General features: G+C 41.0%; 14 protein-coding genes, 1 long non-coding RNA gene and 1 pseudogene across 41 annotated transcripts; 8 read left to right on the top strand and 8 right to left on the bottom strand.

The window, feature by feature from the left end:
- Positions 1-66,501: 66,501 nt before the first annotated feature.
- On the bottom strand, positions 66,502-87,151 carry SLC25A24 (solute carrier family 25 member 24). The gene is made up of 10 exons (XM_035123355.3): positions 86,798-87,151; positions 82,950-83,076; positions 82,249-82,336; positions 80,943-81,054; positions 78,791-78,949; positions 77,177-77,326; positions 74,453-74,560; positions 73,476-73,643; positions 70,503-70,653; positions 66,502-69,970 (listed from the first exon to the last, which is right to left on the bottom strand). The coding sequence occupies exons 1-10, from the start codon at positions 86,981-86,983 to the stop codon at positions 69,792-69,794; spliced, it is 1,428 nt and encodes a 475-aa protein (XP_034979246.1). The 5' UTR covers positions 86,984-87,151; the 3' UTR covers positions 66,502-69,791.
- Positions 87,152-102,531: 15,380 nt separating this feature from the next.
- Positions 102,532-133,680, top strand: EEIG2 (EEIG family member 2). Of its 2 annotated transcripts, XM_035122171.3 has the most exons (11): positions 102,532-102,857; positions 115,810-115,930; positions 116,729-116,758; positions 117,411-117,527; positions 118,220-118,266; positions 123,174-123,280; positions 124,979-125,074; positions 127,460-127,646; positions 127,753-127,880; positions 128,250-128,319; positions 131,191-133,680. In XM_035122171.3, exons 1-11 carry the CDS (start codon positions 102,709-102,711, stop codon positions 131,231-131,233), a joined length of 1,095 nt encoding a protein of 364 aa, XP_034978062.1. In that variant the 5' UTR covers positions 102,532-102,708; the 3' UTR covers positions 131,234-133,680. The 2 variants fall into 2 exon arrangements, with proteins under 2 accessions (XP_034978062.1, XP_034978060.1); XM_035122169.3 differs by lacking the exon at positions 124,979-125,074.
- HENMT1 (HEN methyltransferase 1) lies at positions 133,466-149,714 on the bottom strand. Of its 6 annotated transcripts, none has more exons than XM_088673768.1 (7): positions 149,186-149,710; positions 146,373-146,494; positions 144,021-144,133; positions 142,187-142,297; positions 139,508-139,690; positions 138,268-138,439; positions 133,466-136,961 (listed from the first exon to the last, which is right to left on the bottom strand). In XM_088673768.1, the coding sequence occupies exons 2-7, from the start codon at positions 146,484-146,486 to the stop codon at positions 136,539-136,541; spliced, it is 1,116 nt and encodes a 371-aa protein (XP_088529894.1). In that variant the 5' UTR covers positions 146,487-146,494; positions 149,186-149,710; the 3' UTR covers positions 133,466-136,538. The 6 variants fall into 6 exon arrangements, with proteins under 6 accessions (XP_088529894.1, XP_088529892.1, XP_088529893.1 ...); XM_088673766.1 differs by having other exon boundaries at positions 142,187-142,321; positions 146,397-146,494; XM_088673767.1 differs by lacking the exon at positions 149,186-149,710 and adding an exon at positions 146,851-147,663 and having other exon boundaries at positions 142,187-142,321; positions 146,397-146,494.
- An 82-nt stretch (positions 149,715-149,796) lies between these two features.
- On the top strand, positions 149,797-162,135 carry PRPF38B (pre-mRNA processing factor 38B). Its single transcript, XM_035123011.3, has 6 exons — positions 149,797-150,277; positions 154,639-154,707; positions 155,449-155,600; positions 155,683-155,743; positions 158,080-158,303; positions 159,056-162,135. Exons 1-6 carry the CDS (start codon positions 149,930-149,932, stop codon positions 159,909-159,911), a joined length of 1,710 nt encoding a protein of 569 aa, XP_034978902.3. The 5' UTR covers positions 149,797-149,929; the 3' UTR covers positions 159,912-162,135.
- On the bottom strand, positions 162,030-177,868 carry FNDC7 (fibronectin type III domain containing 7). Its single transcript, XM_035123010.3, is given in 11 exon segments — positions 162,030-162,091; positions 162,830-162,859; positions 163,692-163,955; positions 164,564-164,818; positions 166,034-166,288; positions 167,506-167,763; positions 169,377-169,631; positions 171,057-171,314; positions 171,887-172,147; positions 173,340-173,594; positions 177,636-177,868. Coding segments are annotated over 11 exon segments (2,325 nt in total). The 5' UTR covers positions 177,808-177,868.
- A 5,906-nt stretch (positions 177,869-183,774) lies between these two features.
- On the top strand, positions 183,775-215,011 carry STXBP3 (syntaxin binding protein 3). The gene is made up of 19 exons (XM_035122287.3): positions 183,775-183,863; positions 188,327-188,376; positions 193,092-193,173; positions 195,672-195,748; positions 196,978-197,056; positions 198,557-198,657; positions 199,429-199,577; positions 200,389-200,479; positions 201,029-201,153; positions 203,727-203,831; positions 205,297-205,354; positions 205,985-206,050; positions 207,253-207,333; positions 208,298-208,436; positions 209,041-209,147; positions 211,062-211,160; positions 212,884-212,969; positions 213,060-213,208; positions 214,148-215,011. Exons 1-19 carry the CDS (start codon positions 183,812-183,814, stop codon positions 214,243-214,245), a joined length of 1,794 nt encoding a protein of 597 aa, XP_034978178.1. The 5' UTR covers positions 183,775-183,811; the 3' UTR covers positions 214,246-215,011.
- Positions 215,012-215,415: 404 nt separating this feature from the next.
- On the bottom strand, positions 215,416-235,357 carry AKNAD1 (AKNA domain containing 1). The gene is made up of 17 exons (XM_088673757.1): positions 232,062-235,357; positions 230,321-230,380; positions 228,904-229,045; positions 228,511-228,659; positions 228,341-228,400; positions 227,151-227,284; positions 225,656-225,812; positions 223,465-223,634; positions 221,699-221,789; positions 221,381-221,490; positions 220,015-220,109; positions 219,771-219,903; positions 219,420-219,520; positions 217,889-218,011; positions 217,014-217,098; positions 215,882-216,026; positions 215,416-215,741 (listed from the first exon to the last, which is right to left on the bottom strand). The coding sequence occupies exons 1-17, from the start codon at positions 233,079-233,081 to the stop codon at positions 215,598-215,600; spliced, it is 2,919 nt and encodes a 972-aa protein (XP_088529883.1). The 5' UTR covers positions 233,082-235,357; the 3' UTR covers positions 215,416-215,597.
- Positions 235,358-237,370: 2,013 nt separating this feature from the next.
- On the top strand, positions 237,371-272,324 carry GPSM2 (G protein signaling modulator 2). 10 transcript variants are annotated; one of them, XM_035123215.3, is made up of 16 exons: positions 237,371-237,624; positions 246,615-246,917; positions 251,182-251,206; positions 254,498-254,719; positions 256,535-256,670; positions 257,658-257,800; positions 259,960-260,083; positions 260,926-261,041; positions 262,245-262,400; positions 264,464-264,572; positions 264,857-264,986; positions 265,847-265,917; positions 267,990-268,163; positions 268,668-268,818; positions 268,906-269,123; positions 271,727-272,324. In XM_035123215.3, exons 2-16 carry the CDS (start codon positions 246,905-246,907, stop codon positions 271,892-271,894), a joined length of 1,956 nt encoding a protein of 651 aa, XP_034979106.1. In that variant the 5' UTR covers positions 237,371-237,624; positions 246,615-246,904; the 3' UTR covers positions 271,895-272,324. The 10 variants fall into 10 exon arrangements, with proteins under 10 accessions (XP_034979106.1, XP_088529884.1, XP_034979101.1 ...); XM_088673758.1 differs by having other exon boundaries at positions 237,371-237,777; XM_035123210.3 differs by lacking the exon at positions 251,182-251,206.
- Positions 271,178-291,582, bottom strand: CLCC1 (chloride channel CLIC like 1). Of its 4 annotated transcripts, none has more exons than XM_035123221.3 (14): positions 291,451-291,582; positions 290,871-290,991; positions 290,009-290,143; positions 288,178-288,297; positions 286,065-286,175; positions 284,407-284,628; positions 283,273-283,413; positions 282,351-282,444; positions 280,177-280,274; positions 279,940-280,086; positions 278,826-279,158; positions 277,217-277,276; positions 275,159-275,419; positions 271,178-273,235 (listed from the first exon to the last, which is right to left on the bottom strand). In XM_035123221.3, exons 3-14 carry the CDS (start codon positions 290,141-290,143, stop codon positions 273,206-273,208), a joined length of 1,752 nt encoding a protein of 583 aa, XP_034979112.1. In that variant the 5' UTR covers positions 290,871-290,991; positions 291,451-291,582; the 3' UTR covers positions 271,178-273,205. The 4 variants fall into 4 exon arrangements, with proteins under 4 accessions (XP_034979112.1, XP_034979113.1, XP_034979115.1 ...); XM_035123222.3 differs by having other exon boundaries at positions 290,871-290,937; XM_035123224.3 differs by lacking the exon at positions 290,871-290,991.
- Positions 291,583-291,669: 87 nt separating this feature from the next.
- Positions 291,670-301,757, top strand: LOC118088963 (uncharacterized). Of its 2 annotated transcripts, XR_015950956.1 has the most exons (4): positions 291,670-291,822; positions 295,431-295,658; positions 296,778-296,994; positions 301,144-301,757. It is a non-coding gene; the product is annotated as an uncharacterized LOC118088963 (long non-coding RNA). The 2 variants fall into 2 exon arrangements; XR_009557867.2 differs by lacking the exons at positions 291,670-291,822; positions 301,144-301,757 and having other exon boundaries at positions 295,519-295,658; positions 296,778-297,072.
- WDR47 (WD repeat domain 47) lies at positions 293,371-333,310 on the bottom strand. 4 transcript variants are annotated; one of them, XM_035123205.3, is made up of 16 exons: positions 332,681-333,310; positions 318,832-318,998; positions 317,847-317,930; positions 314,270-314,354; positions 312,508-313,310; positions 310,046-310,172; positions 308,076-308,254; positions 307,489-307,719; positions 304,807-304,882; positions 303,129-303,286; positions 301,125-301,205; positions 298,586-298,755; positions 297,295-297,465; positions 296,857-296,988; positions 295,395-295,613; positions 293,371-294,892 (listed from the first exon to the last, which is right to left on the bottom strand). In XM_035123205.3, exons 2-16 carry the CDS (start codon positions 318,987-318,989, stop codon positions 294,750-294,752), a joined length of 2,817 nt encoding a protein of 938 aa, XP_034979096.1. In that variant the 5' UTR covers positions 318,990-318,998; positions 332,681-333,310; the 3' UTR covers positions 293,371-294,749. The 4 variants fall into 4 exon arrangements, with proteins under 4 accessions (XP_034979096.1, XP_034979097.1, XP_060132669.1 ...); XM_035123206.3 differs by lacking the exon at positions 301,125-301,205; XM_060276686.2 differs by lacking the exons at positions 318,832-318,998; positions 332,681-333,310 and adding an exon at positions 315,462-315,499 and having other exon boundaries at positions 317,847-317,921.
- LOC148684991 (uncharacterized) lies at positions 315,983-317,175 on the bottom strand (annotated as a pseudogene).
- A 4,607-nt stretch (positions 333,311-337,917) lies between the features above and the next one.
- On the bottom strand, positions 337,918-417,422 carry CAMSAP2 (calmodulin regulated spectrin associated protein family member 2). The gene is made up of 17 exons (XM_035121788.3): positions 416,398-417,422; positions 399,015-399,274; positions 374,811-374,972; positions 374,397-374,480; positions 369,633-369,774; positions 367,727-367,866; positions 355,732-355,825; positions 354,954-355,047; positions 353,910-353,992; positions 351,602-351,671; positions 347,353-349,528; positions 346,246-346,382; positions 345,175-345,395; positions 344,188-344,257; positions 342,701-342,816; positions 342,129-342,247; positions 337,918-341,402 (listed from the first exon to the last, which is right to left on the bottom strand). The coding sequence occupies exons 1-17, from the start codon at positions 416,534-416,536 to the stop codon at positions 341,097-341,099; spliced, it is 4,413 nt and encodes a 1,470-aa protein (XP_034977679.2). The 5' UTR covers positions 416,537-417,422; the 3' UTR covers positions 337,918-341,096.
- A 20,599-nt stretch (positions 417,423-438,021) lies between these two features.
- Positions 438,022-447,024, top strand: DDX59 (DEAD-box helicase 59). 3 transcript variants are annotated; one of them, XM_035123976.3, is made up of 8 exons: positions 438,022-438,094; positions 439,036-439,865; positions 440,757-440,924; positions 441,584-441,673; positions 442,438-442,689; positions 444,485-444,637; positions 446,231-446,359; positions 446,719-447,024. In XM_035123976.3, the coding sequence occupies exons 2-8, from the start codon at positions 439,047-439,049 to the stop codon at positions 446,980-446,982; spliced, it is 1,875 nt and encodes a 624-aa protein (XP_034979867.3). In that variant the 5' UTR covers positions 438,022-438,094; positions 439,036-439,046; the 3' UTR covers positions 446,983-447,024. The 3 variants fall into 3 exon arrangements, with proteins under 3 accessions (XP_034979867.3, XP_088529882.1, XP_034979869.3); XM_088673756.1 differs by having other exon boundaries at positions 438,022-438,176; XM_035123978.3 differs by having other exon boundaries at positions 438,022-438,579.
- An 8,178-nt stretch (positions 447,025-455,202) lies between these two features.
- On the top strand, positions 455,203-489,096 carry KIF14 (kinesin family member 14). 3 transcript variants are annotated; one of them, XM_088673754.1, is made up of 29 exons: positions 455,203-456,433; positions 457,645-457,896; positions 458,948-459,038; positions 459,718-459,816; positions 460,930-460,982; positions 461,727-461,757; positions 464,336-464,443; positions 465,195-465,311; positions 466,660-466,778; positions 467,868-468,040; positions 468,802-468,949; positions 469,406-469,469; positions 469,629-469,813; positions 470,619-470,721; positions 470,927-471,087; positions 471,874-472,021; positions 473,170-473,322; positions 474,205-474,322; positions 475,428-475,518; positions 475,939-476,077; positions 476,720-476,820; positions 477,353-477,429; positions 478,345-478,569; positions 478,694-478,878; positions 479,347-479,505; positions 479,968-480,090; positions 483,262-483,336; positions 484,130-484,268; positions 487,015-489,096. In XM_088673754.1, the coding sequence occupies exons 1-29, from the start codon at positions 455,319-455,321 to the stop codon at positions 487,404-487,406; spliced, it is 4,944 nt and encodes a 1,647-aa protein (XP_088529880.1). In that variant the 5' UTR covers positions 455,203-455,318; the 3' UTR covers positions 487,407-489,096. The 3 variants fall into 3 exon arrangements, with proteins under 3 accessions (XP_088529880.1, XP_088529881.1, XP_034978786.3); XM_088673755.1 differs by having other exon boundaries at positions 475,425-475,518; positions 479,971-480,090; XM_035122895.3 differs by having other exon boundaries at positions 475,425-475,518.
- Positions 489,097-546,855: 57,759 nt separating this feature from the next.
- Positions 546,856-552,332, top strand: ZNF281 (zinc finger protein 281). Its single transcript, XM_035124084.3, has one exon. It carries the CDS (start codon positions 547,209-547,211, stop codon positions 549,954-549,956), a length of 2,748 nt encoding a protein of 915 aa, XP_034979975.3. The 5' UTR covers positions 546,856-547,208; the 3' UTR covers positions 549,957-552,332.
- Positions 552,333-576,716: the final 24,384 nt, after the last annotated feature.

Genomic DNA, 576,716 nt, shown 5'->3' with positions numbered 1-576,716 from the left:
ACAGAGACTAAGGCAGGGGTAGGCAACCCAAGGCCCATGGGCCGGATGCGGCCCAATCGCCTTCTCAATCCGGCCCGTGGATGGTCCAGGAATCAGCATGTTTTTACATGAGTAGAATGTGTCCTTTTCTTTAAAATGCATCTCTGGGTTATTTGTGGGCCAATGGGATTTGTTCATTTTTTATTTTTATTTTTATTTTTCAAAATATAGTCCAGCCCACCACATGGTCTGAAGGATGGTGGACCGGCCAAGGCTGAAAAAGGTTGCTGACCCCTGGACTAAGGTGAAGGAAGCTGATCGTAGCTGACCTCCGTTTTGGCTCTGGACCACCAGTGGCAGGCAACCTCAGTCTTAAATCCCCCCAAATGCAATAGGTGATGTCAACGTCATGTCAGGCATTAGGTTTTGTGGATCTGTGCTGGTGGCTGCCTGCTGGCAATGCTGGTGGCACAGAGCCATTTCGAAGTATCAGTATGCTGCTACTGACAGTAGATGAATCAGCAAACAGTACAACCAAGGAGTGCCTTTTTCTTGTACGCGTCAGGTAGCAGCATGTCTTGGGATAGTGCTGAGAGAGGGAGAGGCTCTAAATATGCCTTCCCTCCAGGAACAGCATAAATTGCCAGGCCCTTTCCTCTGTTTATAGATGGGCAGTATCATTGTGACATCACCTATTTGAATGCCTAGCTACAAAAGTAATTTGCAATAAGGAAAGGTGCAAAGACTTCTATCCCCATATGGATTATGGAAGAACTGATGTGATCATGTAAGAATGAGAGCAACAACCGGCACAACTAACTCATGTTCATGCCTGCCAATTCATCTTTTATCCTGGGTGCAGAGAAGCAGCACTTTAAATTAGTGCCACTTGATCACACTGATAGAGAACTTGGCTTCACTGAGCTCGAAAATGAACAGCGCACATGCTGATAGGTGCCTATCATTGAGTTTCTAGAGTCTATCTGCTAAATGAGGCTTTGGAACTTATATAATGTCAGTTTTATACATTTACTATTCCCATTGAGCACTTTCTAATAAAGATAATTTTACCTGAATCAATTAATCTTATTTGGAGCAAAGGGGGTTGATAGCACGTAATTCTTAATTTCTAAAGTGAAAGGTGCCAGGTCTCAGGGATGTCTGAATGTCGTTTTTTAAAAAATAAAAAAATCTCAAAGCCCTTCTCTCTAACCATATGCATGGGAGACAATTGCAAGGGGGCTGGATTTAGGGGCAGGAAACTAGACTGCTGGACTTGCAGGGCACTCCTATGTTTATCTCCTTAACTTCTGGAACAAAGAATACAAAGAAGTTACACTCACTTGGAAAGCTAGTAGAATTGACCTGCAGTGCCAGCATTGCAATAACTTTTCAAATTTAAATTTACTCATCTTACATGACAAGGATAAATCATGCATTCAAAAATAGCATATCAAATTTGCGAAACTGCCTACAAATATAATTTTTAAAATGAGGCATACGAAACAAATAGAGGGGGTGCCAAAAATGTTCCTTGGATAGGGTGCAACTTGGTTGGATTGTGTTTGTGTGAATTCTTTTATTTATTTTGATGCCTGTTCTTCCTTCTTTGACAGTATGCATTGTTTTGTATTCTGCTTTTTTTCTTGTATTTTAATGACCTCCTGCTGGTTTTAAATTTACTTTGCAAGCCCCCTTGAGCAGTTCAGGTTTTGAACTGGAATGGAGGAAGACAAATACTGTATTCTTAATAAATGATATTGCACAATTGTCGACCCATGAAACTGATCACTATAATCAAATGGAGTGCACCAAGCTCACTCATGCATGCCATTGCCCCATTGACTGAGGACTGAAGTTGCAGTAACACGAACATTATCCAGTCAAGTGTGTCCTTCGCAAGAAAATAATCTACTCTATCATGCTTTCCGAAGAAGAAGAAGAAGCCCAAAGCAGTTCTGTCAGCTGCCTGCTCAGTCTTTTCTCAGAAATACCAAAGGAAATAAATTGCACAATGCCCCTAGAGTCTATACCTGAACTACAAAACATAAGTGTAATTTTCAGGAATGTTAAATGTAGTTTTACCTTTAATTTACAACCAGTTTGCTTTTTGTCATACTCTTACTGCATAGGAGAAGTAATCATTCTGACTTTCCTTTTTTCTTTTTCTTTTACTACACACACACACACACACACACACACACACACACACACATATATATATAAGCTAATTCCGCCCAGGATTGAAAGTCTTTCCTTTTGCAGTGTGCCTGAGCCCATTTATCATTAGGACCTTCAATTAGCCCTGGAGCCTGTTTTCATTGCCAGGATGCAGATCTTGGGCATCTGAAAAAATAATAAAGGAGACTCTGCTTTGCTCTTGGGACTTTCTAGAGTGCCTTTCATTCACAGAACTCAAATAAGCAGAAAGAGCTTTGAGGAAGGAATGGATGAATCAGCCAGTGTGCATCCGTTTTGCATGCGTTCATTCACAAGTTCTTCCCATCCCATTTCCACATGAATCTGCACACACCCCACCCCAAAAAAAGCAACCAGCACAAATGTTCAGGACAAAACCTGAAGGATAAGTATGTCCCAATCTGCACGTAAGTCCAGGAAGTGTGAATCAGCTCAGTTCACTTTGGCATTCACAGAAATACAACTGCTCAAGCATCCCTACTTTAACGTTATAATGCACAGTACCCAGACAGCACTGAGCTCCAACTTCTCTAATGCCTCAGATAATCATGTGGTCCACTGTTTTTTTCTTGATTATGGCCATTCAGAATCCCATGAAAATTTTAAAGAATACCATTTTAAAAGCAATCTTCAGGAAGCATGGCTTTTATAATACTGTAATAATAATAATTTTATAATAATTTATTATTTACACCCCGCCCATCTGGCTGGGTTTCCCTTTTTATATATATTTGCTTCTTTCCTCCCCCCCCCAAGTATTTTAGGTTGTTACTTTTTCCACTTTCTTTGTTGATGTGGTTGATATTTTTAGGGTATTTTATTTAAGCTGGAGGGGAAATCTGCTATTAAAATCATATTTTGTAAATTCAGCTGCTAACAGATGTTGCAGCTGTTTCAAGAGCTCTCTTGTTGATAAGGGAGACAAAGAAGGAAAAAGCAGCAGCCGAAAGGTAAAAATGGCACTGAGCTGGCATAGGAATCAATGGCAACAAACACAACTGAAAAATGGCAGATATTCTCACAATTAAAGTACCCAGAGGTTAATATTTCTACTCACACTACTGTCAGTCCAGAAATCAAAACTGGACAATATTTAGTGCAGTTCTAACTTCAGGAAAATCCACAAAATCAGGGAACAGTCAGAAGGGCATTTCAGCAGTTGGGGAGACAGGATCCTGAGGGCAGGGGCATAAGAAGATAGGGGCAGTTGGGGGCAGTGCGCCCCAAGCGACGTGATCCCAGGGGCGCCATCACCGCTGCCCACCCCACCCCAAAACACGCACCCCACCCCAAAACGCTCACCATGTCACTAAGCATGGCGCGCCACGTCACTGTGCGCAGTGCGCCCTGCCCCCAGAACCCACACCACATCACTGGGGGCAATGCACTTGCTCTCCACCCCCAGTGGCAGAGCATGAAGCTCCGCCGCTGCCTGAGGGCCAGTTCATCTAATTTGCACAAATCTGATCATTATCTACTATCATCATATATGAAATAAACTCATTTCTCCAAGTGTATGTCCTTACATAATCATGTTGTAGGTCTCACTTGTGTTGTGTGCATTGCTATATGTAACCCCTAATGCAATAATAATAAGAGCTTATTCCCTAGTCTTAAACCTGTTGTCCTTTTCTTTCTCCCAACTTTTTGCCTCATCCTATGTCCTAAGAAGCTTTCCCGAAGAGCCTTAAGAACGGATTTGACAGAAAGCCACAGGCATGCGAAGGAAGCATTGCTGAAAAACACTCACAAAGGAGGTGAGTGGGAGGCCTCAACAAATGAGGACTCTTGTAGCAACTGCAATTAACGGAACTTCCAGATCAGACCTGCAGCCAGATAGTTTCTGTAGGAGCCCTAGAGCATTTCCCCCTTTTACTGGAGAGAGGGAATCTTAAATCAATATAAAACATCCAGATGAAATTTTGATGAAATTTAAAAGTAGGCAAAGTTGCCCGTCAGTCATCCCAGTGAAGGGAAATGTCATTTTTTCAAGTCCCCTGCAAAGCACACACACTTTGGGTCCTTTTTCTTAGTATCTGAAATGTATGGGAACATATGGGGAGATGCATTCCATCAGACAGACAATGATAGAGAGAGAGAGGGATGTTAGCTAGAGAGAAGAATAATGATGATGATTAGATGGATAGATGATAGATGATAGATAGATAGATAGATAGATAGATAGATAGATAGATAGATAGATAGATAGATACTCCACTGATAGCTATTTACCAGAGATTGCCCGGGTTTCCAACAAATGTGTCTGTTATGTCCCCTATTTTGTCCTTGTTTTGCTTTAGAGTAAGTCATTATCAAAATTTGGGTTTGTGTGAGTTCCTAGAGATGGCATACTTCAGGCTTCTAGCTTCTTTCACAGATTTCTAGAAGTTAGTTTCCTCTGAGTGTGAAGGGGATGGATTGTATATTGATTCTCCAGTGTGTGTGCTGTTTCCTTTGGAGGCAGTGGTCACTGAGGGCTTACAATGTTTTTATAGTATTTGGTTTCATTTACATACATACCGATTGAGCATAGATGGAGAAAGGGAGCACAGCACTTTCACAAGCAGCAAATCCACTGCTCCATATCAGGACCCTAGAGAGGCGGTGCAGCACTCCCAAGGGTGCCTTCTTGACCCTTTAGGTCACTCTCTGACTCTCAATCTGAAAGTGTTCTGTTTCACAAAACAGCTTTTGCCCTGTCCTTCAGCTGGAGGGAGCGGGTGGATCGGATGAGGGAGAGCATGTTGATGCTCTCACATTCCAGGGGAGTCACTATTGCAATAAATGGATAGATTACAATAAATGGCTGACAAACAAACAAAATGGGGGGGGGGTTCCCGTCCAATGACAATTAGGCAGTCATTTGAGGGGGGCTGCATTGTTCTTTTTTGGCCAAACCCCACCACCTCTAACAATAATCAAATAGTAACTCTATAAGAGCATATAGTCCCACTGAGCACAATAGAACTTATTTCTTAACAAGTGTGTATATAGGATTGCAGCTTAAGACACCAGATAACCATATAGCCCCCCACGTCACAAGCTGCAGTAGGAGAGAGGATGATTTTGAATAGTTCTGACACATTCTGACACAAGTAATTGCCATATTATGTTATTTAAAACATACACCCTTTTTGCTTTTCAGCCATGTAGAGATGGTTCCCGCCCCCCTCCAAGAATAAAGGAATACCGCAGGTGAAGGTGACACAGCAGAGATTTTCTCTTGCACCAACAACAGTGCTTTTTCAAGCACAAAAGTGCGCCCCTGTTTTCCATTTGCGAAAGGTACAGAGAATGACCTTCACACCTTGCTTCACAGCCTGAAGCATATAGGCAGCCAATGCAGTGGCTTCAAAACTGGACGGGTACGCTGCATCTCCATGTTACACATGGAATGGTTAAAATGCAGAAGTCATAATTATGCACAGCAAATCGCATTGTGGGCAGGCCGCTGAAAGGAGACTAGCCCTGCACAATGGGTTACCCCACCAAGTCAAAATGCAGCCCAGCCAAGCAGATATAGCGACTTGCCAGATCCTTGAGAACCCCCTTTCGTCTCCCAGCCAGGAATTTACATTGTTCCAAACTTGACATAATCAAAAGAAAAAGAAAACTTCTCTGTTTTTGTATTTTGGTTTTCAACAACTGACAAGTGATTCTAAGTCATTGTGCCAAAAGCAAATGTATCCAACGGCTGAGACTGTGACATAAACCACAGGAAGCCCCTTTTTTAAAAAAAAAAAAAATACAAACTAGAGTGAGTGTCTTTCTCTGTATTTTCCCAGCGTAATAACAGCGCTTTGAAAAATCTGCTGAAACAACACTTCCAGAAGCCCCATTACTAATGGAACCAGCAGGGGCTCCCACTGATACCATAACAAGGTTCAGTAGGGTACAGTTTGAGCTTTCCTTTGCATTTAACAGTTCCCATGCCTGATAGCAGTAGGCACTGGCCTAAAAAAAAAACGAGTTTTAGTTCTTCAGTCTAGCTCACGGCTGCCTCTCTGTGTGTCCCTGTTTATTCTGTTTTATCAATATTTCCTTCACATTTTTCACCATTCACGTTGCTAGCTAAAAACCCAAACAGCTATAGAATAAAAACAACCAGTGAACAACCCCCAACTCTTTGAAGGTCTGTTTTAACCATCAGTGGGGAGGGAAATGGTTTTTAAAAGGTCAGAAACGCAGGCTACAACCTTAAGCAAATTTACTTGGCAGAATGTTGCACTAAAATTGCTTTGACACCTAACGTGTTTAAGGATGAAGTGTAGCATGATGATATGGAGCCATTAAATTCCATCGCATGTAATAAGGCCAGGTGAAGAGCAGTGGCTGAGGGCTGGGATCAGGGCGGAGAGCTGGTTTGAATCTCACCATTATCATGAGCAGACTGTGTGTGTCCATAAACAGGCCCCATCTCACACTCACCATGGAAGCAAGGTAGCTCACTGGGCTGCACTGTGCAATCTCGGCTCCTGCTTCTGACATATACATTGACTATGGGTCATGAATTTAGAAGCTTTATGAAGTGGCCCTATTCTGCACTGATGTACACATGTAGCCCTTCTTTGCTTGAGGGGGAATCCTGGCTGGCTCAGGATCCCCCCTCACATGGAAGAGCTCTACTAAACACAAGTTTTGGAATGCATGTCAGGCCACTTTGCAGAGTCGCTGAGCATGTGACTGGTGCATGTGACAGGGATATGGGGCGTGGTCCCTCAACCCGCTCACACATTATTTAAGTGCTGTGGTGGGATTGAGCAAGCCCCTCTACCCTTAACGATCACTGGATTTAGCCCTTTTCAGGTGTCCAAAGGACACAGGGGGTGCAGAGACAGGCATGCCATCCCTGCTGGCTCTGCTTTTGCCTCCAGTCTGCATGCACTGAGGCCAAAGGTCTGAAAGAAAATCTGCATGTTTAGCTAAATGCACTAGGAACCTTCCCCATGTCAGGGAAGCCTGCACAAAGCTCCTGGTGGCCACAGAGGATTCAAAGTACAGTCATCTGATTGCACAAAGGACCCTCTCTTCAGCTCACCACTTTAGATCAGGGGTGAAGTCATCTGATGCACCACGGCAGCCTCTCTATCCTTCATTCCCTACGTGCATTCTTTGAACACATGAACAGGGCTTGTCTCTTTGGGCATTTTGCCTGCCAGCTACACCTCAACCAACAGTGGCTTCTCAGCTTTCTCCTTCTCTCCTTCTCTTAGGCACCTGCCAGGAGAGCATCAGCAAATCTCCATCTTCTGGGGCTCCTCCCAGCTTTCCTCTTGTGCAAATGGCTAAATGTAGAAAGGCTTGCACAGTCCGCTGTCTGCATGTGATTGTTATCTCCAAAGCTGTCCTCAAACATTCAGGTATACACATCCACTGTATATGCATAATATACAGCGACAGGTGCAGTTACAGTGGCTCTTTAAAATGTGGTGGATCTTGCCCATTCTCTTTCCACCTTCATCTAGCGGAAGTAAGTTATCTACTCATCTGCAAAGCTACTGACAGTGTGAAATTATACAGTTAGTAGGAAACAGGTTATAAGGTTGCCACCTGCCAATAACCACAAGGATGAACAGAGATACTGGACAAAACACACTAAGAACCTAAGTTTGCAGGAATAAATGTTGCTTCCTGTATTCTTGTACACTTTTTTAAAATGAAGCAGTATTGCAGACATATGAGAACCAAAAGCAGGGTTGCTGGAAGGCCAGATTTGCAGCAAGTACCACAAATTCCAATGACCTTTTCCAATAAGGTCAGTTGGACTAAGGTTAACATGGTTGCTAGGCTAAAAACTCCCACCAGCCCCAGACAGCATGGCCAATGGTCAGGCATGATGGGAATTGAAGTCCAGCCATCTCTAGATGGCAGAGATACACCAGTTGCATGTGTCAGAATGGGAGCCAGAGTTCTACCATCCTGTTCAGCTGCTGCTGCTACTATGAAAAGGATTTTGTGAAAAGTAAGTAAAGACAAGAATCCATATTGCTATAAAAGCTTCCCCAGAGGTCCATTTGAAGATGCTTTATCCTTGAAAGACAATAAAACTGCTGAGCCAAGCAAGATAATGCTCAGAGAGTCAATGGCGGCAGCTGTAATGCAGGGCATGTTTTTTACTGCTAGATTACGCTGGAGGGAAAGGAGGCAATTAACCCAGGGGTATAGGGGCATCTAAGTTTTTATTCTTAACATTGACCACTTCTTCTAAATTAAAACCTCCGGCCAAATCCTAATGATGTTTACTTAGAAGAAAGCCCCACTGACTTCAGTATTTCCAAGTAAGTGTGCTTAGGACTGAAGCCAAAGGGTTGATTCGTGTGTTTTTTAAGACTCAGGTATGCTAAGTACCCAAGCTTAAATGGCAAAACGCATATGAATTCCCATCCATTGTGAATGATGAAAAAATTATGCAAAGAGCCAGTTTTCCCCGCAATAACACAGAAAGGACCAATCCTTTAACCCCAGCCTGTGTCAGGGTTATATCACTGAGGATCTGCCAAGGCCCATGCCACACTGCTGCCCCCTCCCCCATAGCTCCTTGGGCCTACTGCTGTTGCTCCTCACTACTGTGGTCTGTTCAGCTGCCATCTCTGAGCAAGCAGTGAAAAAACTGAGGGCATCTTGCCCAGGACTCCCCCAAAACCTTGAGTCTTTCCCAGTTGCTGCTTACATGCCTGTTACAGGGGCACCAGCCTTTTAAAATGCACATGTACCATTACCACACAAAAGCATTGACACATCTGTATTTTGCAGTTTTAAAAGCACCTTAAGAAGTGAAGTGTGAACTGCCTCCACACGAGGTGACTATTTAAGATAAAAGTGGTTTGGGCAAACACTTTGCTTGACTTTTGCATAGTTCTTCTGAAATATGTGAAAGAATCAGGGCCACTTTATAAAACAAAAACAAAAACAAAAAACCAGAATAAAATATTTCAGTATTTAGGCAAAGAAGACTTCAAAGTATGTGAATGATGAAAGCAGGGTGGGGAGAATCAACTGATTGCACAATTATGCTGTCCCCCATTATTAGGAAGCCTAGGGGGAAGATTGCTGCAGCAATGAACAATCATGGCTATAAAACGAGCCCATCTTTTAAGTCTGCGGCTCTGAATATTTCAGAGCTGACCCACAACAACTGAGCTGCAATGTACTACAGAGTCTGCAACACCCCACCCCCAGCTGGGTGGAGAAGGAGGGTCCAACAATGTCCCAGGAGGTTGCCATTGATCTGCTTCCATTGATCTGTTCTATGTCAATATAAGTATTTCTTTTTTTTCTTTGAATGAATAACTTTCATCTTGAGCATATATTTTCATGTCAAGCTCACATATACCTGGGTTTCTTTTTTTCTTTTACTTTTTCTTCTTACTTGTTATATGATAAATGTATATAATATTGTTGTTTTTCTTTTACCTTTTTCTTCTTAATTGTCACATGGAAAATGTATATAATATTGTTGTTTGATTGGAAAATAAATAAATATTATTTTTTTTAAAAAAAGATCTGCTTCCAACAGTACCTACTGTGACTAAGAAGGAATGCTACAGAGCTCTGATACCCTGTTGCATAGCCAAGGGTGGCTGTAGCTGGCCCAAGCAGCAGATACAGCTGTGAACAGGGCATCCAGGGCTTGCTGCTGTAGCAGAGGAGCTGGCAAAAGTGCTTCATTAACCACAGGAAAGGGTAGGGCAGCAGAGTCATGCGATTTCTCTCTCCAGCTTGGCAGGGCCAAAGAGAGGCTGTGTAGGATTGGTGCTTCCATGAGTCAAGGTGAGGTAATAACCTCAGGCAACTGGTGGTGCAAGAGGAACCAAATACTACCATAAAGGTAAAGGGACCCCTGACCATTAGGTCCAGTGGTGACCAACTCAGGGGTTGCGGTGCTCATCTCGCATTATTGGCCGAGGGAGCCAGCGTACAGCTTCCAGGTCATGTGGCCAGCATGACTATCTGGCAAACCAGAGCAGCATACGGAAACACCGTTTACCTTCCCGCTGGAGCGGTACCCATTTATCTACTTGCACTTTAACGTGCTTTCGAACTGCTAGGTTGGCAGGAGCAGGGACCAAGCAACGGGAGCTCACCCCATCGCGGGGATTCGAACCGCCGACCTTCTGATTGGCAAGCCCTAGTTAAACCACAGAGCAACCCGCATTAAACCACAGAGCCACCCACGTCCCAATACTACCATAGGGATCCATTAAAGATGCATTGAAAATGAATCATCAAGTAGCTGTCTAGATTTCTTGAGGTCCATTACAACAATAACTTTCCTGGAGAGTAAGCCACATTAAACACAACGTGCACAATTGCAATGTTAATGCATTATAAGTAACCTAGATTGTAAGCAACCTGTAAGTAACCTGATTCGCTGTATTTGTAGAACTTCCCCCTTCAGAACTCCAGCCTCTCATGAAATCTGCTTCTTGTTCAACAAAGTCATTTCTCACAATGAGTTCAGAATGATTTTCTGAATGGAATTGCAAAAAGCAAACTCGCTTCCTTTTACTTAGAATTGTGCTCCCACAAATTATTTTATGTTATTATGTATTTCACAAAATTTATATACTGTTTGATTGTAAAAACAAAACAAAACCTCAAAGTGGTTTACAAAAGATAAAAGAGTAAAATCAAGAAAAATTCACAACCGTGGCACAGTCTGTCATGGCTGCAATTAGAGACCTGTACAGAGACAGAGAACTTCAATTCACAATGACAGGAATGCTTATTATCTGTGGCATTTTCGCTTTCCACTCCCTCTAAAACTGGTGAGCTTATGCTGCTTCTATGGGCTGTTTTTAATACTATGTATCTTTGGTTTTGCTATATCTTTTGCCAGTTTTGTCTTAGCTTATTTCCTAAGCCACTAAGAGAAATATGCGTCATCGTCCCCCACCCTGGGCAGGATATAAATCAGGTGTGACTAACCTGTGTTCATCAAGATGGTGCTTGACTCCAACTCATATTACCCTTGACCACTGGCCATGTTGCATGGGGTTAATGGGAGCTGGCCACTAGTTAGCCACCCCTGTATAAATTTTATACCACAATGAGTGTGTTTTCTGAACTGGCTACCAGGCTTAACATCGCCTGTAACTGTTACGAGATCTTCTTGGCTGAGGTGCCATTTTATCACTGGATGTGGGGTGGTGGATAGATGGAACTACAAGTGATTTCCAGACATACGCAACAGCAAGCTGCTAGTAACATTTCACCTAGCTAAAGTAAAATCCCAGTGCCCCCATTTATTGCTCTGAAATGATGCTACTGTGATCCATTGTACAGTATGTGGCAAATTCAACCAATTCAGGATCTATGGCAAGATGTTCAAAACTGAAGAGCCCACTTAGGTTAAATGCAGACAGATTTCTTTCTTTTAAAAAAAATGCAGCTTGTGTTCCTCCTTCAACCTGTTCTCTCTGCTCACTCTTGAATACAAGCCAGCCATTATGATAATTTGACGGTTAGCTTAACAGATGTCACCTCCAGACTGCGCTCTTTTTTTCTTGCTCCTGTAAGTGGGAAGATGCTCCAGAGAGGTTGGTGGCCCTCCCTCCACCTTGCACACTGTGGAGTAATAGTCAGAGTGAAGCAGGATTAGCCTACTGATAAGCCATATTGCCCTTCTGGATGCTGCAATTTATATATCAGGAAACACAGGGGACACAGCAGGCCCAATAATAAAAAAAAGCAGCAGCACTTTCCCATCTGTTACCATATAATTCCTATACACATGCAGCAAATAAAAGTACCTTTGCCTTCTGCTTCATCTAGTCTTGTTCCTTTTTCCTAGATGCATTTCTCTATGAAAACATGAGGAAGTGGGAGGATTCCTTTTCCCCCTTCTTCTTCTTCTTTTTCAGAACAGTCTTATGGTGAAATGGCAGTGCTTGCGAAATGGCATGGCAGCTTAGAAAGGTGGCATCATCTTCTTCAAAGAGACACAGGAAAAGGAGGAAGAGCAGAAGGACCATGCAAGTTTAGCAGAGTCTCTCCACCCTGATCTGATGTCGTCTTCTTCTTTTCTGCTTCTTTGGTGATCACTCGTAGCTGAGTTCATGTCTTCCATGAACATGGTTTTAACAGTGAGTCTGTAAGGGACTGTGGAGGCCAGTTCTGGATCCACACGTCCTTCCACAGTGGGGACATTGGTTTCCAGGTGGGAGTTGATCAAGGTGAGGGTTTGCCAAATGTCCTTCCTCTTAGCACGTTTCTCCCTTTTGTCCTGAGTGTCTTTAAAGCCCATGACACCTTTGGTAAAGGCTGTTCTCCAACTGGAGCACTCACAGGCCAGTGTTTCCTAGTTGTCAGTGTTTATACTACATTTTTTTTAGATTTGCCTTGAGAGAGCCAAACCTCTTCTATTAACCACCAGCATTACACTTTCCATTTTTAGACTTGGAATAGATGTACCAAACCAGAGACAGGCAACATACAGTAGGGTTGCCATACGTCCGGAATACTGCACCTGAAAATAGCCAATGACTTTGCCAAGAAAAAAGCTCAAGAACTTTTCTGTGCATATTTTCACTTTTTGAAGTATGGCAACCCTAGGCAATGTAGTGCCATCCAGATGTTGTTGCAATGCAACTCCCATTGTCGCAGACCATTGGCGATGCTGGCTAGGGATGGAAGCTATAATGCAGCACCATCTGGGTGGCACCATATTGTCTACCATGCACTACCCCAAAGAGGGAAAAGGCCTCTATGAGTCCTGCAACCTCTCTAGTAAGTTCCTAGTATGGATACTTGGGGAATTCTGTCCTTGCAATATCTGACATGAGCCTACCAAACTCATGTGTGGATCAGAACATAGTTCTGCACTTCTCCAAGTATTTGTGATGCAGTTCTTGGCTTAAAATAAATTTTATCAGTGCATATTTTAAAAATCCCCCTTTAGAAAATAAAACTTGTATGTATTTTAGGAGAAAACAAGTTTGAAATGTGTATTTCAAATGCAGGTTTTTGTGTGGATTTAAAAAAAAAAAATGTGGAAACAGGATGAAACAGATTTAGGAATGAGCACATGTGAAAATTGCATGGACTAGAAATAGACTGATTTGTCCACCCACTATATAGCCAATCTTTTTCCTGCCCCCATAGCTCTAGAGAAACAGGATGACAGCTTAGAAGATTAGCATCAGTTATCTCCTTCTCCAGGAAGCAAAGGAGGGGTGGCACAAGTAAAAAGATTACTGGACTCTCTCCATCCTAATGTGAAGTACAATCCCAAGCAGGAAACAGCTAACCCCTTGAAGAACATGAGAAGAGTGCTGAGCCTATCTAGTCCACAGCGAACAAGTAGAAGCGTGTGGGAAGCTGCAAGTAAGACATAAGCACAATAGCATTCTCCCACTCATGTTCACCCAAAAACTACTACTGCATCCAGGAAGCATATTACCTTCAATACCAGAGATAATGTAGGCATCATCATTAGATTTTTATCCCATGCTTCCTCCCAAAGGAGCCCTGAGCAGCAAACAACAAACAATATAAACAGTTTTAAAAGCCAATCAAATATCCTCACTGCTAAGTAATTTCACAGTTGCCAGCATATGTTTCAGCCATGAAATGCCAGAAAAATTGGGATGTTTTTAAATTCTACATAGAAGTTAATAATGAGGGGGACAGATGCACCATGCCAAGAAGGGCATTCTATGAACAGGAGACCACCACCCAGAAGGCCCTGTAATGGGTTAACACCAGCAGGGCAGCACCAGCACTAACCAAGGCTTCCCCTGCCATTCATAAGGACAGAGATAGCTGATATTGGGGAAAGTGATATTTTAGGTACTTGGGTCTCAAGGTGTTTAGGGTTTGATACACTAGTAATAATGCCTTGAATTGGGTCTGGCAGCTCACTGGCAGCCAGTGTAGTGCTTTCTGGACTGGTGGCAGGTGGTCCCTTAGGGCTGCCCCATTTGCCATCCACCAGCCACATGCTACAACAGCTGCAACTTCTGGTCTGTCTTCAAGAGCAGCCCCATGTGGAGAGGATTGCAGTAGTCCACACGGAAGGTCACCAGAGCATGAACTACTGAGGCCAGGTCTGGGCAAAGCTGCAGGAAGTAAACCAGTTTAGGCTGGGCATAAGCACTCATAGCCACAGAGGCCATTTGGGACTTCAGTGACAGATTGCAACCGAGGAGTATTCATAGACTATGATGCTGCTTTGCAGGGGCCAGTGATTTGCCCTTTACTGTAGAGGCCGCAGTGCATATGTTTCATGTTAGGCAAGTGTGAACACAACAGCTAGTGTTTCACAGTTCACAAAGCATGGCACATCTTAATGGCAATCGGCCAGTGGAAGGAATTTTTACTCCCAGTACAGCTGATCGGAGTCTGTCATTGTCCATTTCAGCAGGGTGAAGATTTTCTGTTCTTTAAAAAACAAAACACATATGGTTCTGCTGCCCTGGAAAACCCAACATTTCTGCTTGATAAAATGATTACTCACCAAAAAATAATTGGATTGACATTAATGGGAGAGCCTGGAGCATTAGTTTAATAGTAGCCCATATAAATTGTGGAAATGTTTGAGTATCTGTTTTCATTTAAATGAGGCTTGTAGCAGATGGTGAAAATGCCAATCAGTCTGAGGCAGGTTTTTAGATCTTCAAACTAATGAATAATTAACTATTCCTCCCGTTCTACCAAATGCCACAACAACAGAATTGCTCCAATTCTGCTTTCTAAACTCATCCAGATACCTGCTCAAATACACTATGTATTAGTCTTCCAGTAAGCTGTAATGTGTAACAGACCTGACAATCCCAAAACACTTACTACTACCTTTATTAGGCCAAATAAAATTCTTTAAATGTGCAAGCTTTTGAATTCCCCAGAACTCTTTACAAGGCTAAATACAAGGCGGCAGAAATGGGGGGTGGGAGCTATTCAATCCACCTGTGACTGTACCTGATAAGAGTCTTAAGAAGGAGTATGGGAGGCAGTATTCAAATGGGGAAGCAGTATTCAAATGAACCCCATTCAAATAGGGTTAAACTTAGGCTATCAAGGAACTCAAGAAAGAAGACACTTACTGGCTGATTCCCCATTTCCAAAAAATTCAGCTATCAACTGGATTGGCTCCGCTGTTGCATTTGCACCATGCCAACCTCACCAATGTCTCACACATCCCTCTCTCCTTCCTGGTTTGCAGCATTGGCTCAGACAGGAGGAGGTCAGGAAGCGATGTAGTGCGCACACCCCACACCCCACCACCAAATCATTCGCTACTGTCCTTACTCTTTCGTTATGACTGGTCCAGTTAAAAGTTCACCCACATCACTTTGGGTCCTATCTCTCTTTCACTGGAACTAAGATGGCAACTATTTCTGTCGTCTTATTCTGGCGAGCCTATTCCCTGTCCATATAAATTGTCTTAATGAGCAGCAGGACATTTTATGGTAATATAACTGCCACTGTGCAAATAAATGGAAACATTCAGAGTTTATGGTGCGTATTTTTTCGCTCAACATTTCCATTTCAGGCGCAGTGACTCTTTCAGCTCTTTCCATCTCAAACTTCCCTCTGTGTCAGTGGGTGAAGGGCTGAATCTGTGTCAGATTCCCATTTGTGAAGTAAGAGCATAAGCACTGTGTTTTCTCTCCTATAAATACTGGCAGCAGCCTAGAATAAATTAGGTCAGAGATGGCCAACATGGTGCCCTCCAGATGTTGTTGGACTCCAACTCCCATAAGCCCCCACCAGCATAGCCAAAGGCCAAGAATGGAGTAGTAGTGGATGGCATGGTGGAGCTGTGCCATTCATCTGGCCCCACCCCTCTGGTTATGTCACTGTTGCACCAGGACAGAGCAGGGAAGTGGAAAATTGGTAGTCAGGTTGAATTACGGCAGTGATGCAACCTATCCACTTGGTCCCACAACACTGGCTACCCCAAGTTAGATGTTCTAAAACAGTCAATGGGACCAAAGCAGACAGATAAATGCATTACTGCCATTCACCTCAATGGCATTAAATTTAACATTTAGTTGTACCCGTGTGCCCCAGTCTGGAGTTTCATGTGAATTGCAGTAGATACAGGGAGTTCCTGCATGCACAGACTTCCCTTTCACTTCAAAAGAAGAAGAAGCTCAGCATCTGCAAGGGAATGTACATGTAGATGTGTTCCCTCCCTTCATAAAACATGTGGGTTGGGGAGCGCTATGCATTCTGTGCTGTCTTCTCGCAGATTGCAGGCACTCGTTACCTAGAGCCATGGCATTGTGACAGACAGGGTGCCATAATCCACCCAATTCACCTTCTCGTTAGCTGCAATCTTAAGGAGATAAAGCTTGTGAAACCAACCATGGAAACATCTTTGAATCTAATCTCATTGCTAAGCCTCTGCCTAGCTTCTTCTTCTTTTTTCCACAACAGGAAAATATTGTTCTGAAGATCAGTTCTGCTGACTAGCAGCTGCTGGACAGTTTGCACTCCTTAAGTTCAGCATTGGGCTGCGTCGCCAAGCAGCAGATGAGAAATGAAAGGAATGTATCTATAGACGACAAGAATGGAATCGCCGCTAATTCTGTAGGTGCATTTCTCCCCAGGTGCATTTCTCCCCAGGAAATTCCTTTAGGTCACCACAGGAATCCAAATAAGTGGGAGATGGAAGAATTTTGATTTACCTTGGTCCACGAAGAAAAGGCTACCCAGATGATGTAAAGAAAACAAGGTAAGGCAAAAGAAAAGAACTCAGAACAGAATCATGTGCCAAAGCCTTTAGCCATCTGTCATTGCCATTTCTACAGAACTAGAGACAGGGGCGTAGGAAGGGAGGGCGAAATGCTCTGGGTGCCCTCACTGAGGGGGGTGTGACATTTGGCGCACCACCCGCCCGTGACTCCCAAGCCTACACCAAGCTGTCGGAGTAAGGGGGGAGCTGCGCCGCTTTGAATTTTTTAAAAATCTGTCCAATTGTTGAGGTTTAGGGAACACCAAACAAACACTTTTGGAAAGCCGAATCTGGCCTGCAAGCCACAGATTTGCCACCCCTGATGTAATGAGACTGGGTGCAGCATCTTTAGTGAGTATCACATGCCTCTCCCTGTTCTTTGAGATGAGCTGGGGATGCTTTGCTCTGGGTGCCTTTGACTTCTAAAGTAAGATCTATGATTAGCTAGAGCAGAGCTTTTTCAGCAATGGTACTGGAACCTTGGAATAGTGCCCAGAGGCCTGCAAAGCACAATTGCTACTTAGATTTCAATTCCCGGTGAAGACATTTCAGTTCCCCAAATCAGTTTAAATGTTGCTTTTGGAGTGCTGCTTTTGCTATTTATTTCATGATCTATTTTAGAAGAAGCCCTCCAACATTTAAATATGTCTTAATTTGATATTTTCTATTGAAAACTGTTAGAATATTATGTATGGTGACTAGGGATTTAACCAATTTGGGGGGGGGGGACAGGACAGAGAATGAAATGTGAATCTGTCTTTTGTCACAGATACATGGAATATAATTACAAATAGATAAAAAGAAGTAGTCCGAGCTAATAGCTAAGGCTACGGGGAAGGGGAATTTAAAGACTGACTTGTCAATCAATACATGGAAATATGCAAGGGTATAGACAAATTTGTACACTCTGTATCTGGCATTGAGAGAAAACTGTTACAAACTGATAGCACAAAGATACATGACTGTTTTACCAAGATAATACAGCAATGTAGTGAAAATATGTTGGATAGGGAAAAATAAATTTCCTACAATGTTGGTGCACTCGTAAAACAAGTTCTATGAGTTAATTTGACAGTGGAACCTAAAGTTTGTTTCTTGACATATTTGAAAGGAGCAACTCTAAGGAAGGAAGAAATATTACTGTTTCACACATGAATAGTTGCTAGATTGCTTTAAAGTAATATGATCCAGTAAGAACATACTGAGAATCGTTTTAGATGGTTACTTTAATGTTTTTCTGCATTATCATCATATATGAGTGGAAATTTAAAGGCTAAATTCTACAGATTTTTCATCCTTTCTTATGTACTGCTCTGAGTGTTTTTAAGGGAAAGTCAGTTCATAAAACCTAAGTATCAGCCCAGAAAACAGTCTGAAGGTACAGGATGTGGTTACCTTGCTGAAGCTAAGGATGCCTGAATTCTGGTTGGTGCCTGGATGAGAGGTACCCACAGTATGTCCTCTTGTGCTCCTGAGATGAAAGGTAAAGGTAAAGGTACCCTGACCGTTAGGTCCAGTAACGGACGACTCTGGGGTTGCGGCGCTCATCTCGCTCTATAGGCCAAGGGAGCCGGCGTTTCTCCGCAGACAGCTTCTGGGTCATGTGGCCAGCATGACTAAGCTGCTTCTGGTGAACCAGAGCAGCACGCGGAAACACCGTTTACCTTCCCGCCGGAGCAGTACCTATTTATCTACTTGCACTTTGACGTGCTTTCGAACTGCTAGGTGGGCAGGAGCTGGGACCGAGCAACGGGAGCTCACCCCGCCGTGAGGTTTAGAACCACCGACCTTTTGATCGGCAAGCCCTAGGCTCTGTGGTTTAGACCACAGTGCCATCCACATCCCCCTGAGATGAAAGGTAAGATGCAAATGCAATCAGTGATGCTGTCAGGAAGTGGTCCAAGCAGAATGAGTGGGAACCCCCCCCCCAAATGCAGCAGGGTTAGCTTATCCCAATTTGAAGTGAAGTGAAATCTACACATTATCATCTAAAGAGGAGACTACAGACCTACAGTTCCCAGAATTCCCTGGGAAGAAGGAGAACCTGTTAACCCACACTGAGAATGGTAGCTCTGTAGATTAAATAGCAGTCTCCTAAGGACACACAGCATCCTTAAATACTATTTCCCGAATTCTTTGGGGAAAGCCATGATTGTTAAAGTGGCATAACAGTGCTTTAAATGTAATGTGTGGGTGTGGCCCAAGCTGAGGATTCTGTTCAAGATGCATTCCGCTCATAAAATAAAATTATACACCCAGATGCCTTTCCTTTTGTATTATAACAAACAACACAAGCAGGAAATTACTAATTAAGGTTATGACGTAATATGTCCAATATCAAGTAAAACAACTCCAGCAGAGAAGAGCAACAGGTTCTTTTTCTGACTTCAACATTGTAAATCCTCCATCCGCTAAACTGAGTTATTACACTTTTCTGTTCTATAAAGAATGTTGCTTCGGAAACAGAACTGTTGATCTTAAAAGTTCCTGTTTAAATGCAGCTCTGCACTAAAACTTTGTGTCTCTTTATATCTCTAAGACTGGTCTGGCTCCTAACAAGCCAGACTGAAACCTTCCATATGTAAAAGGTCCAGCATGGTGCTTATTGTGAAACAGTAGCAGCTCGAGTGATTCGCTTGAAGAAAAATGTTGTTGTTTAGTCATTTAGTCATGTCCAACTCTTCGTGACCCCATGGACCAGAGCACGCCAGGCACTCCTGTCTTCCACTGCCTCCCGCAGCTTGGACAAACTCATGTTCGTAGCTTCAAGAACACTGTCCAACCATCTCGTCCTCTGTCGTCCCCTTCTCCTAGTGCCCTCCATCTTTCCCAACATCAGGGTCTTTTCCAGGGAGTCTTCTCTTCTCTTTTTTTTAAAAAATATATTTTTATTGAGATTTTCAGAAAAAGGAAATACATTAAAACACTAACAAAAAAGGAAAAAAAGGACAAAAAACAAAAAGAAAAAAAAGAAAAAATACAAAAAAGAGACAACAATCTTATTCATATTACTTGTTTATAACTTCCCGACTTCCCCGTCCCACCCTTTCCGAGTTTACTCTAAACCCCATTCAGACAGCTTTCATAATATGCAAAAGAGAAACAGACCTCATCTAATATTACAAATCTATATCTTAAATTCTATAATATCACATTACAATCTTTTTTTAAAAAAATCATGCATGCACCTATCCCTTTTAGCCTCTAAATTTCCCCCAAAAGTACCCCACTGTATTCCACCTCTAACACTCTAAAAAAAGATAAAATAAAAAACAATCCCATCTAGGTCCCCCCTCCCTTCCCCGGAAAACATTTCCCTAGGTGTCTCGACCAGCCCCTTAATACAATCGAGTTCCAGACCTTTTTTAATCTGTCCATCGATTAAAAATCAATACATCTTTCATCCTACACCAACTCTTGTCCACTCTTCCTTAACTCTTGTTAAGGAAGTCTTCTCTTCTCATGAGGTGGCCAAAGTATTGGAGCCTCAGCTTCATGATCTGTCCTTCCAGTGAGCACTCAGGGCTGATTTCCTTAAGAATGGATAGCTTTGATCTTCTTGCGTCCATGGGACTCTCAAGAGTCTCCTCCAGCACCAAAATTCAAAAGCATCAATTCTTCGGCGATCAGCCTTCTTTATGGTCCAGCTCTCACTTCCATACATCACTACTGGGAAAACCATAGCTATATGGACCTTTGTCAGCAAGGTGATGTCTCTGCTTTTTAAGATGCTGTCTAGGTTTGTCATTGCTTTTCTCCCAAGAAAAATAGAAAAATAGGCTTCTGCTTTTAAGTACCGTAGTGATCAAGGGGGAGGGAACACTGAGAAAGGCAGCTACAAGACATTTGCAGAGGCACAGGTTGCTGAGTATCTAGCATACAAGCATTGACATCAGGAGCCTATGCTGAATACTGCCTGATACTCAGTGGCAGAAGCCTATTAACCTCCAGGAAACCACCTCACGAGTCACTGCAGGCTGCAGCAAAACGTCTAAGAACTTACTCAATTTTCTGCATTTCCTTTAATTTAACCAACATCATCACAATCATGCGGTTTTCCAAAAGAAGGATGATGCTACCAAATGCCCAAAGAAACCTATGTGTTTTGTGTGCCGTTATGTACAATTACCATGGCCTTGTTATTCAGCATAAAATGTACACAATGGGAAACAATAATCAAAACAGATGATTGTTCATTTTCACAAGGAACAGTTTTTCATCATCCGTCATGGATTAAACATTGAAGTTTAACATTGGCATTTGTGATTCTCCAGCAGTTTAACTTCACCGCTGAAGGCACATGCCATTGTCTCTCAAGACAGACAGATGCCAGCAGTAAAGGGCTGCACTCAAGAAAGGGCTGAACCTGTGGACCATGTTGTTTGCAGGGAGCGAATGCTCTCCCCCACCACCTTTGCTAATTACAGTTTATTCACTTTGTCACAATGAATTTCCTGGGAACCATTGATAATCTAGAGCCAAACTAGATGTGATGCTAGTTTCATAAATGCATGCATGAATGCAATTAACTTGGGCATTACTGTATTGAAAATGTAAATAGTGTGAAAGCTGTCTCCATTCAGCAGCTATTACCAAAGTTAGTACGGCAAAAGGATGCTTGTCTTCTGGACTAAAAGCTAACCTTTTCTATCTCAGATCTGACTATCAACTTGGCATCTCCAGACCTTCTCTTAGTTTCTGGCAGACCCAAAAAGAAGGATGCTTTCCATGTTAAGTCGAGATCTAATTTAGTCCCTTAAAAATATTTACATGGTCATTTAATGATGCAGAAGAGGAAAACAGAAATACTAACAAGATGTTCACTTTCTCTCTTTTTCTGATCTAATATGGAAAATCATGGTAGTGTGTGGGGTTTGATGTTTGTATTCCAAGCATCACATGGCTCCCAGCTTTGGTTTTTAGTGGTGAAGAAGATGAGGTAACCCATAACATTAAGAACCATTCAGGAAAGGCTAGTTTGTCTTACATCATTTCATCTAGACAGATATTCTAAATATAATTCTGAAGCCCTAGCATTTTAAAAGAAATGCCTTTCCCCCCCCCCCCAATACATTCAATCCCCATACATTAGTATTTCTGTTTTCCTCTTCTGCATCATTAAATGACCATGTAAATATTTTTAAGGGACTAAACAAAGTTTAGATAGGCTGTGTAGACACACTCGTTTGCATCCCACCCAGGGATGTTTTGATGTGTTTCTCCCCAAACTAGCTTCAATGCAAATTGAGGTGAAAGAACACTTTAAGCCAGTAATTAATACACAGCTATAAAGTCCTCTTTGAGATGTTATACAATGGGGCAAATCCACACCATACATTTAAAGTACAAGATTTTCCTCAAAAGATCCTGGGAACTGTAATTCCCCTCTCACAGAGCTACAATTCCCAGCACTTTTCCTGAAGTCCAGTTCCAAGGATTCTATGCTGGGCTTGTGTGACCACCACATAATTTCTACAATGTCCTGAACTAACAGAATATCTATCTTAACCAACCTGCGGTAAGCAAGCTTAGTAAGACTAGCAAATATGATTAAATGCCCCATGCAAGGACGCTAGAAATTGTAACTGTTCTCCCCTTGCCCTTGTGCTGCCTTAGCCTCTGGAGGAAAATAATGGTTGACATCCCTGCCCTGAAGAGCAACTCTATGCTCAAGTGACTTGTAATTGCTCCAGCAAACATAATGTTGAGCTCCAATGATTTTCAACATTGCAGGTCAGGCAATATAAAGAAACCTTCATTGAGTCTTAGCGAGGTTATTTATAGATGTTCACTAGATCTGATGAGAGGAAAGGAAAATGCGCACAGAAATCAATGTTATCATAGTAAACGCTGGCCTGATCCTGTGCAGTTCTGCTGTTAACTGTAAAATGGGAATGACCGCTCCCCACATCAAATAGGGTCGCACGCAGCCCCCTGGATCCCAGTGCGAGTCCGTGTAGTTCGGGCTGGCCTCATCCTCCCCAGGCTGGATACCTGAAGGTCTCCGCCTACCTCAGCCAATCGTCCAATCCCACCTGGGGAGGCGTTGCCATGGGATTGGCCAGTTAATGGGACGGACCGTCCTGCCCGCGGGAAACAGTGTTCCACCAAGGCTGCAAGGTCCAGGCAAGGTGCAAGGGGAGCTAAGGAAGACCAGAGGGTGACTGACTACCACCAGCAAGTAGCAGGACAGAGACAAGGAAGCCAGGGATCTCTACAATGCAAAGAGCATGAAAAGCTCACGTTTCAGGTGCCCTTTCCTAAAGGGTCTAAGTAATGCTGTTTTTAACACAGCTGATTATAATTTGGTTTATGATAACCTTTATATAATGTTTCTGGCCTTTTTAAAGGTGCTGTTTTCTAACTGTTTTCGAATTGTTTGGTGATTCTAATGTCTTTTATATTTTGCTTTTTCAAGCTGTCTCCTGAGGACTATAAGCAGCCCTCAAAGACAGCCATGTCTGTGTGTGTGTGTGTGTGTGTGTGTGTGTGTGTGTGTGTGTGTACTTATATACATTCACATACATATTGGACGTCCATGAACAGATCTGATTTCAAAACTCCAAAACAAACTGAGATAGGAAGGAGTTAGACTGTTTTAAATACTGTGCTCATTAACACATCAAAGCTAATTCCGTGGAATTTTGAAAGTAGTTAAATGGGTGATTAGTGCTAAAAATTACTCTTTCTTCAAAGCTCTGTGCTTCTCTTATTCTTGCTCTACTTAAATGAAGCAAAGACCTCATTCTGGCAGAGGGAATCCAGTACAGCATTGATATTTATTTAACAGCATTCTTTCCAGAGTTTTTATAGTCACTATATAGTACTGCACATTTTAAGGACAACAAAAATGCATTCTGCTCCCCCCTCCGCCAGAAAGCTGTTTAATTAATATGCTGATTATTTTATAGAAATAGAGAATTCCTTATGGGCAACACATACACCAGCATGCCCTGATCTCTATGTTTATGCACATTGCATTTTATCTATAATATTTTTAAATTGTGATCATTGAAGTGCCATCCATTATTACAGTCAGCTGAGATCCTATCAGCAATGTATAACAAAGATTGCCTCTGATTTAAATTTCATAGGGCCTGTTATGCGCTGCAGTCAAGCATGTAATAGATGCCGTATCAAAAATAGCACATTCTCTCTTGGCAACATCATTTGTCAAACCACAATGGACAGGTGGAGACCAATACATGTTTTACACGTTAAGCATTTGGGGAACGAGTTGATGACAGCTCCCATCAAACCATGCCCTTGTATTTTACATGACATGAGATGATGCCTTGGCAGTACCCATTTCACATGGATCTGGGGGTGGAGATGAACACGGTGGCAGCATGGCTTCAATGGGCAATGGCTCCTCCTCCTCATGCCGCCACCACCAGCAGCAGGGGGCTGCTTCAACCCTCTCTGCAGCAGGAAGAGGAGGAGCCAGCCACGGAAGCCACACTGCGTTCGGCTCCATGCTCAATGTCCTCCGCCCCCTGATATTTTGGAACATTAGGGGAATGCCCCCCCTCCTAAAAATATTGGGGGAACTAAGAGTTGGCCACCATGAGTTGGTGCCTCTGGATCAAGATGAATGCTCAACAAACAGGTCTGGAAATGCCCCTTGACTCTTAAGATGACTGTTCCACACACACTTGGGAATAAGCCCAACAAAGTGAACTTGGATTGATTTAAGCAGGCCTCTTTTTTAAAGCCGGAACTCACCAGAACTCAGTTCCAGCACCTCTCAGGTGGGCCCCATTGCCATTATAAGAGAACAAGGAGAGTTCCGGCACCTCTTTTTCTAGAAAAATAGCACTGGATTTAAGCAGAAATCATTGTCCTTAGCAGAAAGTTATGCCAGTCTATAAAATATCACATGGAAAGCATCAACACTTGTTACTATCCCCTAGAAAGACCTCTTTAGGCTAGGGAAGGATCCACGAGCAACTTGTTTATACATGTGTCTTTTTCAGGGCTATATATTGTATCTTAATTCCACCAACATTATAACTGCAATCCGGGGCTCATTTACTCACAATATTGTACCCTATATTTTAGTACATGGGTGATATGAAAAAGTAGCCCTGTGTCACCAAGTGCTCTAATTGCAAATGGGACATCATAGAATCCCAGAATCAAACAGTGACCACAAATTTTGTCCATTAGCTGTTGCTCATGGCCAGTTTGAATTTAATCCAGCCACATGAACAAGAATCTAAAAGCACACTACACTTTTCTTCCAGTTCAACTTATCAATTTTTGAACAATTTGGGGGCCCACCTGTCCTCAACAAACATAGTTAAAAATTAGTAAGGACATTTTTATTTACCATAATTTATTACATTATATTTGAATAAAATCTACATTAAACAGCAGGTCTCAAAAAGTGATGAAAGGCTGCAATGTTACAGGAAAGCTAAAGAAAGGCAAGACCTCTAGAACAAATGAAAAAGTAAGATTGATAATGTACATTCATTTAACGGCAACTATAAAAATTCTACTGCATGAATAAAGCCCTTCATAGAGCTACAGAAACCATTTCAACAGCTCTCTTTCCAAAGAGGTAATTTATGCTTAATATGGGATACCTTGCTATATATGTGCACATATATATGGGTAAAATTACTGCACCTGTCAAGGCTTCTGTGTAGCATAGCTCCATCTAATTATGTTGTAAAACCTGTTCATTACATGGGAATTGTCTTTTCAGTGGGTGGTTTTTTGTTTTGTTCAGTCACGGTCTATAATGCTAAATATACGTTAAAACTGACAGGGGGGAAGCGCTTAGCCTGTGTGCTGGAGGAATTGGGGGGTGGGGGTGGCATACGATTTTCTTTGCCCTAAAGGGAGCATGGGGCACTGAACACATTACTGTTTGATTTTATCTATTAAGTCAGGATGAAGCTCAAGGTCACTTTTCTTTTTATATGAATGGGCCATTGCACAGTAGCAAGCGAAAGCACAGAGAGCTTTCGGAGGAGTGGGGTGGGGGGGTGTGGTGTGAGGGTGGGGGGGTGTAGGGGTGGGAGAGAAATTTGGATTGCATTTTGATGTGAAACTCAAATAGTTCACACTTCCTGAAACAACATGCAATGCAGCGAAATACAGCTGTATTTCACACTTCCACGAATTTTGTGATGCAATTCTCCAACCCAAAAATGTGTACAAAATTGCATGTGTGAGGAGAAAGTGAATGGGGTGTTGGGGGAGTGGTAGTACCTCTGGTCATACCCCAGGAACAACTTCGACTGGACAGCTAAGACACGTGAGGGTAGCTGATGGGTCTTAAACCCTCAGGGCATTAGGGACTTCTCCTGCATGTGAAGACAGGTGTACTGAGCAGGCGATACCAACAGTGGGTCCAATAGTCAAGAAGGTGGTTTCTGCATGTGCTGTAGAGGGAAGTGAGGGGCAGGTGGGGCTCGTTAGCCTAGGAAGGTAGCCCATCTAGGAAAAGGAAAACTCTGCAGTGGAGGATGTTTTCCTGTGATCGGTGTTAAAATAAGATTCAGCTGCCGACCCACACAATTTCTGTAAGTGGACCGGGAAGTGGGTGCCATTTCATCCTTCAACTCAAGCAACAAAATGTCTTGGGCTAGCCATGGCTTTTTCAAGGGGGGTGGGACAGTTGGAGAGGCTTTCTATCAGATGAAAGGCCATAGCTTTTTTCAAACACAACCAATTATCGTTCTCTCTCTCGGCTTTCTAATGGTCCCTTCTATAGCGAATGCCGATGATGTGTTTCAGGGTATGCTGTCACAGAGGCGCATAATGTATTTTATGGAGACAATAGTTCTGTGCATTCAGTAAGCATGGAGGGGTAGGGCTACAATTGTGGCAGCAAGTCTAACCTGCTCCATACGCATTGGTCAGACTGTCTGCATAAGGATTAAGCATGGACTCCCAACTTGCCTATTCATCACCAGTAAAAATGCAGTGTGCATATCACACAATAGGTTCTGATGTGCATTGTGAGTCTACACACCTAGACCTTTATGCAACTATCATAATTAATGGATGTTGCTAGGTTTGCAGATGTAGTGGGGCCTGCTTCTACGGTAATTGCCTCCCTTCATCCACAATTTAATTTAATTTAACGTCTGCACAGGACCATACCATTAAGCACATTTGGAAATATCTGTGATTGTTCACCATGCTATCTGTGCATTAATTTTAATATATGATTAACACATACTCCAATGAGCACTCTCTTGACCTCTGCTAAATGTTTGAATGTCAAATTACTTATTTGAAAATATGCAGGTCAGCAGCTCCTCACTTGAGAAATTAAATAAACTAGTATTCATTTGTTGCATTTGTGAAGCGTTTTTCTCTTAGGCCATTTAAGTAAAACAAAATTGCATGCCATTCTTCTCTATGGACATCTTTAGACATTTCTGAGGGAAAGGAGAAACAAACAAGACAGCTCCAGGCAATGCAATGCTATATCCATCGGAAGCATTGTGTTTTTTTCTCAATTTTCCTTCCTTAGCAGCTGGCCTGAAGGAACTAAACTTAGCAGGACTGAGGTGTGGGAAACCAGATAGCACATTCTAGGGCCTGAGAGGAAATGCAAGGCTCAATGTGTTTGAGGTTAAGATTAATGCTTGACTTCCTCCGGGGCTATTTTAAACAGTGGTAAAGGATGGCTTGCTTTCTTATAACAAAATGACAGATGATCAAAAGGTTGACTATGATCTGTATGTCAGGCATCCGTGCCCCTGTTGTAGCCCTTTACTTGACAGGGGCATTTGAACACAGTGGCTTCTACTTCCTTTCCTCTTTGTTTACCCAAAACATGCCGGTAACTGGGAAAGGCAATGTATCAGCTGGGGAAGGACCAGCGGACTTTGCATGTGTCTGCAAAGCAGAGAGCAGCTGGCTTAGTTTTGAACAAAGTGTGAAATTGTAGGGACTAGGAATACTGCTGTCTCAGTACTGAAAATTAATGTGGTGATGTATTCTGGACTGACACTCTGGGATGCTAAATAGCTGAATCCCAACCTCTCAAACAGATTGGTGCAGCTGCTGCTAAGGTGGAACTACTTTGTCTCCAAGCCACCCAGCTTCTCTTCCTCTTCTAGAAGCACAAATGAGTCCCTCAGCCGCACATTCGAGAAACTCCTAAGATTCTTCAGTTGTGGATCATGGGACAAAGTCACCATAGCGCAAAGCAGTGCTTTTTTCCAGCGAGTACTCAAGGGTACGCAATACTGGGGCTTATCAAACAGCAGCTTATCACTCCAGTGTGCTGTTCCCTGAGTGAAATATTCCTTCCACTGTGGCTAGCATAACCAGTGTCTAGAACATGGATTTATAACACACTCCCAACATTATAATTACTTTTTTTCATGTGGATTATTACAACACAGTTGTTTCCCTACACAAATTGTAATAGGCCTCAGTTGCAATCTGGCCCTTATTACTCTGATTCACATAACTGTTAACGGCATTCAATTATTAATACTCTCTCTCTTAACTAGCAATCTGGTGACTGGTTTCCTAACAACCCTTAGTCATTTCTCTCCTGTGTGAAACAGCAACACAAGGCTTATTGAACAGGTCTCATATCACACTGGGGCGCTGGTCCCTCAGGGGAAATCTCTCCACTCTAGCTAGCATATTAAGTATGAGGGGCCTGCTTTTTGAAGCTTTGCACTTTCTTCCTTATACAGCGTCTGCACTTAAATGTAAGATTTAGGGGAAACCCAATGCCTTGGATTGTGACACGAGAGTTATGCATACATACCTAGGCACGTATACCCCTACCTATATGGTTTATCTTCTACAACTGAGACACAGGTGGCTGCTTTACGCTGAGTCAGACCATTAGTCCATCTTGCTCACTATTGTCTACTCACTAGACAATACTGTGGGCAGCCAATGACAGGCATACTTCATTTTGCAGGCTCTTGTACAAAATACTTTCCCCCCCCTCCCCTTCCAATTTAGTTTGATGATTCACCAGGATCCAATTCCATACCTCTTGATCAGAGGCAAAACATTATTATGAGAAGGCATTTAATTAAATATGACGTACACATCTCCAGAATGTATATAAATTATAGATGCATACCTATGGCAAATATTAATAGGCATGGCAATCTTGGATTGGTGGGCAGTGAGTCAACTTCAGACTGCGTGCATTGCTGTTAAAGGGGGGGGGTGGATTAATGTACAACTGCACCGTATGACAAAATGATCATATGTGAAGATTTCTTGGTTTGATGCTTCCCTGCAGAGGTTGCACACTCTGCCTGTCACTGTATGCAGCAGCCCTCGGGGTCCAGGCAGGGGTCTATCCCCACCATATCTGGCATGACTTTCATGTGCCCACATGGGACAGACATCTCAGAGTTGATACATGTACACCTGTTCATGCACCTTGTTCAACATGCACCAACCCAAGCCTTGCTCCACTGCAAATTATACACCCCAGTGTGCAAACCACCCCTTAATTAATTGATGGGCTTCCTTTCCCCCAGATGTTGCGAATGTGAGAGTCAGTGGTACAGATAGCACTAAGAACAGAGAGACCTAACTTCTACATGAATTTGGTCGATCAATGGCTATTAGTCATGAGATGTGGGACTTAACAGTGTATTCCCATCTGCTAAGTGGAGTGTTCCTATTCAGGACTCCAGAGAAGGAGCTTTGTTCAGCAGTCTTGTTCAGGCCTCTTGGGAAGAGAAAAATTTCAGGAGTAAGAAAAGAATAAAGAACGTGATTTTCCTCCCCTCCTGCCATCCCAGGGCCTCTGCTGGCTGGGCTATAAAGCAGTAGAAGGTTGCCAAATGCAAACCTGAGTTTTTACAGCTAAATAGGGGAGGAGGGCCCACACTTCTGGAGAAAGAGAAAAAGTCGGGGGATGGGACAGGACACTGCTCTTAAAACACATCAGATATAAGCTCACTCCTTCTCTAAGACACATCATACAATCTGTCAGCATGAAAAAGTGAGTTTCCTCTTTTCCCTCCATCCTCCGTTTTCCTTCTTTGAATTGGTTTTGTCTTGTTTTCAGCTAAAATTCTCTGCTTGAACCATTCGCATCAAAAGATTTTATTTACAGACTTGCATAGCTTGCCTGCTTTCTGTCAGCAAGGTGTGCTTGCTGAGGCTGATTGGAGTTGTAGTCCAAAACATGTGGAAGGCAACAGACTGGCAAAGTTATAGTCAGCCAGCTTTGGGGTTTTCTATTATGTTTAAGTCATTTTAATTTATATACTTATATAATCCTGCTTGCCTAGGGAGTTCCCTCAGTATGTCAAAACCAGCACTTTATCTTTGGGCAGCCCTGCTTCACTTCCAAAATCACAGGAACTTCACAACCTGAGTTTGCTATTATTGGGAACAAGTGGGACCTGCAACAAAATGTTGCAACGCTGAGTGCTCCTGTTCAGTGATTCACCCAAAAAGCCAAGCTGCATTTTCAAGATACTATGTTCTACTTCCCCTCCCAATTTCCAGTTTTCTATTTTCTCCCCAAGCAGACACTCAGCATTCTGTGGCCACCAAGCCTGCTGTCTTCCTTTGGCATTTTTAGGGTGGGTGGGGTTTTGTGTTGTGTATGTTTTGCCCTCATCCTAATTGTTTGTACCTCTGGGGACCTTGGGCTTCTTCTGAGCATGCTCATATTTCCCTCTTGTTTCTCAGTGGCCTCATTTTGGCTGCAGCAGCTGAGTTCATTGTTGGAAGGAAAGATGACAACTAAATTGAAACTGCATGTTCAGAAGCGGTATGCTTTTGATGATCATCGGCAGGGAACAAGCAACAGCAGGAACCAAACATAAGTCATGCCTTACTTCAGGGTTTGGATAAGTGTACAGTTATACCTCGGGTTAAGTATGCTTCAGGTTGAGTACTTTCAAGTTAAGTACTCCGTGGACCCGTCTGGAACAGATTAATCCACTTTCCATTACTTTCAATGGGAAAGTTCGCTTCAGGTTAAGTACAGACTTCCAGAACCAATTAAGTACTTAACCTGAGGTACCACTCTTCATTGATCATTGCCTTCATTTTATGGTTCAATGGTCTCATTAGACAGTAAAATTCATGTTAAATTGCTGTTTTAGGGGGTGTTTTCCACCATCTGGAACGGATTAATGCACTTTCCATTACTTTCAATGGGAAAGTTTGCTTCAGGTTAAGTACGGACTTCTGGAACCAATTAAGTACTTAACCTGAGGTACCACTGTATAGCTAACCACTGTTGGAAACAGATGAGACTGAGTTTGGGGTCCCCTAAGGTTCTTATGCCAGCACAGCATCAGGGGCCGACTTTGGCAATATGGCACCCAGAGCAAGGACAACATTTGGTGCTCCCTAAATATTTCTTATTTAATGCCCTCCTCAGTTGATAAAGCATGAGACACTTAATCTCAGGGTTGTGGGTTCAGGACCCACGTTGGGCACAAAGATTCCTGCATTGCAGGGGGTTAGACTAGATGATCCTTGTGGTCCCTTCCAACTATACAATTCTATAATTCTATGCCCATGATGGATAGCCATTCATTCTGCGCATGCTCTCAAGTTTACTATGTCATAGGTATGGCAACTCAATTGCCCATCTGACCAGGGCATCACTTTGAGTAGGCACCCATAAAAATATAGGGTTGTTGTTGTTGTTGTTGTTTGCCTCCTTGGCTTGGCACCCTGTGGAGGAACACCTTGCACCACTAGCATCTATTCTAGACCCATCAGCTCCTGGTGATAGTGCTAGTGCAGGCATCCCCAAACTGCGGCCCTCCAGATGTTTTGGCCTACAACTCCCATGATCCCTAGCTAAGAGGACCAGTGGTCAGGGATGATGGGAATTGTAGTCCAAAACATCTGGAGGGCCGAAGTTTGGGGATGCCTGTGCTAGTGCCAAACATCACTCCAAAACACACACATTGAGGGTGGCCATGGGGTTCTTTGAGAGTTCTTTCACAAAAGCCCTGAGCTGAGGGCCACATGGCCACTTCCTTTGGCTGCTGGAAGTTCCAGCCTCAAAGTGCCTGGGGCAATATTACAATCCCACCTGCTCTTTCTATGCCAGCAACAAAATAATGTCAACATGGTAACCCATTTTTTTCAGGTTGCTTATGCCTCTTACGTATTACAAAAACCGCAGCACCAACTAGGGCCATTGCTGTGTATAACTCAGTAGACAGGAATGATTAATGTAGACTGTTTTCTTGTTTAACTATGTTGCTTTGAAGGCTCCTTTGTTTGTTTTTGTTTTGTTTTCATTAAAGATTTTCTTGGCTTACCAAGAAACATGCAATGTCTCTCATAAGGTCCTTACAAATCAGTTTCATTTGTTGAGACATTGGGAAGAAGGGGGAAAAGAGGTAGATGGGGGGTGGGGGGTCGGGTGACGGTATTTCTATTTTGCTTAGTGTATGTGGGTTTTGTTTTGTTTTGTCAGCGTCGCTTGTGTAGGTTCTCTGCTGTTTGCTTGCATTCCTTTGGTGGTGAGAGATGTTTGGGTTGGCCTAGGATATGGTTGTTCATTTGTGGTTGGCTGTAGTGTTCTTTGTGTCATTTGTGAGTGGGGTGGATGGGTGTTTTAGATCAGGTTAGCCATATTGATTTGTATGCTGTTGGTGGATTTTTGTGAAGGTAGGTTAGCAAAAGCTGAATTAAATGTAAGGAATCTAAGAAAGGTGACGTGTCATGATACCCACCTCACAAAAATGAAACAAGATACAAGTGGTTTATTAGGTTATTGTATAAATTCAACCTTTTTTCTTTTCTTTTGGAGGAAATAAAGGGAAATTTTTTAGGAAATAAAAGTATCAGTCACAGAAATAGGTGGCATTCTTTATGGTACCATTTGAAGTCCATCTTCATCTGGGAAATATTTGGCTTATTTTCTTGTTTACCTTCTACAGTCTTGCACTACAAATATTTGGGGCATTAAGTAGGCCAGACACAATTTAACTAACAGAGCAACTCAAAGCAGACATTTGCAGCTGCCCAGAACTGGGTTGAAATAACATCACTAATGTTACAGAAAACGTTATATTTTTATTTGGGCTACTATTTTCCCAAGCACAGGCAAAAATATTGAACCAATAAAGTCTATTTTATCTGACCACTCATACGTAAACACTTAAACACCAAGACACTGTTTACTTGCAGATAATAGCTTGCTATTAGACCCAAAGAGTGTGAGAGGGAGGGGAAATTGCTAAATAATTCAAATAACAATTTGTGGAAAATGCAGTATTCCATTAATATTGTAAGTGGAAAAACTCTGAACATTTCAGAAGAACATTTATGAGTGGAAACTTGTCAAATTCATTTTTAATAGGCGGCATTTCAGTCTATTTTTTGCAACCAGAAAATATTTAGGCAGATGGCAAACTGTGCTTACTGCTTGTGAGTGGCAATAAATCGACATCCTCTTATCCTGTGCTGCCACAACTTACCCTCTCTCTTACCCTCTGGTCATTTGTCCTCTTCCACTTGTTAAATGTTTTGGTTACATGTTGGAGATTTGAGCCTTTTTCTCCCCCCAAAAAACTCAGGAGCAGCCCTTAAGTAACATGAGAATTAGTATGTGCATTTGTACATTTTTATTTTGGTATTGTTAAGGTTATCAGTGACAGGTTAAACATCTGTCCTAACCTGACTGTCCTGACTGCTGGTTTTTACCTATAAAGCCTTAAATGGCTCAGAACTGTAGTATCTCAAGGACAGGCTCTCTCAGTATGGACCTACATGGACCCAGCAATCATCATCCAATGTTCCTATTATGTATTTTGTGTTTTTTATGTTGTGAACCGCCATGGGATCTGCAGAGGAATACAAATTTATTAAGTACAAATTTAATAAATAATTAATTTCTCCCCCCTCTCTAGGTTTTTTTTGTTTGTTTGTTTGTTTGGCTGATAGCTAAAGATGCTTTTTCGTCAGATAGCGATGCGTAGAAATATAGCACTGATGGCTGGTGCCACCTGCCTGGATACAGGGCCAGGGAGAAACAGTCTGACATTCTGGAATGTAGCCAGCAGGTGAAGGTTTTGCAGCTAGCTGCCGAGAAGGAACAAGGTGGAGGCAGGGTATGCTGTTTGCCTTTGAATCTGATGCTACTTAAAAGACTAGCCCTCACTAATGGGTCATTGCTTGCTGCCCAATGTTCAGCTTGTATATTAATTTATAAAGGAAGAGATAAAATAAACATGACTGCAGTTCTCTCCACCCATGAAAATGGCCTCGTAAAAGGCCAGACTTTTCTACCTCTGTTTGGACATGCAAACAGCATCAACTAGAGATTGGTTCAACATGAGTTTTACCAATTTATAATTCCATCAACTACAGAGCAGCTGCTTTGGGGCATGGGGCAATAAATGAATACAGTCGGAAATGAATTCTAATAATACTTACAGTGTGTTGTTACAGTGTTGGAGAGATGAGGAAAAACTGGTTATTGTTTTCATATTTTTTAGGTAGAAGCCTCTGAACCTTTTTTATTACAAAGGTATCTGTATACTGTATATAAACCTTTTTATTTATTACTACTGCATTTTCATGTGTTGCTTTTTATTATTTCTACATGGCAAATTGAAGACCTTGTTCAAGATACCAAAGCCAAGATACCAAGATACTATTCAAAACAGTAAGAATTTACCTCCCCAATTGCTGATGTAAAATACATTTTATCAATGATGTATTTTTATGAGGCAGGGATCCAAATCACAAAAGTTTGTGAAAGTGAGTAGTCAGGGTATGTATTTCTATATCTACAGTATTTCTATATCTACAGTATTTCTATATCTACAGAAATATTTCGCCTCCGTCATGCAAACATTGCCATATTGGTGCTATTTAAGGAAGTTAGGGAGTGTCAGTATTTCAGATAACTTCTGATTATGCCTCAGAACACATATGTTTCCGGATATTATAAGGTACACCAAACTAATAAATGTTCTTTAACAATAAACTAGAATTGAAAGGAGAAGATTTGTTTGGGGTTTTTTCTTTTCTTGACTACTTCAGAAAGCTGGTTTTTGAGCCTTGTATTGAATCTAGCAGTCAGTCACCACTACCTCTGACCATCTAATGAAACAGCATGGTGCCCTTACACCTTGCAGGATAAAGGTATATTAATAATTTGAATTCTCTTTTCAACCAGTCCTTTCCCTTTTCTGATATCAATGGCTTCTCTGATTCTAAAACCATAGGAGAGACCCCACTACTGCCACCTTCTGGTTCAATCTGTTCCTCACAGTCACCTACAAATTTATACAGTACAGGTGATCACATCTTAAGAGACAAAACAAAAGCATTTGACAGAAAATCCTCAAGCTGTTATTAAATGCTAGTTTTATCACACCAATACAGAGGAGGAGCCTGCTTAAAAAAAATATAGCTCTAGCAATATCTCTCTTCTGGCCTCTTGACTAGCGAAAAGGAAATATATAAACTTATTATCAAGGGTTTAGATAAATTAAAATAGCATTTTCTGTTGCACCTTGCAGTTTTAGGGTCCTTGTGGTAGCATTAATCTGATGCTATTGCCCAACAGAATCTGCAGTATCTCTCTATGGACAAGGTTAATGTGAACAAATCACATTAAATTAAATATACATTTATTTAAATAGATACTGTTTCAGTTAAAACAGCTGGGAATCTTTCAGTTTCCACATTTATTTTCACAAGTGAGGATTTATACAAAGGATTGGCAGGTAGCAGATCCTGGGCCCTCTGTGATACACTTTTCCTCGTTGCCAGTGCTATTTTTCTAGAGAAAGAGGTGCCGGAACTCACCACGAATGCCTCCCTTGTTTTCTTATAATGGCAATGGAGCCCACCTGAGGGATGCCAGAAATTAGTTCCAGTGAGTTCCGGCTGAAAAAAAAGCCCTGCTTGTTGCTAATTCAGATGCAAAGGGGGGGGGTGGAGCAGCAGGAAATCATCTGATGCTTGTGGTTGGTGTCAATCCTGCAGGAGAAGTCGGGGAAGAGGAAGCTAATACTCAGGTTCTCCTGAGACATCTTCTGAGTCCATGTTATAGGGCAGGGCTCTTTGACATTACTTATGAGGGCTGTTTTTAGAGTTGATTGAGGAAGAGCTTCAGCTGAAGGACTTGGACATCTGTGAGATGGCTGCAGCCATATTCTCCGCATGCCTTTTTGGATGACTGCTCAGGGTGCCAGAGCTTTAAAACCCCAATAGGCTGTATGTGGAAAGAGGGGCAACTACAGCAATAAGGCGGCTACCAAGCAGCTTCACTTTGGGAGTGCTGCGTTTAAACTACCCAAGTAAGTTTTAGAAACAAGTGGCCATGTGTGCTATTCTTCAAGATTATTTGCGGGCCCTTGGGAAATGCCAGTTTAAAAATTGATTAGGAGGCGCTGCAGTTCCTCGAGGCAGAAGGTGCAATATCTTGTGAACTTCTGCTTGACTGCCCAGAGAAAATGAGCAAAGTCCCATTGTGAGCATTGTGCCTCCTGGGCTCCATTACTTAATGTACACATTGAAGTCTGGTGCAGGAATACAGCGATCTTGATACATTTTGTACAAATAACCTACAAGCAACATCTTGAAGGGATAAAGGCTTACAAGATACTTAGAAACACAATTTCCCCTGCAAAAAACAGAAGTTTGTCCTCTCACTCCCACGCTAAATTTTTTTTTGGCAAGCGCCTTAATTTCAGACGCTGCCATAAGTTCTGACAACGGGAGCACTGGAATAATCGGAAAGCACACTTGAGGGTCCCCACACGGAAAACATTTGGCACAAGCAGTGTGTGGATGTTTTATGCTTGCTGTGTGCAGAACAGAAAAAGCTCATCAGATGGCCAGGCAATTAGGGAATCATAACAAGCATAATTCCCCCACAGCTAAAAGCAAAACTAAAAGAACAGACTTAATTCTAGCTGATTTTTACGGCTATGTCAGGGACAACGACTCCGTCATCCTCGCTTTGTATCATCACAGATTTAGGTATGTGCCTTCCTCTGATTTTCAGCTGCCACCAACTCACCAGGAATGCCTTCTCCAATGCTGGAGAAAACTGTCTCTTTCACTGACGGTTTACTCCAACTGACACTAACCTCCAGCCAATCAGTCTGCTGTCACCCAGACCAATCAGATTGAATTTACCTGATCCAGGCCCCATCTAATAAGATTTTTAAGCCATCATCTCTCTCTCCACTGTCAGAACCTGTCACCTGATCTACCGCTGCACAGGCTTGCGACATTTTAACAGTACACAGCCTCAAACCTTTAAAGTTACATTCACAGAACACCCCCTCCCTAAAAATATATATATAACATGAACATAAACATATATGCGGCGTTCCTCCACAGACTACATGATGGCTTACTGGTGCATGATCTGCACTTTTGGGAACTCTTGGATTCAGTATATTGACCAGCATGAGAAAGAAGGAACAGTGTTTAATAGCCTTTTATTAATACAATGGCTTCCCACCACAGATGCAATTTTAGGCACCAGGCAAAAAACACTTCTCTTCTCCTGGACCTTTGGCTAATTAAACAATCTATGACTGTTTAAACTGTGGAGGGGGGGCATTGCTTTTTTTGTGTGTTACTATTTATGTATTTTTGTGTTTTTATATTGTAAAGCTCCCTGTGATCCTTGGATGAAGAGTGGTATAGAAATGCGTGATTCTGGCTTTGCAACTAGAATGAAATATGTGCATACCTAGAAACCGAAGGCGGGCTTGGCTGTCATCTTACCCTGCCTCCCCTGCTCAGGAAAGCTAGCCCCCCTTTTTTGGTGTTTAAAGGCAGAACACAGGCATTCATATGTTTATCCATTCAGTCATTGCCTAATTAATAATAATTATAAAAAAACAACCTTGTTCAAATTACAGAATTGCTCCAGGCAAGGGTTTTTGGTGACATCATGGCTCAGGGAGCCAACCAGAGCCAGGCTTTTGTTTATTCAATTATTTTCAAAACGTATATACATGCCACTGTTTAGCTAAGACGTTTCCAGAGTAGTAAACAGTATTATAATTAAATATGACGCAATAAAATGTAATGATAGAAATTCAAACAAGACAGAAAACAACCAGACAAAACAATCACAGCAGAGATTGGGGGGGGGTAACCTGCTAAACAGAAACGAAATGGTGGAAAGCCAAATCAATCGATTAAAATCATCTAACTGACACGCTAAAGTGCTGCACTTTGCCTACTCTGTGCTTACAGTATTGGAAGCTTAGATCTGACTTGACTTTGTCCCTATGAACTTAAGGGGACCCACTTGCAACTGAGATAACGCCTGTCTTCAGAATCCCTCAATTGGTTCCATTTCTTGGTCACAATAGTGAGTGACTGAATGCACAACAACAAAAAGGCAGAGAATCGTTCTCTCATACCAACGTGCCTCCCTTGATTCAGTGCTTCCTTTCCTACCTCAGCAACCTGGCATCTGACTCCAGACACTGTCATAGTTCCTGGCAGGCCCAAAAAGGATGATTTCCCTGTAAGTCAAGATCTAATTTAGTCTCTTTGAAAATGTTACATGGCCATTTAATGATGCAGAGGAGGGAAACAGAAATACTAACAAGATATTCATTTCCTCTGTTTTTTTCTGATCTAATCTAGCCATCAGGAAATATGGAAAATCATGGTAATGTGTGGGTTTTATTGTTTGTATTCCAAGCATCACATGCTTCTCAGCTTTGGTTTTTAGCATGGTACAGATGAGGTAACCCACACATTAACAACCATTGGATACAGTCCTATATTTCTTACCATGCTGATTGTTTTGTCTGTTATTGAGCGAACTCAGGATCCATTGACCGTGGTTGGAATGGAACTTACAGCCTTTGATTTGGATCTTTAATTCATCTTATGCTCTATAGTCCATACCAAGGGTAGCCTGTGAAAATGGCCTCTTGAATATGCTGGGATCAGGATGCTAAGGGCTTGTTGTTGTTGTTTAGTCGTTTAGTCGTGTCCGACTCTTCGTGACCCCATGGACCATAGCACGCCAGGCACTCCTGTCTTCCACTGCCTCCCGCAGTTTGGTCAAACTCATGTTCGTATCGAGAACACTGTCCAACCATCTCGTCCTCTGTCGTCCCCTTCTCCTAGTGCCCTCCATCTTTCCCAACATCAAGGTCTTTTCCAAAGATTCTTCTCTTCTCATGAGGTGGCCAAAGTATTGGAGCCTCAGCTTCACGATCTGTCCTTCCAGTGAGCACTCAGGGCTGATTTCCTTAAGAATGGATAGGTTTGATCTTCTTGCAGTCCATGGGACTCTCAAGAGTCTCCTCCAGCACCATAATTCAAAAGCATCAATTCTTCGGCGATCAGCCTTCTTTATGGTCCAGCTCTCACTTCCATACATCACTACCGGGAAAACCATAGCTTTAACTATACGGACCTTTGTAGGCAAGGTGATGTCTCTGCTTTTTAAGATGCTGTCTAGGTTTGTCATTGCTCTTCTCCCAAGAAGCAGGCATCTTTTAATTTCGTGACTGCTGTCACCATCTGCAGTGATCAAGGAGCCCAAGAAAGTAAAATCTCTCACTGCCTCCATTTCTTCCCCTTCTATTTGCCAGGAGGTGATGGGACCAGTGGCCATGATCTTGGTTTTTTTGATGTTGAGCTTCAGACCATATTTTGCTAAGGGCTATGTAGATCATTATTTCCACTTTGGAATAAATCCAGAATGCAACAGGGAACCAGGGCAGCCACTGAAATGACACTTTCCCACCTAGGCTCGTAGTAAAAATTTGAGTAAGACTTCATTGGAGAAAAATGTTACAGTAGAAGGAGTCCCAGGACTGCCCGTTCTCATATGGACAAACATAAATTATGCTAAAGAAAGGGGCAAATTTGCTGCAACAAGACTGGAGGAGAGGAGATAGACCCCAGACATTTAGAGGCACTCTCTGATATCTCCCCAGCTTCATCGCTGAAAGGAGGGAGGGCTTACTTTTTATTCGGGTTAAAATAATATTTGGGAGTAACTTCTTGTTTTGTATTTTTAAAAGCTTATTGCTCTCAACAGAGCAAGGGAGAACAACAAAAATAAGCAGGCTCATGTGCTCTGATTCTTTCATTGGATCAAGACCCATGGTCTCAGATGTGGATCCAGTTGCTCCACTTGCATGGTGCAAGTTGCATTCCAAGGGAAAGGGATCTAATGTGCTCTCCATCCATGCGATATAGATCTCCATCCAGTCTCAGAGATTTGCATGTGCCAGTTCAGAACCGTCTGCAGTATTTTGATGCTTAGTGAACTAGTCAACACATCTGATAAGTATAGCCTCACCAACACACGAACATTAATAGTATATTTGATAGTGGCATCACAAGACTGAATGGACCTAGGAGAAGTTTTCACCAGAACACTTCACAATCCAATTTTTTCTAAAGATCTGTAATTTCTTAGGTGGTAAAAATGTCTTAGGTGGTAAAAAGTTTGTCAGGCTCAAGAGAGCTCAAAGGGGCTGAGATTAGGCTCATTGCAACCCTCTAATCAGTGCTTTCAAATGACTGTTTCCTAATAAATTTAATGTTGTGGGGTTTAAAGATGTTGCTTTGTTGCTTCTTCTTTTTAACCACTCTGGGCTCCTTGGGGAGGAAGAGCAAGATGTAAATCTGTTTAAGTTATCAAGTCCTTATGTTTTTATTTCTAAGTCCATTCTTTGCCCATATGTCCACCCACCCATCCCATCCAAGAAGAGCTCGGAGTTGTGGATTTGGCAAATCCAACAGCCAGTTCTGTTGTTCTAATTCATAAGGATGCTGATGGCCCTATGGGATATGGTCAGCAATTTGAAGAAAGGCCACAGGTGGTTTCTCTTTGGTTGATTTATGGCAACCTGTCATGATTACGATACATACGCAGAATGACTGTGATATATACCAGAGTCAAGTGATGCTTCTAGAAGCGAATAAAAAAATGTTTGAGAGAAGGGTTTTGTCAGTGTTTGGCCTGAAGGCAAAGGGTTGGTTAAATCATAACTTGAATCGCAGAGGCCCAGATTCAACTGTAAACTGGAGTGCTAGTGCTTCCACCCAATCTCCTTCCCTATGCCTCCCCCAAATATACTCTGGAGGGTCAGTAGAACCCCCAGAACAGCATGTGGGACAGTGGAAAGAGAGGGGAGATTGGTCTGTTGGGCAAGCAGAAATACTTGTGCTAATGAAAGAATCAGAAGAGTGCAATGCTGAATTCCGCCCACAGTGTTTATTTTTGTCACCAGCTAGTTCCTTATTTCGATGGAGCACTGATTCCAACTCATCTCTGGTCAGCAACATAGGCCACGTTCACAGGCACTGAAATCCTACCACATGCAGACAGTTGTGTAAAGAAAGTAACATCAAATCTGATGGACCACACAGCTTTCTACTAGTGATTTGTGTAAGAGTTGCCATTTAAAAATGTGCCTGAAAAGAAGCTTTTCATGGTCAGCGGCATCAATAGAGGTGAACCTGGTCAATTTTTAAGAAGAGAAGAGTTTTGAAATGAATTAGGGCGGTGGCAGCATAAATAGTTTAATGAAATCAGAATAAAACTGTCTGCTTAGAGCAACTTGTCAAAAGGCACAAAGATAGGTGTGCAGAAAGCCAGCCTTGCCAGGTAGCTTGCTACAGATGACATCATAGGAAGGAAGGGAATAGGTGAAGGCAGAGGTTGGTGTCTGAATGGCACAGGAAGACTTTTTAAACTACTGGTGCTAATGAGCCATTGCTGGGTTCTGTGTTGTGTATCAAAGGACCTTGGAGAAGCAATATGTTGAGCAATGTGGGGAAATAAGGGGATGTGGAGATCATTTGAGGTGGAGAGTTATCAGTGTAAGATATCTTTTATTGAGCCACATTATCAAAGCATTCAACATGCTGGACATCAGAACTCATTGGACAGCAGCTAAATCGAACATTCACAATAAAACAAACTGGCACATTATTTATAAACAGATGCCAACTCAGTCCAAAGAGGTGTGCTCTGGTGGATGATCACTCTGGTGGAGCTGGGTATGTTTAGCCTGGAGAAGAGAAGGTTAAGGGGTGATATGATAGCCATGTTCAAATATATAAAAGGATGTCATATAGAAGAGGGTGAAAGGTTGTTTTCTGCTGCTCCAGAGAAGCGGACACGGAGCAATGGATTCAAGCTACAGGAAAGAAGATTCCACCTAAACATTAGGAAGAACTTCCTGAAAGTAAGAGCTGTTTGACAGTGGAATTTGCTGCCAAGGAGTGTGATGGAGTCTCCTTCTTTGGAGGTCTTTAAGCGGAGGCTTGACAGCCATCCGTCAGGAATGCTTTGACGGTGTTTCCTGCTTGGCAGGGGGTTGGACTGGATGGCCCAACTCTATGATTCTATTCTATTCTATTCTATTCTATGATTCCTCAAGATGGGAGTCTCCCTAAGCTCATCCAGTGTCCAGCTAAATAAATTCAAACAAAATTTGACTGATAAATAAGAACAACTGACTATAACTAAAAGCATTCTTACACATTTGTCCTTAATGATGACATAGTTTGATTCAATAGTCTATTTAGAACTATGTCATATTTTTCCACTTTCAAAGGAAGCTCTGTTATTAATTGAAGAACTTAGGGCAATAAAAGCAGAGAGATACAAAACATAGCTGGATATAATTCATGTGGAAAAAAGAGATGCAGAGACAAATTCCCCAAGTGTTTAAACACTTTCGGTTGTAGGGATCATTGTACATATTAGACAAAAAAAAAAGATGGGATGCAAAATGATACAAAACAAAATACTCAGGAGCACAAACAAACTTACACTGAGGACTTGTCACAACCCGTTGCACTTGGAACAAAGAGAGCAAACCCAATGGAATTAATTGTCCTAAATTAGTTTTGCGCATTACTTTTAATGGGTCTGCTCTGAGTAGGATTAATCTTGCAGACAATCCACAGGAAGCTATCTTCTGCCAAATCAATCTGGTATAAGTTTAGTACTGTCTACTCTAGCTGAGAGTGGCTCTCCAGGGTCAGACATCAGATACACACCATAAATTTAAAGTACATCCAATGCACATTTAAAGGAGGTTATTCGCCCCAAAGAATCCTGGAAACCAGGTCCGGCTCTAGAGGTAGTCTCGGTGGCGCAGGGCGCCAGGCCGGCAGGAGGGTGCTGCACGGCAAAGCCGCACGGAAGCTGTGCTGCGCCCGCCCACGAGGGCGGGGGCGCCGGAGCGATCTCCGCGCCACGGCGCCACGGCGCCCGACCGGCTTGAGACAGCCCTGCTGGAAACTGTCATCTACCCCACATAGAGCTACAATTCCCCTGCATTCTTAACGAACTACAGTTCCCATTATTATTTGAGGGTAAGCCATGTGCTTTAAATGTATGTTGGATGTGCTTTAAAAGCATGGTGTGGATCTCCCCTCCAGCTAAGGTCTTCCTCATCACTTTCTACCCTATCCTTCTAATATTGACCAATTAATCCTTGCAAATCACTTTCCAAAGATAAAAGTATTACATAAAAGCTAAGCATTATGAACTAAGACAGGGCTAATGCTGGGATTGAAAATGTCGATTTTCATCATCTGTATCCTAGGTAATCTGGGATTTATAACACAGGTGTGTGAGGTCTGGGTTGTTGTTGTTGTTGTTTTAAAAAAAGAGGAACATAATTGAGGGGAAATAGAGATGGAACAAAGTAAGTTCCTTTCCACTGGTTCACAAGAAAATGAGAGAGAGAGAGAGAGAGAGAGAGAGAGAGAGCACAAAGCCATTGCAATTTGTCTCACTTCCTAAAGCCACTAGTTTTATTAGTAGCTATGGGATGTCCTCTAGATGTAAGGAAGAGCCTGAATTATGAATGCTAATGCTCTCTTGCTCCTGCTCTTAGCTCCAGTGAAGGGAGAAATCAGCAGCATCAGAGAAAGTAAGATAACTGAATAGGGGAAAGTTAGGATGAAATTGGACATTTCAATGCATGTACTGTAACAGACCAAAGAACTTTTTAAAAAAATAAAAAAGAGAAAGAAACTGAGGTGGCAGGGCAGGGATGGGGAAGTGATGAGTGTTTAACCCATTTTCCACCCACTGCTCCTCTGCTCCAGACCTGTTGCCGGGTTCCAAACACATCTTGGCAAGCACACATTTAGGAGAATAATAGGAAGAGAAAGGAGGAGCAGGAGCAGGCAGGAAGAGGAGGAGGAGCAGGAAGTGTGGTGATTCTACCGCAAAAGCATGCAGTTAGCCCAGGAGGCTGGAGAAAATGCTAGTTTGAAAGGTGTTTATACACATCTTGCTGTTAATCATTCATTTGGCCCACACGTTTTGTCCAATACTTTTCAATGTGTTTCCCTGTCACTTTCCTAACTGCAAAACGTCCAGTAGAGTTGTTGTTGTTGTTTCAAGTGGTTTGGTGGTGCTAGGGTTTGATTTCACAAAACTAGAATTGAATCAGTTTGATTTCATAAAACTAGAATTGAATCAGTTTGATTTCACAAAACTGGAATTACAGTATGCACCTGAATCCCCCTGCAAATTAGTAACACTCTGGAGGCACTCTGTCTTTTGGGGTAACAGCGGTCACAAACATTTTTGACCTATACATACTGAGCTATACCATTCAGATTGCAGGGGGGAGGAGCTCATCAGATTGTTCCTCCATACAAAGACCATAAATAAAGTTTAATTTTGTAAGCTTCTCTGGACATATTTATACTGAAGGACAATGTATGTGTGCATAAAATACCCTGTTTCTCATATTTTAAGACATACCCATAAAATAAGCCATAGCAGGATTTTTAAGCATTCAAGGAATATAAGCCATACCCCGAAAATAAGACATAGTGATAGGCGCAGCAGCAATGCCGGCCGCGGCAGGAGGAGGAGGAAAAAAATAAGACATCCCTTGAAAATAAGCCATAGTGTGTTTTTTTGAGGAAAAAATAAATATAAGACGTGTCTTATAATATGAGAAACACGGTATATGTATGCTGGGGTAAAGCTAGGTAAAAACACAATCTAAAAAGCTAAAAGATTCACACAAATAAAAAGAACTTCACCTGGCACTGGGGAAAAAAGAAGAATCCATGCCAGATGATCACCCCTGAAGAAAGTATTCCAAAGTGGGGGAGCCACTGAGAAGGCAGAAAACCATGAAAAGGAGGAGGAGGTTAGGAATAAATAAAAGAGAAAAAGTACTTAAATGTTTCATTTGGCAAAGGAGGAAGCCAATGAGGAGAATTGCTTGCGAGTTCCCAGAGCCCTGGTTCTGAAGTTTTTCACCACTGGTGTATAAGACTGAAGCTTTAGTTATTTCAGTGCTTTTCGTATAATAAATACAGTTATTATTAAATCTATGCTTCAGGCATTAATCTGCAACAAAATATACATTTGAAGAGTGTTCTCTGGAGGCATATCTCAAATTAATCCCCATTGTCCTACAGGTCTTAAATTATGCCAAAGCTATGCTCAATAAATACATAAACACATTCTGGCATTCATTATTTACCTGATGAGATTCCGAAGGAGCTGCTGTTGGAACTGTTAATGGATGGACATTCAGATATAGGAACTTATTTCAGAATAAAAGTAGTTTTAGATACAAACTGAGGCTGATTTACATGAGATTATTCAGCATTGTTGAAAGAATGCTAACAGATTTACGCGCCCCCCCCCAACAGCAATTCAAATGCAAGCAATGCTTTCCATAACTCAAAAAACTCTCTCAGGTACAAAGATAGAGGTAAAAACAGACATGATATACGGTATAAAGTGATCGCAACAGTAAGGCTCTGTACAAAACATACATTTAAAGCACATTCCACCTCCACCCTCCAAATAATCCTGGGAATTATAGTTTACTCCCATCATATCTACAATTCCCAGCACCCTTAACAAACTACATTTCCCAGGACACTTTGTGGGAGAATGTGCTTCAAATATGTGTTGTATGTGCAGTTTAAGAGCCTTGCATTGCAACTTGCATTACAAATGTAATATGGGTCTGTTCCTAGTCTTACATCTTCCCTTGTTGGTTATATGGGATCTCTCCCTCTCTCTTTACAATGCAGCATGTGTGGGTTTATATGTTGATTCTTCACCTTATCTCTCTCCCCCCCCCACACACACACACACAAAATACAATATAATGCAAAACAGATTATATGAGTGGGTTGGAAATGTTACGGACAGTAGCCAGTAAGAACTACACAGCTGCACTATGCTGAAACCCTGCAGAACCATTTTTGTTTGTTTACAAGAGCTTGTCCCACTAACAAAGGAGCACAAGCAAACAACAGAAAACCTGCAGGACCAATGCTGACACTGAACCCCTACACATACCAAGGAAAATAGAAACATCGGCTCCCCCACCCCACCCACCTACCTCTCCCCCCCCCTTTCTTCCTAATGTCTTAACAGTCAAGTTTAATGTGTAAAAACGATGCATGGGAAAGAATATGAGACATTGTACTACCTTTGTAAACCAAGAAAATCCTTAATAAAAATTATAAAAACAAAAAAACAAAAAAACAAGAGCTTGTCCCAAAGCAAGGGGGAATGTACATTTTCTTAGGAAACACCACTCTGAAAACGTTGTGTCTGTGTTCCCCCAGAAGTTTATTTGTCATGCCAAGCCAACTAGAACTAGATCTGTGTGCTGATGAAGTCAGTCCATTACATTTCCTGTTTCCCATCCCACTTATAGTCCAGCTTCGTGACATCATTATGGATTTATTTTTCAGACAGCCTGAATACAATCTCCTGTTTGCAAGGAGAATGACAAAGGCTACATATCTCCCCCAAGGCTAGGATTCGCATTTTTCAGTAGCTCCTTGACAACAGAAATAATTGCTTTTCATTTTAGGAGCATATGGTAGGATGGAGGCACAGCTGGTTCACTTGCTATTTCCAAGTTTTGGGGAAAGGAGGAGGTGGAGAAGTAATTCTCCATTCCTATTATTTGTCATGATCCCAGCCTCCAGCAGGGATCTGAACCCAGACTCTAAGCTTGAGAGACGGTGTATGACTATGGCTTTGCAAGTTCACCTGCAGGGAGGCCAAGTACTGCTAACAATAGTACCCAGTGCTTTTTTGGTGAGGGGGGTTAAAAAATGAGGTCCCACTACCCAAATATTGATAAAAGTCCTGTGGGTGCCAGCACAAAATGGCTGCCAAAGGCAGCAAAAAGAAGTGCCGGTACCAATGAGTACTGTCACAAAATAAGCAATGCAAGTACTCAAAAAATACCAGTCAATACTGATTAAACAGTAACAGAGACCTTCTGTGTAGGTGCCTGAATATCTTGAGGAACAGAACACCATATATCCAAAGCTTCATTTATCTCCCTGCTTTCTTACCACGAGTGCCAATGGATCCATCAAGATACTACAGGACAGTAACAAGTTGGGGGCCGCTCAGACTGCCACTACTTTCAGGTGGGATTCAATCACACCCTACCAAATTCAGTTGAAGCTGGTATGGAGCTCTTGGGAGGGGCTGTGTGTCTCATGTAGCAGCTCTGCAGCAGACACATAAATGAGGAAAGCCAAGCATGAATGGCAGCCCGCCTCTCATCATCTGCATCACTGTGTGATGGGCTATTTGCTACAAACAACAGTAACATTCATCAATTTTTGGAGCAGCTACAAAACGGAGTTCTTGCCACGCTCACTGAAAAGTTTTGAATGAAGACTCTTGGAAGCAGAAGCCCATGGTGATATGCCATTTCTTCCTTGATAATTGACCAAAGAAAAGGATAGCCGGCCCCATGTCCCTGTGCAGACAACTTTCTTCTGTATGTTTTTGTGAGGCTACTCCAAGTGGCTAGAAATTGTATTTTTAAAAAGCCACCGAAGCCCTCAGACAACCTTGTGTTTTGTTTTTGAATTGCATTTTTAAATGGTGCAGAATTTTGCTTTAAAAATCCGTGCTGTCATTCAAAGTAATGGAGTTACCAGTTTACTTGTATGGAAAGGAAACAAACTGGACTAAGACCATTCCATTAATCCTCTCTCGGAGAGGGAACATATTAAAAGAGATTGGAAAAATCTAGTTCTGGAGACCTTGACAACACCATCCTAAAACCATCCAAGAGCCTTGCAAGGGATGCTTGCCTATTCACCCTTCCTTGCAAAGTGAGAAAAGAGAGGTTTAAAAAAGAAAAAGTCAAGGGAGCATAGCTGCCAAGTTATCCCCTTTTTAAAGGGATTTTCCCTTATGCTGAATAGGCTTCCTCGCGAGAAAAGGGAAAACTTGGCAGCTATGCAAGGGAGTCATTATTCTTCATCTACCTTCCTTTTTGGTCTTGCTTTTAATAGTAGCCTGACACAAAGAAATTAAGCATGTTGAGGTTTTCCTGGCATGGGGATAATGTGATGAGAAAAATTTCACCTGCTGAGTTTTTCAGACCAGGCAGGAAGAGGATTAGAAACAAAAATAGCCACACACTTGATGACACTAGGTTCAATTGTGACCAAGAGGCAGAGGGAATAAATGGGCTGAAATGTGATCCTGCCTGGTCCCTAGAAGTATTGGACATGTCTTTTATGGCTCCTTTCTCGTCGGCTACTGGATTCTACTCATCTCATCGGCTACTGGATTCTGGGACGCAGGTGGTGCTGTGGGTTAAACCACAGAGCCTAGGGCTTGCTGATCAGAAGGTTGGCGGTTCGAATCCCTGCAACGGGATGTTCGGTCCCAGCTCCAGCCAACCTAGCAGTTCGAAAGCACGTCAAAGTGCAAGTAGATAAATAGGAACCGCTCCAAGCAGGAAGATAAACGGCGTTTCCGTGTGCTGCTCTGGTTCGCCAGAAGTGGCTTTGTCATGCTGGCCACGTGACCCGGAAGCTCCCTCGGCCAATAATGTGAGATAAGCGCCGCAACCCCAGTCAGTCACGACTGGACCTAATGGTCAGGGGTCTCTTTACCTTTACCTTTATGGCCTCCTTTCACGTCGGCTACTGGATTCTTCTACTGAAGATGCATGGCTTATTTCACTGAAGGCAATGCTATGCTTGACTTTAAAAAAAAAGTTGGAGGGTTCATTTTAAAGTTTCTACTAACCATTTTTGTAAAGGATTCCTTTTCTATACTTCTACAAAAAAAATTGTTGGTGTGTGTGTGTGTGTGTGTGTGTGTGTGTGTGTGTAACATACCCTATGTTTTGACAATAAATGTGAGTCTGTTTCTGAACAGGATTCATGTGTGTTCAAACATACATTTATATACAAGGGACATCAGAATGTACATGTATTTGATTTATTTCATAAAATTTATATAGCACCTGGTTGTGGGGTGGGGTAGGGAACCCTCAAAGTAGTTTAGGTATGCAAGTATGCATGTATTTGTGTATATAGTCTGTAGGAAAGTGAAATAATTATCATCTTCCTTATTCCAAAGGGCTGCCTCCAAAATCTTCCTGAATCCAAGACCTGCCTCCTTCTGACCCAGTCAGTCAGATTCTCACTGACCTCACCATGCTTCCTGCTCAGCAGAAGACATTTCCTTACCTGGATTTTCTGAAGAAGCTGTGTTCATCAGGCCTCTGAATATTGCCTTGATTTCTAGTTCCTTCTTGGAGACCAGGGGGTGGACTTTGCACTGCCTGCAGCACATCTTGAAGAGGTTGCAAAGCCTTTTCAACCTAGGACAGAATGGAGAAAAAGTGAGAAACTGGCTTGTAGTGTCTGCACTGAACTTTGGGGGGCCTTGACACCTCCAGGATATGCTGTCATGAGCATCTTGTGGACAGAAATAGGACCCAACAGGAAGATTTTGCTAAAGACTCTCCAAAACACTGAGGATCACCTTTCTGTAATTACACCAACAAAGGAAACAGGCAATCCAATTTATCTGAAGCATTTAAAATGGTCCTAACTAATGGTATTAATACTCTTAGTATTCACTTTTATAGCTTCTGGTAGATTGTGCAGCTTTATTTTTTGTTTCTGAAAAAATTCTAGACCGCCCTTCATTCAGTGGATTCTAGTACAGTTTCCAAGTATAATACAATATATAACATCTTCTTCTCCACCTGTTCACTGTATATGCTCCAAAAATCTTGCACCTGACTGCGTACTCCTCCCTCTACCAAGACATACAGAGTAGATTCTGCTGACCCAATGAAAAAACAGGAATCTCAAAAGCAAAGGACTAAACCAGGGGTAGGCAACCTAAGACGCATGGGCCACAAGAGGCCCACGGGGGTCGTTTAACCACCACACCCCTGAGCCGCCCCTGAACCGAGCCGCCTGCTCGATGAGTCTCTGTGTGCTGTGCTAAACTGGTGCAGCGCGGTGCAGGGACTCACTTCTGCTGCACCGGAAATCACGCCTGTGCAAACGCAGATGCCAGAAATAGCGGGCACGCACACTCAGGCGCGCACGCGATCTGGCCCACGGCGGGATCTCCGCTGGAGTGAACTGGCCCAGGCGAGGTAAACCTTGCCGACACCTGGACTAGACGCTTCACTCAATCATTTAGATACAATTTAGAATACATCACCTATGGCAGACCAGCCAGCCAGGCACTCTGTTTAAACTGGGCCTGTTTCTCATGACATATATCATCATGATGTTATGGGTTTGTGGGGGGGGCCAGATTCCCCTAAATTCTTGGGTGCCAAATCCTCCCCATAATTCCTGGATTTATTAACAGTTAGACTTAAACAAGGTTTGGTTAAACTTTGCTCAACACAGACCTCCCTAGATTTGGTTATCCTAATGAGCCAAGCCAGCTCAGCAGAGTTAGCTCGTGGGCCATTAGCAGGGGACAAAAACCAGTGATGGCCCATCAAGGAAATCATCAGAGGGCAAGACTGCCAGGCAAAGGAAAGTGTGGTCCCTTCTTTGTTGGGTGCTAGTGAACAAAGGCAAAGTTTCAACTTTGAATGATGGGGGGGGGGGTTTCTTGGAATTGGAGCGCTCCATGTGAGCTCCATGTGAAGCTGAGGCTCCAATACTTTGGCCACCTCATGAGAAGAGAAGACTCCCTGGAAAAGACCCTGATGCTGGGAAAGATTGAGGGCACAAGGAGAAGGGGACGACAGAGGACGAGATGGTTGGACAGTGTTCTCGAAGCTACGAACATGAGTTTGACCAAGCTGCGGGAGGCAGTGGAAGACAGGAGTGCCTGGCGTGCTCTGGTCCATGGGGTCACGAAGAGTCGGACACGACTAAACAACAACAACAAATCTGAGCTGGAGGTGACAAGACTGGAAATAAGAGACACAGAGGATGGCTTTTTGTTGTCTTTTGAACCCAGTGCTGCCCTTAAGGGGGAAGCCAGACCCTCATAGGATTTGAATGCTCTGCAATCACTCCATCTAGCTCCAGGTTGTATATATGTGTAAAAAAAACAACAATATATCATTAAAACAACCTCTGCTGTGCCTCATTGTCCCAAAAGGAAACACAAACCCTGGAAATCACACCTGCAACCCTTGGAATCTCACATCACTTCTGGAGATTGGGGTGGCATGTAACAATATGAATACTAGAACACGGGCCTGACCTCCATTGCCTTTTGGCTCATAAATGTATGTGATATTGTGGCTCCTGGTTAAAAAATAAATAAAAGTCTTGAGGACTGAGGAATGTAGGAGATTTGTAGCCAGGGCATCTCCAGATATTAGGAGGTTTTTGGGCAAGATGCCGCCTCCTGTCACCACCCACTCTGGGCCCAATTCTCAGTTCTGCCTGGGGGTGTGGAAGGGAAGTGATTAAGCAGCTGCTGTTGCTCCCTCTAGACCAGAGGAAGAGAGAGCAGGCAAGCAGGCAGCAGTGGGGACAGGGGAAGCATCTAGATTAGGGTGCTCTAATGGTTAACCATGGTCCCGAGAATCCCAGCCTCTGGTTCAGGATAGCAAGCCAAAGTTGCCATCCTTTGCACACCTACCTGGGAGTAAGTGTCAATGAAATCAATGGGACTTAACTTCTCAGTAGATGTGCATGGGATCTCACTTCTAAATGTCTTTAACAAGACAAGCAGCACAGAAAGAGGCATGTGTGTGCCTGTGTTAAATATAAAATATTTTGTTGAGCTGAAATGATACGGCATAAAACTGTTCCAAGCTTCATGTGTAGGAGGGTTACTGGAATCCAAAAACTAGCAGATGCCTCGGGCTTTGAGTGAAGGCAGACATCTCGTCCGGAACTCAGCCCAGGTTTGTGGCTCTATTCCAAAGCCAGGCCCTCATGCAGCCAAGTCTCAAAGGAAGAGACAGGGTCTGTAGCATGGAAAATCTAAGTTAAAAGGTAATAAGACGTGGATTGTGAGTCGAGGAGTACAAAAGGTGCAGAGTGTGTGTGTGTGTGTGTGTGTGTGTGTGTGTGTGTGTGTGTGTTAGGGGTCATGTACCGTAAGTTGACTGGTTGACAACACACATCCCAACCAATATACATAATTTCCAGGTTGTTCACAAGTGCACTGTGTGATGGTTTAAATAGTAAAGTCTGAACATAGACGATTTGCCTATTCTGATTGACAGTGGCTCTCCAGGGTCTCAGGCAGGGTCTTTCTCATCACCTCCCACTTGATCCTTAAAAAGAAGAATCAGCAGTACCTGTATGGTCCTTATTTAACTGGAGATGCCAGCTGAACATGGGTTCTTATGCAGGCAAAGCATGGGCTCTGCCATTGAACATAGTCTCCTCCTCAACCTGTTATGTTAATCATTACAGATGGATGGATGGATGGATGGATGGATGGATGGATGGATGGATGGGTGTAGAAAGCTTGCTGATCTTGATAGTATGTGGAAAACAAAGCAATGAGCTCTTTATGGCAACTAGATCCATGTTTTCACTAAGTGCATTAGTAGTAATAAGGGCCAGACTTGCTACAGAGGCACCAATAGTGGCTAAGAGCTGAGGGACACCAGTATGCGTCCCTTCATTTCAAAAGGTCATTTTTAAAATGCATTTCTCCTTGGTAAAACACAAAAGATGGGTAATATGCCAGCCCTCAACATACCCACAAGATTGAGGGCAAGAGTTAGCTTCTTAGAATGTGCCTTCAGGTGATTTCAGTGCCTGTGAGTGAATACCTAATGAACCCGTAAAAATAATAGCTTGTCGTCTGCACCAAAGCACTGGCTCCAGTCCACTGCATTTCATTTCCATGGATTAACTAAGCAGGTCCTTTGAAAGAGAAATATATTGTTTTATTATTGCTTTGTATCATTGCTAAGGAAGTTCTCATTGTACCTTCCTCTGAATCATTTTGCAATAACAACCACTGAAGTCACTGCACTGGAACAATAAATCTCATATTTAATTGCTCCTAGTTCAGGAACAGACAAAAAAGTGATCAATTAAAACTGGCACCCAGGTAAACTAGCACCCCTTTTAAACAGGGGAGGGGAACAATCGGGCCCGCAGGCCAATCCTAGCCTGCCCACCTGCCAAATTTGGCCTGCAATGCCAATCCTGATAAGGATCTGTCCTGTGGCACCAAAAAGACTCTTCACCCCTTGCTTTAATGCTACATCTGACCTGGTTTACCACTCCTGCTTTCAACTGTTCTTTTGTTAAAGAAATCCTAGGAAAACATATTTGTCTAACAATATATAACACCTGGATCTAATTCCCCATCTTTGTCTATCTGGTCAAGTCCAACTTCACTGAAGCATTCTAAACCATCTTTTTATCAGTTAAGTGAGACAACAACTGAGTTCAGTCTAAATTTCACCTTGCAAATTTGCCTCCTTTGCAAAATGTCTAGTAGCTCTTTGCTGCATAGTTCAGGGCCTGTGCTTCCAGATTTGTCAGATGCTGATATATTAGGCTGAATGAGGAACTACCCTCAGCCAGGCCCCACATGCACCCACAACTGTCTGTCAACTGCCTCTTTCTTAGACTCAGGTGGAATATAGACACATTTAAAAAGTTGTGAAAATGCTTTTTTTTAAAAAAAAAGAAATCGAAAAAAATATGTTGAATTTGCCATAGCTCACCATCGCCATCTAGTGTCACATTTGTATAATGCACTTTACAACACACTTAAAACGTTCTATTTGCAGCTGTATAGCTGAGTCCTCAGTATCCCCCTAGTAGATCCCAGCATTGCAGGGAGGAGGATGGGTTGGTGTGTAACAATATGTTTACACTGGGATGTCTCTTCTTCCCAGAAAAGCAAAAGGAAAACAAGACATGACGTTACCATCATGAAGGCTCAATACCAATTCTTGTTTGTCTGACAGGAACAGCTCAGATTAGCTACTAAATAGGGACTCTTCCCTCCCCATCACAGTCAGTGCTATTAGATATACCAATGACTTCGCATCAGCTACCCACAGAACTGTTTTGCTGTAGTTCAGCAGTATTCCATTCATTTCCTGAAATGTAGTCACCCGATGTTGGGTGGAGATTGGATTGTGTGGGAAATGTCAAGCATTCTCATGCTGAAGCAGCAAAAACTCTTGCCTGACTTCCTCCTTTTGCTGACAGTCAGAAGCTCACATGACCAAGCTGGGGGCTTTCGTGGCAGGATAGTGGAGCTCTCTTCTGAATACTTCTCCATACATCTTTGTCTGTGGCTGGAATGACTAGTAAGAAAGTTTCATACCACAACTTTAGGTGCTGGGCGAAAACATTCCTCTTTAACCAGGCCTTTGGCTGAGTGACATCCAATGCCCTTTGAAAATGTATTGGGGAGGGGGGATTTATTGGGTTGTTTTTGTTTTTATTATGTATTTTGTGTTTTTATACTGTGATTTTATGTTGTAACTGCCCTGAGACCTGTAGGTATAGGGTAGTATACAAATTTAATTAACAACAACAGCTATCATCATCATCATCATTATGTCACTATGCCCTATTTGCACAGTCCAATTTTCTGGCACTAGCCAAAGTTATGGGTTGGGGGGGGCTCAGGGTCACTCATCCCCAGAACATGATCCAGCTTTCACACACACACCAACCACACATTTAACACATGTGAGAAAGAAGTCTACTAACAAACTTACATAGAACTCCTCTACATAAGAGGAGAGATAATCATGATTTCTCCCTCCGTAGGGGGAAAAGAGGGTCAGTACATATGTGAGGCCCCTTCTTGCACTTGAAGTAAACGAAAAGTTGCAAGAACTCGGGCCAGAAAAGATAATTTCAAAAAATATTCACAAAGTTTTATTCAGGATAACTTCCAGTAAATATCAACATCAGTACAAGGCCCTGTTTCGATGATTCTTCATCAGCTGGAATGTCAAAGTTAACATAAATGTTTGTAATGAGAAATTATTCAACTCTTAAGATATAAAGTTTTAACACATAAAAAGGACAGAGACTGTATTCAAATAAACATTACTGATATATCTTTGAGTGACCAACCTAACTTCAACCTTATAGTCTGCTTTCTAAATAAAGATTTAAACTGCTTGTAGCGTACAAAAGGCTTGTCTAAACTTAAATAAGAAATCCTCTTACAAAATATAACAATCCTTGTTACAGGAATACTTGTAGTTTACACAAGCTGCTCTGTGCCTCCTAATACATTCTTTCAATGCAGTGGCACCTCGGGTTACAAACACCTCGGGTTACAAACACTTTGGGTTACAGACTCCACTAACCCAGATGTAGTACCTCGAGTTAAGAACTTTACCTCAGGATGAGAACAAAAATCGCATGGCGGTGGTGCAACAGCAGCGGGGGGGGGGCATTAACTAAAGTGGTACCTCAGGTTAAGAACAGTTTCAGGTTAAGAACGGACCTCCGGAACGAATTAAGTTCGTAACCAGAGGTACCACTGTACGTGAAGACATTTTTGTGAGCTGCCCTAGCATGCAACTAACCATGGAGAAAACTTAATGCTGCAAACCACTCCTGCAGCTGCAGCCATAATTAAACTAATCAGCACAAACCATCCGTTGCCATCTTTGAGTCCCATCATCATTTGCCACTTTGGCCATGGAACCTAAGATAGAGACAAAGTTGGGGATATTATTTCTGACAGTGATCTCTCTGCCAAGGGAATGTAAATCCACTAAAATGAAATCAATCCACAAAACGAAACATAAAACTGATAAAGCAGCACCACTAGCCTTATGAATTGTCCTTAACGCAGCTATACCTTTCCGAGTCCCAAGCTCAAGTGCAATGTTGTAAAAGTGGCTCCTAACTGAAACTTAGAAGACATTTCTGATTTACAGGCAATCTATAAGCTCCTCGTAATTCCTAAATGTATTGGAGAGAAAAAGCTGAGCTATGCATTATCAGAAAATACATATGGGGCATGTTCTCTTAAAGCAGGGATGTTGAACATGTGGCCCTCCAGATGTTATTGGTCTTCAACTTCCATCAGCCACAGCAAGCATGGCCAATGATGAGAGATCATGAAAGCTGTAACCCATGGGTTGGAAAACTAAGGCACAGGGGCCGGATCCGGCCCAATCGCCTTCTAAATCCGGCCCACAGACAATCCGGGAATCAGCGTGTTTTTACATGAGTAGAATGTGTCCTTTTATTTAAAATGCATCTCTGGGTTATTTGTTGGACATAGGAATTCATTCATATTTCCCCCCAAAATATAGTCCGGCCCCCCACAAAGTCTGAGGGACAGTGGACCGGCCCCCTGCTGAAAAGGTTTGCTGACCCCTAACACCTGGAAGTTTGCCATCCCTAACATTCCTTGGGGTTTCCAATTAGGAGCCACAAGTTTCCCTCCTCACCCCCTCCTGCACCACTCCTGCTGCTGTGCCTGCATAGGGTTGTACCCCTCAGAGAGCACCCCAATGTCTTGACCCTCCCCCTTTTGGCAACCAGCGATTATTGGTGGCATGATGAAACCAGGACAGCAATGTCGCTCGTTCCTCCTTCTTGTTGCCTGACCACTCTGCCTTTTGACAGCCCTCGGTTGCTCTGACCTGACCCATGGGGATCCAAGGCCATCTCAATCTGATTCAGCAGATTCTCAGATCCACCTTGATCAGCCTGATTTGGTTTAGGGTTCAGGCTTGGGCCAAATATTGTGAACAGCTTGAATGTGAACTAAGCCAATCAAGTTGAATGCTTATCTTCATATAACAGTGTTGTTGTTGATGTGTGTTTTTTAAAAAAAATAAAAAACACCTCAGTAAATATCAGACATTTCTCAGAGAGAGAATTTTGGGAAACAAGACTCAACAACAAATTTTATTCTATTCTCAACATTTCCACCTCCCCTCAAATGTTATGAGTTGAAGATCCTATAAGAAGACATTAATTCCTTAATTTTTCACTCTCTCCCTTACAATAAATGGATGACTCTTTTTTAAAAAAAATCTTCTATACTTGGTAGTCTTGTTTAAATCCTTTAGATTTCTCTCATCCCCCCTGCCTTAAGCTGACCACATTGCTGACTTCACAATTTAAAATAGATAATTGCATTGCTAAAAATTGTGCACTGGAATAAAAAAAAATACTTCCAACCAATTTTTCTCATTAAATTCTACACACATTTTTCTATATTACTTTCTATTAAACTCTATGACTAATATCCGATCACAGCCATACCTGGAGGATTTTCATTAGGAGTGGTAATAGTCTGGCATTAAATAGATCATTAGCATAATGAATGAAACCAATGGAAGCCATGAAATGTGGCATCTAGTCTTCGGCTTCATTCTCAAATCATGATTCTGTGCCTGCACCTTATAGAATAACAGCAGTAAGTCTGTATTTTTATGAAACACCAGATAAAATAATCTGAGCAGCCACACCATAGACCTATAGAAATGGGTGAAGAATAGCTTTCCTTCCCTTCGCCCAGCCTCTTGCTCCCTGTTTTAGGCTGCATAATCCATTCATATAATATCTGTGCACCCTTAGAAAGCCTCACTGGCAAAAAGGCACAACAAAAAAGTTAATGGCATCCAAGGATTCCTTTCTTCCAGTGGAAGACACTTCCTGTGTTGAATGAAGACTCAAGTTAGTGTGACTGAGCACCAGATTGGAGATGGGAAGGAATTAGTGGTATGCTACATTTCAGTAGACCATCTGGGGTTATTTTTAATTTAAAAAATCCTATTGAGAAGTGGTAAAGTAGTTGAGAACAGAGGTTTTCTGGAAAACCACTGAACATCAATGTTGTTGTCCTCGTTTATTACATGCGTCCGTCATTTTATACAAAAGCAAAAGTTTCAAAGTGACTTAACAATAAGTTACTCCTGACTGGGCTAAATATGAAATATGCTTCCCTTAGCTTTTGAATTGTGGCTTACATTTAAATATGATTTGACTTCCCCCAGGCCATTTGTGACATCTGGGTTTTCAGGTAGGGAACCTGTCTCCCAGCCCTACCTTGGAGATGCTGGAGAATGAAACTGGGATCTTCTGCATGCAAGACAGATGCTCTCCCATGGAGCAACTGCCCTTTCTTGGCCAAACTCAAGTCAGATAGCGAGCTCCTGAGCACAGGTAAGGGGGCAGCTTTATCCACTTCTCTCCCTATAGAAGTGTTACTGAGGGTAAATGGGCACAAGACTGTGTCTGGTCTAATTGCTAGGCAACCTAGGATGACTGTCTAGGGCAGCTGCTTTCGTGCCAGAGCAGATTATAGGGAGTGATTCTTTCTAGCTTCAAGAAACAAAGGAAGGATTGGTGGTGGGTCTAGTATGGAGAACTGGGGGGGGGGGGGGGCGCGGAACCAGACAACAAGCAAGTGATCACAACAGATGGAAGAAAGGGGAAACCGGCAGGGAAATAAGTGGGCGCAATGCCTGAACTAAGAACTGGATAAGTTAGTAGCTTGATTCCAAGGGGATATAATGACATAACTATGAAACAGAGTGTGAATATGGCACCATCCAGGACTGGCAAGTCACAGGGAGAGGTGGGACAAGGCAACACATTCAGACCCTCCACGTGTCCCTATTTTCCAGGGACACTCCCAGATTTACAGAAGCCATCCCGTTTCTGATTTGATGCTGCAATGTCCTGCTTTTCCTTAAGAAAAGGTAAAGAGACCCCTGAACATTAGGTCCAGTCGTGACCGACTCTGGGGCTGCGGCGCTCATCTCGCATTATTGGCCGAGGGAGCCGGTGTACAGCTTCCAGGTCATGTGGCCAGCATGACAAAGCCGCTTCTGGAGAACCAGAGCAGCGTACAGAAACGCCGTTTACCTTCCCGCTGTTGTTGTTTTTCTTTAGTCATTTAGTCGTGTCCGACTCTTCGTGACCCGATGGACCAGAGCATGCCAGGCACTCCTGTCTTCCACTGCCTCCTGCAGTTTGGTCAAAAGCTGTAGCGGTACCTATTTGTCTACTTGCACTTTGACGTGCTTTCGAACTGCTAGGTTGGCAGGAGCTGGGACCAAGCAGCAGGAGCTCACCCCGTCGCGGGGATTTGAACCGCCGACCTTCTGGTCGGCAAGCCCTAGGCTCTGTGGTTTAACCCACAGTGCCACTCGTGTCCTGGCTTTTCCTTAGGATGTCCCTATTTTCATTGGCGAAATGTTGGAGGCTATGGAGCTATGTGACCCCTGAGCCAAGGAGATAAATAATTCTACAAACTTTAGAAGACATCTGAAGCCCTGTACAGGGAAGTTTTTTTAATGCTTATTGTTTTATTATGCTTTTATATATGTTGGAAGCTGCCCAGAGTGGCTGGGACAACCCAGTCAGATGGGTGGGTTGTTGTTGTTGTTGTTGTTGTTGTTGTTGTTGTTGTTGTTGTTGTTGTTGTTACTATTGAATAGGACGCCTCTATATTCATAAGAAAGAATGTCCGTGCTTTACTATTTGTGTCTTGGATGCCTGAAGACTTCAGGCTAGTCCCAGAGGGAGTCAATTCCTGTGACTTTAATTCCCATGATCAGTGCTTTTTTTCCTTTAAAAATGTTTTGGGGTACTCTTATTTTGACTCCAGAAAATCACCATTTTATAGTTCAAATCAGGGAACATAAATAAATAAATACTGACCAATCACCATGCTAGATTCCAACTCCTACTTCACACATTAAACACTCGCTTCCGCCTGAGACTCAGGAAACACCATGACAGGAAATGAGGCTGCCATCGGGGGTAGCAACGGAACTGACGATTCACCGTGCTAGAGAAGAAACTAAATATTTTAAAATTAGATTGACAAAATGTTTAGGGGTACCCCTTCACACACTCCACATACCCAGGAAAAATGAACTGCCCATGATAATGTCCTTCTCATATGAGAAGTGCTCTCTCAACACAGCCTTGTCCTCATGACACAGACAGCCTCTCACATGGAGGGAGAGTCACATGCTAGAGCTCAGCCTCCCTCACGATTACTGTTTTCACACTCTCTGCAACAAAATTGCCTGAGGGCCTGTTTACACACCATCCAGACACAGGTGAAATAAAAGCACTAGCAACTTGCCAATTGTTGTGAGTTGCACGGATGATCTGTGTCAAAGCAAAATTAAAAAATTCCTTCAGTAGGATGATCTGTGGGCAAGATGTGAGGCCCTGTCTGCACTATACCATTTAAAGCAGTATAACATTTTAAACAGCCGTGGGTTCCCTCAGATAATTCTGGGAACTGAGGTTTGTTAAGGTGCTGTGGACTGCCAGGAGACACCTAACCTCCTCACAGAGCTACAGTTCAAAGAGTTCCCTGAGGGAAAAGCTTGATTGTAGCTCTGTGAGGGGAACATACCCTCAACATACTTTGAGGCAAGCCATGGCTTAAGGTGGCATGATGTATGTTTTGTATGTGTAGTGCAGATGGGGCCTGAGTTGTTTTTTCTCATTGCCACAGAACCAGGGAGAAGCAGAAACAAGAAGCGTTTGCTTCTACTTCCGTGCAATGACCCAGTTAGGGACACCTACAAATCATCCCTTGTGTAGAGATAGGTTCGTGACGTTCCCCCAAACAAGCCAGAGTTCACTTAAAAGCTAGGCACAGTTTTGGCTTTTCCTCTCAGGACTTACTGAGTGCAAACAAGATCTCCTTGGTACATTAATTTGTCTCTAGACAAGTTTCTCAAGTCTCATCACCCCAATGTTTTTCAGTGCATCCAGCCACCTATAAGGTAAAACTTAAAACAAACAATAAAACCTTCAGCTTTAAGAAGTGTGGGGGGGGGGGGTGTTCAGGAAGCTGAGGGCCCCCCCACCCCCCAACAGCCCCCCTGATTTCTGCTCTGCTTCTTTCCATTGCTAGACCTCAGAGGGAAAGGGAAACATGTTGTGTCTTATCCTATCACTTTGTTTGCAAACCAAAGCACACAAATAGGCAATGTGGTGTCCCCCAGATGTTGGCCTAATTTTAAAAAAATATCTCCCGAGTTGTGTACAAATGAACTTGAAGATAAAACACAGTTGAAATCCACAGTCTGCTTAAAACAGAAACAAAAAAAAACAACCCCGCATGAAATCAAAACCGTTGCATAATGAAAAACAAAGATTTAAATCAATAAACATATGTAAGTTATAAATTCTAAATCTGAATAGGTTTGCCGAAAAAAAAACAATTTCAGCAGCCATCTACAAAAACATAGGGAGGGTGGCTGCCTACTGTCAATAGGCAGGGAGTTCCAAAGTTCAGGTGCTGCCACACTAAAAGATTAGCTCCTCATAAATGTGGAACAGGTATTATGTGGCACCTGTAAAAGTTCCCAACCAAAGATTGAATAGGCACATTTAGGACAAGGTGATCTATTAAGTAAATCAAAGTTAATTTAAAAATTAATTAAATGGAATGGGGGGAGGGGGAGAAAAGTAAAACATAAGCAAGTAAAGAAGGAAAACGTACCTGTTTAGCCACACAGGACTGGGGGCATTCCATTGCTACTAACCACCAACAGAGGAATATGCCACAGAAGAATATGTCCTTAACAAAAAGCACTATTTTGCATCTGCCGCCTCATATAAGTAATTTATATATATTCTATGAATTGAAAATTGAGAAGCTATATGTACTTTTGTTACCCAGTAAAAACGTTTTTTAAAAATCCACACCCTAATTCATGTATTTCCAAAATGTGTGCTATAGTGTTATAGTGAGTGATAAAGAAAAACTACATTTCCAGTGAGACTCTTATCAAACCTCGTTTGTAGTGCTTTTGCCTTCTTCTTCTAAGTGTGGTGCGCCACCTACTGTACAAACATAATCACTTCAAATTTTATAATACGGCATAGGCCTGCTTTCATATAGCAGTTCTGAGTGTAACACCACCTACATAAGAACTAAGAATCAGGCCAGTGGCCCATCTAGTCCAAAATTATTTTTTCACAGTGGCCAACCAGATGCCCACAGGAAGCCTGCAAGCAGCTACATGAGTACAACAGCACCTTCCCTTCCTGCAGTTTCCAGCACTTGGTATTCAGAACAGCGGCATAATGTGGATTGCCAGTGCCTGTGCCCATGTGGATGGATGGGAAGCGATGGACTACACATGCACATTCAATTACCTAACAGCATCTGCGTCACCCAGAAGATCACAGCTGCTGAGATAAGAAGAGTTGTTCCGTTGTCTGGAGAGGTCATTTCCTGGTTCACACGGCCTGGCTTTCAACGGAGCCCAGCAACGGAAGCATGCAGCTGTGTTGAGGCAGGACTGGATGTTGAAATTTTATGCCCCTTACAATATTGTACCCAGGGCAACTGCCCTTGTGCCACCGCCCCCCACACCACTGATTCAGACGCATGCTGCCTCTGACCAGGGAGATGAACTGATGGCTTGCATGTATGGGCTGTCAAATGCTCCTCTCTGCAGAGTAACATGGTCAGAACTTTTGTACCTTGAAATGTCAACTCCATCTTTTCAAAGGAGGGACTACACATATCCAGATGGGAGGCAGTGGAATTTAGCAGTGAGAGATCAAGCGCGCCAGCTGTTTGTTAGGAGGTTGAAACTGACATGCAGCATTCACAATCATATCAAACGTCTCTTGCACATCAGAACTTCCATGCTACAATCAGTGTAGGGGACACGCCTATCTGAAATCCCTATTGTATGCTATGTTAAAAGACACAGAAGGCCCTAGGGCAGGCATCCCCAAACTGCGGCCCTCCAGATGTTTTGGCCTACAACTCCCATGATCACTAGCTAACAGAACCAGTGGTCAGGGATGATGGGAAATGTAGTCCAAAACATCTGGAGGGCCGAAGTTTGGGGATGCCTGCCCTAGGGTCTAGTCTTACTGGTAGCAGCCACATACCCCCTTGACTCCTCCTAGCAAAATGTCGCCAAGCCTATCCCTCAGACTTCTATTTTCTTAGCATTACTCCACTGCCCACCTTTGCTTCAGAATTCCTGCCACTGAGTTTTCCAAAGTCCGAGTTCTGTTATTCTCTGACCTCTTTCTCCAAAGACCTTTCTGGTCCTCAGCCTCCTCTGTGCACCACCTTTTTCCGTAGGGCCTGAATGAGGTAACAAAACTGACAGGTTTTTTTTTTTTTTGTTCCCCTCACAACAGCTGGGCTGCGAACATTTGTGTTGCCGGCACCATTGTTTCCTGAGCTTCTGGCACATGTTTACGGTTGTTCTACGACATCACTATAGGATGGGAGGGAGGGCTCACTGCCTTTAAGCACAATAAAAATCAAGATGAACAGCGAAACACGCACAAGGCAGGATGAGTCACAGAACAAAAAGAATAGAAGTTCCTCTATGAGCCCTCAGTATTTCCTCCTACTGTATAGAAAAGGCGCTCTCTCTATGGCCTTTTGGGTTGAATAAGGCCTTGTGTGGATGCCAATTGTTTCGGCTACCTGTTGGCTACAGCCCCTTGTCTTGCATCCTGATTACTACGAAATTATTGTCCCCAGCTGTGATCTGCAAAATGCACTGCCTTCTTTTCTGGAGTTATTTATCACATGCTGTCACAAGTGCAGCTAGGGCAGGGAGGTTAGGGGGACGACGACAGGTCTCTTGTTAAGTAGCTACCTGACCTTGTCTCTTTGTTGTTTTTAAACTAGCAAGCAAGTTTAGCACCCTGCTGTTCTTTAGTTGGCTGTCCTGCAGCTACTATCCTATTTGAATGACACTCAAGAAGACCTACCAGGCAAGAGCCATTGCTGTTCTACCAGCAGGTGCTGCTGCTGACATAACGCCCTGGATTATATATACTGGACACTACAGTGGGAAAATTTCCATGTCAGGCATGGAAAATAAAAAGACAACATATATTTAGGTTTTAACACCTGCTGGAAGTAATTTTCATTTGGAGAGTAGCAGTTGGCTCCTGCGTTTAGAAAATAATTCATTCAACGTTAACAAAACAAGCAGCTCTATCCATAAGCCACTTAAATCAGCATAATTGACTCAGCCGATTTATGCCTATCTCAGGACGAACTTGGTGAATAAGGGCTTAAAAGAGGGGGTTGTCAATCTGCCCTGCTGATAGAACTAATTGGCTTTCATTCTGCTGATTACCAACAGAAGCAATCCAATGCAATTTCATTAACTGCTTTCACTCTGCTTTTTCAGCATATTAAGGGCCGGTTCACACATGCTTTTACATCTTTCGCCTTCACGTTGCCAGGCTCATAGCTGCCAAGTTATCCCTTTTTTTAAGGGATTTTCCCTTATGCTGAATAGGCTTCCTCACGAGAAAAGGGAAAACTTGGCAGCTATGCAGGCTAAACATACCCAATTCCCTTATTGTTGAGTTTCAATATCCACTATACCTAATACTCTGTATCGAGAAGAAAACAGACCTTGCCATATTTCTGTCCTGGCAGCCAACAGCAGAGGTGGCTGTCAGGGCTAACTGGGAATATTGGTCTTGTAGGCCGATTGATCCCTGTAGTTTACAGGGCACTAAGATGCAATAAGCCATACAAGCAGAACAGGTAAGCTGGGCACAAATTCTAAGACAGTGATGGCGAACCTATGACACGTGTGTCAGACGTGACACGCAGAGCCCTCACTGCTGGCACGCGCCCCATCGGCCCATTCGCGCTGTTGTTGTTGTTGTCTTTCTCCCCCCATTTGTTCTCCTGCTCCTGGTTTTTTTGGCGCTTCGGCAGACTATGTCGGTGCTGCATGTTAGTTCCAGCAAAGGTATTATTCGTCATTTATTTCTGTTCTCTCCCCCCCCCCCAAAAAAAGTGCAGCAGCTTTGGGGCATCCCCCCAAAAGCAAAGCAACCTTTGCACACACACCCCCAAAAAACCGAAACTTTGGTCAGCAGCTCCCCCCCCCCCCCAAAGCTCAACAACTCTGGGCACTTTGTGATAAATAAGGGGGGGTTGGTTTGCTTTGGTTAAATGATTAGTTGTTGGGTTATTAAATACAGTTATATATTACAATTATACATTTTTGTTATTTAAACTATAAATATTGCAAAATTTTGGTTTTTTTCTCGACATGACACACCACCCGAGTTATGCTTGGTTTTTTGGCGAATTTTGACACACCAAGCTCAAAAGGTTGCCCATCACTGTTCTAAGAGGTCTGCCAAAATACTGAAGACCACTGTTTGACTATTACTGAATGAATTGCATGGAAAATTAATATTAGACATGCAAACAACAACACTAGTCTTGGAAACTTACATATGATTTCTTTTGTACAGAAAAAAACCCACATTGTACTTGGGTGGGTGGTGTTTACACCTCTAGAACCCATCATGTAGTCTAAGGACACCATCATACAGCATCTTCACTGAAGCTAAGCAGTTCTGGATCTGGTCAGTGCCTAGATAGATGACTGCATGGAAACTTTATGAGTCCAAAATGCTGCAGCTACATCATTTAGTGGAAAACTTGGGAGATGCAGATGTTACAGCTGTGCTGGGGGAACTACACTGGCTACCAATCAGTTACCAGGCCACGTTCCAGGTGTTGTTAACATATAATGTTCTGAATGACTCGGGGCCAGTTTACCAGAAAGACCACCTGTCTCTACATATACCTGTAAGATCACTTAGATCATCTGGGTAAATTATATTTGTGGCACCCCACCCCACAGTATATCAAAGGGCAGCGACACAAAAAGTGGCATTTTCTGCTATTACCCCTGTATGGTGGAATGGTCTTACCACTGCCTTGCATGAAGTAGCAACCACGAGTTTTTCCAGATGTCTTGTGAAGACCAATCTTTTTGCCCAGGCTTTCCGTGACCTGTAAGATTGGACCCTGATTTATGTGTATGAGTCCCTGGAAATCTGTTTTACTTGTTTTATGTGCTTTATACTGCTTATTTACTGGCTTTAGGCTCTATTCATTTTAATGGATACTGTTTTTACATTGTACATAGGGAAATTTGAAATATTAAGTAGTTTAGAAATGCCAATAAGGTAAAGTTAAAGGACCCCTGGATGGTTAAGTCCAGTCAAAGGTGACTATGGGGTTGCGCAGCTCATCTCACTTTCAGGCCGAGGGAGCTGGCATTTGTCCACAGACAGCTTTCCGGGCCATGTGGCCAGCATGACTTCTGGTGCAACAGAACACTGAGGGAAACCAGAGCACACAGAAACACCATTTACCTTCCCTCAGCAGCGGTACCTATTTCTCTACTTGCACTGGTGTGCTTTCGAACTGCTAGATTGGCAGGAGCTGGGACAACACAACAGGAGCTCACCCTGTCATGGGGATTCAAACTGCCAACCTTCTGATCAGCAAGCCCAAGAGGTGCAGTGGTTTAGACCACAGCACCGTCCGTGTCCCCCCAAAATGCCAATACATACATACATACATGCATGCATGCATGCATACATACATACATACATACATACACTGTCTTGGGTTCCACAAAAGAAAGGAAAGGTATAAATATAACAAGTAAATACATTTCCAACCAGTTAGAAAGCAACTTCACAACTGCATTACAAAACATTGTTTATTATAAACAGATCAATTTAAAGGTTATAAAAAGCATTCACCAAGTAAGTCACCCAAGAAAATACAATTAGAACCTTGTTCTTTTTAGGCACAAAATAAAGGAATCAGATCTGCACCATATCATACATTCTCCCAACAAAAGAAAATAAAACACCATCACCAACATTCTCATAAGTGCACTTATATGAAAAAAATGACTGAGACTAGTTCACATACTTGTCATGTCACCTTAAAATTACATACGTACAATATAGGCATACATAGTATAGCTTACAGTTGGTTGTTTTTTGTTTTGTTTTGTTTTGTTTTAAAATATGATTTAGAAAATCACATTTACAACAGGCAAATGCATAACAGTATGCAATACAAGATTACAGAGTGCTTCTGCTGAATTAATTCTTTGGTTATGATCAAGTGCAAAAAGAGTGAAGGTTTCTAGCATGGGACAGATCTGCAACCTAAAAAAACCACACCCTGCCATTAATAAAGAATGAGCACAATCTACTGGAAACCACCTACCAAAGCTTCACTACAACAACATGATTTTTAGATTGTGCCCATAGTTACATCAAAAAGTTCATTAATGAAGGCATTCTGAATAGCAAACAATTGAAAAATGGATTGCTACTCAAAAAGTGCAAATATGGGTTCTCCATGGTGGGCTACATTATTTGGAGTTCACATCAGCATCTCAAACCAGTCAAAAGATATGGTTGGATCCCCCGGCCCATTTGTGAAATATTTGAGGGGCTAGACGAGGCTGGGGTTATCTGACTAAAACAGAGAATAGGTAGCATTATGAAGGAAAAGAAAACCACTTCCTCTATCTTTATGGTTCCATAAATCAACATAATGCTAATGCAAAAGAAAGTGCGCCTAGTACAAGCTTACAAAGCCATCCTACTAACATTGAGAAGCTGGTAAAAGGAATACAAATCAGGCATCCCCAAACTTCGGCCCTCCATATGTTTTGGACTACAATTCCCATCTTCCCCGACCCTGTTAGCTAGGGATCATGGGAGTTGTAGGCCAAAACATCTGGAGGGCCACAGTTTGGGGGTGCCTGATACAAATCAAGGAAGGGAGGACAATGGTGGTGACGTGGTTCAGGCTATTTCTAGGGACAGTTCACGCTACCAAATTGCTCCAACTGAACACAATCAAGAAAAGCTAGCATGAACTGGGTTATATAGTGGGGAACTGCAACCATCTCTGTGATAATGGTTGCTGAGAAGAAGTACAGCCATGAATGATCATGGAAATAGTTGCCACCTTCCTGGATGTACAACAGCAGTAATCACTGACCTCTCTAGTCATGCAATGTCGTAAAGGAATTGACCCCTACTGACTCCTCCAATTGACACTGGATTAGGTCCTTTGTATATGCTCAGAGGATGGGTTGTTCAAGAGAAGCATTGCCTCCCACACCACATCTACCTCTTAGAACTGGTGTTGGAAGCTTCAAAGACCAAAAAAACAGATTATTCACTTTAGTGCAATTTCCCATGCCATCCTGTCATGCTCAAGTTTTATAAAAAAGAGACTAAGCGGACCTCGAAGAAGCAGATCTGCGTCTATGACGGTGGGGAACATCTGCAATTGACGTGATTTTAATGACGTGTTCGACATGTAGCAGCAGCAAACATTAATTTTACAGATAACTGAAATATACTCTGAAATGGACTGAGGATCCATTTAATAAGATGTTTGTACATTAAAAGATCTTGCAAGGAAGGCATGCAGGAAGAGTCTTCTCAGCAATCTGCTCTTGCATGCCCGGCCTGACCGATAAGCTTGCCATGCATTTATTTACAGACGTTCTACTGATTTAAGCTGTGATCCTAAATGCCATTACTAGATAGCAAGTCCTACTGAACCTAGAGGGACTTATTCCTAAATAAATAGACTTAGGATTGCAATGTTGGTAACTGGATGGCAAAGTTCTTTATTGCCATGGTGAACTGGTTTTTCTCAGCCAGCCTACTCAGTTATTTGATTTGGGTGCTGAGAAAAGACAGGGAGTTTTCCATTATCAGTTGTCTCCACTATTTAAAAAATGAGCAGCGTTCCATCAAGGAGGCCAGGTCTGACCTCCAAAAATACTAATGGAAAATCTGTGGTTGCTGTAAGGCTGCACAAGTAATCGCACTACTGCTCTTCTTTTGAATTGCGTTTTTCAACCTTCACATAATCAGCCGGTGTTGCCAGCAGGAAAACATTGCACTTCCTTAGTAGTAATACCTGCATAGGGCCAAAGACTTAATGGTTGACGCATTCCAAGACACGGAAGAGATAATGAAGAATCAGTTTAAAACACCAAAAGTAACAATCCTGAAACTGCACACTGTTCTTAAAAGGTGCTATGGCTTTCCCTAAAGGCAAGCTTTCTGCAGCAATCAAACAAGAACATCAAACAATGCTCTGGGCTTTTGGTACAAACATTTACAAGTTACATGGACAGTAGCCCAGAGCACTCAAAATGCCATGAGACACTTAAAATTTGCATTCATTTCTAATCCATTGACCAATGCATATGATCTGCCGAGAACTTCTCCTGCCAATGTCAGTCACGACAAAGTTCCCACTGAAAGAAAAACAAGACTTTACCTGGCCGTGACTAATAGCTCCCAATGTTTTTAAAATGGGACTTAGTCAAGACTAAGTTGTTCCTTAATATTTTAAGTCAGCAAGGGAATCTAATGTATTCAGGAACAGCACTGTGGCATTCTGTTTGTCTCTGCATTTTTGCCCGTGTCTTTTTAAATTTTATAAAATAAAAACAAAAATTTAACAATATTTTAATAACCCAATTTCCCTACTGCAGAATATAAACGAAAGTAGAGTTATATTTTTGATATGGACAATCCACTGACCGACCAAATACAAATCCTAATAATGCAGGATCTGATGCATTAAAATATATATTTAGCTCAGTAAAATATATTTTAGAAAAATCAGAAAACTACATTGACTAGAGATTCATTCTTTAAGATCTTGCATCACTCAGCTTGGCTAGCAATCGAATATTTCTTCATTGTTAAGATTTGGGAACCTGAGGTTGTCAGATTTGGTGTTTTTAAAAAAGATCCCTGGCTTACAGCTGTTTCAGGAAAGTGGGTCTTCTTCTGCTTCCTTGAAGAGATCCCCACAAGATCTGTGCAGAGAAGACTTGAATCCAATTGTAAACATGAATAAATTGAGCATCCAATGTGGTTTCATCAGGTGTGCATATTCTGTAATAAAGCTCTGTTTTTCTCCCCTCCTTTCCTCTCATGCTATTCCCAAGTTCTCCTTCATCTTTTCATATACCACGTAACTTATGCTGACAGCAGGGAGCACCTTCATGAAGTTAGGAGCTATGCCCCTGTACAGTCCCAGGACTCCCTCCTTAGCAATGATCCTTTGGAAGAGACCGACCATGGATAATTGAGGGCCACTTTCTACCATGGCTATGGAAGAGGTTAAAAAAAGGAGAAAGAAAGAGACACATATTACTTAAAAGTATCATTTAAAAAGGATTCTGAAGTTAACAAAAAACAGAATGTATTTTTCATGCAATCAATCCTTCGGAAGCATCAACATTCCAGAAAGAGGTTCACTGCCTCACATGCTTATTGTGTGAACCAGGCATTTGCCTCGAGCAGCTTTTGCCAATGCGGTGTCCTCCAGGTGTTTCAATTTACAGCTCCCATCAGCTGCAACCAGCACAGTCATACTGATTGGGGCTCATGAGAATTCTAGTCCAAAACTTACGGAGGGCATTATGTTGGCAAAAGCTGGTCTGGTGTATTTTAAAAGGGTGGCTTAATTCTGGGAAGTAAAGTAATTGCTGATAGCAGGTAGTCTAGAGAAGAACCTACCAAGAAAAAGAGGGAAATGTGGCCAAACCCTTAGTGGGCAACAGCACCTAAAGTATTAAAGCCTTGGTAGCTTGTTCAACACAGGCGAACAAGCTCCTTTACCACAGACACCAAAACTCACCTTGAGCCTGCATTCGAGTGCGGATGAGGGCAAGAGGATAACTGGCTAACTGGCCACATGTACTGGACGCGGTACCACATGCCAGCAATACAAGTACACCAGGGTTGGCAGAGTCTGTTGCATATTTTTCTAGCCAGTTCTTCTTCAAAGCCTGCCAAGAGAACATTGATGCAGTTAATTGAACTTTACCTCAAAAAAACACAATGGCCAAGTATTCACATGAGAAACATGTCAGGCAAATTCCTAAACTCACTATCAGCATATTTTACAAGTGCATATTGGTCCATGAGAGGTAGGACCGCCTTTAATCTCTTTCCAACCTGACAACACAATCCTAACCATGTCCAGTCAGAGGTAACTCCTACTGAATTCAGTGAGACTTACTCCTGGGTAAGTGGGGTTAAGGATTGCAGCCTAAATTAGTTGTAAGATTTTAGAGTTATGCCTGTGGCGTAATGAATGAAGTAATAAGGGGTTTCATAAGCATTGGGAAGCTATGGAACACGTTAATTGTCACCTGTAAAAAAAATAAAATCAGTTATGTAGATGGGAGAGAAATTAGACTTAAGTACACTTGTTAGTGAAGCTGGTGTAGGGTGTTACAGAACAAGAAAGCAGAGTTGGCATAATAGATGGCTGACAGGTAGCAAATGCAGAAAACAGCAGTACAAAATTATTTCAGCATGAGGCATGCTTAAATGTGTTAAGATTAATGAATTGCAGTTATAATGAGAGGGGGCTGCTTTATAAATGACAGCAGCTGTGGGGCTAAGTAACATAGCATGAACCTCAGAAAGGCAGCAGTGTTAGAGAACTATTTCTAGTTAGTCTGTTTGCTAACACCTTAAAAACCTACACATTTACTGTGGCATAAGCTTTTGTGGAGTAGACCTCACTTTGCAAAGTAGCTTTGTCAGGGTCTCACTGTGCTAACAGCACTGTTCAAAACCCGTAAGTGTGGGTTTCACTGAGTTACCCAGGGCTAACAACAGCCAGTGTGTTTAGTATTGGTTTGTTTTCATTGTTCCTTATATAAACTGGTGTCTGAGATTAATGGATTAGAATAAGCAGTCTCCTACACCTATTCTCACCAAGCTAATCCCTCTCTACACTCTCCCAGCTGTTAAAACTTCCCAAACAGCACCCCACTATTCCACACATCCTTCAACTTCGCCCACTTACCTTAATATCCCATGCACCAAACAGTCTCTTCCTGTCCCCACTAAATGCAAACCCCAACCCAACATTGGCAGATATCGTGCCTGTGTGCATCCATGTGCACGTTAGAAGGGTTTGAAAAAAGTCTAAGGACTGAAATACATAACCCAAATATTTACAAGATATACTACCCTTGTTTGGAAACCACTGGCCATCGTTTACCAGGATTGCATGTAAGCAGGAAACAATGGCTAACAATGGCAGATCTGGTTTGTTTTGCCACTCAAGAAGGGACGAGTGAATTGGCAGTAAAGGAAATGCATGCACACAATTCATGTATAGCTTGGCTCATTAACCCAGAATGTGATCATGTGAACCTGGCTATAGTATTGACACCAAAAGGAGGAGGAATTACTTTTTGCAGTTAGACTCGCTAAATAATTCTGCTTCAGCGACTTCATTCTTTCATTACAAAATTAAAAATGCATGATTTTGCCGTGCTGAGATCTCTGCTTGCTGGAAAAGCAGAAACAGCAAACGTTTAGATAGCTACTCAGCAGTCAATCTACATTACACCCTACAGGCTCACTTGTATCACTTTGCAGGCCAATTGTTATCTCAGCAAATAATACTTGTTTGTCTGGTTTCTAGGCATATTAAAGTGAGTTAAAATAGCTAGAAATAGCACTTGTTGCAATCCTTCCTAGATTGTACTTCAAACTACAGGTGGGAGAGTGCATGTTTGAATGCTACCACACCTTTTTAAAACTTCCTGAATATAAAAAAAACTAGCCTGCTCAGGGGGGGAAACTAAGCTAAAACATTTCTTCCGTTTTGCCATATGCAATGAGTCTTTAGATGAGGAACCCAGTCAGACATGAAGCCCCTCTGTTAAGAGTTCAGAAAGGGCTATATCACATATTGTTCTGCATGTCTGAATCAGTTCTTAAGAGGGTTGTGGCAGAGAATGGTCACACATCAATAGACCTATGTCCCTGCAGGAACAGTCATTCAGAAAAAGATTTAATGCATATAGTGAAGGTAACAACAGATTCAGGTGTAAATACGTTTTTAAAATGGCTAATAGCCTGACTCCAGGATTCACTAGGCTAATTAATACCCAAGTAGTAAGTAGTGAAACAACAACTACACCAATGCAACATTTAAAATACATAAAATTATGCTGAAGGTTCAGGGATTATTGAGGTTATGTAACACACAAATATCTGGTTATGCTTGGCACCAACTGGCAAAGTAGTCACTTGGGAGTCATCCTTCCAGGAATGTGTTGAGCTACTCCAGAGAATGGAGAATGGAACCTCAGAGAGTGTTTTATTAATCACAATTTAATTCCATTTATAACCTGCCTTTTGTCCAATGAGCTCAGGGTAGTACACACAGGGATTAGTCCACTTCATCTACACAACAACCAGATCAGAGAGGCAATACCTGGAACAAGGTAGCCAAATTAGCTTTACTGTATAATTAAGCAGACATGCAAACCTGGGTCTCCTTCCTCAATCTAGGTCTACCACACAATGCTCCTTTAAGTGGTACCTCTGGTTACAGACTTAATTTGTTCTAGAGGTCCGTTCTTAAACTAAAACCGTTCTTATCCTGAGGAGCGCTTTCGCTAATGGGGCCTCCCACTGCGTGCACGCCTCCAGTGCACGATTTCCGTTCGCATCCTGGTGCAAAGTTTGCAACCAGGAGCAGCTACTTCTGGGTTAGCGGAGCTCGTAACCTGAAGCATTCGTAACCAGAGGTACCACTGTAGTTATATTGTCATGAGATATGCCAGTGAACTCCACTCACCTCATAAACAGCCAGATCTATGCCAGCATAAGGAATGATGCCCAAAATATTGGGAATATAACCTTTGTAAAAAGCCTTCACGCCTTCTCCTTTTAAGATCTTCTTTGCACAGTCAAACATTCCAGCATATTGCCCTGTTTTACCCACAGCCAGTCTGGTCTTTAATACCTAAGGTGGAGAAAAACTGTTGAAGTTAATCAAAATACTGCATTACTAAAATCTGCTATTCTCTCTCTTAAGAGTATGCGTGCATGCACACAGCTGTCTCACCAGTTGGTAAAAGGTATTCCTAGCAGGGGTGGATTTAGGGCTATGGACGTGGTGCACACACAATGGGCATAAACCAAGGGGGTGCTGACTCAAAGCTTGGTAAATGAGGCACTGGGCTTTGGGAAGGAGGTGTGAGGGCTCTGGGACCCTGCCTAAGCCCTTGTGTCTCCTTCTGAAATCTAGGTGCCTACTTACCTGCCTTTGGGAAGGGAGCATGAGAACTGGGGTGGAGGTGGGGAGTGCCAAATTTTGGGCTCACACAGGGCACCATAGTACCCAAGTCTGCCACTGCTCTTAGCTGCTAAGGTTTTCTGGGGCCTCTGATAACAGAGACCCATTGCATACTAATTCAGACTAATGCTCCATCTTCCTCGATCCTTCTTAATCCCACTAGAAAAATCTCTATGGTCTCAAGCAGGTGACACTCCCAGTTCTGATACCCAAGATGCTTTAATTGGAAATGCTGGGGATTGAACCTGAGCCTTCATGGATGTGAAGTGTGCATTCTGCCAATTATCTAGAATCGCTCTGAAGCAACAGGCTTAAAACAGCACTCACCTCAGTTCAAACATTTGGAAATAATTTTTAAAGAAGTTTGCAGACTGCTGACCAAAGTGTTGACCACACTATCTACAAAAAAAGTCGCTTCTCAGAAAAAGGATAGATGGTGCATGTTCACAAACAGAGCATGTCAATCCAGAACTGACCTCCATGGGATAAATAGAAGTCTGTGCAGTCGCTCCAGCCAGGGAACCAGATATAAACCTTTCAGCAGTGCCGACCTTTCCCCCTTCATCAACGAACATCTTCTTATACTGAATATTAAAACACACAGTGATAGAAAAGGTCACATTCTTCCCCATATAGTCACAAGCAACTAACAGAACCGCTTAGCAGTATCAAGAACACAAGACATGTTAGTTTGTGGAAGGAGTTGCTGGTCTACATGCCAAAGTCCTGCACATAGGCAGCTCACTGTTGCCACAATTATGTCTCCATCCCTTGTGCAAATCTCTATGACAGGCTGCCGCTGAGATCTTTTTGACAATGCCAACCATCACCCAGCTGAGGACGTGAAGAGAGACACTCTCAGTCGTCTCCTCCACAGTTACAGAGCATCCTATCCTGGAGATTTTTGATCTCTGCCTCTTAATGGGTGAAGACGGTTGTAATGTTTTTTATAGCAGCACAACAATTGTTCTTCCAATTGAGCTATCCCAGTTCCAATTCCAGAAGCACAGGTGAAAAACACTTTCCCTTTCCAGGACCAGGCTCTGAAGATACCTGCTCTGTATGTTATAGTAGCAACGACAAGGCAGTGATCCATGAAGGAGATTGACTTGCTGGCACCTGTGATATCACTAAGCCACCTCCTTCAGCACTCCAGAGCAGTTTTGCAACTATTTTTAATCTGTTTATATATACAGTGGTACCTCTACTTACGAATAACTCTACTTACGAATGTTTCTACTTACGAATGGAGCTCCGTCCGCCATCTTGGATGCGGTTTAGATAGGATTTTTTCTACTTACGAATTTTTTCTCCCAATGCATTCCTATGGGATTCGACTTACAAATTTTTTCTACTTACAAATGTGCGTTTGGAATGCATTAAATTCGTAAGTAGAGGTACCACTGTATTTTAAAAAAAACAACCCACAAATAAATAAGATTGCAAATGCTTATATGAAAAATGCACGTGCCACTCTTTCTTATTATTATTTAAAATCTCGTAAAAAAGAGTCACCCATCTGAAGCAGAGCTGATGGCTGAATCAGCACCTTATTCACTGGTCTGTCATTTCAACTGAGAAACTGGGCTCACATCCTGATTAAGAGGCCTGACAAGAATCTTTATTTCCATATTTCTTCCTCTCTGGACCTCAGCATTTTTCTAATGCCACGTTAATTCCCCCCTCCCTCATGTAGCAGGCAGAATCAGAATCGATTAATTACGGTCAAATGATACGGACATATACAGTACAGCAATAGAGAACATGTAAATAAAAGCAGCTTAAAATTAAACTCTATAAGATAGAACATGGTAAATAATAGATGTAAAGCCTTTGAAATATGTAGATTAAATCCTTAACCACTAATTTAAAATGTTTGTGTTAAGACATTGGCCATTAGATTCATTCAGAGCTTGTAGCAGATAGCTCCGCACAGACCAAGGAACTTTGCCATCAACAGACATCGGTTTTTTATCTGACCCAGAATAACAAAGCTCAAGACTTCAGCCACTTTCTTCCTGTTTTCAACATGCGTCAGAAAATATATTATACCGTATTTTTCGCTCCATAAGATGCACTTTTCCCCTCCTAAAAAGGCACTGGACGACAAAGGCACTGGACGACAGCGGGATCCCTCAAGTGCAGGGATGCCTCTGCCGCCGGAGCCATGGCTCCCAGCGGCGGCGGAGGGACAAGCAGCCCAAAATCGGGCTGCTCCCTCCCCTCCGCCACTGCCGACAGCAGCAGAGGGGTGGGGGAGGCACAAGCAGTCCAAAAGTGGGCTGCCCCTCACTCTGCCACCAACAGCGGCATTGATTCAGAATATTTTTTTTCTTGTTTTCCGCCTCTAAAAACTAAGTGCCTTATGGTCAGGTGCATCTTATGGAGAGAAAAATACGGTATTTTCAGTTTGTTTGTTTGTTTGTTTGTTTGTTTGTTTGTTTTTAAGATACCTTTGGGAAACACAGCATTTCTAGTTCAATTTTCAAGCCAGTGTAGTGAGTTGTACCCTAAGTTTACTGCACAAAGTTGAAATCCCCATTTAGGTATGAAACATGCAGGATGAACCCCAAGCAAGTCACTCTCAACTGAACTGACTTTGTAATATTGTCACACAGATAAAATGGGTCTACCCTGTGTGTGCGTCATCCTGTGTGACTTGGAGGAAGGGCAGGATATCTATGCGACTTTTTAAAGCACATTTTTATTATTTAGCTTTCAGAACTTTCCAATTCAAGGGGAACACTGGTAAAAGGAGGAGGAGGAGAGCTAAAGTTCCATCTCAGGAGGCACTTTCTCCTGCAGGAGGATTAGGATGTTATATAACCTACTAAAGCTGATTCAGAGGTAAATATAACACTGAAATCCATGGTGAGGCCCATCTTACTACAGCTCAGTTAATTCTGACCTTAGAAGAATCCTAGCTGTGAAGTGCAGGGTAGGGTAATCAAGCATTTTGCCATACAAATGCTGAAGTAGAGCTGAGGTGACAAGGCTAAAATCCAATACTGTATGTGGTGGTGAACGTTTTAAAGTGCCTTTGAAATCAAATTTAAATCATTCAAGATTTTTTCTTTCTCAAAGGTAAGAAAGAAAGAAAAACAAAACAACTTCATACATTGCACAAACTGAACTTCCTGTGTGCTCAGCTGGCTTTCCTTCATTTATTTCATGCCAATCACCTTAATTTAACATCTTACCCGTTCATACGCCCAGAACTTAATAGCTGTTTCAGGTGCGATTTTAACAACATTGACACCATTTCCTCTCCAAAGCGAACGGACGCCTCCTTCTTTAACCATCTGCTGCAAGCCACCTTTTATGTTCATTTTTCCCTTTGAGCCGTGGACCTTTAGCAAAGGAAGAGAAAACATAATTGTTTGATACACATAGAAAGCTGAATTGACAGTTTAACACTTTTTTTTCTGTCTAAACAGAAGTGTGCAAACCCTTTAAGGAAGAAGCCATTCCAAATTCTATGCTAGCTGTTACTTTTCGTGGCTTACACCTGAAAGACGAGTTAAGGCCTAAACAACACGTTAAGCAAAGTCAAATTCCTCTGCATTTTTTAAATCCTGGATCAGCCTGCGGCAAGCTATATCTTAAATAGCGAAGGAAAAGAAGGAAAAGCTTCCTAACCCTTTCCCTTCCTGTAATTTTTCAGTTCAAAGCTGTCCTCTTTAAAATAGTTTCTCAGTTGGAATGTAGAACTTTCACCCTACAGATCAAAATGCAGCTGGTGAGGAGGGAGATTTTGAGGAGGAAATAGCTGGTGGGGAAAGGGTTAACCAGCCTCTCCTAGTCCCGCCCTCAATCCACTAATATACAGCCTGAGCTGCCTTGAGTTAAAAACCAAGAACAAAATGCTACTATAATATATGGTATGAGACTAAGGAAGTTCAAAAATAAATACAACTGCATGTCCATAAAAATACACTGCAGATATTACATTGCCTCCAAATGTGTGGTTTTTTTTTCCAGGAACAGATTGCATTCTATAATGCCAAGTCTTCTTGGCATTACATGTGATGAGGACATGCACTGCTTAAATGATTTTTACTGTACAGATCTAGCAGTCAAGTAATGGCACTGCATTTAGGGCAGGATCCAATGTTGCAGTTCTGGGGGATTCTCCAGAACACATTTGGCGGGCATAGGGGGGGGTAGTTCGGTTTTGCTAGCAGAATAGAAACAACCCATAGAGAATCAGCAGCAAGATGCGTCCAACATCCTAATGCTGAAGTGAGAAGAAAAGATTCCAGACACAGACCTAAAGCTGCACTCCTATCACACTTACCTACTCCAGTCAACAGGACTTATCTTTGAGCAGAAACATACAGGCTTTCACTGAAAGCCCCAGTCAATTATTAAGTCCTTCCTGCATATATTCATGTTATATTTGAGTTAGCAACCTATTGCAACAAATGCATTTCCCATTTACATAATGACTAGCACTCGTGGGCTCTCTAAAAATAGGTTCCTATAAATAACCTCTTTATGCATGGAGCTTCTCTCAAAAACAGCTGGTAACTCTGATTCAATTTTATTTCTTAGGAAGGGCAAGAGAAGATACCCAATAGGCCAAAGAGGCACAAAACTTGTCAGCCCTGTCCCAGAAGGCCTTGCGTTTATAGGACTCAAACAGCAGCACACGGGGCAAATTACTATGGAAAGAGCAGGCACTTCCCCAAATCTTTTTTGATTCAACATGGCTGCCTGCTCTTCAAAATTAAAAATCGCACCAGGTGTGTTCAACCCTTTGGGCACAGCATGTCTGGATATGGATCCTAGGAGCTAGGCTTTAAAGAACCCACCTGCATCATGACTTTAAGGCGGTCCAGTGGTGCTGTTCCCGTTCGAGATACTGCACCAGCAACCGCTCCTGACAAAAGCTGTCTCCACCACTGCCCAGTCTTTTTCTCCTCTTCTGTGAATTCGTCTGGGATAGTCAAACTGTCTCCAATGTCCAATACCTGTTAAGATGCAAAGCAAAAGAGTTAGATCAACATCCAACAGCCTTGCCTTCCAACAAAGAGCCCTCATTGTTACAGAACTCACGCAAGGGCAATTCCAAGCAGAAGATAAAGGAAGCATATGTATTTTTTCCTGACTACATCTGAAACCGTGCAGTCTAAAAACCCACCATTTCAAAAACCGCGCCATCATCATTAAAAATGATAGTAAATTTCTGCCTCCTATACTTCTGCAAAAGAGACATGGCATGGGGCTGAGCGACGCTTTCCAGACACAGTGCTGAAATCCTAATGGCTACAAAGCACAGTTTGACTTTCTTCCCGGCAGCTTTTAAGGATTACCAAGATTAACCTTTTGACAACTTCCTAAAAAGATTATCAGTCCAGTTACTTGTAATTCATCCAAGTACGGTATTTTTATCTCCATTGACTTATTATGTTAATTTAAAAAAAAATAAGAGACACCCATCTTGCTTTGCAAGTTTGGAAAATCTATCATTAGTTCACACACCCCTTCTACCAGATTGCATGATTCAAATATAGCATATTGGTATTTTTACATGTGTAAAACACAATCCTTTCAATTCCAGTAGGCAGGTTAACCAAGTTGTACTACGCCTATTTACAGAATTTGGTTACCTGTGTTTTTTGTCTGTTTTAAACACCACATTCTTGTCTTACTTATTGTAGTGCAAACTGCTTTTTGACCATCTGCGGTGTAAAGTAGTCTATATTCAAAATAAACCTTTGCCTGAAGGGCCTCCAGATTTTCTTTACTCCCTGCTTTAAACAATGCAGTAGCACTGGGTTCCCCCCCCCAATAGAATGCTACTATAACATTAAAAATTATGCAACCCCATGAACACAGCCAGTTTGCACAAGTTCTTATCATGGAATTGTTACTGCTATGCAACAGTTGAGTTGTGAAAACCAGGGCAATGGTTCTGCCTAGATGTTTGTGGGCTTTGAAATGCTGCAGCAGTTCTATGGGATGAACCAACAGGAAATTTGCTACTATGGTGGCCATTCACATGGTTAAAAGGGATGAATCTTTGATAAAATTACTTAAGAAAAAAAGACAACAATTTTCTATATAAGTAGCTTAAATATAGACTTTCCTCTTCATAATTCATTAACTAGATTACATTTTGGCACCATGATCTATATAAAAATCTATTTTATGATATAATTCAGCAGGCCTCAAAAGACATCTCCAATAAACTGAAGTAGTAATGGGCTTATAATGTATGTATGCTTTTAAAACGTATTTAAGCTACAGTCATAGTCTATCAATAATACTGGTATTTTAATTTTAAATATCAATATTCTCTCAGATTTTACTCGTCTTTTAGACACCCTGTCAATTCAAAATGCAGCTGCTCTTAAACTCTGATTCTAACTCTATCAGAAACGGGATGAAAACAAACTGAATTCAGCTTGACAGCCATACTTTTAAACAGTGAATTACAAACTGAGAATCCAGAATTCAGAATGGAAATGTGAATTTACATTTGCAAGAGTTTATTATAAACAAACCTATTTTCAAGACTCTTTGGATTATTAGCTAAACCTTTTCTCCTCGGTATTCCAAACACAAGCACCCACTTCTATACAAGGTTTGGCATGTTCTAAGAATAATTCTTCTATGCTCTTCCAAAAGAGGGTTGCTGCCACTAGCCCCAAACTCTCTATATTTTGATCTTGCTCCAAAATAGGAGACCTCTTTAAAAGGATGTTCTAAAATAAACATATTTACCAAGTAACCATTTTCACTGACTTCAATGGGATCCCCCCTTCCTACAATAAGCATACATAGAGCCATAATCTTAACAGTAGCAGAGCCACTGCAGTTTAAGGGTTGCAGTAGCAGCCTAAGACCGGTGGGACCAAAGCATACCCCTAACATGCACTTCTGCTAACGCAACTCATTAGTAAATCCTGCTCAAATTTGTCTGCACTATGACTACCATAAAAAAATGTAATGCATACTCACTGTAGAATGTTTCCAGTATCGAATGATTCCTTGAATGTCTGTAGCAGGATTAAATAAGAAATGGTCCCGCCATTCATTCCAGTCCACTGACATTGTCCCGTCAGCATCAATGCTAAAAATTCAAAATGATATAATCAGAATTCTATGCAATATTCAAAACAAACCATCTTCTAGCCATGCATTGTGAAGCTTTGCTTTGTTAAATCATAGAGACTGCAATCTACTCATGGAGTTAAAAACTGGCAGTGATCTACCACCGTTTTTGGGGTTCAGGTCAAAGAAGTTGAGCTTTTTTCAGGGAGGTGGTAAAATGTTGAGCTTTTTTTTAGGGGAGCCACAGTTGTTCAGTTTCTTTGGGGGGAGCCAGTGATCTACCAGTGATCTACCACAGACACCCAGTGATCTACCATTAGATCACAATTTACCTGTTGGACATGCCTGACATAGAACAACTACTTAAGCTTCTAGTGGTATTCAATGAGTTTACAGCTTGTATATTTGTGTACAAAAAGATGAGGCTTACTTGGGCTTGTTCCAGCTTTCAGGATAAACCATAATATAGTATGCAAAGACAGCCACAGAGAAGCCATGGTTTACCTTGTCAACCTAAGTTATGCTTCTAGAAAATAGTGTAAAAGATTATATCAGCAAGACTCACTTGTCACCAAGCAAAGAGAGAGGCTGGGAAATAGTTACATATCCCAGTGAGATGAGATCTCAGCAGGGGGGACGTGGCATTTCTGCTTTCCATCAATCTAAAGTCCCTCCCAACCCCACTACTACAAACCCCAACAGGGCCACCAGGTCGATGTTCCAAGCAGAGTTGAATCCTGTTATGATGTGCCCCAACTTCCTAGCATTTTGTTGTTTGTCCTCACATGTTAACAGCCAGCGCCAACTCTGTGGTGTCCTGCAAATTAGCTAGGTCACAAAGTTTGGAAAGGCACATTTCTCCCCTACATGTGTTTTTTCATAGAATAATAGAATTATAGAGTTGGGAGGGACTTCAAGGAACAACAAGCAGGCATCTTTCATGATATCAGAGATAATATTGTCTCCCGACGTCCTACCATTCCCCGTTTGCCCAGTCAAGGCTAAGAAAGAAGACTGAGCTACCAGAATTGATTCACATCTGTAAGCCCAGCACACCTCCCGCAGGAATGGATTTCTCTCCCTACCTGAGGGTGTTGGCACTACCCAAATATTGGCTCAACACTGTAGGAGAAGAGGGGATGCTCAGGAGAGCCTTCCCTGTCCCCTTCCTGGCCTTAATGCTACTCAATTTAAAATAATAGCAAGTGCTGACCTTTGTAGAATCCTCGTTGCTTGTTTTTCTGAAATATCTATACCCAAGATCTTGAGGGACTGAACAATTTCTGAGGCGTCAATTACTCCTTTATAAGAGGAAGGGAGAGAAAAGACAAATGAGCTGAAGGGCTCTACAGCTCCAGGTCACTTGACTCGGACCTTACAGATTTTTAAATATTTGCATGTTATTACAGATAGTCAAGAGAAGAGCACCAGGGATTTGGGAACGGGGAGTAGGTCAGTATACAAACAAACAAATATAAAGATGTACACCAGAAAAAAGAGCATTAAAAATACTAGGTACAAGGTCCAGCTAGATGGACCAATGTCTGATTCTGTATAAAGCAGTTTCCCATGTTCCTATGTGGGGAAGTTGGTTCAGAGGAGACAGCAAACTGCAGCTACTTGGAAAAAGCTGATTCATATATTGGTTTGTTACACAATGGCTTTCCAAACCAGCTCATTGACAGTTTTCGTTCTTTAATGTAAATCTATTGAAAATGTTAATTACATATTGTATTGTGACACTTTCTTGTTAATGCCATGTTTTCATTTTTAATGCTGATTTCTTTACATAATTACGTAATTAATGCTTACATTTTATTTCTATGTTGCGCTGAGAAATTTTGATTGACTTGAAAGAAATAGACTCCTTTGTGTATCTTAACACAATAGATATGGTGGAAAATCGGGTCCTACCATCATTGTTTTTGTCCAGACTTTTAAACGCTAATTTCATTTTCTTCTCATGGTCTTTAAGATACCGTGTAAATTCATCAAAGTCCAGCCGGCCATCTTGGTTAGTATCTCCAGCTCTGAAAATTTTCTGTTTTTAAAAAAGGCATATTGAAGAAGAATTAGTAATGGTGCTTATAGTATTTCAAAAATGCATTCGAAGAGAGAGGTTTCTCCTTTTCTGCACAAATCATTTCTGTACTTTCAGTTAATAGAATTATATACATTTCCTGGAAATGTGGACAATTAAATGCAGTACAGTAACTAAATTAGCTAAACAGTGTTCTCTTCTTGGACATGGTATATGGAATCTTACTACTGAAACATTACAAAAGCTGCATTCCAGCCTACAGTGGGGTATCCTTATATCCTATTTAACTGGAATAACACTTTCTGCATGTATATTTTCATAGGAACTGCTCCAAATGTATTCTGATGTGTTTTACCATGGAAGAAGACCCAATATCTTGCCTGCATTCTGCATCTGTTTGTCCCTGCCAAATTCCCTCATGGCATTCTATCTACAGTGGTACCTCGGGTTAAGAACTTAATTCGTTCCGGAGGTCCGTTCTTAACCTGAAACTGTTCTTAACCTGATAGGCCACTTTAGCTAATGGGGCCTCCTGCTGCCGCCAGAGCATGATTTCTGTTCTCATCCTGAAGCAAAGTTCTTAACCTGAGGTACTATTTCTGGGTTAGCAGAGTCTGTAACCTGAATTATCTGTAACCTGAAGCGTCTGTAACCCGAGGCACCACTGTACTGGGCTACACAACCTCATTAGAGCATTATGAGAAACATAAGACTGTTATTTTTAATGTCTGACATTTTATTTTATTTTTTATTTTGCTGGAAGCAAATAGGAAGGATATAAACAATAAAATTGTTATTATTATTATTATTATTATTATTATTATTATTATTATATCTCATACTGTACGCAAGAGGAAAAAGCAGCCAAAATGCAATGCAAAGCTGATCTGATCTGTCTTGATAGTTGATAATAACATTCTCCGCCTCTGGCTACTCTGGTGGAATACCTGTGCTAAAGAATAAATAGACAAAAATCTAACATGGGGGAAAAAACCAATTACAGCGTCCCAGCATACTCTGCTGTCTACCTCTCAATAGAACTGGGCTGCAAGAAAATTTCTAAATGATTCAAAAAATAAGCAGGCCTAGATATGGTCTCTACTTAAATGTAGCAGTCCCTGGAAAGGAACTTGGGCAGCTCTCTGACATTCTTTCTTGGTAAAGTACTTATTTAGCAAAAATTAACCTTAAATACGATACCATGTAAACAAAACAACAAAATTCATTAAATATGAAGAAGTAGGTCACGTTCAGAAGTTAATTGGCAGCAGGCTGCAGAAATCCATAAGCGAATACCTCTTCACACAACTATGTCTTATGGAATGCACTGCCGCTTTAAGTGGCAATTGCCGCCACCAGCTTAAATGGCTAACCTCGTACACCAGGCTTCCTCAAACTCGGCCCTCCAGATGTTTTGAGACTACAATTCCCATCATCCCTGACCACTGGTCCTGCTAGCTAGGGATCATGGGAGTTGTAGGCCAAAAACATCTGGAGGGCCAAGTTTGAGGAAGCCTGCTGTGCACAGATAGCTTTAATGCAGTCATTACTACCTATGCAGATAGCTATAATACATGAATAGCTCAAAATAATATGCAGAGAATGTTATTGTTTCTATAAATATGAGCTGCTGCTTCATGTTAATAAGCCACAAAAGCAAACCCTAAAAAAAGGTTCAAATACAAGTATTAATTAGCCAAATGAGATACTTAGCGACATACAAATGATGTGCAACTAATCACAGTGGCATCAGGAATTCTATTTTATGAAGAACATCACTGAACAATGACTTAGAGATACATAGACAGAGATTAACCCCCTGCCCCCCAAAAAGTATTGATCATTATAAGGTTTTTTTGTTCGGGTCTCATTCCAGTTGGTTGTGAGCATCTGTTTGTAATGTATTTATGTGCTTTAAAACAGAAATATCTTCTACATGGGCATAAATATCTAGATTCAACCCTACTTCCCAGACATCCATACATGTGTACTCTCGTAGCTTGTGCACTTGTTGCTATTATACTAACCATGAGAATACTGCAGATACATTTTTGTCAAGGGCAGTACAACAGGTTTGCTAACACAAGTTCTAGGAATGCAAGATTCATAGTGATTATGGAGTTCAAAGTAACCGTCTTCCCTAAAGAAACAGGTCCATTTCACCGTAAGGCAGGAGGCCAGGGAATATCATTGAAGGGCAGCAAATTGTTTTTTACTTCATTCTTTATTATTATAGTCTCACCACCATGTGGGAACAACATTTGGCTTTTCTGCCTCAAGCAGAACGCATTGGGCCATCATTAGTGCTGTCACCCCTGTACATAGCTCCTGAAATATGAGGACATCAATGCTCTCCCACAGACAATTCTGGCAGGCATGTTCCTTTTATTCTTAGATCAGTAGCCTGTCACATAGAGTACCTGTACTGTATATGTAATGTGTAAAATTGCCACAACACAAGTGTCCAAAGTAGCTTACAGGAATGATTTTTAAAATAAAAACAAAAGCAAAAAACGGTAATGGGAACAAATTAAAACAAGTCAACAAGAACATTAACTTCATAGGTCTTCTAGAATTTTCTGGGGGCGGGGGATAAGTCTTCACAGCACTGCAAAAGGCCTGGAGGAAGGAGGGCAGGTGGACATTCCATGGGAAAGTTCCTGGCCCCAAATGTGAAAATGGCAAAAACCACACTCATCAGCCACCACTAAAAAGATACTTTTAGGAATATGGGAGGAGGTAGTACCAGTCTATTAAGAGCTTTTAATGTCCTTCCTAAATATGCTGAGGAGCGTGAGGCAACAGCACCAAATTTAAGGCAGTGTGGGTGGTTCCCTTGCACAGGGCATCAAGCTGGCGGGGTGTAAAATAATAATCATTCTTATCATCCCTATATTTCTACAGGTACCTACTCAAAGTTAGGCCCTGGTCAGACGGGTGTTTGAGTTGACACAACTGTGATGTAATGCACTTGACAGCATGCACAGAATGGAAGGCAAGAGGAAGAAGAGTAGAGTACAAAAATAAGAAATATTGGGCAGGGAGCAAATTTTGTCCTTGCTCAGGGCGCTATATTAGCAAAGTTCGCCCCTGGAGGCAGCTACCTTGAGTGCAAAGCAATTTAAGCCGTTGCCCTTACCGGTAGGTGTGATGCCCCATCACCAGTGTTGAAAACAACTCTTGGTCTCGTTGACTCCCACCTCAACGACATCACCTTAGACAGCAAATTACCTTAGGCAATGCAGATGCTCAGAACTGCAACCTTCTTACCACGGCATAACCTCAACGTGGTAATTTTGTGGCAGTGCAGTCAATGTAGTTCGTGTTGTAACTTCTGACAGAACAGCACCGTAGTGCACACAAACCCCTTCAGTGGGCATGAAGCCATACAGGCCTATTCAGATGCAGACCAGATAGGCCCTTAGCCATGAATGGCAAACGGATACAGACTTTTAGGTCAATAGTCCATGCTGCACTGACTCAGGCAGGCTGGAATGTATAAAAGGAAGTTCCTTCTTTCAGAAAAGAGGTGGTTTTAAAATCGAATAAATACTGTAATAATAAAAACGGTAATTTACTATTTGCACTATTTTGCCTCATCAAACCACTCGGTTAAATCCTTTAAGATATCCTAGACTACAGCTTGCAATGCTGGAACTGGCTTCGGCCCGCCTTCCCTCGCGCCCTCCAGGGTTCAGCCGGTGCCAAGCCTCGCACCCACCTTCTCCGCGTCATCTCCCAGGGGGATGCCCAGAGCCTTGAGTCCGGATTGCAGCTCGGCGATGTCCACGCGACCGTCCCCATCGCGGTCCAGCTTCTGGAAGAGGTTTTCGTACCGCGGGTTCCTGTCGGGCGCTTCGCAGGCAGCCTCCGGGAGCGCAAAGGAGCTTCTCCAGAAGCGAAACATGATGCAGGAGAGAGGAAATGTGTCCGGGGGGAGGGGGCGCAGAAGAAACGAAGGGAAGCGGGGCAGAGTAAAGAAGCAGAAGACCCCGCAATTTGGTGAGCGTTACTAGAAGAAAACGGAGGAGGAGGAAAAAAACACAGCTGCAACCTTCCCACTTTGGGGAGGAGCGAAAAGAAACGTTAAGCAATGGCACGCAAGAGCCAACGCCCAAGGAGGGAGCAAGGAGGCGAAGAGCGGGTTACTCCTTCTCATTGGGCGCCCTGGCCTTGCATGGTCACGGCCTGGGTGGGACTTAGGTCTTCTTTTCCTCCCCACTGAAGAAAGGAAGGAGCTGGGTTTGGACGGCGGAGGAGATCTGCGCCCAGGCAGACGAGCTGGAAGTTACAGTAGTGACTAAGTTCCTGCTTGCACCTGATCGGCGTGGAAGGGGCCCGGGTTATGCTGCTGTTTGAGACGCCCGATCCTGAGCTCGTTTACTCGGGCGTCGATCCAACCGCGCATAATAGGGCTTTGCTGACCTGCCACTCTGCCCCCCCCAAAAAAGAAATACGCCCGTGGTTGCATTCAGAGATTGTGATCCTAAAAACGCTTCCTAGTGAGCCACGTAGAACCATAGGATTGTAGTATGGGAAGAGAGTTATCTAGTCCAGCCAGCTGCAACCTTAGAGGGCTTCCAGGTGGGACTTAACCGTTCCACAGGTCAAAACTACTCCCCTCACAACACACACACATGAAAATGCAGTGATGAAGAAACCTGCACCTGTTGAGTGTAGAGACGGTTGAGCATAACACCCTGATCCCAGGCAGATTGCACTGGCTGTCAATTAGTTTCTGGGCCCAATTTGACCTATGAAACTTTGAACGGCTCAGGATGGCAATACCTCAAGGACCACCTCTCCCCACATGAACCAACCCAGAACCTGTGATCATCATCTGAGGCCCTTCTTCATGCGAGGTTCAGAGGTGTCCACACAAGAATGCGCCTTATCTGCAGTAGCTCACTGTTTGTGGAATGCTCTCCCCAGGGAGGTTTGCCTGATGCCTTCATTACATATCTTTAGGTGCCAGGCAAAAACATTTCTCTATAATCAGGCCTTTAGCTGATTAACATTCTAAAGGCTTTTAAATGTGTTTGGGGGTGTTATTGATTTGTTTCTGTTTGTTTGTTTGTTTGTTTGTTTTACTGTGTATTTTGTGTTCTCGTGTTTTATTTTTATGTTGTGAACCATCCTGTGATCTTCTGATGAAGAACACTTTACAAATTAATAATAATACTAATAATACTTGTCATGTACCATGAGCATTCTGTCAGAAGTGAGTAGGGTTCATCATCCTATTTATGGCAGTAGTAGAAAGTTTGGAGTGGATTATTTATGTAAACAACACTGCAATTCTATATACATGTACCTGGGATATGCTGCAGGCATCAACCATATGGCCTGTAAAAATATAGCTGTTCATCCTCGCCTTCCATGTTTGTTCCAAAGATTTGGCAGATGTAGATGTTTATACTTGTAACAGTATTTAATGTGTTCTAGTGAGTAGTCTTAGTTATTGTGTTATTACCACCTTGATAATTATGATTTAAAGTCATTATGTAAATCATTTTAACATTCAGCATTGGCAACACAAACTTTAACTACCATTCATAAACTTACTACCCAGCTATACTCATCCCTGAAATCTTGAAGTTCTAGTTCTCTCCAATATATGTAGGAAGGTATTGCTTGCACACTGGGCACACATCATTCTGTGCACAGTACTTTACAAAACAATGTGCATAGGGTGTGCATGCAGTACACCCTGTAATTCCTTGTCAGTAAAAACCAAACTTGTCGGTGTGCATAATTAAGCTTTTGGGTGTGCCTAGTCATGCAAGCAAGTGCTGAAATGAATCCTGGTGGTGTTTTTAGTTTTAAATGGAATGAACTTCAGTGGAGTTGCTTGTAATCTACACTTTATATACCGGTAGGTGTAATAGCTGTTCCACGTAAAAAATATCTGCATGCAAAATGCTTTATAGCCTAATTTTAAGCTTACTGTACTCAGAAGCCAGCCTTACAGTGGGGCTTATTCTCAATAAAATTGTACAATTAATTTCCATTACTTCCATAGCTGCCAAGTTATCCCTTTTTTAAGGGATTTTCCCTTATGCTGAATAGGCTTCCTCGCAAGAAAAGGGAAAACTTGGCAGCTATGAATCCTTCTCATCATTCTTTATAACCATATTATGAGGTGGGTTAGGCTGCAATATACTGATTTGCCAGAGGCTCTAATGGGCCTCCTTCTCCACCCCCAACAACAAACCAACTCACAAGATTTGCAGATGTGCATGCACATGTAAGTTAAAACTATATTTGGGTTTTTTCCTAAGGAAAACTTGAAACCGCGCAGTAATAATAATAATTATTATTATTATTATTATTTATTATTTATTATTTATACCCCACCCATCTGGCTGCGTTTCCCCAGATACTCTGGGCGGCTTCCAACCGAATATTAAAAACAGTACAGCATCAAACATTAAAAACTTCCCTAAACAGGGCCGCCTTCAGTTGTCTTCTAAAAGTAAAATAGTTGCTTATTGCCTTGACATCTGCTGGGAGGGCGTTCCACAGGGCGGGTACCACTACCGAGAAGGCCCTCTGTCTGGTTCCCTGTAACCTCAATTCTCACAATGAGGGAACTGCCAGAAGGCCCTCGGTGCTGGATCTCAGTGTCCGGACTGAATGATGGGGGTGGAGATGCTCCTTCAGGTATACAGGACCAAGGCCATAGTATGTGATGTTTATGTGCACACACTCCTACAAGACATCTGTGTATTCCCTTCTGTGTTTGCCCACAAGTACTGCTTAAAGTCACATATCATGACATTTGAAGACTTACACAGTATGGGAGACCTGGGTATTTGCAAAAGAGAATAAAGTACCTTAAGTGCATGAAGAGTTTCGCTTACTCCTAGTTGAGCTTGTCTCTTCCTGCTTCTTGTAGGCTCAGGGATGACTAATGGGAAGCAAGCGGAGCAAGTACTTCCCCATTTCCCACTACTCAGTTTTGACCACCCAAGCTTTCAGTCACCGTGTGCCTGCAGCTGATCAAAGAAGACTTTCCCACCTGCTTCCATAGCAAACAGTTCCCATTGCTGTTCTAGTCTCCTAGACGGGACAGGCCAACCCCTGCAGCTGCCTGGCCAAGAGCAGTGGCAGGATGAGGCCATCCATCCATGTGCAGAGGGGTGCAGTGCAGACTACTTCTGCTAAAGCACTTTCAAGCGCTGTTTAACAAACCACAGTCTCAAACCTGCCTGTGGTGGTTTCAGGGTTGCTGTTTTTTATGGGAAAGGCAGGCAGAGGCGATGAAATTGGTTGCTGAAACAGTACTAAGGAAGGAGAAGTGACACTTTGAGGTGTTCTTGCAATCAGAATTCTCACACCCACACACCCCTAGAGGTCCTGTTTTCTCCCATGGGTGGGAAAAGGCATTGATCACCCCCACCTATCTGTGTGCTGGTGTTATAATCAGCTTCACACCCCACCCAGTGCATTTCTCTAGAAAACTCAGCACACCAGTAGACTGCATAACAACATTGGACTACATTGCAGGAGTGTTGTCACATACTGTCCTCTATCAGCTCACCCCAAACCCATACTATGGATATAGCAATATAGGGTTGATAAGACTGCAGGGTAGCCAATCTGATGTTGTGGGCTAAAACTTCCATTCCCAGCAATCATCATGATGGACGTTATGGTTCAAAAGCCCTGAAGGGAGGGCACATTAGCTACCCCTGATGTTATCCATCTTCTCTCAGCTGCAGCACCCAGCACCCACCCCTACAATATGGGTATAATATAAAAGTGGACTTCCTTTGCCTTGGCAGGGTAATTTTTTTTAAATATCTACAAACTTGGGGGAGAAATACATATCTGCATGAAATAAGATCTGAGCTATTAAGAGGACAAGCTCCTGTCACTTTTGTTGTGCGCTCGATATGCTTCTGCCCAATCACAGATATACTGCATTTCTGAAATTTCTTTTTAGCACTGTGAATAAACCCTGCTTATTTAAAATGTGTTTTAATGGGTACTGGGGTACTGTGTAATATAGTCAGTTGTTTGCATTGTAATGGCCGTTGTTTGAAGACTTCTGTCTGGTCAGGTGAAAGTTGGTTTAACTGTCACTGGGGTCCTTAACTGACAGTTGAGGAGAGAGGTTGGAGCTAGAACACTCAATATGCAAAACAAAGGCTAGAACCTATGCATATTCTGATTGGTGGTTACAGGTTTAGAATTCTTAGTTAGGCAGTGTGATTGGCTGGTGCTCAACTAGGTGGGGCACAAGAAGTGAATATATAGCTGGGTGCTATTCAGTCAAAATCAGTCTGTGTTAGTTGGAGATGGATACCAGCAACCACCAGCAAGATAACCAAAAGAAGAAGACAGCCAAGGAAGAGAACTCTGAAAGAAGATCGGGGGGAAATGAAGTGTAGCTTGGTGGCCAGAAGACTTGCTGGGGCAGCTGAATCACTTGGCTTAGAGTAAAAAGACATGGAGAAGAACGTGTTTACAATATTAAGGAAGAAGAAATGAGAGGCAGTTTAGAATGCTAAACGGATCTGTACTGTACTTCAATAAGTTGATAGGGATCAAAACAGGCTATAACTAAAGTCCTCAGTTACAGCACTGGTAAGGCTTAACTGGCGTGGAATAAATATGAGGTTGATCTGGTAGAAGAGTTTTAATAGGGTAACTAATTGCTCCCTAAAAGCCATATTGGTGTTTAAAGTGGCAGTAACAAGTTAAAGTGTAAAAAAAACTTCTCCCCTATCTGAGAGCAGGTACCAGCTAGGAGAAGCTCAAAAAGCTCAAAATCCCTATAGACTTAATGTTTCCTCCAAGTACGGTAGATGGGGCACATAATATCATTGGCTGCCAAACAGGGGTATGCTCAGGACCCACAGAATGCTGGCTGGCTCTTGGTCTTGAGGAATTGAAAACAAGAGGGAAGGGGGGGAATGGAATCGCGTGATTTCTAGAAAAGGGCAAGGCTGGTTGACTGAAACTGAGCAGGAGCATTTCGCACTGCAACATTTTGCTGCGATTCTCAGTTGTGCTCATCTAACGGCCACAATCCACCAGAAATTAAGCATTCTTAGAATCATAGAGTTGGAAGAGACCACAAGGGCCATCCAGGCCAAACCCCGAACACATTAGAATCAGTGTGATGTGTTAGATGGTGCCTCTTGTAACCCACACATGGTCCTTTTTTGGAGGGAGACAATTTTAGGCAGAAAAGTGATTCTAATCATTCCAAAGCTTTCCCCCTTGTTTCTGAGGAGCTGTAGTCTTTTTTTTTTAACCCATGATAATTTCATGAGACTGAACTGTGATGCATCCAGATTAAGGAATTTAAAATACAAGTCTCTAGATAGGTTGAAAGTGTCCTGATTTTTTTTCTGCACTTTAGGTGGAAATAGAATGCCAGCTGCATTAATAGCTTTCACTGCTAAGTCCGTTACTATATCGACAAAATATGGTTTCTAAGGCAACGTCAACACCCAAGGGACTTCAGTCAGGGCAAAATCGTTTTTCAAAAAATATAGCCTGTTTCCAACATCTACATCAGGAAATCTCTTAAAAGCTGAAGTTGGAATGCTCTGAATTAATGCTAAGTGTCATTGCAAGTAACCTTTAACTGTCTTAATTATGTATTGTGCCAACCAGGGTCAGCCCAAGACATTTTGGTGCCTGAGGTGATCCCCAAATTGGCGCCCTCCACCTCCAGGGAAGAAAGGATGAGTGAAGATCTATATCTGGAACAAGGGGGAAATAAAGAGCTACACCAGGATCTGCTGCCCCTGTGGTTCCTGGCACCTGAGGCAGTTGCTTCACCTTGCCTCATATGTGGTTTGGCCCCGGTGCCAACAGACAAATGATCTTTCCTCAAAAAAGCTGCACAATTTGGGACAGGCAAATGCCGATCTGGGAAGAGTTAAACACCCATCTGCCATTTCTCCACTCTGTTCCCTCCTCTGGAAATGGGGCTTCCTCTTTAAAAGTGTATGACAGGCTACAGTTACATGTATTTGCATATATTATATAATGGGCAGTTTAGTCCAAGGCAACGGGAACAAATACAGTAGGGGGCAAACAATATAAATAGCTGAGGAATGTAGTCATCACACTTAAAAGTTGCTTTTTCAGACTTACTTAGGCTTTACGTATATAAAAAATACATGTCACTAAGGTCTTTTAAGTACATTGACAAATGTAGAATAGACATCGCAAACACATGAACCATACAAATACACTCTTCAAAGGGACAGAATGAACTCCAACTCCCTCTTGAATGTAAGCTTAACAAGCAAACCTAGCTTTCCCCTTGTACAATGTGTGAAATGGATCAGAGGATCTCCATGTAGGAAAAATACATATGGACTATACTATGTGTAATGATGTAATCACAACATTCCATCAAACTTTTCTTAAATAATAACAAAATAGTACAAGTAGTCTAGAGCTGGCTGACTTCCATTTATACAGCCAGTTTTATATCTTGACTGTTCACACAACGTAGTATGTATTAGAGAAGCCTACATAACTATTTTTATGCAAAAATAAAATCACCCAGATATTCTGCTATTCATATGTTGCTTAAAACCAACCAAAGAATGATCCTAGTGTGTGATTGCATAAGTCGTTTTAATATCGATACTTAGCTAGTGAGTCATTCATACATCCAGTACTAAATCATCATTTCTGCTTGAACAATAAATTGCATAGTCAAATTTGTTACCTTTGACAGCTACATTAAAACAAACACTATGTTTTGAAGTCATTCAAGTATGACTGCTGGGAAAACAGAAAGCTACAAGTGCAAATTGGTTTCTTTCTTTTTTAAAGGATAATATAGCATCTGGAATGTTTGATTGGGATCAACTGCCATTTGTCTGCTCCTCTCCCAGAATTGTTGATTATTAGTCATGCTAGCTGATTGCAGCAGAGGAAAAAGTGAGATAGTATATGGGACCAACTGTTAATGGCTCTGCCTCTCCTAGAACTGCCTCAATGACCATTGCACGTGCTCATGAAACAGTTATGTACAGTAATTGTAACAGAATAAGTGCCTGAATCTGGTTCTTTTCCTGTTCCTTAACTATCTCTTGTCCTTTTTATTCCATAACTCTTAGATTGTTAAGTCTATGGGCAGGAACTTTGTTCTCTCAAGGTTTGTACCACTGCCTAAAAGACAATAGATATCACTATTATTTCCTGTTTATGAGTTCTTCCAAACATTATACAGAAGTACAAATGCTATATCAGATATAAGGTGGCTTATTAAAATGATATTGTAGAAACAAAAGGGATGAATATGTGATAAAAAGAAATGTATATTTAAAAAAATAAGTAGTTTGTTGTACAGTATGTGTATTAAACAATAAAATCATATTGTCGCAAGCTTTCATGTCAAAAAGCAAGGGCATATAACTATTCATGCTTGGCTTGCCATGGCAAAAAACCAGCAAGGAAAGATAGATATCCATGTTAATTGTATGCGGACTCATACACACACACACACCCCTAAATTCCTAAACCTTTCTCTTTTTTTCTGTTGAATGTATCTATTAAACAGAGAAAACACAGCAGCTGGTTTTGTTTTTGGTTTTTGGTTTTTAGATGAAGAAGCTCACCATGACAGCCCCCATAGTCCCAGCCCAAGGGGAATCAATACAGGAAGCCCTAATTGATTCTCTGGTTTTCTCAATACTAAGATGCCACAAACAATAGTATAGTAAAACCTGAAAGACTCATTATCACCTTGTGCACTTGCAAGAGCAAGAAAGATCTGTCAATTATCTTAGATCTCTAGCTGATGATGTCATTGCTCCATCTATGAAAATATGTCCTAGAGCTAAATTTTCTACATTCCTCTTCGATTATTACACTACTGCTCGACCTCCTATACGCTGGCATGGTACCTAATCTCATTCATTAGAGCATCTCACCTATTGATTGGTTCATTACTGAGAGCCCTGAGATTTCTAGAGTTCTTTACAACATGTACTTAAGGGGGCTGTAAAGCCTCAACCTGTCCATCCCACCTTTGTTAAACAGGCAAAATAAAGTGCCATTCCAAGACAGCTATACTATTTTGTAAGTCTCTTCTCAGCTGAACCTATGACTGATTTGGATCCATAAACTGAGTGAGTCATCCAAATGTGATTTTGCAGACCATGCTGCTGGCAGCAGTAAAACAACTACCGGTAGCACATTTGCACAGCTAAGCCATAGCTGCCAAGTTCTCTCATTTTTTAAGGGAAATTGCCTTATGCTGAATAGGCTTCCTCGCGAGAAAAGGGAAAACTTGGCAGCTATGAGCTAAGCAGTGCCTGGTATGGTTTCACACTGGATAGGAGACCATGTGTTGAGATTCCTGCATTGCAAGTGGTGGACTAGATGACTCTCAGGATCCCTTCCAACTCTACAATTCTATGATTCTAAGTTCTTGGCACGCCTAACTAGGTGCCTGTTTTTTGCATTTCTGAATAGGGTGGCCAGAAGCTACAGAGAGCAGGGTTCCTGCACCCTTAACAGCTGTGTGGAAGAAGGAATTTTAACAGGCACCACTAAACTATTAAAGGTACAGAACTAAACTATTACAGGTACAGAAACCACATTCTCTCTTGCTTCTGTTTACCTTATTGCCAGATGCAAAAACAGGAAGCTTCTCGTGTACCTTTAATATAGAAGAGATTTTAGCAGGTGGAGTTTGTCAACTAGACCAAACTGGTCTCATCCATTAGTTGGAGAAGTTGCGGCTATAGGTAGTTTGCTTCTTCACCTATTCAAGAAATAATATTTTGCTCCAGTTACCCCCTCCTAAAGAACTGAAGGGATTCATGCTGTGCCCCCAGCCAAAGGACTTAAGGGCAGTTTTGTGTTGTGTTTGTGGGGTGTTGGTTTCTTTTATAGCATTACCTGTTGCTTGTAAGCCACCTTAAGAACCACTTGATTGAAAGGCTGGGTATAAATCTTCTATGGTTTGCATCCATATGTCTCAAGAGACATTGGAGGAGTGTGCCTTTGGGAATGAAGTCAAACTGTTGGAAGGTTGCAGCACCTGCTCTGGCTGTTGAGACCAATATGGGAGAGACATGTTTTGTTGCACCTGGGGCAGATGAAGGCATCCAGTTGTGCTACTGCAGATGTACCATATTATTTATTTTCTCTGTGCTCCTCCCAGTGATCATTCCTCCTCTGGTCACTGCTATGGATACATGAGCTGACTGATTGTCTCCAGGCATCTGCAAGGGATTCCCACAAGGCAGGGCTGATATTGCCAGTCTTCATGTCACGTTTGTAAGTAACCCAGATTTGGTCTGCCAATGGGTCAGTGCCTGAAGTCAGCTCCCTGTAGAGCACATTGTTGGAGATCCTGCCATCTTCTATTCTGTGGATATGACCAAGCCAGACCAAGACGTCTCTGAGACAGGAGTGCAAACATGTTGTGAATGTGGGCTTGGGAGAGCACATCATCTAATTAATAAATAACGTATTATAATAAATATTTAAATAAATAATATTAAACATTACCTTTTCTCCACAGATATCCAGGGTAAAAAGTCCTGTCCACCTCTGTATCTGTCCAGTTTGGGAGGGGGGGGCATATAGCTAAGACTACAAATCAATTGTATATAAGGAAACTTTTACCAGGTTTTCATAAAGGAAATTGACTGATGTATAGAGCACTAGATAAATTTTTAAAATGGGATTTCTGTTTCTCTCATTGTCTGCTTCTACAGAAGTAGGGTAACATTTCAGTTACATGTGAGCTATGTATGCATTTACTATTAACCGCATTTAATTTGGAACTGTTGTGCTTTCACTCAATGTGATGCATTGATATTGGTGCCAACAATATTAAGATGTTATATATACATGCATTGTCTAACACAGTCCTTTAATTAGTGTGATTCCCATTTGCCTCAATGCCACCCACACCTGACTCTATTTATAGCTCTTTTTCTAAGACATGTACACTCCTGCTTAATATAGCTTATTACAAGGTTTCTGTTGTTCACCTCCAGAACAACAAAATTGATTACAATGGGGCTTAAACTTTCAGAGGAGCCATGTACCCATTTACCTCCTAGTGCGCAAGAAAGGTTGCCAACTTAAACTGCTCATAATGGCACCTTAATATGCAAAAAAAATAACAGGTGGTAATGTTTATTTTCGGGTTGTGAAAATATCCAGCTGCTGATTTATGTATTTCAGGTTGTAGTTCTGTTAAAGGGCACAAGAGCGGCCAAACAGGGTTGTATCTGATCATTTGGCAAGCCTTTCCAACATACTAAAGCCAGTGGAAGTATATGTGTGCAGGATCCCACCCTCCAGCACCAAATCTGATTGTGGCACAAAGGAAAATGCATTACAGGCTACTGCAGTCTTCTACGGTAGGATTCTACCACTTACATCAATGTATTTATAGTTCATTTTCCAAGGGAATGCAACTTAATTTAATATAATAGCCTCAGAGAGAAAAGGCAAAATAGCTACTCCATACCATGTAACTTCTGCACCAGGTGTATTATTTCAAATAATTGGTAATGTTTTATGTTCCAAGGGCCACATCCTGTCAGTTAATCTCTTTCCTACTGACTCCAAGAAAGTTATACCATCACCATAGTTATATTGCGCTTGGTTACTTTTCACATACCGGTAGTATACAAGGTGGTGTTCATCAGAATAGACTAGTTGATCGCTGACAGAGTGCTAGGAGCCTAGGAGAGGAGGCAGGGGCAGACTGAACCTTGGCCTCTGTTTCCCCACAAATATCATAGCACAGGTAAGGATGACAGGCATTGATCCTATAACAATAGAAGGCATGGGACCTAAGTTGACATGAAGCTAAAGTTTGTCGCTAGTTCCCAGTTCCTTATTCAACACAGCTACACGAGCTGTCTGAAGAAAGAACAGTAAGTATATATACCCTTGAACCAGGGGCAAAAAGCAGCTTTGGGCTATGTCTCCATGACTGGGAGACTGCTTCATTTGAGATGCACAGCACCAGCATTCTTTCCACACCAAACAACATTCGTTCATTCATTCATTTAACACATGATACAGCCAGGTGAATAGATAACTGGGAGATCATATTCACTTTGTTTTTGCACAAGTGACTTCTCAAGTGTGATGCCCCCCAAGCCAAAAAGGGTTCATATGTACAGTGGTACCTCGGTTTATGAACTTGATCTGTTCTGGAAGTCCATTCTTAAACCAAAACCATTCTTAAACCGAGGCGCGCTTTCCCTAATGAGGCCTCCCGCTGCCGGTGCCCTTCCACCGTTCGGATTCCATTCTTGTTGTTGAGTCGTTTAGTCGTGTCCGACTCTTTGTGACCCCCATGGACCACAGCATGCCAGGCACTCCTGTCTTCCACTGCCTCCCGCAGCTTGGTCAAACTCATGTTCATAGCTTCGAGAACACTGTCCAACCATCTCCTCCTCTGTCATCCCCTTCTCCTTGTGCCCTCCATCTTTCCCAGCATCAGGGTCTTTTCCAGGAAGTCTTCTCTTCTCATGAGGTGGCCAAAGTATTGGAGCCTCAGCTTCAGGATCTGTCCTTCCAGGGAGCACTCAGGGCTGATTTCCATAAGAATGGATAGGTCTGATCTTCTTGCAGTCCATGGGACTCTCAAGAGTCTCCTCCAGCACCATTCCGTTCTTAGACTGAGGTAAAGTTCTCAAACCAGGACACTATTTCCGGTTTTGCGGAGTTCGTAAACCAAATCGTTCTTAAACTGGACTGTTCTTAAACCACCAAGGTACCACTGTATATCAATAAGAAAAATGTTTTGCACCCCAAAATAAAGATTGAGTCACTCCAGATGACATGTGACCAGTGCCAGGAAACTGTTTCCTACAAGACATCCTAGCACTCCGTCCAGCTCAGTGTGGTGCCCCCCCCTGCCCCATGCTCAAACATAACGTGCCATGGTGTGTATATGTATATGAATGAAAGTGGGGATATACACTCAACACCACTGTCCTCTAACACTTTAGCATTAACAACTATGTGTTCCTAAACTAATGCATAGAAATAGTGATTAGGCTTTATGATTCACAATTCATCATGACCCCTCTTGATGACTCGATACCACTGAATAAAGCATGTCATGAAAGTCTGTCCTTTACAAAGCAAAAAGCAAACTATAAAATGATTAATTCGTAGAATATAATTAGTGATGATTGACAGGAGCTTCAGAGTTGATGGGTGAGCAGAATAATATTTCTGAGATGAGGGAAAGAAAGGAAATCCCTGAGCCACTGAAGAAGTGCTTGGCAAAACAAATTTGTGTGTCTCTGATTTCAGCTCGTCCTAAATCCCAAGTGCCATCAAACTCAGTAGACCTAACTTTTGAGTAGACTTTTATAGCAGTGGTCATCAACCCCCGAGCCATGGACCGGTACCGGTCCGTGGATCAATTGGTACCGGGCCGCCCAAGGAACATTAAATACAATTAAATTAAAATTATTAAATCAAAACAATCTAAATAAAATATAAACAATCAACGTCCCCCCCCCTCAGCGGGCCGCAGTAAAATTACCAAACGTTGACTGGTCCACGGCGATAAAAAGGTTGGGGAGCACTGTTTTATAGGATTGAATTGTTAGACACACATATTCAATATCTATATATTATAGAATACATAAAATATATTTTGTTAATACCTTTTAAGTATTTTATTCTTCTTGAACATTTGTAGTGATACTGTGAACACAGTAGAGGGAGATATAACATCAGGCTTATGTACGGATGTTTAAAAAACCACCACCAACAACGACCACTTTTATAATCTAAAAAGGTAAAGGTAAAGGGGCCCCTGACCATCAGGTCCAGTCATGTCCGACTCTGGGGTTGCGGCGCTCATCTTGCTCTATAGGCCAAGGGTCATGCTTCCAGGTCATGGAGCCAGCATGACAAAGCTGCTTCTGGCGAACCAAAGCAGCGCACGGAAACGCCGTTTACCTTCCTGTCGGAGCAGTCCCTATTTATCTACTTGCACTTTGGTGTGCTTTCGAACTGCTAGGTGGGCAGGAGCTGGGACCAAGCAACGGGAGCTCACCCCGTTGCAGGGATTTGAACCGCCGACCTTCAGATCAGCAAGCCCTAGACTCTGTGGTTTAACCCACAGTGCCTACTGAATAACAAAAATAATACAGATTTGAAAATGTAAGCTGTATTTAAGATGAGGTGTGTACGTATGGGACAGTGCATGCAGAGATGACAGCTTCAGTGAATACGAGTTTGGCGGAAGGAAACATCAGGAAATGCACGTCAGGTAAAGACATCCCTACTTCCTCTCTGGTGTGTACAGCAAAGTGAAAAAGCAACTTGAAACACCGGGGGGGGGGCACAACCACATTGTGTTTTAAGCCCTAATGTAAATAAGGACACTCTCTAACCCCCACTGAGCTTTGGGAAAGAGGAGGAGAAATATTGCTTTCCGGCGGGTGAGCGTTGTCTATTGGTGGCCGCCAGGCACGTGACAATGCAAATCGCCCTTCTCGTCGCCGCACGTCGCGGCACACCAGCACTAGTGTGCAGCGGAACAGTGGTTGAGAAACGCTGCTGTAAGGATTGGCCAAGAAGAGGGCACACCAATGGAGAAAAGCCCCACTAAAGGCCAAATGTCCCCAAAATCATTCTAAAGCCACCGATGTAATGAAATATTGGGAATTGGCAGAGAGAGAGAGAGAGAGAGAGAGAGAGAGAGAGAGAGAGAGAGAGAGAGAGAGAGAGAGAGAGAGGAGAAACTGTTAAAAAGGGTATACTGTATAAAAATTGTGCTGCTGAAAACTCTGCATATCCGTAATCATTACATTTGCTAGTCTGATGCAGTGTTGAACTACCGTAGGACAGGAGGGAGAGACCCTTGTTTCAAATCTCTGTTCAGCCATTAAGCTCCCTTGGGTGACCTTGAGCCAGTCACTGTATCTCTTCTTAACCTACTTGAAAGGTTTGTTGTAAAGTCAAAATTGATGGAGACGAGCCACGTACACTGCCTTGAGCTCCATGGATCAAAGGTGATAAACAAATTGAAGTAATTGGTACCGCATTATATTTGGCAAATACATCTTTGGCTCGTCTGCATTTAGGCAATCTTTTAAATCAAGTGATTAATGATATCAGCAGTCTTAATATTACTAGGTTTTTTTTTTTGCTGAGCATGCTCAGGATTGCAATCCTCTTGCTATTTTAAGAAACTTCTCAATTGAAGGTCCTTAATACATTTAGAAATCTAGCCTGTGCAACGGTTTTTGGCCAAGAAGGGCACAGGAAGGGTGTGAAAGAAGTTTCTCCAGGTCACTGATCCAATAACACAAGCACATATCAACTTTAAAGAAGGCGAGGAGATACGGTATATTGTTTTATGCTCCTTGGCAATCAGGGTGGCTAAAAAGTGATAAAAGGAGTGAACCACATCACATTAATCACTGTAAGAGTGGAAGGGTTGGTGGCAGCAACTATTTTAGAGCAACTTGAGACGTGATCAGGGAAAGGATGAGGTTGTGTAATGTAGAACTTGTCCCTCCTTCCTCCTCTTGTGCTTTGCAGGGTTGCCACTTTTCGGACAGGGCTTTAATAACAGCTCAATGACCAACCTAAATTGGGCATGGGTTGCTTTCACCAATAAGCCTGCCCTCTTATCACCTAAATACATACAATGGAAGTAAGCCCCATTGAACACCGTGGGGCTGGCTTCTGAGTAGACATGATTTGGCTTGCGCTACAGGGTTGCCCACTCTGTACTATTATCTTTAATCTGGAACATTTTCTTAACTGTCCAGGGGATGAAGCCTGGGGGCAAGTTGTTAGGGCAGGGCTGGGCCACCTGTGGCTTTTCAGATGCTGCTGGACTCTCACCTCCCACCATCCCTAGCCAGGAGGCAAGCTGAGGCAACTGCTTCCGGCGGCAGGACCCACAGATCCCAACGTAGATCTTTATTCCCGACCCCTTGTTCTGATGTATAACTTCAATCACCCCTCATTCCCTAGGGTGGAGTCATTTTGTGCTCCCCCCCCCAAAAAAACGTCCTGGAGGCAGGCCCTAACCCCTGGCCATGCTGGCCTGGGGCTGGTGGAAGTTCGCACTGTCTGTAGGGCTACAAGGCAGCCTTGAGGGGGTTGTGGAGCCCCCGCCATTTTGTCGTTCGCCTCAGGCGCCAAAAACGTCTCGGGCTGGCCCGGCCCTGCCCCAACCACTGGCCGCGCTGGCAAATAAGATAGGAATGCTGCCCTGAAAGGGGTTGGCGGACTCGCCTCTGTGGCTTCAGGAAGGGAGGCGGTCTTTTTTTGAACGGCAGGCGGGCGGGCTCAACAAGGCGAGAGCGGCAGGGTGCCGCTGCGTGGCAGCGCCGCCTGCCTGAGGCGAAGACAGCGCGCGCGGGCGGGAGCGTTTCTCTCCCCCCCCCTCCGCCGCCCTCCCCTTTTCTCCCCGCTGTTCCTCCTCTTTCTCCTCGCCGCCTCCTCCTGCGCTTGGTCACAAGGGTCGAAGGAGGAAACGGCGCGGCTGTGGTAATGGAGAAGCCGGCAGGGGGTTAGCCCGCCGGTGAGGTGGGGAGGCTTCTTCTCCCCCTCCCTCCGCCGCCTTGTTTACTTCTCCCTTCCTTCCTTCCTCACTCCCTCCCTCCTCTCGGCTGCTTCCCGCCGCCCCGCTTCATGGCCTTCATGATGATGAAGAAGAAGAAGTTCAAATTCCGCGTGGAGCTGGAGCTGGACGAGCTCTCCTCGGTGCCCTTCGTCAACGGGATCCTCTTCTGCAAGGTGCGGCTGCAGGACGGCGGCAGCTTCAGCGGAGAGTCGTCCAGGTAAAAGGGGAACTAACAGCCTCGGCCGCCGCTGCCACAAACCCTCGTTTTGAGAAGCCCTAACCTGACCGGAGCGGTGGCGAATGGCAGGCAGAGAGATGCCGCCGCTCAGCCGCGTTATAGTGTGGACGCGCCCCAGCACAGAAGCGGGGCTGCTCCGTTTCCCCCGCAGCCGCAATACACCTGTTAAGTCTTCAAAGGCGTCGGAGACACGCTCATTTTGCGCGGGCAGGGAGCGTAGTCGTAAATGCTATAGACGTTTCGGTTTTGATCCTCCTCCTCCTGCAAAACGTGTCCTTTCCCAATCCTTATAGACCCGGTGGGGAATGAACTCGTTTCCTCCTCAAAACCATCTTGAGCTCCCATTCCCACTCCCACCCGCCAAATGCCTATTTTCGGTGCCAGGGCTGAGTTCTCTTGGAACTGCATGATGCACGTGAAGTCAGTGTCTCTGGCCACACCATTGGGTGACCAAAATAATGCATTTGCCCAAAAATGGATGGGATTCCGCGTGAGGCTTCCAGATCAAAAAGGTACTGTTTCCTGGCAGATTTGAGCCCCTCAAACCTATTGTGTTTAATTTTAGCCCATATAGTCCCTCAGTTGAGGGCTGAAATTGGTGAGATTTATGGAGTAGTTTCCAATTCTGTTAAAGGAAATTAGATGCAACGCATTCATATACATATATGTATGTATATATGCGCATGCGTGCATTGCATCTAGCATCTAATTTCCTTTAACGGAATTGGAAACTACTCCATAAATCTCACCAACTTATTGTTTTCCTTCCTATGCGTCCTAGCAGTTCTGTTGCTGATCCAAACAACACAGAACTGGAAACCTCCCCCACAAATGTTGAGACCTAGTGTTGGGGATTGTAATATCCAGTCTCAAAGTATTCGTTCAGTAAACCTATTACAGAACAGCCCTAAAAAGTACAGGACAGTGGAATTTCTGGGAGGGAACTAGAAAGGAGCCAGAAGGTCCAACGCCCAAGACTAGGCTCATACCACAACTATCTCTATTTTATGCCATTTGCAGAGACTAGGAATGATCACTGTGTTGCACGAAGGTGCCAGCAAAGTAGATAGCTCCAGCTGGTGTACATAATTATACAAAGTAATGCAGTACACTACAGAAAAAGATAAAGTAAAAATCTCAGACTTAGTCTAACTGCCATGTAAGCTTGTCTGATCGTTCCTGGGGAAGTGGAGAAAGGTATTATTTCAACCAGTGGAACAGTCACACATTACACAAAATGCTACTAGGATGCTGGCTTGAACCACCTTGAGGCTACTTTTTGTGCCTTTCTTTTGTGTTGGAAGCAATTCTCTACACAGTTCCAGTGATGTTTATATGCAGTTCCTCCCTCTATTTCTGCATTTTGCAATGATATGTTGAAAATTGGCAGACCCACATGGGAGGAGGTTCATGCAGACAGGCTACGTGGTAGCCTAGTTTCCATGATGATCACAGAAGCAATTATCAGTCTTTCAATTTTTGTTTTTTAAAAGTAAATTTTATCACTGTGATTGAATATGAAGAGAAGTATCAAATGTACTGGGTGAAGTTGTCCTAGGTGTAATACAAAAGTCATCCACAGATTTACCCCCAAATGAATATTTAATGAAATCCATAACACCTGTCTCTGGTTGTCACAGTGCCTGAAGCTTCAGAGGAAGGGGAGACTTTTTACAATTCATTAAAATAATAATATCACTACATCTCAGTTGAGAAACCAGTGTTTTGAAACCCTGTGAGGTTCTTCCTTCCAACAGCTGTACTATGAAGATTTCTTGAATTTATATTAAGGTATCTTCTTTTGCTTTCTAACCTCTTAAAGGCAAATCTGTATGCAGTGGTTCTTATAACTTCTAACTTCAGGCCAGCATACAAAGAATTACACAGCTGTTTCTGTGTGCTCAAGGGGATTCAGGGCTTTGTTTCTTAAACAGTGTGCTCAAGTGCAAACACACATGCACATGTAGTCATTTATCAGTGCTTATTATGGCTAACAGCTTTTGAAACTGAGTTCTCCAAAATAGTTCGGGTTACGGCATAGGAATTTGCTGTTCAAAAACAAAAAGGCAAAAATCCCACTGAATGAAACCAAACTCTTTGACTTGCTTGAAATCACTTTTGGTTCATCATGGTCACATTTTTCTCGATCCTGCATAGCATTTCTCCCCACTTTAGTGTGACATTTGTAAATTACAACAAAGAGCCTTCTGAACATTCAGCAATACAAAATTCTATTTATTTCCTGAATCATTCTAGTTGCCATTTTCTACTTTGAAGAGCCTGCTGTTATTCCGCATGTGGAGACAGTTCTAGTTGTGATCTCACCAGGGCATCATATTACAGTTTTGAGGTGTCTCAACTTAAATCATTGTGTTTAAAATTGGAAAAAGAGAGGTTTGTAATTGCATAATACTGAGGGTTGCAGTTTTCCTGTGTTTGACTGAGAGAGCCACTGGATCAGATAATGGCAGGGTTAACTTGGGTACCACAGACTCTCTATAAAGTGTGAAAGGGTGATCTAAAGTGAAGCATGGATTACCAAGTGGTTGTAGCTTCTGTGTGTTGCCCAGAAGTATATGTATGTGGACCTTGACTATCAAGGCCTGTAGCCCTTTCCATCAGAGCTTATCATAATTAGAACCTTGCAATATCAATAATTTTGCATGTGAATTTGCTTCTTTTCTTCTTTCCTCCCCATCCCATTTTCCTTTTATGTTGTGCATACTGTATTTACATTGTAAGCCTCAGAGGAGCAACTGTGTTGTTTTTATTGATCCGTAAGACATTCTGCAAGCCTTTCTGAATGAAGAGTGGGGTATAAATGTTTTGAATAAATACTGTCACATCCAGTTTTACACAGTATTAACTTGATGATGTGATCATATATCATGATAAGCCAGGGTTTCTAGCTTATCACAGTATGCTCCTACTTCACTCCTCCTCTGTTAAAAGCAGGAGAAACTCTTGTTATATCTCAACCCAGGATCTTGTTGTTCCCAAAAAAGCCAGGTTCAACAATCCAGTAAAAATGCATGGTTTAAGTTTGGCTAGCAAGCTTTATGAGAGTTTTATAGTTTGTCCTGTTTGCACCAGGAAAGAAGTGGGAACAATCAGACAGACAGCATGCTGCTTGTGCACAATAAAGTTAAACCATGATACCTGTGTCATGATAATCAAAACGACGCCTTATGACATGCAAACACAGACAATTACTTTGTGTGTGTGTGTGTGTGTGTGTGTGTGTGTGTGTGTTATATCACAACAATGTGCCAAATCTGAAGTTTTCATGGAGGTGACAGCTATAAACAGCACAAACATGCAGTTACATGGTTTTACAATGATTATTTCCAAGAATTGGAATATTCACTAATGAGTGAATGTGCTTGAATTTGTTAAATATGAGCTAGCTATTCTTAGGCTATTACCATTACAAGTATTTTTTTTAAAGAATCTTTGGCATTTTTATTGTGGTCTAGTGTGCTGCATTTTGAAATTGGACTTAAGAAACCCAGTTTCAAAATTAATGTTTAGCAGTGTAGAATTGTAACACACATCTCTCTTCTATTTGCAAAATGGTCTCATTTGTCCTCTCTTACTGAGTTTTTATGAGGTGGCATACTTTGTGACAAACATGCTATTTAATTTAGTATCAATAACCAGAATTCTGGTAATTCTTACAAGCTTGGGATTTTATATACTATAGTAAGGTAAGGTAAAGGTAAAGGACAGTTAATATAGTATAACAACCTGGAAGACATTTAATATTGAAACTGAAATTTTAAATTGCGTTAGAGTAGCTGTGAAAACCTGTGCTAGAAACATTCAGCTGTGTAAAAATTATAAACCATTAAATTTTGGGTCTCTTCTGTGTCTGAAAAGTATAATTTTATATATTTCTTTTAATAATGTGCACCTGATGTTTCTTTGTGGTGCCCTGTGAGGAAAGGGATGGTTTAAGAGAGAGTGCCCAAGTTTGTTCAATGTGCTGTACGTCTCACTATGGATTTATTCATCTAAAACCAAAGTTTTCTTTTGTATCACAGACTGATCTTAGAAGTTTCCATGATATGTTTCACCACCCTTCTTTTCTTGTTTATTGGAATGCTGTTGCTCTGTCTAGCAGTATAGTTCCTTGCAATATTAAGGCATGTGTGTGTGTGTGTGTGTGTGTGTCTGTTATTAGTTTCTGAGAACAATGAGTTTAATGTGGAAGAAGGCAGTTGCCATTGGGCTGCATGCACACTGTGGGTTGTATTCAACATAGCACTAAGCACAAGGATTTCTTCTTGCGTAACAATGCTTTCTTCTCTCCTCCCTCATGTACCCCCTAAATCTGTTATGAGTGTTCCCCAGTGCTCCAGAGCAGATTTGTTGACTGGAGGGGGTGATTTTTCTGCCCTTCATAGATTTCAGGCATTTGACATTCAAAGATGTTGGCCTTATGCCATTACCTGGTTGCCTTTCTCCATACAAATTGACATTGCTAGTGGGAAAAAGTAATGTTGGAAGCTGTCAGCCCGTAGTATTCTGCAGTGCCATCATAATATTAAATTTTATGATTTGGCCACAGCGTAGCAGTACATGTTTCCTGGCAAACTAAATCTTAAACAAAATCATAGCACTATGTTGTGTGTTACCGGTAATTAATTGGATTCAAACTCTTCCCAGCTAATTTCAAATGTGCTATGTAGCTATAAATTAAATTGTACATGGCAGGATTGGACAAATCCATTATTTTGCCATTGTTACAGTGTAGTCAGTGGGGGAGTTCCTGCTAAGTTCAATGCTACTTACTCCCCAGTAAATGTCTTCTAATTGTGAGTATAAGTTTAAGAGGTAGTCTGTAATGAGAGTTTGTGAGAAGAAATGAGAAGTAAACATTACCTTTTTCCCAGATGTAATGCTAAGGACCAAGTTGAGAAAATGAATCTGTAACATTTGTGCTGTATGGCTTTGGCTGCAAAGTGTATGCAGTGTTGCAGCCCTAATCTCAGGGTGTATTAAGGTGAACCTGAAATCCCTGCTATCTCAAAATAGTTCTCTGTGTGTATGTGCACACATTTAATCCCCCTTAATTTTGGAGGGATGGACATTCATGCAGTTCTTCTCTTTTCTGTGTATATAGAAGTATTTAGAAATACCTAATCACTCTGTGCCCATATTCTTTTTTGGCGAAGCATTCTCCCCCAACCCCCAACACTATGTACATGAGATGCAGCATACTTTATAAATATAGTTCCATTTAGAACCACAACACATTTTTTATTGTAAAAGTATGAAGTTTCATGCTATTTCCTGTGTTAGAGGCACATTTTACTGGCAAATGACTTTGATTCGTTTAGTGCAGCAGAGGAAATCCAGCTGTGGGGACTTGGCAGAATTCCCCCTGACCATATGCATCGAAACTTCGGCCTCAGTTCTTTTTGCAAGATACTGGTGGATTAATGAAGCAGAATGAGATGCTGAGTGCCAGTATACAAAAATTATGTAGCAGTTTCAGTGCTGGCGGGATATAAATGCTAAAACGAGTTTGTAAATCCCTAATATCAAATAATGTTTATGTGCTGAACTTCCTTTTTAGTAGAACTTCCTTTAGTATGACCTGTACTGAGAGATAAGCTCCAGACATTGACACTGGGTTCTTGTTTATAACAATTATTTGCTTTTAATTCTGTAGGTGTGAAAATACATTTGGCATTCCGCTCTGTAATGAAATTGGCTCATTTTCAATCTCCAGTTCTATACATTTAAAGTCTTTCCTTCTATACAGGCAGCAATTGTTTTATGTGCATCCGATATATGCGCGACCGCACACTTCACGCCGAACCAGAAGTGACCTAAAAATGTCACAAAAAGGGGGCGGAACAGGGTAGTGCAGCCTTACATGGGCCCCGTCAACGCGGGGGAGGGGGGAGGGATCTGGTCTCTGCATGTATTTTAACAGTCCTCTGAATGAGTTACTTCATCAATAACAAATGACCATTTTTCACACACTACTGACTGAAGCACTTAGAATTCCCTTAGTTAAAAGGCAGCTGCCTTTGCAATCTCCCACATTGAGCTGAATCAGTTGGACAGCCTTTCTATTAATTTACTTTTTCATTACCTCAGCCAAGAAGGTTTATATGATGACTATTTCTAATTGTCTTTTCCTCTAGTTGACCACAAGTGTTGTTGGGACACTGTATATTCTAGCTTAATGTGTTATTTGATGTATTTACTTACTTTTCTGCTTCTTACATTTGTGAGAAATACATGGATCACTGCATATTGTGTATGGTAGAAAATAGTGTGTCAGTGGACTGGGTTGCCTGTGACAGAATCATGTTTTTGTTTTGCATTCCTAGTCACAGGAATAAAATAAAAAGCCACAGGCCCCATCTGCAGACTTGCAGTCTAAGAATAAAATTAAGACACATTAGGCAGGGAGGAAAAATAAAGGGGAATTTGAAATCAATCAAGGTGAACAGATGTGCTTTAAGGAGGCACTTGAAAGTTGGTGCAGAGGAAGAAAATATATTGGCAGATGGAATGATATTCCTGAGATAGGAAGCTGCATGGAGATAAAGAAAATAATATTAGGCTAAACAAGAAGTTTGGTACCAGTGGAGAAGGGTTTAGGGAAGCATATGTAGAAAGAGGGCTCTATAATTTGCAGAATCAAATGTAGATGGTTAAAGAAGAGAGCTTACTTCAGTGAAATACAGGAAATATTGCATTACAGCAATCCCAGACTAATAAGATAAAGTATGAGGCTTAGTCATGCTGGCCACACGACCTGGAAGCTGTACGCCGGCTCCCTTGGCCAATAAAGCGAGATGAGCGCAGCAACCCCAGAGTCGGTCACAACTGGACCTAATGGTCAGGGGTCCCTTTACCTATGAGGCCATTTTACCTGTATTTCTCTTCTGATTTTTGTTTTATGATGTACAGTTCCAGTGGAAATCTGATATGAGTAAGAGCAGTATAAGAATATAAGGTAGTAAACCAGATTGTGTTCAGTGGGACTTGCTTGAGCGAATGGTGCACAGCATATGTACAGGGGTTTTTTTATATATAAAAGGGAAAAAACTGTTGTTAAACATAGTGGACGTTCTTTCCAAGTAAATATGCATAGGAACAGAACTGGAAATAAACTGCAACCAAGTAAACAAGATACCGGTAACCCCACAGTTCTAAACTAGCACAAATAATGAAGCTGACAGAGTCTCAATCAAATATAAAATCCAATAGTAGGAAAGCCACACTGTTTGTAAAACAAAACAGAAGGTTTCAGCCATTCCAGCAAGGGTACTAAAAGCTCAATCAGTGCAGAACTGAGCATATGCAAACTTAACTACTGTATTTCTTCTTCACTGCCTGAATTTCAACTGAGAACAAGCTATAAACTTTACACTACAAAGGACAGCCTCTGGAATAGGCCTGTTTGCCTTGGGCAGTTTATATTTACACCAGGTGACTAGGCAAATTGTGATTTGCAAATTTAGGAAGTTGGCAGCACTGTTTGCTTCTACTGTTTTGTTTATTTAAGGAAGCCTTATCCTGATGTCTTAGAATATTTCTAGCAAAATGTTTGAACTTTCATGTGCCATAAATCGGAATCTCAGTGTAAACATTTGTGTGGAATCTGCATTAATTAAAAGTTCATTATAAAGTTATCCTCCCCCATTTTCTAAACTTAAATTCTGGAGCCTAGCTTAAATTTTTAAAAAGTTTACAGAAAAGGTGAATGTATCAAATAACTAAAGTCCAGCCTATGCCAACCCACTGCCCAAACCATCAGCTACATACAGTTGCCCATTAGGGGGATGATAAGCTTCCTGATTTTATAGCCTGCCACATGATTGCAAAAATAGGAATGGCCAATTGCCTGGGAAATCACAGCAATATATAGCCAATGGGTAGCCTTTGCAAGAGCCCATAACTTCACCAGCCATTGGCAAGCACGTATTTTACCAGGTGAGAGCTTAGAAACAGGGAAAGTTCCTGCTTTTCTCCTATGCCTGGAGACTAGTGAAGGCTCCTTGCATGTAGACTGAACCTTGGAGATTTGAAAAGCTACAATACGTTTTACTGGTTTGGCACTGGGCTCTGAATGCTTCCAAAAGTCAATGTGACATTGGAGACAATGTTCTGTCTCTCCATCTTGGGAGGAAGGATACAACCACTGTTGTGTTGTCTCCTCCTCCTCCTCCTCCTCCTCCTCCTCCTCCTCCTCCTTCTAATATATTTGAAAGAAGAGGGAAGCCTGCCTTTGTAAAGTTCCTCCAAACTCCAAAATTGCATGAGGAACTGCTGGGAGGAAGGGAAATCCTGGTAGGTATGCCCTAAAGGGCTTTTTAAAAAAATGCAGTTGGGCTTTTTAAAAAAACAACACTACTCATAGTACATGTCAAAATTACTCCCTAAGGCTCATATGAAGTTGACTCACAGTGGAACATATTCATCAACTTGTTCTGCAACACAGTTGCCAAGTAGGCTGTCATCTCTGTTCACTTTCCATGGTAACCAATCAATGTGTGAAACATTTTTGGGTGGGGTGGGGGAGATTTTTAGAAAATGCTACAATGTTAAACTTCTGACTACAGTGGACCCTCGAGTTACGTTCCTCTCTGGATATGTAATCTTCGGGTTGTGAAAGCAGCAAACCCGGAAGATTTTTCCAGGTTTCGCCGCATGCGCAGAAGCATGCTGCGCGCATGTGCAGAAGCGCTTTATCGCACCATGCGCAGAAGTGGCGCCTCTGGTTACAGATTTTTCGGGGTGCGCACGGACCCCCAGAATGAATTAAATCCGTATCCAGAGGGTTCACTGTACTTAGTTGCATGCAGTGTTCTATTTGCTAACTTTCTCTGAATGCTTTTCAGCTGTAGGTAAATAAATATTAAATTGTTTGTGAAATTATTGTAGTACCACATTTGTTTTTATTTAAGAATTTATAGACAGATTTTCAGTTGGGACAAATTCTCAAAGCAGTGAAACAAACAACTCGGTTTGTATTTGGTGACCTTTTTTCTGTCTCAGGAAGACAGAATGTAGACTGGGATTTCATTACCAGAATGCAATACAGTGGTACCTCGGTTTATGAACACAATTGGTTCCGGAAGTCTGTTCATAAACTGAAGCGTTCATAAACTGAAGCGAACTTTCCCATTGAAAGTAATGGAAAGTGGATTAATCCGTTCCAGACGGTCCGCGGAGAAACCGTTCATAAACTGAAGCAAACTTTTCCATTGAAAGTAATGGAAAGTGGATTAATCCGTTCCAGACGGGTCCGCGAAGTACTTAAACTGAAGCGTTCAAAAACTGAAACATGGGTGTAATTGGTTCCGGAAATCTGTTCATAAACTGAAGCGTTCATAAACTGAAGCGAACTTTCCCATTAAAAGTAATGGAAAGTGAATTAATCCGTTCCAGATGGGTCCGCGGCGTTCATAAACCGAAAATTCATAAACCGAGGTGTTCATAAACCGAGGTTCCACTGTATGTTTAAGTGCCTTGGTTAAATACATAGTCTTACAGCTATTAAAGCTTGCCTTGAAAGTTTTAGCCTAGTGCAAAGATTTTCAACTTTTTTGAGTCCACAGCTCCCTTGACCAACTACCTTCTTTCTGCGGCACCCCTGTTGGGCTCAGGAGCCCAGTTATGTCACCCCTTGCCTGCAGAGCTGGCAGCCTCTCACCCTTTTTCAAACACCCTCCTTCGTGGAGTGTTCCCACAGTCTCCTCTCCTGTCTTCATGCATGAGAGTCCTCTGGGCATCCACTCTTGCCATCCCTGGTCTCTGAGCTGCCCCCCCCCCCAGGCACCAAAGAAAGGTGCCTCTTCACACTGCCCCACAGGGGCCTGGGAAGAGAATACTCTCAGCCTTAGTGGCCCAAACTCCGGTACTCTGCAGCATCTTAAGACTAGGTCTGCTTTTCTTGTTTTTTCCATTATAAGTTTCTGTTGGGCTCAGGAGCCCAGTTATGTCACCCCTTGCCTGCAGAGCTGGCAGCCTCTCACCCTTTTTCAAACACCCTCCTTCGTGGAGTGTCCCCACAGTCTCCTCTCCTGTCTTCATGCATGAGATTCCTCTGGGCATCCACTCTTGCCATCCCTGGTCTCTGAGCTGCCCCCCCCCCCAGGCACCAAAGAAAGGTGCCTCTTCACACTGCCCCACAGGGGCCTGGGAAGAGAATACTCTCAGCCTTAGTGGCCCAAACTCCGGTACTCTGCAGCATCTAGGTCTGCTTTTTTTGTTTTTTCCATTATAAGTTTCCCACTTACATGTGTGCAGCATTGAATATAAGCCAACATATTTTTCTTGCAATAGTAATATTTGCTCTAGGATAAAGTAACCCAAGCCAATTCTTCCAACTTCTGTCAGGAATCTATGACATACAGTACTGTCAAAGGCAGGTGGCAGGGTCAGGTAAGTAATAACTCACAACGTGCCAGTAAAGTTAACTCTTTATTCAAATAAACCAATCAGCTCAAGCATAATGAGCCCAGCAAATCTTCCCAGTAGATCTTTCCCCAGTGAGGCAGTTGCAAGGACTGAAGGTCCCCGCCTTTCCACTCCTTCCTAAGACTGAGGCTCCTTCACCTTATCTGTCTTTGCTTTACCCTCTTCATACCTCTGCAGGTTTTGGGAGACCAGGGAGGAGGGGAGCTGGTCACAGGAAGGGGGGGGCGGCTCCCTGGCTTCATCATCAGCCTGCGTCATCTCTGTCTCTTGGCCCCCCTCCTCTCCAGCCTCCACTTCTTCCTCTAGTTCTGGACTGCTCTCTGTGACAGCCTCTTCCTGCTCCCTAAACCGTTACCACTTCAGCTGCCAACACCTCCACCTCCTAGCCTGCTCTGCCTTCTCCCTCTGACCATCATCATCCCACCACCAATCCCCTGGCTCTGACCATTTTTCCCTTGGGGGTTCCCTAGCTGGTGCCTCCCACCATTCCTCTGCATCCAGCCAGTCCATGACATTGTTCCTTCCTGTCTTCAGACTGCCAAGTAAATTTCAAATAGAGCCTATAGAATAACACCTCTTTCTAGCAGACAAGGGGAAAATGTGCTCAGGAGGTTTTGCAAAGTAAAAGAATTCACCAAAGCATTCTGTGCACACACAAAGCTCTGCTTCGCCCCCCCCCCCTTTAACCTCAATACTAGCTGTCACATTTGTTAACTGAAGACTCTGAAATTGTGGCTTGTTATAACCTAGATTTCAGCAGCCTCATTATATCAGTTTGTTAGTGACTGATTGCCAAGCCCAGAAATCTTTTTATTTTGAGGCATTCTCCCCCACCCCTTTTTCTAAACTGTCATGACTTTCCTCCAATATTTTATCTGGACATCTTCATTTCTCAGTCTCTGTCTGAGCTCCATAGAGGAAGAACATGAGCTTGGTTGTGGGGATGAATAAATATATTATTATGGGTGGATGCACTTGTGCATTATTTTGTTGTATGCAGTTACTCACAAACTTCAGTCAGAATTATTTATTCAGCATTTCGAAACGGGTGTCATGAATACAAAAAGATCAAATAACAGTAAATTAAAGTTGCATACATTACCCGTGGTTCTGTCATTATTTCAAGAGCAAACCTAGCAGTGATTTAATAACTTGGGATTTAAATCACTGCCTGATTTAAACATGATGCTGGGCTTATAAGAAAAACATAGTCATGCAACATTCCATATTGAAACCAGTCCCTCAATTGCTATGTACACAGTGTTAGCACACCAGTGATGAAGCCATAGATTTCTGAAATACTAACTCTGGGTGTTCAGGCACAGCAATCAAGTCCTGTGGGCACAAATTCTTATATTAGTTGTATTGTGTGTAAATAGGGACCCAAAGAGGATTAATTTAAATTTCTCAGTTTGGAATACAGAGAATAATCAAAAGAGAAGAGATTGTCTACTCCAAAATGACATGGGTGATTAATCTAAGAGTGCATGTCATTGAGTCTATGAAGTCTTTGAGAACAATGTTGAGAGGTTCATCTTAATAATGCTTATTTTTTGGTGGCAAATCAAATCTAAACAAGTTCTGTTTTGAAGATTTTATATGTAACCTGGGAGGAATCAAGACATGAAAGTGAAGAGGGTAATGCAAAGTCTTCACATTATAGTTATTCATACCTTAACATTATTAAGTGTGAATTTATTTATAAAAATAATTTCCATGCCTTTCAGCTCCACACAGGTCCCCAAATATGGTTCATAGTCATAAAATCAAAATACAATACAGCAGAACAAGAACTAAAAGCCATTGTTTGGGGAAAACATACAATAGCAGAGGAGAGCAGAAAGCAACCCAAAAGTTTGGCAAAGGGCCAACCAGTTCTTACAGTCGAGTAAGATGTCATCCTGGTTCATTTGTGAGGGAGCCATGAGTATAAATTTGTTTTGTTATCCTGTAATTCTTAACCATGGTTTAGTGCTATGTGCATGAACAGAAAGGAGCCACCATGTACCTTGGGTTCCTGCCCTCCCCTTCCCATGTTTTCCTCCTGTGCAACTGGGAGGACTTTATTAGAGTTAAGTTGCATATTCTGTAAAACCTAACTGGTTCTTGTACGTATATGAAACCATGATTGTGATTTAAAACAACTTCTGTTAGGCTTCATAACAGTCAGCTTCAACCCATGGGTTATGAAGCTGGTTTGCTAAACTAAGCAGAGTTTGTTTTTAAACCATTTTCCCTGGTCCATACATAATGAGAAACTTGGTTTTGTGTAAACTAAAATTAAGCCCTGCCACAGAGCAAAAACGAGGATACATTTGCCGACTTCTACTTTTAACTATGGATTTCTATGACTACTCTCATTTTACATACCCATGAAAAAGAAGGTGTGTCCTGGAAAAAGAGGACATATGACAACCCTACCTCTGTAGAAAACGTTGTTTTTCTTGTCGATGTTCAATGTTTTGCTTTTTTTTATTCACAGGGAAGTGGTGCAGGCAAACTGTGTCCATTGGAAAAAGAGGTTCTTGTTTATGTGTAAAATGAGTGCAAGTGCCACTACAGGGGTCTTGGACCCCTGCATCTGCAGAGTGTCTGTTCGGAAGGTAAAAATGACCATTCTCTTCTTCTGATATTTGGATTTTAGTTTATGCTGTGGCCATGTGCCTCTAAATAAGTGGCAACTTAACTCTGTTTACTTATTGTACATCCAGACTCTAATTATATTATTTCTATTGATCTCACCAAATATAATTAACAGAATTCTCTATAAATATCACACTGCCAAAAATAGTGAGTAATCAAAGATTAGAAGAAACTATTAATTCGTCTTACTTATTTAGTAATATTTTTATATTGCTTACCATTAACAAGTAATTGCAGAGCAGTTTATAAGGGTAGAAATGTTTTTTCTTAAAAAAAATAGAAACAAAGGTATATAAAAAGAAACACTATAGATATCAATAACCTAGGGCAATTGGGTCAGTGCTAATGATCAGAGACAGCCTGTGTAAACAGGCACCCAACAGTCGATGGCTCCCAGAGGGGATGTGCAACTACAGAGATAGCCTGCTTTTGTTCACTAGATGACATTCCACAGGTCACAGCACCATCAGCAAGGTCTTCTCTGATTATCTTGATCTACTGTGCCTGTAAAGGAGAAGAGCTACACAACTTAATTACTTTTACCTTACTATTGATAGCATTGGTAATATTGTAGGGGCTCAAAATGTGTTTTTTCTTGACTTAGGGAAACCCATTACAATTTATAAAACTTCCTCAATATTCAATAGTATTGCTTGCTGTGTGTTAAATGTTTATGTCACATGCTGTGTGTTAGCTCTTTGACATTTTTCATAAGAAAATAGTGATTACTAAACCATAACCATTGGTTATTCTTGCAGGAATTAAAAGGTGGGAAGGCCTATGCAAAGGTAAAGACACAACCATATCAGTACAATACCTCCCCTCCTTTTACTTAAAGGTACCCCTGACCGTTAGGTCCAGTTGCAAACAACTCTAGGGTTGCTGCGCTCATCTCGCTCTATAGCCTGAGGGAGCTAGAGTTTGTCCGCAGACAGCTTCCAGGTCATGTGGCCAGCATGACTAAGCCGCTTCTGGCGAATCAGAGCAGCGCACGGAAACGCTGTTTACCTTCCCACCAGTTTACCTTACCTATTTATTTACTTGGACTTCGTGCTTTCCAACTGCTATGTTGGCAGGAGCAGGGACCGAGCAACGGGAGCTCACTCCATCGTGGGGATTTGAACCTCCGACCTTCCGATCGGCAAGCCCTAGGCTCTGTGGTTTAACCCACAGTGCCACCCGCGTCCCCTCCTTTAACTTACACATATGTAATTTTAATTTAAAGAACTGTGCAGATTTATAGTTCCTATCCTTAAGGATACTGGATGTTGCAAATACTGTTTAAAAGGAATAGTTCTGTAGCACTAAGGAAACTGTCCTGCTTTTCCTTTTGTCATCTTACGAGAAACTTCTTTCTTAAAGTACAAATGCTTTGATGCCTAAACTGTTTGTTTCCCTTGATGGTTCTGTCATTGCTGACTTTTAATCTTTTGTCAATAGCTGGGTTTTGCAGACCTCAATTTGGCAGAGTTTGCTGGATCAGGAAATACCACTCGTCGCTGTTTACTGGAAGGTTATGATACCAAAAACACAAGGCAGGATAATTCAATTCTCAAAGTAATTGTGTGTGTTTTTTCTCTGTTTTCCATTGTTTTTAGAATAGTATTTTTCCATAATGTTGAATGGGAAAGCAAAGGATAGCATTCATTTAGTTTGGAAATTGATGTTCAAGTACAATGCAGTTCAAATCCAGTGGAGGAAAATAATTAAATGTGTTTTATGTAAATGCAGCCATGCAAATAGGATGAACTAACCTAATTAGAGAATTAATTAATTTTCAAGGTTGCTTTTTTGTTTGCCCAATATTAGGGAGAATTTGCCAGTTTTGCTATCAGTCATGGCTTGTAATATAGTCAGCCAGGAAAAGGTAAAAAACACTTTCCACTTCCTTACTGCTGAACTTTGCCAAAATAAATTTGTTATGGAAGTGTAATATTCACTTGTTGCAATTATTTTCCTTCTGAAATGGCTAGTTATAATATAAATTATATGATTGCCTTTATGGACAGCATGTTTGCCCATTATGTGTCTTTTAAAAAGCTGTCTTCTGTCAGGCTAACTATAATTATTAACTTACATGAATATTTTTAGTTGGCAGATAGCTTTACTGTTAATTGTGTCATTCGTCTTCACAGTAAACATGTGAGTTAAGCCACTCACATATAAGATGTCTGACATGGATTTTCCCATTTCATGCTTCTTGGTATTTGAGTCTAATTTTATTTTTATTCATTTTTCCTAACTTACAGGTCTTGATCAGCATGCAGCTAATGTCTGGAGACCCATGCTTCAAAACGTAAGTTAACATATGATACAGTCATACCTCGGGTTACAAACATTGCGGGTTGTGCGTTTCCGGGTTGCGGCGCTCGTGCATGCACAGAAACGCAAAATGACGTCATGCGCAGAACTGCTGAATTGCATCACGCGCGTGCGCAGACGCAACACTTCAGGCTATGAACACTGTGGGTTGCGAATGTGCCTCCCGCACGGGTCACATTAGCAACTGGAGGTATGACAATCACACCCACCATTGCACCCAGTATGTTTTGACTATACGTGATTTTGGCTTTAGACACAATCCCTGGAACGCAAACCCTGCATAAACCCTGTGGGCTTACTGTACACACTTTGTGAGGGAGGTGGGCTTGGTTATAGCCTTTCTAGTTGCTAGCCTATCTTCATGGAAGAACACATTAGGCCAGGGGTCCCCAAACTACGGCCCCCGGGCCGGATGCGGCCCAATCGGCCTTCCAATCCGGCCCGCGACGCCGCCCGCTGCCGCCGCCCGCTCTCACGGCACGCGGCGCAGCGACGATCTAAAAAATCGGCAAAAAATCGCCGAAAATCCTTTGTGCGCATGCGTATGGGCCTCTCCCGACCCGGAAGAGGTCATTTCTGGTGCACTTCCGGGTCGGGGGAGGCCCATACGCATGCGCACAAGCGATTTTTTCCCTGCCCGTGTGCGTGTGCGCATGCGCACGAGCGCGCACTCCCCCGCCCTCCGGCCCGCTGCGCGCGCACTCCCCTGCCCTCCGCACGGTAAGTCTGGGGACCCCTGCATTAGGCTATGGAGAGTTAAATGGAATCTGGATTGGTTTAGCATGTCTATAGAATTTGAACAATAATGTTGGAACTTGCACAGGTCTTTCACATTCAGGATTCTGAATCACAGCAGTTGTCTCAAAACTCCAGTCCCTGTCCCCATCCCTGGGACAAAAAAAGCAGTTGTAATAGTGTACAAATTCTTGAGTACAAATTGGGTGAATTCTAATCTCTGGAAAGTGTAAATCAGGCACCCCCAAACTTCAGCCCTCCAGATGTTTTGGACTACAATTCCCATCTTCCCTGACCACTGGTCCTGTTAGCTAGGGATCATGGGAGTTGTAGGCCAAAACATCTGGAGGGCCGCAGTTTGGGGGTGCCTGGTGTAAATGGTGTTAAATACTTCTTAAAATAAAGTGAGTCTCTTAAAGTGAGCCTCAGCAAAACAAATGCATGCCTAGAATTAAGGATATAAAACAAAGTGCATGGGATTAATGATGCTGTAAATTTTACTGTTGGTCTTCAGCTTCAGGAGTGTTAAAGGGCCCTGTGTCTGCGCATGCCTATTCCAGCAGACTGTTTACGTGTACTGCACCAAAAGGAAAAATGTGGTTAGGATGGATTTCTAGACTAATGAGGTATTTTGCGATGAGTCATGCAGCTTGGTGAGTGGTCTAATTGTACCGTAGAAATGCAGCTGGGAAGCTTTTATTTCCATCAGCCATGCTGCAAAAGTTAAATGTAGACAGTAGTTTTGTTTTTGTTTTTTTAAAGGTGTTGTAGTACAGCATAAATTCTTAATCATAAGTGAGGCTCTTTTTTAAAAAAATTGCTTCTCTTGTGAGTTGGTATTTCTGGGCAAGATAAATTTAAACGAGAATGTATTGGTGCTAGAGTATTATAAACAGATGTCACTTTTGCCTCAAGCAGAAGAAGTGTTCAGAAGACAATTTTTTGCAGCCTTAAATTCTATTAGTCCCCCAGAAAGCTATGAAGAACAACAAAAAGCTCAGAGCTTGTCGGAGTTCTGTAAAATCAGTTTTGTGAAAATGTTATATGAAGATAATACAACTTAACTCATGAGTTGTTGTAATAGTAAGATTAGGTGTAAGCTTGTTTCCTACAAGACATGGGGCAACCCTTGGCCTGATGGCCACTTTGCAAACACATATTTGCAATGATCCTGCTTTTTTAGGCAAATACTTTTAAAATACCTTAGATGTCCTACTTAGAGTAAATCCATTCAATTAACTACTTAATTTTAAACCACTACCTCTCGAAGCCACCAACATGAGTCTGACTAAACTGTGGGAGGTAGTGGAAGACAGGAGTGCCTGGTGTGCTCTGGTCCATGGGGTCACGAAGAGTCGGACACGACTCAACAACAACAATCTCTCATTTAGAATGCAAATAATCCCATTAAAAATTGAAATCTTAGTTTGGTTCAGCTTGAAAGGCATCTTGTATGGATAGCCAGTTTAGTGAGTAACTGTTTGCTGAAGCTTTCTAGATTGCACACTCCTTTATTTAATTTGGGTCAGATTTATTAGCTTGTCTACAACCATCACTGGTACTGAGTGTTATCTGTGTTACCTTATGGCAGAGATTCCTTTGAGGCCACTAAAAGCTATCCTATTATTTTAAAATAGAATTAACATTTTGATTTTGCACTGAAACACAATGTGCTGAGGCGAGCACTTATTTTCCAATAGCATCTTCATTCCATCATGATTGATGAACTGTATAATAACTGAGTACACAATAGTTCCTTGATAAAGAGTTGCTGGAACTCATATCACTAAAATCTTGAGTTTAATGGTTAACTTTATGTTAGCAAAGGGCTAGTTTCCAAACCAGTCTCTTTAGTTCTTCTGCAAACATTACTATAATGTTTCTGCTGGGTGGCATTCTTTTACTACTGCTCTGGCAAGCAAATGTGCTCCCCCCCCCAAAAAAAAAGCAGGGATCAGCAACCTTTTTGTGCCAGGGGACACATTTAGAATTTTGAGAGTGTGTCTTGGGTACCCATCACAAAGGGGATGTTCTGGGGATATCGCATAAGACGAATGGATGCCACATCTGAAGGAGCAGATAAAGAAACAGAACCACAATTAGGGAGGGGGACACCTACATCGGTCACTGCTACACTTGCTCATTACACCTCTCCTCTGTTCAGAATGGACAAGAGAGTGGTTATGCAATCGTGGCATCCAATAAAATGTGTGGGCATGTTTAAGAGCAAATGTCCAGTGTAGGAGAAGCTGAGTGAGTGCAACCAGGAACTAAGCAGGAAGAGCAAACGATTCCATGTGCATTGTGATTTTTTTTTAGAGGACTTTTAATACTGAGACCATTGGCACCATAGAAAGTATGGTGGCAGCTCTTGTTTGAAAGGAGTCTACTTGGAACTCAGCAAGGGCTGGAGGACACTGCTAAGCCCCCCGATTCACTGGCAGACATGGTGACATTAATGGAAACGTAGGTTTGTTGTTGGGGCTCAAACCTACTGTGCTACTCCCTTTTTCTTCTGGCCTTTTCCTCCCTCACATTTTTAAAATTTGCGTATAGGGATGCTAGACATTCTACAAAGGCAGACTCTAGCCATATATCTTAATCTACTCAGCGACTTAAATTTGCATTTATATATAAAAATTACCACATGCCAATTTGTGTTATTGGGTCCATGCCTGGCAGTGACCCTGAGGAAAGGCCTCTTTAATCTCATCGCTGTGGATGAACAATAGCATAGGCTTTGGCAGAGCTCTTCTTCAACAGTTTGCTAGTATATGGGAATCTATGGAGGGACTTCTCTAGGGCCTATTGTGGACTTAACAGTTCATTGCCTGCATCTCAATTTTAATACGTGGTGCATAATAGTGTGTAGAGATGGTGGCGTTGGGATCCAAGGCTTTGCCCAGGGACAGCTTAGAAGGACCTTGGGGCTGGATTTGCCCCTTGGAACCGAGCAAGAGATGAGAACCAGACACATTGCTCCCCACATTGATAGTCACAAATTGCCTGATGCTAGCTTACTAGTTTAAAAAATCTTGCTTTTATAGAAGGTATTTCATATTTTCAAGGCTGCTGGGCAATTTTGCTCAGTTTTTAAAAATTAAAAGAACTGTTTTTCAAGTACGCCATACATTTTAGATGATCCAGATGGCGGTTCTTTCTGATGTTAATTCACCCAGTCAGAAAAGCATTTTGTAGAATGATTAAAATTGGTTTCTCTGTTTTATGAGGGTGCCTGAGAGCATACATCAAGCACTGCAGCTGCACAACCCTATTTTAATAGCACATATGGTCTTGCAGAACCCCATTGAAACAAATGAGAGACACATCAGCAGTGTTTTGAACAGTATACTGTAGTGGTTTATCAAGAGTCTGATAAAACTATTTTTGCTGCATGCATGCAAGTACCGCATGTTGCTGGGGGGGGGGTTGTTAGGCTTCTGGCATGCCACAATAGATGAGTAGTGGGCTGCATGTGACTTGGTGGGTTTACCCTTTGTGCAGTCTGGGAATATACCGTATTTATTTTACTTGATGGGTTACAACTTGTGCAGTCCTGGAATAATGACATTTATTTATTTGAAAGGCTTACTGTTTGCTTTAAATCTATCTGCCTTACACACTGTTCAGGACATTGCTGTTTTATTTGGTTTGCAACAATTATGTTACCTTGCATGGCTATGTTTGGTGTTACAGAGCATGTCATAGCATGCACAAAACACTGCTTTAGATTTTTATGATAGTAGAAAACAATAGGAAGTGCTAGGTTGACATATTACATAAGGAGAAGGCAAATATAAATCTTCTATTTATTTAAACTAGTATTGAACTCAATACAAGCCATGAAACAGCTGTAAAAACATCACTTACAAGACCCTGAACTACTAACTGCTATAGGCACTGTTCTGCAAATCCTGCTTTTTTCCAAGATGCTAAATAAAAAGGTTTTTTAGAGAGATGAAATCTACAAATTAACAGTTATTTGGGTCTTCCTGGCGCTGAAAAAGATAATATTGTATAATTCTGGGGGGAAATGTTTTGAATTTGTTGGATTTTGTTTGCAGTATATGTGAAATGCATATTTGTTTCTCCTAGGCAAACACAGATAGGACCAGCTTTAATCTCAGTCTGTTTGTTTCATTTCAGGCCCCCATCCACAGCAATGTCTATAGCAATTGCTGGAGAACCAGAATCCCTAAATGAAGACAGAAAAGGAGCAGAGAATACAAAATCATCACATCTAACTATATCGGGTAGGGAGCCTGGGGAAAATAAAAAAGAATAATTTCATTTAGATAAGTGGGAATGCCACTTAACGCAGGCATCTCTTGGTATTAGAATATAAGTTGAAAACTGCACTTTGGCATAATTGTTTTTATACGGAGTCTATCTACAAAAAACCTGTTCAGGTATAACTAAGAGGTGTACCTCAGGGATACTATGCACATTTAGGAAAAGCATTGCATCATTTCTGAGAGCTCCTAGAGTGGTTGCATGATTGAATTCTCCACAATTTGAAAACCTTGTCTACAGAGAGCTAACTTGTTCGGGGTTTGATTCTCCTTCCTGCAGCACCAGTTGTGCAGGTTGTTCTTAATATGGGGCAGTATTCAAACATGCAGTACCCCACTGCACTCTTGACTGCCTGAACACTTACAATCCCAGCTTGATTATCAAGATCACCTGTAGGAACTTTGCTGGTTGTTCCTAGAGTTGGTGAGGTTCAGCTGATGTCCACAAGACAGAGCCTTCAGTGTCAGTATCATTGGCCCAATCCTATGAAATACTTTTCAAACAGATATTTAATAGGTGCCTTCTGTAATAAATTTAAATATTTGCTGAATTTTTTATGTTGCTAGGCTTATGAAGACAAGAAAAAAAGCTTTCTGCAGTAGGTAGCCAGCAAACTGTGGCTTTTAGGTTCTATGTGGTTTTATTGTATAGATAATTGCTGTAAACCACTTGGACTTTTTAAAATGAAATTGCAGTATACAAGTGGTTGTTTTTTTAACTAGGGGTTGTGCTGTGCTCCTACTCACACACACACACACACACACGGCACAATTCATACTAAAGACAACACATGGTAGCAGAAGTGAAATACTTTATTGTGGGAAGGTACAATGGAATGTTGCCTATTTTTCCCTTGCAGTGTCTCTTCCTTCTCATTGTACTCGAACAATTGCAGAAGTTTGAGTAAAGCAGGGGTGGAGAGACACTGAGAGGAAAATTGTGGTTTTAAACAACAGCATAAGTTTGAATAAAGCAGGGATGGAGAAGCACTGGGGAGTTTGTTTTTTAAACTAGTGCAAAATAAGGAAAAATAACAGAGATGGGTACAACACAGAAACTAACATCAGAAAGCTAACACAACAGAACCTTTCCCTACTCACTTATTGCTGTACTCAAACCTTGTTTTAAACAGCTGCTCCCCAACCCAGTGTCAGCACCTGCTCACTCTACTCAAATCTATGTCATTGTTTAAAATTGCCACTATTTCATCGCAGTATTTTTCCATCCCTGCTTTATTCAAACCTCTGCTGTTGTTTGAAACCACTACTCTCTCCCTGTCAGTGCTCCTACCTTCTCTCTCCCATGGCATGGCCACTGGTGTTGTGCTGTCTGAACCAGCAGAAATTACCCCTCTATCGTTATATAGCCCATGTCTCCTACATAAAAACTCTCTAATCTTTCTCCATTTCAGCTCTTGACCATTTTAGAAAATTATATCAGGAAAACAAAATAGTCAAAACCACACAAATAATTTGAAAAACTGGTGCAATAATTTCATCTGTATGTTACTTCCTTGATATAATGTAATGGCTAAAACTACTGAGAATTACCCGCTGAAGAAAGTGTATGCTTTAAGCAAGTCTATCACTACTCAATGTGGACGATTAATCTGAGGAAGTAATTTGGCAGCAGAGTTGCTTGATCCTCATTTTTTGCAGATCTCGCAACCAAGAGCATGTCTGTCCCAGATGAACTTGGAGCATGTGGGCATTCTAGAACCTCCAGCTATGCAAGCCAGCATTCAAAAGTTTCAGGTAGGAGGTTTCTTGATGTGCACTATTAATTACTTCAGTATATTTAGCAAAAAAAAAAAACTTCTGTGAGATTAATTACCTGCTTTTTTATAAGCTGTGATGGATTTACAGACAATTTAAGTAAAAATAGGAAAACAATTTTAACAGCAAAGGCTTTTATGTGGAAGCCATTTTAAAAGCACACTCTTGACATGAATTACATGAATTACAAAAATGGTCAAAGGGGTAGGCATTACAGTACTTTTAAAAATGCTACTCCTGTGTTTTTAACTGTGTTGTGAAATTAAACGGCTAACACTTTCTACTGAACCTCCATTATAGGAAAAGCTTTATACTGACCGAGTCAAACCATTCGTCCACCTAGCTCAGTATTGTCTCTACTGACTGACAGCTATCCACTAGGGTTTCAGACAAGGTACATTCCCAGATGACAGAGGTTGAACTTGAGACCTCCTGCATGCAAAGCAGAAGTTCTAACACAGCCCTTTCCTTAAAGGAGATTTCAAATACGTCAGGCTGCTGTTTAAAATACCAGGAGCAATGCCAATTAAAAGGAAATGTCAGTGACTAATTTGTAAGTAGAGTGTCAAAGCCGAAGTGAAGCAAGACAAACTTGCATTTCTTTAGTGAAATGCAAGCACTTAAAGCAAATTATTATGCTTGTTGACCCAGGTGGCGCTGTGGGTTAAACCACAGTCTAGGACTTGCTGATCAGAAGGTCGGCGGTTCGAATCCCTGCAGCGGGGTGAGCTCCCGTTGCTCGGTCCCAGCTCCTGCCCACCTAACAGTTCGAAAGCACATCAAAGTGCAAGTAGATAAATAGGGACCGCTCCAGCGGGAAGGTAAACGGTGTTTCCGTGCACTGCTCTGGTTCGCCAGAAGCAGCTTTGTCATGCTGGCCACATGACCCGGAAGCTGTCTGCGGACAAACACTGGCTCCCTCGGCCTATAGAGCGAGATGAGTGCCGCAACCCCAGAGTTGGACACGACTGGACCTGATGGTCAGGGGCCCCTTTACCTTACACATGATGCAAATCAGTCAGAGTGAATGGGGGAAGATATTAGTCAGAGTAGTCAAAGAGACTGTTTTAAAAATGTTATGCTATGAACCGCCCTGAGACCTGTGGGTATAGGGCAGTATACAAATTTAATAATAATCATTCATACATACATAGGGACCCAGGTGGCGCTGTGGTTAAACCACTGAGCCTAGGGCTTGCTGATCAGAAGTTTGGCGGTTCAAATCCCTGTGACGGGGTGAGCTCCTGTTCCCCGGTCCCAGCTCCTGCCAACCTAGCAGTTCGAAAGCACGTCAAAATGCAAGTAGATAAATAGGTACTGCTACAGCGGGAAGGTAAACGGCGTTTCCATGTGCTGCTCTGGTTTGCCAGAAGCGGCTTTGTCATGCTGGCCACATGACCTGGAAGCTATACGCCGGCTCCTTCGGCCAATAATGTGAGATGAGCGCGATCCCAGAGTCTGTCACGACTGGACCTAATGGTCAGGGGTCCCTTTACCTTTACCTTACATACATAACCAAATTGCCGTTTTAATTATTTCTTTGAGCCCCTTCTCTGGAAGAAGTATATTAAGCAGAGAGTTAGCCATACAGGACAAGAAAGGAGCAAGTTTTCCCTTCATAATCTTAACCAATATATGTTCCATGGGGACCCACAAGGGCTTTTGGCCTATCCTCAGTCCCCTAATAGTCTTTTCCCTGGATATCTGTAGAAAACAAGCTTCGGCTTGTTAACTAGCTATCCTAAGTGGTAATGAAGCTACAGTACATTGCAATGCCAGTGTCTTGGTGCAAGGAATGACTTCCAGATTCACAGCAGAGCTCTGAAGAATTTCCTTCTGTCCCCTTTGCCTTAGAATAGGTAAAAACTGCAATCTGATTGCCTCTCATTCTAAGAAGTCCCTTCCACCCCACCCACCCGTCCTAAACTGAATTGAATCTATTGTCTCATTTATATATTTAACTCAGTAATTGCTGGCCCAATCTGAACACTAGTGTACTTAACTGTGCTAATCATACAGTCTTCCCCTGCCTCCATTTTTCTCCTTTCTTCGTTGTGCCTATTTCTATATTAGAATTGCCTTGGGAACATAGACCTGACTCCTTATTCTTTCTAAAATGTCATGTTCATAGATGGTCATGTGCATCTCATTTTTTAATTATTGTTTTTAAGTTATTTGATACTGTGGCTGCCTCTTTGATGTATTCAAAGTAAAATTATTTTGTGATTCTTTCACTAACCAAATGAATCCCAAATATTTGACATGAGTGTCATATTTAAGGTAGAAGTGGAAACCAAAATCCTGCAATTCAGTAAAGTATAAGCCTTGGCATCAAAATAGTAGTTCTGAATCATTCTCTTCTAGGGTATAGCACCTGCCACTCCAGATCATCCAGTTTCTCTGATCTCTGTCATAAGAGAAATACTTCTGTGGGAAGCACGTCAACTGGTATAGGTAGTATTCTGGAGCCATGCGAAGAAGATGAAACCAAAAGGACTGAGGATAATTTGGAAGTGCCCGTGAAAGACACAACCTCAGAAAAATTCAGCAGGTACAAGACTTGCAAAATACTTTTTCCAGTTTGCTCAACTACTTATGCAGAAGTATTTTAGAGTTACACTGTGATCTAAATGTTATATATAATAAATATTTCATAGGCACCCAGTGAAACAGGATTCTGTGGAATCACAGCTAAAGAGGGTTGATGCCACCAGAGTGGATGCAGACGATATTGTTGAAAAAATATTGCAGAGTCAGGACTTCAGTTTGGACTCAAGTGCAGAAGGTTTGTAAAGCACAGGAAAATGAAAAACCTGATTAAATATTGGCTCCAAATTTCCTCATTCCTGAGTGGGCCTGCATTCCAAATGAGTTAGGTCCAAAGTGATCCTACCATGAGAAGACAACTCTGCTCACACAAGTGAGGGAGGATCTGCAACTTCTGCTAACTCCCTTTTCCACTTGGAGTCTCCCACATCATTCCCAAGGGTTTCTGAATCCTGGGGCTTGGGTTTTCATGGGTGCAGAAAGTGCACCACAAAGGAAGGGGGCAGGAAAGGTCCATTCCACAAATGGAGTTCTGCAAGCTTATTCTGACATCCAAGTCAAGTGTGATAACATTGCATGTTATGAAATTTGACTTTTTCTTTTTCAGAGGAAGGGCTAAGACTTTTTGTAGGCCCTGGAGGGAGCACTGCTTTTGGAAGTCATCACTTACCCAATAGGTATGTATACTAATTCTACATATCTTCCCTACCCACTACACAATAAGCAACAAAGACCACATATGAGCAATTCTAAAATTTGGAAACATGCTCCAGTAATCATTTGGACATATCCTTTTGGTTTTGTTTGTAATTTGAAAATTGAACTGCTCTTTCTTTTTCTTTCTTTTTTTAATTTTAAAATTCTTTATTCAGATAATTTTAAAAAGATACAAAACAAAACAAAAAAAGTAATTTAGTAAAAAGCCAAAGAAATATCAAAAGAAATACCACATTTACATAGTATCAAAAAACATTTACACCAAAATTGGTAAAAAAGCATACATAAATGAATCAACATCACAAAGAAGGGGGGAGAAGAGAAAAAAGAGAAAAGGAAGAGAGGGAAAAGGGGGGAAAATACTTCCTATTATTTACAGCACGCTTCCCTTTATGTATTCTTTGTCTATTGCTATATCTCCTACTTTACTTATTTACAGATCTCTCAATTATCTATTATTATGTTTTCTCTTCTTATGTTTTTATTCTAAGCACATCACTAAATTGTTTTCTAACTTTTCTTTCTCCAGGTAATCTGGACATATTTCCATTCTTCCATAATTTTTTTGCCTAGATACATTTCTGATTATAGCCGTTAGTTTCGCCATCCTCAAATAATCTATTAATTTTTCCTGCCACTCTTGAACCGTTGGTAATCTATCTCCTTTCCAGTTTGCTGCAATTAGAATCCTGGCAGCTGCACTTGCATAGAGTAAGATATTTACTCTATCCTTTGGTATATTGGATGGGATCAGACTTAATAAAAGAATTTCAGGACTTTTCTCGAATGTACATTTCATCATCTTTTTCATTTTGTCATATATCTTATTCCAATAATCGGCTACTTTTGGGCATGTCCACCAGCAATGATAGAAATTTCCAATTTTCTTTTGGAATTTCCAGCATTTTCCTTCTCCTGATTTATAGAATTTTGCAATCCTTTCTGGGGTTACATACCATCTGTGGAACATTTTTAATATGTTTTCTCTGATTGTCATACACACCGTGAAATTTAGGTCGGTTTTCCACAATTTCTCCCACTGGTTTATGGTAATCGTTTTGCCCACATCTGTAGCCCATTTTATCATGACATCTTTGGTTACCTCATCTTTTAATTCCCACTCCAATAGAAATTTGTACATCCTCCCCAATGGTTTTTTTTATCATTTTCTATTATTAATTCTTCTAATTTTGACTCCTTTGCTGGAAAGCCAATCTCCTTATGTACTTTAAAGATACGTTGGATCTGCCCATAGTGTAGCCAACTTGAACAGTATACTTTGATCTCTTCATAGACTTTAGATTCCATTTGTTGTTTTCTTTTACCAATTGCTCCCGGTAGGTTGGCCACTTGGCAGCTCTTATACAATTGCCCATTGCCGTCATCTCTACAGGAGATGCCCACCAGGGGCTTTGGGGTTCCACCAACCCTTTGAATTCATGGCAAATATGGTACAGCAATTTTTTAATTATATGATCCAAGAATTCTTTTTGGTTTCCTTTATACTCCAATAAGAGGTAGGCATGCCACCCCTTGATATTTCTGAATCCCTCTACTTCTAGAAGCTCTTGGTTTTCTAAAGTGAGCCATTCTTTGATCCAGCAAAGGCTGGCCGCTGCATAAGTACAGTTTCAGGTCTGGGACCCCCCTCCCCCCAGCCTCCCCTCTCCTGCACCTCCGTTAACAATTTATATTGGATCCTAGGTTTCCCTCCTGCCCAAATAAAGTTACTTAGGATTTTCCTCCACCCCTCCAGAGTTTCTTTCTTCCCTACTAGTGGGAGCATCTGAAAGAGAAACAGGATCTTTGGCAGGATCACCATTTTTATTGCTGCTATCCTTCCCGAGAAGGATAGATATAGCTTCTCCCATCTATTCAGATCTTCCCTTATGTCTTCCATAATTTTAAATAATTATTTTCGAATAGGTTAATGTTACTAGCAGTCACATTTATGCCTAGATATTTTACCTTCTTTACTATTTGCCAACCTGCCAATTTCTCCAGTTCTTCTGCTTCCTTCTTCCTTATATTTTTGATTATAAGTTTAGTTTTATTAACATTTACTTTGAATCCAGATACCTCTCCATACTCTCCCAATTTTTGTTTTAATTTAGTTATCGAATCAATTGGGTCTTCTAGCATGATTATAATGTCATCCGCAAAAGCCCTTATTTTGTGTGTATATTTTTTCACTTTAATTCCTTTAATTTCCACCTCGTCTTTGATCTCATTCAACAGGCATTCTATTGACATAATAAATAATAAGGGCGAGAGCGGGCAACCCTGTCTAGTTCCTTTGCCAATTACAAACTCCTCTGATAGGTTCCCATTCACTATTAATTTGGCTGTCTGTTTCTTATAAATTGCTTTTATCCCTTTTCCCTTTAAGTCGTGACCTAACATGTTCCACTCAGTTCAGTGGAGTTTAAGTGCAACTAACTAAAGAATCCAACTCCCAGTGTTCAAGTGTGTGTAATTAAACCATTAATTCTATTTTGTGGGTATTTGTTTCAAATTAGGTAACATACTAGGCATAGAACTAGATGTTTCAAGAGATACCCAAGTCATCTCGGTCAAAAACAAATCAAGTTTTCTCTCATATAATATCTAAAAAAACAAAAATGTGTGATGTGGTAACATTGAACCTTGACTTTTCTCTTCCCTTTCATTAACTACCACTCACTTGGCCAAGGACATCACACATTGCAGAGACACGTAGGCTGCTGTGTTTTGAAGGCTGCAATTAGCCCCTTGTAATAAATATCAAGTTTCCTCCTGTTCAAGAGTGTAAAATTCTGTTCCGGTATTTTCTACTACCTTTAATTTTTCAGGGTTGGATCTGGAGCATATGAGCAAGTGGTGATTAAACGCTAGAGGAACAGGACTACAGTGGCAGAATTCGAGGAACTCCAGAACTTGCTTATTTCCCAGTACTATTGAAGATGGGTGTTTCCAAAACGCAAGTTTCCATTCACCCGAGTTGTCGGATTGGGTTGCTCAAACTGAAAGTGCCCTCTTCTGTTATCTACCTGTGGTATAAGGGTGAATTTTTCGTCTTTGAGTACTTTGCCAGCCATTGTGAATGTGTTGGTAGATTTGTTACATTGTTCTATGTGTCAATCAAAGCACCTTTTTTGAAGATAGGACAAATGGTATCTGACTTGACTTTAATATAGTGAAATCAATTGTCGGTATGTAGAAACGCATTCAGTAATGTTCTCTAATTGCAACCTGGCTGCTGTTGCTTTTTAATCCCTTAAAAAGTCAAACACATTATCTATTTCAGTCCTTTTCTGGGAGTGAGAATCTTGCCTCTCAAGTATTGGCTTAATTGTTCCTGTCAAACTAGAATTGCTGCAAAATGGGAACAGCTGCTTCAAGGAAGTGAGCCAGTCAGCTGTGCTTTGAAAGAAATAGGATAATACTGCTACAAATGTGTGCAACTTTAAGACTAAGTCACATGTAAGAACTAGTTTATTACTTAAAATGAGTGACTAGCTATGACAAAATTAAATCTGTATTGAATTACACAGTCATCACTGCTGACAAGATTTGAACCCTAGTACTTTATAGTATTCAAAGATAATTCTCGCTGACATTTGGTGTGTACTGAAAAACGAAAGTACTACATCATAGGAGATATCATTGAATAATAACCAGTAATGAAAAGTCTAGAGCATACAGTAGGATGTTGTTTAGCTCATACAATATTAAATCAAACCATTTAACACTTAAAAGAGTGCCTTGTTCCTGAGGAAAAAGGAGTTCGGAACAATTTCTTATAAAGCTTTAAGAACAACCATTAAACAGCTAACTGCTATATGCTTAAGCTGTCAAGAAAAGCACTTTATATAATTTTCTTCACCCCATCTGAAACCAGAATCTTGTATTTTAATTAGAATTGCTAACTCAGGCCCAGTGTAAATGAGGCATGGATATGAGCAAATAACTTACCTCTGTACTTGCTCCATTTAAAAGGTATTTGCCCTGTTCTACCTGATACATACCTGATGTGTTTGCAACTGCCACACATGTGGTATAGTGCAGTGCAGTGCTGGCCATGCAGAATTGTCTGCATAGCTTGTTTTAAGTCATCTCATTTTAGTCCATTTCATTCAGTTCTTAAGACAGAACTCTTTTATTTCAGTGGAACTTGTGCAGATAAAGAGTTCCTGGTACATATAAATTTGCACAAATGAAACATGTAATGTGCCTATGCAACAGTTTCGACAAAGCGTTTTCTGACAACATAAACAGCCCATTTTATTTTTGTAAAAAAAAATTTAGGGATTTGGAGTGAAGGCTGCCAACAATTCAGAAACATATTAACAGTTAGTAGTGGGCTTCAGGTGTGAAAAAAGTTAGTCACTAGAATTAATCAGTATCTTCAAAACCACTTTGAGTAAGCTAATGAGTTATTTGGCCTGTGCGGAACATTGATGTTCTTATGAATTCCCTGGAGTTGGTCAATGTTTGTTATCTTTCTCAAGAAACATAATGAAAGATTTAAGTTCTTAGCTAAATGAAGGAATTTTGTATCTTGGAGATATGTCACAACTCATTTTTATTATTTAAATCATATGTGTGAATTGTTAAAATGAGAACCATTTCTTCTGTATTATGGTACCTGGAAGTAACTTGTCACTGCTTCATAAAACATTTTATTTAGCTTGAATTGTTCTAATTGAGTTCAAGTAAATATTTAATTTTTTTAAGCTGCTGTTAAAATAATGCAAAGAGAATGCACAACAAAACTGAAAGATACAGTGATCTAGGTAAAATAATCTGTTGAAAAATTGCTAGTTCTAAAAAGTGTCAGTCCTAAAAGATGAGTGATTTGGAGAGAACAAATTGGCATGAGGGAGAAAGAACACAAGGGATAAAAAACTGACTTAAGGTCACTAACTATAAAGGAACTATCATGTTCAACGTTCAAAAAACTATGTATTGCTTGTTTACTCAAATGCAATGTTGGTCACTTCTAGTGTAAATACCTGCATTCCCTGACTTAATACACATTACACAAAGGCAATTTTCTCTTGTACCCATCACACTGGTAATTTTTTGAATTCCATATGATAGTTCAATTAAACAGCTATTATGCACTTTAGTCAACTGAGCCATTTTAATGAAGTGATTCCATTTGTGTCCCCAAGACATGGGAAATGAACTTCATATTCATATATGGCATTCATTTTGTGTAAACTGTACAGTGATACCCAAAATTAACATTTTTTAAGTAAAGTCTGATTTTTTTACCATAGAATACTTGATGTAAAGTGGTCTTACAAACTCAATAAAAGTTTTGTCTTCAATCTGCATTTTATGTGCTGTTTTTCTGAACAGAGAATCAAAACAACAAATGCAAAGGGTGTTTGCAAAAGTAACTAATTTCAGTTTATTAAATTGAAAGGAGCAAATGAATGGCATTCCATCCCCACCAAATTATTAGCTTAGAAAGGAGTGGGGTTATCTTCCTTCTCTCTAATACAAAATAGTATGCCAAAAGGATACAGGCTAAATTTTGGGAGGAGCTGTATCTCATTTTTAGGTTAATTCCCTGCAGAAAAAAGGCCCAAGACAGGAATAGTTCAGTTGTTTAGGTTTCCTGATGAACTTAAATCTTTTGTATTCCTTGTACTAAGTTTAATACTGACCTATTACAAGTTTAAAAATTCATTTATGTTTTGTAAGTGCAATGGGGCTTTGTATATTAATTTTTTAGTAGAACCAGTGCTCTTCCCTTTCCTAGAGAAGAGAATCAATTAATGATTTAAGCATCTCTAGCACCATTGCTTTCCTTGCTCATTTATATTGGAACCTCTGTACAATTTAGTAGTCTGATTCAAAGGCTAGAGGAAATTAAACTGCATTTTGTATTGGGGCTTGACTTGCAGACATTCTGTAAAGTCAGCTTTAGCTTCCTGTGCTAGGTTCACATTTTCTACCTGTGTTTATACCCCGTCAGCATGATTAATTCCACTGATACAGATTGCTGTGATTTCTCAAAATGCTTTTTATGCTATTTTGATTTGTTAGGTACTTTTGTTCTAAAACATTACAAGTTTGATCTATTTACTCTGTAAAATCTAGAGAAATGACAGCTCAAAAGCATGAAAACAAAATATTCCAGTATTAAATAACATTTAGACACTGATCATTCTTTGGGACAAACAAAATATATCTTATTTTGTTTCCATTACAACTATTAAAGCAGTTTACTTTAGGTATTCACAAGTAAACTGCTGTAATGGTTGTCATTGTAGTAAGACAATACAAAACTTTGACTGATGACAAAAAGTACTAAACATATAACCATGTTTTAGAGCACCATTGTGAGACCTTGCCACAGCTTTTTAGTGGTTTCCCCCCTTTGTTCTGCCTTTTGTCATCCTCTCTATGAGTCCCACCTGCAGAAAAGTTTCCATTTGTTATTTCTGTGAAAAGCTCACATTTCCTCTGCAGAGCAGCTACATTTCCATCAGCAATCTAACTGGCATCCCACTCTTACGGGCTTATTGTAAACATGATTAGTAACTGCTACTTGTATTGGTAGTAAGGAATACTTAGTGATTTTCTGCCTTCAATCCCAATACTGAGTAAGTGGTTAAACTAAACTTTGCAAACAGGATTGTCTTGGACTATTTAAGTCATTTAAGTGACTATTTTATGTAGTAAGCCCTAGTAGAAACTATGCTGGGTTTTCTTCTCTATTCTCATCCCAAAAATGATTCATCTGAAGCGACACTATAATAGCAGAGAACACCAGGGAAAATTAGTGGCTACGGTTGTACGCTCTGCAAGGGCTTAGAACCGGGCCAGGCTGGGAAGTGATGCAGTGTTCTGGTTATAGTACAAGGAGAAAGCTGCTGCAGTGCAACTGTAATAGAGAGCATTACATTCTAAGAAGGTAGAAGTAGAAAAACAATATGGTAATCTATCCTAGCATCTTTAAATGTGACAAGTGAATTAGGGAAAAGGTCAAAGAGTAACAAACCATCTCTTCTCTTGCCCAATCATATTTGTTGTCTCTGGTATAAAAACAACAACACTGCAGTCATCCTCTGACTCTTTACCAAGGTGGTGGTGGTAGGGATATTGGGAAAAGCTGCATCCCTTTTGGTTACATGAGGACAGGATGCCAAGCAAATGCTTTCTGGAGAAGCATGCCACCTTGTGGTTGAAATTGTTGCAATATTAGAATTGTCTAATATTTGTTTAGAAAAGGCTGTTTACTGTTACACAGGAACAATATTTATGTACAACTACATCTGCTCATATGCCAATCTGTTTACCAACTATTGTAATTAAAGAAAAGCATACTTGAACAGGTAATACATGCAGGAAGCAAGACATAACTTCAGTTACTTGAGGCTTTAATAAGGCTATCCTATGACTGATGACTCCCATCTTGCACATAACTCATAGGAATAGAGGCCAGAATTTAAAAAGGAGGTCACACCCTTCTCCTTGATCAAACCATTTTAAGGTTAAGACTAAGGAAAAGAATTGCTGTTCCTCCTTTCTATAATCAAAACTTAGCAGTCCCCCAAGGTTATGCTGGTGCTTTGGGGGTTAGAATCAGTTCGTGGATGAGTTGAGAAAATGTATTTTCCAACTTTGTTTAGCAAGTAGTATTCTACAATCTTATTTGAAGGTCCTTATTGGACAGCATCTACAAACCCATTTCTATATAGAACTGTGAATGGTTCTGAAGAAAACTATTTTAAAAGCACACAGAGAGAGAGCATCACACCTAGCATTAGTTAAGCAACTAATTTAGTTCTCAACTAAACTTGTACTATAAAGATACTGACAACGGTGCTGTTGCATAATATAGTACACAAACTTTGCAAAACCACCTTTCAATACAAAAAATGCATCTTAAACATTACTTTTTCTGTTTGCAGACAGAGAAAACTTTTCTGACTTCTGTTCTACTAACTACTGTTGTAAGCAATTGGAGTGAGAAAGGTACGTTTATTTCTCAATCAAAATAATTAGGTAGGAACATCTTATTCTAGCCCACCTCAACACAAAAAGATGGCACCTGATCCAAATATTTAGTAGCCAGTCCAATCTGCTGAGTTTTTAAATCCAGCAACTAGCAGAATTCTGCTCACTGTACTCCTCCAGTTAGCGAAGTAGTACCAAGAACAAGTATTTTTGAAAGCATTTGCTAATTCTCCATCTCTTCATTTTCATATTCAGCATCAATCAGCACTGCAGATCCGTCATGGCTGAGTGCAACTTTGCCAGTTATGAGATTGCTTAGTGTTTCAACTGTTCCACAAAGTTTATTCACTTTAGGATAAGAAAAAATGTTTGCAAGAGGTATGTAGACAGAGTTTCCATTAATAAATGGCTGCAAACTTTTATTGTTGGCTTCTGTTAAAGGCAGATGCTTGAAATACCTCAGACTATGGTGAGATGGTTGGAATTTGGGTTCTGTTTCAGAGTCATAACAGGGTTTTTTATATTCAGTTTTTACGTGGTCCCATAGTCTCCTTGCAATTATTTGTGCTGTCCAAATAACTTCATTGACCACTGCATTCTGCAAGTACTTTTCATCTTTAAGGCTTGGATATTCAGCTTTGAAAAGCTTTGATATGGAAAACAAAGATGCAGCTTATATATTGTTAGCACAATCTAACTGTTCAAAGCATTTCACATACTCAGCATTTTATGTTGCAGAATTTTAAATTAGGCATAGCTCTACTGGACCTTTTCTAACATGTTTACAATACACAAAATAAAGTTGAAAACCGCCTGTCCTTACTTGTTTGACAAATGCAATTTTAATTCTCCTGCTGATTTTTAAGATAGACCATAGCCTACAACTGTGTAGCTTTCTCACCATAAAATGGTTGTGCATGCTCCTCAGTTCAATTTTCAATAACATCTATCTGTATGTGTGTGTTTTTTAAAAAACAAAAAACCTCAGAAGCGAGCCCTGTAGTATGCGGTGAGTAAGCCTCCCTGCAAAATTTGGTAGAATTTGGGCAAACTATCAAGCATAGCTGCCAAGTTATCCCTTTTTTAAGGGATTTTCCCTTATGCTGAATAGGCTTTCTCGCGAGAAAAGGGAAAACTTGGCAGCTATGCTATCAAGAGCCCTATCACAATACAATCCCTTGCACATCTGCTGAAAAGCTGCACTGAATTTAATGGAACTTGCTCCTAAGTAAGTATAAATAGGCTTGCAACCTTAAAGTAACAAATCCTTAGCTTTTCTTCCATAAGTTACCCACTTACTGGAAATAAAACAAAAACAATTTTAAATTAATTTTAAGCAATATGGTTGATACTCCTACACTGCCTTATTCCCATCTTAAAAGTACAATCCAAGTTCAGAGTGGCCCACCGAACAGAGTGTTAGGCTTGGACCTGGGTTTAAATCCAGCTAATGCTAAGTCCTAATGCTAATGCTTTTATAGGTTTAAAAAGGTAAAAAGCTAGGAATTACAGCATAAAGGCTTAATGAAGTTATTAAAACCAAGTGTGCTTCTACAGTTCAATATCTAATAATGCTTACTAAACACTGAAACTGGGAAGAAAACATTCTAAGTAACATTTTCCTCCCTGGATAAATGATTTCATGTTTGATAATATTTTAGGATTAATTAACAATTATTCTCATACTTTTTGTCATTTTAAATGCCCAGTTGCCTCTCCATGCCATGTGTCCATCAATCATAACACATTTGTTTGAAAGCAGAATCAAAAGAACTTCTTTCCTAGTATGTATTGTGTGACATTGACTGCTGATCAGTCACAAGGTTCATTGGATATCAATTCAGCACAAACTCAATACATAGACTTCTATTTCAGTTATCGTGTTATGTTTTACTATGTAACCCCTTTATACTGAATTTATTCCTCCTTACAGAAGCAGAAGATCTACTTACAGTTTTATAAACATGTTCCTTGCATTTCTCAAAATGTGTAGGTCCATCATTCTGGTATTTTCTCATAAACACACCTATTTGTGTACAAGATCCAACATCTTTTTCAGGAGGTGGGGCTCCTAATCCAGTAAACTCCACAGTATAATCATAGCGAGCTGCAACATCTTGGGCCCTAAATTTATGACAAATTGTGCAAGTAACTTTGAAAAACCAATTCCAACATCTCTATCTTGCTCATCAAACACGTGTATAATGAGTATTGCTGAATCTCCCATCACAAGTACAAGCCATTCTTGGGAGAGAGGCAGTTCTTCCTTCCTATTAACAATGCCTGTGTGGATAAGTAGATGTAGAGAAATGGAAGCAGTGACAGGAGATTGTAGCTGTTAGGAACAAAGACACCTCCTCACCAGCCCAACAGACAAGGCCAATGAGACAAAAACAACTCTGTTCTGTCCAACCCTGAATTTGGAAACAACGCAACACTGTTGCCAACAAACTTTTGTTCTGTCAATTAGAAATATACCCAGCCTTCACTGACTTCCAGAAGGAGCTTGTTCTGTTCTTTAGACTATGAAATAGACAGCAAAGAGCATAAAGAATAGTAAGTAAACCCTCATTAGAATAGTAATGTGAGAGTTCTCAAACTGGACCATGAACTTTCTTAATAATTCTTAAGCATTATTAAGATAGTGTTTGTGTGAAGGTTTAGTGGAGCTGGTATCCCATAGAAGGATGGGGGGAAGAAGAGGAAATTTGCAGCTATGATGGAGCAAATATGCAGGAATTTTGAGACAATCCCTATATTATAGGATATTCCTGCTTTGAGACCAATCCCACTTACCCTAAAAAATCTCTGTATCTTTACCTACTATAGTGCCTTGCAGTGGTGCTCATGTCTTTTTTTAAAAAAAATGGAATCCCCACAAAGAAGAAAATACATAGATCAGAAATTGTTGTCATTTCTTATCTCACCTACATTCCACATATTGTGAGATTATTGGGGTGCAAAAAGCTACGCCTAGACAACCAATTGTTGTCCTTCACTTTAATTACTGTTATTTACAAAATGATTAACATATAAGATAGGCATGGCAGTCACCACAGTATATTCAAAATCATGAAAGCTTCCAACGAGTATAGCAAGGTTTTATTTTATTACCCCACTGCCTACACTAAAATATACACCACTGTTTTTGTTTTACTTTCTGGAAGCATATGAAAGATGAAATGAACTTACCAGTTCTTAAATTGTGCACGATTCCATTCAAATTTATGATCTGGGTGTCTGAATAATGTTACAGTTGGAAGCAAACAATTAAATTCTGAGTTTGGTGTTGTTATTACAACCATGGCTGGAGACATAAAACCAAATACCACTTCTGGGAATTTGTCCAGCTCTTCTGCCTCCAGGTGTTCTATTCTGAAGATAGAAGGTTACAAGGATCTTCTTACCAAGTGGACCGACTGAGTACATACTTGAATGAGGTAGCAAAGCTGTATAACTACAGTAAGTCTGATATAAGAAAAAAATACCTTCTCAATATAACTTTGTTTTTCTATCTAAAGGTAACACACCACTTTATACTTGATCCAACAAGCCTAGTATTATATATTCCAGCTATGTAGTTCTCCATGGTCTCTAACCAAGACATCTCAGTCCTTACCTAGAAGTTCTACATCTTATTAAAATCTGACAAATCATCAGGTCTGGATGACAATCCACCCAAGAGTTCTTAATCACCATCTATACTTTGTTGTTGTTTAGTCGTGTCCAACTCTTCGTGACCCCATGGACCAGAGCACACCAGGCACCCATCTATACTTAAGGAATGTAAAGTATGTAAAACCATTTTTAAAGGGATCCGGATGGGATCTAGGATTTTACAGGCCAGTTAGTATAACATTTGTTTTGGGAAAACTGATGGAAAGCATTATTAAAGGTAGAATTACAAAACATAGAGAAGAATAAGTCTTTCTGAAGGAGAACCAGGCCTGTTTCATCAAACTTTTAGAGTATAAATAAGCATATAGATAGAGGTGATACAACTGACACTGTACTTAAGACTTTCAAAGAGGTTTTAATAATGTTTCTGTTAAAGACAGGAAATGGAGTAGCAATAAATGGAAAGTTCTTCCAATGGAAGGATGTGGAATACCAAAGGATCTGTATGGGGGCCTGTGCTTTCTAACTTGTTCATAAATTATCTGTAGTTAGTGGTAAGCAGTGAGGTGATTATATCAATTGTACCAAAAGGAGTTCAAAAAGGACCTCCCCAAACGATGGCAGTAAATTTATGCAAGTGTACATAAATGGATGCCCATTGGGGCAAAAAAAAATTTCCTCATTTCACATATATGTTAATTTGGCAGTTAAGTCTGAACTGCCAATGACTGTACAAGAACTAGACCTTTGTGTCACTGTGAATAGCTCGAAGATGTCGACCTAGCATGCAGTACATATGAAAAAGGTGGATTTTATGTTAAGAATCGTTACAAAAGGGATTGAAAAGAATACCGCCAACATCAATCCCACTGCCAATATCATAGTGCTGTTGGACAAAATCTGTGGCGCATCCACACTTGGAATACTGTGTAGAGTTCTGCTTGCCTCTCCTCAAAAAGGATATTGTAGAGTCAGGAAAAGTTCAAAAAAGGGCAACAAAAATGACACCAAAGTTGGAAGATTCGTAAGCCCTAGTTCACACTGTCAGGGTTAATGGCATTTCTCAGCTACAGAAATCTTTGCCAGTTTATAAAAGTAAACTGAAGTTTTTATAGTATAATCTTTGTATGTGCAGAAACTTAGTTTCTGCACATGCTAGAAAAAATTCTAGTTGGAACATGCTAGAAAGAATTCTAGCCGCTTAGCACTTTTCATTTCAGCCAAGAAGCAGGCAAAATATTGTTTTGACTACATCTCCCTTCAAGGTAACTAGGAACATGTATCAGCTACCCAGTGAGCAGTTACACTTTAATTTTGATTCTCTATCTGCCTGGATTCTTACTTTCTCACTCTCAGTATATTCTTGTATAGTGTTAGATTTTATATGCTGAACTGATTTTTATGCCCAAGATGCACCTGGTCAAGGCTTTGACAAAGAACCACATGATTTATGCCTTTGTAAATTATTACGTGCACGCTATGGCAAGAGGTCTGCGACTCTGCTAATTAATCATCAAGCCAGAGGTCTCCCAGAACTTGGGGGATCTAATCCCAACACACACAGCATATAGTTATTGTGGAATCCAATCCCACAAGATTTTGTAATGGCTGCCAATTTGGATGGCTTTAAAAAAGATTAGACAAATTCACTGAGGATAAGGCTATCAATGGCTATGATATACCTTTACTGTTGAAGGTAGGATGCCTTTGAACAGCAGCTGCTAAGAATCACAAGTGGGAAAGAATTCTGCTGCATTCAGTTACTGCTTGCAGACTTCCCAGAGTGATCTGGGGAAACTGAAAACAAGATGCTGGAGTAGATGGGCCTTTAATTTGATCCTGCAGGACTACAGTATTATGTTATTATCCTGCAGAGCTCTTAGCCTTTCCCCCAAAATTAAGCCTGCTCTAGCATTATGTTATGGATCCTAGGTTTTCCCATTCACACTTCCATTGAGCTATGGGTTCTCCATCTCACCAAACCCTCAGTTTTCCATGAATGTTTCTATGCCCTTTGTTCCAAAGTATTGCTACACCACACAACAGTCTCTACCATCCCAATTGTATTGATTTGTATTGTCCTAAGTTTAAGAAGTTAAAAGATGGCACAGTCCTTTATTTTTGAGAAGTTGCTTGGAACTAGGGAAGAGGAATGTGTGTTATATATGGTAGAAAATGTATTTAAATCGACATGCTTTTAAAACCAAAACCTGAAAAACATTCCCAAATAAAATATTTCAGTAGAATACTCACACTTCAATGCATGTTATCATATCAAAGCCCAGCATACAAGGGTCTTTGTGAGCAACTGAACCCTGATAGAGGATAACTGTCAGACGTCTTTCACTTGGCTGGAGATAGTCACTAGGAAGGGGAGATAGTGTATGCCTACAAGCAAACAGGTTGTACAATATAGAAGACCTCAGATGACATTTACTTTTATGTCAACCAACCCCACCCCATCTAACTGCTGGTGCACCAGGAAGTTCCAACTGAAATCTAAGTCAGGTCAGTACGATATAAGACTGGATTTGCCAGGACTCTACAGTCTGCACAGGAAACACATTTTAATGCCCTTACTTGACAGCATAAGAAACAACTGTGCACAATTAGAAGTAATTCTCAGTGCAAGTTTGATGTTTCAATTTTATTCTTTTTTATCATTTAATATAGTAAAACTGTCTATGCATTTTACATAAAAAATTAAACAATAACATTTTAAAAAAATATTTAAAAAACTAGATAAAAATGGGAAGACGGCAAAACACAACTGAAGATAACCTAGAAGATGCTTTACTTGGGTATACCGTAATTCCCACAAACCGAGTATCTTACTTTCAACAAAAACAGTACAATTTTTTGTGTGACTGTCCCAACAAAGTTTAAGGCTTTGAAAAAAGGAAAGTAACTTAAGAAACTGAAAATGGAGAAGAGTGCAGTTTGCTGACCCGAGCAAAGCTTATCAGGAGCTACCGGTAACTACTCTATCAGATGTATTAGAGAACTGCTAATAACAATATTGGAGAGGTCCAACCAGAAACATACATTGTTCCAAATGTAAAATACCATGGCATAGGATATGACACATAATAATATTCATCCTCAGATTAGTTTTCAGTATCTTTTCTCAGTTGACATTGCTTTTCTTTCCATTGCTAGATTGAGGCGACAGGTATATTCTGTGTACTTTACCTAGTCTGGTACTAGCAACGAAACCACAATATTAAATATTCATTTGTTAACTATTAAAGGTAAAGGGGCCCCTGACCATCAGGTCCAGTCGTGTCCGACTCTGGGGTTGCGGTGCTCATCTCGCTCTATAGGCCGAGGGAGCCGGCGTTTGTCCGCAGACAGCTTCCGGGTCATGTGGCCAGCATGACAAAGCTGCTTCTCGCGAACCAGTGCAGCAGACGGAAACGCCGTTTACCTTCCCGCCGGAGCGGTCCCTATTTATCTACTTGCATTTTGATGTGCTTTCGAACTGCTAGGTGGGCAGGAGCTGGGACCGAGCAACGGGAGCTCACCCCGTTGCAGGGATTCGAACCGCCGACCTTCTGATCAGCAAGCCCTAGACTCTGTGGTTTAACACACAGCGCCACCTGGGTCCCTTTTGTTAACTATTAATATTAATCAAATGAAACATTTTCAAACCTAAAAGGTGCTAACGACTGAAAAATACTAATTATGAAGCCATGTGAAGAAGAGCAAACCATGGTGATCTCACTGTTCCCTAACCCTGGGGAAACACTGTGATTGTCACTGTTTGCAATGTAACACATGCTTTCATTAGGCTGATCACTGTTGGAACAGATAAAGCTAGCTGCACAGTGCTCCACGAAACTCAACCACCACCTGATTATCAGAGCCAGTGAATCCCAGTGCACTGCCAAGCCAAATGGGAAGGTGTTAGGCCCAGTGTGGCCCATGAGCTGCTAGAGGTTCCTCACCACTGCTGTAGCCAACCCCCAATCTCGTGTTAGGAACTGAATGGCAGAGAGAGAGAGAGAGAGAGAGACAGACTCTGAAATTTCCAAGCCACAACAAACAGCTTTTGCAAAAGAAATTAAAGGATTTTTTTTCTCCTTACATTTTCTCCTTCATCACATCTTCACTAATATCTAGCCCAACAAGCACTTCAATGCAGCTGCAGAATTTCAGCATCCAGAGTAGCCTGCCTTCAGCACATCCCAAATCTGCCACCTGTCAATAAGAATTTAATATATTAATAGTCCATAACTAAAACTGATGCAACTTTAAAGTCATTATTCGCTTAGGAATCGAAACCGCTCCTTAATTCTGCATTTGTTTGCACTTAGGATGACATACAGAGGGGTAAATGTAAAGGGACCCCTGACCATTAGGTCCAGTTGTAACCGACTCTGGGGTTTCAGTGCTCATCTCGCGTTATTGGCCGAGGGAGCCGGCATACAGCTTCCAGGTCATGTGGCCAGCATGACAAAGCCACCTCTAGCAAACCAGAGCAGCACATGGAAACACCGTTTACCTTCCCGCCGGAGCAGTACCTATTTATCTACTTGCACTTTGTCGTGCTTTCGAACTGCTAGGCTGGCAGGAGCAGGGACCGAGCAATGGGAGCTCACCCTGTCACGGGGATTCGAACCGCTGACCTTCTGATTGGCAAGCCCTACGCTCTGTGGTTTAACCCACAGCGCCACAGTGGGGATTCGAACTGCTGACCTTCTGCAAGACCTAGACCAGTGATGGGCAACCTTTTGAGCTTGGTGTGTCAAAATTCGCCAAAAAACCGAGCATAACTCGAGTGGCGTGTCACTTCGAGAAAAACCCATTAATTTTGCGATATTTATAGTTTAAATAACAAAAATGTATAATTGTAATATATAACTGTATTTAATAAACCAAAAACTAATTATTTAATCTAACCTAACCAAAAAACCCTTATTTATCACAAAGTGCCCAGAGTTGTTGAGCTTCTTGGGGGGAGCTGCTGACCAAAGTTTTGGAGGTTTTTTGGCGGGGTGCAAAAGTTGCTTTGCTTTTTTGGGGGGGATGCCCCAAAGCTGCTGTGCTTTTGGGGGAGGAAAGAGAACAGAAATAAATGATGAATAATACCTTCGCTGGAACTAACACGCAGCACCGGCATAGTCTGCCAAAGCGCCAAAAAACCCCAGCACAGAATGGGTTAAAAAACGAACGCTGTTACACCCAATCATAGTCTGCCAAAGCGCCAGAAAAAACAGCACAGAAGGGGTTAAAAAACCAATCTCTGGCTACCAGCAACAACAACAAGAAAAAGGATCTGGGTTTTAACAGTGGAGATAAGCTGTAGCAGAGACAAGCAAGCTTTAGCGGGGGCAAGCTGTAGGAGGAGCGGGAGAACAAACAACAACAACAGCGCGAATGGGCCAATGGGGCGCGTGCCAGCAGTGAGGGCTCTGCGTGTCATGTCTGACACGCGTGTCATAGGTTCGCCATCACTGACCTAGGCTCTGTGGCTTAACCCACAGCGCTGCCCGCGTCCCATGATACAGAGGGTTAGTCATACTCAAAACAGACAACTTAGTTGGGTTTCACCCTTAGTTTGCGAAAGGGCAGGGAAGATGTGAGATCTGCCTCCACTGGGGGGGGGATCCAAGGACCCAGTTAATGCAGGATAAAAACTGTGGCTAGCATTAAGGCAAAGTTCTCTGTTAACTCCAAACTAGGCAACCATGGCTTAAAGTCTGTTAACCAACCTTAAGGCACGTTTCCTGGTTTGTACTTAACAGTGAAATCTGGCTTAACAGCAGCTCTTTGTACCAAGCATACAACAGAAGGAAAGGAGATTGTGTGAGAGAGAGGGGGGAAATTCTATCTGGGCAGTAAAAAAACACTTTTCCTCCCCTCCTGTCCTGGTTGACACAGAAACAGGTTCTGTGACTAGAGTGTTGGCTATACAGCTCCACTCTACAAGCCCATAGCTGCCAAGTTCTCCCTTTTTTTAAGGGAAATTCCCTTATGCTGAATAGGCTTCCTCGTGAGAAAAGGGAAAACTTGGCAGCTATGTACAAGCCCTCATGCTCCTAGTCAGTATTTGGAATTGGTCTCCAAGCGGCTGAGAAACTTTAAAATAATAAAGCAAATTTGAGACAAGAGACAAGTAATACAAAGCATCCCCTCTATGATCACCCCCACCCCATTTAAGCTTTCCTTATTTGTACTATTTCCACATGGAAGTGCCTGTCTAGCTCAATTATGTTTAAGTGTGTCAATCACAGCAAGACAAAGGCCAATAATTCTGAAGAAGTGTGCATGCACACGAAAGCTCATACCAATGACAAACTTAGTTGGTTTCTAAGGTGCTACTGGAAGAAAAAAAAATTGTTTCGACTACACCAGACCAACACGGCTACCTACCTGCAATTCTGAAGCAGTTAGCCATACTATAAAGAGCATATTTTGCTAAGAAACATATACAAACCTTTTTAGGTTTATGTTTACTCACTAACTGTTTAACGAACAGGTAGCGTTGTTTGTATAGTGGTGGCATAAATTTAATTGTCCTCACTTCATCCTTTTGCATTTTTGCATCCATAGTCAAGGCTAAAAACAAAAGATAAGAATGTTTTTGAAATACTAGTATATAACAATTATTTTGCAGCTTGGAAATTCTTGAGCATTCTTGGCTCCTGCTTTCCTTTCAGTCTGAAATCTAACACAAAATTTGTCACCATTTTGACAGGAAGCATTTTGGTATTCCGTGTATTTCCTTCACATCTTTTCTCCACAAAACTGGTTGGCAAAACTTGATACAAACATCGATTAGTTTCTAGCTTTTGATATAAAATATGTTATTAACCCACACATTAAAATCATTTTGTTTATTGGTTATTGTTAATAATACAAAAGAGGTTACTACCAGTGCTTCTTTTTCAAGAAAAATAGGTACCGGAACTCACCATGAAGTTGTTACAGCAAGTCACTTGGTGACTCGGGGCAGCTCAAGTTCTCTTAAGATTCAGACAGATGGCTAGAGCGACTTGGAAGGGCCCTTACGCAAACACGCATGCATTCATGCAATGGTAGAGGCCTGGCAGAAAAGCTTAAATCACACCACCGCTACATGTCAAACAGATCGAAGAAGAGGAAATACTAATTGGCCCACCCACCCCATAGCTTGACCAATCGCAGCTAGGAGCTAGGTGGAGTCATAGATCTTTTAAAAAGTAGACTTACACACACTGGTCAGCTTCCATTTTGACTTGAAATGTTAGTTTTGGTCTTCTCAGAAATACAGTATATAAAGGCAAGAAGTAGGCAGGGGGTAGAGCCAACCCACAATGGCACCCCCCTCCCCACAAGAGGTGCCAGAACTGCGCTCCAGAGCACTCCAGCTGAGAAAAAGCACTGGTTACTATCATCATTTCCCACTGCATAATTATTTAACACTTGAAAAGGCCTATTGCTCTTTCTTTAGCACATGCAATTGGAAGTAAGCCATACTGTGTAATCTATATGCATTGCCTCTGAGTAAATATGTTTTAAGATTAAGGTATAAATGTTAATTTGTTCTTTATTAATAGCCATAATATTAAATAAATTCAGCATGCAGCACATAAGCAATACCACATTTTAGTAATGTTCAGGCATTGCACCTGCTATGAACAAGAGATTGGCAAGTCTAATTAGTATGAACTACAAAATTATTTTAAAATGTTTTGACATTACTGGCAACTTTGCTTTTTCAATGATTTTATGAGATTGTCTCATTAAAATGTTCCAGTAGCTTCTTGACAAAATACTAAACAATGGGAAATATATTTTTTCTTATTCCTGTGCTGGGGCTGTCTCTGACTGGCAAATGTATAGCTTTCAAAACAACTGAAATAATTGTGCTAAACCCTGTCTCTAAACACACTGTGAGATAGAAGAAATGGAAAGTGAGCAGGCTCACATCACACACTGTACCCAGCCCCAAAATTGGGCACTATTTCTCCTGTCAGTCTACTCCATAATACAGTAGCCCCAAGTTCAATAGATAGGATTCTGCTCTGAATGCTTCATTATTTGCACATACTTGTTTCTATTCTTTTTTAAATTTTACAGTGCAATCAGGAGGCATTCTGCAGTAGCTATTTAGCTATAAGAAAGATCCTTCTGGCACTAAAGGCTAATGAATTTAGGCTCAATTCTATGCATACATACTTGAGAGTAAGCCCCACGGAACTCAACAGGACTTGCTTCTGTTTAGATAGGATTGTGCTATAATTTTGAAGCCTAGGTTTCTCTGGACTACAGTTCACTTCATACATGAAATCAAGTTCAGAGGAAGCATACTTCTGAATCCAAGATGGAGAAGGGGCCATAGCTCAGTGGCAGAGCATGTGATTTTTATGCAGGTCCCTGGTTTAATGTGTCAAATCTCTAGACATTCTGTGAGGGAAGGGCCAATGTTTTTATTTGTCACAACATTATGTATGTTTGCTTTTTTAAAATTGTAAACTGCCCTGTGATAGAGGGTGGAAGAGAAATTTAATAAAATAAATAAATCCATGTAGACAATACTGTACTGAATGAAGATTACTGTACTGAACAATTATCTCTCTGGCAGCTTTCTATGTTCCTATGGTTGGAACAAGCAGCAGGGGAAAGCCATCACCTTCATGTCCTGCATCCAACGAAGCGGGTTCTAGTTCACAAAAGTATATGTCATTCGCACAGCATTAGAAAAAAGAACGAACCTTGAAGCACCTTAATAAAGGTCCCTAGATTTAGGCTGCAATCTTATACACACACCTATTTGGGAGCAAGTAAACTGAATGAGACGTAGTTTTGAGCCAATATGCCTAGGGTTGTACCACAGACCTACTGCCCAATTTCGCTGCTATTAAATAGATGTAAGCCTAGCACACCACCTACATTTTATGTTCTATATTTTAATAATAATAATAAACCTGCCCAGATTCTCTTTGTTCTCGTTTTCAACCTACCGATGAACCTGTGCATTTCACTTATAAGTGAAGAGACTTGGAACAGCTGGATTTTACATTTTCAAATTATAAGTACCAATTATATTTTCAAATATGGGGCTACTGAATGCACCTTCTTCACAGAAGCTTTAAGCACATTCTGAAACCTGCACAGCACCTAATAGTCTCCTTTGAATGACTGCTACTTCCACCCACATCTAGAATTAAAACGACCCAGGGATCTTTGGATGGAGGGCAGTATAAAAATGTAACAAATAATAGTAACAACAATAACAATCAGCTAGGCTCCCCCGGTCCTGTTTACCTTTCAATCCAGCCTGAAGAAGAGTCCTAAACAAAACAAAAATCCTTGCACAGTATTTTGCAAAGTTCTACTTAACCTAATAAAAGGCTTGCTGCAAACTGAGTGGATTTTTCTTATTATTACAAACCACCTCTTGGTTTTTACAAGGCTACTTTTAACAGACTACCAACACTTGACATTTTAGGTAAAGGGACAAGGGGCGCCTCTACTTTCGAAAACTCGAAGGCCGCGGCCTGCTTCTCCTTTCCTGATAATTTCTACTTTAAAGAAAAGCAACGTGTGTGTTTTGTGGGAAGAAGCGGTGTTTTCACTCCTCTTCCTTCCCAAAGGGCATTTTCCAAGTAGCGAAACGGAACTGGCTCGTCCAGAGGCCTTTCACGGTTCACCCCAGCTAGCCTGAGCGTATATCGAAACGGCGCGGCCCACTCTGAGGAGAGGAGCTTAAGTCCCGCTCTTCGTACTCTCGGAGCCGTATCTGAGGCGCCGCTGCCGCCGCCCTAACGTAAGCGCAGCCTCAGCCCAACCGCCCACTTCCGCTCGCGCCCGCCGCTCTGATTGGTCGCACGAGCCCGGGAAGGCCCTTCCGTCACTTCCGCAGCGGCCGCCATCTTGTTGGCGGTTGGCGGAGCTCGACTCGGCAGCGCTCTCCCCGAGAGGCTTTCGCTCGCCTCCTCGCCGCTGCGGCCTTTGCTCGGCCGACCGCTGTTACGGTGTGAGCGGGAGTCGCCCCTCTCTGGCAACGCCATGGCCAACAACTGCCCCGTCGTGGGCGCCGGGAACTGCCATCAACAGCAGCAGCAGCAGCAATCGCCTCAGCAGCACCAGCAGCCGGGAGGCCAACAGCAGCAGCAGCAGCCTCTCCCGCTCCCGCAGGCCGGCGCCGTTTTGTCGCCGCCGCTGCCGCTGCAGAGCGCGGGGCCCAAGCCGGCGGCCTCGGGGAAGCAGGGCAACGTGCTACCCCTGTGGGGGAACGAGAAGACCATGAACCTGAACCCCATGATCCTCACCAACATCCTCTCCTCGCCCTACTTCAAGGTGCAGCTTTACGAGCTCAAGACCTACCACGAGGTGGTCGACGAAATTTTCTTCAAGGTAAGCCGGGAAGGAACTAGGTCCTTTGGGAGGAGGAAGCCGGCGAGACTCTTGTTTTCATATCCTTTGGTTCGCTGATCACCGCGTGGCCGAGCAGGTTTTCTCTGGCCAGGGCCCAAAAACATAAGGCTCTTCGCAGCTGTCTCTTCCACAATCCAATCCCATACTATTTTTAATATTAATAAATAATAATGAATAATTTATTCCAGTCTCACAATCAAAGGGGAAATGCTGACCTACTTCTTCCCACTTTCGTCAGAGAGAAGGCGATGTAGTTTTAATAAGTGGCTACTTTTTTCTTTTGAAAATGGCTATGCACTTCTTTGTCTCAATCCAAACTCCAGATCTTGTTCTCTCTCTCTTCCCACCCCCCAATATATTACCAGTCAGACTTGTATGTTGGTTGAATTTAGAAACTTATTGCCAGCGCTGTGTGTTTGTTAAAACTGGCGATTACACTGGGCAGCATGTTCACGTCCTCTCCTAGCCAAAGATCTAAAACAGGCGGTTGAGGAATTCAGCAGGAGGTAACCAGCACGCTTCATAGCTTCATATTCTGTTACGTTGGCTGTACTGTATACCAACATGGAACTGTCCTGCTAATCTTAATGCTAATAGGTTAAAATTTGAGGCCTACTAGTTGATTACGGCTGTCTTGAAATGGAATTCTAATACGCTGTGTATTTCAGATGCTGTGAGTAAAAGCTGTTTAGTTTGATCTATGTGACCCTGCTTTCAGTCATTCTTATGGCTGCTAATACAGTATTTTATTGATTAAATCAGGGTTCTGTAACCTGCAAGATTATGACTGCCATTTATTTTCTATGAACCAGTTTAAGTTTTGAAATGTTACTTGTCAGGTGTGAGTCTGAAGTGCGGAGCTAAACACAATGATGGGAAGCCCGTGGCCTTTCAGGTGTTTTTGGAGTCCAAAAACATATGACAACTTCCCCATCCTTCACCCAGAACCTAGCCTACCACTTAGATATCTTCTTGTTGTTTAGTCGTGTCCAACTCTTCATGACCCCATGGACCAGATATTTAGGTCATATCTTAAAATTACCTAAATTCACAGTGGAGTAATGCCATTTGGGACCAACCAGAATGTCACAAAAGGGGGCAGGGGAGTACAAAAATGGGGCTAATGATGTATCCATTTCTTTTTCTCAAACCACACCCCTTTTGTGTATCATAACTGATTAACAGTTCTGAAGAACTCAAAAGTGCCTCATGTTTATGACATTTTGGGTAGTCTCAATAAAAGTACTATCCAACTAGATTTTGGTAGGGGTTTTTCTTACAGACAGATATAGCTACCGTTGCCTTTTAAATTCACTGATTTTTCTGTACTTTCTGGTCCTTTTCAAATAACTGGTATGAGACTTGAGGGAATACAGGAGGAAGGACTTGAACTCTCCATATGTTACATTGTTTCTACTGAACCACTTAGCGTACTTTGTTATAGAATAATTTGATGTGCTCATAAGACTTTGGGGGGGAGCACAAGCAGAAATCAAGTGGGCTATTAGATTGGGCTATTGAATTTAAATTAATTGAGCTCATAGATAAGTGTGTTTATGTTCCAAGTTTTTCTCCACTTCTGTTCTTTTAATCCATAACATCAAATATACGGAAGTCAGAGCCATAGCTGTCAAGTTCTCCCTTTTTTAAAGGTAAATTCCCTTATGCTGAATAGGCTTCCTCACGAGAAAATAGGCTTCCTCACGAGAAAAGGGAAAACTTGACAGCTATGATCAGATCTATCTGCATTTTCCAGGAGGCATTACGACCTTCAGTTAATTTCATTGGCTTTTTCTCTTGGTGATCATTCAGTGGTTATAGTGTGGCATATTGTGACTCTTTTTACCACTTAATTTAAAAGCAACAAAACCTCATTCTTTTTAACTAGAAAAAGATTTATTTCTAGAGCTTGTAGGGTCTATCTGCATTTAAATTGCCTCACTTTCAAAAAATGCTACCTTAAGCAAAATATTATTGATTCTTCAATTTCTATACCACTTAATGTACAGTGGTACCTCAGTTTACAAACTTAATCTGTTCCAGAAGCCCGTTCTAAAACTGAGGTGTGCTTTCCCTACTGTGGCCTCCTGCCACCGGTGCCCTTCCAAAGATTACCAAAATGTAAGATACACTTGCCAAAAATGTCAGTTATATCTTATATGCTGGTTACCTCAGTTGGTAAGAGTGTGGTGCTGAAAACACCAAAGTCAAGGATTTGATCCTCATATGGGTGCATATTCCTGCATCACATGGGGTTGGACTAGATGATCCATGGGGTTCCTTCCAACTCTGTGATTCTATTATTTTATTTTACAATTTCTATTATTTGATTAAGATTTGTTTTCCTCATTTTTTCCTTCCTTTGTTTTTTCCATACTGCCTCCTTTACCCCCAAAGTTAACTTAACGAACATTTTTAAATAACATGTTTCATTCCTGCTTAAATTAAAACATAGGAAACATGGGGAAAGCTATTAAGTTTCTGTAATTTGTCAGTCAAAATTCTCTTACATATGTAAATCATGTATATTGGAAATATTTCAAATAAATAAGAACAAGTTGAAATATTTTTCATATGAAGTGTAGAGCAATCACGTTTACTCAATGTATGCTCTTTATTACACTGAGATTTACAAGCTTGTTAGCATGGATAGAATTGCAGCCTTGGAGATGGTTTCAATGTAATGTGAAACCATGATGTACTGTGAACAAACAGTGGTGAGCCTTAAAATCATACTCTCTGTCCTCTCCAAGCGTTTAATTATTTTTCATTTGAATATGTGCACAGAGCAAAATGGCACCTGTGACACTGAAGTGGGAGCACTTCCCACTGTGAAGATAGCATAGAAAACCTGGACTAGATTCAGAAGAGCACGCGCTGTACAATAATTTCACTCCCGGAAATCGGTACAGAGGTGGGGTGGTGAAGAGCCACAACATGTTCTCTTCCCATGTATCTTGGAGCAAATGATGCTATATTTATTTATTTATTTATTTATTTATTTATTTATTTATTTATTTTTACCCCATCCATCTGGCTGGGTTTCCCCAGCCACTCTGGGTGGCACCCAACAGAATATTAGAAACACGATAAAACATCAAACATTAAAAACTTCCCTAAACAGGGTTGTTTTCAGTCTCCTCTGAAATTCACACAAGAGTCAGTTCTTCAACAAATGAACTCAAAGTCCCTTTAGGGTAATGGCAGGGTCCATTAATGACTGGTGATTATTTTATATATTGGCAGGAGCCCCTAATTTCTGACCTTTCTGAAGAATGGCTTGTTGTCTTTTACATATATGTTTTTCAAGTTTGGTGCAATAGGAACAAGCTTCAGAATGCCTCTGAAGTTCAAAATGACATCAATGACAAAATATTCCTCCCCTTGTCATAGGCACACAAATTTTAGCTGGTTACTAGGACCAGCCAAAATTTGTGGACCCCTATCAAACAGAACTACTTTCTCCATTCCTTGGCTTCTTGCCTAAGTCAGCACTACTTTGCACAACCATACACTTGCCCTTTATTATTCATGTTTAGAATTTATAAACCACTTAATATAGAATACCAAAGTGATGGACGTAAGATAAACAAAATTAAATGCATAATAACTGAGCTAGTGTAATTTTCTTGAAATAGAAAATGAAAGGTTGGTAAGATATTGATAATTTAATAGCTGAGCACCTTGTAGAGAAAGGTAATTAGAGGGCATAAAGTAGAAAAGTGATAACCAGGTGACGTCACTGCGTGTTTTGTCTGAAGAACGCACTGTTTTCTCCTGGAGTCTCTAGCCTATCAAAACTTACCAATCATCTCATAGGACATAGGCCATAATAATAAATATCATTTGCTGTGCTATTTTTGTTTTCTGAAAATGTAAAAGCCAGATTGACAGTCAAATCCTGCACATTTTTTTAAAAGCAAGTCCAAAAATATTTGATAGAGCTTATTCTCAAATAAATGTGTATATGAGACCATGACCTTAGTTTTAAATAGCAAGTACACCTCTAGCTCATTTTGTATTGGACTTGGGGTTCAGGAATGATTTGTGCTGCCAAAGACAACCTCGGGGACATGCTGTGGCCCAAACATCTCTCTCTAGGGCTCTATCACTGTTTCCTTCCCCAGTCTTAACTGGTGTTATGACAGTTCTGTGGTTACACAATGAACCCTATACCCATGTGAAATGTAGTATCCAGAGCACCTAATGTCCTTACTATTTGGTGAGGGCGGAGGGCAATAGGAATCGGTGTGTCAATGACACACTGTGCTTAGTACAGTCTGAGATAGAATGTAAATCTAAAATGATGATGGGTTGATTAATTGCTTTCTTGTTTTCAGGTTACACATGTTGAGCCTTGGGAGAAAGGCAGCAGAAAAACAGCAGGCCAGACAGGGATGTGCGGAGGGGTAAGTAGAAGTACGTGCCTTCTGAAGTTTTTTATATGGTAGCTAATCATTTCCAAAATGCAACACTGAACTCAGCAGAAAATTTAGTGTTGTAAGATCTAATCAAATTAATTGATAGATTTTCCCACTCAAGCCTTAACTGACTGGTCATTGTGGGCATACTTTTTGAAGTTAGCGTGACTGATTTGCTACTTTTAATAGGGAATGAAAAAGAAAATGTCGGATTCCAAAAAATGGAAGAGAAGTGCATATTATTGAATTGTTACATCATAAAATGTTCACAAATAGTTCAAAAATAATTCCCAAGTAAAGTTTTGAATTATTATATATATATATTATTATATATATATACATACATACATACATACATACCATGCTAAATCTGCTTGACTTTCACGCCTCACAATTATTTCATTTCACTTGAAATTCTTTGGTTATTACTTTTAAAAAATTAAGATTCAGATCTCAATCAGCTTAGGCCATTGGGAAGTTTCCAGTCATATCTCCTCCAAAAATATTGTAAGCCTACCTAATGTCTGGATGGGGCTCTTCAGCTTCAGAAAATGTTACTGCAGTAACCCACTGCTCTGTAACTTCTAAGGACCTCCTTAAGTGTTGAGCTTACAAACTTGCAGGAAAAAATACATTAATGTTATATGTACTGAAGTGAAAAGTATTTCTCTTCAGTGTCTTACTGTAGTGTTACATGAGTTGTATTTCTCTTCCTCCTAATCTCTAAAGGTGCGTGGTGTTGGAACTGGAGGTATAGTGTCTACAGCCTTTTGCCTCCTGTACAAGCTATTTACCCTGAAGCTTACCCGTAAGCAAGTGATGGGATTGATAACTCATATAGACTCCCCCTTTATTAGGGCCCTTGGATTCATGTATATTAGGTAAGTAGCAATATACTTAACTGTCAGCTAACTTTGTTGCAAAAAATGTTATTAAATTTACACAGTCTCTTTGTACTTCAAGGTACACACAGCCTCCAACTGATTTATGGGACTGGTTTGAATCCTTTCTTGATGATGAGGAGGTATGTCAACAAGGGTAATAATTTACATTCTTTTCTTTCTGAAATCTTAAGTAAAGTAACTTTGAGATGAACTTCTGTATGTTGGAAAACAGTTTTTAACCATGTGAAAAGTAAAACCTTTCTCATCTTTAATGGTTTGCAAACTTGCAATGAACAGAGACTACGGGACATTCTTACACCCTTAAAATAAGTTGGAATTGAATATATCACCAGCCTAACTGCTTGGGGGGGAATGGAATGCATACTTAGAAAGATAACTACAATATGGGACAATATCTCTTATCTTTTAACCAAGTATGAAACCTGAAAAATCAGGTGGGTTTTTTTGTTTTTGTTTTACGAGAAAGTAAATGGACAATAACGAAGCAGAATTGAATGGGGCATCTGCAGTCCAACAGCATGTGAACACAGCTATAGTCTGAAGTTGCTTTCTAACATTTTCAATTGATAGCACTGCCACTGAACTAACAAATTAATTTTAACCTCTTAACTTTGAAATAGTAATAATAAGGCCATACAGAAACTGCTGAAAGGGGCAATTTCCTCCAGTGCACATGTGCTATTTTAGTGTGGATTCTCTTTTCAGCAGCATTTTTACCACACATCAATCTGCTTCTCAGATTTCAGCCTTTGACCTAAGTATATTTTATGTTATAGGAACTATTGAATCTTGCCTCTAGAAGTAGTCATTGATGATTCATACTACCTTGCAGTGTAGTTTGCTAGTTACTGCCACAGTAAATGTTTAGATCCCATGCAAAAAAGACCTTTAGGGATCCAGTACACAATCGTAATGTCTCACTTAGACTACGCAGTGCTCTTTTTAAGGTTACATGAATATTTTATGCTTGTAGTTTTTGCTCTAATGGCATATATTTTGACTCCCCTTGGTGGCGCTGTGGGTTAAACCACAGAGCGTAGGGCTTGCCAATCAGAAGGTCAGCGGTTCGAATCCCCGTGACAGGGTGAGCTCCCATTGCTCGGTCCCTGCTCCTGCCAGCCTAGCAGTTCGAAAGCACGTCAAAGTGCAAGTAGATAAATAGGTACCGCTACAGCGGGAAGGAAAACGGTGTTTCCGTGTGCTGCTCTGGTTCGCCAGAAGCGGCTTTGTCATGCTAACCACATGACCTGGAAGCTCCTTTGGCCAATAACGCGAGATGAGCGCTGAAACCGCAGAGTCGGTCACAACTGGACCTAATGGCCAGGGGTCCCTTTACCTTTACCTAATCTAGTAATACAGAATGGCATTCTTGGTTCCTGTTCATTAGCTGCTTTATGATTACTTTGGCATCTTTTTCATGTAACTAGTTAAAACTGTAGTAACACAGAAATCTCATTTCTACATATTAACATTTCTCTGTTTGCCACTGTTGAAGATGTGAAAGCAGTTCAGTGTTGTTTCTCTGGATGTATCTAGCTAAATGTTGTAAGTGCTTTGACTTTTTCACTGATGCTCTTATTTTTGTATGTACCACTTCAGGTACTACATTTAAGCCATTGTTTTATTTTCTTCTTTAGATCTCTGTGCAGCAGTTTTGTTTGGAAATACTGTATATCTGAACACTTAAATGTGTGTGAGTGCAAGCAGTTTTACATTGAGATTTTCTCTTCCTGTTTTAGATAACAAATCTCACTTTCCTTGTGTGCTTGCACTATAGGTTTGGGCCTGACAATAGCTGACTAACATGTCCTGAGCTGTGAGAGGGCATAGCAAGAAGGCCTTCATGCGGTAATGACCCTTTTCCGAGACAATGGTCATCATGGATTATGCGTTTCCAATTATTTGTTCCTTTATTTATTTTTTTGCATAACTAAATTAGAAACCTCACTGCTTCATGGCAGTTGGTTTGCTATTGCTTCCAATTTAGGCAGGGTCCATTTTCTACTACAACTTTTTCTGGTCATTTTTAGACAGGAAATAGCCATCCTCAATTGTTCAGTTGTGACCACAATCCTCAAAAATGAGAATTAATGTCAAGCAAGTTACGATCTATTTTGTGGCATAACAGTAAAAGATGGTAGCATACAAGCCAGCTGTGTAAGCAAATGTTACACTAATCTGTTGAGACATGAGCCTTTTACTATTTGGCTGCAGGATTGGTATGCTCCTGCATGCATATGCATTAAATCCAACTCCCACTCTATAACATAGGGCCAAATACAAAGGTACAAGAGTTGAAGTTCTTAGGCAACTTATTTACCAGCAAAAACAGCTAAGCCGTCATATTTGAAACTTGAAAGATGGCAATCAGTATAGTAGCATTTGTTCTAAAGGAAACTCTAGGTGGTTTCTTAAATTCAGAATTTGTGTTCTGTTTTGTGTTTGTTTTTTGAAGGACCTTGATGTGAAAGCAGGTGGCGGCTGTGTCATGACCATTGGAGAAATGCTGCGCTCTTTTCTAACTAAGCTGGAATGGTTTTCTACGTTATTTCCAAGGATTCCTGTACCAGTACAAAAGAACATTGATCAACTAATAAAAGCCAGGCCTAGAAAAATCAAGAAGGATGGCAAGGAGGGAGTAGAAGAAGTAGACAGGCATGCGGAACGTAGACGTTCAAGGTTATACATTAACTTTACAAAATAAGTTACTTAATTTAGATGTTCTCATCCTATAATTTCACATAATCAAAGCTTTTTGTAGTTATGTAACACTTTGCAGTGTGGTCTTCTAAATGAGTAACAGCATTTATGTAGTACTTTAGATAGCTTCACATACATTATCTCAATCATCATTACAACTCATCTATAGGAATGGTGGTATATAGCAAATGAGCTACGCTGTGCTTTGTTTAACTTAGTGTACATGGCTAAAGTTAGATTCTGCTGGCACAAGTACATAGCCTTTTATCTAGGGTGGGTTGATTCTAGCCATGTATGGTTTTCCTTCTTTTCATTACCAGATAGGTATGGTCCACATGTGTTTTAAAATTATGATGTACAAATGCATAATTGGAACAAGGCATCTTTTAATGTTTATTATCCAGAATACGCACTTTTGCTTGGCTGGAGCTAGCATTCACCTAGGCCAATAGTATTTGCAAGAATCCTAGCAACCATCAAGTAGGTAGTCTACCTGAAACTATCCAGTGGTCTATCAGCAGACCATGGTGTACAGTTTGCCTATACACTAACATCAGCTGTAGAGCACTTTATTAATATTTATACAGACCTCTAAAAAATATTGGATGATTTGGTACACTTGATAAGTACAGGGAAATAGAATGAAAAGGGTCTACAATAAGTACAATGTGAAAGTTTGCTGAAACTCTTGTTGGGAACACTCAATTTCTTAAGCATTTCTTTTCATGTAGGTCTCCAAGAAGGTCCTTGAGCCCCAGGAGGTCACCTAGAAGATCAAGAAGCAGAAGTCGTCATCGTGAAGGCCGTGGTTCATCCAGTTTTGATAGAGAATTGGAACGGGAGAGGGAGAGACAAAGACTAGAGCGAGAAGCTAAAGAGAGGGAGAGGCGAAGATCTCGAAGTTCTGATCGGGCATTGGAGCGAAGACGAAGTAGAAGCCGAGAGAGGCACAGAAGTCGAAGTCGTGATCGAAAAGGAGACAGAAGAGACAGGGAGAGGGAGAGGGAGAAAGAAAACGAACGTAGTAGAAGGAAGGAGCGTGACTATGAGAAAGAGAGAGGTGTTGAAAGGGAAAGAGAGCGCTCTAGGGAGAGAGATCGTTCTAGAGAAAAATCAAAAGACAGAAAAAGCAAGAGTGAAATCGATGAGAGGAGACACAAAGATGAAAAAGATGAAAGGAAACATAGGGATGATAAAAGAGATTCCAAAAAAGAAAGGAAGTATAGCAGGAGCCGAAGTAGGGACCGGAAGCATAGGAGCAGAAGTGTGAGTAGGAATGCTGGCAAGCACAGTAGAAGCAGGAGTAAAGAGAAGTCAAGTAAACACAAAAGTGAAAGCAAAGAGAAATCAAATAAGCGAAGCAGAAGTGGAAGCAGAGGAAGAACTGATAGTGCTGAAAAGTCCCGAAAACGAGACCTTAGTCCCAGTAAAGAGAGATCACGAAAACGTAGCAAAAGCAAAGAACGTTCCCATAAACACGATCACAGTGATAAGGACCACTCAGACAAACATGATCATCAGAGGAGCCAAAGTACAGAACGAGAGAATCAAGAAAAACAAACTAAAAACAAAGATGAGACTGTATGAATGTTCAGAAGTGGATCACATTGAATCCTATAAATGTTTTGAAATCTTGCTTATTTTTTCTTACAGTTGAAATTGTGCAGTAGTTGATAAGCACTCTTCTTCAACCTCCCTCTAGGCTGCAGATTGTCATTTCCTATTTTGAGTAGGGAAGTGCCTTTGTAATCCCGTTAACTGCGTTGACTATTTCCAGCCCATTTGTTTAGTTAAATTCATGATACGAATCTGTTTGTGCATATTTTTTTATTGTTCAAATGTTTCCAAAATGTACAATCTGTACATACGTCCTGAAACTGTTCTAATCCTTTTGGCATGGTTTGCCATGTTGGTTAAATTTGTATACGGCAATAAAACTGCCACTAATTCTACTTTGTTTTATAGATGTGGAATTATGGTTTCTATCTTTGACTTAGCATGGCTGTGCTTTGCATAATAGTATGGCAGAAACTCTTAAGGATGGATCTTGAACGTGTATTATATCTAAAATATTTATGTGCATTGAACATCCATGATGGTTGCATTTCTAGAACTTGTGTCCATTTGTACCTCTTGTCCTGGGAAAGCATTTAAAATACATTTTATTTGTGAAACTAAAGAAAGTTGCATTTAGAGTAGGCTTTTCAAGGAGGTAGCAATTTAAGGCAGGGGTTTAGGCTTTCCTAAAGTTTATGTTATAGTCAGTGCTACCTCATAGGGACACTGTTAAGTTTTATAAGCCTATCTACCATCTCTACATAGACTTTCTGGCTAGCTTTTACTGCTCATGTAAATATTATTTCACTATGATATCCCCAGGGTTTTCATTAAAACTGTTGTGCCACTGCCCTGTGCTTTATGAAGCAACCATAGACTAACAAAGGTGAAAGTGGCTGAATCAGGGAGGAGACAGGAAGATGAAAAATAAGGTCAAGCAGCAAACCTCAGTTTCAAGCTTCCAAATAATTTTTTATAAATGAAAAGTAAAGCATCTTCATAGTGTTCTTTTTTAAAATGCATAATGTGTCTCTTTTTTTTTTTTACAAAGACTGTGGTCATTGCTTGAGATGAATTTCTCTCATGCAACAGAAAAAACTAGATAATTTTTTTTCAAAAACTGATTACTTGTGAGATAATGTCAAAATGCAGTATTGAAAGAGAAAATCATATCACAACAGTTCATTTCTGTTTGGTAGACTTGTTCTAGTGACCTGTATAAGAAATATAAAATCTCTGGAATAAAGACTGGATTAATTTATTTGTGGCTATCCCCACTTGTTCATTGCCAGCTGCAAAAAGTCATTTTGGGCTTATTATTCATAAACAGTAAAAACACCAGTTCTTAGAAAACCAAGACGCAGCTTCCGGTTGGCTGCAGGAGCTTCCTGCACTCAATCAGAAGCCATGGAAGCCGCATCAGATGTTCGACTTCCGAAAAATGTTCGCAAACCGGAACACACACTTCTGGGTTTGCAGCGTTCAGGAGCCAATTTGTTCGACAACTAATCCGTTTGGGAACCAAGGTACCACTGTACAGATTTTTTAAAACTGCCTTTTTATCTCTGGGCTTTTTGCCCTGTCAGCTCACTAATAACTACCAAGCTGTTGGATCATAAAGCTTAATGGTGAAAATAAATTGCCCCTCCTCCAAAACATAAAAGAGAAAATCCGTATCTTGAACATGTTGTGGTAGTTGGCATTTGTCTTAGAGCTGAAAGTTTGTCTCGTATTATGAAAAGGCTGTCAGTAATGGCTCCCCATAAGAGAAGGGATATCAGCCTTGTGTTGTGGCAATCCCACAACAAGCAGGAAGCTGGAATATAGAAAGCTCCTGACTCCAAGGCTGATGACTAGCCATCCTGATCTAATAGGTGCTGCAGGAGTCAATACAAATAATGGGAGCCAGTTGTGATGGTAGAATGGCAAGAGGTTCTGCTTGGTAGCGAACAAGGAGGTTGCATTAGCTGTAGGGACAGAAGTTACTGCTGCATTAGTCTCAAGAAAGGACATGGTAGCCAAAGTGGTATATTAGTCAAGGAACTGAAAGCCACAACAATAGTATTAAATCTCAGTCCAAACACACTGAACAATCTCAGTCCAAACAATTGACTGAAATAATACTCTGATAAATCTTACCTGCATGGTTCATTCTCTCTTTTCCTGTAGTACTTGGTGGTGTTCTGCGCTTCACTTTCCTCTGTAAATCACTGGAATATTATTCAAAATGTATAAACACAGCAATTTAGACTGAGTGCCTTTATTTTTAAAATTTCGTCTCACTTTCATCAATCCTACATGGGTAAAATGTAGTTTCCCAGCATTTTAGTTTGTAAAATGAGAAGTGATAGGACTTGATTCCCTTGAGGACCATACAACCTTCTTGATGGATGGGGTGGGCACAGGGGGACTATTTTGACTCCTGAAGATCTTCAGGAAAATGCATAGGATGGTGATAATATTTTTAGTAGACTAGAAACACTTGTATTGAAAATACATTTGCAGCTTGAGCCTTGACATAAGGTAGCTTTTGACATCTCCCAATATTTAGATTGGTAATTACCTCTTGTGGAGATTGTGTGAATGAATGTTTGCTTCATGGTCAGGGTTGAGAAACTTGTGTAAGTTTGAGAGCAAATTCCTCTAGAAACAAAAGTGATTGGTATTTTGTTGCTGCTGCTGTTTATTTCCTTAAATGGCTGAAAATTGCTTTCTTCCACTGATGAAGGCCTTGCTATAATCTGAGTGACACCATTGGATACAACCCAAACTTTATTGACCATGATATATTTCTTTGAAAGACATATGGAAAATAAAACAGTGCAATTCAGCCTCTGATAAAATTGATTTTTTAAAAAATAGAAAATCCCAAAAGTTATTTAAAAGGATTTTCAGCTTAGGTAAAATATATTGATTTATTAGAAAAGGAATTTGATACATTCACTTACCCATTCCTACTGAACTTCCGGAGCATGTCACTAGAAAATGAAATGCAAAATTACATATATATATATATATATACACACACACACACACACACACACACACACCCCTAGAAAGAATCATTGAATGGTGCTTTCCAAAGAGGATATCACAATATAACTTGGGGGGGGGGGAAGCATAACCAATTTGTTTTAATTTAAAGTGATGGTTTTAACTTGAAAATTCAAAAATGCAATGAATTGGAGTTTTGACTAAGATTCAGTCAATAAATGGGTAGAATTGCAACAATAGCTGTGTTCTGAATAAATACCAATATTATATTACCTGTATGGAGAATGATTAGCAATTTCCCCACAAATCTGTATAATTCAGATCAGTCTTCACTGGCAAGCACATGTCTGGACTGGGGGGAGGGGATCGTTGACAAGCTACTATAGGTATTTTCTAGAAATACTCTGCTACCCACTGCAGTATCAGCAGTTCTATTGTGTTTAAAGGTAGCTCACAGAAACCATAATCCATGCAAAAACGAGAGTCTTGCAGGACCCTAAAGTAGAATACATTTATTTTGGCATAAGCTTTTATGGATGAGTTGATTTCATCAGATGCAACAGTGGCTAAGATGAATAAAATGGAATCATGCCCACACACCTTCAGGTAGAGACAGTTGCCATGCCACTATAACCCATCACCAAAACTGGCTTGACAATGGCATGGAGATTTCATGTGATAAGAGCTCTGTGCAGCAGCCACCAAGTGTAGACTGTTTCAAGGAGTCCCCAGTTTTAATTTTCTTCACTTCCACTATCTTGAGGCCCAGCTTCTGTCCCCTTTTGCCATTACTGCCAAAGGCCCACAAGTCATTACCTGAATATATCTTCTTAGGACAAAATGCAGGTTTTGATCCCTCGCTATCAGTTACAGGTGACACCACAACTGTATAGACATCGCCACAGGGTATCTCGGTAATATCACAATAAGTCAGGTCTGTGTGTGGTGTACAGGTGAAATTTCCTTTTGAGCCATAAAGATCTGTACTATAGTTGATTGAACCTTTGGATGTCCGCCAGTATATTCGTATGCCATTGTTGCCCAGTCTATATAGCTTAACCCCAGAAGGGCAGCAAGCACCTAAAGGAGGAAAACAACCAAGAACATGGAGTTCAGTTTGCTCATTCCTCTTTGGGGATAGACGAGAAAGTGGTCAGATTTCTTTTTTTATCAATTGAAATAGAGAAAATTTTCAGAGTGTCCTAATAAAGTACCATAGGTTCTCTCAAAGTGTAAGCTTTTAGGAAATGTCTAGGACAGTTTGGTAATCTAGGAATGGCTAGGCCCAGACAACCGCAAGCAGAAGTGGGTTCCCATAAGTAAGCTTTTTCAGCCCTCTGGTTCCCTCTGAAAAGTCTCAAGAGTGTCATGGGACCCTCCTGAACAGTGCAGGATGGGATGGGGGGGGGTTTCCTGCTGTAGAAAGAGGAAAATTGCCCAAAGCAAGGAAAGATGCCTCGCCTTTTTTTGCCCAATGTTGTTTCCTCTGTTCTCCACAGCATTCCATAGTCCACACCACTCAGGAGTCTTAACCCTCTGGAAAGAGACACGCAGGAAGGGAGGGCAAGCTTCCGTCTAACTTCAGGATCCAAACCAATGAGCATAGATTGAGCATTTAATATGAGGGTGGAAATGTAGAAATACCATGCAGGTACTTTTTAATTAAAAATACATTTTCACATACTTACTAGAAGAAAATCCTTTGTATATGCAATCTGATGTTAAGCCTGTTTCACTGATCGCTTTGATAGACACACTGTAGTTGGTTCCACATGTAATGCATCCCAAGAGGCAATAGTTTTGGAGTGTGTGACACCTGGCACGTCCTTGGTGCGATTCCAGAATTGTTATGTACGTCTTTGCGCCGGTCCCAATAGACCAGCTGATGTTTGTTACAGACTGTGTCACTTGAGTTACTGTGAGATCCACTGGGCAGCAAGGTGCTTGAAAGAACAAAATACTTAGTAAGTGATTGCGTGTGTATTTACTCCATGCACAGAACTACATTCTATGGGGATATTTTGGCACCTTAGTTGAAAATTTAAAATGATTCCCAATTGCAGCCTGCATCACAAGCCTTTTAACTGGTCACTATTTTATTTATTTATTCATTGCAGTTTCTAATAGATATAAAGGACATATATCAGGTAAACACAGAACAAAACGGGGGTTCTGTATGGTGTCATGGGCAAATAATAGGTGCAGGTATGCTGTTGCAGTACATTCTGTAACAAAAGAAAGGAGCTTAGCACCATAAATAATTTATGCCTTCCAAATTTCTATAGCAACCACTGATAAGGATATAAAGGAAAAGGTTCCACCAGGCAGACTAGCTGCCACCATAAATATACTGAGAATAAATATACTGTGCTGATTTTTTATATTTATATGTTAAATACTACCCCACCCCCACTTTTTATTTCCTGCATCGTATTTTTTCCTTCAATCACCCTAGATCAGGGATGGAGAACCTAGAACTACAACTCCCATTATCCATGACCATTGGCCATTCTGGCTGGGACTGATGGACTCCAACAGCATCTGGAGGTTCCCCATCTCTGCCCCATATGGCCACCTACACGCATCAAATGGAATAGCTGGCCTTGCTGGCAGACATAAGTCATTACTGAGACTAATTTATATTTAATCTCCATGCAAACTTTATATGAATTTTTTAAAAAATACACATACATTTTCATTAAATTTAGAAGATGTTTAATAATCTAATCATTGATCCATGATACATCATGGGTGGGATTTAGTGACTAGACCCACTGAAATTAATGTTGTACATGAGCAGAATGGAAGGCAGACTACTGTATAGGGGTGCCAAATTTTGGCCTCACACAGAGCGCCACTGAAATCTGAAAGACTTAAGTCCACCCCTGGTACCCGAGGAGGCAGTATGAGCTGGTCCAATCGCTCACTGTATATTTGATCAACTGTTTGTATATACTTTGAATATCCTTTGACATATTGCATGTACTATGACACCCAATCTATCCTTGTGATACATAAGGAGAAGTCAGTGTTAGCCAGCAGATGTTGTATTTGGGCGACCTTGGTTCAAACTTCAGCTCAGATGATGACCTGCTGTCCCGTTATAAAATGGGAGCGATACCTAAAAGGTAAATAACATCTCAGCAATTGTAACTTACCTGTCTCCAAGGGCACACTGTAACTAGGCAAGCTGTGACCTGCTTCTGTGCTTGCTACAGTGCTGACAGAGAACAGTGACCCACATGGAAGATTATGGATGGTGCATGAATTTCCCGAGCTTGTACAATGCCAAATTCCTGCTTCTCCTTTGGCAGTGACTGTGTACATCGCTTCATCATTATTGGCATGCCAGTGCACACTAATTACAGAAAGAGCATCCTTTGAGACACTTATTATTTCCGGACTACATGGAGCTGAAAGATTTTAGATGGAGCAAATTCAAACTGCATTCTTATTTATGGATTTTATGTTGCACTAAGACACCTGTGGATTATTAATAATACGATCTTTTAAAGAAACCCAGTATTACAAAGGCTGTATCCTCTCTGTCCAAGGTTTGCTCCCCTCCCGAAACATTTCACTTAAATTTGCATGTGGGTGTATTTTCAGCCTTTAGAAAACCAACCTTGAAATAAATACATTCTCCATAGCACAATCAGTTGAAAGTCATAAAAGGTCTTAGGGTACCACATTAGAGGGGTTAGTAGCGGCTTAGCAGCCATAATGCCATAGTGTTTTATGTGCAAACTCAGGAGCACAGTGCAACAAGTTGTTGTACAATGATGATATATACAGCAAGGATGGGGAATGGGGTTTTTCCATAAGTTGTTGGACTCCATCATTCATGACCATTGGCCATGTTAGCAGAGGTAGATAGAGACTGGAGCCCAGCTTCATCTGAAGGGCCAGTTTCCCATTCTTGATACAAAGACCTGCCCCAAAACCAAAGGCATTAGATCCATGTTCTGTTTGGTTTGGCAGACTATAGTGAAAGGTTTTTTTTAACTCCTTTGAGACACAGTTGTTAGCAGCTGTAACAACAGCAATGAACATTTTTATTTGAAGTAGGCAGTAAATCATACTTAGCATTTACATTACAAGAATGGATAGGATTGCAGCTCTAAAGGAATCCGTGACCTAAAGTTTTGCAAATCAAAATGCCTACTGGAAATGTTAATCCCAGAGTCAAAACACACAGCTTGAGTGTAGTTAAGATGTCAGAACAGCAGAAACAAAACTGTCCTGCATATTCAGAGCTAGTGTGTTGGGGGAATGCTATCTCAAAATGTCCCTGACGTGTTAGCTTTATATATGCAAAATATTTAAAATGGGAGAGCACTCAAATATTTTATCTCCCAGAAGTGCAGTCTGGGAGTGGTGCAATCCAGCAAAACATACATGAGACTGATGAATGTGCAAAACAGAGATCAGATTTTGAAACAGAAAGCAGTCTGAACTCAGAAATTCCACTAGATATTTCCTTCCACTCAAAACAGTATGGCAAATATACTCAGTTCAGTTCCAATATTTCCAATATATGAGTTACAATGCAGTACTGATTCACCTTTACAGCTTGTACAGCTTTTTAACTTGTAAACTGAAACTTGTAAATTGTAAACTGAAATAGTACCTGTCGCCACATGTTTAGATGTGCATGATGTATTGCTGCCTCTAATTTCACTGAATGAATAAACAGTTATATTGTACTGGGTGTTACACTGGAGTGCAGAAAGGGTGCAAACTGTCGCAGTATCATTGCATAGCAATTCGTTGGTCCAATCCACAGCTTTGGTTTCATACATTTCAGCACCACGGACAGGAGACCAAACAATCTGAACTGTATCACTAGAAATGAACACTGGGTTAACATCACTGGGGCAGCAAGGTGCTAAAGGAAAAAGAGTGGAAATGCAGCAGTATTTATTTTATTATTCATTCATTCAATTTGCATACCGCCTTTCTTTGGAAGATCACAGGGCGGTTCACAACAGAAATACAAAACGGCAACACAAAATATATATTAAAATTAAAACACAAGCAAAACAAACCAATAACACCACTCTCACTGACACACAGAAGGCCATAGAATGTTAATCAGTGCAACATCCAGTTGAAGAGAAACATTTTCACCTGGTGCCTAAAGATATGTAATGAAGGTGCCAGGCAAGCCTCCTTGGGGAGTGCACACTACAAATGAGTTGCCACTGCAGGAACAGCCCATTCCTGTGTTGCCACCCTTTGGATCTCTCGTGGAGGGGGCACACGAAGAAGGGCCTCAGATGGTGGTTGCAAGGTCTGCATCAGTTCATATAGAGAGAGGCGGTCCCTGAGGTATTGTACCGTAGTTCTGAGCCATTTAAGGCTCTATAGGTCAAAACCAGCACTTTGAAATTGGGCCTGGAAACTAAGCAGCAGCTGGTGCAGTCAGGCCAGGATCAGTGCAATATATAGGAATATATTAGAGGTTATCCAAATACTTCTTGATGCAATTATCATTATGTGAAGTCACTTGGACAAGAATCTCAAAACACAGACTCTGGGGCCCTGGGATCTTCATCTCTGCACTATGCTGGTAGCTTAACAAATGGACTGCTGATCCACATTTTGCTGCACGCTTCATCACCATCACTGCAGGTGGTGGGGATGCAGCTATTAACTCAGCAGGCTTCATATTATACGACACTAATAGGGTACCACCTTGTCCTATTAAGTTACTGGTGGTCTGTATTTTCTGGAATGGATTCAAATACATACCAGTACTTTAAGTTTGCAGATTTAAGTGGATGAAAGCATTCTGTCACCCTAGCAGGACAAAACCACTTCCCCAAAAATGGTATTTTTACAGTCTGGAAAGTGTTAAAAAGTGTGAGATAATAGGAAGTGTGAACACACCCCATAAAAAATTAGAATGGATGCTCACTTAAGACTGGACAAAATCTACCCAGCATGTAAGCTTTGTGTAAGCAATTCAAGATGAAAGCTAAATAAATAGGCTGTCTGGAGGAGAGATGAGACTAGCTTGGCTTCTTAGTCTAAGCCATTCATCCTTCAGGAACAGATAGTGAAGCTCCTAGAGCAGGGGCAGTCAACCTTTTTATACTTACCATCCACTAATACATCTTTCTTGGTGGTAAAATTTCCTTACCGCCCATCAGTGCTCGATGGAAGGAGGATTCAGCTTGTGCCATAGAACCCCCTACTGCCCACCTAGAATCCTGAAATGATCACTAGTGGGCGATAGGGACCTGGTTGAAAACCCCTGTCTTAGAGTGCTAATTTTTGCTGGGTCACCTACTTGCCACCAGCCCTAACTGTTATGTAAAGGTGAAGCTACTTTGCCTCATCTTCAAATCCCTTATATTCCATTTCATCTTAATAAACATGTGAGTTCACAAACACACAAGCACAGAGCTATTTCACCACTCAAAGCTTGTTTCTAGCTTCATATAATGCCCATGCAGATACACCAAATATACATGGAAAAAATAAATTGGCACTTACCTGTGGTATAGTTAAATATGTCACCTAATGGACTCTGCCCTGCCTTGTTATAGGCAAAGACACTAATAAAATAGGTGAAGCCGCAGTCTGATTGGAAGTGACACTGGGTATGTGATGTGTTGCAGTGCACCTCCAAGCCATCATCGCTTTTCACAAAGACCACATAATAATCACCCAGGTCAACATCTGACCATGACACTGCCATGTAGCCTGGCTCATCCTCTTCAATTATGATACTTTCTGGAGCACAAGGGACTGAAAAGTCAAATTTTCAACAAAAAATAATTTTCAGATTCTCATAGTTGAATAGCGCAGCTATTAGAAAACTCCAATAAGACAATTAGGAAATCCCCAACTGGTGCATAAACCAATGGGTTGGATATGCTTTTGTAGAACATCTGATCTAATAAGTCCACATGTGCTGAAGGTTTCAGCTCTTGCTGTGCCCCAGAGCACATACAGCTAATTATAGTGACTGCAAAGATCAATCCATGCTGTGCAATTTGCACAGCAGATGTCATTATCAGTAGACGTTTTTGAAGGAAAAGATACCTGCCCTTTCCAGGGATATTAGTGATCTCACTTATGAGCAAAAGCAGCAGCACTAACCCAGAAGCAGAGGCATCTACCACAAGCCTGCCTTTATAATTTGGCATGCATTTTTCAATTTAGGACCATTTCATTAAGCAGCAGCAACATTGCTGGGTATGTTGTGTCTTAGGAGGGAATCATCCACACACATACCAAAAAGCTGGGCTGTGTATTGAGAAACAGATTATTGTGCTAAGCCTGTCTCAACACCTGGAAGGTGGAGAAGTAACTGGAGCTTGTACCTTTCATTCTGCACCCACTTTTTGAACATTGTTGTGCGGTTTGTTAGCACATATTGATCTTGCAATCACCTTCTGGTACTAAAATGATCAGAACAGGGAAAGGGTGCAGACAGGCTTGAAGACTCAGACATGCATAGAGACTGCAAGATTCAGAAATACACTGAAAGCGTGAACATCTGAGTCATTTCAAAACTGTCATGCAAATTAACCCAACAAAAATGTTCCTGATTTGCTTCCTGTTTGCTTCCTGTTCAAATAATCATCTTCACTTTTATGAACATAGGATAAAGACAAAGTGTCTGTCTAGCCCAGCATACTATCCCCAACAGCAGCCAGCTACCGTAGGTGCCTCTCAAAGGCCCAACAGCAGGGCAAAAAGACAATAGCCCTCCCACTGTTGTTTGTCCCCAGCATCCAATATCCAATTATATATACAGCATGGGACTGGGACCAGATGGCGACATCTGGTGGACCAAAGGTTCCCCTTTCCTGAAATACAGTCACTGAAATAATTAATTACAATAAGTTATAATGGCTACTGAACAATGTTTCCCGCCTCCACATTCATTTTTTTCTGTTCCTTAGACTAGACAAATAGTGAAAAGTTTCTCAAAATCAATTTCCTCTACTAAACTCATCTTTTTATAAACATCTATCATGCACCATTTACTTGTCTTTCCCCCCTACGCAATCACTGTATTTTCTTTAAAAGAAAGCAGAAACTATTATCTCTTTTCCCTGACACCTATCATCCATTGGCAATTGCATTAAGCTTGCGTTATTCTTCAAACCATACACTCCTCCATACACCATGAACAGTGCATATGAGTTGCTAAAGATCACATACCAGTCTTGAAAGTCACAGCTTCTGTAGGTGTGCTGGAACCAGCCTCATTGCTTGCTACAACAGACAGGGAATACTCCACCCCACACTCAAGCGATGGAATCGTGCAGGAACTGGACAATGTACTGCAGTTTACTTTGGAGGTGCCACTGTGGGCTGCAATGAGGTAACTGGAAGCACCTTCTGCGAGCGTGAACGAAACAGCAGCTCGCAACGTTCCACTGTCAAAAACCACTTGAACATCTCCCGGTGCATGAGGCCCTAAAACAAAACAAAACAAAACAAACAAAATAAATCTCTCAAATAAAAATAAGGCTGAATGGTGTTCCAGACACAAATGGTATATATCTATCTGGTGCTGATTTTATGTGCATGGTTTTATGCTTGATTTTTAAAAATGCACAGGGATTACATGCAACTCCTCTTTTATTAGGTCAAATCCAATGAAATCCCCATACTAGCAGAATGCTCATATAGTGGAGCCTCCTCTCCTTTTTCTCTCCCATGCACTGCCTGCAGCTCTCTCAAATCTGCTCCAGAGGGTTGGGGAAACCAGCAGAGCAGGTATGGGAGGGGTGCAGGGGCGTGCAGCAGGAGGAGAGGCATTCCACTCATGCAATGACTTCATTGGATAAAACCCACTGTCTCCAATGGCCAGGACAAATTTATGCAGTTACATTGGAAACTAAATAGTCATTCAAACTCTTTCCCCTTTCGTTTTAAGTCCATGAGTAGTGCCATAGGTGTAAACCTTTCTTTACTGATTGTCACATTTATCTGACTCCTCCTTGACAGCAAGTGTTGGCTTGGCTTTCCAGTTTCCTCTTACTTACTTGTTCTTTGGTTGTAGGTGAAGTCATCTCCAGGTATCCCATTAGCATCCCAAGCATGTGCCTTGATAGTATAGAGAGTTCCTGGGTCTAGACTAGAAAATATCAGGGAGTTGTTTGTGGTGTTTTCTTTCAACATGCTCCCCAAACCATCAGATCTCATGATAGACACGAAGAATCCAACAGCCATATATACAGCTCTCCAACTCACAACAATGTTGTCATAACTTTGGGAACTTGCTGTCAGGATTGGTGCAGCGAGCACTGTGAATAAGCAAAAAAATCGTTAGGTTTAGTGGGATTTTGTACCTGTGCAGATGTGGACAATATATCAATCTATGTTTGCATCATTAGAGCTGTTTCCCACTTGGTGATTTGTACTAAGGTATGTATACACTCGAGTACAAAATGGTATACACCTATCAGTTGTGAAGCAAGCATACAAATAACCACAGCTCAGTAAACAGTCCTTGTAAAATGAATGCCAGGGATGGTCCAATACATTAATTGCTGCTGCCTCCCTGTCAGACAAAAATAGATCATAGGGAGGGGTCCATATCACAGCTGCCAAGTTATCCCTTTTTTACAGGGATTTTCCCTTATGCTGAATAGGCTTCCTCGCGAGAAAAGGGAAAACTTGGCAGCTATGGTCCATATAGGAAAAATATGATCAGATGATTCAGATGATCTCTTCCAGCATCATATGGCTATTAATTGAACAACACAGACAAAAGAAAATACTTATGAAAAGCGCAAAGGGGGACAGGGTGGGGCAGATGCCTAAGTGTTAAATAATATTCACCAAGCTCCACTGTCTGGAAAGGCCTAGAGAAACAGTAGAACAGAAACAGTTTCATGTTCCATAGATGCCAAGATTTTGAGGAGGAACCAGCAAGGTTGTTGTTGTTGTTTACCTGGTTTTTACAAAGTTTCAAAGCAACTTCAGAATACAGAATACAGATAAGATCAATTAAAATGCAGACAAATTAAATCCAATACAAAATTGTTAAAAACCTCATCCAACAATACAATAGTGAAAAGCCCTAGCCTACCTACTAAAATATGAGAAGCACAGTAGAGGGTCACTTAATTTGCAAAGACCTGTATAATAAATATATATATTAGCCTGCTGCATAAAAAACTGACAGTGAAGGCACCAAGTGTGCTTTCTTGGAGAGATCATTCCAAAAACGGTGCCACCACTGTAAAGGCTCTTTCTTGCATGGTAATGAACCTGCGTCAAAAGCCAATGAGGGACCTAGAAAGATAAAAAGGAGGTATTCTCTGTGTTGATTCCAATAAATAGAGAGTTAGTCAAGGTTATTAGTGTAGTCTTCCTTCCAAACTTAAATCAGAAGTCAGATTAAAATGAATGAGGAAGGATGTGAAACAATTTGGTTGTGAATGTATCCTTAATACCGAACATCTGTGGTGTCTAAATGAGAGGGAAAGATACCTGTCTTTGCTTTCTTTGAAGGTGAAGGCTGGCTTCTTCCTCCAGTGTTTATAGATCGGATTGTGATTTTATACAGTGTAGCAGCCTTCAGCCCAGTCACAGTGCCTGGTGAGTTTGTGACTACTGTTTCAATGAATGATTCTCCGTCCTGTGCTGTCAGCAGGTAACTCGAAGCCCCCGCAACAGATGCCCATTCCACTGTGATACTGTTACTCAATTTTGAATAAGCTTGTTCAATAGTCGGAATCTCAGGAGCTTAAAAAAGAAAAGAAAATGAATAACATGTTGACATGCAAGGGCATGACTTTGCATAGCTGAATGTGACTGTTTATTCCCAAAGTATCAGCTCCAGAAAGACATGGTTTTTATGGCTCTCTTTTCATTTCTCATTATTCTGTTGGTAACATATTAGCTTAGCAGTCTCTAGTGCATGAACAAGACAGGCAATGTATGCCTTAAAAAGTGCATTCCTCTTTGACCTGGTGAGTACAGGAAAAGCACTTGAGCAGTATAGAAGAAAACATTGCAGGACCTGCAGGCATGCTAAGGGTTCCTAATTCACACATATCATTTAGCCAGAGGTTTTGGCACTCTACAATTTATGGCACAGAGCCATTGTACAGGTGTGACTGCATTGGCTATTGGTACAGCAACATCTGGTACATTGCTGGGTGATTTATTAATTTGGATTGGATAAAGTAATTGGGCAGTTCCAGGGATGAAGATAGGAGTCACATCTGTACTGCACACCAATGGAATATGCTTTAGATCCTTTGGAGCCCAGAAGGCTGGGATATGTACAGATCCATAGTTAAAACAGATTACACCATAGCTGTCAAGTTTTCCCTTTTCTCACGAGGAAGCCTATTCAGCATAAGGGAATTTCCCTTAAAAAGGGGAGAACTTGACAGCTATGGATTACACACATTAGAAGTTTTCAAACTAGGTTCTGGGAAATTATTGGAAGCCACTCAGGGGGTCCTCAATGACAACCTCAGTAGGAAAGACAAGCTTACCTGAGGACAGCTTGCTGACTAGGAATGACCTCTGCAATGTGGAGCCACTGTGAAGTGTTGGTTGTGTTCTAGAACAGGGACACAGTAGAATGCATGCTTTGCATGCAGAACATCTCAGGTTCAATCCCTGGCAGGCCCAGTCAAAAAGAATCAGGCAGCAGATAGTGGGAAAGACCTCTGCAAGAGCCTCTGGAGAGCTACTGTCAGTCAAAGTATTATGGGCTACATGGACAAATAGTCTGATCTGGTATAACGCACCTTCCTATACAGTATTCCTAACCTCTGCTCATACAGGGGGATTGTGATAGGCTCTTTCAGTGGCTCATGTATATGCCCTGGATTTTGCACCAAATCCTTTGCAACTCACTAAGCTTTCAAGGGTCCCTTGAAGATAGAAAGTCCAAAAATCACTGACTTAAGTGTTTCGGCGCTTGAGATATTTTACATCTAGTGCCTCATATTCAGTATGTGAGAAAACAAAAATTCCCCAAACTGTGTCTGTAAGATAAATGCTGGAGTGCTGTAAAGAGAATAAATTAATCAAATAATCAAAAGCTCCTATAAGTTAAGAGCACCCAACCACAAAGAAAGTTACTTTCTGTTGTAGTGATTAATTGTCCTGGCCTTGCCTTGTATCTGCTGGGGCTGGGGAATTTGCTTGTGTCCCTGTAAGAACAGTGCTTCATGCAGTAACATTGGAAGTGGGACCCTTTACACAATGTAGAACGAAACCTATCCAAGTGTAAGAGTGAAGTAAATTATTGAAGTATCCCCATTTTTAATTCAGATAAAAATGATTCAATACAAGCAGTCTGGAAGTAGAGGTTTAAAAACAAAACAAAAGGAGGAGTAAGAGCCTATAACATGGCTGTGACTTATACTCTGTTTAACTAAATTAAGAAATAACATTAAATAGAATTAAATAAAAAGGCATCCAAAATGTAAGCTTGCATTTTGAAACACAGCCAGCAATTTCATAACAAATAAAAATAGTGTTTCAGAGAGCTTGGCAATATTACAGGAGCTGTTCTTCTGCAAGCACAACAAGCTCTTATTGAACAATATTTCCATTGTATTAAGCCAAGACATTCTTTCATCCAGTGCTAGTCAGCCAGCTGGTTAGATATGTCCCCCTTTCCTACAATGTGGAAGTATGCAAAGCATTCTTTAAAAAAAAATTAATAAAGAAGCATTGCTACCCATTTCTCAGATGTTGGCACAGCAATCAGAACCATATCAGGCCTGATGCCATCACATGAAAGCAGTGGAGCCATCATGGAATCCAATGGATCCCTGACTGGCTCAGTTGCTCCCTCTCTCCAACCCATTTTGGGACCTTCCACTGTGGCACTTCCACTAGTCCATTCAATGGGCAGAAAAGGGTGCTCTGTACCACTGGAACGACGCCAGCCTCACTCTGTAGGCAGAGACTTGCAGGACTAGGCAGAGCAATGCCTCTGCACAATCCAAACTCCCTCTCCCAACCTGGTGCAAAAGGGATTTGTAATCAAATGCCTACATCTGGTGAAGTTTCACAGTGCCATTGGTGCAATCCTGCTCAAAGTTAGGTTGCTATGTCTCACTGACTTTGATAGGATTTTTAGCCTGGTCCTATGCATGCATACCTAGAAGTCCATCCCATAGAGTTCCATGGTTGTTATATACGATTTCAGCCTTATGCAGCTTGACTATACAGTAGAAACCTTCAGTTGTTGAAGCGTCCATTGTGCGCATGAGTGAAGTGCAATTTTGCACTTTGCGCATGTGCAGACCACACACACCGTTTCTGCGCAGGCGCAGAACGTGCACGTGGTGAAAAAACTTCTGGGTTTGCCGACTTCGGAAGTCGAGTCATTCGGATGTCGAGGTACCACTGTATTCAGAACAGCAGCATTTTTCTTTTTCTTTTTTCTGTTAAAGATTCATATAATATTATGAATCTTTTTCAGTCTTCTTATAATATAAGACTGAAAAACCCTGGTAGCTTTTATTGGGACCATAGAAGAATATATAAATCAGCTCTACTTATTTAAACCAGGGGTGGGAAACATTTTTCAGCTGGGAGGACCACTTTATCTTGTGGGCAGCTTTACAAGCTGCGCATGTTAGGAATGGGCAGGTACAGAAGCAAAAGTGGGTAGAGTAATGGACGTGACTTACCTTTGTACTGTAGGCTACATTTGAGGCATGCAAAAGCCAGAGGTTTACACACACACACACACACACACACACACCACCCTCTTTCCTGGCCAGTAAGAAGGCAGTAGAACAGGGATGGCAAAAGATGGCCAGCCTGATACATTATGGCACCTGAGATGAGCCACAAAATTGTGAGGCCCCCATGCCAGGGAAGGAGGGGTAAGTAAAGATCTACATCGGGAACAAAGGGGAAATATCTTCATCAGGACCGAGGGGGTGAGTAAATTCTACATTCAAAGGCAAATGTAAAGGTAAAGGTCCCCTGGATGGTTAAGTCCAGTCAAAGGCGACTATGGGGTTGCAGCACTCATCTCGCTTTCAGGCCAAGGGAGTCAGGGTTTGTCTACAGACAGTTTTCTGAGTCATGTGGCCAGCATGACTAAACTGCTTCCGGTGCAACGGAACACCGTGACAAAAACCAGAGCACACAGAAACACCATTTACCTTCCCACTGCAGCGGTACCTATTTATTTACTCAAACTGGTATGTTTTCGAACTGCTAGGTTGGCAGGAGCAGGGACCAAGCAACGGGAGCTCACCCCGTCGCAGGGATTCAAAGTGCCAACCTTCTGATCGGCAAGCCCAAGAGGCTCAGTGGTTTAGACCACAGTGCATCCACAGTTCTACATTGGGAACAAGGAGGGGGGAATCAAGTCAACCTTACCTGTTGTGGGGCGAGGGAAAGAAGCACATTCTGAATTGTGCTAGGAGGGTCCAGCCCCCCAGGAGACCCCAGAGGACAGACCCAGCCATTTGCTCCCCAAGGGCAGGAGGAGACCATCAGCTTCTCTTATTCACCAGGAAATTGCTATAGAGGTGGCATAGGGCAGGGGGACTCCTGAGGAGGAGGCAGATCTGGCCTGCAGCTGGAAATGCATTCTTTGGAGGCCAGAACTGCTATCCCCGTGGATCCTGCCACACAAGGCGATCGCCTCACCTTGCCTCATCGGCAGGCTTGTCCTGGTATGGCCTCAGGACAGGTTGTGGCCTATGGAGAGGCCAAAAGTCAGATAGAGAGGCCTGTCATTTGGCCCCTAGGCCTGAGGCTCCCCAACTCTGCTTTGAACCATCTCATACTAACCCGTTAACTGCATAGTCTGAGCCTCGGCCAGTATAACTCCATTATTGTCCATGGCGTCCACTTTCACAGTATGGATTGTGTTGGGAGCTAGAGGTGCAAGAGCACCTACAAGTGTGACATCACTGAAATGGGCTGATGAGGAGTGCCCCACTGTGTTCAAAGGGGTTGCCATGGCTCTATATGAAAAGGCTCCGGGGAATTTGGGCCATTGGAGATAAACACTTCTTGACGTCACATCGTAAATGGATACAGTGAAACCTGCAAAAGTACACACATGAACAGTCAGTCTCCTTACCTTGCAACGCAATAGTCACTGGGAGTTGTCCAATTAAAATCATACTCAAGAGTAGACTCACTGAAAACAAAGGGCTTTTAGACCACTGATTTCAGTGATCTGCTCTGTGATTTAGTTGGCTGTCATCCATAGGCTACAATCTAGAATGCTGAGGGAAATATCAACATCAGCAGTAAGTTTATTAGTCATTCCCAACACCCATGGAATTCTGGGATCCTATAGTTTTGTGAGGAAGTTAGGTGTTTCTAACACAACTACAAGTATCCTGGATTTTTTTAAAGGAAAGCCCTGGAAGTTAAACTGGTATAAAACTAAAAGGCATTTGTTGTGTACCGTAGTTATTCCTGTTAATTCATGGGTTTGTAATTACTAGCTTCACGTGCAAATTTTTATTGTTTTGGAACCTAATGCAACCTACACACTTTAAGTCCAATCCAAATAACTTTATTGTACTAGCCATTGGCCGTGACAAATCTGAATCAAAAATAAGTACAAGCAAAAGGGTTGTCACGCCACAAATAATGACCTCTGTTTAGAGCTCTGCATCTCCCTTACAGTTCGCTGCTATATTGTCCAGGATCTTCTTACTGATCTTTTTGGCTCCCAAAGCAAAAAGGGTGACTTTATGAGTCACTGAAGCATTTACATCACTAAGAAGCCATAGGATATTCTGTGCTGGGGAGAGACATCTTTCCTGTATGGACAGTAAGGTGAAATATCATCTCCTGGGTCCAATGTATAGTGGGCAATTAGTAAATAGTGCAAGATGTCTTCCACCTGCGGTTGCCCACATATACAGAGTCTGCCTTCATATGGTATCCTGTTATATCATCAGTCTAGGTTGGCAGAGGGTATAGCTTGAAAATGCCGTTCAGTAAAAGTAAATCTAAGTCAGGCTGGCTGGAGATTCGGCAGGTAACTGACTCTAAAATTGAATGTTATTAGAAGGGGGAACAAAGGAGAGCATTTAGAGGATTTGATCACTTGCAGATCACGTAGTGATTCTGTCCAGTGGCACCAATCCCTTAATTGGCATTTGTCCATGGAAATAACCCCTAGCTTATGGAAATAATAAGCGTTCCAATAACGTTGGGTGTTAGATTTCCACCATTGGCTGTTTTCCAATTCTTCATTGCACAGCTCTGGCAAGCGCTCACAAGGCATGGAGGACAGTCTTTAGTAAGGTAAAGGTAAAGGGACCCCTGACCATTAGGTCCAGTCGTGACTGACTCTGGGGTTGCAGCGCTCATCTCGCATTATTGGCCACGGGAGCCGGCGTACAGCTTCCAGGTCATGTGGCCAGCATGACTAAGCCACTTATGGTGAACCAGAGCAGCGCACGGAAACACTGTTTACCTTCCCGCTTGGAGCAGTCCCTGTTTATCTACTTGCACTTTGACGTGTTTTCAAACTGCTAGGTTGGCAGGAGCTGGGATCAAACAACGGGAGCTCACCCCATTGCAGGGATTCGAACCGCCGACCTTCTGATCGGCAAGCCCTAGGCTCTGTGGTTTAACCCACAGTGCCACCTGCGTCTTTACAAGTAATTAAATCTGGTGCTATCAGCTATTGCAGTTAACGCTGGCCATCTAGCTGCTGTTCCCTTGGGTAAGGAAAACCGTATTTTGAGAAATTGGTTTTGCACCATTTCTAGCCCTTTAATAGCACTCTCATCCTCGCCCCTCATCTTTAGGATTATGGCCACTGTTTTACTGACTCACAGTAAGATGTCTACCAAACATGGGCTTTAATTTTCTCCTGAGGCCCACTAAAAAGAATAATAGCAAGAGAAAAATACCTGTCAGATTTTACCTGTGTTCGCTGAAAGAATCTGTAAAAGATGGCAGACAATTAGTAACACAGAGAAAAACTCTTTTTGCATCCCCCCCCCCTTAATAGCAGATTCCTAAGCAGTTTACAGGTAAGTAAGTCTTAATACATTCTATGGGATTTACTACCTAGAGTTTAGGATTGCAGCATTACAGTCCATTATTTTCTTAAGCAAGACAAGCACAAACAGCGATCACAATAATATATTATTTTATTCTCACTTGTTAAATCCACGCCTTCTACAAAGCTATTGGTGAGATTTGACATTGGTGTGCAGATCACATTATGAATTCAACTTCCTCTCCTGAATCTGCCTATTGATCCAGAAAGGGAAAGTTTCCAGTTGTGGACAGACAGGCATTCTAATGTCAAACACATTAACTGGACGTAAATACCATTGTTTTCAATTAAAGTTTTGTCCCCATAATCTATCAAATCTCATGCACAGGAAAACTTCCTTCTCATATTGCTGATGCATCTGCATACCTAAATGCAGATTCCCATCTCTGGCAAGAAGATGTGTAAAGGAAGATGTGTAAAGATGTGAAAAGGAATGCAATGTGCACTGGTTCTAATGTGCACTAGCTGAAAACCTGAGAGTCAGGATTAAGTGGAGCAAACTACCTGATCAAATTTACTTCTGACAAGCTGAATGGAAAGCCACAAGAGAAAGCTTACTAGGAAGTATGGGCTCAATGCTTTGCATGCAGAAGCTCCCAGATTCAACCCCTGGCATTTCAAGGTAGGGCTGGGAACACCCCAGGTGAGAGCCATTGCCAGTTAGCATAGATAATACTGAGTTTGATAAATCAATGGTCTTACTCAGCTTTCTAAATAAATGGCCACCAAATAAATGTACTGAGGTCACATAACGCTGCTTTCAATCCAGGGTTCTAACAGCAAGAAGAGATTTCAGAGTTACAAATTAACCATTACCAGAATCACAGATTAAACGAACTTTTAGCCAATTGCAAAATACCTTTCAAACTGTTTGTGGATTGAAACTGCCTGAGTTTTGAAATGGCAATAAAGATGCATTTTCCTGTTGCATGGTATTATAAGAGGTTTGCACCAAAAATAAATAAGTAATTTATTGGCAAGATATTACAATTAACATGTTTTGACTCAAGCTGCACATAGCAATAGCAAAAGCATTTAAAAACAGGAGTATTTTTTAAAAAAATATTGAGAATAAATTTAAATTTATTAATTCAATAGGCAGCAAGTTATTTCTGAAAATGTTTAAGAGATAAACTGCTTGGACTTACCATTTTAATGTTGATGAAAATTAATCCAGAAAATATGAAATGTTTACATCTTCTGCCAATCATTCTTCAAGCTGGACTTCTAATTCCCAGTTCACTTACAGATATAATGAGATTACCAGTGAGAAGTTAGCAAAAAAATAACCTTTCCACCCAAAATAATAAGTAAGTCTTGGAGGCAGTGGAAGCATTCCAAATTTGCAGCTCCTCCTCTAGTCACAGCTAGCCTATAAAAGCTGGATTATAGATTGACTCCAGTTAAGCATTCTTGCCTATTTTGTTTCATCAAATACAATTATTTATGACAGTTAGTTGAATAGTGAGGCAAATGCTACCCTCCATTGCTTCTGTCTGTGACACATAATTTTATTGACTGATAAAAGAATTTATCCAAGTTATTAGCCAGAAGTGGCTTCAGTTCCTTAGCCTGCAATCCTCTACATGTTTCCCTTGCAGTCCAAATGAATTCAATAGGGCGTACCTTTGAATAGATATGCATAGATATGTACAGTACTATAATACTGTTACACCTCCCGGTTTCCCACTTGAAGAATAGTATGCTTAGCTCTCATTCCCTCTTTCGATGGGAAATATTTATGGTCTCCTAAGTAGCCGATTTCACATATAAAAAGACATGTGCTTGCTGGCTGGCACAGGGTAACAATGCAGTAAACCAAGGGTCAGCAAACTTTTTCAGCAGGGGGCCAGTCCACTGTCCCTCAGACCTTGTGGGAGGCCGGACTATATTTTGAAAAGAAAAAGAAAAAAAGAACGAATTCCTACGCCCACAAATAACCCAGAGATGCATTTTAAATAAAAGCACACATTCTACTCATGTAAAAAACATGCTGATTCCCGGACTGTCCGCGGGCTGGATTTAGAAGGCGATTGGGCCGGATCCAGCCCCTGGGCCTTAGTTTGCCTACCGATGCAGTAAACAGTTGTATTGGAGAAGGAGCATGGATGTGAATGCACAATCAAATGGCAAGCAATATGCCTCCCTCTCCCTTTCCTTGTCACAAAATGTCACAGTCTTGTTACTCCCTCCCCCTAAGTGTGTGACATACTTTCTGAATGAACCCTTTTGTTTAATAGCCACGAGAAATCTGGCAAACAGTATAAGTGCCATTTCAGATTTCAGCAGAGGGCAATTTTAGTATGGGCAGCTAGAAGATTCTTACAATGTCTCCCTTGCTACCCTGGGAGCCTTTATAAAATACCTGCTCTGCTCCAGAGGAAGAACCGAGGGGAGCCTTTCCCAGACCATGACTTTGAGAACAGCAGAAGCAGCTGGGAAGAGAGGAGTTCAGGGATAGTTTTTAAAATAATTTTATAAGTTGTGTGTCCATGTTTCTCCATTTGATCCTTCGACATGGTTTTGTATGTTTTGTGGTATTTTATGCATTGTAAAAGCCCTGAATGCAAAATCCTATTGGCAACGGATCACTGCTCTACAGCACCCTCTGGTATCACGTTTTTATAACACAGTTATAACAATATAATTGACGAGTGTAGCTGAATCCAAGGGTCCTGGATTTACATAAGCCATCCTGGTTTCCGATTTGATCCCGGAATGTTCCACTTTTCCTTAGGGCATCCCTATTTTCATCAGAGAAATGTTGGAAGGCATGGGAAGCATCCTTGCACTTACATAAGATGACATAAAATTGAAGGGTTGGAGGGTCATTTATCACCTCCTGCCTAGGAATACAGCTCTATAAGGGGTTTTGCATGCTTGGGGAAAAGCACAATATTTTCCTGAAGGAGCGTCTCCACCTCCATCGCTCTGCCTAGACACTGAGGTCCAGTGCCGAGGGCCTTCTGGCGGTTCCCTCGCTGCGAGAAGCCAAGTTACAGGGAACCAGGCAGAGGGCCTTCTCGGTAGTGGCACCCGCCCTGTGGAACGCCCTCCCACCAGATGACAAAAAGAAAAAATAACTACCAGACTTTTAGAGGACATCTGAAGGCAGCCCTGTTTAGGGAAGCTTTTAATCTTTAAGAAATTAGTGTATTATAAAATTTCTGTTGGAAGCCACCCCGAGTGGCTGGGGAAACCCAGCCAGATGGGTGGGATATAAATAATAAATTATTATTAATTATTCTCATTTATAATAAACACTATTGAGCCAAAGTGCTTGGGTCGACTTTCACGCCCTAGATGACAAACTGGGAGTGTGGCCTTCCATGGGTCACAGTGAAACTATACCTTTCACTTCTTCCTACCCCATAGTATCAAACAAAAACGATTCTTGCAGCACCTGTGACATTTAACACAGCGCGAGTAAGCTTGTTTTTTTAAAAAAAAATGTTTTTATTAAAGAATTTTGCTTTTTAATAGGCTAGAGTCCATCAGATGCAAGATGTAGTTGATCCCTTAAAAAAAAAAATAAAGGTGCCAGACTGACGGGGGGGTGGGCAGACTCTTTGGAAAGAAAACAATCTTCCACACCGGGGGGGGGGGGGAAGCGCAGAGTCAGGCGCGCGCCTTAAGATCCCTCTGAAGCCAACGGGGGGCCGGGCGCGCCTTAAGCTCTGCAGAGGAGGATCGCGGCGCGAGGACGGACCCGCCCCTTCCCCGCGCTCGCCCGCCCGCTTCTGCTGGGAGCACGTACGCCCAGCACGCAAGCTCAGCGGAAAGGCGGCGGCGGACCTGCAAGGCTAGGGGCGTGGCCTTGCTGAAGAGGGCGGGGCGCCGCGCCGAAGGACAGCGGCGGTTGCCTTCTCCTTCAGAGTGCGGCATTCCCCCCCCCTCCCCGTCGTGTCGCGGGGCCAGGGGAAGAAGCAAGATGGCGCCGGCTACGAGCGGGGACCGGGGGCTGAAGAGCCTGGTGTGGCAAAGTGAGTGCCGGGTGCTGTCGCCACATCTCTCGCTCGCTCGCTCTCACGGCCCGCGCTTCTTCTTTTTTCCTGCCGCCGGGGTAGCGCATAGGGGCAGAGCCAGCCCTCTCCCCTCTTGCCTGGCAGCGGCTGTGAGGGAGGCCTCCTCCGCTGCCGCCGCCGCCGTCTGCCTTCTCTCTCTCTCTCTGCCCCGCTGTCACGGGAAAACGGAGGGGAGGCTGGCGGGTGGCTGGGTCGTGCAAGGCGCGAGTGTGGCGGGCGGCGTTGGTCGGAGGGCAGCGAGGCAACCCCCGCTCCTGACCTGTGCCCGTAACGGCATCCTGACGTGCAAGAAAAATGAGGTGAAGCAGTTCTTTCCCACTCTTTATCTGCACGCCTGGAAATGCTTCACTTGCTACGTTTCTATATACCGGGGGGCGTTTTAAGGAGCGGGAAAGACTCTTTTCCTCTCTCACGCGCGCGCAGGTGTCGCCCTACGGTGGACTTTCATTTCGTTGGGTGGCATGTAAGGATTTCCAGCCCCCTTCCTTACATGGATTTTCATTTCGTTGGGGGGGCATGTAAGGAATTCCGGAACCATGAGAAGTAAGTTAGGTGGCGAATTAGCCCGAGGTTATTGTGGCTGAATGTATGTTTTTTATCCTGCGCCCCAGTTTAAAGTCCAGCCGTCAATACCCCCCCCCCCACCCCACTTGCCAGAAGGATGAGGAGAGGGTGGAGCTGAGAAGGTACATTGTTGGGGGGCCACATTTCTAGTCCTGGTCGGTAACACCTGGGAGGCAGTGTGAATGGATTGAGTGTTGGGTTTTGGACCTGTGCGTACTGGATATTATTTACTGGCAGGGTGGATTTGATTTAAATCAAACTGATTTAAATCACGATTTAAATCACTAGTCAGTAAGGCTTGATTTAAATCATAGTTGATTTAAATCATAAAGACTAATTCTTGCTGGTATAACTTTAATATGCAAGTAGATGAAGATTTTTAGAATAACAACTTTTCATATTAGTTTTTTTTATCCCCAGTTTAATAGGTTAATCATTCATATTTGGACAACTTTACTGTTGTACTTAGGAAGGAGAAAAATAATCATTACCTTAATAATAACAATTTAAATAGATTTATTCAACTGAAACAATAACATTTCAGCAAATGTTATTTGCTTAAACAAACATCCATGTTTGTTAACTAATTTGGCTAAACAAAAACAAAATATATATATTTTAAGAAACTTAGACTGTCAGCCCAGCCTACACATGAAAAACTTAAATACTGTCCACTCCAAACAATCAGAAAAATATTGTTTCTATTTTATTCACTGAACTTCTTGAAACTTAGCACTGAAGGGGTTGTTTCTGTATTCATAGGTTTGTAGAACAATAGTAGTAAGGTCTTTTTCTCAACTCTGTTCATGTTATAACATTTTTGTTGTGAAGAAGAGGCATGTGATCTCTGTTGAGTCAAATTCAGTTTTGAGAACTGCAAAAGTAAACCAAGCACCTGTGATAATATCTTGTAGGCAGAGAAACTGCCCAATAATCTTACAAAAACCTCTGGAAGAGCATGACATTGTGAATGGATTAATGGAATTCATTTACCCCCAAAATTAAACATATACAACCTTATACTACAAAATTAAAAAACTAATTTTTATTTCATGATGGAATAACCTTTGGATGGTAATATGTTTTCCTCAAAAAGCATTTTATTAAAAAAAATCAAATTTAAATCAAAAAAATCGATTTAAATCAAAAAAATCCGATTTAAATCAAAAAAATCCGATTTTTTTGATTTTTTTAAAAAAATCATTGATTTTTATCCACCCTGTTTACTGGCCATAATTTGCCTCACATCATGGTTGAGAATAAAAATAGGATTCCCTTTTAAGAGATCTCCAGATTTAAGGAAATGTTTAAAATTAAAATGGAATCGGGGCTGTTGAAGGGCTGAGTGATGCAATATGAAAACTAAAGCATTTTTGTTGATCGGGGTGCTGTGCGAGTGGTGAAAATCCCTTCAAGCACTGTGTTTTGTAGGATGCAGGTAGCAGTTGTCAATCCTAGAATGGGTGAAGAAATAGAGGTGGTATAATTTGCAACCAGAGGGGCAGCCCATTGGTTTCAATATATGTAGTTTCTTAGCTTTGTACAATATGGGGCTCATATATATTAATATTTTTTTTGAAACTTAGTTTTTTTTCCTTTCAGGAAAAAAAGCAAGCAAGCACAATTGCAGTTTGTGTCATGACTTACCTTTGCACCTTTCAACTCATAATAACGGCCTCAAGATGATTGTAATCGTTGTTTTCTGTTTCCACATTTGTTTCCTAGTTTTACTTCTGTTGTGATTTAATATTCTTCTTTCTGTCTCTGCGTGTGTTTAAAAATAAATGGAGCAGATGTTTGGGGGCATAAGGGGCTGGATATTTTCTGTGATCCACCATCAAAACCTTTTCAATGACCAAATACATCAGTATTTCATTACATTAGAATACAGAGTTCTCTGAAACAGAATGATTGTGGTTATTTGAAGGGTGCATTCATCTTTGACTAGGGACCTTGCAGAATGTAGATCTTGTACAGTATAGTAAGTGATATGGAAATATCTGTTGTTACTGGTAGTGTTGCATCATAATACAAGGTGTAACATAAGCTGATTGTGAACATGAAGCCATTGTACTTCATACAGTGTTTTTAAAGAGTTTTATTTAAATGTTCTGTGATTGTTTACAGACTATAGATGAAAAACTAATAAAAATAATTTAAAAATGCTTCACACATCGCAAACTTTGAAACAAGTTTAGACTATAAGGAAGTCATTACTCGTTGATTTACAAAAAGTATTTGTGATTAAAAGAGGCTATAGGTTCCTGTTGGAGATAAAACCTTTGAATCATTGTTAATAATAGCTCTGAGTCAGAGGGTTTCTGGAGTAAGAATCCTTGAAGATTTTTCATACAAAATTGCAGTAGCTTTCAGCACTGTTTAAAGTGGCAGAGGACAGACTCATACCTGCCTTATATGCTTACTATTATTCATAAATATAATACAATAAAATATAATTAAAACTCTTACAGAAGTGTAATATGTGTGTTGGGGTTAAGAAGCAGGTTTTTTCCCCTACTCACACTGAATTCATTTCCTCCTGTTTACTCCTTCCCTGTCCTTTATTGCTCCAATATGTATTGGGAAGTTAGTGTTAGACAAGACACACATACTGATTCTTGGAGAGGGATGAAGGTTTGCTTCAACCCCCCCCCCAGCTTTGTGTATGTCCCTAGGAAGACTGGGGGGTTGGTTTTGTGGAGGTGGCGGTGGTGGCCGGTATTCAGGTTTAGTGGAAAGCTCTGGTTTAGTGTAAAAGCTAAACAAATCTTGCCAAAAGTGCTCTAATTGGGAGATGAAAGCAGATGGTGCTGAGCCTCTGGGGTAGAATGCAATACTGTTGTAGCTGTACAGACTAAGGATACAATCCTGTACACAATTACTTGTGATTAATTCCCATTGAATTCAGTGGAACATATTCCTTAGTGGGCATGCATATGGTTGTATGGCTAGGAACCTTAAGATAATAGTCCTGACTTGTCTTCACCAACTTCCTATTGGTGTTCTTGTTGAATAAAATAGGTACCGTAGTTGAATTTTCCCACAATGCATAATTCTCTATAAATGCAGTGGGGGAAGAGGAGGTGATAGCCTTTATTATGGCTTTCTTTGGTATGAAAATTCAGACGCCACATTCAACTAAAAAATTGGGCCTTGAGAATGACTCAAGAATATTATTGAATAATAGAGCAGGAAGCACATTTGCAGGAGAGGAGAGTGACCATGCTGTTGTGGGCTGATTGGCATTAGAAAGCATTTTATGAAAAATACCTAACACATTGAGTGAGCTGTCTTTGCTGTACGTACTAGTATAACACATTAAAAAAATAAATTACATAACTCTAGCACCAGTTTAAGTACCATTTCTCAAGTCTTTTTTCCATTAAAATATTACACCCTTGCTTTAGTATTGCACTTGCAGCAGTAGTAACCATATTAATACTTTAAAAATAAACAAAACTTGCAAATACATTAGAGACAGAAGCAGTCTTGCAGGTGGAGAACTTCCTGATGAGCTTGTGGGTTTCAGTTTGCTTTTTTGAAGTTTCGATGTGCAGAGAGGAAAATAGTCATGTGCCACATCTTTTGCAGTTGGGAGACATCTAAGGAGTTGCTTATATTTACAGTTCTGAAATGTTACTCTACATACTGTACTTCATTTTAATGTTTTGCTGCCATGTTCTTTTCAACACTAAACTAAGTTCTTTTTAGCTTATGCCATTAGCAAAAACATTGTATAAAAATGTCAGTTTTTTGTTGAAATGAAATTAGTTGTTTGAACTGTCAGGCGTTTTCCTTACAGAGCTAGATTACATTGTTACAGTGCTGCTATTTTAAATGCTGGATTTCTTTTTCAGAGCTAAAAGCAGCAGTATTTGATGACTGTAGGAAAGAAGAGGAATGGAAGGTATGTTTAATCTTTTTTAATTGCCTTTATCAAATACAGTGGTACCTCGGTTTACAAATTTAATCCATTCTGGATGTCCGTTCTTAAACCGAAACAGTTCTTAAACCGAGGCACACTTTTCCCCCTAATGAGGCCTCCTGCCGCCAGTGCCCTTCCACCGTTCAGATTCCATTCTTAGACTGAGGTAAAGTTTGCAAACCGGGACACTACTTCCAATTTTGCGGAGTTCGTAAACCAAATAGTTCATAAACAGGGCTGTTCTTAAACCGAGGTAACACTGTACTGTATAGTAGTTCATCCACCACAATGTACTTGACTAGGCATCTCCTAGTCAAGTAATGGTGGCCTTTGGAAGGGCTACATGTCTGACAGCCATATCACAAAAAATAAAAAATTCCTTCCAGTAGCACCTTAGAGACCACCTAAGTTTGTCATTGGTATGAGCTTTCGTGTGCATGCACACTTCTTCAGATACGCACGAAAGCTCATACCAATGACAAACTTAGGTGGTCTCTAAGGTGCTACTGGAAGGATTTTTTCTTTCTTTCGACTACGTCAGACCAACACGGCTACCTACCTGTAACTAGCCGTATCACAGTTCCATAAGTTCTTTTAAGGAAAAAATGATATTTAAAACAGTTTCATTTAGATTTTAAATTTGTACATGTGTCCTTAAATGAGAGGCTCTTTGATTTCAGAGGAGCTGTGTCCCAAGCACTTCTTGGAACCTAAGACCTTGACTAATTAAATGTTTGCATTGGGCTTCAGTACATCCCCACAATCCAGGGTCAAAGGAAAATGTGGATATACTGTTCAAGAACATAGTGTTTAAATTGAATGGGAACTACTGAAATGCTGCACTTTTTGGAAATCTACACTCTTTGGAAAAATCAGACAATCATATTTCTATTTATTAAGACAATATATAAGCGAGTCTTGTGCTTGCTAGTGGTGCCTCTTCGCTCTTCCCTTTGCACAAACTGACTTAAACCTCTAATTAACAATAGTTTCCTGTTTTGTCTGAACCACCTTTGGAACAAGCCAGGTTCAAACAATGCATTTAATGCTCTGAAGCCTGCAAGCCTAGTTCCTGCTTTAGATGTAACAGGAAATTATGGTTAATTGATGAGTTCCTGGATTTTATTTTGCAATGTTGCATAGGGAGCTCTGTGAACAAGCAAAATGCCCATTCATATCTCAGCATAACACTGTTAGTATAACTTCTTCAAATATTTTGACCATTCAAGAAGAACACATCTAATATTTTAGTCTTATTTTGTAAACTAAAATTTCCTTAACTAAAGGAACAAATCACTTGTCTAGGATATATAACGCTCTTCAGATACAGTAAAAAGTCATGTGGATGCCAGGGAAGCCCTCTGGGTGCATGTATGCTCACATTGGCAGTCCTTGGCATAAATCTATTAGTTCATTAGGCCTGTATTGCAGTGTCCTTAGTATGTGATCACCACTACCGTGTTTCTCCTATTTTAAGACACTGTCTTATATTTATTTTACTCAAGAAAATAAGCATATGGCTTATTTTCAAGGGGTGTCTTAAAATACACTGGGGGAAGACTGGGGGAAGAAGGCAAAAGGCTGTAGCAAGTAAACAGGGCTGGTGAAGAAATCTCAGCCTTTTACCAGGGGACGCTGTGGCTTTAAACCACTCCAAGAAGTGATTGGGTGGGTTTCCTCCCCGCCCCGCGTGAACAAACATCCCCGGAGACCCAAAATGATAACCCTTTGAGGTAAAATGTTATGATTGCGAAAGGAAGCAGCCCTGTGAGGGTATTGGCGGTGAGCCCCTCTTTGGGGGCTCGATTGGCGGTAGGCATCGGATTAATTCTAGAAGGTACAGGTGCGGGGGGGAGGTTGCGGCCATCACCTCCCCCGAAATGCGGAAGGGTACTCCCTTAAGGAGTCCGGGGCGTTGCCAAGTCCGAAGCCGTGGTAGGTGAGGGCCAGGGGGCACACCCCTAATGGTGGCCCCAGGATGGGTTCCTAGTTGATGGGCATCGCAGGACTCATCCAATGGTGGTTAACCCTTCACAGACTGCCAGCAGAGCGGGCTGGAGTCAGATATAGTCAGTTAGATCTAATGCCTATGCCAATACCTCTCTACATCCGTAATCAATAAACTTGTGGCCTTTTATGCCCATTAACCCTATACAACGTGTTTTGTGTCCTTATTTCTCTCGGGGAGGCCTCGGGGTATCGCCACACAAAATCTCTTCCCTCCTGAGGGGGAGGAGATGTTGTGGGCCCACGAGGACTTCACGTGGGGGGGGGGGAATGGCTAGCATTCCCCCTAGCCCATTGGCCAGGTCCCCGCCGCGACGCGCCCTTGGCGCATCCAATCTGGGTGCCTCGGGGGGGGCGTGGCTCGCGTAATTTAAGCGAGCGCGCGGCGGGGATCGGCTCCCCTCGCTCACCCGTGCTGGTGTCTGATTAAATGAGAAGGAAGTGTGGGAGTGAAGCTCTCCCTTTAAGAGGCAGCCTGCAATGGCAATTTCAACAATTCGTCATTGCAGGCTGCCTCTTAAAGGGAGAGCTTCGCAGCCTCTACTCCCCAACTTCCTTCTCGTTTAATCAGACACCGGAGTGCAGGTGGGGGGGCAGAGAGGAAAAGAGGATCGCTGAAAAGGAGAGGGGGAGGAAGAAAGAAGGACGGTGTGGGGGAGGTTCGCGGAGGTGAGGTGAGAAAGCGAGCGAGGCAACGGAGCAGGGAGTGGAAATTACAATGGCAATTTCAACATTGCAGGATGGCATTCCACAGCTCTCGCTCTTCCCCTCTTGTTCACATCGGCAGACTGGGGATGCCGCCGCCGCAGCCAAACACCCATTAAACTCGGAGAGGGAGGAGGGGGAACCTTGAGAATCTGGGACCTTTCTCCCACCTGGGACCTTTCTCCCACCCCCTGACCAGCAAGGGAGGGCTTGTTTTCTCCTACCTCTCTCTCACACACACATTCACTCACTCACTCTGCCGTCCGCCTCTCCAAACCAACTCATCAATGCAGAAATCAAGGGGACAGAGGAAGCCAGCGAGATCCTCGGACTCGTTGCTGCTGCTGGCTCCCAGAGGCAGCCTGCCGGGTCGGCGCCCAGCAGCGCCACGCAGAGCTCCCCAAGCCTCCGGGAGCCAGCCGCAGCAACAGGACAGGAGGCTTGGGGCGCTCCGCGCGGCACTGCTGAACACCAACTCGGCAGGCCGCCTCCTGCCACGGCCGTCGTGCTTGGTCCCGCTGGCTGGCTGGGGCGCTTGGTGGTCTCGCTCCGCACAGCTCATGGGTATGGCTTATTTTTGGGGTATGTCGTATAATTCGCAAATGCTTTAAAATCCTGCTACGGCTTATTTTATGAATACGTCTTAAAATAGGAGAAACACGGTACCTTAATGTGCCTTAATGTCTAGTTGTATATGTTGAGCATCTTCATTTTGTTGCAGAAGAGAGGACGGGGACTGGTAAGCACAGTGTTTCCATTCAGTGCTCGAAACGCCCATTGTTCTAGGCGCATTTTGCGACAGGGAATTTCATTAACGTGAGCAGTTTCTGAGCTCTGGGCACAGTATTGTGCCTAAGATTTCAGATTAAAACTGGAGTGTGGAAGAAAAGGAGGACCTTTTTCTGCCTCCCCACTTCCAGCTACTCTCTGAAGACTGGAAGAGACCATCTTAAGAATATTAGGGGGGTGAGCAGGGGAAGGACTAGACCATGTGAAAAATGAACATAATATTTTAGCTGCAGTTCATTCATTTGCAGCTTTGTATTCTTGTTATAAAAAAGCACGCCTAGACATTCTGTTGTTGTGCTCATAACCTAGGTTTAAGGAGCCATTTAGCTCCTAGCTTTTATATCTCAGTTTCTAACACTGGTTTCATTTCTAGTGCAAATTTTGATTGTGTTATCTCTTTTTTCCTTCGCTTCACATTATGCGGACTTGATGCATATAACATTATATATTTTATTTATATCCCACGGGGCTTATGAGGGATAACAATACGTTACTACAGGGACTGCGTTGGAAAAGATAACTGTTCAGAAACTAGAGTTGTCACAAAATGCAGTGAGCCGACTTCTAGCTGGGGCTTCTTGCATTGATATTACATCTACATTGACTGTGGAATTGTCCTGGCCTGGTTTAACTCTTAAAACTCAAGAACAGTAAGGGACTTGGATTTAGAATGGATTGCCTGCTCCCACATAGGCGCTCAGATCAGTATCTGACACCCTGCTCCATATTCCTCTGTTTTCAGAAGTGAAGTGAGTGGGCATGAGAGGCAGCAATTGTGGTGCCACAATTGTGAACCATTTTTCCAGGAGACACGCATGTGGGTTAATTATTGTTCACCTTTCAGCAGGCAGTGAAATTCTAGTTACTTAGGAAGTACTTTGAGGCAAATTAATATCAAAAATCAAACTGTTGCAAAATATATAGTTGTATTCTTTTTGGTGATGGTTTCTTTTGATGCTGCCGTGATGTTTAATTTATAGGATTTATATTATATTTAATGTTTGGAAGCTCCAGGGGTTCTTGGGGCCTGAAATGAGGAGTATTATACACTTTATAAATGAATGCTTTAGTAGGTACAACAATTTTGATTTACCATTAAGCTCTCGTCTTACAACCAGGCATCAAAACCAATTTCAATAAAGAAGCATACAATTGGATATAATTTTCTAAAGCACTACTTCAACATTTTTATACAGATAATTCTTCTAGATGACTTCACCACAAAACTTCTGTCATCATGTGGTAAAATGACAGACTTATTAGCAGAAGGGATCACTGGTAAGTACGTTTTAAACAGAGTTCTGTGATTCTGGCATTTGGGGAAACTTGTTTTGTCAGCATTTGCAGAGGACACCCAGTGGAAATTATTAAACTGCTGAAATGAAAAAGTCATGAATTTCAATGGGGCATATGTGTAATTAACCTACCCTTTTTCATCTCACTTATTTTTGTTACTCATTCTGCTGCTGGATTTGTTACTTCCACCTGTTAACTTTGTCTTCATTGAGTTTCTTATCCTTTTGGTATGTAGTTGTAACAGAATAATGAATGGAAGAATTGTCAGGAGGGGGTTGAATGGAATGTCAGGTGGAGTTTGAGTGTGTCTGTTGCAAAATGACAGTTGAAAGAGGTGTGTGTTAGAGACAGAGAAAGGGAGAATTTGAGAAGAGTGAGTTAGCATAGTTAATGAGGAAAGTTAGTCATATTAGATAGGATATTAGAACTGTGAGTATTCTGTATTAAATGCCTACTTCCTCTGGATTACCTTCCTTCCTTAAATATATTACTGTGTTTAGATATGGGTGAATTTCTAGGGATGTATCTCATACTGTGTGTCTGTTTAAGATGTATTTGAATGAGACTATAAAGGGAGAGTGCTACTGCTCTTCAGGTCAGTAGGTAGTAAACAGGGAACATGTCCTGGGTGGGTGGGAGGAATCCCAAGAAAACCACAGTGTTAAAAGCTTTTTCTCTTGAATCTTGCTTTTAACTTTGTGTTTCTTTTCTCATTCTCTAATCTTTCTGGGGTTGTTTTGGTTTGGTTTTTGTCGTGCTCTCACTGAGAATGTGGGCTAAAGGTTCTGTGGCTTGGGGTGGCATAATGTTAATCTGCTTGTATTCCAAACTACAACAGTGGGTAGGGGAATTGCTAATTACAGAATGGCTTACTGATATAATATAGTTCAGGCATCCCCAAACTGTGGCCCTCCAGATGTTTTGGCCTACAACTCCCATGATCCCTAGCTAACAGGACCAGTGGTCGGGGAAGATGGGAATTGTAGTCCAAAACATCTGGAGGGCCGAAGTTTGGGGATGCCTGATATAGTTGTTGGATTGTCATCATGCTGCAGTTTGCATGGCTGCCACTAGGTGACATGATGGCAAAAACACAGGCAGAGAGGAACAGGCAGGAGTCCAGGACCCGTTGGGGCAGTTCCCCAGCAACTGCCTGCTCTCCTCCTGCTGTACACCTTCACACCAAACCATGCTGTTTCATACTTAGCAGCATCAGAGACTGAGGAGGAAGAAAGCAGCAGCAAAGCAGGGAGGTTGCTGGGGAGCTGCCCCAGCCTGTCCTGCCTGTTCCTCCACAGCTTGCATGGCCCATGGTTTGGGCAAGCTGTCTGCTCTCTTGGTAGGCAGCAGGGAAGAGCAAGCAAGGCTGCTCTAGTTGAGGATGGGGGAACTTCTTTACTGGCCCTTCCTGCATGTTGCCTTGTGGAGGGACAAAGTGAGACTTTGAAGGCAGAACGGAGAGACAGCGAAGCGAGCTGAGGCAGTAGCTCCTAGTATATTTATGGCTTTCTGAAACATTTGACAGTGGGGGCAGATGGAAAATCATGCTTAATGAAGGCGTGGTGGGAAGTGATAAATTCCAAAGTGGATTTTGGTGTTAAATTTTATAGTCTATAAACAGCCATATTTAAAGAAACTAAATAAATTTATTTTTCCTTGTTGCAGCTATCTTCAAGCTCATATACAAAGTACAGTAGTTATGATATAAAGCTGGAAGTGCCTGAAAAACTACCATGATAAAACTTACATTTAAAAATCTATTTACATAATAGTGATTGATTAGAATCATTATGTAAATCTATTTAACACCTGTAGGTGGTGAGACTACATGCAGTTTGCGGTATCATGCTTATTTTGTAAACTAAGTTTGCTAACTGATGCCTGAATTTATTAGCATATCACTGATTTCAGGCCTATTTGGGTTTGACTTGTGGTCATTTTGGTCTTTACCAAAGGATAAATGAAAAACCCTAATTACAACACTCAGCAATTGGCTCAGCAATTTGTTTGCTTCTTTCATCTTAAAGGCATTCCCCTATGAGAGACAAGGAAGTACGTGCAACCTGCAGTTCTTCTTTTAAAATTACTGGGTTGGATCCAGATTCACCCCTCTAAGAATGGAAGGGGCTCCAAGGGAAGGGAGCCTGAATTCAGTAGTGCTCCCCATTGGAGGTAGAGAGTTGGGTGGGAGTTTCCTAGATTTCCCCTATGGCCCCCATTGCCACATTGTTGATCAAGTGCAGGACTTACATAATATGTTTTGTTTTGCTGTTTTCATGCTTTGTTAATTTAATGTACCGTAATTATTTTGATTGTAAGTTTTGAGTTGGCTTAGAATTATTATTAGGAAAAGTGGGATCCAGCATGAAAATGGAGTTTTACCAAATCAGAGATCCATCATGTACTTTTTATTCGTTTTGCAAATGTAGATGTATAAAATACTGAAGGTTTTTTAAATATATATATATCTTATTTTGTAGTTGTGGAGAATGTTTATAAAAACCGTGAGCCAGTCCCTAACATGAAAGCCATTTATCTCATCACACCTACAGCAAAGGTTAGTTGTTTTTTTAAGCCTCTTGGTCAGTTTGACTTAATCTTCTTGTGAATATTTTTTTTTTAAATTACCATGTGATAAAATGTTCATAGGTTACTACTTCATTGAAATGTGTAGTAGTAGTAGTAAAGAGTTGCTGAGGAACAGTGGTCATTGCAGATCAGAATTTTATTTGAAAGGGCTATACTTTATGTAATTCTCTTTTTGTCAGTGGGGTTAGATCCAGAAAAGCACAAGCATACTTGTGCTACATAACAGAAAATAAAGACCTTGGGGGTCAACAAGCATCTGGGGTGGAAAGGAAGTTTATGAGATATGGTGCAACACATTTATTTGGGAATGATGAACCTCAGAAGTAAAGGGCATGGGAATGTACAGAGTGCAGCTCCCTTGTTAAGAAGAATCATTGTATTTAATAAGGTGATTCCACAATACAGAACGCGGTGACTTAAGATTCAGACTTGCAAACCAACAGCCCAATATTCATAAACTTGTTAAAGCCACTCAGGCCCACCCATCTCATTTGATAAGATAAATTATTATTAAATTCACTTATTTTGCTTCCTTATTTTTTCCACTTTGATTCCTAGTAATGGTGATGGATAATTAACAAGTGTTGTTTATATATTGATATTTCTTGACTATTTCATTTACATTCCTAAGAATTTGGGTTGGGGTTTCTTAACTATAAGCTCCTCAAGGGGTCAATGAACTGAAGTTTGGGAAAGCCTGATTTACACTGTGGTTTGTTAACAAGTCAGGATCATAATCACAGTTTGATTATAGCTTGTTTGAAAAAAAAACTATAGTCATGCATTTCAAATAGTCTTTTCTGCATCTTCCAAATAAACTTCTTTGTATGTTGTTTATGATTTGCTGTACACTTCCTATAAATCTGTATATTGATAAAATAAATACAAGTTTTGTTTGCCAATAATTTTCTCTATGCTAATTAAAGCAGTTTCTCTCCCCTTCCCCCCTCCCAAGATTTTGACTTGTTCATATTTGTTTTAGCACTTTCTTTAAAAGGAAATATACAGAGTTCCTCACTTAAATATCAGTTGATATTGATATTTGTAGTAGTCAAATTTATTTCCTAAAAACATGATAATCACAAAAATATAGACTTAATCAAGTTGAGATATCTTTTAGTATAGATGATCCACAGTGCCTTGGATCCTATTTGTAAGAGTTGAAATAAATTAGAATGTACTGTTTTAATTGTTCAGTCTGTAGATGGGCTTATAAATGACTTCGTCAGTAAATCATCCAGCAAGTATAAAGCAGCATATGTCTACTTTACTGACTGTAAGTATTCACTGACTGTAGCAGATTCATTGATTTTTTTTATTGTAGCCATGGGAGCAGTCAGGATAATGACCTTTGATCCTTTTGTATATTTCAGGTGTGAGGGGATTGGTTATGACTAAAAAAACCTACATTATTCTGACAAGAATATTATGTGCTTCCCCACATTATTCTGTATACATTAGTGCAGTTTCTTCCAAGTGCTGCTTTAAGTACTTTGTCTTTGGGATTTCTTCCTGCCAACTTGGTTCCATAGTGCTGCCAGAACAGCTTAAAATATGAAACAATATAATCACAACAAATAGCAGTCATCCATTAAAACAGCCCTGAAGCATAGACAATCCTAAAGCTATATAGGTTTGGTGTATCAACAGTAAAAACAAAGTAAAAACTAGGATACCATTTATAGTCATACTCTTCCAGCCTCCTATCTGCCAGAAATGGCTGCTGTAGAAAAAAAAAACTTTTAATAATTTACCTAAATGTGAAAACAGTTGCCTTGGTTAGCAGTTTCGGGAGATAACAACAAAATGAGGACATGTCCACTGAAAAGGTCTTCTCAAATTAGGATAACAAAAAGGTTCAGAGCAGTGGGTGGTATGCAATGTTCCTGTTAGTGCAAGGGACGTGCAGTAGTAGAACAATACTTTTCTGTGCTTTTTCCTTCAGTCTCCCCCCTTGCTCTCCACCCCCCACCCCACCCCCACACTGGTGAACACTAGAGGGTTAGGTGACCTTCCACAAATATTTTAGTCTCAAGACTTGCTTCTGTTTTGGTGCTTAAAAATAGTTTGCCACTATAGGTAAGATATTTTGACCTCGTTCAGCTCCCGTGGTTTGGTATAATGAGAATTAACCCAGCTCGCTTCTGGGCTCACATGCTTACTACCTCTCCTCACTACTTCTCCTTTCCTCCTCCAGCACAGTTGCAAAGAGCAGGCTGCTTTGGTTTGGCTAGCCTGTGGATGTCTAACCTGTGACCTTCCAGGTGATGGACTCAAACTCCCAACTGCCCCAGCTTAGCCTGCAGGGTCAAAGGTTATTCACTCCTGCTTTAGTTTAACCACAGTTTGGCAAATTGCCTGAAGCCTTAACTGTAACCGCTGGAAACAAGTGACTGCATAAACCATGGTTTAAAGTTGGTTTACTTTCATTAATCATAATTAAGTTTAACTACAGTTTGTTGTAGTTCAGATGACACTGTAAATGGTGGCTAATAAAATATTGAATTAAGAACTCCTGAATTCTGTGGTTGCACTGGAGGAGGAGGAAGAGGCAGGAGCTTCTTGTAACACTAAATTATGGTTTAGTTCCCCCCCCCTAATCAGACCATTGTGGATGCCTCAGAATACCCACATGAAGAAAAAAACAAGTACTTTTCAATAGATTCTTGGTGTATTTAAAATTATTGGTAAGACATACTTACACACTGCCTGTTGCATAAAATAAGTTTTTAAGATGAAATAATACGACAGCTGAAAAACCTTTCTCTTCTCCTAGTTTGTGATGACAAACTTTTCAATAAAATGAAGTCATCTTGTTCAAAGGCTATAAGACGGTGCAAAGAAATAAATATTAACTTTTTCCCTTATGAATCACAGGTAAGCTTAATTTACTGAACTGAACTTTTCCATGTTTCCTCTTTTAACCTTTTAAATAACTAATGCTTATTATGTGGAGTCTTGCTTGTTAAATTATATAGTAGTTAAATAAAAGTAATCCTGTCAAAAATTACTAGAAAGCTGCATATTTTGAATATTGTCAAATATGTTTTTATTATTTTAACACAATATTTCAACTCCTCTTACATAACATTGCCAGCCATCATAGCTGCAGACAGAAAATATGTAGGCATTTTCTCCTAAAGCTTTAGAAACCAGATGGGGTTTTCAGTGGTTGGAACATATTCCATAAGTTATAAAACTCACTAGTTGTTGAAAGAAAACTCTACAAATGGGAAAAGTGAAATCAAAGTATAGTTATTTAGACATTAGAGTTTTGGTCACCTGCTGAGATTTTTGTGTGTGCAGATTTTTAGGTTTTAGACTTCTTTTTCCTTGAAGGTTATTTTGAAAATTACATTGCCCAGTCAGTAATATTGAACTATTGAACTTGGTTCTGACCACTTCAGGTTTCATCATCTGTGTAGGTAGCAAAAAGGTTGTATTGTACAGTAATGTCTTTAAGTAAGAGGAGAAAGTAGTCCACAGTGGTAGAGGAACAGTGGGGTCATTAAGATGTGTTGTGCTAGATTTTTATTGCGCTTGCAATTTAATAAAATCATAGTTTCAATCTTCTGCTGATGTTGCTGTTACATTCTGTTACATTCTGGTTCCTAAAACAGTCTATTTGGAACCATTTCTTTACTTTAGGTATTTACCCTTGATGTCCCAAATGCTTTCTATCGCTGCTACAGTCCCATCATGGAGAAGACAAATGACACCGTATTGGAGCAAATAGCTGAGCAAATTGTTACATTATGTGCCACTCTAGAAGAAAATCCTGGTGTAAGATACAGAAGGTACAACTGGAAATACTATATTCCAAATGTTCTGTTGGTTTGATAAGAAATGGATTCTACACTTTGAACAGTTTGGAAATTCAACATTGCCCATTCTGAAATGTTAGGAGGCAGTGCAGTTCCCCTGCATGTAGGGAACAAATCTATGAATATATACTGAGAAGTCAAATATTCTTTATTAAAAGTACTTTGTGCTCGTTGGGAAAAGATTGGGTGAAGAGAGGGAGACAAGCAGGGTTGCACACCTGAAGGAACATTGGTGTGTGTGAGACTATTCAGAAGAGCTTTGGTATACATAACCAGGTCTTTGGCAGGTACCTAGTTTAGTAAATTCCTTAACACTTTTCCGAACTCCAACTCAGAGAGTGGAGGAGGGGAGAAATGTATAAACCTAATGAAGTTTGTGATGGTTGGTGTTTCCCATGCTAGTGAGCTCCACCCCATACGGAACCCAACGCGTTCAGAATAAAGAACTTTAGGGAACAGTCATAGCTTAGTGATAAAGCACATGCTTTTCCTGCAGAAAGAAGAGCCCATGTTCCAATCGTGGTATCCGTGTGAACTGCTGTGCAGGAAGGACTCCTTCCTATCTGAAACTAGAGAGCTGCTACCACCTGAGTATGGACAGTTCTGAGCTGGGCAGACCAATGGTCTGACTTGAAAAAAGGCAGCTTCATTTGTATGAAATACTCTGTAGCAAATGATCAAATTCTAATAAAGCAAATGAACTCAACTAGCTCACGATCACTTATTTCAGATATCTGTTATTGTCCTCATAAATGTCAGCAAAAATAATTTTTTCTATTTTCAGCAAGCCTTTGGATAACGCCAGCAAACTTGCACAATTAGTTGAGAAAAAGCTTGAAAACTACTATGAAATTGATCAACGAAGTAAAGTAAAGGTAGAGTGAATATTTAGTTTTCCCTAGGAGGCTGGGGATAGAGCCTCCGAATGTAGCTGGGAGGAATGAATGTTGTAAACGCAGGAAAAGAGCTAATAATGCTCTTCCATTTACAAGGGGGTGGAATTGAACAAGGTTTTTAAAACCATAACACAAAAGGAGAAGCAAGCCACAAACCTGTACACAAAACTTATTCCATGTAAAGTCCAGCACGTTACTTTAAAAAAAAAACCTCTTCAGGGCAGAGGGGTCTGATACTCCATTTCTTCACTGCTGATTCCTTGAAGGAACCTAAATGGCTTCCACATGAAATAAAGGAGTATAGGATATCGGTGCACCTCAGGAAAATCTTGGAATATGTTGGGAAGAAGGTTATTGTTTTAATTATATGAGAATAAACTTTAGCCTTTTTCCATGTTAGTTTTTGTGTAGCTTTAATTTCCTGGTGCATCCTCTTTTTTAAAAGATAGAGTAAATCTTTTTAGATTGTACAGCACTCTGTTTTGTCTGTTGTATCTTTTTTAAAAAGTGATGCTTTCTGATTTTTAGGGGAAAACCCACTCCCAGCTGTTAATAATTGATCGTGGCTTTGATCCTGTGTCGACTGTGCTCCATGAACTCACTTTTCAAGCAATGGCTTATGATCTGCTACCAATTGAAAATGACACATACAAGCAAGTATAATTTCATCTCAATTTTAAAATATACTCACAAGTTCATAAACTTCTGCAATGTAAGAATACATTCTGCCCTATATTTGTTATCCCATGTTGGCTGAAATGGAACATTCCCTAGAAGGACTGCCTTTGAAGTTCCTTGCTTAAAGGTGTTAACACACTGCAGAGCCAGAGGAGGACTCCTGAGAATTGTGGGACACAGGGATTCCAAAGAAGGATTCTAAAGACACCAGAATGAACAGTTTCATCGTCTTTATTAAGAAGGGTTTAGACTTAACAGCAAAAAGTAGCCTGCCCGTTCTTGCATTTTGCACGAAAGACAGACACCACCAGGCAAGCAGATGATGGACTGCGCACACCCAGCGTAAAGTGTATACATTATTTATATGGTAAAGCAGCATACGTCACATGGGAACACAGGTGGCTGATACCCAAAGCATTACCGATGTTGCCCCTCTCTGGGCTCAGAGCCCAATATCCCCAACCTGCAGATAAGAATAGTACTGTCAAAGCTAGCCAATTAGTGCACTTCAAAGCATGTGAATACACACACACATGAGCTCATTGCTACAGCCACTACCAATTAAGAATGGGGTCATCTTAACTATCAAAATGGCATAAGCAGAGCTTCCAGAACAGTCCACCTTTAGTTCAACATAAAAGGGAAGGGGAATTTGAGTATATTGTAAGTGTGACAACTTTCTCTATTTAAGTGGTCTGCAGAGAGTCTCATGGAAGTGTGTAGTCTATTGATTTGATATGGGCAGTGAACAATCTTGTGGGCTGAAGCTCAGTGGTAGAGCATCTCCTTAGTATAAAGAAAGTCCCCAGTTCAATCCTGGACATCTCCAGGATGGGGCTGGGAATGCCCTCTATTTGAAACCCTGGAAAACTACTGCTAGTCAGTGTAGACAGTATGGAGGTAAATATGGTTGGTAGTAGAAATTGTTAGTTTTTATCTGGTCAGGAATTATTTTTACCAATGCTGAAATCCAAAATATAGTAAGTAAGCCCCACTGAGCACAGATCCATAGCATCATGCTGCAGGCTAAATCACTTCAGTAACTTTAGTGCTCCTCTAAATTTTAAAGCATTGATCTGTCCCTCTGCCAAACAATACCATGTGACTCCACAGCTCCATGTATCATACCACACTTTTGTGGTTTTACTCATGTCAGCAGAGAAAGCCTATATATATGTGTGGATAGATAGATAGACAGACAGATAGATAGACAGATGTAGGCACACTTCCTTTGTCCTGCTGACAAAGTGCCAATCTAATATTCACATCAGACTATAATTATTTTTTATCAAGTCCTGCTTATTGCTGTTAAGATACTAATGTGAAGCCACATTCTGGATTTATGTTAATACAAAGAGTGTTATCCCACTTTCAGACATGTTTGTTAAAGTATACAGCCTTTAAGTTCCACTGTAAATAGCTAACAATCACCTGCTGGTATGTGTAGTTCAAATGCAAACTTCCACAGCAAGATTTCAGCTTTTCACCATCTTCTACATCTACTTTAGGAATAACTAATGCATTCAAGAGAGACATATTTGTATAATAGCTACTAACTCTTTTTCAATAATATGGTCTTAACTAACTTTCCATTTTTTTCCTTTCTTGTATTTCTACTGCCTTCTGGTTGAATCAGTTTTTATGTGAGTTCCTATACATATAAACAGTGTTTCGTGACATAGCAGTAGTAAACTCTGTGGCATTCCCCTAGTTCTTAGGAATCTGGTTAACAACTGGAAGAATACAATACTAGGCACGTTAGTACAGATACACGTACAGTACATTAAATAATTCCCATATAAGAATCTGCTTTGTGATTGTATGTGAAATCAATAGTTGGATTTGAATTGCCATATTTTTCCTTCTATAAGATGCCCCCATGTATAAGACACCCCCTATTTTGGGGGACTCAGATTTAATAAAATGGGGGAGATGGCCCCATGTATATTTTGACATTTTTTAGTCAAAAAATTTTTTTTGACAAAATATTTCATTATCATTATTTTGTCAAAATATTTTGATATTATTTTTTAAGGGGGAAAAACCTAGTCTTGTACACGAAAAAATACGGTATTCCCCCAATTTAAAGTGAGACATTGTTCTCCGCACGTTGCGGTACGAGGAACTGTTCTGTGAACTGAAGGAGGAGATTAATGTAATGACCTATATAAACAGACAATAGGTGTTGGAATAGGCCATTTTGCGTCTCGGTGGATGATCTTTTATACATTACATTACATTACATTACATTACAAAATATTATTACCCTTTCAGTATATTGTGTGCATGTTTCTGAGGAAATAAGTAGCTCTCACTTTAGAGGGACTTATTCCTAGGAATAATTCCTAGGCTTCCTTGGCTTAGTATTTCAACTTTTTATATCCTAAAAAGTGCAACTGTTCCTTTTGTATGTTGTAATTAAGACTCTTGATGTATTCAAAACAAGAGTTTTGAAAATCCTTTTCTTTAACTACAAAATATATGTGCAAAAAACTGTTCTGTTCTGTTTATATTATTACAACAAATAAGTTGCTCCCCCCATGTTTAGGTATAAGGCGGAAGGTGCAAATGGAAAAGAAAGGGAAGCCATTCTGGAAGAAGATGATGACCTCTGGGTGAAAATCCGACACAGGCATATTGCAGATGTGTTGGAGTGCGTACGATTGAACGTATTTTGCTGTTTTACATAACGTTACTTGATAGCTACTTAAAACTGTGTGTATCTGTGGTGTTCAGTACTAGTCCTAGTCCTACTCAGAGTAGGCCCATTAAAGTTAATGGTGCGACTAAGTTTGGTTCATCAATTTCAGTGGGTCTACTCTGAGTAGGACTTAGCTGAATCTGGCCCATCAGGTTGTATTCAACTAACCTGGCATGCTAGTGGATGCCAGTACAAGGGCTCCCGCTTCCACAACAGGGACTGTGTTTTGCGATTCCTGCATTGCAGGGGATTGGAGTTGATCACCCTAGACTTCTAGAGGTCCCTTCCAGCTCTACAGTTCTATGATTCTATGAAAAGCATTCAAGGGTGAGGGGTGTGACCCAGGGAGGGGTCTAGTAATAGTCCTGAGGGGCAGATAAAGAGGCTTAGATGTGGCCCTCAGACCTTAGGTTCCCCCCACCCCCGCTCTAGGCAAACCATAGGCCACAGCCAAGGAATATAAAGGGAGAGTCCTGCCATCTCTCGTTAAGTCAGTAGAAGGTGGCAGACTGTATTTTATGCTAGAGTAGTTGAGTGAATCACCTTATTGACCACTCGGGGACTTGTGAGGCACCTTGGGAATGTTCCTCATACACAAAATAGTCCACTTATTTCTGAGGACTAAATCTACATTTTTTGCTGCTCTTGTTGAATTTCTACTAAATAAACTTGTTTACTACCTCTATGTAGGCATATCTGAGACCATTTTATCATTGATTTTGAAGCCTTTAAGCCAGGGGTCAGCAAGCTTTTTCAGCAGGGGGCCGGTCCACTGTCCCTCAGACCTTGTGAGGGGCCGGACTATTTTTTTTGGGGGGGGGATGAACGAATTCCTATGCCCCACAAATAACCCAGAGATGCATTTTAAATAAAAGGACACATTCTACTCATGTAAAAACATGCTGATTCCCGGACCGTCCGTGGGCCGGATTTAGAAGGTGATTGGGCCGCATCCGGCCCCCGGGCCTTAGTTTGGGACCCCTGCTTTAAGCAGTTGTGTTGTTGTTGTTGTTGTTGTTGTTGTTGTTGTTGTTGTTTGTTTGTTATTCCCACCTTTTCCCCAAACCAGGACAGAAGGTGGCTTACACTAAGTAAGACAACAGAGCTGAAATACAAAAACCTAAAAACTTATAAATTAGAATAGATAAAGTAATGAAACTGTGATAGAATTAAAATAATATAAAAGCAAATCTGGTACAAAACAGATAGTAAAAATATCACAGCATTATTAAAAGTCCTTTCCTTTAAAAAAATGTGAGTTCCCCAAATCCTGTGAGAATAAAAACAGTCTTCACCTGATGGCAGAAGGAGAACAAAGAGGAAACCCATCTAGCTTTTCTAGGAATGGAATTTCAGACTTATATATTCTCAATTTAATTTAAAAATATTAAGAAGCCATTTTCTTCTACTCTTTCAGGGAAATACCAAAACTTATGAAAGAAGTTTCATCAAAGAGAAAGGCAACAGAAGGAAAAGTAAGAAATAAATATTTACTTTAAAGTGGTACTAAATGTTTTTAAATTTGTCTTCTGCTGAGTGAAACTACAGTGGAACCTCGGTTTACGAACACAATCCATCCCACGGAGGCATTCGTAAACAGAGGCATTTGTTCCCCGAAGGCATGCTTTTGCGCGTGTGCGAAGCGCCGATAGAGCACTTCTGCGCATCCGACGCCGCGGAACCCGGATGTAAACACTTCCGGGTCTGCGGTGTTCATAAACGGAGGCCTTCGTAAACTGAGGTAGTTGTAAACCGAGTTTCCACTGTACCTTGATACTAAAGACATGGGTTTGGAAGTGAGAATAACTGAATGCAAATCCACCTACTAAAATGGAGACTAAAAATATATATTGATAGTGCAATCTTAAATATATATTGCAGTGCAATCCTAAATAACAATAGTTTTTGAGCGATGAATAAATGTAATCAGTCAATAAATAAAAACACAGACTTCAGACAGATACTTTTTACCTTGTAAGTAAACACATGATTTCAGCCTTAGTAGACTTCTTGAAGCTGGGTATGCATTTCCAGGTCCTCAAACACAAATTAAAAGAAACGTTGTTTGTGAAATGTTTGAAACTGAAATTTGAATTATTTTCTAGCTATCTTTAAGTAATCTGGCTCAGCTCATGAAGAAGATGCCCCACTTTCGCAAACAGATTACTAAGGTGAGCAAAATGTAATACTGTTATGTGTTTGGATGCTGTGCATTTTTTAGATTTGAGCCTAGATTTGGCTTAGTTTGTGGTAATTATGCTGGTGTATAAGCATGACTTAGGTGCCCTCCAGATGTTGTGGATTACAGCTCCCATGATCTCTGATTAGTGACGTTGGCTCAGTTTGATGGCAGTTGGAGTCAAATATCATCTGCAGGGCACCATGTGAACTGCTCCTGGTACAAGTAATCTAACTGGTACAATTGGAGTTAAGTAAACACATAGGATGCTGGTAGAGATCATTGCATTAGCTCTGCCCCTGTCACCATTGTGACTGCCCCTGTCATGCTAGACTGTAAATTTCTGAAGCAGGAAGCATTTGCACTATTCTAAAATTTACAAGGAGCCTGCACAAGTACAAGAAGACTCATTGCTTCAGAAGTTCACCCTTTGACCAGAGCAAAGATCTGGGCAGGAGAAGCAGGGTTAGCAAGGTAATCCCCACTGTCCCAACTGCATAGTTAGTTACGGTAACTGCCATACTAACAACCTAAAGAGAGATAAAATTGTTCCATAAACAAAAATTCCCTTGTTGGATCAGATCAAGGAACATCTAGTCCAGCATTCTGTTGTCATTTGGGTAGTCAGATACCTCAGCAGGTTCAAAAGCAAAACATAAAGGTTGTTAGCTCCCTGTCTCTGGTGTTTGAGGCATCCCGACTGTTTGTAAATGAAGATTTCATTTACATCTCACAACTAATTGCTTTTGATAGATCTAAGCCTAATGAATTTGTCTTAATTTTTAAAATGTATTATCATATTAAATTGCGTATCCTGTGTGTCAGAAAGACCCCAAAATCTATTTTGTATTGTATTTTCCGGGCTTGCAGGCAATCTTAAGCTTGTTTGTTCAACTCTTTCTAAATTCAGTGGGATATACTACTTAAATGTGTGTTACGATTGCAGCTTTAGAAAGTGTTAGGCTGGCCTTAATTAGCATTCTTAAAAATTATAACTGCAACATATTTGTGTTCACTATAGCTGCATCTTTCTTCTTGTAAATATTGTAGAGTGTGAAGCTTATATTTTGTGGATTGTTTTAAAAAAATAAGATTAGAAACATAAAACTTTACTGCCTGTTAATGAATTGTTTGTTTTCTGTTGCTGTGTCATAATTATGTAAAAGTAAGCAAATTTTTGCTTCTGTTTTGCAGCAAGTAGTGCATCTTAATATAGCTGAAGATTGCATGAGTAAATTTAAGAATAACATAGAAAAGCTGTGCAAAGTTGAACAGGTATGTGAATTGTCCAAGAGTACAATGTTATTTGGACTGAACAAATAATGGGGACAGTATAATAACAGAAATTCTATTGGCTATTCCCCTAAGGAGAGAACTTTGTATCTTGGTGGCTTTTAAAAACAACATTTCTGGCCAAAGTAGCCTTTTAAAAATCTGTTTAGTAAAAAGTAACTACCGTAATGTTCTTTATAGTTCTGGAATACTAGTGCAAAGCTACTGGCAAAAAAAGGGAGGGGGGAGTGTCAGGAGAGTAATGCAGCGTGTATGGCTATAGTATTGCCATAGCCCTATTTTCCTGACCAGAAAAGCTACCAGGATAGTATCATAGTGGTCTCTCGTTGCCCTTTAAAGGGTTAGTTTCAGTAGCTACTTTTGTTCAACAATGGGAAGAGCCACAGTTATGTCATGGCTACTTTATGATGCTGTATTGTTTTTAATATTTGGTTGGAAGCCGCCCAGAGTGGCTGGGGAAACCCAGCCAGATGGGAGGGGTATAAATAATTTATTATTATTATTATTATTATTATTATTATTATTATTATTATTAACTTCTAAAAATCCAGAACTAAGACTAATGCCCCAGTGCTATACTGAGAGACCTGGTGAGTGAGCAGCAGCAGCAGAAAGTATGCAACAGGATATAAATTTACGAAGTGGATCAAGTGTACTTGTTTCCTTGAGTAATCTCTACTGCAGGATCGGTTAACAACTGAACTTGTATTGTTTTTGCTCCATTACCGCTAGTACTGTGTGGTTTCCTCTTACAGCATTCCTCCTAGCAATCTGGTACAGTCGTAATTGTATTTGGGAGAGAAGGGATAGTTGCCTGGAAATACAACATATATGATATGCCTTCAAAATTCTACCTCCACTTAAGGCTATGTTGTATGGCAACATACAAAAGTATGCTGAAATAATTGCTGTGAACTTGAGAGGATATCTTTTGTTTGTAACTTAGGATTTGGCTCTTGGAACAGATGTAGAGGGACAGAAAGTGAAAGATCAGATGCGAGTCCTTCTTCCAGTACTGCTCAATAAAAATCACGATAGCTATGATAAGATAAGAGCCATCCTCCTCTACATCTTCAGCACAAATGGTAAGGTCTAAATGTTCTATCTACTGTTTTAAAACATAGTTTATTATGTCATACACTGAACTACATGAATGTAATGAAATGACATGTGTATGCACATGTGTATATGTGGCCACATTTCACTCATGCCACCAGAGCATGGCTTATTGAGATAAATGACAGTTATGCAAGAGTTCTTGTTGAAATTACTCTTTTGGAGAGCATGTAGCCAAGTATGGATAAAAAGCTGCCCAGCCCTAAAAATAATTTTTATAAATCTTAAAATATATCTGGGATAGCTGTATTGAACTGTAATTATTGGATTGCTGGTGAGATGGAGATTTTTCAGGCCTGCCGTGGTGCAAACTTATTCAGAACAGTGCTACAGGTATAAGGGTAGCACTTTATAAAGTGTTTCAAACTTATTAATGCTTACTTAAATTCTGTGATTGAATTTTACTCTAAAGCATTTTGTTTTTTGTTTTGTTTTTTAGTTTCTTCAATGCGCACAGCACTTGGTTAATGAGCAATATATAAATGGGCAGTATATAAATGTAATAAATAAATACACAAATCTCATAAAGTTACTAATTCAAAATGTCAAATTTATTTTTAAATGTGGAAAAAGGAACTACACAAGAGAACTTGGACAAGCTGATCCAGAACGTACAGATTGAAAACGATAGTGACATGATAAAAAATTGGAAGTATCTTGGTGTACCTGTCGTCATCGCAGTAAGAAATGCAGCATTTTTTTCCTGTCAACACTGTTACCTCTTGCTTGTTTTCTAAGGCCTGTTCCACTATCCTCATGCCATTTCTGTTTTCTACTATACTTTCCCTTACTTCTGTCTTTGACATAATACTCCAATTTTTTAAAAACTCAAACATAATCAGAGGGTGGTATCAAACTGTCACTCTCGCAGTAGACTCAGTGAAATCAATGGGCAAGATTCACCTAATGAGCTCTGTCAGCTGAAGCCCTGCGCAAGACTTTAGCTTGCACAATGGGGCTCCCACCCCTACAATTGGCTCTGGAGGAGTCAAGAGAACCCCAATAACAATGCATGGGGTGAGAAGAGGGGAGAGTGCTCCGTCTGGCAATCTGAAATTCTTGAACAGATGGAACATTCATCATAATGTGACACTGAATTCCACCAAGCAGATTTAGGTTAATTGTGTCGTAGTTCATTGATTTCCATAGACCCAGGTGGCGCTGTGGTTAAACCACTGAGCCTAGGGCTTGCCGATCAGAAGGTCGGCGGTTCGAATCCCTGTGACGGGGTGAGCTCCCGTTGCTTGGTCCCAGCTCCTGCCAACCTAGCAGTTCGAAAGCACGTCAAAATGCAAGTAGATAAATAGGAACCGCTACTGCGGGAAGGTAAACGGCGTTTCCATGTGCTGCTCTGGTTTGCCAGAAGTGGCTTTGTCATGCTGGCCACATGACCTGGAAGCTATACGCCGGCTCCCTCGGCCAATAATGCAAGATGAGCGCGCAACCCCAGAGTCGGTCACAACTGGACCTAATGGTCAGGGGTCCCTTTACCTTTACTCTGAACATAACTTATTCATGTAGCAGCCTAAGGCATATCTACACGACATATTTGCAGATTAGAACAAATTGGGGAATTTGCTGCAGGTTAGTAATAATAATAATATTCATATTATTAGCATTAAATCCTAGTAAGTTGTACTGTATTGTTAATACATAATGTCTATATAGTACTTCAGGGAGTTCAGATTGCTTCACACAGATGATTTTCTGATTTGTAAAACAACCCTGTAAGTAAGGGGTGGGGCATAAAGCAGGATAGTATGGTTTATATAAAACCATGTAATGAATTTGCAACTGATGGGAGACTTGAGCCAGGGAGTTCACTGGCTTGCATCTCACATCATTACACTAAAGCCCAGCCTCATAGGAAGAATGTGAAACTCTGACTGCAACTTCTTTGTGCTGACCTCTTAAACCAAACGTTGCAATCCTAAACATACTCATACTTTTGAGCAAACCCCTTTGTGCATATTAGGACTTATTTCCAAGTAAACATGAATTTATTGTGCTATAAGAAGTGCAAAATATGCCATGTGCTTGAGAAAAAATGTTTTAGATAGCTCTGCTGTCACTCAGACTCATGAGTTGTGTATAGTTTGAGTAGAGTAGCAAGTATGGAAGCTACTCTGAAGTCATGTAGCGTAACTCATACCCTGTAGCAGGGTAACTTGTGGCAAATATAGACTAAGAAGTGAATGATGTCAAAAGTGATCTTCCACCCCTCCCCTGGGTGTCCATTGTATGCCAAGGATTTGGGAGGGGCAGGGTTGGTAGTGAAGCATGCATGCATGCAATTTCATGGCCAACCAATGTTTACAAATCCCTTTGTATAAAAATGGTCTTCCATTAAGTTTTAAAACTTTCATTTTATTATGTACTTACTAAGAGTTGTACTTCTGTTTTCGCTTGCGGAAGAAAATATTTTATTCTCTCCGATTACTTTTCTTTGAAACCCCTGTATAATAGACTGCAGAACGTTGTCTTTGAATTATTTTAATTTCTTTCAGTGGTTTATAACCTGTTATAAATGCATTACTGATATTATTCCTAACAGCATTCAGTAGCAATCAAGCTCAATATCTTTGGCTTTTTAGGCTGCATCACAACAGCGCAGATCATCAAGGAAGGATCGTTCCTCAGAACAAACATTTCAACTTTCTAGATGGACACCTGTTATTAAGGATATTATGGAGGTAAAATTTCTAAAATAAATAGGTTTTAGTCATGCATATAATATTGGATGTTTTAAAGAAATTCTGCTTGTTTGCTGTTATCCCTATTTTAGTTGTGTTTAATATAAAACTTTTACTCCTGATAAGTTTTCTGGGGGAATGACTGCATAGGTCAAAACTTATAGTTGTGTGCTGCATTTAATCCAGAGGTGAAGAGCTTTCTTCAGCCCAGGGCCCCTAGTCTGTTCCGTACAACCTTCTGGGGAGAAGGCATGACTTGGGGAGAGTCCTGAGGGCGTGATACAGGTTTCTAGAGCGGCATATTCTGAATCTGATGTTTCGCACTCAAAATTTTCCGTATAACAACCTAGCAGTTCGAAAGCACGTCAAAGTGCAAGTAGATAAATAGGTACCGCTCTGGTGGGAAGGTAAATGGCATTTTCGTGCGCTGCTCTGGTTCGCCAGAAGCAGCTTAGTCATGCTGGCCACATGACCCGGAAGTTGTACGCCAACTCCCTCAGCCAATAAAGCGAGATGAGCGTTGCAACCCCAGAGTTGTCTGCGACTGGACCTAATGGTCAGGGTTCCCTTTACCTTTTTATAACACAATTGCTTCAGTCTAATACAAAAGGTGGGGACCCAGGTGGCGCTGTGGGTTAAACCACTGAGCCTAGGACTTGCTGATCAGAAGGTCGGCGGTTCGAATCCCTGTGACAGGGTGAGCTCCCGTTGCTTGGTCCCAGCTCCTGCCAACCTAGCAGTTCAAAAGCACGTCAAAAATGCAAGTAGATAAATAGGAACCGCTACAGCGGGAAGGTAAACGGAGTTTCCATGTGCTGCTCTGGTTTGCCAGCAGCGGCTTAGTCATGCTGGCCACATGACCTGGAAGCTATATGCCGGCTCCCTCGGCCAATAATGCGAGATGAGCGCGCAACCCCAGAGTCGGTCACGACTGGACCTAATGGTCAGGGGTCCCTTTACCTTTAATACAAAAGGTATAATCTAACTTTGTACAAGCAGACTTCCATTTGCACAACAGGAGTTCATCTTTCTCTCCTCTCATCTGCAGTCCTGGTGCACCCCAAAAATCTGCTAATTGGGATCCAGATTTGGAGGCAGCTAGTTGGGAGGAGAAGAATATAAAAGAGAGTGGAAATCTATTCCATTCATCTGTGGACACACTCCTTCCATTGGAAGTGCTATTGGGCTGAGGATGAGAGCACTCTTTATGCTTGCATACTTTCTCTTGCTCATCTTGACATGCTCAGAAAGTAACTTTCAAACTCGGCACAATAGACATTTATAAAGACAGTTTAATAATAAAGAGTCCTAGTGTGCCTTAAGCATTTATACTGTTCATCAGAGAATAAGGAGTGATTAAAAAGAGATATGCAGAAATTTATATGGAATTAAAATTGCTGCAGCAGGCAGATAAATTATTAAGTGTCCACCAAGACCCTCAGCAATTTTCAAGTAGTCCATGGGAGAAGAAATCAATGGTTTAAAGTGTGGACTTAAGCTATTTATAACCAGGCAGTTCCTTCATTCAGAAAGGTGGCTTGTTCTTTGGAACCTTAACTTCCATTCTTTTGTCAACATGTTTACATCATTTACCCAGAAGTGTTTGTTGCTATATGCTGGCTTCATGCCTACTTTCTACTCATAGAAAATCTGGGGATTTTGAAGACTCAGAATAAATACTTTGTATCACCTTAATTTGTTTAAAGAACCCATTTTCTTCCAGGATGCTATAGAAAATAAACTGGACTCAAAAGAATGGCCTTATTGTTCCCAGTGCCCTGCACCATGGAATGGTTCTGGAGCAGTGAGGTAAGTGATTTAATGGTATTCAAGTTAAAAATTGTGTGCATGTTCTCCCTTTCATTTCCAAATGTTCTTTTTTACCACTCTGTTTTACAGTGCTCGCAATAAACCCAAAACTAGTTACTTGGACGACCGAAAAAGTGGATCAAGGCTAATTGTGTTTATCATTGGAGGCATTACATATTCTGAGATGCGCTGTGCATATGAAGTTTCTCAAGCCTACAAGTCTTGTGAAGTTATTATTGGTAAGCCTGACCAAATATGCTTGGACAGGATTGTTGTCTAAAAACTGCTTGGCTTTTGAAGAAGTGATAGGAGCATCAGGATTTCTTTTTGCTTCCCTTTTCTGTCCTTTATTTTATTCCCCTTCTGCTCCCTCTACAATTTGACTTTGCCACTTACATTTCTAAACATTACTACCCCTTCTACATAAGACTAAAGTCCCTATTTCTGTATTGGTTCTCTTGAATCATCCTCTTGGTTCCTCTAAGGATCAAGCAATTTAAAATAGCTGTTGTATCTAGTCTGCATATTTTCAGAAAGCATGGATCCTCTCCTACAAGTGTTTTATCCTTGCATTCTCATGTAGTTCATTTCTCTGTCAAGTTGCATCAGATTTTGCAATTATCTATCTGAAATAACAGCAACTGGCAACTCATGTTAGCTTCAAATAGTCTTAGGAGCCTAACTACATGTTGAATGCACATGCATGTAATAGCATGCAGATGGTCTTTTATTTTTATTTTTCAAAATAAAGGAAAAACTGTTTGGGGAAGGAGCAGTTTGAAATAGGAAATGTGTGTGATTAACATTTCCCAGCAAATGTTTCACTGTTACAGCCACTTGGCTGTAATATGTACTACTGTTGACATACTGAATTGCTTGTGAAACTAATGGCATCTAGGAGAAAATTAACCAGTTGCCTCAAGGTTATTACTTAGTTCAGGGGTTGCTAATCCTGAGCCCAAAGTACCCCTCCCCCCAAATCCGAATCATACCCCCAATACTTCATTGTTTTTGGCAGTGGCAGCAAAAAGGGAGGAAATACACAGCACGAGGGTGAACAGGGAGGTTTAAACCTCTTTACCAAACCCAGCACCTTGATGAGGATGCAGATTGTACAAGTTTAATAAGCTAATGTTGTTGATGACTATTCCTTCAAGATTACATCTTGTTTTTACCAGGTTCCACTAACATCGTGACACCTAGAAGACTACTGGATGATGTAAAAGCACTTACTGTAACAAAATCAAAGGATACAGTCTTTTTTAAGAATGAATAGAGATTATAACGTTCAAAGATTTCCAGCTGTGCTTAACAAGAGATATTAAGAACACATAATATAAATATTATGGATACAATTTAGTGACAGTTAAGAGTGTTTTAAGTTCAAATGATTACAGTGGGAGAAGTGTTACATATCTGACTTCCCTATTGAAATCAGCAGGTCTTAAAAGTCCGTGATTTGAACTGGATTGTACCCTATGTACATATTTTATAAATCAGTGCTGTATTTGGGACTGTTCTTTTTATAATTTGAAATCTGCTTTCCTTGGGTTGGGGGGAAGGGGAGGTAATGGATAAGAATAAGATGTATGTAACAGCTTATGTTTTTATATTAATGTACTTGCTGTGAAGTGTTTGGTGTAGAGAATGCTCACCATTGCAATATATCATGCTAGGACTTGGGAAACATTTGTATATATGCTAATGATTTTTCAGTAATAATGTGTAAACTTTCTATCCTGAAAAAATGTCTGTTTCTAAAAATACTATTATAAAAGGGCAATGAGCTTAGCTACAAGAGGAAATGTAAATGTATAGCACAATTTCACAACCACAATTTGGTAAGCTACAAGATTCCATGCAACTTGTAAGAGTGTCATAGACAGCTGCTTTCAGTGAGGTACAAAGTGTAAGTTAAACTTTTCCTGAGAAATCTCAAGACAGAACTTTGGTTATGTGTGTCAGGGATTGCATGGTTCTCTGTATGGTATTTGGGTGAAGTTAATCATGAAAGTAATAAACCTTTTATCAACAATCAAGAACTCTGAAGAATATGTTGTCTCAATTACTTGTTTTGGTAATTTTTGTCAGGACTCCGGAAAAAAATGCAGTACAGGGCAGATGACTGACTTGCTTCTTTCATCAGCTTGCAAAATTAACTGCATCATTGGTCAATCCCACATGTATTTCCCATATTTCCCTTCTTTCTTCTCTAATTGGGGGAGGGAGTGATATAAATGGGCTGTTGCTGGGCAATAAATTAGAATTTTTTAAGCCATACTGATACAAAAATAATTGTGCCGCCTACTAAATTATTTGAGTTTGTGTCTGAGATTAAATGACTGGACTAGTCAAATAGATTATTCTTCTGTACCAACACTAAGTGGGAAATAGATTTATCCTAAGTTCCAAACTGAGCTAAACATATTTATACAATGCATGATTTTGTAAAACCTATTTATTATTAACTCACAACTTGATAATTTCTTTTCTGTTATTTTTTATGTAACAGATTTCAGGTTTTTAAGATGAAGAATAAGGGGAGAAATGGTACATTTTCATTCTTTACACATTCCAATAGTCTCTCTTTCAAATATAGTTCTGCCAGTTTTCAAAACACTTTCAGATTTAGTATTGGCTAGCTGCAAGACTGGAAAGTGTCTGAATTTTGGCCTTGGCTAAATCTTCTGAAACAACTTGCACCATGTGTTCTGTAGTTTTCTTCAAATTGTTTGCAGTCTGTATAACATCATCCAAAGTGGAGCTTAATATCTGTTAAGGGAAAAAAAAACCTGCTCATAATTAACACCACCGATTGGACTAGGGGGGGGAAGTTCACTTGTTTCATTGTAAGGAAAATGTTCAAAGATTTCTCCATTTCCTTTTCTGTAGATACAAGGCTTCCCACTTACCTTTGAATGTGTCTCCTTGATGTGCCTGTTTCTCAGACCGCATACTGACCTTCCATGAATATTCCTACTAGTGAGGTATTGTGGTGAAAGGATAATAGTATCATGCATCCTTGAGTAGCGAGTTTGGGGAATATGTAGATTTTGTCTAAAGCATAACAAGAAACCACAGGCATTGATTTTGATATTGATACACAAAAACACATTCTGCGTTTAACAGCTAGTGTCTGCTTGCTAGTTCTAAATACTACTACTAAGCCCACAAGTGCACCACAAAATGCTGAATTCAAAAATTACATTTTTTGTTGTGATCTTAAAAGTACAGTGGTACCTCACAAGACGAATTTAATTTTCAATTCATTTTACGAAAAATTCGTCTTGCGAAACACGGTTTCCCATAGGAACACATTGAAATTTAATTAATGCGTTCCTATGGGCTCCAGAGGACTGGCGGCGGCGCTTGCTCGCTTGGCTCGGGGAAGGCAGGCAGGCGGGCGGGTGGCAACCGCCCTGGCAAGTGAGCAAGCGCCGCCGCTGCCAGTCACCCGGAGCCGAAGCGCAGCGGTGCCGGGGCTGCCGCCGCCTGTCTTCCCCTTTGCTCGGGGAAGACAGGCGGTGGCAGCCCCCGCACCGCTGCGCTTTGGCTCCGTTCCCCGGTGCTGAAGCGCGGTGGGCACTGCTTGCCAAGGCATGTGGTGACAAGCTCCAGCAAGCTGCGCCCGCTGCGCTTCGGCTCCGGGCGCTGCTTGCCGGGGCTTGTCGCCGCCTGCTTGCTTGGCAAGCCCCAGGGAACCAGCTGTAGCGTGGGAAGAAGGCAAAGGAAGATCAGCTGTCAGCTTCCCACGCTGACAGCTGGTTTTCCTTTGCCGCCTTCCCGCGCTACATTCTATGGCCGCGCTTCACAAGACGAAGCGGCGGCCATAGAAAACCTCGTCGTCTTGCGAGTCCCTCGTGCAACGCAAAACGCTTTCATCTTGTGAGTTGCACGAGGCATTCGTCTTGCGAGGTACCAGTGTATTGGCATGCATTGCTGCAAATAGAACAAACTTGCACATGAAAATTACAATTATAAGATAGGGTTATAAGTAACTTGGTTTGGCTCAACTCCTGTTTTAAAACTGATGATGCATGTTACCTGTCACATAGCCTTTCTATAAACTCTTCTGGTTGTTTCTTTGTATATATCCTTTGAAGGTTGATGCTTTGCTTCTGCGAACTAGCTAAAGAAAATTTAAAAAATTTTTTTTAAAAGAAATGCAATTAAACAAGTTCACTACATTATCTGGTCCCTGCTCCAGCCTACTATTACGCACTGATGATTAAATGTTTCAACCACAAGTATATCAGCTCTTTTATTTTTAATTAACACCTTAGAAAAGGAGTGAACATTCTTTTAAAGTGAATGGCACAGGGTGTGACAAGCTTCTAAGGCCATTAAGGCCATTTTCTATATGCAAAAAGCAGGATGTGAAGGGGCTCCACTGAGTATCACAGCTTTTGAAAGGACACTTTTGTTTTGTTTAAAAAACTGTCTGAGATTATGTGTACGTATTGTGTTTTTCCCTTTCAAGAAAGAAATGTTTTTGGTATTAGCTTATGCTTAATTTTTAACTGTATGGTAAATCAGGATTTACCACGAGTCAGTCTGCGTTTTTGTTCATAGCTTAAGTGTTCTGAAGACTTTTGTGGAAACTACCAAAAATAGGTATTTTCTCTTCCAGAGGAAAACTGCAGATTTTGAGTGATTCAGAATGTGATGTAGTTATGCAAAAATCATGATTTGTATATTTTTGCATTGTGTGTAATCTGCATTCTCATGCAGATTAATTTGATTGTACAGCTGCCTTAGGCTTGCTGTTCTTGATCCAACAAGCGGAATGGGCACAGAAGTATGATAATACCACTTTGGTGTCTTCAGCTAAATTCATATAAAGATCAAAATTGTGTGTTAATTATATTCAGAATTTTCCATATACTATACAAAAGAATACCTTACAAAAATTATTCTACCTTCATTTTGTTCTTGTAGACCCATTGTCCATGATTCATGACTTTTAATACTCTTTTCCGGACATACTTCACTGCTTGAACTGTCTAGAAGGTGTGAGAACGAAGTGTCTTCGATGTCACTACCTAACACCACACCCCAAGTTAAACAAACATGTTAATACATATGTAATGTTTTGGCCTACTTAGAAATGTAAGGCTTGCTTGACTTCGTTAAAATCTGTGATGACTGCTGCCATGTCAGTTAAGCCTCTTGGAACAACTGAAACACTAATGTATGTATAAAATTATTGTATATTAATGGAATTCACACCTTCCCTTTCATCCACAAACAGCCCCAAGGAAGCTTACAAGGCACAATAAAAATGGTGTCAAACCAACAGTAAAAGTATGGAGATTTAACAGCAACAACAGATTTAAAGCAGCAGCACAAACAATTTAGAGGGACATAAATGTGCACAAATACCTCAAAGACTACACCTCCCCATATGAACTGACCCAGACCCTGCAATCATCTGAGGCCCTTCTTTGTAAGCCTTCTCCACGGGCCTTATCTGTGGTAGCACCCTGTTTGTGGAATGCTCTCCCCATGGAGACTTGTCTTTTGCCTTCATCTTTAGGTGCCAGGCAAAAGCATTCTGCTTCTATGGTGAGAATCTCATAAGATGGAGATACTGTAGAAAAGGCTTTTTGGTTGCCACCTGCCTAACTTCAGAAGGGCGGTACACATGCAGATTCACCTCTGATAAAAGTATTAATTGATGGCTGGATTTAAATGAAAAAAGATGACCCTTTAGATACCATGGCCCTTTGTCATTTAGGGTTTTAAGTGAGCTAGGAGGGGAAAGTCAGTCAAGGTCTTCTAATGCTGGAGTAATAGCAGTCCGTACTAGTCAGTCATCAGACTGAAGTATTAATTGAGCCCTATGTTACTAAGAATCCCATAACCCTTTAGTGCTATACTTCCAGTTGGAAAACCAAGGAAGCTCACTGTTGAAGTTTAAAATGCATCAAGCTGAACACGTGGTTTCTTTTGCCTGAATGAGATGGTTGCTTTTGATTGAGACCATGGGAGTGCACAGGTGCATTGCCCTGATAATTTTTTTTTTAAGAAATACTTATATATATATGTACACACACGCGTGTATATTGAGCTTTTTTGTGTGACAGTACTCATTGACAGGGGGGCACCAGCACATTTTTTTTTTTTTGCTGCCTACAGCAGCTGTTTTTTGCTGGAAACTACAGAGCCTGTAGTTTTCTTTCCCCTGTTCCAGCACCACTGTATCCCCCCAAAATCTGCTTCTGAGGATCTCCTAGCCCTCCAGAGCAGATTTTTTTTTGGGGGGGGCTGCAACAAGGAAGGAGGAGGAGCCCTGCTGTGCAAGCAGAAGCCCATTCTTGCTACATTCAATCACACCCATTGACTTTAACTGACATCAGATTATTGTAACGTTTACTAGAGATGCTTAGTAGTTCACACTTAAATTCCAAATAATGTGAGGCCTTTTGTTAATATTACCAAAACAAGTACCTGATAAATCTAAATCCATCGCTTTTCCTTCTAAGAAGATAGAGTACCTTTCACAGTCTGGCTTTTCTTTTATTGTTTTCCTGTGCTCCATTTTTTTATTTCTATGTTGAAAACAGATAACACAGGAGAGAGGCTTAATTGTACATTAACAATCAGCACAGAGGTACTTAACATTGCAGTCTTATACTTGTCTACTCAAAATTAAATCCTACTGAATTCAATGAGACTTAGTCCCATGTAAATGGGTTTAGGATTGCACCCTATAAGACATATCGGGGATGTGTGCCTCAACATGGTGAGAGTGCACTTTTGGTTTGTGTAGAGTTTAGGTTTAGCAGTGTACATACTAACCTGCTGGAAGAACAGGGACAAACATGTCTACTTGATAACTGTATTTTCATTCTAGGATGTATAATAATATGATCCTTTGCAGGATTCCTCAACTCATCAAGAAACCTGTGATCTGAAGGATAAGTTAAGCTTCCTATGAAAAAATGCATATCAGGGGAAAAATTGATTAGTGGGTGATATCTATTAGAATTATTTTGCTTGTTATTTAAAACTTACATACTTTTGCTGATTTATCTTTCTGTACCTCGTTTTTTCAATATAGTCACATTGGATTCTTGATTGCTGGTATTGTATGGGTTGGCTGGGGGTGGAGATCTCATTTCCCAATAACTTAAATTACTGATGGGGTAAAAAATAAAATATGAGCACAATGCGAGTCAGAGAGAGGATCAGCACAATATAAAGGACATAGCAATGTCACCCTTGCTTCTATAATTCTGCAGTCAGCATTTTAAGCATAAGCCCTAGAACTCTCCTTTTGCAAGTCAGCACTGTTGTGTCAAAAGACCCCCTCACGAAAACATGTTATTGTGGTGCCAATTCCAGATACTCTTTAAAACACTATTAATCATTCCCAGTTATCAAAGTGAAACTGCACATAAGCAATGCAACAGTACAAACCTGGATCATGTATAGTTTTAAAACCCATAATTAATAATTCTCTACCACATCTTCCCTTAGCTTTTACTAAACTAAAAAGCTCTAAACATTTTAGTCTTTCCTAGTAGGGATGGTGCTGCATTTTCTTTAGGCAAATTGCAGCTGGTGTGCATTTTCTTTTTGAAGTTTCTTTTTCTCATGTCCTTTTTTATTATAGTATCTGGTCAGAGTCTGAGAAAACATTTGTTTGGCTTGTTTGAGCTAAAGTGTATTTCTGTAACACCAAGGCTGGATTTGCTATGTTGTGTGTTTTAGATGTGCTGATCTGTAAATGTTAATATCTGTCTACAAGTTTGCAAAATCCTACGAGTAATTTGTGATGTGACTAGCTGTTACTTGCAAATTATTGTTTCCACCAGCATGACATTGCACATCAGGTGCTTCAGGAAGACCATAGATAAACACTAAGTTCTGCAAACTTTGTGATGTCTGTTACAAATTAAAATTCAATTGCTCTAAGTGGGGAATAACTGCAGTCAACATGATTCAGATCATTGGCATTGGTCGCTAGCAACTATTGGGAACTGAGTGGTTTTGATTTGATGGTGGTTGAGATTGTGACAGTAGCACAAACGCTGGAATCTTTCAATAGAGCCTTTCATTTTTACAGCTTTAATTAGACAGATGTACTATAAAGTCTACTCCAGCACAAAAATAGGCAATTAGTGATGTTAAAACATTTATATTTATACTGTATTTGAAAATAGGAGATTGTGTTGAATAAGACGTGTTTTGGTTATGAGTGAGAAGTGACAAAAAGGGAAGGAGTGTGGTTAGAAAAAGAAGGGACGGTGGTGCAAAATCGGTGGTGCCAAAGGAGTCAACTGATACTTAGTTCTCCAATGGCACACAACCTGAAGCCGGCCTGGTTGCTAATCATACAGTGTAAATGTGTTATAGCTGGAATAGTTGAAAGAGTATATTTTGGAACCTCTGAGATTAAAACTTACCCATCTGTGTTTTCTTGATTACTGTAATCATTTTGATTTTCTCTGCCTATAAGTGGTTTGTGGGATTGTAGCCCTCCAGCCTTTTTAACGGTTGAAAAGGAGCAGTGTTGCTGTATTACAAAACACAATACATTAACAAAGGACTCTTATTATTTACACCGTCAACACCTGCTGCATTAATGCATATTTTTCCTCGTACATTTATTTGACTGACAGCAATTGAATTGTCTTATGATGTTAGCCTAGTCAACAGTAATTAGAACCATCTTAGTTTTATCAAGCTGATAAAACAATAAATTAACAATCAAATTGACTTACATGAGTAGATTGCTTATTTCCTTTGAGTCCTGATTTTTCCAGAGGATTCACTATATCTTCACAAGTATGTTTAGTTTGCAGCTCTAGCTGGCTAAGGGGAAAGCAAAATTCTGTTTTATTAAATGTGTCTTTAATAATAACTCCTTGTAATTTTGATTTTTTAAAAAACATTTAAAAACAGGTTATAAATTCACTAAACAATTGTTTGCAGATCTGAGGGAGGCACAGAATGAATTGGTACAAATGGGAAAAATAAAGTTACATTCTGTGGGTGAGATCCAACATAGTGAGTGGGTATCTGTTCTTGCAAGTCTTCCACAGACATCCCTCGTGCAAACAAGTTTTCAAAATATGCTCCAGAGGGGATATGAGTTGGAACTGGAGGAAGAGAATCCAAAAGTCCAATTGCACAAGCAAACAGACATAATTGGATACTGTCCTGTGTGTTCCCTTATACGTCTTCAAGTTCTGTATTTCACATTTATAAGGCTTTTTTCAATATGCAGCCATTTCAATGGATGTTGCTTTATAACGAGCCTTTTAACACTAATCCTAGGCACATTTACATGGAAATGTTTAAGTGAACTCATCTGGAATGGTCTACACTCCAAAGAAATGTACAACCAGCTCTATGAGCCCAAGAGAGATTGAATGTGTGTTTCTGAAAAAGAGCCCGCAATGCTGCATAATAAACCACTTAGAAAACAAGGTCGAGTTTCATACAAAACAACTTATGATATGGCATGGAGCGGATTGTTTTACATTGCGTATATATTTCAGTCTTTATTATTATTTCAATCACAGATCAGCCACTAAATTACAATCAAACAAATACAATTTTACAGTTTACAGGGCAGCAAAAGACTATTTGGATAGGAGGTGTGGGTGTGGGTGTGGGTGTTGTCGCACATTCAGTCACACTAGAATTAATTGTTGTGTGCTAGTATGGGTTAGTAAGGTGCTTTAATCATCTAGTTTCTACTAATACATGCTGATGCACAGAGGTTTGCCACTTTGGTAGTGATATCATTAGTGGAGGAACATGTTAAAATTATAGGGTCTATTTGGGAATCTAGGTAAAATAGAATGTTTGCATATATGTAAACACTTGGCCATACCTTAGGTAGTTCTTTGGACCTTCTTTGGACATTTATATTTGGCCTGTCAGAATAGGCTCTTTCAGATACCAATGACCAAAATCATGGGCTCATGCACACACTCTTCACATACAGCTTTACTTCCAGTTTATAGTTTAATAAAACTATGTTTAGAGATCTGAACGAATTTTTGTTATAAGGGGAATTATTCTAAGATTCATTTCTAATTTCTCAATATTCCAGCTGACGAAGAATAGTTGAAACAGGGCCTTGTCCTGATTTTTACTGGAATTTATCTTTATTTGCCTTCAATACTGGGATTGATTCCTATTTGAACTCCTCATCACACCAATAAAACCTTGTGAAGATTTATTTGAAATCCATTTTCTTCTAGCCTGAGTTCTTGCAATTTACCGTTTATCACGTGAGATCTGAATTGCCAAACTATGGGTAGTGCTTGTCCTCCAAACCAGAACTGTAAAACCACTTTCCAAATATGAGTTTGCGAGAGCAAGCACTAACCATAGCATACCAATTCATGAGAAAGAGCATGCAAGTATTTGATATGTTTTGTGCCTGCTAGGCTATGATTTGGAGATCTGCTGAATTGAGCAAATAGTTAACACATTATGACCCATTTAATAGTCAACTTCCATGGATAACACTTACTTCTGATGAAAGCGATGATGTTGGCTACCTTCATTAGATTGCTGATACATTCTCGGTGGAATCATCTCCATAGGCTGACTTCTTTTGTCTCCATGCTTTTTATTCTTAGCAATATTCATGCTAGAAGCAGTCTTTTGTGGGGACTCACTAATGTTTGAAACCGCTGGACTCTAAGAAAGAACCACATGGGGAAATGGATATTATGACCTACTGAAAAACTTGCTACATTCACAGCAATTTCACAATGTTGGAGAGTTCTGCATATCTGTCTGTCTGTCTGTACCATTTTCATCTGCAAAACCCACTTTGCATGCCAACCAAAAGATCTGAATAACTGAAAAAAATATTGTAATTTTCACACCTGTTAATTAAGGAGATTCAATGTGACCTTAACAAGGTGAAGAACTGGGCCCAAACTAACAAAATTAATTTCAATAGATACAAATGTAAGGTTCTACACTTAGATAGGAAGAGCCAACTGCACAAATATAAGATGCAGGACACCTGGATTGCCAAGTGAAAAGGATCTAGGGATCTTAGTGGACCACAAGCTTGACATGAGTCAACTGTGTGAGACAACAGCAAAAAAAAGCTAATGCTATTCTAGGCTGCATAAACAGTATACTGCCCTGATCAAGGCAAGTCATAGTCCTGCTCTAGTCTGCCTTGGCCAGACCATGGCTATAATATTGTGTCCAGTTCTGGGCATCACAATTTAAGAAGGATATTGACAAGCTGGAATGTGCGCAGAAGAGGGCATTCAAGATGTTAAAGGGTTTGGAAACCAAGCCTTATGGGGGAGTTGGGTAAGTTTAGTCTGGAAAACAGACTGTGAGCAGATATGATAGCCATCTTCAAATATCTAAAGGACTGTCACATGGAAGATGAAACAAACTTGTTTTCTCACTCCAGAGGCTAGGATCTGAACCAATAGCTTCAAGTTACAAGAAAGTAGATTCTGACTAAACATCAGGAAGAGCTCTTTGACAGAGCTGTTAGACAGTGGAACAGACTCCCTCAGGAGGTGGTGGCCTCTCTGTCCTTGGAGGTTTCTAAGCCAAGGTTGGATGGCCACCTGTCATGTATGCTTTAGTTGAGATTCCTGCAATTCAGAGGGTTGGACTAGAAGATGAACCTTGGGGTCTCTTCCAACTCTACAATTCTATTATTCTAAGAAGTTCATAGTTTTGAAGTGATTTCTTCCCTAATGAAATAGAAGGAATCCACCTGTTAAGTTTAAATGTCCACAAAACATCTAAAAACCGGGATTAATTAGCTACTGCCTCTAGACTGAAGAGTCTTGTGCAACTACAGTAATGTATTAACACACAGGCTCATAGCTAGAAATGATGTCTGATAGGTTTACGCATACCCCAGGAAGCCATTGTAAGTTGATACAAAACAGTTAAACCAGGAAAATAATATTTCAATACAATTTAGCAACAGTCATCCCAAGGAGCACAATTTGATATATATGTATCTGGAAGAGGTACAAAGGCCTGCTGTTAGCTTAAAGCTAAATTGCACTATCCCAGCCATCCCCAAACTTCGGCCCTCCATATGTTTTGGACTACAATCCCCATCATCCCTGACCACTGGTCCTGTTAGCTAGGGATCATGGGAGTTGTAGGCCAAAACATCTGGAGGGCCGCAGTTTGAGGATGCCTGCACTATCCTGTGGAGGAGACAGAAAGTCAGAAGGTCTAAACCTGAAAATTTTCAAAACCTGAATATCCACTGAAATGGGACTGGTGTATTAGAGGGGTGTGGCACTATGACAGTACAGTGGTACCTCGGCTTGCGAAGGCAATCCGTTCCGCTGAGGTGTTCACTCGCCGAGGCATTTGCTCGCCGAGGCATTTGCTCGCCGAAGGCATGCTTCTGCGCATGCGTGAAGCGCCAATAGAGCACTTCTGTGCATGTGCAAAGCGCCAATAGAGCGCATGCGCAGATTTTGTCTGCGCATCCGACGCCACAGAACCCGGATATAAACACTTCCAGGTCTGCGGCGTTCTTAAACGGAGGTGTTCGTAAATGGAGGTAGGCGTAAACCGAGGTTCCACTGTATTGCTACATTTTGAGTGCATGTATTGCCACTCTACTATTACATTAATTCAATCATGCAATCTCAGTGGAAATAATGTGCTATAAAACAATATGCTTTGTTCTTTATTGGGACTTAATGGTTTACCTCAGAACAACTTGAATAGGGAGAAGCAGATTCACAGGGTGTGAATGATGGTGATGTTACAAAAGCAGAGGAATGTGGGCTGCAGGCAGTCTTATCGATTTTCTCTTTTATATCTTCAAGCAGCATCCCAAGCTTAAATATTTCCCCCTCTACTTTTCTAAATCCAAATAATATAAGATACAAAGTTACATTATAAGATTGATACATGCTTCGTGTTCCTATCATTATAGTGCGAGAGATACAATGGGCTAGATAAGGACATTAAATGTCAAAAATTACAGTATTTAAAAGGCCATATCCGACACTGCAGCTCCACTGGTGCAATGGATTCTGCACATGTAACAGAACTTTCTCTTCCTCTCCTGACCCTTCCAGCCTCCTGCATGCCCTCACAATCAGCTCAGGAGGGTTGGGGAAGTCCCATTGTACCAGCAGAATCCCACTGGCACAGCACGGGATGCAACCCACAATGTTTAACATGCACTGAGTACGGTGAAGTTTGAACTTCAAAATAAGGGTTGCAATCATGAAAAACGTGAGTGCTGCTAGCCACATGACACACCCCAAAGCAAAATTGCAATGCAGGAGGACTACCACAGATAAAGAATTCTTCCTCATCTCAAGGTTGGATGCAGATAGAAAAGGGCTCTTGTTATTAATAATGTCATGTGCAGGGAAGCTGCATGTAGTGACACACATCAGACCTAGTTACAGATGAGAGGTGAATGGGAAGGAGCACAACTATCTAGCCTTCACTCCTCTGCCCAATGTCATATTTCCATGTATAGGATCCTTCTGTACAAACATTCCTGCAAATTCCTTGTCCCATCTGGATGGATCACTTGTTCGTTTTACTCCCAGCTTGCCTTACTCAAAAAACCCTAGTGGTATCATTAGTGAGTTAATGGATGTTGCCTTCCTCCCTACCACCTCATAGAGTAATCCAATGCCAGTTTGTATGTCTGGAATTGCTGTTTCATATTTGCAAGACTTTTAATATGCATGGAGGACAAACAGTGGGGGGAGCCATGCAAGGAGGGCCATGGTTCAGTGGTAGAATAAAGACTTTGCATGCAAAGGTTCCTAGGTTCAATCCCCAGCATCTCCCATGTGAAACCCTGGAGAGCTGCTGCTATTCAATGTAGATAATATTGAGTTAGAGATGGACCAATGGTCTGACTCAGTATAAGATAGCTTCCTTAAGTCCTGTTCCAAAACCCACATTTGTTGTAACACTTGCGGCAGGCATTTTTAAGGGTGAACTGACAGGAAAGGGATGGTTAATTCTTCCTGCACTCTGTTTTCACCATGACTGGGCTTATTTCTTGTATCATCCTGGGAGGCATTTGCAGGAGAGAATTGGTGGGTGACCAAAAGTAAAAATAATTTTTGATGTGCATCCCAATAATTTTTTAACATAAGCAAGGTTGTCAATGTAAGATTTTTTAAATGGTTATATTATTAGTGTATTATTGTTTTTAAAAAAATACTTGACCTGTTAGGATCAAACTCTCCGATGCTCATTGATGAGTACATGGGATGTTGGTGCTGAAATGTACAATGTTTCTCCTTCGTGGCTAAATAATTCCATTCCAGCTTGTCTAGTTGCTCCTTTAAAAGGCTTAAAAGCTTCACAAACAAAATTTGTAACCTTGGTGTTATTTGACAATTTTTCTATAGATTAGTAATTAAAATATTCAGTGCTGAACTTAAACATGCCATGGACACAGCAATAGCTTCAAACATAACAAGATAAACATAACACGAATATCTAAAGTAGTTTACACCAGTATTTTAAACTGTTTCTTATATTTAACTGAATATACACTTCAGTGGAAGAGAAGGCAGCAACACACGAAGAAATATGCATATGGAGCTGCCTGCTCTGCAGAAGTGAATGAGGTGCCGCTTTGGGGTATACAATTTATGTAAGTATCATTACTTATTATGTTTAAATAGTTTTGTAAATTTCCTTTAAGCCACCCAGAGATTTCTTTTGCAGCAGGCAACTAAGAAATTTGATTAATCTTAATTTACGGGTGCTTTACATCTGTGGCCTGTAGGGTATACTTAAACAAATGCCTTCACTCCCCTTCAGGAAAATCTCCCAGTTAATTCTGAAGGTAATTTAGGAATTAAGGGAATTGAAGGAATTTATTCAAATTATAATTACCTTTATATCAAGACCTGTGGTCATAAAATTGCTTCATTAAGTCCTAAACAGCAGGGGTGGCTAATCTGTGCCCTTTCATATGTTGGAATTCATCTCTTAGGAAGACCAATGGTCAGGGATGATGGAAGCTGTAAACCAACAATATCTGGAGGGCCATAGGTTACCCACCTCTCCTGTACAAACTTATAAAGTATGATATTACAACTTCATATTATTCTGAGATGATGAAAATGATTTATTCTTAAGCACAGGTTAACTTAGTTCCCATTTAAATGGGAACTTAGTTCCCATTTAAATCTACAAGATGTAAGTCGTGACTCACCTGTCTCACTTGTTTCAATGGAAACTAAACTGATTTAAGCAGCAATTTTTATACTTCATTCTGAGTATAAGATGTAGAGAATAGTGCTGCTATTCTAGATTTTATACATTTTATTTCTAAATCTAATTTTTCAAAAACAGAGTTTTAAAAGGTAACCATTTTTTTTTTCAAACACAAAAAAGGTATTCACCTGATGCCGTTCTTCCACTGGGAATACATCTTGTGTAAGACAGTTAGAAAATGTTTCCACCTTTAAGAAAAAGGGATGCAGTTCATTTAAGCTTTCAGATGCAGTATTAAGAAAAACAAGGTGTTTGTTTCAAATATATATTGTATTTAAAATATAAGTATTTGTATTACTTTTGATTTTAGCTCTTCTGACTGTTCCTTTAACATATGAGAAAGCTTTTCTTCTTCTGTAATGTTTTGCAACAGAGGTTGATTTCCAGATGATTGTCTTGCTGCATCAGCTGAGGGTAATGGTGAGAGCATTCTTTGCGGCTGCAGTTCTACAGAACAATATGACAAAAGTGCAAATGTGATCTGTATGCTATTTCCTTCATATAGTGTACAACAGCAAACAGGCGGAACAGTGGTGGCTTAAGCTGAGGCCCTCCAGATGTGCTCCAGTTCCCATCAGTTCCCATCAGCATAGTCCAATGGTCAGGGAGTTGTAGTTAAACAACTTCTGGAGGGCTATACAAGTAAAATAATGATTGTATTCTAATTATTTGAATAGTCCATTTGAACTACCTGAGAAAGGTGACTGGGAAAAACCAACCATGGGCTTCACAGGGACTGTTACAGGTAGAACTGTAGACATTTCTGTAGTTATTCCAGGACTTTCTGATTTAATGCCAGGATTTTGTCTATTTTGATTTGAGCAAGGAGGTATCTGTCAAAATACACAAAAACTCATTGTGAAGCACAAAAACAGCACCCACAATAAAAATATTCACTTGCCATTCTCTTTATGATACCCCACCCCCACCCCAAACACCCCCTGGCACAAATAATAACTTGGTAAAATTAGGCAAGCAATATCCAAACACCAGTATATTTTAATTTATTTAAAAGATGTACTGTATATACCACTCTTCAATGGAACTTTCAGGGTTTACAAAAACAAGGTAAAATACATAGCAAATTGATTAGACATATTAGGTCATTGAGGTTGGGTGGTGGAAAGGAGTCGTCATTAGGGTTGTTCATACATAGTCATGGGCTAGGGTCACTGTTTATACCAGCTATACCCAAAGAAAACTAACTTGTTCCAGTGCATCTGCTCTAGGAAGAGTGAGCACACTATATTCCATAAAATACTGAAGCAGGAGAGAGAAATAAACCACAGTATGAAAGTATGCATACTGTATTTATTTAACAAGAATTGCATTCTGTTTAACTACAAGAAAACCTCTAAGTGGTTTACAAAAATATAAAATAAAGCATTAAAATTCTGTAATATATAACAAGATTTAAATCAATAGTAGCTAAAAAGAGATAAAACCATAGCTGCCAAGTATCCCGCATCCGCCGGGAAAACCCCTTTTTTCTTACCATTTCCCGGCGGTCTCCCGTTTAGGTTAAAACCCCGGTATTGTCCCTTAAATCGGCTTCGGCCCAGCGGCCATTTTTCTGGTGCCGCTTTGCCCTTCTATGGGCACCAGAAAATGGCGGCGCTGGCGCCGGAAGTCGCTTCCGCGCATGACCGGAAGTTGCGTGACGCGACTTCCGGTTGCGATTTGCCCTTCTATGGGCATCAGAAAATGCCGGCGCTGGAAGTCGCTTTTACGTGTTTCCGGTCATGCGCGGAAGCGACTTCCGGCGCTGGCGCCGCCATTTTCTGGTGCCCATAGAAGGGCGAAGCGCCACCGGAAGTTGCGTCATGCAACTTCCAGTCATGCGCGTGCTGCCGATCCCGGATCTTTACGTCCGGAACTTGGCAGGTATGGATAAAACACATGTAATTTCTACATGTCTGGGCAGCCTTGCCTAAACAAACATGTTTTAAACAGACACTGAAAAGAATACAATGTTTGCAATACATTATACTATGCACTGCATACTACAGCTGCATAAACAAAACATTTGTATTCAGAAAAAATATATTAATATTTTGTAGCAAGAAAAGATATTAAGAAAAACTGACTTCATGTTATAGGAGACTTACCTTTGTATTAAATCTTAGGTGATCAATATGATTCTGAGCCTCAGCTTGTTTTGTCAGTAGCTATTATTTCAATAGATATAAAAAAGAGAAAACAATAAACATATATTGTACATATATTGTACAGTATATGGAAAGCAAAAATAGCAATTGACTGTGAGCAATACTTTTCCCATAGCCAAGGTCATTAATGTTTTAGCTGCTTTGGAAAAATCTATATTCAAACAGAGTAAGCGCTGTAAAGGAAACAAAAAATTGGCCAGGAAAATCCTCATAGAGAAGCTAGGCTCAGGAGATACTGGATGCTATTACACTGGGAGATGATTGCTGGATATAATGGGAACTCTGGAAAAAGTGCCTAATGGTGGTAATACATCTGAAAGGGGCAAAATATAGATATTGGGCTAGGAAGCAGTGTTATGAACAAAGGATAAGGTTAGGGTAGAAAATGCAGTCTGGGATCCAAACTGGTGCTTGGGCTCAATAATAATAATAATAATAATAATAATAATAATAATAATAATAATATCACCTTTTTCCATAATGAGAGTATATAGGTAGATTACAACTAAAATAGAAACTACTAAAAACATATAAAAATCAATAATTTAACAACAGTAGAATTAAGATGAAGAGGAAAAATATTATTGCTATAATTTCTTCAGTGCCAATATTAACAAGGCACTATACATAATCTAAATGATATACAATAACTATGCTACAAACAGCAGAGGAAGCGATAGTGGTGATCATTGTCTACCTACGTCCAATTTATAAGAAAAACCTGATTGATCAGAGATGGAACGAAATTCAAAGTAAACTTGAAACTGCAAGAAAATAGATGTAATCAAGTTTCAACAAGTTTTTCTTACATAGGAGTAGATAATGTGTATACCGCCATCTAAGAAGATAACAAATGTTTCTGTTTTTCTGGATATATTACCCTTGGAAAGCTCAGGTTGGTAGAGGTTTCCCAAGCAGTGCAGTATACTGCAGGGCGGTTAGACTAGAGATAATGGCTTGGATCTTAACAACTGCCATTATCATCCTTTCCAATATAGTCACCTGAAATTCCAAAAAGCTGGCCAGAGAACCTCTGGAACTGTATAGGGCATAGCACATAGAGTGGGGAACCAGCAGAAATCATGGAACGACCCTTTTATGGGTAGAAGTGCTTCCTATTTGCAGTAGGTCTCCTTTCAATCCCAGCCCGCATGTAAATTCTTCAGCACAAATGTAAGGTATTAGGCTGCACTCTTCACTTTGCACTCCAGCTAATATTTATTCCTTTACTTTTAACTCTGACTATGCTCATAGGGTTTACTCATTATAATAAGCATGCTTAGGTTTGCTTCCACAGATTAGAGTCACCCTGGTTATTTGCTTTACATTTAACAAAAATAAAAGGGAGGCATTCAGCTTATGGACTAGTTTGCTGTAAGCTCATGGTTAGTGAGGAGAGAGCTTAACCACAACTTATGAGTCCTAGTTTGGATGAAATGCTAAGATATCAGTGTGGCAGCAAAACGCCAGCAAAGGAGCTGCTAGGTTCTCTCTAAGAGTTCAGCCATTTGCGTGGTCCCACTAAGTCAAAGTTTATTGTGTTGCACAAACCAGTGTCTAGAGACCTAACCCTACAGAAATCTGTGGCTGGCTGAGTTGTTATAGGTATAATAAACACACCCAAATTTTGCCTGACTATCAATGGCAATTCCAATTATGTGCAATATCACCTCTTATATACCTCTAGTTGTTGGTCTAGTTCAGGTGTGCTAATTCCCTTTTCTTCATTCTTGTTTGCAACAGAGTCCAAAGAATTCATTGCTTCTAAAACATCTTTCACAACTTCTGATTTACCAAGCAAATTTGGGGTGTGTGTAGTCTTTTTAGGTATAGGGCATGAGTTGCTATTTTTTCCTTTAGGTATTTTGACCTTTGGAGCAACCTTAGAAAAATCAGGAAGCCGATAATGAACCTGACGTTGACCATTTTTGAGATTATGTGAAGTTGTTTCCAGAAAATATTTGTGCTCTTGGTACACTTCTTTAGGGGTTGAGAAATAATGGAAGTCTTCATTAATTGCATGTTCATTCTCAATTACAAGTTGAATATTATCTTCTTTACAATCTTTTCTGTCACGAGTGGGATTCACACTTTTATCCATTACAAACTGCTTAACTTCAGTCAAATCCCAATTTTTGTCAACTGATTCAAATTTTACTTCTGTTTCTGAATTACAGCATTCAATATTTTTTCCTTCTTCCTTTGGTAAAGATATTATTGAACTTTCTGAAATCTTAATTTTATTTAGGATAGTTTCATCAAAACTTTCAGTAAATGATATCTCTGGGAGAGTCTCAGAATCAATCAATTGGCACAAACTTGATAATTCCTCTTGGGGAAAATGGCGTAAAAGGACATCTGAAATGTTTGAGTTGGATAGATGTTGATTTCTTCCTGAACTGTTAACATCCCAAGCAAGTAACTCCTCTGTTGCCTTGGGAGATTCCATGTCATTTCCCCTTTGTAATGTTGCCAGATTTATTTTTGTTTCAGGCAGTTGTGTTTTGCAGTCTGATTTTTCTTTTGAATGACAGCTCATGTGAGAAGGTGTCAAGGTGAAAACATGTTGGGATCCATCTTCTACACAAGTGGAATTTTCTAGGTTTCGTGAATCACACTTGTGTTGATATGTATTTTGTAGAGCTCCATCATAAGGCAGATCTTCTTGCTCATCATCGGTATTGTCTTCAGGGTAAAGCATATCAAATACTATATTATTGGCTTAGCCTTCATACAGTTAGACTGTTCTTACCTACAATACGTGCTCATATTATGAGCATATTCAATATGACTTTCACTGAACGTCAGCTTTCAAATTCTGAAAGATTTGAGAGAACATGCACATTAGCTGAACTAAATAAAACAGTACAATAAACTTGTAAGTCTTCCTTTTCCCTACTCTAAAACTTTATGGAGTCAATTTCACATACTCCTTATAATTAATGCAATTAAAATATTTGGAGTTGCCTAAGGATCTAACCTAGGATGAAGGAAAATTATATCCACAATCAATAGTGCCAGTTAGCTGCAGCTTAACTAAGGTTACTGCTATTCCTGAGGTGTTGGCAATGTGGAGCAAAAATCAGTTCCCTTATCCACATGATGTAGGCCTGCCCTGTTATAAGCTCCTTTGGGGGTGAAGTCTTGGTAATTATTTAGTCCCAGAAACCTCACTACAGCTATGGATTAACAATGTGTCCTTATTTGAGATAGCAAGGTTTCAATGTGAACATTAAAAAGGGAAATAAGAGAGAACATCTGGTGATAATTTATCAAGACAATCCTATATACTCTTTCCTGAAGTAAATCCACTGAAATAAAAAAGGTGATTTTTTTTTGTCCCAGACCACCTTTTTCAAACAGAAAACTCTGACTAACCTGCATCACCAGATAAAATTTTATTAGCCCAAAATTTTACATTAACTGGTCAAAAGAGCACTCTTTATTTAAATCTGAATGGCTTTTCTTGGGATATCTGTAGATCTACTTCTGTATATATTCTAAAAGGGAAAAATATATTCTAAATGACTCTATATTCTAAATTACTCCTCACCCCCAGAGGTCTGGCTTTAGGTTAGTTTACATGAACTAGCCATTTCTTAGTTTCTACATATGCAAACCAACACATTTTACTTGGCTACCAAAGTAGCTTGGAACATCAAGCATTTGTCAAATGCTAGACAACATTGCTAGAGTCTAAACTGCTTTGGGGTCTAAGTTACAGCTTGTTATATACCCTCTGGCAAATGCATGTAAACAGGCAACCATAATTTAAATTATTACACCTTAAATATTTATTTCATGCCTGCCCCCGGCATCTTTCAATACACACATCCTGCTCAGTTTCCATTACTGTACATCTATAAAACAGAAACAATACATGTACTTGTACAGAAAATATTAATAGTTAAATTGACAATGCTTCCTTATACTTACACATCACAGGCAAATGTCTGGCTAATTTCCTAGGCAACCAGTATAGTTATAACAAAATTCTTGGAACGTTTTCTGTTGCCTACTACCAAACAGTTAAGACTCAGACACAGCAATGCTTTTTCATAGTGGATATATTTAATTACATAAGCTGTAACCTTATATTGAGCCTAGCAAACTGGAGTAGCACAGTATCTTTATAAATGCAACAAGACACCTTGCTATTTATTATTCTGGTTTCATCCTGCTATTGTTCAGTGGAATCACAAAGGGAATATAGAGTAACAAGCCATTTTCCAGTCCTGGGTGGGAATGTCAAAATGAGCCTAGTCTCACTTAACTAACTTTTGTTTTCATTGGGACCTATGAAGGAGTATTTTGAATGGGTATTGGATTTCTTAACTTCTGAAGCCTTTAATGTCTTTAATCTGTTTATTCCACCTACACGGTGGAGACTTTTAATTATTTATATGGGAAGGTCCATGCAAGTTAATTATTTACTATTATCATGGCCATCATCTCTTACTGCTTCTTAAGATCAAAAGCAAATGTTTGCATCCTGAAATCTTCATAAATTATCTAGACAGGCAATCTCTAGGAATGTTTCATATTTGCATGGCTAAGAGGGAGTTGCAAATGGAGGAGACTGCTGTGCATTCATTTGAAAATCCTCAAAGGTATTTTCCATAATTATTTTGTTTTGTATTCTAGTCCATTAGAATCTTATGAGGAGTCCCTTTACACATGGAAGCTCAGTTTCTTAAGCACTAGGAATTAAAAATGTCAGTGACATAGTTTAGGAAAGCAGCAGGAGGAAACACAGGCATCCTGATAATTATCCCTTCAGCACCTGTGGAGGTGCAAGCAGAGGCTTGTTTTGCAGCATCCTGTGTAAGGTATGCATGGCAGAGTCAGACTGCTCTATTCCACTTGCTTATAAAAAAATATTTTTGCTAAAACTCTTAGTTAGTACATTATTTTATTTATTGCCTTTATATCCAAGTAGCTCAATGTGGTGTAAATGGTTTTCCTTTCTCCCAGTTTATCCTTGCAACAACCCTGTTAGACTGAGAGAATGTGACTGGCCTAAGGTCACACAGTGGTTTAATGGCTGAGCAGGTATTTGAACTCTGGTCTCCCAAGCTCTAGTCTGTTTATACACTTGTAAGATAAACTATGGCTGTTATAAGTAAACTAGCGTCCAAAGCATAACACACCTTGTACCTCTTCATATATATATTTAGCTGTACTCAAGTTCCAGTTGCAGCCTTGCTGCTAGACAATATCAAGCTTCCTTGATGCACCAGGTAAGCATGCTTTCTGCTGAGCACATCCAATGTGCTGAGTGTGAATGATGGGTGTGTTCCCATCTCCACCCCTTCCTGTATGAATGTATTAAGGTTTATTGCCAAAGGCTTGAGGCAGGTAACTATAATTATTTTATACTGTCCCTCCCTTTCTGTGGCAGTAGAAACATTTATAATGTTCCTTAGCCTAATTCACATGGTAAAGGGCAAATGTATTTTACTGCATATAGGGAGACTCTTCAAAGGCATTTTGACCCAATAATAGGCGTTTGGTTATTCATATGGAGCCATCAGTTTCTTGGTGCATACGCAACAGGAAATTATTCCCACCAGGAAGGCTGAACTAAGGCTTTATCTAGAGAATATCACTTGTCTTTTGCAGCAACGTTAAAGTCAATCATATTTATTATGGTTTGCGTTTTTGTGGACTACAGTCCACACCTCATCAGATAAATGAAAAACTTTTCATTTCCCTCTTACTTCACAGTTTACAATCCCCACAATCATGTGCACCATTGTAACAAGAAAAGTAAAAGGTAAAGGTAAAGGGACCCCTGACCATTAGGTCCAGTCGTGACCGACTCTGGGGTTGCGCGCTCATCTCGCATTATTGGCCGAGGGAGCCGGCGTATAGCTTCCAGGTCATGTGGCCAGCATGACAAAGCCGCTTCTGGCAAACCAGAGCAGCACATGGAAACGCCGTTTACCTTCCCGCTGTAGCGGTTCCTATTTATCTACTTGCATTTTGACGTGCTTTCGAACTGCTAGGTTGGCAGGAAAAGTGCTGGTACTCAAATATTGAATATTGATTAAAGTATTTGGGGCAACAACAGCAAAAAAGCCGCTCGCTGCCTCAGCGTGTAACCGAGATGAACACTTTATACATCTGATGATGTGGGCTACAGTCCACGAAAGTTTATGGTAATAAATCTGGTAAAGTCTTTAAGGTGCTACAAGCATAGCTGTCAAGTTCTCCCTTTTTTTAAAGGGAAATTCCCTTATGCTGAATAGGCTTCCTCGCGAGAAAAGGGAAAACTTGACAGCTATGCACAAGACACCTCGTTGTTTTTGCTCCGGGCTTTACGTTAGCTTTCCCGGTCACCGTAGGGGCGCTCCGGAGCGAGGAAGTGTGAATACGGTGTCTGGTTTTACACAAAAGACAGGAGTTTTTATTCCGGAATTAAATAATCCGGAATAAAGATTTGTCCTTTCGCAAACCTATGTACACCAGTAAAGCATCGAATGCACTTTAGAGGGCGGGGTAACCCACGCTACGTGGTCATCTGTGTCCACGCTAAGTAAACACACTCGTTATGGAAACAAATATTCATCTGCTCCGAAACCTCAGCGCAAACCCCATTTCCTCGAAGATAAACTACCTTCTGCCACTGTTCGGACTCAATAACTACAGTACCGTTCTTTCCTTCAAATCAAATCCCGACCTAAGCGACTGTCAGCTTTTAAACCAATGAAAAGTGGAGCAGGCCGAGGCAAAGAAAAAAACCCGCCCCGCCTCACTCACCTTCTCATTGGCCAATGCGAAAGATGCGGGCGGTGGCGGTTGAAAGATTACACCGTTTAAACGGGAGGAAAGGCCATTTCGGTACAGCGCATGCGCTTGCGGGTGGCAGTTTTTCCCACCCACCCCTTTCCCGTCACGCAACCAAGCAGGCAAAGGCATGATGGGATTTGGTTGGGGCGGGGTGAAGGAGAGCTCGATGATGCGATGCTATTGGCTGGGACGGTTCCTAGCGTAGCGTGTTTGTGTGTGAGAGTGCGCGCGCGTGGGGTGGCGGCGCCCTTCCCTTTTGGGGCGCTGCTGCTTTGGGATACCGAGCTTCTCGGCGGCTCCCCTTAGTGCCTTACCCTCGAAGGGGCCGGGAGGTATTGGACGGGGCGAGCTCCGAGCTCGAGGAGGCCTGGCGAGCTGCCCCGGGTGGCGGAAGCTTTGCTGAGGGAAGAGTGGAAGTCGCCCGCCGTCTTTCGGGGGCTCACCCGAGCGCGGTAACGTGGAGGGGGCTGCTAATGGCCGGGGGGGGGAGGACATGACAAGAGCGGGGTAGGGACCTTTGTGGGGAAGGGCGAGGAATCCACCGCCTGAGACCCGCGCGGCGGCGGTGAGGAGAAAACACGACGGAGCAGCTACGGTGCTTGCTTGTAAGAAAAATACCGAGAGTCGGGGTTTTTCTTTTTTTTCTTTTTAAGGGGAGCCATTTTGAGGAAATCCTTACGGGGTCAGGCATCGATCCGCGTGAAGCCCTTGGCTGAAAGCGGAGCTTCTTATCGATATACAGTATATATATATGTATACAGTATATATTATAATCAGCGCCAGGTGTGAGGGAGCTCTCCAGCAAGCTGACCACACGTACATCCGTGGAGATGTCTCTAGGGCTAGGAGTAGGAACACCAGATACGGAAAAGCAGCGAAACGAGGTTCCCTCGTGTGTGGGAGAAAACCTGGGGGTTTCTGCCATCAGTTTAGGTATTTAGCTGTAGGCCCTCTTTCTTCTCAGGTTCTGCCATCCCTCTGTATTGGATGCCACTTGAGTTGCCTTCTTGAAGCTCCCTATTCATCTTTGCTTAAAGTTGCATACAAAAATCCCAGTCTCTCTATGGTATTTTGGGCATAAAGAGGGCCTACTACTCCAACACCTGAACAAGAATAATTGGGCAGTGTGCCTTCTTTGGACGCACTATCCTTCAAATTGTTTCATTGCAGGAATGGAGTGTTATAGGTGGTTGTCATTTTCCCTAAATGAAGTTGCTTGTGCCTGTGTGTAAAAAAAAGGATTAAATACTCTGCGACTATTTCAACAAGTGTGTTCTTATTTATATTGTATTGTTCAGTACTGGATTAAGTATTATTTTCAATGCTTGAATTCAATTTATATGGGTAGCATTTCATCCAAGCATACAAAAGTAATTGTAGGTGAACCACAGGGAGCTGAACTGACTTGCCATCTGTTCAAGAACTATAAGTAAAAAGCAGGTGTGCACATTGCTAGTCAATGTGCCAATTATTGGACCTCATCCATATTTTGAATTTTACTGGCATCTCCATAATAACCACTTGAGCCCTCTGAAAAGTTGCTTCTGAAGGGGGTAGGAATCTCCTTTAGAAATGCTCTCTGCTCTTTGACAAAGCTCTTCAGATCCAGGGTTTAAACAAGTTTATTTTTACATATGTTTATATCATCTCAACCTAAATGGCCTCGGTCCAGTATACCTGAAGGAGCGTCTCCACCCCCATCGTTCTGCCCGGACACTGAGGTCCAGCTCCGAGGGCCTTTTCTGGTGGTTTCCTCACTATGAGAAGCCAAGTTACAGGGAACCAGGCAGAGGGCCTTCTCGGTAGGGGCACCCACCCTGTGGAATGCCCTCCCACTAGAGGTCAAAGAGAACAACAATTACCAGACCTTTAGAAGGCATCTCAAGGCAGCCCTGTTTAGGGAAGCTTTTAATGTTTGATGGATTTCTGTATTTTAGTGTTTTGTTGGAAGCCGCCCAGAATGGCTGGGGGAACCCGGCCAGATGGGCGGGGTATAAATAATATATTATTATTATTATTATTATTATTATTGCTTACAGGAATAGCTTATTAGGAGATGGACTGTTAGCACATCATAATTCATGAAAATATTCTATTGGTTTCTTGTTTTAATTTTTTTAGGCTGCCTTTCAGGATGAAGTCCTGTCTAGGAGGCTACAAATATTAAATAATAAAATATTTTCAGTAACATAACCTCGTTTAAAAAAATACAAATTGCAAATATCAGAAATGACCATTTGAACCAGAACAAAAATTAACACTGATCAGTAAGGTTAATAATAAACCAATAAGCATGTTCAAAAAGATCATCTAGTCAAAAGTCATACAAAATAAGTAAGACTTTAGTCCTCTTGGAGACCAGAATGGGGCTAACTGTAAATCCCTTGGGAGGAAGTTTCACAGAATAGATTAATTGGGGTTGCCTTGCGAACTTTTTTGGGACGGGGCACATTTGGAATTTTGAGAAGATGCCACTGGTGCCAGCCACAAAATGGATGCTATGAGGCCATGGCATAATACAAAATGGCTGGCATATAAAAAAACCCAGAAAAAGACAGGACCGCTAATCATGCTGAGAAACACTTTCTCCAACATTCTCTGTTCAGAATGGATGGGAAGACAGTTGTGCAGTCCTGGCATCCAATGAAATATGGGCATGTTTCAGGGTGTGTTTAGGAGAGGCTCAGCCAGTGTACCTGAGCATGAAGAGCAAACATTTTTTTTGTGCTTTTTGTGGATTTTTGAGTGGATATTTACAGATACCTTTTGTGGGCACCATAGGAGATACTGGAAGGTGTGATGATGCCTTTGGGCATCATGTAGGATACCTACTGCAGGGCCATGACAGAGAAAGCCCTAGTGCCTGTCAGTAATGGATCTTAATAGTAGTCAGTTGATCTTTGGACACAATCAGGTTCAAGTGGGGGTAATCAATCCTTCAAGTAGCCCAACTTAAAGTGGCTGTCAAAATGAGCATTTTAAAATGTATTGTTTAACTTCTGTTTGCTTACTACCTACTAAACAGGTTTTCATTGAATATTATAAAATGGGGTTATGTACTAAGGCAGAGCTTTCTAAACACTGTGTCATGACATGTTAGTGTGCCGTGTGCGAACACTTCCCGCGCTCCTCCTGGGGAAGGAAAGGGGTTAGTTTAACATCTAGTATGCTAGTAAAACTGAATTACTGTGTCGCTGAATGATGCATGTCTAAAAAGTGTGTCACCAACATGAAAAGTTTGGAAAGCTGTGTACAGTACTAAGGAATACAGTATGTGACTTTAGGAACAAACTTCCCACAGTCTATGGCACAGCTTTGCTGAGAGTCCAGTCTAACTAAATACTGCTGCAAAAAACTAAAAATGTTGAGTGGTAGCTGAAGCAGAGATAGAAAAGTTTTTTTCACTTTTTATGGGAAAAAAGATTTTTAAAAAATAAATATATATGTAGCTGTTTGGGAGTGTTAAAAACAAACAAACCTGTGTTGCAAGCCAAGCTTTAAATCTTCTAATTGAAATCTAAATGGGAGTCATATTGACAGTATGTATTACATTAGATTAAAATTTAGTTATTAAACGTTTATTAATATTTTTAAATGGTTTTGCTAGAGCTAGTCTTCATTACTCCTACTTGTATATCATAATGTGCCAAGTGTTTTATAGCCTTTGGTCACAATCCAACACACTGTTGACCATTCCTAAGCCTACTGAATGTAGTTGCCTTAGGTATGCTTAGCTCCATCTTTGTGCATGGTCTTTTTCTTGCTTGTCCTCACCATTCTTGGAGGGCAATTAAGGGGGTTGTTCCATTTTATAATAATGGAACTGATGCCGAGAAATAGCTTTTTGCTGTCAAGCTACATGTGAATCTGGCTGAATAAGAATAAAACACATCCTGAATATCATTGTTTATGTTACGGTAGCCCATGTGTTCCTGTTAGTTTTTCAATGTTGGCATTTTTAAAACGTTGGCATTATTATTCTATATATCCACGGTAAAGCTGGAGGGAACTTTAAATACGTGATGGCAACACCTCCTGGTGTAATTTCAATACACTAAACAATAATGCCTCTGTGTTACAAGTTTGCTGTGGAGAAGCAGGACTAATTGAGAGATGCTGCATGTTCCTTTGGATGCTCTTTGTTTGAAAGTTCCAGCCTTGAATTTCTGGTTGAATTGACTTCATTGAATGATCCCTGTGTTGTGCTGTTGATGTTGTCTCCCTAGTTCAAATAGGCTCCGGGGACATTGCTCATTAATGTGCTAATTTAGAATTAATTCCATGCTAGTCTAGGGCCCGATTAGGCATTATGTCAATTGCATGAATGCAATTAATGTGCATATTTTTAATATATAAATAACTGAAGGAGAGGTGGTAAGCAGCAATTGGACCACAGGGGTGGCAGTGAGTAGTTTACTAAAGTTTCAAACTGCACCAGCTGATAATGACACTTTGAACACAACAAAATGTTAGTGTGTTGTAGCTTTCAATGGTGCCAGACTAGCAGCTATGTCAGCTTTGAGGATTTTCCATACCACTATCCCCACCCAGCATTCTATGGATAGTGGGCATATTCAGCCCTTATGCAACTGTGTTTTTTTTTATATTTCTCCCATTTAGAGGCTTCTCTTTTAGCAAAGCTTGTACATCTGCAAACTTTGAGCTTTACCTGAGTCTGCTGATCGCTCCCTCTTGTGCAGGGGTTTTGGCTTCAAGAAGATTCATTATTGGACCACTGTTAGTTTATTCAAATTGGTCCCCACACAACAAGATGTTGCCATGCATCCCTGATTGTGTGTGTTTCCTGAGCTTGTTCCTTTGAAGAAGCAAAAGTTAGCATCGTATGTGGGTGCTATGCTTTTAGTTATAGTGCTTTTTAGCTTAGTGCTTAGGAGGTCTTATTGAACAATTTGGGATGGGACCTGGGAGCTCTTGGGAGGGGGATAATCCCAAATCAAGTGGGGGGTCCACCTAATTTTGGAAGATTTCCCCATTATGCACGAGCCCACCATATCTCAAAAGGGACCCTAAGGCGTTAAGGGTGCAGAACCCCTTATGGTATCCTGCTTGGATATATAACTGGTCAGTGATCAGCTTCTGTAATTGAAGCTTAAGGAGGTAGACAGGATGCTTGAAAGCACGTGTGGTCTTCTCTGTGGCAGGAGGAGTTATCATTGAATCAGAATGGTAGAGTTGGAAGTGAACCCTGAGGGTCATCCAGTCTGACCCCCTGCAATGAAGGAATCTCAACTATATGATACATGATGACAGATGGTCACCCAACCTCTGCTTAAAGCAGCATTGACTGAACAAGTCCAAGAAGTATTGCATGCTTCTGAGAGGAGGCAGTCCGGGTTGACTTGAAGGTGATGGCTGTGTTACTACTCTTTAAGAAAGCCACACTGTACCATGAGAATTGTAACTTGTCTTGTTCAAGAAGGGGATATTTGCATCTGAACAAGATGTCACAGTTTTAACTGTCAAAATTCAAGGCCATGTGCTGTTACTCTGTTGCAAGCCTGTTTAGTAAGCAGCTGCTTGGTGACATGTCTGAAAGATTGGGGGTGGGGGGTCAGAGAAGATGAGTCTGGATCAGGTAGATTCCGTTTGATTGGTGTGGCAAATGACAGTCTCTGATTGGCTGGAGGTTCTAGTCAGTGAAGAAAGGGCGGTTAACTGTCACTGTGGAGAAATAACATCATTTGAAAAAATCAGTTGATGGAGGTTTGAAGTAAAGGCCAGCAGAGAAAGGTGGCGTTGGATAGAGGTGAAGTTGGATAGCCGAAGCTTGAATATTATGTTGTTCCTTCTTGGTGTGATAACTATATTTTGCTGGTGAAGATCAGAAGAAGTGAGCTGGTGTTGGGCAAAAAATGTTTCTTACTGAAAAGTTTCCATAAGTTTTTGAAAGCAGCTAAACCAGGCATCCCCAAACTTCGGCCCTCCAGATGTTTTGGACTACAATTCCCATCTTCCCCGACCACTGGTCCTGTTAGCTAGGGATCATGGGAGTTGTAGGCCAAAACATCTGGAGGGCCGCAGTTTGGGGATGCCTGAGTTAAACTGTCCAAGCAGTCAGAAGTACAGCTGGGGCTTTGGTGCCAGAGGCAGATTGTACCCAGTAGCTGAAGTGGGTTGTAAAATATTTTTTCTGGAGGTAAAATCCTATTGGAGGCTACTATCAGCAATACAGTAATGTCTCTTGAGTCCTTAGAAATTTATAAAGTACATGAAAGACTCCAAAATTTCCTTTTACAAAATTTCTCTTTAATAATTTTAGTTAATGGTTCATTCTTTCTTCCGTGTTGGTGCCAGTCTCATGCTTAAGCCTATTATATCCACAATGAGGTTTTAAAAGCATTCTAAGAGAATGGGTCGCAGAGGAAAGGGATCACATTGAAGATCTCTGAGTTATTGTTGCAGGGAGTTCCATAGACACTGAAAGATACAAATTAAAGAAGCACAAATATCTAAACTTGTGTTAATAAAAAGTGGGAAATCCTTTCCTATATGGTTTTATTTCTGCTTTTGAATATTGCTGTTCTCAGTGGCGGATAGTAAGCTCATTATGATCCAGTCAATGTTTAAATTCCAGATAAAGTTATAAAAATCTGAAATACTGGAGATGGCTGTTCACAACATAATCTAGCATCTGGCTTAGATGCTGATGTACTGTAACATTCAGCCTACTTCCATAGACGAAAATTTGGAAATGCCACTAATAAAGTACATTTAAATCTCACTTCATTGGAAATAGCTCCTTACTGAGCATACAGGAATTTAAAATACTGTATTTTGCCTGGGTTGTGTACAAAATGTGAAGCATGTTGATCTTCAGTAGTGATTTTATGAGGTATTTAATTTTGCTTATAATGGGATTGCATAGTCACCTGTCATCTCTGATTACTAAATGTTGCAGTTTCAATTTTGACATTTGAACAGGTAGTTTGGTTTTGAGAAGCACTCTACAGTTTATTGGCTTCAAATATTTTGAATAATTTTGAAAATCTATTTTGGTTAAATTAGAGATTTGTGATTTGAGGGCTAGAACTTTCAAGTGAGCATGATTGTTCACACGTTCTTGGTTGTTTTAACAACTCTGGTATTAAAATGAACCTAGGCAATTTTTTGGAGTTTGCTCCCAGTTTTCTAGCTATAGTACTATTATATAGGGTTATGCTAGAGGAAACATGGAATACTTGCTGGGAAAGTAAATTGGTATCTTAATGCTGACTTGTACTTACCGTACATTTTGTGGTGGAGTGAGACTACCAATATTATATCCACTTGCATAGATGCTTTGAATATATTTTTTGTAATATGTTTATAATGCACATTTGTACTTGTTTTTAGTACAATTTGTACTTGTTCCATGAGCTTGAGCAGGACTTTAGACTTATTTTTCTTCAACAGCAGTCCCCAGTGCTATGCAACAAACTTCCTTTGAAACTGAGTGGCATTTCAAAAACATTTTGTTACTTGGCATGGGAATTAGCCATTGAAAGAGGGTCAAATAAAAAAATTCACTGGGCTAACACAAACTAGTTTCCTGGACCTAGCCTTCTGAGAGCTAAAACATTGATTGTATTGTAACATTTTCTTCTTCCAACTGTTTGAATGTAACTGAATGCAACAACTCCAACTAGATCAGCTTATTGTTTAGTGGTTTTTAGACTTTGTTGTTACATGGATCACTTGAAAATTGCTGGGGATTTCAGTGTATCACCTACTAAACTTATTTTTTCAACAAATCAAAGCACACACAACTCATATTTTAATATTTTTTGTGATTGTCAAAACCAACACTGTGGGTGGTATTTAAGTTTTATTCAGAATAAACCTGTTGAAGTTGATGAATGTGACTAAGTTAGGACCATTAATTACAATGGGCCCGCTCTGAGTACAAATTAGTTGAATACCACTATTTATTAAGAAAATCCTGTCAAAGCCACAAATAAAGGCACTTTTAACTGGTAAATTCTGAGGAAATATTTTGAAAATAATTAGCCTCAAGCTAAAGCCTTGTTTAGTAATTGACCCCGATCAATATTACCTCTATTTCTGTCAAGGGAAAAATAATAAAGTAGAGGACCAACTAGAATCTCTCAACTGTTTCACAATCTTTCTTCATAAACTATTTGACAACCTTTGCTGTATAGTTCAAAAACTAGTAATTAGCATCATGCCCACATGCTTGCTCCTATCTCATACATCAGGTTTGGAAATTGTATTGTGGTTTAAACCACAATGTCTGAAATATTTAATCCTGGACTCACAGCTGTGATACGAAACTGGAATGTAATGGGAAAGATTAGTCTAAACAGACCACAATATAAGCACTAGTGTCAGTGAGAGTGTAGCATGACACTTATTCCTGGCTTAATATATGCTGCCAAAATGATGAGCTCTTCTCTGTCACCAGTCAGAATTATATTTGTTTATTCTACTAGTAGCAGAATTGTTCTTCTGTTGATTTCTGAACCACTTTTTTTTTTATACTGTGCATGCTTCTCCATTGCATGATGCACAAATATGAAAATCACCTGGGAAATGCTAAAGAGTTCTGTGTTTGTTGAACTCTAGCTGTAAGATCAGCACTAGCAGCAGGAACACCTGGGAGTCTGGAGAGGAACATAACATTGCTACTCCAGCACTTCCTTTCTGCTGCTACCAGCCTCATCTGGAGGACAAATGAGGAAGCCAACTGTGAACCATCTGGCTTAGTTAGAAGATCCTTCTCCCTCAGAACAGTTTTAAGCCTGGTTACTACGATTTAGAACTAGCAGCATCAATTAGATTTTATCGCCCTGTTGGATTTTGTTTCATTTTATTTCACATCTGACTGGCATGGTTCATCTGTAAAGAAAAGGATTATCTTGAAAATAAGCAAAACAATCAGCAAGTTTCCTAATAAGTGAAATAACCATAATGTGATTTAAATACATTTTGAGTCAGTTGTAAACTCAGTTGTAGGCTGCTTTTCAGGGTAACATGTCAAGCTGAATCTAAACCTGCATCCTTGAAATTAAATATAATTGAAATTGGTGGGTTTTTTTTTCAGAATAAGCATGTCTAGAATTCAACTAGAATTGAAACTGTGTCACAAGTAAAGCAAATGATAAAACGGTATCTGTACTGTATTTGGCATCTTGAACTAGAACTGAAGTATGGACCAAGAAATTCTCTTAAATGATTACTTATATTTAGTTATGAAGAAAAAGGGCATGTGTGCATAGTTGTGTGTGCTATTCACAATGAGCGGTTTATGTATTTTTGAAAACAAAATATAAGATGAAAATTGACCTATAAAACACACACACCCTATTTGCATTATTTGTTTATGATTGCTCAGCAGAGTTACACTTCTTTTTTCCTTGGCTGTGGATTGTTGTGATGATAAAAACATAGTTTGAAACAATAGCATATTTTGTTCCCTTTGCAGAAATACAACAGATTGAGCCACAAATACAGCCCATCATCTTATTTCTGAACATTTAAGTGGTATCTGACAAGGAGCTTCTTTTTTGTTACTAAAGAAGACTACTGCAACAAGAACATACAATTTATTAACTCCAATTTGTTAATACACTAACTGGGACTTTGTCGTAAAGCACTTCCTCATAACCTACTGGCTGTCCTGCATGCAACGTACTAGCTATTGTCTTTCCTACTCATCATGCAACTCAGTGGAAGAAAATATTTTGTTAAACATGTGTGAAGGTCATTCATTTCATGTTCGTTACAGGTAAGCATGCTTACTAATTTTTTTAATATATACTTTTAGAAGGTTAGCAAAACAAGGCTTGCAAGTAAATTGCACATTACTTTTTCAAAAGACTTAATAAACCCTTTTTTAGCACAGTGGTGGGGAACTTCTTTGGCTCTGTTGGTCAGATCTTTATCTGGTCCCACTTCCAAGGACCAACTTAGATAGTGGGTGGGATAACCTGTCTGACAGTGATTTGGTGTCAGAGGATTGACAGGTAGGTTGTCCCTGCCAACTTGTCAAATCCCTTGTGCACTGGTTTCCAAACACCTTACAGCCAGCTGTTTGGTGGGACCCACAACACAAGGGACTCAGCCAACTATGTGTTCAGAAATTTGGGTAGCTTCTGAGCATGGGACAACCAAAGTGTTTTCTCCAGTGGTTTCCACCCACAACAGCAATGTCTGTTGCACACTCAGATAGAAAATACTTGGCAATATTTTTATTGAGAAGAGCTTTCTGTGAATCTTGGGTTGCATTCAGACCAAGTTAGTTAGGTTATCACTAACTCAATTGACTTCAGGGGGACTCGAGTACAACTAACTTGGTCAGGATCCAACCCCTACAGTTTTTAATATCTGTAATTTAATATTTTCCTTCTTGAATGAAAGATAATACGGTACATGAATCTGTTCTAAACAACAGTAGCGTTCCCTGGAACATATATTTGTTGGTGCTTCCCACAACTTGTCTGTGTACATATAGCAAATAGGTATTCAGGCGAGAGTCACTCATTTGCTTTTTTTTTTTTTTTGCTCCTTATTTCTTTGCTATGTAGTGTCTACTGTGACAGTTCTCTTAGAGAGAGAAAGTCAAGAAAGCTGCTATAGAAGTGGGTTGTGTTCCCTTTAAATAGAAAACAGTGAGGTTTTTTGGTGATGGTCAGTCTCAGTGCTAAAGGGGCAAGTGTGGGAAATAACCATGCAGTAATAGCAGCAGAAATGAAGAAAGATTGCTGGCCAAGCAAGTAATTATCCTTCTTTATGATATGAACAGAATTGTTTTAGAAAGACCAATTGTATGCATCTGATTCTGTACCTCACCACATGAACCACTGGATCAAATGCTTAGAAAAGGATCAGTTATTTGCAAGCCCTGTTAAAAGCAAATGAAATCTGCCTTTAATAATGAGCACATAGATCTGCTTTACTTTGTCAGAAAAGTCTGCTAAATGAATGAGGAAATATCACATAGGGATCTCAGTGTGCTATTTGGTGAGCTCAACTAGGCAGTCTTTATTCACTACACTATGTGCACAAAGCCTTACGTATTCTATTTCTATTCCTTTCTTGATTGAGACTAATGCTGGCAAAATACCGTACTCTAGTCCTGTAAAATTAAGTTTCTGGATTTTGTATCACTACATGTCTCCTTTCCTTCTAGATGTAAATGACCCATTTGCATTTTACTTGTGTATTACTTTTTTTATTCTCCATACAGAAAATGAAAAACAGATATACGGTAGCTCCTTTAGCAACAAGCAGTATACCAATCAGAAACTCTGAACTCTGATTAAATGTAGGTTTAACTGCTTGTGATGAAAAGCAAGTGTCTAAAGACAAGTCCAAAGATAGAAGTTTCTTTTTACTAAGTTCAGCAAAAATATGTATATGTTTATCAAAAGCTTTTGCACCTCTACATGTGGGAAGATGCAAACATTATCTCTTGGACATCATGACAGTGCAGGGATAGAAAGTGCAAAGCATTCTCATATACTTCTATTGCATCTTAAACAGCAACTATGGCCCAGCTTATTGGTAGCTTAATACAGTATAGAGGTGGACAGAAAGTTGAACGCTATCTTCTAGTACAGCGTTTCTCAACCGCTGTTCCGCGGCACACTAGTGTGCCGCGAGACGCTGGCTGGTGTGCGGCGACGTGCGGCGACGAGAAGGGCGATTTTGCAGCTGCAAACTCCACCTCCCTGGGCGTCCTATTTCTTCGCCCCTTCTAGTTTCCACAGACCAATCAGCTTTTATTATTTCCATTTTCCCCATGCCTCACGTGACAGGATCATCCCAGAATCCTTTAGCCAAGATGGCAGCCCCCAGCAGCTAATAGTGCCGCACGTGTGTCTCTTTTTTGGAAAATCGAGCGGACTTCAAGTAGCTACTTTTAAAATATTCAATCTCCATCATTCAAAAGGTAGTTTGTTGCTAATTCACGGAGGCATGAAGACCAAATCATCCTCTCACAAGTCCGAGAACACGCACAGGGTAAGATACAGGACGGCGGGGTCGGGTAGGGTGGATCAGAAACCCGGATCTTTTAAGAACTCGGCAGCGCTGACCCGCCAGAAAGCAATATTTGGCAAGTGTTTCTTACAGTCATAATTATAATATAGGGCGGCACAGAGTTAATTTTTTTAACTTTTTTAATGGTGGTGTGCCTCGTGATTTTTTTCACGGAACAAGTGTGCCGTGGCCCAAAAAAGGTTGGGAAACACTGTTCTAGTAGATCTCTGGGTGTTTCCCAGTTGATCAGCAGGGATTTCTCCTGATTATTATCAACAGCAACACTAAAATGACACACACAAACCAATTACCCTATTGAAATTAACAAAGCTGGAGCAGCTGAGGTTATCAAGAATGGGGTTTTCTTTAGAAGAACTGTGAGCTCAGCTCTGGTCTCAGAAATAAATCCCTGCGGTCAGGATTCCTTAGTTCTAAATACATGCTTCTGCACATGGCTCTGGTTGGCTCTTGGAGATTATGTAAAAAATGAAGTATATCCTGCAAGCCTGACGTTTGCTCATCCCTGACTTAAGATGCATGCATGGTAGTGGTCAGGAAACAAAGATACTTGCTAGCATTCACATTCTTTCCCACAGTTGCTTAAAATAATTTAGGATTAAATTATTACTCAGAAGTACCAGCTCCCTGCATTTAAAAGAATGAAGGAAAAAAACATTTTATAAGAATTTAGAAGCTTAACAAAGAAAAGATGGAGAAATTCTAAAAGGAATGGAGGCAAAATTAGACAATGTGTTGTGATTTATGAGACCAAAATCGAAAATTGTATTTGAGAAACATTTTGTTCAAAGAAGAATGATTCTGTTGATTATATGTAAAACCAAAAACATTAAGATTAAGCAGCAATATGTTGGAAATATTTATACAGAATCTAAAAAATTGTCATGTGGTAAGCCAGGACATTATTTATCTTGAAATGTACAAACCAGCAGAGTTATCTTTTTTCCAGTCAGCATACTTAACAATATATCCTTTTATTGAGTACTGGAAGAGATAGTGAAAACATGAAACTCCTTTTCTTGTGACTATTTGATTAATTCCTAAAAATATATACCGTATATTGCCCCCACTTGATTTTTTTTTGCATAATGAGCATTTTTTACACATTTCATAAGGTTTTAAAACCAGGCATAGTGGAGTTGTAAAGCGTTTTGCTCAGCTGCTAATGCTGTTCCTGTAATTAAAAGCAAGTTGTATCTCACCTCAGTTAAGGCCCAGCTTTTCTGTCCAATGAGATATCTGTAAATAGCTTTTCTTCCCAAAGCTGCTTTGATCTCCAGTATGGCATACCAAAAAATTGCCTTTGCACAATTGAACTGGAGTTATTTGCTGTTATCCCTTTGTAACAGTAAACACTTCATCTCTGCATCCTTGCAAGCTCTGCTCTTGAATCATAAAAATACTTCCAGTATTGTGTCCATCTATCCTTAAGCCATTTTATGCATAATATAATTTTCATAAAATTCTGCTTCATTTAACTGTGCTTTAAAATCTTTATTAAAAATCAAAATCTACCCATTACTTAAAATGAAAGTTCAGGAAAGGATAACCATAAATTTATCATGCTAAATGATAGGAAAACCTCTACATGTTGATGAGCACTATAATTTCTAAATGTCAAGTTAATTGAATGTGACATTCAACATGAAGTGCCCGGAGAGAACCTCTTTGGAGGGGGTAGGATTAGGTAAGATTACCCAATAGCATGTCTTAATTCTTTTGTTGTGGTGGTGTTACATACTGTTGTAGTCAATTTTGTTTTTATTCAAGTTATGGTGGCTAGACATCGTTGTAACAAAATGAAAGAAATTGGCTTTTAGTTCTGTTTAAGATATTTTGGCAAGTTTCCAAATCTATGGTATGGCTGGCCGACATGAGACACTAGACTTACGAATGAAATATAAGATTTATTCTGTACGATTCCTGACTAATAGGCGTACACTATTTTTTTTAACAAAAGCTAAGAATGTCTATCATATCCTTGTGTTTAGGCTGCGGAGTGTCAAAGGCTAAGAGGTACAGTATACTTTTGGTAGTTTCTTATTACATATAGTCTGTGGTGCATTAATTCTGCAGTTGTTTTGACTAGAAATTTTAAAAGGTCCTGTTGCATGATATTGAAGAAATATACAATGTCGGGGGTTGTGTTGCCAGTTGACAACCTATATAGCGTTTGGATGGTATTTAAAATAATTGCACAATTTATTAATGCAGTCAGGTGCTGTACCATACTAACTGCTTATGTGACTTCATGCTCCAGTTTCTCTAGTATGGGTAAAATGCTGCATATCACTTTTTAAATGCTTTTTGTGTGTTCTGTGTATTTCTGTAGTCCTAACTGCTGGACTATATGCTTCATAATGTTAATAGTCTTCTTGTAGTAGTTATGAATATATGGGCAGAATTCAACTAATTTGTTCCTCATGATATTTTGGGTAGTAAACTAACTCGCTGTTTGCTAGAGGATAGTTTTGTTATGTGGATATACAGCTGGTTGGAATGATATACTCAAAGAGTGCCTATCAATAATTCCTCACCAATCTGGCTTCAAGTGGGGTGCAAAAAGTCCTTGTTTTAGGCCTGGAATTCTTCAGACTTTTATGTGTGACTTAGTCGAAAGGGTGTAGTACCTAGTTTTCAAATTTGAAGATGACAGAAAACTGGGAAGGATAGCTAACTCCTCAGAATACAGTAGTAAACCTAAAATGTTCTTGCTGGAATGGAAAACTGACTGAAACATACAAAATCAAATTCCACCAAGGTATATGCAAAGTTCTGCTGTGGAGTGGGGGAACCAAATGCATGTGTAAAGAAGAGCGGATTCCCGGCTTGGCAGAAAAACATGAATAGGATTTCTGGATTGTAGTCAATCACACATTGAACATCTGGATGCTGTACTTTACCAAGGATAAAAACAAATTGCAATGGGTTCAGTGGACAACTACAAATATAGTCAGGGGTGTGGAAAGCAAGTCCTCTAAAGAAAAAACAACTGAGGGTGTTTAGCCTGAAGAGAAGATTTGGGCTTGGGGAGACACATAATAGCACTGTTCAAATACCTGAGGGGCAGTTGCATAAAATGAGGTAAGGCTGGATCTAATAGACTAATCTAATGGAAGGTAGATTTCAGTTGAACATTATCAGAGCAGTTCAACATTGGAACAAATTACCTAGATGGATGGTGAGCTTTAGCTGTAATTTTTAAGGCAGAACATATATTGGGGGTGCTCTTACTCAGGATTTCTTGTACGTATTGAGCAAGGGGATTGACTAGATGGTCTGCCAGGCTGCCCCCAACTGCCTCTGTGATTCTAAAGCCTGTACTGCAAGGAACTTGATTTTTAGTCTTTTTGCCTGTTTTCTAGTCATTGTTATATGTAATTACATCTTAACCCCCCCCCCTTTCCTTTTTCCTCTGTGATAATATGCTCACTGTTCTGACTAGGTATTAAGTACTGTATTGGCTTTATCCCACTTAACAGGCCAAGCTCTTTAAAAGCCAAAGAAAGAAGATTTCCATGGTCTGTCTTTCCAGGCTTCTCCCAAATAGTTCAGGCAGGGAATGGGGAAGGAATTCCTGCTGGCTGAATTTTACCCAAGAGAACTGCAGTCCAACTGGCACAAATAACTCGTTCTTTCTCCTTGTAAAGGTTGAATCCAAGAATATTTATGTGTGAAAGTTGGCTGGATAAGAGCTGAGAACCTAAACATTATTGAATATCAGAATGACACATTAGGGGCCTGAGTGCAAGGATTATGCTTTCTAAATGAAAAGACCCTTTTTGCTTTTTTTTTTTTAAACCCTATAAATACACCTCATGTTAATACAATATCACCAAACTTGTTAACTTGCCTGTTCTGGAAATTCAGGCCAGAATCTTTATTTTGAAGCAATCATGCAACCAGTTCTAATACAGCATCGGTATTGCTAGCTATGCATATCTTCCATGTGTGTTTCCCCCACCCCAAATAAATAAAAACAGGGTAACTGTCAGCACTCTTTCAGAGAAGATGGGAGGCAGCACCTCTGATTTTAAGAGCTTGCATAGGTGCCAAAACATGCACTCAGTTTCTTATTATAAAAGCCCAACACTGCAACCAGGAATCTGGAATTAAATACATAGATGGTATATTTTGGTGGTACACTTAATGTTTATCTTAAATCACATAGGCACTTGAGATTCATCAGCTAAGAGATTCATGATCTTCTTTCCACTTTCCGTGTTTCTGTGTTGAAGTCGCAACATAACAGAGCAAGTCAAAGCATGCAACACAGCAGTCTAGTAAGGTCCAAACCAGACAGGACAGGTGGTGGCAGCAGCAGGGGGTAGGATATCAGTGATTTAGGTCACCCACAGTTCTTGTTTAGCTATGTTGAAGAGTGGGACTGTGGTGCTCAGGAAGAGGAGATTTAACCCTTTCAACCCTTCCTTTCCATACTCTTTCCCCAATATATATCGTCTCATTTATTCCATTGGGTGGAGAGGGGTGAGGGAGAGAACTTCTTCCACAACTAGGCATACATCGTGCACAGTCAAGACATACCCAAATAGACATTGTATACCAGGGGCCTTACAAATGCATGAACTGCAACTTTTTGCTCTGCACTACAGTTTTGTACTCTATGCTTACCACTGCTAAAACTGCTTGATTAAGGTCTTTTTGGTAGCTTAAAACATGAAGCAGTGTTGTCTGGTTATGCAGGACAGGCACAGAGATATTCAACCATCAGTCCAGTCAATTGAACTGAAATGCAGCTTTGAAAATAACCATTACTGGGTTGGAAATCAACCCTTGCCTCTGTTGTGTGAAATGGGCTGCACTATAAGGTCCTTAACTGGGAAGCTAGTACAGTAAATAAGTCATATTTCTGGTTGCATGTGCTGAAAGAAGCTCCTCCAAGTAAATAGGTGTGGATTGTTTTCTAGTGAAAAACAGATACTTAACCTCTTTTTTCAGGTTATTGGTGAGCTGCAAAATGACTAATGATGTGTTGGGTGGGCTACCAAACATGTTAATTAAGTATATGGGCTGCTTAGGATTGCTGCTGCAACCACACCCTCTGCTTTGTATAATAATGTATATGTAATAAGGGCATCAGCTGTTCTAACATAATTGGAACTTAATTTTAATTTTGCAAAATCATATGAGTGCTTAAGTGTGCACTTGAACTAAGCATATTTTATCTATGTTTAAGTAAAAGTGCCTAGCAAGGGATTTTGTGTGGGTTTTAGGTAGGTCTTAATGACAGCTGCAAGGAATAGCAGTATATTGGAACTCATGGCGTCTTGCATTCCATCTCTGCAGAATGGAAGCTTCTTGCCTGGAGCTTGCCTTGGAAGGGGAGCGGTTGTGTAAAGCAGGGGATTGTCGAGCTGGTGTCTCTTTCTTTGAAGCAGCAGTTCAGGTTGGAACAGAAGACTTGAAAACCCTCAGTGCAATTTACAGCCAGCTGGGCAATGCCTATTTCTACTTGCATGAATACACAAAAGCTTTGGAGTATCACCACCATGATTTAACCCTTGCAAGGTAACTTTAGATTTTGATTCCTTCAGGATCCTCTACATAGCAATTAATTTTTCTGTTTGTGAATAAACTTTGTTCAGTGAAATTGACCAGATATACTTGACCATATATTGAACACATGATAATGGAAGGTTGCTGGGTATAATTCTGTCAACAGAAATTTCTTAGGCTAATTTCTGCTAATTATGTGATGAAATATGCTAATAGGATTTCATGAGAGCAGCTACAGATGTGCCCAGGGTATTGTATAAGCAAGGCATGTGTGGTCACTAATACACACTTAATTTGTCTCGGGTCTTAATTTGTATTAGTTGTGTATAACTAATCTTCCTTCTGCCACCTGCATATCTGAAAATACAACCTTAGAAAGCATTGTGTAAAATATCCACTGAAAATTAGTTTTTTTCAAAAAAGGGTTTCCTGACACTAATATTGTGGTGTTAATTAATCTTCATTAAATTTTAAAACACATACTGTTTTACTCTCAAAACAATATTATACTTCAAAGAAACAAACTGGCACAGCATAAGATTGGCAGCCAGTAAAGTACTACATAAAGAAAAAATAAATATATAAATGCAGTTTATACCATATCCATCAGGCAGGTAAGTATGTTATTCATTCTTCTCATTGTTGTTTTAAAAAATAATCATTAGTTTTTCTAAGCCCAGGTCCCTTAGTGAACATCAAGAGCTGCAGATGATTTGGGATAAAGGCAGGGAGGTCTCAGAACAAGACCTGAGCTGGCATGGGCATGTTAGCTCCCAGCAGGACTGAGGCTGGTTGCCTCAGCATTCTTCTTATTTTTGCAAACATTGTATAGATGGGGTGCCCAGCTGGGCATGTAGATAGTGACATATTCTCATTTTTTTTACTTTTACTTTAAGAATGTATTTTTCTACAATAAAATGGTGCTTATTCTCAAGTAAATGTGTTTAGCATGAGGACAGAAGAAGCTTTAGTTTGATTTTTGTGCTAATGTAATAGAAATGTAGAAGCAGTGGTAAAGCATAGAGTGGTGGCAGGGAGTCAGGGAAAAGAGAAATGTTGTACACTTCAAAATTGAAGTAATACACATAGCTTTCTAAATCCACCCCCACCCCCAGTAAGATCATTAAGTTCAGGGTATAAAATTACCTAGCTGCACCAAGTTGTACAGTGGTACCTCGACTTACAAACGACTCAACAACCGAATTTTCTGACTTACGAATGGGGGTAATGGCCGCACGCTTACAAACGCCTCGACATCGGGGGGGGGGGAACCGCAGCGGTTTTAGATAGGGTTGCTTCGACTTACGAATTTTTTCGTTTTCAATGCATTCCTATGGAAAATCGTGTTTCCAATGGTGTTTTTCGACTTACGAATTTTTCGACTTACGAAGGTGCCTTCGGAACGGATTAAATTCATAAATCGAGGCACCACTGTAATTGAATTCTAAATTACAGTACATTTACAGTGCAATACTATGCACATGTACAAGTCCTCTTGTTTTCAGTAGTTCTTAACATCCTAGTGAGAGCATTTAGAATTGGAGCCATAACATTGTAGCAGTTTGACCAATGTTAAAATATCTCCAAGCAGTCTTTGCTAAGCCACTAGCTGGAATTAATGTTATCATGGGTTGTCTAAAATACATAAATAAGGCTTAATGCTGAGTAAACATATTTAGGATGGGACTCAAGTCTGTTCAAATTGTAATGAACATGTGGTAACTAATGTAGATTTTTAATAGGAAAATATTTCTGTTTAAGATAGGTTGAAGTCCACATACGTTATAAAAGTGGCAGAAATGAGTTCATATTTCTTTCGATTTTCAGGACCATTGGGGACCAGTTAGGAGAAGCTAAAGCAAGTGGAAACTTGGGAAATACCTTAAAGGTCCTTGGAAATTATGAAGAAGCAATTGTCCGCTGTCAGAGGCACCTCGACATTTCTAGAGAGCTAAGAGACAAGGTAAAACACTTGCTATATTTAGCACTGTTAAGTGTGTGTGTGTGGGGGGGAGAAACAAAAAGTGTTCTTTTAAACAATGCTATAGCTAAAGATTTATTTGGTTCAAGTGATTCCAATTTTGTTAAGTTCCCCAGGAAAGTTTTCCCCAGGAAAGTTCCTCTAAACACTTTGTCCAGAAGATCACAGCAGCATCTTCTCACACAACCTCTGCCAGTGATCTTCCTCCAAATAAAGGTCACTAGAGTGGAAATGTGTTTTATTTTTACCCTTCCATTTATTTATGCATTTATTTATACAGTAGGGGATCCAGTCCTACTTGCTTTGCTTGCCAATCCTCCTCTTAGAGCTTGTTAAAATCCTACTCATTCTCTCTATACCACCGTTTGCCCCTCCTGCTCCATTGGGAGTTTCAATCCACACAATCGGGAGGGTACCACATTTACCGTCTCTGTCCTAATAATACATTTGCTGTCTAGAGAACAAAAGGGCATCTGATTCTAGCTCTCTGTAACCTTTATGGAAAACTGGGTACCAATCCAGACTGGTCTTAAACACCCTTCACCATTTTGCTTTTCTTAATCTCTTCTTGTGCCATTCGTCTTTGTTAAACACAAATAGGTGTAGGAATCTGCCAAGTGCTTGGTAGCACCTGCACGTTCCTGAGAACTTGTTTTGATAGTCTAAAAAGAAAGTTATGTGCCTACCGATTAAGGTAGCATGTGTTTGGATCATTAAAAGAGGTCTCTGTGGAGTTCCTGTAGTCTGCAGATGTGGCTCCTGATAAAACATTTTTGCAAATATAGTGAGCCTTCTTGGGGAATGCTGTGGTGAAATGGCTCATCAGAATTGCAGGAAAGGAATGATTGTTTTGTATAAACGGGAAGACATCCATTGTTGAATAGTTGAGAAATGTGCTTTTATATGTCTGGCTGAAAACATTCATAAGGCAGTAAGTTTGAAATTCAATTCCAGCCTTTTCTTCTTTAGGTTGGAGAAGCAAGAGCACTTTATAACCTTGGAAATGTATATCACTCCAAGGGTAAAAGTGTAGCCTGTGCAGGTACCCATGATCCAGGAGAGTTTCCAGATGATGTTAAAGCTGCATTGCGGAAAGCTGCAGATTATTATGAGTAAGTAACAAAGGGAGCGGGGAGAACTATTATTGGAAGCAGAGTTGATGTAGCTTAAAATAGTATTTATAACCCTTTAAAATGTGCTTTATATTAGACATGCTTTCAAAACTATGTTTCTATTTCCCCTTCTCTATATAATAAGCTCTTTTTGTCTGAAAATTAGTTGAAGTTCAAACACAAAAATAAATTTCAAAAATAGAACATATGAAACATTCAGATGAAACTCGTGTTTAGAATTTTAACTCTTCCTCTTGTCTCTCCAGTTGCAGCAGCTTAATTCTGGCCAATAAAAATGCACTTGCTGATGAATTTCTAAGGAGGGAAGTGTCAACAGTTATCGAGTAACTGTCATAAAAGCTGTTTATGTGCCTTTTCAAAATGAAATTACCACATTTTTTCGTGTATAAGACTAGGTTTTTCTCCTTAAAAATGTCAAAAATTAGGAGGCATCTTATAAACTGGCCATCCCCCCCCCCAATTTTCTTAAATATGAGTCCCCCAAAATAGGGGACATCTATACATAGGGGCATCTTATAGACTGAAAAATGCGGTAATTCACAGAGAGCACAGTGTAGTACACACTTTTAGTTTATCATAGCAGTCACAATGGTATGTACTGTTTTGTTCAAGATTTTATTAGTTACCAAACTTAGTCCTGCATTGTACCTGGAACAGTACCAGAAGCCAATGAAGGCTTGTCAGGTCAAAACTACAGTATATGGGTTGTTGCTTCTTAATAATCTGCAAGGGCTATCACACATTAAATGCATTTCAGTTTGAGGTTGTTTCACTAAATTTGGAAGAAAAATAAATATAGCCTTTTATGGAAAAGTGCTGCATGTGACTCCCATTTGAACTCCATCAATACTTTCCTATCCCAAGTCATGAGATCTTCTGACCAGTGGTTTCAACAGTATTTGGCTTCAGTCTGGTGACACACATCCCATTTTGAACCATGAGCATATATTTATGAGGGAGGAAAATGAATTTTTTTGTGTGTAGGAACTTTAACAGTACCCAAAGAGAAGCAAAATTGCTTTCATTTTGTTTATGCTCTTCCACGTTTTTAGCAAAAATGTACACTTCCATGAGCTGATAATGAACCAGGTTGTAATGTGGAAAAAAATAAGTATAAAACAATAGAGTTAAATAGACCGTGTTGTTCTCATCAGAAACGCCATCCTCTGAATCTTTAGTGTGTGTAGCATCCTACTTTTACAAGCCTAATTCATATGTTTTTTGCATGGGAAAGCCACTAATAACTGATGGCTTCCTCTGCCTATCTCCCTATTTTTCCTGACTATCGCAATGCAGAGAGGTGGAAAATGGAATTCTGTTTTGGTGAATTTCTGCTCTTCAACAAACTGACCACACGTTTGTAAGCCTCCAGAATCTCTTGGCATAGGTGTCAACCATTTTGTGCAGGGTTCTGTTTCTAGCTTGAGCGCACATACAAGTGAAACTCGGAAAATTAGAATATCGTCGAAAAGTGCATTTATTTTAGTAATGCAACTTATTATTATTTTATTTTTAATTTTTACAAATGCTTTCTTTTGGAAATTCCATAGTAATAAAACAAATAGTTACAATAATACAAAAATAAACAAAAATAAACATCGCTGTTATATTTCATTAATTACATTCCATTTATAATTGACCTGCTTAACGACAAATAATTACAACAAATAAAGGCTTGACATATCTTGCTTTGCATGTCATGCATCTATCTCATATATTGGTTTCACCTTTTAAGTTGCATTACTGAAATAAATGCACTTTTCGACGATATTCTAATTTTCCAAGTTTCACCTGTAAGCCTGGCTTGCACTGTTATGCCCTCTTCCAGGTCGACAAGTACACACATGTTGGCAGTCGCACATCTGTTGAACATGTGCAAAGTGGTCACCGCCTATGGGTTAGGCCCCTCTTCCTGTCTCTGGGAGGCAATAAAATGACAACTTTGGATCAGGGCTCTTGTGAGGGTGAAAGCATTAAACCACCTAATATTGATGGCTTCTAGCAAAAGTTATTAATGTATTGTGGTCATCGTGTCAGTTCCATGAGCAGGAAGAGCAGCCACCTTAATGGTTGCTAATTGTTATGCATTTCTAACATAAACCTTTTAATTGTTTTTATTTTGTTTCCCTGTTAAATAGGGAGAACTTGACAATAGTGACAGAGCTGGGTGATAGGGCAGCCCAGGGACGTGCCTATGGAAACCTGGGGAATACTCATTATCTTCTGGGCAACTTCAGGAGTGCCGTCACTGCCCATGAGCAGGTACAGGAGAGTGCTGTGTTCACGCATAACACTAAGCCATGGTTTGTTTCATCAAACCAGAAGTCATCCTGCAGAGCTGTGACTTGTTTTTCCCATCTTGGTTTGTTTTCTGACTGCTCTTGCTTTGCTGTATAGATTGATGAGCATCTGGGGTGGCATGGCCAAAGACTTTTCGGTTCAGACATAATGCCACACAATAGTCTAAACAAGTCTATAAGCCAAGAACAAACCATGGCTTTACACTGTGATTTATTGCCAGAAAATAAACAATTGTTAGTCAACTGGGATGGGTTCAGACAATCCACTCTTTGGCTGAAGAAACCTTGGCTTGGTGTTATGTGCATGGCACGCCAGAATATGGTGATAGTTTCCAGCATGATGTATTCTGCACCTGCCATTTAAAAAACAGATTTTTATTATTTCTACTATTACAGTACTATTATTATCATCTGCTAACTCCTAGTGATGAAAGATAGTTTATTCAGGATACCTCTTTACAAAGAATCTGTAACAATGTATGTTCTGCAGAAATAGCTGAATTTTTTACTGAATGAAACCCACATTAAGGTTTATTTGAAATCAGTAACCTGGGATTCTAAAATTTTGTGCTACATATTGAATTCCATCCTTTTACACTTCACAACTACTTACTGGATATCAGTATGAACCATTATAAACAGCAGACTTGAGAATTTAAAAGTTGCTTTACTTGGAATTTTGCAGGAGTTAGTCTTCCTTCTTTCAGGATACAGTAGTGGGCATATGGGTTCCTAACTATTCCAGAGGAGGTAGTTGTCTATCAGAAATTCACAGTATTTGACAACAGAACCTTTATTTTTCAGCGCCTTTTAATTGCAAAAGAATTTGGTGATAGAGCTGCTGAAAGAAGAGCCTACAGCAATCTTGGAAATGCTTATATTTTCCTTGGAGAATTTGAAACTGCTGCCGAATACTACAAGTTAGTCAATGTATTGTTTAATACCTAACCAGAGTATTATCATAAGTTTTCCAATCCTTCTAGTTTTCATTATAAATTTATAATCCTTCCTTCAGATTTTAGCCTATCTGGTAGGTATGTTAGACTTAAGATATAACTTGCCCTGGACCACCCAGAGAATATTATATTTGTGTGAGCCTGGATTTTCTATTTCTAATTCCAAATCTGAAGCTACTTTCAGATTTAGATGTTTTATTTGAATATTGATTGGTTGTCTTCTCTTTCCTGAGTTTAGTTAATACCTTTTCAAAAGGTCAGTATTGGCATTCCCCCCTTGAAAATTAAGATCCTCAAAATCAGTTTTTATTAGAACATATAAACCATCTGTGCCACTGTGAGAACAGAGTGGTGGACAAGATGGGCCATTGGCTTGATTCAGCAATCTCTTCTTACATTTTTTAATGCTCTAAGGATCTAACAAAATGACAGATGTTTTAGAATATCATTTTAGGAAAATACTGGTATTTTGGGAATGGTCAATGGTAGAGCATCTGCTTGTGTGTGCAGAAGGTCCAAGGTTTAATGCCTAGCATTTCCCAATAAGACTGGTAATCTCCTCTGCCTGGAACCTTGGAAGAGCTGCTGCCATTCACTGTAGACAAGCCCTGAGCCACATGGACCAATGGTCTGCCTTCCTGTGTTTCTGTGTTCTTACCCTATGGGTTTAGACTGCAGCACTGGTTCTGTGGAAAATGTACCCCATTATTTGATTGACCTGTTTTTTTCTGCAGTTTATATAAAATCCTTAGATCTAGCTGTTGATGGGAAACCTAATTGGTCTGAACTGCAAAGTAGGGTGACCCTGTTGGCAGTGGTGATATTTACTTTGGCAGCTTCTAAAGTTTGAGCCAGTTTTCTGCCCTCTCAGTAGCATGATAAATAAATTAAATTGTTTTGTTGAAGTTTTTATTATTTAATTTATTTCTTTGTTGTGACTCCTAGTCTAAACAATAGAGATTGATTGATAAAGACCCATTGTATGTTTGTTTATGCATATATAGGTTTGTATTTGTCTAAGGAAAAATACTGTTTTGGAAATGGGGAAATAATTAGCTTTGTATAGGATTATATTTGTATATTAAACATTGAGAGCCACTTGAACTATGTGCAGATACAGTGTTGTTCATGTAAGCGAAGATTATTTCTAGCTGTTTGTACTTTTAGAAAAACACTGCAGCTCGCCAGACAGCTTACAGACCGGGCTGTAGAAGCACAAGCTTGCTACAGCCTTGGGAATACATATACTTTACTTCAAGACTATGAAAAGGCTATCGATTATCATCTGAAACACTTGGCAATTGCTGAAGAACTGAATGATAGGTAAGGCTTTTAAAAGTCCACTGTTCATTAACAAGAGAGAGATCTTTTTCAGGGTATAAAATTAAGTTCCTATAGAATAATTGTCATATTCAAATAGACAAAGGTACAAAGAACTACACTATGCATGCCTAAGAATCTGCCCCTTGCCCCGTGGGATTTTCCTCTCCACCCTTTTGAACTGTAGGTGACCATGCCATATCATAAACTCTTTTGAAAATTCCCTTCAGTTTTGTGCAGTAACTTGTGCTTTTTGACCTGCTACTTTAGAAAAAAAACCTGGGGCTCACCTAGTTCAATATCTAAATGCAACTCTGGAAACTTTAATAAACAATAATTATTTTTAAAATTTGCGAGATTTGCAGTGGGATTAGCCAACTTTCTGTCACTAAGCTTTGTATTATGTAGCTTTAGGACTTTTAATTGAAATTGTGCATTAATGAGATTTTGTATATTCAAATTGAATATAAACTCCATTCTATGTTTTGAAACTGCTGTTTTGTTACTGAGAACCAATTCATTTACGTTAGCTTTGTTCAGTAGCATTACCAAGAGCGTGTAAACAGGACTGCCTCTCAGGAAGGGAGGGAAGCCTATCTCCCAAGGAATCACAGAATTGTAGAGTTGGAAGGGACCCTGAGGGTCTTCTAGTCCAACCCCCTGCAATGCAAAGAATCTCAACACATGATCCTTCTCCTATCTGAAACTATACTGGATGCTGCTTAGCTTTGCAAATGTGCCAGCCGTTTCAGTGCTGCACCACTTAGAGGACTACATAGTTGATTCAACAGCCACTGTCCATTGTTCTCTCCCCATTCCTAGGGGGCTAACTAAATTTGAGCCACACCTCCTGACTTCATTGACTACTACAGTAGCTGGAAGAAAGCTAGGCATGTAAATTTGTAGCAACCTAGTGAGCTAGAGGGAGCCCCAGCTGACAAAGCATCAAGGTGAGTTAAGCAGATGTGCAGGTTTAGCAGCAGGGCAAGGAGGCCAGGGCACAGGACTCTGCCCCTCCTTTCCTTTAGCTAAAGTAAACCTGAACTCTCAATAAAAGTAACCCCTGCAACTGGAATGTCAGCAGGGGTGTGGGGGCTTTCCAGTGTTTTACACTGTCTTGTCACATGTACAGCTATCTCCCTTTTGGACAGAAGTCACGGGTGTGTCCAAAGTGCAATGAGCTCCTGGTTCTCTTGGAACAAGCTCATTCCCTTGAAGCTAAGGTGGCAGACCAGGAAAGCTAAGAGAGGCAGAAAACTCCATGAATGAGACATGCAGGGATACTATAGTTGTGTCCCACTCCCACACTGAGAGCTGTCCTGCTGTCAGGGAGAATGAGAATTTCTGGGAAGGAGAGTGTCAGAAGAAGAGGAAAACATCCTTAGAAAGGACCCATTCTTTGAGGGAAGAACAGTTATGCCTGCATGCTCAGGATGCTTGAATGGGTGGGGAGTGAAGAAAGTGGATGGAGAAAAGTGTTTGTCCCTCTTTGATAACACTAGAATTGAATGTTGGAAGATTAAGGGCAGATAAAAGAAAGTCCTCCTTCACACAGCACATAGTTAAACTATGGAACTTGCTCCCACAGGAGGCAGTGATGACCACCAACGTGGGTGGTTTTAAAAGATTAGACAGATTCATGGCGGGTAGGACTATCAATGGCTACTAGCCAAGGCGGCTATACATGGTTGGAAGCAGTAATGGTTCTGAATATCAGTTACTGGGAACTGCAGGAGGAGTGAATGTTATTGTGCTCAGATCCTGCTGAAAGGTTTCCCACAGGCATCTAGTTGGCTAGCAAGAACAGGATGCTGGACTAGATAAAGGATTAGCCTGATGCTTCAGGCTCTTATATTCTTACTTCTTGGCTGATAGTGGTTTGTTTTCTCACGTGCTAGTGGGGAGTACAAAGTGGCACAGAAAAGTGCATTAGCATTAAACTATTAACTGGTTTACTGTGGCGTATAAACTGACTAGTGTGGAATGGGTCCTTACTGGTTTAAGTCAGTTAGAAAGCTAATGTATGGAGCATTTAATAAGTGTCATGCTGTTGAACTGTGTTTCAGAATTGGTGAAGGAAGAGCGTGCTGGAGTTTGGGGAATGCATACACAGCCCTGGGGAACCATGAACAAGCTATGCACTATGCTGAAAAGCATTTAGACATTTCGAGAGAGGTATGTGGTCATATTCCAAGTTGTTCGTGGTATACTCTTTTATAAAAATAAGTATGCATATACAGTGGAACCTTGGTTTTCGAGCGTAATCCATTCCGGAAGACCGTTTGAGTTTCGAAATGTTTGAAAACTGAAAACCGAATACAGAAGCCTCAATGCAATAGGGAAACTCAAAATGGAAGCCACCTCAGAAGTTCAAGGACTGGGTTTCACATATTTATGGATAGTTTATACAGGAACTTGTTCAGTATGGATATGAAATTACGAAATGCTTTTGATTGCAGGTGGGAGATAAAACTGGAGAACTAACAGCTAAACTTAACCTCTCAGATCTACAAATGGTGCTTGGCCTAAGTTTCAGCACAAACAGTTCAATGATGACAGAAAATCAAATTCTAGATCATAGCGTGAATGGTAAGTATAAACTTCCATGATTATGTATTAAGATTTATCTTAATTAATCTTCAACACTGATAGATAGGTGGGATATACCTCTCATTTTACTTGGGGAAATTACAAGACTGTGTATTTGCAATGCAATGGGGGAAAAGTTTTGCAATCCTTAATCTTCAAATACTGTTTGTTCTTGTATTCTGGTTTTAGAATTTTTTTTAAAAAAACCACAAGCCATTTTTCTTTTATAAGCACACCTATACATTGGAGTCCCTCAGCAGAACTAGGAGATAATTATTGGTGATTCCCCCCCCCCCCCGCTGAAATCCACTGTAGAGTGCCCTTCAACCCCAACACCACACACACACACACACACACAAAATTCCCTAAATATCTGAAAGACTGCCTCATTCCTCACAGACCCTGCTGAGATTAGCAGAGGGGGTACTCTTGGTAGTTCCTCCACAATCTGAGGCTTGGGGTGGTGGTGGCCTGTGGCATTCTCTGTGGTGGCTGTTAAGCTGTGGAGCTCCCCATTGAGTTGTATCTGGCAACTTCATTATACAGCTTTCAGAGAGTGCTGAAGCTGCACCTTGGATTTTGACACTTGAGGTTTATGTTTTTAGGAGCCACCTTGTTTTTATGGTTGTAAGTCATTCCAAATTGTTATATTATGCTGTAACCGGCTTTGGGACCTTCAGGTGAAAAGTGGGAAATAAATACATAATTTAATAAAATCTTACCTTGCATGTAGGCAAGTTCTAATTCAATTATTAGTCTCAAGTAGTTGGTCATTAGACTTTAGAAGGTCCAGGTAATTTACCCTCATTGTACTTGTTATGAAGCTTTCCTTCAGAATAAACTATTTTTCTATCGTTAAGGTGCAAGACCCCGAGTAGGTCGTCGCCATAGTATGGAAAACATGGAACTTATGAAGCTTACTCCTGAAAAGGTTGGTGACTGGCTGAACATATTTCATGGGTTGGATACGGACTACATTAGCTCCCACTGATTTTACTGGAAATGGAATTCAGCTAGGCATTAACTTAATATGGATTCAGCACATTAGTCTTAATTGTCATTCAAGCAAGCTAGGGCCGTCTCAAGCAGGTCAGGCGCCCTGGCGCCGTGATCACTCCGGCGCCCCGCCCTGGTGGGTGGGTGTAGTGCAGCTTCCGCGCGGCTTTGCCGCGCAGCGCCCCCCTACCAGCCTAGCGCCCTGCACCACCGAGACTACCCCTAGAGCCAGGCCTGATTCAAGCTATAGGGGGAGGAGATGTGGAGGTTGTGGTACTCCCATCTACGTGTCCAGACAGTGTTGACCTCCCTGCTTTGTTCCTCTCTCTCCTAGTGGGGGGGGGGGGTCAGGTCTCTGGCAGCAGTGTTCCTCACTGACCAGTCCTCTGCAATGTCAACTACCTTTGGATGTTAGCTAGCCAGAACAAGTTATGCAGGAAGTGATTTTGGTAAAAAAAATGAGAGAATCAAAATCTGTATTTTTAACTATTTCTGATTGATTGGCAATAAATGGCACCACTTGTGTGTGCATCTATAGCCTTCTCCTCCTCCCCTGAGGTTGTCAATCTTATGCTGTATTTGGTTTATGATCTGTAGACCAAATCAGCTGAACTGAAGCAGAAATTTAGTTGATTGACTACATATCAAGGATAGAAAATATTTTTCTTCCCTTTGTATTGAGTATTGTGGGTTATTTATTAAGCCATTGTTTACAGAAAATGGCTGCATGGAAATACCAGAACTAGCACTGAAAGAGAGAGAAGATATATGAGTAGAACAGTACTAAGAGTTCTGTATGGTACATACCAAACAAGATGGAACTGATTTCTATGCAGTTTGATGTTCTGAATTTCTTTCCAAGGTTTTGTTCACACATCACAATGAGCCTTAGTTAATGTTCTATTGTCATTAGATCACTCAATTCAGGGATCCTTGTTTTTTGAGCAAAAAACTCACCATGATCCCCGATTTGGAAAGAATACTAAGCCAATGGTTGTGATGTGTTGCACCTGCTTACCAGCAGGGAGGAGCAAAAAACATTAAATGCAGACAGCATATTTTAAAAAATTATGAGCAGCAGCTTTGCTGAGAAATGGGTAAAATGAATTCCAAGTTCACAGTTTTAGGGTTGTTTCCTGAGCTATTTCTAGTCATAGTAGACCCATTGAAATAGTGACCATGATTAAGTTTGATCCATTAATTTCAGTAGGCCTACCACAAGCAAAACTTTGTTGAATACCACCCTTAGTCTCCATACATAGGGAGTCAAAGGGTAGGAGAAAAAGTTAAAAATATAGAAGTTCAATCTATTGTTCCACTGTCTCCTCTTTGCTTCTGCTTCCTGCCACCCCTTGTGCCTCCACCCCCCCCCCATTTGCCTAGGGTCTCCCTTTTTTGCTGCACTTGTCTGTAAACAGAAATGGGATATTTAAAAATTCAGAATACTTGTGTGTATCTGTAGTTCAGGAACAATCTAAGGAGGCAGAGCTAATTTAAACAGGGAAAAAGTGATGTACAATTAGTATAATGAAGAAGGAATTGGCATCACTGCATGAACTTAATTTTAGGTCTTAAAAAGTTATCCAGGACAATTAGTTTAGCATAGCTAAATAATACCTGGGATCCATACTACTTTCCTGAATGTAGTACAATGTCACAAAGAAACACTAAAAGCGGCAGTATCTTGTCCCTGGGAAAATGTGACCACCCTCTTGTCCAAAATTTGCATGTCGATTATAGTGAAACAGGTTGTAGTGGATACTGCTTGTAATGTTCTTTTGGAAGGCTGCTTAGAACTTCAAGAGTGTAGGATTTGTTGCCATAACAAATCTTCCTGTTTTGATATGAGGTACTTGAATTTTTCAAGCTCTGTGGATATATTGACCCAAATCAAATCAGCCACTTCAGTGTTAGTAGTGTGAAAATTAAGGAAGGTAGTATTTTGTGCCTTAATGAGAGACTTTCTTCTGGATAGTTTCTTGATATACATTGTCCCTTGTTCTCTAGGTTCAGGACTGGAACAGTGAAATTCTGGCCAAACAGAAACCACTAGTTCCTAAACCTTCAGCAAAACTACACTTTGTAAATCGATTAAAAGGCAAAAAATACAAAAACATCACATCTTCTAAAGTGCTTCAGGATGCTAGTAATTCTATTGACCACCAACTAAGTTCACAGAAGGTATTTGTGGATAAATATTTAATTGCTTGAAAGAAATCTTAAAAATATAGTTTTTGAAAGCATATTGGTTTAACTTGTTTGCTTGAGTTAAAAAAAATCTTAGCAACATCATGATTAATGCTCATGATGAAGGTAATTCTAAGCATACTTCTTAGGAAGCAATTCCTATCAAGCTCAGTGGATATTTTCTGAATAAGCATGGTTAGGATTCGGGTGGAAAAATCAGTTTGAAAATTTTGTTGGGTTGGAGAACTAAACATTTGATTATAAAACCTGTATCAGCTGCTCAATTAGCTGGCTTTGTTAGGCTAAGACACTAGCATCAATTTCTGTCCTAAGTGTTGTTTTACTTCATTGGCTCTTCTTCCCTCCCTCTTTCCCATGCTATTTATTTGTGCATAGCTTTTTTTTGTAACATGGGTAGAGGAAATATCTCCCCTATTGTCTTCAAAAGTAACCAGTAAAACTTTGGCCTGACTATTTTTTTATCTGACTTCTTAAAAGAACAGCCCTGATGTGCCTGGAGATGAAGGGTTCTTTGACTTGCTAAGTCGATTTCAGAGCAACAGAATGGATGATCAACGGTACTGTTTCCAGGACAGGAACAGACTGGCAGTGACAGCTTCTTCTGCACCATCAAGAACATTGAAAAAATGTAACTAATTTTAAAATGTATAATTCCCACCTTCTGACAGAATAGAATAAAAGCAGCATAATTATTTTCTTCTTCATCTTTCTGCAGCCTTTTCTACGTCCATGGTCTCACCTCACACTGATGAATTTCTAGATCTTCTTGCTAGCTCTCAAAGTAGACGTCTAGATGATCAGCGAGCCAATGCCAGTGATTTACCAGGACTTCGTCTTAATCAGTGCAACAGTCAATCGGTCCTTGGCCGCTTGATGGCCAGTAGCAATAGTGAACCAGATGATGACTTCTTTGACATTTTGATAAAATATCAGGTAAGTCTTGTAAATGCTGCTCTACATGGTTTGTAATGTTTTGTGAAGGACAGGAGGAAATAAACTTTATGCAGCATTATGGTGAAATCTGGTTTCAGGGGGTTCTTAAAATCAGAGGAACTGAAAAATACATGTGATACTTAATGTTTTTTTCTTTTAAAAAGTTAATGAATGCCCTCTAATAAATCTTAGCATTTTTAACAAAGCTCATGGTAAGTCACCCTCAGATATATTCTTAAAATCAAATGGCTTGCCAGAATGCTGTAAGCAAATTAAGCAATCTAATTAATTAGGATGAGAAATAAGCAGAACATGCTCTGACTTGAGAAAACAGCCCTCTGCATTTCTCAGCTTCTGAACAGATTTTGCCTGACCCTCACAATTGCAGATTTCTTATGAAATCTCATTTTTTCCCTCCCTGTTGAAATGATTATACATGTCACTAGAATTTTGTTTTAAAAGCCTGGATCAAAAGGAGTTTTCTATATCAATACATCACCCAGGACTGGTATGTGCCAAAGGAAAAACTGCAGCCGGGAACTGGTGGCAGTTTATACCATCAGGTGGAAACCATCATTGCACTCTGGCCATCGAACAACTGAGGCCAAGCTAGCTTGTTCCTCCCTTGGCTGCCTGCTCTGCAGCGGAGAAGTTTAAGGGAGCCCCACTCTGGCTCGCACAAGGTAGAGACGTGGTGGGTGCTCTGCTAGACTTGTCTGTTGAGGGGCAGGCAGCTGTGCACCCCAAAAGAGGTAGCCCACCCATGCCAAGGTGGTGAGGCAGGCACCTTGGCACAGTGCCACCTTGGCAGAAGGGATTCTCTTTCTCCTGGCCCAACAGGTGCACTGCATCTTTACTCCACACCCTGGGAGGAAAGACAGACCCCACCCACCAGGGCAAAGGCAGTCAGATGAGGGGTCTTATGGCAATGCAGTGCGATAAGGCACCCCCCGCAAGCTGAAGAGACATGGGGCTTGGGCAGCTGGGGTGGTGGTGAAAAACTTTGTGCCCGCCCAGCTGGGCAGTGCATGTTCTCTCCACACCAAGTGTTGGGGACGGAGGGACTTACTCCTCCCACAGCACTGGGAACAAGCTACACTGACCTCAGCCCCGTGAGGTGAAACTGCCTCTGCCCCTCCCTTATGGGCTGGGGTCAATGCAGCTTATTTCAACATTGTTGTGAATTGCCAGACTGTACTGTTTTGGCTGGTGATACATTGTGATATTGAAAACCTGACATCAGCCAGCCCTATTTCCCAAGCATCTAACAACTAGCTGTGAATCCTGTGCAAGGGGGGGGGGAGTTATTTCAGTTGGACTAAAGATTACTATAAAACAAGTGATATTATTAAATTACCTAAAATGTGCAAAATATTTGTAGAATATCGAACACATTTCTTGACAAGGTGAAGGAGTGGCTAACATAGCATTTATAAAACGATACTATAGTGAAGGAGGCTTGGAAGGCCTTGCAGATTATATGCAAACTGCGTAAAACGGTTTTTATCTAAAGTGTTCTGACTGCATAAGGACAAAATACAAAAGAATATTCCAAAAAGAGCTCATAGACTAAGGGTCTAGTAGGAAGAGGGTTAAAATACAGATTAGGAAAATTTAAAATATTTTGTTCTTGTGTCACACTTTTCCTATCATGAAAGGTACAAAAATATGTTAGCTAATCTTTCAGATAAGCAGTTCACGTCCCTCAGTATTCTTAAAATGGGTTCAGGTTGTGGTAGCTGACCTTAAGTATGTGCTCAAGCATACCTGAAAAGGTTCCTCTTTAATCTGGGCTAAGACCTCTGTATCCATTAATGCTACACTCGGGTAGAGTTCATTGCGCTGGTTGAGAAGTGTGATGAGATGCAAGACGAGACCTTTATTCTTTTAGCTGGCATCCATTCTTCTCCTGTATGAGACAACCTCCCCACACCCATGGAAACACTGGTAGAGACTTACTGGATTACAGACTTTAATATGCATCACAAACTTGTTCTAAGCAATATTTCCAATTATAAGCCCACCCCCACCACCCGAAATGACAGGCTACCTGCTATTGTTTATTGTACTTTTTATTGGTTTTTCACATATTATAAATATAAAGAATGAGAACAAGAAACTCACCACATTGTTATCCAACAGTAACAATGAAGAATAGCATACTGACAGGTTCAAAAACACACATCCTATCACTTAAGATTTTCCAAATGTTTCTAGCACTTGTTTTCCAAGTGTATTTGCTGTGGAAGTAAAATAGTTTTTCCAGGATTTTGGTCTACGAAATCTTTTAACCAGCTTCAAGTTGGCCACCATGTTACCAAATCAAAACAACCCACCACAATTCTTTACTTTCTTTGTCACTGGAGGAACAGACAGTAGTGCTATAGTACTGCTTCTGAGTGAATATTCAATCAGGAACACGCAATGTATATGCTGTTTCTGCTGGGAAAGGACAGGAAACCATAGCTGACAATATTCTGCCAAAATGTGAATGTTATGACTTTTAATAGGTTTAACATGGGCAAACAAGATGAATTGAACTGTGGAATGATTAAACAGTGGATTTTACCTGTAACTCCTGTCCTACTTTGTTTTGATTTTAGGGCTCTAGACTAGATGATCAGAGATGTGCACCACCACCAATCAACACAAAAGGACCAACTGTACCTGATGAAGATTTCTTTAGCCTTATTTTGAGATCCCAAGGGAAGAGAATGGATGAACAGAGAGTCTTTCTACCCTCTGATTTGAAGAGGGCAAATTCTAATTAATGGACTTCTTCAAAAGCACACCGAAGAGAAACAGATGAATTTGTAATACTGGAATTCCTTTTTAAAAAATAATAAAACAGGAAACAATGCCTTTAAGGGGAAAAGTTTATGGTACAGTTACTGCTGCCACAGCTTGAAAAAAACATATCTAAAAATGTTTGTAAAAAGCTCTATAGAGCACTGTTTCAATTTTCTCTGTAAATATTTTTTTGTTTCGTATGGTTTAGTGTTTAAAGGTACTTTTCACAAGAGCTTATGAAAAAAAATCCAGCTAAAATTATGTAATTAAATAGGAAAACTCTAGACTTAACCTCAAAGGTTTTTTAACATCTAAGAAGTATAGAATGTTCCAAAACAATTGACAAGTATTACATTGTTTTTTTAACAAAAAAAACACAGGAGAAAAATAAATATTTTCATACTAGCTAAACCTGCTGTTTTGTCTGTAAGTAAATGAACTGATCCAAAGAGAATGCAGTTGGTTCTTAACTCAGATAAGTTCCTTTTGTGGTAAGGTCCTATCTCCTACCCACCCTGGAGCTTTTTCGGCTACTCTAGTTATTTGTTACTCCCATTTGTTAAGAGACTTCTTCCATTATTTCCTGTCTGTTACTGGGTTTTGTTTTGTTTTTTGGTGGGTGGGGTGGGGGCTAGATTGCAGGACTGTTATGGCTGAAGATGTGCTCTCTCTGTCAGAGAGCTTGCTTTGCATGGTCCTATCGACCTAGGGACAGGGAAGAGCAACCCACTTGAGGTTATTCTCCTACCTTTGAAGAACATGAACTTAAGTATGAACCAACATTCCTTCTCCACACAATGTTCAAGCCTTCCTCATGCAAATACATGACCCCTGGTAAAAATTAGTTCTCGATTTTGGGGTAGGGGAAAGTCACAGCTAAATAAAAGTTCTCCTGCTGAACCTAAATAACAGCTGCTACAGATACGAATATAAAAGAAATTTCATTAGTAACATTTTGTAAGAGTTGGCAAATATTAACTATAAAAAAACTTAGAATATGCTGTGTATATTTATTGAAACTACACCCTCCCACAGAAGTTTTTGCACAAATTTTAAAAGCATTTTAGCAGTAGAGTCCCTTTTAGGCTTACATTCCAAAATGTGTTGGAAGCTGTTGTATGGAAACAAAGGTGCTTTATAAATAAAATTTAGGTCTTCGAGAAAAAAAATGCCTGATACCTAATATGCAAACAAGTACTATAAGAATGAAAACTGACAAAACTATATTCATGAACATTTGTTGGTTAGCAGAGGCATAAAAAATAATGATTTGCCTGGTATTAGGAGGTCTATCAGGAAGCAGTGTTCCTCTGATTTTGTTCCTGTAAATGAGAAGATTTAAATGAGAAGCATACAAACCATAACCTTTCAGATTATTTTTAATTTCTGTTCCAGTGTGGAGTCAAATATTTAGTAATCTGCAACAGGCAAAGCCACTATCCTGATACTTTTTGTAATGGTAGAAGGATAAAACTATGACGTCTTCAAACCCAGACTACAGTGCCATTGTTTTTAAATGTATAGGAGGCCAATGCTCACTGCTATGCCAACCTTTACCCCAGCTAGCCCTTCCCTATTCCCTCCACTCCAGATGCATTTATGTTTGCACACATGCAATTTAAATTTGACATGGAAATGAGTTTTGGTTAGAATTGGTAATGGAAACTGAAGCAGAACATTGCTGCCCCTTTCTTCAGCTTAATATCACCTTCCACCATGGCCAAGATGCTTTTAAAGAATGCTGTCAGACTCCCATTAAACACACTTGGGCAAATCGCTCTAGGCAGCTGTTTTTACCAAAGAATCTAACTAATCCTACACACCATTTCTCGAATTTAGTAGGGCTTGTTCTCAAATATGCACAGAACTGGGTCATAAGGTTACCATCTATACCAGCGTTTCTCAGACGCTGGCTGGTGTGCCGCGACGTGCGGCGACGAGAAGGGCGATTTGCATTGTCACGTGCCTGGCGGCTGCCAATAATCAACACTAACCCACCGGAAAGCAATATTTCTCCTCCTCTTTCCCAAAGCTCAGTGCAAACGAGCCTGGCGGCCGCCAATACACACCACTAACCCGCCGGAAAGCAATATTTGGCAAGTGTTTCTTACAGTCATAGGGCGGCACAGAGTTAAATTTTTTAACTTTTTTAATGGTGGTGTGCCTCGTGATTTTTTTCACGGAACAAGTGTGCCATGGCCCAAAAAAGGTTGAGAAACACTGATCTATAACCTCCAGTACTACAGAAAGTTGTTGAATATGTGCACTGGGAATGGGGCTATTGGTTTGTTTTTGTTCCTGTTTTTATTATATATTTTGGGCTTTAATTTTGTATTTTTTGGCTGTGAACCGTTCTGTGATCTGTGGATTAAGTGCAGTATAAATTTTAATTAAAATAATACTCTTAGATCCTCTACCAACAGCATGTTGGATGCTCAAGCTTCACAGTACTAAAAACACAAACCCTGAACATCTTGTCTATGCTAATTTTCACATTTAGTTTGTCTCTACTATGTCTTATAACTCTTATTATCTTCAAATCATTTGTTCTACAATTCAAATACTGTATAGCATGTGTCTAATGCTAAGGAAGTGGCTTGGGTGTTTCAGTCTGCATGCTCTAATTGGTTCAATAAAGAATTTACCCTTCCCTTAAGTTATTAAATATTCAATATAGTACAACTCAAAGATCAAACATTCACGATACTCAACAGTTAGATCCATTCATTTTAATTGGACTACTCTTAAGTAGAACTTAGTTGGATATAATCCTTTGATCTTAAGTCTGAATAAAACAGCATTTGTCTACTAAGCTTGATTCTAGTAGGAATCAGATATCTAAATGATTTAAGACTTCAACTCAGATGTGACACATTCTTACATTCTCTGAATTTGATAAATAAATTTGCCTGCATTTACCGAGGTTTTGAAAATGGCTATATAAATAGATGAAATAAGGCAAGAGAGTGCATTCTTAAATCTCCACACCCTGTTTGAGTGTAGGCAAAATTATGCAGCCTAGAATGTAACATTGTTATTATCAAATTAGCAGATAATAAAGCAAGTGCTCAAACTGCTTCTTTGTTGGCGTTGCTGTGCAGGTCTTTCCAGCCTCTGCAGCAGGCAAACAAGGAAAAGACCTCTGTGTTTGCTCAACAATGCTACCTCACTAGGAAAGGCAGAATTGGCTGAGATGTACATCCCCTTTCTGTGATACACAAAATATACTGTATTTAAAAACTTACAGTAAAGCTCAAATGTTCTACAATCTTCTCTGTGGGTTCTTCTAATTCACATGAGCGGCTCTCTTTCTTCTTACATCCTGTTATATCCGGAACTTCTTGCTGCACACTCCTGTCCTCTTTAAAGTTACATTTTGTTTCATCTTCATTGCCTCTTGTAAATTCTTCTATGCGGCTAGGTCTGTCCAGTTCAACCAGGCTTTGATCTGTGCTGTTCTCTATTCTATCAGTAGCTTGATCACCTGGTTTGGTATCTAATCCACTCTGCAAGAAGTAACATATTGCTGAATTTGTGGAACAGTATTAGGTCATCAAAAATCAACGAAAAATACGAACAGTGCAATCCCATACAAATATTCTCAGAAGTTCCACTGAGTTCAATGGGGCTGTCTCAGATATAGGATTGCAGCTTTAATGGGGTATCTCAATCTGTTATTTTAGTAACGGTCTTACTGTGAAAGGTGGTCCTTTTTGGATATATGTATTTATCTTAAGTGAGATTTGGCCATTATCTCTAAACCCTGCAACAACAGATTTTGTCATACCTCGGTTCCATTCTGTGAATGAGCCCTCTGATGCACAGAAACAAAACTGGACAAAGAAAAACCACTAAAGGGGACACAAATGACTCTCAATGAGAACAACCTTCTATGCTAAGACCAACATTACTTTTTCCTGTGGGTGTAATGTGGATGGGAGAGCCACGTGGCTGTCTACATATGAGAGATGGCTTGTTGAAGTACCTTTTTTTTTGCAAAAGCTATACCCCCTCTGAAACAAATGGGTATAATTCATAGTGATAAGTACAAGTGTTACATATGGACAACATGGCTGCTTGCCATATTTTATGAATGGGGTGTTTATGGAGAAAGGTGCAGCAGCTGCAGCCCTGGTATAAAAATGTGTAGTGTCTCATAAACCAATGAAATACAGGCTTTAATCCATCGAGCACTGCTGGAATTAGAAACCTTATTGCCTAAAGTGGTCAGGTGAAAAGAGGGAAATAGTGTGCTTGTTTGCCTGAATGTGTGCATTCTATGTATGTATCTTGACAGCCCTGTGAATATTCAAAAAGTGCCAAGCCCATTCAGTTGGGTAAGGAGGAGGAAAAGGAGTCCAGAAGTTTAGAGCTCAGAGGGAAAGATAGCAGAGACATTGCGGATGTTTTTTGAATGTGCCTGACACAGTAGAACATATTCTTTTCTACTGTCCATTGTACAACCAGCTACTATGCAAATGCATGCTATTGCATTTTTTGGGTAGTTTAACATCATGGCACAATGAAAATATCAGATTCTATCTGTATGACATTAACCTGGAAGTAACTGCAAGGGTGGCTGAGTTTTTATCAATAGTATCTCTGAGTGGTGAATGGCACTATTAGCGGGAAGAAACTCCAATGCAAACCCTCATTATTACATATTTTTACATGGCTGTTTACTTGTATATATTTTAAATTTTTATATATGGATGTTTTATGATGGGCTATATTTGTAATCCCTAATACTGTAAAGTATTTGTAATGCTTAATAAAGTATTTGTAATGCCTAAAGTAAGATAGAGAATAAAACTAGATAGCAGAGAACAAAAGCTCTTCTGCCCTTTGATAAAAAAGGTAGTGATCAGAGAGATAAACAGATACGGTAGATAACAGGGGAAAGGCAGTAAAAAAGCTGTGGAGACTGAAAGACTCCTCCCTTTAATATAAAACAGAACTATGACCACAGAAAAGGATATAAGCAGAAGGAGCATATAAAGACAGCAGGTCCGAGAGAGAAAACAGAGAAACTTCAGAAAGAGACAATCAACTGGGCCTGCTCCAAGCAAAGGCAGAAAACAAAGTGAGGTCTGACAAAATCTGTTATGTCATAGGGTTTCCAGGCTTCAAGCTACAGGAGACATCCAACACCCAAGGGAGAAAAGTTTCTTACAAATAAGTCTGAAACATCTATTAAGTAAAAAATATAATATCAATTTGATATTCAAACATACTAGGAATTAAGTGTTTTTCTTAAGACGTTTCATTTAGTACCCCGCCCAACATATTATCTATCAACTTACAGGACAGTCTTCACTGTTCTTTTTTTCTGTTTCTGTTTGTGAATTTACTTCTTCTGAAGACTGAAAAAACAAGGTGAATCAAGGTCATTAAATAAGGCTACAAACCCCCAGCTAGGTCTCACTGAACTGAATGAGACTGACTTCCGAGTAGACATGTTTAAGTGCACTATACATCTTATTAAACCTAACACGTTTTAATAAAGTTAGTTCCATGCATTAAAACAACTGTAAACAGTTTTGTTCCAACTGGCTTTCCCAGCTGGATAAATGAGTGTCTACCATAAGTGTCTATTTTGTTAGGATTTTAGTCTTGCTTTAAATTTATTTGCTGTTTTTGTTACTCTTAGGTGAAAATTGTGTTAAGGTGTTTTTTAGAAGGCAGTTACAAAATTAGTGCATCCCTAGTTGGTAGTTGAGGTGCCTGTAAAGAATTGTTTTTAAAGCAGATTAAACCTCCTGCGTTAATAATTACAGTACATAAAATTGAGTTCTTTTTCTCATTATTTGCAATAAAGATTCCAAACTGAATTGTTTAATTCCCATATACATCTCCTAAGAGTATAGTTCTCAAACAGGAGAGAACATGGCATGCAAATTACCAACTTCCTGGACCCAGGAACTACTCATCCACAGAGCTTCCATTTTGCTAAGATTCAGGCTCAGTTTATTTGCCCTTATCCAGTCCACCACTATATCCAGACACCAGACACCAGCTTTTTTTGGCCATTCTCAAGTCAGGAATTGCATAGAACTGGGCATCATGAATGTAGTTATGACAGCTTGGTCCAAAATTCCTAATGACCATTCCCAACTGGTTAATGTAGATGTTAAATAGCACTGGAGACAGAGTGCCCTGTGGCACCCATAGGTCATGCTTCCCTTGTCCTTTTCCCAACAGAGGTCATCCATTAGGGTGACCAAGGCAGATTCAGTTCCAGATCTAGATAACCTGATTTCTTCAGAAACGCCTGCAGCTGCGTCACCATGACACTCAAGGTATTTGTGATTGGGCAGTTGTTGTTAAATAGCACAGGGTCCAGGGTGGTTTTTTTCAGGAATGACTATACTGTACTATTACCTTCTTCAAGATGTCTGGCATAACCTCCTCATGAAAAGATGCATTCATCACACCACGAACCTATCTAGTTGCACCCCTCTAGCTAGCTTTAAACAGCCATGAACTAAAATGGTCCAAAGGGCATCTTTTTGGGTGCAGACTCACAAGCACCTTGTCAATGCCATCCAGCTAAAAAAACTGAAAATGATCCCAAAAAATGTGGCTTGATGGAAACTTCACTTAGGACAGCATCAATCATGGCATCTAGCTCACTACAGAGCCACTTTCATTTCCACAGCAGGCAGAATTATGTGCTGTAGCACATGTTTGGTAATCTTTGAAGTGGGACTTCCACCCTTTGTGCTCCAGCCAGCGTCTAGCTTCTTTCATCACATGAAGTCCTGAGTCAGAACAGCAAGAGCAGTTTCAGTATGGAAATAGTCCTAGGTTCTACAACACAATGCCAGAGACTGCCTCCACTTGCTTAGTCTGGGAGGCTGCTGGACAACAATATATATAACACATCACCTGATTGCAAAACCTAAATATTACCTTTACTGAAGCATCTCCTCTGTCATAAGGTCCTCTCTTGATGGAGTAAATATTGTACATATTCTCCATATTTTCTATAATGTTGACACCATTTTCACCTGCATCATTTGGTTGCAGATGTAGCATTTGTTCTTGTAATGCTCTGGTCCTTGGAGGAAGGGCAGGAGGCGGCTGTTTATCCCTTGGAGGAAGTGCAGGAGGCAACTGTTTGCCCCTTGGGGGAAGCGCAGGCGGCTGTTTATCTGTTGGAGGAAGTGCTGGAGGTGGCTGCTTGTCTGAGTAGCTTAACATCCTTAGCGCATTCACTGAGCTTCCAGCCCCAAAGCAGAAACCCTACAGAAGAGACACCCTTGTAAGTACTCTGACAAACTTTGTTTCCACTCCTCCTTTTAACATTGTTTTGTTTTGAAAATAGGATCCTCAAGATCTGTGTTCCTATATATTCACTAAAAGATAAAATTTTCAAGAGATTTTCTTCATTATCAACTATTTTTAGTCATAGTGGAAATAGTGTTTCTGTAACTGCCCTATGTAACAGAGAATTAAATTCTTAGGCTTACTTATATTCATATTTGATTAGAATAGAGTTTTATAAATGAGTATTAACAATTTACTTTTAGTCAGTCCACCTAACAGAAAATGCCAAATTATGTACTACTGCTGTGGCATTCATGTTAAATAATCAAATTTTCTATTTCATAAATCTTTAAATATGGATAATTTAATTGTTCCTTTGTGTTCTAGAATACTTCACTATGGAGAAAGATTAAACTATCCTTGAAAAAGAAATTGCTATTTAGGCCCCAAAATATTAGCTGTAGATGTCAACAAGTTAAGTCTTCCTTAGCTTGTAACACTTCTTTCTTAGGACTAGAAAGAGCATCATTATACAATCACAGCTGCCTCGTCTTGCACAAACAATTGTGCTAGAACTAAGATGCTATTTCTGGAACTACCTTGTCTATCACTCACAGGTAAGTGGCTAATTGTACCTTTACTTAGTCTTACTGGTGTTAAATTGTTGAGCAAGTCCATTGCTAGTTGTATCTACTTTCACAATTTCTAATCCATGTGTGCAGCATTGGATACCTCATGTGTCTGTGCATGTACATACCAAAACTGCTATTGCTATGATCACTAGCACAGGAATATGTAGCAGCAATGGAATCTCTTTCATGAGTGCTTTAATAAATTCACCAATTCCTTGACCTATGTGCTTCAATGGCTCCGTTACAAAATTGGTAAATGTAACAGCCAACGCCTAAAACCAGACAGAAAGTAAAATTAGAATGCTAGTGAAGCTGTCAGAATCAAACAAAATACAAATGAGTCGGTTAGAAATAGAGAATACCTTTGTTGGAGGAACAAGCCAAATAGGATTTACTAATACGGTTTCATAATACTTTTGACAAGGATCATCTTGGAACGTCATCGAGCTTCTAAACCATTCTATAGTTAAAAAGCAACAAGTCATACAACTAACCACAAAAATAGCAAGTATATTTTGGCTGTAAGGATGAATGAATGAATGAATGAATGAATAAATAAATAAATAAATAAATAAACAAAACAGATGTTTTCAGTGTGTAATAAGAAGTCATATATAGACAGTGAGGAGGATGTAAACACTTATATATACTTGTCTTATCAGAGGAAATGATACAAGACCTGGAAAGAAATGATTTTCTAATATTTATACCAACACTCAGGGTATTTTAATGTATATTTGCTAAACTGGTGGTAAGTCCAGTCTTGAGTGGAAGACATGGCTGAAGCACAATTTGCAGAATGGAACACATCCACCCCCAACCTGCCAGATTGGTATTTGGCTGCTGTGGCATAAACCACTGAGCCTAGGGCTTGCCAATCGGAAGGTTGGTAGTTCAAATTCCCACAACGGGGTGAGCTCTTGTTGTTCAGTCTCAGCTCCTCCCAACCTAGCTGTCTGAAAGCACGTCAAAGTGCAAGTAGATAAATAGGTACTGCCCTAGCGGGAAGGTAAATGGTGTTTCCGTGTGCTGCTCTGGTTTCGCCAGAAGCGGCTTAGCCATGCTGGCCACATGACCCGGAAAAATGCTCTGCGGACAAACGTCAGCTCCCTCGGCCAGTAAAGCGAGATGTGTGCCGCAACCCCAGTGTCATTCGCGTCTGGATTTACAGTAACTGTCAGGGGTCCTTTACCTTTACCTTTTTAGGTAAGCAATATAGGGGAGGGAAAATGGTAAAAGGGCTAAACAAATGGCAAATGGTGCTTTCTTTCCTCAAGAGGAGGAAGTATCCATACCTTGGTCTGCTGCCAAATACTTAGTCCTATTTATTTGCTTTTAGTCCTGTTTTGTTCTGATTAGGTATATAAGTAAAATGTAACAGATACAGAGAAACTTGTCACTTTCCCTTGGTATTCTCTTCCCCAGGCCCTTTTCTCCTAGCCCTACCATGGGAGAGTGTAGGAGACAAACGTTTTTAGAAGTTTGCTAACCTAGATTATCACTCAGTTCTTCTCCCAAATGGCTATTTGGTTTAGCAGAAGCACTAGAAGAGTGCAATGGGCTGAAAAGGCCAAGGGTGATGCTGAACTTCTCCAGAATTCATTTATGTCTTCATTCCCCTTCGTGTCACTAAAATGCCTTTCTCTGTCATTTTTTTAGATGTTCAGCAGACCAGACCCTAGTCTATAGTTAAAAAACTAGTTTGGGCTCAACAACAAGCAGGCAATATGTCTTCTGTAGATATTTCAAGGAGCACATCTACCTGACAATTATACTAAATGAATCTACCACCAGGAAAGAGATTCATTTCAGAAGATTATCATTGAGCCAGCTGTATGAATGACACAGCCCAACTAAGCAAGTTGAAATGCAATGTTTCAGGAATAATTATGTTTGAATCATTATATTGGCACAAGGAAGAAGTGACCCAGAGAGGAAAATCAGCAATATCAGAAATGTGTTGTTGGCATCTGTCTGTGTTGAGAGACAGTGCGCAGCCAGGGGTGAAGCCAAACCTCTGCATTAGCAGCACCGAAGTGACCTTGCCGGAACACAAGCCTGAGCAATGTGTATGGAGGTCCTTAGATGTCTAGACAAAACTAACCAAAGGAAAACAAAGTAATATGTTTGGCAACAGCTTAGAAGCAGAAGTTGCTGGAAGGAGGCATACAAGGAGCCATCCAACCGTCTTAGGTACTCCACTCCAGATTTGTGTAGGGTTTAGAGCCAATCTTAAATATAAGCTTAAATGTTTACTAAATCAAACAAGCAATAATTTATTTAACCCCTCCTCAATCTGGCTGGGTTTCTCCAGCCACTCTGGGCAGCTCCCAACAGAATATTAATTATAATAATAAAGCGACAAAACAGCAAACATTAAAAACTTCCCTAAACAGGGCTGCCTTCAGATGTCTTCTAAAAGTCAGATAGTTGCTTATTTCCTTGACATCTGATGGGAGGGCATCACAGGGCGGGTGCCACTACCGAGAAGGAAATCTGACATGGAAAGTTAGCAAGCAAAACAAAAACACCTCACCTATTAGACCATCACTCCAGTGGATCTTCTCAGCACATACAGTATCAAATTTTTCCATTTTTGCCACTTCAGCTTGATGCTGAGCAAAGGCTACCTACAACAGAAACAAAAGGATTTTAACAATTTAACAAAATTGTTAAATCAATTTCATTTTGGAATCTTTTTTTAAAAAGTGGATGAAAATCCCACTGCCATCTTTTTCCAAAGAGCCTGTGGGAAGCTCCTTATGACTTACTATTTTATTTATTTTTGTACTGTATTAATGCAATATGATGTTACTTGTAAAGTGTCTTGGTAGGATTCGTATCCTAAAAGCAGGATATAAATAAATCCAACTAATATACTTCCAATTGCGGCTGCAACTTTCATATAAAATAAAATGCATAATTCAAAGCTATTAAAAGTCTACTTCTTAAAACATATGATTACTCAAAACAGATTGCACACATATGGCTCTTGACGCCAAGCACTCTTCTTTCTGTGACTGAGCCATAAGATTACTGAAAAATAGCAGAGGGGAAAGAGTCTATTGGACCTGCTGCAGCACACTGTTAATTTTATAAGATTGGCACACAGAACAAGAAAAGTTCAAAACTACTGAACTGCTAGTAAATCATGGAGAAGGAAAGACCAATGTGCCAATCTCAATAGACTGTAATGAGAACGAATCTGACACATTTTAAAAGTTTTGCACAAGTGTCCCCAAATAGCCTGATTATTACTGGATCAATATCAAAATGTGCAAGATAAGAACATTTTATGTTTTAAGGGTAGCAAGTGTGGTAGCCTGAGTTTATATTGAGCCCTGTTATGATTTAAGTTACTGAGCTAAATTGTAAGTGGCACAATATTTTCTGTATTTCCAGGGCACACTGATATCCACTTCCCCATTACTACTTAATAAACACTAATAATTGTTTACCTTATATAGGTACATCCAGTTCCACCCAAAACTGATGAGAAAACTTATGAATAAAACACGTTTGAGCTGTGTAAACCAACCAATGCGTGTCCATAGTTCCGTAGCAACTATTACTGAAATGCACACTAAACACAGAAGTACCTTTTAGAAAACAAGAGAAAAAGAGATAAATTGCAAAATAATTATAAAAGCCAAGGCCATTTAAAATGGGAGGAACTTACATTTTTAGCAGTGAAGCATTTTAAACATTTATCTGATAACAGACAAATCTTCCATTCAGCTTCTGCTTGAGGGAATCATGAGCAGTATGCATTAAAAGGATTATGGGGTGGGGTGGCAGCAGCCTCATTTTCGTTTCTTGAAGTAAAACTGATCAATGTGGAACCATTATCGTGTTGGTGAACATTTATTAAACTTCATATTCTAACAGCTATAACTTCTTTTCATTTACAATAGCTTGATGGCATCCAAATGTGAACTGAAATTTAAACAGATGCAATTCAATCATCACTCGGCCACGAAGCTCACTGGTGGATCTTGGGCCAGTCACTCTCAGCCTACAGCAGGCATAGGCAAACTCCGGCCCTCCAGATGTTTGGGACTACAACTCCCATCATCCCTAGCTAACAGGACCAGTGGTCAGGGATGATGGGAATTGTAGTCCCAAACATGTGGAGGGCTGGAGTTTGTCTATGCCTGGCCTACAGGGTTGTTGTGGGGATTGAAGAAGGGGGAAACAATGTGTAACACCTTGACCTCCTTGGAGAAAAAGGAACAAACAAGGTTACTTTATGCAACAAACAGTTACTTTAGACTTTTGCAGTACATACCCCATGAAGCTGCACTCAAGACAATGCTACAAATTTTGAACTGATTCATATCCCTTTATTTTTGCACACCCAGACATAAATGTGGTGCTGAACTCATGGTAGGAAAGCATTCATGGCTAATGGGCTGGAATTTGGATCACAAATTAAGCAGTCCTGACCTACTACTGCTGCCTGAAAACATTAAAAGACACTCAGCCTTCAGTGGGACAAAGCACTGCATATAGGTTTTATCTTTTTCTGTCTGGTCCAAGCGAGGTACCTATTGGCTGTAGAAAAACACCTTACTGCAGAAAAATTATCTTACCATAAAGACATTATATGCGTCAGCCCCAAATGTGTCCTCAAACTTCCATTTCCAAACTTCAGCATGATGATGCCTAAAGTTAATCAGAATATCACTGAGTGCATCATCCAAAGCAGCTGATTTCCAGCCCTCTTCATTAAGGAACCTGTTGATTTCATTAAATGTCTGTCTTGTAAGGATAATCTCAGCATCATAATGCACATCTCCAGTGTTATCATCAGGCTAAAAAACAACACAGTTGAATTGGAAACTGACATTTCTTGCAAATAATAACAAAGTAATCTGACTGTTAATCATAGCTAAGCAGAGCCTTACTAAATCACACTGACTGACTGCTGTAGTGACAACGTCAAAAAGCAAAGTATACAGTTTATGTGGTTACATTCTGGGGATTACGCCTAAAGCCAAAATGGTTCAATGGTGGGTGGGACTGCTAGTCTTTTTCTCCAGATGCTCCCCCCTTTCCATTAAAAGAAAAATATTTTGCCAAGCGTGTAAATCTGAATGCTCACAAGTTAAATGCATGTAAGCTGCTGTGCAAGGACTAGTCTGTCAGATAAGACCATAATTAGGATTGTGATTTCTCTGTTTAATATTTTCTAAGTACACATTCACCTATTCTAGTCTCAAAACCAGGGCAAGCCCAATACATTTTGGCTCCTAAGACAAACCACAAAATGGTGTAGCCCCTGCTCTGCCAAGGAAGAAGGGGCAAGTGAAGATCTACATCGACAATAGCAGGTAATGCATTCCTTGCAGACCAGATGTGCTGCCTTTGTGGGTCCTGTTGTCTGAGGTAGCCGCTTCACCTTACCTCATGGGTGGGCTGACCCTGATCAAACCTATTACCCAGATTCACAGATAAAGCTGTTGATGTACAGTATCAACAGAAGATGGGAGTTCTGTGAAAATCATATATCAAACCTAATAGTTATAGAAGTCCCAGGTCAGGGGTTATTACCAAAAAAAAAACCCAAAAAACCAACCCCGGGGCCAAGGACTGGTTGTGGAAACCTTTTGCAGCCCAAGGGCAGCATTCCTCCTGGGAAACCTTCTGGGGACTGCATGGCAGTGGTGGGTAAGGTTTGAGGCAAAAAGTAGGAACTGTAGAGCAACAGATATGACTCTTACCTTTTTTACAGTTGGCTACATTAAGAGGTTTATACATATCTCTCCACCATCCAAGCAAGCAAGCAAGCAAACACACACACACACACGCAGCATTAGCACAGCTCAATGAGACAATCGAGTTAAGCCAAAGCACTTGAGAAAAGGGTAGAGCAGGGTTGGTGAGGGGTGTGGCCTGGGAAAGAAGCATTGCCTGGGAAGAATCCTGAGGGCCAGACAGTTCAGCCCCAAAGGCACCTCTAGGAGACTTTGCCCAAGACAAAGTCTATATAAGCCTAGAGAACCAAACCCATTTTATCCACGTATATAGGATGTTGGTTTTATGTAAGATTACTTGTTAGCCACATGAAAGCAAAGTAAAAATAAGGGAAAAAATGAATAAATACATGGTTGGGTTCTATGACATACTTACTATTCCCCATCTTAACAATATACATGCTGCTTTCATAGACACTTCTAATAATATATTTTAATCTTTAAATGAGCGAATGTATATAACAATAAGAATGTTAGTTTATTCAGATACTCACAAGACCAAGTCTTCCAGCTTCAATTAAAATCTTATTCAAATATCTCTTGAAAACATGGATGCTATTGCTTTCATATAACTTGGCTTTATCTTTCTTTTCATATTCTTCAAGCTGCAAATATAAAGTGTTTCAATATCACATTTTCCCAATCTTAATTCATGTAGTATATAATACGTATACTGTGGCCAGACAATGCTTTAGCCAAGCAATAATTCATTGAAGTGTGTATATTGATTAGACTAACACGTAGGCTAATGTTCACATGTAGGCTAAGGTTCATCAATTGCAGAGGCACTCTGGACTTTAATAATTCAAATCTACTTGCTGAAAGCATCCCAAAAACACAGTTCAAGATCTGTTCAAGAGATTAGACTCCAGACAAGTATTGAAACCTATTTCAAAAATGAGACTTGTGACCCATCAGCTAACAGGTGCATAATGAGCTTCATGCTTTTGATGCAGGGTGGATAAAAATCAATGATTTTTTTTAAAAAAATCAAAAAAATCGGATTTTTTAAAATAAAATGCCTTTTGAGGAAAATATATTACCATCCAAAGGTTGTTCCATCATGAAATAAAGATTAGTTTTTAAATTATGTAGACTAAGGTTGTATATGTTTAATTTTTGGGGTAAATAAATCCCATTAATCCATTCACAATGTCATGCTCTTCCAGAGGTTTTTGTAAGATTATTGGGCAGTTTCTCTGCCTACAAGATATTATCACAGATGCTTGGTTTACTTTTGCAGTTCTCAAAACTGAATTTGACTCAACAGAGATCACATGCCTCTTCTTCACAGCAAAAATGTTATAACATGAACAGAGTTGAGAAAAAGACCTTAATCCTATTGTTCTACAAACCTATGAATACAGAAACAACCCCTTCAGTGCTAAGTTTCAAGAAGTTCACTGAACAGAATAGAAACAATATTTTTCTGATTGTTTGGAGTAGACAGTATTTAAGTTTCTCATGTGTAGGCTGGGCTGACAGTCTAAGTTTCTTAAAATATATATTTTTTGTTTTTGTTTAGCCAAATTAGTTAACAAACATGGATGTTTGTTTAAACAAATAACATATGCTGTAATGTTATTGTTTCAGTTGAATAAATTATTTAAATTGTTATTAATGATTATTTTTCTCCTTCCTAAGTACAACAGTAAAGTTGTCCAAATATGAATGATTAACCTATTAAACTGGGGATAAAAAACTAATATGAAAAGTTGTTATTCTAAAAATCTTAATCTACTTGCATATTAAAGTTAAACCAGAAAGAATTAGTCTTTATGTAGAAAACTACGATTTAAATCAAGCCTTACTGACTAGTGATTTAAATCAGTTTGATTTAAATCAAATCCACCCTGTTTTGATGTCTGCTGAAATATAGAGTTATCAAGCAACTGGCAGCTTACGATATATAGCTGGTGAGCCAGATTCAGCTTGGTGGGTCAAAAACTATACATGCCTATTATAAACAAAGGTCAATGTCCCAAGGAGAAGTCTATGTTTCTACATCCGATCTTCTGCATATACAGGGGCTGTTGTGGTAGATCTTCATAGTAGCTCGACTCTACATAGCAGCTAATAATACAATAATAAATACTGCCTTGCAGGCACTCATACTGCAATCCCACATTTACCTGGAGTTAAGTCTCAGTGAACTCCATGGGACTAACTTGTATGTAGTCGTGCAGATTATTGTGCTGTAAATGTACAAATCTGTACCTGTTGATGTCAACAATGAAACTCTTGACTGATTTAAATAAAATTGGATTGTGCACCAAATAGTTAAATAAGAGTATTGATTTTTACCACCACCTATCAATATGAATGCTTACCCAGGAATATATTTCCTGTGAAGGTGATAGACCAGGCATCCCCAAACTTCGGCCCTCCAGATGTTTTGGACTACAATTCCCATCATCCCTGACCACTGGTCCTCTTAGCTAGGGATCATGGGAGTTGTAGGCCAAAACATCTGGAGGGCCGCAGTTTGGGGATGCCTGTGATAGACCAACAAGATCTGAATTTATGAAAAGAATATGTGAACAATATTTTCATAAATAAAGCAATAAATTAAATATGAAGCAAACAATTAAATACATGCAAACAAACCTTAAGAATTAAAGAATCTAGTTGCTTTTGGCACATGGAAACATCCACAGTATTTTCTTCTACCACTGATTTTTGGGGAACTTTCTTATCTTCAGAATCATCCTGGTTTACCTGCAGTAACTATAATCATAGGCATTTCTTAATCTTTCTACTGTAATTAATATATAGACCAAAAATCTCATATCAATATGGTTGCTTCATTTTGCATATTTATTGGCAAAAGAGTAAACAAATAAAAGAGAGAACTCAACAAAATTTGTTACTCATTGCTGCTGAATGCATGAACAAGAAATAATATCAACAAAACAATTTAACTAATTATATTGTTTGTAGTATAAATATGCTAACCAAAATGTATTTTCCCTCTTATTTATTGGCTTCACAGCTCAATGGTATTTTGTGTAAATCCAACTGGTGCGATACAAGTTTCATAATATATTATTATTATTATAATTTATTTTTTTATACCCCAGCCATCTGGCTGGGTTTTCCCAGCTACTCTGGGCAGCTTCCAACAAAATATCAAAAACACAGTAAAACACCAGTCATTAAAAACTTCCCTAAACAGGGCTGCCTTCAGATGTCTTCTAAAAGTCAGATAGTTGTTTATTTCCTTTCCTTCTAAAAGTCATAGTTGTTTATTTCCACAGGGCAGGCACCACTACTGAGAAGGCCCTCTGCCTGGTTCCCTGCAACTTCGCTTCTCGCAGTGTGGGAACTGCCAGATGGCCCTCAGCGCTGAAAGAAGGAGACACTCCTTCAGATATCCTGGGCTGAGGCTGTTTAGGGCTTTAAAGATCAGCACCAACCCTTTGAATTGTGTTCAGAAACGTCCTGGGAGCCAATGTAGGTCCTTCAAGACTGGTGTTATATGGTCTCGGCGGCCACTCCGTCACCAGTCTAGCTGCCGCATTCTGGATTAGTTGTAGTTTCTGGGTCACCTTCAAAGGTAACCCCACATAGAGTGCATTGCAGTAGTCCAAGCGGGAGATAACCAGAGCTCTTGCGAGACGGTCTGCGGGCTGGTAGGGTCTCAGCCTGCGTACCAGATGGAGCTGGTAGACAGCTGCCCTGGACACAGAATTGACCTGCGCCTCCATGGACAGCTGTGAGTCCAAAATGACTCCCAGTCTGCACACCTGGGAATCCTCCACACCTGCCCGTCTCCTGTCCCCCCGAAACAGTATTTCTGTCTTGTCAGGATTCAACCTCAATCTGTTAGCCGTCATCCATTCTCCAACCGCCTCCAGACACTCACACAGGACCTTCACCACCTACACTGGTTCCAATTTAAAAGTGAGGTAGAGCTGGGTATCATCCGCATACTGATGGGTTTCCCATATTCACTGGGAGTCCCATCCCAGCAGAAGCTGCCCAGTATCCCATTCAAAACCACAATCTGTGCACTCATGACAGGATGTGCATAGAGAATTACCCCAAGCCCTCCTTTCACATGGTACTGCATGTGCAACTGAGAGCATTCAGAGATTACTATTTTTTTCAAAAACAAATGAAAAAGAAAATACCAATGAAATGTGAAAGAGAATTTGGCAGCCTTCAAAATCAACCAACTACTACTTCCTTCCAATCCCATTTTTGTAATTACCATACTCTGTTTGATTCTAAAGGTGCAGTCAGAGCTCAGTAAGACACCCCTATCAACTAAAAGGTTGATCATTATGGTAAAATGGAATCGTTCCAGTAAGAAAAAACAATGTTCAACTCTAGGTTCATTAAATTGTTACAGTATGTGTCCTGTAAGGGAGGCAATCCAGACATCCATGGTAAGCAGGTTCTTCAGAGGGCATCAACTCAAATTCAAAATGTGTACCTTATCAGGCTTTCTCATGGTTCCTGAAGCTGCATCATAGTTCAGCATGTCTGTTGGATCAACCCAGTCATCATTTTGAGTTTCGCTCCCTCCTATCAGCAGGATTACACACAGTATCAAAGGAACTAGCATCATCTGTCACAAAACACAATTGATGGTTTTAGCAGAATCAAAATCCTCTGGGACAAATTTTAACTATTTAGTGCTGAGCATTCAAGGTAATTTGCCTATACCATATGGTTACTCTAGTTAAGAAACATAGCAATATAACTTAATTTACTTGTTAAACTTGCACCCTATCCTTTATACAAGTAACTCGAGAGTTATCTCTTGCAGGCCCCATTAAATTATATCTGCTTAGCTTCCAAACACCTTCAAAAAGTTGATCTGCAGCATAATTTTACATGAACATTAGATTAGATTAGAACTAGTATGTGTGGAAGTCTGAGGTTGCACACTCAAAGGAGCGTCATAAAGTCTAGTAAACTTTACCCTAAATCATGGTTGCGAAACTCTAGCATATGTATGGACAAAGGCAAATCTGATAAAAACAAGCTGTATTAAGCTCCAGTTAAACTTAAGTCATATTACCCAAGCCTGACCACAGATGTGTTGGTTATTGCTACAAAAAACCCACACCTCTCAGCTCGGCGTGCGGGCCATCTCAACAGCCTGGGGGGGGGGGCTCTCCCCAGTCTGGCCAACAGAGCGCAAGAGATTGGGGGGGGGGGTTGATCCATCTGCTTGCCCAGAGCGCAAGGGAACATCTGCCTCTTGGGAGTGAATTTAACCCCGCATTTTGAATCCTGGGGCCCAGATTCTTTTGCTATTTACTCCCCCCCCCGCAAAAAACCCCACATACCTTTGAGTCACAGAGGCAGGGCTTTTTCCGCCCGAACTCAACTCCGGCACCTCTCAGGTGGGCGCCACTGCCATTATAAGAGAACAAGGGAGATTCATGGGGATATCCGGCTCCTCTTTTTCTATAAAAATAGCACGGGTCACAGGGATTTGTCTTTTCCTCCCCCCACACCATGGATAGGGTTGGCCACCGCCACCGAAAAGGAAAGCTGCTGCTTTGAAAAGCGGCGACAACCAGGTGGGAGTGTCAGACTCCCGCCCACACCCATGCCTGCCTGCCTGGCTGAGAAGGAAAACGCTTCTCGCCCGCATTAGACGCCGTGCAACCATCTTGGGGGGGAAATGAAAAGGGGAAGGCGGAACGACAACCCTGGAGAGGGAAAATGCCTCGTCATCCAGGCCCGGGGGGAGCGGGGAGAACGAAAAAGGAGGACCGAAGCCACAACCGCTGGCTAGCGGGGCATCCCCGCCTGAGGGAAAGAGGCAACGGACGGAGGAAAGCTGAGGAAACCACCACGCCCACAATCAACGGAAACACAACCCCCTCCCCCTCCGCCGCATTAGCAACGCGCGCGCTCCACCTGAGGGATTCGCTTCGCCAACCGCCAACGGTTCCTCGCGCTTTTAAAAACAAGCGAACGAAGGCAACGGACCCGCCGCCGCCTCGCAACTTCCGGCGGCTTCGGCCCAACCGCGCATCCTCGGATCCGCGCGCTCGGCCGTCATCCGCCTCGGTCTAGCGCTCGGCGGCTTCCTTAGCTTGCGCCTCTCGATCGGCGGTCGACTTGGCTCGCCTGCTGCGGGCGCTCTGATACTAGCCGCGTGATAGGGCGGCGGCGAGGTTGGGATACTTAAGTTTCCACCGTTTAGGTCGGCAGGGCTTTCTTGCCTTTACGCGCGCGGGGTTGTGCTGCAAAAGAGAGGGCAGTTCTAGCCAGAGTGCAAAAGCAAAGGTACTGCATCTTATTTCGATTTAGAGTGCTTTTGTTCTTAAACTGTTAGGTTTTACTGGTTATTGTTTAGTCGTTTAGTCGTGTCCGACTGCAATAACACTGCTTAGCCTATTTGCAAAACTAAGCAGGGTCCGGTGTGGTTTCATATTGGATGGGATTCTGGGAAACCGCTTGTTGAGATACTGTACCTACATTGTACTAGGGGGTTGGTCCTGAGGGTCCCTTACAACTCCATGGTTCTGCGAAACCCGGGCGGAATTGCAGCTGGTGTACAATACTACAAAACGGCCGAAAAGTGTAGTAGCCCTGTCCTCTTTGGCGGGAAGCCGCTTTAATTTAGAAGTACCCACTGATAGTAATTATTTAACTTCCCTCTATTGTCACATCCTCAAGCTTCATTTAAGCTGTATAGTTTGTTTGTTTTTAAGTGTATTGCCTTTATAGTATAACTTTTAGATAGACCAGCCAAGATTTTAGGCACCCCCCTACATGAATTTGACCAAACTGCGGGAGGCAGTGGATGACAGGAGTGCCCGGTGTGCTCTGGTCCATGGGGTCATGAAGAGTTGGACATGACTAAACGACTAAACAACAACAACAAATCCTGTCATGCACTGGTTTTCCAACTAGTGGATTGGGAGAGTTGCAGCCTGATCTAAGTTGGGTCACAACAGCAGCATGCAAATATATGTTAAATGATTAAGAAAATTTCAGGTTTAGCTCCTGAATTTTCCTGTTAATGATCTATTTGTCAGGGAAGTGCATGCCTTTGCCAGTGTATGTTCCTACTGCCTTGTTGCAAATATTTGTTTTGTTTTGGAAGGTTAAGTAACCCGAGACTTAAGCTGCATACACACTTACCTGTTGAAAGTGTGAAACCATATACAGGTATCTGAATAAGGTATTATGCATACTTGTTTACAACTCGCTGCTTTCAATCCACATGCATTATAGATCCTGCCATCCACAAAGGTGGGTATGGTTAGGTGATACACACTGGAAATCCCTCCCTTCGATAGGGTTTCTTATGCTTTTTCTATACACACCTATACAATATCTCCCACGGGAACTTTGGTACCTGTGTGTTGTACCAAATTATAACTGTGGTTGTAATTTGTACGTTAATATTATTGGACAAGTTCAGATTTTCAGACAAGCTGAAAAAATCAGGAACTGTCAGTTAATATTGCTATTTTTCTAGGAAAAAAGGTGTGGGAGCTCACCATAAACACCTCCCTTGTTCTTTTAGAATGGCCCTTGCCCACTTTGAAATAGGCATTAAGACCTCTGGAATATGTGGGTATTTTCCTCCCTGCCTGAAGGAAAGCCACCCAAGCACACTCATTGAGTTGGCAATCTAGAAAGCCCTGAAAGAGGAGTAGCCACATGCACAAGACTAATTGAAAACACATTTACCTTAATTGAGATCAGGAGCAATATTTTTAAAATTTTCCCATTCCTTGTTTTAGAACAACATCCTTAGTGCAACATATAATAATTAATGTATGACATCTTTGAGCATAGAAATGCCCAAATAATTTCTCCCTATTGGGTGTCAAAGTCTTTATTGAGTTTAAAGCACATATACATTTCTATGGTAACCTCAACTTTTTATGATAGTTAAAAAGGTCTTGCTACAGTGCACATAATTTAAGAACCAAATCTTAACTGTACTTAAAATAAATAACCTAAATATTTAAGAATTTAATTTAAAAGCATAACTGTACAATATGAAAATATAAACAATACATAAAACATAATACTCTAAAGATATTTAGAAATAAATTTGTAATTCTGTATTATATAGACAGTGCAAGAAATTTTTTAAAAAAATTCAAATAAGCCTCTGAACTGGGAAATCATTTACTTTTACATTATCATGCAGACTTGGCATTTCAAGCCATGCTGTTGCCTTTAATATGGTACTCTACATGCACACACAAGAGAAACAGCATGTGCAGCCAGAGGTTGCTTTGAAGATTTCATCATAGTCATTTGCACAGTTACAATAGCAAGCTACTTCTCAGTTTCATATATATTAAAATCTTCAGCAATACAATCTGTTCTGATAGAAACTTCAGAGAAATTCCTAGCTGCATAGTTTTCTCTCATATGTGTATGAGGGTTTGAGGGATCGTGGCTGTAGTTATTAAAATTACTGTTACTAACCATATCCAACTGCATGCTTTCTTTCCTATGGTACCTTACAAAGAGGTATTTTGTTGCATTCAAAAGTTTTAACATCTCTTCAGCAAACCAATAGGCTTTTTTCCCACCTAAAGCTTAAGAGTGTAGAACATCCAATAAAAACAATCAATCCCAGTTAAAAACCAACATATTATACCTAATGGACTGTGATCAAGAGTCAGCCACTACCTAACCACCTTTAAAGTTCATAATTATAGATACTAAAATCAAAACATGAAATTTTGATGCAAAACAAATTTGACCACTAGTTAAGATGTGATGTAAGCAATGGTGTAGAATACAGCAAAACTAGTTGTTTTCAAAAAATCTATTTTGTGTGGACCTAGCGATATTTCATATGAACTTGAGTTAATTATGAATCGGTTTTTATTCCTGTAGGGGAAAAAATAGTCATAGAGGCAAAGACCAGAGAATGCAATAAACACTAAACTGTAAACACATAATTAGTCTTTTGGAGTGCACATTGACATTGCAAGAGCTTGTTCAACAGACTTCGGCAACAAGACTACGATAGGTCACAGCAGCATGAGATCACATGGAAAGCACTGAACAATAATACTATCACACACCAACACCTCCTAGCAATCAGGTAACTGAAGGGAAACATCTCTTCTCCATGAGATGCTTTCCTGATCAAATGCTGCTCTTTTTAATGCCTAATTGAATGTTCCAATAGTCTTAAATGTGTGTGCTTTATCTGTAGGCTTAAAAACTACACTTTAGCCATTATAGGTCCAGAGTTTTACAGTTCTGTCTGCAGAAGATGACAAGAAGGAAAGATCTTGTGTATGCCATCTGCACTGAATCACTTTGTCTTTATGCTCCCCTACCACCATAGTTGGGAGCTGCTTGGTAAGGTCCCCTGTGAAAAAGAAATAGAATTATTATTGTTTACATGAACTTTTTACAGAATCACTATTCACTTCACTTTAGATTGCATTTACAACAACTTTTACATCGTATCCTGATAACTCAGTAATTCATGAAGGTTGGTTCATATGCTGCCAAGGGGAAGTGAAAGAAGCAGCACAGGTGATTTGTTCTTCTTTCCCCATTTCTACCTTTACAGCACAAGGCTACACATGTCTCCTGAATTGAGGGGAACTTACTCCCAAGTAATTCGGCATAATTCCAATGTGTAAAGAACTTGCAGGTCTCAATAGTAACAACCACCTTGGGCTTCAGAAGCCTTCTGAGGCAAACAGATCTTGCTCACAAATCCCACTTCATACTTTTTGGAAGTAGTAAAGTTTAAAGCAGCAGCTACCCATGCTATTTCTTTCTCTGCCTTCTGGTAATCCATGAAATTATCTGAAAAATGAAAACTCCCTGTTATTTCATTGCTGATTTAGCAGTTAAATTACCTTGCAAGTCTGTCACTTTTATTTTCATATCATAAGAACCCGTGAGAAGGTAATGAGCCCCAGGGGAAAAGCGGACAGAACGGACATCACTGGAATGAGGATGGTAACTCTGCACCATTCGCCCTCCACGAATATCATACAGCATACAGCTGGAATCCTCCTGGCCTGTAGCTAGAAGACGACCACTAGGATCTACAGCTACTGATGCCACAGCACTGCCTGCAAGGAGAAATCCCATAAATGAAATCAGTACCATTTCTCTAGGTAATGTATGTGTGTTGTTTACAATAAAGATTTTTTATGAAGTCATTATAAAATATAGATCAGAATAAAGGTAGATGCATTTCCAGGCATCTGATACAATTCAGCATAGGGACCAGGGGAGCTGTAACTAAGCCAAAGCATTATTCTTCCCCTGCCTGTGCATGCCTGCCTTTTCTTCTGTTTCCCTACGTTTATTATAGGTTCTAAGTCCCTTGGGGCAGGGGCTTTCCATACCTGTTCCTTTGCGGGGGGGACCACATGTACATAGATGATATTATATTAATAAATCTTTTTAACTGTACTATCACTTAATTGTTTGCTTGTACTGTTAATTTTAGATAAATACTGCAGATATGGTTGTTTATCATTGCAGATCTGCAATGGTTAATGTTTCAAGCAAGTTCTTCTGTATGTTAAAAAACAATTTTCAATACCAGTATGAGACAGGAAATGGACCTAACCCCATGGATCCTTAAAAGCTGGCAATCAGAGCCAGTGTGGTGTAGTGGTTAAGAGTGGTAGACTCCTAATCTGGGGAACCGGGTTCGTGTCTCTGCTCCTCCACATGCAGCTGCTGGGTGAACTTGGGCTAGTCACACTTCTCTGAAGTCTCTCAGCCCCACCCACCTCACAGGGTGTCTGTTGTGGGGGAGGAAGGGAAAGGAGAATGTTAGCCGCTTTGAGACTCCTTTGGGTAGTGATAAAGCGGGATATCAAATCCAAACTCTTCTTCTCTTCTTTATTTTCCTGATAAAAGGTATCAGATGAATTTTAGAAGGATTACTAGCCTTTGCACTTACTCATTTTAAAATCTGATGTCCCTCTCTTCATCCAAAGACAATAGGGTGGGTTACAACAACACATGCAGCAGTCAATAGTTAAAAAAATTAAATCAGCAACATAGTAAATTATAATGTGTGAAAGTTTTATAGAGGGCATTCCCCTACACCAAAATGTCTGATTGAAAAGGAGGGTTTACAGCTGGCACCTAAAGCTGAAAAGTGGCACAGCCGCACCTCCGTGTTTTCTATATCCAGGGTGCTATTACTGAAATGGGCCCTTATACCTTGTGAACATAAGTTAATTTATGTGAATTTTTTTTCAAATATTTATGCACAGAACTCTATTTTCCAAGCAGCAACTCTACTGGCCAACCATGGTAAGGATTTTTTCTTGGCTTCATCATCAATAACCTTACCAGTTCCATGAAATGTTGTTCCAACAACGCGGACACAACTAGGTACTCTGAGATCCCAGAATCGTACGGTCTTGTCTTGGGAGCCAGATGCTATCATCCATCCACTCCATGTATAAAGTGCTAAAATGTGACCTGCATGTAAGGAATTTTGATTTGTATTAATACAAATATTGATATTGTATTGATGATTAAAATTATTGATATACTACCCAGGAATGCACGTTTGTCAGCAAAATGCACTTTTGTCATACAAGTAAGAGAATTGGCAAGTTCTACATACAAGGGAAGTTTTGCCAAAATTTGTGAATTTACACAGTAAAGTGTACAATTTTAAACTTTATTAAAATGGCTCATTAATCCAGCAACACACACTGCTGTTACAACAGATAGTAAAACTGGCTGAGACCAAAGGCTACCAAAGCTTGACCAGAAACGTACCAGTATGACCACTCAAAGCATGGAGGCCTTGCCCTCGCTGGCAGTCTGTCGTATAAATATTACAGTCCCCAGCTCCAGCACTTATTAAAATGGCACCACCACTTTCAGGACCTTCCATAAAAGCTAGATCCCTAATGGTTCCATCATGCATGCTGAATTCCAAATCTGGCCCTAAAATAGATGGAGAACAGAGTGAACAATTATCACATACAAACACACACACACACTGAAAATTGGGAGTTTTATAACCATTCAGGACACTACTTAATGTTAAAACATAGCACAGTCTAACCAAACTGTTTGCAAAAACAAAACAAAACCCTCACCTTTCTCAATCACCCAAACATAGAACAATTGTGCCAATCTGGTATTGGGTTGAAACATACCGTACTGCAGAATTACTGCCTTCATGTACTTGTTACAGGTAGGTAGCTGTGTTGGTCTGACATTGGTCTAATCTCTGTCTTGTGATTCCTGATGTCAGATTTATCATTTATCCTTTGGCGTAGGGTTTGGCCTGTTTGTCCAATATACCGGTAGAGAGCTGACAAACAGGCCAAACCCTACGCCAAAGGATAAATGGACATAAATCTGACATCAGGAATCACAAGACAGAGAAACCAGTAGGAGAACACTTCGATCTTCCAGGACATTCTATACAAGATCTCAAAGTAGCTGTCTTATTGCAGAAAAAATTCGGAAACAGACTGGAAAGAGAAGTTGCTGAATTGCAACTCATTACCAAGCTTAAAACCATGGAGAGACCTGGTCTGAATAAAGACATTGGATTCTTATCTCATTATACATGATAAAGCTTTCTTTAGCCATCTCACCCCTTGCTTTTTCCTGCAAGACCCATTGCAGTCGTTAACAGGTTTACCACTCCTATCAGCCAATCACCCATTCCCACCACCCTTCTGAGTAATACCCCTCCCCACCCTCTGACTATACATAAGGGTCTGGGGACTTTTGTGTCAGTGTATCTGAAGAAGTATGCATGCACACGAAAGCTCATACCTATGACAAACTTGGTCTCTAAGGTGCTACTGGAAGAGATTTTTTATTTTTTTGTTTTGCCTTCATGTACGTAGATGGGACAGTATGTAACAGTAACAATAGTTTACATTTATACTACTACAACTGGTCTGGTTAAAAAAAAATCCAAAGATTTAGAGCTAAGATTCTTATATTTTTTTTAAGCTTTCTTATCCCCTGAACAATGCAATTATATGCTCTTAAGTGAATAAAAAGTCAATTGTTTCAAGTAGTTGTAACAACAGTTTCTACTTACCTGTTGCATTGCAGGTGTCTCCATTGAAAGGTAGCACTTTAACATATTTGTCATTGGAACCAGTTGCCAGCAACTGTCCACAGGGACTCCAGGCCACACAATAGATTGATCCTTTGTGATGTTTGTTCCTTTTGAAACGTACCACGGGCTGCTTAGAAGTGTTACTATCACTAGGAGGGGCAAATGAAAGTAAGATGATTTTGTGCTTTTTTCATGTCTGGACAGGGTCTGTAACAAAAGGCTAACAATTCTACTCTTTTGGAAGGATAGAGTAATTAGCAAATATTTTAAAATGACATAACTGCATTTAAAATTAATTATCATTTCTTTTGTATTAAAAATATGAAATATAAAGGGTCCCTCTTCTAAAGTGATGCAGTTTTAAGGAAAGTCTGTTCAAAAAGCCACCTTCAAAAGGCTTATATTGTTTTAATGAGCTGTAAAGTGCTTTTTAAAAAACCACAGCTGCCCAGCTCTTACTAGAACCTTCTGCAGCAAGGCAGATGCTCTGCCACTGGGCTAAGGTCCTTCTCCAACCTTTAAAAAGGTAAAGTTAAAGGACCCCTGACAGTTAAGTCCAGTCGCAAACGACTCTGGGGTTGCGGTGCTCATCTCGCTTTGCTGGCGGAGGGAGCTGGTGTACAGCTTCCGGGTCATGTAGCCAGCATGACTAAGCCGCTTTCTGGTGAACCAGAGCAGCGCACAGAGACACAGTTTTACCTTCCCGCTGGAGCAGTACCTAGTTATCTACTTGCACTTTGACGTGCTTTCGAACTGCTAGGTGGGCAGGAGCTGGGACCAAGCAACGGGAGCTCACCCCGTTGCAGGTATTCAAACCGCCGACCTTCCAATCGGCAAGCCCTAGGCTCAGTGGTTTAGACCACAGTGCCACCCACGTCCCTTCTTCAACCTTTAGAAAACATTTAAATTAATAGAAATACATTTTAAATAAAACACACAATAAATAAATGGTCTGGTGGGAACAAGGTAACTTCTGCCCAATACCACTGTCCTTGTCCTATATGAGATCCCAACACTCTGTTCTTAAGAGAACCTGAGAGATCTGATCATCAATCTCTAATCACTAATCTAGTTTTGCCTTTAGCAGAATGCAGTGAAATTCATACTTTTAAACTTGTAAAATCATTTCCCTCACCAATGCACCTGCCTACCAGAAGTTCAGCTGAGACAACAGAACATAATTAAATCAGAATTTAATTAAAACACAACAGACTGCTTCTGGCACTACCGCAGCTAAAGCCAAGCCATTTTGTTTTCAGATTACAGGAGTCCCCTTCAGATGTGCACATTCAGCATTAACTGAACAAAGAGAATCCCATTTGCCAAAGCAGAGTGCAGGCTAGGATCCGGTTCTTGATAGGTGGGGGGGGGCTTCTGCCCCCCTGCCCACCTATCAGGAAGGGCACGGGCAGTTCCAGTTCCCACATTGGGGTTCCAGTGAAGCCTCTGCTGTCCTGCAATGCTGCTGTACCAAGAGGGGTGAGTGACTTTCGGAACATTTGGGGGCATGACAAACATTGGAAGACAGCTACAGGAGACTTGCAAGACTATTGGTATCTTCAGATCTTGACCATTGCATTAATGGAAAAGTTAACAAGATAATAACAATAAGCAAAAACAAACCAAGAAGGGGGGCATGGGAATGAGTGTGCAAGCTCCACCCCCTGACCCTTCATGGGTACAGAAGGTTCTCTACTTCAAACAGTCACCTTCCAACTCAAACAAGATGATAAGGATATTGAGGATGGAGCTAGCACATTAAACCCCTATAGTTCCCCACCACAATACGTTTTGTTACTACTGAATGTGCATGCCTGAAGAGCAGGAATACCACAACTTTCACTTTCCTAAAATGAATTAGCCACTTTTAATATAACACTTTAAGCATTGTAAAGGCAAAAAAATCAATGGAAAACTAAAGACTTCAGGTAATATTGTAAGAGAAGAAACCAGATTTCATGATTTTCAGATACAGTCACATACCAATTTCCATTTCTATTGTAGTATTTCATGTGCAAAAATCTTGTATCTTGGAAATTGCAAGAATACTTTACAGTTCTTAGTTAAAAAGGTAACAGAAATAATAATCTGCCTGCCGTTATTTTTCTTCTCTATCTTAATTTAACCATTGTTTATTAAAGATGCAAGAAAACAGCTGATTAACAATCATTACTTACACGCAAAAGAAGAAACTGTAAAAGCAGTGGAATCATGTAAATATTTTGCTATTGGGCAGTTCAAATAAAAGCAAGATGCTAATAAGGCAACTGAAAGCTAATAGAACCAAGAAGCTTTTAGTGATAGCAGATTTTTTTTTAAAAAAAGGTCATGCTGCACAAGCTGTAAAGTGAGGCTGTTGTATGAAGAGTGAAAGCAGAGGAGTAAAAAATATGGAGAAAGTGGTATATTCCAGTAGTTATGGAGCAGGCACATAATACAAAGCCAAAAGAAACAAAGCCAAATGATCTGGCAACTCCAAAGTGTTTGTAAGAGGAAATACTGTAAATTTACTAGTTACTTTGTTGTCATCTTTACAGAGGAAGACTGCGAAGATCTGCCTAAGTCAAATACCAGTTTTCGAGGAACAGCAGAGGAGGAGCTAAACAGCATATAAGCAAACAAGTTATAAAGAGACTAAACACACACACACACACACACAATATATATATATATACTGTATTCTGTAAGAGTAACATATTTATGGCTTTTTAAATTTCACAAGGTGAAGGTTGGCTTGTGATGGGTCACATTTAAAACAACAGCAGCACTATACTCAGCAACATTTTATAATCCAAAGAACCAACTCACTGAACAAACATCCCATCCTACTACAGCGTTTGCTACCGACATTTGCTCCCATTTGCCATGCTTGCAGCCACACAAGTCCACAGAGGTGAGAAAGCTAAGCATGATATATGGAGGAGTTCAAACTACTTCATATTGTTTCTTGTTTTACTCAGATGTTTGAGCAAAAGTGAAATAGCATGGGTCCAAAAACAATTTCAAGTAATTTCACCAATTTCAGTGAAACGGCTTGCCAAGCTCACTAATATTAGAACTTGCTACTGTTCACCAATGCATAGTAATTGATATTACTATGACCTACAGTGAACCTCACAAAAATCCTGTAAATAATCAAGTAACTTCTATCCATAGGTGCCAAGTTATCCCTTTTTTACAGGGATTTTCCCTTATGCTGAATAGGCTTCCTCGCGAGAAAAGCGAAAACTTGGCAGCTATGCTTCTATCTATTCTATTTGGCATTTATTGTTTGTTTGTTTGTTTGTTTGTTTGCTAACCATAGTTGGATAGTCAAGAACAGGCATTCCCAAACTTTGGCCCTCCAGATGTTTTGGCCTACAACTCCCATGATCCCTAGCTAAGAGGACCAGTGGTCAGGGATGATGGGAATTGTAGTCCAAAACATCTGGAGGGCCGAAGTTTGGGGATGCCTGGTCAAGAAGTTCACCTTAGGGTAGTTATTCAGGTAGGAATTTGTTGGAATTCTTTTTTAAACACTTTTGTTTCTGCTTGTTCTGCTTCCTATACATCAGAATATTTAAGATTGCCACTGGCAACCTCCATTTTTCTATGTCCATAAAAATGTAAGGTTGTCACCGTGCAGTCCCCATTGGAGGATATGTAACCATCACAACCCTAAATTTGCAAGAGAGGGGAGCAAAGAGATGACAGATTTAAACAACAGCAAAGGTTTGAATAAAGCACGGTTGGAGGGCACAGAGGAGCTGTGAGGGAATAGACCAGGCATCCCCAACCTGCGGTCCTCCAGATGTTTTGGCCTACAACTCCCATGATCCCTAGCTAACAACCAGTGGTCAGGTATGATGGGAATTGTAGTCCAAAACATCTGGAGGGCTGAAGGTTGGGAATGCCTGGAATAGACATTGATCTGAAGGAGCTGTGAGGGGATTGGGAGGGGGGAGGTTGGATAAGGCATAAAGGGATTTATTTGGCAGGGGTTGGTGAGCAACAAGTGCAGGGACAGCAGCCCCAAGTTCATACATAAAAAGTTGGGCAGGGAGAAAACTTTATTTTCACTGTAAGCTTTCACTTCAATATCAACAGCAAAACATACGTAACTTCTCAGCAATGGCACAACAGTAACCGTCTTCCGGTTTAGCATTCGTACTAAAATCATCTTGAGAACAGTGTGAATGTTTTGTCTGCCTTAAATTTCCTAACCATGCTTATAAAAATGTAAGGAGAATAATGGGTCAAAAATTGTGCCACCTGCAATTCAGATTGCTTTCCAAAAATGAAGTTCTAGAATACTGATATTCTATTAATATAAGAGAGTTTAACATTTTTAAGAGTAGCCCTATTTGTGTGAAATACCTAGACTAATATTTTTGTAGCCCTCAAGGGGTAAAGTTCCACAATAATCAATGACATGATAAAAAATAAATGGAGAAAATGAGGGACAGAAAAGCAGAGCAGAAATGGATACAAATGTCAGACATAACTGATGAGAGAGAGATTAACAACCAATAATTACTCATACCTTGATTCCTGGAGTTCTGGATAAGCACATACTCTTAAAGTTTTAGAATTTGAGCCAACAGCATAAAGGGTGCCACTTGGATGAAAAGCCACAGCTCTGACAGCTTGTGTATCTTCTAGGGTATTGACACAAATGAATTGCTTTTTTGATTTGTCATCCTGTTGTGTTAAAAGTTACAATACAAGTGACTATTTCTCCAAAGTTCTGTACAACTAGAATGCCATACATGATATTATTCTAGTATTAGGAAAAGGTTGCATATCAACTCAACATAAGAAGTATGAAAAGAACACCTGGTTTGGGCAATAGTTCAGGGATTCATAAACCATGATTTGTGAAACTGAGAAAGGGTCAGTACTGAAAGCCAAAACTTAAACTCTCTACAGTTGTCCAAGTATTTCCCACATCTCCAACACATTATGATATAATGCTACCCCCAACAATTTTGATGCATGGGGAACACACTACATTTAGAATTCTGGATGTAAAAACTAAGGGTAAATTTTCACCTTCACTGGGGTGGAGTCTATGTAAATGAGATATTTAGCTGGTGTGCTTCTAAACACTGCAATACTTGTACTGTGTCACTGGGTTAACACTATACTACACTATACGCAGGTTTTGATACTGGAATGTTCATTATCCGAAATCTCAGTTATCTAAACACAAAAAGTATACCCAAACCTCACTACACGAACAGCTGATTCAGATATCTGAACAGCCAGAGTTTGCACACTTCCTTACAGTACTTGCATTTATTTTGCTGGCTGGCAGCAGCCATTTAGGGCAGAAACCATGGAGGAAAGGAGAGGGATTGGACAAACTGGGGAAATATTGCACAAATCAACTTTTCCTTTGTTTGGCTTTTGCTGATTAGTTGAAGCAGTTTCAGGCAGAAACCATGGGGAGGGAGGGAGGGAGGGAGGGAGGGAGGGAGGGAGGGACAGACAACGGACAAATCGCAGATTAGAAATGTTGCCATAGGAAATAATTGAAATCATAAGCACATTATGTGAACGCTCCCCTGCACTCTGTTCAGAAAGTGGGACCTGTGTGTACTATGTGGCAGAATACAAGTATGATAAGGAACTCACATTTAGGACATTTGTGGACTTACAAAAATAATGATAATGAATTCTATATTTGCACCAGCCCTAATCTTGCAACAGTGACATGATTATACAAACTGGCATTTAGGTAGCCTGGACAAGAAGTTCAAGTTGCATCCATCTTAAATGCATGGGATAAGCATGAGACAGTCATGTTCTAGCTAGTGTATAGCTTTAACATTTTTGTGCGAAATGAAAACACTAATTTAAAAGGTCAGGTACTACAAAACATACTTTTAATATATTTTAGTTTCCTTTTATTAGTTATGTGAATAAAAACAGTAATTTTCTGAGACACATGAAGCCTTATGGAAAGGGTACCTAGCATGAGTCTTAAATATGGGATTGTCATTTTTTGAGATATTCCACAGTTATATCTGTTCTTGATGTCCAAGTGATTGGTAGTAAGACTAACTAGGACTATATTTTGGGGTACTCTACCATTGCACTGTACAGTTTCTTATTGTTTACCTGTCATTTTTTTACATTTTGAAAAGAACAACAATAAAACTTATTTTTAAAAAGGATTGAGCCTTTTCATTGTAATGCAAGATGCTATTGAGTCCTACCTCATCACCACTTGCTCTTGTTAAATTCCCTGGAGAATCTTCTTGTTGTGCTGGAACGGCACCATGCTCTGGTATTCTGTTTTGATACACAAAATTTAAATTCAAATATAAATGCAACTTTCCCTGTTATTTACACCCATGTCACCTTCCTCTGCTTCCTCATCCCCTTGCTTTCTTGGTGCTGCCCTCCATTCTTCTCCTTTCCTTTCTTCTTCTAAATCAAGCAACAAATGTAAATATATAATTGTCTGTTGATGGTTATTTAGCAATAAACTGACACCTTCAAATTCTAGAGTAATTATTGAAGGTATTTTTATGTGCTGCCATAATTGAAGGACACTCTTGAGGAATGCCCTATGAAGAGAGTTTGTGCACATGGAGGTAATCTGCCTAAATACTTGCCCACTACTTACTGGTTTGCCCAAGCCACGAGGACTTAAAAGCAGCTATGTTCATATAATTAAACAGTTTAAGTATTTGACTAACTTTGGGGGGCGGGACAAGTTCCCCTGGACCTCTGAAAAAGTGGCCTGTTTTGCTTTTAAAGTACAGTGGTACCTCTACTTACGAATTTAATGCGTTCCGAACACACATTCGTAAGTCGAAAAAAATGTAAGTTGAATCCCAAAGGAATGCATTCATAAGTCGAAGCAACCCTATCTAAAAATTCATAAGTAGAAAAAATCCTATCTAAACTGCATCCAAGATGGCGGACGGAGCTCGGTTCGTAAGTAGAAACATTCATAAGTAGAGTTATTCGTAAGTAGAGTACCACTGTAGCAATTTTAAGGAGAAAAGTTTGTGGGGATGATGAGTTAAATTCTTCAGGGTTGCAAACTCTTATCTGACGGATAACTGTGTAATGTATTTTATTCTGTTTTATGTATTTTATCTTTAGTAATAGGTTCAGGTAGACTAAATAATTAATGCTTTTCTGTACTGCTCATCAACAAAGTTCTCTGAACAGTTCACAAAAGTTATGAACCAAATACATAAGAAAATATCAATGCAACGCTCACAAAACCATTATAAATTCAGTATAAAACAGATACACACGAAAACTGTATAATTAAAAAGATCCCCACCTGGCACCAAAGACACAAGCAAACATCAGACAAACTTCTCTGGTGAAGGCACCAATGTACCCAGGGCTGGTGCATCTATTTAGGCGAATTGGCAGCTGCCTAGGGCGCCAAAATGGAGGGGATGCTGGCCAGCCTGCCCGCCGCCCACCGGTACTGCCTGGGGCCGCCTCCACTGCGCCTGTCACTGTTGAGCGGCTTCAGGCCGCTATCCCAAGGCACGTGAGTGCCTCCGGAGAGCGGCCTGAAGCCGCTCAACAGCTGCAGTGGAGGTGGCCCCAGGGCCCTCTCAGCTGTTTTTTGTTTTATTTTTATTTTTATTTTTCTACTATTTTATTTTTTCTATTTTCTATTTTTATTTTTTTCTATTTTCTATTTTTATTTATTTATTATTTTATTTTCTATTTTTATTTTATTTTATATTTTATATTAATTGGGGGGGCGGGGCGCCAGAAGGTGATCTCGCCTAGGGCGCAAAAAACCCTAGCACCAGCCCTGAATGTACCACAACTGAAAAAGCCCTCCCTCCCCACTTCTCCCCATCTGATGGGCACACCTGGAGATTGCCCGCTCTTCAGAGGACAGTCCTTCAGGTAGCCTAGCCCCAAGCTATTTAGGTATTTAAAAAGTTAACAACAGCACCTTGAATCGGGTCCAGAAATACAGTGAAAGCCAGTGCAGATGACAAAGCCCAGTCTACTGAATATGGTGAGTGGCAGTTAGAACTGTTGTGGGCCCCAACAGACGATTATGTAACTATGATTTTTAACCCTGTCTGACGGAACAGTCCAGGGAGGGGAAAGTAGGTTTTTGTGGGGCTTTGTGTGTTTTTCTTATTCAGGGGAACAGACAGGTCAGGAATGGGGCACCAATTGCATGAGGAAAAAAAAGCCCGTTAAATTAGAGGAGGGGTAAATAAAAACGGATTAAGCCAAAGCAGTCAATATCGGGGCAGACAGTTGAAAAGAGAGAAAGAGGAGTGGCTGCTGAAGGGAGAGAGCAAGGCTGACAGAAAGGTATACTGACCACTAACAGACTTTGAGAAGAGGCTCTGCAAACTGCTTCTTCAGGCAGGAGAGAAAAAACTGAGAGAGAGACCCACCTCCCAGAATTCTATGTTCTCCTGCCTCATCACCGGATTAGATCATAGCCAACCAGTGAATGGATTCCAACTGGCACAAATAGACTGAAAACACTCCAGGAAATGAATGTTCACTTGTTACTTGTATGTTTACTTGTAAAAAAATTATCCAAATTTGGGATGGGTGATATCCATTACTCGTATTTTGCTGGTGCAAGAGATGTGGGGTAGCAGAAATGAACGTTCCCCTCCTCTCTTCAGCAACTCCCTGTGTGCAGCCTCCAGATCAGCTCCAGGGAAGATTTTGGTGGTGCGGATGAGGAGGAGAGGAAACGTAAGTGCTGCTGCACCAGGGAGGAAACTCCACTGCTGCTGCTCTGGATACAGTCCAAAGTATTCTACCAAATGACTGAGCAAGGCATAATATGTTGTGAGGGTGGCACATCAAATTGATCTGCATATTATTAATCTTAGTTCAGAAGTAGCACTGACATGCACAAGAGTATTCCAAGTACTTACATTTTATTTCCATGGACAGGTGATTCTTCAAGAGAGGGTATCTGATTAGTGGACCCAAGTTTCTGAGGTGTGCTTGTACTGAACTGTACATTAGCATTTGCTGTTCTCTGACTAGAATCTGGAAGGATGGATACAGTTCCTTTGTTGCCACTGCAATGCTGGTTTAGTGTTTGCACATCATTTCCCAGATTGTCAATTCCCATATTTAACTCCCCCAACTTCTGAACAGACCTGCAGAATACATTAAAAAAACATAAACGAAGAGCTATGAAAGCATAATTACTATTACATTCAATGTAATGTTGTCACCAATATGGTATTTGGTTAATAGGAATTAAGAAAGGCAACAAATTAATACAAAAAGAATGTCATCACATCCTATCAGCAGATGCTGGGGAATTTACTGTGAAAGTCATTTTATAACAAAATTATACTGAAAATTATAATCAGATTTGAAAATATTCTTTTTAGCGACTGTCATCATTTATTTCAAAGTAAATTCCATTGACTCTAGAGTAAGGCTAAGATTGTAGTCTTTGCTATTGAACAAATCATAGCCTGAAAACCACAAAGATATCATAGCCAACCTGTTAAGAAACTGCTCTGTAAGATTTTGCTGTGCATCTGAACCATCCTCCTGGTTTACCCCTCCTTCTAATAACATTTGCTGATATAGTTGTCGCTGTTGCTCCTTCTGTTCTAAGTGCTGCTGGTATCGTAATCGCTGTCGGTAATATTCCTGAAATTGGTCTGCTGAATCACGAAGCTAAATAAGATTGGACATAAATAAAAGCTTAGACATCGCCATTCTCATTACAGTTCTTTATCACCACTCCAATAAAAATTTACATTACCAGAGGCAGGAAAAAAAAGCAACGGCTCTTTACTTAAGTGTAACATAGCATTAAACATTTGGTGGTGTATGCTCATTCTGTCTTTTACCTGCTAAAAGACTCACCTGGAAAACATGCAGACATGCCTGTAAACTTACTGAAAGTGTTTTTTTAAAAAAACAACAACATAACATAAAGGCTTTAAAAATGATGAACAAAATTCTAGAATGCATAATTTGATTTTAAATGGAAATCTCCCATGACTAGACAACAAAGGAAACACATTTCTACATTTGTTGTTGCCACATACTTTGTGTTCACTTGCCAGCTCAAAATTTTGATCAAGGCGACCAAATTTTAAAATTTATTGCTTTGTAAAGGTAGATACTGAATGGAGTGGGAATAAACATTTTGCAAAAATGTTACAAAGAACATTGCAACCTCACCAAGCATACCAAGAACACATGTTGTCCTATATTCTTTCCCAAATTAATGGCAGGTCTGCTTATATGCCACAGTCACAACTTCTATCTCACTCTGTTCTGCGAGCAGGCAAGCTTCAACAAACAACAGGCATGAAGTCCTAATGCTACGTAGTTCCAAAACAGAACTAGCTTTGGAGCATGGAGGCAAATTGGATGCTTTGTCTGGTTCTGTGGCTCCCTGCTCCCCATTGGTTGGCTGGTTTTAAAAAGAAGACTGAGAGGAAGACATCCCTCTTGTGCTGTGCTGTGCCACATCTCAGCCCTCATAAAAGAGCAGGAATTTTTTAAATAGCAGTACTGAGTTTCTAAAGAAGAGAAGTTTTCTGGATTTCAGTGGAGGGCTGAACTTCTGAAAAGGTTTTATCACAATGGACTGGATCAAGAATTGGAGGTTTCTTAATTCCTCCCACACCATGACCGGAGCTCCTGAAAAGCTGCCCCTGACTATGGTGGGACCCTCTGGAATAGTGTGAGGAAGAGCTCAAGGGTGATTTCAGCAGGAGGGGTGAAATTGGCTAAAGCAGCAGATGCACCTTTGTGAGCAGAGATTCATTGATCCCCTTCTCACTATAACCCCTCCCCAACCCTCATGGGAGACTTTGGAACAGATGCACAAGCCTGAAATGACAAGGAGGGTTGCAAAGCATTATTCTCCCCTTGATCCTACCCATTGTGTTATAAATTGTAGGAATGGTTTCCCCCCATAATGACATTTTCTTCTATATACCCTGGAGAGAGTGCGTAAGCAAAAACATCAAAACATCCACACAAAATAAAAATTTTAAAAAGAAAGAAAAAGAGACAAGACGTACTTTTTTAAACCAAGAAATTTTTAAAGAAAAATAAATTAAAAATAATAATCATAATAAAAACATCCACACAAATCTACTTCTAAATACCGGGACTGCGTGCCATGAAATAAAATTGCTGCATAAATATATTTGGGACCCCACAGACCCCTTTTTACATTTATATGGCAACCAATAGAGTATCTTACAGAGGGACACATTCACACACTTTTTAGATGAATCAAGAAATAAGTATGCAGAATGCACAGTAAGCATGCTTGCTATAGAAAAGCAAGCTTCAAAAAAATCACGTTGCATAAGAGTTCCCATTATAGTACGCATGGCATATGAGCTGCCGAAGTGAGCACTACAGTATGCATTTTGTCATTACCAAACAAAACAGGAAAATTCAAAGGCCCTTTATTAGGTGGAAGCAAAAATATTCCATTACCTCATTTTTTTCTTGCTTGGATAGTCCTTGATACTGTGTTCCATTTGCTGGCTCTTTTTCTGGAACTGAGTTCTGGCACACAGTCTCACTGCCTGACAAGGGCTGGGGATCCACTGGCGTGTCACATCTTTCATGGATACAGGGACCAGGAAAAAGGGTTTAAAGTCTTCTTTTATGTTAAACCATTTTCAAAATACATCTGATATATACAGATACTCATGATTTAAATACATGCTAACCATTTCCCAAACTTAGGCCAGAAAAAAATCTTTCCACAACTATGATAGCAACACTTCCCTCCATGCTCACAGTCCTTCACTGGTCTCACAGAAAAGCTGGGTGACAAAGAAAGTGACATATATAAAATGTTTTAACATTCTGGACTTTAAAAAGTAAAAGTAGGGGGGGTAGGAACTGAGCTTTACTATCTCTCAAGACAACAACTGGCAAAATGTGTTCCCCTGAAAATAGCAGAGGGAATTGGAGTTTGCCACGTGGCTCAAGACCCATAGCAAACTAAGGGAAGCAATATCTCTCAAAGAAGATGAACAATCTAGTGCAGGAGCAAATGTTATTGTGAGAGGTCCAGAAGGAACTAAAAGAAAGTAAGACTTGTCGATACTTCCACTTGTCCTGATGCTTTCTCCCTGAAAACCCACTCCACCAATTAACTGGAGCAAAAGTAATTCAGTTTACACATGGATTGACGTTTGCACCGATTCAGCAGTAAAGAGTTGATTTTCATGGGGAAAGTGGTGGGGAAAAGCAGAAAACTAATCAGACCTATGCTTTCTAGGTGTGGGACAAACAAAGTGTGGGTGAGCACTAAGTGAAATGCCCCACTAGGGCTAGAAAAGTCATGTGAAGATCCTTTAAGACAAAAAAGTATCAGCAACAGGAGAAGACCCATCAAGGCACAACATATAGATTACTAATAAGGCTGATGCACTCTATTTTTAAATGGCCCACAAAAGTCCCAACTAGATTCTAACATGCCTACAGAAAGTTTGGCAGAGATCGTTTAAGAGACTCAGCCATCTGTTCAGTAGCCTCAGCATGTGTCAGCCCTGGTTTTAACACTATTAAAAACACAAATAAATATATCATAAAACAGAACAAAACAGCCTCAGGAAGTTTTGGCAGCACATAAATAACAAACAGTTTCATCTTAGAAGTGTGCATACACACGAAAGCTTATACCCAGAACAAACTTAGTTGGTCTCTAAGGTGCTACTGGACTGTGTGTGTATCGACTCATCAACATTCAATACTGCATCTTCCAGCTACCTCTCTGATATTTTATCAGCACCTTGAACTCTGTATGCAAGATACCCAAGGTTCATATCCAACTAAACTGAAGAATTTACTTATATTGAGCATGCTTTAATGTATGGTTGCAAATCACCTTGGGATGCATATGAAAGGTGATTCATAGATTCATAATACCAATATTTTTATATATATTTTGAAAGGCAGCAATTACAAGTTCTCTTGTGGAAAAACTGAATACAATTAATCTTATTTCCTACTGAAACCAAACTTTAAAGAACATTCTTCCTGTTATCCTCACCTATATCACCTCTTCCATGTAAATTTTTATAGTGTATCCTGCTCAAGGCAGGACCTATTTTCCTTAGTTCTAACATACAAGTTCACATGTACATTGATGGCACTATTTAGACACCACTAGATCCTATTACCATTACAACCAGAGGTGACTATCCCACAGTTCAGGGGCCTAATCTGGTCCCCTAAGCCATTTTTTCCTGATTTTCTTATGACCCTACTAATTTTGGCAGTGGTGGCAAAAAGAAAATAATTGATCATCTGACGGGCAGAGAGGGAGCAGGATCGACTGTGTGGGGAGAGGGGTGGGTGGGTGAGACAGAGAGAAAGAGAAGCAGCTATATCCACTTTTTGACGCATCCTCTGCTAGTTTGAAGCCCAGAGTTGTCTGCAGCTGAATGCAGACTTTAGACCAAAAAAGGTTAGCCACCCCTGCATTAGAAGTTAACACAAATGTTTAAGAAAATGGAGACCAGTTTCTTATTGTAACTAAGGACTAATCTATACTGGTGGGTTATAACATTATAAATGCAGTATATAAGTGTGACACCAGGAGGCGCTGTATAGCAGTCAATAAAAAACTGGATCAAGAGCTATACAGTGGTACCTCGACATCCGAATGCCTCAACTTCCGAAGGTTTTGACTTATGAAGTCGGAAAACCCGGAAGTCTTTTCGTCACGCGCGCGGTCTGCGCCTGTGCAGAAGCGGCAAATGCGGTCTGCACATGCGCAAAGTGCAAAAACGCTTCGACAACCGAAGACTTCGACTTACGAAGAGCGCCGCGGAACGGATCACCTTCGTAAGTCGAGGCACCACTGTATAACTTTTTCTTTTCTTAGTGTTTTTTTTTAGATCAGTGTAGATCCAGCCTTAGCGTGGTAAAGGGCAACTTACCGCTCTGGTGACTCTTCGTAAATACTGTGGCAATCTGTATTCTCTAACATTAGACTTCGAGTAAGATTCTGCACTCCTGGGTAATGGAAGTTAGCGAAGGAATGAGACATGGGAGATGTTTTTGTCCCAAGATCTGTGATGCGTTTTTCATTAATTGTCAATCCACAGGAGAGTCCATCCAAGGCAGGGTTCAAGGAACGGGTCATGTAAGCATCAGCAGACTGAGGTCTCCTCATGGGTGAAGATGGGTAAGGAGAAAGTTTACTGATGAGGGGAGTCAAAAGGTCAGCATAGGCGGCTTTTGTAGGTTTTAGGAGTTTATCAACATGAATATTAAGCATCTTTTGTTCAAAAGCGCAAGAAAAAATAGTAGAGGGCAGATTCTGAAGCCATGACAACAAACTAAGATCCAAGTCATCGCACCCATTACCACATAAAAGGTCAATGCCGAGCAACACTTCACTCTCCGTAATTTCTTCTCCTGTTGCTTTACTCTGACAAAACTCCACACAACATTCATACAATAGACCCTTCATCACAAGCTGAAACAAACGATTGTTGCTTGCTTTAAAGCCAGCCTCACTTAGTTTTCTATCAGCAGGAATGAACTCAGCTACCATGACGCAAGCCTCTTCAAAACAGTGAACTCGTGCAGTGCTTGGGTTCCAGTCTTTGAATTCTGCATGGTTGGTCAGACGAGGCAATGTGAGAAGTAAACACAGTTTGCTATAGTCTTCTTTAGAAGGACAATATTCTTCCAGAGCATGTAGGCACTGTACAGCCTCTTTCATTGTAAATTCCAACTGGGGGAAAAAAGAGTACCCCTATTAAAGGCTAAAATAATGTTGTTTTATCATACATAGTTGCATAAAGATACAGGTAGATAAATTACTTTGCTATTCACCTACTAATAATCAATTCCAGTTTTATGAGTGTCATCTTTCCCCGCATATGAAAATACAACTTGTGTGGCCAATAAAATGCTGTTCAATCAAACATTTTTCTATGATACTTAGTGCTGGCACAATTTGTTTTCTAGATAGTTTCCTAGGTCAAGTTTAAGACATCTTGGTTTAAGTGCTGTTTGTTTAAACATTAAGGTTTGATACCTAGTTCAGGGACGCAGGTGATGCTGTGGGTTAAACCACAGAGCCTGGGGCTTGCCGATCAGAAGGTCGGCGGTTCGAATCCCTACGACAAGGTGAGCTCCCGTTGCTCGGTCCCAGCTCCTGCCAACCTAGCAGTTCGAAAGCACGTCAAAGTGCAGGTAGATAAATAGGTACTGCTACAGCCGGAAGGTAAACTGTGTTTCCGTGTGCTGCTCTGGTTCGCCAGAAGCGGCTTTGTCATGCTGGCCACATGACCTGGAAGCTGTACGCCGGCTCCCTCGGCCAATAATGTGAGATGAGCACCGCAACCCCAGAGTCGGTCACAACTGGACCTAATGGTCAGGGGTCCCTTTACCTTTACCTAGGTCACTTTCCCCCCTACTCCAACTTGCATTCAGCACCAGATTTATCCACCTTGGCACCTTAATTTTACAAGGCACAGTTCAGCCCCACGATAATGGGTTGTGAATCACTGTATCAAGTGAACTTCAGTTTTTACTTTCTACACAGATATCCTTGCGTTATAGTTCTTAAAACAAAAATGTAAGACTTGAAAATGAGCTTTTAAGAAAGACTTGACTGCCTTCTAAAAAGCAGAATACATTTGTATTTTATGTTTAGCTAGAGTGCTGTGATTAGATCACAAGGCTTACATGTTGAGGCTCATCTTCTGCAGACATTGCGTTGTTTACACATAAGGCTTCTAGAAACTTCTGCTGCAGTATGATATAGCGAAACCTATGCACAAGAAAACAGAAATACAACTGATGTAACTGTGTAAATTAATGTGAACTTTGGTACAAAATTATAGCAGTTAACTGGGACTGCTGTTCCTGAATTTTTGGAAGATCATGTTCTAACACAGGGTTGGGGAAGGTTTAGGCATGCATGGGTTTCAATTTGGTCCACAAGGCTGTTTATTAATTATTATTATTATTACTACAGTATTATTGAATTTATATACCACCCTATTCCCGGAGGCCTCAGGGCGGTTCACAGAACAAAATCAAAATATGAAACCACAAAATATATAATCAAAATGAAAACAACAGCCCAAAAAAAACCCTCCCAAAAAACCCCCACATTTTAAAAGGGCATAGGATGTTAATCAAATCAACCAAAGACCTGGTTAAAAAGGAACGTTTTTGCCTAGTGCCTAAAGGTACATAATGAAGGCATCAAGCGAACTTCCCTGGGGAGAGCATTCCACAGACAGGGAGCCACTGCAGAAAAGGCCCATTGTCATGTTGCCACCCTCCAGACCTCTCGAGGAGGAAGCACATGAAGAAGGGCCTCAGAAGATGATCTCAGGGTCTGGATAGGTTCATACAGAAAGAGGCAGTCCTTGAAGTAATGCGGTCCTGAGCCATTTAAGGACTTATATGTCAAAAGCAGCCCTTTGAATTGGGCCCAGAAACTAATTGGTAGTCAGTGCAGTTGGACCAGGATCAGTGTAATATGCTCAAACCAGCTGCTGAATTCTGCACTAGCTGAAGTTTCTGAACTGTCTTCAGAGGCAGCCCTACATATAATGCATTGCAGTAATCTAACCTTGAGGTTACCAGAGCATAGACAATAGTAGTTAGGCTATCCCTGTCCAGACAGGGTTGTAGCTGGGCCACCAGCCGAAGCTGATGGAAGGCACTCTGGGCCACCTGAGCCTTGACCGACAGCAAAGAATCCAGGAGTACCCCTGGAGCTACAAACCTGCTGCTTCAGAGGAAGTGTAACCCCATCAAGAGCAGGCGATCTCCCACCCATCCGGTCTAGGGAACCACCCACTAACAGTGCCTCAGTCTTATCTGGATTGAGTTTCAGTTTGTTGGCTCTCATCCAGTCCATTACCGAGGCAAGACACTGGTCCAGCACTTCCACTGCCTCACCTGCAGATGTAAAGGAGAAATAGAGCTGAGTGTCATCAGCATACTGCTGACAACGTACTCCGAACCTCTGGATAACCCCACCCAGCGGTTTCATGTAGATGTTAAACAATGTGGGGATAGGATTTAGCCCTGCGGAACCCTACATTGAAGGTTTCACAGGGCTGAAAAGCATTCCCCAAGCAACACCCCCTGGGAAAGACCATCCAAGTAGGACTGGAACCACACAAAGTGGTGCCACCCACCACTAGTTCAGACAGTCATTCCAGAAGGATACCATAGTCGATGGTATTGAAAGTTGCTGAGAAGTCGAGAAGAATTAACAGGGACATGTTTCCCATGTCTCTCTCTCACGACAGAGGACATCATACAGGAAAACCAAAGCAGTTTCTGTGCCAAAACCAGGCCTAAACCCCGATTGAAATGGAGAAATGGATCCAGAAAATCAGTTTCTTCCAAAAAGCGCCTGGATCTAGTTTGCGACCACTCACTCCAGAACCTTGCTCAGGAAAGGGAAATTAGCAACTGGCTGGCAGTTAGTTAGGTTTTCCAAATCCAGGGAAGGTTTCTAAAGGAGTGGTTTTACCACTGCCTCCCTCAAACAGGCAGGGAACACTTCCTCTTATAAAGAGGCACTGATCACATCCCTGGCCCAGCAAGCTGTTCCCTCCCTGCTGTTTTTTTTCCAGCCAAGAAGGGCAAGGGTCTAGAGCACAAGTGGTCGCCCTGACTGATCCAAGCATCTTGTTCACATCCTCGAACCTTACCAACTGAAACTCATCCAACACAACAGGACTAGACTGTGCTCTGGACACCCCATGAGATTCATCTGCTATAACAGCAGAGTCAGGGTCTGGGTGGATGCAAGCGATTTTATCCTCAAAATGCTTTGCAAACAAGTCACAGAGAGCTGCAGTTGGATCTATCACCTCCTTTGAGCCGGCCTATAAAAGGCCCCATGCAACCTGGAAAAGTTCTGCTGGGTGACATAATGAGGATGCAATGGAGGCAGCAAAATATGCCTTCTTTTCTACCTTCACTGCACTAGGAAGGCTCGATAATGATCCCTTACCAGTGTTCGGTTGCATTCATTCGTATCTTTCCTCCACTTGTCTTCAAGCCGTCTCCCAGCTTCTTTCCTCGCCCTAAGATCTGGAGTATACCAGGGGGCCAAACGGGCTCCACAAAGTGGGAGAGGGCACTCAGGAGCGATCATGTCAATAGCCTGAGCCATTTGGGTGTTCCAGCGGTCGGTCAGGGCTTTGACAGGGGCACCAGTCATATCAGCTGGAAAACCTCCCAGAGCCGTTTGGAATCCCACTGGATCCATCAGCCTCTGAGGCCAGAGCTTCCTAATAGGTCCCCTGCCTCTGTGGAGGGGAAAAGGTGCTGACAGCCTAAATCTCAACAGGAAGTGATCTGACCATGACAAGGGACTGATGTCAATATCCCCCACCTTCAAATCACCCTGTTCCTGCCCAGTCAAGAAAACAAAGTTCAGAGTGTGGCCTCCCATGTGCCTTGGTCAGTGACATGTTGGGACAGCCCCATGTTTCCCTCAAGTCAAGTCTTCCTTCATATGTGACAACAGGCATATGGCAGGCAGAGGCGTGGCTGGATTGGTTGGGTAACAGAGTTCTTCATGGGGAGCTTGATCACGTAGCCAATCCCTGCAGAAAGCAGAGTTGAATCCACGGCCCATCAGCTGAATTGAAGCCTGCCAGATCAGCTGTGCAACTCAGTTCCCCATGGGGAGGGGAGCTTGGCTGCACTGCTGATCCATGCAGAAAACAGGGCTGAAGGTCAAGCCTGTACTCAGTGTATCTGAAGCTCTGAGTATACAACTAGCAAAGCCCCTTGTGCTACTGTTCCCCAGCACCTAACAACCAGCTGGTTGTTGGATGCCTAGGAAGCACTAAGCAACAGACTTTGACAGGTGGGTGGGCCAATCCAGCTGTCAATCATCATCATGGCATTAGGTGATTGACGAGTGGATTCTCCTGCTCACCTGTCAAAGTTGGCCCATGCGGGTAGGGACAGATAAGGATCTAGCCCACTGCACCAAAAAGGTTCTCTAATAATTGTTCCCTTGTTATCCCAAATCCTAACTATGAGAGCTTATCCAAACACTGTTATTTTGTTTTTACTTATGTAATGGAATTTTAGTGAGAGCTGTGATGAAAATGTGTTATTCTTATAGAGTTTATTTGAGAAAAGCTTGTAAGGAAGAATGCAGTGCAGCTATAGACACTGCAACAGTTCTGAAATTGTACGAAGGCTGAGTGCATGTTTAATTGTTGTGTTGCATAAATGGCACTGCCATGGTATTGAAAAATTACTATCAATTTACCTTTTCTTATCAAATTTGTCCATACACTCCAGAGGCTGGATGAACTGAAGAACCTCATCCCACTGACCATCAAGGATCAATTGTCTTGAGAGAGAGAGAGAGAGAGAGAGAGAGTGAGAGAGAGAGAGAGAGAGAGAGAGAGAGAGAGAGAGAGAGAGAGAGAGAGAGAGAGACCTATTGAATTCTGTTGGACTTTCATTTTATTTTTTTAAGTTAACCAAAACATCCCTTCCCCCAACTACAGCAGCTGACCAATCAGCATTACAAAGTCAATGCTTTAGAAAGTAGTTAAGAAGATTATTTACTAATTTAAATAGATAAAAGTAAAACCTTTTTACAGGAAGTCAGATAAAATTGTCACCCTCCTCTTTCTGTTAGCAAAGGTGTCTGCTGGATCAAAGGACTGAAAGTCACAACTGGATACAATATAATTCGTATTGCCTTGTGCTGAACAGTATTATCTGGTAAAAGTTGGGTGGCTCAAAAATGTAAACTGACAATAATCTAATAATACATATTGTATTTATGCATGTTTCAGATACTTACAGGAATAGCATTACACTTTCATTCAGTATACATACAGAAATGCATAACAAGTCAGTCAAGATACTGTAAAGCCCAAGATGGATCAAAGCATTTAAAGGAGGGGTAGGCAACATAAGGCCTGGGGACCAGATGTGGCCCAATTGCCTTCTCAATCTGGCCTGCAGACGGTCCATGAATCAGGGTGTTTTTACATGAGTAGAATGTGTCCTTTTATTTAAAATGCATGTCTGGGTTATTTGTTGGGGCATAGGAATTCGTTCATCCCCCCCCCCCAATATAGTCCGGCCCACCACATGGTCTGAGGGACGGTGAACCAGCCCATGGCAGAAAAAGGTTGCTGACCCCTGATTTAAAAGCATGGACCTAAGTTTAAACAACAGCAACAAAAATGTGAGCTTTGTTTAAACAGTATTCTTAATACTATGATAAACATTTCTACCTTAAGAAAAGCATATCATCTGAGAACAGTCCATTAATTACTCCACTTTCTTTCTCCAGAGCCAACATACTGATATGAAGTTTTCTTGAATTCAAAAAATCCAGTATTAGCTTGACTATTTCAGCTTCTTTTACATTCACTGTCTCTTCTGCCGTCATTGTGAAAGACTGGAAAGAAGAAGAAAAAGTTACATATAAAATTGGGGTTGACCTGCATCCATAGCTGCCAAGTTATCCCTTTTTTACAGGGATTTTCCCTTATGCTGAATAGGCTTCCTCGCGAGAAAAGGGAAAACTTGGCAGCTATGCCTGCATCTTGTTAGCAAACAGACACTGTCAAATGCATTTTCTTCTTTGTTTATATGAAACATGCTACTGCTTGTTAGTAGGCTTAACCACTAAAGTTCACGCAGCTCAATGTAGTGTCACTAATAATTTGGCCCAATTGTACAGCTAGCAGTTCAGCTTCATACAGAGGGCTACGAATATCAAGGACAGATTATGTTTTACTTAACAATGTTTCAATTTACAAGCGTTTAGTAGCATGAAGAACATTTGAACAGCTCCTTTAGAAAAAAAACTCAATATGCGTTAAAGCAGAGTATCTGGCTATTCAGAAAGTGTTGTGTTGGTTACTGTCAGGGGGACTCTCTACAGGGAGTCTCCCCCCCCCGTCATCCTGACCAGCACTTCGCCCAGCGAGAGCGGTAGCAGCGGGTCAGGTGGGGGGAGTGAGGAGGGAAGCGGAATGGAGGGAAGGCTCAATGAGGTATCAGAGCTCCTGCACTGCCAAGCCAACTAGTGGAGGAAGGAAGGCTCAGCGATGTATCAGAGCCCCTGCACCGTACTAGCCCACAGCTGGAGGAGGGAGCACAGTCGCTTCCGGAGCCCGAATTAAGGCGAGCGCCCAAACGTAGGGTGAAAGGGCGGCGTTTCGGGGTGCCTAAGCTATTATGCTGGCCCCGAAGCAGACTGGCGCCATTGCCGGATTCTGCAAGTGACTAGGAGGTCATGTTTTCTGCTATCTCTGCACTGTAAATAGTATGCACAATAAAACCTTTAAAGACAGAACGGACTGGAGTGTCTTTACTCGGGAGTAGCCGCAACAACCCCCTGACAGTTACATTGGGGGGGGGAACCTAATACAGTGGTACCTCGGTTTATGAACACAATTGGTTCCAGAACTCTGTTCATAAACTGAAGCGTTCATAAACTGAAGCGAAATTTCCCATTGAAAGTAATGGAAAATGGGGTTCCGGTTTCCGCCTGCAGGAATGGCGGACCTGTTTTCCATCCCTCTGACCTTCGTAAGGAATTTGGCGGTTGCTAGGGGAGTAAATGGCAACCCCCTACCCTCTCCGGGGGTTACGGAGAGGGGCCGCTGGCCCGCGATGCCCCCAGACCCACTCCGACTGTTTATGGAGTGGGGGGAGCTTGGGCTGAAGCACTTACGAGGGCCAGGACTCCCGGACACTAATCTGCATGGCGGGGATTTCCATGATTAAAGAAGATAATTAGGCTTAAATCTATGGACATACTTCAGAAGGAGGGGCAGAAGCGCTGTTTACTGCCGAGAAATCTATGCTGCTGAGGGTGAGGAGTTAAAGGCTGTATTTCATCTGGAAGAAGAATTGATGGGGACGGAGCGATAAGGGAAGCGAGTCTTTTTTATTTTTTTTCATATGAGTTACTTCGTACCTTCCCAGACGTGATGTCCTGGCTTGTTTGGAGTGAAAGAGAAGCAAAAGACTGTGTGAGTTGAACTTTATAAACTGTTGTTATTGAGCATATTTTTTGAAGATGAGGAGTTGCTGACGAGAAAAGCCCCCCTCTAGTTGGATGGGAGGAGTGCCTGGACGCGTTCGGAGGATTTATGAGTTGTGACGCACTTTGAATTGGAGCAGCGACCTGAAGCTAAGTTCAGCTATAGGGCAAGGAGATCCATTAATTTACCAAGAGTCTATGCATGGTGTGAGGTCTGGTTCTTCTGCCTAGAAAAGCTGTAAATTTTATAAAGATCGTTAATCTATGAGAGAAAACGAAAGTGATTTGAGTTTTTTTAAGATGGCGCTGCTTCGTGTTGAGAGTCGACGCAATAGGGACGCTCCAGACCAAGAAGATTTATGGGGAGGCTGGACTGATTAACTCACACAGGGGAAAGAACATTTGTGAAACTTTGTTTGACATTTATCTCAGCAGCTGGGAAATAATCGGTTGAAAGAGGAAAACATCTATGTGACTGTAAGGGAAAGATCTGGATTATTATGAACTCGGAGAGACGATTTGAACTTTAGAAAAAAGATGGCAGTGGACGGTTGCGAGGAATCCCCAATTTCTTGAAGCATGGGAACAAAAAAAAATTTTTTCTAGATGATTTGGCATAATATTCGGTTTGATTGATATATATGTGTATAATTTGAAATAATGAAGGTGATATAATTGGTTTTAATTGGAAAAATTAATAAAAATATATTTTTTTAAAAAAAAGAAAGTAATGGAAAATGAATTAATCCGTTCCAGATGGGTCCGCGGCGTTCATAAACCGAAAATTCATAAACCGAGGTGTTCATAAACCGAGGTTCCACTGTAACAGTAATCTACTTTATAATTATTAATATTATTAAGCAAAAATAATTGCTAATTTTACAATGAATTATCAGCATGATTGAATAATGTACCAATTTTATTAAAGTGCTACTTGCATGCTATGGAGTATTTTTGCCTACATTTTTGTTTTAGCAAATTAATCTTTGGGATCCAGGCAAAAACATTACTTAATATAGATTTCATGTCCTATCATATGCTCCAAATCAAATCCAAAGATCAAGTACGGTAAGTGTGCACTATCAACAATACCATCTGTGCATTATGCACAAACAAAATGAAACAAAAAAGAGAAAGGGGGGATTTTCGGTGGCTGCTGCAACATTCACTTTCTTCTGAATATTATTTTATGATAAACTATGTACAAGACTTTTTCTGTTTTAGCTCCTGCAGAAGGTTAAATGAAGGAGTAAAACCTTTAAAGACAGAACGGACTAGAGCGTCTTTACTCGGGAGTAGCCGCAACAACCCCCTGACACTTACATTGGGGGGGGGGGAACCTAATACTGTAACAGTAATCTACTTTATAATTATTAATATTATTAAGCAAAAATAATTGCTAATTTTACAATGAATTATCAGCATGATTGAATAACGTACCAATTTTATCAAAGTGCTACTTGCATGCTATGGAGTATTTCTGCCTACATTTTTGTTTTAGCAAATTAATCTTTAAGATCCAGGCAAAAACATTACTTAATATAGACTTCATGTCCTATCATATGCTCCAAATCAAATCCAAAGATCAAGTACGGTAAGTGTGCACTATCAACAATACCATCTGTGCATTATGCACAAACAAAATGAAACAAAAAAGAGAAAGGAGGGATTTTCAGTGGCTGCTGCAACATTCACTTTCTTCTGAATATTATTTTATGATAAACTATGTACAAGACTTTTTCTGTTTTAGCTCCTGCAGACGGTTAAATGAAGGAGTAAAAATCATTGCATTTATTCATTTTTTTAAGATTTGTAGCTGCTTCTCAGTTACTTGTCTCAAGAATGGAATACAGATTGAAATCTTACACTGAGTGATACAAAATGACCATTTTGACCACACATCTCCTTACCACTTGACAGGATATAAACTAGTATGCCAATTATTAATATGCATACTGTTTTCATTAACCATTTGCTTAATGAACTGTTTGTATCTGCCAACTGTATATGAATCTGTATTTGAAACTTAGTCATTTGTGTTCTAACAGTAAGGTTTTAAATCTCTTATTTAAAATTCTGTTTGAATAAATGTTTTACAAGTCCCTCTGTCCAGCACTTGATACAGCCCTAAACCTCTGTACATAGAAATTTTGAATTGGTTTCTTGTTGTTTTTCCTCTTCCCATAATAAAGTAACATAAGAATGGTAATTAGCTGTCACTTTCCACTCCACATACACACAAACATGTGCATTTGTCACTTACGACATGATTTCCTACGTGGAAATTGTATCTGTGTAGAAAGAGTCTTGTGTGAAGTATTCCCAAGTGTATTCATAAAAAGTCACTATTATGTATTTCATCTACAGAGATAGTCCATAAGGAAGAATCACTCCATAGAGTCAGTGTTTGTAAAATGATAGTGAGAGGTAATGTCATGGTATGCCAGACATGAAGATTTCATCCTTGGCATTTGTACTATTCTACTTCATAGTATTCCTGATTATTCTTTCCATGGTTGTGAGGGTCTCATTTAAACAGCTTATCTAGCCCAGCAAGCATACTGTTAATAGGTACTTAGCAATACCTCTGCAGTGCCAGGACAACTCCCATGTCACAGACATGTCAGTTTCCAGAACTGCTTTCTCCTACCCAGAACTTCAGAATCCCAATTGTAAGAACTCATAGGCAGAGTTGCAACTGAGACCAATGATGCAGGGATGTGCACATGCCAATCTGGATGTGTTAATTAGTATGTCAGTTGCATTCTAATACTGTAGTTATATTTCATTTCCTCGTTTGTGTTGCATTTTAAGTTTTGCAGCATTTCATGGCCTGTCTAGCATGCACTGTCTTTGTCAGAAACAAATGTGAGCTCAAAAAGATCCCGCCAGACACAATATCAATTGTCCAGGGAGTGAGATTTTGCATTAAATAGGACTGGCTCTAATCTGCAGTCAGATTTTAAGACACAGAAGGCTAGAATAAGAAGAATCACATATTTACATACACACCCATGAATCTGAGCCTATGCTCTTGGCTGATATATATTGGGGCGGGGGGAGAGGGAGAGAGAAAATAAGAAGCAGCTGGCCCACAGAAGGTGTTAGTCACAGAACACAAAACAACTCTTTGCTCAGTGTATGTGGAGGAGAAACCACAAAGACTCTGGGCAAGTGAGATGTATTTCCCTCTTGAAGGCAGCTGCTCACATTTCATCATAATTGTTTCAGTTCCCATTAAGCATTTGGGACAGACATTTGATCCTTGGAGATACAGTATTCTCTGTATAGATGGGAACCTCAGAGGAGCTAAACTGATTGACAATCGTAAGTGCAAAAACTATATACCATAATATTTTATCACAGCCTCTAAAATCGCTCCCCTCCTCCATTTCAAAAGATCCCAGATTTTTTTGTAGAATTTTTAATGATACTATGCCTTATCAAATAATTTAACAACCTCATTTGCAAGAATCATGTTTAGCTATCCATCAAGTTTCTTAGGATTAAAGGTAAAGAGACCCCTGACCATTAGGTCCAGTCGTGACTGACTCTGGGTTTGCGGCGTTCATCTCGCTTTATTGGCCGAGGGAGCCTGCGTACAGCTTCCAGGTCATGTGGCCAGCATGACAAAGCCGCTTCTGGCGAACCAGAGCAGCACATGGAAACGCCATTTACTTTCCTGCTGTAGCGGTACCTATTTATCTACAGGTACTTGCACTTTGACATGTTTTCGAACTGCTAGGTTGGCAGGAGCAGGGACCAAGCAATGGGAGCTCACCCCATCGTGGGGATTCGAACCGCTGACCTTCTGATCGGCAAGCCCTAGGCTCTGTGGTTTAACCCACAGCGCCACCCGTGCTTAGGATTAGGAGACTACAAATACATCTCATGTGAAACGGGATCCCAAGATTTCAATTTTACAATTTGTAGTAGTACAGATAACATACCTCCTGTATTAGTAATTTTATTAAATATTTATACATGCTATTGATGCAGAAAGTGGCACGATACACAATATGTTGCCAGGGAGTAGATTTACACTAAGCAACAGCTTTAATGTGAGTGTCAACAGAAACCTATTTACAAATTAGATGTCTTGCACACTTCCCAATATGTAAGTAGAACAGACACCTATACCTTCCCTAAGTTGTATAGAAGATGGAATTTCAGCAAGTGCAGTTTTTCTCAACCTTGCATTACAAACTCAATCTGCTGGAATTCCCTCTTCTACACAACAATCAAAGATGCATAAACCCTTTCTTCTCTTGTATCTGGTTACCCAGAGTAACATTATTATAGACAGGCTCACTAGAAATTAGCAGAAGGCAATAGTCTAAGTTCCCTTAAGAAGGGTGCAATCATCAGTTCTATAACTCAGTAACTACATGACAGTGGTGGGCAATCTCCAATCCACAGCTTAATTAGGCCTGCCAGGACTCAGATGTTGGCTCACCAGGCTGTTTGGGGCAAACCACATCCACCTTTTCCTGGCCAAACATTGTAGGAAAGGTCAAGCATCAAAAAGTTATTTCCATCAGCAAGTCAGCACAGTGAAAGAAAAGGCATCAAATTCAGAAAGTGTTTTTTTATGCAAAGAAAGAATTTGGAACACACTCTGAATTCAAGTTAAGGATGCAAATAAATTATCTTCATTTGCAGAGTCACATCTGCCTAGGAAGATCCTTCACATCCCTGGTTTCAATTCAAGCCAGGCTGCAAAGGAAGAATAAAAAGTGCACTCCCAATTCCTTCTATTGAACTCAAGTCACCTGTCAAAAAAACCCTTGGAGGATGGGGGATCCACCCCAACCTGATATAGGATGCAAAGAGCACTGTTGCAGCACTAATATTGTTGTGTGTGCTGCTTCTTGTGAGCTTAAAATCTGAAATAGGTAGCACATGTTGTGGAGATTACATAGCAGTGCTCCTTCCAGCCTTGCCTAAGCCCTAAGCACTAGAAGTAAGGAGCATCAGATGTTACATAGCTACTATTGAAGTCTGTCTAAGAAGTTATCCTCCTCGCTATATATGGAACAGAGAATTAACATTCCTGTTTGCATGTAATGCTAAGACCATGGCTTAAACAAGCACACATGCCACCTCTTGGGGAGGAGATTGTGGTTTGTCTTTATGAGTCATCTGAATTTTGGTTCATGGTTTAGCTCTCTCAGACAAACCATGAGCTGTATATCATAGGACAAGCCAAGCGGAAAAGTGAAGTGTGAATTGGCCCTAAACACACAATCATATTCCCTTGGAAGGAACAACCATTTTTGTTTATCATAGCTTTCAATTCTTGAATTAGAAGCTGTTAATGAGAGTTTTAAGTGGTAAGGAAAAACGAACAGCTTTTATTTAAAAGTCCTGTACTATAGTGTTATGTACTGAGCTGAATCCTAGAACAATAGGATTCAGAATCAGCGGGAGCTACCCAATCCAACTCCAGGTGGAAGTGAATCCGCAACCTGATTGGCCTGCTGGAGCAGCCAATCAGGCGGCTGGCAGAAGTGAATCTGCTACCTGATTGGCCTGTAGGAGCAGCCAATCAGGCTGCAGGCAGAAGTCAATCCACAATATAATTGGCCCACAGGTGTAGCCCTGAAGTAGCCAATCACGCAAGGCCCATTGTGTAAATAATGTATATAAGCAGATGGTTTTGGGAAAAGAGCCATTCGTCTTCTCTTCTTCTCCTTGATGAATATGAGCTGAATAAAGAGCATGAAATTCACTCTCGACTCCGAGTATATTTCATATAGTGACCAAGTTTTTAAATTTGATGGAAAACAGAAGTTGGGATGTTTGTCATGTTAATACTGAAGGAGATAACAAACATTTATTGGCCTAGTATTTGTCTCACAATTGTTTTTATCATGCATAAAAATTGGGATAAAGATAGAAAAAAGTAACAGAGAGTAAACTACAGCACCCTGATCCAGTTAAGAAGATCCTGGAGATAAACGTTAGGGCAGTGGTGTTGTGTGAGCACATAGCACCCAGGGCAGGTGGGCACAAGCCCTCGGGGATGGGGCATAGGGAGAAGGAGCCTACCGCAGTACCCCAGCAGCCCCACATGCCTGGCATGCCAAAGGAAAAACAAGCCTGACTTGGGAGTGGAGCAACTGCTGCTGCCACCCACAGCCCAGCCCCAAAGGCCAGCTTGGGCACGGCTTCCCTCAATAAAGGAACTATAGGGGGCACCTGGTTGTGCCCCCTCAAAAAAATGCACCCAGGGCAATGCCCCCCAAGCTACGCCACTGTGTTAGGAAGCAGCCTTCTGCACACACATTATGTTTTGGATCAGGACCTGCACATTCAAATTAACTGTACTTTCCAATGTGCACCCAAACACAGGCAGCTCCTATAGGTACTATATTCTTTTATTTTCAATGAGATGCATATTTGGATGTGCATCCACAGTCTAGTACAATTATGAGTGAATACCATTTTTATACATGACTAAAGTTGGATTGGGGCATTGTCTCTGCATTTGGAAAGTTTTGTCTGTACTGTACTGTATTGTAGTTCATTCTACATACTACTGTGAAGAACCCTACAGCCTAGTCACAGGGCCACAAGAAAAAAAGTTAAGTTCTACCAAAGAAATAAGTCCAGTAAGAAAATAAGCTTATATATGTGGAAGCATTTTGTAAGTAACTAGTCAATGGAATTATAATGTTATTAGAGATTTAAAGGCTCAGAAAAATTAGAGGAAATCCTGTGTCGTCGTCCCCCATTTTTACAGCCCCCCCCCCCGGTCTTCACATCTCTAAAATTAATAAAACACACTGGTTCATCAGTATATTCATATTGGTGACTATAAGGCATACACAAAGGAGATTTAATCACATTGGGAGATAAACCAACGTCCAGAAAATCTCAAAGATGCAGCTCAAGCTCCTCAGTATGCCACAAACAGCCAGCACATATGGCATACAACGTCACCAAAGTGATCCAAGACTAATACTTCAGAATGACTGGAGGATTTAGAATCCCGTTCTTTTTAATATACATTTTGAATGTGCAGGTTTTCTTCCAATTCTGATTTAATTTTTTGTTGAAAGAGCAAAGCGTTCATATCACCACTCAGACATTCCAATATTTTTTACAGAAATGTAAGTCATATATGTTTACTCCAGATAACTGCTTATATTGGACAGCTATGACAACCAATTGACACAGATGGAAATAACTAAGGCTTTTGCTTCAGTAGCGTCTTTCTCTGTGAGAGTTAAATTGTCATTGCATGCAATCTTGACTAAGCCTTTTCTAAGTAGACTAGCAAGCATTGCCGTCATTGCATGAGACAATTGTCTAAAATAAATGCAAGCATACCGTAAGGGATACCAAAAAAGAAAAATGAATTCAAGGAGCACATTGCTAAAAATATTAAGACAATAAACAAACACTTTGTCCACAAAACTAGATGACTTTAAAAGGGGATTAGACAAATTTATGAAGGATAAGGCTATCAAGGCTAGTAGGCCACTGCTGGAAAGCTTGCTGGAAATCACAAGTGAGGAGAATACTGGTGTGCTCAGGTCCTGCTTGCAGGCCTTCCATAGGCATCTGAAAAGGTGGAGAGATTTCCCCACCTGAATAACTTCCTACTTTCTCACTATTTGCAATTACCAAATTTACAGTGCAGTCTTATGCATGTATACAGTTCATACCTCATGTTACGTTTTTTCAGGTTGTGTCCTGCAGCAACCCAGAAGTACCAGAAAGCGATACTTCTGGGTTTCGCTGCTCGCTTCACTCATGCGCACATATGACGCTTCAGGTTCTGGAATGGATCCTGTTCGCAACCGGAGGTACCACTGTATTTTGACCTCATCTACACTATATGCACTAAAGTAATATATACAGGTAGGTAGCCGTGTTGGTCTGATGCAGTCAAAATAAAAATAAAAAATCCTTCCAGTAGCACCTTAGAGACCAACTAAGTTTGTCATAGGTATGAGCTTTCATGTGCATGCACACTTCTTCAGATACCTGTAACTAGTACAATCCCATGTATGTGTCAGAAGAATGTACCAGTGTGGTACTTTCCCATCTCTAGTGTGTTTAGTATTGAAGCCTGCCTGAAGCACTTGTTGGTTCCTCTCATCTCTTTGATTGTTAAACTGAAGTGTTAATAAAATTACAATCCTCTTTAGAAAGGGAACAAACTGTACTTAAGATCACCCTCAATTTAAGACAGTCCTTCAAGCCCATAATTTGTAAAATTAGTTGCTATTGTGTAATGATTTATCTACCAAAATAGCACAGTAGCATCTTAAGTAATTGTAAACAGAAGTACAATACACAACATAAAATAGAAAACTAAAAGAGATGAATATGCAAATAATTGAATATTCATTTGGCATAGTATGTATTATTATTCAAAACACATCCTGACAATGCACAATTTCTCCAACGCACAAAGATTGGCAGGCAGCTAGGAGCCAAGGCACTGGTTTGTTATTCCATTTTCAGCCTCTCCTAACAGCCTTTTAATCAAAGGATAAGTATTTGTGGCAAATAGGTATTAAGGCAGCATTTAAAATTTTAAAGGTACATAGATATACCGTATTTACATCATGTCCATGTATTACTTTTTGTTCAGTAAGAGGCATATTTGAGGGTCAATAGCCAATAACTTTGAATATGGATAAAAAGTGTCCTGTATTTTGTGATTATAACACATACCCACTGTTTATTACAGGGGTGGGAACCTGTGGATTTGCAAATTATGTTGGAGGACAACTCACATCAGCCCTAACCAGCAGCACCAGGATGATGGGACTTGTAGTGCTGCAACATCTGGAGGGCCACATGTTCCCCACCACTGGTTTACAATAAACATTCCACATAACTATACAGTGGAACCTCGGTTTATGAACACCTCGGTTTATGAATTTTCGGTTTACGAACGCTGCGGACCCATCTGGAACGGATTAATTCACTTTCCATCACTTTCAATGGGAAAGTTCGCTTCAGTTTATGAACGCTTCAGTTTATGAACAGACTTCCGGAACCAATTACACCCATGCTTCGGGTTAAGTACGCTTTAGGTTGAGTACTCCATGGACCCGTCTGGAACGGATTAATCCACTTTCCATTACTTTCAATGGGAAAGTTCACTTCAGTTTATGAACGCTTCAGTTTAAGTACTCCGCGGACCGTCTGGAACGGATTAATTCACTTTCCATTACTTTCAATGGGAAAGTTCACTTCAGTTTATGAACGCTTCAGTTTATGAACAGACTTCCGGAACCAATTGTGTTCATAAACCGAGGTACCACTGTATGTACTTAAAGGGAAAATCCCAGTGCTTTTCAGCTCTTCACTGCACTCATTCTAGTCATTCTTATAATAATATAAATAGGGCATTCCAATAAAAAACAAGCACTTTTACCCCCTTTTTATTTTATGGTAAGGAAATGCATATGTTTATGGCTGAAATAAAAGGAGAAGTAGAATTGCTTTGTTTTAGCAGGATTGTGCTTCAACAATATTACCCAAGCCATGCCACGATAGAGCAGAAGGACTCAGTAACCCACTGTTTTTCAACTCTTTGGCTTACGAAGGGAAACAATTGCTTCTAACTGCAACAACCAAAATCTCCAGTCAATAAAGAGCAAATGCTTCACATCCTCCTGCTCCATAGCTTTAGTCAATTGGCCTACCTGAAAGGATGCATGTCAGGTGGTACAAAATTACTATATGTTCCTTATGCTAGGGATGAAAGAATATCATAATTAACACACCTTTTCTGGTAGTGCCACAGTGCTTGGATTGAACCTAAGATATAAAAATGCAATAGTGCTGCAGACAGGAGGTGGATACAAAAATCCACTGTCTAGAAAACAGATCCTGGTGTCAAGATTACTGAAGAGGACATAAAGGTTTCTTTGGTAGGTACAGAACTACAATGAGGGAAACCTCAAGGGAATATTAGCTATAATTCCTAGAAAGATTTCAGCCTGGCATCTTTCAAGTAAACCCTGTATGGGAGAAGTGGGGTGGGAAGAGCCTGCAGCATAACAGCAAAAACAAAACTCTCATCATCATCATCAAAATTTCTATGCTGCCCTTCATCTGAGGATCACAAGGCAGTTTACAAGATAAAAACTTTTTAAAAATGTAACATAGTAGCAAACAATAACCACCACCCCACAAAGTTTAAAAGGCCAAAGACTGCATAATTATCCAAAGGCCTGGGAGAAGAGGAATGTTTTTGCCAGGCACCTACATTGGGATCTCTCTATTTCTTCCGTTCAAGTGGCTCCTAAAAAAATTATTTGGCACCAAAATTTTGTGAAAATATTTGTGAAAGAGAAAACATATGAGGAGGCTTCAAAAATAGCCAAGTGCAGAAGTTATCTGTGACCGACCAATGGGGCACTGAAAAGCCATAGCCATTGCACCTCTATGGAGTGGTGAGCTAAAATAATTCTCATTATATATGTTGCCCCATCTATGCCAAAATGAATTGTCACATAGCTTTGCATTCTCTTGTTTTCATCTGCTTCTGTTATAATTTATTCTCCAATTATTATTTGTCTAAAAGATTATCAAATTAAATAGATGAGCAAAACAAGAACCAATGGAAGGTGATAAAACATACTAATTACAGCAATTAATCAGGAGATGAAGAGGAGAAAAGGCTATTCAAAAGATTACCATATAGAAATAGGAAGGGGTCACTAGCATAACAGTTATGTCAGCATATGTTTGTTATTCTCATGTGTGACCTTTTGCTATTCAGGTCTCCAAACCAGAATATACGGTACCACTGACACATGGTACTCCAGAAAAGTCTCAGGCATTCATTATTATGTTCATGGCATCCTTCAAACTAAGCTTGTCAACAAATTGATTTGTTATTTGTTCAAAGAACAAAGTATTCCATTATTGTCTCGAGCTGTTGTATACAGTCGCTGCAACATCTGCAGCTGCCTGCTGCCAATATGTTTTGTCAAGTTTGCATTCCTCTATTCAGAATGCATCCATAATAACTGTCACCCTTCGTTCATACACTCATGGGATTGCCACTAAACACATTCTAAAAGAAGCATGCGCATGCTTGCATCCACGAACCCACCCTTCTTTCACTGCAGCTCAATTGTGTGAACAAAGGATTGTAACAGGGAATTGGATACTTGACACTCAAGTTTTTCCTGCTAAAACACGCTGAAAAAGCTACTGTGCTGTGACACAATAAGGCCATCCCTTGCAATGAAATTACTCAGGAGCAGGGACTTTAGGACACAAAACTGGAATGCTTCCTCAGGAAAATGCACAATTAAAAACCTCAGAGCAGGTAAGACAGGCTATAAAAACACCCCATCCTTTTCTTTTGCATTTTTTTTGCCTCCAGACAGTGACACTGCAAACCTGTTTCAGGCATCCTCTCCTGTCAAGCACACCAAGCACAGCACAGACAAACAATGTCTCTTATGTGCCCAGGACAGATCTGGGTTACTTAGGGAGAGCAGCTTTGCAGGTGCTTAACCCGTTCTGGGAGGTTTGCCCTGCTAATAATGCTGCAATAACAAAGGCAGAAGAGGGAGGTGCGGGGACGAGAGGAGGAGACGTTCGCCAGAGACCGGGAAGCAAAATGCAATGGGCAACGGACAAAATTCAGCAGTAATGCACACGCATACAACACAGGCAAGGCCGGCAGAGTGTGGGGAGAGGCAGCCGTGGCGATGAAGCATGCACTGACTAAACGGGAGACAAATAAGCAGGATGGGTGTAAGGGGGAGGGGGAGTAAAGAAAATGGTCCTTTCGCTCATTCAGCACCAAAGCAGCCCAAGGGAGGCTGTCGCTTCGCCCCTCCCGCCGCCACCACCACCACCAGCAGCAGCAACAACGCCAAGCCCTTGCCCCGCCAACGCCTTCAAGGGCCGGCGCGTCCCCGAACGGGCACTCACTCGGGGCCTCCCCTCAGGCCCCGGGCATCCCTTCCCACCCTTCCGCTCCTTCGACCCGGTTCTTTGCCCCCAGTCAGCTTCCCCCCCCTCAGCGGAGGCGCCGCCACCCACCCAAGACAGGGCAGCCGTAGGGCCCATCCCTCAGGGAAGAGACAGAGGCTCACCTCAGGGGAGGCTCCCTCCCAAAGCGGCGAGGGGAGACCGGGGCTGGCGGGGGTGCGCAAAATGGCGGCAAGCGGAGCCTCGCCACCGGCGTAGTGGCAGGGAGGGAAGAAGGGGAAGAGGGTCCCGTCGCCAGCAGCCAACGCGGCCCTGCCTGCCTGCCGGCGCCCAGCTGCTCCTCGCCTCGCGGCCCGGCTTGTGTAGTGGCAGCAAAGGCGGCGGCGGCGGCGCCCTGGCTGTGGTTGTCAAGCGGCTTCTCCAATCAGTGCCCAGCAGACCGGCTCCTCAGGGCCCCGCGGCGCCTGGGCGGGGTGGTGGCAGCGCAGCCGCCTGACTGGGAGAGCCAGGGAGAAAGGGGCGGGCGGGCGCAGGGGCGGCGTCCCTCCGGGAGGAATGGCTCGCCCAGCCCATGTCGGGGAGCGGCGCGGGCGGGAGGCGCGACGGGGATCGGGGGTGGCAGTGTAGGAGGCGGCCCAATAAGGAGCGAGGGAATCCGGGGTCTGGATTTCTCTTCTTCTTCTCCTCCTCCTCCGGCAGGATTACTTTGCATCTGTTTGAGGTTTTTTTTCTTAATCGTATTTTACGGAGGGTGGAGTTTTTTTGCCTCCTCCTTCGCATCCTCTTCCCGCCCCAGTAATTCCTAGGGGGGGGGGGGAATTGATAGGCGGATGTAAAGGCTGTTCTTCTCCCTTAACATTAATAGTGTCAAACTATTATTATTGTTATTGTTAAAATGGGATACTGCCCTTTAGCCATACATCTCAGGGCAGTTTTACAACACAAACACTGCAAGATAAAAACCCCAAAAACAAGATTAAAAGCAGTGGCAAAACACACACACACACACAGACACACACACAGACACACACACACACACACACAAGCCGTTCCAATGACATGATTAGCAACCTCCTCTTTCTTCCAAACACGTGTACATTCTAGGCGAGCCCTTAAGAGGCAGGCCACTCACACAAGCAGGTTGTTGTTGTGGTTTTGGGGTAATTGATACAATGCAGGGCAGAGGGTCTTGTAGGGCCATGGAAGAAGGGGTGAGTGAAGATCCATGGGTGAAGGGTGGTATACAAATGTATCTAACAATAACAACAACAATACATTGGGAATAAGGTCTGGGGAGGAGACCAGCAGTGCCTAATATCCACCAAGAGGTCGCTGGAGGAGCGACTTGGGGTGGGGAGCTGCCAAGGAAGTAGCAGCAGTGCCAGTGGCATTTCTTGGAGGACAGATATGCTGCCTTTGTGGATCCTGTCACCTGAGGCAGTCCCCTTGCCTTGTCTCCTGGGTGGGTCAGCTCTGTCAACACTGCAGTAATGTGTGCATTGAGTCTTAGACCCCAATTACACTACAGGGAGAGGTAGTCATTAGTTGACAGGTCACCTTTTGGCCATTCAGGAATGGTCCTTTCCCAAACCTCTTCAGGATTAATGCCCTTTTGTTGTTTAGTCATTTAGTCGTGTCCGACTTCGTGACCCCATGGACCAGAGCACGCCAGGCACTCCTGCCCTTATTACACCCAAATAATGTTTGGTGGCATGGAGTACTGTAATGTTAATTCTTTTTTAAAAAAATAATTTTTATTGGATTTTATATAGAGAAAGAAAGAAAAACCATAGAGAAATACAAAAAGGGAAAAATATAAGGCAATTTCAGCAAATCTTATTCCCCAAAATTCTTCACATATCAATTACAATAAAATAGAAAAAAAAAGAAAAAGGTAAAAATAAAAGATAAAAAATTCAACTCTATAACTTCAAATCTAAACATTTCGGACTTCCTCATTCCCCCTTCTTGAGTTCTAAATATTACACTAACTCTTGCAGTCCCCAATTTTAAAATCACATTCTTTTTTCTAGGTTGTAACTTCTTTATTGCTAATAACCCTTCACACTTCACATTGCTATTATTTAACTACTAATCTCTACCCTTTACCCCAAAATATTCCAATTTATCTATCAAAATCTTTTACCCCCTATTATTCCCACCCACAAAACAAAATCTGTCCCCCTTTCCTTGGAATCGGTATCTCCAGAGGCATCAGCCAGTTCCTTAATGCATTCCGAATTCAGACCATTTTTTATCAATCAAAACAAATTAATACAGGTCTCCCTCAACCCACTCCTAATCTGTCCCAATCCAAATTTTGCCGAACCCTTTCCCCCCTCTTCTGTAATTCCCATGCTTTATTTCCATTCTCATTCTCTTTCTCTTTCTGCCTCCCCCCCACCTACTTGCTTCTTCCCCTCTCTCACTGGGGTATTAACCTTCTTGTTCCCCTTTTTGGGGGGCTGTAATGTTAATTCTTTATTGGTCCCATTTCTGAAGCCTTAGAAAGGCTAGGGATAACTCAAGGTCCAACTGGTGCCAGGTGGTATTTTGTTGCATGCTGCACAGAAATCTCCTCCTCTCAGTGTGATCTATATACCTCCCCCCACACATTTGCATTAGAAGGGTTAAATTCTGATTGATGTGGTTTTGATAAGAAATCGTATTTGTTCCATTTTGCCTTTCAGCTTCTGTTTGTCCTGCTCCCCCTTCTTCTGACTGGGTCAAGCTTAGGCATGGGTTGCTTGCCAGTGCTGGGGCCTGTAGCAGTCTTGACATCACAATCACATTTTCCTCTATTTTTGCAGCGGAAGCTGCTGGCTTGTTGCCAGTGCATGTAATTACCATCTGAGAGCTTTCTGGATTCCAATCTGTCCTTGTCTTTTCTCACATTTTCCACTGCTACAGAAAACCCGTTTTGCCATAAATGTAGTGACTGAATAAACAAATACTGGTAAGTAAAAGCCATTACTGCATCCCAAGTCTTTCTTCCTATCTGCTCACCAAAATGGATGGTTCTGTTATTAATGAATTGCCTTAAATCTGTATGAGTTATTAAATGTCTACACAGTGTTATCAGTGTCACTGGGTGGGAAATACTTAATATGTAGAGCATTAAAAAACCCTCTTTTTTGTTTTCATAGATAATAAAAGAACAAAGCAACAGTGGAGGGTGCGGTGAAGGAAACTGTTATATATAAAATCCCAGTCTGATGAAGAGTTCTAGAGAAATAGAAAGCTTTTGTGACATTTTGGTTGGTCCTAATAAATGTATTGCTTGATGGATTATGGACCAACATCACTTTATTTGCTTTGTGTGTTTTGTTTTGTTTCAGCCTCACAGCTTGTCCCATCAAAATGAATGCTCTCCTAGATAACATAGCATGCACTGAACATTGTTCACAAATCCACACAAATAGTTTACAAATCATTTTGTGGTACTTACTCAACACTTCTGGAGCTGATCCAAGTTCTTTTACTACCGGTTTCTAGGCTTGTCAAAATAATAAGCAATGTTGATTTAAGATGGCAATTCTACACATCCAAGCACCTTAATAAATGTGTTTACACTCAAGAGGCACTTGCCAGGACTTGCTATCTTAGATGGAAAGCTCTTTGATATAGTAAGACATGGGTGATGAAATACTACTTGATACGATAGTTGAGTTTGACTAATTACAAAAAGAGTATGCTGAGAGTATGCAGGTATATTAACATATTTCAAAACATCAATACTGAAAAGGATTAGCACTTTTGTCAGGAACTCTCACTCCATGACGCTATATCAAATTGTGAGCTTCCCCATCAGCCAATCCTATAGTGCCGGGACAGGGAAAGTCAGAACATGTTGCATCAGAGAGTAAGTGTTAAAACATGTTTGACAAAGAAGGGGAAGAATTAGCCATGGAAACGATGCTTTGGTGACATCCCGATCACAAAAACATGTGGGGCAAGCTCTGGCCTTGGTAGGACTTATTGTAAATATGCAGTTTAGGATTGGGCTATAAGGATTGTGTTTATATTGTAAACCTCCCTGTGATCCTCTGATGAAAGGCGGTGCAGAGATTTGATTAATTAATAAAAAGCTGTATAAACTGATGTATCGTAATTTGCACACAAGTGCTCATAAAAACAATGGTGGAATTAGAGCTTCATTACAGCAAGAGAGAAATGATAATTCCAAGGTACAGGGGTTACTGCTTAGTAGCGTGTGCAAGCATCTAACGTGTGCCTCTGGTAAAGTAAGAAAATAACGTGGGAGCTCATATGGGACAAATTTATACCAGAAATAACTATGTGAATTAGCTCTGTGAGATAAAATTTTCCAGTGACTTGGGCTTCACATTTTCAGCATGACTGGCCCTACTACCAAAATGACCCATGCAACATTGTGAGAAAGTACAAGTTTTTAGGAGTTTTATGAACGGTCCCATCTCACCTGCACCCCTGATTTAATCAGTTGGTTGAATCAAAAGCATGGACAAGCTCTGTAGTCTGCTTATCCAGTCAATATAAGACAGATTGTTTGTTTCTAGCACAAGGCTGTATACCCACCATACATTTAAAGCACATTCTTTCCCTCAAATAATTCGGGGCACTAGTTTAGTTTGTTAAGGGTTCTTGGGAACTGTAACTCTGAAAGGGGTAAACTAGTGTTCATAATTTCTGTGGAAAAGGATGTGATGGGAATAAAGTATCGAGCACCTCCATAGCGCCCCTGTGGCGTGTGTCCTTTTAACAAGCCAATAATAATTTTCCGATGCATTGTTGACCTGTGCCCATGATGAAAGCAGGGCATGTCAAATGGATGTAGTTGTAGTTAACAAAACCTTTGAGTTAACTCTGGCGAAAATGCTGCCTTCTGGGTTGACTTCTGTCATGAGCCCCATGGAGATGTCACAGAGGGAATAGGCTAATTATGAGGTGGGGTGGGGAAGTAAAACAGGGAGTTGGCGCTAAATAACCCATAGGAGGACCCAAGCGGGTTGAGGGAGGTGAAACTGGGACCTCAAGGAATGTCTCTGCTGGAGGAGGGGTCTCAAGAGAGTCAGGAGCTGGATCCTGGGGAAGGTTCAAGTGGGTTGTCAGAGAGGTGTGATACCCCCGTGATATCGGACATCTCTGGTCAGGCACCTCCTCAGTAAGCAGCCTCTGCCTGGGGACATGACAGAGAGTATGCTGGATACTGAGCTGGCACCTCCATCATCCATGACATGGAGAAGCCAGTGCCAGCTCAAACAAACAGGCCCAGCCCACTCCCAGAAGTGTCCATTTGCTCAGATCAGAGATGCCTTCATAAACTGCATGCCGGCAAAACCTTTTGCCAACCATAAATGTATACATTTAATGGCTTCAGAGGATAAACTGAAAACGCGTACCAAAAGATGAAACTGCAACGTTGTTTTTGGTGCCATGCTTTTTATTTAAATGGAAGGGAAGGACTACACTGTACTAGGTAGGTAGCACTATGACAATATCTTACAGCACAGCTTCTGAAAAAATAGGGTAGCAATGCTCCACAAAAGTGGACAAGTAAGCACACGATACACTGTACATTTCTCAACGGACGGTGCCCATTTAAATTAGAAATAAACAGAATTTGGCTTTAAACAGCCAAAGAATTTTTTTCTTTAAAAAACAACAACACCAACAGTCATCCAAAAATGGTTTCAGTAGCTACCATGACTGTCAGAGCTTGAACACCTGGTCTGGTAATTAAGATGGTTGGCAAATTCTGTCATATAAAGAATAAAAACACCCCGCTCCCTCGATGAAAGCACCGGTGTGTAACTGATAGTGTCACTGATAAACACCGGACTTCTCCATGAAAGGCCTTTATTTTCTTAAACAAGATCCCAAATGAAGACATACTGTCATTAGAAAATTTGCAAGCTTCAAAAGAAAAAATAAAAAGAAAACCCTGTCCTTAGCTCTCCTTGTATGTAGTAACATTTTAATCCCGAAAGTCTCAATTTTTTAATTGTATTATTCACATCCTACCTTTCAACATTGCACAGACATCTTTTTTTCTGAACGGTAGACAAAATTCATAATACATTCAATAATTTAAAATGACACTATGTTGCCACATTTTAAAAGAAATTATCCTGTTTAGATAGGTGTGCATGAATCAGTCAGTGGTACGTATCATTAAATTATATTTTTCTTTTAGCAAGAATAGTTTAGTTAAAAATCCTTCCATGTGATCTCCTCCATCGTCTATCCCAGGCACCCCCAAACTTCGGCCCTCCAGATGTTTTGAACTACAATTCCCATCTTCCCCGACCACTGGTCCTGTTAGCTAGGGATCATGGGAGTTGTAGGCCAAAACATCTGGAGGGCCGCAGTTTGGGGATGCCTGGTCTATCTCATTCATGTCCTAGCAGCTCGCCCCCAACTTGAGCAAGTTTTAACTTAAGATGTATGCTTACATGGGTATGCAATATATTTTTCCTATGCCATTAGTTGGAGGATAAGCCTCATTGGTAGAATGCATAGACCTTCTAGCTCCTATTTTTAATATATATATATATAATATATACACAGTATGTTTACACTTGAAATAGAAGATGGGTTAGATATCCTGGTTCATATACATGCAAACAGTAGGAATCAGCTAACCACAAATAGATCAGAGCCACATACCTATTAAACAGGTGGGTTTTGTGTTGTTGTTTTTTTTACAGTTTTAACAAATATACATAAATATAAGAACATAAGTTAAAGTAAATATTGACTGCATTTCTGAGAAAATGTTGATAAAGAACCCAGACACATTGATGCCTAAGGCTTTTTCATAATTTTAAAAAGGGCTGTTCTCTAAATTATTTAAGGACTTCTCATTCCTATACATCATCTATATAAAGAACAGAAGCAGACTGCAGTGAAGTACTACCTCTCCGAGTCAAGCAGTTCAGTGGGAGAAGTGTGCAGAATTTTAAGTTTTCCTTTGTAGGATGCATAATAAAAAGTAACATACACTTTAGACAGGTAGTTCAAAACTGTCTTGAAGTTCCAACACTTGTCACAACACTGAAACGGAATAGGTTTAGCAATAATTCAAGTCATTTCCTGAGAATGAGGTTCCACCTAGATCCCCTCCCACCCCCAACTAAGTCCTCTGGTGTACAAATGTCAAAAAAGCAATCACAAAAATAAGGGTAGGTTTCAAGTTTGAGCTTTTCCAACTGCTGAAACAGTGCCTTGCTATATCTGTATAGGAATCCTGACAATAAGAAAAAAGAAAGCAACAAGAAAACCTCCAAACAGAAAATAAACCTTCTCTAAAGTAATCAGATGTGCAGCCCTTGGTTAATACTGAAAAAGGTGCTCCAGTGATTATTTTGTAAATATTAACATTGCTGTATTTGTGTGGCTCTCAGCCATTCTTTGTTTCAATACACTCAAGACTGTCATGTATCATCATCAATACCATAATTTATATTAAACAAAATTAAATTGATGTCCTGGAAGAAAAATTACTTTGGTCCATATACTGGATGGCAACCTGGTGACACATCAGAATAGCTTTCATAGAGCAGGCTTACTCAATATAATTTTCTTCAAGTTTCTCAGAAGGACTCATACAAAGTGTCTAATTTTAAGACAATTAATACTGTTTTGCTTAGGATTTTGAAATAGCCATCCAGACCGTAATCTCAGGAAGCAATGGTAGATGTCTGCATTTGTTTAGTGATGTTGTTTTATTTGGGTCACCTGTCACACAACAGACACGTATCGTCCCCTTTGCTAAATCTCAGAATGTTAAACAGCAGTTTGGTCTGAATTATAAGTGGACTCCTGTTCAGAAGAAAAATGCAAAACACAATAGTGCATGCAAAGATCTCCCGTCATGCTTCCCTGGATCAGGGCAATGGTGGATTTCTAAATATAATGGCAATACCTTTATAAAATAAGTTTCCTTGTGGAACAAGCAATGACAGCCATCACATTTCCTTGCCAGAGGTTAAGACATGCTAGCAACATTTAATCCTGGACATCCTCTCCAAGGAACTTTTCTGGTGCAAAACCCTTTGAAATGAATGAAAGTCAAAAAAAAGAATGGATAACCTCATTTCATTACAAAAAGGTTTGTGCCCTCTGTTACCGGCAGGCCACTTAAAATTTAACGGTGTGGCAACTCAAGACAGAACATTTCTCCAGTGAAGATATAAAGAGCAGAAGCAAATTCCAAAACAAGCATAACACACCAAAGTATAAGGCAATGAATTTAATATATACTTTAATTTCAGTCACTACAGATTTGCAAACATTCAATAATTCAGTGTTTTAAAAACGAGAGGAAATGAACCCTATAAACTGTGAGCACATACCCATCTCCACTCTGACTCAGTCTTTCAGGAGCACACGAATGCATAATCACTTAAGTGTCAGTTTTCTGCAAGTCTTCAATACTGTGTTTACATTCCAGTTGTGCATGATGACAGAGCTTTTTTCTCCAAATCCGAGTTCAAAGAAATCTTGTTGGCAAATAAGAACCTATTTTCTAATAGGCAGCAAATACGAAGTGCAAGTTTGCCACAGACGTGGCAAAGTACCCTACCCCCCTCCGAGTTACTATGCTTTTGTAGGTAAGAGTTTTTTCGGTGTTGCTGGTCTCTTGCTCTGCCACAAATGGCTGTGGATGGTAATAGCGTCGACACTGGCAGAGAGCGTTTTAGCAGGTATGTGGCTGAACTGCTTCCTGTCAGAGTTGTACTTATAAAGCCCCTCAATCATTTTCTTACTGATGGACTTTGGGCCTATTCCAGTCAACTTACTGATTTCTTCTGTCTCAGGGCAGTACGTGTACAAAGATCGGAACTGGCAGCCTGAGTCCCGGAAAAGGATAAGGAAATTGTTGGCATCTGATTTCTCCATTTCCTGAAAGGGGGAGGGGAGGAAAGAGGGTTCACATTGTGCACAAGTTAACATTCAGTTTATGGGTATTTTCAATGCCCCTACACTTATGACAGAAACTGTTTCATGTTATTGAAAATGAAAACCATTGTAAGCTTGGCTTATTTACACATGCAAGAAGGCATCACAGATCTAACAACACAGATACAACTTTCATGTCATGGACATGAAGTTGCACATTCAGCTGCCATTTACTGTTCTACAGTAAATTATAGAGAAATCAAGTGTTATACATGCATCTGTGAACAAGCGATATAGGGTACCAAGAGTAATTTTAAAAACTACATTCCTGGTGCACCAGACAGTTATATTCTTATTTCGACTAATGCTATAACTATTTAAAAATCTTTATCATCAGAACAAGCTCATGAGAAGTGTTAGTAGAGAATTTCAGAGTGTATGTATTCCTATTCTGGCAAGAATATTGTATTAAGGAGACAGCTTAGCTTAGTAGAGGACTCAGAATAGAGTATGAAAAGGAGGTTAGGAGTGTCAGTGCTATGGCTGCACCAGGAATACCATTAATGCACATCATTAATGTTTACAGGGCCTTAGTAAACAGAAAGACTCCCGTCTGAATCTGCAGTGTAAAGAAAACTATTCCCCCAACACTTCCTACCTACCCACAGCATGAACTTCAGATTTTCAGTTTCTTCCTCCCCCCACTTCCCCTTTACAGGTTTGCCTTACCTCTAATATTTTATTCTTCTGACCTTCGTTTACTCTTCCAGCCAAGCAGCAATGAGCCAAGGCATTCTGGATTATATGTTTGTTGGATTTTGCACTGGGTTCTTTGTACAGCTTTGGTCCTAGAGAGAGAGAGAGAGAGAGAGAGAGAGAGAGAGAAGAGAGAGAGAGAGAGAGAGAGAGAGAGAGAGAGAGAGAGAGATATGAATAAATGAACATGGTTTAGAGCAGGCAGAGGTGAGGAACCTTTCTGGCTCTGGGGGGGGGGGGTCAGAGCTTTATAGCTGCACTCCATGGGCCAAATTTGACAGGTGGCCTGGGCAAGGAATTTCTAAGGAATTTCCTTCAAACCAAACTCTTAATACTCCAGCTTCTCATTCTTTATTATGGTTGGGGTATTTAACTACCACCTGATACTAAGTGAAGCAAGATTGTAATTTGGTACACTGGTTTGCTGTTATTACTCTGTATTACTTTTTCTCTGTTACTTACCTGCTTTCCCCACCACCACCCCAAAGCGTCTACATGTTCTTGTTTGTAGCAAATAATTCAACAACAACTCTTAATATACCAACCTGTATATTCTGTAGCAGAAGCCACAGAAGAGGTTGTTGATGCATTTTCCCAATCCTTTTCTCCATTACGACTTCCGCAACGACTTGGAGATATTAATCCTTCCACAGATTCAGACCTAAAAGTTGCATTTAAACAGGAAAGAGGATTCGGCCAATCTATTACCAAGCATGATTTCACAATGAAAAAAGGCAGCATTTCACAATGAAAGACCTGAAGATAAAGCACTGTTAAACACAAATGTGGAATCAAATGATTTAACAGCAGGTTAGTTCTTCCAAATGTCCAAGTAGCTTCAGGAATGTGTGGGAAGAATGTTAACTGTCCATCAGGCAAAGCTGGCTAAATTCTGAGAAATTGGCGGGTGTTTCTAGCCCCTTTTCCCTTATAAAGCTATCACAAAGAAGAAAATCTGAATATGAAAGCACCCCCTCTACTTCATATTAGTCTACACAACTTAGAGAATTTAATTCACTTGTAGATATTTCAGTGGCTTCTTAAAATTAAGGAGAGGTGAATGATTACATTTTTAGAAGTACCATCGTGTGTGTGTATTACTACAGGTGTTGGCTCATACCTAGGTAAAGGTAAAGGGACCCCTGACCATTAGGTCCAGTCGTGACCGACTCTGGGGTTGCGCGCTCATCTCGCATTATTGGCCGAGGGAGGCGGCGTATAGCTTCCAGGTCATGTGGCCAGCATGACAAAGCTGCTTCTGGCAAACCAGAGCAGCACATGGAAACGCCGTTTACCTTCCCGCTGTAGCGGTTCCTATTTATCTACTTGCATTTTGATGTGCTTTCGAACTGCTAGGTTGGCAGGAGCTGGGACCAAGCAACGGGAGCTCACCCCGTCACAGGGATTCGAACCGCCAACCTTCTGATCAGCAAGCCCTAGGCTCAGTGGTTTAACCACAGCGCCACCTGGGTCCCATACTGGTGGCTCATACCTAGCAGTCCAATAAAAATGTACACATCAACAGAAGCAATTAAACAATTCCCTGCAGCCTGGAAATTAAATATGTGTAGATATGTTTTGTGGCGACTGTGTATGGAAACGGCTATAGGAACATACTCAAAGTTGGTCTAATCTGAAGAGCCATGAACTATCTTAATTATGCATTAACTACTGCCTCACTGGAAGGACAGATCCTGAAGCTGAGGCTCCAATACTTTGGCCACCTCATGAGAAGACTCCCTGGAAAAGACCCTGATGTTGGGAAAGATGGAGGGCACAAGGAGAAGGGGACGACAGAGGATGAGATGGTTGGACAGTGTTCTCGAAGCTACCAACATGAGTCTGACCAAAGTGCAGGAGACAGTGGAAGACAGGAGTGCCTGGCGTGCTCTGGTCCATGGGGTCACGAAGAGTCGGACACGACTAAACGACTAAACGACAACAACAACTGCCTCACTGAATGCACACTGTTGTGCCAAGTCACATAAATATGATAATTTTTCTCAAATGTAAATTGGAGCTGAATATTTACCTTGGCGTTCTCTTGCCCGATTGCACACTGTCGTCTCCAGTGTTCAATGATGCCAACGAAAGGCTAGATACTGAGGGGAGATTTGGGGGGGGGAGAACAGCAACATAGTGAAGGTGTGAGCCTAGGTAAATGCAAGGAACTTTAAAATAATGCAGATACTGAAAACAGAGTCTGTGGACTAGATGCACCACCAGGAAAGGAAAGTTTCTAAGTTTTCTAAGAAATATTCTCTCTCTTTACTGGCCCTATGAACTCTACATATGTAAACATATAATGCGTATTTTAACCTCATAAGTCTTTATATAGTAAATGTAAATGATAGCACGTATATAGGTTGTTCTAAACCTAAACATCACCATGGAGCTCTGTATCAAAGATATGGAAACCTACTTTAAAAGTAGAGGCGATGTTGTCGTATCGGTCCAGCTCACGCTGACTCAAAATTTAACTATGTAAGGAGTGATGAAACAATCGTTCTTTGCAACTTTTCTAATGTGATAACTAGGCATAATGAAAACCAGCAGTCTGGTAGCGTTTAACAACCCCTCTGCCCCCCCCCCCAAAATCTCCGGGCTAGCAATTTAAAACAAAAAGCAAGAGCGGAGGACAGACACAACAGAAGGCTTACTGTCATCCCAGGATTACAAGGCCTTGAAGAGGAAGCAGCCGTGCATCACTTTTCAGTTTCTGAGTACAGTGGTACCTTGGTTTTCAAACATAATCCGTTCCAGAAGTCCGTTCGAGTTCTGAAACGCTTGAAAACTGAAAGCCTCAAAACGCAAGCCTCAAAATGGAAAACTCAAAACAGAAGCCGTGTTTCCTGTTCAACTTCCGAGGCACGTTCGAAAACCGAGGCACTTACTTCCAGGTTTTTGGCGTTTGAGTTCCAAAGCGTTCAACTAGAAAGGCGTTTGAAAACCGAGGTGCCACTGTACTCCATGTCAAAGCTGGAATTGCAGCACCAAGACTCCTCCTTATATTTATTACCTGGAGGACCTTTGATCGGAGTTTTAGGTGACTCAATATGATCTCTGTGAATGGATTTTGGACGTGGCTTCTTTTGTTTGGACATGTGGAGGCGAGGCTTTATGACAATGTCCATATCTTCCATCAGTTTCAGCTGCTTCCGCCTTATATATTCTTGCTTAATAAACTCTCGACGTGCTCTTTCATCTTCCTTCTTCTGACGTTCTTCCTCAGACTTCCTCCTTAGAAATTCAACAGCACCATTAGCAAAGTCATCCTTCTCACAAACTAAAAGCAATTTTTCTGATTATAAGTTACCTGAATGCCAAGTATCACTGTTACATTCCCAGAATATATCCTGGTTTCCAAGTTTTAGTGTACATATTTTAACTGTATGCTCATGCTAAGCTTTGTGGAGCAATTCACACAAGTAGTCCTAAAGATCCAGTTGAACCAGATTAGGGTAAATATTAAGTGAAATAGCCCTTAGCACTTCAGTACCACCTAACACTTTAGTATTGTGTACCCGTGAATATCAAGTGGCTTTTTGGGTTTCTTGGTAATATTCAAAGAAAAATTAAGTTATTTTGAAGGTTTAATATTCTTTAGTTATGCAAGAAATTTATTTTAGAATGTTCACATTTTCACATTTAACTAAAGGTCAAGACTGGACACACAACATTTCATTCATTCTGAACACAGGAGAGCTGCAAATAGCTTCTCTTTGCAAGTGACTGTTGCAGCGGCTGATGTAGGTGCTTTTTTTGCTCATTGAAGGGGTGAGACACAGGCACACCAATGTGTGGCCCTGCCTCTTTCAGCTCTTTTAGATGTGGCAGCCATTTTGTGTTATGCCACACCTCTGGGCACCCCATTTTGTGACTGGCTTTCTAAAATTTCCAAATTTGTCCCACTGGCCTAAAAAGGTTGGTGACGCCTATCTTAATCAGTTAGTAGAAAAGTTTTAAGTGGTCTTAGCATAGGAAACAGTTTGACAACAAGGATCCCTCGTAGGGTATAGCAATTAGGCGTCTGGTTTCTAAATTTAAGCTGAACTCTCTCAGAATGACTAGCATCTGCAGTTGATCTTACTTTGTTTCTTCTTTCTTATATTCCAACTCGGCTTCCAGTTGCTGCTTCCGAAGTAAGGTTTCTCTTTCCCTTCTCAATCGCTTCTCCAGCAATGCTGCCCGCTTCACTGCCATTTCGTTTTCAGCCTTTTGATCATCCTTGAAGCAACATTTAGGAAGGAATGTCAATCATTATCTCAACATTGGCAGCAGACTTTATCCACAGTACAAATTTAAAGATTGGTCTAAAGCAGGGGCATGGGACCTGGGGCTTCCAGATGTTGCTGAACTACAACTCCCATCACCCTGATCATCGGTCATGCTGATTAGGGTTGATGGGGCCAAAAACACTGGGACCGGCACAGGTTTGCCATTCCTGGTCTAAAGTCACTGAGACAACTATATCAAAATATGCAAGGTCTAGTACTTATTAAAATTAAGATTGTTCAGTTGTAGTCTTATACCCCACTGGAAGCTGTGCTAGATTAACCACTCCTCTACAAAGGATAACACTCCTCTATGGACAGAGGATGTCTGTATTACACTCAACCGCAATCCTGTAACCTATGATATGGTTTATTTACAATACATTTGCAGGGAGAAGTGAATACAACTCCACTTGCAGAGGAGCTTAAATCATTTATTATCTGCCCTAGTGTTTTATTTTGAACAATACACAACGGTGAGAAAGGCAACAGAGGGGAGTCATTCCCCAGCTCCTGCCTGTTGCAGCTGTGCTTCAAAACAGCTTCTCAAGCAGGTGTTTTGCAAGCTGTTTGGAGCATGACTGTGAGGGGTGGATGATCCATGGGAAGAGTTAACCAAACACAAGTCTCCCAGGTCCCACTCACCATAGATTCTGGCCATACCCTCTGTAACACAGGCCCTGACCACCCGCCCACCACCACCAGAGGCAAAAAGTATGCCCACCCCTGGCTGAGGGGAAAGTGACAGTGAACTTGCAATACAATTTGAAATGGGCACTAGGTACTAGAAGGCTTATCCCGGGTCACAACAGCTGGAGCTGTGGAGGGAAATCCATATGATTTCTCAAAATGAGTGTATCACATGTTCCCCACCACCAAAAAAAGATCCTAAATGCATGCTTGTGATGTCCTCATTCACTTACCTTGAAAAAGAATCCACAGCACACTTTTTGGTCATCTTCCAATTGTTCCTTGTCACTCTCACCCTCTGATTTCTCAACAGACTCTTCTGACTTTTCTGGTGGCTTCAAATCTGTGAGGGAAACTTCTATGAGGTTAACCGTTTTGGATGCAGGTTCTGAGAATCCTGGTGTGTTCAGCACCTCTTCATTTGGGGTAAGGCAGACAGTTTCCGTAATGGGCTGCGAAAGTACTTCAGACACTGTAGATTCCAGAGGCCTGGCCGGTTGTTCCTCTGGCCTTTCCTTTTCTGCCTGTTCTGCTTCATTCTCACTTGCTGTTTCTTTGTCAGCCTCTCCCATTGTATTTTTGAACTTCAAGCGGTTACGTTCACCATCATCTCCAAAACAAACAAAGGATCTAGTTTGAATTGATGCCTGACTTGGAGAAAATCTTCTCAAACGAGGAAGGCTGTCCACAGATCGCGGTGCAGTCAAAGTGCGATTCAAAGGTGCTATTTTCAGATCATTTGGCCTAGGAGTCCTTTGCATTTTACTGGGGAGAGTGGAATTCTTCCTAGAGGATGACTGTGGGGACTGGTGAGAAGATCGGGGAGATTCCACTGAAAATGGGGCAACAGGAAAGGGTGAACCCGCAATCCTTAATGAAGGCTTCAGCTCCTGAACCTGCTTCTGAGGAGAAGGCTGAGGTGGTGAAATAACCCAAGCCTGTTGCTCCCTCATCTGCATTAGCATCTCTTGCTGAAGTGAGAGGCGTTGCATTTCTTGCTGCAGGAAATGCAGAGAAGAATTGAGCTTATCAATAGATTTTGTATATTCCAGAAGGTCACTGTCATTTAAGTTTTCTTCTGAGGGGCTCACCAAATTGCATTGCTTTTCTATATCAACCGGTGTGTTTGGGGACTTCAGCCATTTCACGTGAGGATTTTCAGTGCTTGCTTTAATTGCCTCTGTGGCCTTGTTTAGTTGCTCACATGGCTTTTGGGCATCTTTTTCTTTCAGCCTACTGCTGTCAGTGTACACTTTCTCATCCTCTGCTCCAGCCGCTTCTTCTCTAAGTGGTGAAATTCCATCACCTTTCTTTTTCACAATGTTAAGGAATGCCGTCCTTCCCATTTTTTGTCTCTGCTTCGTGAAAGCAGCCTCAACCTTCTTCTTCTGGGCTTCAATTGCTCGTCTCTTCTCTTCCAGCTTCATTTTCAGTTGCAGCATTTCAGAGGCCAGTAACTGTGTGGTATCTCTCGCCTGAGGGAGAGGAGATTCCTCAGGTATTTGAGTCCAAGAAACCATGTGAGGAATGTTCAGCTCAGAACCTTCTGGTGTAGTTTTCTGAGAACTGCTGCCACTACTTCTGCTGTCTGTATGATTCAGCTTCTTAAATTTCTGTTCTGCAAAGCTGGTCATTTTAACACCTGAACTTGAGGACGCGCTACTGCCTGCTTGTGATTTGGCACTAACTGAGCTTGGACAAGGGCTCAATTGTTCCTTATGGTTGATGCCTCTGCTATCAAATTCTTGAAGGAATCGAGATGGTTCTTCCATATCAGAGTCCAGGCTTACAGTATAGTCCCTCAAGGTTGAATCCTCATCCATAGTCTCTGGAATGTCTGAAGGGACATGTATTCCAGTATCTACTTCTGTATTGTCAGTCATGGGACTGAGAGCACCTTTTGTATCTGTAGTAATATCGGGATTACTCTGGTTGGGTTTAATATTTGAGTTCAGGATGCTCATCTCCTTGTTGTGAAGGAAAAACCCATTTGTAATTTGCTCTGGCTGAGTAACGCTGGGAGATTTCTCACTATCGTGGATAATCTGCAAAGCCTGCTCAATGCTTGGTGTCTCAATCCGATTGCCAAATTCATCGGTAACCAACCTGTTTTGTAGCGCTCCATTGGGCAGGCTGTATGGGCTAATCTGGTTTGCATTCCTTTGATTGCTGTCGGCCTCTAGATCACTGCAAAATTCCGTATCCTTTTCTTCTTCAATATCTTCACTTTCCTCTTCGCCATTCACAGGCTTGAAGGACAGGTTCTTTCTAACAAGCCTGGGCATACGGCTGGTATTTTGCGCAATGCCTTCATTGCTGAGAGATCTAGTCATTCCTCTGTTTGGAGTCTCACGGATGCTATCCTCTTTATCAAAAGAAATGTCAAATGAAACACCATGTACTGAAGATCTGGAAAGGGAATTAAAAAGGAGAATGTCATTAAAGCAACCCTCCACTTAAAATGTTGGAAATATTCCAGCATATTCCATATTGAAAAACCATTTATAGCATTAATGCTGGCTTCAAACTCTAGCAGTAAAATGCAATACAAGGTGATAGCATTATTAGTAGATATTATCTAGTCCTACATCCACTGAGCATAAAGGATAAGGTCTGCACCAAAAGTTTGCCCATTTTAAGGTTTGGAGCCCTCCATATATATAGTAAATAAACAAATCCCTACCTTGCCTCTTTTTGATCTTCTGTGCAGCCCTTGTTTCTCACATCTGCTGCCCCTTTGCTAGGGCTTCTTTCTGCTTGAACTATGTGATCCCAGCCAGCCAGGGATCAAGCAGTGAATATGATATTATATCGTTACAGCACTACATAGCCAATCAAGATATGACTACCTGATGTCACTGAGGGCAAACAAAACAGACAGAGTGAGGGCTGTTCTTCTTGGACTGGTCATATAGGTGATCCCAGCCAATGAGATCACCAATTGCCCTCACTCTGAATGGGCAAACACTTTTAGCCTCTTTTTGTTACAGTTCGTTGAATGACTGCCAAGCTGAAGGGTGCTTTTTCCTGCAGAAAATGACTTCACATCCATTAGGCTCAGGCCCAACAAAAATCTACTACACAGTTATTTAATCTTCTGTTACATACATGTATTTCCTGTTCTGAATGTCTTGCAAACTGTCCTTGTGACCATTGCACTATTTTTGTAAATATAAAAGTGAAAACCCTTCTCAAAAAGCAGTAGGGATGTCCATTCTCTCTTGGCAATTGACAGAAGGAAGGAAGGAAGGAAGGAAGGAAGGAAGGAAGGAAGGAAGGAAGGAAGGAAGGAAGGAAGGAAGGAAGGAGGGAAGACCCACCACACAATTTGAGCTACAAGAGCCTAAGTGGTGCAGAACTTCCATTTATTTTCCCTTTCAAAAATGCAGAATTAAATTATTCAAGCAGTCATTAAAAAAAACAACCTATAATAGTGACAAGGTAGGTAGATGATCGAGATCTAGAAAGTGTAGTGTATGGGATGTTAGGGGACATGTCGTGTTCCTTCTAGGGTAGTTTGTCCATCTTTGGTCCCCACCCTGCACTCAACTCTCGCCAGTGGCTCCTAGAAGCTGTCTGCATGTGACAGCAGCCACACCCCAGGAACAGCTTTGACTGGTCGGCTAAACCAGGTGAAGGGTAGCCAATGGGTATCAAACCTTCAGTGAGTTAGGGAAATTCCCTGCATTCAAAGACAGGTTCTGGCAGATTCAGTGGACAAGACCAGTAGTGGGTCCAAGAATCAAGAAGGCAGTTTCTGCACATGCTGTAGAAGGAAGTGAGGGGCAGGTGGGGCTTGTCAACCTGGGAAGGTAGCACATCTAGGAGAAGGAGAACTCTGATCCTAAACCTCTGCTGCCTTGTGGGATATATTTGGGAGACGAAAGGGCTAAGGGGTGAACCCTACACAAATGCAGAGTTGAGGCCCTAAGATAGTTGGATGGCAACTTGTACGCCTCCTTCCAGCAACTCCTGATGCCAAGTGTATTGCTTTCACATGTAGCCTGTACATGCACAGGATCTCCTTACTCTGTACCATCTTCCACAAATGAGAGGTTATGGATCTTAGAAGTGGGGCCTATGTCTATGCATTTGCATCTATAGAGCTTTTCACTTTAATGATTCTGGGTGACATCCAATGACGCTTGCCTGCCTGTGCAATGGAAATCCACTTGCATAGCAGGCCCCCAACACTGGTTCTGGAGGGTCCCCAAAACCTCTAGATAAGATTATGGGGTGCATGGGGATCTGCAGGGTGAGGAGGAAAGATAAATGCAGAAGGCACACTTGTTCATGCTATATTAGATCTTGCTTTGTATGTGTAGATGAGTCCTGCAGCTTTTCAGTGTACTTCCCCATGTGTAATCCATGAACTGTTTTTCAGAGCGAGGATATTCAATTGAAGGATTAATCCCCTTGCATCACATAACAATAGGAAATGAAACATTATGGCAGTATGGCACCAACTAACCAATGACTTACCTCTTTTCTTTGGGCCATGTCCCTACGTATCCATCCATATAAGACATAGATGTAGATCGTCTAATGCCGCCTATCCAAAATCCAAACAAAAAATACGTAAAGGTGAATTCTGCTGAAACTTTTAAAAAGAGGATTTAAAAACTTCCAGTTAACAAATCAAATAGGTGGCTTCTGCTCTTGGTTTGATTGAAAGCAGACCACATAAATTAATTTACCATATATCTCATTCAACATTTAGCAGAAAATTATCAAAGAATGCACATCAGTGGCTCTGTACATTACTATCCAGATAAAACCCTAAGCCAAAGTACTTAAATTCACCGACATCAGTTATGTTGGGAGTGCAACCATTCAATTGACTTCTGTCAACAATAAATAACATGAATTGTGTTTATGCCATTCATACTCCTCCCCTATTTAAAATATCCTTTACTGTGGGAAAAAAGAGATATCCAGAGATGTGAATCACAAAATAGTTAGTTCTGCAGAATATTCCCATAATAGTCTATATTATTGCTTGCCTATGCCTTGTACAGTGGTACCTCGGGTTACAAACGCTTTGGGTTACGAACACTTCGGGTTACAAACTCTGCTAACCCGGAAGTAGTACCTCGGGTTGCGAACTTTGCCCCAGGATGAGAACAGAAAGCACGCGGTGGCGGCAGGCCCCATTAGCAAAAGCGTGCCTCAGGTTAAGAACAGTTTTGGGTTAAGAACGGAACCTCTGGAATGAATTAAGTTCATAACTCGAGGTACCACTGCATTCTAAAAATATAAAAATTGATTCCATTTAACTTGAAAAGTATGATTTTCTTGTTCCTACTTCTCTTGCTCCACTTTTGTGTGTGTTAATAATGGATAGCAAGGGAATAGAGTATCAGACTATGATGGGAGATCCAGATTCAAATATCCACAGAGCCATAAAACTCCCTAGGCAACATAGCATCAGTTACTGCCTTCATCATAAGCTACCTCTCTGAGCTGTTGCAAGAATGAGGTGGGCCAGAAAATGACAATGTATATTACATAAATAAAGCTTTCCAGGATAGATCTAACATAGGAATCTGCCTTTTATCGAGCCAGAGCCAGACCATTAGTCCAACAAGGTCAACTCTGTCTACTACACTGACTGACAGCAGCTCTCCAGGATTTCATACAGGTGACATTCCCAGCAGGGGAATCATGCCTTTCCACTCTGGCTTGCAGCAGCTAGAAGTGTGCCTGCCAGCCTGCACACTTCCCTGGCCACTCCTCCGCTGTTCTGGGTGGCTGGACATGCCACACAGCCTCCTTTGGAAAGGGAACAAGGGATGGGATGAGGCACCAATACATCTCCTTGCCAAAGCTGCAAAGTATGGGCAGCAGTAATATAGCTTCCTGCCAAGGGAGCCCAGGTACGTATCAGGAGCCAGAGTCAGGTGAAGGTGAGCAATTAAAAAAACCACCAGTGTCAGTGAAGTTAACTCTTTATTGAAAGAAACCAAAACAGCCCAGGCCAGCAACTCTTCCCAATAGGTCTATCTCCAATGAGACAGTTGTGAGAAATGAAGGTCCCTGTTTTCCCACAGCTGCCTAGGTCCTCTCCTCTCCAGGGCTTTCCCCCCAAGAAATCAGAGACTATGTTGGCACGCAACCAAACTCTCCTCTGCTCTTTTCATTTCTATGTGTGTTCTGGGAGACAAGTGGGGAGGGGAGCTGGCCATAGCAAGAGGGGAAGACTCCCTGGCTTCTTCAACAGCCTGCCTCCTGTCTCCTGGCCCCACTCCTCTCCAGCCTCTGGTTCTGGACTGCTCTCTGTCACATCCTCTTCTTGCTCACTAAGCCCAGTTGCCCCTTCAGCTTCTGACACCTCCCTTCTCCTAGTCTGCTTCCTCTGATTACTCATTGTCATCCTACCACCAGTCCCCAGGTTCTGAGCCTTCTTCCCCTGGGGGCTTCCTTGGGGGATCCCCAGCTGGTGCCTCCCACCACTGTTCTGCATCCAGACAGTCCATGACAGCACACCCCTGATTCCCAGTCCTACTTGGAGATCCTGGGGATTCAACATGGGATTTTGTACAAGCAAAGCAGCTAATCTAACACTGTGCTGCAACCCTTCCCCTTGTAATTCTAATAATCTAATAATTCTCGGCACTCATACGTAGCACTCTGTAGTTAAAGAGCACTTAAAGATAAAATTAGATAATGGTTGGAAAAAGGGTTCCCTTCTTCTGGCAGAAGACTTGTACTACCAACAAAGGAAGGGAACCTTTTGATAAAACAAATCTGAACAGGGCAAAAGCAGAACCTCTCAGCTTTTTGCTATTACCTGGAGCAGGTGTATAAGGCTGTTGGTGAGCATAGCTAGCAGCTGGAATCTGATGAGATGGTGGGAAAGCTGGGCATTCCACACTGCAAACAACCAAAACCAGAACACCACTTGGTTAACTTCGTCTAATTTAAATTCTTGTGAACATTTCAGGAGACAATATTGTGCTTTAAACTAGGCCTGAAAGCATGAATTTAGTGCAATTAAAATATATTTCTAGTTATGAAAGGTCAAATTTTAACTGAATCTGTTATCATATGAAAAGGTATTCAGTAATACTTGTATTGACACAATAATTTGTACTTCTGTCTCAATTCAGTCAATGAGCTAAATATAATTTTCCTACAACACGTGAGTTATCTGTGGCATCTGAGGGGAACTATTATATTCGTTACAGAATTTCTTAAAAGATCACATAACTGCAATACTATGGCATTTTAAGAAATTTTAATTCCATCTATGAATTGCCTGTTGCAAATAATATATTCGGTGCTAGTTGTGTCACAGTCAAATGTGTTTATAGCTCACTTGGAGAAGAGAAGCCATGGAGTAAAGTGAAATTGTCCCTCAGTTTCTCACAATGCCACATTACTTTTTCACAGGTGCAAAAGGCTGCTGGAAGAAAAACTGACCCCCCCCCATGGAGGCACAGCTGATTGTGCATTGCCCCTTGTATCACAGACAAATATTATGGACACCACCAACCAAACATTTATAAAGGCTAATTGACTTCCTACTGAATAGAACACCAAATCCTTAACAAACAAGATATTTGGGCCCTACAAGGCTCTATTAATTCCATTAGCAAGTTTATAAACTGTCTCAGCAACAAAATGAGGACTTTGTGTCCTGACACTTGGAAGAAAGAGCTTGTTGTGGTGGTGGTTTGAAAACAGCCTCACTATAATTGGTACTAAAGCTTGTAGTTACGTTAACAATAATAAATACAAAGAGCCAAGCCAAAAAAGCATTGTTGTGCACTGTTGTTGTTTTAGTTAAAACTAGCCATATGAATCCCTATGAAAAGGAGGTTGGGAATTATACCTGGCTATCAGATCAGAATCGTGTGAAACTTCTGGATAGTTTCTTCTATTGGCATTGGCAGCAGGAACAGAGGATGCTTCTTTTGGAACGTCAGCTAAAACAAAGATTGACATCTTATACATCGCTGTAGAAGTAAAAGTCAACAAAAGATCAACAGCCAAGCTGGGATCCGTAACATCAGAAGAACAAGCGAGTTAACACCATACACATCCATATAAATAACTAAATTTCTTAGCCACAAAAATTTAAAGCAAGCAGTCTGACAAATTCATGTAAGAACCAAGACACAGGCAAAGCTTCAGTTGGTCTAGAATGCAGCAGCAATGGTGCTCATGACAATGCAGCTGTGTGAACATATTAGAACATTTGCATGGGTTGCGAAGACGGTTCTGAGCACAATTCAAAGTGCTGGTTACCTTTCAAATCACCTGCTACCTTTTTTTTTAAGCCAGCAATGCCAGGGATTGAAGCTGGGACCTTTTGTGTGGAAAGCACCTGTGTGGTATTACCACTGAACTATGGTCCCTCTCCTCAAACTCTGCACAAGCTCCTGCTGCTATCAAGGTGGAAAGGGGGTTTGAGAAGACATTTGCCTGTGCCTGGGCAGATGCAGCTAATGCTTGGTGACTTCCTATTCTCACCAGTTGCAATTATTACCCCTATTTTAAAACTAGTTGCTGGCCAGGGGATTATGTACTGAGTTAACACTATTTTAACCTGACATCCATGGAGCGCACATAATTTAGCATAATGTGAAGCAACTAAGAAGAAAGGTTACCTTGAGGATGAACTACAACTCGAGGCTGGACAAATGATGGTTTCACTACTTCAAACCACCAGAAGAGCTCTGCCATGAACACCAAATAATTGCTCTGTAAATTAGAGATGGAAGCTTAATTAGAAGTAAAAAACATAGAGATGAATTCAACATTGTGCCCTTTAAACTGTTCCATCAGCACAAGAACTTCAACTTGCTGGGCAATATGATCTCCCGAGCTGATGGCGGGGAAGAGGGGGAAAGTTGCATTGCACTAGTGAGGCTTTATGTGGTTGAATTTGGTCCATATACAGAAAATCCACCTTTCTAGAATTGAGGGAAGCGCACATGGTTATATTAAGTGTCCGCCCCATTGTTGCATCTGTTCTGTACTAAAAAATGAATCCATGGTTAAAACAACAACAATGTTGTGTGCTTGATATGACAACTACCACAAGAGGTTTCACACTACACAGTACTGCTAAAAACCACATGTAGAAAATTTCCCAAACCAATGTTCAAAATGTAATTACTTGTCCACATTTTTGAAGAAAGCAGTGATATGGCTTAATTGAATTTGCTCATATTCCTGCATGCCATGAACTTAATGTGCAAGTACCAGGTTCCCCCTATAGATGTCAAAGCCATAGCCTGACAGACTGACTGGACTACAACAATAAGTGGTAGAAGCAGGGAGTAGTAAGCAAGGATAATGGTACTAGTTTTGAGGAAGAAATGGAAGGCTGAAACCCAAAGTCTGCCAAAAATGGGAGGCCCCAGACAGGACTGAAGGAAGAAACCACTGGTACTAAATAGCTTCTGACTATACCAGTTTGTATTCATTAAATACAGATAAATGGCTTTGAGTATCATTTCCTCTCCTGACCACAAGATGGCAATAAAATGAAAGACCAAAAAGCGCTATATTTCAGCTGTCAAATGAAGCAATTAGGGTAACTCCTTACTCCTATACCTTTTACAATACAGTGTTATCTTGGTTCTTGAACTTAATCTATTCCGGGAAGGCGTGGCTTCTGATTGGCTGCAGGAGTTTCCTGCACTCAAGTGGAAGCTGAGTCGGATGTTTGGCTTCCAAAAAACGTAGCAAACCGGAACACTTACTTCCAGGTTTGCGGCATTCGGGAACCAATTTGTTCGGCACCTAAGTCATTCAGGAACCAAGGTACGACTGTACATACATCCTTCATTACCATGGCATGCAACTGTATAGTCATTCCTTAACATTTTACTAAGGTCATTCTATATTTTAAAACTGAAAGATGACAGAAGGTATAAAAGAAAACGTAAGTGAGGAAGTAGCTGAAGTCAATATGAGACGAAGGCCCCAGTGAGGTACTGTATATCACTGCCAGCTTGGTTGGCACTAATGCAAAAAAACACAAACCCCCTCCCATGTATAGCTCCTTGGGGTGGGAGAGGGAAGAGAGTGTACTTATTGGTCCCAGATACCAGTGTCTTCTCTAAGACCATTGGTTCATCTAGCTCAGTACTATCTACCAAGTGTCACTCTACACTTACTGTCAGCAGTTCTCTAGGTTTCAGATGGAGGATATTCCCAGTGCTACCTGGAGCACTGAACCTGGGGTGTTTTGCATGCAAACCAGATGTTCTACCACTGACCTATGGCTCTTCAGGAAACTGGATATGGTCATGGGAGCAGCAGTGGAGGCCAGAACAAAACCAAACTTACTATGACCCAAGGAAGAAATACAAAGAGCTAAAATTATAGCTAGGACCATCCCTAATGAGTTTGAGGAAGGACTGTTCAACTTCTTCCAAAATGTTTCCAGTTGTAATACACAATGACATCATAAAGAGACTGAGCATGCTGCAAAGTAAACTAGCTGGGACTTTGGAACAGGCGACGCTTAGGACAGAATGATCCTCTACTGTTCAGAAAGTTGGTGCACTGATGCTCATGCTTAGGAGCGGACTAAACAAAGAGAACAAAAGCCTTATGAAATGAGCTCACATCACAGAAAATGAAAAGAAATGAGGAAAATAAGCTTGCTGTACTGATGTCAGATTTGGATACCTTTATCATCTGCGTATAATAGATCCTCACGACAGTGTAATAATTGGTCAAACCTTATAAGAAACAGTGGCTCAATATCAGGGGTATTGTTTTCCGCCCTTATGGTATACGGTGGGTGAATGAGGAAGACCTGTGATCCAGCCTTTCTCAATATTTAAGGAAATTTGGTTACAGGTAGGTAGCCGTGTTGGTCTGGATCGAAGTAAAATAAAAAAATTCCTTCAGTAGCACCTTAAAGACCAACTAAGTTTTTATTTTGGTATGAGCTTTCGTGTGCATGCACACTTCTTCAGATACAGTGAAATGGAAGTTTCCAGGCACTTATGTAGAGAAGGGGTGGGGAGGGGTGGGGATGGGGATGGGGGATCACTCAGAAGGGTGGTGGAAATGGGTGATTGACTGACTGATAGCTGTTGATGACCGCAAACGACTGCAAATGGTTTTGCATGAAAAAGCAAGGGTTGAGATGGCTGAAGATCGCTTATCATGTATAATGAGATAAGAACCCGATATCTCTGTTCAAACCAGGTCCCTCCATGGTTTTGAGCTTGGTGATAAGTTGCAATTCAGCAACTTCTCTTTCCAGTTTATTTCTGAAATTTGATATAGCTGATTTGTAGGAAACCTGAATGCTCAGAAAAAAATGTGATTAATGGGTGTTTAGTATACATGCTAACAGCGGTAGTACCCATAAAGAGTGGCAGACTAACAGGAGATTTAGCCCTTTTGATAGGCACAACATTAAGGGTTATAGTAACTCTTTTGTTTCAGTACTCTTCCAAACCTGTGTTCCCCACTATATGATAATTATTCTGGGACCAATTCGAAGCTGATTTACTAACTCTGCAAAATGAATATTCTATTGCAGGTGGTGTGTAGGACTTACTTCTGTGTAGGCAAAGCTAGGACTGTGCTCTTAACTATCTTAAATCAGTCTGGACTGGAGAATGAGTTTTTGGTCAAAGGAGACGGGTTGAGTAATCAGAACACAAAGGATTGTAAAATAGATATGCTTTATAGTTCATTCTGTTAAATAGTTTTAATTTAATTATTTTAAATGGGAATTCTAAGGAAGGTTTTGATGAGGCGTTTACATATTTAGCCCCCCCCCCAGGAGCAAATTGAGTTCTTAGGACTTTATGAGTGGGAAGTGTCCAGAAAGTGACCAACAACTTCTGTTCGTTCTTTTTGCATTTAATGGTAAAACACAACTTTTGCCCCCTGAAAAAAGCCATAAAATCAAATCAGTCCAAACTACAAGACACAAATGGATTAACTGGTCATCAAACATATTTTAAGCAGCATTTTTTGTAAGTCTGCAAGCTACCCAGAAAACAAAGTTAAAGGAGTGGAATAAAATACAATGAACATACAAATTCCTTTTTCAATCACTGAGCAGGATGTTTGCTGCAGGATAAGATTTATAAATATGAAAAATAAGGGGGGAAATTACTACCTGATTTTTAAAAAGTGCTTGACATCTAGAAGCATAACACAAACACACATGCTACCCCCTCCCCCACTATACATTTCAGCAACTTCATGGAAGACTGTTTGTGAGCCTCAGTATTGTAAAAGCCATTGGCTCTGTTTGACTGATTTCTAAGCTCAGCTTTGAATGAGCCTTTGCCCATACCTGCAGTTCCTTTGCTCTTCTCTTCTTGCTGCCGCAGTAATTTCATACAAGCTACAAATGGCATTGGAAAGGGAGGGGGGAATGCTGCCTTTGATATTAAAATGAACAAGAATATTTTCCATTCAAGAGACAAAAGAGGGTGGGAGATAGCACTTCAACATTTATTTATTGGATTAAAAAAAAACATTATAGTGAACCAAGTATTTCAGGTCAGGTCAGGCTCCAAAGTGCTGCTAGAATGTGTTGCAGGGGGCTCCTGTTTGACAAAAAAAAGTCTGTAAAGCTTTAAACAAGTTTTACATCTTGTTCAGAACCTGCCTATGACATCTACTGAGCCATCTATTATCTCTCTATAAACCATATTTGACAACATTTCAAAACGCTCAGTAATTTATTTAACACTAGATGGCAAGGTTGAGATTTCCAGTTTTACTTTGGGAACATATTCCAACCTTTATTATTCTCTGGGTAGCCATTGACTTAAATGTCACAAAAGATGAGGTCACAGTGCACTAAAGGAACAATCCCTTTATTCAACTACATTAGTGAGAGTTTCCAAATGAGTTCTCATCCTTTGTAAAAGGTTCTGTAGTGCAGCACACTCCAGCCTTCTGGATTGCTTATTGTACAGGAATCTTATGTTTCTATTTGGATGGCTGCTTCCAGAAGGAGGTGCTGGAGGAGTGTGGCTTTGCCCCATGGTTTTTATGCTATGGTGTGCTTCAAGGCCCTGCAATCTTTGCAAATTAAAGGGTTTCGTTTCTCATACTTCAGGTGAGGCCATGGATGCGTTAAAACTAGTGCTTGAAACTGATGCTCAACAGTAACAAGATAGAGGTACTGCTGGTGAGTGGCTTGGCTAACTTGGAAAGTGTCAGTCAACCATTTCTGAATGGTGTTGCACTCCCCATAAAGGAACAGGTCTGCAAATTGCGGTTTTCCAGGTTACCCCTTAATATTGGAGGCGCAAAAGGTTTACAGTCAGTCATGTTTATTGCTTATAGCCAAAGGCTGCTGCAATCTTTACAATGTCATTCAATAAAATGTTGTTGTTGTTGTTTAGTCGTTTAGTCATGTCCGACTCTTTGTGACCCCATGGACCAGAGCACGCCAGGCACTCCTGTCTTCTACTGCCTCCCGCAGTTTGGTCAAACTCATGTTCGTAGCTTCAAGAACACTGTCCAACCATCTTGTCCTCTGTCGTCCCCTTCTCCTAGTGCCCTCAATCTTTCCCAACATCAGGGTCTTTTCCAGGGAGTCTTCTCTTCTCATGAGGTGGCCAAAGTATTGGAGCCTCAGCTTCAGGATCTGTCCTTCTAGTGAGCACTCAGGGCTGATTTCCTTCAGAATGGATAGGTTTGATCTTCTTGCAGTCCATGGGACTCTCAAGAGTCTCCTCCAGCACCATAATTCAAAAGCATCAATTCTTTGGCGATCAGCCTTCTTTATGGTCCAGCTCTCACTTCCATACATCACTACTGGGAAAACCATAGCTTTAACTAGATTGACCTTTGTTGGCAATAAAATATATACTAATTTGATACTAAAACTTAAAACATTTGTATTGTCAAAACATGGCCCTATCTGCACAACGCTATAGAAACTCCTTAATATAAAAGTTGAAACATTAGACAATAAAATGTATAAGCTAAAATCACCGCGGGGCCACTAATATATTAAAACTAATATTAAATAATTCAAAAGACAATTATATACAAGTTTTAGTGATAAAGATGCAGCCTGGTGTAGATGGGGTCAAATAAATTCATCTCCTTTACAGTTGATAGCTATCTCGGCTATATAATTTTTTCTAATTTTCCTGGCGGCAGTTGCAAAAAGGGCTACATGCTAGGCCACATACTTATCAATGTCTGCGAGGAGATAAAAGAATCATGTCAGAAGGATTCTGGCCAGGGGACCTTGTCATTATAGGTGTCAAAAAGCGTTCTCTTGCTTCATTATATAAGGGGCAGCATAAGATATAATGTGTAAGGTCCTCTAATTCAGGGCATCCCCTAATACAGGCATCCCCTGTAGATTGGTTTTAATTGACAATCAATGGCTTTTTGCATAAACGAGAAGATTTTCTTGTGATTTTTTAAAGAAATACTTATATTATTGTGTGGAATAAAAGGTTCTGAAGATGAGTTCCAGAGGTGTATTTTGAACCTTGCCCCTTCAAAATGAATGTATGTCTGGGTGTAAAGCAGTTTGCACTGGACATGCACTGTTAGGGCCTGACAAATTACTTGCTTTGCCTTAACTTAGAGCAGGCACCCCCAAACTGCGGCCCTCCAGATGTTTTGGCCTACAACTCCCATGATCCTTAGCTAACAGGACCAGTGGTCAGGGATGATGGGAATTGTAGTCCAAAACATCTGGAGGGCCGAAGTTTGGGGATGCCTGCCCTAATACAAACATGTTCATTTACTGGTATGCCTCTATGTCTCTCATCTCTATAAGTAGAGTTTATTGTATTTAATTGTAACTCTGTAAAAGCTTTCCGGAGTTGTACAAAAGTCAATTCATTGAAGTAAAACATTTTATGTGTTGGTACAAAATACAGTGGTGAGATGACCAAACAGGACTGGTGGGAAATGGACCATGCTAGTTTTGAATCAGTTACAGAGACTACTAAACTGTTTCCAAGCACAATCCAAAGTGCTGATTCTTATCTTTAAAGTCCCTAAATAGCTTAGAACCTGGGTTCCTGCCCTTTTCCAACAAACTCATGTGGACAATGGGTCCAGCAAGTGGGGCCTGTTCCATGTACCGTGTTTCTCATAAAATAAGATGTACCTATAAAATAAGCCATGGCAGGATTTTCATGCATTGACAAAATATAAGACATACCCCGAAAATAAGCCGTAGTCCTAGGCGCAGATCTGGAGGGCACCAAGGAAGAGGAAGAGGCCAGTCGGGTTGGGGCCTGGAACTGGATGCTGCCAATGCTGCAGCCCCGTCAAAACACCCAGCAGTGTGCACTGAGTGGAGCCCCGAGCCAGCGGGACCCAGCAGTGCTCTGTAGCACTTTGAATCCTCCTCCTGCTGTGGCTCGGGGTGTTCTGCGCGGCGCTGCTGGGCGCTTTGTCGGCGATTCAGCTGGGTCCCGCTGGCTCGGGCTCCACGTGGTGCACGCTGCTGGGCGCTTTGTCGGTGCTTCAGCAGCAGCAGCCAGTTCCGGGCGCTGAGCCGCGGCAGGAAGAGGTGGATGCTTGCCAGGTCGGCGCCACACAGAGCAAGATTGCAGAGTGACCCGAGCCAGCGGGACCCTGCTGCTGCAGTGCCGACAAAGTGCCCAGCAGCGCCGCGTGGTGCACCCTGAGCCTCCGGGAGCCGGCAGGAGGAGGACGACGCCTGCTGGGTCGGCGCCCAGCAGCGGAGCACCCCGAGCCTCCAGGAGCTGGCAGGAGGAGGAGGCCTGCCGGGTCAGCGCCCAGCAGCGGAGCACCCCGAGTCTCCGGGAGCTGGCAGGAGGAGGAGGAGGCCTGCCGGGTCGGCGCCCGGCAGCGCCACACGCCCTGAGCCACCAGGACCCAGCAGCAGCAATGCCGGCCGTGGCAGGAGGAGGCAGGCACCCAGAACCATACGGTACTTACCGGCAATAAAAAAATAAGACACCCCCCGAAAATAAGCCATAGGATTATTTTCTTCAGTAAAATTAAATATAAGTCGGTGTCTTATTTTAGGAGAAACGCGGTATATGTCATTGGGTGAGTCCTATCACCCAAACAGGACTCAGGATGTGTTCTTTTCTACTTCTTAGACACATTGGCTACAGGACACTTTTTCCAGGAAAGCTCACATGGCACAGAGTCTGAAGATTTTCCAAAGCCTGGTGAAAATGTTTATCTGCTTAGGCTTTTTACTTTGTTATTATGTCAAGATTGTTTGTTGCTTGCTGGTTTCTTTTTTTAAATGATGATGATGATGAAAAACGCTCTGAAAGTCTTTGAGCAGTGGAGTAACAATAAATTAGCAGCTAAGAGACTGAATGAATCCCTTGCTTCTGCCATGAATTCACTATGAGGTTTTATTCACATCACTTTTCTCTCACAACGATACAAGAGAGGTAATTTTATGGAAATCTCTTCCATTTGAAGTCAGACCATCCCCATCCCTATGGAACACCAGTTACCTACTGTAGACTTTTAAAAAAATCCTGCAGGCATTTAAACTGAATTTTGATTTTATAGTTCTGACTTTATTGTATTTTTTGTACATCACTTGAGAGATGGTTGTAGTGAAACAGTATATAAATTGTTTAAATGAATAATTCAGACATACCGTATTTTACAGGGCTGTTTTCAGAATTAGCATAATGCATGTAAAGCATTTAAATTTCATATTATGATACATTTAAATTCTAAATATTATTATGGAAATGTTAATTGTTATAATCAAATAGCCTTTGATATTTTTCAGAATGAATGGATAACAGGTAAATTCACTCCCCTTAGATCTGGCCATGTTCTCATGTACTGAAAGTCACAGGTGTTAAAGAGGCATATGTATATGAAGCTCAGTAGAAAGGTAATTGTGCATTTATAATATTTACGTTTGAGATAGTGGATATGAATCCAAACTACTTCAATTCTTTTCTTGTAGACACATCTATGGCTCCATAAAACACAAGTAAAAGACAGGGTGGAATTCAATGAAGTGCTAAAGAAATCATTCTGCTGTCGCAATGATTTCTCCTTGCACAACAGAATGTTCTCCTGCTCTTCTGCCCCTTACCTCCCCCTAATCTATGCTAGGGTTTCTCTCAACACTCTAAAGCAGATTTGGGGAAAGCAGGGTGTATGTAAGAGGGTGGAAAGAGCGAGGAAAGACCAGCTGCACAAGTGAAAGAGTTGCTCTGTTCATGCAATTGTCTAGTTGAATTCCACCCACAATATCTAACCCTGGAAGAACACACACAAAGCCTAAGAAGTGTTTCCGGTTTCCTTTGCTATATGTACACTTTCAGACACAGATGTAGCTCTTGAGCTATCAATGATGTATTTTCATATCTTACAAATGGGAATTAGGGCTTTCACAAAAGGTATGTCTTCCAAAAGCAACACAGAAAGCATACTATACTATGTGTACTGTAATTCCCTCCCTCTGCCAACCAAACAAGCTTGATTAGTCTGCAGTAAATCTATAGATTTTAGAAATGACAAATAATCTTTTATTGACACAAGCCTTGGTGAGCAAACAGTTGTAGCAGCAGCTACTTTTTAAAACAGATAAATCATCTTTTAAGAAGTATACCAGCGGGCTGTCTTGGCTTTCAGTAAGTGAAGCATGCATTATTGTACCTGATGCATCTAAAATCCGGCTGACCGACTTTCAAGAAAAGTGGGTTCAGACTGGCGCTCTTTGAACATTAATGTTTCATAAGAAGTTGATGCATAGCAGATACTGTACAGGAATTCAGACTATTATGCAGGGCTCAGTAACATGCATGCTTTTTTGGCCAGCAGAGAATTTAAAAGAAAACTCCTACAACTGTCTAAAGTAGGACATGTGTTACAAAGAAGCAGTTGGAAAATGATCCAGTTTCTTCCTCCCTTTGCTGATTCCCTTTGAAAGCAATTAACTCTCAATGGCTAAACATGACCTACTTCACAGTGCATAACGGAAAACTGCACAGATCAGGGGGGGAATTAACTTTAATGCATAAAAACACCACATGCATACCTCCTTAAGAATGAATCAAATAACCTGCAATCTACCAGGCATACAAATCACAGGCATGCGCTGCATTCTGATTTTTCAGTCTGCATTTTCCAGTTCCAGTCTAACAAGGTAGGAAATGAGAGGTTTCTCAGATCACTGGTGGACCACAACTGGTTTCATAGAGCACAAGCTGTCAAAAGCTCCCCTGACGTACAAATGTATCTCAAGGATTCCTAATGCTATTTAACATCCCTAGCATTAAATGAATCTACCCTCTCTTTAAAACTCCACAAAATGATTAGATGCTCACTGGTTCTTGCTTAGGGCACAGGCTCTGCTCTCAAAATCTCACCTTGGAAACAAACTGTTTGGAGTGTAGATCACTTCTTTGAGACCAGACTTGGCATGTAACCAGAACTTTCCTATATCTCCTCCCAATCCTAGGCAAACCCATGCAAACCTGGGAGGACGACATGCGGGCACGGAACCACTGCTAATGTTATCAGGGTGGTTTTGCTGAATTGCACTCAAAATCAAGCCTTGCAAATAAGCATTTCAAGTCCTGGTTTTGCACAAAGCAGATCATCAGAGACGAATCAAGTTGTCCTATTGTTACAAATCATTCAGCCCACAAGCAGATTTTTTGAAAATTAGTCTTTAAAATGATTGAGGCAGTGAATTGTGAATTTAATAAGTAATTAAGCAGTTATGTTTGCTATTTGAAAAAGTGGAATAAACCACATACAAGCAAATACAGTTTATAATCCATGAACATAAATTATCCTGGGTGCTGTTGGATGCTCTCTGGACCAAGCCTAACTGCTAAAGGCAGAAATTGTACACACTGCAATCTGCACATACTGCAGATTTGATGTAAGCCAGTTCCCCGCTAACAAGAAGTGGTACATTCCTTAGAAGAGTAGTAAAAGAAAACAACACGAGAATAGCAACAGTGGATCGAAGCAGTCTGGGTGAGCAGGGAAAGGAAGAGAGCTGAATCAATATATATCAAGCTGTGAAAGCAGGTTGTGTCCTTATATGCATTCCCCTCAGAAATTCAATTAAATCAGAACAATCAGAGGTTATTTTTTTCTTTTGCCCATCAAATTCTTTTTAGGCCTACACTCCAAAAATGAAATGCTTAAAAGGTTTTAATGTTCCACTGGCCATGACTATAAGCCAGAATGATTTTAAAACAGTTGTTATTATTATGGTGCTGCATTAACTTTGAAGCACTACAATATTTTAATAGGAAATCTGTTAGTGAAATCCTATGGATTTCTACACAGAGGTATGCCCCATTGAATTCAATTGGACTTATTCCCAGGCATGAATACGGTAGGATTGCAGCCTGAAACTGAGGTACCGGTAACTAAGACATTGAACTGCATCCAAGAGATATTCCAGGAAATCTGCAAAGCCATCTATGATTGATTTTATTCTGTTTACAGAGCAGCTCAATTTTACACATCCTTAACAGAACTCAAAGCACCAGCTAAGTGCTTGGGAAGAAAACCTGGCAACTCTTTCTGTTTAATGTTTACATCCAAGTACGTGTTTGTTCTGAAAAGATTGAAAAAACATAATTGAAACTCAGTTCCAAGAACTATCCATAACATTGCTTTGAGGGGGTGGGGAAGCAAATAGTAAGCTCTCAAATTAATGTATCAAAGTACATTTAGCAAAATCTAGTCACATTTATATTACAATGTTAATGCAATAAGCTAGTAAAAACCACTGCGACAGCAAGCCCTTTTACATCAAATCTAATCTACTGTTGCAAGCTACTATGGCAAAACAAGTCAACTGGAACAAACAGAACTAAAAGGTATTTTCCAGTGATTTCAATGCGGTTTAGTTTAGTTTATGGAGGATTTAGATATACTACAAAATCCTGACTCTACTGAAAACAGTGGCTAAGTTTCAATCAGATGAGAAAATCCATTACTTCTCTGTGTAAACAGATCTGCAGGGCAATCCTATATATGTCTACTCAGAAGAAAGCCCCTTTGAGTTCAATGATATCATTGCAACCTTACTGAAAGAGGTTACTATCATTAATGGAGTGGATACCCAAATATGTTACTTAACAATAAAAACAAAAACGTGTTACTGAAGGAAATTACAAACAAAAAAAGTTAGTTCTTTGGGTAATCAAGTTCTATCCATACTTTATTCTGAAAAGTCACTCTGAAACAGTTGTTGTGCACAGAAATATCTGCTTTGGCTCCATGAATACCAAAAGAGGGAGAAGACACTGAGATGTGGGGAATCATGTGTACACCCTGCTCCTAATCCTGGTTGTATGCTAACCACAGTTAATCACCTCAAAAGTGGAATCCAATAGAAGTGTAGATTCCCAATAGATCCATGTCCGATCCACACGTCATTCTGGGGGTCGCAGATCAAGTGAGTCACTCTTGCTCAAGGCTATCACCTGAATGAGCCAGATTGTTAAAACTGATAATCAATCACAGTCTGTCCATAAAAAAGAAGACTTTGGAGCCGTCTTGCCCAAAGACAGCAACCAGAGATTCTGTTTTGGCAACTGCAACCTTGGTTTAAGGGGCCATTTGGTGCCTAGCTTATAATATATAATGCCTGCTCATGGCTTCCTGTGGAGAATTACTCAAAGACACTGCAGGATTCTTTTTTACCTTCACTGAAGAAGCAGCGTAGAGCATATCCTCAAGTGTAAAATGGCAACATCGGTTCAAGTACTCCTGACAAAATTCCTGTATCAGTTGCAGATTATACAAGCTGTCAGCCAGTGACATGGTTTCTTTAAAACATATATCTGTAAAACGAAGAAAAATATGATTTAGGCATTTTATGAAAACTGACCCAACATCCACCACTATCCCCACCTCTGCAGTTACAGTGGTACCTCTACTTACAAATAACTCTACTTACGAATGTTTCTACTTACGAACAGAGCTCCGTCCGCCATCTTGGATGTGGTTTAGATAGGATTTTTTTCTACTTACGAATTTTTAGATAGGGTTGCTTCTACTTACAAATTTTTTCTCCCAATGCATTCCTATGGGATTCGACGTACAAATTTTTTCGACTTAGAAATGTGCATTCGGAACGCATTAAATTCGTAAGTAGAGGTACCACTGTATTTTAGCAGAATGGTTGAGATCCTGAGTTCACTGGTTTGATAAAACAGGCTCATGGCAAAAGAAGATTACCCATTTGTTCTTAAGTGTTCAGAACAAAATGGAGACTGCGGTTAATTTCAAAGAGATTCATGTTTGCTGCTAATGCATTTCTGAATTATACAGGTTTTATTAGACCAGTGATTGTGATTGTGTATGTGTAGAACAGTTGCACAGTATAAATACTTATAATTTCTTCATTAAAATCTTCACACTGGTGTTTACCCATCAAATTTGGAATTAGAAACCAATTTCCAACCATGGCTTTCAAATCAAGTTTGGAGCATAGACACTAGCCACAGTTCATCAATTCTGACATCATGGGAAATACTAAATGTACAAACTAAAACTGCTCAATAGGTTAAGCGTCCAATCCTATGGCTCATTCACATTCTTCCAAACTGGCCTGGAGCAGAGATTGAGGACCTGTGGGCTTTAGTTATGAATATACTCCAACTCCTATCAGCCCCAGACAGCATGACCAATAGTCAGTGATGATGGGAACTGTAGTCCAAAAACATATGGAGAGCTACAGGTTCCCCAACCTAGGCAAAAGTTATAAACATAGAACACAAAAGCTGTTTGCTCACACAAACAACTGGAGTAAACCTTTAGATACAAAGGGCAGGTACTACCAATGACACTTGGATTCTGGTTCAATACTAATAATGAATATTAAAATTTTAGCATATAATACAGTACTTTTACAAAGTGTTCAGGGTTCTTTATGTACACTCGCACAGAATTAATTAGATTTGAACCAAGAGCTTTTTAGCTCATCTTTCCTGCCCATTGGCTGTGAAAGAGCTGGAGGGACAGTGCGCCTTGCATAGCTGATGGCTGGGGAAGTGGCAGTTGCTGCTGCTCTACCCCGCATGTCAGCTGTTAGGCGGGAGGCCTCAACACAACCGTCCTCTTCGGGTTCTGGGGAGGGTCTCCTCATAAGCCAGAATCCACTTCCAGGATCCTGGCACTGCACGTGTGTGTAGTCGTGCACAAACAGAGTATGTGTAAATGGGAGGTTGCCTGTATTAGTATATTCCATGATGTATAGAAGACCTTGCAATTTGTGCTCCTTGATTCCACACACTGTTTAATCAGTCAACAGGTGAGTTGTTTATAAAAACACCTTTACAAAGTCATTTTGCTTTCTTTTCTTTTCATAGTTATTTAGGATTAACAAAGATGAGCAACTATAAAATCACTAACTGGGCTGTCACTAATGTGGTTATTATTTCAACCCAACAGTGTAACACACTGCATGTATTTGATGGATAGATTTAAATACAGTAAATACATAACATTATTTTGGGTGCTTATACCCTTCCAAAAGTTCACACGGTGGCTTGCAAAACCATAATAGTTAACAAGCAGAGGTATCATTAAGAAGAAATATTCTTACCCTCCAATCTGACTATATCTGGGCAGTAAAAGTGGATCAGGGCAGCTAAAGCACAGCCATCTGTGCCATCCTTCAGCAGATTTTCCACCAATGGGATACAGGGCAGCTGCTTAAGTAGGGTTTGTTCCTTCCTGTAACGAGCCTGTCATGCAAAAATGAAATAAAATAGACATGCCCAGAAACATATGTGAAAACAGATTGTACTGCAAATGCTGTAACCAAGTAGCAAAAAAGAGGGGTAGTTCCAGACCAGACATAGTTATATTATTTTATATAGATTTAGCATTTATAAGCAAAATATAGATTCATTTTAAAGGAAAAAGCAATGCCAATTCCATTCAGAGCAGTGCCAGTTGTACACATATGGCATTTCAATCAATATGGAACAATTCACATAGCACTTAGAAAAGAAATGTCCAGCTTCAGTAGAATAATAATGCAATGGGAACACAGAACAACAAAGATAAGGCACAAATTCTAGTCATCTGAAACCCAAATCTGTGCATAGCTGTTTCAAAAAACCTGTGTTAACTAACAACTATAGTCTTAGAAAAGAGAAGTCATTCACACAACATAAAAGAGAAATGAGTTTGCATACAAACAAACCTATTATTACAGTCATGTAAAACCTGGGGTAAAAAAACACAAACACCAAACAAAGCCCTTTGATTTCCATATTGCAGTTATATTCTGTACACAGATGCAAACAAGTACAAATCATGATGCACAGCATAGAGTGTTCCCATATAATATACCTCTGCTGCCCTTTTGGACAGAAATATACCAAATGGTTAAAAGAGGCACGAGAGCAATGAACTACTGGACCAGCATGACATGGGCAGAGCTATTCATACTAAATTAAACTGTTGTATCAAAGTGAAGCAGTTGGGCAAACTTACAGGAACCAGTTTCCAAAACCATTTGGAAGGAGACTTCAGATGAAGCAGCAGGAAAAAGAAGGGAAAGCAAAGAGCAAAGGAAAGATGAACATTTTGATCAGAGTTTACAATTTAATTTCTTTAAGACATTCTCTTCCAACATTCTAATTTCTGCACAAAAGGAATGATCCTTAGTTGCACTGTGTGAACACTCCCAGTGCTTTCATTAATTGTAAAAGTGGTTAATGAAAGGACTCCTGCAAAAATAATGACTTGGTTTTTGTACTTTTCAGCATGTTTTATCAGAACAATTATCAGTTAGTGGGGGGGGGGGGAGGAATCCGCAAAATGGTGCCTTTTATCCATAAGAAAAGTAGCACTGTTACATGTAAACCATTTTTCTATCTAGGTAATTAATTGAGTATCAGAATTCATGAGATCGGATTATCAAAGTGAAGTACTGGGAAGAAACAACACAGGAACCAAAGAATTACATAGCAGTACTCCTAAACGTGCCTATTTATTGTGATCAGAAACTGCTATGTTAAAATCTCCAATGCCAACCCACACACACACTTAGTAACAGGATTAAAGTGTAAGATTTAAACTTTTTTTTAAGAACGTAGTTTCCCCCTGGAATATGTTGGTAGTGACAAAAAAACATAATAAAAAGCATTCTGGGCAACAATACAAGTCGTGGAGAAAACACATAAGCAGCAGTAATATGAGGTAGGTGCTAATTGGTGAGAATAGTAAATCTATAATAAGACGACCATGAACCAGAAAGATGTATGAACAGTATGTGTGGAAATGTGTGAAATTTTCTGAGTATTTTCATCCCAGAATTTGCTGTTCTAAGACTCCTATGTCTTTTGAAAAAGAAATTTAGGGAACTGGCACAAAAGATTCTTAACTGAGAAATTCTCCTTATGCGTTCAGGCCATCTTCTTTCTTAAATAAAAAAATTCCTTCAGTAGCACCTTAAAGACCAACTAAGTTTTTATTTTGGTATGAGCTTTCGTGTGCATGCACACTTCGTCATATACACTGTAACAGAATCCACTAGGCCTAAAGTAACCCTTGTCTAAAGTAACCCTTTAGACAAATATTTTTAAACTTTTTTTCGCTCTTAAAAAGAGAAGCATGAGGGTTCTACAGAGGCAGTTTCTGAGAGAAAAATAGGTACCAAGAGAAATCTGGTTGCATGGATGAGTGAAGCATGTGAGCATCTTCGGATTGTGGCCAAAAGAAGCCCATAAATCAGTTGAAGGGAACCTTTGGACCTCCAGATGTGGCTAAAATACAACTCCTATCATCCCAGGTTATTGGACATGTTTGTGCAGGCTGGTGGAAGGTGTTGTTCAGCAACATGTGGAGGGCTGAAGGTTCCCCACAACTGACATAAGTGATGTTGAAGTTCATTGGATCAAAAGATTGTGTTGGTGGTGAATACCAGTCCCCCACCCCCACCCAAAATAACAACAAACTGTGTGTGTTTTGCTTTTAAAAGTACATTCAACTGAAGATTCCATATTGTGTTTCTACAGAAGATAATTGGAATTGGTTCATAGGCTTTGATATTTTTAGCTAGAGGCCTTTTTTGATACATAAACTGAAATGTCCAATTTCTGTAAATGTTCGTGCAAAAGGTGTCACTGCAAGATTTACACACTTACACACACACACACACACACACACGATATTCACACATTGTTTCTGAGCAACAAACATTGGCACTAAGTGGCCAGATACAGGTTTTACAGGCCACTTGGGCAAGACAGTCTCATTCCCTGAGAAGGTCCACATCCTCCTCACCATGGCTGCCTATTCCCTTCCCCACTCCCTCTGAGCCCAATCTACACAACTGCCTAGAATAGAATAAGGCAAGTAGAGGATGCTGCTGTGTCTTCTCACTTTTCGTTGCACCTCAGCTGCTTGATGCTTAAGTGGCATCTATGGGCAAGGGTGCGTAGTTCACTCTTTGCTTGGTGCAACCGTTGTGGCCCTTCTGGGATAAGGAGTTGCCTACCGTGGATTATTGCAATATATTCTGCATGTGGTGCTTTGGAAGAGTGTGTCTGGGCAACAGTACAGTAGTTGAGCTCTTAACTGGTGCCAATAGACCGTAAGAGGCTTATCGGAAATGTGCAGTTTTGGTTAATGTTAAGTTTCCAACCCAATTTGAAGTGATGGCTTTGAGCTTTAAGCTCTGCAAAGTCTTGACTATAATATTTGAAGAAATCCCTCCTCCATGCTGTGTCCTGCCCCATCATGGCTTTGAGTGCCCTCCTCACCATCTGAAATGTGGCAAAATGCCACCTAAACTGGACATTCTTGGTGATAGCACTCTTTGCTGTAGCTATCCCTACCCAAGAAGATCTACCTAGCCGACTCCCTTTTATCTTTAGGAAGACTTCCTATCAAATATGACCTACTTATTATATGTTAGAAAATAAATTTCAGCTCTGCAGTTCTTTCCAATTTGGGCAGAGAGGGGTGAAAAATTACAAATCCAAGTGAAGGTTAAAGCCACGACAAGGTCCTCCAATCACAGTGTATGTGGGGGACGGGGAGGTATAAATCTATGAACTGGTGTGACCTAACACACTAGTGTTTCTTAACCTGACCCAGTTCTGAGTCAGTTAATTACAGTCTCCAGTGAAGCAAATAATTTAGCTCCCCCATACACAATGAAAACAAACTGGGGACAGGGGGAGGACAGGGCAAAAAAGGGAGACCAAAGTCATCAGAAGTGACAGCTGCAATTATGTGCCTATGTCAGCAACTTTAGGAAAACTGGTGCAGAAACCTAATGTGATAGCTGCACAGCTGTGAGTGGCACAGTTTAGTAGAGAGCAAGGAAGGGCAGCACACATCTTCTTGAGATGGAGGAATTCTTGGATCCCAAGAGAAGACCACATTTGAAGACTGCAAAGATGACGAATCAAAGGACTGACATGGATTTCCATGGGTGATGCCAGTGTTTGCCACAAAGTGTAACTCATCATGCACAACTCTTAAAGCATCCATATATGTGCTAGGGAACCCCTGACTCAATCAAGCACCCAGGTGCTATGAATGACTATCTGTCATCCAGAAGTACTATGAGAAATGCTGGTGTAACAGGCCACTATCATATCTGCTGTGTAAGCTGTGATGGACCCCAAGTGCAATAAGGGAAAATTTATAAACTCTTTAGATTACTTGGTAATTTAGATCTGGTGAAAGGGTTTAGCATCATTTAAATATTTGAGTTAAAAAAACACAAACACTTGAAGTTATTCTCTGTGGAAAGAGAAGTCACCACACTCTATTTCATATAAAAGCCATTTTAATTAATAGGGGCAGCTAAAGAACCCAAACGGGTACAGCTGATGGGCTATGATTACATGAAATTCCCTTTAGCTTCCCTATTCCTACAACAACCCATTTCACTTCTTTCACTAGTTTGAAAGAGAACTTGTGCAAGAGTAATAGGCAGTCGAAAAGCAGGTATGGCAAGTACATCTCTACTTTCAGCACAATCTTTAATAATAAACATATCACTTTATCTATTTTGTGCAAATATACAAACTCCTCTAGCACCTTAGAAGCTAATAACCTTAATGTAACATAGTCTTTCTAAGAAAGAGCTTACTTCAGTCCAAACAGATGGCATTTTAAATGAATCTATGAATTAAACGTAAACATTTTAATGCAAATAAAATTTCCCCTGATACCACCAAAACGGAGCCAGGTAAGCAAAATAAGTCTAAATGAAACTCTGATGTTTAAGTCTCTATTCAAAAAGCAATTTTACAGCTGTTGGAAAATATATTTCCAAAAGGAAAGTTGGTTGCATCTGTACTGGGATGTTTGTTATGCTTGGTGCATTTCTTAGACATACCTTTTGACCTCCTGGAGTTTCCACACTATGATGCTCTTTTAGCTTTTGCTCCTGCTCCATGATGTCTTTCAGGTGTTCGTTTACCTAAAAAGACAAAAAAAAAAGCCTTCAATGAATTTTGCGCCCTTCCTGAGCTAAATCAGACAACTAATTTAATACTTTTTGCGTGTATAAAAGACATATTGACATAATTTCATTATGTAATGAATCATAAATATTTTCAAGATAGCACAGTTAGATTTCTTGTTATTATTTATACCGCCCTTCATCTGAAGATCACAGGGCAGTTTGCAATATAAAAACACAAAAACACATACCATAATAACAAACAATAACAATAACCCCCCACATAATCATCTTAGGGAAACAAATATCCTATGTTATTTGAAGAGTGTATCTGTAGTATTGTCTTACTTTATTTATCCAGAACATGACAGCATCTTCTATGTCATAGGGCAGATCCGTAGCTTGGAAGAAGGAAGAATACTGCTGCACACATGCAATCACCTTTTCAACACTGATCATTTCAACCGTATATGCCATCATAAGGGTGTCAATCATTGCCAAATGAGCACTCTGCAAAGAGATGTTGTCACAGGTATTTTGAGACTACTTGTCTACAAAAATTAAACCATTTAATCATTAATCACTTATCCAACAGTACAGCTAATGGTGTTTGTTTTATCCATTGTCTCTAGACATACACTTACACATTCAACATTCAAACATATCACTTAATGTAACCTCTCCACTAAGAATATTGAGCGGTTGGTATAAGAAGGTCTTGATTTTGTTTTTTACCCTTGCTTCTTGCCTTGCCCTCACTCCGGACGCTTCAAGTACATGGATCGCGTAAAATGAAATTTCTAATGTGGCTATGGTGGTAAAGTGATTTTTGGGTGGGGTGGGGTGGGGTGATGCAGCTCCTTGCCAAGGGCACAAGGGACCCTAAGCACGCCTCTGTCCCTGTGCAATTTGCTTCCTGAGACCAATTCACAAAGACATCATTATGTCTCCGCCAAGCCAGTCCAACAGGACTGTCAATTTCTTAGCGCATTTAGAACAGGGACATGGAACCTGAGACACTTCAGTTGTTCACAACCTCCGTGCTCCCCGACCTCTGGCAATGCTGAAGTCCACAACATCTGGAGGGTCACAGACTCCCCCACTCTGATTTAGATATTTGATTTGTACAATCTTGTGTACACACAGCTTCTTCAGAGACCTGTGGATTGACTAAGTAAGAGCAAAAGGATGGGATGCAACCCTCTGCTCAACCTTTCCTCCCACCATGAATTACTGCAGGTTTCCACTTTAATGCGAAAGGTTGTTTTTTTTAAAGAAACAAACACAAAGCTGCAATTGGATCGTTGTAGTTAGGCTTGACTTGATCTGCCAAATAATCTCCAAAATCTCCTGTAATTACTGCTTACTTTGTGTGAATTCCAGAAGCTTCAGCCATGCTGGAGATTTAGGTCTGCATGGTAAGAAGCTTATTGAGTCTTGAAATACAATTATTCTCAAGCACCATAGCTAATGCTTCCTCTGTTTGCCGCATGCTATTTGGGAATTAAATCGCTTTGCACAGAAGAATCTTGTTCAAACAATTCATTCACACAATCTTTGTCACAGTACACATATGGTAAATGTTTGCCAGGTCTTCTCTGCAGCACACATGGTAAAGGTACACTTACATTAAAAGGTGTTAACAAATTAGCTCTGAAGGCTTTATTTCAAAACAAGACATTTGAGCCAAGGCAAGCCAAATTCAACTACAGTATATAGGACTTATACTATGATTTGCAAGTTACCATTAACTAGATATTTTAACTGAGCATTACCACCATAACATTTTTTAAAATGGTTGCTTATGTAATTTCAGAGCAGATTATGTCTGATATTTAAATATCTTTTTGTAAAACTTTTTGCAACTACAGCATTATTTACAAGCTACTTAAAATTCAGGTACAGTATCTGAAATTACATTTTTGCTTCTATTTCTCTTTATATCGTTTTATCTAAAACAACATTCCTACAGATATTAAAATGTCAAATAACAGAGGGGGGGGAGAGACATTCCTCAAGAAGTGTAGAAGAATGAAGTACAGTCATACCTTGGAAGTTGAACGGAATTCGGTTCAACTTCCAAAATGTTTGGAAACCAAAGTGCAGCTTCCGATTGGCTGCAGGAAGCTCCTGCACTACAAAATTGTAGGCGATCATGGCAATCAAAATGGCTGCCATGCTTTCACGATAAAAAATGGGATGTCCTGGTCTGGGACACTTGCAAGGTATGCAATCCCCTACCCCGTCCTTTCCTGTATTTTGCCAGACCAAAGCTGGCAACCCTACTCAGACTATTGTTGTGAGGATAAAATGGGGAGGGGAAGAACCATGTATGTGATCTCTGCAGGAAAAGCGGGGTATAAACGTAATACAGTATACGAATCATAATAAATGCTAGATATAGAAAAATCTTGCATGCGTACACATTAAATTATCTGTATGTGCAAATGAAAGAGCTATGTGGATAAATGCCTATGCATCTGTTTTCTTGCACAAAATTGCCTCTAGGGAACATTTGTTCTTGAAGGTCAATATAAAGATAAAGCTTAAGTGGTCTGGATAATGCTGTAGCTGGCATTATGTGAGTGCCACTTGCGTTTCATCTTCACAAAAGATGAAGAATGTATTTTACAGCATTATGTGGGCCACCCTCAATTTTTAAAGACTGAACTAGTGAGTAGGGATATTTGCACTACAAAGGGCAATTATGGTCAGTTGAGTCCAAGTGGGTGGTATCCTAAGTTACCAAATCATTCAAGCTTCATGAACAGAAAACCTTCCTTATAAAGTAACCAATTTGGCAATTATTTCTATCAGTCAATTACCGTAAATATTTCCTCTCCCCATACCGCCACCAGGAACACCAAACAACAATAAGCATGAAGTAACACACACTGAAAAATGTGGTGTTCTATCATCAACAAGAAAAAACCCAAAGAGTCAAATTCTACTCTTTTTTTTTTAAAACATACTTTTTATTAATTTTACAAAATACAAAAAAAAACAAAAAACGGTACATACATAAACACCTTTTCCACCTCCTTCCTACCCACCCACATGGGTCCTCCCCTGCCACAGAAGTATCCCATGTATGTGAACAGTCAGAGATTGTCCATTTTATGCTTGGACTTCTGTCCTCCTCCCCCTCCCCTGACCCCAAAGCCCCCCCCCCCTGCCACCAGGGAGCTCCAGCAAACCAGGGCAGTACGCAGGAGGCCATCCATCCAACCATCTATTGTCATACCAAAAAAAGAGAAAAATAGAAATAGGAAAAAAGAGAAAAAAGAAAGGGCAAAAAAAGAGAAAAAAACAATACAAAACAGAAATTTTTTTCTTACATTCATAATTGTAAAACCATATTTTGTGGGCTTCCCCTCCCCCCCTTCCCCGGTTTTCATCCCTTTTTTATCATCTGCAACAGTTTCTTACTTTATAAAAATACACCTTTGTATCTTATACAACTTATAAATCAATTGTTAACATTTTCATCTAATATTCAAATCATTGAAAAATCAAACTCCCATTTTATCTTCCCGTGCCTAATTTTTACTCCCTCTATAAGCCTCCATATTTTCACATTTTTCCAAAATCCATTCACTTTTAAAACTATAACTATTCTCAATTTAACCTTACATCCCCGATTACCGGCTCCACCCCCCCAATCCAGCAAATTCCATAATCAGCAGACCAGTTATAAACCTGTTAATCCATCCTTATAATCACAACATCACTTTCCCTTCACCCCACCCCCTGTTTACAGTCTTTTGCAAAAGACTGTCAAATTCTACTCTTGCAAAAGATTAATTGCAGAACTTGAATGTTGACAGATTCACAGGAATTCTATTTAGCGAGAAGGGTAATTACACTATTATTTAAGTCCCATAGAATTATTTTGTACACAGTGCCGAGTTTGGAAATCTTATTTTTTATACATATGTTGTTTGCAATCTTCTCCATGAAGCATACACTTACTGGAAATAGAAAATGTCTATTTTTAATTTAGAATGAGATTCCTTAGATCAGGCTGGGGAAACTGTAGCCCTCCTGATGTTGGTGGACTGCAAGCATCCCTGACCACTAGCCATGTTGTCTGGGGCTGATGGACAATAACTTCCAATAACATTAATTATTGTATAGCTTGGCAAATCTAGCAGTGCATTAAGTACAACGATGCATGCTTAACTCAACTTTTTTTCACACTAGGGGCTGCCCCCCTGCTTGCTTCACTTGCCAGACACACCTACCCTCCACTCTACCTCCAAACCAAGCCAACCCACCCTAAGACCTTGGGGGAAAACCTTTATACTGGTGCAGCAGCCAGGCAGGTTGAAGAGTTGGCCAACGTGCAGTGGCAGAAAGCAAGTGGCTTGTTCTTCCTTTGCCCACCTTGGCCATTCCCTCCTGTCCCTGAAGTCAGCACAGGGAGCAGGCTGGGCATAGCCTAAGAATTCTGTGGGTATCCCTAGGCATGCTCCCTAACCCTACATGCTACTGACACATGCAATGCCTGGGATGCAGTGGCATCAATGGCAGCAAGGGATCTGTAGGCTGGCTTGCTAGTTGCCGCTTCTGACCACCTTTCTCATTACTGTGCTGCTCCTTCTGCATCCTATTTGGCAATTTGTGATGCAGCAACAGATCTCCAGGTCACCTGGGGAAGAAGAAGGTAGCCAGGGGGATCAGGCCTTTCCCCGTGCACCCAGGCCTTCCTTTAAAGGTAAAGGGATCCCTGACCATTAGGTCCAGTCGTGACCGACTCTGGGGTTGCAGCGCTCATCTCGCGTTATTGGCAGAGGGAGCCGGCATACAGCTTCCAGGTCATGTGGCCAGCATGACAAAGCCGCTTCTGGAGAACCAGAGCAGCTGTTTACCTTCCTGCTATAGCAGTACCTATTTATCTACTTGCACTTTGATGTGCTTTCGAACTGCTAGGTTGGCAGGAGCTAGGACTGAGCAACGGGAGCTCACCCCGTCGCGGGGATTCGAACTGCCGACCTTCTGATCGGCAAGTCCTAGGCTCTGTGGTTTAACCCACAGCGCCACCCGCGTCCCCGCAGGCCTTCCTTTAACACCCTCCAAATCATTTTTTTTCACTGTCACCTGCTGTTTGCTTCTCGCCCAGCTAGCAGAGGAGAAAAAGGCACACTTACTTGCCCACACTCCCCTATGCATGCACACTCACTCAGTCACCAGTGTGACAATGGACCATATAGCAAATCTAGCATAGAGAAATTTCCTGCCCCAAGTAATAAGATTACAGCAATATAACATCAATGATTAAACAGAACATTTATCAATAATCAAGTCAAGTGTTGGGCCGTAGCTCCAACTTTCTTATATAAATAAGTCACTAATCTTAGGCCTCTTGGTTATATAACCATCGATAGTATCAACTTTTTAGATCAACTGAGTTGGCTATTACTATTGTAGGTCAATTTCAGTGGGTCTACTCTAAGTATAACTTACGTCAGATACTACCCAATGTGTTGCTGGTTTTGCCTTTTGAATTAAAGAACCACTGTCTCTCTTTCATAAAATTTCATTTTGAAATATGATCCTCTCAGTTCTAGGTAGTTTTTACAGCAAATCTGATCCTGCTAGAAGATAACCATAAGGGCCAAATATTTGATTCACACATCTTTGCTGTTCTCCTATTTCTCTGATGAAATCAAATGTCCAGGTTTAGGGAGATAACTGTGCCTTCCACTTTTCCTCATTATGTTTCAAGCAATTTCCTTCCCAACCCACTTTCAGTATCAGATCCAGGCTGGGGATAAAATTGCTTGAAGCACAAGATGACACAGCAAGGCAAAGCAAGAGACATGGTAGGATTTGGCTGTTCTCAGCACGGGCCCCATTTCATGTTTTAAAAGGAGATTTGTCCCCAGCTATGCATGTGATTGAGTGGTCAGACACATTAACATATATATTGCTGGCACAGAATGCAGATGTCTATCAGTGATCTACCAGAAAGTTCATTGCTGGGAATTTTTATGAACTAGGCGCAACATGGCTCATAGCAAATGTTACAAGTTGTGTGTGTTTTGTTTCTCAATTTGATCCTTTTACACAGTTTTGCATATATAGTGGTATTTTATGCATTGTGACTTGCAGTTATTTTTATTGATCATAGTTTAGTAATTATTTATTGTAATCGTTAAGAGTTAATTTCTGTTTAATTGTCATTTGCTGATGTTTTGAGAGTTATTTTTATTGTGTACTGTTATATTCTAATAGATTATTGAATATTACGGTACTTTTTTGGCATAAGTCATTCCATTTTAAAGTTATGTTTTATTATGACTTTTTGTATTGGATCTGATTATTGCAAGGTGTGTGTTCTTTGTTGTGTATTTTGTTACTGTACACCTCCTTGTGTGTAGTAATATAGAAAGATGATATACAAATTAAAAGTGGAATGGAATAGAATTCTTTTAAAACAATAACAGCCGAGGTTACTCCTGAGAGATCTTGCAAAATTTTTGCAGAGCACAAAAAAGCATAATGGGGTGTGTGTAAAAAGACCTTTAATATTTTATACAATTTTATACATTATCAAGGTTCAGGCACATATGCTCATGTGTCAGAAAACTGGAAAGAAAATAAGCATTTTGTTTTTCCTTCTCTTGTATCTCAGTAACTTTTATACACTGGCTTAATTTGTAAGTGAGTCTAGTATGAGAAGAGCAGATCTGATAAATGTACTATTGGGAATTATGTCACAATCCAGATGATTGCTTAGGTGTCATATAATTATAAGCAGCAACTTGATTATACTTTGTAAAAAGCATTACGAGTTATGTCACTGCCACTTAAGCACGCTAAGTAACCTGAAGAATGGGATCCAGAAGTTGAAGTTTCAGGGTTGTTGTTTTTTAAATCATTGCAGACTTTTAAAAAGTAATAGGTAGAATTTACTGTTATAAATTAGATCTGTTAATAATGGAATTTCAAGTAGTCATCAGTGGGAAAAGTTTGAGAACCACTGCTTTATGATGTTCAAAATGTTTCATAGACATTCTCTCAGACATCCCAGCTATCAGTCTGCATGGTAGGTCAGTACAACGGTCCTCACATTACAGGTTCGGTGGCCAATCCAAGATATCATTAAGTGGCCTTGAGGAGAGGTGAGACTGAATCAAAGATTTCTCCGCTCACAATATTAGTCAAGCACCTGGAAGTGGTTATAAGGTGACTGGGGAAGCATTTTAGACCAGGCATCCCCAAACTGCGGCCCTCCAGATGTTTTGGCCTACAACTCCCATGATCCCTAGCTAACAGGACCAGTGGTCGGGGAAGATGGGAATTGTACTCCAAAACATCTGGAGGGCCGAAGTTTGGGGATGCCTGATTTTAGACAATCCAGTATTAAATTAAAGATGAAATGCCTTTCAATGGCCTGGCTCCATCTATACCATGGTTTCCCAAATCTTGGGTCTCCAGCAGTTTTTGGACTAAAACTTCCATCATCCCTAGCTAGCAGGACCAGTGCTCAGGGATGATGGGAATGCTAGTCCAAAAACAGCTGGAGACCCAAGCTTGGAAAACACTGATCTACATCAATACTTTGATGGGAATGACAGACTTACTGAAGGAGTTTCACATTACACAGAAGGAAATTAGCAAGTGTCACACATGCATGATTGTGGCTTGTCTGAGAATCCTCAAAAAGTGACCCCTCAAAGGATCGGTATCCATGAATTGAAACTGTAATGCACAATCCCTTGTGGGCTTCTGCTCCACTTTAGTACATATTAATCCACTGCATGCAGGGGGGGGGGAACCACTTGCAGATACTGTTGGTCTTGTTGCTATGCCAGTTTAGCACCACCCTAGATGCTTTTAATTTGTATTTTTACAAACATGCTGTGAACCACCTGAATGAAGACTGTGGGCCACTGGCTGCCCAAGGACCACAATTTGGGAAACCCTGCTTTCACGTATGCAAGGATGTAAAAGAGACAGTCTACTTTGCAATGACTCCCTACCAGAAATATTTGCACTCTTGCGACTGTAACCCACAGAATTCTAAAAATATTGTAAAAAGAGAGAGCTGTAATACATACATCTCTAACATATACCAGAGGGATCACTAATGTAATTGTTTCAAAAATTGGCAGGTTCTCTCTTTTCACCTTGTAAGCCTATCACCATGGAAACTAAATGGTTCTTAATAGCATCCCTTATGGCAACTGCTGTTTCTTGAGATGCAGGTGGGGGACTATACTGAACCTTTGTTTTTGTTACTGTATGCACTTTCATCACTTCCACACAGTGTTGTTCTGTGACTAATACACAGCTTAAAATAATCAAAGCACTTTTATTAAAAGGGGGTAGCTTTTCTTTAAAGAGAGAGAGAGGCAGATTTAGTGTCAATATTAAAAAGCACCACTGTTGTTTTTTAAAAAGAGCTCTTGTTTTGAAATCAGACAGTCTGTAATAGAATTCCAGATTCATAGCACATAAAAATGAACACACAATAGAGAAGTACTTCTTCTGGATTGAAGGGAAAAAGGGAAAGAGTGTGTGTGCACGCACACACACAGTGGAGAAGGCAACATACTGAAAGGGAAGTTATTACAGGTTTTTGGTTGACCTCTACAATACATAGTTTTGCTGATCCATAATCAGGGCACTGCTAGATCAGAACACAGGCGGTGGCCAACCAGATGCTCCCAATTTTGTATGTTTAGCTATTGTGCAGTAACAGACTTAGGACAGGAAAGCTTAGGTTTAAACCCAATACAATACCTTGGTTCCCAAACTCAATCCATTCTGGAAGTCCATTCAACTTCCAAAATGTTCGCAAACCAAGGCGATTGGCTGATTGGCCCCAGAAACAATGCTGACAGCCAGAACGGATGTTTGGCTTCCAAAAAACGTTCGCAAACCGGAACACTTACTTCCGGGTTTGTGACGTTCGGAAGCCGATTTGTTCGGCAGCCAAGCCATCCGGGAACCAAGGTACCACTGTACCTGCTTTGACATGGAACTGAATGGGTTGCCTTGAGCTTGTCGCTGTTTTGCAACTTAAACTATATCACAGGATTGGGCTGAGGATTTAAAGAACAACAACAACAAATGACTTCAAAGAGTGTCATGGTGAACTGCACAGTTACAAATCAAAAGTTTATACCAAAAAATGTTGCACATAGCCCAAACACACATTTTGACAAGAAATAGTGATTACACCAAAGCTGTTTGTAGGAAGGCCTCAGTTCAACCTCCTGCTTCCTCTACCAAAGAGAATTGACTTTGTCAACAATTTGCTGACCAGGATTATGCACAAGCAGTCCCATCAGCTAAATCAGGCAGGGACACAGCATCTGCACTGACTGTGTGGGGTTCATCATCTAGCAAGGGATGTGTGCTGATGCTTACTTATTATGGCTATATATGCTTCACTGGCTTGAGACAGCTACATATAAAGCAGCTCTTGGCAGGACTGGATTTCAGATATAAATCAACAAGCTTAATACAGTAAAACTCATCCCACAATCCCATACAAATGTCATGCAGCACTCACACAGTGCTAGCTTTTCAGCTGGGAGTCCAAAATTAGAAAACTGCTGGTATCTCTGAAAATCATTAATAGTGAAATGTATCGCATCTCAGTTGCTTTTATAAGCTTCTGTTCAAAAGAAGCTTGTAAGTAGGATTGTTCATTTATGTATCTGTAAATCCAGGAAATGTTAATTTTAAAGGCAGGAGGTCAGGCACACACTGCAAAATTTAGGCTTCTTTGGAATATATGTATTTCACACTGGGTTCTTTTATTCAATTTTGAAATTCATTTATTGCAAGGTACTTTATTCCTATAATATTCTGGACTGCATCCAGTAAAGGCACATTTTAGAGAGAACACAGGCTTAAGGAACTTTCTAGGAAACAAAAGAGCAACCGCATAAGGGCACTCATTGTTAATGAGCTTTGAAAGCTTTGAAAGAGTGCAGCCCCAGCGCCACCCAATAGTGGGAAGTGATGAGATGGATTCTGTCAGACTCTGCTTTGCACAAAGATCCAGGTTAGGAGGTCTCAGCTGGGCATTTCCGAGGCTCCAACTTAAAACCGAACACATTAGTGGCATGAGAGAAGTGGAGATGGACAGGTGGGGGGGATACTTATCACATAAAGACTCGTGTCCCCTTTAGTCATTACAGTAATACAAACCCTACAGAGTGATAAGCTGCTGACTAACAGATTTACTAGAAAGCTGACCTGCACATTTCCTCATCTAGTGGATAAGGGACTGACTGTGACAAGTTGGCAGAGCGATGACAGCTAGACAGAAAGGGAAGGCCCAGTGACTGGGAAAAAGCTCAAGCACTGCGGGAGGAGATGAGATGGCACTGTTACATCAGTACACTGAAGTACCTTGTGGTTTAAAATGATAATTAGATATAAAGCCACAACGAAGGGCTTATTGGGAATCCGGAAGTTAATGCTGTTGTAAAGAAGCTTTATTCAGGGAATGCTACTAAACATTATGAGGCAAGGGCAAGGAATTTAAGCTACAGCTCAGGGATCTCTCGACTTTCCTGAGCTCCTTCACTCTTATTCATAAACTGTGTTGGAAAAGGAAAAGCTTCTTTTGGGCAGTAAAATTAACTCTTTTTAACATACTACAGACCTCTGGAAGAGTTTCTGTTCTATTTACCTTGCCTTGTCTCTCTAGGGTGCTGAAGTATTTGAAGTAGAAGTATAACCTCGATTAGAGAGGCATGCTCAATCTCTTCACTACAGAAATTAAAATATTATTATTAAAAATTGTAGTAATGATGTTAAACATTTAAAATGCTCTGTCAAGTCATGGGGGAAATTTTCACAAAGCTTAGGATGAAAATGGACTTATCTGCAAGAACTGTATTTGTTTCTTAACTCATGCCTGTGCTTTGTTGTTGTTTAGTCGTTTAGTCGTGTCCGACTCTTCGTGACCCCATGGACCAGAGCACGCCAGGCACTCCTGTCTTGCACTGCCTCCCGCAGTTTGGTCAAACTCATGTTCGTAGCTTCGAGAACACTGTCCAACCATCTTGTCCTCTGTCGTCCCCTTCTCCTAGTGCCCTCAATCTTTCCCAACATCAGGGTCTTTTCCAAGGATTCTTCTCTTCTCATGAGGTGGCCAAAGTATTGGAGCCTCAGCTTCACGATCTGTCCTTCCAGGGAGCACTCAGGGCTGATTTCCTTAAGAATGGATAGGTTTGATCTTCTTGCAGTCCATGGGACTCTCAAGAGTCTCCTCCAGCACCATAATTCAAAAGCATCAATTCTTCGGCGATCAGCCTTCTTTATGGTCCAACTCTCACTTCCATACATCACTACTGGGAAAACCATAGCTTTAACTATACGGACCTTTGTCGGCAAGGTGATGTCTCTGCTTTTTAAGATGCTGTCTAGGTTTGTCATTGCTTTTCTCCCAAGAAGCAGGCGTCTTTTAATTTCGTGACTGCTGTCACCATCTGCAGTGATCAAGGAGCCCAAGAAAGTAAAATCTCTCACTGCCTCCATTTCTTCCCCTTCTATTTGCCAGGAGGTGATGGGACCAGTGGCCATGATCTTGGGTTTTTTGATGTTGAGCTTCAGACCATATTTTGCGCTCTCCTCTTTCACCCTCATTAAAAGGTTCTTTAATTCCTCCTCGCTTTCTGCCATCAAGGTTGTGTCATCTGCATATCTGAGGTTGTTGATATTTCTTCCAGCAATCTTAATTCCGGCTTGGGATTCATCTAGTCCAGCCTTTCGCATGATGAATTCTGCATATAAGTTAAATAAGCAGGGAGACAATATACAACCTTGTCGTACTCCTTTCCCAATTTTGAACCAATCAGTTGTTCCATATCCAGTTCTAACTGTAGCTTCTTGTCCCACATAGAGATTTCTCAGGAGACAGATGAGGTGATCAGGCACTCCCATTTCTTTAAGAACTTGCCATAGTTTGCTGTGGTCGACACAGTCAAAGGCTTTTGCATAGTCAATGAAGCAGAAGTAGACGTTTTTCTGGAACTCTCTAGCTTTCTCCATAATCCAGCGCATGTTTGCTATTTGGTCTCTGGTTCCTCTGCCCTTTCGAAATCCAGCTTGCACTTCTGGGAGTTCTCGGTCCACATACTGCCTAAGCCTGCCTTGTAGAATTTTAAGCATAACCTTGCTAGCGTGTGAAATGAGCGCAATTGTGCGGTAGTTGCAGCATTCTTTGGCACTGCCCTTCTTTGGAATTGGGATGTAGACTGATCTTCTCCAATCCTCTGGCCATTGCTGAGTTTTCCAAACTTGCTGGCATATTGGGTGTAGCACCTTAACAGCATCATCTTTTAAAATTTTAAACAGTTCAGCTGGAATATCATCACTTCCACTGGCCTTGTTATTAAGCAATGCTTTCTAAGGCCCATTTGACTTCACTCTCCAAGATGTCTGGCTCAAGGTCAGCAACCACACTACCTGAGGTGTACGAGACCTCCATATCTTTCTGGTATAATTCCTCTGTGTATTCTTGCCACCTCTTCTTGATGTCTTCTGCTTCTGTTAGGTCCTTACCACTTTTGTCCTTGATTATGGTAATCTTTGTACGAAATGTTCCTTTCATATCTCCAATTTTCTTGAACAGATCTCTGGTTTTCCCCATTCTATTGTTTTCCTCTATTTCTTTGCATTGCTCATTTAAGAAGACCCTCTTGTCTCTCCTTGCTGTTTTTTGGAAATCTGCATTCAGTTTCCTGTATCTTTCCCTATCTCCCTTGCATTTTGCTTGCCTCCTCTCCTCCGCTATTTGTAAGGCCTCGTTGGACAGCCATTTTGCTTTCTTGCATTTCCTTTTCCTTGGGATGGTTTTCATTGCTGCCTCCTGTATAATGTTACGAGCCTCCATCCATAGTTCTTCAGGCACTCTGTCCACCAAATCTAAATCCTTAAACCTGTTCCTCACTTCCACTGTGTATTCATAAGGGATTTGATTCAGATTGTATCTTACTGGCCCAGTGGTTTTTCCTACTTTCTTCAGTTTAAGCTGGAATTTTGCTATAAGAAGCTGATGATCTGAGTTACAGTCAGCTCCAGGTCTTGTTTTTGCTGACTGTATAGAGCTTCTCCATCTTTGGCTGCAGAGAATATAATCAATCTGATTTCGATGCTGTCCATTTGGTGATATCCATGTGTAGAGTCGTCTCTTGTGTTGTTGGAATAGAGTGTTTGTGATGACCAGCTTGTTCTCTTGACAGAACTCTATTAGCCTTTGCCCTGCTTCATTTTGAACTCCAAGGCCAAACTTGCCAGTTGTTCCTTTTATCTCTTGATTCCCTACTTTAGCATTCCAGTCCCCTGTAATGAGAAGAACATCCTTCTTTGGTGTCATTTCTAGAAGTTGTTGTAGGTCTTCATAGAATTGGTCAATTTCACTTTCTTCAGCACCGGTAGTTGGTGCATAAACTTGGATTACTGTGATGTTAAAAGGTCTGCCTTGGATTCGTATCGAGATCATTCTGTCATTTTTGAGATTGCATCCCATTACAGCTTTTGCCACTCTTTTGTTGACTATGAGGGCCACTCCATTTCTGCTACAGGATTCTTGCCCACAGTAGTAGATATGATAGTCATCCGAACTGAATTCGCCCATTCCCTTCCATTTTAGTTCACTGATGCCCAGGATGTCGATATTTATTCTTGTCATCTCATTTTTGACCACATCCAGCTTACCTCCACTCATGGTTCTTACATTCCAGGTTCCTATGCAATATTTTTCTTTACAGCATCGGACTTTCCTTTCGCTTCCAGGCATATCCGCAACTGAGCGTCCTTTCGGCTTTGGCCCAGCCGCTTCATCAGCTCTGAATCTACTTGTACTTGTCCTCCGCTCTTCCTCAGTAGCATGTTGGACGCCTTCCGACCTGAGGGGCTCATCTTCCAGCGTCATAACTTTTATATGCCTGTTGTCTTTGTCCATGGAGTTTTCTTGGCAGGGATACTGGAGTGGCTTGCCAGTTCCTTCTCCAGGTGGATCACATTTAGTCAAAACTCTCCACTATGACCTGTCCATCTTGGGTGGCCCTGCATGGCATAGCTCATAGCTTCTCTGAGTTATTCAAGCCCCTTCGCCACGACAAGGCATTGATCCATGAAGGGGCATGCCTGTGCTATTCTTATATAAAAGGGGTGTGCATTTAATTAATTAATGTGGATAAGGAGAGGTGAACCTTGCCACCCCACCATTTTTCTTCTAGCCCAGCTCTGATGCTGAAAATGGGTTGACCTGGAAGTAAGCATATGGGCACCCAAAACGACCTTACACAGAGTCAGACCCTTGGTCTATCTAGCCCAGTATTGTTGACCCCCAACTGCGAAAATCTCTCCAGGATTTTCAGCAGAAGTCTTTCCCATCACCAAGAACAAGGTCCTGGATGTGCCAAGGACTAAACTTGGAACCCTCTGCTTGCAACAGGTGTTCTTCCACTGACTGAGCTATAGCCCAGGCATCCCCAAACTGCAGCCCTCCAGATGTTTTAGCCTACAACTCCCATGATCCCTAGCTAACAGGACCAGTGGTCGGGGAAGATGGGAATTGTAGTCCAAAACATCTGGCGGGCCAAAGTTTGGGGATGCCCGCTATAGCCCTTAAGGCAACAGAGCATGGAGACATATTGAAGGGGAAAGCATCACTGATTGCCCCTTCTGGCATGGAAATTAGACATCTTCCACCTCCTGCTTTTTCTGATTATCACCAAGAAGACCCTGACCCACCTACAATACTTCAGCTGTCACTGCAGGAAACAGATCAGGGCCTTCAATAAGGATCTAACATGCAAGTGCTGCATGCAACACACAGGGAAAAACAAACCCATATTTCTACAGCCAGTGCTGGTGCAGAGGTTGTAGAAAAATTAGGGTAATGTTGACTACTGGGAGAATGAACTGCTTGACTTTGCTTTCTATAACCTACTGAATTTAAAAAGTATCCCAAACCCATCTGACGCCTCAGTCCAGATACATTCTCCATCTCCTAACATATTAACAGTGGTACCTCGACTTACGAACGACTCGGCAACCGAATTTTTCGACTTGCGAATGGGGCAAATGGCCGTGCGCTTACGAATGTCTCAACATCCGAAAGGAAACCGCGGCGGTTTTAGATAGGGATTTTTCAACTTACGAATTTTTAGATAGGGTTGCTTCGACTTACGAATTTTTCCGCTTCCAATGCACTCCTATGGGAAATCGCGTTTCCAATGGCGCTTTTCGACTTACGAATTTTTCAACCTACGAAGGTGCCTTCGGAACGGATCAAATTCGTAAGTCGAGGCACCACTGTAATATTAAAGTGATTTTCTTTTTTAATTGCAGCTTTAAAGTGGTGACACTGAAGACCGATGTATTTCCTAGTTTAGAGAGATGGGGGTGGAGGGAACAAAACCAAGACAAAATTTCTTCGGTGGATGCCCTCAGCAAACCACTTTCCGATATATTAATTACAGTAAGCACTGAACTGTAGCTAACAGAGTTTCACTTATATACAGAGTTCAATGAGTACTGTACATTAATTAGGCCCCAGAGAGATGGGAGACCTTTTCACTATTTTACTCATACTGTATAACTAAAGGATTGACACACACAGGGTCAGATTTTTAACATTCACAAGCCTAGGTATTTATTTAAGCTTAGGATGTTGGAATGTAGCTGCAGGATATTGAAAATCAGAGATATTGATGCCCTAGCAGTTATTCACTAGAGCAGTCTTTCCTACTCTTCTAGTTTGATTTGTAATCTAGAATAAAGCTACATGACGCAATTCAGTGTGTGTTCAGAAAGCCAAACATCAGACACAGAGCTTGCTAATATACTGGAATATTAAGCAGGTAGCATCAGTAAGAACACAGCATTGTTCATTCCAGTGTAATTGATTAGGAGGTAGGTTCTCATCTCAGTTCAGCTTGCATAGCTTTATTGATCAGAGCCACACAGACAGAGCAGATATCAGTCAATAGCTTTGCAGCAAGTGTGCCTTATTTTCTATATACAACTTGCCTTATTTCCATGAAGAAGCTAAGAGAAAAGGGAATCACAGCTTCATAGGTGTTTAAAGTGTGATTGTCTAATCAGAGCTTTCGATGTTGGTGACACACCTTTTAGGCATGCATCATTTCACAACACAGTAATTCAGTTTTACTAGCAAACTGGAGGTTCAAATCACCCCTTTCCAGGTCTGGAAGGTACGCGGGCAGCATTTGCATGGCACACACTGCAGCCAACACACTAACGTGTCATGATACACACTTTGGAAAGCTCTGGTCTAAATTATTATTGTTATTGTTGTTATTATTATTATTATTATTATTATTATTATTATTATACATTTTTTAAGAACAAGCTGTGCCTAGGATTGTGCTGACTGCTCACCTGAAGAAACAGGTAGCTACGATTCTATATGCATTCAATCCCAAAGAAACTCCGAAATTGTAATTATGCAAACTGAATAACTGGCATGCTCTTTTATTTTGCCAGTCTTTAAAGAGAAGGGCAAGCAACAATTGCTGAGTACAGGAAATGCAGCCCAACTACTGGAAATGTTATTCTGCCACCTTTGTGACTTCTGACATTTCAGCAGAGGCTGCTGACTTATTTCCAAGCATATTTTCACAGCCACAAGAGACAGAAATTTTTAAAACAGTTAAACCTGTTATGACACTCTGTGCTTTTTCAGCTCTCAAACAGAACTGTGGTACACACATGGCCCTTTCAAACCCACCTCTGCCCTGGTGAAGGAAAGCCCCCTTCCCCCTTCCCTGAGAAAGGAATGTGCCTATCATCTCACTCATCTCTCCATACTGATCCCTGACCATACCTTGGCGAGATCCAGCTACAGCCATGTAACATACAATTTGATGAAACACAAACAGTAAGGGAGTATAGCCATATGCAGGCACATCTGTTTTATATGGTCCTTCCTTTCAAAAACAGAACAAAACTTGGAGAAAAGTGGTGTATAAATTTATTAAATAGATAAAATAATAAATTAACGCCCCCAAAAGTGGATATGGGCAAGTACATATGTTTACACAAGGCAAGATATGTGGCCATATAATGATGTGCAAAGCAAATCAGCAGATAAATAGAATTACATCAATTTAATAAGCTCAGCAAATTGTCCTAGAAAAAGGAATACCAGAAGACAGACAGAGTAATACTGCTCTCACACAGGTCTGCCATTTTATGCTATATTCTGCTAAAAATGCCACATCAACTTTGAAATCTCTAGACAAAGGATAGTCCTCAGTGCTAATTGCATTATAATAAATCTTCCCCTTTTCCCAACCATTCTCACATTAACAACAAAGCTAATTGCCCCTCCGAGAAACAAGAGGCAATCTGTAGGTAGCATCCAGTGTAGTGTAATAATTCTTCCTAATGCATACTCTTAACCTGGATTACTCAAAACAGATTTAGCAGATTTTTGCCTCGCCTTAGGCCCCACTAACAAGATAACTGGGAAAAGCATATGACATTTAGGCCTTTTAGCTAGTGCAGGCAAAAAAATCTAAGTAATGCCAAGACTTTGTATGATTGAGATGCTGTAAAATAGTAACAATAAAAGGTTGGTAACCCATGCTTTGTACATTTGCTGGTGTACAGGTGCTGAATACCTACGGAGAAGCATGAGTACCATTTCAACCTTTATGGTGGCAGTGCACACAGAAGCTACCAAATTTAAATGGTTCCTACAAGTCAATCCTTCCATTTGGAATGGCTACATATGGTGGCCTTATTCCTTTTAAAAACCACACACACTGCTCTTGTACTAACTGTTTACAAGTCTCAGAAGGAATACGGTCTTCACAGTCCTAAAGCAGCAACAAGATTCTGGTTCTCTCATGAATTGTAATACCACCATGATTTTAGTGTTACACAAAGAAGCCTCTAATTCCCTGCACTCGTTTCTCCCCATAGTCTATCTTGCAATTCCTCTTCTGCAGCAAATTATAGCTCTCTCAGTTTCAATGCAACAGCAAACTATGGTTTGCTGCAAAAGTGAATGTGCAAGCCCCATGCTCATTCTTGCAAAGTCAAAGCAACAGTTTTATGCTATGTTTGAACTGAGCCACACTTTTTAAGGAACACGTGAAAATTTGAAGTACTGTAATAAGAATAGCGCCAACGTTAATATCCAAAAGAGGTACCAAATTTGTTAAATCACACATATCATCTCAGAAATAGCTTGGAAACAGGGATAGGGCCATAAGTCTGTGACACAGCACATGTTTTGTGTGCATAAGGTCCCAAGGTCACCCCCAGGAATCTCCTGTTGACCTAGAGTAGCAAGAGCTCTCTGTGCCCGAGAACCTGGAAAGTCATGCCTAATCAGAATAGACAATACTGAATTAGACAGACTGTGTCTAACTTCAGGTTTGAGGTGGCTCCCAGTACTGAGTCTGCATCTATACCAGAGGGCTCCCCCCTGCAGGGTTGCAGAGTGGCGGAACTCATCAGGTTTTGCAAATGGCAGCACCTGCCTGTCTGGCACAGAGCACTGGTGGACGGAGGGGAACTAAAGGAAGTCACGAGTAGGCCATTGGAAGAGGACCCTGCCAGCTTCTTTAGGATGCTGCATGGTGATGCCAGGCCTGGCTCTGACTCTTCCTTATTAATTTAATAAATTATATATACGGCTTGACTGTAATAAGACCTCTAAGTACTTTACAAGAACTAGTAGGATTATAAATAAAAATAAGTTAGCAACAAGTAATTAAAGCTTTTCAAAGATAATTAAAATCTCTCTCTCTGTGTGTGTGTGTGTGTGTGCATACCGTGTTTCCCCCTTTTTAAGACACCGTCTTATTCTTTTTTTTACTCAAAAAAACCCACGGTGTCTTATTTTCAGGGGATGTCTTGTACCTTAAGGCCTCCTCAGAGGGGCCAGGCAGCTGGCTCGGGGTGCTGCTGGGCGCTCTGTGCGGTGCTGCTGCAGCAGCCGGTTCCAAGCACCAAGGCAGCAGGCTGCTGGCTCAGTGCTCCGCCTGGTGCTGCTGGGCGTTTCGAGCGCTCGGCGCTGCGGAGCGCTCCGCTCTGCAGCCGCCGGTTCCGGTGGCGGGGCGGCCGGCAAAAAATTAAAAATTAAAGAGGCCAGGCCGCTGTGCTCCTGTAAAAAAAAACCCATGCTCCTGTAATAAGGGATCAAAGTAGGAACGAGAAGCACATAAGGAGCTGGAAAACGCGTGGGACAAAGATCCTGACTTGATCACAGCATCCCCCCGGTGAAATCAGGCTGGGGGAGAGGGGATCCCATCAGGAGGATCGAGCGATCCTAGGGAACCCGATCGAAGCGGCAGGAAAAGGAAGGCAGGATCCATCGGGCGGGAAGTGAGGCGGCGCTAGGACCCGGCGGCTCCTTTGTTTGGGGCGGGCGGGGTGAGGGAGGGGGCGAGGGAGGAGGAGGGGAGGCGAGGGAGGGAGGGAGGAAGCTCGATGGCGGCGGCGGCAGCAGAAACGGCGACGGAGGGTCCCCTGCTTCCCGCCGCCGCCTGCCGCCACCTCCGGGCCCGCGGGCAGGGCGGGCGCGCTCACCTGTCTCGGCTGCGGTCGGCCCGGCCCTCTCCACCCAGGCGCTCCAGCTCTGCCCCGCGAAGTCATCGAGATTCGGCAGCCGCCGATCCACAGCAGCCATTGCTGCTGCTGCTACCACCGCCGCGCATCCACGCACCGCCATCACCGCACGGGAACGCGCAGCCCTCCCCGCTGGCCGCGCTCCGCTCTGCAGCCGCCGGTTCCGGTGGCGGGGCGGCCGGCAAATAAATAATAATAAAGAGGCCAGGCCGCTGCGCTCTGCCCGGGGCGGCAGGCTGCCTCGGGCAGGCAAAAAAAAAGAGAGGCCAGGCTGCTGGCGCGGGCGCTCCAGGCGTTCGCTGCTGCAGCAGCAGCCGGTTCCAGGCCCCTCTGGCTGGCTGGGTCCCGCTGGCTGGCTGGGGCGCTCGACGGTCTCGTTCTACACGGCATGGAGGTATGCCTTATTTTCGGGGGGTGTCTTATGTTTCACTAATGCTAAAAAATGCTGCCATGGCTTACTCTCTGACTACGTATTAAAAAAGGGGAAACACGGTAGGCTTGTCCAAACAAAAAGGAAGCTTCAAGAAAGTGCAAGGCACCTTCCAGAAAACAGACAGCAGGTGTTCCTCTCTGGATGTGGAAGATAGTATCTATAAAGATGCAACACCCATCATGCTGAAAAATGAGTGTGAGTACCAACACACTTAGAGAGTACAGCATGCACTTTGTCCAACAGTCAGTGCAACTGCTTCTTTCTAGGGCATTCCTCTTCTTCCAGGAGAAAATATGTGGCGTACACAATGAACAACACTCATGCATTCCATACATTTCTGTCTCTTTGAAAAGAAGTGTGGTTCTGAATCACCTCTTGGTGATGGAACTATACGTGTAGGGTCAAGTTTTCACTCGTACGTTTCCTTGCTCTTTACAAGGACACATATTCTATTCTTTCACATGAATATGGGCAACTTCTTCAGGTGTGGGGATCTCGATCAGTCAAATCTCTAATGTAAGCATTTACATTAATACAATATCTCTTTATAATCAGCGGCATGCAGCTAGCCATTTACTAACTGGTGGAAACTGAAACTACCACCCAGTAACACCACTGTGAACCTTTCAAAAGGTTAGAAAGAAGCCAGCCCAGTAAGCAGCTTTCCATGTGGAACCTTAGTTAGCACATGGCTATGCCACATGAAAGCCAGATAGCACACACCCCTATACAGTGGTACCTCAGGTTACAGACGCTTCAGGTTACAGACTCCGCTAACCCAGAAATAGTACCTCTGGTTAAGAACTTTGCTTCAGGATGAGAACAGAAATTGCACGGCAGCAGCGGGAGGCCCCATTAGCTAAAGTGGTACCTCAGGTTAAGAACAGTTTCAGGTTAAGAACGGATCTCTGGAACGAATTAAGTTCTTAACCAGAGGGACCACTGTACTTACTTTTTGGTCCATTGATTTCATGGGTCTACTCTTTGTATGACTTTGCTGGATATCACCCAATACCTTCATAAGATTGCTTTAAAGCAGTGTTTCCCAAACTTGGGTCTCCAGTTGGTTTTGGGCTACAACTCCCATGATCCCTTACTAGTGGTCAAGGATCATGGGAATTGTAATCCAAAAACAGCTGGGGACCCAAGTTTGGGAAATCCTGCTGTAAAGTATGTTGGCAAAGATAAATGATTTGCTCAAAGGCCACCTAGTGAGCTTCTAACCTCAGCATGCCTCCTCCCAATTAAAATAATAACAATCCTGTATTTCAGGATTTCTATCGAAAATGTGAATGCCTACCTAAAGACAAATTCAGAGGCGAATGTCACAACAGTATCTTAGCATGGTATTTTACCAAAGTTTAAACTACACATTCTTCAATAATGGTAATTTCTTACTACACTTAATATGTGTAAATGGCTTATTATGAATGAGCAGTGTATTAGTGCAGGCTGCCTGATCATTTCCTCAATGTGATCATACTAAACTCAGTTTGAGATGAAGGGATCCTACTGCTGAATAGACTGAAGGAATTAATAATTTAATCTGGTAGAATACGTTTCACAAATTTAAGGTTTTGTATACATTGTAATAGATAGGACACACACAAAAAAAATATACATCTGCTTTAAAAATACTGATTAAAATGCATTGAAAAAGGTTCAGGGAAAGGATCTGCATTTGTGTTTTGATCTACTCCCCAGCACAAGGATGCACTTTTCTGATTAGAGAATACAGGCTGCATAGTGCTGAATAATAATTAACCATTTTTACAGCCCCCACCTCCTGCTACCCATAATTGCAAGCAGACGCACAACAAGGTTAAGTGAAAGACACAGAGCTAAAGAAATAGCCATATAAGAGGGCTTTTTTATTCATTGACCTATTAATTGATCCCAGTTAATAAAAACATTAACTGCTGGCCATTTCCAAGATAGGTATTATGAAATGCTTTATTGTACACCTCAGATAGGCTTAATTGTTTTTAAAAAAACATAGGCACTGATCCCCAAAACAAAATGTAAACAAGATTTGTCTGATAATACAATATAACGCTCTTTCTTCATCCAGTGAAAAAAGAGCAGAGAGACTGGTTGGATTAAAACAAGGTTTTGCTGTTAGCATATAAAGCCCTAATGACCTAGGATCCAAGTACTTTACTATTACATTATTATAGCACCATTCCTTGAAGGAAAGAGGCAGTGTACGTAGTGCTCTCCCTTCGCATTTTATCCTGACAACAACCCTCAAGGTTGCTCGGCCAGTCCCTGCTTGGCAGTCTAACCCAGTGAGCTTCATGGCCGAGCAGCAATTTGAACATTGGTCTCCAGGTCCCAGTCAAACACTAACCGCAACACCACATTAGCTCTAAGTGTTTAAGCAGTGCCTCCTGCTACATCTTCCAAGCTGTGCATTAAAATCAGCAGGGAATGATGCCCTGCTTTTTGTTCCATTTGTAGAAAGTCATAGGAGGGCTATGCCCAACTTATTGGAATTTCCTCCCAGGTATTTTCAGGGGGCATGGATAGTGAAAGGGGCTCAATCCCTGGTGTCTGCATGACTTAAATTTGCAGTATCAATAGCAAGCTAGGACAGTGAGGAGGAGTAAGTCCCATGTTTCTGACCTCTCTCTTCCCAAGGCAAATCTGTTTAAAACCGAAGAAGAGCACTTAACCATTATGACATAAACCTTGCTTGAGACACAGAGAGCAGCTGCCAAGTTTCTGTGCACAGAATAGATTAGCAAAATCCAGATTAGAAAAAAAAATTAGTGTACAACTAAAAAAAGCAATGCCTCATCCTGGTCGGTAAATATAGTAGCCCTTAAGCATTTAATATGGATCTCTTTCTCCACCTCACACACTGCTTTACTGCTGCATAGCTACCAAAGCTAAAATAAAACAAAAAAACAAAACAAAACATTAGAAGTCCCATACCATTTCAGCAACCCTTGGAAGTGAAATTTGTGAATGGTCATTTTGCTGCCTGAATGGCTGACTATGCTTTATGTCAGGGGTCCCCAAACTTACTGCGTTTCAGGCCATTACCCGAAGCACCAATCGCACGGTGGGCCGGAGGGCAGGGGAGCGCACGCCCATATGCATGCGCACACGCTATTTCCAGCGCTCTTCTGGGTCGCCGGAGAACCAGAAACAGCTTGTGTGCATGCGCACAGGCCTCCTCCAACCTGGAAGTGCGCCGAAAATTATGCTTGCACATGTGCGCAAGCTATTTCTGGTGCTCCGGCGACCTGGAAGTGGGCAGCCGCACCGGTAAAAGCGGGTGGCGGCAGTGGGCGGTGGGGGTTGCCGCAGGCTGGATAAATCGGTCCTTCGGGCCGTAGTCTGGGGATGCCTACTTTATGTATTACTAAATGTATGATGACCCACTGAACACATGCGTATGCTTTTATGTTTATACTTGCAGTTCTGTACATTCCTAATAAAAATAAATATAAATTTGTGGGGTTGTGGTTTTATTCCGGCTCCCATTTTAAACTGTGAATTTTTTTAATTAGTCATAAGTATTTCCTTTTATTACTCCAAGCCAGGGTTTTTCCGTGACTTCACACCCTTGGGGAACTCTTTCCACAGTGACTCATCTTGCCAAGCAACCCCTGCATGTTGGCGACAAAACTGTTGTGTATTACAAAGAATTCTGGCAATGAATTCTGTTCAATCTGGGTTCTGTGCCAGGCTTGCTGGGTGTAGATGTTATCCTACAGCAGGATACCCTCAAGATGTTATGGACTACAAAACCCATCATCCCTGACTATGCAGGCCAAGGATGACAGACGTTGTAGTCCATGACATCGGAATGGCATCACACTGGCTACCCCTGTCCTATGGAAACATAGTGCATCCTAGATTCTATGTTTTGGTGCTTTCCGGCCTTCTGAACTGATGCCCTAGTAAATTATGCTACATATTATGTTACAAAAAAGCTATTTCACATGCTCGTGATTTTTAATCTAAATCTAAGACTCTATATAACTAGGCAAAGTATGTTTTTATTCAAATAAAAGACAATGGTATTCAAGTAAGTCAAACTCTGAGCAGACCCAGAGTTAGTAATGATGAACTTATGTCCACTGATTTCAATGTGTAAGCTCCAAGTATAACTTAGTTGGGAAGAATGGAATATAAAAATCAAAAGTTCTTACTATCCAGAGGCAATATGGGGGCCCTGCAGATGCTGTGAACGACAACGCCCATCAGCACCAGTTGTTACAGCCAATATTCAGGAATGATGGGAGCTGCAGACTAGCAACATCTGGAGGGTGCCATGTTGTCTGCCCTGCTACCAAAAAAACAACGTTTTGAATTTCCAGAATTCCTGAATCTGAATATTGTGAACAAGTGAGAGAAACTTTGAATAAATAGGTCTTTCATATCTATTTCTTGCAAAGTAAGATGTGACTTCAATTTATGGAACATTTTAAAAAGCTAATTCATAACAAACTTCAAACCCAAACAGAAATGCTGCTAACAGCCAGGTATACGACTAATGCCAAAACTCTAATGCCAGAACTCACCATCTGAATGGGTTTCTTGTGCAAGTCTCTCTCCGTTACTAGCTTCTCTTGGTCAGTGACATAGAGGCCTTTTTGTGCCAAGGCTTGGATAACTGCATCATGGCCCAGGAGCGGTTTGGCAGCATCACTCTTGAGAATAAGACTCCCAGCACGACAGTAGAATTCAGCAGATAGCAGCGATTTAACAACAGGAGGTTTAATATGTTCCTGGTCATACTGATCCGTATAAAATGGTTCTCGAAGATCCTCTGGTACATTTTCTACAAAAGAAGAGAGAAAAAGTTTTGAATTACATCATTATTATAGTAGGAAGTGCAAAATTCCTACAATTTACGTATCATTTTTAGGAAACAAAACACTCACATTACAAGACTGCCTTTCACTCCCCACCCTGAAGAACTTCCCAAAGCTAACCTGGGGGTAAGAGGGGTAAATAATGCCAACTTTAATTATGCACATTAGTTCCTGCAGAGCTGCAATGGGTCAAATCAATGATTTGGTACGCAACTGCAAACCTTTCAATTGGCTTACACCATCCTCAGGTCAAACTACACAGGCTGTCAGAAATCCATGACTGAGATCCCACCCTTAAGGTTTGTTAGCAGGCAGATGCTTTGAAGAAGGAGCAGGTGGTAGTGGGACTGGGGGTGTTAAAAAAGCCCTTCCAGCTGCACCATTTCCCCAACAGAAATAGCCCCAGCCCCAGAAGCTGCCCCTAGCTCAGAGGGGAAAATTTCAACCAGGCATCTGGAATGGGGGGAAAGTGTTCATATCCTCCTCCGGTGCCACTTCCCCACCCTTGTATTTTACCACTAGCCTGGTAGTCATGACGCATAGAATTCTATTGCATACTCCATCCCTCCTCAGCAGCGCCCAGCAAAGACAGTTTGCTAAAGAAGGGGAGTTGCTACCTCTGCACAAAGCAGCTCTCTGTTCCTCCTCCGCTGCACACAGCAGGCTAGTGGGAAAAGGGTGGAAGCTACTATTAAGTGGCTGATTTACAAGGATGCACTTCCCCGATCTTCAAAGCAGTTGCATAAGGTTGTCAATTAGTTGTCGTTGTTTTTAATGTGAGGTATTCCGATTACTGCTTTTCCACATTGTTTAGTCTGGTCCCCAGGGACACCATCCTACTTGATGGAGCAAAGCTAATAAGGAACCAACAAGTACTGCATGAGTTGCACAACATATAGGGGGAACCATTTTAAGTTTTTAATCACAGCTTAAAGCAATTCTTTACTCTTTATATATTGTGGGGTTTGGTTTTATACTTCATCCTTGCCACACAACATAGAATCATAGAACTGTAGAGCTGGAAGGGACCACGAGGGTCACCTAGTCCAACCCCCTGCAATGCAGGAATGTCTGCCCAATGTGGGGCTCGAATCCACGACCCTGAAATTAAGAGTCTCATGCTCAACCAAGCATTTTTTAAATGTGAAAAACTTCCAACCTGTGCCAGTTTATTAATAACATCTTTATCTATTACTAGCTGGCCCTGCCACACGTTGCTGTGGCTCAGTCTGTTAAATGGAGACTCAGAGAGCCCCTTCAGACTCCCCTCACCTTCAGAGTCCCCCTGTTTTATGTGTGTTGTGTTTATGCAGGCGCATCCCTGTGATTCCCCCCACCCTGTGCCGATCCATGACGTATCCTGCCCCCTCCTCTGCCCACCCCCCGGCTTATCCCTGTCATTCCCCCCACCCTGTCCCGACCCATGACGTATCACGCCCCCTCTTCTCCCCACCCCCAGCTCATCCCTGTGACTGGTCCCACTGTGTCCTGACCTATCCCGTCCCATCCTCCCCACCCCACCCCCACCCAGGTGTGTCAGTACCTCCATTCGGCCTAGCCTGTAAAGGCTTTGGCCTAGTATGTAAATGGAAGCCAATGTGCTGTTGAGAGGGAAGATTTTATAGGTACAGTACCAGTGTAGCCGCTGCTAGAGGGTGCTGGTTTGCAACCTGGTTCTTTTCCCACCATGTACTTTAGTATGAGTTGTGTGTTCTTGGGGGGGTCTTACATGGCCCAGGTGGGACATTTGTCTTTGCAAGCTTTATAAGATCCTTTGGACATTCGCATGGGACGTTGTGTCCAAATTTGAACACACTTGGTTAAGCGGTTTCGGAGAAAAGTGGAGACCCGCCCACTTTTACCTTTATATATATATATAGATTGCACATTTGTGGAAACAATGCATTAGGATGAGCCGGCTTTTGTCAAACGTGCCTGACATGGAATTAGAATATTCCTTAAACAACATGTGGGCCCCATCAAAGAGAAGAGGATGCCTTCACCCCAGTATGGCTCCCTTTTATCACATACACAGTCAAACAAGACAACAACAAAAACCCACCGACAGTATGCGAAACAATCTGATTAACTTGACACAACAATTCTGCCCGCCACACAAACAAATCTCACTGCAGCCAACTAAACACAGCCAACCATGCCATGGGCCCCGCCCCACCCAACCTCTCTCACTACCAAGGAAATATAATAAACAAACAGAAAGAGAACCTACCCAAATGACAGCGACATAAAACCCCCAATACACACTAAATATAAGAATATAAGTTGAAACAAGCCAGCTTCACAGCCCATTGTTTGAAGTTGGCTATTTAAGCAAACCAGAGCTAAATAAGTCAGTAAAGCATGAGACTCTTAATCTCAGGTTCGTGGGTTCAAGTCCAGAGTTGGGCAAAAAGATTCCTGCATTGCAGGGGGTTGGGCTAGAAGACCCTCATGATGCCTTCCAATTCTACAATTCTAAGATTCTATGTTTTTCTTCAGAGTTTAACACCAAATCAACTTAAAATGAAAGGAGAACTTTCACTTGCCACTTTATCACCATACTGAAGGAGATACGAGTTTTGAGGTTTTTAAAGAGAGATTCAGAATAATTTTCATAGCCCCAATGAAGTTCGTTGAGATTTACTGTACAAACATTGCTTTGAAGTAAGAACATGGATTGCTTATCTTCAAATCAGAAAACCACAACTTCCTTTATAGGGAGAGAAAACAGCTTGGCGAGTTACAGAGCCTAACAACAAGCAGGAAGATCAACAAAAATGTCAAAGCCTTAACGTATGCCTCATCTTTCCTGCCCTGCCTTGCTACCCTAATTAGATTTTCAAAATTATCCTGTGATTCTCTTTACCATACCATTTTGTTCCTTCACAAGAACTGAAAATATGTTTTCTGTTACAGTATCTTTCAAATAGAAGCAGGTTTGAAGAGGTTTTAAACATGTGCTCTTGTTTATATGGCTAATTTTTTTAAAAAAGGACTCCTGACTCCCACTGAATTTAATTTTCTCTTCTGCAGAACACATTCCAAAGTAATCCCATTTCTGTAGATTAAGTTGCTTGAATTCACACAGATTTGGCTCAGAATAAGTATTAATGAACTATAATAACTATTCACCCTGCTTCCAAAAAATTTTGATACGAAAATTAATTAGCTTAATACTACATTGGCTTACTTCCACTAATACTTCTGAGGTAATAAAAAGAATTTGTACTTGCATATATGAGCATCAAGCTTTATTTCAGTCACAGACCAGCATAAGATAAAACATACGGATAAACTGAACACATAAGACTCAAAACAGGTAAGGAATAAAAACTAGTAATTAAAAAGTGATTCTATGATACATACTTAAAAAGATAGAAACAGGGACAAACAGCTAAAAGTGAATATAAGGGAGGGAGCGTGAAGGAGCCACAGGTCTTGCATCATTTGTAGCGCAAACCATCCTTCAATGAATAGCCATCATGACAGTGCAGAATCTAGCAACTGAGCATGTAACATCTTGAAATAGCAGGGAGGTATAAAGTTGTTCTGTGTGACCTGGGAATTTATATAGAATAGGCAAGATGAACCTATATTTGTATAAGTATTGGCAGTGAAAAAAGACATATTCTGTTGTTTCTAGTTGCCCAGAGCCACATGGGCATTTTCTCTCCTCGTACGATGTCTTCCTAAAGTGGCCTTCCTGGATGGCTGAAGGGAGGGGCCTGGCAGTGGGCCGGAGTGAAAGTCCTTCGCTGTTTTGTAATTTCAAGGTTGGTTATATATGGCATCTGGGAGGTGTCTTCTGGTTTCACTGATTAAAAATTTCGGCGACTTGGCTACATCTGCTTGGCATTTGGTATCTTCCATGCGCTGTTTGACGGTTTTTTTTGGCTTGTTCATACCCAATGTCAAGTAGGATCTGCAGGGTGAAGCCTAGAGTTATTATGTTTATCACTGCAGGTTTCCATGTCATTTGGAAACCATTCTTAATAGTTAAGGGAGCAAGGCCACCAATATACCATGGGCAAGGTTTGGGCCTTTTGAAAAGACCATGATTTTGGTTTTCTGATAATGTACGGTAGTTCTAGTTTGCTCTCCTTGCAGTATGCTGCCAGTGTTTACATGGTTCTTTTAATGCCTATAGGAATTCTTGAGAGGATTGCTGTGTCATCTGCATAAAGCAGCACAGGGATATGCTTTCCTGCTAGTTTTGGAACCAACAGAAAAATGGAGGGATGGGATGAAGTATACTCAAAGAAGGCATAACTAGATGGTTGGAACTTTTCATAGGAGCACTCCAGCCTGAAATATTTCGTTGCGGGTCCCACTTATTGCAAGTAAAAGACATTCAGCCCCATGTGCTGTTGAGGCAAGTACAGTAGTTGTGGGCAAATAATTCTGTCTTCTGTAGCATTCTGAAATGCACAGCAGTCCTCTCCAGGTGTCACAATCCAGCTGAAATCCTGTTGAAATCAGTTGTGATTGTGACTTAAGACCTGTTAATTTCAATGGGACTTAAGTGCAGCTTTTTTTAAAGTGCTACAGGCACTTTCTTGAGAGGATTGCTGTAAAGCAGCACAGGGATATGCTTTCCTGCTAGTTTTGGAGGGTGGGATTTCATGTTGTGGTAGAGGGGTACCACATAATTTATATAGAAATTGAATAAAAATGGGGCCAATATGCACCCTAGCTTGACGACTTTCTTGGTTTCAATTGCATTAGATGGCCCTGAGAGTTACATCATACTTTTAATGAGGTCCCTTCATGTAGTGTGCGTATTAAGTATAGCAGGCATCTGTCTAGTGTGGAGGTCTCCAATTTTCCCCACAGCTTAATTCTGGATATAGAGTCAAAGACTGCTCTAAAGTCAATTAAGGCCTCATAGAGGGAGACAGTGTTACTTAGATGACTACTTCTCTATTAGGTGTTGAAGAACTAAACACTGGTCGATAATCAAACAGCCTTCTCTGCAAGTATACTTTCTAGTTTCAGTCAATCTTGGAATTTCTGTTGTAGATGTCTCACATACAGTTTACTTATTGTGTTAAGGAGACTGATTGGTCTATAGTTCGCAGGATCCTTTTTCTTGCCTTTTTTGTATATTGGGACAATGAATGAATTTCCCCAGTCTTTGGGAATACATCAATAAGTATCAATACATGTGAAAAGTGAGGCTAGGGTAGGGGCGAAGAAATCTAGGTTGTTTTTAATGACTTGTGCTTGCCCCTGTTTCAGACGAGCTACCAGGCTCTCAATCTCTGTCCTTGTTACAGGGCCCCACTTTGGGAGGTTCGCTATGCTTTGAGTGATTTGGCCTCTCACACCATCCCACCTTGTAGAGTTCCTGAAAATGTGTCTTCCATATCCTTGGCAGGATATAACATTCTGTCATTGGCAATCTGTTAGTTTAGGAGAGTCTTATGCATCATATAGATTAACAAAAGCTCAAAGGTAATCAAATCACAAGTAACTACAGATTTACACTAAAAATAAACTTATTTTTTTGGTTACAGGTAGGTATCCGTGTTGGTCTGACGTAGTCGAAACAAAATAAAAAAATTCCTTCCAGTAGCACCTTAGAGACCAACTAAGTTTGTCATTGGTATGAGCTTTCGTGTGCATGCACACTTCTTCAGGTACCTAAGGTGCTACTGGAAGGATTTATTTTATTTTATTTTTTGGGGTAATCTTTTTTTAAAAAAGACGAGAATGCTAGTTTATACAGAAGGATACACTGTCCAAATTACTTAATGGCTTTCATTTCTTCCTAGTGCAAGCTTCATACTGTATAGGAATACTGGGAATAAAAACATTTCTACTGTAGCTTTCTTTCAACAATGAATTTTGAATTTAAAAAACACACATTCATGTTATGTCGTTCATTCATAAATTTGGAGCTGTGAATTAGGTTTGTACAGCTGAGTTTGTCCAGTTGAGTTAAGCATAACGACATTTGAGAAACAATAAGTCTGCTCTGATCTTAGTATAAGTTGATGGAGTGAATACATAACCACTGCAGCTCAGAAACCACGAGAATCCAAATCCTTATAGCAGATAGCACTCCTAAGGGATAACTAGATGTGATGGCGCAGCTGTGTGTACTCATCTATCACACTCATGTAAAAAGCAGAGGCTGGGGAAACTGTGAGGAACATCTTGGCACTTTGTAAAGATTACAAGCACCTCAGCAGTAGACAAGGCCCAGCCTTCTTCCTAAGCATGGTCCAGGAAGAAGATCACTCCTACAATCACAGTGAACTGGGGGGCACAACAAAACAATAAAACACTCCAGCCTTACTCTTGAGCTTGGAGCTGCAAAGGAAATAAAGGATCACTTCTACATTTTCAGTGCTTCTGAGGCCTTTTGAGTTTATCCCAAACACAGGAAAACTACTGTGAAACACCTTACCCTTTCCTCAACTTCAAGCTGAAAAAGAGAGCTGGGGATTGTTGTGGTGCATTTCCAAGTGCACAGTACTTTGTTGGAGATAACCCATTCCTTCTCCAGCTTCTGGGTTGAGGTTCACCACGCTCACTAGAGTGTGGGGGCACTTACCCCGGCAAACCTGGATAGAAAATCTTTTAGACTTTCATTGCACAAAAGATGCTTCAAGTCTTGATCACTTAGTTTTCCTTTCCTTTGTTAGCTCTACAGTATTGTATTTTTAAAAAACTGAGGGATACTTCAGAAGTAGACTGCAATCTGGCATTAAGAAAATAATTTGAAGCTCCAGTGGACATGCTTCAAACAGCTTCTGGAGATACAGATAAAAAGAGGACGTCTTGGCTCATGAAAATGGACAGTGTACACTTAGGAATTCTAGCTAACCTATTTCTACTTGCATAAGTACCATAGATGTGCACTGTGGGTTTTAGCTTTAAGCAGCATATTATAAATGAATAAATGAATGAATGAATGCATGTAGCGATTGTGAACAAGAAGCATGGAGCTCCCACCTCAAGTTTACAATAAGCCAGTAACTAGGAACCCGATACTAAATTTGGTAAATTAATGTTCTGCTTGCTTCTCTGCTATCCCAAAGGACTATGAAGTCAGACAGTGAAGCTAATGAGCAGTTTTAACTAGCTATTTGTGCACATACTGGCTTGCCATAAGTATAACGTTGGTAAGATTATCAACTGAAGTTAGTACGAATGACTTTAAGATGGAGGAGATATAGCATCGGGAAGTAATTTATGTTCCACTTTCAGAAAGCATTTACCACAGAGAGGCTGAAATCTTGATTATAGAAACACAGCCCAGTTTTATGTCGCTCTGAAGATTCTGCGGTAGAAGCAGAGGTTTCCCCTGGGAGCAGCCTATACTACACAAAGCAGGCAAAGTTGGACAGCTCTGCTGCTTATTTCGTTAGGCACAGGCAACTAAGATGAGACACAGGCAACTCCACCTCTGTTCTGTCCTTACCTCACCGGTAAGTGTCACTCCTGAAGCATTGGTGCCAAGAGCTTAACTTGAACCTCTGGCTCTATATAGAACAAAACATTCCCAAGTGCAAGATACAATACAGATCTCTGGATCTCTGCCCCAAGTTACTGGCAAGAAAAATGAAGGTTTAAGAAAGATCCCTTGCTTCTCAATTTAACCAATAATTAATATCCTTTGTTGCTACTAAATATACAGTACTCACCAGAGCCATAAAGCAGTACGATATGATCCTAAGAATACAACAATCAATTTCTAAAAGCAACAACAGATATACCGGTAATATAACCAACACTATAACAAACAACAACAAACCTTAACAGCAGCAAGACTAATAATAGTAATTATAATTATAATTATTCTTATTATTTATATGCAGCCCATCTGACTGGCATTAAACTTGGCAACCATAAAACTAAGAGTTACATATTAATGGCCTGTCAAAATAAGACTCTGAGTTTTGATGGAAGAAACACAGGAGGAAGCCTGATGAAGTTCAATCAAGAGAGTATCCAATTTCTTGTGCTCACTCAATAAAGGTTCCACGATGACACTGACAGCAAAGCCTCTCCAATTTTTCTTGATTCCATGGCAGATCTACTATATGGGAGCAAGTGGTCCCTAACGAAACCTTGTCCTAAGCATTGAAGGCAAATACTGTACCGGGTAGGGGGGGAAAGAGCTCACATGGTCAGCAGATTCATGAGTTCTTGCCGGAATGGGCTGCTTAAGTCAGCAGGTGGGGAATGGGATGGGGAACACATTTTATTTAAAGAAATAAATCTACAAAGTCCACAGCTCTATTTATACCAGTTCTCCAAGAAGAGGGCAGCTAAAAGTAAAAACAAAATTTAAACAATAAAATTGCTGATGAATAACTACAAACCATCCAAATCATTCAGCAAACAGGTAAAGCATGAATTTCCAGGGTATTTATAGATGGAAGCAAGCCTTCAAAGGGGGGAAAGGCTTAGTTGTCCATCTAAATCAGGGATTTTTTTCCTCTAGATTTTTAAAATAAAAGACAAACAAATTTTATTGGTTTTTGGACAAATGTAAATACACTAACCATTAAACACTTATCCAGCAGTACAGCTAATGGTGTTTGTTTTATTCATTGACCCTAGACATACACTTGCACATTAAATATTCAAACATATGGACCTCTAGATGTTGTTGGACTCCTCCAGCTCCCATCATCACAGCCACTTTTTGCAAAGGGAGCCCTATCACACCACCTTATAGTAGTCTGTGTCAAAAGAGGTACAGTGGTACCTCACAAGACTAAATTAATTCGTTCCGCAAGTCGCTTCGTATAGCAAAAAGTTCATCTTGCGAAGCGCGGTTTACTATTTACCCCGTTTACCTGGTCTACCCATTTAATTAATGCATTCCTATTCATCTTGCGAAGCGCGGCCATAGGAAACTTCATCTAGCGAGACGCCTCGTGCAATGCAAAACGCTTTCGTCTTGCGAGTTTTTCATTGCACGAGGCATTCGTCTTGCAGGGTACCACTGTATGTGGGAGGTATCTTTTCCAGCAAGAGGAAGAGCTGCTTTATCATCTACAATTGATAAGATGCACACCTACAAATCCAGGAGGATGCCAAGGAGGAAGCCTTTCAAGCCTGCAAACCTGATGCTTATTTGAGTGCAACACACACCTTTCCAGTTGAAATTGGTTTTGCATGGGGATTCAATTTATTTACCTTACTCAGCTGACTACTAACCTCAGGCAGTTGTTCAAGGACAAGACTGCCACTGCTGGTTCATATGGAAATGAAATACTGTATATATTTAGCTTTGAAAAGCCATCAAAGAATTCCAGAGGGAGGAAGACAACAGAAGCACCCTAAGTACACATAGGGGAAAACTTCTTCTTTTTTTAAGTGCACAAATTCTGTAAGTATGTAGCTCTTTTTTATTATGATATCCCCCAGTGAGCAACATCAACATAGTTAACTTGCAGAAAGATGGAGCCAAGGGAGCGATAGAACACAGAAGACAAAGCTATTTGTTGTTGTTGTTTAGTCATTTAGTCGTGTCCGACTCTTCGTGACCCCATGGACCAGAGCACACCAGGCACTCCTGTCTTCCACTGCCTCCCGCAGTTTGGTTAATAAAGCTATAGGATAGTCTAATTTAGTTGCTGAATCAATGTAACAGAAACAGACAAGTTTCTGCAAAGGCAGTGGCGCACCAGAGATCAACAAAGTCAGATTGATATCCAATAATATCTACAAGATGGGTGTAGAAGAAAAAGCTCCCAAATAAGCAAGTATGAATCATCATCAAGGATGTACAACCCATCCTGGACAGTGGAACTTCCCTCTTACAGGCCTTGGGATGGTAGGTCAGTCCTTGCTTACAGACACCCATCTAACCTAAAACAGCTACCCACCAGCAACAATAGACCACAGAAAAGAGACACAAACAGAAGCCTCAAACCCTGCAATATAGGTGAAACTCGGAAAAATAGAATATCGTCGAAAAGTGCATTTATTTCAGTAATGCAACTTTTTAATAAATTTTTTACAAATGCTTTCTTTTGGAAATTCCACAGTAATAAAACAAATAGTTACAATAATAGAAAAATAAACAAAAATAAACATCGCTATTACATTTCATTAATTCCATTCCATTTATAATTGACCCGCCTAACGATAAATAATTACAATTACAACAAATAAAGGCTTGACATATCTTGCTTTGTATGTCATGCATCTATCTCATATATTGGTTTCACCTTTTAAGTTGCATTACTGAAATAAATAAATGCACTTTGACGATATTCTAATTTTCCGAGTTTCACCTCTATATCCAAATACCCTTTTTCTCCCCAAATCTATCTCCTCAGCAATGCTATTATAGATCCTAATAACATTAACGACAATATCAATGATTTCATCTGCTCCATTTTCCACTGTTACATGCTACTATCTGCTGGCAAATGAGACAAACAGCCCAGTCCCTACATAAAATACAAATCTCACAACAGAAATAGCAATATTCAGAAAACAGCATCCCAAGAGACACTGCCACTGACCTTAGGGTGGCCTTTCTCAAACAGTGGGACTTCTAAGGGAGAGCTGCTGAACTGCAATTTATCAAACAATTTAATTCTATCAACTGTGGCTTGAATTAGGTTAAACGTTTTTTATCACACTACATGCGTTATTAGGATTTTTGTGCCATCACTTACACATTCTTTGTAGATGGTCATGGGTAAAATAGGTCATGTACTTCCTGCATTTAACTTCCCTCTGTTTACAATTATTACCACAGCCGTATATAGGCCACTTCTGGACAACTCACAGAAATAATTCATGCTTCTGATGAGTGGAATTCTAAGTGTATGGATTTTGCACCTAGCACCATTGGTAGGTTCCAGCAAAAACAAAGCAGATTCTCCAAAACTGTCATCTGCCCAACTCTGTTTTAGACCAATAACGATATTCATTTCCAGACTTTCACCCAATAACTTGTAGTTCTGAATAATTTTTAAATAGGATACCGGTACATTAAAATCCTGATCTGAAGTGACAAGCAGAAAGCTGATCTGCTGAAAGGCAGCCTATTAAAAAAAGGGGGGGGGATACAAGACCACCCAAGCGATTACAAGCATGATTACTTTTCTGGCCTCTTGGAGCAAAATCAGACATGACATCAGGAGGTGTATACTTTTTGCTGTGGGGCCAATTCTAGCTTTGAGGAAAGGACAACTTAAAGCCATAGCTGCCATGTTATCCCTTTTTTAAGGGAAATTCCCTTATGCTGAATAGGCTTCCTCGCGAGAAAAGGGAAAACTTGGCAGCTATGCTTAAAGCTCAAATTGCACTGGAACAAAGTAACTGCAAGTGTCAAGTCACCTTGCCACTAGTGCTACACGGTTAGATGATGATGACAAGGTAAGAGGTGCATCTTAATCAAAGACAAAGTTAAGCATTCCACCTCCTACCTAATTCAAGATAGGCCAATATCACACACATACTACTTGTGCAGCTATCACAGCGCTGCCAATCTGGGCCCTATGGGTAACATTCATATTGGCATGGCCTTTGCCTATAGAGGGGCAAATAGAATACAAACTGGTTCTGAAAACATGATTTACTACACTGGTTGCTTTTAGTGTGATAAGGTAGTGAAGTTTACAATTAGGCTGGAATGAGGTGGCAAGAATCTGTGCAATACATCAACATGGAAGGCAGATCAATGGGGGAAAAGGTTTCTTGATGGTACAAAGTTTGAATTCCACACCTTTGCTGAATGCAGGTTGCAAGTTGTGGCGTTCCCAGCCATAAAGATGTATGGTAGTGTGTATACCAAACATGGGGGTTGATATTTGCATTTTAGTGAAAGGTGTATTTGACTTGGATCCAAGATGTTCTAAGTCAGGCATCCCCAAACTTCGGCCCTCCAGATGTTTTGCACTACAATTCCCATCATCCCTGACCACTGGTCCTCTTAGCTAGGGATCATGGGAATTGTAGGCCAAAACATCTGGAGGGCCGCAGTTTGGGGATGCCTGTTCTAAGTTAAGGCAAAGCAAGTAATTTGTCAGGCCCTAACAGTGCATGTCCAGTGCAAACTGCTTTACACCCAGACATACATTCATTTTGAAGGAGCAAGGTTCAAAATACACCTCTGGAACTCATCTTCAGAACCTTTTATTGCACACATTAATATAAGTATTTCTTTAAAAAATCACAAGAAAATCTTCTAGTTTATGCAAAAAGCCATTGATTGTCAATTAAAACCAATCTAATAATATGTTGGGACAGAGCCAGTAAATCAATTTACTCTGCTGAATTACAGTAATCAATAGGTACTACTGAAATGTATCAGAGCCACAAGATTCCTGAATGAATACTGCATTTTTCTTCAGTGGAGTATTCAAAATAATTAACTAACAAAAAAGTAACTAAACTTTATTTGCTTTACAGAAATGACAGTGTTAAAAAAATACTACCGGTAGATTGTGGGTTGCTAGTGAAATCTAATTGCAATTTATACAATCAGACACGCAGTTTATTTACTATAAATAACCTTTCAAAGGGTTAATAAAGTGAGGCTTCGTTAAGTTGTCAGTGCCAATTAACCTAGAATTGTGAAAGAAGAAATGGGCTGCAGCTATAAGAAGCAATGCTAACTCCTGGGTCAATATGTTGGACAAGACAGATAAGCTCCAAAGACTAATTTTTGTAGGCCTGCTACAATTCTACTCATGAAACCACACTTCAAAAATAAAACTATCATTACTTTTGTATTTGTAGTCTTGGAGTACAATGTCTGCTTTCAAAAACAAATAGCCTTTTCACTCTTCAAAGCAGGGGTGAGGAACCTCTGGCTTGTGAGCTAAGCTTAGCCTGCCAGGGGGGTTCCCTTTGGCTCATGATGCAATTTCTCCCCAAGCCATGCCTACCTGTCACTCAGCTGACATAACTGAGTGATGTCAACTGATAGGCGGGGGGGAGGGAGGAGTTCAATCATGTTGACTGCTGGTGAAGCAAACCCCTGCAGAAAGCAAAACTGAAGTATCCACTAATCAGCTGGTGAGCAGAGTTCAATCCTACCGGGTCCTGCTTCATTTGTGGGGAACACAATGGCAAAGAAGCCCCCTTTCCCCACACTTCAAGTCAACTCTGACAGGTGGGTGAGACAGCCCATGTATCAGTCACCTGACAGCATGATGACATCATCTCCACCCCTGGCTGAAAGGCAAATGGATCTTTTGTGGCATATGCGTTCGCAGGCTGATGGTGGAGCATACGGTTGCCGCCAATGATCAGACTGAGTGACCACATTCACCCGTCACAATAAGCAGCCTGAGTTGCTGTCTTATTGTGGTTCACTGTGCACAAACAACATACCGGTACTTGTGCACGTGGCCCAGCCATTTCCACTTCACTTCTTTCATAAGTGCAAGCAAAAGAAGCAAATCAGAAAACTACAATAAAGACAAGCTTCCCATTACATCTAAACCTGGTTTCTTGATTCACTAGAAGCCAGGATTTCTAAGCCAACAACAAACCATGACTTCAGCCTGGCAAGCAATTATGGCTTTTTAGGAAGCATCAAGCTTTAAAAAGGATACAGACCAATACTTAATTTAAATCTGCACCCCTAATATATATAGATTGGGACGTGGGTGGCGCTGTGGGTTAAACCACAGAGCCTAGGGCTTGCCAATCAGAAGGTCGGGCGGTTCGAATCCCCGCGACGGGGTGAGCTCCCGTTGCTCGGTCCCAGCTCCTGCCAACCTAGGAGTTCGAAAGCACGTCAAAATGCAAGTAGATAAATAGGTACCGCTACAGCAGGAAGGTAAATGGCGTTTCCGTGCGCTGCTCTGGTTCGCCAGAAGCAGCTTTGTCATGCTGGCCACATGACCTGGAAGCTGTACGCCGGCTCCCTCAACCAATAATGTGAGATGAGCGCCGCAACCCCAGAGTCAGTCACAACTGGACCTAATGGTCAGGGGTCCCTTTACCTTTAATATATATAGATTAATGTGCTCAATAAAACTTTTAAGAATACATATATAGACCCAGGTGGCGCTGTGGTTAAACCACTGAGCCTAGGGCTTGCTGATCAGAAGGTCGGCGGTTCGAATCCCTGTGACGGGGTGAGCTCCCGTTGCTTGGTCCCAGCTCCTGCCCACCTAGCAGCTCCAGAGTCGGTCAGGGGTCCCTTTACCTTTACCTTTTTATATAGCCTGCAGGTCTTAAATCCAGCCAGGATTCGGACATTAATAGGAAATTGAACTTATTTGCTGCTTCCTGGTTTGCTTCTCCCACATGTAGCAGGGGCGGAGTAAAGAGGGAGTGATTGGGCAATGTGCATCAGCATGCTCCTTATGCACAAAAAACCATAAAAAGCCAGTAAATATAAATAAAGGCACAGTGTAAGTTCCTCTTGTCCCACTAGGGGAATCAAGTAATGTGTGCAACTTTACAGGCAGACAACCCATTTTAGGTATCAAAAACAAGCCAGTGAACTTTTCCATCCCTAAGAAAAAGTGCAGAGGTTAATGAGTCTTCAGGTTACCCAATTGATGGAATAGGTCAAGAACAAACATATGCAGTACTACTGAAACACAAGCCACTTCACCATTCCAATTCAAAGATCAAGGCAAGGATTAATTGAATAGTCACTTGAAACAATAAAAACAATGGCAGACACTATACAAACAGCACATTTACACACTAATAATTGTTTCTCTCAGCAGGAAGCAAAAATGTCTATAAAGCAAATTATGGCTTTCTCTGTGAAGAGGAGTGAAGAGGAGTAATGAAATCCATTTGAAATAAAAGATGTTCTTACTGTCTTTGCTGCATACATTGTTCTTCAACATTCTACTTAGGTACAAAGGGGATATCATTTCACTCTTTCATACTGTATGTCTTATTTCCAACTTTCTGTTCCATCTTCAAGTTGATGTGGAAGTTTCACTTGAACCTATTGATTAAGATTACTTATATGCCACTTTTCCACTATCAACTGTGCCCAAAGTGGCTTACAACAAATATTCAAAACATCATAAAATAATTATATGAAATACAGAGCATGTCAATCAATAAATTTAAAAAGGCAAAATAAACAATTTAACAAGCATAAAATAAATCCAATATTACTAAAAAACAAAAATTATAGGTTTAAGTATATAAATACAAAGCAGAACAAGGGCTAATTGACAATTAAGTTTCTGGTACTGGTCTTCCTGCACTCCCAGAACCCTGGCTTAAATAGGGTTTTGAAGGGAGGAGTTCTCTTACCAGGCTAAATAGCGTACACTTATCTTCCATATTCTTACTCTAGAGGAGGCTGGCAGCAGCAAAAGGCAAATGCTGGAGAACGTAATGATGGTCAGCCACTTCTCCAACCTCCTGGAAGTGCCAACTGCTGCTGCAGTTCTTACTGCACCTCAAAACACCTAGGCAGCACAGTTCAGAGGGATAGGGTCATCTCATCAGGAATGATGACCTACGGCAGGCTCCCATGTTCCAATTTCAACTGCCTGCAATCTAACATACTTCAGTGTCCCACACTTATTCCACAGGCAGTTGCTGTAGTTAGATCAATGCAATAAGCTAGCACCTTAGCAGAGTTAAAGATAAAAGATTGTCTTGCTTGCATTCCCCCCACCCATAACAATAAATTGCATACCCCCATGTTGAAAATAAATTATTCCTTAATTATTCCTGATCCTATATGCATGTCTGCTTGGAAATGCTCTCACTGAATTCAGTAGGAATTACTGCCCAGAATGAGTGCCTAAGCCTTGGGGCTCATAGACACATCTTCTCTGTACTTGATTACTGTACTCTTGGTGACTAGCAGCTGAAAATGCAGGAATGCCGTTTCACTTGTTTACCAGACAAAAATGATTTCAACATTACCACAATGTGTTAATTAAGATGTTTTCATGATTATACCTGCAGAACTGAATCTTAAGAGGAGTGGAGGAAGAATAATGTTACACCATTTCAGAAACGTCCCATAGTTAGTTGTCCACAAATTTCCAATAAATCAGCATTTTCTTACACAAACCCATGATAATTAGAGAGTAAGGAAAAAAAATGTTTTCCAAAGCACTGAAAAAGATAGTATGCAGCTTCCACAACTGAAACAAAACAAAACACTTCTTTGATGGCCTGCTATAGGACTTGCTATGGTTTGGTTCATTTCCGTGATGTCTGGGTAACCATCTGAGGCACCCCAAAGACCTTTTGTCATGTCACACACTGACAGTTTGCAGATGACATGTTTAAAAAACACACCCCACCACCATATTTTTGCCCTGGTACAATAAGCAACAATGCCCTGGCTTCAAATGCAACAGTTGCAGAATTGCAAGGAAGAGGAGGAGGAACCTTTTCCTGTTATTCTACAGACAAAATTATGGAATCACTACTTCACCTTTCTTTTGGAAGAATCATCACTGGTTATTAATGCATGCTATTTAAGAATAACCCATTTAAAAGCTATATATCTAGCCTGAAATCCTTTGTTCGGAAAGCAATCTATTGCAAATAACAAAGCTAAGGCCTAGATGATAAGCAGCAGGAAGTCTCTCACCTTTTAGAGAGTACTGTATTCAAAGAATTCACTTCAATACAATCAAGCAATGGGAATTCCTCATAGGCTGTGAAAGGTGACAAGTGTCATGAAATGTCCTTCTCTCCGGAGGGAACCTCCAGCTCCCACTGACTCTTTATCTTGCCCAATTGACTGCAGGCTATCCTCAGATGTTAAAAACTAACAACGCCCATACATTTCTCCCATTTTCTGTGCCAGCTACTAAAAGGAAAAAGGTGTCTATTTTATGACAAGGGGAGGATGGAAGGGGAGGAGGGAATTGCCTGCACACATCATCCTGCAAGATCTGCATTTTAAGAATTCACAGAAATACAAGTTGCCATTTACTCTTTCATGAAAACAATAGCAAACCCCCCCCCCCAATGAGATTAAATATTGCAGAAACAAAAACACAACTCACACCCAGGTTACTTATCATATATATCACCACCATCCCCTTCCCTGACACAGTCCCCCAACGGCTGGATGATTCACCCCAGTAAAGAGAACCAAGTCACGAATGACGGATGAGGAAAAGGCAGGTGATAAGAAGACATGCTAACCTACCTGTCCCGAAGGCTTTGGCCACCAGCCACGCTAGATTACTGGCGATTTTCGCTCTGTTGAAGTCGTAATGATCAAAGGGTTTGATGGCAGGGACAATGAACGTCTTTCTCATTTCCTTGACGTCTGCGGCATCCCCCATTTTCCTCCCCTCCCCCCCACACCCCGGGCCCACAGAGCCTTAATTTTATTCTCAAAAAATCGATTTACATGATTCACCTTCTAGAAGGCAACCTTCAATATATAGAGAGATATTATATATTTATATATATCTATATTTAAAAATCTAGTAATATATAGGTCTTCCTTGTCTTTTTAGGAGACCGTAGCAACGGAGGATGGAGGCGGTGCAGCGAACTCAGCTGTGTTTATGGGGCGAAATCCCCCCCGCCACCGCTTCCCCTCCCGCTGCATAGGAATGTGAAAGAAATGCCCTCTTTTTCTCCTTCTCCCCCACCCTACGCCACCCCACCCCAAGGCCCTTTGTCCAAATGCCCTTTTTCCGATTCCGAACAAATAAATTGCAACCGCAGCCGATGGCCAGCTCGGAGACTCCTCGGGCGAATGGTGAGGATTATTGCTGCTGCTGCTGATGTTATTATTATTCTTGTTGCTTCTTCTCCCCCCCCCCCGCCCGCCCTTTTTTTTTTTTAAAAAAAGAGTCTTCCCCACAAGCCTCAAGAGGAGGCTCCTGCTCGGCTCGGCTCTCCCCTCCGAACTGCAGAGGGGGCGGGGAAAGGGGGCCAGACTCTGGAGGGAGGCGGCCGGGATTTTCCTGCAGCGGCTCGGGAGGAAGCGGCGCCCAAGGCAGGGAGATGTCCGGGCGCTCCAGATACGGCTCTCCAAGCGGGAAGGCGAGGGAGGAACCCGGCGGCCGCGGCGCTTGTCAGTGCTCTTCCCGGCGCTCTGAGGGCCGCCTCGCTTTCTCCGGCGTCGCCCCTATGTCGCCCCCTTCCCAAGCTTCGCCACAGCTTCCCTTCCTCCTCCTCCTGCCGCGCTCAAGACTGAGGAAAGCAGCCGCGCGCAAAGACGCATGCGCGCTCTCCTGGCTAGCCACTGCCCCCTCCTCATCGTGCGCGCTTCCCTGGCTTGGGCGGAGCTGCCGGGAGAGGAGACGGGGTGGGGTGGGGGATAGACCAGGGGGAGGCGCAGAGGGGTGTTGCCTTACCCCCCCCCCAACGTCCCGCACCGACGCCCGGCTTGGGGAAACGGAGGGTCACGTGGCCGGTACAATGGGGCATTCTTGACGCGCGCGCTCCAGCTCACCATCATCTGGTTCCAAGGAGCCTCAGCGACCAGGGCGGAGGCTGGCCCACCACCAGGGCGCATAGCTGCCAAGTTATCCCTTTTTTAAGGGATTTCCCCTCATGCTGAATAGGCTTCCTCGCGAGAAAAGGGAAAACTTGGCAGCTATGCCAGGGCGCACGGGGTGGGGTGGCAAATGGGGGACGGCCTCTGGCAGCTGAAGGCTTGGGGCAGGCGGGGTGGGCGCGCGGCGGAGCCTGGCCGTTCTCTGCACAGGAACAGGCTGAGGATGCATGCTGAGAGAGGAAACAAGGCAGCTTTCGGGCATGCATTGGCACCGGCGATGCCCCATGGTAATTATAGACTTAGTCTTCTCCCGTCGCCGCCTTTTGGGTTACCATCATGTCTATTATTAGCTCACCTAGTTCAAGAGACGTTAAGCTAGCCCTGCTATTGGGGGGGGCACTCCTAATTTTGTTGAGGAGGAGCCCCCCCCCTCGGATTTCTACCGCAGAGTCCTGCCTTCAGGGCATCAGTGATTGACAGGCCCATTCTGGAGCGCGCTTTTCTTTTTAAGTTGCATTTGACTACACTGTGGGAAATGTTGGCCAAGTATGATTTCAATAAAGCATGTTGAGATTCCTACATTGCAGGGTGTTGGACTAGACCAGGGGTCAGCAAACTTTTTCAGCAGGGGACCAGTCCACTGTCCCTCAGACCTTGTGGGGGGCCGGACTATATTTTGAAAAAAAATATGAATGAATTCCTATGCCCCACAAATAACCCAGAGATGCATTTTAAATAAAAGGATACATTCTACTCATGTAAAAACATGCTGATTCTTGGAACATCTGCGGGCCAGATTTAGAAGGTGATTGGGCCGCATCCGGCCCCCGGGCCTTGGTTTGGGGACCCCTGGACTAGACTACCCTTGGGGGGTCCCTTCCAACTTTATGATTCTATTGAGAAAAACGTGAGTGGCCACTATCACTAGTGCAATCTCTTAGAGTCAATGTAAGTTACCCTGATACGGTAGATGGGGCAATTAAAACATGCCTTAAATTTGTAACTACCGGTAGGCATGTTTATCACTAACTGGGCTATCTGGGGAGAGAGTCAGGGAGACTCATTCCATGTACCAGGAAAGAGTACTACAGTATATGTTATATAGCCTTGCCCTCAGGCCAGAGCGAGGAAACGGCTACAATTACTGTACTTCATTCTAAGCATGCAATGTTGTTGTTGTTGTTGTTTAGTCGTTTAGTCGTGTCCGACTCTTCGTGACCCCATGGACCATAGCACGCCAGGCACTCCTGTCTTGCACTGCCTCCCGTAGTTTGGTCAAACTCATGTTCGTAGCTTCGAGAACACTGTCCAACCATCTTGTCCTCTGTCGTCCCCTTCTCCTAGTGCCCTCAATCTTTCCCAACATCAGGGTCTTTTCCAAGGATTCTTCTCTTCTCATGAGGTGGCCAAAGTATTGGAGCCTCAGCTTCACGATCTGTCCTTCCAGTGAGCACTCAGGGCTGATTTCCTTAAGAATTGATAGGTTTGATCTTCTAGCAGTCCATGGGACTCTCAAGAGTCTCCTCCAGCACCATAATTCAAAAGCATCAATTCTTCGGCGATCAGCCTTCTTTATGGTCCAGCTCTCACTTCCATACATCACTGCTGGGAAAACCATAGCTTTAACTATACGGACCTTTGTAGGCAAGGTGATGTCTCTTCTTTTTAAGATGCTGTCTAGGTTTGTCATTGCTTTTCTCCCAAGAAGCAGGCGTCTTTTAATTTCGTGACTGCTGTCACCATCTGCAGTGATCAAGGAGCCCAAGAAAGTAAAATCTCTCACTGCCTCCATTTCTTCCCCTTCTATTTGCCAGGAGGTGATGGGACCAGTGGCCATGATCTTGGTTTTTTTGATGTTGAGCTTCAGACCATATTTTGCGCTCTCCTCTTTCACCCTCTTAAGCATGCAATAGTGAGGGACAAACTACACATTACATCCACATGTGTACTGTATAACAAAGTTCATAACTAGTATTCCAGGACATACTGTCTCTGACAGTAGAGGTAGTAGCCATTGATAGTCATATCTTCCATGAATTTATCTAACCCTCTTTTAAAGCCATACAAGTTGGCAGCCATCAGTACATCTTGTGGGATCAAATTCTATAGTTTAACTTAGTGCTATGTGAAGAAAACACATTCTTTTGTCTCTCCTGAATCTTCCAACATTCACCTTCATGGCCCTGGGTTCTAGTATCGGAGGAAGAAAAACCTCTTCCTAGCTATCTTATCCACACAGTGTATAATACTTCACACCTCAGACACCCCTTCCTCCCCCACCCTACCCCCCATATTAAGAACCCCCTTGATCATTTTGGTTGCCCTTTTCTGAACCTTTTCCTGCTCTTAATGTTTTCCTTTTTTAGGTAAGGCAATCATAAGTGAACATAGTATCCCAAGTTGTGGCCATGCCATCGATTTGTATAACAACGTTATAATTCTGGCAATTGTATTTTCAATCACTTTCCTAATGAACTCCAAGATGGAATTGGTCTTTTTCAGAGCTGCTGCATACTAGGTCAACATTCTGACCTTGAATTCTACAGCGGATAAAACACATCCTCAATTCCTTACAATTATCAGTTTGGGATGAAATGTCACACAGCTCCCAAATCCCTCCCCTCGCCTTGTTAAATATGACTCTCAGTCTGTGAACTATCTTATTTTCTAGAGATGTCATTTTCCAACTCTGCTTCATGAAACTCTGGTGTTAATGTGGAAACATCACCATGCTTTTAATAAGAAGAAAATCAGTAATGAAACAAAACTTTCTCTGGATCACTTGCCAGACTACTAGTCTTCCCCTGCAATACATTACCACAAGGGAGTGTTGGATGTGTTCAGCAGTGCACATTCATGAGTGACAGTAGTGAAACCCAAGATGCCTAGTCACTATTTCATGTGAATTGAGTGTATGGACATGCCTCATTAATATCTGCAATGTGTGTAGGGGTTATCTGGTAGACAACGTTAAGTAGGGATAAATGTTCCTAGAAGGTATATGGTTTGAAATCCTCTGTTCAGTAGAAGGTAACCAATTACTGTCATGTGGAGAGATTGTAATTGGGCCTCTGAGCAAAAAAATGTTGCACATCGCGTGTAAAGGTCCTTTTTCAACACTTCATTTACATTCACTGTGCAAGAGCAACCCATCATCCCACTGCTTGGTTCATTGGTCAGGAGAGTTGGCCACTGTAACTGTCATAATGACAGAAAAGGGAGATAAGAACAAAATAGAATTACAGAGCATCATCCCTTCAGTGTTAGCCAAAATCATTGATCTTAGTTCTGTAACTCAACTCCTGTGAGAGGAGAAAGAAATAGTAGCAGTGCTGAACAGTGTTTCTTTATTTTCTTTATTAATTTATTAAACTTATTAGTTGCTTGTCAGCCGAAGGTCTCCAAGGAACTTACAGCAATGTTTGTGTATATGTATACATGAACACACAGAGAGAGACAGAGAGAGAAATACACACTGTCATAAGGGAAAGGGGGAGGGGGAATCACATCAATATATTGTCTAAAAGAGCTTTCCAAACTTTTCATATTGGTGACACACTTTTTAGACATGCATCATTTCATGACACAGTAATTTATTTTTACTAGCAAACTGGAGGTTAAGCTAACCCAGGCTTCCTCAAACTCAGCCCTCCAGATGTTTTTGGCTTATAACTCCCATGATCCCTAGCTAGCAGGACCGGTGGTCATGGATGATGGGAACTGTAGTCTCAAAACACCTGGAGGGCTAAGTTTGAGGAAGCCTGAACTAACCCCTTCGCTGTGGTTTAAACCACTGAACGTCTTAGGATTGCAGATCAGAAGGTCAGCAGTTCAAATCCGCATGACAGGGTGAGATCCCATTGCTCTGCCCCAGCTTCTGCCAAACTAGCAGTTTGAAAGCACACCAGTACAAGTAGATAAATAGGTGGCAGGAAGGTAAATGGCATTTATGTGTGCTCTGGCTTCTGTTACAGTGTTCCATTGCACGAGAAGTGGGCCACATGACCCGGAAAGCTGTCTGTGGACAAACACCGGGTCCCTCGGCCTGAAATCAAGATGAGCGCCGCACATCATAGTCGCCTTTAACTGGACTTAACTGTCCAAGGGTCTTTTACCGTTGTTGTTTTTTTACCAGCCTTGGGAGCAGCGAGGGGAGCACTTGCCTGACGCACCTACATACTGCAGCCGACACGTGTCGTAACACAGTTTGGAAAGCTCTGGTCTAACATAACATTTTGGGGGGTGGGGAGAACCACCTGCCTTATAAATAACAACAAACAACATTAACTATACTGTATTTTAATAATAAACAAACAATACTCCCTCCCACTAATTAGCAGATAAAGAACTATTCCCCCCCTTGGAAACTCCCCACCTGAAAGTCTGTTAGTCTGTTATCAGGCCAGCTGTTGCAAATCAGAAGTGGGTGGGTCCGCCGCCCTACTCTTCCAGGGATGATCCTGCATCTCCTCTCTCTCCAGGTGGGAGCAGTAGCAAGGCAAAACAGGAAACTACTGTAGTAGCAAAAGTTTTACCTGGTTTACAGTTTGTCTGGCTACTGCTTCCCTCCTGCTGGTGGGGCTGGGGGTATTGTCCACCCTTAATTTAGAACAGCAAAGGAAGAGGAATCAAGGAAACTGAATTAAAAAGTCACCTTTTGGTCTTGGTTTTTGTGTCCCCAAAATAAAAGGCCCCAGAAACTCTGCTCTCTGCTAGTACAATGCAGTATAAAGATTCATAATTTACTTCTCTAGCAAAGCCTGCAAGAAGCAAAGTAGAAAAGGTTATAATGCTATAAGCACATGGAAGAAAGTCTAAATTGAACTTCAGGACTTGCACAGCAATGCTAGGCATGTCTATTAGAAACGAGGATTTCTGTAGACTTCTTCAACTATTATTTTATATCTTTTCCCTGCTTTTTGCCAAGGTGGAATTTCAAACTGACTGTAGCACTTTAAAAAAAGCTGCACTTAAGTCCCATTGAAATTAACAGGTCTTAAGTCACAATCACAACTGATTTCAACAGGATTTCAACAGGATTGTAACACCTGGAGAGGACTGCTGTGCATTTCAGAATGCTACAGAAGACAGAATTATTTGCCCACAACTACTGTACTTGCCTCAATAGCACATGGGGCTGAATGTCTTTTACTTGCAATAAGTGGGACCCGCAACGAAATATTGCAGGCTGGAGTGCTCCTATGAAGAATTCCAACCATCTAGCTATGCCTTCTGAGTATACTTCATCCCATCCCTCCATTTTTCTGTTGGTTCTTCCATACACACACCTCAGTCTTTGTTGAGCTGTCTTTGGTTCCCCCCAACACTTTGATTCCCCACCTCTCAAGCCTGCTGATACCCCTTCCTTGTTTGTGTGAGGTGTTATTTTGCCTACATGCTTAGTGAATGAATTCACTCTTCGTATGTAGCATATTGTAGTATGTACAGCAAGAACCACTGTGTGATTATGAAAGGGAAACTGCCATGGTCCATTTATTAAGATGTTTTGCTTCAGCAGCCACTACTGTTGCAGAGTAAACAAAACAGAGCTCAGGAAAACTTAGTGCTTTGGCAGTGTTCAAGGGGTAAGACAGGCAGGGACAGGAGACGACATTCTTTGATCTGAGAATGGAGATATAATGTTAAGAAGAATGTTCTTATCTGTGAAGTGTTAGGTGGTGTGCCACTGCATCCGGTCATCCTAGCTGAAATTCAAAGCTATCTACAAGTAAAATATGTGCAAAATGATGCCTTTTAAAAAGAAACATAGCAATTCTTAGAAAAACATGGAAGCAAATACACACTTCCAGAAGCAAACCCTTGTAGAGTAACAATGGCATGGATTTGTTCACAAAGAATTATCTGTGATAAGCAAAGGTCAAAGACATTCGCCTTTGCATGAAATATTTCATCCTTACAAAATGTAATTGTAAAAAGAGGAAGGCAAAAGAGCCAGCTTTATTAATTTTATAAGATCAGCAGCTGAGGAACAGCATTCTGTGACCATAATTCAATTAAGCAGTGAGAATGATAATTTAACTTGTGAGTGATACAACTGAAAACATGACTTTTGCAAGAGTAGGCAGGAAATAATGTTGAGGACAGAACTGTACCACTTCTACCAGTCAGGCTTATCTGCGAATAGTAGGCTTTTACAAGCAGGAAGAAAAGGTGCGAGTGACCAGAGCAACAAGAGTCCTGTTACCTCAGTTTTGAGAAAATTAGCAATCAAATTTTGGCTGAACTTACACCAAAGTATTTCCATTATTGTAAATATGAAGGTCGCTTCAGGCATGACTTTCCCCTCCTACACAGAGTTAAGACAAATATTTTGTGTGAAGTGGCCATTATAGAATGGGCAGATCTAGGGAAACAGGAGTCAAGAATTGAGGCTTCATGCAGCAGGCACAGGAGGGGGACAATTATCTGGTTAAAAAACGAAGGACTGGGAGCCCCAGAGGAGGTTGGGGACAGCTTGGGGAGTCAAAACACACTTACATTTGCTCCTCTCTTTTGGGCATGGTCTGCAATTTTATGCTCCATGTCCGAGCACTCTTTTTTGCTCCATAACTTTCCCCATGAAAACCCGCTCTTTTAAAGCTCAATCAGAGCAAGTATCAATCTTAACTGACGTTTGCTCCAATTCAGCTTTAAAGAGTGTGTTTTGGGAGGAAAGCCTGGGGCAAAAAACAACACCATGCTCGGACATGGAGTGTTGAAGCACAGACCTCTGCCTGGAAAGAGTGGGGCAAAAGGTAGGTAAGTGTGGCCAAGCCCACAGTCTGGTGACTCGGGGGTGCAGACAACACCAACTGTGGCATGTTCTTAAACTAGCAGGACCTGGTGAATCCCATGTGGAGCCAACAAAATTTGGAGTTCACCGAGTTTTCAGACCTCAGTGATGATAACCTGAGAAAGGGCCAACTCCAGGTTTGAGGGGGCCCTCAATAAAATGCCCTCATTTGGAACCTCTCCTCTATTGCTGGGCCCTGGTGGCAGCAGCAGTAGAAGATCTATAATCAGTGATGTTATTTTTGAACTGCCATTCCAATTTCCATGAGGTCCCTGACACAGCATCACAGCAGGGCATCATGGGAAATTTAGCTCCCAGAACTAGCCATTCACTGTGGAGGCACAGGGCAGGAGTTGCCACAAAAGTGCTCAAGGATGCTCTGTACTGTACTGATGCTGGGCCTGACCTGAAAAGTTGCTAGTACAGTGGTATCTCTAGTTACGAACTTAATTGGTTCTGGAGGTCCGTTCTTAACCTGAAACTGTTCTTAACTAGAGGTGTGCCTTCGCTAATGGGGTGTCTTGCTGCCGCTGCGCCGCCGGCACACGATTTCCGTTCTCATCCTGGGGCAAAGTTCTCAACTCGAGGTAACTCTTCCAGGTTAGCAGACTTTGTAACCTAAGGCGTTTGTAACCTGAGGCATTTGTAACTCAAGGTACCACTGTATTGGGGATATCATTGTGAGGTGGGTATGGGGTAACCTACAATTACTTTGTTTCCCACTGTGTTGGGATGTCAAGGTGTAGTGTAGAAGTGATAGCAACCTCAGGAACCTAGACAAAAGTACGTAGGCATTTTCCTTTGCAAGTTGCCATATAGGCATCCAAGGATTCAACCACTGAGTAAAGGAATAAAGGAATTGATGAAAGCACTGCCAACACTTGGAATATATTTGGGACAAAGCAAGGTATGCATGAGGGGGAGTGGGTCTGAATCACCATGCTAGGTTTTAATCCATTTTTGTTTGAGAAGCGCCAGTTTATACAAGAGTACACCATGTACCGGTAGCACAAATGCAAAATGTATAAAAGTGTATTGAATATCAAAGGCCATGATGTGCAGGTAGAGGACAAAGTCATCCTCCCTGTGAAGGTTACTAGGTTTTTTAAAAAAAGTTTTATATATTATAAGTTTAAACACTTCATGCTCTATGTACCAAGGATGAGACTGATGTAATTTGAAGTCACTGACCTAGAGCCTTGGCTATGATTTTGCAAAGCAGCAATAAGTCCCAAGATTTTCTGTCCGAGAATCAGAAACATTTTTAACCTAGATTAATCATTCTAAGCGTAAACAAACTGAGGGCCCTCTTGCCGTACAGGCAGACTAGGGAGTCAGATGGGGTGACCCATTACAAGGTGTGCCTGTCATGATGGAAGCAACAAAAAAGTTTGGTCCTTTAAAAAAGTTTGATTAATGACTCTGCTCATTAATCAAGGACTGAATGGGGCATACAGGTAAGCAGACTGAAAAGTTCAGCTTGCCATCTTGACTCAGATTTATTTATTTTTAAACTGCTTTTGATTTCAAAAACCATCATGTAGAATCTGGTTATGCAATCTTAAGAAGTATCCAAATGCAAACAAACAAGTTCCCAAAATATACAGCAGATTTTGGTGCACTTAGTTTTTAGGCTTTACAACATCCCTAAGAAAAGGAATTGTTGAAAGATAAGATTACATTAGGTAATTTTTAAAACACATCTGGTGACCACACCTAGTGCCTTTTTCTCTTCAACATATTTTGGTTATGTTTATTGTATTATTATTATTATTATTATTATTATTATTATTATCATTATCATCATCATTATTATTATTGCTATTGCTATTATTGGAACACCCAAAAACTTACAGCTTTACATAAATTTGTTGGCCATAGGTGCCATGGTTCATGTACAGGTGCTGCAAGAGTATAGGCCAGCGGCAATTTTGAAATAGGACTTCTGCAGGCCATGTGTATAACTACCCAAAGTTTTTCCCATTACAGACTACCGGTATATGTCATCCAAATAAAATCTGCCATTAGTCTTGGCTTTCCAGTCAATTTTGTGGCCTGTTTGAACTTCCCACTTCCATGATTTGTATTATTACTAACATGCATTAGAATCCCCGCTTCATCTATAAGCATGGATCTAAAGTGTGAGGGAAATCCTCTTTTAAGCAGCCCTTGAGCACTCTGTACTGTAACAGCACAGCTAAAAATCACCAAGGAGTAACTAATCCACTTTAAGTGATCTTGTATTTGTTCCTCAAGGGTATTAAGATTGCCACTATAACTGCAAATAGGCTGGGTGCCTGAAAAACAACAGTGCCCCATTCTGATACACCTGTTCATAACAAGAATTGGGGTGCTGGATATGAACAGTGTGATGTAAATCAGAATAAGTACCGTACATATCCAACCCTCAGTGTTTTTATATAGGATGAGCGAGAGACCACAAATTATTGGGTATCATGTGCCTTTATCTATGTTCCTCTCTTTCCAATAAAGTAATTCAGAGTGCAAGTGATTTGTTATGCTTTGAAGATTCACCTCTCTACCACTTCCTTGCTGTTACAGCCAGAAAGTCTTTTTTCTAGGAATCCACATCAAAAGGAGAATAATGTAAATCCTTTATTTCAGCCTGCCACACTCATAAATCACTTCTGCTTTTAAAATCGGTTTCTAGCTATGACTACTAAAAAATGTACAGGTAAAACTCGGAAAATTAGAATATCATCGAAAAGTGCATTTATTTCAGTAATGCAACCTTTTATTTTTATATTTTAATTTTAATTTTTACAAATGCTTTCTTTTGGAAATTCCACAGTAATAAAGCAAATAGTTACAATAATACAAAAGTAAACATCGCTATTACATTTCATTAATTACATTCTATTTATAATTGACCCGCCTAACGACAAATAACTACAATTACAACAAATAAAGGCTTGACATATCTTGCTTTGTATGTCATGCATCTATCTCATATACTGGTATTTGTTTCACCTTTTAAGCTGCATTACTGAAATAAATGCACTTTTTGACGATATTCTAATTTTCCAAGTTTCACCTATATTAGGTAATACATTTATAAAATTAAACATTTTCTGATTCATTTCCAGCAGTTTGTGCCAGGTAAACATAGTTCCAGCCCAAACATATAGCCAGGCTAGGCAGCTGCCTAATGTAGTACTATTGTAAGGGTTCCTGCCCTGCTGGGTGCAATGTATGCATGGCATTCAACTAAATTTTACTCAGAGCAATTTCACTGAAATTAATGACCATGAATAAGTTAGTTCCATTAATTTCAGTAGGTCTACTCTGATTAAAACTTAGTTGAATACCACCCTGTGTGTTTAATGTCTTACACTGCTTCCAACTTGGCTAGTTCCCCTGCTTTACCAGAAAGTCGATTCCATAATCCTTTGTGATACCACAAGGGTCCTAGGGTACACTTGTAAGAGAACATTCTTGCCACGTTCAGTTAACAAAAATCATTCTTACCCTGCCCTACCTAGGGCTGAAAAATGGAGCTGGAGCTGAGTGTATATGAAAGAAAGAGGGAAGGGAGATTAAAAATAAATAATCTAGTGTGCGGGTGTGGGCTCCATGAACTCTTCTCTCCTGGTGCTGTGGCCAGAAGCGTTATTTTTTAAAAAATGAACTGAAAGAAAAAATTGGCAAAATTGAAATCTGCAATCCTGTAAACTTCCCTGTGAAGGGCAGTAAATAATAATAATAATAATAATAATAATAATAATAATAATAATAATAATAATAATAATAGCAGCACTCATTAAGAGCAAGTCTTTAAAAATTCTGTTCTAAGTTAATATGTATAGGATCAGACTTTTAGTTTTATACAGGAAAGTTATTCCAGTGGCTACATCCAGAGACACGCATGTCTGTTTCATTGCCCCCAAGTCAATTTATCAACCACTGGAATAGAAATCCAAATGCCATGTTTGCCTGAGGCTTTTAAAGATAAATGTCTTTTGTACATTTCTGGTAAGACAACAGTTTCTGAATTCCTTTCATTTTTAAAGTGCACTGTCCACTACCAAGGTAGAATATTAAACACACCAAACCTGCCCCTATACTAGCTGTTAAGGCACATGAGGCCTTCTGGGGGGAAAGATTGGCAACCTTAATTGGAACAACTATGAAATAAGGCTGATATCACAATCCTATATATGTCTACTTAAATAGATGTAGAATTTATTTCAAGGGGATGTACACCTAGGAAAGAGGATAATAAAACCCATTGAGAACAATGGGATGAAATTCAGAATAAATGTACAGTGGTTCCTCAGAACTCGAATGGCTCCATTCTCGAATGTTTTGGTTCCTGAAGGCCGAAAACCCAGAATTGCTCCGGTTTTCAAACGTTCCTCATAACACAAATGTTGGCCAATTGGAAGCCGCGCCTCAGAACTCGAACATTTCGGAAGTCGAACCGTCTTCCAGAACAGATTACATTTGAGTTCCGAGGTACCACTGTACACAATAGGATTGTGCTGTAGGTCTGCAATTCTATACACTTACATGGAAGTAAATCTGCCCTCGACATAGTTAAACTTCTACATAAAATGCATAGGCTTTCTTTTAAACTGCTGCTTTGAGGGTTCCCCCCTCACAATCAAGCAGTATAGAAATTTTATGACATAAATAACTCTTGAGGGTTTTCCCCCAATCAAACAGTATATAAACTAACAACAACAACAACAACAACAACAACAACAACAACAACAAAAGCAACATCATACTTGGGACTAAGCCCCATTGAATTAAGTAGGACTTATTTAAAAGTATTCCTGCACAGAATCTGGGCACACTGTAACATCAACTAGCAAAATATGTGATATGTAAATCATGTGGGTGAGGAAGTTGGCTAATGGTGAGATCATGGTCTGCATCTTGTCATAGTCTTAAGACAGAAAGTAGGAAGGAGGAGGGGACCTTCCAATAAAGCTGCGTAAGGAGCTTTGCAGGATTCAGACTGAACCTAACACTGCTACAGTGAAGGAACGCACAATGGTTGTTGCCTCTTCTTTGATAATATACAATCCAACTGTGTATCTGAAGAAGTGTGCATGCACACGAAAGCTCATACCAAAATATAAACTTAGTTGGTCTTTAAGGTGCTACTGAAGGAATTTTCTTATTTTGATACAATCCAACTGTTAACCTGATTTCTCTCCATTCTTCCATGAAACAAACAAGTATTGTTTCCCCTCTCCATTGCTGTTTACCACCTAGTCTAATGAAGAGTTCCTGATAACCCAAAGGCTTGCACACTATTTTGTGACCTTTTGTTCAGCCTAATAAAGGATTTTTTTCTTATGGGCCAACACCGCTACCTTTACTGTTTGTGTATTGGATAGAAACAATTTTGCTCAGAGCCATGTAATATTTTATTGATCTCTATATAACACATGGGGGAGGGGGGTTTGAACGGTTTGCTTCATGAGGAAAATAGGAATCACTATTGCAGATGATGACAGATCATGAGGCAAAGCAATTGCTGCTCTGTTGGAAATATTAAAAACTATATTAAAAAGCAAGGGTGTTTGTCCATAAAAAAGCAGCTTAAAAAAATCCACACTTGGGAAATATGTTTGATAGGACCAAACAGAATGTCACAAAATCGTGACAATAGTTATAATTATCCAGTACTCATCATCAGGCAAGATGTTACACTATGAATTCGGGGCAGGAAATGACAAATATAAAACAATAATAGGCAGTGTTATTAATCTTCCCCATGTAATCCTTAAAGTATTTATGGGATCTTAAATAACTACCAAAGTGAAAACTGCTGCTAAATTGAATGTTTCAGCTTTAGCCTTACTAAATTTCAACATCAAGTCATTTCCACTGCTGCCTAATTTTGTTTCTCAAAATTAATATTTTAGGTCTGTCCCTATCATTAGGCAAAGTGAGGCAGCTGCCTCAGAATGCAGATGCTGTCACTGCACCCCCAGCTTTCACCAGTCTCCCAACTGTTGCCATCCTTCTGAACTGGTGCTGGTGCTTGTTGCTGAACTACTGTGTTTCACAAGATCAAATAATCAAATGGACAAACCATTTCCAACAGACACACACTATCTGACTATCAACTCATCTTCTAAAACACTTTATATTTAATACTGTATATGGTACAAAACTGAGTAAGATAAGAATGGATTTCTATAACACATAAGATCTTGTTTCCAAGTTTTACTTCAGCTGAAACATATAATTTTCATCACTGCAAATAGAGTTAAGATGACTGATTCAAATAATCTCTATTTCCCTCTAAGAGATGGGTAGCTTAACCCATAATACGCAACATATTATGAATGTAATCCTCCACCCTTGCAGTGTATTTAGCTGACAAACCATTTGATACTTGCCTTAACCTGCTTTTCTAGGATCAGCTTATTCTGGCTTCAAAAAAGGCTCACTTTTGTGAGGGGATAGTTCAGAACGATCTAATGCCCAAACTTGCTGAGATTTGTTAACAGAAAGCTTTGATACTATTAGTAGACTGACTTATTACAGCTACTCTACAGCCAGGTACAATACAGATAAAGTATGGCACAGGCCATACTTTAATACATTCAGGCAGTGGGGTATGAATAAGAGAAAGGGTGTTTCCTCTGGCTAAAGGAGAGCAACACATGAGACACGTTTTTTTAAAATGTAGTTTTTCTACTACCGTGTTTCTCATATTAGGTATTGTTATATGGTACTGAAAAACTACCTGAAATTCTTCCAAAACAAACTGTATAACACTTCTCAAATGCAAAAGAGATACTCTATCCCAAAATACATGTATGTCAGGGCACTTTTCACAAAGGTCATAACTAATCACCATTGCATTTTATCTCATTATAGCAATATTGCATTGTTGGAAATAAAGACTTCAGAGTACAAAATTGTATCTATGGTTTCCACTTAATTATAAATAAATCTAATGTTTGGCATCGTTCCTCTCCGTCTCACAGTGTTTGTAAATTTAGCTATTACAGTATACTTTCACATTTTATTAATCCATTCATCCATCTGCAGTATTTTTGGTCATTCCCAATACTTTGCATACAGCATCTGAGCAGCTGCTGCAATATAAGCTAGGGAGTTTTAAATGTCCCCTTTTTATTGTATCTTTTGCATAGGAAAATATAATGATGGATCTATTTTTGAAGATTTCCTGCTGCAAGCAGGAGGGAAAGAAAATGCCAGAGCAGGCGGGGGGGGGGGGGTAGAGTTGCATACTTGTCCTCACCTTTCCTTACCATGTGAAGAATTAGAACACCTGAATAAGGCTAAATTGTGACCATTAAATATGAAGCACTTGGATATACAAAAAAGTAAGATGAAAAATATATCTATTCCAATGGCCATTACTCAGTACGCTATAGGAACATTACATACATACCTATTGTACATTAATTTTGGAACAATTAACTTCAACTTTTTTGGCTAGGATCCAAAGAACCTCATGAGGACATGCAAAAAAATCGAAAACTCACTGGGGAAAGAAGGGTTCCACCCATTAATATTTTTGCTATGCAAAAAGCATATTCATTCTATTCTTGTGAAAAAAATACTCATTTCCCACAAGTCAAAATCCAACACAAGGCACAAAAGCTCTGTATTGCAGTGTCCCAGCCAGACTGTCATCTGTGCCAGCTAGCTAGGTACATTTTGCAGATATTATCTACCCTTAGGTTACAATTACCATCCCAATTAGCAACTTCCTCGTGCAGTGTTTTGCCAGCTGAGTAAGTACACCTGGAAGGTGTACTATTTGACTCATTAAATCTGAATTGCTGTTGATTTTTTGCCTGACTATTAAATCATTAATTTTAAGTTGATATCGTGTTTTAAAAAAATCACCCCTCTGAGCTGTTGTGCTTTAAAAAGAAGAGGAAAACGATACAGAATTTATTGGGGAGAAAGAGGAGCAAGCTAGGAGTGTAGATTCTCCCCATGCTATTTAATATCTATATGAAGCCGCTGGGAGCTGTCATCAGGATATTTACAGTGATGTGTCATCAATAAGCAGAGGATACCCAACTCTATCTTTCTGTTCCTTATGAATTAGGAGAGGCTGTTGAGGTGTTTAGTAGGCAGTGATGGGCTAGATGTGAGCCAACAAATTGAAGCTGAATCCTGAAAAAGACATGTGTTATGTGTTCTGGGTTCTCGAATCTGGGAACTGGCAAGATGACCAGTCCTGGACAGAGTTGTATTCCACTGGAAAGTGCAGTCCATAGTTTGCAGGTGCTCCTGGATTCAACTATGTCACTGGAGTACTGGGACTGGAGTACTTTTTCCCAGCTCTGGCCCCTTTCGTACAGAAATGACTTGACCTCTATACTCCATGTTCTGGTAACTTACTGACTGTATTACTGCAATGCACTCTATGTGGGGCTGGCCTTGAACAAAAACTCAAGAAACTTCAACCAGTCCAAAATGCAGTGCCAGATTACTGGCTGGGGTTCCATTTAGATCTCGTGTAACCTCTGTTTTAAAACAGTTGAATGGGTTGGCAGTTTGTTTTAAGCCCCAGTTCATGTTAGTGTTTGGAGTCCTAAATGACTTAGGGCCCCAATATCTGAAATACCATCTCCTTCTCTACTGACCCTCTGGGTATTAAGATAAGGTCCCCTGCCCTCAAAAGCTTGGTAGGGGTAGTGGTGGTCTGAGAGAAGACATTCTCTGTGGCAGCCCCTAAGTTATCACACCCCCTCCTCATAGTCTTGCATCTGGCAACTTAACTTAACACAGTTTTCACTGAATGTTGAAGATGCGCCTCTTTATCCTGGCCTTTGACCTCTGTATACTTACCTTTCTAATTTGTTAAAAACTGTTTTAAATGTTGTATTTACATAGTTGTGGTCCACCCTGGGACCTCAGATGAAGAACAGGTAATAAATCAAACTAATAATAAATGTACAGTGCAGTCATATGTACATTTACTCAGAACAAAGTCCCATTTGAGTTCAGTGGGACTTATTCCATGCTTTCAGAATGGGACTTGCTTCTGCATAAACTTGCTTAGGATTCCATTGCATCTCTGAGGTTATGGACTGGAGTAGCCAACCATTTCCACTGTAGGTGTTCTGTATGAAAATGAAAGGACTAGACCCTCTGTCAATAATCTAGCCCTGGCAGATGAAATAAAGTATGTGATAACACTTTAATAAAATCCACCATACAAAGGCTAACCTAATCTAAATATTTATTTTTAATTTTTATTTATTAGATTTACAGGTGAAACTCGGAAAATTAGAATATTGTCGAAAAGTGCATTTATTTCAGTAACGCAACTTAAAAGGTGAAACCAATATATGAGATAGATGCATGACATGCAAAGCAAGACATGTCAAGCCTTTATTTGTTATAATTATAATTATTTGTCATTAGGCAAGTCAATTATAAATGGAATGTAATTAATGAAATGTAATAGCAATGTTTTTGTATTATTGTAACTATTTGTTTTATTAATGTGGAATTTCCAAAAGAAAGCATTTGTAAAAATTAAAAGAAAAATAAAAAATAATAAGTTGCATTCCTGAAATAAATGCACTTTTCGACGATATTCTAATTTTCCGAGTTTCACCTGTATATACATACCACCCTTCATCAAAAGATCTCAGGGCAGTTCACATGATAAAAACAAGAGATAAAAGCAGTGCTATTTTTCTACAAAAAGAGGTGCCGGAACTCACCTCCCTTCTTCTCTTATAATGGCAATGGTGCCCAACTGAGAAGTGCCAGAACTGAGTTCCAGTGAGTTCTGGCTGAAAAAAAAACCCTGGATAAAAGTACCAAGAAATAGTTAAAACAGAAACAACAAAACAATAACCCCTCCTCCCACAAACACATTTAAAAGGCTGTAGAATATTAATCAGCCCAGGGCCTGATTGAAGAGGAATGAATGTGCTTTAAGGAAGGTACTAGACCAGGGATCAGCAACCTTTTTCAGCCATGGGCCGGTTCACTGTCCCTCAGACCATGTGGTGGGCTGGACTATATTTTGAAAAAAAATACGAACGAATTCCTATGCCCCACAAATAACCCAGAGATGCATTTTAAATAAAAGGGTACATTCTACACATGTAAAAACACGCTGATTCCCAGACTGTCCACAGGCCGGACTGAGACAGCAACTGGGCCGCATCTGGCCCACTGGCCTTAGGTTGCCTACCCCTGTACTAGACAAACCCCCGTGGGGAGAGCATTCCACAAAAGTAACATACTCAGTCAAAGAAAAATAAAATAAGCATTAATAAGGCTAAATTAATGTAACATCAAATATATGGCTGCTACTATTTAATATATACAAAGCATCATAGCTAAGTTTAGCATATATACCTGTATGTAGAGCATGGTTTTTTGCTTTTCCCACACTGAATTTAACATGTCCTGGCATGGAGACATAGAAAGCAGCTCCTATTGGCTTCCTATCATGCTACTGCTAAAGGAACAGTAGGCAAGTGAAAAGGAGAAAAAAGTGACAAACATATGTTACTTAAAGATAAAGGGTGGGAGGTGCAAAAAAGGTCCATTTGTATGCCTTGCTAAACTAAATAAGCCAAGAGAGATAATATGGGCAAAGAATAAAGTGCAGTAGCACCTTTAATTGAATCATTACAGCAATTGTGGGTTTCCAAGGCAACAGCCAGCCTATTTCATCGGATGCAGGAACTGAGTATGGCAATACCTTAATTTATACAACCGGCTTTCTAAAAGTGCAAGAACTACACAAGTGTACAATCTATACAGAAATTTGCTCCAAAAAGATTTGTTTTGTGTAGCTAGAAAGCAAGAAACCAGCTGAACATCCAGGGTCAGCCAAGGCATTTTACTGCCTGAGACAAAGGAGAGTATGTCACTCTCCTCCATTTAACTACAAGTCAACCAGATGGGCAGTTAACTCCTAGTTCAACAATGTGGAGAAATTAGTGTCCTCTCCTGCACTCTGAGTACATCAAGCCACCTTAGAGGTAGGTTGCATGGCACAAAGCACTCATCCTTACACCTCACACAAACTCTCATATGCTCTGCCTAATGGTAGGGTCAGCTCTGAGAACAACTGATGGAAGTAGACTCGTCAACAAAAAGCATTGCCATTATGCTAGTCTGTAAGCTTGCAAGACTGTTGCTTTTACTTACGGTAAACTTCAAAGGAAACCAAATGCAGATCACTACATCATTTATTACACTGAGTGACTACTGATGACCAACTCACCCAGTGGTAAATGTGAGGAAGCCTTGCCACTTGATAACTGCCCCCTCACATTACATTATAGACATGATTTAAAAATAATAATTCTGATTAGTAGAAAAATCTGTGGTAGACATAGCTAAAGGAAGCTGCTTGTATTGAATTGTCTCCACTGACTGACAGCAGCTCTCAGTTGGTAAGAGCATGCTACTGATAATGCCAAGGTTGCAGGTTTCATCCCCATATGGGAGAGTTGCATATTCCTGGATTACAGGGGCTTGGACTAGATGATCCTCAGGGTCCCTTCCAATTCTGTGATTCTATGAAATGGGAGTTTCCCTCAGCCTTGGTTGGAATTGGGCTGAAGCTCAGTGGCAGAGCATCTGCCTTTCATTCCAAAGGTCCCAGGTTCAATTCCTGGCATCTCCTGGCGGGGCTGGAATAAACTCTACAACCCTAGAGAGCCACTGCCAATCATTGTAGACAACGTTGAGTTAGATGCACCAAATGGTCTGACTCGATATAAAACAGCTAACTAGGGGAAACCTAGGAACCTCTTCTTCCACTGCTCTATGGTCCTAGAAAATCTTAGCACTAGATAAATTGGTCATCTGTTTAGGATCAGTGTTCCTCCAACAACTCTAAATATAGGAGTCCTAAGCAAGAAAAATAATGTGACTTGGTCTGTGAATGAAAAGGCAGTGACAACCCAGTTAGAAAGTGTATGATCAGTGAGCAGAAGGGCAGTCAAGAGCTTGATCTGCAGTAGGACTTAAATCATAATCATATACAGTAAAGTAACAGCAAACTCATTCTCCAAGTGCCAAAACCATGTAGCAAAAAACCATGTCATCCATGAATAAGAGGGAGGTACCAGCAGGCCTAGGTAAACCCATGTACTGTATTTTATAAAGGAAACCTCCTAAGCCAGAACCCCCCAAAATAATCTAATGAAGACTGAGCATTCTGTACTCAGTAGCCAGAATGCTCTGGTCCATGGGGTCACGAAGAGTCAGACACGACTAAACAAATAAAACAAACAAGCCACGAAGAGCAAAACATCTGAGGATCTATGATTATCTTTCCCATCAGGTTGCATCAGAAGGAAAGCAGGTACGTTTGTGCTTAAGAAGTTTATCCTGAGCAAGGTAGTGTCGTCCATGCCTAACTATTAGTTCTAACAGACTCTTCCATCCTTCAGCTTCACCTGGAAACAGCCATTTTTCTACTGTTTCCATTTCAGCTTAAGAAAAAAATGCTCGAATTTTTGTTTTACTCTCCTCTCTCTCAAAACTGTTTACTTTTGTGTTGCGTCTTTTAGGTTGCAAGCCCAAAAGCAGGACTGTCTTTTTATTACTGATTTTGTAAGCCACTTTGGATGTCTTTTGGACTGAAAAAGCAGAGGGGGAAAGCCTGAAATACAAACATAAATAAGGAAGCTAAAGCAACAGTCCACAGTGATCAGAACACAACAGGAAACAGCAAGCTAAGTCAGATGGCCCTATAGTGTCCAAACAGGTGCAATGTCCATTATGGAGATACAGAGATGCAAAATGTCTTAAAACCTTTGCTTCAGATCTGCCTTGGCACAGGCATCAAACATATGTGCTATGAAGGCAGTGCAGACCTAGTATGTTACTCAAAATATCTCACTGTGTTCAGCTGGGCTTCCTTTCCAGGGAGTGTGCAAGAAGAAGCATATTTTACCTAGGAGTAGGGACCACGGAACACAAGGTGCCTTACCTGTGAGCAAACTGTGTATGGTTAGGTTAAGTCTACAAAAGATCAGTCCCACAGACTCCTTTCCATTTTATTCTGACCAAGCAAAACAGCTGCCTTTTGCAGTCCCTACTTCCAACTGCCCCATTACAACCCCTCTTTTTCCGGGGTTCCCCCCTTTCTTCTGAACGTGGGCTCAGCTTCTGCCAGTATGACTGGGGCTGAGGAGGCACAGGAGCTCAGACTCATTGCGATTCCTCCTTGTGAACCAAAGAAATCAATTCTGTAAGCTGAACACCCCGGCTTTACCTTCCTCATACCCAGTTCCTTCTTTATTTTTTTGCTTCCATACCCAGCTACTTTCCTTTTAAAAACCCCAACTCCAGGCCCCTCTCTCTTCCAAAAGCCAATCACCCAAATCACTTTCGGGGTGTGCGGGGGGAGTGGGCATGGTAATCCCGAAACCACTACAAAGGAACCTTATCCACTGCTTCGGTTTCCAGTCCACCCCCCCCAAGCTTCTGCCATGCACATTCAAACAGGAACCGGAAGTGAAGGCTGTACGGAGCTTATTGTACGTCTCTTCCGCCCCGGTGCTGACAGCCTAGAGCGGCCACAAACATTGTAAAACACACGTAGGACCATCTGCTGCGGCGGGAGACCATCAAGCTACGGTATCTGGAGGCGTCAGGGTCAAAGGGGGGGGGGGACTGTTCGACTAGAGCCCGGAGACTTTTGCTCCTCCACCACGACCATGTGGGTGATTGTGTTGCATCGCGAACAGTCGCTTTGCTCGCTCTTAGCTTTGAACAGAATCGTCCCAAACTGGACTTTTGGGGTGCCATGCCATGGCTGTTTGTCCTCATCCCCCGCCCGGACTTCTATGCGAGCTTGTCTAGCCGGTAGATAATGCGTGCTTTTGGTTGATCTGGTTCTAGTAAGCTGGAAAAGCTTGTGCCACAAAAACACACAAACAAAAACCCAGTTCTTCGGGGCTGTGTCGTTCTTTACAGCTAGCAGCACAAGCCTGCACTCGTCTGCTCAGAAGTAAGCTAAGGCTGCATATACACGCCATGCATTCGAAGCATGTTTAAATCTCACGCCCTTGAAACCGTAGTTTGTGAATGTGTCAAGTATAGTTTCCAGAATTCTTGTGTGGGTGAGTGATTTAAATGTACCTTACACAGCCTAAGCCTTTCTAAGAAGCAGTATGTTGTCTGGGTTTGCGGCTGCTATGGCGATTTCGGCAGGGAACAACTTGTCAGCCTTGTGCAGTGAATAGCTCCCTTAGGAGCTATTGTTTGGATAAATTGTTTTAAGAATTAAAAACCCGAAGTATGGATACATAAATGAATAGGGGCACTGTGCAGATGACTGCAGCGTCATCGTGACCTGCTGCATTCTCTGTCAGGAAATGGAAAATTACAGCCTGTACTAGTTCATGCTTTCAGATAGCCATTGCAGTAACTCCCATTTGGATGGCATTAATATATTTCGTTATGCTTCATAATTAAGGTTTGGACTATTGGAGTGCATCTTAGTAGTCCCTGAATTATTCTGAAATCCTACTTTATCAGATGTGAACAGTAATACATATTCTGTGCTTTCATTACAGGCTGTTGAAGAATGTTTGTTCCAAGGTCTATTAAAGTCAAGAGGAATGCTGGTGATGAGGGGACCTGTGTAACTAAGAAAAATAAACCCTCTCCAAGTGAATCCTCACTTGAAAATGCTACAGACTTCCGAGATGCTAAGTCAGATACAAAAGACATGCCAAGCTCAGAGAGTGACTTGTTTGAACCAGTGGAAAGAGACACTGAGCTGCACACCTCTCTGGATTCAGCTTTAGCTCTTACTGAAGCAACATTGGAAAATGCAAACAATGAGGACTGTTCTCTTGCTGAGGATCCCATAAAATCTTTTAGCAAAATGCAACGCTGGCCACAGCCTGGGGAACCTGTGTGTGTGGTTTGTGGTCGTTATGGGGAATACATCTGTGACAAGACTGACGAAGATGTTTGTAGCTTGGAGTGCAAAGCCAAACACCTTTTACATATCAAAGAGGAAAAGGAAAACTCAAAATCTGCTAGCAGTTGTGAAAAAGCAGAGACTCGGCCCACTTTACTTGATGGTACTTATGTCTATGAAGAGAATCCATTTGTGCTAAGCCTTCAAGAGGAGCAGATTGAGAACTTAAAGCAGCAACTAGGCATTACTGTCCAAGGTCAGGAAGTTGCAAGACCTATTGTAGAATTTGAACATTGTGGCTTCCCTGAAATTTTAAACACCAATTTGAAAAACTCAGGCTATGAAGTCCCAACTCCTGTCCAAATGCAGATGATCCCAGTTGGATTATTGGGCAGGGATATCATGGCCACGGCTGACACTGGCTCAGGAAAAACTGCTGCTTTCCTGCTTCCTGTTGTAATTAAAGCCTTGGGAGAGGTAAAGTTTAAACCTGCACTTTCAAAAAGCTGCAGGAATTGTGCAGCACGCTCCTATACATGTTTACTTAGAAGTAAATCCCAGTGCATTCAAGGGGATTTCTCTTTGGGAAACACTGCATTGAATTTCAACCTTAGTTACACTGAGAATTCTAGAGAAATTATTTTTAGCTGTTTGTTTCTTCTTTGAACTTATGTCATTTGACTTGAAAAAAGTGAATGTTTGGGAAACAGTACAGTGCAAACTAATAGAATATCTAATATATTCTTTCAAATGTATATCTGTCAGTTGACTGGATAAACGATATAATTACTGAATCTGCCAATTGTCCTAAAAAGCTCCTCAGTGTCCCTTCTTACACCTGTTGCTCAAGAGTTCAGCTGTAATTCTGCAGTGGGGATCTTTTTATACACATTGAGGCTCCCCATGTGACTTCAAACCCTTTCAGGCTTCTAAATACACAGGCAGCAGCCACAAGTAGAAAAGGTTTTCTGCTGCAGAAATTACAGCTGAACTCTTGAGCAACTGGCACAAGCAGGGGGCAGTGACCTAAAAGCCCTGTCCCACAGCCCCTTTTTCATTTGTTTTACCTCTTCATACGGATAACAACTGAAGAGTGCTCCAGTATTCAGAAATACTCTGTAACAGTTTATCCACTTACTCTTATTTCTGTACTTAACAGTCTTAGTAGGGTGGGAGTAGATTTCCACAGTTTCTAATGTTACACTGTGACTATTTGCTGTCGTCCCCATTGACATCTGAATGAAAAGGATGTTGTTGAGCTAATCTGATATGAATTACAGTAACTGTTCTCTTATTTTCCCCTAATCCGATACTTTTAATTGAGAATGCAGATTGGCAACTCGTAACTTTTTTCACTTTCTGCTTCAGGCAGAAACCCCATCCGCTCTTATTCTCACGCCAACGAGGGAGTTAGCTATACAGATAGAGAAACAAGCTAAAGAGCTCATGATTGGACTGCCCAACATGAGAACTGTTCTTCTGGTTGGAGGATTGCCATTACCACCTCAGCTTCATCGCCTGAAACAAAATGTTAAGGTAAAACCTGCTGCTGTGATTTCTGTTTTTTTTTTTTTTAAGTATATGGCAAAGAACTAGAGGTGATCCTGATTTCTTCGTTTCAGGCTTCCAGAACTTCAGCTCTTGTTCAGATCAGATCAGATCAAATTTTATTGCAGCTATAAGCTCATACAGCATAAAATAAATGCAACAAGCTGTGCTTGCTTTGCAACTTCAGCTCTTGTCGAAGAGATTGGGTCTCAAGTTGCTTGCCCCAGTATCAACCATATTGGGCTTTACAATTGGCAGGGGAGGCCTTATTTGGTTTTGGGTGCCAACCTCTTTATAGTGCCTTGACAGTAATAGTTCCCTGCTTATGGGATGCCCTCCTTGGTGAGGTGCACCTGTCGCCCTCATTAACCTTTAGGTAGAATTCAAAAACATTCCTGTTTACTTAGGTATTTGATGACTGGAAGATACTGGTTCTTGCAGCCTTGAAAGGGTTTAGCAGAGAGGATATTTTATTTTATTATTGTAAGGGGGAGGGGAGTATTCTTTTTTGACCTTTTGTTGTTTTCCACACTGAGTTCTTTTGGGAGGAATGGAAGGATAAAAAATGATAAATAGTAATAAAGAAGCATTGATCATTTATTTTATTTCTAATGTTGGTGTTTTTGCCTCCACCCTCTTTCTGTTAGGTTATCCTAGCTACACCAGGAAGGTTGCTAGAAATTCTAAAGCAAAGCTCCATTCAACTCCACAATATTAAAATTGTTGTAGTCGATGAAGTAAGTATACACGGTGGGACAAAACACAAAAGTGTGTGTGTGGGTATTACTTAAATATGAAATAACAATTGTTGAAATGACTTGATTTCTGTCTGGTGACTACTAGTAGATTTCAAGCACGTGCAATGCATATGTACTTTGGCTAGTGCATGGTATGCTTGGAGTGCAGTTCAAATGGTGCACTGGCCCATTCATGTGTCAGGGAGAAAGAGATAAGAGTGCACCTGAGGATTAAATGTCTAGCATACTTTTTTTGCAAAGTGGGAGCAGCTGCTGCAGACACTAGTGTGCATTTTGGACAGTAGTGAGTTGCTGGCAGGAAAGAGAAGCATAAAGTAGAACTGGAAGGTGATGAGAATAGACATAGTGCAGGGTTGGGGAACCTTTTTTCAGGGCTGCATATCCTTTTGAACATATCCTTCCAAGGGCTGCATGTGGTGGGTTAGACAAACTCATGGAGAATAAGGCTATCAAAGGCTACTAGTCATGATGGGAATATAATTTGTCTCCAGGGTCAGAGGCTGCAAACTAATCACTGGGGGACCACCGCCAGAGAGGGCTCTTGATATCATTTCCTGCTTGTAGGCTCCCTAGAGGTATTGGGTTGGCCACTGTAGGAAATGGGATGCTGCACCAAATGATCCAGCAAGGCTGTTCTTCTTACTATGCTGGCAATGAAAGTGAATTAATCTTTTATTTTCTCACTTCTGCTCCTAAAATGGAATGTTAATGCTTACTGGTCTGTTTCTCTTTCTTTAACATAGGCTGATACCATGTTAAAGATGGGTTTCCAGCAGCAGGTTTTAGACATTTTGGAAAATATCCCCACAGACCATCAGACTATTCTGGTGTCTGCCACAATGCCTTTTGGCACTGAACAGCTGGCCAGTCGACTTCTGCAAAATCCAGTGAAAATAACCATCGGAGAAAAGAACCAGCCATGTTCCAATGTTCGCCAGATTATCTTGTGGGTAGAAGAACCATCCAAAAAGAAAAAGCTTTTTGAAATATTAAATGTTAGTATCCTTGGAAGGGAGAACCTGTTGTTTTTCTTCCACAAATTGTGATTCTTTGCAGATTTGGAGGAGAGAAACTGGAAAATGGCTGTTTATCTGATTCAGCTTTGTTCTTGAGAGCTCCGCAGCAGGGAGGCATAAACACGTCCCTGCAATTCGGTTTAGCTCATGCTTTTGTTGAAACTTGTGCAAGAAGAAACAAAATGTTTATTGTTTCAATATTATTGGTGATATCCACTAGCTTATTATTGCATTTTCAGTACTTTAGAATCTGTGATGCTGAGAGGCATTTAAGTAACCCAGTGCTGATGTGTTTAGAAAGAATAGGCAAGATCCAAAGCATCATGGCTGGGATCCAAGGGAAAGTTCCTTTGCAATTCTAACCATGTATACTCAGAATTAAGTTCTATTGAATTCAGTGGGCCTTACTCCAGGTAAAGGAGGTTGCGATTGCAATCCTTACCTATGCTTTCCCCACAAACAGCAGCCCTAGCATGTTATATGGCAAACTGCTTTTTAAACTGAGGGTTAAAAGCAGTTTGTGATATGGAATAGTGAAAAAGAAAAAGCACCCACTTCTATTATCCTAGTGCAAGTATATTGTTTATGAGTCTAACTCTAAGCAGTACTCTGGATTGCAGTTGTTCCACATACACTCATCCCCTTGCCAGAAATAGGATATTATAATTTATTTTGGTAAATACATTGTGCAAACCATTGCTATTATCACTGACAATATTCCATTTTTTATAGCATTTCAAAGATACCGATACCTGAACAATCTCCTTCAAACTTGTTAATATTACACAAGCTTGACTGATGTTCCTTTGTTCAGCTCTGCCACCTCCCACAGCACCCTCAGTTTAGCAATATGCTTAACATTCCAGTATGTACCATATAGAATTCTAGCTGCAGTCTCATTAGAATTTTTGTTTTATAAAGGTCAACAGGAATGTTCAAAAAAGGGTAACCAAAACGATCAAGTGAGTGGAGCAACTCCCCTAATGTGGAACCGTTGCAGTATTCTGGGCTTTATAGTTTAGAGAAAAACCAAGTAAGAGGTGGCATGATAGAACTGTGTAAGATTGTGCATGGCATGAACAAAGTGGTTGGAGAAATGCTTTTCTCCCTCATAACTGATGGAAGATTCAAGACAGGCAAAACAAAGTACTTATTTATATGGCTCATAGTTAAACTCTGGAATTCGCTCCCACAGGAGACAGCGCCAGCCACCAACTTGGATGGCTTTAAAAGAGGCTTAGACAAATTCAAAGAGGTGAAGGCTCTCAGTGGCTACTAGTCACAATGGCTATATTCTGCATATGTGGCTGGAGGCTGTATGCTTCTGAATACCAGTTGCTGGAAACTGCAGGACCTCCTGTGCTTGGTTCCTGCTCACAGCTTCCCACAGGCATCCAACTGCTGTAAGAACAGGATATTGGACGAGATGGGCCATTGGCCTGAGCAGGCAGACTCTTCTTATGTTCCTGCGTCTAAGGACAATCTAATATTACTCTGCCTCCAATTCTTACTGATGATTTTTAAAAGCTTCCATGGCTGAGTCAATGAATATTATAATTTAAGTTTAGAAAAAGCTATTTGCACTCAAAACCATCCCTTAATTTGATAATAAATGATATTTATCTAAAATGTGAAATTGGGACACGTGTAACATTTTAAAATTGACATCGTTTCAGTAAAATGCGTACAAGCTAATTAAGAGAAAGAGTTGTAAGTGGCATTGGTAACTGTGTTGATCATGCAAGACTTTAAATGAGACTTTCCTTTGTTTTAGGATAAGAAACTGTTCAAACCTCCTGTGTTGGTATTTGTAGAATGCAAACTGGGTGCAGATCTCCTGAGCGATGCTGTACATAAAATTACAGGCTTGCAAACAATCTCTATGCATGCTGATAAATCACAGATAGAAAGAACTGCCATATTACAGGTCTGTAGATATCTCTGATGCCCATTTTCTAAAAGATTCCTATTCTTAAGGCCGTAGTCCTGTACACATTTACTTGGGAGTAAGTCCCATTGAACTCTGCTGAATTTACTTCTGAGTAGATGTGTACATGCTTTTACTGCTGAATTATTTGTGCTTTCTTGCCACATTTTTAAAACAGGTTGCAATTTTCTGTGAATTTCATGATTGTTCTGTATGGGTTCCAATCCATGACAATTCTGTTCTATGCAACATTCTGGATCGCTGCACAGATGCTGCTCTCCAAGCAACTTAAGCTGTACTTTGGAAGCAGCAACGCCTCTCTCCATGTGAACCTACCCTGACCCTGAAATCATCATCTGAGGTCCTTCTTTGTGTGCCTCCTGTATAAGAGGTCCGGAGGGTGGCAACCTAAGAATAGACCTTTCCTGCAGTGGAATGCTCTCCCTAGGGAGGTTTGGCTGGCGCCTTCATTGTACACCTTTAGGCGCCAGGTGAAAATGTTCCTCTTCAACTAGGCCTTTAGCTGATTAATATCCGATACCCTTTTAAATGTGGCTGTGGGAGAAGTTGGGGGGGGGGTTAATTGGTTTGTTTTTGTTTTTATAATGTATTTTGTGTTTTTTATCTTGCATTTCTATGTTATGAACCGCCCTGAGATCTACAGATTTTAATAAATAGAATCATAGAATTGTAGCGTTAGAAGGGAGTAGGGACCATGAGGGTCATCTAGTCCAACCCCCTGCAATGCAGGAATCTTTTTGCCAGACATGGGGCTTGAACCCACAACCCTGAGATTAAGAGTCTCATGCTCTATGGACTGAGCTATCCACAGAAATAATGATAATAATAATAATAATAATAATAATAATAATAATAATAATAATAATAATTTGCGGGCCCTGTTACCATGCTCATTCTGGGAATTCATCAGTGGTCTGGGGAAATTATTTGATCTGATCCGTGTAGAAATTTTAGGGCTGAACCATATTCCATGAGGGTATATTGAAAATAGTGGCCAGCAGAGGGGACAGGGTGCCTGGGTCTTTTAGTGTGCAGTAATGTTAGTAAGGCTGGTTTTAGATCAGGGGTGGGGGTCCTGTGGCCAACCAGATGATGTTTGGCTACAATTCCATTAACCATGGAGCCTGTGACTGATGGGAGTCCAACCACATTTGAAGAGCCACAACTTACACACCTAGTTTTAGATGCAGTTTATCATTAATGTTTTTTTAAACATGAACATTCAGAGCAGCAGCTAGACTGACTGTGAGTTCAAGCTCAGAGTATATATCTGAGAGGAGCTAGCTTTTAGTTCTATTTAAATACTTTTTAGTTATTTTTCTTCCTTTTTATTTTTTTGCTTGTTACCCTGTTGCTCTTTTTTTGTTTCCTTTTGAAATATGTTAAGGATTTGGCTTCATTGTGAATTCTGCGGCTTAATTTCCTTTGTTGGAAATCTTGTCTTGTAACTTGATTACAAGACAAGCAACAAAATTCTTAAAGTTTAATATTTATTTCTAGTTACATCCTGCACCTTAACAACAAGACATTTTCAAGGAAGCTGAAAAAATGTTTCTATATGCTTTGCATTAGGGATTATTTCAAGGCAAGTATGAAGTTGTAGTAAGCACTGGAGTCCTAGGACGTGGACTTGACCTTGTCAACGTTAAGCTGGTCGTGAATTTTGACATGCCATCTAGTATGGATGAATACGTACACCAGGTAAATATACTTCTCTGCTGTACTATTTAATTTAATACAGTTATTGGTTGCTTTTTAGCTCTATAAGCTCTGTGAGAAGCATACAGAATAATGGAAAAATATTTGATTATCGATGGTTAATACTGCTACTCTTCAGCAACCTCGGGTGGAATTACTGGTTGCTCATCAGAGCTTCTGGCCCCTCTGGAAGGTAGCAGAATCTGCTACTTGAGATAAGAGAGAGAGGTTTTCTTACTGTACAGAAACTAAACTTTGATTGTAAACTTTGATAATCTGAGGATTACAAGTACCTGAGGGATTCTTTTGGTTTCATGAGACAGATAATTGGGCCAAATTTAAATGCAGTTGTTTATTTTCAGGTTGGAAGAGCAGGCCGGCTGGGTCACAGTGGAACTGCAATCACCTTTGTGAATAACAGCAGCAAGAAACTTTTCTGGGATGTTGTGAAGCGAGTTAAACCAACTGGCACTATTCTCCCACCCCAGTTATTAAATTCTCCATATCTACATGACCAGAAGAGGAAAGAACAGCAACGAAGTAAACAAGCTCAGAATAGCCTTGTAACGAGTGACAATCTTATGGACGTTATTAGAAAACACAGCAAAAGCTCTTCTCAGAAGTAACAAGTGATACTGTCCTTCTAAATACAACTGTTTTGTACAACTTGTATGACTAAGTGATGAATTTTTAACTTTGGGGGTATAATCTAACCAAATTTTAGCATTTTGGAGACTTAACTGATTTTTATCGTAGAGTTAAAGCAAAATCTTAATATTTTTCCTTCAAATTTAATGGGACTTCTGCAAGGTTATTAGACTGAAAGAGTGACTTAAGTCATCCAGCGACCTTTGTTATGAGAATGCTTTTATACTTCATATTTTGTACTCAGTATTAAGTAGTAAAATACATAGCATCATGAACTTTAAATGGAATATGCACATCTTAAAGATCTGGGTTTCCCTTGCAAGAAGTGTAACATGTAATTCACTGTTATATCACCTTTTGCAGCCTACATGTGGCAGTCAGTTAGCCTCCCATCCAGTTACCATCCAGTAACCCAAAAGGTTGTGGTCGCCTGTCCTTGCAGAGAACAAGTATGATGAGGAGACCAGAGCAACCTGAGTTGGTTATAGCATTCCATAAAGATGGTTACTGGGCACTCAGACCCTTTTAGTTCAGGCAACCAAAATGACAAGTACTGAGCACAGCAAGGGTGAAAGAGTTGATTCCGGATGCTCTGTACTTCTTTAAATTTAGACCTTGTTCAACTAAGGGAGGTTAGCCATGTGCGCTGCACCAAGGATTCCCTGCCCGAGCTGCTTCAGGCCGTGTCGGATGTGCTCCTGGAGACACCTAGCTTGGTTGTCTTAGGGGATTTTAACATCCATGCCGACACGACCTTACAAGGAGCCGCTCGGGACTTCGTGGAAAGCATGGCCACCATGGGGCTGTCCCTGAATAAGTCTGGCCCAACTCATAGCCGCGGACATGCCTTGGACTTGGTGTTCACCTCTATGGATGTTGGTGATCTGACATTAAGTAAAAGCGAAACAAAAGAAGTGCCATGGTCAGATCACTTTCTGGTGCAACTGGACTTCTCCGCAACCCTTCCCCTCTGCAGGGAGGTGGGACCGATTCGGATGGTCCGCCCCCGCTACTTAATGGATCCAATTGGCTTCCAGAGAGTGGTAGGGGATGTTTTATCCCATGTCGATGGCCTTTCAGCTGATTCCCTGGTGGCCCGCTGGAATGCGGAGTTAACCAGCGCTATTGACTGTCTGGCTCCGAAGCGCCCTCTCAGATTGCATGGAGCCCGGACAGCCCCGTGGTTTTCCCCGGCACTGAGGGCGATGAAACAGTCGTTGAGACGGCTAGAGCGCCGGTGGCGGAAAACTCATTTTGAATCAGACCGGACACGGGCTAGAGCTCAACTTCGAGCCTACCAAGTGGCAATGGCGACAGCGAAGAGGACCTTCTTCACCGTCTCCATCGCATCTGCAGAAAACAGCAGCAGGAGACTCTTCCAGGTGGTTCGCAATTTAGCGGAACCACCTGCTCCATCCGGGCCCAGTACGGGCCACATGATCTCCTGCAATGATTTTGCAAAGTTTTTTGCAGATAAAGTCGCTCAGATTCGGGAAGAGGTAGACTCCACCGTGGGAGCAGGGCCGGGGCGGGGGAGTGCTAGAGTCCTGTCTAGTCAAGTTTTGTGGGATCAATTTCAATCTGTTACCTCCGAGGATGTGGACAGGCTGCTTCGACGAGTGAAACCAACCACCTGTCTCCTTGATCCTTGCCCATCCTGGCTTATAAAAGCTAGCCAGGAAGGGCTGGGCGATGGGCTTCGCGGGTTGGTAAATGCTTCTCTCCATGAAGGAGCCTTCCCAGACCCGCTGAAAGAGGCGGTTATTAAACCGCTTCTTAAAAAACCATCTTTAGATCCGGCCAATATGGCCAACTATCGCCCAGTCTCAAATCTTCCATTCTTGGGCAAGGTGATTGAGCGAGTGGTTGCTGAACAACTTCAGGCACGCCTGGAAGAAGCGGACCATTTGGATCCCTTCCAGTCAGGATTCAGGCCTCATCATGGGACTGAAACTGCCTTGGTCGCACTGGTCGATGATCTCCGGCGGGCTAGGGACAAAGGTAACAGCTGTTTCCTTGTTCTGCTGGATCTCTCAGCGGCTTTTGACACCATCGACCATAACATCCTTCTGGATCGTCTAGAGGGTTTGGGAGCTGGGGGCACCGTCATGCAGTGGTTCCGCTCCTTCCTCCTGGGCCGTGTTCAGAAAGTGGTGGTGGGGGATGAGTGTTCAGACCCCTGGGCTCTCACTTGTGGGGTGCCTCAGGGTTCTGTCCTCTCCCCCATGCTTTTTAACATCTATATGCAGCCGCTGGGAGAGATCATCAGGGGGTTTGGGCTGGGTGTCCATCAGTATGCTGATGATACCCAGCTCTACCTCTCTTTTAAATCAGAACCAGTGAAGGCGGTGAAGGTCCTGTGTGAGTGCTTGGAGGCGGTTGGAGGATGGATGGCGGCTAACAGATTGAGATTGAATCCTGACAAGACAGAAGTACTGTTTGTGGGGGACAGGAGGCGGGCGGGTGTGGAGGACTCCCTGGTCCTGAATGGGGTAACTGTGCCCCTGAAAGACCAGGTGCGCAGCCTGGGAGTCATCTTAGACGCACAGCTGTCCATGGAGGCACACGTCAACTCTGTGTCCAAGACAGCTGTTTATCAGCTCCATCTGGTACGCAGGCTGAGTCCCTACCTGCCCACTGACTGTCTCTCCAGAGTGGTGCATGCTCTAGTTATCTCTCGCTTGGACTACTGCAATGCGCTCTACGTGGGGCTACCTTTGAAGGTGACCCGGAAACTACAACTAATCCAGAATGCGGCAGCTAGACTGGTGACTGGGAGCGGCCGCCGAGACCACATAACACCGGTCTTGAAAGACCTACATTGGCTCCCAGTACGTTTCCGAGCACAATTCAAAGTGTTGGTGTTGACCTTTAAAGCCCTAAACGGCCTCGGTCCGGTATACCTGAAGGAGCGTCTCCACCCCCATCGTTCTGCCCGGACACTGAGGTCCAGCTCCGAGGGCCTTCTGGCGGTTCCCTCACTACGAGAAGCCAAGTTACAGGGAACCAGGCAGAGGGCCTTCTCGGTAGTGGCACCCACCCTGTGGAATGCCCTCCCACTAGAGGTCAAAGAGAACAACAATTACCAGACCTTTAGAAGGCATCTCAAGGCAGCCCTGTTTAGGGAAGCTTTTAATGTTTGATGTATTTCTGTATTTTAATGTTTGATGGATCTCTGTATTTCAGAATTTCTGTTTTGTTGGAAGCCGCCCAGAGTGGCTGGGGGAACCCGGCCAGATGGGCGGGGTATAAATAATAAATTATTATTATTATTATTATGACAAGCAGAGGTGCTGTGGATATGTGAGATTCCAGTCTCTTCTGAGTTTGTTTGCTGTGATGGTTGGCAAGAGAGTATTGGAGGCATTGAGGAATGACCAAGAGGAGGGCCAAGGAAAGAATAAGAAAGAGGAGACTCAAGTAAGCCTTCTCAGTAGTCACACCCACCCTGTGGAATGCCCTCCCATCAGATGTCAAGGAAATAAACAACTATTTGACTTTTAGAAGACAATTGAAGGCAGCCCTGTTTAGGGAAGTTTTTAATTTTTGATGTCATGTTGTCTTTTAATTTGTTGGAAGCACCCAAGAGTGGCTGGGGGAGCCCAGTCCGATGAGCGGCAAATAAATATTATTATTTATTATTACTACTACTATTATTAAAGTCTAACCGTTAGGAAGATCAGCTAAAATATCCCCATTTGCAATCCAGAGGCTTTCCGGGGAAATTGAAGTATAGCTGGATACTTGAAGTTCACTTTCCAGTCAGCTCAGTACTACCCATGGTAAAAATAGGGCTATTTAAAAAAAAATACAAGTCCAGGCAGAATTTATAATACTGGGTTAGAAGGTCTGAGCTGTTATAAAGCAGTTTCACATGAAGTTTTCCTTATTAAAATGCAGCAATTTCCCTGTCCCTGTTTCAAATACAAATCTCTTTAACTTTTTTAAATAATAAAAAGTTGGTCACATGGAAGTCCTAATTTAACTGGTCAAATGATATCATGAACTCTCATCTGAAACCTCATTCCACAAAAGAAGTGTTAGGTCCTGCTTTTTACAAAATACTCTAATTCTTCTCTTTTGTGATACATTTTTTTCAGATGAGAAATTAATTTTTATATAAAATATTTTTAAATTAAAGTATTCAGGTTTTACATTTCTACATTATTATCTTTCATTATACCCATAGATTCAACGACTTCCCTCCTTCCTCTTCCAAGTTTTTTTATTTACCCATAATTCTTGCATATTCTTGTATATCCATCTAAATCAGTTTTCCCCCATTTTGTTGTTGTTGTTTAGTCGTTTAGTCGTGTCCGACTCTTTGTGACCCCATGGACCAGAGCACGCCAGGCACTCCTGTCTTCTTCCCCCATTTTACACCCTTTTAAACATGTTATACTGTTAAATTTACCTTAATACTACCAGGGTTTTCAACAGTGTGCAATTATTTTCCACATACTCAACAAAAAATTTCACTCCTCTTTAAATACCTGTTGTTCTTGCTCTCTTCTTCTTGTTATACCTGCCAACTCAGCATATTCTTTCACCTTAAATTGCCACTCACCCTCCATTTTGGGGCTAACAAAATCGGGGCCACTGTTGTCACATACATAAATAGGTTTTTCTGACACCTGGGTACCTCCTTCTGAACCATTCCTAACAGGAATGCCTCGGGGGGGGGGCGTGTTGAGGGAATGTTGTTTTAAACAATTTTTTCCTCATCTCATTATATATAATTTCCCAATATTATTTGACTTTTTTGCATGCCCATCACATATGAAAAAAAGTTCCATCTGCTTCCTTAGATTTCCAGCACAAATCAGATTCCGATTTATATACATCTTAGCTAATTTTTTTTTTTTCGGAGCAAGCCCCTATTCCATCTCGGTGTTAAAATACCATCTATGAATCAATTCCATTCCATATAATTCTCCTTCAAATAAATTAAATTTGGACACTGAATTGGTCTAAATAAATGCTTTCCCTACATTTTGGGGGTCTTTTTTTAGGAGAAAATGTCCATAGTTCTATTTTTAAAAATGGCAGGGCAAAACTGAAGAGGTTTGGAACAAATGGCAGCTTGAAAATGAAAATGTGTTTATTAACCAGGATGAAACATGGCTTCATTCATTCATATGTAACTTCTTTCAGTTTCAGTCAGATTTAATCTGTAAATCAGATAAATGCAGACAATATTGTTGAATTACCATAGTGAGAATTTTTTTGGGGTACAGCATACTCTAATAGGGACTTTAATAATGCATATGAAATTGGTATCCAGGTTAATTTGGTTATTTTGTTTTTGATCATATGCTCACCTTTTGTGTTTTATATATAGAACACAATACAAAGTAAAGACAACAAGAGTAATGAAACGGAGGGACAAAAATGGTAGCAGTCCTAGGCCAGTAGTAGAAAGGAGGCTATCATATTCCAAGAGCTCTTCTGTAGGTTTAGACTAGAGGTGCCAACTTGAATAAATTATTAGGGGGGGCAGGTAAGTCCTATCCCACATAATCAATCACATGATGTGGTGCATAGACACAATTTGAATGGCAATGCCCATCAAATTTAGGGGCCCCCAGCCCCCTCAAAATGTTTTATGGGGGGTGGGCAAAGGGACCTCAGCCCCTAGAAGTTTGCTCCTATGGTTTAGACTTTATTTATTGAATTTATATTCGTCCCAAAACAAACCCAGGGTGGCAAACATATTTTTACTGAAACCATGCAAATAAAAATAAAACCTTAAACGTCTGAAAACATATCTAAAACTGCTTTTGGTATAGCCAAACATTAACCCTAGGTGAGAACTAGTCTAAATGGCAAATTGGGTAGATCCTGTCAACAGCATGCAGCAATTTCAAGAAAAGTGAGCAGAGCAGCAGGTGTGACTTTTACTTTTGTATAGTAGGCTAGGTTCAGTTCTGCAAATGTCAGGTTTCTACACACCTCTCCATTCAGGCGAGCAAGAGGTGTCATCACAATTCAGGGTCACGTTCCACCCAGGCCAAAGCATTTGAGAATGGTGTGGGCTGCACAGAGGGTGTGGCCTGAGAGGGTGCCTCAGGGTGACATTCAGTCTCTTGAGACTGAGGTTACTCACCCCTGCTGTGAGGTCAGGAGTTACCATTATATTTCTAAAAATTTGTATACCTCCCTTCATCCCAACATAAAAAGACATAACGAGAACAGATGAGCTAACTAGCTTGACAGTGAGTAGTATTCACTTCCCTCTGGAAGTGGATAAGAAGTTCCACACTGCTAAGATGTAGCTCATTGGGAGCTTTGCAAGACATGATCGTGGGCCAGCTGTGGCTGAAAGGTTTGGCTGCATGTTGCTTTGGGCTGCCCTGGGCAAGTGACTGACAAATTTAATAAATAAAATTTATTAATAATAATATCACGAAATGAGTTTGACCAAACTGCGGGAGGCAGTGGAAGACAGGAGTGCCTGGCGTACTATGGTCCATGGGGTCACGAAGAGTCGGACACGACTAAACGACTAAACAACAACAACAATAATATCAGAATTCTGTCAGCAGGAAAAACTGAACTGAAAACAACAAGACTTTCCGTAATGGAGACACAAACAGCACCCGCATCTAGTATCATTTAGTTGAGATTGCATTTCAAGGGGTTGGACTAGATGACACTTGGGATCTTTTCCAACTCTGCAATTCTATATATAACTTAAGAGTCGTTAGATTTGCAAGCACGAACGGTACTGCTCTTCCCCCCCCCCCTTGCTCCTCCCGGTCTATTAGTGTGGCGGCCCTCCGTTTAAGGCTCTTCCAAGTTCCTACTAAGAAAGGATCGGAGTCGCTATTTAAACGCCACCCACACGCTCTGCAAAATCTGCAAATGCCGACGGCGCCCTGCCTTCTTCTCCTGCGCATCCGCCACCCCGCACATGGCCGCAGCTCCGTTGAGAACCGGAGATGTCGCGAGCAGCCTCCCTTGCTCCGGCTTCCCTCTCGGGACTGCGTGTGACCTCACCGTCCCTCTCAACCAATAGCAGGCGGCGGCGCCGCATTCGAATGGAGAGTTTCAGAGGCGCCGCAGGAGGAAGGGCTGTTGGTCAATCTGAGGACAGGTGAGTCCCTGGACAGGTATCCTTCGTCCCCCCTCCGCTCAACTGTCTCCGGGAGGTCAGGCCGTCCCTCCCCCTCTGGGCTTCCTGCTTTAAAAATGTGGGACGTGTGGCGTTTTTGGCAGTGGAGAGGGTTGGTCTTCTGCTTCCTGCAGGCTCGCCCCTGTTTAAGGAAGGGGCTCCTTTGCTTCTGTCTACTATTTGACCCGGAGGGAGGGCGCTATTCTTGCAGGGACTAAAAACTAAGCATCCAGTGGATATTCTTAATAGGTGCTCTTCCGCTCTGCCCGAAGGAACAAACACTGTGCAAGCCCCAAAGGCTTGCTTTTAATCCTCCTCTTAAACTTCAAGCCAGATATTTCCTGGTCACATTCACTAACCGATTATAATATTCTCACCTCACCCTGAAATGGAAGAAATATTCACTCTATACACAGACTATAAACTTCACTACCAGGTGGAAAGTACAATCATTCTCTCTACATACCCTGCTTTTCTTTCCCAATGTTTATTTAAGGTGGCTTTAGTTTTAAAGCAACAGTAACAAACAACACACACAACACAAACACACACTTGCCTGTTGAAACCACCTCTCACCTGCAAATCAAGTGTCAGTAGCTAAGCTGAAATGTCTTCCACCACTTCACTTGGCCAGTACTTTCTCCACTTTGCACTACCTTTCCCCACCCCACCCCAGCAGCTGAGGCTGAATAGGAATAGGATTTGTATAAATTTTGAGGTGGAGAACCTGAATTGGACTGATGGCTGGAATTGGGCAGAAAGAAAATGGGTTCCTCTTGGCAGCTTGACACCAGATTTCTCTGGGTAGAGGATTTACATGAGATGGGCAGGAAAATGTTATTTTCCTTTGGCAACAATATTGCCAAGTAATGGCAAAGGCTGGGTGGGGTTAGAGATCAGTGAGAGATATTTTAGTAATGCTGTCTATGGACTTCTACTTCAGTCAACCCCTCTGCAACCCCAGAGTCGGTCACGACTGGACCTAATGGTCAGGGGCCCCTTTACCCTTTACCTTTTTATATTACCCACATGACAACAGTTGAGTATAAATAGAAAATAATAATGGCTTCTTTTTTTAACAGATCCCATAGTGATACATTCTGTGCTGTAGAGAAAATAAGATTACAAGTCAAGTATACTCTTCAGGAAGAGCTTGTATGATAGTTTCAGTCCTGCAGTTGCAGCTTGCTTTAGGTCTCAATGCCTATTTATATTGTTCCTAAGAGAAGCCATATCAGTGCACTTGGTGGTTCTTCACAAAAGCATCCTCCAGAAAATGTCAATGCTAGAAACAGATTTGCACAGACATTTACATCACAGACACTGGGGAATGAGGGAAGCGATCCTAAGTCCCAGTCCCTGAGTAAGACCAAAGAAATAAATACGACCTACGTGCTTTCAGCCTGTAACAAACTGGCTGACAGTTCAGTTGCTCCCATGACTGAAGGCAAGCTGATACTCCAACGAAGAACTGTGACGAGCAAAGAACAATCTGATACAAATACAACACATGGCAGTGAAAATACACAAATGGAAAAAAGATTGACGCTACAGCGCCGAATAAGGCCTGCATCAACTGAGAAGCACAAAACAAATCTTCACGAAGCCAGAGCAGAAAAAGGAGACCCTCTTCCCCAGAAGAGTGGCAAAACATTGTTTCCACCAAAAATTAGCAGCAGTGACCCTCCGTTTGTTAAGACTGGCCTTTTGTCACTTCAAGGCCTCACAGATGGAAAGAGAAATCCTGATATGAAAAGTGATGTGCCTTTTAATCATAATGTTTCAAATGCTACTGGTAGCTACACACCTTTAAAATACAAGACAGTTGTTGGTGATTCTCAGAGTAAAAACAAAGTTCCTAGATCATCACTCTTAAAAGTAGGAAAACTTGATGAAAGGACGTCTATATTAAAACTAGCAGAAAAGCATAATTCCAGTAAGGAAAATGGAACTGAAAGTCTGCAAAATAGATCTATTAAGAATGAAAATCTGGAAAAGCAGAAGACACGAAGGAAAGGTTCAACAGAAGGAATGAAATTCACCCCCAGATGTGGAGCTGTTCAGCATGCCAAGACTCCTGCTGCCCCAACCATTAAGAATAAGATTCTGTGTCCTCAAACAATATCAGCCAAGAAATCTGGTACTAATGAATTTACTCTAAATAGAAGGTTGCAAGAAAATACCACATATAGTCAACAAGCTGCTTCACAGAAAGAAGATACTCTAATGCAGAACATATGTGGTAAAGAAGACCCTTTCAAAATAGAAAACAGCAAAGTGACTGTAGCTGTGAGAATACGACCCTTTAGTGTCAGGTATATAACCATTATTTTTTTTGGACTAATATGAAATTATACAAGTTGTTACCATGATATTGAGTAGCATAAAATGCTCTCCAACCACTAGATATATGACCCAGTTTAATTTCCATTGTGTCTGTATACAAACTGCTGTACTTCTCTTTACTTCCATTTCCCACTTTATAAGGGAACTGTGTGTTCTAACTAGGGCTGAGAAAATTTAACAACTATATGAAATAAATAAAATGGGATGATAGTTGATACTTCATTGTCTCAGTAGCCCAGAGTCCATCTTGCAAGGCAAGCTAATCCAATTCCCTTTGCATAATTCCTCCTGGACTCCATTTTAATAAACCTCAGATTTTGGGGGAAGAGTATAGTCATATCCCGCACTGTTGTTCCCTTGTGGGCAGACTTCAAGTTGTGCAACAGAACTTGTCACTCCTCTTCCCTGCAGCCCACCATGCATTCACGAAATCTACTCCAGGGGGTTGAAGGACCCTCTGGAGCACAATTTGAGGGCTCACTCAAGAGGACAGGAAAGGGAAGTCCTGTTGCAAAAGAGGAACTCTGCATGCACAGTAATGTTCAGCTTTTTGTCCCCCCTGTATATTTTTTTTAAAAAATGCTATGCAGTACAGTGGCTTTTGAATTTTTTATCAGGCTTCTGATTTTTAGGCAACAGATCTGCAGATGCTAGCTTTGCATTTTAGAAACTGGGCACTTGCAATGGAGTTTTATTAGTAGTTACGGTAATTTAATCTTTGATCTTGGAACTATATGTTTTATCAAAAATATATAAATTATTTTCTTTGGCTGTTTTACTGTAATCCTGGGTTACAACAAGTCCTATGGATTTTGGTGTTTGTTACACATGTTAGCATCGGAGCCTAAACATTATATTTATGAATTATTTTGATCTAGGTGTATTTTGTACATTAGTTCTATGATGTATACTGAACTTCAATACAGTCTATCTCTATGCTGACATTTTACATATAATGAAATTTAAAAAACTTCTAAGGAGAAGATTCATATAGAAAATTCATATGGCTGATGCACAATTAACTTGAAGACTGTCACATATTATAATGATTTAGGTACAAACTCAATTAGACAATTTAGATTAAAATTGATTTATAAGATCAGTTACTAAGCTGAATGTGTTCAGTGTGTTGTTGTCCCTCACCCCCTATAACTAACATTTATTTTGTGCCTTTATTCAGAGATAAGAATGAAGAAACATTACAAGTGGTTTCCATGACAGGGCAAGAGACTGTTGTGCACCATCCAAATACAAAACAAATCTACAATTTTACTTTTGACTTCTCATTTTGGTCTTTTGATAAATGTCAAAATTTTGCAAGCCAAGAGATGGTGTATCAGTCCCTAGCAGTACCTCTCCTAGAAAGAGCCTTTGAAGGATACAACACCTGCCTTTTTGCATATGGACAGACTGGTTCTGGAAAGTCATATACGTAAGTTGGATTGGAAGCGTTCCATTTCTGTTGCTGTTGTTGACACCCAATACATGTTGTATCCAGATGCTTTTTGGAATGGAATGTTAGCAGATTATTTATAGTTATAAGAATTTTCTATAATGACATCTGATATTGATTTTAGCGTAGTGCCTAAATTTTTAATCATTATCTTAAACCAGGCACGTCCAACAGGTAGATCGTGATCTACTGGAAGATCACTGGATGCCTGTGGTAGATCACTGGTAGATCACTGGCTCCCCCCCCAAAGAAGCTCAAGAACTTTGGCTCCCCTAAAAATGCTCAACATTTTAGCCCTTCACCTCCCAAAAAGAGGGCTTTCCTCCCACCTCAGAAAAGCTCAACAACTCTGACCTGAACCCCTAAAAATGGGCCTTCCTCCTTCCTAAAAAATCTCAACAACTTTGACCTGAACCCCTAAAAAACTGGGCTTTCCTCCTCCCTAAAAAAAGCTTAACAACTTTGACCTGAACCCCCCCAAAGGGGGTAGATCACTGCCAGTTTTTAACTCTGTGAGTAGATCGCAGTCTCTTCGGAGTTGGCCACCCCTGTCTTAAACTGTTCTTTTTAATTGTTAATATTTGTCCTTGTGAGCTGTGAATTGTGTTTTATTATTTGTGGCTTGAACGAGTCCGCTGTTTTATTTGATTTATTTTGTTGTGTTGTGTTTTATGATGGGCGTAAAGCCGAATAAACTTCCTGATCAGATGAGGTGGTATAAAAATGTAATAAATAAAATAATTAATATGGAGTTAGGTGACCAGAAGCCACAGCCAAAGCTCACCATATGGCGTGTGGATTGCCTCAACTTCAGACCATGCAGTTAAGAACACCACAGTCAATTGTCCCCTTTCCTAGCTAATCTGTTTTAATAATCTTATTAGATTTTACAGTGTTATGCGGAAATGTTCCTCTAGTTGTCTTTTAAAACTGGTACCCCCTGTGTATTAATGCCTAGTTTGGGAAGTGTGAACATCGTATTATGTAGAGTTAAAACCCGAGCCTATAATTGCAATATTTGTCATTACAGTATGATGGGATTTGATGATGACGAAAGAGGAATAATACCAAGATTCTGCGAAGATCTCTTTACTCAAATAGCAGAAAAAGAAACACAACAGGTATTGCTGCAGCATTACCTTTCTTTCTGAACTTACTGGTGCTGCTCCACTTTCTTCGGGAGTACATGGAACCACCTTTGGGTTCACTTTTGGGCATCTGTTGTGGAAGCACTGTTAATGTGAATCAACATTTCCACAGAGATGCACTACATGTGATTGCAATGATTTCCACAATGGCAGCAGTGCTTTTTTGGAAGTATCCTGCAACAATTGCATGGGGTTTTGGGGAACTGGGTGATAAATGCTGTTTAGCTGATTGGCTCACTGCTTTTCTTAAGGGCAGGCATTTGGAGGGGTACAGAATAGTACTACACACACACACACATCGGTATTCCCTCAGAAGTGATTGTACTGAGTAAAAGCCAAGCCTGAAATTTGCCCCATCCTTGTGGCTGCTTCATTCAACCCATACTCACCAGCAGGGTGGGATCTCATCACAGCTTCCATGTTGCTGTGTGTAGGAAGCAAATTGCCAGAGCAACATATTTCTGAAGTACTTGATATTTTTGTGGTTTTTAGGTTGTTGTTTTTTTTAACCATAAAATAAAACCAGAAATCAAGATGTACAGGCTACAGCTCCTCTGTTGGCTAGTAAGGCTGATCTTATAGCTTAATAACTGTACTGTACTGTGTTTCTTGGGTCTACGGGCAGCAATAAAGCTATTGTTTTTTTAATTAGACTGATTTTCATCTTGAGATGAGTTATTTTGAGGTCTACAATGAAAAAATTCATGACTTGCTAGTCTACAAAGCTGAAAATGGACAGAAGAAACAGCCTGTAAGTAACTAATTATGTTCTAATTATGTTCTGCACAGTGATGTATTGTCAGTGTATAAAACAGTAACTCTCCGGATGTGGGCTAGTCTCATAACCATAAGGAATTAGATCCTTTCTGTTATTGGCTCTTACAAGAATAGAAAAAGATGGGCATCTGTTCAAAGGCTAATGTGTGAGCCTCAGTGAGGCTATATAGGGGTGTATGTAGGATGGGCAGCTTTCGATCCTGGCAGCATTTTTGCTGTATGACACTCTCAGCCCCACATGGGACATCCAGCTGGTCATTTAAAGAGCTTCTACTTTGACTTGCAGACTTTTAGTTTTACTCACCTCTATTTTGTTTTGATTCCCTGTTTTTGTAGGTTTTGCTTCTTAAGCTGTGGTTGTATACTATTTTGCACGGTGTGATGCTTGCAGTGAAAAGTTTTTATTGCTCTTCATGTTTTTTTTAAATAAAATGTAGCATAAAGATGCATTTATGGTGACCGCCTTGTGGAATGCCCTCCCATCAGATGTCAAAGAGATAAACAACTACAGTACCTGACATTTAGAAAACATCTGAAGGCAGCCCTCTTTAGGGAAGTTTTTAATGTGTGATGTTTTAATGTATTTTAATCTTTGTTGGAAGCCCCCCAGAGTGGCTGGGGAAACCCAGTCGGATGGGCAGGGTACAAATAATAATAATAAGTTGTTGTTGTTGTTGTTGTTGTTGTTGTTGTTGTTGTTGTTGTTGTTGTTATACTGTTGTTTTCAGGGTTTTTAAGTTATTTTGTTGCAAAATAAAAGAAAAACCATTTGTTTTGCTATCTGTGGTTTACTAGGGTCTTCACATTGTTATAATAAAACGCTTCAGTCTCTTATTTCCTCTCTGTCCCCATGCCCTTTTTAGTTTTTTCGTTTCTGATGGCACATTATTCAGCACTCAGGTTCACATGCGCAAATATGGATTAGGATGCCAATGTCACTGCTGTTCTGGGGTCCCAGATTAGCAAACACTGAGCTGGAGAAGTTTCAGTCCTTCTAGTTATAATAACTTGATAGAGAGTTCCATAAATGTGCTCTAAATCTCTGAAGCTTTTAAAGCTGATCAACACTGACTTTTCTGATTAACAGCTTCGTGTGAGAGAACATCCTATCTTTGGACCCTATGTGGAAGACCTGACTGTGTAAGATTTTACTTTATGATATTTTCTACAAATGTCTGTTTGCTGACTTAAAATGGACTTATTATTTATTCACATAACAAGAAGTCTGCAGTCAAGGAATTTGTTGGGTTTTTCAAACAAATTGTGAAATTAAGCCCCAACCAAACTGGCTATTGACTCTACTTTTTCACAGTATCATTTCTCATTAATTCCCTGTCCCTCAGTTCTCTGCTTTTCCCCACCTACTGTTCTCTCAGACTCATTTCCTGTTCCATTGCCTCTCCTCCAGCCTTCCTTCAGTCCCCCTTCCCCTTCATTTTCTTACTCAGCTTTTTTGGTCCTTAATCTGCCCCATGCAAACAATTCTCTTCTGTCTTGTATTAATCTCAAATATATAGTTTGCCCTTTTCTTACAGATAGGTAACTACAAATATTCTGATGCTAACCATTCTCACATTCTGTACCACCACCTCAATCGTACTGGAGGTGTTGCCACCACAAGCAAAATATAATATTGATTCTGTTGTAAACTCTGTTGAGCCCATAAGAAAGTGTGGGTTTTCATTTCTTCAGGTGTACATACTTGGACCATAATACTGCTAGAATTTTGTGGTAAATCCATAATTTCTGAGGTTTCTGTAGGCTTCATTGAAGCTTCTTGATGAATAATTGTAAGCTGAATAGTAAGACTGGGTCTGTGTTTATATGCATAGAACTTGTTTTTACCCCCTTCACAAGAGATAAAAATTATTATTTTTCTTCTAGGAATGTTGTTAGCTCTTACTTGGATATTCAGGTAAGGTTGTTGTTGTATGTATCAAAGCACAAGAATGTAAAAGTCATATGTAAAAAAATGATTTTTAGTTTTCAGTGATGGTAAATAAGAGATTATAGAGTAATTGAATACTTCCACACAAATAAGTATTGAAATAGTTGAACTGGCAGTTAGTTCTTTGTGGTAGATCCTTCTACTGATAGAAAATTACTTGAAGGATTAAGATTTCTCCTTTTACCCATTTCTCCTGAGTTCCTGTGAGAAATGGTAAAACCTTTTGTTTTAATTTATAGTATGTTTAAGTGTCTGATGTATATCTCTTCCATGACCTGGAAGCTGTACGCCGGCTTCCTCGGCCAATAATGCGAGATGAGCACTGAAACCCCAGAGTCGGTCACGACTGGACCTAATGGCCAGGGGTCCCTTTACCTTTAGAGGGACACGGGTGGCGCTGTGGGTTAAACCACAGAGCCTAGGGCTTGCCAATCAGAAGGTTGGCGGTTCGAATCCCCGCGACAGGGTGAGCTCCCGTTGCTCGGTCCCAGCTCCTGCCAACCTAGCAGTTCCAAAGCACCTCAAAGTGCAAGTAGATAAACAGGAACCACTACAGCGGGAAGGTAAACAGCATTTCCGTGTGCTGCTCTGGTTCGCCAGAAGTGGCTTTGTCATGCTGGCCACATGACCTGGAAGCTATACGCCGGCTCCCTCAGCCAATAATGCGAGATGAGCACCGCAACCCCAGAGTCAGTCACGACTGGACCTAATGGTCAGTGGTCCCTTTACCTCTGTTTAATTGTCTGATGTATATCTCTTAATGCTAGAAGTATTGTTTAAATATAAACAAAATGAAAAGCCACCAAGCAATTCATAAAATCATTGTTACCAATACAGTTGGTAACTGTTGCAGCTCAGATAAAAATGTCTACTCCAAAATAATGAGGACTTGGTTAAGCTGTTGGGTAGTGTTTTGGCCATTTCTTCACACTTAGTGCAGTGTGCAGAGTTGTGCCATAAAGGACAGTATAGCCCAGGCATCCCCAAACTTCAGCCCTCCAGATGTTTTGGACTACAATTCCCATGTTCCCCGACCACTGGTCTTGTTAGCTAGGGATCATGGGAGTTGTAGGCCAAAACATCTGGAGGGCCGCAGTTTGGGGATGCCTGGTATATCCCCTTGCTTCCACACTGACTTCCTGTCAGGTGTGTAGTGTTACAGAAAATCTTAAGTATTCCAAGGTGAGACCTTCGACACCTGCACTAGAAGCACCGAGCTTCTTGCCATCCCCCAAGATACTGCTGGGGGAAAAACAGGCGTACAGCCACATGCAGGTCCCTGCATACAAAGACACAATATATGGCAAGCAAAGTACAATGAATGTGTTCGTCACAATGTACCCGCTATTATAAGACATATGGTACATACAAGTGGTACTCCAGAATCATCAAAATAAGTACAATTAATGATATATTTTCATTATCTCCAGCACAAGGAAATTATTGGAAGCGGCAGAGCTGCTGTAGCAAACAGGATTGGAGCTTGTGAACTCCTCCTTCAGCCTGTGACGTTAACAAGGTCCCACATCGGGTACAATTTGGGGCAGCTGCCATGTGCTGCCTAGCTGTCTCTTCGAAACTGGGATCACTGGGCTCCAGTCGTGTTTGCTACAGCTGCTTTGTACTTTGCTTGCCATATATTGTGTCTTTGTATACTGGCTTGAACCTGTTTTTTTCTTTTAAAAAAACCCACACTTGTAATGGTAAGGACAATGTTTAAAATTGAAAATATTTAAGGATAAGAAAACTATAGACATGTCCTATATAAGAAATTATAAAAGAACCGGGGGAGGGAATGGAGAGAAGTCAAGGGATCTGTGGAATCCCAAAATATGGATTTAATAAGGTATGAAAATGTTTCATTTTCATTTTTCATTTTTACTTTGATTGCATCTGTTTATTATGATATGTGAAGATAATGTTTAATTGCGACAATTAAGAATTTTTTTAAAAAAGAAAAAGAACCCCCTTTTTTTCTAGTTGTGTATTTTATTTTTACACAGCGTGTTCCTTGTTGGGGGGATGAGTTGGGGGGGAGATGTGTAGAATGCCTCACCTTGGAGTGTACAGTCCAAATACATGACTAGCAGAGCACAGCTACAACCCAGTACAGGAGGAAAGAGCTATGCTGTGAGGTGGAGCCACTTGCTTTATTTATAGCAAGACCCTACTGCTACTACTAGCAGCAGCAGATGAGTGATGGATTTCAAATGATGTGTTTATTTTTAATATTTCAATGCCCTACTTCGTTTTGTCTTTTAAACATAATGACAGCTTGAAAATCTAGATAAATCATGTGGACTCTCCTTCACTGGACATTTTAAAGCAGAGGTCATGGATGCTTTGGTTGAGATTCCTGCATTGTAGGGGGTTGGACTAGATGATCCTCAAGGTCCCTTCCAACTCTACAATTCTATGATTCTATAAGTGGCTTTTGTGTGTGTTAGCACAAGCTGTTCTAGAAACATTTATTTTTATTTTTTAAAAGCCCTCATGGTGCTCACAACTGTTTTCTCCAAACTTTCACATCCTCTCTTTTTATCAGAATTGGCTCCAGTTAGGAAATAAACACAGAGCTACTGCTGCCACAGGAATGAATGACAAGAGTTCTCGATCTCATTCTGTTTTCACCCTGGTGATGACACAAACAAAGGTACTGGGCATTTTGGTTTGTTTTTAAACTTACTTTTTAATAACATTTTGTAATGCAGGTCCTTTTTTAAAAAAAAATCATCCCCCTCTCTTCCCTTTTTTATTTTAAAAAGTTCAATAATGCAGCAGACATTTGAGTAGAAAATTCACTTATTGATATAAAACCTGGGAAATAATGGTTTGGATTTCAAGTGGAGAGACTTAATTCAAGCATCAACAGAAGTTGTTTAAACTTACGAATTAAAGTAATTTTATGTATGGGCAGAGTGACTGCACACTATGCTCCCTGTTTTTCTTCATATTTTTGTTTTCTACTGTAAACATAATGTAAGCATTAGCTTCCTATTGATGTGGTTGCTAACTTGTTTTATGAAGTTTTAAATGCTAGAGAACTAGAGAAGGTTAAGAAGGAGATTATCTAGGTTTTTTTTAAAATAGTTTATACAAATATTTGTGATAATCTCTAGCTTTGTTTTTAAACTGTTCATAGACTGCAAGTCAAGTATAGCACAGCATCATAGGAAACTCCCTTTTGTTGACCATTGGTCCATCTGGAGTAGTGTTGTATACACTGACTGGCAGCAGCTCCAGAGTTTTAGGCAGGACTCTCTCCCAGCGCTCTCTGGAGATGCCGGGGATTGAACCTGAGATCTTCTGCATGTAAGGCAGATACCCTACACTTACCTACATCCCTTCATCGCAAGCTGCATCCCTTCCCAACATGTCTAATTGTAGCCATTTCTTTATTTTAGACGGATATTGTGGAAAAGGAGCAATGTGTACATAGAATTATCAGTCGTGTGAACCTAGTAGACCTTGCAGGGAGTGAGCGCTGTTCTGCAGCTCAAACCAGTGGAGAAAGACTGAAGGTAAAATGTATATAAGATACTCTGCTGGGCCTTATATTCTCAGATACTGGGCAACTGTCCAGTGGAGTCACCTTGTTAATCTCCATGCCAAGCAAATCGTACTGCAACACAACATGCAATATTGCGGCATTGAGCTTGAAACATGAAGAAGAAGAAGAGGAGGAGTAGTAGTTTAGATTTGATATTCCGCTTTATCACTACCCTAAGGAGTCTCAAAGCGGCTCACAATCTCCTTTCCCTTCCTCCCCCACAACAAACACTCTGTGAGGTGAGTGAGACTGAGAGACTTCAGAGAAGTGTGACTAGCCCAAGGTCACCCAGCAGCTGCATGTGGAGGAGCAGGGACGCGAACCCAGTTCACCAGATTATGAGTCCATCGCTCTTAACTACTACACCACACTGGCTCTCCAGTTAAGAAGCACTTAACAAGTTATTTTATATAGTGTCAGATTACTGGTCTACCTAGCTCATTACTAGTCCTTGCTACACCCACAGGTTCTTGCCACTTTATCCCATTTCTAGATCAGATTCAAGAAAAAGAACAACCATGGGACAGTTCAGCCATCCTGGGGCCCATATTCCCAGGACAACCAGCCATGAGTTCTGACTTGACCTGACCCCAGTTACGTTTATGTTTCTTCAGTAGCAGCTCCTGAGAATACAGTGGCTGGGAAAGGTGACACCGTGAACTGGTATCGGGAAGCCTTAACAAGAGATGTGCCAGATTGCAACTTCAATATATATGCCCCCTGTTCATGTGCATCTATATAGCCGATTGTAAAATACTATTCTTCCTGTAACAAATGTTTGAACTAGATTGATTGCATCTTCCGCCTGTGCACATTTTAAGACATGGAATATTAGTATTGTTAGATACAGGTAGTGATTTGGGTAGTGGAAGATATAGATGGTGAGGTGACTAGTAGAAGGCCTTAGTCATATTTAGGCAAATTATTTATTAATTTATCATTTATTAAATTTGTATACTGCCCTATACATGCAGGTCTCAAATTAATTGTAAAAGTGGCCTAGAATTGAATATAATGATGGGGATGCCCCACGCCTCTGAAATGAACAGCAAATAGAAGTGGATATTCCTTTGCTTTGTGCAATATTGTACCTGGGTTTAGGCACCTACCTGTATACTGCAGTAAATCACAGCTATGATAAGCATTATGAACAAGAGATATAACAGGGCTGGTATACCAGTGATGTTAGGCACCTTAGTCATGTTTAGGTGCCCTAATGGGATTAATGCTGGTGAGAATTAATGACCTTGTGGCGCCTTTGGAAAAACTAGGACATAACATGTTGATGCTATTTACTGTTTTTCTCCTTCTCAATATAGGAAGGTGTGAGTATAAATAAATCCCTGTTAACTCTGGGGAAAGTTATTTCTGCACTGTCTGAGCAAAATCAGAGCAGGAGGAAGGTGTTCATTCCATATCGTGAATCTGTTCTTACGTGGTATGTAAATATCTTGTGTGCCGTAACAGCTTTTTTAAAAATCGGTTTTTGTAATGATCCTTTCTTTCTTGGCAGCATTGAATTATTATCAAAGATTTTCATAGAAACACAGCCTATAATAGTAAAAAATGGAATTAGATCTACTTATGTCCCACATTGTTCAAACCACTCTTCCACCCTCTCTACCCATTCATTTTGGCCCTCTGCTTTTCTATTTCCTGACAATGGAAATGAGCTAATTTTCAAAGTGATTTCGATTGATCCCAGAGGACAACTGGTAGAGCAAATTTGCCTTATTCTCAACTGGTTATTCTTGCATATAGGAAAAAAATGGATAATGCCTTAATATTTGGGGCCTATTTCCACTAGCACCTTCGGCTGATATCTGTGGGAAAGGCACTGCTTTTAAGCCAGCCAGCGCTTAGACTTCTGATTTCTGAAGGCCCCCAAGACATTCCTTTCTTCAGCCCTAGGGGTGGTGGGGTGAGGCATGCATTCTTTGGCATGGGCTGCACTGTTTCCTGAACAAGTTCTTGGGACACAGCCCAGGCCAAGTTGAATGAAGTACACCTAACAGTTGTGTACCACTTCTGACTTTTGCTGCAGTCCCCCCCCCCCAGTTTTCTCAGTACTTTGGGGAGAATTAGTCAAGAGGCCTCTGTAATGATGCACACACCTCTGGGAATCTGTCTGTTCCAGTACTGGGAGGGATGCTGAGTTTATGAGTTAAACTTCCCAACTCTGTTCTGATGAGAAGATTCCCCCACCCAAAAGAAACCATTGGTGTTGTCCCATAGTCCTTTGGTCCATCCTTTGCCTTTGTGCTGGCAGGAGTCCAGGGGGAAGTGCAAGGCGAATGGTGACATGTTGTTTGGAGGCAGGGAGCCAACTGGGTAGAGAGGTGACTGACCTGTATCTGATTCCACAGGTGAAGAACTTAGGCATCTTTATTCTAATCTACATAAAGAATTGGATCCTGCAAAATGCCCCAAACATGTACTTTGTTGTATCTTCAGAGAATATAGTGTAGTCTTAAAATAAATCCAAACTGGGGGAAATCATTGTGCTTTTATTTTCTTTCAAATGTAGGCTGTTAAAGGAAAGTCTTGGTGGAAACTCGAAAACTGCTATGATTGCCACAATTAGCCCTGCCGCCAGCAATATAGAAGAAACACTGAGTACCCTTCGGTATGCTAAACAAGCTTGTTTCATAATCAACATTGCCAAAGTCAATGAAGACATAAATGCAAAACTAATCCGAGGTAAGCCTGAGAACTATTTTGCTTCTTACTTAAATAGCCCAATGCCAAGTTGTTCCTAGATTTCTTACAAAGTATACACTTACTAAGAGGAAGTAATCCGAAAGAAAACTGCATCAATTTATGGACAAATGCTTGCAATTGAAACCCACAAAAATGGCAAGGAATCATTATTTTAATGATAATGTGATGAAATTGCCTCAGTGCATTGCTCCATAGGCTTTCTATCAAAGGGAGGAACCTAATGTGCTCATTGGCAGCCTGAAGTGCAAAATACTTTCAAACAGCTCAGAGGTGATCACAGCTCCCTGACAAGTGTGTCTGCATGTTACATGTTTGCAAATGTGTGTGGTTTTTTTTTACATTCATACTGTACATTTTTAGGTGTTTAGTTGATATACTGCATTTAAAAAAAACACAAACCCAAATACTTGCATTTACTCAATATGCAGGTAACTTTTAAATTGCAAGCATTGTGGGTAAGATTCATCTATCAAGCCCTGTCAGCACAAGGACTTCCACTTGCAAAATGGGTCTTCCCCCTGTGTTCCACCAAATTGGCTGGGGAGGGCAGAAGAACTCCCAGAACAGCACAGAGGGGGAGGACAGTAGATCCATTCCATCTGTCATGCTGAAATGCTTGTGTAGATATAAAATTTGTTACTGTGAGACACTGAATTCCACTCATAAATGCCAATCCAGAATATTTGCCAATATAAGAGATGCCATTTTTACTAGCTGCTGAACTCTCTTGTTAAATGTAGAATTGAAAGCTGAAATTGAGAAACTGAAATTGGCTCAGAAAAATGCTCAGAATGTGGACCCTGAAAAACAAAGGCTTTATATGCAAGAAATAACATCTTTAAGAGTGAAGCTATACCAACAAGAGAGGGAGATGGCAGAGATGCAAAGGTACTAGTTCTTGATGTCTCCTCAAAAATACAGACTGCTAAAGGAAGGTTCCCCTCCATTTTTTATTTTTCCCCATTGAAATATAATCTATACATTTAATTGTGCATTCTTGCATAAAGTTTGCACATAAATAATAACTACCGTAATTAAATAATAATAACTATGTTGGTGCCAGACTGTTTAACTCAAATTGATAGTTTTAACATTCACCTAAGTAATTATTGATTTAAGACTCCTCTTAAATCCAGTGATCTTCGTAAATTTCCTGTTATGCAAATATAATGATGGTTTTTTAATTGCTTAAACTTTGTTTCTAATAGTATGTAATGATATAAATATTATCCAGTGGCAACTCCATCCTTCTCTAGATTATGTATCCCTTTTGGTAGTCTTAGAATTACATTTGCAAAATGATAATAAGTTGAACCACCATTTTATTTCCCCTGATAAATAAAGGGCCTGGAAAGAAAAACTTGAACAAGCAGAAAAAAAGAAATTTGAGGAAACAATGGAGTTACAGGTACCATTTTTCAAGTACATTCAATTGTGAATGCAAAATAATAGTTTTCCCAAGTGTCATTCTTCTTCCTTACCTGCATCATATTCCTACAACAGCAAATGAACAAAAAGTTGCTTTCATTTGCATGCAATATGTAATGTTCTGAATCTTTTATTTTAGAAAGCTGGCATTACATTCAAGGTTGACAATAGTTTGCCTAATTTAGTCAATCTCAATGAAGATCCCCAGCTCTCTGACATGTTGCTATACATGATCAAGGAAGGACAAACAACAGTTGGGAAATGCAAGCCAAATTCACATCATGATATTCAGCTGTCTGGCGTCCTGATTGCCGACGACCATTGGTAGGTGTTTCTCCAAATTAACAAATAATGATAAATGGGTCTTTTGCTCTGCACGATTCCTCTGGTTAATATGCAGCTCCACTGAAATAAATAGGTGCATTATCTTGTGTAGTAGATTTATAATCCAGGCTAAAACAAATTTAGCTGAAAGTAAATGGGGCAGAATTCATGTGTTTAAGTTGACAGATTAGGATGACAGATTCATGGAGGGATATGTTTATCAATTGCTACTAGTCAAGGCTATAGGAAACTTCCATATTAAAAGGCAGGGTGCCCTTCAATACCAAATGCTGGCAAGCAACAATGGATGAGGGCTTACAGATTTTTCACAAACATTTAGTTGCCAGCTGTAGGAAACAGGATGCTGCACTAGATGGAGGTGATAAACACCTCCTTCCCATCCCTGCTCATATAAATCTGATGCAGCATAATTTCTCTTGTGCTCTCATGTTATATTTGTAATGGAGCATAATCATTTTTTAAAAAATCCTATTTGTTTTCAAGTATATTGGCTATTGTGCTGAAGCATGAATGAAGCTATGATCCAAAGAAACTAGTTACGTGAATGCAAATAAGTTAAAACTGCTTCTTCCTCCTCTCCCCCACCCCCGGCAGCAGTTTCTCACGTGGAATGCCTTTGAAACACAGGCTTGTTTCCAAAGTAGGATGTCAAGATGTGGCAAAGGGATCAAAAATTCAATTGGGTAGCTGTTTGATTCCTGGTATACGTGTGTATCCCAAAGTGATTTGTCACACTCTTCCTTACTTTAAGCTTTACTGATAATAACATATTTCTTATTTGTAGTATTATCAAACACATGGATGGTGTTGTGAGTATTATTCCACTGCGAGGAGCGAATACATACGTTAATGGAAAATGCATTTTAAGCCCTACATTTCTCCATCATGTGAGTTGGTTGGAACAGAGATTTATTTGCATGTCAAATTGGGACAGAAGTTTAAATTCATGTGTCATATGCTGGTTTAGTGTAGATTTTGGATGACTAAGCATGATCTTATTTGATGTCACTCATGTGCATAAGCGCTTGCATACACGTGCACACACAAAATTCATTTTTAACATGCACCAAGCATATATCTTGGATTTTTTAGGGTGACCGTGTCATTCTTGGAGGAGACCACTATTTTCGGTTTAATCATCCAGTAGAAGTTCAGAAAGTCAAAAGTCTTTCTTGTGGCACTTCCCCTCCTGAGGATGGTCCAAGTGGCTTTGAATTTGCGAAGAATGAATTACTGGCTTCACAAAGGGCTCAGTGAGTACTAGTAGAAATTCTGACTTAAATGGTAAATGTGTATTCCTTCTTGTGCGTGACATGAATGTTGCACCCTAGTTTTTAGAACTTTGATTTTTGTATAGGTTGGAGATACTAAAATGGACAAACATTTACTTTCTATGTAAGAAAGGTGTCTTACGGAATTCCCATCAACATCTAGAAATCCTGTTGCCACTAAACATGCTTAAGTTTAGACAGCTTAGAGCCCACTGTTGCTCTTAGAGCTGATATGGTAAGTTTCATTGGTGTTCAAGCAAAAATTAGCATTAAATTTTGTTATGGTGCTAACAGGAATATAGCAAAGCAATGAGTGGCAAGAGTGGCAAGTTACATTATCATGTAGCCTTTCTTCATGTTTTCTTTGGAACAAATGGGTCTCCTAATACCAGAAAAAAAATATGTTGAAATTTGAAAAACTAATCCCTTCATTTTTGGAAAAGTACTGAGTTTCAGACTTGCATTTATACTGTAATATAGGTGAAAGGATTGTCCTGCGCAGCATATTAAGATGATTGAAGCTCCTACTTTTGGGTGTGCATGTTTGGGGATTGGAAATAGTATCTAAACTGCAATCCTGCACCCTCTTAGCTCAGAATAAGCCCCATTGAACTCACTGGGTCTTACTTCTGGGTAGAGATATATAGGATAGTAGTATTAATGACTTGGGATAACTAGTGTGTTTCTATACTACTTTTCTTTTGTGTTAGAACAGCCATAGCTAGTTGGATATAGATTTTATCAGTTGCTTTTTAAAACACCCTGTAGACTTGAATCAGAAATAGAAGAAGCACGCCTGAAAGCTAAGGAAGAAATGATGCAAAGTATCCAAATCGCAAAAGAAGTGGCCCAAGAAGAACTTAGTTCTCAGCAGAAAATTTATGAGAGCCAGATAAAATCATTAGAAGCACAGCTGGTGAGTCATTAATAAGTATTTTAAATACACTTGATCCCATAGAAAGTAACACTGAATGGGGAGGATAGGGTTACATTGCTATCTGCATCGAAAGATGTAACTGCTCCGTTCAAGAGGCTTGCATGTACACTTCATTCTAGATGAGGATATACTGTACATTCAAATGTGTATCCCTGCTTACACAGACGGTCTGCATAAGGGACTTCCTTGAGAATGGGAAAGAATAAATAAATATGCACTGGACAGTTTTTTGTGGTACATCACCTCTCTGTCCTGAAGCTGGAGGCTAACAGAGTGAAATCCACTTACATTTTAGTAGTTTACTATAACTGGTCGTGAATTGGGCTGTTAGAGAATGGCACCTAGGTTTTTTTTTAAAAAAAATTAAAACCCTCTTAGAATCATAGAATTGTAGAGTTGGAAGATTAAGAGTCTCATGCTCTTCAAACTGAGCTGTCCCTAACTGAAACAATTGACGCAATCTGGCTGTTATGTGTTCCTACCCGCTAATTTCAATTCATAATGACACCAACTCAACTGTGAATATTCTGGGATCTTGGTTCGCAACACTATCCTATACCACGTGTGTGTGTGTGTGTGTGTGTGTGTGTGTGTGCATTTGGCTTATTTTTAGGTCATCTTTTAGGGCCTGGCTCTTCCAAGGTTGCTTCCAACATATAAAACCCACAAATATAGTATCTCCAGGAAGGAAAACGATATCTTTCTTCTTCCTCATCTTTCTAAACCTCTCCCCCACTGTAATATATAGCATCAGAGTGTTCAGATTAGGTGCTGGCTTCTGAAAAAGGATGAGCATACTCAGTCCTCAGTTTCCGCTCAGCTTTAGAACTTTTTTCTTTTTTTAGTTTACAAATTATTTCTGCGTGTTTGAATTGTCTCTGAGTACTGTATACCCAAAGCACTTTCACTACCTTGTCTGAAGGTGGTCCAGGAATGTATGAAAATCTGATGAAAATGGAGTGAGAGAGAAAATGAAAGAGCTTACCTCCAAGATTTTTATGAAATGTGTGTGTGTGTTTGTGTAAGTAAGTAGAGAATATTGCTTATTCTGGGGCAATGGTTTTGCCTGGGTCAAGCATTTTTGTTGTTGTTATTGGCACATATTATTAATTCTTTTGTTTTCTTAGGAAGAAGAATCCCGGAGGAAACAACTGCAGGAAATGAATAATAAAATAGCTGTAAACAAAATTCAAGAGCTGGAGCAAGCAAAACGGGGCCTTGAGCTAGAGGTACACGTAAACAAGAAGCGCTTGGAAATGGAGACATTGGCTGCCAGGGAGGTAAATTTTAAAAACGAAACATAAAACCTAGCATCTTGTCTTATCAATTGGACAGTGTACCGTGATCTAGTACTATACATTCTATGCAGCATAACTCCAAGAAACTATGTCACAGGCACCCTCTAGCTCTACCCTTTCATGAGATCGACTGATATTTGGGAAATGATAGTTTATGTAACTTTGGGTGCTCTGCTGATGTGCCTGTTACAGCTGGGCAATGGAAAGGCATCCCTTGAAGCTGTGTTGTGTAATCACTCTCTGCAATGTAAAATATTTGCAATCATATTGGAAGGGAACTAAGACCTCTTTTTAAAACTGTTCTTGGCAAATGTGAAGATTAAAGAAAATGGCATATCTGTCCCTGTGAATGGAGTATTAGCTGAGGATTAATAGTTGCAAGTTTGGTCTGAGTCAGTTTTACGTAACTCTAACGTGTGTTTTTTTTTGTTTTTGTTTTAAAAGATCTGCTTTGCTGAATCAGATCATAATTAGCTATACCCCTGGAAAGTTGTAAGCATGGCATAAAAATGATGGTCATCCCTTGTAATTGTCATTTTGCCCCCAGCAGCTGGTACTTAGAGGTTCCGTGCCTTAGATAAAATCATCCTAGTTTTAATTAGTTGTTTTCTAAAATCAGTTTTAAAAGTTTGTGGTTTTCCCCTCAAGCCTAAATGGAAGGAGCATTTTTTCATGACTATCTTTGTGTACTGTATATGTTTTGAGGGTAATGGATAAGGCAATATAACTAATAGAATTTATTTCATTTTGGATCAACAAAATATCAACAGAATATTATATGTATCGTATTAAATAACACCCCTTCCTTCTCAGAAGCTGTGCAGCTTTTGCTGAAAAATCTCATAATCCCTTGCTTTGTGGTAGGTTTTAGAAGATCATGTCATTTGTCGTGCCAAGATTCTAGAAGCTCTGGAAGCTGAGAAGCAGAAAATTGCTCAGGAAGTGGCAATGCTTCAGCAGACTCATGGAAACAGAAATAAAGGTATGGTTACATTATTATATACAGCTATCTGTATGGTGGTTAACCACAAACAAACGTAAGAGTATCTATATACAGTAAAGACCTTTCTTTCAACAGGAATCTAGGAAGGCTCTCTTCATCTCTGTGTTGAAAATATCAGTAGCACCTTAGAGGCCAACTAAGTATCTGAAGAAGTGTGCATGCACACGAAAGCTCATACCTATGGCAAACTTAGTTGGTCTCTAAGGTGCTACTGGAAGGATTTTTTTTAATTTTTTGTTTCGACTACGTCAAACCAACACGGCTTCCTACCTGTAACATTGAAAATATATCTTCTCCTTGCAACTAGGGAGAGAGGGCATACTGGTTTTTTAAGGATTTATATATTTGCTTGCAGTGTTCAAAACTCCCAGTGTTCTAAGTGCATTTTGTGACAGGGAATTTCATTAGCACGAGCAATTTCTGAGCTCTGGACGCAGTACAGTGCCTAAGATTTCAGAATAAAACTGCAGAGTGGAAGGAAAGGAGGACCTTTTTCTACCTCCCCACTTCAAGCTACTCTCTGAAGACTGGAGAAGAGGCCCTCTTAAGAATATTAGGGGGGTGGGCAGGGGAAGGACTAGACCCTGTTAAAAATGAACGAAATATTTTAGCTGCAATTTATTCATTTTCAGCTTTGTATTCTTGTTATAAAAATGCACCCCTAGACATTCGGTTGTTGCTCCCATGAACTAGGTTTAAGGTACCATTTGGCTCCTAGCTTTCATATCCCAGTTTCTAACACTGTTTGCTTGGAGGGCTGCCCTTTTTTAAAACCAACCAACCAACCACATTTCTTATCCATTCACTTGGAAGCTTTTGAATATACTGCTTTTCAGTTTCTTTCCAAACCTGTTATGAGAGCAGACTTGGGAGGGAGCAGTATGAAATTATACAGTATGGGTGTATGGGTGCTTAAATGTTTTTGTGCATTTCTCATAGATACAAAAATCATCCTGTCCTGTCCTGTGTGGAATTTAAAAAGAATTTCAGGGATTACCAGTTCAATGACTGATTGCATAATTATTAACCAGTAATTACAGAAAAAGTCCATTATCTTTTTCTTTGAAAAATATATATTTAGCAGAGCCAAACTGGAATTCTTTGAAGCTGTCCATGATGATCAAGGAGGCCAACACTATTAGCAGTAAATTAGAGAAACACACTGTTTTTTGTAGGTAAGTATTTGAACTAAAATATTAGAAGTAGTGCTGCATATGCTTTTTATGTTCTGTGGCTTGATGACTTCCTTTGAATAATCAAATATAGCATTTCTGATAAGAATGTATAGTTCTTAAAAAATAAAAGGAAAAAAGAGGGGGAAATACAATTCTGGAATTGAAGGACAAAGGTTTAGTGAAAATTCAGTGAGATTTCCTGTACTCGGGTTTTTCCCCTGAAAAGGCTAGCATAATGTTCCTGGCTAGTTGCGGGCTTTTTCATTCCAAAATCAAGCACCTATTTGTAAGGTGTTTTTTCTTGCTATCTGTGTGTAAAATACCCCAACACCACAGAAAGATAATGGTAATCAAGGGACACATCCAATAATTACAGATACTTCATGTTCTGGGAGTAAATTGATTTGTTTGTTCCATCAGGCATGATGCAATGGATAATAAAAATGGTCCTGGCCATTCCCTTCAAGTTCAAGTCCGTAACATCAGGCTTGGTGTTGCAACATTCTGGAGTTTGGAAAAATTTGAAGATAAATTGGCTGCAATGAAAGAAGTCTATGAGGTTTGTTTGGGAATAACATGAGAAAGAGGCAGTTTCAAAATTTGCCTGAGTAAATCTGATTTAAAAGACACTGCATCCAATATAAGTACCCGTCCATGTCGCCAAAGGCTGCTAACTGAGAATTGGTTGGGTGTCAGTGTCCCTGGAACCCAGTGAAAGGTTTGGTTTCAACACTTCACAGAACAGCCTATGGCTGTAGGGGAGGGCAGAAGTCAGTGACCTCAAGATGGGGATTTGGAGAGTGACAGGGGCAAGGGAGGAGATGCTGGAGGAGCAAGCAGTGGTGGAACAGAGAAAGAGATCTGGAGGAAAAATGTTTAGAAAACATAGTGCAGTGTAGCTTGGAGAAAGAAGGTGTTTGCTGATGAGGATTTAGCCAAAACATCAGGGATGTAATGGAGAGAGAGAGAGAAAGACAGATAAGATTGGAGAAATTCCCCTTTCTGGTCCAAACTTCAGTCCGTATCCTGAAGTAAAGGGATGGTAATATCTTTTTCTTCTTGTCTGGGGGTGTTAAGAGTCCTCTGTGCTGCCCACATAAAAGACTTTGTTTTGGAGCTAGCAGCTTTTTTCCAGATTGATGAAGGTTTTAGCCTTCCCTTCTCCAACACCTTTAACAAAACGGGTTTCTTTCCTTTCCAGATGAACAATACTAACAAAGCTGATGAGATTTTTTATGATCCCACTGATGAATGGGAACCTGATTTTTCAAATGCATCCATCTCTTCTGTTTCTTCAAGGAGGTAAATAATTTCTAGTTTGAATTTAATGTTAAATTCTGCCTCTTTACAAAAATATCTAGAGAAGTATATACCAATAGTGAGTGGAAAGGAATTATGACCCTTTAGGGATGCTTATAGGTAGTTCAGTATCTACACCTGCAAAAAAAATAAAATGTTTTGGAAATGTAGTAATGATGGGAAGCGTAGCTTCTTAGCCTCCTTTGCAAAACAGGACAAAGCAAGAAATGTATGTGAAGAATCTCCCACCAAGACTGATCTTTCCCCATCTCCTTTATAGGGGCAGTGAAGGTTTCTGCTGAGGGAGCCAGTGCAAGCCCAGATTAATATATTTAGAAAGGGGTGGTTTCCAGAGTTCTTTGAACTGTTGCTGTGTTCATCCAGCAGCGGCAAGATAAATGAATAGTTTCTCACTAGAAACCAGATGTAAATAAATGTATGCATGAGTTTCAGAAAATTAGTGGAAGCCACAAAAGTTTAAAAACACCTGTCCTGCTTTGTTTTCTCCCCCTCCATTCTTGGTCAATTTTGATAGAAGTTTGAGGAGGAGCAAAAGAATTTCTGGATGTTTGTCTGAGGTAAAGATGAGACTGCACAATTCATACCTGTCAGGTGTGTATGCACTTATAATCCTGTCACCTTCAAAAGCTATATTTAATGTTGCGTTCATTTTTAGTGGTTTATAATTTTTCTTTAAAAATGAGTTGTTATTCCCATATTTATAGGGGATAGTGTTCCTTTCTATATTTTTTGCCAGGTGTGCAGCAACACGTGAGAGAGTATTCTCAATATTGGCACCCTGGTTGCAGAATGCCCTCCCTTCACAAACTTAACTGATGAGTTTTTGGTGCCATTTGAAAGCACACTTATTTACCTACACTTTTGGTCAAACCAGATGTGGAGTAGGCAACCTGCCCCTTCTGATTTCTTAGTTTACTGTATGCAATGATGATCTTACGTTTGTTAGTTTTATACAGCTGGTTTTACTGGTAATACGTGCTCACTTTTTATACTGTAACTTGTTTTAGGATCAATTTTAATGAAGAGCAATATATAAATCACTTCATTAGAGAAATATATATTGCTCTCTATCAAGTCATATTTAGTTTTATATTATTTATTATATCATCATCATCATCATAATTTACAAACAACAAACCTGCTTTTTCAAAAAGGCTCTACTTTTTTGCCATAGTTCTACTCCGTATTTTAAAAAGTAGGGTAAGAGATCCATCAAAATACTGACCTACTCATTCTCACTCAATGGAGGAGTGGAGCATACAGGAAAGGGTAAATCTCTTCTAGAAGGTACAGTCAAAACTAGACTGATTTCCAGACTGGACCCCCTGACTTTTGTAAGGGAAATTAACCCTTTCTTGTATGCTTCACTCTCAGCTAACCAGAAGAGCACTTCACAATTAAGTCCAGTTTTCTATTGTATATGTATATTTTCTATATGTATGTATTCTATATGTATATGTATATTTTATATATGTATGCTTTCTTCACACTGTTCTGTCATCACAGACTCAGCAAATAAATTGGGCAGCCTGGGCTCAGACCTACCTGAATCATCTCTACCTGGCATATGTAAGGAACTGATAGATTCAGCTTTGGATGTCTTGGGACAGACTAATGAAGAAGAGGAAGAGAGCATAGCACAAAGCCTTTTAGCAACATTGTTTAATGTTTATGCTGGAGTCTCTGCTTTGATAAAGGCTTATGAGCAAGCCGAACAAAGTCAAGAGAACTGTAAGTTCTATTGCTGAGTTAGTAGCCCCTTTTTGAGTTCTAGCTTTGAACCTCATATAATTTATTTACAAATGCACATTTCCTGAATAATCCAGAATAATTTGCTTTCTTTCTATCTTTTCAGTTTTCACTGTTAACCATACTGCTCACTCCTGCAGCATCAAGATTAGTTCAGCTTTCGAACAGCTTGTTGTTCTAACCAAGCACTGGCTGAACAGTTTTCGAAAAAATGAAGAATTTGTAATGATTCATGATGAACTAAGGGAGAGTGTAAAACACCTGGGAGCATACCTGCAATTGCTCTTGCGGGTAAGTTTTCTTGTTACGGCCATCCTTTAGGAATGAAAGAGAACAATTGGAAGTACAGTCGTACCTTGGAAGTTGAACGGAATCCATTTCGGAAGTCCATTCAACTTCCAAAATGTTCGGAAACCAAAGGGCAGCTTCTGATTGGCTGCAGGAAGCTCCTGCAACCAATCAGGAGTCGCGGAAGTCCCGTCGGATGTTCGGCTTCCAAAAATAGTTCGCAAACTGGAAAAGTCACTCCCGGGTTTGTGGCATTTGGGAGCCAAAACATTCGAGAACTAAGCTGTTTGAAAACCAAGGTACGGCTGCATTGGCCAAAGTTGTATTATCTGTCAGTGTACATTGCAAATATTATGATGTCATGTTTCTGATGCTGGAACAAGACTATACTGTTGTCACAATATGAATAGGAATGAATCATAAAGATGCTTGCAACAAGCATTTATTAACATCGTATTTTTGCTTTATCAGGGCGGTTGTTCAGATTTGTCTTCAGTAGTAGTAGAAGCACAAAAGAAAATAATGCAGATGTTGAAACAAATGGCAAAATACACAGGACACTTGGTGGTACTTACTGGCTCAGACCTGCATCTTTCTGCAGAAAATAAAAGTGATGCAAGCAACCCAAAGGTAAGGCAGACAGATACAGTGGTACCTCGGGTTACAAACACTTCAGGTTACAAACTCCACTAACCCAGAAATAGTACCTCAGGTTAAGAACTTTGCTTCAGGATGAGAACAGAAATCGTGCTCCGGCGGCGCGGTGGCAGCAGGAGGCCCCATTAGCTAAAGTGGTGCTTCAGGTTAAGAACAGTTTCAGTTTAAGAATGGACCTCCTGAACGAATTAAGTTCTTAACCAGAGGTACCACTGTACAGAGGTGTCAGGTTTACATGTCACAGTAAGTCAAACCATGGTTTTGCAGATCTGTGGATAAAAAGACCTGATGGGGTGGGTGCAACACAATGGATAAAGAAAGTACCAACAAACCACTGTAGGGATGGGGAATCTGTGGCCCTTTCAGATGATGAGACTTCTAAAAACTATAACTGGCTTGGATTTTTTTAAAAAATATATCTCTTCTTGTTTTCAGAAGCAGTTCATACCAGACATCTGTGATGGAATGGTCTCTGGACTGGAACACCTTTTAAACTGCATACAGAAAAAATCTAAGGCAATGTGGAATGAACTCTTAAAATGGTATCCACAAAATGAGGTGATGTGGTAATAATTATAAACTATCATTTATGCATGAGGAGGGAAGCATATTTTTTCCTATGTCATAAATTTAATAGTGCAGTTTTAAGCTTCACACTGTTTATATTTGTGACTGGTGATTTTCATATGCAGAATTGCGTATGTATAATCAGCATTTGCACATTTTCTCACAGCTACACATACCACAGAAACACTTAAAACCTTACCTTCCAAGTTCCGGACTGCAGAATCCGGGACCGGCAGCCATTTGACACCGGAAGTTGCGTCGATGTAACTTCCGGTGTCGATTTGCCCTTCTATGCATAGCTGCCAAGTTATCCCTTTTTTACAGGGATTTTCCCTTATGCTGAATAGGCTTCCTCGCGAGAAAAGGGAAAACTTGGCAGCTATGCTTCTATGGGCACCCAAAATGGCCACCGCCAGCTTCAAAAATCGCTTGTGCGCATGTCAGGAAGTGCTCCGACGCAACTTCCGGTGTCGCTCCGCCCATCTATGGGCACCAAAATGGCCGCCGCCAACACGTCTATGCACTTCCGGACATGCGTACATGCGGCTTTTGAAGCTGGCGGTGGCCATTTTTGGTGCCCATAGAAGGGCAAATCGGAAAGAAAAAAAATGGCCACCGGCAGGAGAAAATAACGGAGAAAAACGGGAGACGAAGTGATATGGGGGACCACCGGGAAAAGGTAAGTAAAAAAAGGGGTTTTCCCGGGGAAAACGGGAGACTTGGCAGCTATGCTTAAAACACATGGCATAATGAAACTGTTGGCTGCTTAAAGGTTAAATTGTTGGCTTCTTTAAACCAATGTGTCTGCTACAAGGGCAGTAGATTAAAACAAAAACAAAACCAGAATGCTGTCTGTAGTGAACAATATTACATTTATTTATTTATTTTGGTATTGGTCTTTGCTGCCTTGGCAGACAGACTGTAGCATTAAGAGGGGATAACTAAAGTGTTAATCTTAAATGCATGAAAACTCTCTGTTTAATTACGCTGTAAAATTAATAAGGAATCATAAGTGGCAAAATGGGAAGCATTTTTCTTATGACAGCTGATATTCTAAAATATATTGTCCAAGATGCAAAATGCTACTACAGTGATACCTTGGTTCTCGAACTTAATCCATTCTGGGAGTCTGTTCAACTCCTGAAACCGTTTGAAAACCAAGGCACAGCTTCCGATTGGCTGCAGGAGCTTTTTGCACTCAATCGGAAGCTGCGGAAGGCACGTCAGACATTTGGCTTCTGAAAAACGTTCGCAAACCAGAACACTTACTTCCGGGTTTGCAGCGTTCGGGAGCCAATTTGTTCAACAACTAAGCCGTTTGGGAACCAAGGTATCACTGTACTGGCAATGCTCAATAGAATGTGTAACTTCTTTTTTTTTTTTTAGGAGTTGACATCCCAGAGCTCCAGTGCCACAATGCATAAACTGCTTTCGGATATCCTGTTTCAAAAGTGGTGTGCAAGGTGGCATAGGCATCTGTTGTTCAATATATATATTATTTGAATAATATTAAGATAGATTTTCAGGTTTTAATAATTTCAAGTTTTATTTGTGGAGACATGAATTCTTGGTTAGTTTGCAATCTAAACCAATGGTCTATTCATACATAAGAGTCTATTTCACACACACACAAAAACCACTAAGCCAAACCACTGTTTAGTGTGAGCAAGCAATCATGCAAGCTCTTGTTTTGCTCCTCCTTTGGTTGTTCTTTTCCTGCCCTGTGCTAAGCCATGGGTTTAGCCAAGCATGTTGTTTGACCCCAGGCTCATACTTTTCCTTTCCCTAATACAATTCACAAACTGTAAACCACAGGAGAAACACAAGAGCCCAGGTTAAAATGGTGCATAAGGCACAGGGCAGCACAGCAGCAGAACAACTGGAGGAGCAACAAAGCAGCCACAGATTCATTTCTGAGAGCCTACTCATTAGCAATTAAGATTGCCGGAAGAAATATCAACAACCTCAGATATGCAGATGACACAACCTTGATGGCAGAAAGCGAGGAGGAATTAAAGAACCTTTTAATGAGGGTGAAAGAGGAGAGCGCAAAATATGGTCTGAAGCTCAACATCAAAAAAACCAAGATCATGGCCACTGGTCCCATCACCTCCTGGCAAATAGAAGGGGAAGAAATGGAGGCAGTGAGAGATTTTACTTTCTTGGGCTCCTTGATCACTGCAGATGGTGACAGCAGTCACAAAATTAAAAGACGCCTGCTTCTTGGGAGAAAAGCAATGACAAACCTAGACAACATCTTAAAAAGCAGACATCACCTTGCCGACAAAGGTCCGTATAGTTAAAGCTATGGTTTTCCCAGTAGTGATGTATGGAAGTGAGAGCTGGACCATAAAGAAGGCTGATCGCCGAAGAATTGATGCTTTTGAATTATGGTGCTGGAGGAGACTTTTGAGAGTCCCATGGACTGCAAGAAGATCAAACCTATCTATTCTTAAGGAAATCAGCCCTGAGTGCTCCCTGGAAGGATAGATCCTGAAGCTGAGGCTCCAATACTTTGGCCACCTCATGAGAAGAGAAGAATCCTTGAAAAAGACCCTGATGTTGGGAAAGATTGAGGGCACAAGGAGAAGGGGACGACAGAGGACGAGATGGTTGGACAGTGTTCTCGAAGCTACGAACATGAGTTTGACCAAACTGCGGGAGGCAGTGCAAAACAGGAGTGCCTGGCGTGCTATGGTCCATGGGGTCACGAAGAGTTGGACACGACTAAACGACTAAACAACAACACTCATTAGCACAACCATGGTTTGCCATGGCATTGCATGTAAATGAGGTCACTGAATGCTGTGACCCTCTTCATATGATGGTACGGTAGTAGGGACAGCCTTTTATATTTTCACTGGCATTACACAAATTTTGTATTGTCTGAGACAGGTGTTCTATGTGGATATCCACATGTGCAATGCCCCAATATACACTTCTCTCCCCTTTCCCTGTTCATATTAGAATATTACATTTGTTGGGTGGCAAAGGGGAATGGGCTCTAGCCACTATGCTACATCCCAAACATTGTAGAGGCTGTTATTCATGAACCAGGCCAAAGTTTCTGCAAATCTCAGCTTGTGTTAGAAACTGTTTTATGTTTATGGTTTAAATTTAAGTAGAATATAATTTAAAACGTCTTAACGCTTTTCTTTGCAGGTTCAGAATCAAATAAAGACTAAAGCTATGGATTTGGCTAAAATCCTTGAAAATATAATAGCTGGTTGTAAAAAGGTAAACGGAGCTCTTGCTTAGTTACATTTTTCACTTTAGACTTAGCAGAGTAGTATATTGGTGCTTACATATTACAGTGAAATTCAAATGAAATAAAACATTTTCCTGTTATTCTTGAAGTTTGGGCACTTAGAAGAGATATTTAGCCAATCAATGCCAATATGTATAAATAAGTTTTCCAGGATTTGCTTACTTCAAGGATGGGGAACCCTGTGGGCCTCTAGATGTTGTTCCATTCCAACTGCCATCAGCCTCAACCAGCATGACCAATGGTCAGGGATGGTGGGAACTGTAGCCCAACAATATATGGAAGGCCAGAAGTTCTCCTTCCTCAATTTACACAATAATGGGTTGTATCCAACTGTCTTACTTTGCAGATGGAAGACACTTTGATCCACTTAAGGCTTCTCTCAGTGGAACAGAGAGGCTGGTGCTTCTTGCCAATCCCCTGCACCGCCCCATCTGCAGCCCCAAATGCACACACTGTCTCAAATCTCATTGGAACAGTGTGGGAGCTAGTGTGAGGGGCTCTATAGGGAAGGGGGAACTGCAAAATAATAATGATTAAACAAAAATGCCTCCCTCCACACCTAACAATTATGTGAAGAGGGCCTTATTGTACACAGGTTGCATCTTCACAGATCTTTAAAAGACTGATATAGTTCTTGAAAAACCAAGGCCACTTCTTTTTCAAAAGCAGTATGAAAAGCAACCCTAAGGGACAGTACTCTCAGGGATAAAATTGTTTGTATTGTCTGTCATTTTCTGAAAACCAATATATTCATTGACACAGAAAGTAGCAGCAAATATATCAGGGACTGAAGAAGGTGTTGATCAGGAGTTAAAGAAAGCAACTAGCAAAGCTGTTGCATTCTTGGAATTACACCATTGCCTAGATCAAGTCCGTCAGATGGTTACTTCTTCATTACAAGGTATGTTAATTTTTGTTATAAGGTACTGTGATAAATGACTGGATTTTTAAAACCACTTTAAGAGTATGCTTTAAAGAGATACGTACATCAATTGGTGCTGGAGTCCTCCATTTGCTTTACAATGTCTATGATGGAAAATGGTCATTGCGATCTTTTTCTTTTTGAATAAACTTATTGTCTCCTTGATCAAGACCAAATTCACATTGGCTCTTTAGCCTTGCTGTTGCAGAACTGCTTTTCTGCAGGCATTCTCACATTTCATTGGTAACTTGTAAGAGTTGCTTAGATCGTGTGGTACTTCTCATGCTAAAGTCAGTGACTGTGATGGAGATATAGGCCTGGCATGAAGTGTACAAACTTCATATTACTGATTGAAAGCAGAAGCCAACAATGAGAAAGCAGTTTTGCTGCTAGAGCTTCACCAGAGGGTAACAAAGTGAGTGAAGAGAAACTTTTGTGGGGATCTCATGGTGTTCAGACCCAGAAACATTATTGTTTCTTCTGTATGCAGTGTATTTAAAATTTAGATCTCCGCATTTTCTCTCAGTGCATCTATGATAAGTAATTACACTTGTTTTTATTTATTTATTAAGGTCTTCGTTGTTGACCACCTTTAAAATCTTCACTTTGTCTACGAGCTAAGATTGCCTATTAGGGAACGTAACTATCAGACTGAAAAAAGCCTCCCCATTCAATCCTTTTCTACAATGAATGACAGCCTTTCTCCCTTCTTAACATCTAAAATTTAAAAAGCATGTAGTAGGATACCTAATACTTGAACAAATACTTGAACAAAGCTTGCATGCAGTATCTTCCGTACCTGGGTAAGATAATTGAGAGAGTGGTTGCCGAACAGCTTGGTAGGTTTCTGGATGAAACATCAGCTCTAGATCCATTTCAGTCCGGCTTTCGCCCTGGTCATGGGACCGAGACAGCTCTGGTAGCCTTAACAGATGATCTCCGTAGACAGCTGGATCGAGGTGGGTCGGGACTGCTGATTCTTTTAGACCTGTCAGCAGCCTTCGATATGGTCGATCATGACCTTTTAGACCACCGCCTTGCCGACGTGGGGATTCAGGGCACAGTCCAACAATGGCTGCGTTCCTTCATCTCAGGTCGGGGACAGAGAGTGGCGCTAGGGAGGGAGTTGTCGCCGCGGCACCCCTTGGTGTGTGGAGTCCCGCAAGGCGCAATCCTTTCCCCAATGCTTTTTAATATCTTTATGCGCCCCCTTGCCCAGATTGTCCGGAGTTTTGGGCTGGGTTGTCATCAATATGCTGATGACACCCAGATCTATCTGTTGATGGACGGCTGCCCTGCCTCAGCCCCGGACACACTCACCAGGTGCTTGGAAGCTGTGGCTGGATGGCTACGTGGGAGCCGACTGAAGTTAAATCCTTCGAAGACAGAGGTCCTCTGGCTAGGTCGGGGCGACATGGGGTTGGGGGGCCAACTCCCATCTTTTGCAGGGGCTCAATTGGTACCAGCGCCTTCTGTCAAGAGTTTGGGTGTAACCTTTGACGCCTCCCTTTCCATGGAGGCGCAGGTTGCATCCACAGCAAAGGTGGCATTTTTCCATCTCCGCCGCATCAAGCAGTTGGTCCCTTACCTCTCTCGCCCCGATCTGGCCACAGTGATCCATGCGACGATCACCTCCAGGCTTGACTATTGTAACTCGCTCTACGCAGGGTTGCCCTTAAAGCTGACCCAGAAACTCCAGCGGGTGCAGAATGCCGCGGCGAGGCTCCTTACAGGGTCCCGGCCGTGGGATCACATTCATCCAGTGCTTTACCAGCTGCACTGGCTCCCGGTGGAGTACAGGATCAGGTTTAAGGTGCTGGTTTTGACCTTTAAAGCCCTATGCGACTTGGGACCCTCGTACCTACGGGACCGCCTCTCCTGGTATGCCCCGCGGAGGACCTTAAGGTCCACAAACAATAATATTCTGGAGATCCCGAGTCATAAGATGGCTAGATTGGCCTCTACTAGAGCCAGGGCCTTTTCAGTACTGGCCCCAACCTGGTGGAACGCTCTTTCCCAGGAGACCAGGGCCCTGCGGGATTTGTCATCTTTCCGCAGGGCCTGCAAGACAGAGCTGTTCCGCCTGGCCTTTGAGTTAGACTCAGCCTGACCCCTGTGTTTTTCTCCCTCATGGCTTGGATTTATGGCCTACTTGAAATGAGGCTGCACTTTAAATTTTAATACTGTATTTTAATCTGTATTTTAACTAATTGTTTTTATGTTTTATTGTGGTTCTGTTGGTGTCAGCCACTTATGGCCTACTTGAAATGAGGCTGCACTTTAAATTTTAATACTGTATTTTAATCTGTATTTTAATTAATTGTTTTTATGTTTTATTGTGGTTCTGTTGGTGTCAGCCGCCCTGAGCCCGGTTTTTGACTGGGGAGGGCGGGGTATAAATAAAAATTTATTATTATTATTATTATTATTATTATTTTCTGGGTGCCTCAAATGCAGCACTTTATGTTATGTCAATGGTTGATTTTGCCAGTGGAAGCCATGAGCATATCCCCACCTTGTGGAACAAATTATAGTAAGGTAAACAACCATATTTCTGCAATCATTCTCCAAGCCTCCTGAACATTTTTTTTAATGAAAAACAAAAATAAGCTATGTGCATAAATCTGTTGTTCCTTTTGGAGTCTCTTCAAACGATGTGCAGATTATTCAAATTTCTTCCTAATGATTTTTAACTTACTGGCTTTTTTACCTTTGTTTTTCACAGGCTCATATAGAAACAGAAGTCCACTTAGGTATTTCATAGAAAAGATTTGCATCTTAACTGGGAATTTTAACACTCTCTGCAACCCATCTGTATTATCCACTGATACAGCAGACAATCGTGTTTGTAAAACCCCAGAGCCTTCTGTGAACCATAGAGAATTGGACTCTGTAGCAAAATCACTCATTATAAGTTTTGAACTTGAACATGGACAGAATTCATCAAAAGTTCAGGACAGTTGTATGCAAAATTCTTTTTCTGAAGGAAAACAACTTGAAGAGGATGAAGCTCTAAACATCTGGGAGCAGAAAGGAGCTCCAAAATGGGAACATCTACATTGGTCTCTACCTGAAAGCTTAGGGGAAGCTTCACCTAGTGGAATCCATTGGGTATAAATTATTGCTTAACTTACGGAATGCAGGAAATAAACACTGTAACGGTTATGTTGGCTATTGTGTTGGCATCTGAAAAAAAATGGAGGCTTGGAACAAGAAGTCTTTGGGCCAGTTCACATGCTCACCCAGCCAAGATTGCCCTTCTGTGGTGAATGGAGTAAGTGCAGGTCTCCCTCTTTTACTTTCATATTTAAGGCATTGTGTGAATCCATTCACATATAAGCCTTTAATTTATGAACTCTCAGTTCACTAAATTTTTATCTCTTAAGGTGCAGGTAAAAGATTGCAAATCATCCCATGAGAAGGGTGCCCGGTTCCCCAAATATCTTATATGTACTGTTCAGAGGAGTCTTGCCTGCTCCCAGTTCTTGGCTGGCTGATATAGTCACTGGTCCCTAAAGAAGCTGCAAATTCACACCAAAAGGAAGTCCAAGATGCATATTTTAAGCTGCGAGGCAAGTCAGAAAATTCAGTCGTTAAAATTTAATTCATTCTGCATGCATGTAATAGCTTCATTTTAAAACCATGCTCCAACATCGAAGGAGTTGCATTAACCTTGCTGGTCATATTTCTTAGCTCTTGGGGTCTATAAATGTTTAATGTTTAGTAGGCAGTTGCAGCACCTAGGCCAAATATATTTAACGTGGAATTCTTGGGAAATGGGGACATAGTTGCTTGGGTAGTGATGTGTCATTTTATATGAATAATTTTAAAAATACACCATTGTTTTGCTGCCATTCTTTGGGCACAGTTCAAGTTGTAGAATAAGAGGCTTAGAAGAGGTCTCTTGCTGCCACTGAACCTGCAAGATGGCTAGCCTCCAAAGAGACTCATGTCTGCACCCATGCAAATGGCTTGTGTGTACCACAAGGGTGTCCCCTTTCAGCAATAACTGCTCAGTGCTAGTGAGAAGCCACTTCAAAGGACTCCAACCTTTAGGTATGGTTTTCCAGGGCACAGAGGAAAGGAAATGGCAATACTGCCCTTTGGATTCCATTTGATTACATGGAATAAGAGGGTATGAGGTAAAGTGATTTAAAAAGTAACAGCTTCTCAGTTTGGTGACGATGATTTTTAAAACAAATAAGTGAAAGGGATGTAGCTTCTGAGTATGGTAAGTTCCCTCAGCCTTAATTTTAAAGAACAAGCTTTTTATTATTTTGTAATTTATATGCAGTACTTGTTTTGGTTTTTTTTAGGAATAACATGTTTAATTCTTTTTAGCAGAGCTTTTCCAGTATAATTATGGTTTACCAACAGAGTTGTTCGGACACCTAAAAGTCAACTTTACTTTTAATGGTGTACCACACAGTACAACAGAACTCATTCATCATTCGTTAAAAGGCTTTAAAATGATCGTTGACCAGACACAAACTATTTCAATTGTTGAGAATTTTTAAAATCCCTTAAAACAAAAACACAGTGCTGGCTTTCACATTTTTATAGTACCAGTTTTGATTGATGCTTGTAAATGTAACTCCTCCTAATCATGTATTGTCTATACACGTATATTTACATACACAAATTTGTATATAAGGTGCTTACAAACAGCAGAATTTGCATATAAAGCATAAGGTACATGTAAACATTATTGGTTGTTTTTTAAAAACAAGTATCTGCCTTGAACCATATATATTGAGTTTTAAATGCTGTACAAAAGTGATATTAAACTATTCTATTCAAGTGTAAATGTTTTAGAGGGTTTTTAAAAACTCATATATTCATATTTTGGAGCTCACCTGCTGATTTTTTTTGTATTTTCATTTTATTTCTAGTGGGGTGTGTGTGTGTGTGTGTGTGTGTATAGGCACTGGGATTTTGCTAAGAAGCTGTGGAGGGTAACAGGTTGACAATTCCCTGCTTCCTGTGTCCTGCTCCTCATGCCTCATAGGGTTGCTTTTCAGGGTGCCACGGGGCAGCACTCTTCCCGCCCCCCTCAGAATAGGGAAGCTGAAAAGCCCTTGGGCAGTACACTATATATGGTTCTTTGGATTCCAGCCACTAACTATTTATAATATAGTGTTTTTGCATGTACTTGCACGCCAAGCAGAGTTTAATTAAATTGCTTCGTTTTAGGTTTCAGAGGATTTGTCCCCTGCTTTCTTGAACGTTCAGCACTTACATTTTTTCAAGCCAGTAGATAACATTGCATTGCCAGAAGACAAGCAAAACTCTTAATGCAGGACTACAGGTGCCTTGTAAAAGAAACATGAAATACATGAAGCCACTTTACACAGAGTCAAATAATGGTTCTTTTTGCCTGCTGCCATCTAGCAGCTTTTGTCTAGCCTTGTAAACAAAGGCCTTTCTTACTTCTGCTATGTATGAAATTAATGGCAGAGCTGTAACCCCTCTAATATGAATTTGGCTGATGGTATAGCTGTTTTTAACATCAGTTCCAAACGTGGTGCTTTGCAGACTCTGCTGTTTGTTTATTCCTCCTACATATATGAAATAGGCCTTGCCTTTTCTTTTCTTTCCTCTTGAACTAACACTGACCTTTCCTGTCAATGTATCTGAGTCAATTTCCATGCCGACATCGGCTAATTTTGCTGAAAACATTCCCAAGCTATCACTCTTGTTCCTTTTCCCTCGGTGAGTAAGCAAGCTATGTTCATTGTTACACTCAAACTTGAAAGGATTATGGAAATAGTTTCTCCATAATAGGTTAGGGGGATGCAAAGGAGAGTTATTATCCTCAGATCTATGTTGTATCTTGATGTGCCAGTTTTCACGGACACATCCTGTTAGGTTCTTAACAGAGTATTTCTGCCAGCTGAGACAGAATTAGATTTGGTTCTCTCAAAATTACACCCCCCCCCAAGTTGTATTTTGTTTCTCATGCCAATTCTCCCACACCCTGGAACCTGAAGAGATACATTAGGTGACCAGTCAAATGTGACTCCACAGTGGCTCTCTGGATATCTGGCTTAGAGCAGTGTTTCCAAAACTTGGGTCTCCAGCTGTTGTTGGACTACAACTCCCATCACCCCTAGCTAGCAGAAACAGAGGTCAGGGATGATTGGAATTGTAGTCCAAATGCAGCTGGAGACCCTTGTTTGAGAAACACTGGCTTAGAGTGTACTACTGTGTCTGCTTTGAACTTTGTACCTGATCTTTACTCTTGATTCTAAAACATTTTTTAAGAGAAGAAATAGATTCCAGCTACTTATGGTCTGTGTGGTTAGTGCCTCATAACCCAGCAATTTAAAATTATTCAGTAAGTGTCTCGAACAATTTTTCTTCCATTTCCATTATTTTGAATCACCTCCTCCTGTAGCATTGTTAAGAATGTCGTATTAGGAGTCCTCTGGAAACTCTATATTGCTCTATAACTCATAATTTGCATATATGTTTCTTTAAAAAAACATTTAGCATTAAGAGTGAGAACATATTCTTGCTTTCTCCAAAGAACACATAGCTGATACACAGCTTCTGTCTTCACTTGGTTCAATAATGGCACCCACAGGTAAGAGAGAGAATCACAGTTATTTCACTCTCCTTAAAACAGTTGTGCCACAAGCACATGGCTATATACTATACTATTCACTTGCTAATCTACTTATGGATACAATGTTCAGACATTTTTCTGGGCAGAAGAAAATATTTCTGTTAAGTTGGCTATTTATATTTCAGTGTTTAAAACCCCTACAAAAAGAAAGGAAACCTTGCAGACATTTACAGTACATTGTAAATAATCATTCAAAATACAGGCCTCTCAACTTCTGCACAATAGTACAGTAATTGGAATGCAAAATTTTAACCATACTGTATCACCGTCCAAGTTTTGCACAGTGCACGTATATGTCTGTAATATGTATGCAAATATGTCACACAAACATGCTGCCAGAGTTGCTGAACTACATTTGGTTCTGTCAAAGGCTTTCTTGCTCACAAAGGCAGGCTGTTGTGCACACATTGTGCGTATGGGCCCCTTACCATCTGTTGTCCATGCGATTTGTAGCCAATGATTGTGTGAATTGACCCAAGGTCTTAACCACCCAGACCTTTCTGACTGAAAAAAATCAGTCATGCTCAGTTTATTCATTAAAATATAAGGCTCTGAGAATTCCAAATTGGCACAAATTTCCGTGTGTTTAGTTCTCTGTCTTTCTCTAAGAGAAAAGGGGTTGTAACGGAGCCCAATATAAATGTTGGGAGCAATAGTAATTCTTTTTCCAACTCTGCTCCGTTCTTGGGCGACTTCTTGGATAGCAGTATATTTTGCTTGATTCTCTACAGTGGGAACAGTTGGGGGCCCTTTCTTGTTGCCTCCCCAAAAATCTGAGCACCTGATGAACCAACTATTTGGGAACTTCCTCAGATTTGTTATAATGGAAGTTTGGGTTGAATTCTGATTTGCTTTAAAAACCTTAAACCTTGGGTCTGATTTTGCTTCAGCTTCAGGAGGCTCACTTCGTTAACATTCACTTTTATTTGTGGATCATAAAAGAAAAGAAGCATTTTTTCAGCTGCAGGAAATATAGAAAAGTCTTAAAACAGTCATGACAGAAAATTAGCAAAAGCAACCCTTCTTTTTACAGTAATATTATTACTCAGTGCTTACAAGCCTGAGGGTGGCTAGTTGGTTATGTTTCTTTTTAAAAATGCTGAAGTGCAGCTGGTATTCCTTAAAAAATTAACTTTGCAGCCACAAAAGTTCAATCCTGGAAAAAATTACTGGGAAATGCAAGGATAGTGATGTCATGTATTTGTTTTAATGCTTATACATTCAAGGGGAAAGCATTCATCTGCTTTTATTTCAAGTCATTTTGAAGTAAAATCCATTTCCTTTTTGGCAAGCCTAGCACGAGCATTTTTAAATTTAAAAACTGGTACTTGTAATTAATGTAGAACCACTCGATGGTTATGTTTCTTTAACAATAATTGCACAGTATTGACTATATCTTACAGCTTCATCCACCAACAAGAGTATCTTCTGCATAAGCCAAAAACGGTCCCAAATCCAGCAATGATGGGCAATTTTATGGTTTTTACAGGACATAGGTATTTTAATTGCCTAGCACTTGAGCCTCTCTGCTCTTAAATTGGGCTTCTGAGCACGGCTTGTGCATTGTGGTAGAAGGCCAAACATTGTCCATTACTTCTTTCTCCCAGTGGTTGATAAAACAGCTTAGCTGCAGATCTGCAAACTGCTCGCAGTGTCGGTACAATATTTATCAAAATCAGCTGTACAGTATCAAGATTGCAGGAGCCATAAATGGGGCCCAAATATTAAATAAAAATAGATTGGTGTAAAAATATACATAGTCAATTTGAATTTGTATATTGAAGACAATGGATAAGTAGTTTGCTTATCTTAGAATGTCACTTTGCTTTCAATAATTTAGAGATGGGTTCAACAAGCACAAAAAAATCTAATTGGATTTCATGGAGCACACAAAAACATCTCATGAGGGGGGAGGGGGAAGCAGTCCAGCATGTTGTTGTGTGTTTATAAAGTAAGTTGGCGGGGGGTTGGGGGGGGAGAGTTTGGAAATGTAAGTTCAGTTTTTAGTATTCTGCCTTATTTCAGTAGCATGCAGTTTCCTCATCTTCCACTAGATGGAAGTGTTTCACAATGGTATTACAATCTGTAGGACTTTTAAGGACTGTCGAATACCATCCAAGGTGTGAAAAATACCAGTTCTCATCCTTTTCCCCAACATATTCCAGAGGAGTTTCTGAATAAAAGTTAAATCCCAGATATAACCCCCCAAAATACATATTCACCAGAAATAGCCCTTTCCTGAGATATAGATCATTACATGGATGCATGCTATTTTCCCATATGTCCCAGAATCATCTACTCTGATGTAGAGATATACAGATGGGAGAATGTTCATCTTTCTCCTGTTTAGGGTGTTATCTCCATTGAAATAAGTGTCAGTTGTGCAAAATAACTATGGTGCTCTTTCAGAGTTCCCATACTTTTTGATAGCCTTGAACACAATAACTTCTCTCTCAGTAGATGGTGCTCGTTTTAATTTGTACAGAAATGCTTTAGTATATAGGACTGATGTCCTCATTCCAGGGGTAACCTCTTCAGGCCTACTTAGGTTTTACCACCTCTAACCTGTAGTAAAGAAAAATGAATTGTTTAAAAACTACAGTCCGACAGAGCCTGTTTTAAATAGGGTCATTTAAAACCGAAGCTCTGCAGTTCCTGAACTAGTGAAGCTAGGAGTTACTCAGATCCATCTCCAACACAAAACAAAGCACAAGGCTCCACACACACACACACACACACAGAGAGAGAGAGAGAGAGAGAGTTTTTTCTTTACAACACTTTGCTTGGTCCTAAGGAAAGCATTGCCTCCATGTAGCTTTCTTCCCAATGGAGAATGAACACTACCTATGATTTTTTTCCTATTTGGGAGATCATGCTAAATGTGTGAGTTATTCATGATCATATCTGTTGAGAATTAGAAAAAACAGCAAGGGGGGGTTTCTCTATCAGGAAATGGAGCATTTGAACCTAATATTTCATCTGTTTAATTAAAACAGCATTCACCCCCATAACCGTCTGACCAATGAAATTTACATCATAATTGTGTTCTTAATCTTGGTGTTTCCAAATGTCTTAACACAAATACATCTACATTCTCTTAACGCGGACTAGCTCCGAAAGCAAAATACATTTCTGGCCTTAGTGAGTGAGCAACTTGCATTAATCCACAAATAAGGATATGTCACACCCTAAATCAAAGATACCTGTTAACTTCAGAAAATCAAACTACATAGCACCATCTATCAAAGGGCCAAATTACCCGCTACCACCCGTTAATGTGTATAAGAAAAATCTAAAAGATGCACATGTTTCTACGGAGGAGCAACTCCAGAAGTGGGGCAACTGTTGGCAGGAACTGGAGCTACCTTCACCAAAGGCCACCCTATTGATACTTCTTTCATCTTGGTGTACTGTGTTGATAACTCTACTGCTCACAAAAGTTTTGGTTTTAACAGGTCAATGATTTGTACAGAATTTATTACTGGAGTGCGGAGGATGTTTCTCCCCATTTTGATTAATCTTTCCAAATTGCAAACTGACTTGTGTCCTAGAGAACGTCCTTCTGAGCACTAATTTTCGATGCCAAAATAGCTGAAGACAGCATGTCCTCTTTTGTAAGTGAGCCACAATTTTGGCTGACAAGTCTCATGACAAAATGTTCCCTGAAGTTTAATATTGATGAAACTGTAAGCTTACTTGTCCAGTTGAGAGTATCGTAAGAACCAATATGTCTGCCAATGGTCTGGGGAGACATAAGCCTAAAGTGTACAGCTAAGGAAGCACTCTTGCTCACAATAAGGCAATTTGCACAGTTGTCAGGTGTGGATTGAGGAAAACAATAGAATGGGGAAAACCAGAGATCTGTTCAAGAAAATTGGAGATATGAAAGGAACATTTCGTACAAAGATTACCATAATCAAGGACAAAAGTGGTAAGGACCTAACAGAAGCAGAAGACATCAAGAAGAGGTGGCAAGAATACACAGAGGAATTATACCAGAAAGATATGGAGGTCTCGTACACCCCAGGTAGTGTGGTTGCTGACCTTGAGCCAGACATCTTGGAGAGTGAAGTCAAATGGGCCTTAGAAAGCACTGCTAATAACAAGGCCAGTGGAAGTGATGATATTCCAGCTGAACTATTTAAAATTTTAAAAGATGATGCTGTTAAGGTGCTACACCCAATATGCCAGCAAGTTTGGAAAACTCAGCAATGGCCAGAGGATTGGAGAAGATCAGTCTACATCCCAATTCCAAAGAAGGGCAGTGCCAAAGAATGCTCCAACTACCGCACAATTGCGCTCATTTCACACGCTAGCAAGGTTATGCTTAAAATTCTACAAGGCAGGCTTAGGCAGTATGTGGATCGAGAACTCCCAGAAGTGCAAGCTGGATTTCGAAAGGGCAGAGGAACCAGAGACCAAATAGCAAACATGCGCTGGATTATGGAGAAAGCTAGAGAGTTCCAGAAAAACGTCTACTTCTGCTTCATTGACTATGCAAAAGCCTTTGACTGTGTCGACCACAGCAAACTATGGCAAGTTCTTAAAGAAATGGGAGTGCCTGATCACCTCATCTGTCTCCTGAGAAATCTCTATGTGGGACAAGAAGCTACAGTTAGAACTGGATATGGAACAACTGATTGGTTCAAAATTGGGAAAGGAGTACGACAAGGTTGTATATTGTCTCCCTGCTTATTTAACTTATATGCAGAATTCATCATGCGAAAGGCTGGACTAGATGAATCCCAAGCCGGAATTAAGATTGCCGGAAGAAATATCAACAACCTCAGATATGCAGATGACACAACCTTGATGGCAGAAAGTGAGGAGGAATTAAAGAACCTTTTAATGAGGGTGAAAGAGGAGAGCGCAAAATATGGTCTGAAGCTCAACATCAAAAAAACCAAGATCATGGCCACTGGTCCCATCACCTCCTGGCAAATAGAAGGGGAAGAAATGGAGGCAGTGAGAGATTTTACTTTCTTGGGCTCCTTGATCACTGCAGATGGTGACAGCAGTCACGAAATTAAAAGACGTCTGCTTCTTGGGAGAAAAGCAATGACAAACCTAGACAGCATCTTAAAAAGCAGAGACATCACCTTGCCGACAAAGGTCCGTATAGTTAAAGCTATGGTTTTCCCAGTAGTGATGTATGGAAGTGAGAGCTGGACCATAAAGAAGGCTGATCGCCGAAGAATTGATGCTTTTGAATTGTGGTGCTGGAGGAGACTCTTGAGAGTCCCATGGACTGCAAGAAGATCAAACCTATCCATTCTTAAGGAAATCAGCCCTGAGTGCTCCCTGGAAGGACAGATCGTGAAGCTGAGGCTCCAATACTTTGGCCACCTCATGAGAAGAGAAGAATGCTTGGAAAAGACCTTGATGCTGGGAAAGATGGAGGGCACAAGGAGAAGGGGACGACAGAGGACAAGATGGTTGGACAGTGTTCTCGAAGCTACGAACATGAGTTTGACCAAACTGCGGGAGGCAGTGCAAGACAGGAGTGCCTGGCGTGCTATGGTCCATGGGGTCACGAAGAGTCGGACACGACTAAACGACTAAACAACAACAACAGGTGTGGATGGGGGTGAAGTTCCTATCTTGTTGCAATGCAAATGCTAATGTGCATCCCTGAGCATTATAATAGGGTGTGAGCATGTGGTTTATACAACTGTAGCTGTCTTGGAGCTAGCAAGTGGTATCATGGCCCATTAGCACTTGTGGAGATAGGTCAAAAACTGGTTTGAGGACCTGCTTTTATGTTAACAAAATGGTGCTAATGAGTGTATCTCTAAATGCCTGGCTCCGCTTGCACTACACTGGTGTGTGTGTGTGTTTTCATTCATTCATTCAAGCAGCCCTAGCCACATTTCCAGGGTCTTTGTCTTGGAATACTTGCTCTCAAACAATATGAGCATGACTTTCCCATAAGGTCATAATATAATGTGCTGATTGCAGGAATCTGGCAACAGGCACATGGTTTATTCTGACTTTAGGTTGGCTAAAATCCCCATAAAACTACTGACAGATGTAGGAAGAGCACTGTTTCTTTCCCTTAGTTCTGCTGGTTGGGTTTCCCTTTAAGACAGCCAACCCACTCATTATTATGTGAAATACTAGGCTTTTTTATTTAATGCTTATAGCAATGGGCCACCAAGGATGAACTTCATGCAGAGGAATATGATACATGCAGAGCAGCAATAGTAGACAGCTGTAGTGTGTCAGAAGCTTTATGCTATGGATGGGGAAACTGGTCCATCAGATGATGTTGGACTCCAACTCCATCAGCCCCAGACAGCATGGCCAGCAGTCAAGAGCTGATGGGAGCTGTAGTCAACATCTGGAGGGTGATAGGTTCCCTATAAAATCACAGAATTGTAGAGTTGGAAGGGACCCTAAAGGCCATCTAGTCCAACACCCTGCACTGCAGGAATCTCAACTAAAGCATCCATAGCAGATGGCTGTCCAACCTCTTCTTAAAAACCTCCAAGGAAGTACAGTCCACCGCCTTCCGAGGGAATCTGTTCCATAGCTCTTGCCATCAGAAAGTTCTTCATGATGTTTAGTCGGAATCTCCTTTCTTGTGAATTGAATCCATGGGTTCAGGTCCTAGCCTCCAGAGCAGGAGAAAACAAGCTCGCTCCATCTTCCATGTGACAACCCTAGATATTTGAAGATGGCAATCATATCTCCTCTTATCCTATCCATGCTTTATATTGTTTGGGGGAATAAATATAGATTGATGCCAAATGCCACATTCCACCAACATTTTGCTTAGGAATGGCACAGCCATTGTAATTGCTTAGCCATGGAACTACATCTTTCCCCTAATAATTATCAATGAGGTGGGGAAGACCTACATATTTGTCTTCACTCCTGCAATGGCAGTACAGTCTACAGGCATATTTATTTATTTATTTATGATTTCTATACCACTTTATATTTTTAATTAAAACCTCAAAGTGGTGTACAGCATTAAATCAATAAATCAATAAAACAATAGCTGAGCAATGTTCCTCCGGCCTCATGAGGAGCCTCTTTAGTATAGGAGAGATGTGGCTCTTTTGTGTGTAAGGAGCTGTAAGATGTTGAAATTCGGTAAAGATTTTGGTAAAAGTATCCAACTATCAGCATGGGAAAGATGGTGGAATAAAGAATGGGAATTTACGGCCTGTTATACACTAAAGGAAAATCTTATGAAGATGTTTTACAGATGGTATATAACTCCCAGCAAACTATTCAAAATGTATAAAACGAGATCTAATATGTCCTGGAGGTGTAAACAGGCAGAATGGATACTTTTATATGTGGTGGAGTTGCAAAAAAATAAGAATTTTTGGGATATTATATATAAGGAATTGAAAAAAAAATGTTTAAGCAAACTTTCATAAAGAAACCAGAAGCCTTCCTCTTAGGCATTTTAGATTCAGATATTCCAAATGAAAAAAGAGAATATTCTTATATGCTACAACAGCAGCAAGAATATAAATTGCCAGAAATTGGAAAGGAGAATTAGTACCAACAAAAGAGGAATAGCATGATAAATTATTTGAATATCTCAAACTGGCAAAAATGACAGAGATAATTAGGGGACAGCCAAACCAAAAGTTCAAAAAGGAGTGGGAAATTTATAAAGAATATTTAAAAAAAACAGTGCCCTCAAGTTAAAACCTGGACATGCTTTGATTAATTTTTGCAAACCACAATATGGATTATAAGTATAGGATTCAGATAACAGAAGATATGGCAAATAAGCAGTTTATTAAACAGATAAGACAGACCCACTTTGAGGAAGACGGAAATCTATTGGAGAAGATAAGGAATTGGGAATTAAGAGCACGGTGGCATAAGTTCTTTTGCAAAAATGTATGGATTTATGGATGAATGGATTTTTTTGTTTTTTGTTATTATTTTATCATTTTTTGTTAATTTATTGTGTGTTTGTTAAGTAAGAAAATTAATAAAAAGCGTATTAAAAAGATGTTGAAATTTGGGTGGATTTCACATAATCTCTAAAAAGGGGAGAGGATCTTGATGTCTTGATGGACTTTGAAGAGAGGTTGGGCATTTGCAATTTAATGTGGGGGTAAACTAAAGTTAGGAATAAGATTTCAGTGGTAATTTATTCAAGTTTCAATGTAACTCTTAGGTATTTCCATATGGGTGATGCACCTACTCTAACTACAACAGGTGGAAAGCAATTTTAATAACAATCAGGAGAAGTCTATGTTTGACAATAATAAATGTTTACAAGTAAATAATTAAAATCTGTTACCATTTCTGTTCTTTCAAGTCTTTTAACTGAAAAGGTAGCAGCAAAGCCTCTCCACCCCCACCAATCAGTCCCCTTTTGATTTCCTTTTCCACTCACCCTTATAGAAATCTCAGAGGGGCAATAGTCTTTTATAATACATTTTCTTATACTTTATACTAAAATATAAGATGAGCAGCTAAATCCAGATAAAGTTGGGAGCGATCTCTGGTGAAAAAGTGGAAAGAAAGACACACACACACACACACACACACACACCCTTATAAAGTTGAAGGAGGTGGGTTGGAAAATTGCCAGTGCAAAAAGGGTCACATAAAGATCTTCAAGATACTAGCATTGAATTCCACGCCTCCCTGATCCAACTGTACTTGTGAACTAGTAATGTGCAAAAACTGTTTGCTTTAGAAGTGATGCACACCACAATTTGCACTGAATTATGCATCAGTCCATTTCAATATGGACACAGTATCATGCAAATGAGGATGTTCTTAACCAAAAATTATTCTCCCAACCCCCACCCATCTCCGAAATATTTAAAGTTGATAGGAAAGTGATGGTGATGATGCCCAGTGGGTTTTTACTCCTTCTTTGAAGAACAGATTGTGTAATCTGCTTGAGAGGCTCCAGGGCCATCTCAAGCAGGTCGGACGGAGATTGCGCCGGCGCCCCCACCCTCGCAGCGCGCAGCATGGCTTCCGCGCGGCTTTGCCACGCAGCGCCCCCCCCTGGCGCCCCGCGCCACCGGGACTGCACCAAGAGCCGGGCCTGAGAGGCTCCCTCAGTTTCAAAAGAAGTTTACAAAGTGACATAAGCAAGAGGAGAGCTGTTGTTCAGAAAATAGAAGACAAAAGCTGCTTTGGGAAGGTGGTAATAGTTGTACTTGGGATCCCAACCACAGTGCCAGACTGATGTAAGTGAAAAAGCCAAAAATAGAGGCTTTTGCCCCTCAGAGCTTGTGGTCTAGATATGAACTTTGCACACGCTAGCAGTCCTAAAATTCACCAAGACACAGGTGGGGCTTCTATGGATTTTATGTGGAATGTAATGCCAGTATAAGTGATACAAATGTGTCTGACCTATGACTGAGCAGTGTGTTGAAGTCCTTATTCATTCTTCTAAATGTCAGCTGAGTTGGTGGCATGGAAGCAAGAATCTAGTGCATAAATTACCTAATAAAGCATGTTACAAAGCACTAAAAGCAGCATGAATTTGCAATTCTATCTTTACAAAGTGCTTGAAGAACAATTCTGAGGAATGAGTAATGTCCCATAATTGTCACTACATGAATCCAACTCTTGAGAAAGGATAATGCTGTCCAAATGTGTTTGTACTTCCCCAGCCCCTTACCTAAAATAAAAGCTACAAATATAAATGTGCAAGTAAGGAATGATGACTGGGCTAATAAACAGGCAGTTAACTGGATAATTATTCTGAAATTATGTTTTAGGCTAGATATTTAATTATGTAATTAAAAACAACAACACTGAAAAGCATTTGGAAGAAAGACTATATATTTAAAAGTTATGGGACCTGTGTTCTTGTAACTTACTGTTCACTTTCAAATACTATTTTTGGCTACTTGTTAAGTATGTAGTGTAATTAATCTACACAGTACAGTAGAGGATGTGGAATCTTTTTTTGGCTGCATTCCCTCTTTGATAGTCCTCCAAGCGTGGGGCATGCCACCAGTGGGTGTGGCCATTGTGTGCATGACCACACACACATGCATGCATGCAAATACACCCCATGTACTCTCATGAGACCACAAACCATGCAGGCAAGGGGACATCACATGCACATTAACATATACAAAACATACTAGACATGGGCATACACCTCCCCTCCTCAAAGTTCTAATAGAGAACATCTAATAGAGAAATGAGGTTCTGGGGCTCAAACCCGTTAACCCTGGGCTGCAAAAAGGGAGATGTAGGAGCACAGCTTCTAATCATGTCTGGAAGTGGGTGATGCTCCTCTGCCGTTCTCTTAACTTCCTGGAAGTGCCCTGAGAAACGCTGCCAAGAAGGATGGAAGTTGATGAGAGCTTGTACTGATACTATTTGAGCTACACCCTGAGCTGCCTAGCACTGCTGCTGCACTGCAAATGTTACAACTAGTGCCAGGCAATGATACCCACCCCAGCTGGAATCTTTTTACTTGTAATGCTGCTGCTAATCTCACACAACAACAACAACAACAACAACAACAACAACAACAACAACCCGTGATGATAAGGTTGATGGACCACTCTGGAAGGTCTTGTGGGTTGGTTCCAGGCCATTAGTTGATCACTCCTGCATTGTAAGCAGCAGTACCTCTGACATATTACCTTGAACACATCTGAAAAAAACTATTGTCTGCAGTCCATTATTCAGTATATTCAATTTCAGCTGGGCTGACATTGCTCCGTGTGTAATCGCCGGCATATTTTTGTGATATTATTTTCATAGCTTGATTCCAGAGTCTTAATTAATTTCCTTACATACCCCTAGGATATATTTTTAATGACTCTCTTCATTCTGGCTAGGGTAAAGGTTAGCTTGGGATTTAGGCTGCCTACAATGAAAAGTCTGTAGGAACACGTACAAGAAAGTTAGACAAGCGCCACTTGTGTGAAAATCAAACAAGACGTTTTGCAAAGAGGGACGAAAGGGTCCTACAAGGTAGAAACTTGTGAATGTGTTTTATAAACAAAACAAAAACAAAAAAAAACAAAACCTAAGTATCACATTGATACTTCTACTGCTAGTGGGCAACAGTTCCTCTGCCATTTCCTCAGATGAACAGTTTTTCAAGTGGATTACAAGGCTGAGCAGTCAGTTTTTTGAGAGTTGGAGGGTGGTTGACTTGGTGGGCCTGCTGAGATTGGAATTGATTAATGGGTGTTGTGATAAGCAGGGAAACAGATCAGTGGCGGCTTATCCTGCTTTCAGCTGTCACAGCTGTGCCTCTTCACTCTTCTTCTAACCCTATCATGCTCTCCGGCAGCCTTTAAAGTACCTCTTCCCTTCTGGATTCCCCCCACCCCCTTAAATCATTTAATCAGATGCCAAGATACCCCAGAAACAGCTGGTTCTTTGGAAATTTGCTGCAGGCTTACATATTTGGTATGGGTAAGAATATTGCTAGTGGCAATTCCTCCCTGCGGAAACAGAGTGAACAGAGGGTGATAGGACCCAGAGGATTAAGTTCTATTGGAGTGGTTTCGTGAAAGGCAGAGGTCCAGAAGACAGGTGTTGATCATCTCTATTGGATCTGATATATAGTATAATAGATGCATATCACTAAAAAAAATGCCTAAGTGACTTGCAGCTGAACATGCGAACTGCCTACACTGAAAAAATGGGGAGAAATGTTGGGAATAGAAAATATAATGGTTTTAAATGTAGCTAGATATTATGTGAAAGTAAGTGGTGTTCAATCTGTGAGGCAGCATCGTAAGGCGAGTGCCAAAGGACAATAGCAAAAGTTATGGTGCAGAAGGATAATGGCTCGATTCAGCATGATGCTTAATTTTGTTTATAACTGTCTGACTGATGTTGGTAGAGCCACTTGGAAGAACACTCTTACGTTTCTACTGACTAAATACTCATTCTGTTGAGTTAGAAAGAACACAAATTCCTGCATTTCCTGCTACCTTTTGCTTTTGGGTGGGCAAACTACAGCCCAGTCATCACTACACTGTATCCAACTATTCAGAGCAGACCCAATGAAATCAATAGGTTTAAATTAGTTGTGCTCATTGATTTCCATGGGGTCTGCTCTTGGTAGGGCTTAGTTGGATACAATGCCTGGATTTCTTAATTACTTTCATTTAGCAACAATCACTTCTTTGCCAGAGAAGACAACAAAACAAAACCAACACTTCAAAATGAGCCAGGAAGTCCTTCTCCATTGTCTTAATCTAGAGAGGAAAAATTAAGATGATACACATTCCATGAAAGACCCAAAACTTCCTGGATCATTTTGAAGCTGTTTTTAGGTCTTCTCTTGGGCTTATATGACTCCAATCACAGTCCTAACTTCACCCATTGACTAAAACACTGAGAGATCATGCTTGCAGAGAAATTTGATTTGAACAGCACCTGTATATTTGGCCTCATAATTTTTGTTCTACATGTGCTAGAGCCCTGGTATAGATGAATCTCTTGAACCCACCTGTCAGTGGCCCTGTATAGATGTAAGAAATAAGGCAATCCAAAGAACTACTTAGGCGTGTACAACAGAATGTTTATTATTACTTTTTATTCTGCAATCTCAGACCTGCCTTCCCTATCCTAATGCCAAATCTCTTCAAGGAACAGGTGAGTTGTGAGCTTGTGATAGATTTGGAAAGCTTGGTGGAAATTATAACTCCAAAGTATAAACATGAGTAATGAACCACCTTATTTTCAGAGTCATTTGCTCTAAAACTCAGTCACATGTGAGCATATGATGTATCACAGTTCAATATTATGGTAAATATCAAAGAGCTTGTAAAATGCAAATTATGGTGAATTTGTATAATTATACTGCATTAGTATTTATTTATTTTTAAACGATTTAAAGTAGGCATGAATCTTCATCACTATCAGCATTTTTCTTAATGGATGCTTCTCTAAAAAGTCAGGTTGGAATCCAAAGAGCATGCAACTAGTAAAGTTATTGTTGTTTAGTCGTTTAGTCGTGTCCGACTCTTCGTGACCCCACAGACCAGAGCACGCCAGGCACTCCTGTCTTCCACTGCCTCCCACAGTTTGGTCAGACTCATGTTTGTAGCTTCGAGAACAGTGTCCAACCGTCTCATCCTCTGTCGTCCCCTTCTCCTTGTGCCCTCCATCTTTCCCAACATCAGGGTATTTTCCAGGGAGTCTTCTCTTCTCATGAGGTGGCCAAAGTATTGGAGCCTCAGCTTCACGATCTGTCCTTCCAGTGAGCACTCAGGGCTGATTTCCTTCAGAATAGAGAGGTTTGATCTTCTTGCAGTCCATGGGACCTTCAAGAGTCTCCTCCAGCACCATAATTCAAAAGCATCAATTCTTCAGCGATCAACCTTCTTTATGGTCCAGCTCTCACTTCCATACATCACTACTGGGAAAACCATAGCTTTAACTATACGGACCTTTGTCAGTAAAGTTATCTTTGTCAAAAAGTGCCCCTCTCCCAAAAATACATAACAAACTGCTTTTGAATCTGATGGGACTGGGGTCTTTCAAAAGCGGACTGTTCTATTGCATGGTGAGAGATGGAACGGGTGATGATTTATTCAAAGGGAAGAAACTAAAAAAAGCTCATGAATCAGGCCAAGCTAATTGTTCTTTAGATTCCTGCCTATGATCCATCCATAGCTAACCACTTTGATGTTCCTTTGATATCAGTGGGAAAGCTAGGCATATCCCTACATTTGTTCCTTCTAAATTAATGGAACTTGATTTCTAGAGCTTCATTTTGTCCATGTTGCACCTTAAGATTTTAATCAAATGACACAAACATCTCCCTCACACTCAACCTAATTCAGATTGAGTACAACCTGATGCCCATTCGTTCACCACATATTTTTGCTGCTGTATAAGGGGCAGTGTCAGACAATATAAGTGAGTGTGTAAGTGTCTCTTTGTGTATGTATATATATTTCAAGGAAGATTGCTTGTTGGCTTTTTTCGTAGCGTATGCTAACACTTATATATGACAAATCCTACTTTGGTTATTTGTAGCTCAGCACGACACATTTGATGGAAAACTATTCCTGCATCAAACAAGCGAATAAATCTTAGGCTTTAAAGAAATATAAAAAAGAACATTGCTCTACAAAACATATCTAAGAACCTTTGTATTTCAAAATCAAGCTATTTATTTATTCAGCGATACTACCATGTGTCAGCCATGTCTTGTAATGTCTTCTGTCATATAAAAGCAAACAAAGTCATGTTACATTAATGACTTGTCTGAGATCATATGACTGACTGGCTATAATTCCATGCCCCTTTGCTATTATAAATATGACCCTGAATCTTAAACAGTATTTGAATAAAAACACCTACACTTTCGACATGGTTAAGAAAGTTCATGAAATTATTTACGGTTTTGTTTTTTTGTAATGTGTGTGTGTGTGTGTGTGTGTATTGGAAAATTATCTCATGCTTCCTATGAATGTTGTTGAAACTGGATAGAAATATATTCTTTTCTTTAACTGATCACAATGGTACACATGTTTATGCTTGAATTTAGTATGCTTTACGAGCCTAGGGCTTGCTGATCAGAAGGTCGGCGGTTCGAATCCCTGTGACGGGGTGAGCTCCCGTTGCTTGGTCCCAGCTCCTGCCAACCTAGCAGTTCGAAAGCACGTCAAAATGCAAGTAGATAAATAGGAACTGCTACAGCGGGAAGGTAAACGGCGTTCCATGTGCTGCTCTGGTTTGTCATGCTGGCCACATGACCTGGAAGCTATACGCCGGCTCCCTCGGCCAATAATGCGAGATGAGCGCGCAACCCCAGAGTCGGTCACGACTGGACCTAATGGTCAGGGGTCCCTTTACCTTTTTACTTCCAAGTAACTGTGCCTAGGCGTGCAACCTTAGGGTCTGTGGGTTTTTAAAACAACACAAAATCCAACAAGCTCCCTTTTTAAACTTGATTCAAAAGTACTATGAATGTACACACCCCATTAACAGTGGTTCCTCTTCCAAATAGCCTTCAATGTTCTGAAAAGAAAAATTGCCTCTCTGGTTCTTGGGGCCAAACTGTACAGACTCCTGTGTCACTGTCTTTTGCAGTGAGAAAAGCAACATTGCCACACCCTCCAACATATCTCGGATGAAAATAGGGACGTCCCATTCCATAATGATAATTTTACTATTTCTACCCCACACATCTTACTGGGTTGCCCCAGCCACCCCGGGCAGCTTCCAATATATAGAAAAACATAATAAAACATTAAACATTAAAAACTGCCCCATACAGGATTGCCTTCAGATGGTTCAGGGATTGGATAATTCCATACCCTCCAACATTTCTCCAGTAAAAATAGGGACATCCTAAGGAAAAGCGGGACATTCCAGGATCAAATCAGAAACTGGGACAGCTTTTCTAAATCAGGGACATCCCTCGAAAATAGGGACACTTGGAGGGTCTGCATTGCAAGGCGGTGGGATAGAGTAGAGAGATGATTTTGAGAAGGACTATAGCAAGTATGGGTCGGTTAAAACACCACCCTTCCTCTACACCAGGCATCCCCAACCTTCGGCCCTCCAGATGTTTTGGATTACAATTCCCATCATCCCTGACCACTGGTCCTGTTAGGTAGGGATCATGGGAGTTGTTGCCCAAAACATCTGGAGGGCTGCAGATTGGGAATGCCTGCTCTACACTATAGTGTCTCCACTCTCCAATGGCTGCTTCCTGTTAGGAAGGAAGTGGGGACTCGGCAGAAGATTGCTTGGAATTCAGTGTAATTTGTAGTTCAATCCTAAGACATTCAACAAGTGTTTTTTTCCTAGCAAACTTTCTCAGTCCCTCTCAAAGCTACATATATATACTTAAAGACATGGCATATATCAGGAGAATATAATAATGCCTGGATCCAGGTTAGCTAAAGTAGTATTTTTGTTCAGAGTACCACAAGCTAGCACAGCAAATATTGTGTTTGTTCAAGTGAATAATAGATGTTGAAATTCCAGTATTTAGGTCCTTCACTAGGAAAACTATTCTTTTATAGGTTCTCACTCATGGAGATTTGTACTTCTTCCACTGTCCCACCCCCCACCACACGCACTGTTACTGCCCCAAGAGAAAGCGTCCACTTTGGAATAATTTCCTTCAGTGCGAACAGCTTTTATTCTCTTCAACAAGTGTTTATAGGAAAGTGTTGATGCTTATTAATCTGTTTCTTGTCTTACAAGTGTGCTTGTGCATGATTTGTGGCAAAACTGGCATTTCTGATAGCTCTCAATGTATTCTGTATGGTTCTACAAGACGGTTACATTGAACAGATGTGTTTTGGAATTGTTGTTCTTTGTAATTACCCTCATTAAGTGAAAGCGTGTGTCAATCAACTTTATACTTTATACACACCAATCACTTGCAAGAGATTTACATTTTCATTTTCATCTACGCATAATATGTGAAGCATATCCAAAGAGTTGAAGTATTCTATTAAATTTAATAATTTGGCAAGCATCTACAAATACTGGCAAACAATGATAGCCTCTTGTGGTTGGGTTAAAGTAATTCAGAGAGGCTTTTTTTTTAATATGGGTTGCAAATTTTTGCCTGCAAGTACAAAGAGTGTGGAGTGGCTCCTCTGGTTTGCTAAGAGTTGCTGGGAATTGTAACTCTGTAAAGGGCAAACTACAGTGCCCTGAATTCTTTGAGGCAAAATATGTGCTTTCAAAGTCTAGGGCAGGATTCAACTAACAAGTCCCACCAGGGCAACAGTTCTCCTCTCCCTGCATGCCCCCAGCCCCTACTTGAAAGTGGCTCTGGGGGGCCAGGAGAAGGAACATAATTCCATCTGGCAAGCTGAAAAGCTTTTGCTGAAGGAATGATTGCCAAAGCACTACGTATACTGATTTATTTTTATGGCGTGTATGCCGCCTAGAACACACCAGTACGGAATAGGGAAAATGTACATGGTTCTGCATTGCAGCAACACCCAGAATATCCCTATAAAACCATACAACATACACACACACATATGTGATCTCTTTCTAAGTCAGATGGTTTAGTGGCTGAATTATAGGTACTCTCTGGCATGAGATATACAGTTAACAACACAGCAACAGTATGCAGCTTCATTATGAATGTGAGGGGCAGTGATGTATTGGAGGGAAATCACAGTGAGCGCAGCTGCAGGACATTTTTCAAGGCAGGGGCGATGACATCATCTGCCTGAGCTTTGTGCTCTGGCAATTGAGGTGATAATGAGGCTTCAGGTTTGTGAAAGAAAGGCGTAGAAGAAGTCAGAGAACAAGGAAAATAAGCAGAGGCTAGGTATGTCTTTTCTTTGTTGGGGCCCCTGCTTCACACTAGCAGTTACAATAGTAAAATTTGTTTACAATAGGGTTTGCATTTCTAATTACAGTAGTATCTCGGGTTGAGTACCCAATCCGTTCCAGGGTGCCGTTCACACCCCGAAAAGTACTCAACCCGAGTGGCTTTTAGCACATGCGCGAAGCGCCGATAGAGCACTTCTGTGCAAGCGCGAAGCACGCAGAACACTTCTGCGCATGCGCCCGCGGCGGAACCCGGAAATAAGCACTTCCGGGTCCGCCGAGTACGCAACCCGAAAGTATGCAACCCGCAGCGTACGCAACCCGAGGTATGACTGTAAAAGCTAAAGGTCGCATTTTAGCTGGCTACGTTCTTTTATTAAGGCTTAGTGTATTTTACAGGTTGAACCTACATAGTCAGAAGAAAGATCCGAGTAAATTATGCCAAGGATTGTACAGTGAGGGGGGGGGAGTATTTGATCCCCTGCTAAATTTGCCCATTTGCCCCTGACGAAGAAATTACCAGTCCATAATTTTAATGGTAGGTTTATTGTAGCTGTGAGAGACAGAATAAGAACAGGAAAACCCCCAGAAACCCAGAAGACAAAAGTCAGAGACTGATGTGCATTATAATGAGTGAAATAAGTATTTGATCCCTTTGCATAAGATGACTTACTACTTGGTGGCAAAACCTTTGTTGGCAGTTAGAGGACAGATGTTTCTTGTAGGTGGCCACCAGGTTTGCACACATCTCAGGAGGTATTTTGTCCCACTCCTCTTTGCAGATCCTCTCCAAGTCAGTAAGATTTCGAGGCTGGTGTGTAGCTACTCGAACCTTCAGCTCCCTCCACAGATTTTCAACGGGATTAAGGTCTGGATACTGGCTAGGCCACTCCAGGACCTTAATGTGCTTCTTCTTGAGCCACTCCTTGGTTGCCTTGGCCATATATTTTGGGTCATTGTCATGCTGGAATACCCATCCTCGACCCATTTTCAATGCCCTGGCTAAGGGAAAGAGGTGCTCACCCAATATTTGATGATACGTGGTCCCGTCCATCGTCCCTTTGATGCGGTGAAGGTGTCCTGTCCCCTTAGCAGAAAAACACCCCCAAAGCATATGTCCCTCTCCATGATTGACAGTGGGGATGGTGTTCTTGGGGTTGTAGGCAGCATTCCTCCTCCTCCAAACATAGTGAGTTGCATTGATGCCAAAGAGCTCAATTTTGGTCTCATCTGACCACAACACTTTCACCCAGTTCTCCTCTGGGTCATTCAGATGTGCACTGGCAAAATGCAGACGGGCCTGTACATGTGCTGTCTTGAGCAAGTGGACCTTGCGGGCTCTGCAAGATCTTAGTCCTTCACGGCGTAGTGTGTTACCAACTGTTTTCATGGTGCCTATGGCCTCAGCTGTCCTGAGATCATTGACAAATTCTCCACGTGTAGTTCTGGGCTCCTTCATCACCATTCTCCTGATCATTGCAACTCCACGAGATGAGATCTTGCATGGAGCCCCAGACTGAGGAAGGTTGACATTTATTTTGTGTTTCTTCCATTTGTGAATTATTGCACCAACTGTTGTCACCTTCTCACCATGCTGCTTGGCAATAGTCTTGTAGCCCAGTCCAGCCTTGTGCAGGTCTACAATCTTGTCCCTGACATCCTTGGACAGCTCTTTGGTCTTGGTCATGGTGCCTACTTTCGAATCTGCTGGATTGATTGCTTCTGTCGACAGGTGGTACTGTAATGAGCTGGGATTACAGGTAAGACCTCTCACTTACAGCAGGTACTTCTAATCTCAGCTCGTTACATACAGTGAAAATACCAGGTAGCCTGACATCTGGCTGGTTGGTAGGGGATCAAATACTTATTTCACTCATTAGAATGCACATCAGCCTCTGACTTTTGTCTTCTGGGTTTCTGGGGGTTTTCCTGTTGTTATTCTGTCTCTCACAGCTACAATAAACCTACCATTAAAATTATGGACTGGTCATTTCTTCGTCAGGGGCAAATGGGCAAATTTAGCAGGGAATCAAATACTTTCCCCACTCACTGTAACCATGTCAAGCTCAACATGTACCACTGGGATGTGTTTGTATGTGTATGGACAATAAAAGCTGCCTGCATTTTTGCACTCTACTTGGGGGCGTGGCTCATCATGACAGTTCCCACACTTCAAAATCTGTCACTCCACCAATTGTGAAGGATGTTCTGGGTCAGCATTAGTTACAATCGCCCTAAAATACACAAAACCTGTACTTCAGGTTACTCATCTGAATATGGATAGTGAACATAAAGGTAGATGAAGCACTAAAAGCAGGTGTCTATTCGCTTTTGTAGCTCATCTCAATGTATGGTGCAGATGGGGTGGGTTTGTGTTAAACACACCAAATGTGAGTGCATTTGAACCTTAAATAAAGCTCAGAGTGTACACTTAAGGATGAAACAGCCATGATGCAGCAGATTCATGATATACGGTAATTCTTTAAACTTCAAAGCAGCTCCTACCCGCTCCGATTTTGATCATAACCATAGTGGTGGAGGGAGATTAATCCTCCTCGAACCACATTTTCCTGATCTAAATTGCTCCCCAAAGCTGCTATTAGCTAGGTAGTGAATAAAAAATACAAGTACTTGTATTGGGCCTTTATTTTATTCCCCTTGTGGGACATGTAACAGCTCATTGGTAAGGAAAAGATTGAGGAGGCAAAGGGTTAACCATTAAACACTCTGTGCCCCAGTGCTGCTGCTCAGATCAAAACTGGAGCCTCCTGCAGTGATTTAAAGGCTTTTTAATCTTTTTAAGATCACGGATCTTCAATGTCACATTTGTTTAGATTTTTCAGTGAAGCAATACTTTGGAAAGGTTTCTCTTAACCATAAACCTCTTTTAAATGGTTTTGCACTGTCACTTTAATTATTTCTGGCATTGGGAATAAATATGTTATGCACAAATATATGTTGTGGATCTCTGACACCATTTTGTAAAAAAATGAAAGAAATGCAGCTCTGCTCCAGTTGCCCTCCATCCCCACCAAAAATAATCTGTGAAGTTCAAATAAGAGAGAGAGAGATATAAATAATATTCAATACACTAGCTGACCCGGCCACGCGTTGCTGTGGTTCTTTCCTGTGATCCCCCCCACCCTGTCCTGATCCATGACATATCCTGCCCCTCCTCCCTCCACCCCGGCTCATCCCTGTGTTTCGGTAGGATAACCTTCCCTCTGTTGTCCCTGGGGAGTGTTGGCCCCTCCCCCCTGTATCTCCATACCTTGGCCCCCACCCTTCGAAAAGGAACTGTCAGCTTCTAGGTTCTATTTCCCAGCATGCACTTTTGTCTGAGCCTTCTGTTGTCCCTGGGGAGTGTTGGCCCCTACCCCTGGTATCTTCCTACATTGGCCCCCACCCTTGGAGAAGGAAATCTCAGTTTCTGGGTTCCATTTCCCAGTATTTACTTTTGTCTGAGCCCTCTGTTGTCCCCTCCCCCCTGTATCTCCATACATTGGCCCCTGCACACGCATCGTGAGCATTTCTATATATTTAGATTAAGGATCGGGGGTGACAATGCGCCCTGGGACACAGAGAACTACTTTAAAAATCCCGACCGGGGGGGGTCAAATAGCGAAGCCCCACAGCCCCGTAGCAACAGACTGGCCCAGACAGAAGGAGGGGGGGTCATATGGGCCACATGGCGCAGGCCTCCAAATCTAAAGGGGGCCTCGGTCAGCATATTCACAATCAGTAAAATGAAAAAAGTAACAAAGGGGTTAAAAACAGGGCCACATTATCTACCTGCAAAGGCCTGGCAACAGAAGGCGTGTTCTGAAGCACACGAGTTGTTCAGTTCCATAAAAAACCCAGGAAGTAGCAAGTCTGTAAAATGGAGCCAAGGCCTAGTCTTTAGGCTGTAAAGTAGAGGCGAGGCCTTGGCTTGGGCTAGTATTTAAATGTGACCCGAGGCCTCCGCCCTGTATCTCCATTCCTTGGCCCTGGCCTGACTCTGTGGGTTGTCTGGTAATAGGCCCCCTTCAGATCCCCCTGAGCCTCAGAGTCCCCCTGTTTTACAGGATCTCGTGGCGGAGGCAGGGTTTGTGGGTGTGGCACATTGTTGTGGCTAATCCCTGGGACTGCCCCCACATGTCCCGAACCATGATCTATTCTGTTTGTTTCCCCCCCCCCCTCTCCATGACCGGCGTATCTCATGACGTTTTGAAGGGTGGTATTTATTTTTGTCTTGTGGTTATTTGGTGGGGGATTTGGGGGGGGTAGTGGTGCTAAATTGTAAAGTAAAAATCCCTTGCTGTGCCCCCAAGTGTGTTGCTGTGGGTTATCCCCCCCCGGGCCTAGTGGGGGCCTGGCATAAAACAAAGGCCATGGGTCTGATAATGGCCGCCTTGGTGGTTTCAGTTGCTTGGTTGATGATATCATTTGGTTTGTGGGTGTGGCTTAGATTTCACAGGAAGGGAGGGGGGAGGAGGGTATTACGCCACTTGAGGACGCTGTTTGACTTGGTGGAAAACAAGGTGTGTGATTTTTGTCCCCAACAACGCTCGGGGAGTGGCCTGGATAGTTGTGTCAAAATTTCAGGACGATCGGTCAAGCGGTTACGGAGAAAAGTGGAAAACGCAGTTTCACGATTTTTACATTTATATATATATATATATATATATATATATATATATATATATATTAATTAGAACTGGGTTTATCTATGAAGTTCATGTAATACTAAAAGTAGTATGGCTCCTAAGATAAAGCTGAATGCATTGATAAAATTTAAATACATTCAATTTCAATTTCAAAAAAGGCCAATTCAGGGTCAAAACCAGACATGATATGGGGACTTCAAGTTTCGTCAAAACAGTTGGCACTGAGGAAGAGTATTTAAATTCCCCTCTATTTTTCAAATCTAAATTGTTTCTGAAGCTGATAAGGTCCACAGAGGGTTGTGTCCAGTGGTGACCATGTGTAAGTGGATCAGACTTCCATGAGTGGATTGGGATCTTCCCTTCCTCTCCCTCTTCCTTCCTGCAGCTCACCAGGTGCTCCCAAAATTTGTTCTACAGGGCTAGAGTAACACCCTAGAACAGAATTTTCCAAACTGTGTGTCGCGACACGTGTGTCAGCTGCAGTGTGTAGCTGTGTCACACGAACACTCACTGTCTTCCTCCCGCGGCTGGAAAGGGGTTAGTTTAACTTCTGGTTTGCTAATAAAACTGAATTACTGGGTCACGAAATGATGCATGTCTAAAATTTTGTCACCAACATGTAAACTTTGCCCTAGAACATGTATGGGGTGGGATTGGGGGCGCTGCAGGACAGAATAGAAAGCTCTGTTGTTTGAGTGGAAGTCTGCTAGTGTAACTTTGGATACCACCCCAAATTTGTATTGTGTTTGTTTTCTCCCATACTTCTGCAACTTGGGGAAAACATTTAGTTTCAGAAACTGGCTTAGCAGTAACTTCCCTCCACTCTGTAAGGTTTTTTTTTAAAGTACTGTATTAAGAAAAATGTTGGGCTGTGCTATGTCTGTTTTATTCCATATTTTCCCATTGGACAAGCACTCTTAATTTTGTGGTCATAGCACAGCATGTTTTTAAATAAACTTGAGTGTATCTCAAGTCATGTTATGTTTTATAAAGTAAAGGGTAAAACGAAAAAGTTTCAGGTCTGAAAATGCCACACAAATTACCGGTACACATAATATTACACAGAATAATACAAAAAATGATGCATATTTGGTGGGAAAATAAGGTTGGCATTGCAATGGAAATGTAAAACTGAACAGTGTCATTTGCGGGCAAATAGATGAACGAAAAAGCCAAGCCAATGGGTGCACAAAAATTGTTTACAATATTGTCAAGCAATTCCCAATATTGTAGCATAGCTAGGATTTCAGTATTAGAGGAAATCTCCCACAAACTATGAATCCAAGTCACACAAATACTACCTCCCACCCAGTATTTGACAAGAGAAGCTTGTGTCACCAAGTTCAAAACACTTATTGCCAAATGATAGGTATAAGGTGGCATTCATGTGTCTGAGCAAACAGATTTTTCCTAATGAAGACAACACTGAAACGCATACTGGGCATTACTTAGCAGTACTAAAACAACATTGCTATTAGCCCCTTACAGTTCTCTTCCCCGCCCCCCCCCCGCCCCCATTGCTGAGCAGGAATCCGAATCTGGGTTCCTCCACACCAAGTCCAAAACTCTGTCTGCTACAGTACACTGGCTCTCCAACAACAATAATTTGGATTTATATTTCGAATTTCAAGCGCCCAGTGTGCTTCACAAACATTATCACAGTTGCAGTCTTTGTGTTCTCAGCCTTTGATTTTGTTCCTTAGATTGCCTATATTGTGAATGTTCCGATAAACTTTAAAAATAAAAGATAGATGGAAGAATTAAAGAAGGGAAATATTAATTTCTTCACCCTCACAAATCGTGTGCCAAATTGAGATGCAGCAAACATATATGCGAATACATCTGGGCCCTTCCACAATAATAGCTCCTATCTTAATTAAGTTTAATACCCATAGCTATTAGCATCTATTCTTTCCTGAACCTCTTTCTTCTTATTCTGTTTCTCCAGCGCAGAGCTGCAGATAAATTCATTTGGAATGTTGCACTTACTCAAATAGAAACAGCTCAAAATATGTACCGGATATATTGTGTTGAGAATTGCAAATATGTTGTAAAAATCAACACAGTGGGACCACTGTCCCCTCCTGGGGTACATATATAATTCCCATTAATGTTAATGAGAATTATGGAAATACAGCCAAAGGAGAATATAGCCCAATATATGTTTTATGTACTGGATATTAACATCCTTGCCAGATGTATATGTGCTCTTGGACATGGTATAGAATATAAAGATGCACAAAGGACTTACCCTGGGCAATGACATTTCTTTTGTTGTGTCTCTGATATGATTCTCCTTGGAGTATAATTAGTTCTTTCTGAAAATTGTTTGTTTTGTTTTGGGGGGTTTTGGCAGCATTTTGATGTGTATCGGCACACAATCAACACAAGTTCCCCCCTCCCCAAATTATGCTAATAACCAGGGAGCCAAAGGAAAATAAAATACTATTTTTGTCCCTTGTATGTTAAGCACAAGTCTTAACAAGCATTTTGTCTGTGCTGGAAATCAATTTTTTCCCCATCCTCATAAAATAAAATCTAACAATGTTTTGTGTGTCTGTGTTTACTTATGTGCAGCGCACTGTAATTATCTCTAAGGATCAATCAAGAACCTGGCTACTGTTTTTAAATTTTAGTTTAGGGAAGATGGTCACTTAGGCAGCTAGATAGTTTTAAGATGCTTTCCACAATTAGAAGGATGCTTCTGCCTGCCTGCTCCCCTTACCTAGCTCCCCTCCCCTCTCAAAGAATAACAGTACTTGACAATAACAGGGCCACAGGAAGAGATGAAATCCTATATTTAGAAAACATATATTTTTAACGTGTACTGTTTAAATGTGATGCACCTCCTCCTGGCTGGAACATCTGTTTCTAACTCGTTGTTCCTCTTGGCTGCTTTTCAATTGGATTTCCTTGAGCAGGTCCAAAGCTTGTCACCTTAGCCAGGGTCTGTTAGCTATCACCACTGGTCCTACATTAAGTAGGAGGTTCAGGGCTAAGCTAATAACTCTTCTGCCTTTCTGACTGATCACAGCATTTCTCGCTGTGGCTACTTATCATGCTAGGCTCCTCAGGGAGGTTATCTTCTTTGTCTATACCTCAGGGTAGAAATTGTCCTCCCCCCCCCTTGCCTCCCTCCATCATTCCTAAGGCTGCATATAGAAATATTGAAAGCATTGCTGCTTGTATGAAGCCACTGTCGGATCCTTGTCTGCTGTTTGCGTGCCACTCGAGTCCAAATAGTGCTACCTTTTACATCTAAATTGCTCATGTACCTGTTTCCTCCCCCACTTTCCCCTCAATAGCTGCTTATTTCCCGAGGACAGAATATATCCAAAGAAAATGAAGTGGTATAATGCTGGCTGTACCTTACATTGGCTTCTGCTTTACTGAACAGTTTATTTTGGAAGGGATTGGATTCCCCCTCCTTTTCTTTTATTTCTTGCATTGTTTTCTTGCTTCCCTTCCATAACTTTAAAACAGAGGTATGGATATTGCACAAATGTAACTATGAAATGTTTATAGCACTGATATTTCCACTGCATCATTTGAATCTCACCAAAATCCCTGTCCCTTCAGGTAGTGAGGTGGTGGTTGTTTAGGGTTGCCATATTTCAAGAACTAAAAATCCCAACACAAAAGTAGTTGAATTTTGTCAATTTTGTCAATTTTTTGTCAATTTTGTCAATTTTTTGACCCCCCCCCCGGAAGCTTATTTTGCTGGGAATGTCTGGCAAATTCTGGACAAAAATGTCATGGACTGGGCCTACACCAAATCTTTCACTGCTAGTACCCGTGTTGAAGACACAGGCGCTAACTTCAGTTCAGAGTCTGGCATTTAGGATAGCAGAAGCAAAGGAGGACAGGGCTGCTGCATGTTTAACAGTTGGAGAGGAGGCAAGTGCAGCTCAACATGTGAAGTCTCAACTGCTGACATTTGTGGAAATAAAACCAGACCTCAAGTTCTAGCATGCTGCATTCATGGCTTTCTGCAATGGAAAGCACTTTTCCATTATCCCAAGCAGATTTCAACTTTCTTCAGAGTAACACATATCCCCTTTCCTCACCTTAAACCCCCTAATTCCTTTCATTCAGTGACATTCACCTACATTTACATTTACCTATGCACTTAAAATGGATACTTCCTCAGGACAGTCTTCTCACATTTTGGTCACTAGTCTGTTTGAGGTCTGCTCTACTACATGCTGTAGTGTGTGGTGGTAGAGGAGACTGTAACACTCTGGGCTGTGTGCATATGCCATTTTTTAATACATTGTGAAAGACAGGCCTTGCCAATAGGCTTGAAATCCAAAATATGCTTGAACGGCTTTTAGAATGTAGTGCATTTGTGTCACATTCTTCATCCCTACCTGGGAATGAAGCAAATAGGAGGTGCTTTTTTATTATTATCATGGAACCATGTGATATTCCATACTAATGAACTATAACTGGGCACTTCAATAACATTTTCTCCAGAAATTGTAAAGAGTAGGACATACAATATAGTTGCCAAGGGGATATTGTCAGAAATAACGTTCCCATCCTAGCTGTAATAGCTAAAAGTGCTTGCCATGTGAATTGGCACTATTATGGGATGCATTTCTAAATGCTCATCCCATGTTCCCAGCAGCCACAGGAGAGAGGATGGCATGAATCCAAACACAGAAAATTTGTGAACTCTACCAGATGCCTGGGATACAGACGTGATTTTCTATTGGGAGTCCAGTCACAATAATTTCCTCTTGGTGACCAAGGCAGGTATTTTGATCTGAGCTCCAGAACCTCAACCTCCTGGTGCCTCAGTTTGATTATCTAAGGGCTCATTTATATTACTAGCTTGTACCTGTTGAATATGAATTTTGGATCTTATGAATGCTCTAACACATGTCCATATAGCAACTCATCACATCATTTTATATGCTGCATCCTGCTGTATTCAGTTATGCCAGCTAAATATGATGAGAGAGGGGGTGGGTGGGAGAGAGAGAGAAAAAAAAGAAACAATGGATTGAATAAGAAAAGAAGACAGAAAGGAAAAGGTATTAATAGCCCAATAATGATATGAAGTTTATTTGAGGAGTGAAGTTAAAACTTAATGGTTCAGAAATAGTGAATCCATTATGTTTTTAATACTCAGGTTATATTAATACCATATAACAACTTTATAGTACCATTAGTACCACTTAATCCTGGGCTCATCTTAGAAATAAACAGTCTATTCCCCCCCCCCCTGAATTAAATGGCCAAATATATTTGTTAACAAAATAAATATTTCCTACTATTGCATGGCTGACTGGACATAAACAGTCTTCTATTTGTTTTGCATGGCTCTGTTAGCACATGACTTCTGCAATGTTAATAAATTCATTAATATTTTTAAAGGCCATTTCAAGGTGAAAAAAGCTAGAACCTCGGGCAGTTGGATGATCCATCATGAAAGGCATTTCTCACTCAGTCCCTATTAATGAGAGAGATACCGTGTTTCCCACATTTTAAGACACCGTATTATATTTATTTTACCCAAGAAAACAAGCCTATGGCTTATTTTCGGGGTGTGTCTTTTTTTTAAAAAAAAAATACTGTACACGTTGCTGCTGCTGGGTCCCACGGACTCAGGGCTCAGGACGTGCAGCAAGCCTCCTTCTCCTTCTGCCACGTTGCTGCTGCTGGAGGCGGCCTGCCGGGTTGGCGCCCAGCTGCGCTGGCACTGGGCATGGGAGAGAGCAGGAGACTGATCAGCCACTGCGGCATCGCGCTGCCAGAGACTCGCAGCCACTGAGGAGCTCGCGGCACTGGGGCTTGAGGGCGGCTCTCGCCTTGCCGCCCTTTCTCCCGCTCCCGGGGGAGACGTGGCTTCCATCCCCCGTTGCCAAGGAAATGGCCCAGGGGAGAGACGCCAGAGCGGAGGGACCGCCCGGCTGTTGCCACCGCCAAAAACGGCAATGCTTAGGGCCTCCTCCTCCTCACGCGAGATGAAGTAAGGCCCCTCGAGCGGTCTAGGGCTCGCTTCCGAATGCGCAGGGATAGGGCTGCGCCAGTAAACTGCTTGCAAACTCCTTGGAAAAAAGAAACGTGTCCTGCAGAGCGCCAGATCAAGGAGGTGGCCTGCGGGGTTGTCGCCGCTCAGCACCGCGCAGAGCGCCGGATTGAGGAGCCGGTCTGCAGAGTCGGCGCCCAGCAGCGCGGCGCTGGATTGGGGAGGCGGTGCTTCGTGCGGAGCTGCTGGGCGCCGACTCTGCAGACCGGCTCCTCAATCCGGCGCTCTGCGCGGTGCTGAGCGGCGACAACCCCGCAGGCCACCTCCTTGATCTGGCGCTCTGCAGGACACGTTTCTTTTTTCCAAGGAGTTTGCAAGCAGTTTAATGGCGCAGCCCTATCCCTGCGCATTCGGAAGCGAGCCCTAGACCGCTCGAGGGGCCTTACTTCATCTCGCGCGAGGAGGAGGCGGCCCTAAGCATTGCCGTTTTCGGCGGTGGCAACAGCCGGGCGGCCCCTCCGCTCTGGCGTCTCTCCCCTGGGCCATTTCCTTGGCAACGGGGGATGGAAGCCGCGTCTCCCCCGGGAGCGGGAGAAAGGGTGGCAAGGCGAGAGCCGCCCTCAAGCCCCAGTGCCGCGAGCTCCTCAGTGGCTGCGAGTCTCTGGCAGCGCGATGCCGCAGTGGCTGATCAGTCTCCTGCTCTCTCCCATGCCCAGCGCTGGCAGGCGGCGGCATGGCTTATTTTCGGGGTATGGCTTAAATTTTACAAAAGCTTTCAAATCCTGCCATGGCTTATATTATGACTACGTCTTAAAAAGGGGGAAACACGGTATGTGAAGACATAAAAATGTGGCATGGTTTGTTAAATATTCAGTTATAATGTGTATTCATCATTACTTGATCCTGTGTTTGTAGATTAAAATTCATGCTAAATGCATAAAAGGGTTGCAACTTTTGGTTAAAAAAATTCTGCTCAGGAAATGAAAGACCAAAGCAGACCCTGAGGGTCATCTGTCGAGCAACTGCACACCTGCAAGGTCAGGAGTGAAGGCTGAAGGAATCTGGAAAGTAAAGGCAGAACCTGGTGCAATTAGACATGGACCAAGAACTCTACAGAGGAAAGACCAGCAGATTCTGAAATTTAATGGCTTTGACAGCCCAACACACTAAGATTTCTGGTTCTGTATTGAGTACATACCTCATTTGAAACACACACACACACACACACACAAAAGATGACAATAAACATTTGATATGTAGCTTTGGAAGGTTAACTAGAATGTGCCAAAATGTTTGCTGTTAACGTGCTTTAATTATTCTAAGGAGTTTCACATTGATGTTGATTTCAATAATTCATTTCTGCCTGCAGGTCATTATAAAATAAATACCTGCCTGGGGAGATAGCCTTTTCGAAGATGATTAATGAGAACTTAGCTCCCCAACATGGTATGATAATACTGTCACTTACTGCTTTCCTCGTCTGTGTAACTGGCAACAGCAAAACTGCACTGGCAAACAACAATAAACCTTTTGATACCTGTTGTTGCAGGAGTTGGTGGTACTGGAACTTTGTTTCAGGCTGTGTTCACACACCCATTTTATGCATTTCCGGTGCTGGGTATTTAATCCATGTTCACATGTTATTGTCCCAAATGCATATGTATCTTGTATTTTGTTATAAGATACTACTGTTTGGTGTGTGATTGTAGTTCTTAAGATAAAGACACTCCCGCCCCATCAATGCCTCTGTTGTATGCACAAACAGAAGAGAATTGAAACCATGCCGATGTGAACAGCTGGGGAGAAAGAGCTGAGAAACGCACCAAAAATTCAAAAATGTATAGTGTGCTGTAAGAATGGAAGACAAAAGACAAGTTGGTCAAATCAGCAATGATACAATGGGCAAAAGATATGGGGCACAATATTGAGATGGCAGCATTGGAAAAGTTGTGGGAAATAGATATGAAATTTACTGCTTGCTATGCAATAAAGAAAAATTATATGAAAATGATACATAGATGGTATTTCACACCAAATAAATTAGCCAAAATGTATAAAACAGTGTCAAACAAATGTTGGAAATGTAAACAGACAGAAGGGTCCTTTTTCATATGTGATGGACTTGTAGAAAGGTGTCAGGCTTCTGGGAAATGATACATAATGAATTTAAAAAGATGTGTAAAATAGCCAATCCCAAGAGGCCTGAAGCATTTCTTCTGGGGATTATAGGGGGAGAGGTTCCAAAAGAGATGGTTAATTTTTTTGTGTATGCTACTACTGCAGCCACTATCCTGTATGCGCAGAAGTGAAAAGAATAAGTCCCAATGAAAGACGATTGGATTTTAAAGTGAATGGACTATGCAGAGATGGCAAAGTTGACAGCAGAAATAAAAATGAGAACTTTGTCAAAGAGTAAGGGTTCTTTTTGGACTATTTAAGGAAAAAAATAGTCAGATGAAATTGCGAGCAGGATTTGAATAATAGACAAGGGAAGGAGAATAAATAAATGATTGTAATATAAGTTGTAATACATTAGAAAATAAATGGCAGTTATGGCAGAAGATAAAGGAATACAACAGGAACATCATGGCAGGATGGGAAGTCAACATGTAAGAAATCATAGCATTTAAAATAAATTGAATGTTAAATTTCATGTAAAAAACTAAAACACACACACACACACACACACACACACACAACTTCACTGTGCTCCAAGGCAGTAATGAGAACACACCCTCAGTATGCAGTCCCTTAAACCAGCGATGGTCAATTTTTTTTCAGCCAGCTGCGGGGGCAGCTTCCATCAAGCTTAGCTACTTGAGAATCAAACTCCTCCAGAGGCCACTGTGGTAACATAAAATGCCAGCCAGGCTCAAACTCTGTTCTGGCTGGTGTCATTCTCTGAGTGAAGTTACTTAGGGATTGGCACTGGCCAGGCCAGCAGCTTCTAACTGGGCATTGCCAAGGGGGAAAATAATAAAGGGTGGATTGTGACAAATCAGAAGAGTCAGTTGCAATTTGTGGGTTGACCATGCCTGCCTAAAGGTTAAGGAGGGTTTTGCTTGCCCTCCTCCCTAACTTTGGTACCATATTTGCTTAACTTCCACTTGTGCTATACTTTAATTAGACATTTCGTAAACTGAAATGTAAGCACCATATGAGAGGACTGAATGTGACAGAGGAGTGATTTGTATTGTAGGAGACTGGGAGTTTTCCAATGAACCGTGTAAAAACAGTTCATTAAAATGTTTATGTGCTTGGCTACTTAATGCCAAGAAAGCTTTATTGCTGTCTTATAAAACCCTGACAACTTTTGGGCGGAAGTCACATGTGTGCATAGGAAATAAATTAGAAATTTATGTAATCCCAGTTATGAGTCTCTACAAAAATGAATGAGAGCATCTTCACAAGTGGGGAAGAGCTGCAGAGCATCCCCTTTTCATGTAGATCCCATGTTCAATATCTAGTAGGCCTTTTTGTGGACTTACCTAGGCAAATGATCTGCCCTGTCCCAGAGTGGCTGTGCCAAAGTATTATTTACACAATAACTCTATGCATGTGTTTGCTTCCCACAAACCTTGCACGGTTACCATTGCATGATGCACTTCCTGGTCCCACCCTATTCCTGGCATCACCATTGATGCTGTCACAACCCTGCACAAGTTAGGAGCTGAACTTCCGAAGCAGGAATTATTCTTATTTGGAACACCAGAAGATCAGGGTCCTAAAGCTCACAGGGTTCTAAAGCAGCTGCCTGCCATATACAGCAAAACAAGTGACAGGGAATTCCTGTTCTTTCCCCCCAACACACATCTTTTTTTAAATATAAAAACACACTTAACATAGCAGCAGATTTTCCTCCAGTACTCCACACACACAAGGCCAACAGGAAGCAAAGCAAAGAGGCGGCAAACGGGCACAATTCTTGGCTCCTCCCATCCTTTCAAAAAGATCTTCCATGGGCACCCAGAGCAGAGCAAGTAAAATGTCCTTGGCATTTCCCTCACCCACAACATCCTCCCCAAGCCCAAAGGAGAGGCAAGTATCCTGCCTCTCCTCTCCACTCTTATCTGTGTTCAATAACCATTTCCCAGGCAAATCCTTCCTTCCAAAAGGAAGGGAGGAGCTAACATCATAGACAACTGGAGTTGGGCCTTTCCGTTTCCAATAGCAGCTCTGCACTTTAAATCCAGAATAAGTGTTATACAGTACTTGTCACTCAGCTTGTGCTGAGTCAGGAACTCACCCAGCTTAGAAGGTGGCCTGCACATTATGCTTTATAACTTTCTTTCTAGAAGGGCTAGAGACTTAGTTTAAAAAGTTAAGTAAAAAAAAGGAAGTCCAGAGTCTGGCATCCCTGTTCTGGCATGCCAATGAAGCCTTTCATGGCTCCCATGACCTAAACAGACCAGCCTCCACCGACTTTAATTGGAAAGTAGGATAAACAAAGAGTGGAAACCACACAACAAACTAAATGCTAGAAAAAAAATTGTCCAGTAGCACCTTAGAGACCAACTAAGTTTGTTCTTGGTATAAGCTTTCGTGTGCATGCACACTTCTTCAGATATTGCTGGACAATTTTTTAAATTTTATTTACAATTTTTTATTTTATCTTTTTATATTTCGACTGCGTCAGACCAACACGGCTACCTACCTGAATCTAAAATGCTAGACTTCAACAATGGGAATTTGTCGTTTGTAGTCATGTTTCAAAAGTATCCTCTCAGTTAACAAAGTATACTATTAACACATAGGGGCCCTCAAGAACAGGGGAGCCCTAAATCCCCTGTTCTTGCACATAACTATAAATCCACCACTGAGGCTGAATGTAAGTGTGGAAACGCTTTGTGTCTATCTTCTCCAGTTTTCAGCCAGATTGGCTGTTATGGTGGTACAGCTGCTTCACAACTGTACATAATTATTTTGTGTCTTCGTCCAAAATAAAATAAGCCCAGGAGTCAGAACAGAGTACAGCCCAGAAGGCAATTGTTGCCCAAGTGAAGTTCATCCTGAGCAAAAGCGCTTTATAGCTCTTCCTGTTAAAGAAATGCAATGGACAGGTTGGCCAGCTGGAAACATCTGCTGCCCAGGTATATGCTGCAAACTACAGCCCTGGTGGCTCACACCACACAGGGCAACTAAGGGTTTTAGGACTGGTAGTTCACAGTACCATGTCATAGTTTGACTCATACATCCAGACATTTTCCAATACAGGATATTTAGGCATTAACTGCTTATTATTCAAGATGATATAGTTTCACAAAGCTACCAGCCAACTAGGCACTCAAATATAAAATAATAAAAGAGTAAAATTTACATACTGTATTCAGGAAATGTATATGGTGGCTAATAGCACCATAGAGCCGTCACCACTTTACAACATATAAAGGGTGTTCCGATAAGGAACTCGAGAGGTTTCCTAAGGCACATTTTGATGCTGAAGAGTTTACTTCCTGCAATCTCCTGCCACCAAGAGAGTGGTGGTAGCTAACTTCTAGCCACAGTTTCAAAAGAACATGAAATAAAGGGAGCTTTAAAAGTGCCTGTTGCCAGACCAAGCATCAAGTTTCTAAATGACCACTCTCTTCTCATCCTCCTTGAATGAACATGGACCATCAATTTCCTCAGAGGGTGAAGGGAATGTAAAGCAGTGGTTTAGCATCCTATACATTATCTTGCTTTTATGGTTACAGATAGAGCACTTATGTGCATTGACCCATGTCTCATACCAGTTATCGGTAGCCAGATTCAGGTCATTGTTCCAACAGTGTATTAGGGCCTTAAAATGAAATCTGGTCTCAAATTTATCTAATGCAATTACATTATTTGGACAATCTTGTTGTTATTGGCTGTTGTAGTGGCAGGGGATGAAAATATTGGGACAGAATGCCATGTGCATTAAATTCAAATCCATCTTTCATTATGGTCCAATAATTGTTCATTTTTATTTAATTAATATTCATCGTTTTTGCTTGCAAACTTTAAAACATTTTAAAGAGGGGAGGCGGGAATCAGTTTTTACCCTCTCTGGGTTCCCCTAAAGCCCTCTCAGCTTTAATTGCAAACTTAAAACGACCCATGGTCCTGCAGCATATCAACTTGATGTCTATAATTGACCAGCAAACATTTTTTACAGCCTGCTAAATGGTGAGACTAAAATATAATATATATGATGTTGATTAAAGTACTTTTGTACAAAGGGGGTCAGAGACATTAGGAAGTTAAAAGAGAGTGCGAGCTCTGGTGTTGCACTTTTAACCTGCATGCTTTGCTGAATTTCCATAATTGATCCCACATGCTGACTTTTTAAGCATTTCTTGTCAAATTTCAAACTGCAAAAATCAAATTTATTTAGAAAGGAGCACACTTTTAGTCTGGGACACTAGACAGAATGCTCAGCAATGTGGATTGCTGGTATTATAATAGCAGTGATTGCAAAGAGTTGCAATTTAAAGGGCCACAGTAGCTTATAATTGCCTGACCTGATATCAGATCTTTAGGTGTAAAAAGAAAAAAAGGTGGAGGGGAAGGAAAAAAACACCCAAGTTAACAGTAAATCTGAAATGGATTAGAATGGACCCCCAAATGATAATTGCTACATAATTTTGTTTGGGTTGTAATTTGTGGTGTTATTTTTATGGCTGACATGAGACATAATATGTTTTCAGGGTTTTGCAATTGCCAGCCGACAAATGGAATCTGTCACAAAGTATTTGCAGCTTCCCCCTTGTGAAGGTTATAATGCTCGTGAAGCACAAGTGCATACTGCAAATTATTTAGTGTAGAGATCCATGAAATATTTCCCTAACAAGGTAATAACAACTAGGGTCATACATAGTATAATAAGCCCCGTTCATGCTTATTGTCATTATCCGACAGCAGCAGATACATTCCACAATATTTCTTACTTGTACCTCTATCATTCCACAACATAAGCGTTGCTGAGATGTGCTGGAACTGATGCAATCCTTGGGAATAATCCAGAATTAATATTTTGACACTGGCATCAGTGAGATGGGGATTGCCTGAAGTGATTAAGAGGTGCTGGGACCCTTACCACTTGAGAAGAAAACCCAGCCCACAGATACTGGATGAGTGCTCTGCATATGCTCAGAAGGATACTGTCATCCACAACATCAGAGGCTCGCTTACCTTTTGTTCATCTTCTAACGTGATATATGCCATCGTCTGCCAGCGATGCCTTTCTGCATTCTACATATGACAAACCGGCCAATCTCTGCACAAAATAATAAAAAGACATCAAAAAGGGCAAAACTGAAAAACCAATGGAAGAACACATCAACCACTCAGACCTTAAGGTGGCCATGCTGGAAGAGAAGAACTTAAGAGGGAAAATGCAATACAAAATAGCTCAATTACAAAGGTCAGGTGCTTCAGTGCTATCACCTGTGGATTGAATCGACACCCTGGATTCTTTTCTAATCATGTTACATGTTGTTAATTGGCTTACCAAGTTAGTTTGCCAGTACAGCTGCTTTTTAAATTCCACACAATGCCCCAATCAAGGCTATATCATGGGCATTGTGAGAAATTAAAATGGCAACAAGTCTCTGTCGTCTGGCACACTGCTGTAGTTGGCATCAGGTAAGCCTGCTGGGAGCATGCCAAGCAAAGCCCTCTACAACAAACCGAGAGTTGCAGACCCTCCAAGTGTCCCTGTTTTCCAAGGACATCCCTGATTTAGAGAAGCTATCCTGGTTTCGTATTCTGTGTGGAATGTCCCTCTTTTCCTTAGGATGTCTCTATTTTCATTGGAGAAATGTTGGAGGGTATAGAGTTATCCGACCCCTGAGCCGTCTGAACGCAATCCTGTATAAGGAAGTTTTTTTAAAAAAAAAGTTTAATGTTTAATTATATTTTTTATATATGTTGGAAGCTGCCCAGAGTGCTGGTGCAATCCAGTAAGGTGTGTGCGGTATAAACAGTCAAATTATCATTATGGATTGGGGTGTCCCTATTTCCATCAGAGAAATGTTGGAGGGTAGGGAGCTGGGTCTGCTGCAGTGAGAGGAAAAACTGCAACTAGCAGGATTCACTGTTACTAAACCTAGGAACTGCTTCCTTTAGCTATCCTACCATTTATCAAACAGGGGACCAAAAGAAGTAGAATAGAGGGGAGATCAGGATTGTGCCTTTTTTATTTTATTTTTTTGCCAAACAGCAGTCTGTATTTTGTGTGCATCCCAGTGCATGTAGGCCTCTGTGCAGAAGTATTTAACAATGGGCCTGTGATGATCAGGGATATAGCCTGACTCCCATTCAGTCTAATTGCTTGTTAAGAACTAATACAATTTAATTTTAAACATATTGGCCTATCTAAGTTTATGAGATAGCAAGGAGAGAGAGAGAGAGAGAGAGAGAGAGAGAGAGAGAGAGAGAGAGAGAGAGAGAGAGAGAGAGAGAGAGAGAGAGAGAGAGAGAGAGAGAGAGAGAGAGAGAGAGAGAGAGAGAGAGAGAGAGAGAGAGAGAGAGAGAGAGAGAGAGAGAGAGAGAGAGAGAGAGAGAGAGAGAGAGAGAGAGAGAGAGAGAGAGAGAGAGAGAGAGAGAGAGAGAGAGAGAGAGAGAGAGAGAGAGAGAGAGAGAGAGAGAGAGAGAGAGAGAGAGAGAGAGAGAGAGAGAGAGAGAGAGAGAGAGAGAGAGAGAGAGAGAGAGAGAGAGAGAGAGAGAGAGAGAGAGAGAGAGAGAGAGAGAGAGAGAGAGAGAGAGAGAGAGAGAGAGAGAGAGAGAGAGAGAGAGAGAGAGAGAGAGAGAGAGAGAGAGAGAGAGAGAGAGAGAGAGAGAGAGAGAGAGAGAGAGAGAGAGAGAGAGAGAGAGAGATTCTCCTTATGTTCTGCTGAAGAGGTTGATATAAAATATGTGAGCATCTGTGGGGATTAAAGGAGGCGTGGAAATCTTTACCTTGCCAAGTGAAAGATGTTGTAGAAGGGAGTAAGAGAAGAGATCAAGGTGAAAACTGGCAGGAAGGAAGCCTCAAAGTAAGAGGTGTGATTGCCAGGCCATGTATGTAAGTTAACTGTGGAGAATCCCATGTTGCCTTTGTAGAATGGAGATCTGTTTTACCTCATATATTTCTATATAGAGCATAAAATAAATTTTTTTTTATTTCTATCTTAGATTTCAGGCTCCCAATACTTTTCAGCTGTTGGGTTAGGCCAATTTATTTGTATTGTTTTATTCAGAGCTGATTTTTAAAATGATATATTTACTTATGTGAAATGGGTCCTATTTTTCTTATACAGTATTTGTTGCTGTTGATTTTATACTGTGAGCTGCCTTTGGGACACCCTCTTGTGGAAAAGTGGGATACAAATAAATGGGTAATGACAAGATTTTGATGGTGCTATTATTCAGTGATCCACTGCCCCAATTAGCTGCCTCACAACAAAATTTCTGCTTGAGAGCCTTTATATTATCCTGAGCTTTCCCCCCCCCTAACACAGGGTGGTATCTGACTTAAGTTATAGAGTAAACCCATTGAAATTAATGGATTTAAGTTAGTGGTCATTACTAGCATTGGTCTTCTGTACTACACACCGAAAGCTGCATCATATCACTGTGAACTGTCATTTCTGTGAACTGTAGTTTGTTACGTGGGTGACACCTGGCTTGAGAGCAGTACATGTGAAAAGGATCTAGGAGTCTTGGTAGACCACAAACTTGACACGAGTCAACAGTGTGATGCAGCAGCTAAAAAAGACAACGCAATTCTGGGCTGCATCAATAGGAGTATAGCATCTAGATCAAGGAAAGTAATAGTACCACTGTATTCCACTCTGGTCAGACCTCACCTGGAGTACTGTGTTCAGTTCTGGGCACCACAGTTCAAGAAGGATACTGACAAGCTGGAACATGTCCAGAGGAGGGCAACCAAAATGGTCAAAGACCTGGAAACAATGCCTTATGAGGAACGGCTTAGGGAGCTGGGTATGTTTAGCCTGGAGAAGAGAAGGTTAAGGGGTGATATGATAACCATGTTAAAATATATAAAAGGATGTCATATGGAAGAGCGTGAAAGGTTGTTTTCTGCTGCTCCAGAGAAGTGGACACGGAGCAATGGATTCAAGCTACAAGAAAGAAGATTCCACCTAAACATTAGGAAGAACTTCCTGACAGTAAGAGCTGTTCGACAGTGGAATTTGCTGCCAAGGAGTGTGGTGGAGTCTCCTTCTTTGGAGGTCTTTAAAATGGAGGCTTGACAGTCATCTGTCAGGAATGCTTTGATGGTGTTTCCTGCTTGGCAGGGGGTTGGACTGGATGGCCCTTGTGGTCTCTTCCAACTCTGATTCTAAGTGTGCTGAGTTACAAAAAGACCCTCATTCCCCTCACAGAGCGACAATTACCAGAGTTTCCCTGGGAAGAGAGGCTGTTAAACCACTCTGAGAATTAAAGCTTCATCAGGGGAATGGGGGGGGGGGTCTTCTAACAACTCTCTTAGCACCCTTCACAAACTACAGTTCCCAGGATTCTTTTGACTGAAGCCATGACTGGTTTAAAGTGTTGGGGCACTGCTTTAAATGCATAGTGCAGATGGGCACAGAGTTGGATATTAGCTGCTAGTTTTGAACATAGGGTTTATGCCTCCTGACCAGCCTGCAGGGCCGGGCCAAGACGTTCTGCCACCTGAGGCAAAGGACAAGATGGGTGTCCATCACCCTACTTCCACCTACAGAAGCGGACTGAACCGGTAGTTAAATCTTACTTCAGCACTGGCAACAGAACACTGTTCAACCATATTTGAAGGCAAAAGGTTAGCTGGGAATTCAAGACAAGCTATGTGGTACACACGACTCTGTTCTCTCAACACTTTAGTGCTGCTTTTTGAGGCCTGACTCTACCTAATAGTAGGGCCAGGCCTACCAGCTTCCTTTGCCGACTTCCCTCACTGACCCTCCTTTACTTCACTTCCATGACTTTTCTGCCTCTTATTCTCCAGCCACCCCACCTTAAATGTTCCTCTTTCACAGTCCATTCTGTTCTCGGCATATTTATTTCCTTCAGCCTCATTGTCTCTGCCCGCTTTCAGGACACCCGCCCCCCCCCCAGCTTTTCCCATTTTTCCAGACTGCCTCTGCATGAAGTTTTGATATCCCACCCAAACGACAACATTCTTTTCTCTCACAAAAGCCGAACTGCAAACTCTTAAGGCCTTTGAGCAACTCAATTGAATCAGCTCAGCTAATCAGAGTCAGAGCCTGTAGGGAAACAATACAATATAGATACCAAAAGTGGTGGCTGCTGTGCAGCAGCAGTGATGTTTATCTCTCTCTTACTGGAAGGCAATGACTAAAGGTGACCCCTTTGTTTATGCATCTGTAGGCATGGGAAGGAACCATGTACAAAGTTTGGCATGGTAAAGATACTGTATCTTCAAATCGAACCTAACACCACATCCACAAAAGGATGATGGACAGACAACAAGAAACACTAGAAATGTGAAACTTTGACAATGATATTGCACAAACATTGCATAAATGATTAAAGAACCCTCAGGAAAGCTGATTGTGTATTTTTTTCTCTGTTCATTTTACTTTAAAACTGTGTCTTTTTATAAACAATTTATTTTTCTTTATATGGAATTTATTGTGAGCTGCCTTCTCTTGTGGTCAGAAAGAAATAATGAATAATCGTAAAACCTATCAATAAAATTAAAACTATAATAATACATATATAGAGAGAAGCAGGTTTGTTTTAATTTCAGCAGATATTTCTGTAAATAGTAAAAAAATAAAACATATAATCTAGTAGCAGTTATTTCTTATTTTTTATAACAGCAACAATATATAATTAATTTTTTAAGCACCTAAAACAAAGTAGGTGGTATAAAAAAGACTTGAATTATTTTGAACTTTAAATAAATTGATTTTTAAGGCCTGAGTAGCTTTTCACTATTTATCTTATATTGTTTTGCCAGTTATGCTTATTGAAAATTAGTTATGATTCCAACTGAATAATTTCCACATCTAAAGGACATTAATTCAGTCTTGATGCACTTTGGCAGAAGTTTCATTTAAAGGACAAGAGCGCCGAAGTCAGAAACATGTTTGTGTCGTTTTTTTTTCATGAATAGCCCATGTCTATTCTCTATGAAATTGATGTCAAAAAAGTATTATATATTTTCTGTGGGAAATAGAAGGCTGCCCTCTACTATCCTTGTCAGGTCGTCGTATCCTTTTAATCATACTTTTCATTTCAGTACATTGAAATTTCCGTTACCAAGGACAACATCATAAATAAAAGTGTTTGTGAAATTTTTACCTGCAGCTTCCTAACTTTGTGCATTAAGCATGAGACTAGCAGAGAGGTGGTCAAATGTGAAAATTTATAATCATTTATTACGTACGGCTGAAGCGAGAAGGGAATAAAAGCGTGAAGGCATACATCTATAAACTGGAGCAGAAAAGCTTAAATGAAAAGTAAAGTGAATTTCTGTGTCTTGTCATAAAGTAATGAGAACCTAGAGCTTTTATTCATAGCAACCCAAGATGCATTTACTCTCAATCTAGCTTTAGCAGTAAATGCTCCCCTGATGTATTGCTTCGGACTTACAAAGAAATATTTGTGCTCTACATAATCGTATAGTTAGGAGAATTACTGCACGGTTGAGAAGATTCTATAAAGGTTTATAGCTGGTGATGTTACTGTAATTTAATCGCGATGTAGCTAATGTAGTACTTTAATATCATAGGTTACTTTTTTTTATTTACCATTTATTAGTAAGTGACAGAGTCAATCATCACTACATCATAAACAAATCACAGAGAATTCTGCCGGAACCCTACAATCCCAGAATAGATGTACTGTAGCATTTTTATAGAAGCCGTTCCATAATGAGTTAACCATCAAATTATTATTTAACTGAGTAACCATGTAAGTAAGGGTTCTTGTTCTCAGTCCATTGGCCAAAGAAAACCCTGATGCGTATTTTACTCCATGAATACAATTAGTGCTCTGTGTGGTACAAACATACCAAAACATGTTGTCCATCCATTATCAGTAATGCTGAGAGGTGCCATCTCAGGAATATTAAGCATGCTCTGGTAAAGAGGACTTCGTAGATCCCTTTCTTTTAGCATTTTGATGTGTTTTGTCAACACAGCCAATATGCTGCCTCGGTGCTAGCTGATACTCTTTTTTAAAGCAAGGAGTAGAAAATGTACTTGAAATGTCATGGGCACTGCATTCTCTATTAGGGTGTCTTATGATGCCCCTAATACTGCCATTGACCTATCCAACATATTGGGTTGTGTTTTTTTAAAAGTACCTTTGCCATGGATACAGTTTAGGGCAGGCGTGTCAGCCCCAGTTGGGGGGTCTGAACAGCCTCCACCAAGCAATTTTTTTCTGCCCCCCCCCAATTTGTCAGTAATAGACACATGGTAGATATGCAAATCATCCCTTGATTTGATGAGTTGGTGGGGGCGATAATCCCCCTCTTTGGATAATCTGCATGGATAAGATGTGGAGGGGGCTTTGTGTCCTGTGTGTGTGCATGGATGAGACTGTGCACATGAGCGTGTGGGTTGGCCGCACCCCACTTTTGGCCCCAGCCACTGCTAGCATGTGGGTACTGTAGGCTTAGCCAAGGGAGAATGCAATTGCCCCTGTTTGGAGGAATGATCAGTGGTGAAGGGAAAGAATTAAGATTGAACTGTGAGGAGTCTCCTAACAATAATCAACACCCTTAACAAGCTACCGTTCCCATGGGTTGTTGGGGGAAGTCATCATGACTGTGAAAGTGGTATAATAATGCTTTAAATGTATGGTGTGGATGTAACCTAACAATAAAGTCACATGTGATATGAGGTTATTTCATTTTAAAGCAGACACATCCTGGCGGTCTTGATAGGTCTAGGAATGCTTGTAAGGGACTGTCCAAACCTTTCCCTCTACACAATTTCCCTAAGCTAAATTGCCCTCCTAAAGTTATCATTTGTACTTCAAAGGAGCCTACAGCATAGAGTGGGGAACACATTCCAATTAATATTTGCATATGTAATTAAAGTGATCCAGTTACACATTTTGGTTCCGATAGGTGGTTGAGTCTTCACACAGAAAAAAAATGGGAGAGCATTCATGCACAGATGTTTTAGTTTTTAATTGCTGAACACCTTGGATGCTGTCCATTTTGCTTTGTTGCTTGGTGAGTTATATTTAAATTACTGTGGTAATTTGAATATTTAATAATGGAATAGGGAGTGGAGATGGGAGGCATGAGCAGGGGTGCAATTAAGGCTCTGAAACAAAGACTAGCAGCTACTTTTAAAGTTCATGTGGTATTATTGGTACATACTGTGTTTGCTGTGCTAAAGACACAAAGTGTGAAGGGAAGTTGCACATCTCCAAACCATTTAACAAGCACCCCAGCCAAGTTCTACTCAGAGTAGAATCACTGAAACTAATGGACCTAAGCTAGCCACCCATTAATTTCAATGCATCTACTTTAAGTAGGACTAGCATTGGATACAAGCCTATGTGTTTACTGCAAATAAATTCGTTTTTTTCTGGGCTTTTCACATCTCTAGGCTCTAGCAGTTCACTTCTTTATATGCAGGGCATACTTGTATTTACTTCTGAATTGAGAGGTGAGACCCAGAAAGAAGATTAAAAAGGTAAAGGTACCCCTGAGCATTAGGTCCAGTCACAGACGACTCTGGGGTTGTGTGCTCATCTTGCTCTATAGGCCGAGGGAGCTGGCGTTTGTCCGCAGACAGCTTCCAGGTCATGTGGCCAGCATGACTAAGTGGCTTCTGGAGAACCAGAGCTGCACACGGAAATGCCATTTACCTTCCCACCGGAGCGGTACCTATTTATCTACTTGCACTTTGACGTGCTTGCGAACTGCTAGGTTGGCAGGAGCTGGGACCCAGCAATGGGAGCTCACCCTGTCGCAGGGATTCGAACCACCGACCTTCCAATCGGCAAGCACTAGGCTCAGTGGTTTAGACCACAGCCCCACCCACGTCCCCTAGAAAGAAAATTACTGTATTCTAAATATTTTGAAGGAGCAGTTTAGCTCTTTTAAGTAAAGGCAATATATTAAATGCCCATCAAAGGGAGCTGTAATGGGGAATCCTGGACTTACCTGTTTTTCAGTCAAGCCTGCTGGGAAAGAAGAATGGAGTGGGGGAGGGGAGATGATAAGATGTTATTATTTGCAGTTCTTGTAAAAGTGAAATTGCCCATGCCCGTCTTCTGACAGCACCTTTGCACTCTTAAAAAATAACAATCAAGCACTAGTTTTCTTTTTTAAAAACAACTGATATTTATGTTAAAAATGTGGTTTTTATTGCAAAGTAAAAGAAAACATTAATCTTTATATAAAAAGGGGTTCCAACCTTCCGGAAAGCTCTCTCGACTTTGCTCTGCCCCTGACAAAATGGCAGGAATAATAGACGGGGAGATGGGGGAGGAATGAAAGATGTCTCCATCTCCTCCTTATCCCTTTACACACTGAGGTACTTGCTGTTTGCTTATATTGAGCTTTTAAATCTTGCTTTTCAATATAATGCCCCAAGTACTGTACTATATAAGCCAACATGTAATAATTACCAAAATCAGGAAGGTGATAAAAACATGTAAAAACAGCAAAGGGTGGGATCAGGCCAGCATCTGTACCTGGAGAGTGACTAGTAAAGGGGTCCAGTATCTATACCATGCACCCTGTGAGTGAATGTGAAGGTTGCCATGCACAGGACTATTAAGGCTGCTGTACCATGAAGTTTTGAGGGACGTGGGTGGCGCTGTGGGTTAAACCACTGAACCTCTTGGGCTTGCCGATCAGAAGGTCGGCGGTTCGAATCCCCGCGACGGGGTGAGCACCTATTGCTCGGTCCCAGCTCCTGCCAACCTAGCAGTTTGAAAGCATGTCAAAGCGCAAGTAGATAAATAGGTACCGCTACAGCGAGAAGGTAAACGGCGTTTCCGTGTGCTGCTCTGGTTCCCCAGAAGCGGCTTTGTCATGCTGGCCACATGACCTGGAAGCTGTACGCCGGCTCCCTCGGCCAATAACGCGAGATGAGCGCCGCAACCCCAGAGTCAGTCACGACTGGACCTAATGGTCAGGGGTCCCTTTACCTTTACCATGAAGTTTGGGGTCTAAGGGAACAATGCCTGTGGACATATAATTCAGCACAATTTACTATGGTTTTCAGTAACATATTTAAGGAGCAAAATTAATATCTTACATGGAAAACTTGCATGATTTTATGTAGAAGATTTTTTTTATTGAATAAATATTTCTGTTGAGCCTGTATATTAGGATAGAAGTCCTGTTACCATTGCACCATAGATAGACATACCTTGGAGTGTGGTGCCTGGTCCGGAAATGATAAAATGTTTTATATCTTCATCAAAAACAACATTTGATATAATTCCCCATGATCTCAGTTGTATTATTTGTATAAATAATGTGACAAGTATTTTCCTAATCTAAGCAGGGATTTAAATAAAATAAAATAAAATATTCCATTTGACAAATGTTAAGGCAAAGCATGCCCATACACTTGTTATGGAATAAATGAGCACAATTAATTCAATGTGTCTTTGTATGCAGTATTCTCTTTCTTTGTCTATCTCCCCATGCTATACGTATATAACTGTAAGTATCTTTCAGTGTAGGAACTTATTCCTCTAATAAACAGTTTTATTAGGGTTGTTAATATTGGATGCATATGTTAAAATGGTATTTATTTGTTCATATCAATAGTTTATTTGCTAAGGGTGAAATCTTGATTTTGTATGTTTCCTTCCTGTTTTATTTTTAGTAATTGAAAAATGTAAGCATTAACGTTAGAGCTGTCAACTGCTAAGAGGCTTTCAAGTCCCTTAAACTGCCTCGTTTTTAACTGATTGGCCAATTAATGCACCAATTAGAATAAATATTGTTGCAGCCGCTCAGCTCAAGTGAACTTCTTGAGGATATCTAATAAACTTGAGACAAGCAAATAATTCCTCTTTTCTTTTTAAAATATATTTCAAAGAACAGAAGCATGGAAATAGTTTAGTAGGCCTACTCCCCACATTATACCTTCCTTAGGAACGTAAGAGCACCTCAGTGGATCAGATGAAAGGCCTATCTAGTCCAGTATCCTGTTCTCACAGTGATCAACTAGATACCTATAGGAAACCCACAAGTAGGACCCGAGTACAATATCACTCTCCCCACTTGTGATTCCTAGCAACTTATATTCTTTGACAGTGGAGGTTACCCACTGTGACCAAGAGCTGCTCCACGAGAAGGTCATGGGAACCCCCTAAAGCAGCTTCTGATACAGCATCAGGGACAGCATTCAGAAATCCAGAGGGGGTTGGAAGATGTTGACTGTGTCAAGGGCTCTCTTATATCCCAGCCCCTGAAAACCTTGACAAAGGATAGTTCTGATTAAAAATGGCTTTTTAATGTACAATGAATATACTGTTGTTGTCAGCTAACCAGTGGCATAGCGTGGGTTGCCAGAGCTCGGGGCCATGCAGAGGGGGTGGAAGGGAGGGAGACAGAGTAGGCATGCACATTCAACTGCCTAATGGCACCCGTGTCACCAAGGAGATCACAACTGGAGATATATGAAAAAAAAAGAGTAATTCCATAGTCTGGAAAGGTAATTTCCTGGTTCGCATGGAGAAGCCGTTTTCAGTGGAGCCCAGTGTGCTGACTACATTCAGCTTTCCCTTGCCTCTATATCATGAAACCCAAGAGGATATGATCACTTCCTCCCAAGGTTCCCAGTACTTCTACTTTGACCTCAGAGGTTTTTGAGTATTGACCATCTGAGCCAACTGAGACCATCAGAGTGTATAGACAATCTCATTAGGATCTGTGGTTCAGTTCCTGTTTCAAGGCTAAACCCAGAAGGTGGTGCTTGGGGACTAATGCTCTACACCAGGCACCCCCAAACTCGGCCCTCCATATGTTTTGGGACTACAACTCCCATCATCCCTGACCACTGGTCCTGTTAGCTAGGGATGATGGGAGTTGTAGTCCCAAAAAGTCTGGAGGGCCGAGTTTGGGGGTGCCTGCTCTACCCTGTGGCTTTTGGGACCGGACATGGTTCTGTCTTGTGCCCTGTGTTTTTTAGATATGAAACTGCTGCTTAGGTTATCCAGAGGGTTGGACTAAAATGTTGCCAGTCTGCAGATGTCACCCAACTCTGATTTCCATTGCCTGATTCCATGGAGGCAGTAGAAGTGCTAAACTGCTCTCTGGAGCCAGGTTATAAATAGATGGGGAGTGCGAAACAACCTGAAACTTAACCTAGACATGATAGAGTCATTATCAGTAAAGAACACTAGGAGAGTTGGTTAAAACTTCTATGGATGGTGGAGCATCCCCTTAAAGGAACAGCTGCAAACTTGGGGATACTTCCTTGATCCATTACTTCGCCTTTTATCAGTTTTGAATGATAAACTACCTCTAGGTAGAGGATTTGTCTTCAGTCATCCATGCATCAGTTACATTCAGACTGGATTATTGTAACAATTGAATGCCTTTGAACAGAATCTGGAAGTTGCAGTTGGGGTCAGGAAGTCAGGCACTCACCCCCCCCCCCAAACATTTGTTAGTGTTTGCCACCCTGGGATATATAGCATGAAGTGTGCTATACAAATATTCTAAATAAAGTAAAATGCACCCATTCTCTCCCTCCTGGTGTCTTTACTTATGTTATCTTGGCTATCACAGCTTTGGAAACCTACATTTGCCAAAATATTATGTAGTTCCTTCTGTCCTATGCACACACAGGATTAATTCCTATTAAACTCAGCACTTTCAGCTAAATGCACAAAGGATTGGTTCGCAAGAGGCACATAACAGGAAGAATTAATAACTCGCTGAACTGACCACTATGGTTTTTCCCCAAGTAGGTTTTTAAATCTTCTGCATAAAATAAAGTAGCTGGTTATAAACCTTTGCCAGAAATCTAAGGATGTGTAAGCAGAGGCTGAACAGATATAATCAAGGATGAAATGTCTGTATATTATTATGTAAACCTACAAGGTGACATAGTATTGAAGTGATTTTTCCTTTCACTTTCCTTTGACAAAGAAACTGGTTTGATGTTACAGCAAAATATAGGTTTAACTGTAACTACTTTGCCTAAAAGTTCCTGCTGAACATAGATATTGACATAGTTTGAGCTATTTTACAGACTTTACAACTGCAACTTACAAACTTTTGAAGGCTTTGTAATGTTACTTTAGTGAAGATGAACCCATTTTAAGGGCTATTGTTATGTTCTGTCTAATAAGGAATGATGCCAGTTAGTTAAAAGTGTGAGCTAATGCATTAGGTGGGCCTTATGTGGAAATACCCATTGGATCAATGAAACTGATCATTGGAGGGCTATGATCCTGTAGGTACCCAGTTGCCCTATCAATACAGTTCAATATCTACTTGCGTCTACAGCAAGGACAGAGAACTTTGGCCCTCTGGATGTTGGACTCCAACTCCAGCAAGCATAGTCAACCTCCAACAACACCTGGAGGTTGGCAGGTTCCTCGTTCTTGTATTATGGGATCTCCAGGTTTTAAAAAGCAAATTCCCAAATGAAGGGCTCAATTCAGATGCTTCAATAGGCTAGTGGTCTGGCTCAGTATATGACAACTTCCTATATGCCTTTTAATTAACCGTGGCTCAGTTTTTTGAATGGCTGCAGTATTGTGAGAAATTGCATTTGATAGCATTTGCCCTTCTGGGCAGTTTTGAAAGGCACAGGAGTCTCTAATACAGCATCTGAAGTAGCCAGTATGTCTTGCCCTTAAACTAGCTTTGATTTACTTTTATGAAATTAATGGTTTGATTCAGTTAATGTTTACCTGAAAGCCAACCCCATTACGTTCAATGGAACTTGATATATCCAGTCCTAAATATGCATAGGATTGCAGCCTGAATTATCACTTTCATTGAACATGATCATACCATGACTGCAACCCTGCTCCTGCATTGGTTGCAGCAGAATTAAGCCTACACAGCCTTATTAAGCCACAGCAAATGATCTATTCAATATCTAAAATATTGCGGACTTACTGTCTAACCAGAAATATACAAACTATGCTTAAAGCAAAACTTCAGTATAGAATAATTCTTTCTATTAAAAGCTCAAGTCATAAGGCTGAATGAAGGGGTTTGTGTGTGTGTGTGTGTGTGTGTGTGTGTGTGTGTGTGTGTGTGTGTTTTTAATTAGCTGTAACTTCAGTGTTGAAGAGTTTAGTCCTATATATGTTGACACATACATCACACTGTTTCCATAAGGCAAGGCTTACTACCTAGAAAATGTGTTTAGGAGTGCTAAGCAAAAGTAATTTTGTCACTGACAACACAATTCACTGGAAATTTCCCTTATACAAGGAACATACACGAAAATGAATGGGAAGTACAGACTAATTCAGCAGTGATGCTTAATGTTGCAATTTTACATACCTTTACTTAGGAGGAAGCCCCAGTGAATTAAGTGGAACTTAGTAAACATGTAAAGGACTGCACTGTAAGTCTTTCAACACCTGGCTGCTAAACACTTTGAGATTCTTGAAATCAACGCACACAGCATTATTTATATTATCTTTTGTGCAATTTGCTGGCTTTTGCAGAATCAGAGCCTGAAGGAAGCAACAAGAAGAAATGGATGATGTGACAATACAATGTATATGAGAAATAATCATTCTGTTCTTTTGTCAGAATATGCTTTTGCTAAATATGCAGCTATAATTATGCCTGCAGGTGCAAAATAACAGTGTTATATTTGAATAGGTACACTTTTCTGCAAAGGTCTAAACTTTTGCAGTGTTTCCTGAGAGTAGATGCACTTTTGTAGAATATTCTTTGGATTATTTCCTCTTGATTTTGAAGTACAGTAATTGCAGAATTCTGACAACTGCAAAAAAGAAAAAAGTGCAATAATTTCAAATTGCTTCCTGGAGATTTTTAATGTGTTTTACTGGCTGTCTCTTTTTCATATTTAGGAAAAGAAAATGTGTGCAGTGTTGTGTTACAGATGGCACAGATATACATACCAAAGAAAATAAAAGTGTCATATAATGGAAGAGAGCTGCTTAATCTGTAACAGGGGTTTGAATGCATTACATAAGTATCTTTTCATGTATTTATTTCAAAGTCTGTATATGAAAACCAGTAATGTTAAAATAATTCCCAAGACACATGGTTGAAATACATAAATTATTCCTAAAGAGAAATGATGAATAACCTGATTGCGTATTTTTAAAAACTGTTATTATACTATGCCTATGGTTAGCTAAATTTAGCACTGTTTCATACTTCTTGAAGACTTTATTCTGAAAGAGCATTGGACAGTTATTTGGCAAAGACTCAAAATAAAGTCAACCAATGCTCCTTTTTATTTTGAAATTCCCTGTTATCAGTTTATTCTAGGGAAGCCAGTTTTTCTTGATGGAAAGTCAACGATTTTGTAAAATATTTTGCATCTATGAAATGTGTCAATCCAGAAATTCTGTTAAGCCTTTAATGTGTGATCAGAGAGAATTCCTGTATAGAAAAACTGGCTACATCAGTTCCTAGTTTTGGCTTTAGAATATTTGAAATTTGCATCACCAAAAATGTAAGTTTTCCAAGTACAGTTTAAAATGTGTGTGTGTGTGTGTGTGTGTGTGTGTGTGTGTGTGTGTATACATACACTTGCTCCTATATCTACAGTATTTTGAAATGCAGCAATGAAGTGCTACAATGATGTATTTGCAAACTATTTAAAAATTCAAAGGTATGTTGTTGTTTTTAAAACAACCCCAGTTCAGCATTTCTGATATTTTATAATGTATGCATTAATAATGAATTTGATATCACTTGTAGTATTCTAATTGTCATTCTAGGTCTTGGATGTCTTTTATGCCAAATAGTTTAGCAGCACAGGTATGGTAGGCAATGCACTCCCACGTTATCAAATAAATGCTCAAGGTACAGCTTATAATGTTGAAAAATAGAAAAATAAATTGACCTTGATGAAGTGTGTCTTCTTTTGTCTGTTCCCAGGAAAGTTTATTTCAGGTATTTCTACTGCTGAAATGATTAGAGTTAACAGCTTTTTCCCTCCATTTTATTTTACAGGGTCTCTTCATCTTCCTGATATATGGGGTGTACAACACAGAGGTAAGTCTGCTTAGAGTATCTCAAGGCTGACAGAGTGAATGAGAGAAATGACAGGTTTCTTATCTTGATAACTGAGGGACAAAGTTGGCTTTCCATATGAGTGTCCTACTGCCCTTCATGCTTGGACTAGCTTATATGCATCCCAGCTTACCATTAAACACATACACCCTGAATAAAGGGACAGACTCATTTCTCACAGACATTGACTAATATTTTACTGCTGCTTTTAAGTTTTTGAATTCCTAGTCTCTCTCTTTAACACTTGGCTACACTCGACAGTGTTAAAACTTCCCAAAATCAGGTTGCAGTTTATATGCAGTAAAAGATGGAGTTTCTTATATTGTTTAAAAGGGGGTGGGGGTGTCATTTATATTTTCATAAAGTCTAAAGTAATAGCATTGATCAGCATGCAAATCCAGCAGGATACATTACTTGTAACCTTTTATATATGCTATCGACTTGGGGATTTTTTTCGTCACTCCATTGTTTTGTGAGTATGGCAGACAGCCTTCTGCAAGTTAATTTGATCATCTCTGTTTGCAGATAAAAGAGCAGAGTTAAACCTTTCATTGCTAATCAGCTGGAGAAGTTACTTTTGAAATGCATCAGAGATTGCATAGATTCAAGATTGTACATTTTCACTTCTAGATACCTTTAGGATCAAAAATTTAAATTATTTGTACTTTTATTTCACTAAAGCTGGTAGCTTGTTGGGGGGGGGGGGACTTTCAGCCAAATGTAAGTTCCACTGAATTCAACAGGACTTACTTCCAACTGAAATATGCATAGAAGCTTAATTGCAACCATTGCTCAGCATAACCAAAATCTGTAAGCTGTTTACATTAAAACAGTAAAAATATAACATTCAATAAAATTTCCTAAATAGAGATAGAAACAAAATGCAACTGTATAATATCACAAATAAAACTAAGCAGTATATAAAAATAAAAGTAACCCAAAACTAAAGAGTTGGAGACCAGGAAAGTTTGGGGTAAACTAATATGTACTCAAGAGGTTTTTAAAGGTCATTAATGTATTCTTACGAATTTCATGAAGGGGGGCATGGCAGAGAGTGGATACTATTACTGAGAAGGCCTGCATCTGTGTTTTCATGGAACAACCATCATGGTCTCCTTGGAAGATCTCAAATATTGTCTTGGTCTGTACCAGGGGATCCTGGTCACAAGCTGTTTAGGGCTTTAGATGTCAATCACAAAACCTTGCACTGGGCTGCCAGTGCAGATCTTTCAACATCAATATATGTCCATAGAGTTTTCTTGGCAGGGATACTGGAGTGGCTTGCCAGTTCCTTCTCCAGGTGGATCACGTTTGGTCAAAACATAACTTCTCTAAGTTATTTAAGCCCCTTTGCCACGACAAGGCAGTGATGAACCTCAGATATGCAGATGACACAACCTTGATGGCAGAAAGTGAGGAGGAATTAAAGAACCTTTTAATGAGGGTGAAAGAGGAGAGCGCAAAATATGGTCTGAAGCTCAACATCAAAAAAACCAAGATCATGGCCACTGGTCCCATCACCTCCTGGCAAATAGAAGGGGAAGAAATGGAGGCAGTGAGAGATTTTACTTTCTTGGGCTCCTTGATCACTGCAGATGGTGACAGCAGTCACGAAATTAAAAGACGCCTGCTTCTTGGGAGAAAAGCAATGACAAACCTAGACAGCATCTTAAAAAGAAGAGACATCACCTTGCCTACAAAGGTCCGTATAGTTAAAGCTATGGTTTTCCCAGTAGTGATGTATGGAAGTGAGAGCTGGACCATAAAGAAAGCTGATCGCCGAAGAATTGATGCTTTTGAATTATGGTGCTGGAGGAGACTCTTGAGAGTCCCATGGACTGCAAGAAGATCAAACCTATCCATTCTGAAGGAAATCAGCCCTGAGTGCTCACTGGAAGGACAGATCCTGAAGCTGAGGCTCCAATACTTTGGCCACCTCATGAGAAGAGAAGAATCCTTGGAAAAGACCTTGATGTTGGGAAAGATGGAGGGCACTAGGAGAAGGGGACGACAGAGGACGAGATGGTTGGACAGTGTTCTCGAAGCTACGAACATGAGTTTGACCAAACTGCGGGAGGCAGTGGAAGACAGGAGTGCCTGGCGTGCTATGGTCCATGGGGTCACGAAGAGTCGGACACGACTAAACGACTACAACAACAACAACAACAATATATGTCAATCTGGGTGTCCTGCTAACTATAACAGCAGCTGCACTTTGCACAGCTTTTGAACTGGGCACAAGAACACCCCACAAACTGCACATTATGGTAGTCTAATTGAGAGGTTATCAATAGTATGGACATTCACAGCAAGAATATCTCTGTTCAGGAACTGGAACAGTTGACACACCAACCAATGTTGGTAAAGTTCACCTGCACCTGTAGTGGCAGCAGTGTATTTAGAAGCATCCACCAAACTACACACCTCCTCCTTCAGAGAAAGTGCATGTTTTCACAACCCAGTTCCACACCTGGGATCTGCTCATCCATAAGGTCTTGTCAGGACTCAGAAGCAATGTATTAGCTATCATCCAGCCCTTGTCTATATCCAGGCACACAAAACCTCTCCTAATCTGGATACAGCATTACAGAGAAATATAGCTGGTTATCATCAGCATGCTGGTGCTACCTTGGCAGCTTCATATTAAGCAGCATTTGGAATAAAATCATGCTCTGCTACCCTGTAGTTCAATTGTCAGGAGGCACAGTCCTTCAGTACTATTCTCATGAGCTGATGCCAGGAGTAGGAGCAAAACCATTGCCCCTAATCACCAACTCAGAGGCAGTCAGGAGGACATTCACCAGGAAAATCAGTGGGTGTTGCGTTCCCCCATCCATCTGAATAAAATCTATCAGGGCGACCAGAGCTGATTAGGTCCTAAAATGGGTGGAACCCAGACTGAAATGGGTCAAGATAATCGGTTTCAACCAAGAGCTTCTGCAGTTGAACCTCCAGCAACCCAGACTCCCTTTTTCAGGAATGGCCACACCAACCTTCTTCAAGGCACAGGGGGACGTCCCATTGCACTGAACTGCAAAAAGTTTTAATATATGTACCATACTTAGCAGCCAGCAGTGTTATCAACTTGAACTAGAATCTCTGCATTAGATTTTTATATCATTGCTGGTTAATGACAGAAGCCGGTGCAGAAGAATAAAGGAATAAATACCTTTATTGAATTTATACTATGTTTCAGGCAGACCTCACAAAAGTGGCTTACATTAAATTATAAGAACAATAAGTATCAACAACAATTATGCAATAAACAATACAGATGGAGGAAATAAACATTTTTGTGTTTCTGCTGCTTCTACCCTGTGTTAAGGACAAAATGGTTCTGCAGAAGTTTGGGAGGCGGGGACCACCATTTGCTAGATGGTGTCATCTCACCAAAATGTTTCTACTACTTCTCTCTTTCCCTTGGGGCAAGCCTTCCTGATTATAAGTAATGTGATTAAATATAGATATCTGTGCCAGAACCATAGTCAGAAATGTTGGGAGGGGGACTAAGGTTCCAACAATAGACTTCTGCTTGTGCAACAGAACTTTCTCCTCCCCTCCTCTCTTCTGCAGCCCCATGTGCACGCTAAAGATCTGCTTCAGATGGCTGTCTCTCTGGAGCAGATATTGGGTCTCACCTAGAGAGGAAGAGTAAGTCTCATTGCTTGAGTAATGCTGTGCTTTGTACTCAATTGCCAGAATACTGAAAGGCAGGATTCTGTGTCCATGTCTCCTCACCCCATATCTCCATAAGGGCTAGAAACCTATTAAAATGACCACAAATACAGAGCATCACACCAGAAAATGTTGACTCTGTGGCTATGGTGCAGAAAGAGTAATATAAATCTTTATATGTCACCTGAGCATAATGAATATGCAGTACATCCAATTTTTTCCCCGATATCATATCTGACACAGTCTTTCATATGCCCCACATTCTTTCATACACCTTTGTCTATAAAATGTCAAGATCTGAAAAATGCAATCCATAGCTGTCAACTTTCGGATTTGAAAATAAGGGATCAGAGGATCAGCAGCCTCACCTGTCCCGGGGACAGTCTACGGTATATCTAACAATCCAGGATAGCAGCGGGAAACGGCGCTGGAATAAGGGAGTTTCCAGCAAAAAAGGGAAGGTTGACAGCTGTGGCTTGGAATAAAGGAGTTTCCCGCAAAAAAGGGAGGGTTGACAGCTATGATGCAATCACGTGAGTTTTGCTTGGCTGTGCAGATGATTAAAACATCTATCTATCTATCTATCTATCTATCTATCTATCTATCTATCTATCTATCTATCTATCTATCTCATCTTAAGAGTAACAACAAAGACCGAGTATTAAAAATTCATAATGAAAAGTACCCCCTCCCATAAATTAATTAGGAATAATTTCGACACAGCTATTTGGTGGTATGATGAGTGTTTAACGCTTTAGAGTTCTAGCACTTTCATAATTCTGAAGACAGATACTTCTCGGTCTATCAAATAATTGTGTCAAAATTGTTTTTAACAATTTCCTGGTGAACATTGGGAGTTGGTATCCTTTAATAAAGATTGTTGATACCTACCTCAAATCTGTGTTGTCACTTTGTTGCCATTTCCCCTAATTTTACAGATGTTTAATTTGAAAGTGAAGAAGAATAAGCATACTGTATTACTTGTACAACTTACCGGTACCTCCACTCCCATCTATTGTATAGGAAGAAATGGCGCCGTGAAACTGTATCGACAGTGAACCCTATTTGAGGATTGAGCCAGAATAATTTACAGTGCAACCCTATGCATGACAACTCAGAAGCTAGTGAGCATAGGATTTCAGCATTGCTGTTTTAAAACCGCAGAACAGCTGGAAATGGAGCCTATAGATCCCCCCACCTTTTAAACCCTATTTTCATTATGCAACTGTGCCATATGCATTGGGGGTGGGGGAACCTGGCATATCTTGCTAAAGGGTTTTAATTTCCAAACTGGACACAACACGCTACAGTATATGCATTTGTCACCAAAGAAAAAAATGGGGGAAATTCGTTTGTTGATTATGGATTTTCACATCTCATGTGTTTTATTTAAAGAAGCCTGTTTGTAGACTGGATTTGGAGAACCCATGTCGCAGGGAACTAAGTGAACGCCTTGGTTTCTACCAGGTGCAGCGGAACGCAGGAGATTTCACAACTTCCACTGGCTATCTGATCTATTGCTCCATTCTGGCCTTGCGGCCAGGAAGCTTTTCCCGGTATCCCCTTGAACCCGCGGGCAGCCTTTTCAACATTCAAGACGCTATCTGGCTTACTAAACAGCCGCCGGCGACGAAAGGTTCGCCTCTCCCTATTTGGTTCGCCCGCCCCACCATTCATTCTTTATAGCTCCCTGGGCTGAAATCGCACCAGGCGCACACTTTTATTGGGGGCGTACTTAGGTCCCACAGCGGGGCTTAACTTTTACCATGGCAGGGATCAGAACCCAATAGGTTTCTCCCCCACCCCCGAATGTGGACCCATTGCCCAAATCTGTACAGTATTATCTAGACGCGTCAACTCGCGTGTGCCCGCGTACACACGATACTGAAACTGTGCATATGTGACCTACGCAGCCCCGTGCCCATGGACACCCCCACTGCGACCTACAGAGAAACAACTGTTATTTATTCTGGTGGGGGACGGGGGGCACTGGCTGGTCCCCGTGCCTCTTCTGAGTAGGTGCCCGGCGGGAAACGCGGCCCGACTGAGGCGACAGTGAGGTAATGCGCGCGAGGGAAGAGGCGCGGGGGGGGGGGGAAGGAGCGCAAGGCAGAGACACGCGCAAGGGGGTCCCACCCGCGCCTGCGCCCTTCCCGCCTTCCCCACCGCCGGCGCCGCCGCGTCTGCTACCCTTACTGGGCAATCTTTCCCGGCATGCCCCGCGTGGCGCATGGGCAGTGCGGGGCCTTTCCAGCGAGGGGGGGGGGCGGCTCTGCTAATTCCATTGTGGAGCGGAGACGGCGATATTTTTAACTGGAGGCGGCGAAGAAAGCAGCGGCGGCGGCGGCGAGGCTGGGCCGGGTGGGGCCGAGCGGCGGCAGCGGAGAAGAAGAAGGATGCTCCAGGCGAGCGGGCGCTGAGGAGCGGCGAGGGAGAGAGAGGGCCGGGCCGGGCAGCCGGGTGAGTGACTGCAGAGCGAGCGGGGTCTTGCGGCAATAGCCGCCCCAGAGGGCCGCGCCCCCCCTTCGTCGCCTTCGCCCTCTTTTCCTCCTCCTCCGGCCCGGCTCCGCTGCTCCTTTCCCCCGGCCCCGAGGGGGACATGAAGCTCGGCAGCGGCTTCCTGGGAGGCGGTGGCGGCGGCTCTTCCTCCTCCTCCTCCAAGAGGGCGGCGATGGAGCCCACCTTCCCCCCCAGCATGGTCATGTTCAACCACCGCCTGCCGCCCGTCACCAGCTTCACCCGGCCAGCCGCGCCCCCGCAGCATTGCGGGCTGGCTTTGGCCTCCGCCTCGTCCGCCAACTCATCGTCCTCGTCCGCCGCCTCGTCGTCGTCGTCTTCTTCCTCCTCCTCTTCCACCGCGACCACCACAACTGCTGCCGAGCCCCACGCCCCACCGCCTCCTCCTCACCCTCAGGGCATGACTTTCAAGAAAGAGCCGGCGGGGGGCTTCCCTCTTACGGCCGCCTCGTCGTCGTCCCAGCGGGGCTCCTGGGGCTTCTTCCACTCGCTCATGAATATCAAGCAGGAGAAGCCCAGCGACCAGGAGGAAGAGGAGCAGCAGCAACAACAGCATCATCACCACCACCACCACTATGGGGGCCTCTTTGGGATAGCTGGGGAGGAGAGGCACCCCAACCTTGTAGGCGGAGGAAGTGGAGTGGATGGGGCCGGCCAGAGCGTGATCCAAGACCTCAGCCTCTTCCACCACCTGCACCATCACCCCCACAGAGGAGACTTGCTGCTGGGCATCCGAGGAGGCGGCGAGGTGGGTGTTGGGGGCTCGGATGAGCCCAAGCTTGACGCCCAGGCCAGGAAGATGAAGAAGCCAAAGTCGGAATCTCAGGGAATCAAAGCCAAGAGGAAGCCGAGCGTTTCGTCCAAGCCCCTTGCAGCGGGAGATGGAGAAGCTGCCATGCTTTCCCCTAGCCAGAAACCTCATGTCTGTGAGCACTGCAGCGCCGCTTTCAGGAGCTCCTACCACCTGCGCAGGCATGTGCTTATCCATACCGGCGAGAGGCCTTTCCAGTGTAGCCAGTGCAACATGGGTTTCATTCAGAAGTATTTGCTGCAGAGGCACGAAAAGATCCACAGCAGGGAGAAGCCGTTTGGGTGTGACCAGTGTAGTATGAAGTTCATCCAGAAGTATCACATGGAGAGGCACAAGAGGACGCACAGCGGAGAAAAGCCATACAAATGTGAAACCTGCCAGCAGTATTTTTCAAGGACTGATAGACTGTTGAAGCACAGACGTACATGTGGAGAAGCCATAGGGAAAGCAGGTGCTGGAATGGATCCTGGGCCATCAAACCATAGCATGGGCAACTTGTCTATGTTGTCTCAGGGAAATACAGGTTCGTCAAGGAGAAAAAGCAAAGCAAAATGTGTACCCACTGAAAACAAAGAGCATAAGCCTACTCATAAAGTATCTGACTCCCAGATTGCATCTAATATGACCTTGCAGAATTATGCGGTGGAGATTCCTATAGTGTCTTCCAGTGGTGGCTTAATTGGCACTGGGATAGAAGAACTGCAGAAAAAGGTGCCAAAATTAGTCTTTAAAAAAGGAAACAGGAAGGGTACAGACAAGAGTTTTCTTAACTTTGTGTCACCATTACCAGACCTTCTTGGTCAAAAACAATTGTCTGGAAAACCAAGTGGCTCTCTTGGCATAGTCGCAAATACCAGTGTGGATGCTATCCTTCAAGCTGCAAATAGTAAACCAGGTCAAATAAGTAGCAATTATGACGATGCCATGCAATTTTCAAAGAAAAGAAGATACTTGCAAAATGCCAGCAGTAACAGTGCCTTTTCTATAAATGTTGGGCATATGGCCTCCCAACCGTCTGTAATACAGTCTGCAGGTGTGAGTGTTATGGACAGTGAAACCCCGTTATCTCTTATTGACTCATCATCTCTAAATGCTGGCGCTGACATCAAATCTTGCCACGATAAGTCTGGCATTCCTGATGAAGTCTTGCAAAGTCTTTTAGAGCACTACTCTCACAAATCAGAAGGCCAGAAGGAAGATCCCTTCAGCATTACTGAACAGCGTGTGGACTTGCATGCCTCAGGAGAACATACAGAGATGGTTCAAGAGGAGAACTTGAGCCCCAGCTCCCAAACAGCTTCAAATGACAAAGCAAACATGTTGCAAGAATACTCAAAATACCTCCAACATGCTTTTGAAAGAACAACTAATAGCACTGGTTTTGCTTTTGGACCCAGTTTCCAATTTGTAAGTTTGTCTTCAAGCCTTCATAACCATACTTTGTTTCCAGACAAACAAATATACACTACATCTCCACTTGAGTGTGGTTTCAGCCAATCTGTTACCTCAGTGTTGCCATCTGCATTGTCAAAGCCTCCTTTTGGAATGTTGCTTGGATCTCAGCCAGGTTTTTATTTATCTGCTTTGGAAGCAACACATCAACAGTTGACTCCTTCACAAGAACTAGATGATCTGATAGACTCCCAGAAGAACATAGACACTTCATCAGGCTATCAGTCCACACCTCAAAAATTGAATAGCCAGAAGGAACAAAAAAATCTAGAATCTTCATCAAGCTTTCCACTTCCTTCTCAGGAACTAGCTAACCAGATAGATCCCCAGAAGGACCTAGAGCATCGAGCAACATACCAGATAGAGACCTTTGCACAAGCATTTGGTTCTCAGTTTAAGACGGGCAGCAGGGTGCCAATGACTTTCATTGCTAACTCTAATGGGGAAGTGGACCATAGAGTAAGGACTTCAGTGTCAGATTTCTCAGGGTATACAAATATAATGTCTGATGTAAGTGAGCCATGTAGTACAAGAGTAAAGACCCCAACTAGCCAAAGTTATAGGTAAAGTTCCAGTAATGACTAGGCTTGGGGGTGGTCTTAATGTATTAGTTTTATTTTGATAACACTGCCATTGGAATGTTTCTACACGATCCTAATACAAATAATGTAACACGCCCTTTCAATGCAACTTTTCATATTTAGTTTTTGTTAGTAATTTTAGATCAGTTTGTATTATGGTTTTTAAATCAGATTAATAGACTTGATACTTCACTATTTTTTTGTTGTTCATGTGACAGTGTTTAGCAATCAAACTTACCTATTTAGATTGTCAGGGAATAGCCCGAAAAGTTGAAAATGCAAAAAAGGGAAAAAACGAAAGAAAAACCACACAAAAAACCTTTGTTCCTAGGATTAAGGTTTATTTTAATTGCTTTACTCTCAGGAAAATGTAATGAAGCAAGGGGATTCTGTGCACTGTTAGTGTATTGGAGTTTCCAATTTACAAATAAGTGGCAAATCTACTTCACCATTTAACAAAGGGATTTTAAGACATCAGAAATTGCTGTCTCATATCTGGGTGATACAAAAATTCTGAGAACTTAGCTACCTACAACTTGTTATAGTTGTTAACATACTTCTTTATTTCTTCCTCTAGATGATGATACTCATTCCAGACTGGTGGGATAGTCTTAGATCCTTGGTATAAGCCTGGAATGATAGCTTTAATAATAACAATAATGTCCACCCCATTTTCCCCTGAAGGCTGTAATTTTATAAAGAGATTTTAGCGGCATAATCCACAAGAGGAGTTTTAAAGTGCCATTTTGATGTCATTGGAACCCTAATCTGAAATTGCAGTCTTAATTTATATACTTTTTGGGAATGCATTATTTATTAAATACAGGGTTTTTTTTTAATTTAAAAAATTCCCCAATTGGCTACCAATCCCTCTCTTCCCCCTACTTAAATATTCCTGTTTAGTGTCTTGGGTCTTCTTCCTTTTTCATCCATTTCCATTGCCAAGCTCACCCTCCATGGTTTGTGATCCTTTCCAAGTTCCTTTTAGCTCAACAGCTGGAATTTTAGAAGATTTACATTCCAGAAGATTGCATAACTTATTATGTGTTTTCTGATGTCTTGTGGCATCAAAAGTTGAACAATTTTTAAAAGGCGAATGCTCCTATTTTAGAAGGCCATAAAGGTTTCCTTAGAAGATACGATAAGAAAAAAATACTCAGTTGTACATAAAGAGGTCCTCCAAAGTGCATTGGGATCTACTAGCTTAGTCAACCATGGCCACATGCAGTCTTGAGTATTTTGGGGGGTGGGGGTGGGGTTAAGATTACATGTGGCTAAATGATGTGTAGAAGGACAATGAGGTTGGCCTAAATGTATGAACCATGTGACCAATATGTACATGGTTTAGTGTAACCAGAATCTCCAAGGAATTGTTGCTCAAATTCATGTATATTTTGTGGTACATTATTTATGATATGTGAATCTTGATTAGAGCCTGTGGAGCCACGGAAACCTATAGAAAACTTAGTGGCTATTTTAAAAACTGCTAAAAAGCAGTTGCACTGCCCAGAACCACTTTTTTTTGCAGATGTATTTTTTTCCTAATTAGTTTTTTAATGTAATTTTGGTGATGTTTCCGCAGATTTTTAAAAATGTACTTTTGGTGATGTTTCTGTCTTGCGTACTTTCTGAAGGCAGAAAAGTACCAGTGGTTGTTTGCAGTCTTATTGTGTAATTGGCCTTTTGCAGGCTTCCATGTATAATAAGGTAATTAACATTGTACAAGTGTAAAACACTTCTGTTACGAAGATGGTGTTAAAAGAACTATGAATTCTTAAATTGTTACAAAATGTTAAAACATACCCATTTTCTCTTTCCCCTACCCACCAAATCAACCTGAACACTATTTCACCAAATGAACCACCACATTTATTACTAATGCATAATTAATTAAATCCCACTTATTAAAACTTGATATGTACTTGATTATGTATTTTCCATTCTTCAAAATAGTGCTGTTAATTTCCCCTGCCATCTAGGCATAGAGCACAACTTATCAAGGGATGGAGTGTACTTTAACCACTGTGTTGTTCTACTATGGGTTTTTTAATTTGGTTTTTGAGTATTTTGTTCCACAGCGGTTATGATTTTATTTTATTTTATATTGTGTATACTGGATAGTGTGTATGTTCTGGGATTGTTTGCTTAAGACTGTGACCAATTAAAAATGCTATTCACAAAAATCTAAGGAAAGAAGATGTTGTATTATCTATCCAGTTACACCTCTGGCTTTGTTAAGAAAATTCCGTAAAATGTTTTTAAACTAAATTGCTGGAACAATAGAAGGATAACTTGCTTGCTTTTAAAGGTATTTTTATTGTAAAACTTCTTTAGGTGAACAATAAAAACACTCTTTTCGTTACTTTGAGATTTAATTTTTTTTGTATTCTGTGACGTCTGGGTTGGAAATTTTCTATTTGATGATGTTATTTTGAATTGACAGGTTAAATCCAAATTCTGTCTACGCAACAAAACTTCCCTTCCTCCTCCCTGCACCAACTCCAAATCTGCTCTGGAGGTTTGGGGGCACCCCACAGCAGATTTGGTGTAGGGGCAGGAGAGGGAGGGGAAATTCTGTTGTGTGAGCAAAAGCCGTTCTGGTCAGACAGTGACTTAGTTGGGTAGAAACCTAGATCAGTTTGGGCTCTATGGGAACCTGTTGAAAGTTGGGGTCTAAATCTGATCAAATAATTTGTAGTGATTGTGTCATGAACATCATGCATTCACAAGTGGGGTTCTTCATTTAAATCTTAAGTTGGATCTTTGAGCATGTGCAACTAGGTGAAGTGGACGTACAACCTTTCTCAGATCCAGCAACAGAGAACCTACTTTTAAAATGTAAAATCCCATCCCAGAAATAGGCAGGGAAGTGAAGAGCTAGATTCAGTTTCACTTGCTTCCCCAGGCCCACCATAAAGCTTTTGGAGGTCTTAGTTCTTAAAAAGAGATTCCATGTCTGCAGCTTCAACTGTTTGGTGCATGCTTCCATTGAATTGGTGTGCACAGGTTTAATGCCCAAATCAAGAATGATGCAATTGGTTATACATGCTCAAGAGATATTGGACTTGTGTTTCTCAAATACACTAGGGAATTTTTTTAAAAAGTTGTTTGTGATCCATGATATGGGAAGGGGGTCTACTGCAAAAAGTTATTCCAAGCCTTTTTTGGTATGCCTAAAGTAGTACTTACTATGCCACCCAGTTTGCTTTAGTCTGTTAATAATAATAATAATAATAATAATAATAATAATAATAATAATAATAAATGCTTTTAAAGTGCTTCACATACAATATCTTGTACTCTTTAAAAGCAATCCTCAAGGTTAGGTCAGCATTATATTTTTATTCAAAAATATTTTTTAAAATAAAAAAATAGGTGGCGCTGTGGGTTAAAATTTTTTTATTCAAAAATGTTTTTTTATTCAAAAATATAAACCACCTTTCCATTAAAACGCTCAAGGTGGTTCCTATAAAATATTAAAGCAATAAAACAACAAAAGAAACTTTTGTATCATGTGACATACAGAGGTAAGAGTTGAACTGGGGATTCCATGCTCGATCTTGGTCACTAAAATTACATCAGAGTGCAATGTTTTCTTAAAAGACAACTTCCAGAAGCTAGAGTGGCTTAAAATGTTTTTTCTCCAGTATGTTTGAAGTAAAGATAGTAAGTCTGGCTGCAAAAAATGGCAAATGATTGCATTATTACAATCAGTGTATATTCCAAATTCATATAAATGACCACTTTCCAGCTGTTCAGTTGTATTTCAGGATGAAGAGCTGAACAAAATTTTTTAGAAGAATACAAGGCTTTTGTAAGGAGCGAAAACAAGTTTATCTGAGCTTTTGAAGAAGACCTTTTCAATAGTTATTTCTCTTCTTCCCCATTCTGTCCCATTTAGAAGATAGACTAGCTGCAGCTCAACTTTGCAGTTATAGGTGGAACTAATAACTCCACTGTCTAATAACTTCACTGCCCTGCTTTGTGCTTTGCTCAAAAAGTACCAGAATCAAGGGCAGAATTGCTTTAAATATTTGGACGCTGCCTGAAGAGTATATAAATTAGAATAGGCTGGAAAGTAATCTAGTGTGTTATGCCCTGAGTGAGGAAAATTCGCTAAAAGTTTAACATATGTTGTTTTACTGGATTTTAGCATCAGCAATCTGGTTGTTTTAAAAGAGGGCAGTCTGTAAGCAACCCAAATTGGAAATAACTTCCTAGGGCCATCAGAGAAGCAGTAAAATGGTTGTTAGCATTTTCATTCTTGAATGCTAAGAAAGCAGCTCATAAGAAGGCTATGACTGGCCCAAGCAGCGGTCTATTCTGATGAAGCAACCTGTCTGGCAGCGGAAAAGCAGATTTCTTTGTGAGCTTCACAGGCAGACCATGGTGACAATATCTTATCTGGGATTCCAGAGTATTCAGTGCCTGAAAACTGGATTGCATCTCTGGCTGAGCCAAGTAACGGTAGGATCTTCCATGTATCTATCCATTCCTCTTTAAAAGCTCTCTGTGTTAGATGACATTGCAACATCTAGTGGCAGTGAGTTCCTTGGTGTGATTAATCACCTTCGGCCAACGACACTGGCTTTTTATATTTTGAGAGTGAAGAATTGTTCCCCTATTCACTGTGCAGGTTCACAAGGCATATACAGTATTCAGTCAGCAGATTCATTTTAGTTGCTTAATGCAGCCGCACAATGACCTCATAATCATCCCTTGCATTGTTACACAGTTTTTTTCATCCATTTATTTACTTGTTCTAATTAAGGCAGAATGCTGAAAAGGATACAGGGTAAGTTGGAAATGGACCAAACCTTTGTGTGAATATTTTTAAAGGTTTTTGTTTTACTATTATATAACAGAGCTTGTATGCCACTTAATTGTAACTAAAATCTCTAAGCAGTTTACCAAAAAAGTTGTAGCTTGAACTTTTAAAACCAAGAGGTCTGTAATATAGTTCAAAGTGAATGATAGTTTCTTTTCTGACTTCTTTTCCATCTTCTTGGTCTTCCTTCCCTAACTCCCCTTCTATATATTGCAGCATAGAAATGGTTCACCTGAGAATTCTTAATTAAAAATTTGGCTTTAATATCAATTCCACGTGATATTAGCCTAGAGGGATTTTAGCTCCGTTACTCATCCCCTGAAAGGTTAGAACCTCTCGTTTTTATGAGATTGCAATCAATTTCTGAGCAGATGAGTTCAAATCTGACTTTTGCACAGACTCAGGATATGTTTGTGCACTGGAGAATGTATTTTTATTTCCATCTTCATTGCTATTCAAATCAATTATTTTTAGTGGTACATGGCAAGCTCAATAAGAATGTTAAAAGGCCAAATATTTTGTACTATTATGCAGGTGTAACTAAAGCTTTATGTGGTGAGCCGAAAGCCTGAGTTTCTTCTCATTATAGTGTAAAAAAATCTCCAGTGGAAGAGTGTGTTGAACAAGATTGTGTCTTAGGCCTTGGTTGACAACTAATTTTTAACCTACTGGCTCACTCTCTTTAGAGACCAGAGAGAGGCAAAAGCTAACCAATTTCTTCCCAGGCTGACCAGCGACAGTGGTTTTGGCAGTGAGTGAGTCAATTGCTGTGAGATGCAAGCAAGGGATGGCCTTTGAACAACTGATCCTCTTAAGGGGGAGAGCCAGGATGCATCTCCATACCAGTTGCTGGGAATTGCAGGTGAGGGTACTATTCTGCTCAGGTTCTGCTTGCAGGCATCACATGGCTACTGCGAGAACAGAGCGCTTTTTGGCCTGATCCAGAAGGCCTCCTCTTTTATGTTACACTTGTAAATGGGAGAAAGTGACCGATGCAGCTGTAGGGAGAGATGGGGAGGCACATGCAGATATGTACATGTGGAGCTGGCTGGAAGGGCACCATTTGCATAGCCACACTAAAAGCGTAGATCTGCTGGGTGTTGTGCTTGTTCCTCAATAAAGCAAACTTTTACGGTACTAGCAGGGTTAATCTGCATGCAAAAAGATTTCCCTAGGCACTGGATAGCTCAGTTGATTAGAGCATGGTGCTGATAACGCCAAGGTCACAGGTTTGATCCCCATATGAGACAGTTGCATATTCCTGCAATGGACATTTTAAAGCAGAGGTTGGATGGCCATCTGTCATGGATGCTTTGGCTGAGATTCCTGCATTGCAGGGGGGTTGGACTAGATGATCCTCGGGACCCCTTCCAACTCTACAATTCAGTGATTGATTCAATGATCAGTATCATTGGCTAGATTAGGTAATGTTTTGAGTTTCGTTTCCTTCAGTGCAGGGGGCCTTGGGCAAAGTGCTTCCTGGAGAGCCACTTCATCGGTGGATCCCCGTGGGCAGCAGCAGTGTTCTCAGAGTTGTATCAGGGGCAGTGTTGGAGATTAAAATGGTGGCTGCACCCAGCTGCCTAGCACTGCACAGAGAGCAGGTCTAGATAGCATTATGTACCACTCTATCATAGAAATATATCAAATTGGTTTACTGCAATATAAAACCGTGTAGTAAAACCAGACAGAAAAGCTAGCAAAAGAATTAAAAGCAAGCAACAGTAGACTGTTGTGGGGGGATGTACTCTTAATTGCTTGCACAGGCTTGGCGGATTAGAAAAGTTTTCAGCAGGCACGGAAAGTTGGCATGGAAGGTGCCTACTGAATCTCTCTTGGCAGGGTGTCTCATAGGACTGGCTCAGTTTCTCTTGTAAAACGAGCCTCACCAACTCTGGGGCCGGCCAGAGGCTCCTGCAGATGATCTCAATGATCAAACTGGGATACAAGGATTCAGGCACACCTTGCAAGACCAGTTTCTACGTTCAGGTAGTTAAACCTTATTTTCACAACATTGAACTGCCTTAGATGCATCTGTTGATGCAGACTGGAATGTGTTTCCATATTCCCAACTATAAGCAAAGAGAGATTAGTCGCTTACTTCTAAAGCTGAACTATGGCCACTGTTAAGAGTGAAATAAAAAATTCCCTGTTCTCAGGCTGATTTCATACATCTGATTTTGTATACTTGATACTTCTCTATAAAAGTAAAACCTTAGGGGAATGGCGTGTGAGAGAGAGTTTGGAGAATGTAAAAATCCTCCTTTACTCTAATCATATAGGACAGGAACACTTTCATGTGTGGTTTTGGTAATTTTAATTTCGTCTCCCCTGAACGTAATTTAAAATTTTATACACACAACTGTTTTGGTCATTAGTATTCTTTTCTTTGAATCTAAAGTGTAACGGTCTTTCTATGAATGATTGTGCAGTCATGCCACAGCTGAGGTGAAGATTTAGCTTCAAATAAATCATTTCCACATTCTTGCTTAAGTGGCTATTTTAGAGTAGGGAAACACATTTTCTATTGGGATGTAATGCTGCAATTTCCTTGACCTAAGGTCTGAACAATTTTTGAGCAATGTAGGTTTAGTAGTTTAACAAAAAGAAAAAAGATATATAAATGAAAGAAGCAAAAAAGTAAATAAAAGTACCAAAATCTGTACAACTAAAACCAAATGAATTAATCATCTTTTAAAAATTATTTTGACAGATGGGAAGATGGGACACATAACTTTATGAAAACAATACAGTATAAGTCTAAGGGCCACTTTTATTATATATTAGTTGTACATCTATTGTTATCAGGGAACAGCGATTCACTACAGCTGTTTACTTAGCATATTTAAAAACAGCTTAGTCCAGTCTTTGATTCCTGAATTCTGATTCAACACTACCCAGCCAATGAGTTCTAAGGAGCACATCATCATGGCATGAAGGCAATATGCTTTTTATTCGTTTTGATTGTATTCAGTAAATTCCTACTCAGAGTAGACCGACTGGAATTAATGAGCCTAAGTTAGTCATGTCCAATAACCTTAGTGGGTCTTCAGCGTTGATTACTACTTTCTGTTACAGCATCAGGGCCACATTGCCTCTGAATATTGAAGTTCCATTTCACTGTCATGGCTAATTGCCACAATAAACTTGTTTCCTCCCCTCTGTGTAACTGTACATGTATAACACGTGAAGAAGCATATTTTTCATTGTGGGGGAAAATAGAGTTACTACTGGTTGTATAAAAACTTAAGCTTTTGACATGAATATACCTATTTAATTTTTTGTTGTTGCTCAGAATCCTTCAGAACCAGAGTGGGCTCCACCCTATCCTGGTGGTTTTTCAGCCTGCCAGCATAATCAGCGGATCGGCAGAGAAGCTGTGTGCCAGCGAACTGAGAACGGCACCATTATACAGGCAAAGCCTGGCATAAGGGAAGTTTGGATTGCTCTGCCAATTTTGTTTGCATGTCACTGCAAACCTAATGTTTGGTTTGTATCATATATTCTATTATAATTTTATATTGTATGCCAGAATCATAACCCATGGCATAGTTGTAGCTACACATGGCCAGCTGACAATAATGTCTTGCTGCTGGGTTTCCCATAGGCATCTGGTTAGCCACTGTGGGAACAAAATGCTAGGCTAGATAGTACCATGGTTCCTGTGCTTATACCCTGCAGACTTTTCCTGTATGGAGCACACAAAATGGGAAAGGAAGATAACTATTCCCAAACACTCAAAGGAGAGATGGATGCCAACAATAACGACACATTCTGGGCAATTGCAAATAACAATAATTTTTATTTATACCCTGCCCAAGACCGGGCTCAGGGCAGCTAACATCAGGTATAAAAACAATTGATTAAAATACAGCTTAAAAACAGGATTAAAATACAACTTAAAATGTAGCCTCATTTCAGTGGAAGCCCAGAATCAAAACTGTTTGGGGGAAGAAAACGTCAAATCTTCATCAAGGCCAACGATCCAGACTGGTCCTTCGTGGGCCAGAAAAAAGCCAGGGAAGTCCCCAAATAGGGGTTCCATCACAGAAGGAAAAGGAAAGAGGGAGAGGGGATCAGGCTGATTCCAAGCCAAAGGCCAGGTGGAACAAAACTGTCTTACAGGCCCTGTGGAAAGAAATCAGATCCCGCAGGGCCCTGGGCTCAAGAGACAGAGCGTTCTATCAGGCCGGAGCCAGTGTTGAAAAGGCCCTGGCCCTGGTTGAGGCTAATCTGACTTCCACAACTCCCGGGCACATTTCCATCACATGTCCCCCAACTGTATGGAAATGAACACATTGCCCTTTCACATTTACTACATTTTGCAATGTAATACTGTAACCAGAATTGTGTGTGGAGGAAGAAAGGGAGAAATCATTCTTTTGCAACTGTTCATGTCCATAAGAGGATGGTGTGAGGCTAGCCATTAACTACTCAAATTTCAGAATACTTTAGCATTAAATGGCGACTCTGTTTTTACTGTTTTACTCTGTGTTTACTGTTTTAACTGCTTTTGAACGTAAGAGACCTGCTGGATTATCTAGTCCAGCATCCTGTTCTCACAGTGGCCAGCCAGATGTCAATGGGAAACCCACAAGCAGCACTTGAAAGCAGCATATACAGTGGAATTCTGCTCACAGATCTTTTTGGATCCATCCAACTCCAATCCGAAAACCTTTCAACAGTAACACTTCGGTGGTGAATTGCATGACGATCTAACAAGTGATACAGAGTCCTATATGGATGAAACTTGAATGTGGAAGAGAACAGTGTGGGAGTCTGCTATTTATTGCACGTGGATTAATCTTAAAAGGACACTGGTGCCGAATTAAGTCAAGTTCAGTACTGTATCTTGATGTGGGGGGTGGGGGTGGGGTGGGGGTGGGGAACAAGTTATTTGATGAAATCAATTCACAGCTATATAACTGGGGCAGCATTTTTGCAGCCACTTGACTTTGTTGAGATGGAAGGAGTTGGAAGTGGTCGAAGTGATTCCACTCTTAACAGCAAACATAAGCAATGTGCTTGCTTTCCAGACAGCTTAAAATAAATAAATAAACAATCAAACAAATAAATAAATCAAATCACTAAAACCCTTGTAATGGCTGTCAGGCAAGCCGATTATCTTTTCAGCAGTCTTTTATTAAGTTAATACCTACAGATGCTCCCTCGGCTGATGCCAACAGGTAATCTATTCTAGAAGATGCTTGCTCAATGACTTTTGATGGCTGCTGGTCACATGTACTGAACATAGAGGGTGAATGTTTTGTCTATAAGTATGGTAAGTGTGGGTGACTAGAGAGAAAAATCAGCAAAGGTAGCTGACAAAGGGCAGGGAAGTTTTGGGTTTTGTGGTTGCCTTGCCTTTTTTTTGGAGTGGGGACTGGTGCTTTTAAAAATAATAACTATATGTCTGTTGGTTTGCCTGCTTCCCCAAGTAACTCACGTATTTGCAAAAGGCACAAGCCTCCTGTTCTTTCACCTCACGAGGAAGCTTGCCCTGTGAAAGGCAGCACCCATGAAAATTCCTTTTGTTTGGGGAAGGGGAAACTAAGGGGGGGGAATCAAAACTGCACCGATTGTGAGAAGAAATACCACATAAATTATTTCTTGGAAAATGCTTAGTGACACTTCGAATTGATTAACATTTCTGTGCTTTCTTTTGTTCTCATTCAAGGGGGAATCTTTTCAAGGCACCCTATTCAGGCTAAATGTAAAACTTTCAAAATGCCTTGGCCTTGAAGTGCACAGAGATACAAGAGGATGGATACATCAGTGGAAAATGGTTTAAAAATATGTCCATGTAAGTCCCCCCCCCCACCCTAGCCAAGTGGATTGTAAGTCTGCCGGTTTATCAACAAATAAAGATACAATATTGTTTAGTGCTACCTACTTCTCAAATCACAAAAGTGGTTTTTGTGATGGCTAGATAATACAGAGCAATAATGTATGTTTAAAGATGCATTTTTTCGCAAGATTTTTTCCTGACGAAGAACAATGCATTGTTATGATTTTATAATTGTGTTTTAAATTCCATGAGCTTAGTGAAATAAATTATGTGGCTTTGCTAGATCTTAAATAGTTTTGTTCCACTTTAGAACCACAGCTGGAAGAAATTAGGAAGACATATATTTTGTTTTTCTTTCAAGAGAAAGAAAAAAATTACGAAATTACTGTCTGATCCTATGCATGTTTACACTGAGTTCAGTGGTACTTATTTCCAATTAAATGTGTATAGGATTGCAGCTTTAATTTCCCTACGCCTCTGCTATGACATTCATAGTCAGGAAATGTGAGCTATAGTGGCCCAAGAGAGGAAGATTTAGATTTCACCTCCGGTCTGCTGTTCACAGCACAACAATATCACTGAATGCAGCTCCTCTGGTCTCTGCCAGCTCTCATGTTCAATCACCATGCTTTTAAACGATGCTTTGTATGCCGGAAGAAACCCTGGTTCAATCCCTTCTGTGTCTAGGTAAGGCTGGAAAAAGCACCAACGAGCCAGTTATTGTAGACAATACTGAGCTAGACAGACCAATTGTATGTCTCAATATGTCAGCTTCCTAAATTTATATTGGGCACCATATTTTATTTGGTTTGTGTTCCCCAGAGAAGTACTGTGCGCTTGCATTAGATCTGCACCCTCTGGCCAAAGACTTTTGTTTTTTCACTGCAAGTTTTGAAATGCAGCAGCTCTGATAGATTGGTTATCTCCACGTTTGGCTGCGTAACTTTGATGGTGTGCCATGAGGATTAAGACTACATTCCTATGCACACCTACCAAGCAGCAACAAGCACAGAAAGACTTTTCTCTCCTTAGTAAAGATTAATGGGATTGGGCTGCACAAATCATATCTGATGACTCAGACATAATTTTGCAGTGACCAAGTTCTTGCGGATTAACGAAGCAGAAAAACAAAAACATAAAAAGAGGCTTGCTACAGCCCTGTGCCTTGAGGTCACTGTTCGGCGTTGCATCATCTGCATTGCTGTGGGATTATGTGTACTTTCAAATTAAGAAAGTACTTTTGTGCAGATGTTATAATTACATTTATATGTTAACTATGTGGGAATAGGAAGTTATGCAAAATGAATGGTTTTACTCAGAGTTGAGTATCCATGGGAAAGGGCTATAGCTCAATGGTACAGCAACTGTGTTACATGCAGAAGTCAAATTTCCAGCATCTCCAAGTTGGAGATGCTGCCAGTCTGTGTAGACAATATTGAGCTGGATGGACCAATGTCCTGACAGCTTTCTGTGATACATGGAAAAACATCTCTCATTCTAGTACAGAAGTGGTGTGTGTGCATGCAGTCATCAGACTGCGAACAACATTCTCTCCCGCTTTGGAACAAGAAATTTACCTTCACTCACATATTTGTGAGTTTCCTAAATTTGTGATTCTCAAAAAGAGAGGTACATGTGTGTCCCTGTGCACTTGTGTGTGCTCAAGGAGATGAGGTTTACCTTGACTTCCCCTCCTCTCAAGGTTAGGTTTTGTTTTTTGTTTTGTATTTCTTATTGATAGATGAATTGAGAGCCATTGTCAGGTGTGGCATATCAAATGGGGTGCAGAGATACCAGTCAGGATAAGATTTTCAGAAAGGGTTGACTGGCTTGTACTTGGATAAATAATGAGATTAAATAGTGAAATGAAACAAAAATTCCACAGTGTACAGTATCTCGAGAGCATTTGTTGAGGTTCCATTTTTAGGACTCAAGCCTTCAAAAGTATATAGCAATGCTAGGAGCACAGATCATTCAATACCCCTACTCCCACTCCTCCGCCCAGCTCAGAAAAGGGACTAAAGTCTCTAGCATGTATTCTTCCTTCATAGTCTTAATAATGGTTTCTAACAACTGCCATTTAGTGTAAAGGTAAAGGGTAAAGGGACCCCTGACCATTAGGTCCAGTCACAGACGACTCTGGGGTTGCGGTGCTCATCTCACTTTACTGGCCGGGGAGCCGGCATACAGCTTCCGGGTCATGTGGCCAGCATGACTAAGCCGCTTCTGGCGAACCAGAGCAGTGCACGGAAACGCCATTTACCTTCCCGCCGGAGCAGTACCTATTTATCTACTTGCACTTTGACGTGCTTTGAACTGCTAGGTGGGCAGGAGGTGGAACCGAACAACGGGAGCTCACCCTGTCACGGGGATTCGAACCGCTGATCGGCAAGCCCTGGGCTCTGTGGTTTAACCCACAGTGCCACCCGCGTCCCTCCATTTAGTGTATTTTAGCCAAAAATGTAAATCATCTTAAGAAAAAAAAATAGATGTGCCATATGGAGATTGACATAATTATTCCATGGCCTCTCTAAATGATGCTTGTGACTGGTGTAATACAGTTACTAGCTGTGCAAATCTATATATGTCTGCTGGAAAGTAAGACACATTGAGGTCAATGAGACCTATTCCTAGGCACGTCAGGCTACAATTCAGGCTAAGAGAGTGTGTTGGGAAAGGCCTAGTTCAGATCACATCCCAAAATAAATGAATGACCTTAGGTAAGCCTCATTCTTTCCACCTCAGCCCATTCTGTACCATACTTTTGGTCTGCCTTCCAGGACTGTTGAAAGCACCAGGCCGTTAAACTATTCAGAAGCAGTTGTGAGCATGAGATGTCTATCCCTTCCTTTCTAGTATTCTTATTGTGGGATTGGGACACCTCATATATGTTTGTTCTTCACAGTGTCTACGCAACATCATTGGGATCAAAATGGCAGCCTGATGCTGAAAGGCCATCAATGTAGGCTCCACAGGCAGACCTTCACGAGGAAACCATTTCATAAATGGGGTGCTATAACCAAGAAGGCTTTGTCTCCAATTGCCATCTGCCATCATCACTTCAGACAACAAGACACCTAGAGGAGGACCTCCAATGATTACTGAGGACATAGGCAGGCACATGTTGGTGTTGACAAGCCCTCAGGTATCCATGTACAAAACCATAAAAGTACTTCCCTCTTCCCTTAGAATTCCCCCTCCATATATGGTCCTACTTCTCCTTTCCCTTCCCTTTTCTGACCTAGATCAGCTATGAACATCTCTGTAGCAGCTATCTAACTTACATTTGCTCCTAAGGTGATTTAAACCCCTTTAGTGTGGTCTTCAGACCACCAGTGATCCATGGGCTTCTATGAAGTGGTCCACAGTGGTAGGTATTGCAATGTGGTTTAGTTTCTTTTATTTCTTATTGTACTGTATTGACATTTTGAATTCCATTTTTTAAAAGAACAGTGAATTACAATTGCTCAACAATAGACGGGGGTTGTGGTGACATCAAACCGTCTGCTAATACTCTCAGCTGTTTTTTTGGGACTGGGGAGGAAGTTTGGGAACCACTAACGTACAGTTTCAATGCTAATCTCCACTTCCCACATTCAAAGCCCATTCTTTCCCTCAAAGAATTCTGGGCACTGTAGTTTGAGAAGGGTTGCTGGAATTGTAACTCTGTGAGGAGTAAACTCTAGCACCCAGAAGTATTTGAGGGGGAAATGCACTTTCTAACATTTCAGATTTCAGATGGGCAGAAAGATTTTAATCCACGTAGTATAAAGATTCAGCAAATCCCAAAGGCCCTCTCTTGGATTATATTCAAGTTTATATTGCAAATAAATAAAATATAGGGTATTTTTAAAAGCATTTGTTGTGACTATTTTCTTTTCTGCTTCATAGTACATATAATAATGTTATTAGTTACATGAAACTTGAATTTTTTTTATCTGGCTTGTCACTTCTCATCTAGATCCCAACCTTTTCATAAAGATAATTAAGAATATTGTGCAAAGACATCCAGTCTGTGGCATCTACATATTATTAGCATGATAAAATAGTTTTCAATTAAACTTTTATTTTTTTATTTTTAAAGTTATGAGGTAGGTTTTAAACCCTGATTAAGCATTCCTGATTCATGCAGGATTCCTGGAAATCTCTGTGGCTGAACTTGTGCAATTGCCACCTCTTGGGTTTGTTTTTCAATTATGATCGCTTTCCTACATTTTATAGCTGCAGCCATTCTTATGTTATCATAGTGATTTATCTGCTCAGGAATTCTCCTGGTTTTTTTTATCTGCTGATTGCTTTAGTGAATTCTATCATAAAGGTGATGACACAATGTCAGTTGACTGGCTAACCTAATCATTAGATCTATAGTAACACTATAGTTTGTTTTTCCAGGCAATTGCTATGTTAATTTGCCACACTGTCAACCTACAGAAGGGGGAAATAACAGGGTATGACAACTGCATTATTTCAGCAGCAGCATAAACGAGAGTGGCAGCTGGGAATGTTTAATAAACAGTGTAAATTTTAAAATAGTCCAGAGAAGAAGAAAAATTCCCTTTCACAATAGTTACAACTTTTATAAATAGTGTTGCCCCCTTTTACTTGCCCTGATCTTGTGCCTGAAGCACATAAATGAAGCTTTTGCCACATCTCTAACACCTGGAAAAGTTTGACTGCTTCCCTTGCCAGCTTGCTGTTTAAAAGCACAGGGACAGAAGTAAACAATAGTTGGCAAGACTAGCTAAGAAAAAACACAATAGAGAGCAGGATTTGTTTTCTTTCTCAAAATAAATTATTCTGTAGATTTTCTGGTAACACCAAGTGTTTAATAATACTCAGATGTGCCTAGTTATGGGATACCGTGTTTGAGGTCTGCTCACATTTGCTGCCTAATAATAATAATAATAATAATAATAATAATAATAATAATAATTTTATTTACTAGCCTGTACTTGTGCTTTTAACTGCAACATGATATGCAGAAATTATGGCAGTGAAGCTTTCATAATCCCTTCATCTTCCTTGCAGGAAAATACTTGCTTTATTTCTGGGTGCCTGCTGCTGTTCAAGGTATGGGATCAGGAAGAATAAAAAAAGTTTGCAACTCTTACTGTTTATGCAAGCTAGGCAGCGAGACATAAGTGGGTACTTGCCATTTTTTCCCTTTTTCTTTACTTCTCCTTCAGAAATCTAATATGTAGGATAAGGTTTAACCCGCAACCCCCAAGGACTTTGCCCTGTCTGTGCCCACCCAGAAGTTTTTCTCGTGCCACCACAAACCAGTGTGTAGTAGTATTTAGAGTGCTGGACTAGGATCTGGGAAACAAGGGTTCAAATCCCCACAGGGTGACCTTGGACCAGTCACTGCCTCTCAGCCAGCCTACCTCACAGGGTGGTTGTGGGGATCAAATGAGGAGAGGGAGAACCGTGCGGCCCACCTTGAGTTCCTGGGAGAAAAAAGAAGGTGGCATATAAATGAAAATCAATCAATGCGGGATTCAAAGTCTTTGGAGTTGCTACTTAGGTATAAATTGAGGTTTTTTTGTTTTCCAAATTAATATGGGTGTAACTGTCATGGAACTGTCTAGATATAGTGAATATAATATTTCTGTAGATCTGCATTTGCTTTCCTTAACACATGGGATGCCTCTCTCACTTTTGCATCTTAATCATGGTGGTGGGTTTGGGTTTTTTTGGGGGGGGGGGCAGTATTTGCATTATGTCCTCAATTCACTGCCAACCCCTACAAATGAAAACCCTGATCATTATGAAAGCAGCAACTTTCATGCAACCTTCTTAAAGAGTTTTTCTTTCTCTGCAGGGCTTAAGTATATGTCCTAAGGCATTCTTTACGGTTTGCATGTTAACTCATTGAATTACTAGATTAATGCAAAGAAAATGTCTCCCATCGAAACTCTTCAACATCTCTGAAGATCTCTGTGGACATTCCTCCAGGGCCACCGACCTGATTATTATTAGTATAGAATACCACTTCAACTTCAGTTGCTTCGCTCAAGAAATCCTTTGCACGTACATTGATGCCAAAATGTTCTTCCCAGAGACATGACCCACCAGGCTTTGTCTGAATATAAAACAATGGCAGGTGCATGTGAAACAGAAGTAGTGTGTGTTCATTGAAACATAATGCAGGGGCCGCTGAAATGTTTTCCACAGCGGGGGGGGGGGGGGCACAGCTGCAGTTTATCAGGGCAACTTGCTGCCTCATATTCCATGTGGGAATGTATCATCAGTGCCATGTAAATCTTAGCAATCTGCTCATCCTTAATTAGCGGGCATTAATTTCAAGAATTTGCCATGTTAAACTGACATGTTTGTACTCTTTTTAAAGTGTCGGGGTATGAAAAATTACATAGGAAAATCTCTGCCAGCTATTATAGTAAACTATCGCTTGTTACCTAGAATAGATTCAGGTGACTGGAGCTTCAAAGTAACCACTTAAGAGCTTAGCATAGGTCACCTGCCCTGCGGGGAGGGGCAAGGTAGGCACCTGCACCTCTGACCATGCATTTAAGCTCAGGGTTACTGCAGTGGTCACAGTAACTGTGTAGCCCATTCACTCACACCAAAGGATGTGCGAAGCCCCTCTCCGAATGTTATATGAGAAGCTTCCTTATACCAGGTCAGACTATTTGTCCAACAAGCCAAACACTGCCTACTTTGATTAGAATCATAGAATCATAGAGTTGGAAGAGACCACAAGGGCCATCCAGTTCAACCCCCTGCCAAGCAGGAAACACCATCAAAGCATTCTTGACATATGCCTGTCAAGCCTTTGCTTAAAGACCTCCAAAGGAGACTCCACCACACTCCTTGGTAGCAAATTCCACTGCCGAACAGCTCTTACTGTCAGGAAGTTCTTCCTAATGTTTAGGTGGAATCTTCTTTCTTGAAGTTTGAATCCATTGCTCCGTGTCCGCTTCTCTGGAGCAGCAGAAAACAACCTCTCTCCCTCCTCCATATGACATCCTTTCATATATTTGAACATGGCTATCATATCACCCCTTAACCTTCTCTTCTCCAGGCTAAACATACCCAGCTCCCTAAGCCATTCCTCATAAGGCATCGTTTCCAGGCCTTTGACCATTTTGGTTGCCCTCTTCTGGACACGTTCCAGCTTGTCAGTATCCTTCTTGAACTGTGGTGCCCAGAACTGGACACAGTGCTCCAGGTGAGGTCTGACCAGAGTGGAATACAGTGGTACTATTACTTCCCTTGATCTAGATGCTATACTCCTATTGATGCAGCCCATAATTGCATTGGCTTTTTTAGCTGCTGCATCACACTGCTGACTCATGTCAAGTTTGTGGTCTACCAAGACTCCTAGATCCTTTTCACATGTACTGCTCTCAAGCCAGGTGTCACCCATCCTGTATTTGCGCCTTTCATTTTTTTTGCCCAAGTGTAGTACCTTACATTTCTCCTTGTTAAAATTCATCTTGTTTGCTTTGGCCCAGTTGTCTAATCTGTTAAGGTCATATTGAAGTGTGATCCTGTCCTCTGGGCTATTAGCCACCCCTCCCAATTTGGTGTCGTCTGCAAACTTGCTCAGGATGCCCTCAAGCCCATCATCCAAGTCATTGATAAAGATGTTGCCTACAGCTTTCTGGGGGTTCAGACAGGAGACTGCCGCAACCTAAGAGCTCTTTACCTGAAGCAGGGGTAGTCAAGGTGGCCCCCTTCAGGTGTTGCTGGGTTACAACTTCTATCATCCTTGACTGCTGGCTGGGGCTGCTGGGAGTTGTAGTCCAAAACATCGGGAGGGTGCAGCAGCATTGCACACCCCTGCTTTAACTGTAAAGGCCAGGAATGGAACTTGGGACACTGTGCATGCTAAATGTGTGCCCTACAGCTGACCTTTGCATAGCCAGCCCTATCATTAGGCAGAGTGAGGCAACCATCTCAAGAGGCCGATGTTCAAGGGTAGCAGGAACAGCTCTTGAGCCCGTAGCCATGGCCACTCCTGGGCCTCCAAATTTGGCTTGCTGTCTCAGCTTTGATGAAGGATCCTGTCTAGGATTCCTATTTACTGTGGTATCCCACACTGGGACCTTGTAGTAAAGGGCAGGTAATAACAACCACCATAATTAATAGCCCATGTGGAAGTGTGATTCAGTGCAAAGTTCCCCAGGAACACAGAAAAAAATAGCGAAAAACAACAATAATGATAAAAAAGATCGAATAAAGTGAGAACACACTTACACCAGTTACTCTGGAGCTCATTCTGTAGACACTGCCCACTGGCCCACTTTCTTGCTTGAATCCAACCCAGGTGAGCTTCCTCTTCATTAGTTTCAGTGTTGCCATTATCAGAAAATGGCAGGAGGATGGGGCAAAATTTACAGTAGTTGGCTCAGGATCCACCTACCGGCCTTTCAGCTGTCGCCGTCCCAGTCCCAGTGGGCACTGGCCACCATTGGCTGTAGAAAACATCATGCTTCTCCTGAGGAAGTTACTTTGATTATAAGTCTCTCCAGCAATACCTATTTTAAAAGCATTTGATGTGAATTTCAAGACATTTATTCTGAGATCCTTATCTATTGCTAGGTCCTGTTTAGTTAAAGGGTCAGCATGTATCTTTCATATAATTTTCTTAAGCTATTAGTGAAGAGACAATGATAAAAAAATTTAATTCATTCAAGACTGCAATGCTGCAAGTCTGTTCTTGGAAATTAGCCCTATTGAATTCCATGGAAGTCGGTCTCTACTTCTGAGTAAACCTACATATAGTTGGCTAAACTAGATAATAGTAGAAATGTAGCATTAGCATGAACAATTAGATTTTTTAGTATTATTGCTGCCATCAGGATGCCTTCTGGGGAATATGTAAAGAATCTTCATGTTTTTGGAATTTCTTATTTATGTATAAATTTAAGGCATGAAATCAATTACCTTGCAGAATTGGCATGCTTTGATTTGGATGATATGTATTATAAGTTTGAGAATATTGCTTTTGAATGTGAATGGCACAATTAATTTCTGCATTTAATTTCTCTACTTAGGTTAGCAAAGTTCGTTCTCGTTCAAATATGGCTAAGCACAATAGCCTGGTCTGCAGAAAGCTGCAACTGAACGGGGTAGGAACTGTTCCTGCAGGTAGGGAATAAGGACTGAATGCTCCCTGCAAACAAACAAAAAATCCCAACACCCTCCTTGTGTATAGAAAACCAAAATGTCTATATTATTATTAATTATTAGTTATTATTTATATACTGTCTTCATCAAAAGATCTCAGGGCAGTTCACACACAAGATAAAACCTAACAAGATTTTAACCTAACCTTCTCCCAAATTTTCTATGAATAGTGATTTCTTGCTGTCTCCACTGCTACCATCTAGACCAGGCATCCCCAAACTTCGGCCATCCAGATGTTTTGGCCTAGAACTCACATGATCCCTAGCTAAGAGGACTAGTGGTCAGGGATGATGGGAATTGTAGTCCAAAACATCTGGAGGGCCGAAGTTTGGGGATGCCTAATCTAGACTCTGAAGTATCACAGTCTAAGGATAATATCAATATGTTGTTCCTCCTCGCTATTCCTGCACAGCTTTGGGGAGCATTTCAGAAGCTTTCACTTCCATCTTTGATTAACCACAGCTTGTGGTGCCAACTTAACCAACAAACTGTGGTCAAGATGACCTATGGTTTATCCAGCTTATTTTATACAAGCCGTAATTAACATTAGCCACAATTTGTCAAGTTTCGGATGACACTAGTTAGCATAATATGAAAGCTAAAGCTCCTGAGCTGCTCTACTGTGGCCATGGCAGAGGAGGAGGGGGGGTTATCCAAACTTCCTCATTGTGTGACTTTCAAACTCTCTCATTAATTGCCTCACTGTTTTGAATCTCAGATGATAAAGTCTCTATGAGGTGACTTTATTGACTCATTTTCACAATGGAAGCTGTTTGTTTGACATTGCTCCTACTTGAAAAGGGATGAAAAAAGCATCCCATTTCAAAAAGATGTCATAGTCTGATGTCATAACTGCAGCTGTTTTTTTTTGTAATATGCAAAATTAATTCAGTCTAATGTCTCCTAATGAGCAATCTCCAACTCCTCGAAAGATTCCATCAACGGTGTCTCCGAAAAATTTTACACATCACTTGGGAAGACAGGCGAACTGCTATCAGTATACCTTGGGTTACGGCCGCTTCAGGTTGTGCGGTTCGCGGTTCCGGGTTGCGCACCACTCCGAACACGGAAGTCCTGGAACGGGTTACTTCCAGGTTTCAGTGCTTGTGCACGCACAGAAGCGCTAAATTGTGCTTTGCGCATATGCACTGACAGACTCATTGTTAAAACTGCGTTTATGGAAGACAATCTTACTTGGCTATGAGTGATCGCCAAAGAAGAAAGAAGAAGAATGAGCAAGTGAGATGGGTCAAGTCATCACAAGAGAGCTTTTGCTACCTCTATTTTAAACTTGTGAAGCAGGCCTTAAAAGTCATTCCCTTGCAAAATGAGAAGTGGTCTCACATCAGGAATACTTTTATTTAGTGCTTGTGGAAGAGCATTAGGGTTCATAGAGCTGTGCCCTGACTTTGGCATCTAAATCCTATGCAAAAACATGCAAAGTTGGGGTTTCAAGAAACATCTCCAAACTCCCTTAATCCTTCCATTGACAACTGCACTATTGGGTTACACAGTTTTAATCCCAGAGGAGTTGTCTCTTGACATTAAACTGTCCAAATAGTATTTATATCTGCTGCTGCCTTGCAAGATCACTTAACCCTGCACAGCAGTTTAAAAGTAGTTAATGACAGCCCCAGCTTGACTTGCCCCTTATGAATGATCACATAAGTTCGACCTGTGCTGTCATGGTTTATGGAGGAAGGCAGTTTGTCCATTGCCTGCTGCTTCAGCCCCAGCAGGTAATTTGAAATGAAATGAGACAGTTTCTACAAGCAGATTGATTTGGGAATCTTGCCTGTTCTTCCCTTTGACCCTTGACAAGTTGACACTACAAAGATTGTGACTTTAAAAAATGATTGGGTGCAAATACATTTAGGTAGATGATTTACCGCGTGTTAAAGCAAGGACGTTCAGAGTGAAGCTGTGAGGGAAGGTAATTGTGAACTTTAACAACTCATGTTTTATGTTTCTGTTTTTCATTAATTATCTGACCAGATGAATCTACTGATAAAAAGTGTACCATGTAGTATCCAGCAGGGTCCAATGGAGAGACTTCAGAAGCCAAGAGCAGATCATTAGCTAATATGTGGATCTGTGAGTGGACAATTAAAATGCTGCTATAGTTGTCATAACCCTGTTGAAGCTTGTTGCATTTAGTCAGTTGGAATAGATAGCAAAACTGAGAAGCAAGGGTTAAGGCTAAAGGCAATGTACCCTGAGTTGCTATTTGAATATATGGCTTCCATGCATAACTCACCTTTTTTTTTTTACTTCTTCCTCTGAATGTAGTAATGAAACCACAAATATAGAAAAATCAGTATTGGGCATGCATAAGAACAACAAAATCAAAGAGCCACTGGTAGTAACCGTAGACAATACTGAGGTAGATGGAGTGATGGTCTGGCTCAGTTTGAGGCAGTTTATATTCCCTTTTCAATTTACCTAAGGGGGGAAATATTAGTGTTGTTTACTAGGGAAACCCTCCAGACATTTTTAGCTACTGTTTTGTGCATGTGAGCTGCACTGCTGAAGGATAAGCTTAATTCTCCCATTGAAACTATGGAACTTTACTTGGATTGATGGCACCCTATCATTTTGTGTTTTTACCCCCTTCAAATATTGATCTGGGACTTTTTGTGTGCCATTCTGAAATTAAATTATGGGTGCTTCTGTAAACCATAGGGATATGACGATACAGCATAGCAGGGATGAGAACCTATATTCCTCCAGGTGTTACTGGGCTTGAACTCACATCACCTCCAGCCAGCATAGCTGGTGGCCAGGGATGATGGGTGTAGTAGTCTATAACATCTGGAGGTTCAGAATCTCCATCCTTGCGGTAAAGTAACAAACATATTGGGTTGGCTCCAGCGGTTACTCCTGAGAGTTGTTCTGCTTAGAATGCTCCAGACCGGGGAGAGGCATTTTGCCAAGTTCAAATTCCTTTGCAGCCTCCAGTGCCACCTCCCACGGTGTTCTGGAGGGTCCCTCAAGTCAACTCTCTGGAGCAGATTTTCAGGGGTGGGGACATAGGAGGGGGAAACTGACAAAATGGGGTACCTCACCCTTTTTGCCAATGAAATTACGCTAATGGATCAGAAGTCTTCCGTGGAGACAAGGAACCCTTTTGTTTATAAGAAACACAGTCTTGATCCCAGTCCATATGCTTGGATCTAGACTGAATTTCTGCTGCATCTGATGAAGTGGATGGTACTCCACAAAAGTTTATGCCAGAATAAATTTGTTAATATTTATGGTGTCAAAAATTCTTTATTGTTTCCATTGCAAGACACTAACATGGATTAATCCTCTAGAAATCCCCTCCCCTCCCCATACAGATTAAGAGTCTGGCTTGAAGTTAGGGTTTGGCTAACTTAATTTGTGTTGTGTTTTTTTTTTTTACTAGTGCGTTTCAAAAGTAACCCATTGTGCTGCTGTAAGCATGACCTGCCTACGCTACGACGCAGATTTCCTAGCCGCCATCTGCACTATGCATTTAAAGCAGTATCATACCACTTTAAACAGTCATGGCTTTCCCCAAAGAATCCTGGAAACTATAGTTTGTTAAAGTTGCTGAAAGTTGTTAGTCTGCCCCTATTTCCCTCCAGAGCTAAAATTCCCATACTTTCCTGAAAAAAGGAATTGTTTAACCACTCTGAGAACTGTAGCTCTGTGAAGGGAATAGGGGGGTTCCTAACAACTCTTTGGGGGAAGCTGTAACTGTTTAAAGTGGTATGCTCCTGCTTTACATTTATAGTGCAGATTGGGGCCTCAGTTCTTGCACCACATTCATCACAAGGTCTTTATGGGGCAGGAGCAAGGGAGGTTCAGCAGTGGAAGAAGAGGACAGTGTTACCACAACACACAATTTTAGGCAATGGTTGTATAGGATTAGGCCGCTTGCTGTTGTTTATTTTTGTATGTTAAAAATAATAATGGGCAGTTTAAATAGTCACAAATACCTATAAATAAATGCAACACACAATGTAAACTTATGTATGGGCTACACTGATTTTCCTCAGGCATTTTAAAAAATAGATCTCGTTCTAAAAACTTTAGCAGTAGGATTGCGCTTGAAGATCCCCCCTTTCCCCCCCTTTTTCTAAAAAAAAAATGCTGTGACCTAAGTTTCATACTGGCATCATTTTAAATTATTTACTACTCTTTCCACTCATATTTTCATTGAACTATGTTAAAAATATTTTGCTGAAATGTTTCTTTATGTTGTCCATTGGGTTTAATAGACGTGCCATTTAATAAGCTCTCTACCTGTAAGGATAGACTATTTGACCTCTGTGACCTGCCACTGGTAGACATAGTATAAGATTGCTTTGTGAAATAAAGCTGTCGGTAACATCAACAAAATAAAAAATGATCGTATTCCAATACTCTCTGCTGAGTACTATGACAGCACTGAAATATGGAATAAAATTGAAAGTAGATTAGTTTTGGGCCCTAAGTCATGTTTTGACAAGATATAAGAGAAGAGAACATATCTTTGAACTTTTAGTTTTAAAGTTTTTTAATGAAAATATTTATCATTTTGTAAGGTTCCTTCTTTCTTTATCACAGCTGGATTGTATAACCTTAAAACAATCCATTTTCTTATTGTAAGGGATATAAATACTGGGCTATCTTTTATATTAAACATCATAAAGGATACACGCACAGAGCAGAATTGTGTGACACCTGTATCAGTAAAGGGGTGTCATCTTAATAATAACAATAAAAAAGCTTATTGGGGAGGTTGAAAAATCAGTCATTAATAAGCCACATATTTTTAAACTATGTAGAGCATGTAAAATACTTCAGACAAGGAGGCTGCCTTTGCCATATTTTCTGCTTGCTCTTGGAAACGTTTTCAATCTGAAGCGACGGGGTAAATATGCCTGGCTGGGCTGAGTCCTTTGGGGAAATTGTGTTTTCGACTTTAGAGACATTTTCAAATGCATACATTTGAATAAATATGACTTTAGATCCTTCTTATTGGGTTGAGGGTGTGCTGCTGCAAGTTCTCTGCTCTACAGCTCCTGCTGGTTTCAGCGGGACTTTGCACCTCCCTTTTGTAAGACCGTTCGCAAAATTATGGTATAAAATCAGACTGAAATTATTTTAGCTGTATCGCATCCGTAATGATTTAAAATGCCTGCCAATGCTTTCCCCGGAATGTGTCAAAATATTTATATGGTAAGGTACCTTTGCCGCAAAGCCTTTGATACAGTCCCCTTGTTCTCATGCCCTGCTGTAACTAAGCATGTTTTAACTAAAATAACCACTAAGGTGACTTTTAAATCATACATTAAAAGCATAGCTGCCAAGTATCCCGTATCCGCCGGGAAAACCCTTTTTTCTTACCGTTTCCCGGCGGTCTCCCGTTTAGGTTAAAATCCCGGTAGTGTCCCTTAAATCGGCTTCGGCCTGGCGGCCATTTTTCTGGTGCCGCTTTGCCCTTCTATGGGCACCAGAAAATGGCGGCGCGGGCGCCGGAAGTCGCTTCCGCGCATGACCGGAAGTTGCGTGACGCGACTTCCGGTTGCGCTTTGCCCTTCTATGGGCATCAGAAAATGGCGGCGCCGGCGTCGGAAGTCGCTTTTACGTGTTTCCGGTCATGCGCGGAAGCGACTTCCGGCGCTGGTGCCGCCATTTTCTGGTGACCATAGAAGGGCGAAGCGCCACCGGAAGTTGCGTCACGCAACTTCCGGTCATGCGCGCGCTGCCGATCCCGGATCTTTACGTCCGGAACTTGGCAGGTATGATTAAAAGTGTTCATATGCCACTTTAATAGTCATGTTTCCCGCCTAAAGATACTGTAGATTGTCTGTGTAACCTCTCTCAGCTCCCCTAGCAAACTACAGTTCTCAGCATTCATTGGGGAAGGCTATATGACTGTTAAAATGCCATAATAGTACATTAGATGTATTGTGTGGATGTGACCACAGTCTCTCCTTATTTAACCCCCTGCTTCTACTCCCCCCCTTTTCTCTGTTTGTTTCTCCTGCATTGAATTTTAGATTGTAAAACGCCTCACCTTGTTTCCTCTGTAAAACGCCTGGCATGGTTAACCAATTAATTAATTAGGACCGGGGGGGGGGGGGGAGAGGTAATTGAAATTTCACAAATGCAAGGCCAATAAATCATTTATATATAAAACTGCCTAGTCTTTTCCATCTACTTATTGTTGCCAATTCCTTAATGTAATTACTTTTGAAATAAAAGAATAGCCCAGTTTTATTTTTTTTTAAAAGGCTCTTTGTGAGTTTGTAAAACCCCCGTTCATACTGGGAGTATTTCAAAATTATTGCTGTAAAAATTAAATAAGATATTCCTTTGAATTCCTCTCCTCAGTCAGTCGAAGTTTTGTTTGTATGTGTGTGTAGTGGGAAGTACTCTATGCTGGCAATCTGAATACAAAGGCCAAATGTATGGCTACATCTTATTCTATGCTTTATTTTAATAGTCTTAGTAATAAACATATCAATATGCGTTCCAAGAGATGTGTGAAATAAGTGTATAGTTCTACAAAGTCAGGCATACTGCTTCCAAAATGACAAACCACTGACACTTCTGATGTGATTTTCTTTTGAAAAAATAAGGCGTTAATTAAGTTTGGATGGCTGTAATAATTTTACAGATATATCCAGCCTGTTAGCGAGCATTAACCTCTGTAAATCTGACAATGAATGATTGTAGTCCTTAGTCTGCTGATTGCCATAATCTACGCTACTGGGCAAATAAAGCTTGTGCTTCTGTTTTAGGCTGGAGACATTAGGTCAATGGGAAAGTACAGAGGTGTTCTCTCTGCCTTACCCTGCTTCTTCTACAAAGCCTCTGAGCAAGCGGATCATAGAATTGCAGAGTTGGACGGGACCCCAGGGCAGTGGCGGAGGAAGTCTCTCGAGCACCTGGGATGGCATGCCCAGGGGTGGGGCGAACCGCCCTTAGGGACGGGACAGCCTGTGCCTTCCCTATGGGTGCTG

The sequence above is a fragment of the Zootoca vivipara genome, chromosome 7 (genome assembly GCF_965207765.1).
Source record: "Zootoca vivipara chromosome 7, rZooViv2.hap1.1, whole genome shotgun sequence".
NCBI classification, from domain to species: domain Eukaryota; kingdom Metazoa; phylum Chordata; class Lepidosauria; order Squamata; family Lacertidae; genus Zootoca; species Zootoca vivipara.
This window is presented reverse-complemented; position numbering and strand designations above follow the sequence as displayed.

Excerpts from the sequence above, each read along its gene's own strand:
- SLC25A24 (XM_035123355.3), bottom strand. The coding sequence starts at position 86,983 with ATGTTTCGCTTCTGGAGAAGCTCCTTTGCGCTCCCGGAGGCTGCCTGC. Across the intron at positions 83,077-86,797 it reads TGGGAGATGACGCGGAGAAG|AAAATTTTCAGAGCTGGAGA; the intron begins GTGGGTGCGAGG and ends TTTTAAAAACAG. Across the intron at positions 78,950-80,942 it reads GATACTGGAAACATTCTACA|GTATTGGACATTGGAGACAG; the intron begins GTGAGTATGCAT and ends GCATCTTAACAG.
- EEIG2 (XM_035122171.3), top strand. The coding sequence starts at position 102,709 with ATGGCCTTCATGATGATGAAGAAGAAGAAGTTCAAATTCCGCGTGGAG. Across the intron at positions 123,281-124,978 it reads ATCACATCTAACTATATCGG|ATCTCGCAACCAAGAGCATG; the intron begins GTAGGGAGCCTG and ends CATTTTTTGCAG. Across the intron at positions 127,647-127,752 it reads ACCTCAGAAAAATTCAGCAG|GCACCCAGTGAAACAGGATT; the intron begins GTACAAGACTTG and ends AATATTTCATAG.
- HENMT1 (XM_035122168.3), bottom strand. The coding sequence starts at position 146,486 with ATGGATGCAAAAATGCAAAAGGATGAAGTGAGGACAATTAAATTTATG. Across the intron at positions 144,134-146,372 it reads GTAAACATAAACCTAAAAAG|GTGGCAGATTTGGGATGTGC; the intron begins GTTTGTATATGT and ends TCTTATTGACAG. Across the intron at positions 136,962-138,267 it reads AGGAACATGTTTATAAAACT|CTTTTCAAAGCTGAATATCC; the intron begins GTAAGTAGATCT and ends TCCATATCAAAG.
- PRPF38B (XM_035123011.3), top strand. The coding sequence starts at position 149,930 with ATGGCCAACAACTGCCCCGTCGTGGGCGCCGGGAACTGCCATCAACAG. Across the intron at positions 155,601-155,682 it reads CTTGGATTCATGTATATTAG|GTACACACAGCCTCCAACTG; the intron begins GTAAGTAGCAAT and ends TTGTACTTCAAG. Across the intron at positions 158,304-159,055 it reads GCGGAACGTAGACGTTCAAG|GTCTCCAAGAAGGTCCTTGA; the intron begins GTTATACATTAA and ends CTTTTCATGTAG.
- STXBP3 (XM_035122287.3), top strand. The coding sequence starts at position 183,812 with ATGGCGCCGGCTACGAGCGGGGACCGGGGGCTGAAGAGCCTGGTGTGG. Across the intron at positions 188,377-193,091 it reads GGAAAGAAGAGGAATGGAAG|ATAATTCTTCTAGATGACTT; the intron begins GTATGTTTAATC and ends ATTTTTATACAG. Across the intron at positions 209,148-211,061 it reads GTGTACCTGTCGTCATCGCA|GCTGCATCACAACAGCGCAG; the intron begins GTAAGAAATGCA and ends TTGGCTTTTTAG.
- AKNAD1 (XM_088673757.1), bottom strand. The coding sequence starts at position 233,081 with ATGCTTTACCCTGAAGACAATACCGATGATGAGCAAGAAGATCTGCCT. Across the intron at positions 221,790-223,464 it reads CATCATCGCTTTCATCAGAA|CCAGCTAGAGCTGCAAACTA; the intron begins GTAAGTGTTATC and ends CTTTCCCCTTAG. Across the intron at positions 215,742-215,881 it reads TCAAGGAGACACATTCAAAG|ATATTAAGCTCCACTTTGGA; the intron begins GTAAGTGGGAAG and ends TTCCCTTAACAG.
- GPSM2 (XM_035123210.3), top strand. The coding sequence starts at position 246,814 with ATGCAACGTACTAGCTATTGTCTTTCCTACTCATCATGCAACTCAGTG. Across the intron at positions 257,801-259,959 it reads AAAGCTGCAGATTATTATGA|GGAGAACTTGACAATAGTGA; the intron begins GTAAGTAACAAA and ends CCTGTTAAATAG. Across the intron at positions 269,124-271,726 it reads ACATTTTGATAAAATATCAG|GGCTCTAGACTAGATGATCA; the intron begins GTAAGTCTTGTA and ends TTTTGATTTTAG.
- CLCC1 (XM_035123219.3), bottom strand. The coding sequence starts at position 291,044 with ATGGTGTGGGGGGAGGAAAAGACAAATCCCTGTGACCCGTGCTATTTT. Across the intron at positions 290,144-290,870 it reads CCTGCCTCTGTGACTCAAAG|ATGATGCTAGTTCCTTTGAT; the intron begins GTATGTGGGGTT and ends GTTTTGTGACAG. Across the intron at positions 275,420-277,216 it reads AGAACAGTGAAGACTGTCCT|AGTGGATTAGATACCAAACC; the intron begins GTAAGTTGATAG and ends TACTTCTTGCAG.
- WDR47 (XM_035123205.3), bottom strand. The coding sequence starts at position 318,989 with ATGACGGCAGAAGAGACAGTGAATGTAAAAGAAGCTGAAATAGTCAAG. Across the intron at positions 307,720-308,075 it reads ACAGAGCAGTTTCTTAACAG|GTCTGTTCAGAAGTTGGGGG; the intron begins GTTGGCTATGAT and ends TGTATTCTGCAG. Across the intron at positions 298,756-301,124 it reads TCTGTAAAGATGACAACAAA|TGATAGTAACACTTCTAAGC; the intron begins GTAACTAGTAAA and ends TGCCCCTCCTAG.
- CAMSAP2 (XM_035121788.3), bottom strand. The coding sequence starts at position 416,536 with ATGGGGGATGCCGCAGACGTCAAGGAAATGAGAAAGACGTTCATTGTC. Across the intron at positions 367,867-369,632 it reads AGATATAGTCAGATTGGAGG|ATATATGTTTTAAAGAAACC; the intron begins GTAAGAATATTT and ends TTCGTTTTACAG. Across the intron at positions 355,048-355,731 it reads AGTTGTAGTTCATCCTCAAG|CTGACGTTCCAAAAGAAGCA; the intron begins GTAACCTTTCTT and ends TCTTTGTTTTAG.
- DDX59 (XM_035123976.3), top strand. The coding sequence starts at position 439,047 with ATGTTTGTTCCAAGGTCTATTAAAGTCAAGAGGAATGCTGGTGATGAG. Across the intron at positions 441,674-442,437 it reads AAATTGTTGTAGTCGATGAA|GCTGATACCATGTTAAAGAT; the intron begins GTAAGTATACAC and ends TCTTTAACATAG. Across the intron at positions 442,690-444,484 it reads AGCTTTTTGAAATATTAAAT|GATAAGAAACTGTTCAAACC; the intron begins GTTAGTATCCTT and ends CCTTTGTTTTAG.
- KIF14 (XM_035122895.3), top strand. The coding sequence starts at position 455,319 with ATGCCTATTTATATTGTTCCTAAGAGAAGCCATATCAGTGCACTTGGT. Across the intron at positions 470,722-470,926 it reads GCCCTACATTTCTCCATCAT|GGTGACCGTGTCATTCTTGG; the intron begins GTGAGTTGGTTG and ends TGGATTTTTTAG. Across the intron at positions 471,088-471,873 it reads CTGGCTTCACAAAGGGCTCA|ACTTGAATCAGAAATAGAAG; the intron begins GTGAGTACTAGT and ends AACACCCTGTAG.
- ZNF281 (XM_035124084.3), top strand. The coding sequence starts at position 547,209 with ATGAAGCTCGGCAGCGGCTTCCTGGGAGGCGGTGGCGGCGGCTCTTCC.